Here is a 564,746-nt window from a genome sequence, read left to right as displayed (position 1 = left end):
AACTGATAATAAATATTTATGTATATCCACCAGACTATTTTATCTTTTTCTTTGAAATCATCGCATTGGTTTTTAATGGGGTGAATGCAGTATGAGGCAAATCCTGCCTGTAGCTTTTCACCAGCTTACACACGGGCCAGCTGAGGAATAAGGAAGCATCCATGTGTCTTCCATAAAGCAGGCATCCCAACTGGATGGTATAATAGTGCTAGTGACTGCAAACCAGCAAAGGCTATGCATATGTTGTAAGCTTTCTTTATTCAGGTCAGTCCAGCTCGTGGTTGATGGAACCCTCCTGACTGCAAATAAGTAGTAGAGCACAGTGCTACTGTGTATTCCTGGCTTTGTGTCAGCATGGTGTTGACCCAGAATAGAAATTCGATTGTCTTTGATATTTGTTTTTTAAATTAGACATGAATAATGGCATAGTTTAATTGCATGAGTTGGGGGCAACAGAAGATGTGCACACTAAAGATGTAGCCGTAAAACAGAAATAGCAGGTTAGTGCAAGACTTGAGCAGTGCTCTCCTGTGTTTTGTTTGTCATAGCTGAATTAGTGTCTGCTGCACCAACAAGCCTTTCTACTGTTTCCTGGCTTATGTTTTCCTTCCAGGGAGATCCAAACACTGGCATTAGCCCAGTGACTTCATAAAAGACATCAACTGCCCAAGCTGTTTGGTTTAACTTTATACTTTAATTGCTTATTCCGTTACTCCAACTACATCCATTTTTTAAAAATAAAAACGTAGCTGTACAGAGAGGAAGGCTACCTGCAGTTCTTGTTTGCAGTTAATCCAACGTGGGATTGCAGCAGCAGACTTTGTTATAGGGTGTGGTTTTGGAGGTGTACTGTTGATGCAATTAGAGAGTTCTTCAGTAAATCCTAACTTTACATGAGTATGGAAATTTTTACACTCAAGCAATTCCTCTTTTCTGTGACAAGATAATTGAGAAAGTACTACCATAACACACATTTGATCCTAATTAAATAATACATCAATTTTACTGCTACCAAAATGAGTCTAGTTCAGGCTCTTAGAAGGAATTCAGACTAACAGCCTTGTAAAGAAAACTCTCACAAAGGAAGAGATGCATCTCTTGTGCTGTGGCTTAGTTTGACATACACCAGACACTGCCAGTCTGGATTGGCCAAAACTATCCCTTCACAGCCTTGGGATGTGCAGTCCAGCAGCAAGGAAAGCATTTGCTGGGAAAGTGTCCTGCTTCTGCTGCTTCTGCCTCTCAGAGGGCTTCCCACTAAGACGTGAGCATGCACCAGGCAGAGGCCAGTTAGTTCACAAGGGGCAGGCAGGTCTTTGGTCAGTTGTTTTTTTCACATACTTTCCTATAACTCTTCTGATAAAATTAGTGCTAATACCTCAGGTGACCACTTGAGCAGAAAAACCCCTTTTTTCTACCTAAACAACCCTAACAAAAACAACCTTATAGAATTAGAAATATATTGACTGGCTGGTGACCAATCCACCCATGTTGTCACGTGGCAATGTCAGTTACACCCATACTGTTTGAAAGAACATCTGAGTCACAAACTTGGATTAGCTGTTTTCTCCCTTTTTTTTTCCCCTCTCATGGCTCTTTGCACATGAGTTGTGAGTCTGAGATCTTTGCAGTATCTTTGGCATACTGAATTTAAACTGCCTTAATTTCCTTGTCTTATAAAGAATGTGTTTGCCTAGTTTTAATCTTCTGGGCCTTTTAATCTTTCCTGATTGGCCAGATTTTCTTAAACTAACCTGTATTTTTTGCGTTCCTTCAGATTCCAGCTAGTATTCTTACTGCCTTCCTGCTGAACTCTGAGTTCTTCTCATCTACAGGGTTAAAAGCTGTTTGCTTCACAGTAGGATTTATTCGTTTCTTTGAACTGATCCTGTCTATCTGAAGCCAGCTTTCTCATTTTTAATAAATATCTTTCTTCTTTGTTCTTCCCTTATTCTAACCTGTGGCTGTATTCTGTTAAAATACGTATTTGTATGTCACGGTTTTCTGTCAGGGCTGAAGCAAGACTGAGTGTAATACTTATTATTTTCTGTTAACAACAAACTTCTGCTACCCTTACTTTTCCCTTTATACCTACCATCTCCAACAACTATTCATTTTTAAAACATATTTGCTAGTAAACTGGTCATAGCACACATTTGTCAATTCAAGGTCACTTTTAATTCACATTGCCTTCTGTTGCAATTAAATCTCAGTAGATCAAAATCTAAAATTGTTGCTCTTCACTGCTTTTTAGTCTTGGGAAATGTCATTCCCAAAAAACCCAAATATTTGATGAACTGCTTTCCTAAAAAGTATGTAATTTAAAGATGTATTTAAGTTGCTAGCTCCAAGAAGTTTCTTAGAGGTTATCTTGGAAGAATAACAAACATTAGGATTTTAAAAATAACAGAAGATATAGAAAGATTGTGGGAACTTTTTAAAAGACAGTATTATGTGGTTTGGTTTCTTTTGAATTGTATTTTAGTTATTTGACCTTAGTTATTGACCTGTCCCTATTAAATTGCTTGTCAGAGCATCCTCCCACACCCACCTGTGTGATTATATGATGCCTTAATGACTAATGATTCAGTCACCCACAGGAGATGCAAAAATAGTGGGACAGCAGACTGAAGTTCATAGAATGAGGATTGTAAAGAACGTGCTCTCTTCCTTTTGATACCAAAGGAGAGGGTAAAGGGGTTGAAAACAGGGCAGTAATAAACTGGAAGACAAGACAAGCCGTTTATTTGTGACCATTTATAACAGCACATCTGAAGAAAATTGGTCTGTTAAAAACAAACAAACAAAAACAGTTGAATCTGAAACATCTGCTGACATTTCTTAAAGTCCCTTAAAATTCTTATGTGAGAATCCAAACTTTGTGTTTGGTTGGGGTTTTTAAACATGTCACTATAATGTCCAATAACAAGCTGGAAACAAAGCCCGAAATGAGTGACGCTATTTATCTAGATTTTATTATTTGTAATCAAATTCTTTCCAAGCCAGACACAGAATCTTGTCAAGTTTGGTGTATCCAGTAACTCATCAAGTTAAACTCTTGTGAAAGGAAAAGCTGCCTCAAAAGTAAGGGCCAAACAGGGGTGAGGGTCATTTTTCTAACTGTTGACTAGTTTCTGACTAGTTGAGTTGTATTTTTAAGGTCAGTAAAAAGATTCTGTTTAAAAATTCAACAGCTGGGGCAGAAGTGAAAACTTAAACATAGCATCTGTTGCAATATAGTAGCAAAATATAAACCAGGCTGCTTACTCCTGGGATGGATTTGCTGAGCTTGACACACTACCCCAGAAGATTCCCATCTGACTGCACTCACCAGGACTGCACCATTCCAGAGTGGTTATGCCAGCAGAGAAAACTGAGGAGTAAGAAAACTCTTCATGTGGCTTCTCAGTTTAAGCAGTGACACTTTTCTACCTGGTTACAAATTGGACCTACCAAACTTAAAGCAAGGACTTTTTTCCAAAGCTTTGGGAAAGAGGTAGGTCTAGAACACTGTTGCCCTGATTCTTTAGCCTTCTGATGACTGTTTACATATTTCTAGTGGAGTCTCTCACTAATGTAACATAAACAAGTAGATTGTTTTCATACCAGTCTGTGATGGACTGGTGAACTGACCACTGGGGTCAGAAAGGTGTTCCTCTCATCTACCAATCCTTGATCAAACTCCAAATCCTATTTAAATCCCAAATAACAATAAACTCTCTCTGCTCACCTCTGAACACCTCTGAGTGTGTTCTTTCGTGTCCCTACCAGTGACAGAACACTTCTTCCCTACTTAGAGCATGTTTATGCTTGTTTGGCAAAAGGTAAACGTTACTGGGATAACAACTTGTGCCAGTCTATCTACTGCTTACAACCGAAGTCTTAATGCTTGGCAGAAAGGAAACAACATCCTAAAAAGCCTCACAAACAAATAAGCCCACAAGGCAACTGTTTATGAAAGTCTTCCAAATTTAAACCAAATTCACAATCAGTAAGAGGAGGTTGCTATCCACAGACTGCTATGCTACAAAAGGAGTCTGCAGGATGGCTGCAGGATTTGGGATCTATTCGAGTGTGCTGTAAAATTATCACTGGAAAAGAGCAACTTGCAGGGACTGCTCCCTAGAGTAAGACTGGAGTTCAGAAAAGTTGTTTGTAGGTGCTGTCTGGCACAGCCCCCTTCTGAGCCAGGAGTTCCTATTGTAATTATCTAGTGTTAGAATCTAATAAAAGTGACTAGTGGTCTTAAGTCATTTTTGAATAGTAAAATAAAACAGCCCTTTCTGAAGGGGATTTTTTGTCATATGTTAAAAACCCAAAACCCAGCCCACAAATAAACATTGTATTGGGTGTTCACAAGGGAACTGGAGCAGACACCTGCAGCTGCACCCAGGCTCTGGGCTGTTTCTCACTGCTGTGGAGCCAGAGAACAGGAATCAGCTCAGGTCCACTGCTGAGCCCTGCCTGGGTCCAGGGGTCTGTGTGGCACACAGGTCTGGTGATGGACTCTGCAGCATGGAGGAAGACAGGACAGATGTGCCACTGTCACTGTCTGGTTCTGTCTCAGCCCCAGGATGAAATGACACCTCAGCAGATCCTCTGCAGCCAGCTAAGATCTTACAAAGCAGAGTGGTTCTGCCCTGTGCTTTGCCAAAGAGGCTGTGCTAGACAGAGAGAAGGTGGTGAGTGTGAGTGTTGCTGACTTCTGCCATGGTAAGGAAACATTCTGAGAAATCTGTCTCAGGATACCTTAGATTTTTCTCCTATGGGATTCCAGCCACCACTAAGTTAAACTCAATAGCCAGTGTTAGGCTATTCAAGTGCAGATAAACAAAAAGTAATGTAATTACCCTTCCCAACAAGTACAAATGTGCCTCTTAAAGCAACAGATTGCTTAAAAGTAGTCATAAAGACTTCTCTGTAATGTGTTGTATCCTGACTCATCCATTGTGAGCAGCACCTTCTAGAATTAAACTGAAAATAGTTAATCTGACTTCCCAGAGGCATTTCTAAACTCACATAGCATCTCTGCTTTTATTCAGGCATACTATGAACTCTGTGCATCAGTGTTTCCATGTGGAAAGGATCTGCACTGGTTCTGGCCCTTCCATGTAGCTTGCAATAGATCTCCTAGACCGGACAAAGTCTATTTCAGATTTCTGGAATAAGTAAAGAGAGAATTCTGCTGAACTCCCACCAAAATATGCAGGGAACATTATTCAATATAGCTACTCTGTAAGAGCAGCACAGGAAATCTGTCACTGCACCCACCTTTTTAAAAGACATGGGAAGTAATTGCAATAGCTCTATGCATCAGGGTCACTAATTACAGAATCTAACCGTCAGTGGACCAACTGGGCAAAAAGCATCAGAGAATGAAGCAGGGGGAGGGACAGAGAAGAGGAAGGGTAACGGGAAGGCAGCAAGAAAGGCAATCCAAAGAGCTACTGAAGTAAAGGTAACAACAACAGCAGCAAACAGACATTGCACAAGGTGAATCATAGTGGATGGGGTCTGTGACAGAAGAAGGGCTCTTACTCTTGACTTCAGAGGGATGACATGAGCACTGGTGTCATGCTCCAGCTTTCCCTTCCCTCCAAAGTTAGTTTTACATGGCCCAGTAATTCTCACATCCCAGGAGCTGGCTTTCTCCCAAACCCACAGCTTTGCTGAGCTTTTCCAGCCACACCCACATAAGGTCTTTCCACTCCACACCGCCAGGCTGCTGAGATTAATTTTGGCCTGCCCCCACTCTGTGCTCACCCCTTCCCTTTCCCACACACACCAGCATTCCCGGGTCGCTGGTACTACTGGGGTGCCTGTAATGGTGGCTGAAAGTGAGGAAATGTCCTAGGAACTGAGTGCAGCCTATAGGGAAAGATGGTTTCTCACCTCCCTTTCACCCAGGTAACTTTTGAGATAAACACATACACACACACATATTTGGAGCAGGAAAAAAACCAAGAATAGTAGCCTGCAAATGAGTTTACTGTAATTCCTGCAACTTCCAACCAGCTGGGCCGGCGAGCCCTAGCCTAGCCTACTCACCTATGTGGAAGAACCATTTTTGTTACATGTACCATGACCCATTCCCACGCTAACAGGGATTGCATGAGATCTACAGGCATAGTGAAATCTAAACCACCTGCAACCTGGGGTGGCAATGCATCATTCCAGTCAACCTCAGACTCCCATAATGATTTATTTGTTAATAGTGAATGTGGCATGAGTTAGAAGGACAGGCAATTCTTTCTGTAAAAGCAATACAAAAATCTTGTTTTAGTGAAGCAGAACGGCACACCTAAATAAACAAGTTCAAATTGTCAAAAAACAAACACTGACTAGAAAGCCTGATTATGTTTACTTGCACATACACATAGTCTGTGGATTTGATTGATGCATTAGGAATAATGTACCAAAAAACCAAAATGTTTGTTCAAGTAACTTTGAACCTTGGTGTTCCCTCAGTTCTTCTCTTTTCTGGTCTGTTCCCCTCATTCACACACTGTGCTTTGTCAGCTACCCCTTTACAGCAGAACTGAGAGATAACACCTCGTTCTACAGTCCTCCTTTCCGTGCAAGAAAAACATATGCTATTCACTCTGCCTTCATCATAAATGGGGCTGTGAAATAGCTTGACTCCTTAGCCAGTTTGCTCTATTTTACCGTTTTAGTTTTGCTTTAACCTTCTCTAGCTCAACGCTGGCGGTATAACTGAGGAACTACCTTAACTACTCTGATTTGAGCTAGCTCATATTCCCTGTCTTTTCAAACTATTCAGTCTAAGTTATCTTGCCATAAAGCTGCCAAGAAGCAGCAGAACACCTGAGATTTATTGCCCAATGCCATTTAATCTTTACAAAAAGCAATTGAAAAAAACCCAAGCCCCCAGTCTCACAGGTAAATATGTTTTCTTCCTTTATAGGAATGTGTTATTACACTGCCTATTGCTCCCCTTGCTCTTTGGTCTGAAACCCCTCCTAAATCTGAAAATTAATGGACAGGGCTTTCTAAAGCATGGGGAGGCGTAATACCACAAAGCATCTGTTTATAAAATGAAAAGAAAGAATCCTAACTTCATATTAAAAGCACCACATATGCTGTACTGGAAACAACTCAAATGGAAAAAATGTTGAACATTTGCTCACAGAAGAGTGAATTGGTGCATGCAAGACATTTTGTGTTCCCTTTAGACAGTGACTGAATTACTCTTTTTGCTATGTGGGTTAGTATCTGGCATACAAGCAGTAGTCCATTATCAAAGGCATGAACTAGAAATTCTGTATCTTAAGAAAGATGCAGCAAACAAATCCCAAACCTTAAACCTGAGGAATGTTTCCAATTGAATTTTGATGTACCAACTGGGATTCTGGATTGTATTTCAGATTTTGGAGAAATTAACCTACTCGTTCCAGAGATGTCGGGCTTTTCTCAGTAGTTGTAGGATGATGGTACTGGTTGTGAAGTGGCTGATTTGATTGTATTAAAGAGGTGTTCTCCAAATAGAAAACTATTTAAACCCTTTTTTTTTTTCATTCAAATACTTGAATAAGTCTGAAACTTTTAAATAGACAGGTTGTGCCCAACATTCACTTTTTTCACCAAAAAAAAAAAAATTCCTTAGTTTTACTTTAGCTTTGTGTTTTATATGCAAGAAAAAAACCAGAACTGGAATGTGAGAGAACTTTAAGATCTGAGCCTCCATTGGGTTTATATATACATTTCTGTTAACACAGAACACGTGCTCATCTAATTAACAAAATCCTGTTATGAAATACTACAACTGTAAATAACCAGTACTGGACATAAACTCAGTTAACATGTCCTATTATGTTCAATCAACTCCCACAGAAAATTCATAAAAGATACTCTCCCTTGAACGTCTGATCCCACTGAGAGCAAACTAGAGTTCAATAAGCTTTAAATGAATTAATATTAATTAGTTATGAAGTGAACATGAAAATGCCATTCTCTTTGCCCTCTCTTCCCATCCCCCCCATTTCTAAATGCTTCATTATAGGTCTCATCTACCCTGTGTGCTTCTTTTTTTTTTTTTTTTTCAAGTATAGTCTGTGTTACCCAACAGGACAAAATAACTAAAGATTTTTATTCTAATAGAAGTCTTTAACAAATGAATCATAGTAAGAGGGATCAAAAGTTAACATTTTCTTCAATAAATAGAGCACACCATCAAAATTACCCAGAAACATATGAAGTCTTGCTGTCACTTGCCTGACTGTATTTTGTCCTTGACTTCCCTGATTTTTGTATGATTTGGTTACTCTAAAAATACAAGGGTGGGTCTCATTATTTTAAATTATTTCATTTTCAGGTCCATTGTCTGAATCATAATCAGCTTTCTGTTGTGTTATTGCATTGTCCACTCTTGTATTCATCTGTTTCTCTCTGACTAGTTACATCTAAACAGACAATGAAACTTAGGGGTTCTGAACAACCATGAAAACTCTTTTTTCTTCTTACAGATACCGAGCATCAATAGTTAAATTCTTATGTAAGAATGAAGTTAGGAATCACTTTGTAGCAGGGAGTCCCCCCCAGTAGTCCAGTGTCACACCATCTGTGACAATGATGGCCACTGCGTACTGCTGAAATGCCATAACTGGCATTCTGGGATTGCCTCTTCCTGAAGTTTTCTTCATAGCTGATTCATGGACAAAAGGAAGGTGTTTCTTTTGCCTCATCAAATCCATATCCCTGGATATGGGGTAATCAATAAAATCTGCTTTCACTGTTGATACACAAGAGAGGTGTGCACAATTTTTGATGGTGAGGCATGGCCTCACTGAGGAAAAACTGCCAACATATTTGCTGCAGCTCTTCCTGTGCAGATATTAAGCAGCCCACTTTCAATTCAAATTTTCTACTTTATTAAACATTTCGTTTTTCCAGTCAGGAGTTCCAGAAAATGAGGCAAGGAGCAGTGGAAAACTCTGTGGCTTCCTAGTCCTTTGAACATGAGAAAGGGATACCTACAACTAATCATAAGCAATGTCAGTCTGGAAGAAAAACTAAAAATTTTATCTGGTTGTCTAGTCACTATTACTGCCTAAATAAACGCCATCTGACTAATGCTGCTCTTCTGCACATAGTTTTGGGATGAAGAATGTTAAGCTTTAAAACAGCTGCTGTTACTGAAAATAGTCTCTTAATAAGAAAAGGTTAGTGGCTGTGAATGCAGCCGGTCTGGCCCTCTAGAGAGACCTCGTTCACTTAGCACACACAGAGTTAAAGTATAGGTGGAGGAGGACGCCAGAAATTCCACTGACCTCCCAGCAACACAGTTTGTCATCAGCAGCATTCCCAAAACTTAGCACTCCACCAGAGCATCATTCAGCCACTTCTGGTACACCTTCAGAGCTTGAATTCACAGCCCAGTCTTCTGCCAATCCGGAGCTACAGCCTGCAGCCAGATAGACCCTGACTCCGTCTGAGCCTAAAGCTAGTTTGCTTCCAGTCCAACCACCTTGAGCAGCCAAACCTGCACTATTTATTCACTTGAGAAGGAAGTTTATTCACCCAAGCAAGGAGCTGCAAGATTTCGGCTACTGATATACTTAAAGTCAGGGATATGTTTAGCTCCTGCTGAACCAGAAGCTCAGGTGTGAGCCCACGCACCCACCCTCCCCCTTCCAAACAATTGGTTAAAGAGTAATATGATACAGATTAATTAGCATTAAAAGTTTATTTTTCCTCTTGTAAGGATAACAGACCCCAATGGCAAGAAATAAGGGGAGCTTGTCAGGAAGGGTTATAAACAGGAGCAGAAATTTGAAAATACTATCGCTAGCTGAAGCAAAGAAAATGTCTCTGAATCACTCCTCTTACACTCATGGCAAGGTCAAACGCTCTTTGTCAAAATCTAAACAAAGCACACATTTATCACTCACGTTTCTCATGCTTTTCAGTTATTTTTGAGGAAATGCAGTTGATGTTGGTGAGTGAGTAAGAGTGACCAGTTCAAAATATATTGACTGTCTGTAACAAAATACCAGATGTCTTTTGCACACAAACTTCTTTACTAGGCCAGGAGAAGTGTAACCAAGTAGAATAGAAAGCTCTTCTCTCAATTTCACAGACAGTGTAAGAGGTGACATTAAAACCCCACAGTTACTTTCAGAGCAACATTTTGAGCACTTAATCCTAAAGGTTATAAATGCTTCTCTGTATCAAATTCAGCTGTGAATAGCATTCATTCTAATGTTAAGTAGAAAATGTGGAAACATCATAGAAGTTTTTGCATATTAGTAGCAGTTACTTGTTTTGATTGCCATGTACAGGAAAAAACATGCTGAGATATTTCCCCTATTTCTTCTTTACTTGCTAGTCAAAAGTTTGTCATAAAAGGCAAAACCCAAACTGTTTTCAACGACCTTGTAAGCACACACATTTCCTGAGGAATTTGTGACCACTGAGGCTATGTGCAAGTGGCCAAAAATCCTGAGGAAATGCCGTCATAAGTAAACTTAACCACAGAGCTTCAAAAAGTTACTGGAAAAGTTATTTCAGTAGCATAATATTGGACAAAGAAAAGTATACTATGTTTGCTTCTAAAGTATATCACCAAAGGTTTTTGTGGAGCCCCAGACTGCAAAGTTCACTCAATAGTACATAAAGACAGACAAGTAATACTACAGGGACACCCATCCTCTACCCCAAAGTCTAGGATATGGGGTTCACACAGCTATTCCAGACAGAGCAGACAGCTAAGCCAAATACTCCTTGCTCTATCCAGTTCTTCTAAACTCTGTTTTGCAACATCCCTGTTCTTCTTCAGGAGGTCTTTAGACAAACAACAAAGCCACCTGCTAAGATCAGCATGCAGGATTCTTTTTCAGGGAGGCATTTATCGGGACCCTGGAAACATCCATTACCAGAAGGACCTAGGAGCAGGAGTCATTATAATGCATAGCAATGCTTCCAAGGTAAACAAGGGGCTGAGGAGGAGAAGGGATTGGAAATTCAAAGCAAATGGAGTGCCTTTGAAAAAGACAGAAGTGTTCAGAAATGACACTGAGGTGATTTCTACCACTGAGGTAACAGCTGAATGCTTAAAAATCTGCATAAACACAGTGTGGACATTGTCTTCAACACAATTTATGCCAAAGGTGAGTTAACAGGAACTGAACTTGATTTAGTAGCTGAAGGTTGCGACCACCTACCATGGAGACTGCCCCTAACATACCATTGCTGCAATTTTGTTTGAACTGCATTTCACATAGTTCCACAGTCAGCAAACATCAGACCTTAAGGATCCCCCCCTTCTGATACAGAGAGAGAAGGATCTCCCTGCCCCAATGAAGACAGTAGCTGGAAAAGGAGTTGGAAAGAGAAAAGATAAGCAAAGGGACACTGCTGCAGACAAGAGATATTCCACCCTCCAAAACAGTCCTGCTACTCCACGCATGCAGAATAGGAAAGAGAGCCCACCTACCTGTTGCTTCTCCCAGCTGAAGGCTGCAGGTGCAGCAGCAGATCACCTCCCACTTTTTAGCTGTGGGAACATTCAGAAAGCAATGCAAAGTATCTGCGACCACTCAAAGGTAGAAAGAGTGATAACTAATGATGGGTGAAGACAGGCAAAGAAGCTAAGATGGTGAAATTGACAAGGCAGGAGATTAAAAGGAAGGAAAACTCCACAGAGAAAGGATGAAATGAAAAATTGCTGAGGAGGTAATGAGGGTGTATGGCCTGGGTGGAAACAAGTGCTGTGCACAAGGGAATGGGTTCACCTGAGGGACCCCTCAAATGACTGCAGGGATTAATGCTTCCATGATACTCACATACATGAGGACCTGAGCAAGACAGCTGAACTCCAAATGTCTGCTAAAGATGATCTGTCAATCTCAACACTTTCCCTTAACAATGGACTTCCATGCATTGAAACACAGACTGGTCAGATGAATAAATCTTATCAAAAGAACACTTTTGCACACATCCCAAATCTATCGAGGAAGGTTCCTATATGAGCCCTAAATTTGGATGTCATTCTTTGTGAAGGAGGTTTGTAAAACCAATGGTTTTATTTACCGCTACTCTTCACCATTTTCTGATTGTTGCTTTCTCAGGCTTGTGTTTCTAATGCAAAGCCTAAATAACTGACTTACTGCTTTTTGAGTGGATGTACTGCATGCAACTGGAGCACACTGAAGAGATCTGTTCATAAAATTTATTTGTAACAGGTTAGAACAGACTCAATCAGAGAGCCACCTATGAAGCAGTGCTTTATCATACACACTGCTAAAGGTTTCCAGTTTGCCACCTTCATCTGGGTTCTCCTCTCATATCCTTATCCCCTCATAATAATTTGAGGTGCTAAAAAAACACTATCCCAGGTACACCAATCCTTTCTTCAGTATTTTACCCAACAAATCGGACAGTAAAGTTTTTAATAACGATCCTAAATTGTGTGTTCTTGGAATTTGCAGTGAAAAGAACTAACGAAAAAAATTACTAAGGAGTTAAAACAGGCTATAGAGAGGGACATACTCCTGTCCTCCCAGTGAGAGTTTGCTCTCATGATGGAGTTTAAATGGGACTATGAAGAATTATTCCTCAAAGGCAAAGATATGAACGTGCACACACACACACACCTCCCCCCCCCCCCAAAAAAAAAGTAAAAAAAAAAGTGAATAATTTTTGCTGCTATTTTTAAACACAGAAGTGTATGATCCAGGGCAACTTTTTGAAGTAATGTGATACAATTCTCTTGGGCAGCACTGATCAAGTGATACTTTAAGAATTTCATCTCAAATAAGCACTTTTCTCTAGGGAAAGAGTGAAAGATGTCAAAGACAGAAACCGATTTTTGGCCTGCCATTCACATCAGGTAGCTGTTAGAAAAGCATTTCTTTTCTGTTTAAAATTGAGCATGGTTTATCTATGTTCTCACAACCTCTAAAACTCCCAAACCTTGAGTTATGTGCTGTCTTGCTTTTTTCATCCTGGTCACTTAACTTCTACAGTTTCTGGGTCATTTGTTTAACTTTACACAGTACCTTTAATCTCACCCTACATACTATAACCAAAGTTTAGGATCGGGGGGGAAAAAAAGCCAATCCCAAACACCAATCCCACTTTCCATACCAGATACTTTCAAAATGCTTTTTTAAGGAGGCACCATAAACAAACGTAAAATCAATCTCCTTTTTGAATTACTGCTGGTTATAAAATAAATAAGCCAGATGTGTGGGATAGAAAGACAGTACCTCCTTTTCAGTTTGTTTCCATTATGTTCAAAGCAGGAAGGGACTGTGACATTGCACTTGGTAGCGCAGCGTCATGACTGACGTGCTCAACCTTCATGTGAGACAACAATAACCGATGGTAGTTTGGGCATTTTGAATTTCGCACTTTTCTCTGCATCTTGATTCGTGATGCTAAAAAATTAAATTCTGCTTGGTTTACCCCTGTATGAAGAGGACTACATTTTCTGCTAGAGGTTACAGCGAGTTTTTCTCTCATGCGAACACATTGGCGTACCTGTGCCTACATCCTCAATCCACACCTGCAGGGTGAACTCCGGGGGAAAAAAGCACTCACCCTACACAGACTCACCAGGGAATTGCGATGGGAACCCTGCAGCAGCAGAACACGTGCACTGCGCCTTTCCCTGAAACTCTATCCCGCGGGACAGCGCACAGTCGGAAAGCAGCCCCGAGGGGAGCTCCCTGCCAGCGGGGCGCGGCGCCGGGAGCCCGGGCGGCCGCTCCCGCAGGAAGCGGGAGGGAACGCGGCTTCTCCTCGGGCAGCAGCGGCAGCAGCCACGCCGGCCGAGGAACAACTCCGGCGCCTCAGGGCGCTGCCGGGGCCGCCCGCGCTCCCGGCGGCTCGACGGCGACCTTCGCCACCCGCGGGGGTGGGGAGCGGCACCGCCGGGCCGGGGCAAGCCGAGTCGGGAACGGCCGGGCCGGGAACAGCCCGGCCGGGCCGGGGCCCACAGCGCTGCCGGGTTCGGCGGCACGGCCGCCGCTCCTCCCCTCACCCGCGGGCAGGGCGGGGGCAGCGCCCCGCCGGCGGCTTCTACCTGTCCCGGAGGAGGAGGAGCCGGAGCCTCGGAGCCAGAGGGACAAAGTTGACTCTGGAAAGTTTACCGCGGGTGGGAAGAGAAGGGCGGAGAGCAAAGGGGAAGGTCGCTCCCGCCCCGCCGGCCGCAGCCGGGGCTCCCCGAGGAGGCGGACGCAGCGGCGGGTCCGCCCGCGGGGGACGCTCCGCTTCCTTCGCCCTGCGCTGGGCGCCCCCGCAGCGGAGGCACTCGGAGGCCTGCCGAGGTGACCGGAGAGCGGCAGCGGGGCACGGCCGCCCTCCCGGCCCGCCTCCCTGGGAGAAGCGGCCGGGACCGGGGCCGAGCGCCCTGAGGAGCTCCCGCGGGGTTGCTGGCGGCCCCCGAGCGCCGCGCCGTGCGCCCGACGAGAAGGAAGCTCCTTCGCCTCCACCGAGACCCCTGCGCCCTCCTCCCCGCGGCCGGCGGCTCCCATGGCTCTGAGCAAAGGGCTGCGGCTGCTCTGGAAGCAGGAGCCGGGGCCGAGCGCCCTGCTGGAGGCTCGCAGCCGCCAGGACTGCCTGTTGCTGGAGGCCGGCACCGTGGCGGCGCTCAGTAAGTGCGTGCGGGGGCGGCCGCGGGGCACGGGGGTGTCCGTGGGAGCGCGGAGCCGGCGTGTCCGTGGGTGCGCACCTCTGCTGGGAAGGGACGCTGGGGTGCGACGGCAGCGGGCGATGGCCGGGAGCATTGGGGCACTTTCCTCTGTGGCATGGAGAGAAGAAGGGGAACCCGCAGACCGAAGTCCAGTGGGATGCTGGCTGCGGAGAGCGCCTCGCCTCACTTACACCCCGACCCTCCAGGCTTGGCCACTTGCTGGCGCATTTGGATGACCCCCGGTGTACGTGCCGTACCCGGAGGGTTGGCCAGCATCTCCTCCTGATCCGTGTCCCATCGCTGCTCTGGGTGGCTTTAGGCTCCTCACCAGCAGCCGGGGTAGAAGAAGCAGGAGAGGCCCCCCGGCTGCCTGGTGGCGGTGCGGTCTCGGCACAGGGCGCCTTTAATGTACAAGACTTATCCTCTACAGCCTTGACTGCAGAGGAAGGCCCAGGTAAAGGAATGAGGTCCCCTGCCTCTTGAGGAAGTTTCTACTCAGCTACATCAGGTGCTAATCACCAGTGAAGACAGCCAGCTCACAGCAGAGATGTTTTGGGACGACTGACTTGAGATTTGTCTCCCGTAAAAAAACCCCGGCCTCTTGCTGTGGTGCCCCTGTGGTTTGAAGGGTATTTGGTTACTTGAGTGTCGGGCTCTTACTGGAGGAGTCTCGTAAACGTGCTCAGGGTTGTCTCCCCTTGTGTTTTTGATACTTGTTACACCTGAATTAATGCAAGGCTGATGTTGCTAATGTTGATGCAGACACAGAAAAATGAGGTGACTGAGAATGTGGGGGGCAAAAAGCATAGTAGGGGAACACATGCTTGTGCTGTGTTCTTAAATTGTTCTCTGCGCAATACCTGCGCCTGCAATCATGCTGCTGTTCACAGCGCTGTAGGAGTTCGTGTTCAAGCAGCTCAAACTGTGGTAGTAAGATCTGTGTGTACATTGTGATTTGTACAATGTCAGTCACAATGTCACCTCAGGACCTGGCTCCACCCATCTGAATCTTCCACCATGTACAGTGGCAGGACATGCAGACTAAGATGCTTGATTTTTAGGTGTTGGGGACTTTAGGAATGATGAAAGCTGGAAAGGTCATCAAGGGGCAGCTGATTTTCACAAGAATTGTTCTGATACTGGGAAAATTTTGTCCAGTCATGGAAAAGATGTTATTGCCACACTTGTGGGGATTTTTGTTTGATTTGTTTTATTTTATTTTATTGGAGTTTTATATTGTGCAATATTTTGTGGGTTCTGTTTCTTGCTAAATTCTTTGGTAATAGTGGACATAAATGTGTTACATTTTTCTAGAGGGGGTTTTTGTGTCAGTTTTCAGTGAACTGAAAGCGAAAAGTTAGTACTGAGCAACGCTTTACTCACTTTTCTTGGTTCTAAAACCTGTTGAAATTAAAACTCCATATTGATATCAGTGGGGTTTAGTCTGTATTTTGTTATTCTGATAAAAACCTAAAGCATCTCCACTTCCTAAAGCCAATGTGCATGAATAAAGTGGAGACTCCAGTATTCACCTAGCCAGCCCTGAGGCACCTGTGTGACCAGTGTTTGGAAAGATTTGAAATCTCACTAATAAAAGGAATCATCAACGTAGAGCAGTGTTTTTCTCCCTCAGTGTTGCCATCTTCCATTTATATTGCTGTACCTGAAATGATTTAGTGGCTGGAAAGTTTCCCAGCCAAAGAGGACCTGGTGGTGCTGCTCAGCATCCATCTGAACATGATCCAGCAGGGTGCCCAGGTGAACAAAACTGCCAATGGCATCCTGGTCTATCTCAAAACAGGAGCATGTCTAGAGAAGGACAACAGAGCCAGTGAAGGATCTGGAGCACAGGTCCTATGAGGAGCAGGTAAGGGACCTGGAGTTGTTCAGCCTGGAGAAAAGGAGGTTCAGGTTAAGATAAGGTTCACCTTTATCACTCTCTGCAACTGCCTGAAAGAAGGGTGTAGCCAGGCCTCTTCTCCCAGGTAACTAGAGACAGGGCATGAGGAAATAGCCTCAACTTGCACCAGGGGAGGTTTAGATTGGATATCAGGAGAAATTTCTTCATGGAAAGGATGGTCAGGCATATGGAAACAGGCTGCCCAGGGAAGTGGTGGAACTACTATGCCTGCAAGTGATCCAAAACTGTGTGGCTTTGAAATTTGGGAAACATGGTTTAAATTATGAACACAGTGATACTAGTTTAATGGTTGGGTGCAATGATCTTTGACATCTTTTCTAATCCAAATGATTCTGTGATTTTGTGATTCTATGATTATAGAATTTATACAGTCTCTCTTAAAATGTGTTAGAAGGATTCTGAAGTAGTGATTTGTGTAGGGCAAAAAGTCTGTTTGTCTTGCCCCATGGAAGTCCAGTATCATGTCTTGAGATAACTCTAACCATGTCTGTGTTGGCATTCAGCCCACTCCATGGTAATAACTTTGTCATTTTATTTCATTTGATTCCTTTATTCCGTCCCGGGTTGGTTCCTGTATTGTAGGAAAAGCTAGTTTGTCCAGTGGAGCCTGTTTAGATAACTTCTTCTGTTTATGCAGCAGAGGACCAGTAAAGGAGGGAAAACCAGTAGTAGGTATTGTGCTGGTGAATTTAGAAGAATTGGGAAGAGGAAGCTTCACAGCAGGGTGGTAGCAGAAACAACATTAATTCTGTTTTGTTTGACTTGCCTTTAGGTTGTTACTAACCATAGAACAAAACAGTGGGAGGTTAACATAAATTTTGTGTACGTGTGGTTTCAGACATACTAGTCCTAGGATTGTGTTAGTTTTGGCCTCTCTGTCTAGTTTTCTGTTTCTAAAATAAAGTTCCTTAAAAATTGCGTACCTGTGGTGAGGAGTAGTTATGCAACTGTGCCTTATGCAAACCTCTACACTAAATAAAAGTAGATTGGTAAAGCTGGAGCACTTAAGTTTTACAGCAGTTTATGTAGTTTTGCATTTGCACCCTCATGTAAACAGAACTGTAGAGAGAAATAATCATCGATGGACAGTGAAGGCCTGACAACAAATTTTAGACATTGTTCATTATTTTTTTTCCATAATTACCAAGTATCTCTGCCCTTGAACAGGCATGACATCTGCACTTGTACAAAGTTTAATTGCTTCTATAATAATTTTGTACTAGAAGAAACTTAAATGTTGTATTTAACCTAGTTCAAGTGGCAAAGGGAGTGGGAATTGTCCTAGAAGAAGTGGTGATACAAAAAAAAATCTGAAAAACCACACACTGGTACAGACACAGTGCCAATACAGGCTATAAACCTCTGGCAAACTCCTCATTAAAATAAGCGTTTTCAAATATGTAAGCTAACAATTTGATGCTCTCTTGTGAATTGATGACTTTATACTTTTTCCTCTCTTGATATGTTATAAAGATAATGATGACAATTTTAGTTGCAAATTGATTATGTTTCACAATTTCCTTACTGCATGCAGAGATTTAATACCTGAACAATATTTTCAACCTTGATATCAGTAGTGGAAAAGTGTTGTAAAGATCTCAAATTGCCTGAATGTCAGCAATTTATAAAATGAGAACACTTGTCCTGGAATGGAAATCTAAACAAAAAAACTTTTGGAAAAATCAAAAATCACTGCAGGAAACCTAGTTCTGTACCCCTGAACCCCTTAATCTGTATAGTGATGTGATGCCAATAGAACAGTTTTCTGTTCTACTGTAAGTTAAATAGTATTTTTGAGGATGGGAGTTTGTCTTCCTCCTCTCATGATGTCACTGTAGGGTGGAGGGTAAAAGTCATTGTTTTGAATTGAATGACACATTTTGCTGGAGGCTTTTTTTCCTTTTTTTTTCTTTTTTTGCCACTGGCAATCCTAAAGCTTCAGTCATCTCCACAAGGATGGGTGACAGCCTGAAACAATTCTTCCAGGAATTCTCTGAACTAGAACATCAGTATATTCTGTGGAAGAAACCTAGAGTCATGAAGGATGAAGAAAAATTGTCTTTGATTTAGAAGTTTTTGCTTAATTCAACAGGCAGTATAGATACAGATGCTGTTCCTACTTCAAACACATTACAGTTTCAGTTGTTTGCAGTTGAAGTGAACTGCACAAGGTAGTTCTGGACTGCTGTCAAGGCAGTTGATGAACTAAAGCTACAGTGCTGAAAATATGGTGATTTAACTTTATTACAGCAGGTAGTTTCAGTGAAAAGCTGTCAACAGGAGTGCTCTGCTATTGAATTTCAGCATAATAATATGTTTTCTCAAGGGCAGAGCCAAAGGGTGCAGAGATTTATTTTTTTTACAAGCTCTTTGAATCTGCAGCTGCTTTTATAAAGGATGTTACGTCACCTGTTATGTTAAATCCTAAATGACCATGGTGTCTGGAAAGCACAGAAGTCCAAAGCTGATACAGTGTTTTGGCAAATATGTCTGAGGTTTTTCCTGACTTTTACCCACAGATCTGGGAAGTTAGCCTTTACTAGAGGCAAAAATAGAGTTAAGGTGTATGTACACTCTGCGGAGGAGCTCTGTGCCTCCTCTGCTGCTTCAGTTGCAGGTGTGTGTGTGTGTGGTTCTCTGATGCAGCTGAGTGAAATCAGGGTAGAGTCTTGCAAAAGCGAGAGGTAGCAGTTATTTACCTGTGCATCTTTTTCTCCTTCTGTACAGAAAGCAGTTTCTGTGCTGTAGGTACATGCACTGTTTACAGTTAGCTTTGGTTTTGTATTGATGTGGACAACTATGCTGCTGAGTGGGGCGTGGAAGTCAAACACCAACACTTGTACACAGCACACTGTGAATGTATTTCTGAGCACTGCATTCTATCCAAGACACTGAGCCCTCCACCATGGCTCGTTTCTACTCTTATGCCAGAATATTCATATAGCTAGCACAAGCTTTTATGACGTTTTTCTTTTTATAAAGTTTGGTGGTGTTTGGACTTTTCCATTTGTGGAAGCAGTTTACAGAGCAGAAGTCCTGTCTTCCTTGGTTTTGATGGCAGCGGGCACTTGCAAGCTGTGGTTTCTCAGGCTGAATTTCACTGCTTAAGATTGTAGGGAAAAGTGTGTGTTGCAATTCTTTCACTATTGTCAAAATGCAAAGTGGGCACAGAGAAGAGGGAAGATGTTTTCATGTAAGTGTACAGTGTTGATTACAAGTCTTTTTTTCTATGCTAGGAGACAAGTAGTGGTTGTGAGGGATGAATTCTTTGTAGTGGTCATGTTTGTAGTGACTGCTGCAAGTTTCTATGTAAATATGAGTCATATATGGCAGAAACCACATAAATATAATGGCCAAACTTCAGAGCAATGACTTAGGGGCTTCCCTTCTATTTTCTTGACTGCCTGCAGCAGCATGGAGCTGGCCAGTAGAAACCTGGTAGTTTCTTTAATCCATTATTCTTTGTGAATTAATCTATTCATATATGCACATGCAAGTATGCAAACAATCTCTCACTAGGAGCAGATTGTTCTCAATCTAATACAGAAAACCAGGGAACTGATCTTTCCAAAATGCCCATTTTCTGTTTTGTTTGTTGTGTTTTCAACCAGAAATGTATCTTACTAGAAAATTGGTAAATACATTGCTTAATGTTTTAAATATTTGGATTCTCTTAACTGTAACTGACCTCAGACTTCTTCCCAACTCCGTACTGTTTGGCCCATATGGTGTTTCTGAATACAGCCTGACTTTCATAGTGCCTGTGTAGCTTGGATTGAATGTGAACAGGAATATTTTAGTGGTGAAAGATACTGAAAATACAACAAATACTTGGAATGTGTCTGCAGATGACTGAAGACACAGTTTGGAGGTAATTGTCTAAACTTATGTGATACCAGACATTGGAGTTATTTCTAGGTAGGATGCATATTGTAATGTGTGTGTGGGAGTTTTGGTATGAAATTTCTGTTTGATTATTATTTTCCCCTATTTCTGGGGAAAGTTCACACCTCTTTCCCCCAGATGCTAACTGACACAAATAAAGTCATCCCATGACACCACACCTATGTTTCTTAAAGTACTTAGAAATATGCTTGAGATTGCATTTGTATAGCAGTACCTACAGCCAAGCAGGTGACTATTTCCAAAATACTTCCAAAGGCTGAAAAACCACAAGGGAGAAACAGAATCCACAACCCCATCTCAGACTCTTTTTCTTTCTTCAGAACTTTTCCTTAATTTTTATCTTTAAGTTGAAGGTTTTACTATGTCTGTCCTTAGTGCTGGAGTTAGATTTACAGTTCCTTTCTCTACCCTCTGACTCCAGTGGCTGACCTTTCTGGGGCCATATACTTGACAATTGTGCCGATTCTGGCTGAAGTCTGGGGGTTCAGCCTTAAGGAGGGGTTGAATGAAGGAAACTGCATATGTTTGGCCAGTTCCTGCTAGCTGGTAAATTGAAATTGCAGCTTTTACAAGCAGTAAGTCACACTTGGTTAAGACATATGGTGTAATACAATTGTATGTCTTTTCATGGTGTGGGGTTTTTTGGCTCTGAAATATTTTATGCATGGAAAAGGTCACTTTTAATTGATTTTATTGCAGCTTAGTTTCATTGAATTATTGCATATCTCTTGTTTTGCAAGGGTTAAAGTGTTTCTTAGAAATTTTTCCCTTTAACTCTCTTCATCCAACAAAGTAGCAGGTAAGTTTTGTTCTCTGTGTAGCAACACTCTTTCTGATTCTGACTCATGTGTCCTAGCACTCCTTGAATGCTCTGCGAGATGCTTTAGGGTTTGATGACAGTCATTTGAGATTTCAATAAGGTTTTGAGATTTATAAATACTTCTTTTTAATAACAGGATATGAACCTGGCTCAAGCCCTTTGCAATAATGTCATTTGTGGAACACCAAGGAGTGTAACAGGACAGGAGACTTCAAGTTCCATCGGTGTCTTTAACAAAGAGAATTTACACACACCACATCCCCAGATGTGGTCCACAGGCACTAAAACATTCTGGTCTCTCTGTTTGTATGAGCCATGGACATAGCTGTGTCTGTTTGGCATGTTCCTTTCCTGCTCCTTCCTTCCAGGCAGCTCTGCTGGTGCTGCTGTGCAGGCATAGGTTCTGACAAGTGGCCTGCCCAGAATGGCAGCATTTCTGTACCAAGGCTGACACAGCACAGCTCTTTGGCTGCGTGTCTGGAGAGGTGCTGTGCCAGGAGCCAACGTGTGTGTGATGCCACTGGCTTGACCTGGGGAACTCCAGCAGGTTCCATACATGCCAGTGGCAGGTACTTCTTGCCAGTAGTGGAATGGGCTGTGTGTTGCCTAATTCCACACTGAAATAAATTCCATTCTTTTGGATTGTGCTCTTACCAGACACTTTTAACAGCCAACTTTCCAACTTGTAATTTTATTTTGAAGAGTATCACCATGCTTTTGAAGTGACTTTTGAAATGCTTTCAGGTTGTGCCTGGCCTGCAGCTTTATGAGCTCCTGCATCTGTCTCAGATCTGAATCTCTTGGTGTTTCTCTTGTTTTAGATTTCTTCCTAAAGCTGGAATATTTGAAACAAGAATTTTGGTTTTGGTTTTCCCTTTTTTATTTTAAAGCAGCACAATTGTTTTGAGGTAGACCGCTTTTAAAGGAGGGAACGGATTTAAGAAAAAAATGCCTGTATATTGTTGCTGCTCTTTTCTGCTTGTTAAAGATGCCATGGAAAGTGAAACATCACCTTTTCTAACCTTTTGGGGGGTTTTTTTATTACTTTGGAAAGCCTTGACAGGGAAGGTTTTTTTTCACAGACTGAAACATTGTTATAGTCTATCTAAATTGGCTTTGTGAAACTGGGGGGTTTTTTAAAGTGCCTGAGAACTGAGTTTGCAGACTCTCAGCCCTTAAAATATGCCATTACTGAGTATTTAAATCATTATTGTCCAGAGATTTCTGTTACCCAATAAAAATCACTTCATCCTCTGCTGCTTATGCTTTGCTTCACTGGTACTTGTGTGGTATCAATATTTTGCTGGTTTCTCCTGATTTACTCTGAGTTCTAAGAGAGTATGTAAGTTGTGAAACTATGGTAGTAAAAACAAAATTAAGAAAACATTAAACAAGTCTTCCTTATTTGTCACAAGTGCAAAAATTTAGATGAACATGTTTTAGTTACTCTTGGGGGTTGCCTCTGTTAAGGAATTTTGCAAGAGGAATTGTCCTTCATTTCTCTTCTAAGTGTCAGCAATATATGTGATATTTATTTGTTTTCTGTGCTTCTCACTGAGCTCCTTGACTCTTGAGATTTATAAAGAGAAGTCTCTTTCTTTTCTCTTCCACCATCCATTGCAAGCAGTTTAGTTTGTCCTTTTTATGCCCAGAGGTTTCAGAGTTTTTTTAACTGCCGAAGTTAATTAGGAGCAGAAGATTGCATATTATTAGCAAATTTCTGAAAGTACTATGTTGCTGTTTATCTGTAGTTCAAGAAGTAAAAGGACATTTGAGGGTTACAGTCTGTTTTCCTCATTTGGGAGATTAACCTTGCTCCTCGTTGGGAAATATATACAAAATGAAGACTTACTCATTCAGGAAATATGCTGGTTTTATGTTAAAGTAGCCAGTGACCAGTTTGTTCAGTAGTCTGGCTTAATATCTAAATGTTCAGTATGTGTCCATTGAAGTTACTTGTTGCAGAAATGCACAAATATAACACAAGCATCTGACCCTTTATTTTATTAACTAATTCTTACTTCACTAAAATAAGTTTAATTACTCTTGAAATCAACATCTGGTGTTGTGTCTACATCAAATCATGTTATCCTGCATAAAAAAATTCCAGTTCTGTCTGAAATTAGACTGAGAGTCTGGAAGTATAAACTCTATCTTTTTGTACATGAAGAAAAATTATTTTATTTTAGCTTATGGCAAGACTGATTGTTATTTTTGTTCTTATTTTAGAACAGCGTAAATTTTACATGTGTTTATGTACTTTTTTATTCTGGATCTGATGTGGCATCTGTATCATAAAACAAAATTTTTACTAACAATCAGGTTGATTTGAAAATAAAGTGAGTGCTCTTTTTTCTTCTAGGATGGTGTGTAGAGGTGTGCATTTCTGTCCCATCATGTTTTAATCTCTATGGTCTTACAGCATTTTAACCCTACCTTTGTACTGTAGCCTTGTTGACTGAGAAAAAATCAACCTAGGTAGCATTGGTTCCTATGGAATAGGAAATTTGAAAATTTTATGGGGACTGGATAACTAAGTTTCCTGCCTTTCTCTTTGTTCCTTAGCTCCAGAAGAAAAGGATGCAATTAAAGGACAGTATGAAAAACTCATGGATGCTTATGGCTGCTTAGGAGAGCTTCAGCTTAAATGTGGTAAGTCACCATCTGTATGACTGAGATTATAGAATGCCCAGACAATGCTAAATGACAATAAGTGGCTAAAATTGTCTAATTCCTTAAATTGTGAGAGCTAGTTGCACTTAGTCATATATAGTCTGGAAAAGATCTATTTCTTTTCCTATTTTGGGCCAAAATTGTTATCACTACATGATGGATGGATTTTTTTTCTTAATTTGTTTTGTCTAACATTCTTAGCTCCCTGAAGATAATTGCCATTCCTCTTTCCCTACCACATTTGTCCAAGGCAAGCTATGATTTCCTAATTCTTCTTTTCTTTAAGGATCATGTTTAGACACTGATTATCATGGTCTTCTGAGAGTGCAGTACTACAGATTGCCAGTTCTTACTATAATGCCTAATTGCCTTTAATCATTCATATGGATAAGGATTTGCAGAAGAAGACCTCTGGCTTCAATTGTTATAGTTTGAATGTTTATTGTCATTGATGTAAATTTTTGTACCGTTTGGGAATCCTGATTTAGCAAAGGACTTGTTATTACGCTGCCTGCAGGAATGTTAATGGAAATAACATGTTTTAAGAAGAGCACTGCAGTGATTGATTTGAAGATAATAGGACCTTACACGGTTCTTAAAAATCACAGATTTAGATGCATAAATAAAAAAGCACTGTACACATTGTTCCCAAGCTGTTAAAATGAGCCTTAATTTTCACTTGGAGAAACAATAAGATTTTTTTCCATATAACTTGATGCTGGGTCAAGGAGTCTACCAAAGACAGTGGTGGTGTGATCACTGGTGTATTTAGGCCAGTAAATATAAGTCTGCCTTTTAATACCCTGCTTACCATTTTGCAGCCTGAGAAATATGACTTGAAATTGACCTGAAGAGGCAGCTGCAATCTGTAGGATTTTTGTGTCATAATTTAAAACCATAGGTCCATCTAGTCTTTTTAAATGAATGTGGAATTTTTGTTTGTTTCTTGTGGAGTTAATTAGACATTTCTCTGGAGATTTTTATCAATTTGCTAATGTAATTTAAAACGGAGGACTCGTGATTAGTTTTTCTTGGCACTTGGGTCTGTTTTTCTTCATAGAAGTCTAATGAATCCTGTTGTGGTAAAGGAATGTAGCTATTGAATTCAATCTCTTCAAGCTACAGATAAGAGCAGTTTTTGTATGTGGTGGGAACCAAAAATATCCAATTTTCATCTTCATGTTAAAAGGTGAATGATTTCAAATGGGGTGTGAAATATTCTCAGCCTTCCTTTTTCTCATATCCTTATTTCTTCTTGAAAAACATATGCTTAGCTTCAGTGGTCTGAAAGTGTGAGGTTTTTCCTTTCTGAGCTTTGTCACTGTACCTCTGCCTTGTTCTAGCATTAGATTACAAGTTCTGGTACAGGACTTGCTTTGGAAGGGATTGTTAAAATTCAGTGAAAAGTCAGAGGGTCATGCTGTAATGGTAAGTGAAGGTAAGCAAACATTTTCTGCTTCTGAACATGCTTTAAAAAGCGAAGATGCATGTCTGCTATCTCACTATTCAAGATGTAGCCAAGGTTTTTGTCACAGTCTGGTTTAAACCTTCCATCTTACATGTTGGGCGAGTTCCATCCCTTTAGCTGTTGCTTGGGTAAAAGATTAACACCACAGAGGAATTGTTCTGGGTTTGTGCAGCAAGGTTTTGGTAGCAGGAGGGGCTACATGGCTGCCTTCTCTGAAAAGCTGCTGGAGGCTTCCCCTGTGTCCAATGGAGCCAATGCCAGCTGGCTCCAGGACAGATGTGCTGTTGGTCCAGTCTGAACCCATCAGTGGTAGTGCCTCTGGGATAACAGATTTAAGAAGGGGGAAAAAAACCTGCCCAGCCTGAAGTTGGAGAAGAGCAGAGTTAGAACATGTGAGAGAAAGAGCTCTGCAGACACCAAGGCCAGTGAGGAGGGAGGGGCAGGAGGTGCTCCAGGTGCCTGAGCTCAGATTCCCCCACAGCCCATGGTGCAGACCACAGGGAAGCAGCTGTGCCCCTGCAGCCCATGGAGGCCCATGGTGGGGCAGAGATTCACCTGCAGCCCATGGAGGCCCATGGTGGAGCAGAGATCCATCTGCAGCCCATGGAGAACTCTATGCTAGAGCAGGTGGATGCCTGAAGGTGGCTGTGACCCTTTGGGAGGCACAGAGTGGAGCAGGCTCCTGGCAGGACCTGTGGACCCATGGAGAGAGGAGCCCACACTGGAGCAGGTGTGCTGGCCGGATTTGTGATCCCGTGGGGGACCCACTCTGGAGCAGTTTGTTCCAGAAGGCCTGTGCCCTGTGTAAGGGATCCATGGTGGGGTAGTTCATGAAAAAATGCAGCCTGTGGGAAGGAGACACGCTGGAGAGAAATTCAAGGAGGACTGTCTCCCATGGGAGGGTCTCCATGCTGGAGCAGGGCAAGAGCGTGAGGAGTGCTCTCCATGAGGAGAAAGGAGCAGCAAAGACGTGTGATGAACTGATCACAGCCCCTATTTCCCATCCCCCTGCACCACTGGGAAAGAGAAAATTGGGAGTAAAATTAAGCCTGGGAAAAAGGGAGGGGTGGAGGAAGGTCTTTTGCTCATTGTCCTACTCTGTTTTGATTAGTGATAAATAAAACTAATTTCCCCAAGTTAAGTCTGTTTTGCCCGTAACTGCTAAATGATCTCTCCCTGCCCTTATCTTGACCCATAAGCCTTTCATTTTGTTTTCCTCCCTTGCCCAGCTGAGGAGGGGAGTGATAGAGCAGCTTTGGTGGGCACCTGGCATCCAGCCAGGGGGAGTCAAAAGACCAGAGGAATGCAATGTAACTTTTTCCTTTTTTGTATAATGTACTTTAGCAGCTGCAAACAAAGGCATAATTGGCTGGCTCTTCACTGAGCTTCAGTGGTTGCATAGTCTTTGTTCAGGAGTATCGGCATTTTTTCTTACTATTGGAAACATAAGTATTAAATTAACTGAGAGTATTTGTGAAAATGCTTTCCACTGGGATATCAAGAGTATATTTGTAGAACAGAAGGGGAAATTTTTTGCCAAGACATGAAAGACGTCTCCGAACATTTTAATTAATCTGTAAATATCGCTACTTAGAAATCCAAATAAATCACATTGTGTGCCTGCCAAAGTAGATCGTGCTTTTTACAAGAAAGTAGATGAAATATGTGAAACTGACTCACAAAGTTAATGTTTCCCGCCAGTAATAGCATTCACTTCTGTGTACTTATGTCTGTTAACATGACTCACTAAGTTCTTCTGCTTTCTTTTGTGAGATGGATGGCAGCAGAATGAATTGTACAGTGTCTGTGAGCTGTACCTCAGCCAAGGTTTTTCTGCCAAAGAAGATCTAGCAGTGACAAATACATCTTAAGCAAAGTGTTAGAAGAGCTGGCTTTACAGTGTTTTTTTTCAGATACTGGGATGTTAGGAAGAGATGCATACATAAGGGGATATTTTAAAACCATCACCACATAGGTTGTTTGCTTTAATACAGCTGCTGTATTTGGGGAGGCATTCTGAATTCATTTGATTGTGTATATACTCTCTCACTCTTGTACATACACAGTGTGTAGTTGAAAGGAAAAAATTTCAAAGGCAAAAAGGACAACTAAGTACCTGTCTTCTGTTCTTTTTGCACATTTCCTAAAAATATAATTGTATTTAGAAGAAGGAGAGGGAGGACTATCTTTGAGACTAAAGTGGTAGTTTGGAAAGTCTTGGCTATTTTCATAATTCTGCTGTAGATATCTTCAGGAATTTTCAGCTAGGTGGTTAGAATGAACTGTTCTGCTGTGTTCTGTTGCTAATTTTGGAGACAGATGAGAGGCAAAATTGGTTTTTAGTGGACTATAAAATGGAGTGGAGTATGTGTGAAGTGGAGATGGAAAAGTCTGAGGGAACATAAGGCAATGGCATGACTGTGATGGAATGGAGAAAGCAAAAATTGGAGAAAATCCATTTTGGAAAGAAAAGGCAGTTTTAAGTGAAATAGTTACAGTTAAGGACAAAATGAGAATTGAATATTGACTTGTTTTCACTCTAGCTCAAAATAGGTAACATTGAAATCATACCCTAAGGTGCAGGGGAAACAATTGCCTTGAGTCATGTAGACAGGTTAAATACAGAAACTGCAGCTTATTATTGTGTAGTGTGACATACCAGAATTGCATTTCCTGCTCAACTTGGATAAAGGCAGTTGGTTTCACAAGAGCACTTGAAAAAATGGATGGAAATTATTATTGTCTTGTTTCTGTGCTAAATATTCTTCATCTTCTGCCTCTCTTATGCAACCTAATAAAAGGGCATTCAGCACATATCACTGTGAGCAAAACATTTCTTACATTTCTTCAAAAGTGTTCGTTACAGATTTTTGTAGTGATTGATAGCTGTAATGGGGCAAAATAATGATCTTGCTCACAATGCATGAACATTTGTACCCATTTACCTGAGATCAAAGTTCGGTCCATAAGCTTTGAAATAATTTTTTTTTCTTTAGTACTATATGTGGGTCTTGCTTTTTCAGAGATGTGTTGCTGTAGAAAACATGATCAGTAAGGTACACTTCACTTCTTGCTGTAAAATGATTTCAGAGATTTCTTTAAAACATTCCAAATTGCATCCCAAGGACAGTAAGGACATTTCTACAGTTGTGACCTTCAAGTGCGGTTCTTACATTCCAAAATCACTTTCATCTGTGTGTGCAGTTTAGGAAGGATAATATGAATCAGGATTCTACATTAAACTGCTTGTGTAAGTTAAAGGAAAAAAAAATTATTTTCCAAGGTGGAGTATGGTAAATAGTCTACAGCCGATGTGGTTGTTAGTTGGTACCAAGTGAAATTGACCTAAAGAGGCAACTGCAATCTGAAGGATTTTCAAGTCATAATTTAAAGCTGTAGGCCCATCCAGATGTTGCTGGTAAAGAAGAGAAGACAGGGAAAGCCTTCTCTGTGTGTAGCTGTACAGCTTAGTGGTGAGTAATTTCCTACACCTTAATGTCTAAAAGATGAATAGTGGAGCAGTGTTTGGCAGCATTAATTTTGCTATGTGAGGTTCTAAAAGGGTGAAAGGTTGACAGGAGCATTACCTCTGTTCAGAACCCCATGGCTACATCTGTGCTGTGAATAAAATGGACAGGATACAGGCACAGAGCACTGTCAATAGGATATTGTGATTAGCTTGTTCCCTGTGCCAAGACGGCATGCACATCAGGCAAGTATCTTCCTCCTGCAGACAGGGCAGTGATACCCCAGAGCTCGTTCCCAGGAACACTGTCCAAATACCACCTGGAATGAAAGTGCTGCCAGAGGATGGAGCTTGGGACTTTTTTCCAAGGTACAGGGTCAGAGAGATTGCTGTTAAGCTGGGGCTGTGGTGTTACAGGGTTTCTGCATTGTCTGTTTTGCAGCATATCCTGACTGATTTAAGCAAATAAGAGAGGTTAGAGCTGGTCTGAAGACCACCTCAGCTCACACAGCAACCTGCGAGGACCAAATGGCAAAGCAGGCTAGCTTTGTCCTACTATCCTACACTTACTTCTCCTACTATATCCTACTCTTTTCATCCTTTTTCTCCAGTTTTCTGGGCTCTAAGTGTGAGTTCCTTTGCCAGCCTGTCTCTGTAAAAAGGTATCATGAAAAGTGCATGCTGGCTGCTCTGTAATTTAGAGTACTGATGAGAGACTTTTTCTGTGTATATAGAACTGTAGGATGGCACAAGTCAGAGGGGATCTTTACAGACCATCTACTCCCACTGCCCATCATGAGCAGGGACACCTACGTCTAGACCAGGTTGCTCGAAGCCCCTTCCAACCTGGCCTGGAACACTTCCCAGGGATGAGGCACCCACAAATTCCCTGGAAAACCTGTTCCACTGTTTCACTACTGTCATTGTAAAATATGTCTTCCTTGTATTCAATCTAAACTTGCCCTCTTTCGGTGGAAAACTCTTGCCCCTTGTCCCATCACTACAAGCCCATGTGAAAAGTCTCTCTCCATCTTTAGTTATTGGCCCCCCTTCAAATATTGAAGGACTGTAATAAGGTTTTCCCTGAGCTGCCTTTTCTCCAGGCTGAACAGCCCTGACTCTTTCATGTGGAGTTACTGCCCAGTGGCAGAAAAGTATCACAGCTTTAGAAAACTAATCTCCTTATACTTCAGGGACGATGCAATACCTTCTTAGGTGTGATTACTTTTTTGGAGCTTATTAGATAGTGATTTAAGAGAATAGAGATGCTGGACCTTTGAATGTGTAGATGAGTATCCCATTTGGGGGTGAGTGGTTGAGTGGAGGAGGTAGTAGAAAGAATTTATAGTCTCTGGTAAGCAAGAGCAAGTTTCTAGGTATGGCACATGTTCCTACTCAATGCCTTCTTAAACTAGAGGATTATTCTGTTTAGATCCAGTGATTTTCCACTGGTTACAAGCTCCTCGAGGGACAGAACCACAGGTAACAGGCGCTATGTTATTAAGTTTCTTGTTCTCTTCAGTTGTTTTAATGTTGACTTTCTCATTTGATCTCTTCTGAACCGTCTAGGAAAGCTTAAGGTCACAGAATGCAATGAAAGTGTTTGTACTCTTTGTCTCAGCATTGCATGCAGGCAGCTCTCCAAGTCCTTCACTACTATTTTTTTGTGACTAACAAAGCTGACTGATATTAAAGCATACTAATGGTGTTTCTATATATTGCTTCCAAAGTCTCGTGAGTGAAGTTTACTTTGAGCTGATCAGTTTTGCATGGTTTCAGCTAAATCACAGAAGCTTTTAGCTATTCTGAGAGACAGCTAACTCCTCCTAACCCTTTCTGGAGGCTGCAAGGCAGTATTTGGTCAGTTATGAAGTCTCGTGGTGATAACTGACGTGTCTCCTACTCTTTACTCTTTATAATTGCGCAAAGTCATGTGCAAAGGAGGAATAAACTGTCAGTATTTCTAGCCCTCTGTTGCGATATCACAAGCACAGAAGACACACTTCTTGAAAGCACTCAAGAAGGAGTACATGGCACAGCGTTGTTACAGAAAGAAATGTGATGAACAGAACTTTTTAGTAAATACCACCTACACTGGCCTTTATACAAAACTGGAGTCAGCAGAACAGAATGAATAAGATCTAATCTCCCATCTTGTCCTGCCATTCCAGTCCCATGTGCCTACACAAATATTCTGGCCCTGCTGAAAGCCACCCCTAACTCTAGTTTCTGTAGCCAGCCTGTTATCTGAAAGCAAGGACTCCCCTTCTGGTGTTTCAGAAAAAGAATAGTTGCTGTATGAGAGCTGGTGTGCATTTTCAGACAGTGGGTCACCCTGGAGGGTTGAAAAGTGATCCTAAGAAGTGTTCTCTTTTGCTGTCTGAAGCCATACTGTCCCAGATTGTGACTGTGCCCTTAGCTAATTAACTTGCTCTTGGCAGGTCAGCTGTTGGTTCTGCTGTGCTAAATTAATAAATCTTGGCTCATTTCCACCTTTTCTTAGTGACTGGAGTGACTAGGAATACATTGTCTCCATTACAAGCCAATTTAAGTGAATCAAACAGGTTTTTTTAGCAAAACCAGCATTTCCAGAAAAATTGTTCTACTGTTTCTTAATTATCATTTCAGAGATATGAACAGAGGTTGAAATGGTTCTGTGTATGAGAGATCTGATTACAGTGATGTTCTCAAGCTCCAAATTTATCTTTTAGTTTCGGGGCCCTGAAGTTCAGCTGCTTCATGATTTCACAGCAATGGGCAGCTGTAATTGTTTTAGTGATAACTGAGGTTGTCATCGAATCGTGTACATGCTTTAGTGACATAAAAATCAAAATCTCAAGAGCTGGTAATACTGAAATTTTACAAAGGTCTGAACATGTCCAGCTTCAGCTGAAGCCAGTAGAGAATCTGAATGCAGTATGTTCTCTAGGGTGGTGAAATTGATTTTTTGAGTAGTGTCCCAATAGAATGCACATTGCTCTTCATAAAGTCAGTGGGGAAAACACAGTCCAGTGCAGCAAAGGATGTCGATGGTTAAGTGCTGTGGAATATTGTGCAATTGCAGCCACATATCTGCAGTTAAGAGGAATTCAGAAATGTAAAGAACGTGGCCTGCATGCCTGTTGTTCCTGTTTGTTCTCTTGTGAAGCAAAGACGCTGGCCTCTGCTGGAGGCCTGTTGGCATTGCAAGTGACAAGACTGATGAGAAGCCGTGTCCGCCTGAAAATAACCCTTTTGTAACTCTGTCACTTTCTAGGTAGCACTCGGCTGCACTTTCTGGTCCTGGTGACAGGCTGCACGTCGGTGGGAAAAATCCTGGACGCTGAAGTTTACAAAATTACTGCAACAGATTTCTGTCCTCTCCAGGAAGAAACCAAGGAAGATGAGCGCGTTACTGCCTTGAAGAAAATACTGAACTCTGGGATGTTCTATTTCTCCTGGCCTAATGCAGGCTCAAACTTTGACCTGACTGTGCGGGCTCAGAAGCAGGGTGATAACAACTATGAATCTGGTAACTCGTTCTTCTGGTTAGTACTGCATGTTATAACCGAGTCTTCTGTTGTCCCCACCTGTATCTCATTGGTCAGGCATTCTCAGAGGGAAATGAGCGTGTCCATTTCAAGTACATCTCCTTTCATTTCATTGACATGTCCTTTTACAGGGCAGGTGGCTTTAATGGATTCATGGTAACTTGTGTTTAATTAAAATGCATCTGATAGTGAAGTGCAGTTATAAAATGACATTTTATGCTTCAAAGGGGGGAAATAAAAGACATGTCTTGCTCATACTACAAAAACATGCCTCTATGTCATGAACAGTTTCCCCTGCTGTCCTTTTTAATAGTTTTCTTTAAAGTTATCTAATAGAAACTTGTGCTTGAACTGTTCACAAATCCCATCATTTGCACTAAAGTATCTGTTATTTTTTAAAAGTATGTATTTAAAGTCTGTAGTTTATTGTTTCTGTAATGTGCCCTAGTTTTTATGTTGAAAACATCAATATTAATATGTTTACAGCTCAGTGCAAACATAAGTTGCACAAAAGAAAACTCCCGTGATGCACTGTTCTGTGATTTTTACTTTCTTGTGCTTATAAAGCAAAGAAAAATTATCTTGTATTGTGGTGAGCATTGGTTGAGTGGAAAGGAGAAAACACAATGCTGGGTTGATGTTATTCAGTTTATTTGCTTTGCAAGTTTTGGCATAATGCTTGCATTTCTAACTCCACCCCTTGCTCCCTTCTTTTTAAACAAAAAGATAGTCACACAGCAGGCATAGCTGTTATGGAAATAAATGAGGGTTTGATGTAGGTGGAAAATAACTGGCAGGGTTAAATGTGGATGTGCTGCTAGAATGTGCAGTGAGGCTTGTGGCTCAAAGTAACTGTATATTAAATGAGCAAAAAAGTTCATAATGGGTGATAAATTGACATGAGAGAGCAGTTCAGTTAGGCTAAATAATCTTTCCAGCTATGATGTGATTTTGACTGGTAAGATCTAGTGGTTTGAGTTTAAAACTGAAGAAAGATACATAATAAATATTTGCTTTCAACTGTCCTAATGATGCATCCCTCTCCAAAAGCGTTGTCAAGTCAGACACAGGAAAGAAATGAGCTGTATTCCAATGATGAGACTGCTGAGATGGCAACATCCTATAATAAAGAAACAACATTTAAAGCAACTCTTTTTCCCTCTACTCTATTTTGAAACTTTTCCTCTTGGAAGAAAGGTATATTTGAACCTTTCTTCTTTGCTGCTTCTGGCTAATCTAGAAGTAAGTTCTGAAGAGTTTCCATTCTCCAGTATGTTGTAGAACAGGGAAAAATGGTGACAACATCACATTAAGGGCAAAAATAAGTTCCAAAGAAAATTTATCTTGAGGCAATTAGGTGATATGGGAAATTTCAGACCAAACAATAGATGCTTGAGGAAAGTAAGCAAGGAGAAAAATAGTTTTACAATGAAAAGTGTAAGATGACCTTAGTTACAGGCAACACAAACTGCCTGTTTAATGAACTGCAACAACAACAGAAAAAATCTACTGGAATTTGCCTGAGTGAGGACTTCCTTTGCAAGTAGAACTTGGAGAAAGAGGTGGAACAGATAACAAAAATTAGAGCTGCTTTTTCCATTACATATTTAGATTAAAAATATAATAATGGCTTGCACCTTTTTCAGGTAAATGCTGTATTCTAGAAGAACAGTTCTTCAGGGGTTTCACTCTCTTTTACAGATCCTCTATTGAGCAATGCATGGTCATAAAATTTATTTTCCTGGCCCTCCTATGTGACTAAAGGCACATTTTGAAACATGAAATAAAGAAAACCATCATAAGAGAAGAGACTAGCATCATTGTCAACTAGATATTGCAGGTTTCTTGAGTTTTTGATCTTGAATGTTCGAACAGATGTTCCCCTTCATTTTAGTAGAACTTTTTGCAATAGTAGTACTATTTTGCAATATCTCCAGTGACTTACAGATCCAGTTTCCACTTTTTTCTGAAAATTCTGGTGGATTTTGAACCTGTTCTTCGTCCTGTAGACAATGCTAAGGTCCAGGCAGTAGTTTTACAAAAAAAGTAATTAGCTTGACAACACTGTAACTTATGAAAAAGATTACTGCATATAAATTTCTGGAGCTGAAAGAGGTGACATTTGCATCTGAATTTATAAGACAGGTCCAAGATATAAAGAGAGCACCGTGGAGGTAGCTCTGTGGTTAAAATTTGCCCTGTTCAGTTCACTGTAGTAGTTCACAAGGATTTCTTCCTGATATTTCCTTGGTTTAGGTAGAGATAAGGTACAGCAGAAAAGGAGTCATAAAACATTAATTGATTAAATTAGTGGTTGTTGTCAGGTGGCACCCATGTCAGTCTGTTTGTTTTATTCAGTAATGTGTCTGTATGGTGTTGAACCTTTCAGGAACCAGCTATTGCATGTGCCCTTCAAACACTACCAGGTGAACTGCTCTGATTGGCTGCTTAAAGTGATGTGTGGGGTCGTGGACATTCGCACTGTTTATGCTTCCCACAAGAAGGCAAAAGCCTGCCTCATCTCTCGCATCAGCTGCGAGCGGGCTGGGGTCCGCTTCCACGTCCGAGGGGTCAACGATGATGGACACGTGTCTAACTTTGTTGAGACAGAGCAGGTGAGTGCATGTATCCAATGGCTTTGCATAATTTAGTCCACTCGTGTTTAATTGGGGCAGAATTTTCAACAAGAATTAAAGGAACTCAGCAAGTGGGTTTTTTTTCAAGAATATTTAAAATGTTATTGCATGGCAGATCTGTTCTTGTCTGTTAAGCATTTCTCTGCTCTTTTTCTCTGTTTCTGACTTTTCCATTTGCACGGTTTTCACAAACGCTTTTAATTTTTTTCCTGAGTCACTGTGAAAGTCTGGCCATTTGTTACTGTAGTGAAATGTAGACATGGGGTTTTAAACCATTCACGAAGGTGTCTAGCAAAGGTGCTGGGACCTCATCTTTGACTAGTAAAGTTCCCTGTCAAATCATCTTTCTCTCGTAAAGAAAATGTTGAAAAAAAATAGCATCTTCTCAGAGTCGGGCAAATTCCAGTTCGACTAATTTTGAAGGAGACTGCTTTTATATTCCCCATTGGTTTGTGGGGGATTCTCTCCAATGTGAGGTGGTATGACAGTTTTTATACAAACATGGTAAAAACCTCATTTCCAGCTGATGCCGAGACAAATTATGTGTGTGGCATGCATTCAGCAGGCTCCCTTGATTGGCACAGCCAAACAAAACGACAGAGTCACTTGGTTTTATTTCACATGGTTTAGCTTGCTGCCTTGAAAGTCAGTAAAAACCACTGGACCATGGAGAATCTGGAGTCTTCTGTGCTAGCTGAAGTGAGTGCTTTCTTACTCAAGTACAATCACCTTTTCCTTTTTGAACTGAAGTAGTAATTACTAGCCATCAGAACCATCATACAGAAATGGATCACAGTAGAAACAGAATAGATAAATGCCTGGTAGTTTTCAACAAAGTACAGGGATTTGCTCCTAGAATTGGTTTGCATCTTCTGGGCATACCTACAGAGCTGCCTATGTGGCATAGATTGCATGTGTATGTGTCTGTATATGTAGGCGTATATACAATGAAAGTAGATTGCTTATGTGATGCTCATAAGGGGAGCATGAAACAGTGAGGGCAGCCTAGAGATACTTGAGCTGTGTTGTTGAAAGCCTGTGACTGGTGACTGAGGTAAGCACCCTCTCCCAAAGGAGCCCACGCTTTTGTGGGCTGACACCACTAGTATTTCCTCATGGCAATGTGTGAATGTAGCAGCTCTCACTCAGTGAGCTCCATCCTGTTATCCCACTAGATGAGCCAGGCATGCCTTCAGGCACCTGTTTGTCCAAAATCCAACCATGTTTGGGTGCTTTCCACACTTCCTCTAAGATGTTGTCTTCTTAATACAGCTTTAACCTTTTCACCTTTTCTGCCTAAAGGCCCGTGTAGAGCTACCTTAGATTTGACAGTGCTTTGATCCTCAGGAGGATGCCTGGAAGGATTGCAGACTGGTATTCCCCAGCCTGCTGCTGGTGAGGTATGATTCCCAAGAGGTGCTCAAAGCATGCACAATGTTACACGTGTGACTTTCTGCCCAGTGGTCAGAGTTCTCTCTGGGGATGTGGGTGACTTTCTACTCATGTCCCTCCTTTTCTGGTTTGCCTGTATTTTCAGTTAGGCTGACAGCTTTCCACTTAGTGTTCAGGCTCCCACAAATTCTACTTGTTGAATGTGAAGCTCTTCCCCTGCAGTGCTTGGGTCTCTAATGTCAGCCTCCAAATTCTCTGCTAATAATTCTCTTGTGTGCCGCTGCTCCAAAGCAGTTGCATGTCAAGTCTTGCAACATCTACACCTTTCTAGAAAGTCTGTCAGTGCTTTGGGAGATACAACTATGTCTGCTTACTGAAGAGTGGAATTTTCCCTGGAACCTGGGAACAGAAGAAGGGAGATCTGCCATTTCAAGTGATACCTGGTACATTCTGCTATTTTAGTTGAGTATCTTCTCATGAATATTAGTGCAAAGCAGTAATCCTGTTACTCAGGATTTGAAGAATGTGCCCTTGCTGAAATGCAGGGGAAAGAAAATGTTAGAGTTGTCAGCTTTTTTTCAGCAAGTCTCACATTTGTGGTGCTGCACTTAGCAGCTGACTTATGGGAAATACTTCTGCTATCCTGGTCACTAGGTGGGTCAGAAGTAACTAATTTTATTTTGTTGTATTCCTGGAGTACATCATGTTACAAATGATTAGCATGAAAAATAAGGTGGCCTTTGCATTCCAGCAGAAAACCTGAGGATTGGCTCCTGGTGAGTGGCAAAACAGTACTTGACTGCTAATGCTTCCCTTAGCTGGGTCTGGGTCAGGCTCTTCATGGGAATTGCTGGGCTTTGTTCCCATTCAGCCAGATGCTGAAGTGGGAGGCTTCTGGGTGTTTTTTCAACTGGGTAAGCAAAAGTACAAGAGTGAAATGGTTTTAGGGTGAAAGGCTTGAGTGGGTTCAAAATTATAGCAAGACTTTGCAGTGTAAAAGGGTTGTGTGTTTTTGTTTGGTTTCTAAAGCCAAAGAAAAGAAGGCTAAGAAGGTTGCTGTTACTAATAGTGCTAAACACTAGTTTTACCAAGCTTCATGTCCTAAGAAATCAAAGTTGGGCTAACCACTAGGATGCCTGAGATCCAGTTCAAGCTGGCATCCCCTGCCCATTAGAAAGGAAGAGTCCAAGAATAAACTCTCTCCTACTTTCATAGTAAAAGACTGACTAATCTCCTATGAGGTAATATCTTGGCTGAATAACATTATGTTTCCATTTGCTGCAGCCTGTACAGTATAATGGCATGTTGGCTATGTGCTTTCATGGATAAATAACACTCTAGGATTCTGAAAATCCAGGACTTTCCCCCTCTTTGTAGGAATTGCTTCAAACATTTTTTTCTGTTTTTAGAAGAGGGAGAAACAATTAATCTTATCTCCAGGCAGCTCTTTTATGCATAGATGGTATGCTTTTGTCTCCCACTGAGTTAGCCTTGTGGCATTTCAGCTCTGCAATGAGTCATTTTTTTGTGGGCTCACTTAGCTGTGACTCAGTGTTTGAGAAGGGGGATAAAGTAAAATATCTTCATTTTTTCTTAAAGAAACCCAAAAAAATAACAACTGCTAGTATATCTTTAAGCTTTTTTGATAATTTGACTTGTGTCTTTATGAAGAAAGAAGAAAGAAAATATTATAGGAAACAAAGAAAAACAAAATTAAGGGAAAAGAGGGCAATCCCTTCAATGTGTACTTTCAGATTTGCTGACAAATATTTTGTAATGGCATGGTAGCATTTTCTACTTGCAGTGTTTGAAGTATTGGAGATAATTCTGAAGTAACTTTTAAATCAGTCTCTGTTTCTCAGTTGTAGCTTAAATGTTTCCCTTCACCTTTTCTTCCTCCCCAGTAATCCTTTGAAGTTAAGACTGTGTTGCATTTTTGTAATTCTTTTCTTCTGATAGCTTTGAGGAACTAGAAATGCTTTCTTCATTTAGTTTGTGTGCCTGTTACTGTTTACATTTCAGGTCTTCTCCCAGTTATCCTCGAAAGAGTTATGCTAAAATCTTAGTATGTGGATTACAATTCTAACTAACCAAAGACAAATAAATGGTTTCAGGTTTTTTTCCCCTTCATGGAATTGTTCAGTAAAGAAAATGGAAACCTTGAGAAACCATTAAAAGGAAATGCCACGAATTTGAATTAACCTTCCCTTTCTTCCAATTTCAGAAAAAAATGTCAGGCATGGATTAAGGAAAATTATCCCTATTTCACAATACCTCCTAGACTGTGTTGGATAGCTCTCCAGGAGAGGAATGGATGCAATCATGTGGTTGATTTATTTTCTGGATCAAGTTTTAGTATGACCCCAGGCATGGCAAAAAGGAATATTTTGGCAAATATATCCTTGGGTCTCATGGTCTGAGCTAAAGGGACTCACAGAGAGGTATGTTCAGGCCATCTGCTGTCCATGCTCTTTGTGTGGCAGAGCTGGGGATCCCCAAATAAGCCATCTGAGTATCCATTTCATCAGGGACTGTGTCTCTGTGTACTCCTTAAGTCTGTAATCAATTTTGCTGTTTGAAGTTGTGACTAGATGATTATTTGTTTCTAATGAAACTGAGTGATGGAGATTAGTGAATAAATTATTCCAGGCAACAAATGGACGCAGCATGCTGGGATTAGAACACCAGTGGGTTGACACAGATGTTTGCTTCTTGCCCAGAAGCTTTCTAGCTGTACCTGTGCATGAAGCTTTTTTGCCAGGAAAGATCCTTGCATCACATGGGCAAGGTCTGGCCCTATGTAACAGAAGAGAATGACTGAAAAATGTCCAGTTGAACTGTCAGTACTATCACCCTTGATTCTGAGTTGGAGAAAGAGACCACAAAGAGATTATAAGACCACAGAAACTGAAAGAAAATCATGGCAAATTCTAACACCAGAGGTCAGAGGCCAAGTAATCTATTCTTAAGGCAAATAGGTCTTCCACATGGGTTAACTATCCAGTTGCTGCAGTGCTGTCTGATGGGAGACTGGTCTGAAAGTTCATGCAGCTGACTGGGTTGGATTGTAGTATGGGCCGGAACCCTTGAGATTAATGAAGTAGTCCTCAAGTGTTTTGAGGATTTTATAGGAATGAACATTCTCCCTGGGGTACATAGGCACCAACTTGCTGTCATTTTGGATTTAAGACAAGAGATAAGACTCCACAAAGACAGAGATTTAGCAGTATGTGTGAATCTTAATGCCGAAGTGTTGTCCCAAAAGTAACTGATTGTTGTTGAACTTCTAGAGTAAAACCAGTATGATCTTCTTGCCCATGAGAAAAGAAAAGCAGAGGACAGGAAAATTCTGGACAAAAGGCATTTCACATTTCTTTAAGTTTCTTTTCTTAAAGAACATCTTTTGTTTAGTGTCTTAGAATAAGGGAAATGGCTCTCCCAGAGGACAGGGTAATAAAGTCAAAACTAGAACAACAAAAAGTGGGACAGATATGTGCCTGTAGAAAACATGACATTGTGCACAAAAACTGATCAAGGTTGTGAAGAATATGAGGAAAGAAGCTGCCCTTGTCCATGCATAAGCAACAAAGTTGGAATCTTTTATTTATAAGTGTAATTTCAATCTAAATGTATGATCAGTGCTTATTTAAGATTTTAGCAAATAGTGTGTGTGGCTGCTAAGATTATATCCATTCTTGATCTGGAAAATTGCCTTAAATCTTTAAACCTGCTCATTTAACAAGTCTGCAGGTAGGAAGTCTGTTGCCATTAATATTGTAAGATCAAGAGACATGTACACTAAAAGGCAGTGTAAGGATCAAGGGTCATGTTTCTTGGCGTGGTGAATGAAGAACAGTGGGTATTACTGAAATTCAGGGAAGATTTGCACAGTTACAATGCTTAATGAAATGGTTAGAGTCTGTTTAGGAGGGAATGACTGGCAGAAAAGTCATTTTAATGAGTCTCCCACTCATTAAAAAAGTATTAGATCTTTTTCCAACTCGCTGGCAGCTTGGAAGAAAATAATTTTGGATTCATCTGGGTCATGGGAATGAGGTGAAAAGATTGTGAAAGACCAGAGGATTGCTTCAGAGAACAGAATGATGAGCCCTGTAGGAGAATAGGAAAAAAAAGTGCTTTCTTGCGAATGACTGTGTTGGAGAGGCTGTGCTTCCTGTTCAAAAACTTAATGTAATTTCTAAAAGCTACATGGCAACATACATTAAAAATGTCAGTTTCTTTAAAATGCTCTGCCATCATAGGAGAGTCCTGTATTAGACCTCAGCTTGACAGAGGATGCCCCAGTCCATCACATCAAGGTTTAGGCATCCTGTTTAGGCTACAGGAATGATTGAATAGTTTGAATATTTTGGTTGTTGTTCAGTTCTCCAAATGTACAGCTCAATGGAGCAGAAAACAGGAAAGGTAATGGGTCAAAACTAGTGGAGCAGAAAATATGAGTGATACTGGTGACTAACATCTGTTAACTCACTAAGAAGTGGAAATAGAGCGTCTGTTAATGCAGAAATAAATGTTTGGTCAGCATTTTTCTTCTGTATTTGGCAGGAAGGAAGTAGGTTATATATTCATGGTCTGTAACTGAGGAAATTCTTTCCATTTAAACTGTAACTCAGAAGGATGTTAAACTGCGGATACTATATTATAATTACTGTCTGTTAATCAGTGGGTCTAGAGATTTGCAGGTGAATGTCTAAAAGAGCTGGTCAAATAAACACTTGAGCTGTCAGTTTTCCAATTAGATGTGAAAACACGGACTTCCCAGAATACTGTAAAGAAAATTGATCCTCTGTAGAAATGCGCTTGAGTGGCTACCTTGTACTTCAGGTAAAGCTTTGCCTGTATTTGTCATCATTAGATGTTTCATTTCTACTCATTGATTGCTAAGGTGATGATTGATGTCAAAATTTTAAGCAGGCCAGTCCTGAATCTCTTTTTCGCACAGATTCAAGTCCCAGTCTTCATTTAGTATTAGTCAGGCTAATGCTGGGTCTGTAGTAGTGCTATTAATTTGCTTTAACTTGGAATGAGCTTCTGTGGGTCCATGGTTGTGAGTGAAAAGATGATTCAAGTGTGTAGAGATCTCTGGCTCCTCTTGGCACGACCAGTCTCAGGGAGAATGTGATAAAGAAGAAGGTGGGGCTGCTTATTCCTCTTGTAGTCCAGCTTCAGGAGGAATGAACTCTTCTGAGCACAAATGTACAAAGAAAAGGCACACCAGTGTGTTGCCATGGTAATTACTTCCTTCACTCAGGTGCCAATAATGTTCAGAAAACTTTACTGGGAGAGCATGTTTTAGAGCCACATTACTCAAACGGTGACACAGGCCTTGCCAGAAAGCTTCTCTGCGCAACCCCTCTCTTGCAGGGGGTTTTGCTAGGATGGAATGTAGCAGAGAAAAGGGCTCTTAATGCTTTGGTGACAGGTTAAAATATCAAAACATAGTTTTGCACTATGTCTGGGCTGGCTATCCTTCTAGCACTGACATCGTGTCCATGATGAAGCCACTTAGATCTTTCATCTTAGTGAAATGGAGACAGTTTTAAGTGCCCTGCAAAAATATGGTAAATATTAGATAAATGTTTTTTCACCGTTTTTGTCTAAATACCTCCTCTTTTTTTTCACACTGTACATTGATAATGCTTATGAAGATGAGAGGTCAAGGTCAGACACTTTCCCTGAGCTAGCCATTGGCCACATCTAGTGGCGAATCCAAAAAGACAAAACACCTCTAAAGCTGTAGAGAAATGCATTTTCATGTTCTATTATATTTTCAGAGCTACTAGCCAGCTGGCAGCAGCTGTGCCAAATGATAAGATGTGGTGAGTGCAGCTACCTGGATAACCTGGATACCATTCCTCCCCAGGGCTGCATAACAGTCATTGTCATGCATGAGATAACGGAGATGTGTATCACGTATCCCCTGTGGAGAGCAGCCAGGATTCCACTGCTAAGTATAGGCCAGAGGAGCGAGCCTGGCTTTGCACAGTTGCTCTGTGGTCATGCTGAATCTGAAGATAGTACCTTTTATGCTAAGTTGACATAATGTAACACTTTGATTGGGGACTGTGGATGGGGGAAGGCAAATGGGGAAATCACTCTTTGTACTTCATATAGATTTTACTGAAAATCAGCTTGTTAACAGTGATCGTAAAAACATATAAAGGGAGAGTTTGAGGTCTGGCTGGGAAAGGAAGTGGAGGATTTGGAACCTCTTGCTGTAAGCCCCCTGGGAAAGAAGTAGATCACATTGCTGTTCACTGTATCTCAGGATGGGAGTGGCAAAGCTGCTGGTTTCACAGAGTTTTATTTGGATTCTCTGACAAGGCACAGCACGCAGTGAAATAAGAAATGGTAAATACAGCAGGAGATAAGCTTATCCCCCACCTGACGTTACCCATCATCAGTCACAAGGAGCAATGACATTTTGCACAGTTAAGTTTTGTGAGAGGGACAGCAGGAGAGTATTTGCCTGGTCTTTTCGGGTGTCTCCACCAGTAGATCAAATCCATCTTGATTGTGGGTGAAAGATGTGGTGCTTTAAGTTTTCTCTTGTTTCTGGTGAAAAGTGAATTGAATCTGCTGTGATGACATGAAAGCAAATACCTTTGTGCTTTGTTCCACTGCCTGTGAGAATATGGAAAAGAGGCTGAGTGGTAAGTGGATACAGGGAGATACATGGTTTGCTTTTTTTACCCTTTGAGTTCAGTGTCTTTAACTATCTGCTGATGAAGAGGCCACAGGCTGATAGATCTAACTGCAGAACTCCTTTCCTTTATTTTGTTTTTTCAGACAATTTACTTGGATGATGATGTCTCTTCCTTTGTGCAGCTCAGAGGTTCTGTTCCACTGTTTTGGGAGCAAACGGGGGTTCAGGTAAACAAATAATCAGAAAGCCTACCTTGCTTCTCTCTCTTGCTACTTATAATTTAGAATTAACTTTTTTTTTTAAATGAGTTTCAAAGTTCATCCTGTGAAAGTGCTGAGCTCTTTCATTTTACGTCTATCTTGTAGGAAATTTTGTGTGTTTAGATAAACAGAACTATCAGACAAATGGCTGTGGGTGACTGAAGTTTAACATTTTTGTGTGTTTGAATGCCTCTACAGGGAACTGTTTGTAAGGGACTGTCCCGTAATGTTATAACTGAAGCTTACAGCTACACCTCTATAACATTTACAGTTTTATTTGGAATAATAACCTATTCCTCTGAAATGCCTGGTTGGTTTGATGATATTAACCTCCACAATACAATTGGAATATCTAGAGATACCAATGCTCTATAGGAGCATGCTACCTTGAAACAAAGCAAAATGTCTGGATAACGTGTTTTTGAGATTTCAGTCAAAAGGGTGATAATGATCTAATCTGATCTTTTGTGAGGCAGAGATGTAGGATTTCATAATGAGATTATTGCATCAAATTTAGTGTGTTACATATGGTCTGTGACTTGCAGTTTATGTACAGTTGTAAGCCCAAATAATAATCTTCCTAGCACACTTTGCATTCTCCTAACAGAGGGATAAGCTACTGAAATGAGTATGCACATATATTCATGTGTGTTATTAGAGAAATTACATCACATAACTGTTTTTTAAAGATACTTTAAAGGTTATGTGATACTTTTTTTGATCATTAAACTAGAACCTATATACTATTCAGAGGCACTTGATTTAGCACAAAAGGAAATGACTAAAGGATCTCTGTTGTCTGTTAACACCATCCAGTGCAATACTTCCTTCTTTTAATAAAGCAAGTTTGTCCATATGATTGTGCATGTCCTGCCCATGATGTAGCTGTATCCAGCACTGTTGTTCTGTATGTTACAGAGTCATTAGGCATTCCCTCAAGGGTTTTTGGCTAGTGGGTAATATCTCTAGTTAAACAAAATTTTCCATTTTTTTGTTGGCCTTGTTTTTTTTGGCTAATCTGGTTAGATTATGTACTCTTACTCCTTGGGTATGAATGTACTGGTACTGGTGTTAGAAAGAATTGCAGAAACCAACCTTATGAAAAACAAATAAAGATGATGAAGTACAGGAAACAATGCATGATCCTGTACATATTTAGGACTGTGGGTTTTGGAGAGGAAAGAAGTCCTCTGTAATAATGTGGTAACAGTTGCTACAATTCAAAAGGAACTTGAGGCTACTGTTGACATCCATTTCAAAAGACCTGTTAGTTTGATGGTACAGAATTTCATCCTTCATATTTTTGGATCACTGTTCTGATGCTTTTGAAAGAAGTCAGAATACACAATCCATGGAACTGGCATAAATGCAGCCCTCTCTACCAAGGCAAGGGCAATAAAAAATGCTAGGCTCACAGAATACTCATGTGAGGCAGTGTGCTGTTTGCAAGAGGAAGCTGGCAAAGAGATGTGATTTGTTTGGCCATAAAAAGATGTGTAGGTATCCCTTTGCTTAATGGTAATTGTGTTTTCACTTGTAATTGTAAATGTTGTCTGATAAAAGCTGGGGCTTTTGTGTTAAGGATATTATGTGTGGGGGTGGTTGGAATCTGTTCGAGATGTCTGGTGCTGTTAAAAAAATGTTTTTCTCTGAAGGAAAAAGGGAGACATCTAGTGACTTAGGACTCTAGCAGTTTAAGAAGTTTTTTCTTTTTCGTGGTCTTCTAATATTTTATTTTAGGTTGGTTCCCGCCATTTAAGGCTTAACAGAGGTCTGGAAGCCAATGCACCTGCCTTTGACAGGTAAGTTTCATTCCACTTTGGCATTAATACAGCAGCCTGGCATGGTTCCACAACTTTGTCTTCCTAGAAAATCTCGATATGTGAAACATCTCTCAGATGATGTGGCAAATCCCCCAGGTGTGGCAGATTATTAAATTGGTTTACTTAATTTAGTCACTTCTTTTGGTGCTCTTTTCCTTCTTGTTTTCAGTAGTAATTGAATTAATTTGGTCTTCCAGCTTGTTTCTGTAAAAGTTTAGAAATACTGGGTGATATGCAAAAGAAAGGTTTGTGCAAACCTTTGCCAGCAAACAGATGTGAGTTTACACTTATGGTGCACAGAATATGTGTGCTTTACCACTCTAACAGAAGTAGTTAAAAAGTAAACACTTCTTTCAGTCCACTCTAGATTTGGTCTTCTCTTCACTGTTTCAACTCCTACACAGAAATAGCAGTGCCTTATTCTGTGACCTGTGTTGTATGATGCTATTATGCTGATGTTTTCTATTTCATGCAAAGACTGGCTTGTAAACATTTTTAAACCATTAAGACTCTGGCTGTCAGCTGGAAACTAGAAAAAGACATGCATCAGCTTAATTCCTTTGAATGTCTGACTAGGAAATGCTATCTCTAAGGGTGTTTTTCTATTGATATCCATGGGAACAGTGCCTGAAAAGCACATGAAGAATTTGGTCTGTGGGAAATTTTCATCTTGTAAGTGCTGGCCAAGTGATTAATTTCTGTTTTGGTTTGGTTTTGGCAGATCAGGTTGTATGTTGATTTTGAGTCAGGCCTCTTCATTACTGCAACTGTTAGCACAGGACATTATTGACTGTTAATGGTTTTGCCACACTGGAGACCCCAAACAGGGATTAGAATCTAAAGGGACTACACACCACAACAGTTTCTGCTCCAGAGGTTCTTGGCCTACATTCTCCAAGCTTTTAAGGCTCTTAAATCCTACTGAATTCAAATGCTTTTGAGACATTGGTCTCATGGCCATCTGTTGCTGTGATAACTTGCTCTGCCAGTGTCCCTGAAGCGCCATCCTTAGAGGTTTGCATTCCACAACAGAGGTATTTCATGTAAGAAGAAAACAATAACTTATTCAGCATCTTCTTGTACTGCCCATGAAATTCAGAGTACCTCAGTAAAGAACAACTTGGTAAGACTTTTTAGCCCTGACCCTGATACAACTGGTGAATAGCTTTCTCCTAAGAACAAACTTGCACTATTCCTTCTTTCCCTTGTGCCTGTAAGTTAGGTGAACTTAGGGATCTCTCTGCTTACCGATCTGCAAAAGGCAGTCCTTTGAAAATGGGTAAGGAATAAGTGACTGCTTATATGGAAAAGCACACTGGAATTTAACAACCTGCTACAGCTTTTCCAAGATGTTAATTTCGCCTGTTACATTTAACCGTGTGAGAAATGGATGGTAATCTTGTTAGATATTTTTTCATCCTCTGTCTCTCTCTCTGAGAAATCCACAGGGATCTTTGCTTACAGTATTCAAACAGTTGACTTGAGCTTCAGTAGTTGTAAGGAAGCAAAACTGGCAGAGTGTTGATGCTGGGATCAGAGGGGTGCAACTAAATGGAATGAGTTGACAGGCAAAGAACTGGTTGCAGAATCAAGAATGCACCAGAAAATATATTTAGCTGTGTTTCCTGAAGGCAATGCTGATGACTTTTCTTTTCTCCCCTTCCATGGTTTTCTGTGTAACTTATTTCTAGTTAAAGTATTTAAGGAGTAATACCAGAAGATGTGTGCTTGCTGTTTTTCTCACACTTTGCCATTACACACTACTTTGCAGCATGTAATAACTTCTCATTTTTGTGAGTGTTTATTTTTCTTGTCTATTTGTATCCAGCTTCCTCTTAAGTACTACTACAACATTGTCTGTACATGATGGAAGTCAACTTTTAAGATCTAATTCTTTCTGGATGAGCCAGCACAGCTTCTGCAGACCATGCATGCCAGCTTGAAAAAGATGTATTGAGGGGAAAATGGGTGTTTCGGCATCTGGCTAAAAGCTCTTAACTTGAGAGTCCCTAAATGTCAGGCTTTGAGATTTTCATGACACAGAGAAAAAAATCCAACCCACTTTATATTTGTCCTATTTTATGCTTTTGCTGCGGAATCTGGGCCAGACAGCTTGGCTGAAAGGACCTTTGTTCTGATCCAGTGCAGCAGTTCTTATGATTACTCATCTTCCTGCTTGATTTGAGTTCAGTTCAGAGTGAATGTCTCCATGTTGCTGTATCTCAGAGATATTTGAACCCTGTCACCTGTGATGTGTGTTTGGACCTCTCTGGCCTTGGCACTGGAGTCGTAGGCCCCATTGCTGCTGCTGACACTTAGTAGTCTCAGCCCTGCAAGATGCCTGGCAATTCCTGTTGTAGTATAATACATTTCTTCTCTTCTTGTCTTTCCTGTAGTTCCCAGGCTAACAGCCAAGAGGTAGGCGTGTAAAGGGCAATGTCAAAACTAACAGTGACATAAAAGATTTGGGGCTTATTTCCTAAGATGCTTCTTTCTTTAAGTTCAGTACAGAATACTGTATCTGTCATTTGCATACTTTCACCATTTTTTACTTTAATAATTGATTGCAAGGAAACTGAGAAGGATGTCTGCAGACGGTGTAGCTAAGACTTTCTGCTGGATGAAACAACCAGTGATCTCTACTTTGTGTTTTAAATGTGGCAGTAGGAAACATAACTTAGTTTTGTTTAGTACCTATTATGGTTACTTTTGCTGTAGGCATATGATGCTTCTGAAAGAGCAGTATGGAAAACAAGTGATCGTTAACCTATTGGGAAGCAGAGGAGGTGAGGAGGTGCTCAACAGAGCTTTTAAGGTAAAAGCAATAATTTTCATTTTAACTGCTGCTTTCCCTTGAGCCTCCATGTTCTTCTGTTTTCCTTCTGACCCAGGAAGTGATGAATAATATTTCTAAAGGAATTATGTTAACTCTTTACCACATGTTACATGCTGAGAGTAGTGCTTCTTGGTTTCATGGCTTAGTTTCCAGCACTTCCTTTCTGCTTACTTCTTCATACATTTGCATATATTCTCTTCAAACAAACTTTAAAAGAAATTGCCTGAATACTCCTAAGGATAGTTCACATTTGTAAAAGTGAATCATAGCCAGTTTTGACATTGTATGTAGCCACCTATGCAGTCGGGGGCCCCCTGGGATTACTGGAGCTGCCTGGGGGCCAGGCCCTGAGCCTTGGTCACTGATCATGGTGACTTAGCATCACTAAGCTGTCGTGCTCTGATAGTAATGGGAAATAGCTATCTAGCACTGACTGTGTTGGGAATTGGCTGCCTGAGCTCCAGATGACAGTTTGGTATATGAAGAGAGATTTTTCTGGCCCCTAAGTGTCCCCAGGCGCAACTAATACCTGAAAGCAAGGATGTCAGGCATTGTAGAACTAAAGCTGTGCTGCTTTCTAGTGTGGCATTCTTTTTAAAACTAGTGTGAACTTAATGCCACAGATTAGCACTGAGTGGGATTTGCAGCAGTGCTATAACTGCTTGAATCTGGCTGGAGGTTGATGGAAGTCTGCCTCTTTTGGTGCCTGTTGCTTTAGCAAACTGACATGGATACTTCAAAGATTATGTTCCTAAAACTAATGATAAGATGATTTAAGTACACACCTGTAGTTAGTGCCTGCATATATCATTGGTAAAGAATGATACCAGCACTTCTGAGCTGAAATGTTTACTATGTGAAGCTAAGCAAAATAAAAACTGTGGTTAAATAATAGTGCCTAATTTCTATCCCTCTCTATTGCAACAGTGAACTGTTACAGGGAGTGACAAGTTTTTTGTCAGTTTTTCTGTGTGACCATATCCTCCTTCTTCGAAGGAGCTGGGAAGGACTGTCTACTTCCCCAGCAGAAAATGATGAAGTGAAGGTCTCCCCTTGTACACAGGATGTGGCCAAAGAAAATAATTAACAACTAAAACTTGCAAGGCAGTGAGGAAGGCACAGGAGTGAAGTCTGGTCCTGGTTTCTGTTTTCAGCTTCTGACTGAATTTCTGCATGACACAGCTAAGCCCATGTAAACTTTTGGTTTCCTTCTCTTTAAAATAGTTTTTCTAGTTTGTTTTGTAAACCCCACTGAGATTTGAAGGTAAACGATAACCAGTTCTGAAATGCTGAAATAACTTATGTGGATAAAAATATGACATTTGTTGATAATTTCATATTGGTATTTTCTCAAACTCTCACATTCTTGAAGATCATGTTCTAGCCAATATCATGCAACCAGACAGTAAGTCAGAAACTGGGCAGCTCTAGAATAAAGACCTTGCATTTGTTAATTTATTTAAATAAATTTTATTTTGTTTAAGTGGTTACATTTTTTGTGTATTCTAAAAGTAAATAAACTCTGAAAATACCCTGTGAGCACAGAGAGTTTAGACTGACATCACTGAAAACCAAAGTTTTCTATTCATTCAGAATGACTCCTTGGTCATTTCTTTACCTTTGTGTTTTAAGAGGCAGCTGTTAGGAAAGAATATAGAGTTAATTTTACTTTGATGATTTTAAAGGGCTTGAATTAAAAATAAAGTAATTCATAGGAGTGTGATTAGGGTTGCAAACTTGTCTCTTGTCATTAGTTTCTCCATCTTTTTTTGGCTTTTTATTTCTTTCTTTTCTCTCCATTCTTGCTTCAACCTTAGTAATTCTTATCAGTGTTGGTTCAACTTATTCTTGTAATTACTGCTGCTGGGCTCTCTTAATCAGAATGTCATGGTTACCATTCATTTACCATTCGTTATGCATTACCTGAATCAGACCAGACCAAAAATCAATACTGTTCCTAGGAAATGCTGTTCCTTCCATAAGCATTCCCTATAACAGATGTAATTATGTTTACAGTAAAAGCAGGACAGTAGTGTAGAATTGCAAATACTATGACAATAATTTACACTGTGGCAGTGGGTAAATGTCGTCTTCAAGTGCATTACTAGTGCCAGCATCTGTCAGGGCAGATTGGGGTGTCAACAGTAACAGTCTAATGAAATACATGTTACAGGTCTCTTTTCAAGCACTGCCTTTAAATTTCTTTCTGCAGGAAGGGCTTAATGGCTTACTCAATACAATTATGCTGGTGTAAATGCTACATGCACACTTTTAATGTAATATCAGATTTGTTTTGTCCAGTGTGTGTCACAATGTAAGTGGAGAAAAGCATCTAACTCTTGGGGTGAGAATGTGCAGCAGGGAATAGACAAAGGCTGGCATAGTTTGAGTTAATGTAATAGTTCTCTCTGCCTTTCTTGTGGAGAACAGGATGTATTACTGTTATATCTATTGCAGATACCTTAATGAAATTTGTGGTGATTACGGAAATGTGTGTGAGGTCATTGAAATAGGAGATGAAATAGTGAGGCTATTTGTGCCTCTGCTTTCACTTCTGCAGTTTGCCACAAACACTTTATAGTACATTTCCTGGGATGTAATTGCTTACTTACTTCCTCCCCCTGAGCCTGCCTAGAGCATTGCTAGTGCTGGCCACCCTCATGTACAGAGGTAGCAGCAGCTCATTGCTGCAGGGCTGCCACCAGCCAAGGCACAATTCTGATGTATACTTTGCAGTTACAGTTTGAGTTCCCCTGCAGGAAAATTGGGTTCTAACAGTCAGGTTTACTTCTGTGAAGAAAAACAGGGAACTTCAGTTACTTTTTTCATGTCTGTCCTTTCAAAATTCCCTATGAACTATGTGATTAACAGTCAAGGTTTATTAATGATAAAAGCGTGCTGGTCTCAATCCTTACATGTGGCTTGAGCAGGATTTGTTTTCCTTCATTCTCTTATCCGAACAGAAACTGCTATGGGCCTCTTCCCATGCGGAAGACAGTCCCATGATAAACTTTGACTACCACCAATTTGCAAAAGGTGGGAAAACTGAGAAACTGGAAAATTTGCTGAGGCCTCAGCTGAAGTTGCACTGGGAAGACTTTGGAATCTTCATAAAGCGTGAGCATGTAAGTCCACGGTGAGTGTCTCTGCCCCTCTGTCCCAGTGTAGCTGGGCATTGCTTGTCCTGGCCTTCCCAGGTTTCTTGCTGTGTTTGGACTGTGGCCATAAATTGACTGTCTTGAAGTAAAATTTTGAGAGAAAGTGTAGTCTTGGTGCTAAATCAATGATTTGGCTTAATTGCATCTCCATGGTTTCAAATCTGCAAATGTACTAGTGCATGGATTTGCTAATATAGTGTTGCAGATGTAGTCAAGTAATTAGATGTGTTAATGGAATATATTGTGCACAGTGTGCTTGCACCGTCAAAATGTGGGTGGGTATATTCAGGCTGAACATTTGATGATCTTGTTCAATCAACTCATGATTAGATGTTATTTTAAAATGTACCATTTTCTCCTCCCTCCTCTTGTGTTTGATTACCAAAGTCTGCAGACAGGTACTTTTCGAATGAATTGCTTGGACTGCCTGGATCGTTCTAATAGTGTACAGTCCTTCGTGGCACAGGAGGTGAGTTTGTCACTTCCGTGGCATACCTGTAGTACCTGCGTTGGCTGTTCCATGGGAAAGACAGGAAAGAGGCTGTAAGGCTCAGTTATGGGGGTCTGTCTTGCCAGCTCTATGATCCAGAATGGTGCTGACTGGAATACTGAGGATAAAAAGCAAAAACACATTTTAAAACAATGTTGGTTTCTTTTTTGTGTTTTTTTTTTTCTCCTTCTGCACCTAATCCAGATACTGTTTGCTCAATTAGAGAGCCTTGATTTGAACTCTAAAGCTATAATTGAGCGCTTTGTGGAATCTTACAAGGAGATGTGGACTCTCAATGGTCAAAATCTGAGCAGAGTATTTAGTGGCAATCGTGCCGTTGAGGGGAAGAACAAGGTAAAGAAAAATGGCAAAACTCTTTATTTGCAAGAAAAGAAAAATGTCCTGTTTATGCTTCAGTGTCACTTGCATTCATAATTCCTGTCTGCTGTAGGTTGGGAAGCTCAAGGATGGTGCCCGCTCTGTGTCTCGTACCATCCAGTCAAATTTCTTTGATACAGTAAAGCAGGAAGCCATCGAGTTGCTGCTCATGGGTGACTTCTACCGTGAGGAATATGCAGACAAAGGCAAGATGCTCATGGACCAGACTGCACTGCTGGGTAAAGCCGGTGAAAACTCTTCCCTTTGCTTTTGCATCTGCTTTTAGCTGTCAGAATTGTACCCTTTTGACAAAAAAAATCAATAAATAAGCTGCTTTTGCACAAATCTGTTGTTTAAAGCACCACCTTCAAGTGACCACAGCACAACTCTTGTGCTTATTTCTCACATTTGGTTTTGAACTTTTGACTATGTTTTTCTGTTTTTTGATAGTGATATTGTCTGACAGTTTAGAGTTGGACCAGAGGGAAGGATTTTAGGGCTATATTCCCAGTCTGTCCTATCTGACTTTGTCTTGAGGAAGTCTCTTCAGCTCCGTCTTTTTATCTCCGTAGTCATGTCCTTGCTGTTTGCACATACTTTTAACCATTTTGATCTTTAAAGGCACGTCACTGTTATTTTAGTTCATTTCTTGCTTTATTCCAGGCCCCTAATAGTCCACAGCATAGAGACATATGTTTGCACCCATCTAGAATAAACTCAGCTCTCTCTGAGAAGATATTTACATGCAAAATATCAGATAATTTCACCCACAACAAGTATTGGTGGTCAGTTTACTCCGGAGAACCATTCAGCACCACTTCAGTCTTGGGCTTGTTGCCTGATGTTGACCACAAGGAAAATATAGATTACTTCTCTATGCTTGACTGCCAATGCAAGTCGGGTAGTTAAAGATTAACTATGCTTCATTTGCTTAGACAACAAAAGCACACTGCTTATTTTCTATACTCAGCAAAGTAAGTGAATATAGCAGGCTGTTTTTGAGGAGTTCTTGCCAGGCTAGAGAGCCATGGCAGTGCTAGATTTGTACTGATGTGAGACTCTGCTGCTGTCCATCTTTCCTTCCACATTCTAAACTCCTAAGGGCTTCAGTCCGAGTTGTAACTTCTGTCATGCTTGGTTGCTTGTTCTGGTCCCAGGAATAGAGTTCATTGGCTTCCTAGTGTGTGGTATAATGTTGTGATTTGGATTTAATATGAGACTAATGAATGAGCGAGTGCTTGTGAGTTGTACTTGGTTGCCAGCTGGGTTTAAACCACAGCAGGTTGGTAACACATTGAGGGTTTTAGTTATTGCTATATAGTGTTTGTACTAAGTCAAGGACTTCCCAGCTTCTCATGCTCTCCCATTCTGAAGACTGGAGAGCTACAAGAAGCTGAGAGGGAATGCAGCCAGGACATTTGACTCCAAATGGCAAAAAAAAATATTCCATACTAATGATGCCATGCTTGGTATATAAATTGGAAGGGGGAAAAGCTGACTGAGGGCTGATGCTTTGGAACTGGCTGGGCACTCTGCCACACTTTTATATTCTAGTTCTATTATCGTTTTTTTTTTTTCCTTCTTTTCTGTCCCATGAAATTGTCTTTATCTCAATCCATGAGTTTTCTCACTTTTACTCTTGTGATTCACTCCTGCATTTTGCTGTGGGGGCAGGGAGTGAGTGAGTGGCTGGGATAAGCGCTACTAAGCACTAATTGCCCACTGGGGTTAAACCATGACACTGCTGTAGACTAAACTGAAGTGATTACGGGAGATAAAATAATTTTTTGCTTATTATCTGAAGAAGTACAGAAAAATATAAGTTGAAAGTGAGTGACCAGCCATTTCCAAGCTTCCAAAGGGTCCCTGGTTTCTGGAAGATAAATTGCTGACAACCCCAGTTATCTTGTAGCTATTGCCATTTCCATAGGAGTTATTCCCTGCCCTTTGTATCGTTGCTGCTGGGGTAATGTTATTGTTTCAGAGTGACTGTGCTGCTGCAGTGTGGATGGTTTCTGTCCTTTTACAGCACATTCTTCTCTTACACACCATCTTTCTCTCTCCCCTCTTCTGTCAGTAACTCCTAGTATTTTGAAAGCCATGTCAGAGCGTCAGTTTGAATTCACAAGCTCCAAGCGTGTTCGTATTGCCACGGGGACCTGGAATGTGAATGGGGGAAAGCAGTTTCGAAGCAACATCCTTGGTACCAGTGAGCTGACAGACTGGCTACTGGATTCTCCCAAGCTCTCAGGAGTTTCAGAATTTCAAGGTGAGACTTCACAGTCAAAATGTGTAAGCAGTATTTGTTAGCTTCTCTAGAGACAGTGAGTCAGGACAATGGACTTGACCAGTCTTTCAAAGACAGCACATTTTGGAGGGCATTTTCTGTCAGTTCTTAGGGGTGTGTTCAGCCCCTCCATGCTTTTACTGCTGCCCTGCAGAAATGGAATGGTGTGTGAAGAGCTCCTGAATACATTGAACAGTCCACGTGACTGTTTCAAACCTCCAGTGGGTCGGAATTCCGATCTCCCTCTTATGCCGCCATGGGATGTATCTGCCTATTCTGCACCCTGTATGTAATTTTTTTTCTTCCGTATCTCTGTTCTTTGTTCTTTATCATGAGTAGGAGCTATGTGCTTAGGTGCCATCAGAGCATCTCCTTGGTCTCTCATCTGGAGCTAAACATATCTATACAATCTGGACTACAAGCTTCTCTGGAAATGTTACTATCAAAGCCTTCAGATAAAAATACTTACTTTGTTGAAGGCAATATTTCCTTTCTTTAGCAGTATAGAAAACTCTTATGCTTGTGGCTTGATGAAATTGGCTACTGAATTTCTTATTCATGGACCAAGGTCAGGTATTATAATTGATTTACAGATTTTTTTTTCTTAAGATAAATGAAAAGGGAACATTCTGTCATTTAAAAATTGAGTGGTTGCAAAACTACAGCAAAACCCATGATTTTGTTGTTACAGTGGAACATTTTGTTTCCTGCAGGCATCACAGGCATAGTCCTGTACCTAACCTTGTAGCTCAGGAATATATTCCACAAGTCTTTGGCTCCCTTATACAAGTTGTCTCATTTGAACCCTTAGTTCCTGAGTGGAATGTGGTTAGGTGCAGACCACTGTATTCCAAGCAGCCTAGATAAGTGACTAGTCCAGTCTAGTCTGTTTCAGAAACACTTCAGATGTGTTAGCACATGACTGTGCCCATAATACTAGAATTTGTTGAGAGCCTGTCATGTGTTAGCCTTGCCAGACCATCCCCTGAGAGAACCAGAGGAGCAGGGCTACATGGAACAGGCAGCTGTGACATGGTAGGTCATGGTAGGAAGGGAGCTGAGTTATGTGAGTGGGCAGGGCTAGGGTGTGACCATGCAAATGCCTGTATCCATGTTAATGTCAGTGCGGTGCCTACACAAATGGGCAATTCTTCAAGGACAGATGTCCAAAATTATTAACGGGAAATACATGTGACAGTGCCTGTCTGGTTAAGCCAGTAAAGGAGGCTAGCTGTCATGCTAGTTTCACCCTTGTGTCTGCACAGAGTTGCTGCATATTTTACTTTTTATTTGTGATTTCTGAGTCAGATCTTATTTAGGTTCCTGTGTTTGTCTATATTTAGATCTTCATGTTGAATTAAGCTACTGTCGCTGTGGTCATATGATACTTTAAAAAAAATAAAAACTCTTTAGGTAATGGACAGACCTAATGGGTCAACAGATTTGCTTCACACTATTTTATGAGAGCATCTGATCTTTGGTATTTCCTTAGAGTAATATCCACAGAGCCAGGGAAGGGGGGGTGGAGGTCACTGTGCTCTAGGGTGATCTAACCTTAAATAGAGGTGATCTAAGAAGGACTTGGAAGAAAGAAGGCAAGAAGAAACTTCAAAAGCATCCTTAAACTAGATAAATTTACTAAAGGCATTGGGATGGAGGTGACATTCTGGTGTGTATATGACACATACACAATTAAGGACAATTAAGTTCAGTTACATAGGAATCTGTGTCAGAAAGGAAGAGCATGTTGGGTAAAATGACAAGCAGGAAAGAGATGGCGAGTAGTGAGATGTTGTGGCTTTAGTGATGAGTGGGGTGGGGGAGAGAAATCTTAACACTGCCACAATATAATGTTTTGTTCTGAACTGCTTCCTGCAAGAGAGATGGAGACCAACTGGTGGGAGAAAAGCAGGAAAAAAATTCAGGGGAACTGCAGGGGATGTTTTATGAGATTAGATTAAAGGAGCTATGAATATGTATAGCTTGGCAGGGGACACACAAGATAGAACTACAGGAAGGATCTCTGACAGAAATTAGAATACAAGTCATTAGAAGCAACAACAAAATAGTAATTTTGTTATGACTTTTCCTTCCTGCCAACAGATGATGATAGCTGCCCTCCTGACATATTTGCAGTGGGATTTGAAGAGATGGTTGAGTTAAGTGCAGGGAATATTGTGAATGCCAGGTACGTAAAAAAAAAAACACCAAACAAACAAAACCAACAACAAAACCCCCTAATCAACCAACCTAAAAACCCAACCAACCAAAAAAACCCTGCAACTGTAAACAAACCAAACCAAACAAACAAACAAAACCCCAACACAAAGAACATATCCTCCCCAAAGGAACTGATCATGTTCATTTTTATGGTCACTTGCATTGAATGCTCCCTTATAAATCTGTTGCTTGCAGCCATAGCTGGAAATATGTTTTGTTTCCCATTACCAAATGTAACTAGTAGGTGTTGAAAGTGCTCCTTCTCTGTACAGTAGAATACACCACTTGCTAGTCTTTCAAGTCTTTATGTTGGCAGAGAATAATTCTGATGGTTGAGATTGATTTAACACTTGTCCTTAAAGCCCTGTTTGATGTTGGAAAAATGTGCTCAATGACTACAAACCTAATTGCCATTCATGTGGGAAGTCCAAAATTGTCTAAAAATGTCTCTGTGGCTAATTGTATTTGTTAAAATTAGAGAAGTTAAATGCAAAGCCTGAGGTTGGCATGTCAGCGTGTGCAGTAGGGTGTTGTGTTTACTGGTCCTTGTGAATCTGAATGGAGGTGGAGCCCTGAAGATCATGTTTCCAATGCTGATTCATCAGGCTGGCCAGTTAGTTGTCTGTTTTGGGAATGACAAGTTACAGCAGTGCTTAGTGTGGCTACTGGGCTGGCGGTATATCTGCATGGATACGTTGACTTTGGAGAAAGGAAAAAGTTAGATCCACTGACGTGAAGGTATATGCAGCTGTTCACAAACCTTAGCTAAGAACAGCCAACAGCTGTGAGTAGCCAGTCACCTTCCACACAGAAAATCCTGAGGTCTCTCCACTGTAAGCATAGGAAATCTTACAAGTCATGAGATTGACATGGAAATTTATTTTTATGGTTATGATTGCTGTAATCATCTTCCAGTTATCCCCACTGAATGTGTGTATCCAATGTCATGTGAGTGTGGATGTTTCTAAGTGTAGTAGACAAAATCCCTCACACATCCAGAAGCAGGATAACTGTATTTGTGTGCTGTGACTGGGCTCACTGACCCTGCTGACTCGAGGCTGGCTTACAAGGAGGTATTATTGGTCTCTGCTGTGCATTCTACAGCACTTCAAGTTCTACAGCCTAATGGGATGTCTGTAAACCTAAGGCACAGTTAGTCTGTTCATTTTATTGACTGTATGTGGTTTGGTTTGATTCCATTAAATGATTTTATGTTTGTTCCAGTACAACGAATAGAAAAATGTGGGGAGAGCAGCTTCAAAAAGCTATTTCCAGGACTCATCGCTACATTCAGCTGACATCAGCACAGCTTGTTGGTGTTTGTCTTTTCATCTTTGTGCGACCATATCATGTCCCCTTCATCAGGTAAAAAAAAAAGCCAAACCAACCAAACAAAAAAAAAAACCCCACACAAAAACCCCAGTAAACCAAACAAAAAACAAAAAAACCCCCCATCAAAATAAAACTAATCTAACAACAACAACAAACCCCAAAACAACCAACCAAACAAAAAAAACCCCAAATCCCCGAAACCCAACCTGTGTCTTCAGTAACGTCTGGTGTTAGAGTGTGGCCAGAGAACATGGAGGGGGATTGCTTATCTTGGTGGGAGTCATGCAAACCTGGGTTCTGGTCTCTGCTCAGCATGGAGAAGAAGCGTGCTTCCAGACAGCAGTAGGCTGGAGTCTGTCTCCCTGGGTAGCACAAAGGCCAGGCAGCCTCAGTGCCTTCCTCCAGGGAGCTGAAAAGCCAGGCATGCTCCAGGTGGGCAGGCAGGGTGGAGCACCTTGTTTGGGTACCATCTTTCTGGGAATGACTTGGGCTAGTAAGTCCAAGAGTGTTTGATGCACCAAATAAAGGCAAGTGCCTGGCTCTGCCTGAAGGGCAGGTTTTATTTCTAGCTCCGTCCATGATCTTTCCTTATGGAAACAGGGGTAGTTCTAGACCTGAAAATAATGGGGGAAGGAGACCTAATTTTGGCCCCTGAGATTTTATAGAATTGAGAGGTAAGAGAACCTATGCAGTGTTTGTCTTTCCCAGAAGTCATGAGAACCAGAACTGTGTGCCCAGTCAGGAGGGTGCAGGGCTGTGTATCCTCTGCTTACTAGCTCAGCTGTCCCTGGAGAGTGAACAAACTCCTCCTAGAAGATTGCCAACCCATGGAAATACTTGCATGAAAATGCCTTTGCTGTGGACAAGAATTATGTAGGCTAAGTGTAAAAGAATTATGCAGGCTAAATGTAAATGGTTAGGAAGTGAATAATTAGCCAAAACTTTCTTTGGGCATCTGTCTGACCTTAAAGCCCTGAGATCCAAACGCTCCTCTCTATCCTATATTAGGGCACTGACTGGCCACTGCATTTTGTGATTAAAAATCAAAAGCTGCCTCTGTCTTTCCTGTGATCTCATATCCACTGAAAACCTCAGAAGAGAGCTTGTGCAACATCCGGTGCTGTAGGCCAGACAGAGCAATGCAATCCACCTAACTCTGATGGTCTTGCATTGCTGCTTTCCAGTAATCTTTCTTCAAAATGATTTTAAATAATACTTTTTTTTTTACTGCTATGAAGCAGTCCAAAGGAGAAGTGTTTCTCTCAGTTTTTGACTTTTCACTCGGCTTACAAAATATTTGAGTAATCCAGTAGGAAATTCATGGTTTAAATGGAAATCAGAAGCAGAACAGCACAGTGGTTCTGTTGCAATTGTCAAACTGCCAGAAATTGGATGTAGCCCTTTGAAACTCAAGAGAAAACGGGAAGGGTTTGATTTTAGTGACCAAGTTTCATCATTAAATGCAAATGTGCTGCTATATGAGCATAATCAAACCCAACCTGTATGCTTGCATATTTTTTTCCCATGTCTAGAAAAGGAAAGGAAAAAATCATCAGAAGTGCAAAAAAAAGCTTCTGTGCTCACAGGTACTGAAGAGGTTTAGACTGAAGATAAAGAATAGAGAATAGAGAAATAAGGAGATTTATACATCAGTGAAAGGATTGATGAAATGCAAGCAGTTGAATTTACAGTGGGTTATCTCACATAACTTTTGCCATGAACGAAAATCAGTTGAATACCAGTCAGGAGATGGGTAGGCAGGCAGCAGGAAGGGAGGACTTTAGAGTGAAAACATGTGCTTCTGTAGGAGTGCTGTTTCATAGAAAACTTTGATGTTCCTCCTTTGCCTCCCCGAGGGTGTCTCCTGGTGGTGTGTTGCTGTCTGGAAAAGACAGGAAATTAAAGAGGGAGAAAAAAAAGAGGGAGGTACAAAAGATGGGGGAGGAAGAGAGAAGAAAATTAAGGGGGTGAGGAAAGGAGACCTGTAACATCTTACATCATTTAGATCACGAATTTCTGAGAATAACTCAAATAAGACTTAGCAGTTTTCTGCACATCCCTTCTGAAAATCAGTAATATTCTAGTCAGATCTGCTTGATGTTTTCTGTGGAAAGTAAAATATTCTCACTGGGAAAGACATGTATGGTGCTGGGGTTGGCTACAACAATGATCTCATCATTTACTTATCTGATCAGACAGCCGTGCTTTGTTCTTGGAGTAGCCTGGCTATTTGGGAGAAATTACTCTGAGAGCAGGTGGTCTGCTTTATCAAGTTATCTCTCTGTAGCGAAGTATGTGCTAATCATCACATTGAAATACTAAGTAATTAGCAACATGGTGACCTTAAGCAATTTGTCATCAGTACAGAATTCATTTGAGAAGTTACATATAAATAGTTGTATCAAATAATCTCGGATTTTATCACATCTGATTTAATGAATTATGGGTTATGATCTATTGCTCTTTAATTAAATGAAAAATCCAGCGTGAGCTGTGAAGTTGGGTTTCAACACATATGAACAGTAAATTCATATTTATAAATTGTTAACTGTCTGAAAAGCAGATTCCCATATGTTCAAAAGTAAAAGGAAGCATAATAGTAAATTTAGTTACTGTCACTATTTTAAGGATCATGGTAGAGGTAAACTTGAAAAGTGTATTCTACAGAAATTCCCAGTATTTCAGAAATAAGGTCTTGCTGGTCTGTTTGGAAGGGACAAGAAAAGGAGAAAAATATTTTCAAATAGTTTTATTTTTGCATTATTGTATTATACTTAATTTGAAACATAAGTACATGAACATCAAGAAGCTAAAAGATGAGCCTAAAAGCAGCAAACTTTCTAGAGGGGAGAAGACATGGCATTGTAAACTGGCTTTTCCCTTTATGTTGCAGTTGAAGTTAATTGAATTTTTGTCCCTGAAGCCCTTTACTCTGTTCTCTTTCTATTTTTTTTTCTTTTTAATGCAGGGATGTAGCAATAGACACCGTGAAGACAGGAATGGGAGGAAAAGCTGGGAATAAAGGGGCAGTGAGCATTCGTTTTCAGTTCTATAGTACCAGTTTCTGCTTTATATGCAGTCACTTGACTGCTGGGCAGACTCAGGTGAAAGAGAGGAATGAAGATTATAAAGAAATCACACAGAAACTCAGCTTTCCAATGGTAAGTGTAGATGTATACGTGCTAAAAACATTGGAGATAAAGGTGGTATCTTTCCATCATGAAAGCTGGTCTCAGGCTGCCTTTGATGACGGGTCATCAAAGAAGGAATCTCAATACCATGAAAGAAAACGTTAAAGAAAACCTTAGCAAATAAATAAATAAAAAATAGGGAAGAACACTAGATGCCACCCAGTATAGCACTTGCTTTACAAAAGTACTAATTCTTTCAAAAATAGAGTTGCTCCAGTGCTTGAAAAGTCCTTGGCTTTGTGCAGTTAAGCTCTAGATGCCTGTTGTTAGAACTGGAGGGCATGATACTGATAGCTCTTGCTGGCTCTAGTTAGTGAGAATTCCTGAAAGACCATCCGTGCCATTCAGTACAGCAGTGCTTTGGCTGCTTCTGGTTGGGTGTGATAGATCAGTTCTTGGGCACTGACATGGTACCCTCTGTTCCCTTCGTTTTGTCCTCGGGAATGTGTCACTATCAAGGAACTGCTGGCTTCTCTCAGAGCATGGCAAGTAGGCACCACCAGTCTGCATGAATAACTTTTCCCCTAAATTGTGTCAAATCAATCACCCTGGTGTTTTAATTCCAGCTTGTCTCCTCAGGCCAGTAGACAACCCGTGGGATTTGGTAGCAAGGGCTCCTTTGCTTCCCTTAATGTTGATTGCTTTAATTTACACAATACCTTCTTTCTTGGACCTCTCTGGAAAGGCCCTAAGCCAGGAAAGGATTGGACCAGTTTGTGTGTTCTAGTTAGTCAGCAAAAAATGACATTTAGGTTGCAAAGCATAAAATTTTACCTTCCTTGTTGTTTGTAAGGTTTAGAGTCTTGGCACATGCAGCGTATCAATCAGTTGGTTTATGTGGGAGCTAAGACTGACAGACTGGATGTCCTGCAAAGGAGATCTGTTCCAAATGGCCATAAAGTTGTGCTTATGGTAGTTTTTTCCTTCTAATACCTCGTTAACTATTTGATGTCCTTTACACTTGTAACAGCTGAAGGTACCTTGTGTGTATAATGCATATAAAGAGTGCCCTCTAGCGCTGTGACAGCCACAGTCTGGAACATTTCCCTTGGGAACCTCTGGGATTTAGACGTTTGTAGCTGAACTGGGAAGGAAAAAAAAAAAAAAAAAAAAGAGACTGGTTAGAGGATAGGATGCTAAATTTAGAACTGGAGTGGATTTTCACTGACGTTTGATTTCAATACCTTTACAAAATTGTGACGCGCAGATAAGGTTGAATTTGGAGCTTGTTCATACTCAGGAGCTTGTTGCTAAATTTGCCTTGGTACCAGAAGCACATTTTGTGTTATATTTAGAATATGCAAATATATGCATGTGAAATGTGTTAGGGAAACAAATATATATTTTGAATATTCATGACAGACAAATTGTGAATATAAAGCTAGGTTCCAGCTTAGACATACCTTCAGGAAAGAGGGGTCAGAGTCTGACATTCTTGTTTACAAAATTCTGCACAGTGGGGTGCTGAAGACAGTGAAGGAACCATTCTATTTTAGCACAAAATGAATTTTGATAAATAAATTGTGATGAGCAGGTCCAGTATTGAGTAATTCAGAGAGACTGAGTGCTACATTTCAGTGCATTTTAAAGGTGTTTTCATGGATGTGATTGAACATTAACAGTATTCTGTACCTCAAAACTAGGGGCAGAACATGTTCTCCCATGACTATGTCTTCTGGTGTGGAGATTTTAACTATCGCATTGATCTAACGTATGAAGAAGTCTTTTATTTTCTGAAACGTCAAGACTGGAAGACACTTTTGGAATTTGATCAACTACAGCAGCAAAAATCCAGTGGAAAAGTAAGGCAGTGTGTCTCATTTTCTTGAATAACTGCATGTTGGTGGGGTATTTCTTCTTTCTTGAGAGACTGAAGAAGTTGCATTTTCAGACCCTTGTTTGTAGCACTTGAGTGCAGCAATTGGTTTAAAAATCAGAACATTGTTTGCAAGGAAGTTGCTACGTCACAGTGGCACCTTCCTCATCTATAACTTAAAGAGATGCTCTTTATTTAATTAGATTTTTAAAGACTTCCATGAAGGGACTATTAATTTTGGACCAACATATAAATACGACGTTGGCTCGGAGGCTTATGATACAAGTGATAAGTGCAGAACCCCAGCGTGGACTGACAGAGTGCTTTGGTGGAGAAAAAAACTGCCCTTTGAAAAAACAGGTGCGTAGGATCCTCCCTTATCTGAAAGTTGTTTTAGAATTCATCTAGAACCCACTTAAGGGGATTTAATCTAGTGAATGGTGCTTTGCTCAAGCAGATGTTCTTTCAGCTTCACTGGATTAAGTGTCAGAGATAAAGAAGGCCCTTTCTTCTTGTGTGTGTGAACAAAGGCTTCATGATACAGATCAAAAAGGTGCTGGGAGCTCACTGAGGAACTGGAAACAGCTCAGCTGTAGCAATACAGAATTAATTCTGTCGTTTTTCAACAGAATCATTAGTCCACGTTAAGTTCCTGTGTTATAATGGCTAGGTTGTTAAAACTGCTGTTCTCAGTAAATATAGAAACAGCTTTCTGTAATTTCTTCTGTACTGGTAATTCTTAGGAATATTTCTGCTAGTTTATAGAATCGGGACAGGTTTCATTAATTAGTGCTTATAAAGTACTTTGAATTCATGAGTGGCCAACACAACAGAAAGGCTGTTTTCACTTGTTATTCAAAAGTTACAGTTAAGAAATAAGAAGTATTTATTTTCATATCCAGGGATAGTTTTCATAATCATTCTCTCAGTCTGTAAGAACATCTATCCCCCAGTATTTCTAAAATTTGAATAAATTCATATTAAAAATGTAATTCCTGGAGAAATAATTTGGTCTGTGCCTGCAGATGTGGTTTTTCACATGCCTGAAAATTTCTGCTTGGAATCTAAGTCATACCATGACTATGTTAAGTGTAAAAACTACAAAGCAAAACTAGGGCTATGAGGGAGTACATGCCATCATGATACAGTTACTCACTTATCTAAGGAAAGAAAAACAAAGTAAAATGAGGATCTTAAACCGTTGAGAGATACAGTCCAGGAAAGAAAAGCTGTATGAGACATAATAATGAAATTAAAACAGCCCTCTTGTGCTGACTGTTTTCATTGGGAGAAAGAACACCCTTCAGCATTTCTGATGCATATTCCTTATTTTGCATGGCAGAACTTGCGCCTGGGGATCTTTAGCAGCTGGAGTTCATACAGCACATAGGACCTAACTAGCTTGTCTGCAAGAGTCAAGGCAGGTCCCTATCTCTAGAGTTTGTAGGCCTCCCACAGCTGGGTCACATGAGTCCATAACTGACTGGTATGCTCCCAGCCCTGCAAAGCTTTCTGAGTTTGCTGCCAGAGTTCCTCTCCTTTACTGCTGGTGGCAAGGCACTTCTGCCTCCCAGCTCTTACTGTGTTGCTTCTTATTGCTGTTAAAGGCTAAATTACTCTTTCTTATTGCTATTATAGGCTTTACGAGAAGAAAGTGTAGCCTCAGTGTGAGTGATTAGGAAGAAATGCCATATTCCATATTAACTCATTTTCAACTTCACAGGAAAAAGGGACAGCATTATCCATTTATTCAAACAGTGACCTAAACACTTCCTTGTTACTAACAACAGTAGAGTCTTTCACTCTAGCATAATGTCTGGAGCACTTCCTGTCACCTTAATGAATTGCAATGGAATTATTTGGAGGTTGGATTTACATGGGTTTGGTTTGTCCTATCTCTTGTGTATTATTTCTCCAATCCCTGTCTAATATTCAGGTAGAAGGCAAATTACTAATGTGACTCTATCAACCAATGTTGTACAGATAATTGGGTGACATTCAGGCCAACAATTTTGTAGGTTTCTTACTCTACTGAACAGCTGTCTCAGTTGCACTCCCAGTCCTTTCTCTTTTTTTTCTTTCTAGTCCCTGATTTGTAAATCTTGTAGGATACAAGCTCTTCTTTGAATGATATATATTCAAGAACAAAAACTTCCCACCTCCCACTACTAGGTCTTTATTAGCTTCCTAATAAAATAGTGTTTAACTGTTAGTAAAACTAGATTTGAGTGAGTTTTAAGTCATGTTTTGTGCTGCATAGCTGGAGAGATCAATCTTCTGGACAGTGATCTGAGTGCTGATACTAAAGTCAGGCACACTTGGACCCCTGGAGCCTTGATGTACTATGGAAGAGCAGAGCTGCAAGCATCTGACCACAGGTAACTAACCAATCAGAGAGAGGTTAAAATGTGTCATGCTGAATTACACCCTCAGAGCGAAGGATCAAGTCTGATTAAAACAGGAATTACACCCTTATTCCTTGTTCAGTATCTGCTTGATGGGTTTTTTCCTCTCATGGTGAGTTTCATACCAGAGTGGCAAGTATCTACAGTCATGTATTTATTTTTCCTGCACAGTGGTTGCAGCAGGGGTTAGATAAGTTGCAGCAAGAGGTATAGAAAACAGAGCTTTCTGTTGCTTGGTTTTGGAAAAGCACTGGTAGCTAAGGAAGCTGCTCTGATGGATTTCCACTCAGCTTGCTGAGGGAGGGGAGGAGGTTGGGATTGTGTGGCCTGTCGAGGTGTAAGCCAAGCCACACAGAGACAAGTTTGTCCTGTTCATAGCACTCAAGTGTGGGGCTTCTTTAAAAATGGAAATGGGAGAAGGTAGAGGAATCAAAGGCCAGTGCTTCTGGTTGGTCTGTATCATTAACTTCTCTTTAGGGATATGAATGACTTATCTTTGATAAACTTGTTCTCTGCTTCACTTCTGAGAAACAAATTCTGTAAAAAATATACTTTGAAAGGTCCCTTACATTCAGAATATTTGTCTCATCCCTTGCATGCTTTGTGGAAATGCTACAATATTGCTCCTCCTAGCAGTGCTCAGTGACCCCCAGTAGCTGTCTGTGCTCCTGGCGGTGCTCTTCCATGCCAGGACTGTTCTGTATTCCTCTAGCAATGGAAGAACATGCCTCTTGCAATCAGTTTCTTTGTGTCAAGGCTCTGACATTGCTGTGTTCTGCAAAGCAGAGTGGAGCTGCTACTCTCATTATATAGGACCCTGAGGATGCAATCTGTGAAACATGACTGTTATGCATGGGTTTCTACTTCAGCAAACTTGACTCCGAAAGCTACTTTTTAATTACAGTCAGCAGGTTTGCTTTCCCAAGGTTTGTGCTAGAAAAAGGGCATATAGCTGTATGTTTATGACATATGGAAATGCATTATGATTCACAATGCTTATGGAAATAGTTAATTGCTTCCCATACATTTTTCCCATTTATTATCCCTTTCTAGCCCTGCTGTTGTTGTTTTCAAATGTTCTGATAATGTGTTACCAAGAGCCAGGTCTCTATTGCAAGTAGAAGGCAGCAATTTTGACCCAGTTGTAAGAGCAGCTGTCCCAGTCACTGCTCTGTGCAAATGTGCAGGTGAAAATCTGAGATTGTGGATTGCACCCACTGAGATGAGATGAGTTTTGCTCTTTCAGACAGCTCTCTCAGATCTGACACACAGAGAAGTAATTAGTGAGAAATGACTCAAGAGGCAAGTTTGCAGTGTTGGCTGCTTATAGTGTAATGGATTGGCACATATCTGCTACATGACAACATTACATATTTGAAATACCTTGTCCGTAGTTTTTGGAAGAAGATATGTGGCCTTGTCTAACAGACAATAATATATTTCCATCCAGGTTTATAGATGCTTGGTGCCACAGCTGTTTGATAATGAATGAAGTATCCTGATATTTTTGGTCTGTAGGTTGGCCATAAGTGCTACATATAGTTATTTCAATTCACTTATATTGTGTCTTCACTGATACATTCAGCTAATGCAGGACTGGGAAATATAATTAATAGTGCTCAAGGAATGATGTTGACCACTGCAGAAAAAATGTAGCTTACCTGTCCTCCTTCTTTATATAGATTTTAATTTTATATAAGCACTTCTTTATTTTGAAGTATTTTTCCTTTGTTTTATGTAGGCCAGTGTTAGCTATTGTAGAAGTGGAAGTTCAGGAAGTTAATGAGGCTGCCCGTGACAGTGTTTTCCGAGAAGTGTCATCTTTCCAGGGACCACTGGATGCCACAGTAGTGGTAAATCTGCTATCACCAACAGCTGAAGAGAAAAATGAATTTCCTGAAGACTTGCGTACAGAGCTTATGCAGGTGTTTGAGGATTATGGCACTGTTGTTCTGGTCAGGTGAGTTTGGGATCAGAAATGGCATGGCATCTGTTAAAAACCACAGACTAGAAGATCCCTTTTGTCCTGACAGAGTTAACTTTGTATCGGAAGAAAGTATGTAAAATTCCTTTACTGCACTTTCAGTTCTTCATTAGAAATTGAATGCAAGTGTTTTGAATATCTTATACCTCTCAACAACCTTCTAAAGAAATAATCCAACAGCTCTCTTGTCTAAGTGGAAGAGAATTTTATTCAGTACAACACCATAAAGCAAGAGACTTTGATGTAAATCATCATCTTTAGATTCAGGCCTCACTTCCAAGCATTTGCTGCTTCTGGAGGATCCTCAGGCCCTGCTTCACCTCCTCTGGGCTGAGGTCTGCTCTCTTCCACCACTCTTTTCACACTTGGCAGGATTTCCTGGCTGGCTTCCTTCCTGTTGGGGGTCATTTTGCTTGTTTGTTAACAGTACAGCTTCTCACAGAGCTATCACCCACTGGGTTTGAGAGGGAGAGTGTGATACCTTCTGGCAGAGCAGCTTAATTTCATTCTGATTGATTCTCTACAGGGCTCCAGCACAGCTGTGAGACTTCTCTTTTGAGAAATACAGGCAAAAGACCTAACAGTTGATGTCTGGGAAACACTATCAAAAACTTGTTCATGTTTATTTGATTAATTCATTTGTGGAGAAAGATGATGACCTCTTGTATAGTTTTATGAAGTACCAGTATAAACTGAGGGTTCAAAAGCAGCCGTGCAGGAAGAGTAGCACCACCTTGCTTGTGAAGAAAAGGAGCAAGAAAAGAACATCTTTTGGTGGATAATTCTTGGTTTATTTTGTTTTAAATTGTTTTGGATCTTGGTGGAATACTAATCTTTGGGAAGATCACATGTCCTCTGAGGTGAAGGATATGCATAACCATGGAAGTTAGTCCAGAGGAAGTGTAGATATTGGACTGGGTATCCTGTCCACAGCTACTGAGATGTTGTCCTGCTGTTCCAGGGGTGATCCACAAAAGGGCAGGGCGCTGGAGTCACACAAGGGAGGATTAAAGAGAAGAGGAGCCCAGCTGAGATTCATAGATCTCCTGCTGCTCCTCAAAAAACCAGAATTGTGAAGGAAAATACAACTAAAACCAAATGCATAGCACTGCATATGTATCCTATATGTAGATCTACATGGTAGTTTTCTGTCATGCTAGCCTTCAAAGGGTTTTTATTCAATGGCAAAATAAAATGGTATTTCTCCTCTGCTTTTTTTCACTAGGATCTGTGGAGGTCAAATGCTGGTGACATTTGCTGACAGCAAGTCAGCTCTTCGTGTTATGGATATAGATGGTGCCAAAGTAAGAATTTCTCAAACGTATAATAATAATAATAATTTCATAATAAATTTCTCAAAAGTGGTTGCTTGGAATGAGGTACTTGAGTTTCTACCTAAATCAAGTAGCGTTATTTCAAAGGAAGTTAGTACTCATGAAGTCCTTAACTTTCACATCTGCTGAGCCTATTAACGCAGTATTTTAGTTTCAGGATGGCATGAGGTGACTTTTTGTGTATCCCAGGCAGTGCTTAGGATCTGGCTTCTGACACCACTGCAGAGCAGATGGACTTGTTCATGGTTATGGCTACTTGAAGCAGTTCCCCTGACATTCTGTGTGACTTTATACTGTTGCCAAAGCATCCTCGTGATTGTGGTTTGGAGATTTTTTTGTTTCTCCAGTGTATCAAATAGGCTCCTTCTGCTGAGCTGTTAACAACATGATTCATTGGCTTCCATGGCAAATCCAGCCCTAGCAGTAGGCGTTTACCTTCCCATCCCCTGCTTTCCTTCCCACACACATACTCTACAAATCATCAGCCCTCTGTGGAAAAAAACTGTTTGTGGGGCTGCCCTGTAAACTTAATACTGAAGTAATGGATTTAACTCTCATTCTTTTTTCATATTTGCAGTTTTATCTTCTAATTTTACTCCTGCCATTGATGTAATTTATAGCACAGACTGAAACACAGTTGTATGCACACAATATGTGAAGGTGCTGGGAATCTGAATTGGGAACTTTTCAAAGTGATTTTCCGGTCAAAGCTGCTGGCTTGTCTGCATTTCACCCCAAATGTCATAGAGCAACACACATAAGCAGCTGAAGTCCTAATGTTTTTGAAAATACCCTTTCCATATACATCATATATGAGATTTTCTGGTCAGAGTCTTCTTATAGGTGGCAGCAGGTACAAAACTCTTGTGTGTTTTAAGCTGCTGACTCAAAAATGCCACTCTCCCTTGCCAATATTACTATTCCAGTGTCATTTTGACGGTATTTGATGTTTCACCTATTTCTCCAGTATTTCCCAAATGCAGCAGCAATGCTTTTAAGCTGTGAAGCTCATTTTCTTTCAAGAATATTGTTACAAATCTGAAAACTTGGTTATGGGGGTAGTAAGAGTGTTTCCTTTCCATTTAGCTTCTGAAGTGAAGCTTTTCTTCTGAAGTGAAGCAGTTGTACAGCTTGGTCAGAGCATGGTGCTAATAACATTGGGGTCCTGGGTTCAATGCCTGCATGGGCCATCACCTTAACAGTTGGACTTGATGATCCTTCTGGGTCCCTTCCAACTCAGAATCTGTGATCTGTGTGATTCTGAACAGGCTGGCAGCACTTGCTTATTCTGTTCAAGCATTCTCGTTTTATGAAGGTGCTTTGCAAAGGGAAACAATTCTTTCTGTGCTTAGGTTAGAGGCAGAACAGTGAAGATCCAGCCCAAGACTAAGGACTGGCTAAAGGGCCTCCAGGACGAAATTGCTCGAAAACGAGACAGCGTTGTCCCCATGTCCCCCACGGCAAACTCCCATCTTCTGGAAGAAAATTTTGACTTCTCAAGTTTGGACTATGAGTCTGAAGGTAAGCAATTTGTTTCTAAGCTAAGTAGTGAGAAATTTCTTTGCTGACTTTGGTTGCACAGAGGAGGTACAGCATGAGTGTCAGTGGCACCTTCATTTGTAATGAAGCCACACTTCTTAAAACAACCACTGTAATTAAAGCCGTGACTTGACTCTGTGCCTGGGCATAAAACTGTTACTTAGATCGTCCTGTCAATTTAGTGTTATATGTTAGTCAATGTATGGTACAGCTGTCTGTAGAGACACACTGTAATGAAACACATGGGGTGGTTACACAAGAATCTTACCCAGCCTATATATTAAATTGACTGATAGTGTAGATTAATTAATTGGTAGTGTAGAGAGACAGAGAACGAATTTTCTTATTAATTCTTTGTTATCTAATATTTCAATCCAGGTGATATAGAGGATGAAGACGATTATTTAGAGGATGCTCTGTCTCAACACCTAGTAGCAGACACAGCAGAAGATACGTCAGAGCGCCCTGGACACTGCGCATCCATAGCTGTTTCAAACAAATCTGGACAACCCCCCCGCCTGTATAAAGGTAAAGTATCCACCTTCCTTGAGGTAAGACCTGAAGGATTGTTGTTTGCTCTCCTGTTGTATGTATTTCCCTGCTTGTTTATATTTTCATGTTAGGTTCTCCTGTAGTACCTATTCATGCTCAGCTCCCCTTGAGCTAGTGACTGTTACTGAGGTCCTCAGGCATAACAGCAATACAAATGATGAAACTTAGATTCTCCTTCTCTCTAGGCCAGGGCAAGGCAGGAAGGCTGAAAAATGCTGATTTTCCTTTTCTAGCCAGAGGAAATTAAATCTTTTTATCCATTTGATACTGTTTGGCACCAAAACATAGAACAAAAAAAATTGCATGCTATTTTCTTATTGGTGAGGGCCAAAGTAAAATCAAACCAAAAGAATCCTGTTGATTCTGTGATGGGCTCAACTCTGTCCTTTAAGCGGTAGCAGTGGCAAAGCAGTCAGTTGTAAGCTGGGAGGTTGTTGTGTTCAAATTACTTCAGAGGCCTGAAGTTTCTTCTTTGTTCCCATTTGATTTATTTCTGAAGGAGTCAAGGTTCATAGAATATATATATATATATATATATATATATATATATATATATATATATATATATGTATGTATATATATGTATAAATAAATAAATCATTCTTTAGGTTCTTCATGTTCTTAATGTTACCTTTTTCCTCAGTTGCCTGGCTTTAAATATAAAATCATTTTTAGGTTATTCACGTTCTTCATGTTAACTTTTTTCCTCAGTTACCTGGCTTGTTTGCTTATTATTGCAAAGTGACTTGGTAAAAAGAGGATAAAGCTGTGGAGAGAAAACTGATAAAAACTGCAGCAAGAACTAGCCAAGTCAGCCATGGTCTTACAATGGGATGTGATCAGGATGTGCTTCACTGGCCAAGCGTTGACAGGCTGGGATATGTATTAAACACCTCATTGTGACAGCAAGTGATTCAGTAGCTGTCATTCTGCACTCTCTCAGAAGTGCTTTGTCTTCTGACATAGAAGTGAAAACTCTTAATACCTTCAAGGGTTGAGTCAGAAGTAGAGTTCAAAAGGATTGAATGAAATTCGTACACTTGCACAGACAGATTTTCCAAACAGAGTGATTTATGGCTTTCTTGCCCACCTTGAGTCATAGGCTGGGTTCAGTGTGGCCAGACCCTAAAGCCTATCCCTGAGTCAAGGAGTAATCAGTCATTATTAAATACTGTGAAGTCAATCACTTTGTATTATAGGGTGCCTTGCCCTCCAAGAACCTCTGGCCTACTGTGTGATGATTCATTAAGCCGCAGAGAATTGCAGTGAGTCTTGTCACCCACACTAACTCTACTCCACAAAAAATATCACAAAATAAATATATGATATGGAGTATTATTTGAAGGAGGTCAAGGTAGGGTCATGATCTCACATAACTCAAAATATGATATATTCAATTAATCTTAGTGTCTGCAATTTCAGATTCCTCCATAAGCTTCCAATTCTGCCTGAGTAACTCCTAATTGAAGGTATGATGACTGTGTAGCTGGTGGTAGACACAGATGGAAAACAGTGACAGGCACAATAGTGTGTGTGTTTCTGAGGTCAGAGAAGGGCACAGCTTCACGAAACTGATGTCCCTGCCAGAAGCCTTTCAGGGACGGAATTGAGTGGTAATGGCTGGCTTTTGTTGTGTTCAGTTTTACTGCCAGAACATTAAACCATGCCTCCAGGTGCCTGCATGACTCCTTGGGTCCTACTGATGAGCCCATATCTGCAGCTTAGAAGTCCTGAAAATGCAGAGAGCATGGGGAGGGCGGGCTCGGCAGACCACAGGCTCTGTCTCTCTGGCTGCCATCTGCTGCTGAGTGGGAGCAGGAAACTCGTGAGCACAGCTTTCCGAAAAACAAGAACTTGTTTACAAATGCCTGAAGTACAAGAGACTGCCGCTGGATAATTCCTTCCCCATGTCTCCAAAACACGGGGACAAAACTAAACCCAGTGAATCTTGGAGCTCTAAAGAAGGAGAGCTGCATAGCTGGGCAGCCATGGCAGGGTTGAGAGGACTGAAATGAAAGTCCTTACTATGGCAGATGGGGTAGAGTAAAGCAACCTGTACTTCTCCCCTCTCCAGCTGTCAGAAAGGCTTAGATGGGATGAAAGACTGAGTAATTAGTGATGTAAGGTGCAGCCAAGGTCTAGCCGATTGAGGCAGCTGTACCTGTTAGGAGATGTTGCTGGAAAGCAGAGATTTTTCTCTGGTATAAAGACAGTTCTGCTGTGCAAGAAAAGGTGCCTAATCCTCAAATGGAATTCCTGTGTTTGGGAGGGAAAGCAAGGAAGTCACCATGACTAGCCATGACAGTTTGAATGGGAGCAGGTTGCAACTAAGTCTGGCTGTGAAAATCTCAGGATCTAACAAGGTGCCCAGTAACCCTGGAATCAGATGCAGGCATTGTTTGCGTTGGTGCAAACAGCTAATAAATGGTGGAAAAGGAGAGAGAGAGAGAGAGAGAGGGAAGTATTTGACAAAAGGGTGGATGTTTCCTGCAGTGGGAGCAGGCAGACATTGGGGGAGAGCAAAAATGTGAATGGAGCTGTCATGTTGCTGAGAGACATGGCTGAGTGTTGCCACTCATAGTCACCTCTCTCCTGACCTCTCAGATCTGGTGCACCTCACCCAGTGTGTGTCTAATACAGATACTTTCTAAATTGTCCCAGATGATGCAGACCTGGCCGATTTGAAGCGGGAGCTGGAGGGGAGTGGGGAGTGCAGCCGCCGGATTCCAAGCAGGTCTCTGTCCATTCCTACCAGGCCTCGGCCACTTCACCCACCACAGAGGCCTCCCCCTCCTGGTGAGTTGAACTTTCTTTAATGGGGTGTTGGCCCCAGCTGAACAGTTTTTGCCTGCCATGTCTGGGTGACAAAGAAAGGAATACCTTGTTCTGAAATGTCAGGTTGTCGAGGGACTTGTACTTGCTTCCCAGCCTGTTTCAGCCTGAGTATTACTGCCATTAGTAATGGGAGAAGTTTGTCTTCAGGATGACAGATACGCCACAAAAAAAAGTCCTTAGTAAGGATACAATAGCCCATATGTTTCATACTAGCTCATCACTAAGGTTAGTGAGTTGAGCAGCCACTTTGTGGCAATAAAGGAATTGGTATTTATGCCTGCTGACTTCTGAAGTCACTGAGTGTTTTCTTGCAGTTTTTTGAATTCTGAATTAAGTGTAATCAGAATTTTAAAAACCTTCGACAAAATACTCATTCTGGACAGTTTTTGTCCTTTCCTTCTTCACAAGCAATTCTTGTGTTTATGAAAGAAATGCAAAGTGGATTATGATTTTCAGTGAGGCACAAAGGGAAGTGGTGCTCTTTACCTAAGCTCTGCCCCCCTGAGATGCCATCCAGAGCTGTGCTGCTCCTGTTTTTATGGCTACTTCTGGATGAAAGCTGATTGCCAGATGAGCATTATCATCTTTGCCTCCTGTACAAAAGTCTCTCTTTTGTGTACATTTTCCGGACTTAAATTAGAAGTTCCTTGATGCTCACCTGATAGAAGATGAGTTCTTTAGGATTATTCCCATTCATTTTTGAGTCTGTTACACAGGAGTGTCAACACTGGTATCTGTATTTCTGTGCCTAGAATGCAATGTCAATGCTTAGCTGAGGTTATCTAATTAATTAAATGAAAGAAAGGCTAACTACAAAACTGCTTCCTGAAACAGTTCAAGATTTTGAGGGAGTGATGGTATGCACGTTGGTTTTGCTTCTTTGCTGATAACATTTTGTATGAGCTCTTGCATGTAAAAAGCCATTTTTTAATTCCTCTTCTAGCTGGAACATCAGGCAAAAAGTCCCCCTCAGATGGTTCTCTCTCTCCAGGAAGCCATTCCACCTGCTCCATCCTGGCAACGGCCAAGCTGCTTCCCGGAGCCCCTCAGCAGCCAGTGAGTCCTGCTGCTCAGCATGGCCCCTTGGCATTGTCCTGATCCCTCCCATCCACACTGAGAATCACGGACAGGATGCACCTGTCCTACGTGGAAGGAAGTCCATCACATGTCTGAGCCAAAAATGCCAAGATAACTTCTTGTACTGTAATACTAAACCATAGGTCCTGTTAGGCAGCAGAAAAATGTTAATCAATTAACAGGAGTTAGGAAGACCAAAGAGGCAGAGAGAGAATGAGTGGAGTAAGACCAGGGCACTGTTGCTGCTTTCTGACAGATGCTAACTTGAATTTTTAACACCATCGTCATATGGTTTAATTCTTTTCTCACCTCTGTTTTGGTGGGCCATGCTAATGCCCAGAATGCAGGAAAAGTCTTGACCACTGCCAGCAAGGCTGTTAATCCCCTGAGGAGACCAAGATCAGAATGTGGAAATGCCTCCCCAGTCCTGTCATGCTGGATGAGGACCCTAATGCTTTGAACAAGGGATGGTTAAGGGACTAGCTGTGCCACTCAGGCAGTGGCAGCAAACGTGTAGAATTTGCTAAAAGATTCCCATTTCTTTAGTATTTATAGATCACTGAATGGCCACTTGCAAGAACAGAACTTTACAGGTGTATGAGCTTAGCTGTAAAATTAGAGGTGTACAAGAAAAAAACAGTTCTCTCAAGATGACTCGTTTTCCTATGTGTTTTTAAAGCCCAAAGTCCGGACTGGAATAAGCAAACCTTACAATGTCAAGCAGATCAAAACCACCACAGCTGAGGAAGCAGAAGAAGCTATCAGATGTCTTATGGAAGCCAAAGGAGGTAAGCGCAGCTTTCCAACTGACTTCTAAATATCTTTAAATAAAGAAAACTGTAGGTGTATTCATCTCACCTTAGTCCAGATGCACATATTCCTATTCAGAATTTCATCTGAACACATTCTTGCAAAATTGTATGTGATATTCTCTGTCAGTTCTGATAATATTAACCTTTTTTTTTCAAGATGAATAAAATTTTATATTTTGTTGTAGAACTTGCTACTAGGAGAACCTTGGGTTATTTATGCCCAGATTTGGTCAGAAAAATTAAAATATAAAGATAGGATTTTACTAAACTGATGGTGCCTGTGTTAGCTCAGAGTTGCATAAAGGATATTTGCTGCTCTATTTCCTGAGTGCCCACTATTCCAAGCAGAACTACAGAGCAAATGCAGCTCTAGGAGAAATAACCTGGATTCTGTTCACATTTGGACAGCAAGTATTGCTGTAACCTACATAAAAGCTTGCGCTACTTCAGCCTGAATAGTTAAGCTAAAAGGCTGTGTTTAGGCTCTCTGCGTAGTCCCTGGAGAAGAGAGCTTCTTGCAAGGGCAAGTTAGAGCACAAAACTAGCTTAGGTACTGTGAATGTACCCCCAAGGGTTGCATGCAGTCTTTCTGCTGATGCTGGATGAATGGAAATGGCTACCTGAGTTTGCAAGGCTCTCAGTTTAGGAGAAAACCATCCCTTTTCATTTATACATAGAATAAATGCAGTCTGGAATAATCCCATTTATTTAGAAATATCATAAAGGTGATATCACAAACATCATATATTGCTATTTATTCCTCAGTGCTGTTAATTTCATTGTGAAATCAGATTTACTCTCCATTGATTTGGAATTCACATTCACATTCACTTGGTATGGGTAAGAAAACTAGTCTGGTCAGCATCATTTCCAGTCCCTTGTACTGTACCACCAGTTGGCATTTACAGTTCTTTCCAAAGTACTCTACAAGATGCACTTGGTATCGTTAACTTGGTTTTCCAGATAATGGCAAAGGGATGCTCAGAGCTTGAGCCCAGCCAGTGTTTTCTTCACTTGATGAAATGGTGGCACAGCACTGCTGGTTTGGCATGAAATTATTTCAGGCAGGGAAGTTTTTCCCTAACAGCCTCTTACAGATGTTACAGGATTGCAAAGGTCTGTGCTTAGTTCCAAAACCTACCTTCTTGGCCTGAGTTGGCCCTACGGGCATGAACATTTTGGAAAACATGGTTTTGAAAGAAATTATCTTGAATCTATATTCTGATCAGGCTGAGAGGCCATATTTGGTTTTGCTTTTCAGGAGTACAGGAAGATGCAGTAAAGCCTGTTCCAACCAGAAACCAAACGTCCTCCAAACCTGAGGGTCTTCCGAGCATCACAAAGTCAGCATCAATTCAAGGGTTGCAGGCAGGAGCGGTGCCTGTGCCTCATCGTCCACCTCCCAAAGTTCCAACTCCAAAGAAGCCAGTGCCCCTGCAAAGGACAGGAGTCAAGGTGGAAAATGTAAGAGAGTTGCTGCAAAATACATCCAGCTTCCATTACACAGTGTAAATGGTGGAGGGGTGGGCTGGTTGCTTTTTGCAGGAAGTCCTGTCATGTCAGCAGGTGCTGGAATCATTTTGTGTGTTACAGTCACCAAGGCATAAAAATGCAAGGAAGATTGGAAAGAAAGCCATATTCAGCTTTTCTATTTGCCAGTTCATTCTCTTGTTTTTCTTCTGGTTTGTCTAAACCTTGTCAGGATTTAATTTGTTCTTTATCACAGTCTCTACTTCTGACCATGAGTGCTCTGCTCTGTAAAGATTTGAGGCAGCTTCTTCATCACCTCTGTGTCCTGTGTCCTTTCTTGCTTTTCTTGCACACCTTGTAATGGGATTCAGCCTTTCAGTTTGAATTCTGGAGTCTACTCAAGAGTTCATGTTCTCAAAAATACAAAGCTGTAGGTGTTCAGGCTTTAATATATGTCAGGTCTCTACAATGGAGACAATAGTTCACCTCTAGAGCTGGTAAAATGATTATCTAATTTATAAAGCAATTTGAGTACAAGAGAAAGACAAATAGAACCTTTTATATTCTTCCTTTGACAGAATCTCTGCTAAGGAAGCTCTCTTCTAAATTGTTAGGGCTCCTGCCTTACCTTCCTTTGGTAAAGGCATTCACCCCTTCTCCATAATGGACTTTGTACTATATCTTTACTTAGCAGATTCACGAAAAAAGCCAACCCAGACCGCACAGTCTATGCCAAGGAGTGGTCAGTTTGTTTTGTTTAAGTTGTCTCCATTCCCAGGTCACTCTTGAAAGGTGCTGAGAGGGATTGCTATTTTGGTGTTAGTTATGTGAGAGCTTCTGCAGGAATAGATCTATTTCGGTTTGACTCTGCCCTGGAATTCCACTCCTTCCTCCATCTGAGGGAGGTCAGATGGGAGCTGTGTACTTGAGAACCTCTACCCAATCTCCTGTACCACAGTCAAACACAGGCAAATTAACAGCACATAGGAAGAGGCGGCAAGGGATTTGTCCAGCATGAGATACTGACTAAATATTTTGCCTGCATTAAAAAAACTGTACATTATCTTTTAATACTATGCAAGAGTAATAAAGAATTTAAATGCTTTCATTCAATCACACAGAGTGTGAGAAATCTAAAGCAGTCCTTGCCCTCCTGGACTGAGCTGGGCTTGTTACCTTTTAGTGCTGGATGATTGCTAGACTGGACTTTGAGAGCTTATTTTTATCTTCAGTTGCCAGCATCAGTGAGACAGGACAGAGGCCTTAAGGCATTTACTGGGTTAGCTTAAGCTAATTGTGCTTCAACCTTATCTATCCAAATAAGCTACACTTAAAGAGGCATGGCCCGCCCTATGCAATCTTGCTTAAGTAATATTAGTCAGCAAAGATGTTACAAATAAATAACTCCTCAGAACCGTGTTCATTTGGCCCAGAGCAAAATCTTAACCTGAAAAGGGAGGTGGTCATAGAGAGCTGTGAGTGAACAGGCTGTAGGGTCCTGGTCCTTCATGAGCTCTCTGAAGGTGAGAGAGTGCATGAGCCCAGAGCCCAGAGCCCAGCAGGTACAGTGGAGGACGGTGCTGTCAAGCCTCCTCTTTGTACTGCTTTTGTTTCTTCCAGGACTGTCAGCTTTTCTTAGTAACGCTTTCAATTACACTTGCACCAGCAGTGACCCAGAGTTTAAGGTCCCTTTTTGTTCTCACATTTCTTCTTCCATTTCCTCCTCAGGCAATGGCTCCAGAAGAGCAATTTGACCAACAGACAGCACAGTCTCCTTTTGGCCTGTTAGAGCCCCATCTAGAAGCCGGAGCTATTCTTAGTCCAACCAAGATCACTCCAGTCCCTAAACCCAGAACACAAGCTGGGCAGCCTCAGGAGAGCAGGGGGAGCAGTGAAAGGCAGCCCCTGTCAGCAAGCACAGCTGAGGCCATTGTCCTGCCTCCCCAGAACGCTGCCTTTGCCCCAAAGGTGCCACCACGAAGAAAGAAGTCAGCTCCTGCAGCTTTTCATCTCCAAGTTCTCCAGAGCAGTGACAGCTCCCTTTTCAGTGGGTCACTGTTCAACTCCAACAACAACCCTGGGGCCTGTCCCCAGACTCATGGCCCTGCTCGCTTGGGTCCCACAGCCTCTGCCGGCCCAGAAAACAGCACAGCTCTGCCCTTGGCACCAAGTGCTGCAGAACTGATGGCAAAGCTCCAGGGCCCTCCTGCACCAGCAGGCCAGCATCCACGACTGGATACCAGCTTCCTGCCACAGAACACCAATCTTCTGGACCTGGACATGCATTCTTCCTTCCCTCTTTCCAAACAGGCACCATCAGCTACTTCTCCAGCACACACTTCAGAAAATTTAAATCACCCAAATCTGAAAGATTTCAGTCACTGGGTTACATTTAGTGACGATGAAGACAGCAGTGCAGTGGCAGAAGGGTTCAGCAAACTGCTCGTCTTAGAACAAAACAAAAATACCTTAATGAAAACAAATACTGATTTAGAGTTGTAAATTCTTGCCCCCTTAGTGTTCCAAAAGAAATCATAATTATGATGCAAAATAAAAAATAAATTTTTTATTTAATGAAATAGATCATCAGTCCATGCTACATTTCATTTTCATGTTTAAAGATACGGCCCCTGGAGGGAAGTATATAGAGTACATACAGCCTAACATTACCTACAGTTCATTTGAAAGCTTCCTTATTCTAAGTTATTTCTTTTTATTAATCCATCTTAAGATGTTTTATTTCATTTCAGTTACAAATCATATGTAAAAACATGTAATGATGTATGGAAAAAAAGACATTAAGAAAAACATTTCCTGTGAAATGTATATTTTAATCAATTTCTGTTGTTTGAAATAAAGCATCCTTACTTTGAAGAGTTAGGCTGCCAGTTACTCTGGAATGAACATTCAAAGGGGGAATGTACACCAGTACAACAACAGCAGTAATACTGGTCTTGCTCTGCTGCAAGTTTCCAAAACTCACCCTGGTTTTTGTTCCCAAGGCCATGTCCAACTGCATTCTTTGAAAATGGACTGTAATTTTCCACATGCTGTTTAACTGCAAAGAAATGCTACAGACTGCTTGCGCATTGTCTGTGCAGATCCTGAGGAAATATGGGGAATGGTTGAGACCAGCTGATGCCGCAGGTATTGGCTTAGTCACGTCTTATGCTAAAGGCAGTTCAGTAGTTGTCTCCCTGTTCCCACTCTGTGTCTTCATAAACAAATGCCTTGTCAGTCTTGTGTTTCCACAGTGCAGATGAGGAAGGAGCTGCTCCTTTTTGCCTTACTGTGGGGTAGAACTGCACACGATAGATGCCATTTGCACAGAGCAGGCAGTTAATAACCAGATTGCAACTTGTCATGGTAGCTTGTTAGGAGAAGCAGGTGGAAAAGCTAATTTTCAAAAAAAATTTTAAGAGGTATTTATAAAGTTAAGAAGGTTTTTTTTTTCTAGGAAAAAACCTAGAAATTTTCCTAGCCATACGAAAATTAATTGGCTTGTTCACTAGAACACTAGAAATTCAGCCATTTTCTTCTTCACCATGACTACCTGTTTCTCTGCCACTGCCAAATTTTGAACACAAGAGATCCTATAAGAGAGGATGCTGCCTTTGAGCACCTGCCATCCTCCTCTGCTCTCTCATTTGCCACTTTAAAAAAAATCCCCAGAACCTTCAAAGGCCAAGCCCATAAAGCCCAGTGCTGAGCTTCTCGTGTGTCAATTTAACGTGGTTGCAGGCTGGTGAATAATATAAGATACTCGTTTCCCTACAAGATGACACAAAGCCTTTGCCTCTTAGTCCTCTTCCAAAAAAAAAAAATACAGGGAATATTTATGGGCACATCTCAGTATAAAACATTAGCAGTAAAAAAGAAAGAGTACGGTATATGACCACATCCAACATTTTCTGCAAAGATAATTAACAGCTCTAGGACAGCTAATTTACATGTTAATGAAAGTGTTAGCAGGAAAGCCAATTAAACTGGATTTATACAAGTCAAATAAAATCTGCTTTATTACTCTCCTTGAATAAGAGACGGATGTGGCCTTTAGCATTCTATCTTATGTCTGTGTCTGTGGCAAGCTGCCCACTGAAGGATGAATCCCGGCAGCTCGCTGGTTTATGCTATCAGTGACAGCAGATATTGCTCAGTTGCAGCAAATCAAGGGAAGGGGACAGACAGTCCAGCTGAAAAGGTTACAGCACAGAATGAGGAATCTCCTGTCTCAATAAATTACCTTCCACACCGGTGCCCAACGTCCCAGCCAAGTGCTTTCTCAGAAGCAGGAGCTTGTGACCTGCTTGTGACCTGGTTCTAGTTTCAATGGTCAGAGGAAGCAAAGCAGAGCCAGACTTGCTCCATGTTTGGGAAATCACTATGGAAAACTCAGACTGCAGAAGGCAGTGATTCTTCCCCTTCTCATTTGGGATTAAGCCAGGCCCCACCATGTGAAAAGAGGCCAAGAACCTGAACCCTTATTACCTGATATCCACAACCAGGGAACCCAGAGCACAGCTCTGTTCTCAACTCCGCTTCCCATCCTCATGGGACACAATTGATGTGTCTTGGTTTAGATAGACAGGTATCTGCTAGGGAGGGTTGGAGTCTCCCCTGAAATGTAAGCCCCTCCCCCTTTTTCCAAATTATTGTAAATTTGCAATTAAAAGGCTGTCAGGCAAAGATTTTGGGAATAGGTATAGCAGTTCTTTACTAGGGATATAAAAATACAAATGTTGTAGTACAGAAAAATAAGAAAGCAAACAAGGAAACAAACAAGAAATCCTAGAAAACCCTGACAGAGTCAGAAATACAACCTGACACCCTGTTGGTCAGGGTGTTGGAAGCAGTCCAAAGTAAGCCCTCCTGGAGTGGCAGATGTGGTTCTGTTGGAGTAGAGATGGTCCTGTTGAAGAAAAAAGGGTCCAGTAATGGTGAGATGGGTCTGGTCTTCCTCCAGGGATCCAGTGGAAAACTGGATACCTAGTGGCACTGTGGCTCCTTTTTATCTAGGTTAAGATGGTTTGGCTCCTCCTCCCTGTGTGGAGCATCTTACAAGAGTACAATGTAATGTGTCATGTCATTGATGAGCTCTTAATGGTCCATTAGCAGAAGATATTCCCATGGGAGCAGTGAAACAATGAAGAGAGATAAGTAGCACTCCACCATCTGATCAGGGACACTGACCCATTTGGGCAAAGACAAGCAATTCTGCTTCACCCAGATGGAACAGAATAACATGTTCTTTACAAAACCCACAACATGATGGAAATCAGTGTCCTCAGAGTCAGCTGTCAGTCTTCAGGGACATATAATGGGTTGTAGGGAGTGGTTATCCCATGACATTTTTCCAGTCATGAACCCAGCACTTGGAAAAAATTATTGATAGCAGCTGTGAAGCCAGGTATGAATGATTTACCAGACAAGTCTACAAGTGTCTGCTTCTTTAATGTGAGAGGCTTTGGCAAGACACCATGTGAGCTTGCCCAGTGTTGGAGTGTTGCAGCTCAAGTTGCAGTAGGTACCCTGGTTGCTCTGCTGCGTTCTTGTTTGGGGTGGGTAAGTGGTTCTCCGTGGTAGAGCAACTGCCTGATTTAGCTTTTTTAGGGGGGTTACCACTGAAACAAACAAAAAGAAAGGGAACCAAAACATTGGTTAGAGTTTTCACTCTGAGAAAACAATGTTTTTGCTTTTCCCTTTTCATCCAGAATTACCATTTTCACCAGATGGAAAATTTCTCATTTCCAGGCAACTGCCCTGGCTGGCACCAGGAAGCACAAATCACAGCAAAAGCCAGTTCACAGCACTGTGATCACAGCAATTGAATACTTGGTGGCTGTTCCTGCTAGAAACACAACACAGTTACACCAGACTGCAGGACAACAAGGGCAAGAGGACTGACCAACCCCTTTTAGCCCTCCCTTCCTTTCTCACTATTTTACTCTTGGATGCCACAATGCAGATGAAACATCATCTCCTCAGACAGCTCACACACAACCTGCCTGCCACACCTGCAGCTGAGCCCCTGGATGGGATTATAAGAGGAGTCTGAGGCCTGAAAATTTACAGAAAGACACTACTCTCAATTAATGTGACACCAAGAGGCATAAAAGCCTCCAGTTCCTGATGGGAGGCAGACATGAATGCTGTACCACAGACCTACTGGCCCTCAAACCAATGTCTGTACATGCTGTAGAAGACACTGCTGCAAAATCCAAAAGCACAACTGACAAACTGCTCAGTTTGGCAAAACATGCCTGACCAGCTGCCCCCCAGCACTGTGCCTCTTACCAAGTGAAAGGTAATGTTACAGTCTCCCAGCACAAGACAATCACTAAAAAATAATAATGCAGGTCTTTAACAAAAATAAACATGTCACAGAGTATTCAGCTGGCAGATCATTAACCTTTAATATGCTTTGTGACATATCCAAGACATTTTTAAAATCACATTTTATTACTATATTCCAAAAAAATAAACCCTAAACCCCCAAATCCAACAATCCCAAGACTAAATACTAGTTTTAGAAGTTACACATATATAAATACAGTTACAAAAAGGAGAACATTGCCTTAAGAATTCCAGTTACAAAACATAGATGCATTTACTAAGATTAATGTTTAACGTCACTGATCTGAATCTGTGTAAGCCAAAGGAGTCTATTAAAACCAATAGATTTGTCACATGAAACAGGCATTCAGTTATTAGAAGTCTTGTCTATTCACCATGAATTCCACATAATCTACTCTGTGAATACAAAGTGTACTAATATATTTACACTCTGAAGTCTAAACCACAGTGTAAAAAATATATAAAGCTCTTTAGAAATTAGGACATTTCTATTACATTTTCTGTATAAAATACTGCCATGCAGTGCTCTTACCTACACCTCAGTTAGGGGGTGAAATGCTCTTTCTGCCAGTGTAGCGCTGTACAGCCTCTGTACTTCTCTTGCGAATTTTACTTTGCAACTCCCTCAATGTTCAGAAGCGTATTTTGAGCTGCAGTGTCCTCCTGGGCTGCTCTCAGGACCTGGCAGGACTGCAGTGCCCACAGCACCAAGCCCATGCAGAACTGCAAGGTGCATCCCAGCTCCTTGGCAGCTTTCACAGCCATCATTTGAAGGGCAGTAAGACTGGATCCATCTCACAGGAGACACCTCAAGCCTCCCATCAACACACACCTTATTTAACAAATGGTCAGCAAAGGCAGTACAGCCTTACACAGCCCATGTTTGTTTTCAGAGAGGGATGCAGGTGTAAAGAAAGGAAGTAAAGAGACCATAATAACACGAGGCTGCTTTTAACCACAGTGCAAACTATCTAAGACTTCCAAAAAGTGACTGTGCACTGCCATTTTTTATCTGTCTAAAAATACTGATTTCTCATCAGTACTGTTAGGGTATCCTAAACACAAACATAAACTTAATTGAGACACTGCTGTTTTTCTCTGTATCTACACCAGCAGATAATTTTGGGCCCCAAGAAACCAAAACATTTGTGGTAATTTCCAGTGAGGCCTTACAATCATCTGATTTTTCTCCTGCTTTACTTTTTTCGACCTCAGCTCCAAACTCTAAGCATTAGCTTTCTTGTCAGGGCCTACATTTGTTGTGCTCCACCTGAGCATTTTCAATGATCTTCTTTAAATCAGCTATAGAAAAGTTTCTATATGAGTAACAAGAGCCAGGGATTTGAATGTACCAACTTCTTGGTGTGTCCCAGCAGCAAAGCAGAAGAGCTGAGCCCAGCAAACACATCTTCAATGTAAACAAGCCCAGAACTGCCCTGTCTGACCCGATGCACACTGTTCTAAGGAAAGCAATCACACAAGTTGCTAAGATTAGGAGGGAAACATACAAGACGAATATTTCTTTTCCTTTGTTTTCATTAGTACAAACAGACTAAAACAGCAACAATTTTCTAAGCAAGACAAGGTATCAACCTGACTCTTCTTCATGCAGAAAAACAGATGCTGTGTCTGCTGACTAATCTGGGTGATCTATTAAATGAAAAGACAAATGACCAAACCTCCTAGAATTGGGCCACTAGACCAAAACGCCACCTTCATTCACCTGAATACTATTTTTTCAGGCTCCAGTCAGGCTACCCTAACATGGACAGTAAACCAAAACTCTGCAGAAGCAACATGCTGTTTCTCGCCTTTGACACAACAAATAACCACCTCATTTAATTGTTTCTAATCCTCTCTATAAGATTTTATCCCAGGAGTATATTTAACTGCTTCCAAAGCAAGCTTGGGGTTTTTTTTTGCTAAAAGAAGATACCCTGGGCATGCACTTTCTTTTTGCCAAGTTTGTATTTGTTTTGAATTTACTTTGAGAAATAAACAGGACAGGTGTCTAAAGTTCAAGATGTACAGGAAATTATTCAGCAGCAGATACTATTGACACAGCACCCTTATAATTCTGCAGATCCCCAAATAAATGTTGCAAGTTTCTGTGTTACACCAAACACAGGACACAAGCAGGAAAGGATGGCAAAACCTCAGTCTCACAGTTCCTGGGCTAAAACATCCTGAATGAACTTCAGTGTACGTTGATAGAGGAAAGTATCCTTCTTCTTTGGCTTGCAAATATTTAGATGATTAACATCCACTGGTATAAGGTCTCCAATTCCTATGTCTGGGAAAGGGGGAAAAAAAAAAAAAAAAAAAAAAAGAGAAAAAGGAGAAAACTACCAGAGTTCATAAGATAACCTAGACTGAAAAGAACATCTTGCATTAGCAATTTCTCTCTCAAAAGCAACTTCTCCTATCTTCAGTAAAACTCCTTGTTCATCATTATTTTTTCATGTGCTAAAAGCATCAGTACACACAGTTATGGCCTGACAGAGCTCTTTGCTGCCACAAAACCCACACTGGCATACTACACCATTAGGTCAGAGTTCTACTGTCTTTGTCTGAAGTACACAAATGTACATTTCTCCATACAGACAACTTGGTGGAAACAAAACGTCATTTACTGATAGCACAGTCCGGACTGAGGTTTAAGCATTGATATGATCAGGGATGTAGTTTAATGCACCGCATCTTGAATCCGATCACCACTAATTGCCCATATTCCTTACACTCATACTTTGACATGGACATTAAAATTTGGACTAGAATGAACCTGAAATATGCTGCAAATCACTATGCACATTTCCAGGTAAATGAAGTATTTACATTGCTTAATTGTAGAACACAAATATTCCATTTTCACCTACTGATTTTGGGCACACTACAGCATTTATTCTTTCTTGACAGCGACCATTACTAACTTTCCAGTTAGGATGCTGAGACTGCCACATTCCAGTTTATTGTCTATTTGCTCACCATCTACAGAAATCCTCCATTTTTCTTTGACTTCTGTGTGTTTAACCATGCAAAATTACACTAGAGCAGGATGAAGCTCTGCTTTCATGTGACAAAGCAGACATGCAAGAAACAGAGAGCTTCCTGCTCATCAGCCTGTGTTTTGAACAGAGTGAGAGGCCTGCTACTGAACTGCTATGTGCCCCTCTTTAAGTTTTCAAGAGCACTCATGCTGCACTAGGTGTCATCCCTAGAAGAGGAGAGAAATGCTACAAAATTACAAGTGCACAGTGCTCATTTGGGCTCTGTTATCCAGCCTTCTTTTTAACCTTTTGTTGCTAAATAACAAAAGAAGGATCCAATTTTTCAGTCCTTGCCAATAAAATTGCATCCAGCAGCATTTTTGCAAAACATTGCTGCTCAGAAGGACATACTGTAAAAATACTGCTAAACAGTGACTCAGAAACACAGGGATGTAGAGTCCACCTTCTTCAGCATCTGACCTTGCACTCCAGCTAGTGGATTTAGGTGGTGGAAAGCCTGGTCTAAAACCTAACAAAGACTGAAAACATAAGGCTTCAAACTTGTTTTCTAAGTTGAACAAACACAAAAAAAAGGCAAGGGGGAAAAAAAAGTCTTGTTTCCCCTTCTCCTACAAAAGGCAAAAAGATGGAGGGAAGTCTTCAGGAGGTAAACTCTACTGCTGGAGTTCACGAGACGTGGAAGGTAAAGGATTCTTAACACTGAAAACCAGCTTTGTCACTTTTTCCTTCCATTAGCAGTTTACTAATTTTCTTTCTTAGTTTTTTAAAGGAGAAAATACCTGGAATTTGCAGAAGCATCTGAAACACTATGCAGCCTACCTATGCAAAGATAAACCACAATTCATAAGTCATAATTCCAAAGGAAAGGACTCCAACATTAGACCAGGGTCTACCCTGCTTGTTTTAACAAATATTACTCTCATTTAGAAAAATCAAAACAAACAACTGCTCTTCTGAGACCTAAATGTTCTCAGCAGGGAGGCTCAGTCAAAAGTTTAAACAAAATCCCCCCCCACTGTAATAGACTTCTTTTTCTAATTTTTTTACTGTAATATTTATAACCCTTTCTCATTATTGATGTTTACATCAATATTTACTGAATTAAATCAATTAAATGCCTATTTCTCACCTGCTGACTCCACAGGTACAACATGCAGTTTTAACATGCTGCCTATGTGTGTTGGTAGGGTTTCTGCAAAACTCAGCACCGAAAATTTCTTGTCTTTGGCAAAAGACAAGAAGTCATCATTCAGCTCTTTAAGGGCAGGAGAATCTGGGAAAGAGCAACATAATTTTTGCAGTGTTATAAGATTATGGTATTTTTCTGGCAAGACAACATTGCTAGAGATCTTTTTATTACTTTTTATTACTATGACAGTAAATGGAGTAGCATTTTGTTTGTAATCCCTTTATCCAACTAGCATATGCAAAAATTTGTTCTGACTCCCCCTCTTCCCCTCACCTCTGCAATCAAATGAAACAGCTACTCAGAATTACTTGCAATAATTCAACACACAACCCAAAATGTAAAAAAGTTTGTTGTTGTTACCCAGATTTTTCTGACAGCACAATGAAAAAACCCAAAGCACCAAGAGCAGATCAGCAGAGTTCCTGTTGCTAGATGGTAGCAAAGTGAACGTACCCTTGCTGAGCTCTTTCACCTCCACAGATGGGAAGAGGAGATATCTGGCATTTATAGAGTATTCAGCCAGCTGGGAACCATGGTGAGGGACACTATAAAATATGATTCCTCTGGTGTTGTTTACAATTTTATCCATTTCTGGATTCTTGGAAGCATCCACCAGCATCCTTTTGACTAGAAGTCCTGGCAACAGAAGCTGAATTAATGTAGGGATTTAAAACACTGGGAAATAATGATCATGCTATTTAACCATGAAACAACTAATCATATTCTTGCCTTGGTTGATTAGTCCTTAGATTGTCAAATATGTAAGATTAACTTGAAAAAAACCCAAACCATGCCTGAAGAGGCATCAATATAAAATGTCAATGAATGATGCAAATCCACATTTGATTTGCTTTATGTGTTGCTAATGACATTTACTATATGCCTGATCATGGAGAAAATTTTGCCTCTGGATTTCCATTTACATGAATTTCAACTCATTGAGTTTTTAAATCAACACAGTAAGAACAAACAGCAATAAAAACACTTTCAAAATGCATATGCTATTAAATATAATGCATTAAGAAAGTAGAAATCTGTTTTTCACTTTTAGGTCTTCACCAATTTTTTAAATAAACTATGCTGAATACTTGCATTTCTACCTGAATTTGGTTAATTGGCTTATTCTGAAATCCTTAATGCAAATAAATGCTTTATATCAAACAGGCAACATACTTACCACCCATGCTATGGGATACCCACACCAGAGGTCTATCTCCAATCCCAGCAGCTTTGAGCTTGTCAAGCAGCTCACTGCTCCTGAAAGCAATAGACTTCCTGCAAAGAAGAAAACAAATGCAGGCATAATGGAGCATGACAGGTTAAAAGGCAATGTTAAACACAATGAATTTTAGTGCTGCACATTTATGAAAGTGAATTAGGTAAACAAATACTAATTATTTAATTATTGTTTCTAAATTGAAAAAGGCCAAGAACTTCTGTAAGGATGGCTCACAAGGACAACGGGAATTGAACTAAATTCAGTTTCTCGCTCTTGCTAGAAAGTTTTATTTTAATTTCGCTCAGCAAACATTTCTGTTTTCTTGACAAGTTGTCTTCTGAAGTTTTAAATAGTTTCATTTACACATTGTAGCAAAACAGTTTTTATTCTGTGAAAGCAACAGCAACACATAATGAACTTGACACCCTGCAACATGAACAAATTTCATATACTTTGCTAAGCAAAGCTCAAAATGTGGAGCAATGTACAGAAAATTAAAAACTAAGTGCATAACCAACCAATACATTAAAAAAATCACACCTAATGTCAGTTACACTTGCCAGACAATAATCTCCAAATGCTTTGTACTGGAGTAGTATGAAAGCACAATAATCTCCATTTTATAAATGAGAAGAGTGAGCTCTGGAATGGATAAGCTACACATTAAAGTTTGAAAATGAATCTGTGGTAGAACCAAAACAAAACCAATGCCAATGCCCAATCCAAGCTTGAAAGTGCAACATTTGCACTTCACATTGCTCCTTGCAGTGTAACAAGAATCAAACACAGAAGGCCCTTGGGTAATGAAAACATCAGGATATGGGGGCAAACACTGTGCAAAATAATTCACTTCATCTCTATTGGTCTCAGCATTCTCACTAGAAATTGCTTTATAACACATATGAAAAGAATAATCAAATGTGTCTTCTCAGCTGAACAGTATGCTCCAGGCTAGCAGAGACATAAAAATTCACTTTTGAAACAGTGAATGAGACTGAACATTTAAGAGCAAACCTTAGGTTGTTTTTCTACTGCAACCACATTGTTCCTGCTAGTTAAAAATATCTTCAATATCTTTCATTTATTATTAACCATATAATATTATAAAATTATCAAATATTATGGTTGAGTAACCATAAATAGCAGATGATGTAATTTTCCATTTTGTAATGAAAAAGACATTATCTTAGGAAAAAAAAAAAAGAAATATATGTTTATTTCTTTTAACATCCTTACTCCAGACAGACACAAGAAGAGTTTTCTTAGAATCATAGAATTATTTATGTTAAAAAGACCTGTAAGACCACTGAGTCCAACTGCTAGCCCAAGGGGGACAGCCAAGTCCACCACAAACCCATGTCCCTAAGAGCCTTATCTGCCTGTCTTTATGTTATCTCCAGGGATCCAGACTCAACCACTTCCCTGGGCAACCTCATCCAGGGCTTGACAATGCTTTTAGTGAAGAATTTCTTCCTAGTTCCCAATCTAAACCTCCCCTGGTGTAACTTAAAGCCAATTCCAGTCTTCTTTGGACCTGCACAGGTAACCACCTACATCCTTCTTACTGTCATTTTCCTGGCTAATTTCAAATAGGCACATTAAGAGCCATGTCGTCCTCATTTTCTCCCTGCTTACATGCTTTCTTTAATGCAATGATTGCACTGATCTTTTGTATAGCCCGAGAGAGATGGGATGAACAAGTACCAAGTTCCTGGTCTATTACCCACATGTTGAAGTTTTTTCTTCCCTGCAAAAAAACCATCATTAATTTTCAGACTCAACCTGTAAGCAGCCATGTACATGCCTCTACTGCAGTACACAAGTCGACTTTACAGTACTTGTTACACACTTAAATATCTGCATAAATGTTTAAAGGATTCTGATTTAAAGATCACTGAACTTAATTACCAAATTCTATTCAAGACAAAAAACCCTTACAGGCTCAAAGTGTTTTTATTTTTCAACATGTTTGATGGTAGCATCTTCCTGTGACCTACCCTGTTCAAGGTCAGTGAAACACCATTCCTCTGGCAAGGGCAATTACACTCTGATTGAATCAGATACAGTTACTGTATTTTATCATCAAAGTAAGATTTTTTGAATGGAAGTATGTTTGTATCAGAAACAGTGTGACCAGCAGGACTAGGGAAGGGATTGGTGAGGCAGCACCTGGAGTCCTGTGTTCAGTTTTGGGCCCCTCACTAACACAAAGACATTGAGGCTCTACATCTACATTGGGTCCAGAGAGGGGCAATGGAGCCAGTCAAGGCTCTGGAGCACAAGTCCTATGAGAAGTGGCTGAAGGAGCTGGGACTATTAAGCCTGGAGAAGAGGAGGCCCAGGGAAGACCTCACCACTCCACAGTCACCTGAAAGGAGGGTGTAGCTGGGTGGGGGTTGGCCTCTTCTCCCAGGGAACCAGTGACAGGATGAGAGATAAAGAGTCTTACGTTGTGCCGAGGAAGGTTTAGGTTGGATATTAGGAAAAGTTTCTTCATCAAAAGGGCTGTGAAGCTCTGAAACAGGTTTCCCAGGAAGTGGTTGAGTCCCCATTCCTTGAAGCTTTTAAAAAGCATGTGGATGTGGCACCTAGGAACATCGCTTTGTGGTGGCCTTTGCAGTGCTGGGTTAACGGCTGTACTTGATCCTCTGAAGGGTTTTCCAACTTAAATGATTCTATGAAAATATATGCTTCATTTTATCAGAAGTAGAAAGCCACAGTACAGTGATTTTTTTGCTGTGTTTATGAAGCATTATTGTGTCACTTTAAAAAATACTCCCCTAAAGATACAAAGTTGGTGTTGTATTTTCATTAACTAATAGCATTATTTAGTGTCTCCCTTAACATGAAGCAGAACAGACCATAAGAATTCATGAAGTTGCAACACATAGCTAGCCATGAGGCTAAAAACTTATGCATACCATGACTATACTTAATACTTTTCCTAATTTGATTTTGCAAAGCAACAGGAAAAGTTAAATTGACTCTTTCACACTAGGTGATCCCAAGGATCAGCTTTACAGGTCTATGTCCTGCCCCCGCTTCCAAACTACAGATGCTGCATTTATTACCTGTGAGCTTCAACAGGACATTTTGCTTTCCAGTCACTCAAGTGGGTGTCATACTCCACAGATATGATTCTAAGGGAAGGACAGTCTGAAGCAAGCCATGTCTAAATTAAAGAAAAGCAAAAGCCAAAGGAGGTTATAATTGAGGTACTTAAAACTCTTGAAAGCAATGGAGAAAAGATGTTACTATGGGGACAATATCAAGCAAGACTTTTGGTCTTCAGTTAATCCCCAAATACATTTTACACCTGGATTATCATTCTGTTATTACGTGCTGGTGAACTCTAGATTGTTCCTGAGCCACAAAGCAGGCAAAGAATGAAGATTCATCTCTAACTTGTGCATTCCTGGCTCCCTCTCCTGGGTGAAACAACAGTTACTAAGATTACCAACAGGACTGATCAGTCCAAGCTTCAGAGAGATACTTTAGTGGCTATACTAATGTGAATTTGCTTGGAGCAGTAATTACTTACTCACCAACAATACTTAAATAGCAATCTGCACAAATCAGAGACCTAGGTAAGAAAGGGAACTTAATTTAAAATATTATTCTATAAATCTTCTCCTCAGCAATAACATTCCATTAAAAAAGAGAAAAAAAAGAAGAGAGAGCATAACAAAAGCAGCCATTGCCTCCTCTTTCACTAGCATGTAAATGATGTCGGGAACACAAAACTTATCAGAGATTTTTCCTTGCAAGAACAACAAACAACTCATTAACAAAAAATTATCATCATGAACTTGAAAACTGCCACTTGTATAACAAATCACAAGCAATTCAATTCAATTCAAAAAAGACATCTGCCAGACAGTGTCCTTCTAGATGCCCTGAACAGCTCTCATGAATGAGAAAAGAGCAGCCACATGTGCAAATGTTACTGTCTTTTTACCTTTGGCCAGCACTGACTATAGTCTTCTTCCCTTTCTGAGGCCTTTTTGTCCAAATGCCGATCAATGTCTTGTTGTCGCCAGGTTTTAAATGCTGCTCCCAAAAGACCGTGAACGAAAAGGATGTCTGCCCTGATAGGCTGGCTGATCAACCAAAAGGAAATTTTAAGAGATATGTGGTATATGTTCTTTTAGCAAATTGGAACTTTTAACCTAAGGGATGCCAAAATGCTTTTTTTAACACTACATGTGATTTCTTATGGGCAACATTTCATATTTCAAAGCACACACTTGAATAAAAACAAAAACTAGGGAACCACACAGAAGAAAGATTTAAAACGAGGTATGGAAAGTACCCGCCCGGGCAAATCATAATTTTCTATAACGAAAAACACTTTTCCTGCCAGCTACCGTTCATGCAGCTCCAATGGTAGCTCCAGCTTATCATCACATTAGATCTTCACCATAACTGGAGTAACACCAAAGAGCCAGGGAATAGTCGTTACTCAGTGACACCCACGCTGGAGACTGCTTCAGTCCCAGATACACAATCACTATTGCTTAAGATGAAAATGTACTGCATCTTAGGCCAACTGGTGCAGTTGCCAGTAGAATAATTACAAGGCTCTGTATCCCAAGACAAAGTGCAAAGGTTAAATAGTTGCAACCCACACAAAGCAGTAATTAATTTCATGTTTTCTGTTCAGATTTTCCATGCATTACAGAAACACTCTGTCCACACCTACGGACTCCTCCAACCATTTCTACTCTTCTTCTACTTGAGAATATAAATTCAGTCTTTTCAACCCACCAAAGAACAGGAGGAGCAAAGTAACATCAGTACAGCAGCACTCTGATGTCAACTCTTCCAAAGTTTTGTAACAGAACAGTAGAACAAGTAACTCCAAGTACAGCATGCACAATGACTCCTTCTACTTTACCTGCTACGATATTGTGGATGTAAGACATAAACACCATCTGGGTATTTTTCTTTCACCATGTCCCTGTCTAGATTAGCCAAAGCTCTGGATGCATGAGAAGACTGAATGATGTGTGGGGATTTCATTACTTCAGCAAGTACAGAAACCCAACCTACATTGAGGAAATGAAGTGGCAGGTTAACTAATAGAGACATCATCTGAACAACAGAATTCAGAAACATCAACCATCAAACTATACATCTGAAAATAGATGTTAAAACTTAAGAATGGCAACATCAAAATAAAGTATTTCAATCTACTCTTTACCTCAGGAAAACCAAGGCCAGGCAAGTGGAATCTCCTAAATTCAAAATTTCAGAAGTATTTTACTACTCTTTGGCTTATGACCTGAAGGAGAACTCCTTCTTAGAAGAAAAAGTAAGTGTATCAGCAGGTCAGTACAGCTGTAGCTAGAACAGATCTCAGACCTCTTTGCAGGTGAAATGCCAGACAGATGGAGACAATGAAGCTTAAAGCATAAGAGAGGCATAATAAACAACCTACAGGAGCATTGGCAGGTAAAAAATTTTGATGCTTGCTGTGAAAGTACAATAATTTCCTATTTTAAAATCCAGCATAAGAAAAACTCTTTATGTGATTAAAATATCTTTGTTATTCTAAAATTTGTAAACTATTTATATGCTAGAAACATAAGACAATTAAATTTGATACAATCCTCAACAAAACTTTAAGTCAAAGATACTACAGCTTACAAATGCTTTATGATACCCTACCTAAGGTGTAAAATTTTCTTAAACATGGATGGGAATTGTCATAGACTACTGAGAAACGTAAAGGAATATCTTTTATGTGCATATGCACACATTTCTTTAAAATCCTGATAAATCTTACTGCTGCTAGCAAAAGCAGCCTATAAATCACAGTTACATTACAGTCAAGTACAGAAATAAAACCTGGGAATTTACTTCATGACTGTTGTTTCAAAACAATATACATTATGTGGCTACTAGTATAGTCAGTAAGCTGCTAATTCAAGATCATTTACCGTAGACTGAGGAAAAGGCACTTGAGTTTTGCCTTAGACAAACGAAACTGCAAAGACCTTTGAGGACTGTAATTCTTTCTTAAGAATAATGTATTTAAATTCGTTTCTAAGCAGAATATATGTTGACCACTGTGAAAGTTGTACCTAAGAAGAACACTATCTAAAGTCTCCTTTCAGTTCTCCAAACACAGTGGAAGACTCCAAGACATTCTGACTAAAACTAGCCTGGTCTCTGGTTTTGCATCTCTCTTAAATGAGCCACGATGAAGAGTCAAAAATAACTGTTCAGAATCAAAAATAAGTGTTCTGCTCCCAGATACTCCATGACAGCTACTACAGAGTGCATTACTGTTCTTCTTCCTGTGCCAGCAGTTTTTGCAAGAAAAAGAGCCTCAGATGTTCTTAGAGGTTCTTTCTTCTTACGCATCATCCAGCAATAAAAGAGAAGCTTCATCAACTCTGGACTAGCAGTATCCAACTGCTCATCTCTGGAGTTTGATTCACAATCTAAAATTCCTTTTGTACTGAGAGCTCTGTCCCAGGGAGCTGTTGACTCTCCTGTTTTAACCTCTTCTACATGTATGGTTTCAACAATCATTAGAACTTAAGAAAGGTGCCAGAGCTCAGGACAAAGGCCTTTATAGTACAGCTGCCTTTCTTCAGAAGTGAGCAGTATGGAAGCTGCAGAACAATATAAGAATAGAGCAATAAAAGGAGAATTATACAGTTCTGATTCTAGTCTATACCCTCGGATTTTCTGCAGTCAACTCGGTTTCCATGTGTAGAACTTTACAGATTTTTCTTTTCATGAATTTGTCTCATCACTCTCGGAAGTTTTGTGAGTCTTCAACAGCCATAATGTTTATTGCAAGTTTCATTTTGGTCATGGAGTATATGGAAAATACTATTTATTTGTTCTGACTCTTTATAATTTAATGAACCTTTGGTCTTGCATTGCAACAAACAGCAGAGGACTGTTCCCTCTTTGTCTTCTCTATACCGGTGAAGAGAATTTTATAAATCTCCATCATATTCTCTTCCAGTTGCTTTTCCATGCTAAGTGTCTTAGTCTAGTTATTTGTTCTTCATATCATACCTTTGCAGATTTTTAATCACCCTTACCATCTTTCCCTGTGCCTTTGCTGCTTCTCCTTTGTGTAAAAATGCATGCTGTATTTAACAGGCAGACATCAGCTTGGATTTCCAGAACAGCATATTAATATTTTCTACTTATTTATTTATCTGAAACTTTTGGAGTAGAAATCCACCAGTGAGACAGCTTTCCTTTTACCTGCACGTACTATGGATGAGTGAAGACATTCATCCAAAGCCATATTCCCAATAATGCGGATTATGTTCCTCTGGATCTTTGCTGAATCTTTACGTAGCTGGTATATCCTCTGCAGCAGCTGGAGGCCTCCTTTAGCTTCAATTTTATCACAGTGAGAAGAAATCTGGCATTACACAGGAAATACAGTGACAATAAATAGATGTTCTGCAAAAGGGTTTTTAGCTGCTGTTAATTCATAAATTAGGGAGTTTTAAGAAGCAGGTAATATAGTCCTTGTTGCATAGGAATTATTATTAATCTAGAACTTATTATGCCATCTTTGAAGAGGAAATAGATCTTTCAATGTGCAAAATGCATAATTCCTATGAACCGACAACTTGAAAATCTCTGAGTACCACCTCTCAATCCTTCTTCATGTCTGAGGGAGATGAAATGGTCTCCACTTGGCATGATCAAATTTCAACTCAAGTTCAAGAGTCTGCACAGGTCAACTGTCTGCATTTGCTAAAGCACTATCTCAGCCAGAGCCACTTGTCCATCACACAAAATGCAATTGTTATAATTCCTTCTCTTTGAAATGAAAAAGTTTTCTTGCATTCCAAACAGTGCTGCTATCATTACTGACCCTCAGGGCAACAATTAGTCCAGATAAATACAAGCAGTAGCTTCAGAACTGCTGATATCCTCAAGTCTGTGGTTTTCACCAGGCATTGGGAATGAGTACAGTCACAACTTGCTTAAACTGAAAATCTAGACTATAACTAATTCTAGACTAAGACAGAATTCATATGGATATGGAAGATGTGAAAAGAATACTGGGAAACTGCACTTTATCCATCCCAACTATCAGCAACGATTCGGTGTTCTCAACACTGTTATTCAGTGCTCTAGGCTTCTAAACAATTAAATGTACACAGAAGAATGCAGCAACAGAAAAAAGAAGCATCACTGTTATAAAATGTCTTCCATACTTTTCATCTGTGTCTGCAAAACACAGACTGGTCCCAGGAAGGCCACTGTATTAGCTGCTTGCTAATTCATGCAATATTCTGCCCAAAGAACACCTTTGTGTATGGGCAAGGTTTGCATTCTGTTCTGGTTTCTGATCAGAGTGAATCCATGACACTATTTTGTGAAAACCTGGCATTAGAGCATCACAGCTGCCCTTTTACTTCTTGAAAGAAGGTATAGTACAGGGGAACTTGTAAGGGTGAACTAGAAACAGCAACAAAACTTACACACACTTCCCCATGAGAAAAAAACACCTACTTTGCTACAGGAATGTGCTCATTTCACACCTGTCTTAGCTGTTTAAACATTCTTACAGAAGGAGAAAGTGGTAGGAGACAAGGAGATGGCAACTCCTCCTCAATACATGAGAGTGCATTAGAAAGGAATGTCTAAAAATGTAGCTTTTCAGTTAGTTTAAAAACAAATTACCTTAGAATGCTGTACCAAAGCCTGCAAGCAAAAGAGTTCCACTGTCTCTGAAGGGATTTTACTCAATGTCTCACAATATGGAAGTCCATTTCCTCCAAAACACCATAAGCCTCCCTGAAATGAAAAACCATAAAAATAGTAACATATTTCAAATGGCCACATAAAAAAGGGATTTCTAATCTAGAATGTTAAGTGTGTAATGATCTATAGAAATTGCTTTAAAGAGTGCACAGCATGCATGCACTTTTCAAAATGAACAAATTACACAACAGTGCATCATAAAAGTATTTACTATTTTTAACTGGAAATATTAACTAGATGTTCAGTGTGTAGTCTCCTTAGTCTATTAACTTCAAAACATACAATAAAGGGGAAAAATGTAGTATTTTCATTTTGTTAATGAATGTCATCTTTTAAGATCATTCGCTCAAGCATAAAAAAGCAAGAATCAGAGTAACTCTAGACTTGCAAAACTTAGGAGGAAGAAAGGTCTTCAGTATGTTGTACAGCCTCAGAAGACCAGTCTCTCAATCACGCAGCAGAAAGACCAACATAACCTCAATAAAAATCAAAATACTTCCAAGTGTGGTGTCTTACCAAAGCTCCCTTTGTAGCACGAGCTCTGGCTGTGAAAACAGTAAAGGAGTGATAGTGTAAAAATAGCACACATAACTCTGTCATAGAAAATAAAGAGTTTTTGCACTCTGAAAACTCTAAACGAAGACTGACAAGCATTGTTATTAAAATGACATTCATTTTTGTTATTGCATCTTATAAAAAATAACAATTAAGGAAATCAGAACTTTTAAACAACAAAAAAAAAATTCACAAAAGACAGTGGATGAAAGTGACATCATTGTTATTTTTAAACAATAATGGCACTTTAAATGACATTCCTAAAGCCACTTAGGAAGCTGCTGTACAGACACAGTTGAAGAATTCCTAGATCCAGGTCCAAACAGACCACAGACTACTCCAATTCTGGTTTGGTAACAGGGACCTATTTCAGAGAGACACTGCCATGTGATGTAACAGAGTTTACTGTTTAAGGTGTGCTAACAACCTACAATTTTACTAGAGACTTAAGAGAGGTTTAATAATCTCATCAGTAAAAGAACATTCAAACAACAGTAAGATGAAATGTGAAAAATCATTTTATGAGCACTACAGGGGGAAGGAATGTTTTGGACAAAGTGTTGAAATGTCTGCTTAATGGGAAAGCTTGTAAGATATAATCTTTAACTACACCTTTCAATTAGTACAGCTGTGAAATATAAACAAGCTTTCAAGCACACAGACCATTTACAAGAGATTTTGTTCATGTTCTACAATCACAAATTGTCTGTATCTTTCTTCCTCTTACAATGATCAAAAATATGGAAAAAGATTTGTATCTTTGTGCTCTGCAGGAACAAAGAAACCAAACAGCTCTGTTCTGCAGATGGAAACCCACCCTTTGCGCAGCAAGAGTCTGGCTACTTTCCCGTAATGCAAGAGATGTGAAGTACTGGACACACGGATCGAGACCAGTCTGAGGTAAAGATATCAACAACAAGCGAAGTTCATCTTCTATGGGATAATCCTGTGAGAAGCAAGCACAAACAGTTTTCAGCTGATTTTGTTTAAAGCATGAAACAAAATGCAGAAGAGAGAAATATTTTAAATAATGGAATCACCCATACTAATGGGGCCATAAAATATCAACTGTGGCCTGAAGAGCTCTGCAACTTCAGTTTAATAGTTTTATCTGTAAAGACTTTGGAAACTGATAATTACAAATCCACCACATAAATGATAAAAAGCAAGCTTTACACTCCATATTTTGGTGACCATATTCTAATGGTGTCAAAGAGCAGAAGAAAAACCAGTTCCTCTTGGTAGAGGAAACTTAAACTTTCACTCTTAACTATGTAGAAGTTTCCATAGAATCATAAAATACTTGGAGTTGCAAGTGACCTACAAGGATCATAGAAGTCCAACTCCTGGTCCTGCACAAGACCACCCCACGAATCACACCATGTGCCTGAGAGCATTGTCCAAAAGTTGCTTGAACTCTGTCAGGCTTGGGGCCATGACCACTTCCCTGGAGAGCCTGTTCCTGTGCTCAACCACCCTCTGGGTGAAAAACTTTTCCTGATATCCAACCTAAACCTCCCCTGACAGAGCTTCAGGCCATTCCCTCAGGTCCTGTCACTGGTTGCCAGAGTGAAGAGATCAGTGTCTGCTTCTCAGCTTCCTCTCATGAGGAAGTTGTAACTGCAGTGGCCTCCACCCAGTCTCCTCCAGGCTGAATTGACTCAGTGATCTCAGCCATTCCTCATAAAGCTTCCCCTCAAGGCCCTTCACCATCTTTGCTGCCCTCCTTAAGACACTCTCTAATAGTCCAATGTCTTTTTTATACTGTGGTGCCCAAAACTGCACACAGCTGGTGACGTGACACATCAGACGTTCATATATGTACTATATATATACACACACATTTAAAATGTGTTAATTTTTAACTTAAAAAGAAAACAATGCCAAATTTATCCAATAAGGATTTGCTGACATCCAAAAGCTGGCAGTGAAGAGGTAGGCCTACAACAGAGCACCACAGTACTACTGAGGAAGCAAAGGCCTCCAGGAACACGCTCTGTGTGTAGGATTGTCAGTGTCAACAAGGCAATTCAGGATGATTTCTTCGTATTGCCTACCGGATAGAGACAAGCAGTGTGTCTGTCAGACTGGTAACTGGCTCAGACTTCACTGCTTATAAATATGTCACGTGGATATACAGTCCAAGAATAATAATTGATCAATGCTTCCAACCTTATTTCTTTCCATCATGCCACTCCCTAATGCAGATATACCCCAGGGGTGTATCATACATTACAATTTTGTATTTTGGTATACAGTTAACAATAAAAGCAGTAAAACAGAAGCAAGCAACTAAGAATCATCTAATACCTACTTTTCCTTTACTTACAGTCTTAATTTTTGGCAATGGTGGTGGAGGCAGGAAAAAGCGAAGATCGACATCTTTGGATCGAGCCAAACCTATAGCAGTCCTTTGATCACAGGTTTGAGCAACTGTGCCATACTGATAATCTGTTGAACAAGAATTCCAGTGTTAGGGTTAAAACTAAACTTAAATGCTTAATTTTGTTTTAAACGTAGTTTGTGATCTACTATGTAAATATACTTGAAAAGAAGAACCATCTCTCTGCAGTCTACTAAAAAAAAACCCCTTTGATTTTCTAACCACAAATTCCAAAAACTGCATATGTTAGACCAGCACCACACTGAGCTGAAATACACCTGGGCACTAAATGTTCATTACAGGCCAGTTTGATAATTCAGCGGCAAACTGAAGGAAAAGAAAATATAACCTTGAAGTGGATCAACACTTTTCTGCAAAAATTTGCTTCTATTCCTGTTACTGTTATACACAAAACTGACAAGCCATTTAAAATATACTTTTCACAGTCGCAGATTGGCAATACTTTTCCTTTGATGGAGATAATTTATGCCTGCAAACTGAACTCACTGGAGTTGAACACTTTGGTCCTAGCTGAACACTTTATCCTAGTTGTGAAAAATTAACACATACTTTCAGTCCTAAACTTTCTTTGATTTGGTTTTGAAGTATCAGGTTAAAAAAAAGACTGTTTCCCTCATAAGGCAGTTGGCAAGAATAATTAGTGTTTGTGAAATGTCCAAATACTACAACAATGAGCACTACAGAGAAAGGGAGATAATAAAAGGCAACTCAGTTCCTGATACTGAACATCTTGTGCTCTGAAATCACCTGCTAACAGTATTTGTCTACAAAGGATAAAGCTCAGTTTGGGTGCATCCTAGCTTTCAAACATTTCCAAACACAGTTTGCTGGTGTAAATTCCCTGTGGAAATGATTTAGAATTTCAAAGAGGCAATTTGAAACAATATGAATCCCATGGTGTGGAATTGCACTGGAAAAGTGAAAGATCCTCAACTGACTAAACTACCAAAATGAGAATCCAGACTAGAATGTCACCTAGTTTATGCAGCCTGGTATGATAAAGGAGGAAACACAAATACACATACACACACCTCCCCGTTACTTGGGGTTTCAAGAATATTTGCTGCTAGAACAAGAGGGAGAACTTATTACTATTAAATAAAAATAAATAAAAAATGGCTTACAGATAATGCTTGCACATGCAAGCCCTCTACCTCTGGTTTGTCATTACTACCTATCAGCTCCTAACTAATTTTTATTAACTTAACCATGGCCTTAAACTCACTTCTACAAAGGCTTACTAAAAAAACCAAAAAATCACTGCCAAAACTTGTGCTGCATTAGCAATCCCACCAGAAAACCCAAGGAACTGAAGAGCATGAACTGCTATCCCACACCACAACAATGGTTACAACCCTCTGGTGGGGAAACAGAGAGAGGCCTGCACTGCAGACACTTGCATTGTGTCAGGGCACTAGGAAAGAACAGCTACTTGAAATGTAAATAATTCCCCCACGTTTCAGACCAAGTTTCAGAGCATATTTAGGCTTCTTGCAGCTACTTGCTTTTCTTCATATTGTCAACAGACTTGGAACAGCTAACTGAGACTCTGTGGAATTTCTGGGACAAATTAGGCTACATCAGCATACATTACCATGCCAGTGACTGTTGCTTGCCAGGTCCTGTACAGCCTGCAGTCGGATTGCTTTGTCTTCTGACTGACTTCTCTTTAACAGAAGCCATAAGGCACACTCATGATCTTCTCCATCAAAGGTACTGAATTGTTCTTTGACCAGGAAATAAATGAAATCCAAGTTATTATTAATGAGCATTTTAACCAGCCACATTTATATTTGAGGAGTAAGGAAATACATAGTTTGTTAAATATTTGAATATTACTCGTTCACAGTAATTTAGAGTGCAACATTTTAACCTTAAATTAGTACAATAAACAGAATTACATCAGTAAAACGCTGATCCTAAAATGGTGAGTTTGACTCATTTTAGTGGCAGCAAGTTGTTATTTTGTGTATCTATGTGACACACAAGACCTGGCTGATGCTTGCCAACCAGAATTACCAGCAGGAGCTGCAAACTATTAGCAACTCTTAAGGCTCTGACCTTGAAGAATTAATTTCATGCAATAACAGTGGAGAATAATCATTTAACTGAGAGTCAAATGAGAATAGACAGTATGTCTCAGGAGCACAGTTTCTGACACAAAAGGAAATTCTTGTTTCAAATTACTTGAAAAGCAGCAGCAGTTCCAAAAAACTTTGCTGCTTTCAGTTAATACTGTCAGTTTCGATGAAAGCATACATACTTTTCTAAAATGAGATTTTGAGAGCATTTCATCCCACAAATACCTTTTTCACTCAAAAATGGTATCAAATATTAACTTGGCATCTTAACATTTAAATCTCTTCTGGAACAAGGAAAAAACCAACCCTCAAATCTCCTCTTAACAATCACTTTTATTTACTTTAAGAAAAGAAATTGTCTTGCTACACAAAAAATAGACAACTGACTGGTAATCCAGAAAATATAGAAATTAGAAGCTATACTATCATATATAGCTTCTAATGAACATGCTAACTTTGTAAGAAAAAACATTCTGCCCTACTTGTTACTGTTAAAAAATAATAATCACAGATAAAGCCCTGCTTTCAATACCTACCATCAAAAGGTCTCCGGAAGATTTTAGCTTCTGTTTGTAGAATTTTCCTCACTGCTTTATGGATTTCTTTTCTGGCTTTGTATGTAATCCCTACAAGAGTATTTTTATATTACTGGAAGTCTGACAGACAGTTCCCTCACATCACTGATTGTAAATATATGGAAAAAGAAATACACACACATATACATATAGACATTATATAAAGAGAATTATCTCATATATAGAGAACTACGTATAGAAAGAACTATCTTTAAAAAATCCAGACAGCAGCTTAAAATAAATTAGGTGACATTACTTGGTAACAGACTTCAGGAAATATAACTTTACTTGTTATATAAGGGTGACTTCCAGAAACATTCTATTCTCTTAGAATTCTGTTTTTAGAACTCAAACAATTATGCATCTTACCTTGATATTCACTTGGACTTAGAGAAGCTGCACGTACGTATACATGGGATTTAAGTTTTTCTTGATGCAGAGCTTGAGTATCAATTTGCAGTAACTTATTTAAGGACAGGACTTCATAAGTAATGAATACAAAACCTCTTTAAAGAAAAGAAAAACCGCACATGAATATCAACTAAAATAATATAATGAAAAAAAAATAGCAATCGCATTGGTTATGAATCCAGATTTTACAAAATACATAATAGTATGCTGTTTATTTTGATTTAGCAAAGTAAAGGCTATAAAATACTTGAAATAAGTTATAACTATCAGAAATTGCACTTCAAGACTATATTCTAACATTCCCTAATATTATCACATTTCTTGAAAGATACACATATTAAAATTTTAACTGTATCCGTAAGTTACACATATGCTCATCAGTTACAACTTACCCTAGTATAAGCGATCCAGTTACCTTTGCAATTTTTCCTTGAAAAAATAAAAAACAAATGTCAAAGTCACGTGCATCACCTCAACATGAACAGAGTTACCATTTGATTATCAGCAGTAAGAACACCAACCATTAAGAACAAGTTTTTAAAAAATATGCTATTGCTCTCTAGCTTTCAAGAAATTATTAAACAAAATTTAAAACTGGAGAAAACATTACTTGATTTGGATTTCCCACTCTCCTAAGCAAGATGATATAACATATCCTGCCAGTGCTATTTACTTTGAATATTGCTACCTCTCAACTGCATTCATTACTCAGCTACCAGAATCAACAGTAAACTTTCTCTGCCTGCAACACTAGCAGTGATTTGGAACTCTAAATAATTTTAAGGGGTTAACTTTTTTTTACATGTTGCAGCTATTTCTTCAATGTATATTATTACATACAGAACTTTGTATGTTCTTTGAGAAGTCCTGCAGCATTTCCGTAAGAAAATACATTTAAAAAATAATTCCACTGAATCTAATTTATAAAGCAAACACACAATAATAAATACATGCCACTTGTATCAATTTGCCTTTTAAATCTAATGATTCCTTCCAGATTTCAGCTACTTTGTATCCACAAAGTTGATCTGATTATCTGGATATAAGGATCTCTATACAGAGAAACTCTTATCATTACCAGCAACAGCAAACCCAATGGAATACATCTCACCTATCACGAATAATTTCTTTTCCTCAGCATGAATTGGGAGATTTGCCCCATAACCACTGCTACCAGCTTCCATCTTTGTGAGGCCATAAGAATTTTGCATGCAGACAAGAGGCAGCAGCTACATGTTGAAGAAATAACTGCCAGAGAAGTTTGAAAAAGAAAAAAAATGCAATGCTTCCTGTAGAGCAGAAATTGAAATATCCTATCTTTAATGCTCAGAAATAAATTTCAGAATTGTAGGAATTGTCATCATATGCTGAAGGCACCAAAGAAAACAGAGACTAAGCAGAGCTTAAAGTAAATAAGGAAAAAGAAGTAATTTAAACAAGCTTTATTCACTGTTGATGAATGTAACTATTTAATTGCTCTAGAGATCACAAAAAAAAATCAGACACAAGTGGAATTGAGGATAGTGTAAGGAGATCACATTTGGTTAGGGAAAACCCTCATCTAGTGTTCCTATCTGTTCCCAGATAAGCTGCTGGTGTCATATTACATATCACTGCAAAGCAAGGTCAGAAGCAGAGAGCAGGGACAAAGAGAAGCTTTTAATCACTAAGTATTCAAGGGCTTAAAACTTAAGTATATTTAATTATGCATGGTGTCAGGTCATTCCTTTTTATTAACACTTCAGATCAATAGATAATGAACTGTACTTACTGATGTCATTCCAGGGTAGGTGCTGTTTTGTGGCTGGACCAGAGGTTCCTATTTTTCTGTAGCAAAATACACAGTAAGCAGCCACTGACATTCTGCATATTGAGGGGGGGAAACAAAAAAGTAATGATTGATTTGAGAATTACAGCAGAAATCCCGTAGCATATTTTTCCTGCCTTTTTACAGCTAAGGTCATGATGGCAAAGGCCACAATAAACCATGTTTGTGTCATTTCATTCCATATAAAGCACTCCAATTAAATAACTCTATAAAATTCTCAATTTAATGGGCTGAATTTCAATTATAAGAAAAGTGTAAAGCAGCTTTTTATTAATTAGGTTACTGTTGACTTCAGTGACTAACTAATTCCAATTAACTTCTCTGCTTCTAAGTTTCCTTTCCTACTTCTTAGTCACGCTTCCCTAGATACCAGATATGGTCATATCTCCATCAAGATATTACTCAGTATGACAAGGGCTTTAATACAACTCAGTAACCAGCTGCTTTTAAAAGTTCATAATTTACTGCGCTGGCAAGTAAGTCTTTCATTTTGACTAAAAAGGCTTAACTACTACATATAAACTAACGCTTTTTGCATACACTGTAGAAGTAACATGGAACTTGTATCTTCCAAGTGAAATTTTAGTGTCTGCATTAATACGAACTGAAATATTGAGTTAATGTGTTCAAAGGGATGTAAAAACACACCAGTATCTCTCACATATTAATCAAATCCTCGTCAAGTTAGGGCTCTGTTATCACAATTAACTCAAAACGATAAATTGTCACATGTGTAAACCTGATGTAGAAACATGGAAGCCTGATTTTCTCCTTGAATTTAAGTAATCTCTGCAGACCAACAGAAGTGCTTATATCACTTTTACCATCAGTACCCAGCATCTCTAAACAAGGGGACTCTTTTTGTGTCCTTCTTTTAACATATCTTCTCTCATTTCCCCAGAAATTTTGATTTTTCCCTTCTCTCTTGCTTGTGTTTGGGAGATTTTTGAAAATAATCAGCATTACCCCAGCACTATCACAATCACTACAGACTGCTTTTTGACTTCTGTCATTTCAACACCGTTTATCCATTCATTTCAACAGAGTACACCACACCGTGAAACACTTTTAAGACTGATAATCAGCCCCCTAGAGATACTTCTCCTGCCTCCAAACTGTTTGTCTCATGACAGTTCCTTTACTACCTTTATTCACAGAATCACAGTACTTACATCTACTCTTCCCTCTAACCACAGTCTGAAATAAACCATGTGGTTCAGTGACAGCAGGTGCCACAATTACTAAAATTTAAAACATGCACCTGCGAACACAGGAGGCTGAAGTGAACGCTGCTTCTCTGTTGCCAGGAGTTTCTGTTCAGGTCTGAGGGCAAGCATCAAATCATCAAATGTTAAAGGTCTGGAGTGGACTTTTAAGATCACCTAATCCCACAACCCTGCCATGGGCAGGGGGACCTCCCACCAGACCATGTTGCTCACGGCCTTATCCAGCCTGGCCTTCAAGAATTCTAAGGTTGGGGCATGCACAACTTTCCTGAGAAATCTGTTCCAATGCCTCGCCATCTGCAGAACCAAGAATTTCTTTCAAAATATCTAATCTAAAAGTCTCCCCTTTTCGTTTGCACCCATCGCTCCTTGTCCCATACTACAGCTCCTGATTAAGAGTCCCTCTCTGGCCTCCCTGTAGGACTCTTCAGACACTGGAAGGTTGCCGTGGGTCTCTCTAGGCTGAGCTGCCCCAATTTCCTCAGTTTGTTTTCACAGGGGAAGTGTTCCAGTCCTCGTATCAACTTCGTGGCCCTTCTCTAGACTTGCTCTAGCAGCTCCATGTGCTCCTGATGCTGGGGACCCCAGGGGAGGTCTCACCAGAGCGGAGGAGGGCGGCAGAACCGCCTCCCTGGCCCGGCTGCCCGGGTTCAGCCGCCGCTCTCGGGGCTGCGAGCGCTCGCTGCCGCCTCACGCTGAGCTTTCCGTGCTTAGGGACATACAAACACAATGCAAAAGGACGCTTTTCGCACCCTATTCCACAGCTGCTCCAGGCAGCTCCGAGGCCCCTCCCTACCCGCCTCGCGACTGCGCAGCTGGGGCGTATTAGAAAAAAAACCCCAACAAAACCACCACTGCAAACCCAACTTTAAGCAATGCAACACGTAAACGGGCAAGGAGACAGACGGGGGTGGCTCCGTGCGTCTTTCCAACGGGGAGGAACCAAGCACCCGTTACCCGGAGCCCCGGCCCCCCGCCCTGTGCCGGCCGCCGCCCCCGCGCCCCCCGCCCCGCGCCGGGGCCGCCGCTCCCACCTTCCGCCTGCGCCGCCGCTCCCTGCGGCGGCCCCCGCGCGCCGCGTGACGCCATCGCGCCACCCGCAGCCCCGGCCAATCCGCGGGCGCCGCCGGGCGCCGGCCTGCGCGTGCGCGGGCAGGGCACTTCCGCCGGCCGGGAAGCGGCGGGGAGAGGGACGGGAGTGAGCGAGCGGGAGTGAGGGATCGGATCCCTTGGGAACCCCTCTGACCAAGGCGGAGGTGAGGGGCAGGATGGACCAGCAGCTCTGCTGAGGAGTGGGGTTGTCGTAAGGAGTCTTTGAGCTTAACCGAGACGTTGTTTGTTTGTTTGTTTCTGTCTCTTTGGGGTGTTGTGCTTTCAGATTTCCCGTGGTCGCCAGCGCGATCCGAAGCAGGGCTTGCTGTTGCCGACTCTGCAGAGTTCGTAAGGGAACCGGGAAGATGGTGAATGTCCTGAAAGGTGTTCTGGTTGAGTGGTGAGTAACAGCATTTACTGCCTCTCCTTGGGTCAAAGACTGTGTTTCTTTAGACCTGGAACTAATCTAAGTCACTAAAGAGTCCAGACAAAAGGAATTGTTGTGGGGAAGGGTAGTGCTGAAAAAGCAGGGAAGAGTGCGGCCTTTGGGGGAAGAAAGAGAAGGCAATTGTAGATAATCCTAATTCCAAACTCCCGTTTTTCTTTTCAAGAGACTGTTTTCCACTCATGCCTAACCTCCTCAAAGAAAAGAAAACTGCATATAAATATGGGGTAAAAATGATGGCAAAATGTTAGCAATCACATTAGAAAAATCCAGTTTTTTCAAAATACATAATAGTCTGCAGATTATTTTAATTTTGCAAAGTAGAGAAAAGGATATAAAATACTCAAAATAAGCATTAACTGTGAGAAATTATGCTTCAAAGCTATCTTCTGCCATGTCTGATGCTCCCCTAACACTGTCACATTTTTTGAAAGGTACAAAAAAACTTTAGCTGTACATGTAAGTTATCTATATGCTTGTCAGGTACAACTTACCCTAGTGTAAGAGATCCAGTTACCGTGGCAATTTTTCCTTGAAAACACTAGATGCTCCCTTTTGTTCTTTATATTGCTTGCAAACAGAGTTTCTTACTGTTGTTGTTTGTGAACAAAGTGTTTCTCTGCTGATTCTTGAGGGAGACAAGGTAATCTTTCATTTCTCCTTTCCTGATTGCCTTTTTTTTAATCAGCTCTGGACTGAATTCCATGCAAGTCTAATACGTGGTTCTTATTAACACAATTCTTATATGAGCACTCTTTGTCTGTGCTACACTACTTTGAGTGAGATCTGTGCTCTCCTGTCTTTTGGTCATCCTTGTGCTTTAAGGAAACATATTTTTATGAGGCTGTTGCTGAAATCAGAAATGTAAGTTCAGTCTTGCCTTATTAAGGGTTGGACTTTTTTCAGTTTTGGTTTGGGTTTTCTTTAAGCTGCCTTAGCAGCAGCAAATGGGAACTTCTCTGCTAATCAAGCAGCTAGTTCTACTCATTAGACTTCATTACCAGTTAATTTTTGTCTCTACAGTAACCAAAACTACTTGGAAAAAAGCAACTTTTATAAAGCTTCACAAACTGTGTTTAAGTTGTGAGTGACTCCTGAAATTAATTTTAGTTTTCCTGAAATCTTTGTGAGTGTCTTCAAATGGTGTTTCTTCTGTTTGTAGCTGTGAGATGGGATCTGATGTGTGTTTGTCTCTACAGTGACCCAGCAATGAAACAGTTTCTGCTCTACTTGGATGAATCAAATGCTTTGGGAAAGAAGTTCATCATACAAGACCTGGATGAAACTCATGTCTTTGTATTAGCTGAGTTGGTCAACTTCCTCCAGGAGAGAGTGGGCGAGTTAATGGACCAGAACTCGTTTCCTATTACTCAGAAGTGAGAAAAACCAGAGAAATGAGGTCGCTGCAAGTTCTGGAACAGTGAATTTCAATAGTCTGGGTTGTTACTGTTTTAATAGATAACACTGTGGTATGTAAGTTCTACATAGAAGTGGCTGCTGTAGAAAATGCATCATTTTCATAGGCAAAGTAGTCTGGAATTGGATTTTGTTTCTCATTTTGAAAGTATGTGGTATCTTTATTAAAATACTTAAAATCGTACACTTGAGGAGTTCCCTTGAGAATTTTTGATGCATGCTCTCTGGTTTTCCTTTAGGTTTTTATCTTGCAAGGTGGTATGACCCAAAAAGTAGAGTAGTGTTTCTGTGTTGGAATGCTGTATGAGGCCCTCTGACGTGTTGTGTTTGTGATTGAATGTGATTGTAGTGTGACTGATGTAAAGTAAAGAATGTCTGTTGAAGTATGATCTGTGCTTGATGGAACATCTCTTTAAGTTGGAGGCATGGTCAGATACTACTCTAACTTGATGGGTTTTGCACAGCAGGATGAGAGTTGGTGTGAGTGTTTTGTTGTGTTGTTTGGGGTTGGGAGTGTTGGGTTTTTTTTGTTAAAACATGTTACAAATACCCCATACTACTTGCCTACTTTTACCAAGGCTGTGCTCTCTAAGTTGTTCTGAGATTAGGGAGTGGTGGTGGGAGTTTGGAGGGGAAGGAGGGATATGGGGGCATTGGGACAACAAAATCATCATAAATTAAAGGGGTAACAGAAATGGCAGACCAGTCCTATAGGTATAATTGCTTGTATTTTTTCACTGGAGCTGATAGTCACAATAAGTTACATGATCAGACTCCCATGCTCTACCTAACAAACAAGAAAGCTGAGTTTGGATTTTTGGTTATGGTTTTTTTTTTTTTTTCTTCAGCTTAGTTCTTTCTCCCTTATTGTCTTTTTCTGCAAAGAAAAAAAACTTTGTAGTGTCATGGTTTGGTTGTTTGTGGTTTTTTTACACTCTATTTTTAACTTTAGCTCAGACACTGGCTTGATTTTCAGACTTACTCATGTACATCAGATAGATGCCACCATTTTTGTCTTTGAGAAAAAGAACAAGTGTAAAGAGAAAGACTTTTATAAGGAACAGTTTTCCTTACTGACTCTCCCACTGCTGCTTGCTTCTCTTGTCCAGTAGATATCAGATTAATTGGTGGGTTTGTCCTTGTTCAGTTTGGTTATTTGGTTTGCTTTTTTTTTCCCCTCAGGAATAGGAAATCTTCAGGAGAAAGTTTCACTAAATGTTTTTAATCAAAAAGCTGTCCAAAGAAAGTTTTGTAGAATTGTGTTTATTCAGGCTCATGTGGATGAGCAAATAGCCCTGAAAAATTTAACGTCCTGTCATTTCTGTTACCTTTCCTTTTCTCTGACTGTATAGAACAATGAGTTTTGGTCCAAACTGTTTAATCTCTTTCTTTCACAACTGGGTGCTTCCCTGGTCATGTAGATTAAGAACCAGCTACATGTCTTTACCTGAAGTAAGAAGTTTAAATCTTATTTATAAATTGTTGATGGTTCCTTACCTCTTTCTTGAGATTGGTCTCAGGAGACTGATCAAACATTGACCTCATAACTGTTATTTTGTGGAAGATTATTGGGTGCTTATTTACTGGAGAAATAATCAGTACTTTTAACAGAGCTTAGTACAATTTATTTAGAACTGTCTGTTTCTTTTCTTTGGAATTCTAGTTTATTTTCCATCCAGATTCTACTGAAAGGTAAATCATCCATCACTCTCTTCAAATGACAAGTGTTTGAAAAGTCATGTTTGGAATTCCACATGTTAGGCTTCTCTGTATTTACCTTGTCTAGTGCTCCATTTCTATTGTGATTTTCCTTTTCAGTCTATAATAAACTTCTTGCAGTTCCCGTCTTTTTCTCCTGGTTAATTGTACAGCTTTGCTGCTGCATTCCCTGTATTTTAGCTTATATTTATAACTGATAAATGACTTATGTAATACAGAGGGATAGAAGTTCCAAACTGTATAAACTAAACAGCTAGGCATGCACTCTTGTACTCTCTGCTCTCAGTTTGGGTTTTTTGAGCAAACAAGTTCATGGACTTTTAACTTCTAAACCTTCTAAACTTCAGTCGATTTTGATCCTTCCTGTACCCTAACAAAGTGTAACCAATTCTGTGCTGGAAGAATAAACAAAAGATGTAAAGATATAAGTTGATACCATATGTAGTCTAAGGAGCCAAGTTCACTGTAGTTCCTAGGGAAAGAAAGGATCTTGAATCAGGCAGTATGGTAAAGGAAATCCAAGGAGGAAACTTTCATAACTTGAGTATGTGTATGAATTAAAAAAGTAAACAGACAAAAAACCCAAGCAAGGGTTTCTGGGATTTGAATAAACTTGGCCCTCTGAAAGGTTTTGATAGTTTTTAAATGCATGTAGTCCTAGAACTTACGTGCTTCAAAAACAACAAAAATATTTGCCCAGATGGAAGAAAAGTAGATCCTAATGTTAAAAATATCCATAAATTTTGAGTTACTCAGCATTTACATATAGAGATTTTAAATATTTGTGCTGGTTTTCATTCAGGTGTGAAATACTATTGATGAGTATAGTTTGGAATGAAACACTGTGTTAAAGATACATTTTTTTAAAGGCTGGAAACATTCAAGAATAAAAGCTTTAGGAGATCTGTTTAAATATATTCATGCTTTGACAATAGAGTTGATAGGGTGAGAAAATCAGCTCTCACTGTATTTGGAATATTGTATGTTAATTTAATGTTTATATCCATAACTAATAAGTTCACTTTTTTGCTAGTATCTAGCAAAGAACTATAATGTTCTCAGGTCTTGCTTGAGCAGCAAAAATAGAACTTGAATGACAGACTTGTTGCTGCTTGTAAAAGCACCGAATTTTACCTTGAAGGGCTTTCACTGCTCACTTTTTGCTTTCAGTTTGAGTTAAAAGTATTTTATGTTCCAGAAGAAGAGCATGGTGGTACAATTATGTAAAAGACACTTACTTGAACTTCATTTATTACTTGCTGCTTATTTATACTTAGATCTAAATAAGATTTCAAGTTCACTTGTTAGCATTTTGTGATGTAAACAGTTGCTCTAGTGCAGTCATTGTAACTTGAACATGCCCATAAATTCTCCTTTTGTTAACACGTGCAGAAGCTAAGGAGGTGTATTTGACAGAAAGATGAGACATCTCTAAAGTAAGGTAAGAGAATTTGAATAACTCAAACAAAATGCTATGTGGGAAGAGAGGGACGGAAACTGAAAATGGAGCTTTCTAGTTAAATAAAGCAATAACATCTAATTTTTATTGAAGATTTTACTATTGGGCTTTTTTGGGTTTTTTTCCAAGCCTCAGATTTTTTAAAGAATTGTTTATTAATGGTCTTCAAAGAAGGCTGTGTAGAAACAAGTCACATATTTAGATAGTTTTATAAATTGTGGGATAAATTAATTCTGGAGAGGGGGTTATTTTAGCGTGGGGGTTGGCAGCACAATGAATATGACCCTGGTTGGTCAGTATAGATAGGGGTTGTAATGACTTGGTTTGCTTGTGAACAATGCCGGAGTCCTCTTCCTTCTCTCTGGTACAACAACTAGCCCAGGAAGAATAATTGTCCAGTGCAGTAAATGAGGAAATAACCAATCACGAGAGAGAATGGGTGTGTCCTCAAGAAAGAAAATAGAGATTGCTGTTGAAAGAAAATAGAGAATACTTTGGGAAATTCTACCATTTTACCTGAGAGAACCAGACTGAGTGGATTTGACTCTGTATGTAAACTGCCTGTGTTTCACAAAAGAGTAGGCATCTGAATCCATTTGAATGGTAGTAGTTTTTTATTTGCTCAATGTACTTATAATGGTAGTGGTTTTTTATTTGCTTAATGTACTTAAAATGATAATTGGGAAACTTGGGGGGTTTGTTTTTGTTTTTTGGTTTTTGTGATGTGGTGAGAGCTAGATGGCTGCTGATGCGCTGTACTAAACCTCCTCCACATGCTGTTGTACATTCAGAAATCCTATTTTACAGTCTTTCCAGGTTTGTAGGGTGCATTCAAAAGCATATCCTCTGATTCCCTCTTTTTTTTTTTTTTTTTTTTCCCCCTAATGTGCCATAACAGCAGATTTTACAGTTTTTTCTCTCTCAACTGCAGGGCCACCTCATGTGTGTGAGAACAATCCAGAAAACGTATTTTATGCATTAACAGGATTGTTTACTGTGAGCTGAAGTAAACAAGATTGTTTACTGTGAGTTGAACATAATGGTATTTCATGGCATCATTAAAATTACTTAAATTTAACCTTTCTTAGTTGGCATCTTCACCATAAAAGTTCAGTCAGCCCTTAGGCTGAGCTTACAAAAGTAGGGCACTAAAAATCAAATATAAATGTGTATACATACATATATCTCTCTATATATATCTCAACCACTCTTTAATCATATAAACCAACACAGTTTTGCTCTTAAACACTAGGCCATTGAAGAAAACAGTACATTTTCATCATAATTTCAAATTCCATACAAATTTCCACACTGACTCCTTGCTTACCCCACAAATGATCCCATTGAAGCTGGTGGTGGTTACTGTGAAATGAGTGCATTACTCAGTATGTTAGACCTGGGTGTTTGTTTTGTAATTTAGTCTGTGGCAAGGCCTATATGTGCTATACAAAATCAAGGATTCAAAATAAGTTGAAGTTCACAGTGATGGAAGAACCATTTTTTCCTAAACTAAGTCATTATCTTTGGATTTATGACTTAGCAGCTAATTAGAAATGTAAACAATAGGCTATCTGATATAAATTTTATGTGGAGCTAGGGGTTTTTTTTCCCTAAATGTGGAATAGAAGTAATATTTTACCCATCTTTGTTTCATATAAAAAGATTTTCAGTACTGAAGAGCTGACAATTTGCAGGCAGACCAGTAAGGGGAGCTCTTGCCAATATTTTAAGCTGCTTTGAAAAATATTGTTGCAGCCTGGGCGATGCTGGATCAGAGACTTCCTGTGCTTGGGAACATCAGATAGGCTTTCAGCTAGAGATGAAGATTCATCTTTAAAGAGTCCTTCTAAAAAGATATTCACTGTTGGAGATTTTGGAATATTTTTAGCTCAGAAATTTCTTAGCTGTTTAGGTATCCAGTGTTTTCTCTCTAAGTGTAGGTACACAGCCATGTTGCATTAAAATGATGAGTCTGAAATGTGGTCTTCCCATCAGATGTTACTGCTAGATCTGTGTATCTCCACACTATGAGCCTGTTTTTGAAGTTGCTTCATATGGAGTTACATAATTTTTAGTGAGTGCAAATCAAAAGAAGTCATTGTTGATAAGAAGATTTATGATTTTTTTCTTCTTTATTTCCTCATAATACAAACTGCATGTGATTGTAGGGTACCTGTTCCTCAAACCACATGCATCATACCGTGTGGAAGACCATACAACGTTCAGTTTTACTGTATTTCAGTCTGCACTGGGATTTCTGCATCTTTATCCCTACAATTCTCATAGTGCATGGAAATGAGACATACAGCAAGTTTTTCCCTCATTGGCCCCCAGATGAGTGGCTTTATTGGTTTACACATATGTAAAACTCAGTATGTTCCCTAACCAAACAAAAAACTACAACACCTACCAATTAAGTTTTAGTATGAGAAGCGGACGCCCCTAGGACTTTGAATATTAGAGACTGTATTTTTCATATAGACTGAAAAAGTGATTTTCTCACTTTTGATTGCTTAGCACTAAAAAGATAAAGACTAGAAACAGACTATAGCTGCTGCCTGGTAAAAAAAAATTAAAGTGAAAATTTTAAAGCATTGCTGCTAGCTTTTAGCTTTTTGTGTTTGAGCAATTCTAGGTGTTAGTAACAAGGAGTGTAAGGTTCCTGGAAGAAATCTTGAGATTCATAATACCCATGCAGTTATGTGCTTAAACACACCAAAGAAAACCCATCCAAGACCAAAACTGACAGATAATTGATTAGCCACATAACTAGCCCCTCAGGAAAGAAACAGCGAGCAAAATTTCTGGATGAGTACAGATTGAAGGAGTTGGCTGTCAGAGCTGTACAGCTGTTCATTTTTCCACTACAGAAAAGATGGATCTATTACAGATCCAGCTGTAAATCCCAGGATTTGCAGAGCCATGGGTACCCTTGCAGCTGTGAAGATCTCACTTGCAGATGAGATAGTATTGCATGTTTCTGCAGTGCTGGCATAGCCTCATTCACTGTCAGTAGAGAGAGGTATGCACACCAAGCAAATCATCTCTCACCTTTGCGTGTGTTGTGCTCCTGATATACCAAAGCTAGAGGGGTGAGATGGGAGGGCAAAAGAGAGAAATGTCAGGAAAGAGGGGGAAGAGTATTTGAGGTTTATAACTGTTGTTTCCTGTTAATTCTGAAATTGAACAAGATCAGAAGGAGCATAAGGATCAAAAAATTTACTTGCAATTAACTAGATCTTAATTGGTTTACAAAAGGTTCTGTGTTTATCTAACCAGAGACCAAGCTTTCTTAATATTACACCTACTATTCTACTTTGCTCTGTCCTGAATGGGACCACTTTTCTCTGTGGAATGATAGTGTAGTTTTACTTCCTCTTAATCTCTTCATTCTCCTACACTGGCAACTTTATTGTGTGTAAGACATATTTTGCATGGGTGTCACATGTATATCATTAGATATACAGCTATTCCAGAAGCTAGAGTTTCAGCAGAAGTGAGTAACCCTGGAATAATGATGACCTTCTGTGTCATCAACCAGCTTGAAATTAAAATATGAAAGAAAAAATTCTCTTCAGTTGCAAAATGAAGCATGCTCCCTATATTTGATTTTACTTTTGGTCTAAACAGAGACTAATTTTATCTTTTAATTTTAGGAAAGTTATAAAATCTGTATAAAACTGAAGGAAAAAGAAGCCTAGTTTCTTAATGAATATTTAAAATCAATATTGAGTACAACCACATCTAGGGCAATGTAATAAAAGGACTGTGACAGCTTTTAGTGTTTGTCAGATTGCCTTTTGGGCAGAGGGAGCTGCAAATAGCATTTGAGAGGAGCCCTAGAGGAGGGACGAGGAGTGGGCAAAGCTAAGCATCTGACCAAATCTGTCAGGACTAGGGAACCTGAAGTCTTGGAAATGTTTCCCCTTTTGGCTTTGAATAGGGGTTTTTAAAGCTATTTCTGCCTGTTTAGCCTGCTGTGTGACAGCAGGAGCCAGAAGGAGCTGTAGAGAGTGGGAAGGAACAATTCTGAGGGTGGATGTGTTTCAGAAGGTGGTTCCTAAAGTAGTTTGCTGCAAGTATGAAAAACTAGACCAAATTGAGACTGTTTTTTCAATGTGCATTTATTCTAGCTCATTTTTAACTACAAAACAAAAACAACTGTGAAGGTCCTATAAAAAACTTCCATTGTTTGACTTGATAGCTATGAGAAGCAACCCACTACACCTCTAAATTTGAAAGTGAAGGAAGATTTCATGTAATGCATTTTTTTCACTGTCATCGTAGTTACATGAATATCATAACCAAAGCAAGTCATAAAAACAAATAGAGAAGACTGTGAATATCTGTGAAAGTCCACCTGGACTTTACCTAAAGCCTTTGACACAATTTCCCACTGCATTCTCCTGGAGAAACTGGCTTCCCGTGGTTTGGCCTGGTGCTGTTCACTGGGTTAAGAGCTGGCTGGATGGCAGGGCTCAGAGAGAGGTGGTGAATGGTGTTGCACCCAGCTGGCAACCCGTCACTTGTGGTGTTTCTCTAGGCTGAGGTTTAGGTTGAATATTAGGAAAAATTTCTTCACCAAAAGGTTGGTCAGGCATTGGAACAGATTGCCCAGGAAAGTGGTGGAATTGCCATCCTTGGAAATGTTCAAATGGCACGTGGATGTGGCACGTGGGGATATGGTCCAATGGTTACCATGGCAGTGCTGGGTTAACAGCTGGGCTTGATGATCTTAGAGGTCTTTTCCAACCTTAATGATTCTATGATTCTACAGCACGCTCACTCTGTGGGAGAAAGAGACCTTTCCTTGCCCAATAATAGTTCTTAAAATTTAGGGAGGAAAGGGATTTTGCAGTCCTTACACTGAGTGGCATTACTGTGTGGTGGGAGTCTCAAGGGGGAACAAACACAGAAAATTAGAGTGCTAATAAGGATAACCAGACCGTTCACATCTAGAATTTATTTTTGCATCCTTCCAACACTAGGATTAAAAGGATCAGTGAAATCCCTAATCAGGTATTCATGAAAGTAAGGGGTGTTTCTTAAATCATTTTGTTTGGGCACAGAGCTGCTTTCTATAATTGTATTATACTTTGCTAAAACCATTAAAAATGCAAAAAGTCATCATATTCTTGCAGTGTATTTTTTGACTCTTAAATCTAGGTTGAAATGTGGGTTTTTTCCAGTGGAATAAATGGACTTAAATATTTGGTCGTGTTCCTTTATAGAGCTACCCACAATAATGCAGGCATTATGCTGTAATTATGCTGGGTTTGATTTGGGTTTTTAAAAAAATAATTAATATTTGATTTTGCAACAGTCTCTGTATTTGTTATATCTTCTAAAATGGAAGGTGATAATACAGAGTATACTAATTTGGGACTCTGGTGCTAAGCTGTGCTTAAGACCTTGAATATTTTGGTGGCTTTTCCCTTATTATTTCACATTTTTCAAGAATTCTGTCTTTATTTTTGTATTTGAATATCACCTCCGTTGAATTTTGGGAAGGAAAAATTAAAAAAAAGGATTGCTTAAGCTTTGCTGTGCTGTCCTTTTACTTAAACTGCTCGTGAGACCACACTTGGAAATGAGAGGTATTGAAGAAATTATATATGGCATGGGTCTCTGTAGATTTAAGCTGAAAAAGATAATAAATTTATATCTCAGCCATTAGGGCACTCTTCTGAAAAGCCTAGGGACCTTGGAAATACTTCCACCAGCTGCTATTTGTTTTAATATTCTAATGTGCTCTTTGCTGAGAAAGTCATATTAATTGATTTTTTTATATTGTAGACATATTCAAAGGGCTCACTTTGAACTAGGGTTTCATAATGCTGAACTTCTTGTGAAGTGCATTAAAAGGGAGCCTAACCTGATGCAGTAAGTGAAATAGGCAAAATTATTCTCTTCAATAGAGTAACACACAGATAGTCATGTCTATTTCTCCTGGCCCTCCTTAGTACCCATTTCAAGTTTAATTTACCATTCTTCAATGTAATTTATCACTACTGTATGGACCAGCAAAATATTTTTCATATTCCAGAACCCTCATTGAAATCCTGGGAGTATTAGCTTCTTTCATAATGTCATCAAATACCTTACAAGTATTCATTCTCTTGCTGACTGACAAATGCAGATTTTTCTCCTCCTCTCCTTTCACTTGATGACTTCAGTTTAAAATTTTCAAGTCCTTCAATTCATGACTTTGTACTATCATATTTAATCCTCTCCTTTTTAGTGGTCTGCTTCTGGGGGTCATCCATTATTTTCTGAATGGTATACCAATTTTGAGTCTAGGCTGTATTGTTGATCCTCAAGTTTGTGTGATCAGCAAATTTTATTAGCACACTCATATTTTTGTTCTAAGGTCACCTAACAAAAATATTTAAAATGTCAGTATCATGACTAATTCTTCACGGACTCCATTTATTGTATCTCCTCAGTCTGTTTTCTTTGGAGCACCATCCACTGCCACACTTAACTAGTTCTGATCCCTTGCCATCTGTACTAATCTTCATCTCTTCAGTAATTATCTTATGTGGCATAATTTGGAATGTTATGTAAAGTAAAAAAAAAAAAAAAAAAAAAAAGAAAAAAAAAAAAAAGAAAAAAAACCCCAAACAACCCACACATGAATATATTTCCCTTGTTTAGCACTGTAGTGGTTTTACCCTAGCTGGATGCCAGGCCATTTTATCACACCCCTCCACAACTGGACATGGAAGAGAAAAGAGTTCACAGGCTGAGGTAAGGACAGGGAGAGACCACTCACCAAATACTGTCACGGACAACACAGACTTGAGTTAGAGATATTAATTGAATTTTTTACTAATAAAATCAGAGCAGGATAATGAAAAGTAAAATAAGACCTTAAAAACACCCTCCCTCCTTCCCAGCTCCACCTCCTTCCCCTCAGTTGTGCAGGGAGACAGGGAATGGGGGTTCTGGTCACAATTTTATCACTTTATCACAATATGTTTCTCCCACTGCTCAGGGAGAAGAGTCCTTCCTCTGCTCCAGCGTGGGGTCCCTCCCACAAGAGACAGTTCTCCATGAACTTCTCCAGTGTGAGTCCATCCCATGGGAAAGTCCTCCCCAGATTGCTGCAATGTGGGTCGCTCTTCCATGTGGTGCAGTCCTTCAGGCACAGGCTGCTCCAGCCTAGGCCCCCCACAGGGCTGCAAATCCTACCAGGAATCCTGCTCCAGTGTGGACTTCTTTCTCCAAGGGTCTGCAGATCGTGTTTGCCCTGTTCAGGTCTTGAAGAAGGGGGAAAAAATACATGTGAAAGGTTGGAGCTGCTTCCACAACAAAAATGTAGCAGGAAGAAACTGGCCTGAACAGCCAGGCAACTGGAGGGTTTGGTCAATCCTCATTCAGCCTGGCTATTCCCTCGGCTATGGAGGAAATCCTAGCTCTGTTGGGGAATCTGCCCAGGTAAGCTGACTTGTTTCTCTTACTCTGATGTGTTCCTCTCTGGTGGAGGAAAATTCAAGGTGAGATAGATCAAAAGGAAATGCCTTTTGGAATCAGCTGAGCATATGAAACTAACAAAAATGAGTTAAGTTTACATGTGGAATGAGTGAATAGATTTGCATGTGAAAAAAGGGAGCAAGTTTGCATATGAAACTGTAATGCATTAAAAATGGGACAGTCATTCATGCAGTAAATCCAGAGAGAGGTAAAGGAGGAAAGTACGATAATGGAGGCATCTACAAAGGAGGAAAGCAGAATAATGGAGGCATCTACAAAAGTAGCTTTTGCATTGTAACACAAGACACTTCAGTACCTATTTATGTTCTGTGTGGTAGTGTTCTGCAAGGTGAATTCTATGTGCCTTTTTCTATTTTTTCTTTTTTTACAACCTATAAAGGAAAGTTTTCTGTTTCTTTTAATTTAGGACAAATTACATAGGTAATTTTCTGCTTCCATTTATTTCCAGAAGGACCAAAAAAATGGAGTGAAATAAAGATGTACCTTGATTTTAGTTTTAAGCTTCTTGATTCTATAGCATACATAGTTGAATTGAGTTTGTTGAACTCAAAGGTACTGCTAAAGTTTTTATAACAGTAAGGCTTGTGTGGATTTAATTACATGTCAACACTTTTTTGCTTACTGCTAATGATTACACCTGAAAGATGCAAGCACTTTTTTTGTTGTTGTTTGTGTGTAAGTAGGTAACTGATTTTGTTATTCCACAGTTATCTGGATTTAGTAGATCTGCATCTTAAACAAAACTGTCTTTAGGATGGGATTAGTTATGAAGAGTTGCATCCCAAATGATACCTAATAAAACCTAAGCAAACAAAAAAAATCAAACCCTGAACCAACAAACAAAAAAGCCCCATGTTAAACTAATGGATTTGAGAGGATCTTAACAATAATGGTTACATTTGATTTTTCAGGTGCACTTTCCCTTTCTCATGAATCATGTGAGAAACTTCGAGGAAGTGTTTGTATTATTAAATAACCAACCACCTGTGGCTTTACATTTAATGAGTGTATAGAGAACTATTGACTCACCAGTTCTGGGAACACAATGCCCATGCAAATCACAGTTCTGTTCTTTGCAGTGCTAATGTTGCTTGGATTTGGAAGGCAACCCAAGTCCTGTGTTTTGTTTTCTGTCCCAACTTACCCAAGTTGTATAAGTGAGCATGAACAACATGAACCTTGTGAAAGGTGAAGAAATCATGAAAACTGAAATGAAATAGGAAGAAAGTGTCTACAATAAAAAAAACATTTAAAGTAAGAGAGTACAAATATTTTACCTGACAAGAAAAATATCTGAGATGTGCTATTGGGCAGAATAAGGAAGGTGAGTTGACAATTGTGTTCTCATGTTTTTTGAAATTAAAAACAAAAAGACATTCAAAAAAGTTTGCATAGTTGCTTGTAGACAAAATGGGATTTATCATCTGCCTTTATGAAGGGTCATTACTAGCTTCTTAATGGTGTCTGCCTTTAAAAATAAAGGAGATATTACAAGAAAGTCTTTCTGAAAAAGAGGCCAGCCTCTGGTTCCTTAGAGGGTTGTGAATATGAGATTAATGGATTACAGAAATGGACAGATATTAAAGTAGAAGTGTACTCTCACATCTGGGTAAAAAGGACAAGCATAGGCCTGGTTATGATTGAAACAGAGCTGAGTTGCTTCTGAAAGGACATGTCTATTGCCTTTGACCTTAAATACACAATATTTCAATAACAAAAATTAATTTACAAGCTTTTCTGTACAGTTACTTGACTGATCTTTATTATCCAGTCAAGTTGGCTAAGTAACTAAGCTTTTCTTTAGGTCAGTAATACCAAGAACTGAGCAGAACCAGAGTATTCAAACAACCAACCAACCAAATGAAACAAACAAACAAAAATGGTGGGATTTTTAAGCTTTGTAATAAAATTAACAATGGAGCAGGAGATGATGATTTTAATAACATAATTTTAGGTTAATATTTCTATTAATTCATACCGCTAAAGTTGCATTAAAAGTTGCAGTTGGATTATTGAAATGTTGATACTGATAGCACCATAATCTAATGAACAGGTGCCTTAGGTCAGACTTAGTAGACTGGAGGAGGAAGGGATGAGAGGGCTAGTGAAGGAAAAGGTTATGTGCTTTCTTTGGGTTTTATATGTTTTGTATAAATCTTAAAAAAATTACTGTCAAGTGTGAATTAAATATGCTTTAAAATGCTTCATTATCCTAGAGAAGTACCTTTAGTCACAATACAAAAAAGGTTCAAAAAAGTACAAAGTAGTTTCATAAACCAGATGCAATACAGTAGTGGTATTTTCCCAAGTGTGATCTCCTGTTGCATTTATAGAGCAACAGTGTCCCGTAGGTAAGTCACAAGACCATGTTCTGTTGCTATAAATAGTAGAGATTTTAACTTCTGTTTTCACTTTGGAAGATGAGGCCTTGTCTTATCTGTAAGGATACTCCTGGGTTCCACTCACTCAGATTATGGACTTCATCTGAGATTGCTGTAACTTCCCTTCTGCATGTGGAGGAATGCTGTAGTCCACCCCCAGCATGGCAAAAGGTTTTGTTGATTCACACATGCAGATGAAAAAGATGGGGAATTGTTCCTCTGTTGCAAGGTTTAAATACCTGAAGTATCTGGTTCTAGTTCCTGGGACTCTTGTGCATCTGTGTAAACTCATTTTTGGAAAACAAATGCGTTACGTTGATAGAGTGAGAGGGAGCAATCATTTTCCCATGTATCTTCCTTGACTCCAGCTTCAGAGTGCAGAATGGGTGGGACTCCTGCAAGGTGTCAGTCAGTCATGGTCATAGTGTGTAGGGGCTGCTGAACAACTACCAAACACTTTTCTCTCCAGATTATGACCAGGCACAACTTCTATTGCAGCTCAGAGAAGTGACTCATCGGCAACACTGTTTCACCGTAGTTAATATGCCTGGGGTGAAGAGGACAGGATCATAAAGGCGATTAAAGCTATAGTGGTGTTTTGCAAACCTCTCTCTGATGTTTTTTTGCTTTACTACCTAAATTTAATTCTTATGATGGCCAGTAAACTAGGAATTGAGCTAAGATACAGATAGCTGAAGTCAGACACAAGAATTGAGTGAACAGTGGTTTCAACTATTCTGGCTTCTCAAATTTTTCTACTGAAATATATGAAATATAAGCCTACCAGTGGTGGTGATGGCTGTCTTGTGAAGATATCCAGCAGGGAATTCAGGGAAGAACCCGGTCTTCACACCTTACCAGTTGATAGCAACTCTGTAATGCACCCAGAAATGAAGCCTGACAGCTGTTTATTGCACTTTAGCTACAGGATCTGTTAAGAGGTGTCCCAGGGTTTAGCTGTGTAGTGTAACTGAGAATCTTCAGTAAAAAGCAACGTTTTTTCTAAATGAGAATTTTATTAACAGACAAAATGTATACCCAACTCTAACACATTATCTCAGGCTTCAGTCTTCCAGATTTTTACACACGTAGCTGGGTCTCTGGCACAAAGTTCGGCCCCTTCTTGTTATAGGTTGTAAGATAAAATCCTAATGGAGCTTTGGGAAACGGTGTGAAAAATATTTACTTTCTTAGTTTCTGAAATGGTAAGTTTTGATTATTAAAGCCAGCAGGGGATAGGGCCTTTTCACTTCCTGCTCCCCATCTACTCTTCGTTGGATGGCTTTTCTAGAGCTGATAACTGCAGTTTGTTCGTGGTTTCCTTAAACTACTGAGTGCTTCACACCTTTTATGTTCAGGCATTTTGTTGCTCCTTTCTGAAGAAAGTGAATGTGCACTGAATGTGATACCAGAATACAGCGTTAGAGTTTGCTTTCACTGAGACTCCCCCAGGTCTTGTAGTGTTGTTATCTCTGGATTGTATCCTGAATTTCCAGCTTTGAAGGATAAAGGCATTCTCTCCCACAAGACACCCCCTTTACCCATTACTGTAAGCATTATTTTCTGGGAGCAAAGGTTACACGTAGCATGGAACACGGGTCAGCACAGTTAATTTTCGCTCGCTGTGGCGTTTGGTGTGAGTCAAAACCGCAGGAATACGAAGCTCGTGATTCTTGCAGGGAGGAGTGTGGAGTACACGATGGGGCTCGATGCCCCAGATACTGGCACCAACTTACTTTCCCTCTTTCTCAGCCCTGAAGGCAGGAGGGGTAAGCCCGCTCTCAGTGCTTTGTTTGTCAAATCACGCCCGCTGTTGCGATTTCTGCTCCAGCGGGCGGTCAGGGCGGCGAGGGGCTGGGGCGGCACAGGGACGTGCTGGCGGCTCTTTCCCCCGCCAGACGAGCTGTGCCCACGCCGCGCTGCGGTGCGTCCCCACGGTGGCCGTGTCCCGGCCGGGTCCCTCGGGCCGGGTTTGCGGGTCAGTCCCGCACCCGGCGGGGCCCATCTCCGGCTATCCCGGCCCATCCCGGCGCGGCCGGGCGGGCGGCGGGGGCGGAGCCGGGCCGGGGCAGGGCGGCGGTCACGTGGCGGGGTCACGTGGCGGGGGAGCCGGGCCCAGCCGCCGCCGCCGCCGCTCCGAGTGCGGTGAGAGACAGAGACGGAGCCGGGAGGGCGGGCAGGGAAAGAGGGAGGGAAGCAGGGAGCGGGAGGGAGGGAGCCCGCGGGCGCGAGTGGCCGCCGCCCGCTCCGCCGCCGCTGCCGCGCCGAGGTGAGTGCGGGAGGTGGGGCGGGATGGGCCGGGCGCTGTGCGGGGCCGCGGGCGGCTCCGGTGCTGTTTTCCTTTTGTTCCGGTGGGCGCCGGCCGCCGGCAGGGCGGTCCCGCTTCCTGGGGCTGGGGGGTCCCGGTGCGCCGCCGGGACGTGCGCGCCCGCCCTGTGCCGCCAGCCGCGTCCTTCCCGCGGCGGTTCCCCCGCTCCCGGTGGGCACCGGCCGGGATGAGCCTCGGGAACGCGGGCGGGAGGCTGCCCGGAGACCCCGTCCTACCCTTACACCTGCGGCTTCGGGCCGCGGGGCAGGGTGGTGCCCGCCGTCCCCCGGAGGTCCGGGGGGTCCGGGAGCCCCGGGCGGCGGCGGGGAGGGAAGCGCTGGCTCCGGCATCACCTGTGACTCTCCGTGCACCGCCCGTAGCGCTGCCATTTGTAAACATTTTTGTCTTTTTCTTCTGCTTTTTTTCCCCTCCCGCTGCTTCCCCCCCGTGCCCCCGCCTCGGCGGGGTGGGGGGCGGCGGGGGGCGCACGGCTCGGAGCGTGCCCCGCGATGTGCCGAGATCCGCCTCGGGAGCGCAACTCCTTCGCATTCTTTGTGTTGTGTCTTCTCGCCGTGCCTTTCAGTAAGCGTCTGTGTGCGAACGTGTTCGAGCACCTCGGCTTCCGAAGGGTTTCCGAAAAGGTGCAGGAATCGTTTACCAGTTCAGTGCTTAAATTTGACGGAGACGTTAGAGCAGACAATTAGAACCAGCTGCATGGGGTGAGATCAAAGGTCTGTCTTGTTTGGATTGCCGTTTCTGCAAGTGGCACATAGCAGATGCTTAGGAAACACCATAACAACAGGGTGAGCATGCTGTGATTCTTTGGGAAACCCGCCAGGCCTCCAGCAATTTGAGGTTAAGAGATTGCCTGAGTCAAATTTGATGTTTTTGTATTTAAGAGTCCTTTTTCACCCGTGGCTTAGATATACGTGTTTTTCAAACGAGAACAAAACAAAGGCCTCCTAATAGAAAATGTTTATCTTAAAAAAAACCCAAAGTATTTTATATTACACATATATATAACATATTGCACTCATATTATTATCATAGGTAGTTTCATTTTGCCAGGATTAAATTTGCTTTTCCAAGGGTTACTGATTCATGAGCACCATCCTGTGTTTTGAGTAGGTAAGGGGTATCTGCAATGGATGTTTTCTATACCTATGAAAACTGTAAATTAAAAGTTTCTTATTTTTTTTTTACAAATAATTTGCAAATTATAAGTCTTAAAGTAACTGTTTAATAAAATGACATTTAGTAAGAGCTGTGTCAATATAGCAAGTGTTTTACCATAATACGATATTGACAGCTTTGGAGATGGCCATATGAACCACTAACATTAAACTGTTTTTACTTAAGCTTAAAGACTTAAATTGTTGTCTCATTGCATCGAGATTTCTGTTAAAATCATTTTGAGGATACCATCACCGATTTTACCACAACAGCAAAATCACAGTGATCCCTAGGGATGCTAGCTATCAACTTGATCCTGTAATCCTAATTCAAGAAATAGCTTCATGCCAGTAGTTCCTAACCTGATTGCTCTTATAAGGAACATTTGCACGAGTGGGCCTCATTTTTCACAGGCAGTGTGAATGTCAGGCAAAGTAGAGCTATTTCAAAAAACTGCATATTCCCCCACGCCCCCAATGGAATTTTGTAAGAAGGTCATTAGCAGTTTCTTGGGGGCTGAAGGGAGGTAGTGGGTTGATAGTATATATAGATAGCTATTTATAAGATTAAAAATAGCTTAGAAAACTGACAACTATAACTGTTATGAATGATTTTCATAGAAAGATAATTTTTTTTTTGTACATTGCATCACTGTTTCTGACAACAGACTGGATTTCTCACCTAGTCGACAGATGTTTAGTGTAAAACCCTTAACACATTTCATTATTCTATGAAAACCCTACTCATGTTGAACTATACTGAGCCTGTGATGGACAGTTTAAAATATTCAGTATTTTTCCTTCAGGTAGGCAATGAATAGATTTAAATGGTTCTGTTGTGAACTTGCACCAAGAAAGCTATTCTAGTGCAGGTGATTCATTTTTATCACAAAAAATTAATTGATTCAGCTGAACTTTGAAATAAAATCACTTTTGTTTATAGCTGGCCTTTAGAAAAAAAGTTGTACTTGTTTTATGTAATTATTAAGCACACGTAAAATATACAGCTTTTAGCATTGCTTTTCATTAGTAGGTCTCAAAGCTCCTTGCAAAAGAATTCAGTGTAATTATTCTCTTCTTATCTTAGGGTAATTATTATCATGTTATCTAGTGCTCATAAAGAGATCATTGTCTGCCTGTGATCACTATAAGAAGGTCTAATAATAAAATCAGACTTTTTGATTTAATTCTCTTTTTACAATAAAACCCCAACAAACTCACCTTTCTGTTGTAGCATTTTTATTTCATTTAATGATGGCTGAGGTAATTTCATACCATACCTTCCATGCCAGTGTTGGAAGTAAAGCCGGTGCTTTTGGATTACAGACTTCTCTTCCTAGTGTCAGAAGAAACCTTGCTGAAGGCTTAACTAAATTCATTGTTGAGTTAGAAAATGCTTCAGGACAGTTCCTGTTAAGGCGATCCAGGTACTAATGGTGCACGTCTCTGGTTCAGTTACCAGGGAGCTTGGCTGCTCAGAGGGTTTGTCCATATGTCTGTCTCTTGATATCCATCAGGATGAAAAAAAAGTGTGTGTGAATGAGCCAGTTACCTGGCCAGGATCCTCCTATCTTACGTGTTTTGCTTCATCTCTGTTATGGTAGAGCTGTAAAAATGGTACAGAATCTTTCAGTTTTTTGAGTCGCCATCGATGTCTCATTTTTGTAATGCATCTGGTAGCACAACAACCTCTGATGCTAGGGATGTGAAGTACACGTCTTTAAGTTGTTTTCTAACTATCTCTATCAGTTGGGATGTGCAGTTGATTATTACTAATTACATTATTAGTGCATTTTCATAGTTACTTAGGACTTGAGGTCTTATGCTGGATTGATAGCTGGCAAAATAGAATATAAAGCTGGTGGGTTTTTTTAAATTCAAGATAATATATTAAGTCATCATTTAGGGATTAAATACAAGTTAGGAAATGTATGGTAGATTTCATAATGGAGAGATTGTAATTTGAAGACTGTATATTATACTGTATGCTAAATAATATGGGAACTGTATTCCTAGACAGTGTAATGCCATCAGGAAATATAAGCTTGTATTACCAACTTAGATCTAAGTTATAAACCTTTTATTAAAGAGAATGAAGGCTTAGCTAGTGCAATGAAATGTTTGTCAGAATTCAGGCAGGTGTAGTCAGTGATTTCAGCTGGCTCTCTGTAGAAACAATGCCTTCTTGTTGGCAGACTTGCATCTAGATTTGACTTAGATTTGTGTGGTTTCAGATTGTTTGGAAAAAGGTCCAAGAGGAAATGTTTTGAAAAGTCCAGTTTCAAGAAACTGCCTGTTGCTGTGCTTATTGTTTTTGTGTGACTTTTGTTTTGATCCATGCTTTTATTATTTGATCCTTTTTTCCTCTGTTGTATAGTTTCTAACTAATGCCTTTGTTTATATAATTTTACAGTATTTAAAACTTTAATATCTTTTAAATGGTTCACAATGTTGGTTTTCACTTTGTGCCCACACCCATGAAAGGCCTCAGTATTACTCTGCTGCGTGCCATATCCTTGATAGCTATAGTATATCAAATCTGGTCTGGAGAACCTCGCACTAGAAAGCTGGGCTGTGTATTGTGGAGGTCCTTCGCTGCCTTCTCCATAGTTTGAGAGCTAACAGACCCAGCTGGCAGTCATACACTTTCCTGGTGCTCTGGTTTGAATTGTCTCCAACATCCTTGTCTAGTGCAAAATACTCTTTGCAAGACATTCACTTGAAGACTGACTCTCCCGTTAGAATAGAAAGATCTTGCATTTCTCAATACTCACGTCAATCCATCCTATCAGTTCCTTCTCTGCTTTGTATGTGCCATGGAATAGATTCTTCTCCTTTGAAGACACCCTTTTCATGAAATATTTGTTGAGGCAAGTGTCTTCCAGCTGAACTGTTTTCTGTATAAAATCCTCCTATAACTCTCCTTTCACTGGTTTGAACAGTGAATTTCAAAGGCGGCCAAATCCATGCATATAGCAATTTAAAGAGAATTGGTGCAAATACTTTACCAGTAGTCTCTGGCACCACTTAAGCAAACAAAAGACATGAAAAAGAGCCATAAATGTCGGACACGATATGCAAAAAAAGAATCTGCACGTATAACAAGAATATGATAGAAGAACAGTGTTTTTGAAGATAAGTAGCAAATAAAGTTACTGGGAAAAGCAAAGGTTGACTGCCTGCTGTGATTGTGATGGATCACAGTCCACAGGAGACTCTTTAGTTGGAGAAAGACCATAACTAACAAAATTCTTAAATGAGGGAGAAAGCACTCTCACTTTTATTCTCTTTTGGATGCAGTATCTAGTGCAATGGGAACCTTGATCTTTTGAGCATCCAGGCATTAGTAGCAATGTTATTGCTGTCTCTATTCTTATGGAGTGGTGTGGTGACTTTTATGAAATCCTTTTGGTTGTAAATAACTAAAAAATGAATCCCAACCCTAGAGATCTACCTACCTAAAATTTGATTAAAATACACAGAAAGTAAAATACACAAATCCTGTCTTGCAGATCATAGAGGGTATGGATAACAGTTACTGTTGTCTAAAAATAGAAAAAATGTTACTCATAAAGCTATTTTAAGTGTTAAGCAAAACTTTTAAGGGGGAGTGAATTCAGCTAAGGGAGAAGGAGAGAGAGTTATATGCTTGTGGTGTCTTCCCCAGCTCTCACGAGTCATGTAAGTATATTAAGAACTGTTACTATATAAATATCTTGGCTGCCACACAAGTGCCCTACATAGTGTTTGGAAATGAGGGACTTGAACAGTGTAGGTGTTGAACCAGCTTTAGATATTGTACCTTCTTTCTACCCAGGCACAAAAATATGGACCTATGAATGGCATATCAGCTCAGACCAGAGGTGTTTTTACATCAGTATCTTGTTTTTGGCAGTGAATGATAGCAGATGCCCAGGGCAGAGTATGATAGGGTGTACAAATAGCTGAGTGTCTGAAGGGAAATGTCACTGGGTTCTGGCGGGGTGCTGTTTAGGGGTCTGTGGCAGATGGTATTTAATCATTTGGGTTTTAATAGTGTGGTGAATTTATGCCATCTTTTTTTTTTTGAACCCTTGATAGCTTTGGCATCTGCAGCATCCTGTGACACAAGAATGACAAAAGTTTAACGTGTCCATTTTTAGTTCATCTGTTGCAAGCTTAAGAGTTCCAATCCTCCACTCCTTTAATTTGCTTGATGTAAAACCCTGTTATTTTGAATTTGTAAAATTTGATTAAAAACTTCTATGGATAAAGCTGAGTGCATGATGTGGAACACATGTGGAATGTCAGGCCTTGTATGCAAACTCCTGTTTATTGTGAAGTATAAAGAAAGGACTCTTCATAAAAGTTCTTTTCACTTTGAGTAAAGTCCAGTTTATTTATGGTTTGCATTCATCTTAACATGGATCCTGAGAATTGCTTATAGCAAGTTTTGCTCTTAGCAATGTATCTTTTTGTAAAGACTATGGGATTCATATCTACTGTAAATGAATTCTGTCTGTAGAAACATTGTGAGCATAAAAAGCTGGCCTGTGGAAAGTAATTGCCAAGTTCATAAGATTGAAGAAAGTTTTGATTGAGATTGTAGTAGAATTTTCTGGAGTTACATAGTAGAAGACCGGTATTATATCCATATTTGTCCCATTAGTCATGAGAAAAAAAAAAAGACATTCCTGAATAGTTTGGAAACAGAACAATATGTAAATGAAATGGCTCTTTCCTATGGTCAGTACAGGAACTTTCACCTAATCTGTAAAGAAATAATAAAATAAATCAAATGGGTTTGATTTGCATTTCCAGACTTGGATTGGGCTGGATGGAGTCTGTTGAGGACTTTTCTGGTCTGATGTGAACTTATCCCTGGTTTGGATTTCTGCTTCCTTCTCTTATCTGGTAGGGTTTGTTAGAAGATATTAAATGTTTGATGCTTAAGGCCAAGGATCCTTTATGGTACATATACGTGTACGTATACGTATACGTATACATATATGCACACACATATATATACACATATACATACATATGCATACGTATATATATATATACACGTGTATACCTATATGTATATGTACATATATATATATACACTTATGGTTTTTGTCATCAGAAAATGGGGCTAAAATGGGGAAAACAGCTTCCATTGTCCACTAAGTGTTTATGAATTCAATTGGCTAAAACAATTTAAGTGTTTGAATTCTAGTAGAGATTTTAATAAATGCATTTTTATATTGACCTGGGAAGCTATGCAGTGAAAATCTGCTAACTTGCGTGAATGATCAAGGGATAAAATTAAACCAGCTCATGTTACAGGTATGCCGTTTGGAACCATTTGCTGTTTTTCCAAAGTGGAAGTGAAGATATAAAATAGATTTTAAAAAGATTAGAGCAGTGGGGGAAGGGAGATGGTTCTTCTAAAGATACCTGTATAAAGTCTTACTGTGAATTGTAACAGAGCACTGTGAGCAAGAATTAATCTCTTTCTCTCGACAGCCAAAGCTTTGATGCAGCAATAGGGTTCCATTAAAAGCAAATACGAATCATAGGATTAAGTCCTCTTTCTCTGAGTTACAGACCTTTTAGGGGTGGATTCCGTCCAGATTTGCCAGCCCACTGAGGAGACATTCTGTCTTCTTTATACCAGTAGAATAACATTGTGGAACATGTATTAAATCCAATATAAGTTATTTCCTGGTGTTGCAAAGAGAATTTTTGAATTTGAAAATCTGTTCACTGGACCTGTAATAAGATTGAGGAAAGTATACTATATAGGAAAAGTATAATTTGAGCTCAGTACTTTTGCTAGGGATATGCCTGTATAGTATTAGTCCCTCCTCTCAGAGGCCTCAGGGGCTCTTGCTGGGTAAATGCAGTGGCAGCATCTCCTGAAAAACACCTCAGCCTACATGCTGCAAGTCTGGTTAGAAAGGTGCTGGTAAAACAGCAAAGATGAGGTGTACGGTCACATTTCTTCCACATATTATCACAGGAACTGTGTATTGTATACTTTGCAGTGGCAAATTGCTGACTGTGACTTTTAGGGAAAACATATTCTGTCAAAAAAATACCCGTATCTGATGGATAAATAACTAATACCAGCATGACAGGGATGATGAAGGTGCAGGAACAGGGATGAGGTGAAGCAGTATGAGAATTTAATAACCGTATTGACTCTTACAGGTAGGATTCACAATGACTTTTTAAAGAAAGGATTTTAGAGCCTGGATGCTGTGGCTTTTGCATGGTATCTTTAAAATCTTATTAAGGAGTTATAGAGGAGTTGTTTGTTTGTTTAGTCATGATGAATTAGAGGTCAATAACAGACCCCCCCCCCCCCCCCAAACTAGTACTTACTTTTATTAATAAAGGAATTGGAAATTACTCTTTCTTCCAAGGATTTAAATGAGAGACCACTGAAGAGTGCGTGATGTTGTAGCTTGGTAGCTGAAGGAGTATAGAAAATTCGTACAGTACAGTTTAATTTTCAGTACTGTATTGGTCGGTTGTGCAGTTATTAATGCAGAAAGCAGATGACCTGAATGGTGGTTGTTCTGGGCTAAAAGTGACCATTAATGCTGCAAGATCTTATAAAAGATAGTCTCGTATTTCCATGAGATGCAACAGTAAAGTCTTTTGTCTCTGTCATAGGAAGTTTATGTTCCAAAGGTTGGATAGTTGTCTTCCCCTTCTCCCTTTGGAGTTTGCTTTAAATATTTCTGGTGGCTTGGAGAGAAAATATTTATGATTTGATTGTCTGGTGCTGGGGTGCCAGAACAAGCTCTTGCAGTTTTAAAATAGTATTGCTTATTAAAGCTCCAGAAATGCAAGGAAAACTTCGTTCCCTGCTTTGGATTTGAACTTGCGTCCATCCTTATCATCAAAGGATGCACAGGGAAACCAAGAAATAGCCAGCATTTGTTTAACGAAAATTCTCCTAAAACAATCAAATGACCTCTGCACGGGAAAGGATAATAAAATTTTTATAGTGCCTTCAGGAAGAGATTTGTTGCTAGCTGTCCATTTTTTGCTAAGAAAGATACAATGGAACTGATACGTTGTGAGGATTTGGATCATACTGATTTGCCTCCAGCAGCGTTGTCACGGCTTTGACAAATATCACGCCTGATGACCGAGTGTCCACAGTGATGTGCAGCTGTCAGTTTTCACTTACGTTTACTTCTGCTTTATTTTGTTGGTGTGGAGACTTAAGATCTCATAGCTTTCTGAGCCTAACACTTGCTCAAGCTGTGGAAAAACTTTTCTGCCTCGGAGTGTCCTAAGATGTTTGGATTGTTGCCTTCTTCACTGGCAGGACTAGCATGGAAGGACTGAATGGAAAATCCTTAAGTGCTGGCATTGCTCAGTTTTGTTTCTGTTTTGATTGTTCCTAATGACATCTTTAAGTGCACCCATCCATGTCTGGCGTGATAACGCTTGATAAGAATAGGCTTGAGGTGATGCAGGTTTAATGAAGAAAACCTTGGAGAGCCTGCTAAGGAGTACATGAGTTCTTTCGGTTTGTGCTCTTGATTAGGCTGTGGGCTTGGGGCATGTATGGTGCATTGTTTGTGTGTGTTTTCGATTGTTTGCTTGTTATGTTTTTGATTTAAAATTATTTTTCAGTGTTTAGGACAGTTTCTTCCAGTCTTTCTGGTTAAGAGTTAGGACCGTATTCGGTATTTCGTGGGTGTTGGTATTGTTACTGTCTTTGCCTTCATTGAAATTTACAATTTTGTGATTTTGTGCAATGCCAGGCAAGAGACTGCATTTTGTTACTGCTTCCTGATTTCCTCTACATCTTTATAGCAAATGTGATCGTGAGAGAGATCTTGGGGGTTTCTTTTGTTTAGTTTTAAAGCACCTCATTCTGTTAACTGATGTAATAACCTACCTGGAAAATTACTCTGATTTAAAAATAAATAACAATTGCATGCAGGCATACTTGGCTGCACAGCAAGATCTATTTTTAGAGAAGGTTTCTGCCCTGTTTCTACTTCATTTTAGATTCAGAGTTTTACCTTCATTTGAGACATCTTAAGGAATTTCGGTTTCATTTCCATTCCTTCATAATAATAAGTGCATGCATCCTCTGGATCAGATTTCAGAATTGTTTTTATAAGGGAAGCCATGCTTATCTTCAGATGACCTCAGGTATTCCAGTAATTTCTAGTGTGTTTGAGGTTCTGCCTCAGCTTGTTTGGTGTTTACTAGTGGGTCTTGTGGTTGAAAAGGTGAAGTAGGTTGTAGGAGGCTGCTGCCATGTGAGTGCAACAACTTAAAAAACAATTGCAACCTCATGCAAATGAGTGTTCTGATGAAATGATGATTTAAAAAAAAACAGAGCCAACCTATGCCAGTCTAAAGTAACATCTAAATGTTGATTTTTTTTGCACTGGTTGATGATTACAGCATGGGACAGGAGAAACTATATATGCTGTTATGCAACTCTTTATTTCCTGGTGTTCTTGTTAATTCTTGAGACTGTGAACTCTTAGCTTATCACTCAATGTCTTTAAACCATCAGAACAACACTGCTAAAGTTACAATACTTAAAAATATTATTAATGAGGGCAAAAGTGCGTGGCTGGATGAGGTACCTACATGGGGCATGTACTTGAACATATCCACTGAAGTGCACTTCTATTGAAAAATTCCTCCACATGTTTGTAGCAGGTAGTGAATCACAGAAAGGGTCCACAGCATTCCTTAGAGTACTGTGTGTTGGGAATTTTGGGAGTTAGCAATGACAAGTCTTTATCACTCATTCATTGGAAAGAGTGTATTTGTGAAAAAAGGTTAGTGCATTTTATTCTCCCCTGTGTAATAGAAAATATATCTGTAGAGTATTCAGCTTTATTCACAGAGATGCTTTTTGGCTGCAGATATTTATATAAGGTTGTGGGAGTTTTCATTTTCACAGTCCTTTAGCAATGTTTGTATTTACTCAAGCAGTACAAATAAAGCAGGGATGCTCTTTTGTTGGAAAGTCTTAGCCTACCTGTTTGGGATTGTTTCTGGAGAACGGACTGGTAATTCCTGTTACAATTTTCTTTAATACTTAACTCAGCTATTATGCCCCAGATTTATTTTTGGACAGTGTGGTATACAATATGCAAAAGAAAATTTTCCGATGTCAGTGTTAAGATGAAAGTGAAATATTAGGGTTGTGTAGTCTGAAGTTCCACACAGCACTGTCTTTGGATTATATGTGAAGGTGAGTGCTTACATTAAACTAGTGTTCTTTTCAGAGGAAGTAAGATGTAAATTCTTGATACAGATATGAGGCTTGCTCTCACCCACAGTCCACTGTTAATAGGCCTGGTGTTTTCTTGTATCTGGATACCAGACATACAAGAGACCTTGTGAAGAAGAGAATTGTACTCCAGGCAAAGAGGCAAATATGAAATTCCTTGGATCACAGAGAGGAGTAAGAAAAGTCAAGAAGGTTCCTTTCTTGTGGCTTATGGGTGTTTTATGTTTATTCAGAAATTCACCTGAACAGATGAAACATGCCATGAAAAATGCAATGAACAAAATCACATTTTTTTGCGATAATTTTCTTCTTTTTCTGTGTTTCTCAAGTTCTGGTGCGAAGCTTACTGTGTGTCTCACCCTGAGCTACTTGTCACCTCTCTCTGTTCACATGTCTTGTTCACCTATCCTTTTTTCTTCCTGTTTTTTGAGGGGCTTATTCTTTGTCTTTACAGATTTACTTTTCTTCTTTGAGTAGCTGAGTAAATTCAGGGATCTCTCAGGGATTTAAATTCATCAAAAGATGATAGCACTGTCATTTTTCTTCCTTTTTCCCTTTGCATTTTTGAGTTTTTCTTTCAGGACAGGCTCCTGTGGCTCTATGGATGATAGTGTGCACAGATCCTCATAGTGAGACTGTTAAGGTTTTTGCTCTCTAGACTGTGATATTTGTTAGGTGGCCTGTACCATAGTACTCAGGTCTTCTCTTTCAAGCTTTTCTTGCAGGATATTTCAAAGCTGTCTGTTTTAAAGTAGAATAAGTGATAACAGGGAGAGAGAAGTTGAGGGAGACGCTGGATACCATACCAAATAAAACTCAAAGAAGTGCACAGCTTGTTTGGCAGCATTAGGTTCTCTTGTGCACTTTGCAGCGCACTTGCTGTGAACTGAGAGCCAGAGACCTTTTGTTCACTCTCTTAGAAAATTTCAGGCCCAGAACTCTGGCCAAATCAGTATTTTGACAAAAAATGGTGTGAAGGCACTGCTCTGGAAGCCGTCGTCTCCCTTCTAATGTTGAGGTTTTCAGACTCAGCATAGAGATATTCCATACTCTCTACTATTCGAAGGATCAAAGGCTTAATAAATGTGATACTTCAGATTGTGAATTATTTGCTCTAGCACTCATTTACATGAAGTATCTTCTGCAAAATTTTTCTGGTATTTAGTTACAAAGTGGACAGATTTTTCTCAAGTAAACAAGTATGTGTTTAATTATTTTGGTTGTTTGGTTTTGTTTTTTTTTTTCTGTCCCCCTCTAGATTCAAAATCTTTACTGATTATAAACAAGACATTCTCTCATGCTGGTGGTAAGTCTAAATCTGCCTTGGGACAATTGCCTCTTTCTTAGAATGATGTCACTGGAAAGCCTGAAAATACTGCCACACAGCAGTTTGCTTTCTCAGCTAGAAGAGCATTGTTGATTGTCAGTGCTTGTTAGATCCTTTGTATCACAGAAATTGGTCATCTATAAGCATAGTTGAGACATCCTTTGGTCAAATGCCCTGACTGGTGATACCCACAGTCAGCAGGGTATTGTAGTGTGTTCATAGCTTGAGAATATAGAGGTGTATTTTGCTGAACCTAAGCCTTGATCAACTGAAAGGATTTCTTCTTGCTTTCTACTGCTGGTGTTTGGTTTTTTTTTGTTTTGTTTTGGGTTTTTTTTTTTGTTTTTTTTTTTTTCTTGTTTGTGTCACACAGAAGTGAAAATGAAACAAAGGTAAACAGGTTTTAGGTTGAGACAGATGTATTGGTTGTCAGAGAGGTATGTTTGCGTGTCCTATCCTGTTCTCCCAGCCGTGTTTTGTGGTTACAGTAGTAGCCAAAAATATGTCTGGAAAGAATCCAGCATGAGGATAACACTCCTCTCTCAGGAGGATGCAATCTGTATAATTTTTTTAAGGCAAACACCTATTACATATTTTTATCAGTTCAGTCTTTAGGAGAATAATATGAAGGGAATCACTGCCCTCCTGAATTTTTCTTTAGTATTTTCCTCTCTTTTGCTTAATCAGTGATTGTACATTGTTTTTTAAATAAGAGTCCTGTCTCCCTATGTGGACTTAGTGCCTGATTTACGGAGACAGGATTGTCTTGCATAGTGGATTTTATGAACATGTAATTTCTCATGTCAAACAATGTAGCATTTCATTAGCATGCTGATGAAAAATTGCATCAGTAACTTTGGATTTGTATAGTTTGTTTGTTTGGGGGTTTTGTTTGTTTGTTTTTTAAATTTTCTTTTTTCGGAGTGTAGAAGTGTCTTACAAACATTATTACTCATCTGAAGGACACAGATTGTCCCACTTTCTTTCTTCTGAAACCCTGTATCCCTACTTAGCTAATTAAACATCCCTTGTACCTGATGGCTGATGATGCTCTAATATGTGTATACATCGTCTTGGCCTGTTTACTCTGTTCAGGTAATTGATAACATGCCTGAAGTCTGATTTCAACCTTTTGGCCAAGAACTTTAGCATTGTGGCTTCAAAATAAAACTGCGTGACTTCCACATGTTAATCTAGTGCTCTTTTTGCCTTATGAACCACCTGCCTCTTTTCAGTAGGACCTTAATTCAATCCATTTTCCCAGAGGGAAGCTTGCTCCTTTAGTCTTTGCTTTCCTCTTGGAGGGATTCCCTCCAGCTCTGCCGTTAGCTGCGTGACAGGGACAATGCTTGTCGTGACCTGATGTCACAGCTGGAGGGGCGCAGATCAGGCACTGCTCTGGTTGGAGCCAGCTTCTAAAGGTTGACTCACTGCTGCCATATGACACTGCACGGTCTGGGAAATAACCATTGCAAGTTTTCTTGTCGTGTGCACATGTAGGTGGCCTTGAATGAGGGGAAGTAGAAATACAAGTTTCTGCATAGTACCTCTGTTATGGACTGGATGTATGCATTGTTCATGCCATATTCATCCGTCTGAAATCTTGTGGATGTTGAGATTGGAATTATGAAGACTCTATTTTTTCCTGAAGCTTTAAGCGATTAAAACTAATACATCCAAAGGGATTCTGGTTTTGTCTGTGTAGCAGACAAAATGTGTTGAAGTCTGGCTTTGTCCTTTTAATGTCTTCTCCTGTGGTTCCTGGTAGAGACTATCACAGGCCTACTGCTGTATGGTTAGAAGAGGATGTGTGCCTGTACCTCATGCAATTCACTCTAGAATTTGGCGTTTTAGCTTGGTTTATCTTCATTATTAGCTTTTCAACTGAGGTTTGGGACCTTTTTGTGTTGTGATGGAAGTGCAGACGTGGGTCTGTAATGGAAGAGAAGCCTATGGCAGTAGCATTGCCAAATATTTTTTTTTACTATGCTGTATTAGAGAATATTTACAGGGTAGCTGAAAATGGATATAAAAAGATACTATTTTTAAGTAGGACTTTTGTCTTAGTCTATTGTAGTAAATTTAGCCTTTTATAAAAGTTGTCAAATTGAAATAAAAATAGCTTTAATAATAAATAATGTTACTATGTATTGCTTAAATGTTTTTGCTGAGGTTTTAAAAGTGCCACAGATCACTAAAATGAGGGAAATTGCTGGGTAAATAACTGGTTTCAGTTTGCTGAAGGGACAGATCAGCTTGCAACAGATTTTCTTCAGGCATAGAGGAAAAATTGTGTTTATTTCAGTATAGTTTATGTCAGGTTTTTTTCAAGGATAAATTGAAAAGGATTGGTTTTTTTCTTGGGAAATGTAAAAAAAAAAGAAATTTGATGTTGAGATCAGCTGTTTCTACTGACAAAGTGATTCAGCATCTAGAAAGTCACCTCAGGTCAGAAGCTAAAGGTAATTCTTCCTTTTGTATAAAATTAATTTTCAATGAAAAAGATGATTAATATGAATCCAAAACATCTAGTGTATAGTTTTGTTAGTAAGATTCTCTAAATCTTGTGAACCTTGGATTTCTATAAATGGAATTCTAGTTTCTTTGAGAGTAATTCAATACCATTGTGAGTCTGGAAGATAATCCTAAAATGCAATCCTTTAAAATATTGCCTTGGTTTTGGTTTTGGGTTTGGGTTTTTTGTTTGTTTTTTTTTTGTTTGTTTGTGTGGTTGTTGTTGTTGTTGTTATCCCCAGCAGTGTTGGAGATTTGACAGACATTAGATTTTGGACTGTTGTCAGCCTCATTCTAGGCTGAGTCTTACATTCTAGGCTGGGTCTTTTAACACTTCAGAGTACCTTGTGTACTTGCAGTTTTCTGTATGCAAATATTGTATGTCAGTGGGGCATATACGGCAGTTTGGAGAACATTGTTCCAGAAGGAAGGACCATAGGACCATTTAACCATTCTTTTTTTGAATGCAGACTAGAAATGGACAGAAATGTTTTGAAGCAAGATAGAAATAGACTGGAAAACATCCGATGAGCTACACTCAGGGGAGATGGGATGGTACCACAGACTGGAAGCCAGTAATGTTAAATTCTGCCTTCTTACTTATGAATGCTATTTTTCCCTTCAGTTGTTAAGAAGGTTGCTCCAGCTCTGTCCCGTGGGGGAAGTCCCATGGTGCAGCTGAACTGAGCTAACATCTTCCTGTTTCTGAAAGGTCTTCATGCCCCTCAGCCTTGTGCCTGCCCCATAGCTGCAGTTCCAACACTGACCTGACCCATCAGTGATTTAATCCAAATCCCTAAAGCCACAGAATATTTTTCACCTTCTTTTTTTTTTTTTTTTTTTTTTTTTTTTTTTTTGTGCTGCATTAAGAAACTTGAGTCCACCCAAGGAGATGTCAGACAGGCACCTGGCAGTGAGAACAGGGATGAGGGCCAAGTGGATCTAGGAAGGGAAATTGGAGTGGGTCACTGCGGTGGCAGAGATTAAGGAGTCTTTCTACGGCATAGGCTTCTTTGAACAGCTTGCTGTCTTGCAGGCCTTTGGAAAGGAATTGCATTTATCTATCTGACAGAGTTGCTAAAAAGACTCTGTGGTGTGTGCATTCAAGGCATCATAGGGTGTGAGAGATTTTATAGAAGCAATCCTGCCTTACTGTATACGGTATGTACTACTACTTTGGCCATAAAACTTCATTTCTCAAGAGACAAGATGTCATAAAGCTGTTGGATTGCAGTGGTAGTGGTGGCTCTGCCAGTCACGTACCGGCTCTTCTGTTGAAGACGGATGAAGCTCTCTTAGTAATTTTGTGGTGAGAGCAGGGCTCTATGAGTCATTGAAGGTTGCTATGAGAAACCCAGTAGTGTTTCCATAGGGCACAGCAATGTAATTATAGAAGCTTCATTTGAAAATTGGTGAGGTGTCAGTTATTTGTAGCTCCACTTCAGAGCAAGAGAAACCATAAATGTTGGACAGAGCAGACAGATGACCTGTGTGTATCCCGATTTCCTCTGCGTCTGCACGTGGCTTTCCAGGAGATAGGCTTGGGTTTGCTTTTAGTCTGCTGGAACTCTTGCCGATCTGGGTAATGTTCTGAGAAACAGCAATAAAGGACATTCCCTATCAACCCAGAGCAGTTCCTTTGTAGTTTGGCTTTTGGCTCTTGCAAAGAAAGCAACAGATCCAAGAATCACAGAGCACATTGCATGAGGTAATGTTATTAAACAGTAAATGCCTTGCTATGCTCTGCTTAAAAATTTTGATAAAATGTTGAAGCATTGAGAGAGAATAATCCTGCAACATCTGTGAGGCTCTACATAAGAAACACTGTTTTATTGTAGAACATCCCAGCATATGTGCTCCCCATCCCAGTGGGAGACTGACTGCCTGGCAGAAGATAGTCTGTAATCAGATCCCTGCAGCTCTTCATTGCTCTAGTGTGTCTGTTTAGAGTCTAGCAGTGTCTTGCTTCATTTTATGGTTCATATTGCTTTCTGTGAGATGAATTTCTTCATCTGAAATGAAAATTGGTAAACATGCAAGTGCAAAATAAAGCTTGTGAGTTAGATTTATAAAAACCTATGTTACTGGTTTCAGTCAACTGAAAAATCAGTTTAAATGGTTTTTTGGATGTGAGCTCTAGCTTCTCAAGCTTTAATCAACATAACATAACTTTCCAGCCATTTTGCTGTCATTAGTTACAAGATTTCAGAAAGTATTTATCTACAATTAGCATCTGGAGCAAAATCGTAGGGATTGGAAATGGTACTATTTTATTGACATTTTGCTCTTAAAAGGCAGGGGGAAACATCCATGAAACTTGTTCATGCAGCCTCCTACCTACATATCCAATAGAAATAAAAAATTATATGCAAGATAATTAAACAGACCAGATAGGCTTTACAGATAGTTTGTAGCTGTTTTAGAATACAGAGGGTAGAATATCTCAGTCTACGTGGATGGGAACAAGAAAGAAGTGTTAGAGATTTCTTAAATCTAGTGCTATGCTTTCATCATTCCTGAGAACAGAGGGAAGAAATTTTGGGTTTGTTTGCAGGCCCCTTAAATGTCACATTTGTGTGGGATTTGTTATTATTGGATAATAATAAGCTAAGTTGCTTAAGGAGTTTGTGTACAGTAGGGATATGACAGGAAAGAATGGAATATTTGTTTTATGGGTTAGCCATCAGTAAAATGTTGTTTATTACAATTCTTAGTGATAGATTCTGGTAGGATTACTATGGTATCGACACTGTGGGGAATAAAAATGAAATGGACAATATTACATATCTCTCAGGTGCATTAATTTGTAAAATTATTTGTTCCTACATGATAATTGCCTTTAGGGGTTTGCTTTTTACAAGCTTACTGTGGAACATTTGTCCACTCACTTCTATGTTAGGGTTATTTAACTTTCTTGGAATGGTGTATGCCTTCTCGTTGCACTGTCTTATGGCTTTGTGGTTTTATTAATACACTGAATTCCTCATCCTACGAATGTAATGAGTGGGTTATTATTTTTTTTTCCCTCATAGATAATCCTAGCAACCTTTCCACATTCTGTTTTGACCAGTGGCACAAGCATTGCACAGCCCCTTTTGGGAGAGAAATACATTACAATGTAGACGTAAGGAGAAATAGCAGCAGCAGTAAAACAGCTCTGCTGTGACGGTGTACAGGTACAAACAAGGCAGTATATTTACATGTAAAGTAAATCTTGTTTTATGTCTTTTTAGAAAAGAAATGGACTGATTTTGGGCAAACATGTAATCTCTGGATTGTATATTGAGTATAACAGATTTTTTTTTTCATATCTTGCACCATTTCAATCTACAAAGCATGAGATTTGCAGCCAAGTAGTGAGTTGTTAGGTTGACAATCCAATGAAATCAGCATCTGTCAGGTATTATTTGAGATTTTGAAGTCACTGAGTAACCAGATTTTCCCATTTTTAATTTAGGTATTTAATTCTTTTAAGAGCTAGAAAAATAATTTTTGTATTCTGATATTTTAATTTCTGTTTGTTCATCGTCTTTGTTTCATGCTGTCATTCAGTAGAAGAGTAAGTGAAAAGTAATATATAATTTTAGTTAGTTGGGATAGAATTTTCTTAAAATATCATTAGGTTATCTAATTTCAGAAGCATTGTATGAAAATACTTTATGAAATACTGTATTTTAACCTTTTTCTCTAATGTTTGTCATGTGCATCCATCTGCTACCGATTGAATGTAATGTCAGTTTCAAGCAGATGCTGAACTGTTGGATTCATTGTAATCTAGCTAATAGAGATAACAACAAAGCATATAGTTTCCTCATAGTAACTTGTTATTATGTGGTCTGTGAATAATACACAGTTAATGGAGAATGCATTAAGGTGTCAGTGCAGCATTAGACACTAAACTACTATACTGTCTTACATTCCTTGATTCTAAGAAGGAACTGGAATATTCTGATCCTCTTAAGGTACTGAATTGAAATCCTGAAAAAGATGTTTTCATGTAATTTGTTTTAATAGACTTTGTAAGCTCAAGGGGATGACTGACACCACAAGATTATTATGTTACCTTGCCAAGCTGCTTACCAGAAAAAGCAGCAGAATTTTCCTTACACAATTTGCAGGCAGGCTTTTTTTAATACAGATGTTGAACCTTCAGTACAGATGTTGAGTTTTACAGAGGGAATGATCAGAGTGGATTGTATGCTGTTTCTTTTCTCTGATTGTTCTGTTTTTTCACCTCTTCACAAAACTCTTAACATAGTAAATATTGCGTTTTCATACAGCTCTGGAGGTACTTTTTGAAGTACTTATTTAACTAAAAAAATTGTACTGAAGTAGGCTTTTCTAACTATATAGTAGGCTTAGGCATAGAAGGAAAAAATAACTATGTAAGATGGCTATAAAATTTTATATCAAAATTATCTTATGAAATGACCTCAGATTGCTTTTGTCTTGTTATTACTTTTGTCTAGGAAAGGCAAAGTGTGCTTGAGCAAAGTGTGATTGTAGGACTGACCTATATTTGTCAGATTTAGCAGAAGGTGTCTGCTAAGTAGCACATCATCTACTAAATGCAATCGTATTACTTTCCCAAATCCAAGTTTCCAAAATGAAGTACAAAATGTATGAAGCTGATATTCTTCAACCAAATCAATCTTCCCTCTGTCTATTTTGAGAAGGTAAGTGTCTTCCACTGAAGATCCTTGTGTTCCTTGGGAAAGGCAGTAAGGTGAAACTTCGCAGTGGGAAAGAAGAAAATCCAAAGGGGAAAAAACTGCCACACCAGTATTCGTTCTCTTGTTTAGTCATGCATAACTTCAGCTTTAATCATATGCGAATGTATTAGCTCTGTGTGAGTGTTTATCTAAGAGATACAGATTTAACTGTGATGATGAATCTTCCCTTTTGAGTCTCATGCTTTGTAGATCCTGAATCTAAGCTTTACCAAAAAAAAAAAAAAAAAAAAACCGACAAAAAACAAAAACCCTTTTGGGTATAGCTTAGGTAAAGGTGCATTTAAAGAGGCATTGAGAGTTTTCTGTTGAGGAAGAGAAATAATTGGGTCCAAGTAGTTTGACAGTTACTTCATTTATATAACTTCCTGGGGATAAAAACAACAGAATAAAATTAATTAGGGCAGTAGCTACCAAGTAATGAGAATATTACTTTTCCCCAAAAAAGCCACACTGATTTACTACAATTCTTGACTTTCTTGATGAAATGTGAATCTTGTTCAATGGAAGAGCATTTTCATAATTTTGTAGAGATTGGAGTTAGAAGCAACCACTATCTGGTAGTTTTACAGAGGGCATTGAATGAAATGTTCAGAATTCCTACTTAAAATAACTCATGTTGCTCCTTGAATATACTTTCCTAGAGTTTTTTTTCAACCCTTTTTCTGTTCATTCATTTTCATCTGTGATCATTTTAACACATTTATTTTTCATGTGTAAGAAAATAGAAGACATCCTCCCACTGAATACCTCTGTAACTGGCAATTTTTAACTATTATGGACTTCTTAATAGAAAGGTTGCAGTGTCCCAGTCATGCATGAGGAATAGCATACTGCTATTTCTTATCCCCACTTCGAAGTTCTGTATTTTAATATATCTACCTAGGTATTTCATATGTCTAGCAGGAACTAGGCCAGTATGAAGACAGAATTGTGAAGCCATGTATAAAGTAAAACTACTTGGACACGAGACTGCTCTGTGAGTTTTCCTAGGTGCAGATCTGCCTTCCTGCCTTCAGCTCAGCCACCAGAACATGTCTGTGCCTGGCGGACACCTGTGTCTTGCTGACCTCCTTGCTCCTGTCTGGGCAGGTGAGCAGTCAACACTTGGCTTATTAATACAGAGCAGATCAAAAATATCATTCACCTAACAGGGCACATGTGTATGCAGCTGATCTCGTGCCCTCCAAGTCTTGCTAGTGAAACAACAACTTACAGAAGTCTTTGCTTTGCTCCAAGCATTTATTTGAAGCTCCTGACTTTTACAAAGGCTTCTTCAGTGATTCTTGATTATCAAGGTTGCCTCTAGAGCAAACACTCCTTGAGTTAGTCTGTTTCCATTATATTATATGCCTCCTTTAACCCAGAGATCTTGACATGACCTTCCAGAATTGTGAGGAAAAAGCATGGAGCAAAAGAGGACGGGCAGAGGGAGGAGATGAGGCTGTTCTTAAGCTTTGCATCTCTTTGTTGCAAGGGCAAAGTATCTCAGCTCTGCATCTGGACCTTTAAGCAGGAGTTGTGAGGTGAGTGCAGGTCCTGAAACACAGACTAAAATCTTGAGTTACAGCACATTTGTGGGACAGCCAGGACTGGAGTTAAGTTCTTCACCCGAAAGCCAAAAACTGAGAAACCCAAGTTGTTTGAAAAAATGCAACTCCTGTCTTTTTTGTATTTATGAATATATACACACACACACACGTATCTCACAATCCGTCTCACACCTGTGGTGCGGCTTGTGCATCACCAGGAGCTCCCTCTCTGCTGCAACACACTACACTTGCACCGCTTCTCAGCAATTATCAGGTTTCTGACTTAAATATGTCTTGCTGTCCAAAAGAAATAATTCTTATTTATAAGGCTCTTCTGAATTGTAAAAGCTTATGACATCTGATGTTCTCTCCCTTCATCTCCCCTTCCTTTTTTTTTTTTTTTTTTAATGTTATTGGTTGTTTCCAGTGTGGTAGTGCATCTGTCACGTACAAAGGTGTATTGGGATTTTTGAGGAGAATATCGAAAGTTCAGTGTATGTTCATAAGAAAGTATTAAAGAGCCTGTGGGCAGATATTGGAGATAATTAGGAGCTAGCTGGAACTGCTGCAGACTCGAGGGATGTTTGCAGGCTGCAGAATGTTCCTACGGGAAAGAAATTGCTCTGTAATTACAGGCAAGGTCAGCGCATTCAGTTCAATGGAAAAGAGATGGTGAGAGCTGAGGCTCCCTCCCATGAAGGTCTTTGAATGTTATTAGACACAGCTGTTGCCACTTTTTGAGGAAGTACCTGGTGAAGTATACATTGTCTAAGGGTTCTCTGGGCTGTGAGGATTGCAGCCTTTTCTTGAGAAAGAGAAAGAAAGAAGATTGACACTTTTAAGTATAAGGAATTTCTTGGTCACACTTCACATTTCTTTGAATCTCTGTAGCATTTGGATGTGTTTTTCAGTGGTGTGACTCTCCCAACTCTTTAAAGGGCTAGTATGTGTTATTTGTGTGTTTTTATTTTCTGAGACTGGTTTTTCAGTACCTATCTGGAGTATTTCAGCTCACTTCTGTTTGTTTGAAAATGAGGCATATTTTCATGGCTGATGGGTTGCTTTGACTCCAGGACATACAAGCCATCTTAAATACATCCTCAAGAGGAAAAACTTTGCTTCCCTTTCTTCTTAAGGACAAACCCCTGAGTTAGACAAACCTAAACTTCGTTATCAATACCCTTCAGGTGGCAATACTAGTTGCAGGTACTCCTCCCTTCTGTTTCTTACTTGTTTTGTACCTTTTCCAGTTTGCCAGTGCAGCTGAATGTGGGACAGCACTGGGCCTGTGTCAGGGACTGATTCTTCTTAAAAGAGCAAAGAACTCATGGGCACAGCTCAAACTGATTGAAATTTATTGCCACAATTTCCAACTCCTTTATGCCTGGTGAGTTCAGGATGGGAAGCTCTCTTAAAATCAGTTGCTTTACTTAGAGAGTAAGTTTTCAGCACGATCAGCGTCTTGAACTGCACGATTGAAAGAGGGCTGGTGCTTTGTGTTAGGAGAGGCTGGAGGGATATGGTTTGTCACAGGGGAAGTTGAGAGTGTGCCTGAATCTAGTAAACCAGATATATATTGTTCAAGTTATGGGTCTTAAGTTCTAAAATCTTTTATTGGATCTTCTCTCGGATATCCAGACTGCAGCACCTTGAATGGTCGTTCTGGCTTGAGTGAGTGGCATAGTGTGTCATGCTGGGAGTTGAGAAAGAAGTAATTAGAGTGGTGGGAGCAGTGACTTACAGCTGAATGCTCTGTGTTTTGAAGTCTAACCTTCAATTATTTTTCTGGTTTGCTTCCCTACCATAATTTCCCAAGAGCGTGTTTGACCAGTAACTGATTAAAGGGACTTGCATTGATTCTTTCACAAAGGGATATATTATTTGTCGAACAAAAGTATGTAGTTGTTAAAGAAAATGTTTAAAAGCCAAACAAGAAAATGTGGATATTCTCTCTTGCATGTTTTGTTAGTTTCAGATATCTCAAATACTCTTAGATTTGAGACTGAGTTGGTTCTGCAGTACTTTTATCTTTTCTCAGTTCTTTTCCCTGTGAACAGCATGACCATGTACTTCACTTCCTGCACACACAGGATTTTTAGCAACCTGCTATATTTCATGTCTGCAGGCCTCCACCTTTTGGAGAGCATGTATGAATTTGGCGACTCACAAGTAGTATCTTCTAACAGTTTGCTTAAAAACCCTAGGTGTTTTTCTTGAAAAATATTTTCCTGAAGACACTTCAAAATCTGTTCCTTGAGTATTGTTTCTAACTATTTTTAAATTTAGCTCCTGTTTAATCTGTTGGTGTGGCATCAAGAATTGAAAGTGCAATACTTATAATAGTTCTAAAAATAATACAGATATTTCTCTTATTTTTTGTGTAAGAGCTATAATGAAAAAGATCTTGCATTTTTAAAAAATGTATGCAACATAGATATATTGCCTTCTCTACTATTATAGGAACCCAGGAAACTCATTCAGTTGCTTCTATTTTTTATTTTCACTTCTCTGAGAGTATAATTTGGGGAGGAGATGGTAGTAAGTTTGTCAGAGTATTGCATTGAAATAAATTTAGTCAGTATTTACAATAAATGTCTGCTGAACAGCCTCTAATACAAGTTTCACTTCCCTCAATATGCCAAGAAATAAATTTTCAGTCATAAATTTTCAGCAATTTTATCTGCTTAATGATACATGGGTAGATATCACTAACACTGCAGTGGCTGTATTAATGGGCTGGCAGTTGTCAGTGTCACATTACAGTGCCTGGCATTACACCTTTGCTGCAGGTCTGCTTTGGGGCAGCTATGCTGGAGCTCCAGAACTTTCTGCATCTCTGATGAATGTGACTGACTGTCTTGCCCAGGATGTCTTCAAGGAGGGGAAGAGCTTCTAGACTTACACAAGGACAAATACTGTGAAAAGAAAGCCATTTAAGAACAACTTCAACAAAAACCAACCATTTTCTAACTTCATTTTCATCTCTACTCTTCCTTCGTCTTTCTTGGGGTAGAAAGCATTTTTATAACCACTAGTTAGCTTATTGGTATTTATTTAGAATCACATCCTCCAAATTAATTTTGTATTGCTCTGTAATATGCAAGGAAGGTGTTAACCTGAGTAACTTATGCCACAATGGGAGGTGAATAAAGTAAAGATAGATAGAAGATATGAGTGAAAGCAGAGGAAAACCAGTACCTATTCAGGTCAAAATATTTTTTTCCCTGTGGAATTGGCCCATTTTAAATGGAAAAAAGTCTTCTATCTCCAAGCCAGTTAATTTTTTCTTCAGGCTTTTTCAGAATATAGTTAGTTTTGTTAAATAATTTTCTTTTCCTTTTTTGATAGGATTGTTTAATAATTTTTGTTAATTTATAGGTTGGACTAAATAAACAACAGATTGAACCATCTTACCAGCTTCTATCTCTATAGTGTTTAGCCTGTAATACAGTAACTCTGTTACAGGATGTGCCAGTTTTATACTGTAGTGTTCAGCAGTAACCTTGGGGGTTGCTCCCACAGTCCCCATTTGATTGCTGGTGGGATCATCTGCTATCAGCTTGTGCCAAACCAGTTGTGGCTGGCACTTTTAAAATACCTTGCTGTCCTTGTGGACACTGGTGTACATTTTTTCCTTCTTAGACTGTAAAGGGAGGGAAAAGTACAGTTTCCTTTGACCTTATGCAGGTTTGGCAGGTAAGAAATCTGGTTAGGCTGAAAAATCCTGAAATATTTTCAAAGACTCTTTATCTTCTGTTTCTTTCCTTAAGATGTTTGGGCAGTCAGAATCTTCTAAAAGCAGGCTGTGAGTCCTTATTTTTTTGGTTTCTTGGAGTTAATAATTCAGAAATAGTGTGTACTCACTTCAGTTTTCCTTCTTTGTTTCCCTTCCCTTCCTTTCCCAGTCCCTTTTTATCCTCACCTTCAGATTTTCTGCTCTGAAGCCTTGAAGAGTAGGGGTTTGAATAAACATGAAATACTGAAGAGCTTGCTGCAGTATCGGTACATTTGGCTGTGCATGGCTTCTTTCTGTCAACAAAAGAGACACTTCAATGAAAGATGCATGAGAACAAACAAATATTTTTCTGGTTGTCCAGCTGTGGCTTAACACACTTTATGTAAGTTAATGGAAACAGTTAGAAGATAAAAAGGATGAGTTAAATATTGACACTACAATAGGAGAGCTACTGTTCGTAAGCTCATTTTTTAAAATTAGTATCTAAATTTTCTGTCTTGCAGAAACATAGCTTGCTGCTGGGTTTTGCATTTGAGAAGAGCTATGCTTTCAAAACAAAATGAAATAAAATAGTCATGGATCCTGCTTTCCTGTGTCACAGGTCTAATATGTTTTTGTCTCATTAGGTGACTGTACTTAAAATGTTTTACATCACTGGGCTTAGACTCAACAGTAGTAGAGTTCGAGTAGCATCTTCTTTTGTTAAAGGTAAAATCCAGAGACATCGTATTTTCAACTACCTTTTGAGTGAGAGTGAAAGTAGGCAATTTGTTGATATTTATTGTCCTAGTAGCGTTAGAAATAATTTACCAGCAAAATCAGATTGTGGTGTACTTTCGTGATTAGTCCTTGCATTGCTGTGGAAGGTAAGGTGCTTAAAGTTTGATTAATAAAAATCTTCAGTTAAAAATGTAGTTTTATGAGTTCCATCTGGAAGGCCAAGTTCTCTTTATGTGGTGAGCCCAAAGTGACTTTGGACTAGTGGTAGGATTGTGCAGGTAACACCCAGCTAGATAGACTTATCATGCTTTTTATCCTCTGCTATTACACACTTCACAACAGAGGTGGAAGCCATTACCCTGGTGTTCTGTGGTGGGGAAAAACAGGACAAAAAGCTTGGTTTTAATATATGAAAATGAGCAGAACTGTGAGACTGCTGTAATGGTGGCAGAAGGGGAGTGTCTAAATTACTGATCTGCTAGAGGGAAGAGTAATGCTTGTGTCTTTTAGTTAGGTTATTTCCTGGGAAATACAGAGTGGATGGAAATGAAGAAGAAGGGAATGGAAGGAGTTAATATATAATATTTGTAATCTTAATATAGCCTGTAATTTGAGTGCTTTATACTACAGTTTTAAAAGTCTTTTTTTTTTCTTGTCTCTGAAGATCCTTAGTGATTTAAAGATAAAATATTCTCACAGGTTGTATTAAGTATTTGAATAATGCATTTGAATAATGGCTGATTTTATTACTTTTGTAGTTATTTTAGATTTTCATCTCTCTCTATCCAGCATTTGTAATGCAGTTAGGGTTTTTTTAAGAGGGGAAGCCTTTGGTCTGTCTAATCTTGAACGTGATGGTAGACGGGACGAGGGTGAGAGAAGGTTATTGACCAAGATGCAGACGAATTCTTTCTCAAACTTGTTAATCTTATGTGCAGTGAATAAGGACAGAAATTGCATACAGATTTTATGCAAAGCCACTGTATCTATAGTTACCTGTATTTTAAAATCCACTTGTAAACTCATGATTCTTGTACAGTACAAACAGTTCTGTTTAGTGCTTACCTCACTCTGCTCTAAGTGATATTTCATGGACTTTGTTTTCTCAGTAAACATTTTTTTTATTTCTCTGTCGAATTAGTAAAGGTTTGCATCATAAGACTCATGCTGCTAATGTAAAGTGTCACCTCTTGAATGCAGATGTCTGTTAGGAAGATTCCAGTGGGTATGAAAACAATGGCACTGATCCTTCAGAGGATCAAGTTTGCTGATGGGATAAACGCAGAAGTTTGTCTACACACCATTGTACTCTGAAAGTTTTTTTGTGTTTTCCTGTGTATGAACTTTCTTTGCACTGTAATTGATAAGCATCAGAAATTTGGAAAGGTGACATTTCTCATATCATCATCTTGCCATGATGAAAAAGAAATTAATAGCAGTCATTATTTTTAAAACTTCAGTGAGTTGTAGTGCTGAAGAGGTCTGGCAGTGACTCACCAAATCTCACAGTGTTTCTGATAAGTCAGCCAACTGTAGTGTTGTAAACTGCTTTACAACTTTGCCTTTGTGTCTATAAATTTTTTTTCTTATCTATTCTCTTTTTTTAAAAACAAAATTAATTAATGCATCGATGCTAGAATGAAATAAGTAGTTAATTGCAGGAAACATGAGGTTAGTATAGTGCTTTATGTAATGAAGACAAGACCATTTTTACAGCTCTGCTGACTGATGAATGCAGCTCTGAATTTAAATGAGCTCTCTTTAGCAGTAACTGTGTAGATGCAATAACTGTGCATGTGTGTGCACTTCGGATACAACTTCTGGAATATCCTGGATGGCCTTTTGCCTGGTCTCTTGTGCTTTATTTACACTCTTCTGTATAAAATTGACTTTGGGGAATTTTTCTCCCCTTTTTCAAATGGAGATTTAAGCAGGATTTGAATAGTTTTTAAATTCATCTGTGTTGATTCAGACTTTTAAGCTTTAATTTTGAAGTACCTTAGATCTCTTTAAGGCAGTAGTTTAAGCCCTGGAGGAATCTTCCCAGTCTCTTTGAGACTGATAAGTTCAGTGCTGTATTTTCGTGGTTTGGAGCATCTTTTCTATGAGGAAAGTCTGAGAGCTGAGACTTCAGCCTAGAGAAGAAAAAGCTTAAGGAGATATTTTTGTTGTGTACTGTTGATGGGAAGGAATTAATTGAGAGAGACAGGCTCTTAATGGTGGTATCCAGTGACAGAACCAGAGGCAATGAGCACAAACTGAGACACAGATGGTTCCCTCTAAACATCAGGAAACACTTTACTGTGAGGATGACTGAGCACTGGCACAGGTTGCCCAGAGAGTTCATAGGTTTTTCAGGGTTTTCATTCTTTGAGATATTCAGAAACTGCCTGGATACAGTCCTGGGCACCTGACTCCAGGTGACCCTGCTTGGACAAGATGATGTCCAGAGGTCCCTTCCAGGTTAGCCATTGTGTGATTCTGTTTGTGTGCCTCAGGGTCTAACCCTGTGCCTGCTCGGTCACTAACATCTCCCTTCCTCATCTTCGCTTCAAAGTTCTGAAATAAACAGTAAGACTTTGTCCCAGACACTGTGACCAGGACAAAGCTCTTCCCCCTTCTTTCCCCCATCAAAGTATCCTTCCCAGATACATTTCATTAGCTGTACATGTCCGTTGTGAAAAGTTTTGGAAATTTTGGAAGTGAAAAAAAAATAATTATGGTTTGTCTTTGTATGTATATCAAATACAAATATATCAAATGTGTATGTCTGAATGTTTTTATCTATATATAATATACTTTATAGGAGTCTGATATGAAATCTGTAATCATAATACTTTGATTACTGTAACAGTAGTACCAGTATCTTTAACTTGTTTTGTGACTTATTTTGTTCACTTTTTTCTTTTTATGTGTGTGTGTGCTTTGCCTTGCAGAGTTGGAAGAATCCCGGGATTTCAAGTTTTGAGTAGCAGGCGTCTTGCAAGATTACCACACCTAAACTGAAAAGGCAAATGCAGCTCTGAGTACCAGATTGATGTGTGCACTGCGTGTACATGAAAACGCACATGGTTTTGTCATCACGTAGACTTGCTCTGGCACATTCCTGCGAGCTTTGCAATTGATGAAAATTAATTTGAGAACCAGATGGAGCACCTTCGCAGCACAGGAATCAGTAATCCATGGAGAGGCACCTGCCAGTAATGTTCAGCTTTCCACAAGGTCTTCACGGGTGAAAAAAGTTTGCAAGAAGAGAAAGAAAAAACACTCTGCGCAGAAAAAGCCTAACGAATACCTCCACAATCTGAATCAATAGCTGTGAGGGAAACAAAAAAATCAAGAGGGCAGAGGAAACTGGTTTAGTTCTAGCAGAGGAATAATGTATGGTCTTCAGCATGTTTTGCTTTGGGCTCAATAGATTGTGAATGGACGAATAAATTGTGACCTTCTGCTGAGTAATGATGACTGGAAGTAAATAAATTGAGGAACTATGGGACAAGTCTGGGCATTGAACTGAGCAAGCCTCGCCGTCCTTCTTGAGTTAACCAGGTCATCAAACTTGCATATTCTTTCTCCCTCTCCTTTTTCCTCTTTTCACTTAGTGTGGTATAAATACTAGCTAATTGAGCTCATAAATGTTACTCAAATAAAACGATTGGAATACTTCATATGTTTCCTTCTTGTACAGCTGCAAATGTTGTTTCTGGAACTATGAATCTGTGCTGTAGACAAGCATCAAGAAGGAAAGATGCGATCAAACAAGCAAGGAAAATACCTAGAGGAATAGTGAACCCAGGAAGTCAGACTTTTAATGCTGCTTCTCTTTCTTTTTTAGATGATTATCTTTCTTCCTTCCTTGAATTTTAGAAGATTTTGAAAGAGTGCTTACTTGATGTGCTTTAATTCTGGCATTTGTTTTTTATGGTAGAATGAAAAGTCTGTGATTCCTTGTAGCAGAAAAAAAAAGGGAAAAGTAAAGGAAAAACAGCTTGACATTTTAGCCTGTTTCACAGGAGAGAGAACTTCATGGTTCACCTGAGGCAAACTTATCCACTTTGAAAGCTAAAAGCTTTAGAGCATTTTTGATTCTGCTATAAATGAAGAGGGGGTTCTTTTTCATTCGTGTGTGGCAGCAAAAAGTGGGAAAGCAGGCAAGATAGCGTGATAAACAGTTCAGGCTGTGTTGGGTCTCTGGTGGAAAAAAAAAGTGCTGCGATGAAAATTGGATTGGCTTTGGATTGCAAAAACTTTTGAGTCCAACGAGTGGTTCAGTACCAAGAGGGATTTCCCAACTGGCCTGGCACACCAGTGCCTGCACAAGTTCGGGTCTGTTGTTTCACACGGTTTGTGTGCCTTTTTTCCCTTTATGCAATCTCTTTCAGCTTTAGCAGCAGAAATACATCAGATGGAAAAGACATGCCAGAGGGCAGCTTGGAATGGAGGAATGTCATATATATACATATATATGTATGTGCGTGTGTTTAAATTTCTGCAACTGAACTTTTGAAGAAAATCTGACTGGAGGAAGTTTTAAAAGCCTTAAGTTACTTGAAACCTACACATTTGCAACTCTTTGTCTCTGGAATTGCATTACGCTAAACTGGAATCTCAGGCTGTATAAAGATTATATCAAGTTGAGCAAAAAGATGACTTAACCATTTCTTGAGCGCCTCTTATGAAGTAGCTGTTTCTCCAAAGGATAAGTGCACCCCACTCTACAGACTCAGAACAAAAATGAACCCGAATTTTTTTTTTAAGTGTTACTTTTTCTTAGCCAACTGCCATCATCTTTTATAGAGGAATTTTTCACTATGCATTTGGTGGATATTTATAAACACTGACCCCATCCTCCTCCCTTTCAATGATCTATCCCAGGTCAGTCTTACCAATAAAAAAAAAAAAATTGATTTAAATTTTGTGCACTAGACATATTACTTTCTTATGTCAAAAAATAAAATATTTAAAAAGCATGTTTGCAGCAGTGGAACATGGGCCTGTTCTTTGCAGCGATTCCAACATCCTCTGCCTCTCCTGGAAAGGCAGGGTCCCCAAAAGTGAGAAGGAGAAACCGGTGTGCCGGAGGCGGTACTATGAGGAAGGCTGGTTGGCTACAGGCAATGGCAGAGGAGTTGTAGGCGTCACTTTTACTTCCAGCCATTGCAGGAGGGACCGGAACACCCCTCAGAGAATCAACTTCAATTTGAGGGGCCACAACAGTGAGGTAAGCAAAACATGTGTTAGACTCTAAAGAAAATGATAGCTATCTTTTTTTCAGTATTTCTGCTTGAAATTTGACAGAGTGGTATGTAGGAGGCTCAAGATTAATCCAACTCTGATTTGGGTCAGTTGGAATTTTTCTTGTAAATTCAAACATATAAGACTGATGGTGGGAGGTTCTCTGGAAATGTGTCTGGTTTTGGTTTGGCCTACTTTCTCCTTCGTTCCCCAGCACCTGCCAGTTTCCAGGCAAATGCAGTAAGTGCATGTTAATGGAAGTTTAAAGTTGTGATAGTCGACTGCTTTCACACAGTAGTGAAGTCTGGCCTAGAAGACAAATGGAAAAGCAGGGGAATGGGAGAAAAGCTTGGTTGAAGTCTGCTAGATTTTCAGAAGCTGTGGACTGGAAGGATCTGTGACAGGAGATAGCTGTTGTGTCTGGAAAAACTCCTCATTTTGTTAGAAAAAAGGCCAAGTGTGACTTCTCAGAGAAATGCTGAGGTGCCTAGCAGTAAAGTGCTGTAACTTCAGTGTGCAAGGCGTTGTCCTGAGTACAATGATGCAAAAAATTTTCCGTTTGTGTTTTCCGAAAGGCATAAATCCATTGGTATAAACTGATATTTCAGCTGTGCTTTGTCATCTTCTGGCACCCATGTCTTTCTCTGTGAAAGTGCAGGTGATGCCCTGTGGCACATCAAGTGTCTTAGACAACAGGGTGGGCCTGGTTTGTTTCTCCTTTTTAGTTAGGATGTGGTTGGATGTGCTCTTTGAGAAGAATCTGTCCAAATCAAAGATTTGCTGTTAGGTTGGTGGGTGGAATGACATTTTAAGTACTGAAATGAAAACCAAAGATACAATGTGGTTTTTCTTACCTCTTCCACTATTTATTGGGTGGACTCTGGGAATATACGTTGCCCTTTCAACACAAGCTGCACCAAAGTTTCAGAAGGGGGTAGTTTTAGTTCTTGTGTAACATTAATGACAATCCTCTTTTAAGGAAAGAAGGGAGCAGCCAATAGTCTGAAATAATTGCTTCCACATGCTTTGTGTATATGGAGGTGTGTGGGTGTATGGTAAATCATACAGACTACATCTATATGTATAGATGAAAGACAGATTCATGTGTATATTTGTATCAGGTTCATTCAAGAAAAATTACAGCCACGTTTTCCCAAAGGGAAGAGTGATGTTTGAATCCAGCATTTTGGTTTGAATGATATCTAGTTGTCGGTTTAATTTTCAATTACAAATTGCATTTTATTTTTTAAGTGTGTGACACAATAATCACTTTTCATTTCTCCATATTTTGTTATCTGACTTTTCTGTGAACCTGGGCACTTGTTTTTCTTCTTTTGTGTAATGCATGTTTTGGGAACAATATAGGAAGTGCTGTTTACAGGAATGTGAAGTCTTATTGCAGAACCTGGAAATACAAGACTAGGTTTCAGTATGTGCCCATTTAGGTGGAGAAGATGCTCATGTGCATGCTGCCCTTTGGGTTTGGCTAGTTTTGCTTTATTTACTCAGTTGGCCATTGTAGTCTCTTTCTGGTTCACTGCGTCATTGCTGTGTGGATTTAGCTGTGCTGTTTGCACATCCTTTCAGCTAACAGGGATTGGCATGAGAGAGAGACTCAGAATGAAATTTTTCCGTTTAAATATTTTTTTTGTTGTTGTTGTTTGGGTCAAGCTTGTCATTAACAAAGGGTTGTGTTCCTGTAAGTAATCCTCTTGATAGCAGGAATTGTGTCAGTGACCAGAGTAGAGACTGCCAATTTATGTCTCCGTAAAACAAAACTGACATGGTGAGATACAGCTGAAGGAGAGAAGTGGCTTTAGTGGAACTAGCTTTCTGTGATCAGTCTGTGGCTGCTAAAAGATTTTTCCTACTTTTTTTGACCATCACTGTAAGTAAGGGTTCCTTCTTATGAGATGATGTGTTACACAGCACTCTTCACCAAGCTTACTGAATTTAATCCTTTTATAGGAGAATCCCACTGATTCGGATAGGAATGTTGAAAATATCAAGTTGAATGGCCAGTGAGATTTTTTTCATTAGAAAACGCTTTTTTCTCCTGAATCTGTCTGCTGAAAGATTCTTGAAAGAAAATACTGAACAGCAGTGTTTACTGCTAATATTTGCATAAGAAGAAGAAAATGTTTTGTTCTCCTATTTTCCTGATAAAAAGCAAGCCAACAACAATGTTGTCTCTGCTGTGTACCTCCATTCATAATAGAAAATGCTGATTTTGCAAGCACATCCTGGTATGCGTGTCTGGTTAAAGCCACGTTTGTTGCACAGAGTGGGCCCTGAGTTTGGGATTGGCTTAAAACTCATAAGAGTCTCTTTGATTCTCTGACCAGTTCTAGAAGTGTATTGTGTTGTCTTGTTCCCAGAAATGGTGATTTATACCTATTTAATAGTTGATTTATAAATGGTGATTTATACTTACATTTTTCTCTGGGATAAACCTAGGGTGCCAAGTGAAGTTTATTGCTTTTCAGTCATACAATGCTACTTCAACATTAGTATGCATTCAGTTATCAAGTATAAAATGCTGAAATGAACAGAATGGAAGAGTGACAATATAGAAGCTAAATGCTTTCCATTTGGGCTGTAATTAACAATATGCTGTGGGCAGAGCACTACATTGTATTTCAGTTTTAAAGTGAAAATCTAAAAGAAGAGATAATGTGGCAGCGCTGTGCTTCTGGCAAGAATGTGAGACTATTTTTAAGTGAGTCAGGAAAGTGAATGCTTGTGATGTATTTTTGCAATCTTTTTATGACTGCTGAAGAGATTCACTGAAATCTTTTTGGTGTATTTTCGTGACTCTAATAACATGCCTGTAGCCTATCAGAACAAACAAGAATGAGGAATCCCCAGGACTGAATTACTGACATGCATATTACAGTGCTGGATTTGAATGACTCATCGTGTTGAACAATAATTTAGAATTAAAAGTGTTGTAGTGTGAGCCACACTTGTGTTTCTCCAATTGCTTTGTAGAGTTTGCAACAACCTCTTTTTTTTCTTTTTTTTGGTAGCTATAAGGAGAATCACAATTAAAATAAGCATATTCCCATTTATTCTGTGGCAAGGGCTGAAAATACTGCATTTTGTGATGCAAAATGTGTGACCAGTAGGCTCTGAAGCATGCCAGGCTGAGTATTTTTTTATAGTGCCACAGAGCTAGCAGCTTTCAGCATCTGATCCATCTTGAGTTTTTGGGGGAGAGATTTGCAGAGGGCTCTGTGAGAGGTCATTGGAAAAAAGCCCAAACTTAATTTACGAAGCTTCAATTAGCCTTATAGGGATTTTCCTTCCAGTGAAATATTTGTAAGGTGTCTGCAAAACTAATTGGTTGGATGGTACCATTGTAAGTGTTTCTTCTAACGGTTTCTGTTGTGTCTAGTATATTAAGATGGTACCAATTTTTATGGCACTTAATGTTTCTTAAATTACTAGTGCTTAAAAAATGCTTTGCAGGTGTATGTTTGCTTTTGACTTGTGCTAACTAAAAAGACATCTTTGATATATTTAATGAGATTCAGTATGCTAAATGCTAGACTGAAGCATAAAGTATTACAAGTATATGCAAATTAGATGCAGTGAATTAAGTAACAAGCTGAATACATTATTGAGCATATATAACTTTTTTTGCTGTAAAGATAAAGGAAATTATTTATTTACATTTGTTATTTGAGTGTTCCAATTACTTGTCTTCAGCTGCAAAAAACCCACCCTGTTTCATTTAGCACACGTTTTAGTAGATAGGGATGTAAATGTATCTCAGCTGGACTGTCAAATGAATTAGTTACAGCTTTTCAAAGGAGCACTGTCCTTTTAAAAATATTCAATCCATGTTGGTTTTTATACTACATTAATTATGGAAGTCTGTGCAGATCTTGGTTTTGTTTTGATTTAGAGTAGAAGGAGCTTAAAAATGTTTTTTCCCCTTTTAAAAAGAAAGAAAGCTTTTCTTTATCCTGTCCCATTTTTTGAGGTTGTATGTGTCTTGCAGAGCAGATTTTTTTCCAGAAGTCTATTGCTTGTTTAGGAAATAAATTTTAAAAACCGAAACAAAAAAGCCTTTTCAGTAGTGTTTCTTGGTTTATAGTGTCATTGGTGAGAATGTAGAAAAACAGTACAGGAAAATGTTTGTTTGTTTGTTTGTTTAAACTTTGTTTTAATGTAACTGGCATTGGAATGTTAAATGTGATTTTTATTCTGATTCTTGGACAGAAAAATTGAATCAGCACGTGACTCTTTACAGTATGGATCCCTTGTATCAAATGTTGCCTTCAGACACAGCTGGAACAGTTGTTACTGGTGAATAATTTAAAAATCCTGAGGTAGAACTATGCCATGATGATACCTTTTGGCTTTAGAAGCCTCAGAGGTACAAGATATACACTGTTGTGAACTGCAGTGGTACTGCAGATCTCTTTTCTGTTTTTCTGTCGCTGCACAGAGAAGACAGGACATCTGTTGGCAGAAATGCTATCTCTTTGTTACAGCAAGTTAGTGTAATTGGAAAAGACCGACAAGCTTTTAGGTATACAAGGTTCTGAAGAAGGACTTGTGTTTCTGAAAGCTTGCGTAGTTTTTACATCCCTCCTACCTGATACAATGCTAAATCTGTCTACAAACCATGCCCTTCCTCTGTCCTTAAACTATTATGACTACAGAAAAATACTGCTGCAGAGAGAGACAGAACTAGCGGGAAGTGACTTGCAGGACGATAGGTCCTGTCCCTGGCTGTGCTGGCTCCTTTGCATTGGTGCTGTGACTGGTGTTGCCGGGCTGTTCTGGCTGCCTGTTTTCAGAAAGGACAGACACGTTGGGCTTTCATGTAGGCTCCTTATTGCACCTTCTTGAGCTGTCTGCTCTGCAGTTAGTCTGGCTGCTTGAGTGCTTTTATTTCTTAAAGCAAATATTAAAAGAGCCAAAATAAATTTTAAATCTTTTTGATAGTCTTTCACCAAGCTTTTCAACCTTTGCTGAAGTTTAAACATGCTCCAGGGCATGCAGAGGTGTCTTTCGTAGCCTTCTCTTAGGTGAATTGATAAAGAAAATAAATGGAGCGATAAATTGGAAATGATTCATCCTTTTCCCTTAAATGACAAATATTAGTCTCGCTGTTTCCTATTTCTATGCCCTTGATCAATTTGCAAATGCCCAGGTGTGGCCTAAACTTGTGTCCCAGCACACCTTCTGTGTATAGAGTTTGTTCACTCGAAGAACTGTGACCACTTTCAGTGAGTCTTTTCCTTTTTCTTTGTGGTGCTGTTTTTTTCCAGCCACAGCCAGCTCCTACTTTCACAAATATTTTTGTGCAAGGCCTTTTCTGTCTGTCCATTTTTCTCAATTGCCTCAGAAGCCCAGCCTCTCTGTTCAATGATTATTCTTATGCAGTTGTGGCTTTGAAGCAAACCATCCAATGTTGCCACAATTGTTGCTGAGTAATGAGAGTTGGTAATGCTGCATTGATCTGCTACTTGGAAATTGCTCTTGTAGGTCATGCAGCAGTTTGTTTCCTGCAAAGGTTAGGTCATCAGCTTTGGAAAATTTTAAATTACAGTTTTTCTGGATTGTAGTAATAAGTGTCTAGATAATTACCCCAAAAGCTGGCCAAAAAAAAAAGGAATATATGACTTGAAAACAATACTGTTAGCTTTTAAACAAAACTCATTTTATTTGTAAGTGGGTCATCCATACAGTTTCAAGTTTTATCATACCATAACATGTAGCTAAAGTTTTGTTGTTAGATAATTCTACTCAAAAAAAATCTGAGGTGGAATCAAGCTCACCTATATCAGAAATTACCCCAAGCTTTTATTCAGAATATTGCTGAAAGATAGCAACATGAATATTTTAAGATAATGATACGCCTGGGGGAGATTTCTTGCTTTTTGAATTAGGGTGAAGATACTTTGTTTTCCTGTATAGAAGCAGTTGTTCCACATGATAATTTACGTGTTCAAGGAAAATAAACGCATTTTCTTTAACAAAAGCCTAATGATGAGGACCTATTGATGTACTGAATAGATGATATTACTCACCTATTAGAGAGTGGATACCTAAGCTTTGAAAATGAGCACTTTCTGCTCATGAGTAAAGTGTTCAATAAAGAATTTAATATGAAATTCTGAAGGCCTTGTATGGCATACATGTATACTGAGCCTCTGAATAGTGGAGAAATTAGGTTTTATGATAGCATTTCTGAGCCATAATAATCATTAAGGACACTGCCTTGGTTTAAACGGTTCCCAGAGGAATTAATCAAATTAAAGATAGTCAGAACAGATAAGATACCCATTACAAACTATAAACATTTCACAATATAATTGAATGGAGAGTACCAAGTAACTGCTTGTCAAGTGTAGCTAGAACGTAGTGGATAGACAAAAGATTTTTTTACAGGCACTTATCCTTGGGCAACCAGCATTTCTGCATTAATAGCAGTCCTTTGTGAACATGCATGAACTTCTGAGGGAGTTCTCAGTATCCTCTTTGCATTAGGAACTTCTTTAAAGAAGTTAATCCATCTGTATAATACAACCATTATGGGAAGTAGTGAAAATGAAGTTGAATTGGGGAAATTCTTGTGCATTTTCAAAAAGAAATGCTGGTTTATGGTTTTCATCAGAATTGTGATATTCCAGTTCTAGAATAACGTGACAAATTTGTATACTGGAAAATAGTATCCCTATGCATTGATTTTTTTCCTTCATTTAAAGGGAAAGAGAAATGTGTATAGATGACTTTACTAATGAAGAAAACACAGCTTTGTTTACCCTAACCAGAATGTTGAGCATGAGCAAGCAGTGTAACCCTTACTGCAAAGAGGGCAAATGGTGTCTTTGGTGGCATCAGAAGTATTGCCAGCTATTTAAGGGAGGTGGTCCTGACCCTCTGCACAGCACTGGTGAGGCCACACCTGGAGAATCATGTTCTGGGATGGGGGTTCCCCAGTAAGTGTGGTCGGTGAAGGGCCACAAAGATTATTGAGGGACTGGAGCACCTCACCTGTGAGGAAAGACAGAGAGCTGTGACTATTCAGCCTAAAGAGAAGCTTCAGAAGAATCTTACGAATGTATGTAAATACCTGCAGGGAGGGTACATAGAGGATGGAGCCAGGCTCTTTTTGATGGTTCCTAGTGGCAGAAGTTAAGGGCACATACTAAACTGCAGGAGGTTCCCCATGAACATCAGAAAATGTTTTTTTTACTGTGAGGGCAGGTGGCTTAGATAGCCCAGAGAGGTTTTGGAGTCTTCATCCTTGGGAAAATCAAAAGAGCCCTCTGAGCACAGTCCTGGGCAAGCAAATCCATGTCTTGAGCAGAGAGCTGAGAACTTCCAGAGGTTCCACTTCAGTCACTCTGTGAAATCTATTTGTAAATCTGAGCGAAATCTTTTGCACAAAAATTGGTGAAGCAGCATCAAAAAAACAGCTCTTGAAGGCAGGCAGGAAGTGCTAAGTATACAAAAGTGTGGAGAGAATCCATTCAAATTTGACTAAAACGAGAACAAACTGATGTGCTAGAAAGAGGAGGATTTTTTTTTTTTCCTGAGGAGGAATCCAGATGGTTTTCCAAGTAGTCAAAGAGTTGGAGAGCATAGCCAAAATCCTCATGCAGAGTTACAGGCAGAGGTTATTAAAATGCAGAAGAAAGTCAGGCTGCTGGATGTGAGAGTGACTTCATAAGAGAAAGGGAATTTGAAAAGGAAAATTGTCATTGAGCTGAAGAGAAGGAACTGTTTAGATGCACAAATCATGGTGTTTGAAAAGTTTTAGAAGCAGCTATGGAATGTGAGTCTGTTGTAAGCTGTAGAAACCTACAGCCCTGCTTCTAACAAAGTGATAAAAAATGCTAAATGTAGACACTGAAAGATCAGACTTCTGGAGGAAATTGTATCACAAGGTAGCAGTGCCCCAGTTACTGAGTTGGCTCATTTGCTTGAAAATGGCAAGTAATTGTTTCATCAGGGAAAGACAAGGCAGAACTGTGAAGAAACCTGCAACAGCAGCTGCACACTACCTGGGTGAGGTGTGTACATGCACCTGCCCATGTGCAGGAGTGACAGGTGCAGCTGGAGTGCAGCCAGCCTCAGAATGTTGGCTGGATGGAGAATGGCACTGGCTTTTGTGAAGCTGAGCAAACATGTGGGGGATCTGGCATGCACTGACAGTCAGCAGAAGGCAGCAGTCAGTTCCACAGATGTACCTTCCAGAGGATAATGGCCAACAGCAGAAGGCTGATCATCAGCAGTATGGTGATGTCCTGTTAATGTCTTGGGTGGTGTCCTGGAGAGGGGGCCAAATATAAGCACCTGCAAGGGATATTGGAGAAGATGGGAAAGAGTGAATATTTCAGTTTATTAAAGAAGAAATCCAGTCTTCTGAGTAAAGTGACAAAAAGAGAGTTCTTCCACCTAGGGCAGAGACGGCTCTAAAGCCTCGAGCCTGAAAGAGCTAGAGGGGCTTGAGTTTCACAGGAAAACAAATTCCACCTAAAGGAATATCAAGGCCATTGTTCAGGTAGAGACACTACAGAGAATTATGTCGGTGGAAAAAAAGCTAGAAAGGAGACTCAAAAATCTTGATTATTTGATTACAAAGTACTAAAAATGGGAATATTTAACATTAAGCTGCACCAGGGGAAGTTTAAGTTAAACAACAGTAAAAAATTCTTCACTGAAAGAGTGATTGGGCACTAGAATCATCTGCCCAGGGAGGTGGTAGAGTCACTGTCACTGCATATGTTTAAAGAAAGACTAGACGTGGTACTCAGTGCCATGGTTTAGTTGATAAGGAGGTTTTAGGTTATAGGTTGGACGTGATGATCTCAAAGGTCTTTTCCGGTCTAGTTAATTCTGTGATTCTGTGTGATTTGTAGCTTCCCTAATGAGGACCTTTCTTGAGGAATTACCTTATCTGTCAAGGGTGCACATGTGACGATATCCCAGAAGGCTGTTTTGAGGATACAGTGGGACTGCTTTCTGATGCTCTGCTTTGGGTAAGGGGAGTGTTGATTGCATGCTAGAGAGCTTAGTTTGTAAGGGATACAACAGGGCATTTATATTAGCGCTATGGTAAAGAAAAAGAGCCTGTTTCTTCTTTCCCTTCCCCCAATTTTCATTTGGTCCTGTGCAATATTTTTTTAGCCTGATAATATACAGATATCCTGCTCTTCAGTTGAGCAGTTTCCTATGAGCATACGATGGAACTGTGGTTCCAGCTGCTGCACAGAAGTGAGAATGTCAAATGCCTCATTAATTAATAAAGGGTGTTGCTGTGGAGGGAGTTGTGTTTATTCGAAGGAATAGATGCTCAGAATGTTTAGTTCCTTGAAACAAGGTGTCCTGAAAGTATGCAGAGGATGAAGTGGCTAAGAAAGTCTGCAGTTTGATGGTAGCTGTCACTTCTTGTTCTGGTAATATCTTGAGCTAGGCATATGCTTGATAACCTAAATGGGACCAGTACTGAATAAAATGTATGAAATGGAAGGACATTTGATGTTCTTCCATCCGGGCTCAGATTGCTTTACTGTATAAAATGAGGCCTTAGAATAAGTTATGTTTATTGGTATCTAAGATAAATGTTTTCTCATGTACATTATCTTAGCAATTCTACTTTTGCCCAGAAGATACCCCATTGATCACAGATGTTAAAGCAGGAATTACTGTTTTCCTGTGAAAAATCATCATCTACGTGTTTCATTTACATTTCACTGCATTTCCAGCATTCTTACTGTTTCCAGAATAATACTCTCAGTGGTTTCTTCAGATTTAGTAGTCCTCCTACTAACTAGAGATTCCAGACTCTGCATTTCACTTGTGAGAGAAGTCTGGTGTTGTTAGGTTTCTTGAATATTAGCAATAATTATGCAAGTTATAAAAATGTAAACCAAGGCTTGTTTGTTGAGAAGTACCTGTTGGCATATACACAGATGTTGTTCTTGTTTGAGGGAAATCAAAAATCTTTGGAAGCAGTGCTTCAAATTAAGAGTTGTTCATAATGATAGAATTTGTCCTGCCCTAAGTTCTTTCTCCAGAAGAAGCAAATACAGCAGGGAGGTTAACAAATTAGATTTTGATATTGTCATTTTCATACATACTACTAATGAAACCAGTTATACCTTGTTATTATGCCCTATGGCTGCCATAAAGTTTTTCTGTTGAATAAACAGATTCAAATTAGATTTTGACACAGTGTTGTTATGTATTATTAAAGGGCCTGTCTGAAGCTGCTGTTTCTTTGGGTTGGTTAATTGTGGTAAGGGTTCTAGTCCCTGCGATTACTTCGTAGGTGTTAAAACTGTCCTCCCTCAGCCAGCTTCCTCCTCAGTTTCTTCGGAGTGGAGAAGTGAGATGTAGTTGTGATTACACTGGTCAGGGAGATGACTGTGTTTACTGCAAGGCAGTGGGTGTCAGTAATGACAGGTGTAGGTAATTTTTCTGTCCTGAAGGTCATGCTGCTGACAACTAAGATGAGCCATTTAAAGCATGAAATGGGAGAGATGCTTCTCTAAAGCCACGTGATCCTACACTACCTTTCGAAGCAAATATGTGTAATTTTGTTTCCAAACATACAGAATATTTTCATAATACCTTGTTCACATTTTAATTGCTCTTTCTGCAGCTTTGATGCATAATTGTGACAATAATCAGAAAAGGTTTGCCAGACTTGAAAAACTTCCGTCTTGTCCATAAGACTGGAAAGCGCAGTACAAAGAACTTGTATGATATACACTAGGCATTTTATCACTTCATTTGAGATTTTTTCAATGTAATTTCGGAGCATGAGACTTCTATACTTAGATGCACTGAGGTTTAATAGCATGTGTATCTCCTGTTTGAAAAGAAAAAGACAGACTTAAAAGATTTTAAACTTGATGAGTTTGAGCAGCTGGTTTTTAAATTTCTTGCGGCCTTTATATTTGTGATCTTAAGGACAGAAATTTGAAAGCTGTTTGGTAGTGAAGGCACTCTATAGTCTCCTAGGTTGTTTTTTCTAAAACTACTAGTAGTGTCAGAAATGCCTTGTTATTAAAATTGCATTTTTAAACTATTGGTGCAAATACTGGTAGCAACTGAACTGCTAGTTTTACTTTTACTCACTTTATAGAAATTGTAAGCTTTCCAGTATTATTATTGTGCCATTGAAAAATAGATAGTATTACCTGGTGGACATCCATGAGTACTTTTACTAGCATTTGTTCAAGCAGAGGTTTTTACTTACTTGATGTAGGCACTACTATGAAATTATTTTCACATTAAGTGATAGCAGCTTTTGTGAGAGTAGGGAAAGAGCTAAGAATTTAGGAAGAAGTGGGAATGAGCCTGAAGTGTAGATAGGATGGGGGTTTTTGGGACTGTTTGGATTCAAGATGCAGGAATACCTGGAGGGAATAGGTGGCAGAGAAGAGGGCAAGCCTGCCTGCTGCTTTTCTGATGTGGCTTTCTGCCAGGCCTTGGGGTTGGACTTACGGTTGTGATGTCCTGAATTTGTAAGCAGCCATCAGATGTGGTCACAAATCTTCATCCTCTGCAGTGAGTGATCCAAACCAGAGATGACAACTTTAATAGCTGTTAGTCAAACGTAGATAGTAGATATCAGTCCTGCTCATTGCTTTGTGGGTTGATGGTGGATGTCAGGAGCAACATGTAGGTTTATCCTACTTCTTTTGTAAAACTTGAGCAATTTGTCAGACAGCCATTGTGTATCAGAGAGAAAGATTGAGCTATCAGAAGTTATGTAATGTCAGCATTAGCTGCAGTTGATTTACTGTGTCAGTTCATTTCTTTGAATGTGTTGGTGCACACGCATTGTGATTCAGTTTTCAATTACCTGAACACATACTCTTTTTTTTTTTTTTAACTCCTTGTCATTCTCTTCCATTCAGTGCCTGTGTAGTGCCTGCAGATGAGGGAAAGTTGCCCAAACAAGTTCCATATTACTTGTTTTGGAAAGCAAGTAAGTATGCAGTAAAGGGCATGAAGAAGAACAAAGTCTTGATGGTTCAGCAGCTCAGTGTTGCTGTGAAGGACTTTTTTTTTTTTCCACATAGCTTTTCATCATAACCTGGATGTATCTCTCATTTTCTGAAAAATGGTAGTTCAGATTTTTCTATCTTTGGTACTGTGAAGATGGATCAAGTAATTTTCATTAAATGATCTGGTACTATAATTCTATGCAGGTAGCCACCATTTCTTGGCATTTGTCTTTGTCAGTTTAATCTTGATATTCTTCTGAGTATCTGATTTCACAAGCCAATTTAAAAATAAATTTTCATGACTCATCTTCAGAGTTTGATCATGAGTAATATTTGACCCCCACTGAATGTGGGCACCAGTACAGTGAGGTTTTTTGCTATATATCTAGCTAATCTTGAGGAATTCCTCAATGGACAGCCTTCAAAGCTCAAAACCTAGGTGTACAGCAGTCAGACTAAGGGGATGTTTAGCTTACATCCAGCTCACTGTGATTCAGTCAGTTTGTCAGCTTAAAAGTCACCTGTTCTGAGCTTTAGAACAGTTGTAATGATGTGGATTGTGCCCAGAGGATGGATAACATGATTCGTGTCCATCAGAGGTTTTAATAATTGAGTTCACTGTTGTTGATGATAACATTAGTGGTGTGAGATCTAACGTGTGCTTGTTAAGCTTGACTTTTAAAAGTATGCTAAAAAAGAAGATAATCTGTGGTGTACTTATATGCTGCAGTGATTATTAAGACTGAGAACCACAGGTATTTGAGTCTGAAGCATGGTATGTGACTCCCTTGGGTAGGCATGAAAGCTAGAAGAAAGGCAGATAGTAAATGAACTTTCTTATTGCCAATTAACTCCAGAATCACTTGAGAAATGATGAGAAATGATGGGAATGATGAGAAATGATAAGAAACTTGGCAGTTTATCAGCCAACTTACTGTAGCCTCACCGCTACAGCCAATACCTCAGTGGTTCAAAAAACCAAGTTGAGCTTTTAATCCTCATCGGTAATCGAGGTTTTGTAGGTTAATGTAGGTTTGCTCTCCTAGATTATCTGTTAAACATGGTATTTCAAACAGGTCTAAGTGTGTTTAATGGAACATACTGTTCATTTATGAATAAACTTATTCTTTTTGTTGTGAAAGAATCAAAATGTTACCTTTCTCTTTCCTGTGATAACTTCAAGGTGGCAACTTTTTATCTTGAATGTCAGTGGAGGTGAGTTTTGAATACACACAGGAGCAAATTCACTGAGTAAACAGTTGCTACTGTTAAATGAATCAAACTTAAGGCTGCATTTTCTAGTCCTTACATTGCCAAAATGAGGCAGAGGCCCATAAAATAACCTGCAGAGGGTGCCTGAATTGTACTGGAGGCTTTAAAAAGAGGGTAAAATGTCTTAAAATTATTTTTATGCTTCCAGGCTGTGGCACAGAATGCTTTTTCAGGTTCACTGTCCAATGTGATGATGGCTGATTTTCCAAAAAATTTTTGCAAGTGTTCTTTAGCAATGACAGTTCCATCATACTGTGCTGTAGCACTCATGGGTAATTTCTGTCAGTGTAGATTTAGCTACCATTCTTGTGAAATGGAAATTTTCCCTAATTGAGAAAGATGGGTTATTATTTTTTAAATATTCGTGAGGATGGCACAGCTTTTAGTGGAACATATTAGATTCTGTAAAATTTTAGTCTAATCTGTTTATAGTGACAACTTTGTTTGGGGTTTTTTAGAAATTGAAAGCATTTGAACTTTTCACTTAAAATACAAAATAACTTTTGAAAGCCATTTACTTGCTCCTCTTCATCTTTGTATTTCTGCTTAAAAAAATACTCTGCTGCTTTCTTCATTCACTGTTTGGGATGAGTAAGGAAGGGAAGCCTTGGAAACACTTCATATGAAATTGAAGACACAGATTTTTATTTCTGTGAGCCAATAATAGTTGAAGATAAGAGGCTTGTTTTGAGGATTTTTAATCAGCTGAAAAATTTTGGAGCAACTCTAGTCACGACAGTCGCAGAATTGTTTGATGGAAGACTGCTCACCAATTTGTATTCATTTTTGGGTGGTTATTAGCAAGCTAATAACTCTGGCTGCTCTTTTGAAATTTCCTGTCACTTTGTCATTGTTCTGGAAGCAGATGAACAAATGTCTTATTCAGGCGTTAAGAGAAAATTGGGTGCTTTGGCTTCTCCTCGGCCACGTGACTGGACTTTTGTGTGGGGCACTACTGTGATGTCCTTCCCAGGACCAATAAAAGTTCACAGGTACCTTGCACCAGTGGGTTGTGTTTGTCCCTGTGGTGGAAGTTACCTGAGCAGGAGCTGGAGAATGGGCTCATGACAGTGCTTTTCTGGTGCTCCATATGTGGAGCCCAGGTGCTTTGTCACAGCCCTGCTAAGGAATGAGGTCTGGCTGCCTTCTCCTTTGGGTTATACCACCAGTGATGATAAATTGGTGTGCCTTACACAGCTGCAGGAGCCACTGCACATCTACAATGTTGTAGGTAGCTGGAGCTGATCTGTCCCTGGAGCCAGGCTATCCCTGAAGCTGGAGCGGAAGCTCTTTGTTTGCTTCTCCTCTTCTGCAGGGCTTTTTTTCAGTGAAAGATCCCAGCAGTAAGCAGCCAAATCAAGCTACAGAGCAGAAAAGATGGAGACAGGATCTCTCAGTCACAAGGATGTCAAACCAGGTGACATCAAAAAGCTGTTAAAGCTTACTAGTATATAACAAACTCTAGTAGAAATAGAATGCTGGATCTTTTAGAATATTCATATATTTTATGATTTCCCTTTTATAAACAAAGCTGTATAACAAAGTGCTCCTGGGTCCTTTCAGATGAAAGGCAGTAGATAATGGTGTCTTTAGATTTTACCTCTTGTCTGGGCCTGTGAATTCATTTATCAGTGAAATGTTTTATTGAAACAAGTCTGTTCTTGCCTTTGTATGGTATGAAACCATTTGAATGTCATAGTTATTTATTTCAGATCATTTATTAAGTTTCCTGTTGAGGCCTCTATGGCCTGAATTAAAACACTAAAATGAAATCTCTACATAAAGCTGCCAAATAAAATACATAGCCAGGCAAGATTAAAAATAAATAAATAAATATATAAAAATCAGGCAAGAGGTCTGTCAGGCTTGTCCTTGTGCAAACCACCCAGAAAGGGATTAGTTCCCAGTTACTGAAAGGAATGAAAAAACATGGGTAGCAGATAAAAGCATAGGGAGGGGATGCAAAATAGGCAAAAATAGCTCAGTTGAAATAAACAAGAATTGCAGAAAAGGACAAGAGAAGTGCACTCTGAAAAGTAACACAAAAATGTGAGTTGCTACACAGGAGTGGAACTCATGGTGCAGTGGGGCATCCTGGGCCTGGGTCTGTTCCAGAGCAGGCAGGGTACCTTGCTGACATGCAGACTGCAGTTTGGTTTTGCCTGGCCCTTTCAACCTGCCCATGGGTGATCAGCTGCAAGAAAGGAGATGGCAGTGCTCATAGAAGTAAGAAAGCTGCTTTTCCGAAATGTGAGTTTGCTTACTTTGCTTGGAATTGGTGTATTAGGACCCTTATCCACCCATTAAACGCAGAATACTCAAGTAGTTCAGTATTTTGTAGAATGAAGCCCAGAAGTGTAAAAAGATGCATCCTTTTGAGGTTTTGGATGTTACTGGCCTGGGTGATACCTTCTTGCTGTCTTTCCCAAGGAAAGCCTTTTGGAGCCATCAGAATGTTATAGGCAAGTGAAGATCAACCACAAGGGCTTATTTAAAACATCCTGGTTTTTACAGATTTCTCCATAAATGGCTCTTCCTTATTATAAGATAATTTAAGCAAAATCTGTGTTGCTGCCATGTTTATTAGCTGAACTGTAATCCTTTACGTGTGCCAAATTATTGTCTGCAAACAGCTTAAACTATTGAGGGCAGAAGAAAAGTCTATAACATGACTTAGTATTTTGGAAGGGTCCACCCATGCTCTCAGCTCTAATTTTCAAAACAAATACACCCTGAACATCATGCTGTGCTTTTATTATACCTTCTGGCAACCTGTGATTGGTTTCTGCTTTGCGTGGCTGCCACTTAATGGTATTATTGATGGGGTTTTTTTTCCACGTGGCCCTTTTAGATTTTTTTTTTAAATGGTACACATGAACAAATGATGATGATGATGATAGCAGCAATAATAATAACAATAACAACAATCATTGTCATCATCTTTAATTTCACTGCTGCTTTTTCTCAGGTAACATTTCTGTGATTTTTCTCTTCCTGGCCCCATAAAGTTTCACCCTTTTTCTTTCAAAGTATTTTAATAATTAAGTTACCATCTTTTGCCTTTTCTTCTTTTATTCCTTTTGAATCTCTTTATGTGAAATCAATGTTTGTGAAAAGCTAGAAATGCGACTATTCTGAAGAATAATCAGAGAGATAGATACCAGTTAGAGTGGATATGCAAAAATATGACAGGTGCAAGAATTTTCTCAGCCTTTAGGGTTTATACTCACCTGTTGCCAGCGGTCCTGGTGCAACCCCTAGTGCCAGGGTGGCTTCTGTGTGGCATTCCCTATACATCAGGATCAGGAGCACTTGTATATTGACTTCTAAGTGAAAGATTTCAGTCATTACTGTGCTCTAAGAGCAGAACTGAAGGCAGTCTGCAGGTGACTAGAAAGATGCCATGAATTCTTACCTACAGAGTCGTGTATAAATTGGAGAAATGTAAACCTTCTGCTTGTTGACCAATATCCAAGAGTTGTTATATACAGTGTGGCTGAAGGTTTATCAAGTAGGGAGACATTGCAGATTTCTGTTTGTCCTTACTAATGTGTGATTGTAAGTTAAAAATAGAATGGCTGTTTTAATTTGAAACGTACATTAATTGAAATACTTAAAAAACAGAGTAATAATTTGTGTTGTATGAAGCAGAGCTCTGACTCTGTTGAAGCTTTCTTGGACACTGTAGTTGTCTTTGTCAGTCCAAACTTGTCATGCCCTCTTCATTGCAGCTTTAAATGGATCCACAGATGGATACTATGCCCAGATATTCAGGGGTGCAGGTAAAAGGAGTGTGATCAAAGGAGTCTGCTTTACACCCTTGTACGTAATCTGCTGTTTAACACTTCTCAATTCTTGTTCTTCACTGCTTTACTGTCAGACTTTTGACGGAAGTAATACCAGTCTACTGTAGTACTGGTTTTACGGTTGAAACAATCTTCTGAACTTTCTGAGAAGATGCTGTTTGAAAAATGGAATAATTCTTTCTTTCTTTTTTAAATCTGTCATTAACCACTCTTGAATTTTGCTTTTCTGTTTTCCTAGTATTTTTCATTTTGAAACTAAACTCTTCAGCTTAACCTCATTCTTAGTGCTACTTTGTCTGGCTCATCTGACTCCTTGTCTTAATTACATCAGCTCCAGACCCCATCCGTATTTCTGAAATGGCTCAGTCCTACTTTCTGTTGTGCTATTTAGGTACCCTCTGCTTAATTGTTTGGGCCTGAGGTTTCTGCCTGAACTTCATGGTGTTGAGATAATTTAGCGAGTTCCACAAGGTCTTCAAGTGTTCATTGTGATTGAGATTTGAGCATTTGGTCTGGTGAGGCTCTATGCTGACCTGTTATAGAAACAGAAGTATGTTAAGCTGCCTGTGTTGTTACACTAGCTTGCTTATAGATATACTGCTCAGTGTTCTTAAAATGTCCCTCGGCAGAATTTTAACTTTATTATACAGTTGAACTTTTGATGTGATGAGAAAATTAAAGATATTTAAAACTTCAGATATTGACCTTTTGAAAACAGGAGTGAAAAAGAAATACAGAGCAGATTTTGCCAGAGGCAGAGAGAGAGAGAGAGAGAAAAAAAAAGGTTAATGTTGGCTCTGGCAATTTTTAGAATTAATCCGAAAATAGCATTAATAATATAATTAATTGTCACTCATTTGAGACAGGACAGTATGAAGTTTTACATGTTAAAAGCTTTGTCCACAGTGGTTGATAGCATCCATAGAGTTTTAGATCAAACATCCAGATGGCACAGTGTCCTGTCTGGTAGTCAACACACGGGAAAGAGTTTAAGCACCAGTAAGCTCATAATTATGCTTTTCTGAAACAGATCCAGGAGTCTGCAGCTCAGGAGCTCTCTGGGCCAGGTACACAGGCTTTGTTCTTATGACTGCTGTGAATTTATGTCCTTATGACTTTCTTTTGTGAATTTGCCTTACTGCTGTTTGCATCAAGTGTAAAAATTTGACCCATCCTGTATAGTGAATTGTAGAATTTACCTATGGGTTGTGTGCAAAAAGTATTTATTTTGTTTGAATATCCGTACTTCAGTTTTTGTTCAGTGATCTTTTTTTCTTCTGCAGTGGAAAAGGTCGTAACAGTTGTTAATTATTTATTCCATGCCACTCCGGTAACTTGTTTTCCTGATTTGAATTATGCTAGTCTATTGCTCATACAGAATCTAATGTACTCCTACATCTGAATCATGTGGTTTTTCCCTGTTCTGAGTGTTTTGAAGTTGATTTATATGCGTTTTGAGACTAGAGAAACAACAGCTACGCATAGCAGTAACGAAAACCCGTACCGTGGCATAATGCTGCTCTCTGTTTTCACTTTCTCCTCCACCTCCTTGCAGTTGCTAATGAAGGCCAATGTAGTAATGACAATTGCCACTTGTTATAGTTAGGGCTGATGTGTTTCTTTGAAAGAAAGCCTAGTGGGGAACATTTTAACTGGTGACAGATAGAGGACCTGACATGGGCTCCCAGTACAATTCTTGCTTCTTTGTTCCATGTAATATTTGTCAAAACAGTGACAATGAATGATGATATGTATTTATTTTATTTTCACCGTGAAGGATGGCTGCATTCAGCATGCACGCAGGCAGATAAAAGAAGCTGAACAGCTTCAAAAGCTTTGTCAGTCAGACTGTCAAAATCACATTGGCAGACCTGGAGTCCTGTACGTACAGATGGGACCTGAAAGAGAGATCTGTTTGCTCATGGGGGTAAAGGGAGCTTGGTTTGACGAGACTGCTGCAGAGAACAGCTGGCTTGCTTGGCTGTGACCGCATCTTCACATGTCTCATAAGAGGCTTGCACTTAACTTGTATTTTTTCTTTTTTCTTCCCACAAGCCTTGTTTCTCTCTTGGAGATGTGCAGCATTTGTGCATCGTGGCCTCTCTGTCTGCCTTTGCTGCCCTGTCCCTCTGGTCCTCCTGAGCTGCTCCCTGCATGGGGGCTTCACATGAGGGGTGAGCAGGCAGGAAAGCTGAGGTCACAGTTTACCTTTCTTCCTGCTCTGGAGGGCCTGCAGGGGAGCCAACAGAGGAAGAGAGGCCACTTTTCCATGTAGTGGAGTTATGGTAGGAGAGCACAAAGCAAGCAGGTCGCGGGCTGTGGGCCCTCATTCCTGAGCCTTGCCAGGGACCTGAATTCTTACTGAGTTTTGTGTTGAGGAGATGTGTGTCTGTGCTTAGGAAATCCGTCCTACATCCCCTGGAGAAATCTTATTAAGTGCCATCAAGCCTTGAAGCTAAAGCAAAGTCACTTACATGTTGGCTGGAAGATCAGGACTTTTTTGTTACACAGTTGTCAGTTCAGAGCAGGTCTTCACCTACCAAGTTAATGGAAATACATGTATTTGAAGTGTTGGGAGATTCTTCTTTCTGGCATCTGGAGCCTTTATGTATTTAATGTTATATAATCAGTTATCTGTATCTTTTACTTTTGTCATAAGAAATAAGATCATCTTTCTTTGTTTTAAAATGTGAGATCTAAAAAATTTGTGCATGTAGGCAGTACATTTGATTTATCTCTCTTGATTGGATAATAGGTATGAATTACGTAACTGGGCTTGGTCCGTGGTAAAACTGATGTACCTAAGTATTGATCTGTTTTCTGGTGACTGGTTTTTTTTGATTGCCTTTCTCAGAGAGATTTCATGAACTGAGGGAAAGACTTGTGGATTTTACTAGAGGTGTCCTCTTTCCTGGTATCGATCATGCTGTGTACAGTGCATACTCTGATCTCAGCTAGCAGATCACTTAATTCAGTAACATTTGTCCTCCTGGAAAACAGTGAGCATTTTTTAAAATTCTGGCGAGGAAGACATTAAATGTGGAATACCTGTGTTGTTGAATGTAGTAAATATGTGGAAATGATGCAACTTAGTGAGCATGTTTCCTGAAGAAAACATTAAAATGCAAAGAGTAGGTGAAGGACACAGGCACCTACAAACTACAGCAAATGCACAAAGAAAGAAAATTGCCATAAGATAAAGATTTGGAAAGAACAGAAAAACCTAGGGCATAGTAGTAGTTAAAGGGCTAAAGTAAAGAGTCATTGTATTGGGAAATGAAAAAAGAGCAATTTTGCAAGGGAATACAAACATTAACATAAATGAAGTTCTCACAGTGTAATTACTACCTAAAATGTTCTTTAAAATGTCAGAGGCACTTATTGTCTCCTAAGTCCTTGTAAATTCTGATGTTTAAATTTTTTTGGTTTTGTCTGAGTAGAGGGTTGAGTTGTGCCCAGTGACAAGGCTAGAGGTGATGGGCACAAACTGAAAGACAGAAAGTTCCCTCTAAACATCAGGAAATGCTGTTTTACTGGGAGGGTGACTGAGCTTTGGGACAAGCTCCCCAGAGAGATTGTTAACTTGGAAATACTTGAAAGCCTCCTGGACATGATTGTGGGCAACCAAGTCTAGGTGTGACCCCTCTTGAGTTTGGGCCAAATGACCTCCAGAGGTCCCTTCCAACCTCAGCTGTGCTGTGATTCTGCCAAAAAAGTCCTTTAATTTTAAAAAGGAATGTTTTATTGCTGTTTGCATATAAAATACTCAGCCAACATAGTGGATACTTGTAAAAAGAGACATTCACCTGTAGATACTAAAATGAGCTTTCCAACCAAATAAATGTTTCAAACTGTTTATTTCAGTGATAAATGAGGGCAAAAGGGAAGCTTCAGACCAGTGTGAATTTGGAGTTTTATGTTCTCTAGCTGCAGAATAGAGGTTTTACCTAGCACTGTTGATTAAACATCTTATTATGGAGGATGATATTCAGAAACAACCTTGCTGGGGCCATGTTAGCAGCACTGAGTATTCAGTGTTTATGACTCACTGGGATGCCTACTAATGTATTCTTGGGTGAGATCTAAAGCCTTTTGTTTGAGATTTTTTTTTTTTTAAGTAGAAATGCAAAGTTAATGGAGAGATTCATTGCCAACCAAATCTGATTATTTGGCAGGGCTTCATGTGTAAATCCATTGGCATCAGTGCTTGGTCTAAAATTATTATGACATTGACACTAAAATATGAAGCACTGGCATTTTAATATGACTCACTTTAGGAAGAAATACTCTTTTAAAATCAATCCTTCAGTCTGAGCTGCTGGCTGGGAGAATGTTATTTGCTTTTGATAAGGGATATGAAAAAATAATGATTGAAGGTTTACTGCGGGACAGAAATGTTGCAGGCATGCAAAGTTAGACAAGGTAAAGCCCTTTGGAGAGGGCTGTAGGGGAAAAGCCTTCTTTCAAAGACACAGAATACTATGTGTGATCCAGGACAGATACAAGCTAATTGGCTGACCTTAGTGCATTTTCTATGATGTTTGGCTTGAAAAGCAGAGAAATAACTTCCAGTCGAAGGAAATTTTGTATCTGCTTCTTCAAACTTCATTCTGTGACTTGCATTAGTAATTGCCAATGTAGCTTGAGCTGGAGTCCAATTTTTTAAAGTGGTGCAGTATTTTTTTATTCTAGTTACTTCACATTTTCATTGCTTTGAATGTAAAAGAAGCTGTGGAAGTATAAAGTGTTGTTGTATCTTTGGACCACTAGGCCTAATTTATTTACTTGCATTAATTTGTGCTCCAGTTCCACTCTCCCTGTGATTTCCCTTTATCTTCATATCTTATGTTACTTGGGATAGATGGCCTAGCTGGGAATAAAGCTCAATATTTCATAATATTTCTCAGAATCACTTAATGGCTATTTGTGATGCTAGTTTCCATAGGGGATGCATTCATGTTTTTCGTAGTTTTTTTCCTTTTTTTGAGAGTATTCAAAGTTTCACATTGTTTCCCTGTGTCTAAATCTAAATTTTAGTATTTATTTACTTATTTTTTCTGAATGGCAAAAGTATCTTTTTATTACTTAAAAAAAAAAGCATACCTGATATGAAATGCTATCTTAGTTCCTTGATATGTGACACAGCAGTAATCAAATATATTGTGTTTCATTCTCCATATCAGAGATTTACATAACACTTGAGTCTTCCGTGACTGTGGAGTTTAATAAAATTTAGATTGCATCTTTGCTTTGATATAGAAGTTATTGTTTTTCAAGATACTGGATTTTGCTTATATTTCCTCTCCACATAACTGTAACTGATGGATGCAAATCCATCTGCAGTTCAGCTCACTCTCTTGCTGCCTGCTGCAAGGTAAATTTGATTTTTATGGAGCAGCTTGAAATAATACTTTAATAAGAAAGAATGGTTAAGTTTATGAAAAGAATATTGCTTTTTACTGTGTGAGAAACCAGACTTTGCCTTTGTAGATCTCTTTGAAAGAAAGAAAATGCCATGGAAACAGAAGGTCATGTTAATATTGAGGAGAAAAAAAGGAACATTGGGTTAAGCAACATCTTGGTTCCTTTTTAGTTGGCCTATTTGGATTTTAGCATTTGTGGGAAAAGGTGCTATCTACAGTTTTTTAAAGTTAAACCATCCAATTACAGATTCTGTACTGGTTCATAAATGGAAAAGATTCAAGAAGTTAATTGCAAGTAAAACCAGTCAGATGGGATTAAATTGCTTCAGTCAGTAGAAAAAAAAAAGTTTCTGGGGAGTCTGACATATGTTTGCTCAGAAAAAAAAATTGTGATAATAATAATGTCCATTTAGCAGAAGCTATTCACAGCAGGAACTTCACTTTAGAAGTCTGGTAGCAAGCACCATGTAGTTAAATGGTTTGCCTTGCTGAGGGAGCATATAGGATGCTGTCTCTGGCTGCTGTGCAATGGCAGCAGTATTTTGAGTGTGGTGAAAGAAATGAGATGGGAGAACACAGCAGAGGAAGAAAGGAGATTGAAGTAGAAGTGCTCACTCCAATAACAATGAAAAAGAAAATCTCCTGCAAGACCCCTGTTCTTTGTCTCTCCTCCTATTTGATGGTATTGAGTAGTGTTTGAACTAGAGCAGGAAACAGCCTTTCTTTTCAGCAGATGTCTTCCAGGAATTTCCAGTAGTGAGTAAATAGATGTGTTCCAAACTGGGACTCCATGTTTCTTTTTATAGGCAGATACTATTTTTGTTATGATCTATTTATAATGCTTTACTTTTTTAGTTCACTGGAGAAAAGCTTGTTTTTCATATGAGCATCTTTTGGTCCTCACATTTTCCATGCCTTGGGTAGCTTCTGATGAGTTGTTTCAAAAGTTGGGTGGGGGTTTTTTTAGTACATTTTTTTAATTGGTTGGTGACCTGAAGCTGCAGTGACTTCTAGTTAGGCAATCAACTGTTTGGTTGTTAATAGGCTTAATTTTAGGTGATTTTAATTTTCTTGAAATATCTGTGATGGCCAACACTGTTCAATTCTCTCATTATTTATGGAACTCTGCTTTTGAATGTTCTTTCTAGGACTCCAGTAGGAAAAGAAAGAAAAGCAACTCTGTTTTTTGCAATTGTTAGAAAAATTGTTGAAAAAAAGAAAAGATATTGAAAGCTGCAAAAGTCATTAAGCTTATGTGATCTCCTGAAGAATGAATGTAGATATACTCTGCAGGTTGTAATTTACATTTAAAAATTAATTTGGTACTAATACTATTAGTATGTCAGTGCAGGCTATGATGATGAGTTCTTTTAATCATCATGTCAGTGTTTTACATCATGAGTTGCAGGAATTAAAGCTGTAGGAACCCAAAGAAACAGGACAGTGCAGCATCAAATTTGGCCACCAGTAGGTCACAAAATGTAATACCAAGTTCACTGCAGAATTCAATAACTTGAAAATTGATCACACAAGTTGTATCAGATAAAAATCCTCTCTTGCAGTTAAAAAATGTCCACTGCTTTTGTCTCAGCTGTTGCAAGTTTCTGTTTCATTGAGGAAATAAAAATTGCAAGTCCTTGCGATTTCTTTTTCTTACCTCTAAGTAAATATCTCGTGGCAACGTCATCGATAATCTGTAATTGCTTCCACGTACTGCTGAAATACTAACCCTCTCACATGTAGCTGTCAAGAGAAGTGCAGAGGGCTACTTGATGCAGATTAATTGGTAGGAGTTAATGGGACCCAAAGGCGGTCTGCTTGTAACTGTGCACAGAGATAACCAGATGCTCCACTCCCAGTATTGTCTTCCTTGTACTGTCAGAAGTCTTTTTAAGTGTCTGTTATTGTTCTAACCAAGGACTGCAGATATTTCACAAAATCAATTATTTCAGTCGTTTCCTCTGGGCAAAGGGAAATTGAAGTAGTGTTTCACGTGATTGCTGAATTGCTGCCAAAAGTGCCCCAAAATCAATCCTTTGTGTGAGAAGAGGTCTCAACACATGCTGCCTTTTTTGACTTGTATATGGAATGTGGAGAGATCAAAATATGAGTGCAATGCAGCTGAGTTACACCTTTTAAACACAGTGGGGAAATCACCTGAATTATCTGAAGTTTGTAGAAAGTTAATGCATTCAGGTTGGGTTATGAGAAAGAAAAACCCTGTCTGCATAATAGCTGTTCTTAGAAGTATATGTTTATGTGAATCTGTTGGTTTGTTTTATATGTTGCCTCTTTTTTAGCTTAGAACAGGTGCAGGGATTATCACCTACAATATTTTTAGGCTTTGGGGCACTTTTTAAAGGAAGAAAGTAAATTATTAAATCTAAGCATAGAACTCATTTGTGAGGAGCTTGGTGAAAATGTATTTAGTTTTGGTCATCCTCCTTAAACTTGATTTCTCTTCTGCCTTTAGGGGAACAGTACTGCCATGCATTTTAATAGAGTAAAGTAAGTTACTAATTCTGATGTGTTAACTTGATAGTATTTCTATGCATTTCTATTGCTACCTCTTCTGAATTGGTTGTAGTTCTTTTTTCTTTCTCAGTCTAGCAATAGGCTGGGGATTACTCCAGAGCCTGTCGCCACTGGTTCATATTCAAGCAGAAGAATGACACAGCCAACCTGAATGCTGGGCTGAGAGTGCAGCTCTGTAGCAGTTCCAGCTCCTGCAGTCCTGGGCAGGCAGACTGAGAAAAAGAGCCAAATTTTCCTCTCAGGAAAACTGCAGCCACATCAGTGAGGCCACTTGGATTGAAGGCTGCTTGATAGTTCTGTAAATCAGGTTAACTGTCTATGGCTCCTCTTGGGCTATGCTGAACTGGCCACTTCTGCACAGTCTGTACAGTGACAGTTGCCATGGATGAAAGAATTACATCTTTTTTTCTACTTTTCTTGACATGCAGTGCCCAGCAAGACACAAAAATTGGCTTCAGAGCCACAGGAAGTATGTCAGCCCTCCAGATGCTCAGTGAAAACAATTAAAATTCTCTTCTGATTGCAATAGACTCAGTCATAGGTCTAGCTTCACAATTAATAAAGTATTTGTGAAAAGACGCATAGCCTTAAAAATATTTGTGTAATAATTACTGTATATTAGGATTTTTCTTCAGGAGGATGAATTAGTAATAGAAGAAACACTGCTATATTTTTATGTAATGTTTTATTGCTTACAACATATTAATGACAGATGGCAGCTGTCACTAATTATATTACTACAGAGGAAGCAGTCTAGAATGAGCTGGTTTTCCTTGTGTCTTGGTTATCTTTTATTCTGAGAGGCAAGTCCGATGCCCAAATGGTTTGGTGTATTGAAGTTTAAAGCATCTGTGCTGGTAAGCCACCTTCTCACTCATTAAATGCTTTCATTTTACCTAAAATAGGATTGTACTAGGCTGTTGCTTGGCATGTTGCACCTGTTCTAGTGTTGAAATGAGTGGGTACAATGTATTTTAAAAAGTGTGAAAGAACACTATGGCAGATGAAGCACTGAGTGCCCAAATGCCACAAAATTCCTGAATTAAATTTGTCTGTGGCACAAGTTTCTACTTTATGCACAGGCTTCATGAACAAGTCTTTAACTACACAACCAGATAGTGGGATTTCCTCTTTTACCTATAGCAGGATACCTAGCCTGCTTGCATTTACTGTGGAAGCCTCCAAGACCAGCTTGGCATCATCACTTGTTATAATAGCTGGTGCTTAAAAGTAAAAAGACTTCAAAAAGCCTGTGGAGGAGAAGTACCAACCTGTTAAATGTTTGTCACTGCCAGTTGTCTGTGATAGTACAGGATCCCTGGAAAATTGTTTAAAAATTAGTGTTTAAATCCTTGACCGGCATGCAGTAAGGGGTTTGTTAACAAGGTTTAAAAGTCAGGAGAGTTGTAGCACATGGCCACAGAAATTTATGTCAGGAGTTTTGCGGCTGTGAAGAACAATGCCCATTTCACATATCAAACTGAAAGGTGCTAAAAAATACAAACCCAGTTGTGTTTCTACTCTGTATTATACTTAAAGAAGCATAAATTCAAAAAGTGTAAGTACAGGCTAATGATGAAGGATCAACCTGAGTAGGTGTTGAAGGATTTGAATTGCATTGTTCGTGATCGACAATAAAAATAATATCATTATGATAATAAAAATATGACAATATATAATTATATTGTAAGATATTACATATGCATCTATAATATGTAAGAATGGAATAATATACTATATGCACTATACAATATATAATATATTATGTAATTATAATAATGATTATAATAATAATATAGGACAAGAACAGGCTTTGATCTCATAGTTGACCTTGCTTTGAAGATGTTTGCAGTGATCTCTTCTGGAGTCAGTTCCTGGGCTGGGGCTGTATTCCCCAAATGCCGCAGTGGAATGAGTGTTTGTACTGGCTTCGACACGAGAGCAGAGATGATCTTAAGGAGCAAGAAGATGCTCACCAGTTTTTCTGCACCAGACCTAGTGCTTGTTAGCTCTGGGGAGGGTCAGATGAGCTGCCTGAGCGCCTACAAAATTCATTTTGTAGAGGAATTAGTGGCATTTCTTCTTTTTCGGAAGTTGCTGTCCATTTTACTTATTCGGATTATTGTGTGTATGAGCAGTTCACTGATTCTCTCTTTGGGTTGTGCTTAGGAGTTTGTGGGCTCTTCAGTCTTGTACACTGCAAAGATTAACCTGTAAAGCTCATCATGTGAATTTTATGTGGCAGTGATTGGGTTTTGATGTGGCCTTATGTTTAGTTCTGAATGCCATTTGAGGAGAAAAGAGAAACACAAAGCCATCATGTATTTTAGAGGGAAGTAAGAAAGGAACTGAAGGAAGGCTGTGCATGGAAAACAGTTTTGTGGGAGTTGGTATTTTGGTTGCTCTGGCTATTCAGGGTTAAATAAATAATGAACCTATGTTGCTGCAGCCTAGAAAGTTAAGGGTGCATGGATTAAAAATGCAAGAGCAGTTATCCAGAAAACTAAAGTGCCAAGGGAGATAGTAGAATTGTTAATTTAAGCCCATGTAATCATAGGACAGATGAGGCTCCTGTCCATTAGAGTTGTCTTAGGACCAGTGTCATTGTTTCTGAGATGTGACAGCAAAACAACTGGCTAAGAAGCTCTCCTGAAGTTGAACTAAGAAACACATTAGGTCTCAGTTATTTGGTGGCTGTGGTAAACATTAAGTTCAGAATAAGCTTCTCTTTATTTAGGTGCTCTCATCTGAGCTGCATCTTTAGTGTCAGCTCAACCAAGCAGGTCTGGCTTATATAGGGAATGGAAAGCCTTTGCTTTTTCCAATTTCAATCTTAATGTTTTTGGCGTTAAAGGAGACATTGTCTCAGTCATTTCCTTGCAGTGAATTGTTTCTGCTCTTTTCATTCACTGCTAGGTTTGTGTGTACACAAAAGGTTTGGGTTCATTTAGGTACCTTGAAGGGTTGCTCCTTTATGGCCAAGAAATAGTAGTGAGTACTGTTACAAGTAATGTAGTGAGTGACCACGAGTTCTCAGCATTATGTATAAAAGCTTGCCAAGGAGGATGGCAGTCTTTCAGTAAGCAATAGCTCCAACTGCACAGACAGTCTTTGGTAAGTGACCATTTTAGTCAGTCACTTCATCTTTTGCTGGTTTGCTTTTCCCTTTATAAAGCATGAGTAATATTAATTCCCTTGTTGTACCCCTTTGTTCATATATAGATTTTAAACTTTTGGGATGCTTTATTGTAGAGTATTTACACAAAATCTGGCACTGTGGGATTCTTGTCTTAGTTGAAGCCTTAGAGCACTATCATAAGTAGTGGCAGAAATAATAAGCTCCATTTCCTATTCATAAACCTCACAATAAGTAAGAGAGCTCTTTAGGTTGGTACTTAGTGTAAGTCCCCACAGACTGCTGAAGGCTTTAATCAGGAAATTGTTATCATATGAACTCAACAGAACAAAAGTTGCATTTATTAGAGAGTTAATTTTTCAACCATATATTCCCAGTGCAAGCCCTCATTAAGATGAAAGTCATGTTTAGAATGTGCACAATTAATTTAGGAGAATCTACAAAAATGTTTTAAATGCTGGGAGTCGTACAGCCTGACATTAAGGAGAGAGTTCCCCAAACATGAAAAGTCCTGGAGTTAATGTTAAATTCCATGTATTTGGCTTTCTTCTAAGCTCAGAAATTTAAAATGGATGAACTACTGGTCTTCTGTGATGTGCTTTGGTGATCAGAAAGCTCTGTCTTTGAATGATAGTGTTGTATTCCAGTTCAGATCAGGCTAACTAGTTAAAACATGTAGAAATCTGTATTTTCTGTCAGTTTTTTCCCCCAAGTTTATAGGCAGAGAAAAAAAGGAAGCCTTACATGTTGATTAGCAAAGCCTTTCCATTTTTTTCCCCTGCAGAAGAATGGTGTTTGTTTCGAAAGAAAGGGACTGTCATCTTTCCTAAAGCTATATTGCATCACTGTTCCTTCAGGTGCACTGGGTTGTGGCCATCCCTTTGCATTGGGATTCTTAAGGGAATTTTCTGCTACAGAGCAAAAGTCATCAGTCCCTGTTAATTTAGAAAGAGTGGGGGAAGATGACATAGCCATTAATCCTTAAACAGATAAATAGGCAGAATTTTTGAATGATGCATGAGATTTCAGGAAGCTTTTAGAGTATGAGAGATTCTTCCGGTGAGATCCCTGGGGACACAGGAATGATTTAAAGCAAGATTTTCAGCATTTTAGTAACCTGTTCTTAATATGATTTATATCTAGGCTTACCTCCGAGTTCTGCATTTTGTGCAAGCGTTGCACTTGCAGATGTTGATATATATGGTATTATTCATATGTAACTGTGATTGGATTTTTTGTTTACTTGGAAAGCCTTACGATGTATAAAAATGGTATTTGGTATTTCTGCAGTATCAGAAAGATCAAAACTAGAAATTTGGTTTTTAAGATAGATATAAATGCTCTCTCCCCCTCCGTAACTGTGTTTTTATAGACAAAATTTGAAGTACTATTTTTAGTGCCTGCTAAGACAAAACATGTTAGTAAATATTTAATTTTCTGATTATTAGCCCATTTTATAATCTCAGTTCATAAATATGCATTTCAGATTTTGTCTCACTTCATTGCTAGCCTGATTTCTTATTTTTAAAGACACAATCTCCTGCTGAGCTAAAATATAAGTTATCTGGTGGATAAAATCTGTTAGGGAAGCACCTGCGCAGAACTTCAGTTTATCTACTTATTTGAAAGACGGAGATAATCTGCTGCAGAAATAAAAATAGCATCTGAATTGCCCAGACGAGTCAGAGAATGAAGCTACTGGATTAGAATACTGCTCATTTGTATGTAAATGTACTGTCTTTGTTCCTGAATTTGATCCTTAAGATCTGTTAATATGGAAGAGTAAGGGATGAAAACCATTCTTGAAATCGATCCAGACATATGCACACTGGTTAGTGCTGTGTGGCTAAATCATGATGTACATGGTGGGGATTATCTGAAAAAAAAAAATTCTATACTTGAGAAAGCCAAGCTGAATGCCTTGGGAGAGCAACGCACTGCATCCACGGTTGCTGAGGCTAGTGATCCTCCATGACTTCAATCATGTAAAGATTTATATTTGTTAGAAGGTTTCAGTGCCTAGAAAATCAAGTGGTAAATGCATGCATTTTAACAACTATACATTACAGTTTACCTCTGAATAAACATTACCCGAATGGAAATACTTTGTGGAAGGGGTTTGTTTTTTTTTTTTCTAACTTGTGTACAGGTGGTTTTTTTTGCTGCAGAAAATTGAGAGAAGGAAAGGAAGGGGAAAAAAAGAAAGGAAAAGAGACCCTCTTAGAGACCAAGATTTCAGCCAAACTTGCAAATAGCTATTTGCATATTTGAATCTTGTGGTGGCTCTATGGCTGAGTTCAGTTACCTGCAGCTTAGGCTCTCTCAACTCAGTCCCGATGCCATGCACTTCCACGCCACACTGAAATTGTCATTTAGAAACCCGGTGCCAAGGAAATGTACCTAAGTAAGTTTGCACACCTGGCTTGTGGGCTTTACATGACATTCTGTCCATACCTAAAATTGTATAGATTCAGGTCTGCTGTCACAGTTGCTCATTGTGTCATGAAAAAACAGTCCTGAATCTTTCTGTAGCAGGAAAAAATCAGGAAACAAAAATGAAGAAAACCAGAAATGTTTATTTGGAAAAAAAAGCATGGACATGAAATCAAGAAATTGAGAAGTAATGTTAGAATTAAGGCTGTTAGTCTTCCTTGGATCATCTTCTTCATATGTGTTATGGCTGTCTACTTGCAGAGATAGTATATTTCATAGGTTTGTTCTTTGGGACCTTTGCACTCAACAGGACATATTTTGAGTGATACAGCCAAAGAGAGAAAAGCAGATAGATCTGGGCTCCAGGCTGACTCTGATGGGTGCAGTGGTGTGCCTCTGGACCCTTTCTGCCCTGTTGGACAGGAGCTCTCTGGTGCCTGTGGGCAGAGCAGCCAGGAGCAGGTGTCCATGCCCGCAGTCCTGCTGCTCCAAGGCAGATTTTTCCACAGCCAGGGAATGTTGCATTCTTTCAGTTTAGCATTTTTTTCCCCCTGGAATTATGTAACTTTTATAAGTTGAATCTAATGTTCTTAAGTGAGATGTAGAGAGAGAGATTATTTGCAGTGAGTTTTGGATGCATTGGACAATTTTGTGTTACAACACAATATTAAAAATATATAATTAGGCAAATGACAAGAACTTTTAAAGAGCTGGCATTTTCTAATATTTGCATTATTATGTGTTGTCTTAAGCTTGCAGTCAACCTTCTTTTTGCTTAACCACACCTAATCTGTCTAATTAACAGATTTTTTTTTCATATCTTCCCATGCAGTACTTGCAGTAGTCAGTCTCTGGACATGCTTTTTTGCATAGAACTTCCATTTTGCTGATCTCTGTAATTTACATGGTTATTGGTCTGTAGCACTTGGTATAAAATTGAGAAAGGTCATCTGAAAATAATTGTCTTGAAGGAAGAAAGCATGCTATGTTTGTTTTATTTTTGGCTGGTGCACTTCATAGTCCGTTATCTCCTCCATTTGCGTGACTTGTTTCCCACTTAATTTCATCTTTTACCTCCTGGCAAACAGCAATATGCCTCAGCATAATGATGAGCAGCAGCAAAGGTAAAAACAAATATATTTATATTCTTCCCTGCCTTCCAAATTTAGAACTGAAAATAGAAACTAGTTAATGACTACTGTTCAGAAGAGTAACAAATAAACATGGTTTGGGGAAAAGACTGGATATACTTCAACACTTTTCTATATTATGCTTTTCTGTAGTATGGAAAGATTTTTGTGAAATAATTTAGGATTTCAAATAATAATGATGCTGACAATAAAAAGCAAGAGGATAATTAGCTGCTGAAAACAATGTGTAGCTTTCATTACACTGAAACTTCAGAGGCTCAACACTGAAATACGCTGAACTGTTTGCAGGATGAAATGTGTGACACAGAAAAGCAGCATAGTGCGTGCAGAGTATTTGGAGTCCATCATGGCTTGGAATAACATCTTTAAGGCACATATCCACCCACTGCTGTTTAATAATTCTGCCATCATTCTGCCTACTGTTCCTCCTCACTATTAAGTTAGCCCTCTAAATACTGCAGCACAATCCTGTGTTTCCATTGTCACTTGGGTGGTCAGATGCTAGAGGATGTTGCCCACAGAGGCAGCAGAGTGTCTATTCTTGAGCTACTCAAAACCTGACTGGACAGAGCCCTGAGCTGGAGCAGGGGCTTCAGCTGACCTTGCTCTGACCAGAAACAAGGTGATCTCCAGAGACCGCTTCCCACCTAAATTCTTTGATGGGGTAGCAAAGAGGGATAGCTTTTAGTAAGGAGTGCTGAAAGTGTTGGGTCATACGCAGGCTCTGACCTCAAGGGGAGCTGGGGTTATGTAAGGGCAGCTTAGAAAATGTTGGCAGATCATGGACATAGATTTTTTTTTAAAAAAATGTCTCCAGAACATCTGTAGAACTAGTAATGCTAGTAAGTAATCAAAGGCAGGATGGGTGTGACAAAGAATGTTATCAATAATAATGATCAGCTTACGTACAAACCTGATGTAATAAAGGGATTGATCAGATAAGTTAGCAAGTGCTTAAAGGTTTTGAAATTAAAGAATTGGTGCCAGGTTGTCCATGGCTGGAATTTTTCACATACCAGTCAGTGGTTTCATTCAAGTGAAAGGTGATCAAAGTGGTTGTTTTAGCATTGCCTTAACGATCTAACGTTGGGGTTGTTTCTTAGTTCTTTTTCTTTCCATTTCCCTTCTGGGAAGCCTGAGAGGCAGGATGGCAGCAGAGGCAAGCGGGACCTTTTGGCTGGTACCTTATGTTCCCCTGGCAGCCACATTCGGGCAACAGAGTGACGGTGGCAGCCGTCTCTGCAGGGCCACTGAGGGTCGAGGCCTGCCGGTCACAAAGGTGGCTGGGGGCACGAGCTGTGCCAGGGCTGCTGTCAGCACTTCTCCCCTCCCTCTGGAGGGCCATGAAGTCATGGGGCAGGAACTCTGAAGTTGGATTTTCTTCCAGGTTATTTCTTGACCAAGGGTGCACAGGCCTTTGAGTTTAGAACTGACCGTTGTAAGCATTCAGTCGTATCTTCTATACGCTAGGCCTTGGGGCATCTTTCAATTATTGTATTAATGAGCTTAGACATGGATTATCTGTTTTTAGGACCTTGATAGATTGGCTGTGGTTTAGCCTGGTAATTATCATTACTGTTACGCATCTCCTCCTAATTATTTTCTTGCCAGAATTTAACTTGTGATGGATCTTCGGGAGTGTATGTGGATGTTGAAACAAAATATTGAGGACAAACTATGGCAAAATACACATTTATGATTAAGTAATGGGTTAGAAAATGTTTTCAGGAAAATTAGGCCTCAGAGGTAGGTACATATTTCTGTAAGCCTTTAGTGTTTTTATCCTTGGTGATATAATTCCAAGGCCTGATCTTGAGTCGAGAGTGATGATGACAATCGTGACTGTGAGACAGGATGCAGTCTCCTGTACAGCAGTGCCAATTTAGTGGCTGGTTCCTGGCAAAAAGCAGGCTCCTCTCCCGCCTCCAATTATTTTCTCATTTTTTAAAAAATTGCTTCATTTATTTTTCATTTTTCTCCCATCTTAGCCCCTGGGGTTATGTGAGTGCTGGGAGAAAAGGCAGGACAGGAACACTTCCTTTCTGGAGCAGCCTTAAGTTAGATTGGCTCAGCAGTGTCATTCAGGTCTGTGGGACCGTAACGAACCCTCGGAACTAAGGATCTGACTAGGAACAATATAGTTTCATCTTGTAGCAAAGGTTTGAAAAATCTGTATTTTCTAAAATTTCCATTCAGATTAAGATGCTTCAGCTTTAAAATATTAATTTGACAATGCGGAATATTAGTGTTTTAGGGCATTGCTGTGGGAATACATTGTTAGTGTGGAACATGCAGAAACACCGAAGTCACAGGATTGACATTGGCATGTCCACGATTTGATAACACCTCCTGAATAATACATGTGATGGGTACAGGGCACTCACTCTTGTTGTGTGACTGACGGGGACATGAGGAGAGGAAAAAAGGTTAGGGCAGCACAACACCAGAAATGTGCTTCTGCCTCTTTGGCTTCCTGATCTTACACAGCAGGAATTGGAAGAAAAAGGAGGAAAAGTGGATGGTGCATTGTCATCTTTGTCTTACAAAGCGGTTAAAATTACAGTATGCTTCTACAGACACATGTACATTAGGGAATTTAGTAGCACCATCATGTTAAAGGCTGCTCTGTTACTAGGCTTTTTTCTGAGGAAGCTCTTGACCTGAGTTGGACCTTACTTTTGAAGATAATGTAGGAGAGAAGAAAGCAGTTTATTGCTTTTTTTTGTGTGTATATCCTGAAGTATTCCATATTTAAGAAAACTCTTAGAGATACTTAATCCTGTTTGTCCTTACTTTACTTATGGATTGTGCTGGAGAGTCAGGTAATTTGTGCTCTCTCAAACTTTCCTGAAAAGCAGAAATTGCATGAAACATTTAACGAAATAGCCTTTTTTTTTTTTTTTTTTGGAATATTGTCCAGCCTGTATTTGACTGTAGCCTATCAGAAACAAATAATGAAGAATGTTATACACTGAAGGAAAAAATACCTCCCCTTTTCACATCTTTAAAGTGTATGATGTTCATATATGGGTATATCTTTTATAGCGGCATAGAAGCCTTGGCAGTTCTGATATTAAAATCCATGGGATATTTTAACAATGGACACCACCACTCCGGCCCCCAGGAAAAGCCAAAATCAAACCCCGTGGTATTTGTGTGCATGAACATCAAACATGTGCTTATGTCTATGCTTATAATGGCACAGAGTGGCCATAGTGGTTTCCTTTGTGGTTGATTATATTTCTGAAAAAAGCCCTTCCACTCCAACACCAATATTTGAACGGGATAAAGCCTCATTCTCCTGAGTTTACTCAAGTCTGTAACTATGCGGAATCACAGAATAATCGAGTTTCAAGGGACCTCTGGAGATTGTCCAGTCCAACCCCTGTGCTCAAAGCAGTGTCAGCTGGGGCAGACCAGCACTGTGTCCAGTTGGATTTTGAGCATCTCCCAAGAATTGTGACTCCGCAACTTCCCTGAGTCCAGGTAGCACAGTGGGTGGTACAAAACATTGAATATGGGACTGGAAGCGAGATGAAGAGCCAAGTTTTATGATCCACGCTCCATGGAAGCATTTGAGCATATACTTCAGCCTTACTACAGTAAACACAGTTAGTGTTTGGGTTTAACTGCAGTACTGAGCTAGAGTCGTTAGTAATGTTTATTTACATTTAATGGTGCTTTTGTGATTCAGTTCAGTCACAGACATCAGATGGACAGTTGCCAGTTCTGCTGGCTTTTGTCAAGCCCTTTTATTTTCCTGCTGTCAGACAGGGCTGCAGTTGGCACCCAGGTACAACCAAGAAACTCTGTGGGCTTTGGTCAGTTTCATTACTCGTGACTAGGAATATGTTTTCATTTTTATTACTGTAATGCTACATAGAACTGTAGGATTTATGCTGTTTGCATATGTACAGGTATCATTTATTTAAAATGTGTACAGTAATTTTTTTTTTTTTATGTCATAAACCCTTTACATAAAGCCTTTGAAAAAGTAATAAGGCTGCAGCAGGCCTGTGCAATAATCTTGTCATCCTTAAATTATTTTTCTGAAGCACTGCCTCTCAAGCTGTCATGTGGGATACTTTAATCTCTTTTGCTGATGGCATTCACTGTGTCCGCTTCCAGGGCAGCCACAGGCAGACCTCTTTAGAAAAACAGATGAAGCAGTTTATATATAGCATTCCATTTATTCCTAATGAAATCAAATGGCCTTGTGGCCAGGACTTGGGTTAAAAAGAGCAGTTTATTGAGAACCTCTAAATAGGATAAAAAGAGTAACAAATGGTGCTGTATTCCCTGGCTAGTTGCCTTTTCAATATTACGTGGAAAATTTCCCTCTGAAATGGAAAGAACTCGCCACACCCTGTTTATGTAGAGGTGATTGAGTACTTCCTTGAAGATTTTATGAATAGTAAAAAAAAAAAGAAAGAAAGAAAGAAAGATATACCCCCTGTGGCATCGGATGTCAGAACTGGGACACCAGAGTAACTGTCATGTAATATTTATCAGGTTTCACAGTGTCCCTTCCTAAGCAGATATGTCTGACTAAATGTTATTTTTAATTGAGATGAAAGGACAATTAAAAAAAAATATTGCAATTCCATTGCAATTATGAATTTGGAGGGTAAACCTGAGACTTACTTGTGTAACTGCAGGGCCATGATTGATTCCCCATGGGCAGAGCTCTAAGTAGAAAGCATGCTTCATCTGTCAGTGCCTGCACAGTGCCCAGGTGTGTAAGATTAGACACATTTACACAAATACTGGTGTTGGAATGCTGCACTTACCAACTATAAACAGTGCTTTTCTGTGGAAAGACATTTAGGGTTAGGATTGCCCCTAGGTCATTAGCTGGAAGAGATGCTGAAGGTACATCAGTGTTTTTTGGTAGAATGATGCATGAAAATCAAACCTATGAAGTCCTCATCTATTCACCTCATTGAGTGTACTTTTATCTTGATAATGCAGCGTCAAAGTTTGTTTCTTGTAACTGTAATATTGGCACTCCCACAGAATTGTGTGCTGAAAAGGTTTCTTCTTCTGACAAGCTTCTATTATGATACAATTCTTAGAGTTCCCTTAGTTCTGTAATATGGCTTAATGGATAAAAATGGTAAAAAACCCTCTGAAACACAGTAATTTTACATCTCTGTAAATGTTTGTGCTGTTTTCAGCTGGGGTAGAGTTAATGTTGCTTCACAGAACTTGGTATGGGGCTGTGTTTTGGATTTGTGTTGAACAGAGGTGATAATATAGAGATACTTCTGTTGTTACAGAATAGGACTTACACAGAGCCAAAGCCTTTTCTGCTTTTCATGCTGCCACGCTGGCAAGGTTGGGGATAAATGGCAGTTTGGGAGGAGACACAACTGGAACATGTGCCCCAGACTGACCGAAGTGATGTTCCAGACCGTATGACATCGTGCTCAGTGTATAGAGTGGGGCGAAGAAGAAGGAAAGAGGGGATTTTGAAATGATGACGTTTGTCTTCCCAAGTCACAGTTATGTGTGATGTTGCCCTGCTCTGCTGGAGGCAGGTGAATCCCTCTGCCTGCCCATGGGAAGCAGTGAATCCTTGGTTTGCTTTACTTGTGTGCGTAGTTTTTGCTTTCCCTATTAAATTATCTTTACCTTCACCCACATGTTTTCTGCCTTTTACCCTTCCGGTTCTCCCCCTCTGCTGGCGGGGGAGTGTGTAGGCGGCTGCCTGGGCCTTGGTGGCTGGCTGGGGTTAAACCATGATGATGTTATATTCCATCTAATGTGTTTGTTGTCTGTCAGTCTTCCACTTTGCACCTGCCTCTATGCCTTTAAGCTAATTTCCTGGATAGGAATGCCTTTTCCCTGGATGCATTTCTTCATACATTTTTTCCAGGTCACCACTGATTTTCTACCTCTTCTTTCACTCTTTTCATCTCTTTCGATTTTTAGTACTTGGACCCTTAGATAATGTTAATCTTCAAGGGCCAGTTGATTGAGACTGTTGACTCAGATTTCAATCAGGCTTGAGAGAGCACTCTCTATGAATGTGTGCCTAACTGTAATAAGCATGTAAAAGAAAATTATATGAACTTCAGCATCTTTACAGTTGAAGTGGTGGTTGATATTTGAAAGCCACATTTTTAAAATGCTAAGAAAAATATGCATTCTTTAAAGTACTTGAATTTTCAGATTCTGGATGCTGAAGGAAACTTTTCATTGACCTAGCTGGGTGTTTTGGCAGTTATTGAAAGAAAGGAGTGTGTAGCAAACTGGTTTTTATTAGCTACCATGGGCAATCCACTTTTTAAAATGTTGTAATATCAGAATTTAGTGAAAAAAATTAGATGCAGAGATTTTATTTGATTTCAATAAGGTTTATCTTTTAAATTTGATGCAGTTTTGTGCTAACTTAGGTTTGGACACAAGCTTCCTAGCCTTTAACAGCCAAGGGCAGAAGTGGCCTTGGTTTCAAGAAGGAAACAAAAGTACGGAGAATAATAGAGCTCTTCTTTCAGCTGCTAGACACTGCTCTTCCACTTGTCCTCAGCTCTCCAGCCTCACTTTTCCAATGGTATTGCAAGTAGTATTTCTGAGATTTCATGTTCAGGATTACTTCTAAAAACTGAAGGAGACCAACTGCAGAGAGCAAAGCCTGCCCATATGTAAGCTCAGATTGTTCATCCCTTTCCTAGTCTATAAAGCTTTAGTTCTCTCATACATTGTTCTTCTTTGCTTGCCAACCAAGGAAGCCAGATACCAGTATGTACACTCTGTCATGTAGAAGATACAGGTAAATACACCCACCAACCTGTAGAGATGGGGCTGGAGCCTAAGGATGATTACTTCAGAATAATTGAATAAGATATTTTAGTGAAAACAAAAGGACTGCAGTTTCTATTTGTCCTTACTTTTCTTCCTAAACTTCCTAGAAGTGTGTTTGTAGGCAGCTGGTTCCAGGGAGTTTTATGACTCTCAGACTGTGCTCCTGGGCTGTGCTCAGCAGAGACCTCCATGTCCACATCCCACCATGTGGTTCATGCCCCATCGGTCACTTGGCCAGAGCCTGGCAGAGGCACTGCCATCCATCTGGGCCATTTATCAGCTTTGGCTGCAGTTGCTATTTTGGAGCTTTCAAACAGGCACAGATAACAAAAAGAAATTCTTTTGTAGTTAATCATATGGTGCTGAAAAGCAAGCAAACCACTGAAATCATTGCAAGAATCAAAATGTAGAGAAAGGAGAGGCGGGAGTACAGAAGTGGGAGAGACATACACCGATGAAAGAGATGAAGTGTCACAGATGTTAAATGGATGAATAAAGGTGAGGAAAACACACATGCTGTAGGAACTTGAATTTTAAATTAAAATCAGTTTATATTGTAATGTCAGGGTTATACTTTATAGCTGGAACAAGAACTCTGTCGTAAATCCAGATTAATGTGTTTGGCCTTGAAGAGATGGACTGAGGAATGACTCACTCTTCCTCAGAATTTATGTACTGTTATTGTTAATATAAGGACGCGTTGCCTGTTACACTCTTTGGAAATGAAGGTATTTTCCCAAGTATTTTGAATGCTGTATTTACATCCCTAACCATGTTTTCCAGGGTGGAGGTTTACACTGGCCCATGCTTTGAGCCACCTTCCTGGAATACCCTGGGAAATGTGTTGAAATATTGGTCGGCTAACTCCCTTCCCAGGCGTTCCTTTAACTTGCCTTATAGTTCACATTAAGTCAGGTTAAAGTAAAAACAAATGTGATTTTATTTATGAAGTTTCTTTGTACAGTACATAATATACCCCATAGACACACACACACAAAAAAAAAAAAAAACAAACAAAAAAAAAACCCAAACAATTGTCTGCCTGTTAGGTTGAATCAGGGTATTTATTCCTTCTAGCCTTTATGGAGTAGCTCACAGCTTGCTAGAAATTGATGTCCCCATGGCTGAGATGTTTTACAGGGAAATCTCTGGCCTTAGATGTAGATAGAGGTGGAGGAGAGTTAAGGTCAAATATAAACTGCTAGACTCCAACCATTTTTTGCTGTTTACTGGGGTTTCGTTTGTAGTTAAATCTTCTTTTCCTTCTCTCTCATTCTTACAGTTGTCTAGGGATTACTGATCCATAGTTTATTCAGTTATAGATGCCATCTGATCTGTTAAATAGGGTCACTTCTTTGAAATAGAAAGATCTCTTTGGCTAGATTTCCTGTAAGGCAGTAGGCTGCCTTTTTGGTCGATGATTTCATCTACTTGATTAAACTGTTACTAAAATTTTAATTTTGTTAATTAATGAAGAGAAAAACCATGGTTCTCATCTGCTAAGGAAACAGAAGAATCTCTGTACAGTGCCTTTTCATGCTCTGGACCTCATGAGCATTCAGTTCAGCACCTTCATACAGTTACATAAACCAAGACTGAAGTAGGTATTGCTGACTCTTGAATTAGTCTACATGTGACTCTCTACAGACCACTTAGGGGTAAAAAAGGGCTTGAGATAGCTGTCTTTTTTTTTTTTTTTTTTTCTTTTTCCCTCCTTAAAACTGTTTCTTTCTTTTTCCCTTGCTTCTTTTCCTGGAAGTCATTGATCTGAGTCTTTTGCTTCTCATGCGATGAAAAGTCGCTGTCCCATTGTAGGCAAAGTTTCTCAGTCTGATGTTGGACATTTTCTGATATATTGATGAGTAATTTCTGACTGTATTAACATATGGCCAGAGCAGTGAGTCATGCCCTTTCCTATAGTAAGCTTTGGTAATTAAGGGTGCCAGGTTTAATTTTATGGACTGAAAACTATTAGAACACCACAGTTGGTTTCCAGGGGCCTTGTAGGAGACATTGCATGAAAAATCTGGTGTCTTTGCACAGCTGCATGATTGATTTCAGTAGGTTTGCCCTTTGCACTTTGAAGGGAGTAATTCTCATGTTACTATTTTTAATCCTGTACAAATCTTTTGATTTGCTGTTGCCTTAACTTTTGTAGAGCTAATTAAGATTCCTTCTTTCAAGAAATCATAATAATAATTGGGGGAAAAAAAAGGCCTGAAAAATGTATTGCCATCCTGAGCGATAAATGCACTATGGAAATGTGAAGTGTCATGCATAGATCTGTAATCCTTCCGGGACAGCATTAGTCTTTGATGGGATCATTCAGTGGAACTGCAGTGTGAACAGCTCTTATAAATTTAAGATGGTGAGATTTTAAAATAGATTTTAAAACGGAATAGAGTTTGTTGTAACTGTTCTGACTGAAATGCTAAATTCTTATTACCAGGTTTGTTTTTACATCTATTGTCTTTCTTTAGCAAGCTTTAGAGAAGTCCCATCTCCTGATGTTTCTTAGGTGTTTGGACGACTGCATTATGTGTTTATGTGTTGATATGCTCCCTGTATTTGTCTTGTCATTTGGTGCTAGCTTGAAGGAAAACAGGAGCATGCATGAACCTTTGCTGAATGTGTCTTTGCTCTTCTGCTCAAAATCGGTGTGGAGAGAGTGGGTGTTGATGAGGGAAAGCAGCTGCTGCTCTTGCTGTTCCCTTAGGAGGTATTCTGTGTTCCTTACAGTGATGCTGAAGTCAGGCAGGACTTCCACAGGTCAGCAAGGTTTCTCCTCTTTGAACTTGATTGTAGCCTGTCCTATAATAACCCCAGTGCACTGTCTTGTTAGTCATGGCAGCTTTGCTGAGGGTATTTTTGGTACCTGAAAAAAACAACTCCAAACTTGAATGATTGCTGGATTTTTTTTAGGCATACTGTTGGATGACCTCTAATGGCTCAGGCGAGAAAACACCGATATGTTTATTTGCTTAATTTTGGAAAAGAATCCAGCATTGTTTTAATTTCCATTGTGTCAATCCCAGGCCCCTCTACTGACTTCATCCATGTATTGGGGTTTTCTGTACGTAACTTTTTTTCCCGGGAGTTTCTGAGAGCAAAATGCAGCCTCTAATTTAACACCAGAAAGATGCTTCTGAAGTATTGTCATTAAAAGTAATTCACTTGCACTGGACTGTTAAATTGAGACCTCTATTTGGCATAGCTTTAGTTTTTGATCTACAACCAGCAAATGCTGGGAGTTACTTAATAGTTACGCAAAAAGCAAAGAATAAATCAACAGCTGAATAATGTCCTCCTTTAATTACTTTTTGCTCTCATTTTATATTTAATTTTACATCAAATGAAGTGTTCCTTAGAGTAAATCAGATGTTGATTAGTTGAATGGATTATTCGTGGTGGAAAAAAGTTTAATTGAAACGAAATCTAACATCTTTGCACATATGTGAACAAATCTAAGCAATATTTTTTTCCATCTAATTTGCTTTTTGTTGACTTACAGCAGGAATATCACAGTTCACAGGGTAGTTTTCGTCACGTATGTTGTTACTAACTTCTCACCTGAGAATAAAATTTTCTTATTTTGGTATACAGTGTTTTTACATTGGCTGCTTACTAGAGAGGAGCTGCTGGGGAAGAATGTGAGCAGGATTCAAAGCATCTGATTTCTTGGTGCTTGGCAGGAAGAGAGCCTAGAAAAGAGTAGAGTAGGTAATGTAACTGCATAGGATACTTAACCTGCATTGGGAGCATTATACTGATTTTTTTCAAAAGTGTTTCTTTCTCTCCAGCAAATTTTTGCCAGAAAATGAGGGTCCTTGCCTCTTCTTCTCAAGTTGTAGCTGTTAAGCTGTCAGGAAAGCAAAGCAAAGTAATTTTAATTTCAGAAGATTTTATTGTTAGGTGGTTTTAAAATTACTCTGTCTAAAGATGAATAGTTGTACAGTTACAGTGAATAAACCAGATACTGCCATGGAAACTTTACTGGATATAATATAGAAAGATCTGCTTTGGTAGGGTTGCATTTAGCTTGGAAAATCCATATTGTGAGTTTTCTGTGCAGAGGATGTATTTCAGGATCAAAGCAGACATGCGGTTGTTAGGTATAGTGTGTGAATCACAGAGAGGAGTGGGTGCAGCAGACATGTCCTCTGCTGCTCCTCAAAGTACAGGTTGAGTTAACAACATAGATTTTGCTTGGAGGGGATTTTTATCTTCATGTCCTGAGTGAACCAGCAAAGTACTCTCATAGTTCAAAGGCTTGCGTGTTACAGAGGTGGTCTGACACCTCTTGTTAGACACTGTGTTTTACAGTGCCTACAGGTTTGTCAGCTGGGACTTCTTGGGCTGAAATTTTTATTACTTGTTTGTCTGGTTTCGAGATGATACTCTCTTTTTCTTTGAATTCGTCTGTTATCTCTGTATCAAGGAGTAGGGATTTCTGTCTCCATGTTCCCCAGATCTGCTTTTAGATCAATTTGTATAACTCCTTGAAATCTGAGGGAAGAAATTTAAATTTTAGCAGCTAAATATTTTCCTGTGCTGGTCAAACTGTACATGCATTCATCCCACAAAGTGACTCAGTGCCGTGGTATCTGATGCTCCAGGGATGGGGTTGGACTTTTTCTGCATCAGCTGCTTCTGCATTGAAACAACCAAGTTGAGGGTGAATGTAGGGAAAACAGAGAGCAGGTGAAATGAAAGTGATGTGTACAATTTGAAGGCAGGAATGGTTGGGAGGGGGACAGCAGAGTTCATGAGGAAGGGCTGTGGTTGGAGAAGACAAGTGTATCTGCCTGGGAAAGGAGACTGGAAGGTGAGGAAAGGCATTGCTGAAGTGGGAAGTGGAAAGCCCATCAAGGAGACTGGGAGTGGGAACTGTCAAGGGGGAAAGAGAGGAAATGGTTGAGGAATGGTGCTTCACAAGGAGATGAGGAAGGAGAGGAGGGGAGACTAGAATGAGGTTATACAAAGATTTGGTGGTGGGGAAGAGATAGGATGAGTTTGGATTGACAGGGCCTAAGGAGATTTAAGCACGCTATGAAAAGGAAAACAGTGTTAATCACCATGGCCTGCCATTGCCATGATAAGCCCTGCATTCATGAGTCTCTTGTCAGTAAATATCTGTGAAGGCTGCCAGTAAAATCTCCCAGTGCTGTGCCAAGGTGGGGATCTGGGATGCAGCAGGCCAGTAACATGCGGTGTTAAAAAATGGAAGAATTTAGGTAGTTCTTCTGACTCAGTGCAACACAGAAGAACCTGAAAATACCAGCAGAATTGTGACCACTTTATCCACTTGATCCACTTGGTGCTATTTGAAGGCCAGCATTTGACCTCAGCTGTGTCAGATCCTCCTTATTCTCACTGTATAGTTAATGTAGGAACCTGCCCCCCTCTTGGAGACGCTAGTGGTTTGGGACTCCAGATACACAGGTTTAATCCCAAACTGGCCACTCACAGGCTGTGCGATCTTGGACTAGCTAATTCACCAGAATGTGCTTTATTTTCCCCATCAATAATTTGGGGGTAATAATTTCTAACCAGCCTCTGTAGAGGCCATTGAGCTCCACGAATGCCACAGTTCACGGAAGAGCTGAGAAGTGCTGGTTGTGCTATTAATGACAGTTTCTTTCTGTCTGACTGGTGACTGTTTCCTTTTCTCTTTGGACCATTGTGTGACTGTATTAGGACAGAAATTGAGAAGAAAGAAAGGAACTGCTGGGGATAATAGGTATGGTGTAACAGGGACAGCTTTCTGTCTTATTATCCAGACTCACTGCTCAGCCAAAACTGGATGCATTTGTGTCTGCAGGCTGGACTGACTCAGACTTCGTAGGGAGTCATTTCAAAGACATACAGACCTCCCTAATGACACTTAGTTTATATAAAATCATTCTAAAGAATCTGGGTTTATTAAGTAATTGTGAGCAAGTTGGACCCTGGCACCGAGTACTCGTTTTGTAGCTGTTGGGATAGTGCTGCCTGTGCTGTGATCTTTGGGCTGCGGGATCAGGCAGCACCACAGGAACATGGAAGGGTGAGAGACAGGACTAGGAAGGGGGAAACTGTAGAACAGCACATTTATTGTCGTACATTGTTATATGAATGTTTTAAGAGCTCTATGCAGCTGCCAATCTTTGAACAAGAGAGCTTTTTTGTTTCCTGTTTATTCTTGCTCTTCTTACTACTTGCAGCCCTCTTCGAGCAGAGAAAGCACCTTATTGCTGTACTGTAAAGGACTCAGATGCTGATTTATGGTGTATATCTGTATGTATGAATTTGGATTTGAATTCAAATGAGAATCTGTGTCACTGTCATAGGTATCTAGCATTGAGAAGCAATTGCCTTTCAGTGGTTATGTGCTATATTTAGTACAATTCTTATGAATATTTTCAACCCTTGTCATTCTGTCAGAGTTGTCATTGAGGAACATGCTCAGGTCAGAAAGCTTTTGGTATGTCTTACTGTTGGAGGAGAAGATGAGACCGTATGTGGCATAGAGATCAAGAAAATGTCTCATTTGCTACCAGTTTTTGAAGTAGCAATCAGCGCATTGCTGCATTCACAGGAATCTGTGAAGATTGTCAGGCTCAAAAGGTAGTTGGCTGAGAAAGTGCAGACTTAATTCTATTAAGGTCTTGCAGTAACACCACTTCTTCTGTTTGATTAGCATCTTTTCCCTCTTTCCTGTTCGATTAGCATCTTTTCCCTCTTTCCTGTTCTTTTTGATTGTTGTTTTTGTTCATGAAGTTTAGTGGCTTTCTACAAGAGCATGTAGTGATAGGACAAGGGGGAACGGCTTTAAACTGAAAGAGGGTAGTTTAGATTAGATAGTAGGAAGAAATTCTTTACTGTGAGGGTGGTGAGGCACTGGAACAGGTCGCCCAGGAGAGCTGTGGATACCCCATCTCTGGAAGTGTTCAAGGCCAGTGTTAAGGATGCTGCTCTGTGACCTGGTCTAGTGCAAGGTGTCCCTGGCCATGGCAGGGGGTTGGAACTAGGTGGTCTTCAAGTTTTCTTCCAATCTCCAACCACTCTATAATTCTATGATTTTCTGTTCATGAGAGTGAGCCCTGCAGGAAGCCAGCAGATGGTAGACTGGCTCTACAGCCCAGTATCTGTGCTGCTGCTGCTTTGCTCCCAGAAGTTTCTGCAACTTTGGTCCTCAAACAAGCCTCCAAACCCTTCTGGGAAGTTGGTACAAGAGCAGATTAAAGTGCTTAGATGTTCTTTTTGGGAACAAGCCCAATTCAGCTGGTTTTGAAGATCCAGATGCTTGTGAACTTTAGAGGCTGATATCTTTCTCAACGGCAGTATTTCTTTTAACCTCTTTCTTTAGTTGTTTCTGTCCTAGCTCTTCCTCTGTCCCCATTAGGTAACAGAAGCCAAAACTTGGATAAAAGTATTTTGACATTCTTTTGCCTCAAATCTGTGTGAAAAGGTACAGATGCTTTTTTTTTTTCAGGGAAACTTTCAAAAACATTATATTGGAAATACATTAAGTGAATATATATTTTATGTTGCATTTCCATGTAGTGTAGCATTACCTTGAGAGAGCTCTTGTCTTTGTGCCATATGACCCAGGTTCTTCCTTACAAGCCTGGATCTGGGGCTGAACCCCGTTCTTACAGTGTGCCTGTGGTTATGCTTAGGAGTCTTAAAATCCTCCTTGGTCCCTGGCAAGTTGATGTCCTTGATTTTATCATATTTACTTTTTGTCGTAATGTTTGCCTTTATGCACTGCAGGTTGAAAAAAGTCCCTTAAACTACTCCAGATTGTTCAGTCCAGTACTGTAGAGAGGTCTTCCTTCTACACTGACCTTTCATTAGAAAAACTTTTTTTTTAATCACCTCCTGTCATCTGTTTTCAGAAGAGTGTAGCTGTAATTTCTCAATGCTCTTCGTTCATCTCGTTGAGAATTTCTGTCCTAGAATAAGTACCTCCAATGTCTGCCATTATCAGTCATGAAATAGTTGACTCATTGACAAAATACAGTACTGTAATTTGTGGTTAATATCATGCAGTGGTGATACAAAGTGGACACCAAAAAGTAGTTAGTGTATGATTCAGGAATAGAGAGTGTAATTAGAAAAGATGATTTAGCTGCACTGGATATTTTTTTTTTTTTTTTAGCAAGAGAATTAAAAAAAATCAAGAAGGTTAATGACGTAATCTTAGTCCGTGGTCCATGGGAGCCTTTTCATCTTTCTTTCTGTTGTTAAGAGTAGCATTGCTGTGTCTTTAGTGTAGTGACTGTAGATTTAAATTTTAAAAAGCGAGGTTTGTCAGTTTTACCCTTATTTCTGGAGCTTTGTTCTCATTTTGCTGGATTGTGATAAAAATGAGAATTACTTAAATCCTACATCCAGAGAGTCAGGCTTTGGACTCAGAGACCAGAAATGGCTTAAAAGTATTATGGAGACTTCAAACGCTTGGGCTGTATGAGCAGGGATGAGTCTCAAATGAGAGCTTTGTTAAATAGTAAGAGTATGCACAGCTTGAGTCTCAGAGCAGTGTGGATTTATCTCACAAAAAAAACCAAAAAAAACCAAAAAAAACAACACCACCAATTGGGAAGAAAATCTCTTTACTGTGGATGAATTATCATATCCTCTAGATTTTGGCTACCTGCTGAGAGGGTAAGTTAGCCTGGATCACATAGCTGCCCAAAAAGAACAGGGTTTAGGATCTGTTTGTGGAGTATATATATTTCTGGCCTTCAATCTTTTTTAATTCACTTCACATTAGAGTTGTGCATTATTTATAGTGAGTGTGGGAGATGGAAAGAGTACTGTGGTAGAAAGAAAAATAAACCTTTCAATCATGAATTCTGTTTTTGGCTGTGATGCCAGTTTGGGGCAAGATGCCAATAATTTTGCACCCAAAATAGAAGTGCTAAAATCCCCCAAAATTCACCAGTCTCACTCATGATCTGAATATTTTCTCAGATTATAGTTAAGAAGCAAAGCACAGTCTTGAGGCATGCATCAACCTCATGATGAGAAGAGCAGGTCATCCTCTTTTAACTCGTGTCCTCCTGCTGCCTTTAATGGCCAGAGAGGACCTCTGTGTTCAGGGGTAGTAAAAAAACCCCTCAGCTTCTCATGTTTTGTTCTCCAGTGCTTGGTGCTCCAGCCTGGGCCATACATCATCACAGGCTTCCTCTTGGCTTGGGCCAGGTGTGCCAAGAGCTCCCTCAGAAGCCACCCAGGTTTTGGAGCTCTGTAGGACGGTAGCCTGCCTTTGGCTCTGGGGTTTAACAACACAGGTGAAACTCAGTGTAGAAGTTGAGCAGTGTTGGGCACAAGAGGCCACAGCCATCAGATGAACATGCTCTACTGCACAGCCAGGCTGCCTCTGTCCCTGCTGTGCTGTCAAAGGGGCATGGATACACTTCCATGGACAGCCTTGTGGTATCACAGCTTATTCAAGAAGCTTATTTTCCTACACCTTTATACTTGTGAGGCGTTCTTCCTGCAGTCTGATATGTGGTGTGGCCACTCACACAACTGCAGTGGCACAACTGAAGGGACAGTAAGATGGGAACCAGCTGTGGGAACAAGCAGCTAAAATGAGAATTTTGCTCACTGAAGAAAATTTATACAGCAGCTCCCCCTGAGTCTCCCACAAAGAGTAATGCTTAGAAGAGTTCTCTCAACCAACCTGAGAGGGTTTGTATAGCCCTAAGCGCTGCATTAGCACTGTTGAACAGTGCCAACTTTTTGTTCAAAGTAAGCATCAAGTCATGCCATTTCTTGTATTTCTTGTTTCAGTTACAGCTGAACTGTTCATTCTGTTTAGTCCTACGGTAAGAATTACTTGAAGAGTTGTTTAGAAAACAGGAGGATTGCATACTGCGACTGTCAACTCAGGTTACTTGTAAGGGAAGGCAATGCTCTGTGTTGTTAAAGCCAGTCAAATGTTATTTATTTTGGGCCTCAATACAGAATAGCGCAATAAACCCCTGTTCAGCCTAGGTAACAGAGAACATGAAGGCATGCTTGAGAAGAACAAAAGGATCAAACAACATGGGCAGGTTTTTGGTTTGTTGTTTGGTTTTTTGGAGGTTTGTTTTGGTTTTTGAGTTGTTTTTTTTTGTATATGTTGTACTTTTAACATACTTTACTTGTTCTTCTGTGGCTTCTTCAGACACTGCAAGGGGGCACTTTCCATGTTTGAAGTATCATACCTTTAGACATTATATAGCTGTGATGAGTAGTGCAAAGAGTAAGACACAGTGATTCAGCCTGAATCTCTTGTAGAGCTATTATCTCTCCTTATCTCATAAGAAAAGTTGAGACTGGGTCTATAGGATAAGGGAGATAAGGTCTATGGGAGACAGACCTCCTCAATAATCTCATTATTTTCTTAGTTTTCTTAGTTAATGTCTATAGTGTTCATTTACACAAGCATTCAAAAGTCATCTCAGACCCAAAATTTTCAAATTTAAACTTAAAAATATTAAACTTTTCCAGCTTCTTTTCTGTTAAACTGTTATTATTTGTTATTCTACTCTTGAATTAAAATACTTAGCATTAAAATATTTGAATTTTTTTGTGTGTTAAACTATAAATGAGATTACTTTGTAACCTTCTGGTGTGTGTTGAAATCTAACAAACAGGGAGAAAGTTACAGTAAAAGTGTTCCCTTACCCAGGTTTTAACTCCAGGAGCATTTTTCCCTGTAGTCCTTCAAGTGAGAGAAGCAGGAAAGGGAGAATCTATTCTTCCATCCAGAGTAGATCTTGGGCAGTTCCTCTGCCCTGAAGTCCTGCAGCTGGGATCCAGTAACTTGATGGTTTTTTGTGTGCACCTTGCCTGGAGAGAAGAAAAACACTGTCTTCAGAAATTGCTTAGCTCTGGGACTCTCAAAGGGAAGTAAGCCCATAAGGTATTCCTACTGCACATAAAAATGAACCCCAGAAAGCCAAAATGCTGGCAGTGGAGCACACAGCTGAAGGAAAAAAAGAGGAATAAATAGCAGAATGTGCTTTAAATGAAAAAGAAGCTGGAAGTTGGTGAGAAAACTGATGGGCCTGCTGGGTGGATTGCTGTGCACAGGGGGAGCAGTTCAAGAAAGCAGAATATTGCAGAAATGTTAAATTATTTATTAGCACAAATCGTCACCGTAGATTTGTGTCCACATTTATTGAGAGCTTAAGTATGAGGTGGCTGAGGTATTGGACGAAATATATACAGTCTTATTAGAAATAGCATAGTAAGAATGTGGAACTATAAATGTGTTAGAAGTCTCTAGGAAGCATCTAGAGAATTACATCCCAGTAAGCTTATACTGGTAGTTGGCAAATTAGCTGAAATAATAATTACTGACAGGTCATAATTCATAGCTTGCAGCTGTTGAGATTGCACAGAAGGAAATGTTGCCAGACTGACAGGGAGAAAGGTGTTTTGGAATATGGAAAATCGTTTGATTCAAATCATGAAAGCTTTTAGAAAGTTTTGTTGTCCTTCGCAGGTGGTTATTCAGAAACATGGTATGACTAAGATGGCTCCAAACCTGTATTGAACATAGAAGCAAAAGGTGCATTACCCACTTAGATCTGTTAACAGTGGTATGTTGATAGATCCCCACTTTAAACATGTTCTCAGAAGCATGAAACAGCACTGTTGTACCATTTTGTCTGCCCCATTAGCCCTGCTGAAAGGCAGAATTGGGAATTACTTAAATGGTGTCTGATCCCTGAGCATGGAGAGCTGTGAGGCTGCCAGTCCTACACCCTCCTTGGAGAGCTCCACTTAGGAAGGAGCTGGACCTGAGAATAGCAAGCCCTTTTTCGGTATGTGGATGACTTGAAAAATAATAGTAATAGAAAAAATCCAAGTAATTTTGAAAACATGTCGTTAAGAATGGCCATTAAGAATAGGAAAAGTAATAAAGAACAGCATGGAGAATGTTACCAGAAGTAAAAGCCAATATATCAAGAACGCCCTTGTCTCACCTCAAAATAGCATTCAGGAGTTAGTGGGAGTTCTGGGAACACAAGATGAAGCTGAAAAAGAATTGGGGAAGTCTCAGTCGTGGAGTGTAACTGAAGAAAATTGTGACTGTTTACCTTAGAAAGCAGATGAGTCAGAGAAGAGGCGAGCTAAAACTGTATAAACCAGCAAATGGTAATGAGAAGGTAGATTGGGGTAAGTTTCTGTTTGATTGTCTTAGAGCACTAAAGTGAGTGACTATTTAAATAAAATCAGAAGGTTGCAAATTCCAAAACTGATAAAAGGAAATTTTTGTTCAGATCGGTGATTAACATGTGAAAGTCACTACAGCAGTAAGCTGTTGGGCTGAAGAATTCAACAAGGTTTTTAAAAGGTTATTTTAATGGATATCAGAAATCTTTACAGCTGCTACAATCCATGTTGGCCAGTTTTGGAGGGAATATTAGACTTAAGTTTTTAAGACTAGCTACCAGGGATATCTTCATATTCTGTTGCTGGTTGTTCCTTCTTAACATAAAGTGTTAGGTTAGTGATATCATTCATTAATAATTGTATGCAAGGTGTGAAATTACTTCTGATTCTCAGTAACAAGCTAGAGAGAACCCCTGTGTGGGTGGTGCCTGAATTCAGAGGGGCTTGGTCTCTTTACAGGCATTGAAACAGAGTAACCCAGGTAAGGGTTTTTCCCAGCATCTCTTGAAGCAAGCAAGATCTATGGCTAAACAGATGCATTCAGGGATGGGATTCCATAAATGTGATGAGGTCAGGAACTGATGTGATTTTAAATTTGGGTAGAAGGTGTTGAGTTGCCTTTTTTTTTTTTTTTTGGTCGTATGTGCATTACACGTGTGAGTAAAATATCTTTGTCTCTTAAAAAGGCCCTAAAGCAAGAGAGCTTTCTGCATTTGTGTTCTGGGGTTCGTTTCACTTACAGTGACTGGAAGGCATGATGTAAGGAGCTGTTGTCTTCGCCTGAAGCCTTCCGTTAAACTGTTAAAAGAAATAATCAAACCTAAGCTAAGAAAATTATTGGTTTTGTTTGCCTCCAGAAGTGCATCTCGTTAGGGCAGTTCTAGTGCTCATGGTTTTCATGGATATGCATGTGAGTATGTGATACGTATGTGAGTACATAGTGATGAACAGCTCATTTTTGTCCTTCTTTATTTCTGTCAAGATTTTGGTTGGATTAAATTCTATTTGTCTATATATGAATTTGACACTTGCAAGACATCAGCAGTCAGTTCATGTTGTCCTGCCATTTTACCTGACAGTAACCTCCCCAGGCACAGTACCTGCAGTCTTACATTCACCTCAGGGGTGGTGTAATTATTCTCTTGAGTTGTGCTTCTTTATAGGTGACGTGATATTTTAGGATAATTCAAAATATTCTGAAAAATAATTAATGATGTTGTATATAGATTTCAAAGGTATGAGTTAGATATTTGAAAATACCTTGGAAATCAAATCCTCCTGCGAAGGGAAAGCTATATATGCAAAAAAGGAAACTAATTTCTGCTTAATTACCAGAAGATAAGGTAGTTCCAAAATGTTAATGGAAAATGCTGATATTTGGCCTTCAAATGGCAAGCATAATGCAAATCTGCTGGTTGGAATCAGTGAAATGGTATGGAAAAAACCCTCCCTACTTGAGAGTTTGGGGAAATCAATGCCTAATAAATTGTGCATATGCCTATGCAGTAATAACAACAGAATTTTAGAAACATTAAGAAGGCTGGCATGATTTCTGTTAAAACAGCATTAACTAACTGTGGGTCATAAATGCAAATAAGATTATTAACTCTAGATGACTTGCTTATGGTTACAGTATCTCAGATATTGGGTTTTCACGGTATTAACAACAGACTCTCCAGTGCAGGAGTCCACATCACATGGTTTTATTTTTAGTACTGATAAATCTAATATTTCAAGATCACACGAAGCTGGCCACTGAAGGTTTCTCAGTGGCTGCCTCTCCTGCACTCCCTCACTCTGCAGGGAGACACTGCCCAGGGCTCCCTGAATCGTACTCGATCCCACTTAACAGAGGTGTCACCTTTGGCAAATAGCACGTTAGGAGCAAAATCATTCTTCTGACACTGAGTTTGGGATCTGGTGATTCATGCAGTGTCAGGATGGTTGGGAACATGGCTGAAGGCCAGGTAGGATGCCCTGCCATGGCTCGTACCAAGCAGCGGTCAGGTGTGAGCTCCATGAATACTTGGGCACAACATTTCTGTTGGTATTTTCTACAGGAATGTGGAAACTTTGAAAGAATTACTTTGTAGAAATGATGGCAAAGTGGGATGTAACTGCAAGGATGTGGTTGGTGTTGACATGGAGGTTTGCTGAAAGACTTCTGGCTGGTGGGCTGGGATGGTGGGCAAAGCAGGAGGCAATGGTTGCCATGAGCTGCATATCCAGATACCAGCTGAAGCTCTGGGATGGTGGATGATGGAGGAAGCTAGTAGGTGAGAGCTGTGGCCATGGGATCTCTGTGCTCCACTATTTAGGGATGCTTAGCTGGAGCCTTCTCAGCTCAGCTTCATCTCCTGCCCTGTGCTAGCTGAACTTGCTCATGAGTCAGCTTTCTGGGGCTCCTTCACTCCTGCACCTAGACTTTGAGGTACTTGATGGTCCCTGTAGTATCCTTGTGTCCAGCACAGAGTACCCTTCGGTACTGCATAAAGAACTTGGTGAAAATCACTCTCTGTTGGATCTAGGGTCCCAGTGTTTATTCCGTGCTTTTGATCTGTGGCCCTGGCACTTCATCTCCCTGAATTTGGAGAGAGGAAGACTGCCTGATTTCTCTGTTATGATGTGATGCACTCAGAACCACCCATACAATTAATCTTCCTCCCAAGACCACTAGCTGTTTGATATGGGCAAACAATTTCCAAGTAGAGTTGTTTGATCATCGTGCTAGTGTTGTCACTGCTCTAACTATTAAAGGTTTCTGAGAAAGTTGATGTTTCCTGGGCTGTTTCACTCTTTGCTTTGTAGGAAATGTTGTGCTCTGGAAATGTAAGCAGACTAACTGTTCAAAGTGTAACAAGAGCACACACAGAGCAAAACTTACTGGAATGACTGATTGCTTGCAGACATGACAATAGCTGGCAGACAATCTAGGCAGCCATCCCCGATACTGCCAGACTACAGACAGGCACAAAAATGTGATTTAATCATAGTTACGGAAAGGCACAGATCATTCCTCTTTACCCTCCTGCATAGAATAGGAATGTTCTATATGCTCTATAGAATAGGACCTTATCACATACTTACCCTGAAGTGATAGGTCTTTAGTCCATATATGTGCAACACTTCAGCACTGAAATGAGCATTAAAGTGATACCATTCTGTAAAAACATTAGAAAATTAAAGTAATTTATGTTCATTAATAAACCAGTTATTTTTCTTAACTCTCAGTTAATGAATAAGAAAACAATGTCTTAATAACAGAACCACTGAACTGCAATAGCCATGTCAGTTAAAAAAATTCCCTGCTATATACCTTTTCACAATATGTGAAAATTTGTATGAAGTGTTTCCAAAGATTGGCTTCATTCCACCTTTTCTTTTAGAAGACTGTTCAACTATTCCTTTCATTGCTGAAAGCTTTACTTGATATTTAACCTAAAATACAGTTTCCTGAATATCATCCTATTTCTTACAGTAACATGTAATAATATTGTGCCTTCCTTGTTTTTCATGTCATTCCAATACTTGCTGACCCTTAGTATGACTACTTTGCCAGTATGCATTCTTTTATTTTATTATTTGCCTCTAATATAATATCTCAAAACTTGGATTGCTTTCCATGTAAAAATCTTTTAAGATGGATAAAACTTACTTTAAAATCTGTAAATCATAAAGAAATGAAAATCATGCATAGAATGAAGGCAAATATTTTCTCCAGCCCTGTCTGAAGTAATGCTGTGGATGCCTGATAAGGGGTCAGTATTTTCTGCTTTTGAGTTTGAATTCATTGGACTGTGACAGTCAGAGACCTGCTGGCAGTGCTCTCCCTAAAGGACCCCGGGATTCCTTTGGCCTTCTTGGCCACCAGGACCCACTGCTGGCTCATGGACATCTTCTTGTCCACGAAGACACCCAGGTCCTTCTCTGCAGAGCTGCTTCCCAGCAGGTCAGCCTCTAGCCTGTCCCGGTGCCTGGAGTTATTCTTCCTCAGGGGCAGGACCTTGCATTTGCCTTTGCTGAACTTCAGACAGTTCCTCTCTGCCCCTTTCCAGCCCACAAAGGCCCTTCTGAAGAGCTGCACAGACCTCTGGGGTATCAACCACTTCTCCCAGCTTTGTGTCATCAGCAGACTCTCCAAGGAGGCATCTGTCCCTTTGACCAAGTCACTGATGAACAAGTTAAACAACATTGGTCCCAGTATTGAACCTTGGGGGATACCACTAGCAACAAGCCTCCAACTAGTCCCTCTGCCACTAATTATGACCCTAACAATGTATTTTAAACATTGAATATTCCATATGCCCATTAACATGCAAGTGACTTGAGATAGAAAACATCTGCCCATTTTGCCTGGTGAAATTTTCTTGAGGATTTTACTGAGAGATAAAAAAAGAACAGAAATGTTTGTACTTACTGATTTTCCTCTCTCTTTTTTGGGGGTGAAGCAAAGGATAAACTAGACTATAAAAATTACAGTGATGCAGTGCGTATAAACTAGCTGGCTCATGCTCTTGGATACAGATCCGACAACTTCCATCTCTGGTCTGTAGTTCATATACTGGTTGGGTTGGCTATGGTTGAATATTGTTGCTCGTTGGTCTCTGCAGGTCAGTTTTACCTCAGTTCCTTGAAAACTGCTTTCTGAACCACTGGTAATCAGTACATTTTTTAATATTTGCATTAGATAAGGTGTAATATTGTCCTTAGCTAGATGTGTGTCACTTATCACCCTTACTGCCAGCAATCTGATAGTTCCATGGTGACCTTTATATCCCATTGGAGTGCCCAGGGATTACGTTCCCCTTTTCAGGCTCATGCAGTCATTTTACAGTTCTGTAGAGCAAACCTTCCCTGAAGAGCTTTCCTAGCCTGGTTTTTGCTTTGTCTTCAAGCCTAAAAACTCCAAAGGCTGTACTTGATCATAAGATGTGCAGTTCCAGCAACATGGGGGTCAATTTTAGTTGAGACTTCTGTGTGCCACAGTGGTAAAAAACAATAGCAGTGATTTGTGCTTTTTTGCCTGTTACTATCCTTCTGTCCGAGTAACTAATTCAACCCTGTATTTATAGCTCCCTTGAGTTCTCTGAAAAGTCAGGCAAGTGAAATTATTGGTCACTTGGCCCACTGCATCATGATACGCTTTTATTTCATGGAGAAATAGCAAATGTAAATAAAACTTCTTAAGAGAGGTTTGCTCTGCAAACAGTCTGTGCAGAATTGCAGGCCAGCCAAAGCAAGGATAGCATTTTCAAAATCTGCTGTTTGGCATTTCCTAGAGTATGGCATTTCTTTATCTGGTGTTCTCATTGTCAGAAGTTTGTATCATACTATTGCAAATTAAGTGGGCCAGTGTGTCTCAGGCCTGAATCAGAACCTCCATGGGGGTAATATATGTGTGTATATATTAACAAAATAATTCTTGGTAGGGATCTGTTGTCTTATTTATTCTGATATGCTAAGCTAAATGTCTTATATGTAAACATTGAGATTTTTAGTTATTGTGTTGTTAACTTAGTTCTCCTCTTAATATCTTTCTCTTTATACCTTTCTGTCCTGAGAGGTGCAGGTGCTGACGGCTGTTCTGTCCTTTCCACATTCCCTGCCTTACTGACTGGTCACTCCCTTACATTGTCCTTCTTGGAAGTAGACACTGTTTCATTTTCCACTTTGTTTTCTGTGTCCATCTCAGCAATTATACAACAGCTGTCCTAAATGCCACTGGCTGAGCGTATTGTGAGTGACTCCACTGGGGCAGCCAGCCGATGGAGTTCAGGTGATGGCCTTGTCCTGGAAGATAAAGCAGGTGTCCTACCTTTGCAAAATAGTATGGTGGAATTTCCTCAATCCCACAAAAGGATTAGGGATGTGCAGTCTACATGAGTCACACGAAGACAGTCCAGGCAGCCCAATAAAAATTATATAAATGCTTTCTTTTCTCAGTATCTGTGACTAATTGAAGGTCACCAGTATTCCACAGGTGGACAGAAATGTTCTGTATGGTGTGTAACTCGCACAGAGGCCATATGGGTGGACTTGATGATTGGGATAACAATAGCTGAGTATTTCAGGTAGCAAAATAGTCCCACTTCAGCAGTGAAGTGCCCAGCTGTACCATCTGTCTCAAATCCACCTTATAACTCAACGTAATTAAATTAGTGCACAGCTATTATCACCTGGGAGATCATAATATATTTGAAGAGCTGATCCGAGCTTCTTCTGAAGTTTGGATTATTTTTAGTTCCTTGTGTTTGAAAAAAAATAATTAGGGTTGAAGTATTGTAGCTCTTGGAGAAATAATCGTGCTTGGACAACACTCTCTGACACTCCTTGAGAATTTTAAGGTCTTTTCTGTTTACATTGCTGACAAAAATCAAGTTTTTACTGGATCTCTTAAAGAGTGAAGTTCATCTCCTTAGGGAGGGGTTGCAGAAATTTTGTGCTGCAGTCAGGTTCTATCTAAGACTTATTTGGTGGACCTTTACAGTGATTTCGGCTAAGCAGCTTCAAGCTAAATTATAGTCTAACCTGTAAAATCATGAAGAGAGTTACTGATCAGCTTCTGATTATAAAATGTCCACCACAAATGCTAATGATGATGCTCAGAAACCTGGAATAATGTAACTTAATTGTTGTACTGTATGAGTTTGAATATCTGACAAGCAAAAAATTATCTGTCACCTTGGTATATTTGAGATAGACAGACTTAGTATATTTGATATGGGCAGATCCTCTGTGTGTGGTTGTGAGACACCATTATTTTTCTGGCACTTCTCAGAATAGATTCCAGAAAGTGAAGAACTTGTGTTCCCTCTTTCCTCTTGTTAACTAGCACAGTTTTATATAACAGAAGTTACATTGCATTTTTAAGGGTTTTCTTTTAGAATTTCCTAGTAGAGTTTTTTTTTCTTTCTTGAATAATTTTTTGTGATTAATATATGCATGTGAAGTTATGAAATTATATTTCACTATTATATGAACACTTGATCCGGAATTTTTAGTCACCGAATTGGGAAGATTGAGTAAAGGGAGAGTGTCTGTCTGTCATAGTCACTTCACTGGCTTTTTCCAGCAATACATTGCCCTGGGGGTATTCAAGATACCATTTACAAGGTGGGAAGATAGTACAGGAATTCCTAAGCAGCTGCAGTTAGAAAGTAGAGTTGTGCTAGTTGATTCTAAGTTGGAATGGTTTTCAATAGTGTTTATTGTTAACCTGTCTCCTCTGTTTTGTTTTATTTGGGTTTTTTTTTGTTGTTGGGATTTTTTTCTTTAATTTTGTTGGGGTTTTTTTTAGGGGGTGGTGTTGGGTTGGTTTTTTTTATGTAATCACTTGGTCCTCCTTTATTTTGGATATTTTTAAAAGGAAGAGCCACAGAGAAAGGCAAGACCCATAGATTCTCTTACAAGGTTTCTATATCTCTGCAAGCAATATTTTTCTCTATTTTTAGCCAGGTAAAAAAAGGATAGTATTTTAAATCTGCTTTATGCTTGGGGTGTTTTGATTGGATTTTTTCTTCCCTCAAAACTTCTAACAAAGATGTGCATGGACTCTGAATTCCTTTAGCACTGATGAGGCATTGGTGGGTATCAGTGAGTGTTATTTTTGTTCTTGAAGCATGAGGTTCATTTACAATGAGCTTCTCATACTCAGTCCAAAAGTGAATGTAAATGTGGAGTTTTATGAAATGGTCCTGATTTATACCATCTGTAATGTAATTTTGTCAGATGTTAGTTAAATGAGCATTAGGCTCATGTACTTTTAATTTAATGTAGACTAAATACCAGAGATTTTAAATCTGCTGCTTTTTTTTTTTGTCTTGTGGGAAAATATTCCACCATAGATGCTCCAGCCCAAGGAACTTCCAGCCCAGCACAGTTACTGCATGTGTCTTATTTTGACAGGAATGTACCTTTCCTAATGGTGTTCATCAGTGATTTGCTAGAAAGAGGAGGGAACTATATTATTCTTGGTATTTTGTTATTATTGCAAAATGCTTGTTCATCTTTAGCTAGAATAGTTGTCTCTGCTTTCTTTTTTACAGTGCTTTATCTGTATGAAAACTACAACAAAGTGAAATATTTTCCTTACAAAGGAAGTGATGAAAGTACTATTTTATCCTTTGCTCATCCTTACCAATATTCAGTTTTGATTTGTTTTTATTTAACTTGAACTTGCCCTTGTGTTTATAGGGAGTGTGTATGGGCAATTAAACAGACGTATCTTACAGCCTAAGTACAGGATGAGCATTGACAAGAGACAGGGGTAGTAATGTGTATGCTATAAAGAAATTTGCCTCAATGGAACTGAGTGTGGCATAATTTTAAAACGCTTCTTCTGTGGAAACAGCTCTCTTATGTGGAAGAGCTTTTGGGCCTTGAGAATCCTTGTGAATGGAAGAGTGTCAGAAGCACATCATAGACCTTCTCGCTGTCACAGTGTTGTCTGCAAGATTGGAGAAGAGCAGACCTCCACCAATTTCCCTTCCAAGAGCGTAATAGTGCACAGCTGTCTTGTGCATATGGGTGGTTATGTCTTAATTTTTCATGCCTTAATTATTTTCCTTCAGATCATAACCAACTATTTCCTTAACAGCCCTTGAAGCAGTATGTAAGTAAGCATACTTAACTGAGAACCAATAGCTAGATACCAACATCTTCTCATCCATGTTAGATTCATATCACCTGTTAATCTTCTCACATGCAACATTCTGTTCTGACCTGTCAAATCTTCTGCTCCCCAAATATATGTGTGGGATATACTTGGGCTGCAGCTAATTTCTGTTGGTGTGGGGTTTTTTTAATGTCCCCCGTAATTGTGGTTGTCTGAAGTCACAATTAAATGTGGTGAGTCCAAAGTGAAAAGAACAATTCCTTTAGAACTGTGAGCCACTTCATTCATAGGAACATTATACTTCTTGTTTGGTACCTGTGAGGAGTCTTGGGCATGTTTTTCTCTAAAGTAGGCGATAACGTAACACATTTTGTGTTCTGTGAACTAATAAAATGGTTATGTGGCAAATCCTTGGGACTAATAGACATTGAGGAGGGTGTATTTCTTAAAATGAAGTGTATCACTTAAGGAGACTTGTAAAGCTTTAAAGCCTTTTTGAGTCCTCATCTTGGCAGTTTACTATCCAGGCCCCTAAATGTATTCAGTGAGATGTTGACAGTCTAGGTATTTTTAAGACAACATCTTACAGTAAAGGCATTCCTTCCTCAAAGCAGCTCTCAGAAGATTTTTTTTGGCCATTGTCTATTCGCCAAAATCATTTCCTCAAGCTTTCAGAGATCAGACTGGCATCCATTGGGAATTGGATGCCAACCAAATGATACCTGTCAAAAATAGGTATATGTGGTGGGTTGGATGCCAGCCTCAAGATACATTTTAAAAATAGGCATGATTGTCATTCATCTGCAAAGCAAATAAACAAAACTTGCTGGGGAGCATCAACATTCTTCCCAGTGGGTGAGCAACCACACTGTTACTTGCAGGGGTTACCAGCCACTCACACACAGAGTGAGTGAGCACTGGGGGAATGGATTCCTCCCCTGCATGTATTCAGAGGGTTGTTGCTGGTGAGCTGCACTGCTCCTACCTGGCCATTCCTCTTCCTGCAGCTGCACAGGTGAGCCGAGTCTTTGTCAGCCTGGTGTGTGCCCTGGGCATTATGAAAACAAACAGCAAGGAGAAAAAGGGAAAGAATTAGAGGAAGTACATCTAACAAAATGGCACAGAGCTTCTAATGTATCCCTACATTGTACTTCAGAGCTTTATCTGAGATGTTTGAGTTAGGGATTTGGAGTAGGGTTTCACATGAAAGCCACAGAGAAGTCTGTGGTCAGAAGAAGGCACAGGGTTGGACCTGGACCTTTCATCTCCATTAAGGTCAGCACTTTCTTGCTGGTCCAGCCCTACCTCTGATTTCATTTAGCACAAGGCTAAGTTCCCAGGTGACTTGCTTAGCTTATTGACAGTGTTATACCATGAAATCAAATTGTAAGCTTTAAAAAAAGAAAGATATTGAAACTCCTTTTTAAAGAGCAGAACAAGCGAGATGACAGCAGCTGCAGAATAATACACTTCTTTCAATAAAATGTAGGATCCTGGGATGAAGGATGTACGAGTGGCAGTGGAAAGCTGTGCCGGTGGCAGCAGCCGAACCCTCGGGGGCTGTGAGCTGCTGCCGTGCCCTCGGCCCAGGGCACCGCTGACCAAAGCTTATCCCGAGGCGGGGATAGGGATATTACATGACATCTGTCCCTCAGGTATCTGGAGGCTGGCTGCTCCAGCTCTTCTAGGAGGAGAGCTCACTGTTATTGTTTAGACTAGAGAAACATGTAGAATTTGGATTGTGTTTTCTGTCTCCCAGAACTCATTTGTCATTCTTTTACCCCCTCGGGAACCTGCAGCCCCTATTGTGAGTTGGCAGTTTTTCTCAAGAAATGTAAATGCCATTATAGATTTGCTATTCTTTAGCTGCAGCACGATATTTGTTATTATATAGTAGTAGTTTCTTCTTAGTAATAATAATTCCTTGATGGATATTGTACCTAGGAAGGTGACAGCTCTGTATGCAAATGAGGCACTTCCATCCAGTTGTAATGTCACTGGAAACAAAAAGTCAGAGCTCTGCAGGTATGGGAGAGATAGGGAGAATATCATTTGAGAATGCAATAGAGGACAAGGATGATAGGAAAGATGGGTGATGCCAACTTGCTGTCTACCACATCTGCTGCTTTTTTGTCTGGTATTAGTAGGAGAGAGACTTGCTTGATGCTCTTTGTGTGATTGAATTAGTTTGAGTGGAGAGAATTATCCTGACTTAATAGTAATTGTGCAAAATAAAGGTAATAAGGGAAGGTGAAAGTAAGAACAGTTCCAAGCAATCTGCAGTGTGAGAAATTAGGAGTGAGAGAACTTAGATGATAACCTTTAATTTAAAAAATACTAATATTTAAAAGACAATTAAATGTTTAATTGAACTGAACATATGCAGAGTATTTAGAACTAAATATTGGTTATAGGTATCGCGAGAAGAAATACCTCGTTAACTACAACTCTGCTGCTTATTCTGGGTGCCTGTTCCAACTTTCTAATTGTATTTTAGTTACAAAAATCCCCTTCAGTTAACTAGCTGAAGTTAGTTAACTAGCCATTGTGCAAAGCTGGCACAGGTTCCTCAAGAATTGATAGGGATGTGTATTCATGCACATACCCATGTTATATGTATGCAATGCATATACACATATGTGCATATATGTATTGCTGTATCTCTGTACAGTGGAGGGAGAGGCACTGAAGTACAGTAGCATGTAAAGGTGGTCATTGTTTTCTCTGGTTCTTGTACTTCAGTCCTCCATTTCTGTTCCCCACTGCACCCCTCTCCTTTTTCTTTAATAGATATACTTAGAGATCTTTTTCACCTCTGTGGCCATTAATAAACTGCAGTGCGTGCCAGTGTGTTGCACCTACTGTATGCACAATTTGTCCATACTTGTAACCATGAGAAAAGATCAAAGTATTTATTAGGGAGTTGCATAACAGGACTACTTCATAAAGCATATAGGTGATGCTCAGTGATTCCAGGTAGATTGACCAGTCCCTTTTGTCAGTGCTTTCTTTCAACTTCTATATGTTCCTATAAAAAGTTGAGTACTTTCCTAAAAGCATAGAATTGAAAGAAACCTTTGGATAGACTGAGTCCTGTACTCTGCTACTGTAAGCAATAGCCTAATCTCCTTTGTTATTCTGTCCTGGGATTAGTTAGATCTTGTGCTGTCTGCTTGGAAGGTGGAACTATTTCAATAACTTTCAGTAGCATTAGAAATATTGTATGATTTATCTGGAGAGGGAAAGAAAGGCCAGCTATTCCATATGCTCAGTGGAGTTACAATGTGTCACATCCTGTGCACCCTGCAAAGATGTCAGCTTCACATGCAATTGCAGAAATGCTCATGCTGGATACAGGAACGTGGCTCTTCAGGTGTAGCAAATTGTGCTGTAATCAAACATTGGCAGGAGTATTCTCTGTTCTCTATTGCTGTGGCAATCCATCTGCAAGCATATCTCCATAGCATATATGAAAATGAATGCTGGAGAAGACCTCTATCTTTAGATCATATGCCTCTCCCCAGTAAAATGGATGGAGGATCAGAGATTTTAAAAAATGAGTCACTGTGACTCACTACAGTATATCCATAATAAAATCTATCTAAATTTAGTAAGGAACTCTAGGAACTAATTGCCCTAGTTACTTACCCCTTTCATTTTTTTGTAGATGTTTGTCCCTTGCTTCTCTAGCAATTATGAACTGCATGTACAGAAATAAGATTTCAGTAATGACTGTTGTGTGCTATCCTAGATTAAGGACTTCTGCTCTTGCAAAACTGATTTGCATCGTATTTTCAATTCTCTCCTTCAAAAATCGTAATGAAATTAGGAATAACAAAAGCTCTCTGAGTGCTTTGGATTTTAGTGGTCTTGTATTGTGTTAGAAAATGTGAAAAAAAAAATTATTAAAAGTGTCAATAGCATGTAATAAATTTAGATTCCCAAACCTGGCTTCTGTTGGGAAGAGATCACATTAAATAAATCACACATTTGCTACTCCAAAATTGCAGTTACTCAAAACTTCTTGTCTAAAATCTTAAATAGATAATAACATTGTTAGCAGGATTAAAATACGCAATCAGTTCTTGGGTAGAGTTTCTAGCACATTTAGGATTAATTAAATTTAATTCCTAAACATCAAGTTGTCAGTTAGACCAGAGATGTTGAATGTCCTGAATGCTGAACTTTTGAAACAATTTTTTTACCGCTATTCCTTGTATAAAAAAGAACTCAAAGCAAACGTAAGACTTACTCAAAAGCTCACAGCTTTGTGGAAAGCATCCTTTTTAGGGGCAAATCATATCCTGTGTGAGACAGTGGTTTAGAAGCTGATTAATACCTGCGATACTTTTTTTTCAAGAGTAGAATGACCACAGTTTGTACTTTTTATAGAACTAAAAAATCCCACAACCAACCAACAAACAAACAAAAATAATTGGACAATACACAAAGGCTGTATGAACCACAAATGGTCGGCAGACAACTTACTTTTGTGTACCAGCATTCTTGCTCTTTTGAGTACGAGATGAAACAGTTCAGACCTTCAGTACCTGTGTGAAGATGCTAAGTGGAAAGCAGAGGACCATAAAGGCAGAAGTAAAAATGGGTCCTCTGTGAGTTGAAGCTGTTAGTGAAAGTAATGATATCTTTGCATTTATGGGTTAGCAGTAAAATTCCTCTTTGTAGAGGGGTAATTCAAGCTCATGTGTTATTTAAGTGTGCAATCAATGGGACATGTTTTCATATGCTTTACGTTTGAACCAGCATAAAAGCCAAAAGTCTTCTTAATACTTAGGGCAATCTTTCCTTTTTTTGTCTCTTCTTCAGAATGTTAAGTGTCTAAAATGAAATTGGAAATATTTAAAGCAGTTGTGGACTCAGCATCTGTACTCAGATGTTAAATGTAAATTACAGCATCATCTCTAAAATGACCTCGTAAAATAACATTTGCTCTGGGTTTAAATGAGTTGAATTTGCAAATTACAAATTTGCTTCCTTATGAGGCTGTTATCAGAAGACATAGAAGAATCATTGTCTCGCTTTCATGTCTGATTATAAAGAAATACATTTCTTTTGGAAGTTACTAATTTGTATCTAATTGGGATGGATGGAGGCTCTAGTTAATCATGTTTACATTCAAATGTACTCTCGGATCAAATCTAAACAAAAGACAGGTTGCACAGAATCTGGATTAAAATACTCTCAAGTTTCAACAAGATTCCTATTTAAAATAGAAAAGAAACAAAACAACAAAGTAACTGTTGTCACTTTGCCCATAATTCCTATTACAAAGTCAACTTGTGTGTCTAATCTATAAAATTGCACGTTTATCTCAAATCTTTGCCAGAATAAACAAGGCAATTTTAAGGCAGGTAGTACCATTTTTAATGGTCTTAGCTGAAGCATTCATGTTACTTGAACAACTAGTTCTCTTTTTTCTCCTAAATTTTGTCTAGCGATTCATTCTGGTACGGTGCAGAATTCATTTGGTATGAGCAGTGTTAAGTGTTTAAAGATCAGTGTTTTAGTGCTGATAAGTACCTTCCACTCATTAACGGTCATCATTAGCCTTAGTAGCTCCCAGCTTTTAAAGATGAAGATTTTTTTCAATGTTATCCTTGAGTTTTTCTTCACTTCTTTCATAATACTGTTAGGCATTGCTGGCAAGTACACTTATATCATTGCTGCATTTTGCCTCAGGGTGAATGAAATTATGACTCTGTACATTGGATTTATACCAAAACGAAAACAAAATTTTGAGAAATCTGTGCTATTCTTGTTTAGGTGAAAGGGACAGAGTGAAACCTCCAACAAAATACATCTGCTTGCATTGCTATAATGGAATATTTTATTTGCTGCTCTTCCAACATAAGAATTTTTTTAAAAAGCTGAATGTGTTGTAATCCATCTAGGGGCATGGTATGATTTGCCCACCTGGAAACAGGACTGATGACTTAAGAGTGCAGCTGCAAGGTTATATTAAGTAGAAGAGTTTTTCTGCAAAATATCAAATGGGATTCTTCTAAGCTGTGTCACAGCAGAGAGGTGATTTGTCTTACTCGCTTCTCCCCATAATCTTTACATATGAACAAAGAAATGGTTTTGCTGTGGTTGTTTAACGGTTCAAGGGTTGATGCTTCGGGCTGGTGAGCTCCACTGATAGACACATTCTTAAGTTGTGACCTTGACGCTGTGAATAGGTGTAGCACTCACTAAATAAGTGTAAGATCATCCCTCAGCTGTCAAGTTTAGGTTTTAGGTATGCATATTTATATCCTAGTTCTGAAAACGACTGCTGATTTCCTTGTGAAGTGGGAAGGGTCTGTCCACTTAGAGCTCATCTTGGAACTGGAATCTTTAGGAGGATCAGTCCATCTCCGTAAACAGCAAAATATATTTCAGGAAAGTTTTGCCTGTTGATTAATTACCCATTTAGTTTTTTGAAAAAGTGTCATTACAGCTGGATGTTTGTTAAGTAGTTGAAATAACACTCTACTAATTGAGTATTTAATATATGTTTACTTTGTTTGCATACTCTCTGTCTCACTAAAATAGCTGAGGGAAGGAATTTACTTGTGTGTGAATGTAAGTGTCCCATATATATCTGCATGGTTTTGAAATAAAACTAATTTTGAAAAAAAGTTTTTTAAGAAAAAGTCACCAACAGAAGGTAAATTGTTTTACTGCTAATTTTTGCTTCAGGCACTAGTATGACATGCTTTTTTCAATTTTATACTGAGGTCTCAAGAGATACTGTATTTGTTAAATTGTTATTAATTAAAAATGAGAGACCAATTTGGTAGGCTTAGATTTGATTAGATTCTCCAGAAAAGCTCAGATAGCTCTAATGTGGAGAGAAGAATCTAAAGCAGCTTTGTATTCCTTCTGCACTCAGTAGCATAGCAACTTTCCTATGAAATTTCTATTTTTTTAATATTTTGAGACTCTCAGGGGTTGTTTTGAATATGAGTATTCAATCTGAGTATTTAAATTGTGTGCAGAGCATGCCACTTTATTTGAAGTCAGCAAGAGGTGATGATTTGATAAAGAGTCTCACAGTCTCTGAGATTACAGTGGGGGAATCATTTGAGGGAGTGTTGGATAATCTGTGCAGGGCTTCCTGTTTGCAGCTTCTGTAATGGAGTCCTGTGTTCCAGTGCTCCCTGTGATTTTATTGAAAGTGTGCAGTGCCTTCCAAAAAGGCCTGACGGTGAGAGATTGTGCATTTCCTGACAACCGTGACAAAACAATTCCAGCTGTTCTTGAGAGGCACCGAGTGCTGGGCCGAAAATTGCTATTTTGTGCATCTTGAGGGTTTAAATGTGATGGTATTTATTTGGCAGTGTTGTTTAACTGGTTCTTGTTAAATAGCTGCTAACACAACATGCAGTTTCGGTAATGCTGTTTTTGTTTGTAATCTTCTAAGGTTGTGCTGGTGAGATGGAATGAACCATTCCAGAAATTAGCAACCTGTGATGCAGATGGAGGAATATTTGTTTGGATACAATACGAAGGCAGATGGTCTGTGGAGCTTGTCAACGATCGTGGGGCACAGGTTCGTATGCATGTTTTTTCTGCAGTCAAGAGTGATCAGGTCCTGAGAGGCCATATGAAGAGGACAAGGAATGATACTTTATACCTTTCTAAAAGCACAGAAGAAAATGAAACCCTTCTTTATTGAAAGGAATGTGCAAGAGTTGTCACAAAGGCACTTGGCAAGCACAGTGCTTTCTCCAGTAGGCATGACATCAGAGCTTCAGCCGGGCTAATAGTTGGCCTGTCTCAATCTATGCACTGCTGCCTTTTATTAAAACAGGAAAAAAATCCTACTTGGCCCATATATCTATTTTCTTGTCTTTGATATGTTAAGGTGAGCGACTTTACATGGAGCCATGATGGGACTCAGGCACTTATCTCCTATAGAGATGGATTTGTGCTGGTCGGTTCAGTCAGCGGACAAAGACACTGGTCTTCTGAAATAAACTTGGAGAGTCAGATCACCTGTGGCATATGGACTCCAGATGACCAACAGGTAATGAAAAAGGGGCATTTAGGGGTGTCAGTTGGGTAGCATTGATATGCTATAGAATACACCTCTTAAAAAGCTGCCAAGTAAAAAGGTCTGTTGGTAAGATCAGTTTTCATCAAAACTGCTGCTCCCACTGATAATGAAAATTTAATTAATCCTGTTGTTCTTATTGGGCGAGTATGATAGTGTATCGAGTTCCCTGTCATCACTTTTCACCCTGATTCACACACAGTCTTATTCAAAGGTAGTTGTTTGAGACAGGAATCTGTTAATTGTACCCTTAATTTGTTACAGCTATCTTATAAATGCATTTGAGCAGAGATACAGCCTGGACTATTAAACATCTGACTGGTCATTTCTGATTAGATTTGTCCAGTCTGCACTTGCAGCAAGAGCAGTTCCAGCAGCAGATACGGTTATGTCTTGCATTGACATAAGCAAATGTATGTAACTGAGTGTTGAAGAGATGTCTCAACCTTATGCAAATAAAATTTAAAAGAATAATTTTTGCTGAGCTTTGAAAAAGCCAGTTAAATTTTTTCTTTTCCATTTTTCTAAAGGATTCTATGATGGTGGACACAGCACCATTTACAGCATGGCTGGAGCTGGGGCACTGGTTTCATTTGCAGGATTTACACTGGTCCCTTGCCTTTCACTGCTGAGCTGACTGGATTGGTCTTTCCTTCCACATGTTTACTGTCACTGTGGTTGTGTATGTGTGTATAATTCAGTGCTGAAGGAAATGATGAGTGTAGAACAGTGCAAAGAGGAACCCTGTTAGGATCACAGCTGGATTGTTTTCCTTCCTTCATTTTATACCGCCATGGGAAGATGCTGGTTGAAGACTCAAGGTACCACTGAATTTAGAATACTGTAAATTCATCCAAGGTAGAGTTATTTTAGGAATTGCTAGTGAAATATAATAGCACTAATAATATACATTTCTGCAGCAGTATCTAATAATTTTAGAGTACTCTGCAAAGAATAATGAATTAATTATTGCAACACTGCTTTTTAAAGCCAGGGAGTCTGCCTGCCTCTTTTTGAATCTAGGGAAGTGTAAATCTTGACAATAAATAATTTACTTGAGATCAAGAGGAAGAGACAAGCAACAGAAGTAGGAGGGGAAGGTAAGATCTAATAGCTCTCAGTCCTATCTTTTAAACATGAGGCTACCCCACTTGCGTGATGCTCAGTTGTTGCTACTGTATTTGGAAATATCTTCACTTGAGTGTTTAATTTGGAGTGGCTGACTGCCTTTAATTCAGTTTAGCCAATATGTTTGTACTCTAATCTGGATGCTCCATAAGTGGTTATTCCAGGAAACAAACACTCGTTCAGTGTTCAGATAAATGCTTTCTAACATAATGGCCAATTCCAGCTATGTGAAAATGACTTGTTTGACTTACAGACTCTGCTGCTGACAAACTCACTGAAATAGAGACCCAAACCAGCCATGAGCTTGACGTTGCTCTGCACAGTTCTCCCTGACTATGTGGTTTGCAGGGGTTTGCATGTTAAGTGATGATGGATCTTTGTACTGTTCTCCAGAGCTGGTGGAAAGAAGTGATCTTCTAAAATATATTTAGATGTACTTGCCTCTGGAGGCACGAGGAAACATGAATCACAGAGGTGCTGGGTGAGAGACTATGCTCAGTTCAAACTAAAAATAGCAAATGGGGAGGAAGGACGTTGCATACATTACACATAAATAAGTGTTTATGGAAATGGATACCCTTACTAGCTTATTGCCTTACCTCAGTCTTCCCCTGATTGGTATGTGTGCATATGAGAACAGAATACTGTTCTAGTCTAGAGTAGCTTTAGCATCTTCCCTATTGCTTAATGTACTCTGCTTGTCAGTACAGTGACTGAAAGATAAATGTTGACATTTAAATTTGGATTTTTCTACTGTTCTTTTTGTTACCCCTCTGGCACCATGAAGGTTGCTATTGAAAGTATTCCTGGAAAGTATTACATTCCACGATTCCATGACCTTTAGCACAATTATCTTTAAAATTTACATTTCCAGAGGGATTGTATTGTTCAGTATCAATTTTCTATTGTCCTGATAGAAATTTGCTCGGACGTCTGTTTGCCTCACTCTTCAGTTCTCTCAGCTTTCTCCTTCATTCCCTTCTGCATGCATCCTGCTGGTTTCTCCTGTCTCCCCCATCTTTTCTCCTGTATATTCAGCACCAGTAGGCTGTCACCTCTGTCACTCCTTGCTATGCTTAGCTCTGTGGCAGCTCTGCAAAAGGGGGGTAATTTCCTACCACCACCTTTCTGCTGTAGACAAGGAAAGGTTCGAGCTGCAATATTGTCACCATCATCTTGTTTGACAATGTGCGTGGCCTCTGGGTTTGTGTCCTTACTGTGATTGAAGTAAAGCACCTTTGAGGTAGTGGCTAATATGTAGAGATGGGATGAGAGCTACAGAGGTGGCCAGAGTGGACTACGGTCAGCTGAAATTGAGCATGTAATTGAATCTTTTAACTGATTCAGTAGATACTCTGCCCTGATTAAGTTATCAGCTGGTTTTATTAATACTGGCCAAAATTGTTCTGCATTTTCTTTTAGGAAGAGAATGTTATCATTCTTCTTGTGGCTCAGTTGTTTTTCAGGTTTTTTGAGCTCTCCTTGTTTGTTGGGGACAAATGTATTTTGAGTCACGTGGTTGACTGCAGTGCTTTTTCTCAGCATCATCTCTCTCAGATGAACTTCTCATGAAGGTCATTGGCAGAATTCTGCTGTAGTTCACACCCAGATCTTGAGTATGGACTTTGAGCTGTGGGCTTCTTCAGCTAATTCAATACATGGGCCTTTTGAATGTTATTCTGTGTAGTGGTTTGAAAGCAAAACAAATGAGAGGCTCCAAGTCAGAGATACAATTTAATAGAAAAAAAGGAAAGAAAGTAAAATAAAATAGATGCAATAATACAAAAGACCACTGACAGAGTCAGAATACAACCTGAGCGGAGTGATGGAAGCAGTCCAAATGAGGTGGTCTTCCTGAAGCAGTGATCCTGTAGAAAGGTCTGGTAGCTCGGGTCCTCTGGGAATCCAGTGGGTAAGCCCCCACTCTGGTGTTCAGAGTCTCAGCTTATATCCAGGCTGGAATGCTTGGTTCCTCCCTCTGGGCAGAGCATCTCACAATGGGATGGTGAGTCATGTGATAAGGCCTGATGGGCCCATTAACAGGAGATAGTCCAGGAGGGAGTTATCTGTGAGCTGTGTAGCAAAGGTGCTGATGGGCCCATTAACAGAAGATAAGCCAGAGTGGAGGAGGCAGGGAGCACTGCCTCGCCTGGTTTCAACAGTTCATGAAGATGGTGATAGAATATACTTCAACCCAGGACATTCTGCATGTTTATTTTAGAGGACTAGAAGTCAGTTTTCTCACTTCATTGTGTGTCTGTAGTCCTGCTCATTCAGGCATTTCCTCCTCTTGTACCCTAAAACCAGAGCGCACGTCTGACCAAGACAGAGCCCCATTGGGCTCCTGGGGATATACAAATGGAAGATTTTATAAGACTTGGCTGGCTGTCTCTCAGGCAGAGTGCCATAGTGCCATGCTTGTGTTAGGCTTGGATGGATGGGATTACTTAGGAGCGGGGCTTTCCTTGCAGTTTTTAAATGGTTTTTTTTTAAGGGCTACAAGAGGTTGTAGGAGTCATGTGGAGTATTTTTCTGGTGAGCAGGCTCACCTATGATCATGTGGGGATGAAAAGTATATTTGAGATGAAAACTATATTTGAAATGAAAAATAAATTTGAAATATCAGAGAATGCTGTATCCTGTCTTGAGACAGTTCTGCAGCATTGTCCTATGCTTGTTTTCAAAGAGGGAGTAGATTGAGGATACCATAATACCAAGCAGATTGAGGATTTCAAAAGTGAGAAAGGCTTGACTTTTGTCTAACCAAAGGGTTTATTTATAATTACAGAAGCAATGTCAATAAGTAATTGAGGATTTTTCCTAAACCCACAGATCATACAAAACATCTTTCCAGTGCTTTGTCTCCCTTCCTGTGTGTTTGCTGAGCTTGCAGTGACATTTTTCTATCGACTTCCGCTGCCCTCAGGCCACCCTTTCCCTCTCCTTCTCCCTATATTTTACCCATGAAAGAGATTCTCTCTCTTTATGATGGAGAAAGATATGGACAGAGAACTGGTTGACAACTGTAGAGGGTCTGATTATCCCTTCGTTTATAGCAAAATAGTGTAACTCTTTGAACTTCCCTGGGGTTGTTTCTGTTGCTGTTTCTGTTTGTGAAAAGGGAATTTCCTCTCCAATAGAGGAAACCCTCAATGAAAATGAATTAATATATTTTAATTCCTGGATATCCCAGGAGGTGCTAGTAACCCATATTTGTTCCCTGCATCTCTGCTAGTACAAATTATTAGACTTTCCTGACAGCTGTCAGTGCCCATTTCTGATTTCCCCCCCTCCTCTTTTCCTGTTGTAAGCTTTTATTTGTGGAAATTCAGGGACTGGACAGGATTCTGTTTCCCTAGGACATGACAGATATAAGTATACATATAGGTATATGTGAACTTCGCCAGCATGCTTCCTTCTGTTTGCTTTGAAAACAAGTATATAACCAGATAGGCTAATTTGGTTTGTGTCCTGCAAACAACATTGCCTGTTGTATGTGGTCCCATTGCAATGCAATATGCCTGAGTACTAAAAATGTGTAAATACAGGCCCCGAGGTTCAGCCTCATCTGTGCCTAATCAGACAAAATTATGTTTTTGGTGAAACAGAAAAGCGGCACGGTGTTAAGAACAGATACCCTGTGCCCTGAAGGGTCTGATAATGCACTGGAAGAAAACAGTGAGAGCAGCAGCAGATAATTTGCATTGTATCAAACACAATGCAGGAGCTCTGTATGTTGTTTTTTTAGAAGTCTCTTGAAGCTTGCAGTAGCTGTGCAGGGAGGCAGTTTCTAAGCTGTTACTCACTCCTGTTCCCAGCACTTGCCATCCTATTCCCATGGCAACCACAGAGACGCTTCAGCATCTTTTTTCCGTGACAAGCTGGAGGCAGGGGCGGGTTTCAGCTCCTTCCCCTGCCTGCAGTGCATCAGGGTGGAGCCCAGGGCCCAGAGCAGAGCTCCACGTGAAGAAGGGGATGCGTGTTGTTCCAGGGCCCAGCAGTGGATCTGGGGGGGATCCCTGTGCTAGCACAGCACGTGTGCCATACATGTCCCTGAATAGGATCAGCACCGTGCTGTGCCCAGCAGCTGCCGTGTGGTAGCCACAGCTCTCATGGGAGGGAGGAGTCGATTAACAGGAAGTGTTGTCAAATGGTTACCAGTGTGTCTTGGTTTGGGAAGACAGGTATCTGCCAGGGAAAGCTGGAGTTTCCCTTGGAATGGAGAATGTAAACCACCCGCCCCTTTCCGAATTATTATAAATTTGCAATTAGAGGCTTTCAGGCAAAGATTTGGGAATAGGAATAACAATTCTTTGCTAGGAATATTAAGAATACAAATGTAGTAGTACAAAAAAAAATAAGCAAAACAAACAACAACCCTAGAAACCTTGATAGACTCTGAAATACAACCTGACAGCCTGTTGGTCAGGGTGCTGGAAGCAGTCCATAGTAAGCCCTCCTGGAGTGGCTTTTGGAGTAGAGATGGTCCTGTAGAAAGGGTCCAGTAATGGCGAGATGGGTCCAGTCTTTCTCTGGGAATCCAGTGGAAACACTGGATGCCTGGTGTTCCTATGTCTCAGTTTTTATCTAAGCAAGAATGGTTTGGCTCTCCCCACTGGGTGGAGCATCTCACAATGGGTTGATGTAATGTGTCATGTCATTGGTGAGCCTTAATGGCCCATCAACAGAAGATATCCGCCAGAGGGTGGAAGGGTCATGGAGGAGAGATAAGGAACAATGCCCCACCTGGTTTTAACAGCTGGCCCATTATCAGAAGGCCCCCGCCCCCTCCCTGCTGGAGTAACAAGAGATTAGGAAAAACATGTCTGTAACAGTGTGTCTTTTTTGGAGTGCAGCTACAGCCCTACCCAATCCCAGTCAGCCTCTCCAGTAGGGGAAACTGCTTGAGAAGAATTCAGGCAGCAATCAAGCTCACACATCTACACACGTTACAGGCTAGGTCAGGAGAGAGGCAGAAGGCTCCCAGCACCAGATTAATTCCAACAGGCGTTTATTCCATGTGCTGAAGGTGAAATCCGGAGGCCAAAATAGAGAGATCACGTGGATTTTCTCAGTTTTATAGTGTCTCAGGTTCGTGGGTGGTGCAGGGGGGCAGGGGGCAAGTGAATGTAGGGAAGACAGGAATTGGACACCAGGCCCCATAGCCAACGGGGAAGCAGGGAAAGGGGGTACCATGGGGAAGTGATGGACTTGCAGAACCCAGGGAAGAAATTGCACAATGTTTGCAAGGAACCATGGGGGAGAGGCCTTTGTTACTCCTGAGAAAGGTATATATCTTCTCTTTTCCAGGGCAAGCCAGTTGGAAATTCCCTTAAGGGCACGAGGGACTCCACACACGTCCCTAACTGCTTTCAACAGATGAAATGAAATACACTTTTTTTTTTTGTTACATAACCCAAGGCACGGTGGCATCAGGTGTTTCATGAGCTTCCCTCTCAGAGTTCTTTGGTTTGGTATGGCTTTAGTCCTTGACGGGAATTTGACCTAATAAATCCTCTATAGTACAGTCTCCTTTTGGATCCCCTATTTTCATCTGTGAGCTATGATTTGCAGTTGCCACTGCCTTTCCAAGGAAATGGTTCTGAACAGCTCCTAAGCTGAAAGTAAGGACAGTAGCCTTACCTCGCTTCCAGAACATAGCCTAAAACCATAGAATTTATAAGTGTTTGGAAATGTTGCATCTGTTTGGGCCCTCACCTACATCTGCATTTGCCTGTGGCTCTGAAATGAGATGTTTGTGTTCCCACTCATCCTCCTGTTTTGGTTTTATTCATATACTGTAGCACACGTTTAATTTGGGCAGTCCTTGCTGTTATTGTTGTCACACTGGTCAAGTTTAATTATTCTCAGACATCTGGATGTGTTGGAAAAAAATCTTGAAGATGGCCTTCTAATGAGTTGACAGAATGATGAAAGGGAGCTACAAAGGGGCAACTGGGGCAGTATGGGGAAGGTAGCTATTTACCGTAATTATTATGAATGAAGAGAAGGTAGGACAAAATGAAAAAGGTTACAGCCTGTAAAATTTGAAAATGTAAGCAATTATTTTGGTCTTTATTAGAATAATTCTTGTTCCTATTAAGGATTTACAGGTTCACATAAAGGAGCCTTAAAGATGCCAGGGAATAATTATATTTTTGTGTCTTAACATACACAAATGCATTATTTTCTCCCAGGAATTCTGGATGTAGAGACTACCAAATAATGGTTACAATGACCAAGGCCACTCAAAATTGCACTGTAAGATACAGTTGTTGAGGAAGATCTGAAAGCCTTACTTTCATTGATGGATGAATTACTCAGATTACTGGGAAGAATGGCTGGAGGCTTTTTATAGCATTGAAGACGTGTCATTAATTAACTAGGCCATTTATTCAAGTCACAAGGACTGCAGACAATGGTTAAATTGCATATAAGCATTTTAACATTGCATGCTGCATAATTGAGCAGCAGCATTAAAATGCAGAAAGAGGACAGGGGAAGGAGACTTCAGTTGTCTTTCAAGATAAATCCATTTGTTATATAAAACAAACAGATAAAACCCATCACAGCTTAACTGTCTAATATTTTGGGCTGTTTTTAGAAGCATTTCAAACCTTTGTGGCAAACTTGCTATTAAAATTAATGATTTCTGCTTATTTGTGTTAAGGAGTCTGTAAATATTTACTAAGCTACTTCAGCCTTTTGTAAACAAAATATGTGGGAGGGGTTATGTAAACTTAAAATGTTTAAATATTTTTGCAGAGACTTTGTATTCTTGTTTTATATGTTTATACATGCTGCAAGTCAGTAACACTTTGTTTTTGCTCTTTGCTTGGGGAACTTGATTTTTATGATGGTACATAATAGTGACAGATTTTGTGGGAAAAGTAATGTGAATTTAAGTGCTGTTTTGCCTTTCTTTCTCCCATCTCCTTTTGTTACCTTGTTTTCAAGCTGTATTGTGCTGCTATTTCCTAAATAATAGGTATTTCTTTTTTTTCCTCCCCTCTTTTTCTGATATCAGTGTATAGCTGTATTAGCATTGTTTTTCCTCTGCCTTTTTGTCTCAAGTAGGTTTTTATGCATCATTCTGCTGAGAATACAGCTTCCAAAAAGAAGGAAGGAGAAAACTTAGCTTGGTGCACTGTGTCATTTCTTGGTTGCGCTTTTCTTTTTTTCACTAGCAGTGCGCAGCTACACTGCAGATTTTTGTGCTCAGATGAGGACTTCTTAGGCTTTGCCTTGAGTTTTGGGGAGGGTAGGCAACAAGGACATTCTCCTTGGAGCCTCCAAGGCTCATCCACGGATTCAGGAGCTATGGCATCTATCTGTGGGTTTATTCCAGACAATTTTTCCCTGCCAGAAAGCCTAGTCTGTTCTGCACAGTTACTGAGCGGGTAATTGGAGGAACAGAGCAATAAGGTGATACTTCAATGTGCTTTCTTCTTCCCACTCGCTTCATCTGTGCCTTGCCTAATCTTTCCCTGGATGCTCTTCATCCAGCCTGCAGAGGCAAGGCACTGAGAGAGCTAACGAGATGGTGCCATTTGTTCTAGTCATGAGAGCTGTAACATGGGGGTTGTTTACGGGCTGACAGCATCATGGCTCGTTTTCTCAGTAGCTCCTGCAGTGCTTCTTGTCCAGGCTGTTTCAGATCAGTCTTGCACAGAAATTTTTCTCTTAATGACTCTGTCTGAAAGGAGTAATACAACTGTTTTAATGTTTTGCCTGTCCTTGTAGACAGGGTATTTGATGTTTGTTAGTGCAAAAAGCAAATGCCTGAATGGATTTCTACATCCCTTTGGAAGCACAGTGTTCTAGGATGTACAGATCAGCCTCAACAGTGTACCTTGTAGCTCTTTCCCTATGACTCTCAGGTCGCAATATTGCTATTTTAGTTGACTGGAATCTGAAGTTTAAATGCTGCACATTCCACCACGTCTTCGCCTCCAAGAAGGATGTTGATGGCAGTGACAGGCCAGAGATGGAGGGAGAGGTGAAAACTTGTGCTATTCAGTCAATGTGTCCACTTAGCATTTTTATACCCGGTGCTGTTTTACATTTTTGAAGCATCAATGTTTGAGTCAGCAAAGTAAAGATGAATGCAAATAGAAACAAGACCAGTCTCTGTGTGGGAGGTGTCAGGAAGAAAGAAGTCGTTTGCCTCTCCTCTCACCTTGCTGGCACTTGTACAGACAGATTTTGCTTATATAGCCTGAAGTCTTCAGTTCTCTGAGACAGGGAATGTTTACTTGAACTTGTGGTTTTGAAAAGCTCTGTGCTATGCTTCAGCCCTGGGGCAAATAGTCAGAATAAGGTTTTGCAGTGCACCTCTGCAAGGGAGCACCATGCACTTATGCTGTGTTTTAGGCAGTCTAGGGAAAAAATTGAACCTTCTGCAGGAAGGTGCTCTCTAAGAAGAAGTCATTTGTAGGGTAGAAAAATTGCTTTGTTTGTTCAGATTTTGAACTGGTCAGGAGAGGGCACGTGAGTGGAAGTGTAATTCTTACTGAGGGAAAACTCTACAAACTGTGAAGGTTTTCAGCATTTTTCAGGAAGAGTCCATTATTCCACTGCCAAAACCACTTGGCTGAGAATGCTTTGGCCTCAGGATCCCTTTGGTTCATCTAGAGCTTTGTGGTCTTTTCATTTCAAAAGAAATGTAGCTGCCAGTGTGATTGATTTGAACTTTATCATCACTGGTACCTAATCTATCAATTTTTTGGAAGTTTAGTAAGAAGACTAGGAGCCTAATGGGGTCTTGAACTTGGGTCAGATGTCTTCAAGCCTGCAAATAGTGTGAGATCTTGGTGCAGAAAACAGGGATTAGAGTGACTGAATCTCGAAAAGGATATTTGTGGATTTCTGCACTAGTTTTTGTCTGGGAAAGTATGGCCAAGTTTCATAGTAAATGGCAGAGGAAAGGTGATATTTTTGGAAAGTGATATCACGTAGTCTTTCCATTGATTTGACAAAAAAGAGGTAGTATACCAAAGGAAAGTGGGAACAATATCTCTTTATTCTCCAAAACCTTTCCCATCAATGTTTCATCCTGCATGGGTTCAACTTGAGCTCTCTGTTCTTTGTCCAGGAGCCAGTTTCTTGTCAGTGTTCAGATGTTGAGGGATAGTTGGCAAACTGAAAAGGAATTAATCCTTCCTTGCTTTCCTTGCTTTTTAAGAGAATAGTCATTCTTCTTCAGTGCCTCATTCAGTAACAGTTTATTACTCAGCCTGACTCCATGTTGACTCAGTTACACTTAGCCTCACCCATTCCACGTATTTCCTGACCACACTGAGTTGCTGCTCTCTGCCAGCACCCAAGACCTAGAAGGAGAGGGCAGAAGTTGAGGGATTAACTTCCATTAGTGTATAGCTTAACCCAGGAGCTTCTTGATTCTATGTTATGAAAATCAGAACAGCAAGGACATTGCTTCTAAACTGCTTTGCATTGCATTTTCACTGGTTGAGAGTGCTGTCCTTGTTTCGAAGTAATACTATTTTCAGTTAGGAAGAAAAACAAACCACAAAACTCCAGCAGAAACTCTCAGACTTCTAAAGTTCTGAATAAGATTTTAGCTTCAGCAGTCAACATATCTTTCAGGAAATAACTAAAACCTGATTTGGGAATAATGCAGGAGACTGCCAAGCGTATCAGTTGACTTCTTCTCCTGATTGAGTGGTTGTTGGTAAAACTAATTGCATTTTCCCACCAGATGTTGTTTTAGTTGCTGTGTATAATTGCATATTTGTGAAGAATGTGTGTTTTCAGAGACAGGCTTTCCTGGCAGTTTTGTGGGGAATCAGAAAACAACACCGCTCGAAGAATATTCCAGAGTACTTCTACTGTGGGAGTTCAGTGGTTCAGGCTTGGAGTCCTGTCCAAGTTAATTGCCACAGACGATGTTCTGTAGAAGGTGTTCAGCTGTTGGCCTTTTATTCATTTTTCATGCTGCTTCAAATGTGATTTTTTCACATTTGAAGTAAACTAGGCATATCATACAGTGAACACTATATAGGAGTGCAACTCTTCACTTAAAATCTAATTGCTATAGGATGCTTTCTTGAAAAATGTTTTGAGAGTCAAGAAGGAATATAGGAAATAGAAACGTGTGTGCCTGGAATACACAAGTCAGAATTAGTCCATGTGTAATTACAAGAATGTATAATAATCAGTCTTTCTGTAATTTGCCAGAATGCTTTCATACAACATTTAATACAACATCTTTGCCTGGACAATTGCTTCTATCCTGACATGTCCAGAGTAGTTAATACCTTGAGATCCTGGTTTTAAGACTACTTGTATTTTTGACTCCTGAAGTGGCATGCAAGACTGTATCTCATTTACAGTCATTCAGCTACATTATATTATTTTAGAGAGAAATACAGTCAGTGCAGTTTGAATCCCTAGTTTCTAGTATTTCAGTATTTATTAAATGGATTTGTCACCAAGATCTCTGATGGATTTACTTTGTCTTCTCATTTGATGGCTTTGTAGTAGTTATCTAGATCCTATGGACTTTGTAAAAGAGAGAATGAACAAGTCCGAAAGTAGGTAACAAAGCCAGTGCTACTTTTGAAAACATCAATGGCCTCGAATGAGAATTTCACTGCTATATGTATGTTTATATATGCAGTTAGCGGAACAATCCTGGGCTGTACCAGACATGTGTGGGGCTAGTAACTCCTCACGTTCGAAGGAAACAGAGTCTTCTAAGATTTTTGGACATAAAGACAGTCAAGAAAAAAATCTAGTGTTTTCCCCCTGAGCTTGTATGTGATTTTTAGTGATGTCTCTTTTTGTGTCGGTTCAAGAAATCGTTTTACAGTGGCTGAATTTTTAATGGAAATAAAAAGTACTCAGCAGGAGATTAGCTGTCTCCTTCACTCTGCTTTTCTTTATTTCTCTCCGTATTTTGAGGTAAAAAAAAGGAAAGCCAGAAATATGACACTGAGAAAAAAACAAACTTTCACTTTCTGATGTATCCTAAGAGGAGTTTGCTGCACTGTCTCCTGCTTTATGATGGAGAAACAGTAAAGAATAAAAGCCCAAGAAATGCAAAATGCTAATACTACGTCAAAATGGACTGCAGAATTCTGTAGTTAAGCCTTGGTAAGACTGACATTCTTTTGTTAGGCTAATGAATGAAAATAATTAAAGGCAGTAATTTTCCCTGTACTTCCTCTGTTACTAAGCCTACCTGCATAAATAGAAGGTTGATCCATCATTCTGTATATTTATCACTTTATAGTTCAGTTAATTTTGAATCTGCAAAATAGATTTGTCTCTATTAGTATGATGGCAGTATTGTGACAGCTGTGAAGGCTGTTGCTATCATAAATACTAACGTTTGTCCAGGTGGCTAAATCAGAGCAAATAGAACTAACTCAGCTTCCTTGAACTGCTCAGCACCTTCTGACAGTGCAAACAGTTGACCTTACTATTGTTTTTGCAAAGTGTAGTTTCTGAGGTGCCTTAGTTCTTCCCGTGAGGGAAGATGGGGGAGGAGACTGAAGAAGAAAGCATAAAGACAGGTCTAAATTTTGAGAAAGTGAAGGTCACTGAAGCAAAACATAGAACGAGGCAGCTGTGAATGCAGAGCTGTGCAGGGCAAATTGCTAAGTGGCAGCATTGATACAGCCTGGTGTGATGGCACCAAGGTTTCAGCAGGAGTGTGTGCCACACACACACACGAAGGCAGAGAGTAAAACAAAATACTGAAAGGGCAAGGTTTGCCAAATGGGTGGGAAGAGGAATCCTTCAAACTTTGGAAGTACAACCCTGGAGAGTGTTAAAAACCAAAAGCTGCTACCTGTCCTGTGGGAGAACGAAGATCTGTAACTTGAGAAATTGCTCAGTGGAGTTACTGACAGCTTAGCCACATCTTAGGGAAGATTAGAGCACTTAAGATTTCATGACAGGTTACATTAATTTTCAGACTGTTTCAGTGTGTCCAGGAATTTAGATGCAATCTGTTCATGCATCTTGCATAGTCTTACAAGGTGAGTTCTGTCTGTATGTGAAAATTCGAGGTTGTAAGAATCAGATTGTACTAGGATGGAGTTTGCTAGATTCGTTTTCAATGCTGTTTTAATTAATGGAGTCTATGAGTTGTTTTGCATTTGTGAGTTATCAGATGCATGTTCTTTGTAAAAAGTCAGAGGGAATCTGTTAAAAATCTTGAGCCAGCAGGACTAAAACAGACACATACTCCCTTTTTAGCGTTCCAGTACCACAAAACTGGAATATCTCACTTTAAAAATGCTACCCTAAAGTAGCCTCCAATGGCTTTATATTTCTTCCACCAGCTATAGCAAATCCAGCTTCTAATGCTTCAACTTCAGCTTCAGTCAAAGGTTCAGTTGTTTCCCTGACACAGAATGACAGCCCCTGTTCTGAGAATGTATTGATTAGATTTCCTGGGAGTTTTGTTTAACCAGCAACATTAGAAACCTTCAGTGTTAGTACTAAATGTCATGAAGAGAGGCATCTTGTTTTATCGATATCTTTCTTTAACAGTATTGACTGTTCAGTTTGTATAACCAAAACCTGGGATTGGAAATAAGTCTGTCTTCTATTCCTCATATGTATTCCAATTATCATAAAGCTTGAGCATTCTTACTATTGATGAGTTCACTTTACTTACATTAAACCAAATTAAAGAGCAACAAAATGTGTTATGTGCAAAAAAAGCACCGCTGTTAGAAAATACAAAATACAAAATAGTGGGCTTCCTGAGCTGGACCTTCAATGTACCAGGTCTTTGGTCACTCCATTGTAGCTTTATGGATCTCTGTGCTGCCGAACCACTTTCTACTGGTCCTCTGTCTGGTCCAGAGCATTGCAGCATCACAACAGATCTTACAGGAACTGTGGAGTTCAGCACAATGCATCTGTATGTAGCAAAGCCACCCAACTCATCCAAGCTGTTCCTCTTGAGCTGAATTTTTAGCTTCTTGGCTGTTGTAATATTCATCTCTTCATAAGAGGAATACTTCAGAGCAAAATACCCCATCTTCTGCTTACCATATGTCTTTCACAAATTGGTGCATTTCAGACTGTTAGTTGAAGTGTCTCTGATATCTTGGGCATTTAAGGGGGTTACAGTCTTGAATGCTAAGTTTCATGGATGATAGTTCAAAAATCTTTAGTTGAAAAACTTACTCATTTACCAAAACTAGGTTGTGAAGCTCATCTCAAGTTAGCACATAGACTAAAGAGGTCAGCACATTCAAGAGAAGGGCATTTTTCAGGTATTCATATTTGTTATAGCAGATAGGAATCACCGCAAGCTTGGGTTTCATGGAAAACTAAGATGCTTGTGTTTCAGAACTGAACCCACCTTTCAGCTCTTGGTACCCTTGGAAAACTGTGTGTGCTATCCCAATGCTGTTGATCACAGTTTCCCCTTCAAAGCACATGTCTGGGCACTGCAGGAACGCTGCATTTGGGTGACTTTTAATCAGCTACAGCTTCACTGTAGTGTAGGCATTGTCATGTTTGATATTTTGTAAAGACATACTGTATTTATATTGTGGTACTGACTCACACTCAGAATGTATGGGGTGATTTCAGGTATTTGGTTATCAGATTTTCCATATTCTGCAAATGCAATTCTGCCAGTGGTAATACATGTAAGATCAGTTGTAGTAATAAGCAGTATAAAAGGAGAGGAGATGGATGAGTCAAGAGAAGAACAGAACAAGGGGCCAAAGAACCACTTCAAAATAAGTACTTGGGGTTTTTTTAATTACTCTTATTATCACTTAGCTTTTGTGTTCAAGGGTTAACAAACCACTATAACTTGTTCCCTTTCCCCAGCATTCTGTCTGACCTCCTAGATCTGCAAGCACACACAAAAAAAGGTATCTAAAATGTAACTTCTTAATTTCTCTGTTAGATCCTTTAGGGATATCCTGTGGCTCAACCTTTTGTCTGAAGGTCAAGAGAGTTTTATTCATCTGACATAAGTAGCTTGAGTGTGGCATTTATAACCTGAGTAATGTTATGGATGATAACACCATTAGACATTTTTACAGCTTCAGCAGGAGTTCAGCCAGCAGGACTATCAGGCTGATAAATGCTTTCATCTTAAAGGTTGTATTGCTACAATAACCCTGAAACTTAAAGGTGCTCCTTGAAACCTACAGCCTGGCTGAAGAGATGAAGTGTGCCCTCTGATATTTCTAGGTTGCTAAAGAGCTCTCCCAAGTTCCAGTGCAGGAATTAAGATGCTGGCATGCAGCTGTTGTGAATTGGAAATTACTGAGTACTTCATAATTTTCAATTATTTGGGGGCAGTGCTACTCAAAAGAATTAGCTTTAGATTGAGATGAGACTCAACTGTTGAGTGATAAGTCCAAAGATTTTATTCCTACCCAATTTTAAAATGTTTCTGCAGGGTTTTAGGAGGCAGACTCTTGTACTGCTATTTTCAGAAATTAGAGAGGTTCACTTCATCTGTCAGTAGTTATAGAACTTTTAGGAGACTAGTTCAAAACTAATTTATAGTAGACTATAGAGAGTGGTGTGATAAGCTAGCAATGACAACTGGTAGGATTTTGCCTTTGTAAAAGTTTGTTTTGTTGAGATCAGAAAGAGAGTGGCTGTGTTTTGAAAGTGAATAGTGAAGGTGGCTGTGCACTGATTATGCATGTGAAAACAGTGGAAATAACGAACAGTGTGAAAGGAGACATGATGGTCCAAGTGGAAGATGAATATCATAAGGGATCAAAGGGAGGATAGTGTGATGAACAAAGGCTGAGTTCTTGCTTTACATCCAGGAGTAGTATTCTGAGGCTTGTAGCAAACTTCAGCTGCTGATTTAACCCAGCAACTATTTAGCACAAAAATATTTGTAACATGTAATGATTACAGTTAAGGCAGCCAGATACTGGGGGTTTTTTTTCAGTATTTTCCATAATGGTAAACAGCTCCATTGTTTTTCCTAAGATTTTAATGACTTTATGGGAGTTCTGTTAAATTGCCATTCTAGTTTACAACCTTCATTATGTTGATCATAAAGCAATTCTAGTTTGGTGGGGTTTTTTTTACGAAGACTTAAGCCACACTTCCTTTCTGAAACATTCAAAACTGCAATAATGACAATTGCTTCCTGGGAGACTAGTATTGTATAAGTCTGATACAATATACACATTGAATGCTGACACAGCCTCTTAGTGGGAAGATAGGAAAGAAGACCTCTGACAGCAGAGGTCACTGAGGGTGATTGCAGGCTTTGGACAACAACTGTACATGAAGATCCTAAGTAGGCTATGATTCTTCAGCTTGGGAAAGAGATGCCTCGGCAATTAGATAATAGAGGTCTGTAAAATTGTGACTAATGTTGAGAATGTAAGTCGGGAACAATTATTTGTGTTTCTTTCAGTGTAAAGAGCTAAAGGTTGCCAAATGAAATTATCAATTTTCAGAGAAGAGGGATTGGGGTTTTTTTGTTGAAAGCTGCAGGAGTGTACAGGGGAGATGCCTGCTCAGTGCATCCTGTTCTTTTACTCTTCTCCAAACACTTGATCACTCTTAAAGATAAGATACAAGGCTAGGTGAATTTCTGATCTGGGCATATAATTGTTAGAACCTTAAATTTACAAGTACTGGAAATACATGGTAGACAGAAGAGCAAGTGTAAGATTTGACCTTCCTTTTAGCTTCATTTTTAATGTTGGCTAGTTTTCAAGTTGATGGGTGCTTTTAAAAGTGCTTTAAAGTGTATTTGCCTCATACAGAATTATGTGATAGCAGCAACAGCCTTGGCTAATGCATTTATTGCTTTAGAATTTATTAGTCTTTATTTCCTGAATTTTTCCCTAAAATTCATCAAATATACAGGATCTTAACTTTCTTAAATCCTCAAGAGGAATTTATTAAAAAAGAAATCACAGGTTCCAGTCAGTTTGACTTCGGTCTGTGTGATTGCCTGTGGAGTTGTTAAAGGGCAAGAAAAAACTTGGATTATCCATTTTGTGTTTGAAATGATGGGTGGTCTTCTCATCTCTTCCTGGATGTGCAGCACATTGCCTTCCCCTTGGCCTATGATAATCTACTTCCAGCTGACTGATCATACTGCTTTTGACTCTTTTGGTTTTTTTGGAGGCATTCTCCCACCTTCTCTAGCTCATCAAAGGAATAACCTGTCCTTCTCTCTTCAGCTTTCTATTTCTCATAAGCCATTTGAAATCTCTGCTAGGACCTCACTTTTGTCAGCTGTGTCTTTTGATATTGTTATGACTGATGCACACCTTGGTTTCTGCCCCCAGATTTAGGAATTTTTGAATTATCTAAGAATACTAAAAAAATCTTTGGTAGCCTTTCTGTCAGCTCACTTTAATTGCAGTAATGATCAAGTTCAAATAAAGTGTAATGTCTCATATTAAAGTGAATGAAATGCATTCACTATGAAACATTACTTGCTCACAGATTTTACAAACTTTCCTGCAGACTCTGCTGCTTTAGCTTCATTCTTTATGTTCATCTTTAATTGCAGTGACCTATTCTGGCACCTTTTCACACCCATGACTGCTTTGCTGTCCATTAATTTCCAGTGTAGCTAGTTAATTGCAAGATGCATTTGAAGGAGGACCCCATGGCTGACATTTGGTGGAGCTGAGGGCTGTTGTGTTACTTTCAGGTACTGTTTGGCACTGCTGATGGGCAGGTTATCGTCATGGACTGCCACGGCCGAATGCTGGCCCACGTGCTCCTGCACGAGTCAGATGGCATCCTCAACATGTCCTGGAACTACCCCAGCTTCCTGGTGGAAGACAGCAGCGAGAGTGACACGGACTCTGATGACTATTCCCCACCACAAGGTAGGGTTATGTGCACATCATTCTGTCTCAGCTTTGCACGTGCTCATGAAGACATCCCAAGGGCCAGGGCATTGTCACGCCCTACAAAACCAGCAGGGTGGCCACAGTTTTAAGCTCTGCTGGAGCAGAGAGCTGATATGGGAGGGTGGGCTTGTTCCCAGCTCTGCCACCAGCCTTGCTGCAGCTCATACCTCATCTGTGTTGCTCTGCCTCCTTTTGCCCAAATGGGAGAACCGCACAAAGCTCTGTAAGTTTTCAGTGAGGGTGAGTGAAAAACAGTGGACAGGGACAGGTCAGATTTTGCTGATAAGCAGATATGCGGTATTGCAGTGGTTTGTGTGTATGGAGGTAGTCAGAGTTCAGCCACAGAAATTAGTGCATCTAGTGCAAATAGTGCACTATATCTATTATATAGATTAATCTGAAAAAACAGCAGTACTAGACGTGGTGTAAAGTACTGTATATTTAGTTTTATCTCTGTTTGATAGGATTTCTGTAATGCTCATCGTTACAGTCCCATCCTTCATAGTCCCGACATAAAGAGTTCCATAAATACTGCAGAAGGCTCAGAAATGAAGATATTTCCTCCAATTACATGGGGTGGAAGCAGGGTGGCTGGAGCTGGCTGGAGTTATTAATTGACATGCTTCAGAGCACATTGCCAGTTTTGAGAGTCAGGAACGTATCCTTCCCTCTCCTTAACTCTCAATACAACTTGTTTGGTGAAATATTTTGGTTTTAAAGTCTTTGGTAATCATCAGTAGTGAAGACTGATGAGGCCTACGTGTCCATACACAGTCAGTCCCACCCTTCTCATTCAAGTAATGATAATACTTCCTGTTGGTGTGATTGATCTGTTTATAAGCTCTAGGTAAGCTGTTCCTGTGTTCCAGTGTATAAAGCCTGAACTAAATTAAGAACTAAGTTTATATAACAGTGATTTTACAGTGAAAATTTTAAATACATAGCAATTATTCAAAAATAATTCTGAATTTGCATCTTGGATCTGAACCTCTGAATTGAGGACTTTCGCAGTTTTAACTAATTTGGATTCAGACAAAAAAATCTACCTTTTGCAGTATATGTGTCTATATAATAAGCTTATTTATTTAACAAATACTGAAGAATGTAATCTGATCACCTGCTAAAATGTTAGCATATTTGAAAACTGAATTTTGTTTTGGCTTTCATGCCTCACTTCTGGTACTGGGTAATATTTCTTACCTTAGAAGGAATGAAACAAGCTTCAACCTAGCAAGCTCCTAAAGCAAGGCAGACAACAACAACAAATTGGATTTTTCCTGGGTTTTTGTTGTGTTTTTTGAAAAATACTGAGGTTCCATTTGGAGGGTGGTGAAATTGCAGAGTACACAGAGGAGAACTTAAATGATCCAAATGTGTTAGCTTTTTCTGAGTCAGTCAGGAGGTGGGTGGACTCGTTACAAGCCTACAAGCCTATTTTAATGATTACCCAAACATGATGTGTTTGCTTTAGAGCAGATGCAGCATAAACCTCTCAAAGGTGACAAGTCTTTGACTCAGACAGATGTGTAGGAAGGACTAGAAGTTTGTTGGGATTTTCTTATTAAATTATATACACACGGAGGTGCTAGTTACTAGACATCCTTCTCCAAAATGCTTTCTCATCAGCTTTTTTACAAATTCAGGAAGCAGTACGACTCTTAACTGGTTCTGCCATTTTTGTTGACTGGAAAGATGTTGTCTGGGCCTTGAGAGGCACTTGATCAGGGACCAGTGGCATCTCCTCTCAGAAACTGTAAACAGAAGGAGTTAAACAGCAAAAGCTACAGATGGCAAAATTGGTCATGAAGTATTTGAACAAAGGAATTTTAGTGAATCGCTGAAAAACAAGCTCAGAGGACCAGAGACTTTGCAGAAATGGTTTTTAGACCCAAGTGTTGCATTTGGGCTCACGTCTACTTTTGGGTGCATTGTATCTGCATATTGTATTATGCAGAATGGCAGGTACCTTTCATGCTGCTGGCTAGACATTTAGAATGCAGTAATTTGTGAAAGGTCAGTATGTTCTCTTAAAAGTTCTTAAAATGTCTCTGTGTGACTTCAGGAGGAGTCCCCAGGACCTGCCCAAGAAAAAAATGTATAGAACAAATCACCTTTTTTTAAATGTCATTGTATTGTTCATCATGCTGGTTTTCAACCAGGATTCTGAGAAAGCCTTCTAAGGCACTGGCTTTCAATCTTTTTGTCACTTTGGGGAGTTGAGGATGGAGAAGGACTGAAAAACACTGCTATGTAACATAATAGTATATGCATAAATCACTGTGGATATGCTGCAGTAAAAATTGACAAAGTAAAAGCACTGAGGTTTCACAGAAACAGAGAAGCTTAACTAGCTAAACCTGCTTTGCTTGTGTCCACAAGTGTTGCAGAAATAAACAGGTAGAGAGGCTTGAAACAACTCCTGATGCTGGTAGGCTGAAGTACAGTGTGCTTGACCTGGACGTGATTATTTTTGGTTGTTTACCTTTTTCTCACTCAGAGCCTTGTTTTGCAGATGGACCAGCTGCATATCCAGTCCCAGTGCAGAACACCAAGCCACTACTTACTGTCAGCTTCACGTCAGGAGACATCAGTTTAATGAACAATTATGATGACTTGTCTCCTACTATCATCCGCTCAGGGTTGAAAGGTACAAAAAAGAAGCCATTTCTGCCTCTCCCATACCCTGTTTTTCTTGTATTTTGATGATGTGTGCACAAGTTATGTTTTTGTGGCTCTTGTTCCTTAACCCAGGAGCCCTTGTTGCTGTTATTGCCATTTCCAGCAGTGACACCTGCTGGAGAAAGAGCAGCTCTTGGCTGATGGGAGTTTTTGTGTTTGTCAAAATGTCTCACAATATTTTTGAGATCATGTTTTTGTGGCAGTTTTGTAGGGCAATTGATCTGTTTTCCAGTTTTCCAGCAGAATGCATTAATATGATTATGGTTCTTTGTGTGAATGTCTCTCTGCTACATAAGACTTTCTTTGCATGTCTAATTCACAAGGTCTCCCATGCTTTTGGTAACCTGGTATAAATTGCAGTGCTGCTTTGATTCTTACAATTATTGAAAACTTGCTAGAATTATTAATTGTCAAGAGGCAAGTTATTCTGAGAGAGGAAAAATTCCAGTGATTAATTACTATACATTTTGCTAAGTGATGTGCATGAATGTTTGTACAGTCAGTATTCCATGTAAAATCTTTACCTCACATTGAAGTTTTTACTGTTCTTACCTATTAAAAGTGTCCTTTACTTTGCCAGCACTCTCAGTGCAATTTACTTTGCTTTGCCTGCAGAGACATTTTAATTCAATACAGCAGATAGGCACATACTTAAATATAGGTTCCACCGAAGATTTTTCATCTCCACAGGTAAATTAGTTTTAAATTAGATGAAAAGAGAACTAGGCTGTTGCAGCAAACTCTTCGCTGTTCTGAAATAGTGGGATGCTTTTGGGGAAAATTGCCCTAACACCAGCCCCACAGACTCTGGGTGATCTGCTATGTCTTAGGAAGTAAAAACATCACCTTTGAGGTTTCTTTTCCATTCCTTTCTCCATCTGTGCCAACACAAGAAATGTGCGAGTGGCAAAACGCAGCATTGTGAGACAACCCTACAATCCAGAAAACATCAGCTGAAAAGGTACCAAAAGTGTGGGAAACTGGAGCCAGCCTAAAGAAGCTCTTGTGAAAGTGACCAGTGGGTCTGCTCAGCATTTCTACAATATTAGAGTAATTAGGGTCCTGAGCAGTCTTGAGTTGTCATCTAGTCTAGCTTTCAACTGGGAACAGTAGGAGAAACAAACCCCATCTTATTCTCTGTTTAGAGTTGCAGGGCTCTATCTTGCTGAGGATGTCTGTCCTGTTTCTCTTTCCCCACTGACTTCACTAGTGCAAAAAAGATCCCTTAAGTATGTCACCCTCCTGTAGCAAAATATCAATGTGCTAGATAGGGTAGGAATATTTTTATTAGTTATAAACTGGACTACATTTTTTTCATCAGTAGACAAAAAACATGCAGCATCTTCCTGGATTGGGAATGTGTGTGAGACGGAGAAAGGTGATTGGGATATCACTGTCTGCTTTTTTAAGCACTGTACAGTAGAAAGTATTTTATGTCTGATTTTATATAGTTGTTCACACTTCCTGTGTCTTCATTATTTTTTTCAAGTGACTCTCAATTTTACTGGATTTTATCACGGGCAAGGATGTGGAAAACCACCAAGTATGGTCTTCAGTATTGTCTACAAGTCCTTGTTCTTGTGTTTGTGTTTAAAATCTCTAAGTATTGCTCTGTGGTCTCTGCAGCAGATATCCTTGCCTTTATAGGCTGCTATAGGCTACTCAATGTATTTTTAAAGTAGGCAACTATGAAATTATTTCAAGCAGTAACAATATATTTTAATATATATAGAATATATATATTCTCTTCTGGTTTTGCAGAGCCGTCATTTTACTGGGAATATTTCTGTGAAACTGACAGAGGAAATTGACAGACCTTGATAATTTGATTACCCAAATAAAAGTTCTTCTCATGCAGCTTGAACAGTCCTGGTAGTTTTGTCAGTCCTAGTCAGACCTAGGAGGTCCTGAATTTGTGCTTTTTAACTCTGTGATTTTCGGTGCACTGCTACCTGCAGAACTGCTGAGCTACATCTACTGACTGTACTAGTTAGCCACAACTACTGCTTGCAGAGCTGTTGCACATTTACATGCTCTGTATTCAAGGTTTGCTGATATACATATCTGTGGTGGCTGGAAAGTAGTTTTGAGGGCAGACTGATCCACTGATTCACTTGTAGACCATTACCCTAGATGAAAACCCCATTTGATTTTGAATTTCTGTGCTGGTGCTGTGAACCTGTATATCAGTTATTCTGTGTAAAGGTCCAATAGTCATTGAAGGTCCTGTTGGCAGGGCAAGTGTATCAGTAGAGCCACACTGTCCTGGGGGGATGCTGCAGCCCACATCCCCCCCTTTACTGCCTTTGCAGCCATCTAATTCTAGAACTTTGAGAGAGAGAGAGAGAGACAGAAAACTGCTGGACAAAGTAATCAATCCTCTTTCTCTTGTCATGGGGATCAACTGAAAGTTTTATCTGAAGATGTGTATCCAAGAGAGACAGTTGTTTCATTATGGTAGTTCTATAGTTATCCAGTTAGCAAAAGTGGAGCTGATCAGCTTGCCTTGTTTATTTCCAACCTGCCTATCTTTTTCCTCTCTGAGAAACATGAATTAAATCCCATTGTAGGTTACTCAGAGGGCTGAAAACTAAGAGAAAACAAGAGGCATACAATGCCTAGCTGTAGAAGAATTACCTTGAAGAACATGCGGCTTCTCTCTGATATGTACAGAAGCATAATTCCCATGAGAAATATCAGAAAGTTGAAATAATACAAAACCATTTTAAATTGCACATAAAAGTCCCTGAAAATGACAAGTTGACAACTTGAAACAATTTTGAGATCCTTCCTGCCAACTCTCATTTCTCTCCTGCTTCTTCATTTGAAGACAGCTTCTCGCCCACAAGTGTCTTCAAAAGGTTCTTGGCAGATTGAGCATCCCAGAGCACAAAAGTTTTGTCTTTACCTTCACTTTGTCTCAGCACAAAATAGCTGCCTTTCACCTCCGGTTTAAGAGTAAAAAGATTTAAAGAGTAGCTCGGTATTCCTTGAACATGCAAATCTGCCTTTGAAACACAAGCAGAAATGCAAAATACTGTTTTAGAGTTACTCTTCAAGTGTGACAAAGAACTAGAGGATATAAGGGTTTGAGATAAGCATCCCCAAATTAAGCTGTGGGCGTCCCTCATCATGAGGTGCCTGTAAGAGAAGTAGCTGATCTGTATATTCATATCTGTGTATATGAGAGTCTGAGTGGTCCCTGTGGGATTCCAGCAAAGCCCTGCTAAGCAGCTGAGTAGATTTTCACAAGTCAGAATCATTAGGGTTGGAAGGGACCTCTGGGCATCAGCCAGTCCAACCCCCCCACTAAGGCAGGGTCCTCTAGAACAGGTTACACAGGGACTTGTCTTGGTGGGTTTTGAATGTCTCCAGAGAGGGAGACTTCTCAACTTCCCTGGGCAGCCTCTTCCAGCGCTCTGCTGCCCTCAGCGTAAAGAAATTCTTCCTCATGTTGAGATGGAACTTCCTGTGCTTTAGTTAATGACCACTGCTCCTCGTCCTGTCACTGGGCAGTACTGAAAAGAGTCTGGCACCACCTTCTTGGCACAAACCTTTGAGATAACAATAAGATCCACTCTCAGGCTGCTCTAGACCAAACAAGCCCAGCTCTCTCAGTCTCTCCTCATAAGAGAGATTCTCCAGAGCCCTCATCATCTTTGTGTGATGGTGGCAAAAGAAAACATATGATATGGAAGCCATATGTATTTATGGACAAAAGCCCAAGTACTTCTAGTTTCATGTTATACTGTTGTAACTCTAGTTTGCATTATGCTAAAAGTTATATTGACAGCCAGTGAGAGCACGAGGCATCGACAGATATTCTGCTTTTTTGCACTAAAGGCTTTTACAGATAAACACTCTTTGCTGCTCTCTTGGTAAGATTATTTATCTGTATATTAACTTGATTCCACTTACTCCGAAAGCTGTATGTAGGATCTTCCATATCAGTTTCAACATCTCTGGTAAATTCTTTTCTTAGGTGTTTAGGAGCAATGACTGATTACATTCTAGACTCACCACAGAGAGAAAATAATGTTTAACACATGTTTTTCAATTTACAAAATAAAGAGTGATTCTCAGAAGTGTACCTGTGACATATTTCCTACTATTTCAATGAAAGGATATAGGTTTCTAAGTACTTAAGTAACTTTTGAGAGCATGTTTTATCTGTTCAAGTCACTTTGCAGCATGTGGAAATGCTGAACCTGTTGTTTCTAGTCAGTGGTAATTGCAAACCATCTTTGTGATTTCAGATGTGGTGGTGCAGTGGTGCACACAAGGAGACCTGCTTGCAGTAGCAGGCATGGAGAAGCAGAACCAGCTGGTTGACCTCAGCAATGGTTCCCTGCTGAAAAGCGCACTTGTCAAGTTCTACAACGTGCGTGGGGAACATATCTACACTCTGGAGACACCTGTGCAGGTAGGAGGCATTTTAAAGTCTGTTCTCCATGCTTTGCTGACATGTTTTTCCCACATTAGCTCATTGCTGTAGACCTGCAATGTGGGAAAGGTTGCGGAATGCCCCAAATCCATCTTAAAACACAATGTAGATAAAAATGTGCTATGAACAATGGTTGTTTGCATTAAGGTAGCCATGCAAGCCTGCACCTGATTCTAAGGTCCTCTGTGCTAGGTATTGTGGAAATTCGAAAGGAGAAAGTCTGTTTCCCAAACTCACTGGGCCATGAACAGACAGATAGAAAATTCCATTGTTTTATCCATAAGTGACTAAAGAGGAAAAAAAAAAACTTGCTTAATGTTGTAGCAGAGCCAAGAGCTGAACAAAAATAATCTAAGTTCAGGATCACAATTACAAGATTATTCCGTCTTTGTTATTGTAACTTTCTAATGTACAATCATTTGGTGTGGTGCAGTTACCTCAGTCATGTAACTTGCCAAGTAAATGCCAGCACATGGTCTGTGAGCTGCTGAGGAGTCCAACATGCTTCATAGGTCTTTGCTGGTACTTCAGAGCCCAGCTGAATGTAATTCTGTGTAGTTTTCTGCAGAATAGGGATGACTCCATTCTGATTTCTGCTGCTAGTAATGAAACTTTATAATAGCTTTGAAATATGAAAGTGAAGGAAAATGCTGTAGATATATTAATTATATTTAATGATGATCGATGTATTATCACTTTTTTTTCCAGTACCCTGATCTGGAATGGATGCAAAAGGGTGACATAGTAAACCATCTGCTAAGCCTTTGTGTTTGCATATATTTAGCATTAACCTGTGCTTATTAACCTTAGCACTCTAATTTAGATAGAATTCTTTAGATGTGTAAAGTGTAAAATAATGGTCTCTAAAGCCAACCTAAATATGTACAGTGATATCTAATGCTAATTTAGGTACCTAAAGGACTTACCCATAAACACAGCTTTATTTTCTGAAGCGTAGCCTTTGCAGCAAAGTAGCACAGCCCTTTCCTCTCTGGATCAGTTCTGAAAAAGACATATTTATATCAGTGTTGCTTTTTTCCCAGCCCAGGTGAAAAGCAAACATTGTTCTGTTACTTCAGTACCAGAACTCAGTATGTGCCCAATACCTTTTGAATCCTTTGGTGCCAGGCTGTGAAATCACTCTGTGGTTTGAGCATCAGAACCATCAGGTCAGGTTGCCCCAAGGTATGCCTGTGTGAGGGCTTTTCCATCACTGCTTTGTTCCTGCTGATCTCAAATTCCCCTTCATTTAAATACTTTCATCTCCTCTAGTTCTCCATGTATAGCTTCATCTTCTTTTAGTATTTTCAGCTCTTCTCCTTTCTTCCCAGCCAGCTGGGAGAAAGCACATACTGTGGCTGATGTGGGGGCTAATTATTCTGCCATTACGTGAGTGCGTGCAGGGCACCTGAGAGGTCAGACAGAACAGGTGAATGCCAAGTTTGTACTGCAGTATTTCTAATAGTGGAAATAGTAACATAAGCCTTTCTGCTCTTTCCAGCTGCTGTTTTTGTTAGGAATAGAAATATTTTAATGTAATGGAGTTTTCTTCCCCCTTTGTCAATAACAGACTAAAAGCCAGCAACTTCAGAAGTTGTAAGCCAGGTTGCAAGTGAAAGATTAGGACAGTCAGGGAGAGGCAACCACCATTTAATAACAGGATCAAGGAGTCTCATTTCCTTTGGAAATCAGGATAAAAATAACATTCAAACTGATATATTTATGTTTATTTAAAAACTGCACATAAACCTACCTAAAATTAGAGCCACCCCTCTTCTCTTATTAGTCAGTGTTTAGTCTCTTTATTTGGTGCATTTAAATTCTTATTTACTCAGCTGCAGGAGGAAGTGAGGGGTCTTTCAGAACACCTGTATCTGCTCATGTGGACTTTATTCTCCTATGTATTTGAATGCTGGTCTAGCAGTATTACCTGCTAAATGACAGGTATACTAGAACATTGTTAAGTATTTAGTTTACTGACAAAACCAGATAAAAATCACTGTTGCAAAAAAAAATTGCTGGTAACTTCGTTATGCTGTGCCTCTGCTCCAAAGATGTCTGTGCAAAGATGAGAGTGAGTCAGTGGTCCTAGTAATTTGTCTCATGACAAATTCATCAGAGTAAATTAATTCGTTTTCTGTACCAGCAGCCAGCCTTAAAATGAGATTTTATAAGATTCATCACTGGTTACTGAATTAAAAAACAATTTAAGAAAATAGAAGAATTTCCTCATCTTGAACTCTTCTGCCACGACTTTCTTATGAAGAAGCAAATATGTGACTGGTAAAGCACATTGATTATAAATGCATGTTGTTCTGAATACAAAAGCCAGAAAAAATAAAACAACCATGAACATAAAAAATAATGGATTACAAGTACAAAAGTTTCTGTTTTTTTGTATGGTCCTCTGTCCCAATTCTTTAACACAACAGATGTCTGAAAATTTTGTCAGTAAAATACACTGAACTGGTTTTGTTTCTGCTGTTTGTCTGTCCTGTCTTTGGTAGGATATTCAGCAAACGGATTTTATTGTTTATAACAAAACTCAGTGTAAGACTGACAGGATTTATATGCAACTTGGCTGGAATGTTACTGAACATGAAGTCACCGCAAACCCCAGTAGTAGAATAGGTTTGGGAACTGCAGGTAACTCATCTCAATGATGACTGTTGTCATGGATCCCTTCAAGATGTTTTATATGCTGCCTTCTCCTCCAGCTTTAGTGCAGTTTTGGCATCCTCTGTCCTGTTGGACTAACTCTCTTAAGCTTTTACCTTCAGTGTAGGAATTTATAGTTCATAAACCTAGTTTGCTGACCATAAAACTCTAGATAGGGAAATCCCACTTGTTTAGAAGTATTGAAATAAAAGCAATGGCTTTGCTTGAAAAACAACATTCATAAACAGAGTGGTAGAGTTGGCATAAGTGCAGCAGTCGCTCCTGTTCCTGGCTCTGGGGCTTCAGCCTGGCATCCTGCAAGGATGTGTTTGCAGAATAGAGTGGAAAGAGCTGAAAAAGCATCAGTAAGGGCTGGTCAAATATTGAACTGAATTCTATGCAGAGAGCATATCTTAAGGGCTGGTGATCAGCAGATGACTATTCAAAAACATACTATCAATTTCTGTGAAATTTACCTCTTACTACGCCTCTCCGTGTATACACCACGAACACCAATCTGAGGTACCAAAAATACACCCAGTTTTTTTATGGTCCTGCTTTTTCAACATCTAAAAATGAGATTGCAACAGCAGGCTGCCCTGCTGGTCATAATGTTTTTATTGGAAGAATATTAATTTCTTACATTGTTTGGAAGTCCTCACCACTTTTCCTTTGCATCAACCAGGGTTGAGAATAATCAACTCCATCAAGACTATTTTATAGTCCTGCTAAAATTGTTTACCAAATGCTGCAACCCAGTTCTGTCACTTTAGAAGTTCTCATCTAATGTGCAGACAGGTCTTTATTAAATTAACTAACTGCACCTTCTTCTGATTGGAAACAGATGCTTCATATCTTCCTATGTCCTGAACTTTAAACAGGAGTCTCCTACAGGATCTTTTCAACATTACCTAACTGCCAACTTTAACAAACTTGTGAATTTTTTCTTTCTAATGGTTCAGTCTTGTGGCATATATTTGGCGCCTTCTTCAAATTTTATGATTTTTTAAATACGTCCCAGAGAGAACCAGGAGAACAAGAGCAAAGATTTAGAAGCTATAATGCAGATCTCCTCCATACACCTTTAATTCTACCATAAATTTACATTACTTTAAGGTTTTATATCACTGTGTAGCTGGTGTGAGTACAGATTACATCTTGAGTGCAGTGAAGTAGGATGAGAGTGAACTAAGCTTTACATGTTGTAGACAACAAGATTAAATGTAATCTAAAACCCCATGTTTATCAGTGTAATATTTGAAAACCTAATTCAAAGTGGTGTACCAAAGACTAAATCTTTATGGAAGAAGTTTCCAGAAGTCTTCGAGAAGACAACCAACTTGCTATAGACCTGCTGCTGTCAGCATGTCACAGACTGCTTCTCTGCTGGAAATATCCCAGCATCTAAATGAATAGATTTAAGATTATATGATCTTGCAGAAACCTGGTAGTTCTGCAAAGGCTCAAGAAGGAAGGTGCAATTTTAGGTTTAATTCAGATCAAACAGTTCTAAAAGAAGAGGCTTTTTATGTTATCCAGCTGAGCAGACCCTGCTTACTTTTCCTCATTTATTTCACACAGTGTTCAGGTTTGTTGCATCTGAATTAATGTTGCCTTTCATTTATATTGCCTGAAATTAATTTTATTTAGTTGTTATGGGATGACAACAAAGCTTCAAGAAAAGTTTATTATCTTACAGGAAAAAAAGCAACAGTTTAGAACTAACTGGTGAAAGAATAAAACCAGTTAGAATAAAACATATTCTATGCTTTAGAATATCAGTAAAGACCTTGGTGTTCTTTCTGTAGGCCATAGGTTCATCTCTGCTGCAAAAATGGGTTTTGATCAGCACTGGAAATTGAAGACACTTTTCTAAGCAACTCTTTCTGTTAAAATGGGATCTTGTTGTATTGACTTCCTAAAAGAATACTGTAGAAATAGAGAGGATGTAAGAAACAGCTCCAAATGAAATAAGAGTTCATTACATCAAAAATCACATCAGGCCACAGCAGTAGCAGATTTCTCATCATTAGTCACCATCAGTTTTTAGCAGTTAATATTTTTCCCACTGTTACTGAGGAGCAGAAGAATGAAGGAGTATTAGGTTGGTTTCCCACAGCCATCCATGAAGGCTGTGGCAGTACAGAGGTGAGCATACACAACTCACAAGAGGCAGGTGGGCACTGCAGCCATTGCACCTTTCAGCTTGTCTCTGAGAGGGAAGACTGTGCATCTCCACATCAGCAGTCTGCAATGAGAGCAAGCAAGCAATGTACTTACATATGCCATTCACTGGATACTATTTTGCTGTTATGTTCTTCCTCCCGAGAAAAGTCCTGCTAGTTCCTGGGCTTTCTGCCCTAGAATACTATTTTTATTTCATTACCAGCGGGAGTCCCAGTGCCAACAAACAGGGGATTAGTTCAAGCAGCAGGCAGACCCCTGGATGGCTCAGGACTTCTAAGCTCAAGGTAGGCAGCAAGAATCAGCTAGAACAGTGTTTTCATTGACTGAACTGCATACAAATGATGGAATGTATATAAATTATGTTCTGTCCTGTAAGTCAGGCAGTAGAGTGACTTATAAGGAGCAACCACAGAGCTTTGAGTTGGAATATCCATTCCTGCATGCTTTTTTAAGGAGAATTGACATCCCAGCTGGGGGTACAGATTTGAGTAGCTGTAGCTCACTTTGAAGCCCACTTGGAAAGAAATGGCAAAAGAGCTCCTTGTTGGTTTCTCATTGAGATGTGTTTTCAGTCGGTATTGCTCCTGATAAAGCATTTTCTTCTGGTGTTATAGCCAATGGTTTCTAATATATAATTGTCATAGAGATACATGTTGGTAATTAAACCCTGGAATTCATTCAGGTATTTACAGTTTATGCTGATACTTTTCAAAACCTAATGCTATTTTTATATGCAGAGTGAGATTAGAAATTCTCATGTTATATTTGTAGCTGCGTTTCTTTGTTCCTAGCAGAAAAAAAAACCCAACTGTGGAAACATGGAAAATAAAATTCTTCTGTCCTAGAGTCTGCTTGTTAATTTGTAACAGGTGGATACAACTTTTGGACACAACAACAATTTGGATGCAACAACTTTAGTCCTTCCTTATTTTGCTGAAACAGTTCAAATAAGTGGATGTTTTATGAGGAGCAATGCTGTTGTGTTGGATGTTGGAGGTCAGTTGTTTTTTCTCAGTAAAGTTTGAAAAGAAAGCTGTGGCCAGCTCATAACTAACTTGCTGCAGTAATTGATTCATATCCCTTGTCCAGCAAGGGAAAGACTAGGAAGCATAGTTATTGAAAAATATTATTGGAGTAGTACTTTAAAGGTCAGGTCAGATCTGGCATTTGGGTGATCTTTTATTTCTCCAAGCCTGTAATGACAGGCTAATTTTCCCTGAAGCTCATCTGAAGTCTTAGCCCTTCACTGTAAATTAAAATGTTGCTGAATACTGGGCTGAAGGAGCACCAAGGGTCTGACCATTTCAGAGAAAGGAGGGCAAGGTGTGTCTGGTGATGTGGTGCGAGTGCTCTTGTAGAGGTTGAAAATATTAAAGCATAATGAGGTGTATGGGGAGACTAATTGCAAAAATGGAAGAGTTAAAGTGTCATGATTTACAAACTGTGCAGCACTTGCAAATATTGTGTGTTTGTTTAAACATGCACCCACTCATATATTGTTTGCATATACATTCATAAACAGAATATAAGAGCATCATACATTGAGCAGTTTAGAAGGTGACTGAATAATTGTTGTCTGTTGGAAAACAGTGATGAAGTTTTCAACTTCTGACTTTCTACTCTTCAGAGCTCCACAGTGCTGTGTTGCCAGAGGTCCCACCCCATGCTTCAAAGTTTCTGAAAGGCCTTTTCCTTGAGACCTTGTTTTAGATTGCAAAGGTTCTTGAACTGCTTCTGTCTGCAACTCTGATGTTCTCTTCATGCAGCAGTAACCTGAGGAAAGAGGTGGTTTTATGTGACTCTATTTGGATGAAGAATGTCCTACCTGGGTGTGATACACTGGGTTATAATAGCTGCAGTGAGACATGAGGTCTGGATGTGCTGTATTGGATTATGATAGCTGGGATATTAGACTTCTCTTCTGATGTTAAAGTCTATCCAATAAATAAACATTTGTGTGCCAAGTCACATACTTGTTTGTTTCCTCACTGTGTTTATAGGTAAGCTGATGCAAAGTGAACAGCAGGATGCACCTTGGATCCCACAGTAATGATCAGGTGGATAGTGCTGCCCATGCTGGGATTCAGCCCTTGGGGAAAATCAGGGCCACTTCTGTGCTGGTCTGAAGCTGACATATAGTAGATGTGGCAGGTACCTACCTTGTGCCAGTGCCTTTTCAATGGCATTTATTTGGTAAGGAGCTTGAACTGTCTCATTGCTGCCAGACAGTGGGAGGGCCGAGCCACACACAGATGATGAAAATACCCAGTCAGTGGGGGATACTTCCTCAAATGTAAGGCTGTATCCCATAGAATATGGTTATGACAAGCCATGAAGAATTACTGATGGTACACAAAGGATTTCTCAATTCTTTTGAAGTTCTGCACTACAAAATGCATTTAGCAATTACTGTGAAAATCACAAGGTTCACATATTGCTGCTTTCTATTTGCGTATCAGTCAGCCTGAAGATTTGTGCCTTCCTGGAGGTGTGTGTGTGGTATTGCCTAGATGTATTTAAAATGAAGTTCCTTCATTTCTCCTACTTTAAAACCAGTATTTTCCTTGAAATTTAAGTCTAGGATAAGGTAACATAGTAGGGAAGATCTCTTCTGTGTAAAGGTTTTTCATCCAATGCTTTATCTTGATGATAAACATTAATATAATGCTGTGCCAGCTGCATTTTGCTTCATATCAGTCACATAAAAACATCTTTTCCCAGTTACTCACCTTTAAGCATCTTGAATTTGTAAATGGAAGGGAGGCTTTTTCCCCAGACCAGATGAGTAACCTCTGGGCTGATCTAACCCTGCTATCTTGGTACCATACTGCTAGAGGAGTCTTGACCCTGTCTTCTTGTTTGATGCATTTTGTGAAAAGATATTCCAAAGATGCGCTGACCTTTCAATAAATAATTTAGATGAAAAACATGTTTGCTTAAACTTCTCAGTGTCACAGATGGTAAAAACAAGGAAGACCTTCACAGAAAGGAGTAAATCTTTTGTAGTTCACTGATGACAGCCTGCTGTATAGTATTCTTCATGGACTTAAGAGTTTCATCTTTACTCCGTATTGTTTATTTGCACAGAGATAGCAGATGGGATTGAAATACCACAGGGTGTGTGTATATAAGCAAATACAGGTGCTTTGTAGCACAGAAAGCAAGAGATGACAGGTGGATGCAAGTAACACTTAAGGGCAAAAGTAATGATGGTAGGGCTAGAGGGGGTCACAACAGACTGGTCCAAGAAAAGATAGGATTTAGAAGGAAACTTTAGGGAGCTCCTTGCAAGCAGAAAATAAATGTCCTAAGCAGCAGTGTTTGTTTATCATTATTCTGTTCCACGTTGTGACATTTAGTACCAGTTGGCCCTCACTCTTTCCGTTTTTTTCTGCCATGATTTGGACATTTCTGAGCGTAGACAAGTAGAAGACAAAAGGCCATTCTCTGTTGCCTTCCTGCTGCTCTTTCACAGTTCAGTTCATCTGGGGGTAGTTCAAAAGAGACACTGCAGCGGAAGACCTGGTGCAAGACAAGAAAGCTGATTGGGTTTTCTCCACTTGTTTTTTAAGTGTCTCTGGGCATATAATTTAACTTTTCAGTTGTAAAATATGAGCTGTTACCAGTGGATGAGGACTGATTAGATGACTGAATAAATCATTTGGATAGGGCATCAAAAGACCCTCCTTCTCAACACCCTGTGTCTTTAAAGTCACTTATCCTATCTAGGTACTGAATTTGGTAGCTGATTCCTTGTGTGAAGAGCTTTGAGCCTCCTGAGTAAAAAGCACTGAATAAACATCAACTGCTGATTTTGATGATTTGAAATGTTCACATTCTTCTTCTGTGGGCAGTGGTAGGCACTTTTAAGTTTCTGGAAGCCTTAGGGTAATGTGATTGGTGCTGAATTCATGTGATCACTTGTTGCACAGCCATCCTGGAAAAAGATACTTTGCACAAAATCTTTTGAAGTTGTATCCTTTTGCTCTTCGTGCAGCGTCCCATCATCTCGATCTGTTGGGGTCACAGGGATTCGCGGCTGCTGATGGCGTCCGGGCCGGCGCTGTACGTTGTCCGGGTGGAGCACAGGGTCTCCAGCCTGCAGCTGCTGTGCCAGCAGAGCATCGCCAGCTGCCTGCGGGACGACAAGGACATCAGCAAGCTGACCCTGCCCCCTCGGCTCTGCTCGTACCTCACCACTGCCTTCATACCAACTATCAAGGTAAAAAGAAAAAGAGGAAAGTGTTACTAGATCTCCCCCCTCCATGGTGCTCCTAAGTGGCAATGGCTGAATTATAAGATTTTATCATTTTAAAAGCTTTTGTATCCTCTTCAAGACCCCACTGATGCATTTGGTGCCTATTAAAAATCTGAAAAGAAAGCTCACACATGCTGATCTGCATTATTCCATGGAGATGGCCTTTCCAAGTACATTACAAGTGGTGACTCACAAAGACTTCTGAAGAAGCTCATGCTGGTGATAAATACCCTGTCACGGTTACAGGGGGATTCACAGGAGTAAAACTGTTGCCTCTGTACATGTCACATGAGTGTTTATATTGCCAGGAAGGTTAGGCTTAAGACCTGGGGCTGCCCAAACATTTCTACTAACAGTGAGTTCTGCTAATCCTACTGCTCCAACAGTGCTATGGAATAATGAACCAGATATCACACCTCTTCCTGTACCACAAGCAGAATCATCTGCACAACCTGTTTGTTTCATGGTTTTGCCCTCAGTAGATCTTGGGATTTCCAAGCTGTTTATCACAGCCTATAGACCAGAGCATTAGCTGGTAAATGCTTGACATTCAGACATAGATTTTTGTGACTTTTTGTGTACGTGTTACAGCAGTTTCGTGAGCCAGAGGTCCTTGTTAAAACAATGCAGAGCTAGAACTAATTTGTAATCAGTGGGACTGGCCCAGCTTAAATGAGAACAGATTATGCCTATGAAATAATAATTCAGCATGGTTCCATTTGCGTGCTGCTAATCAGAGCAGTTTGTGCAACTGTAAATCATTTCATTTGTCAAAGAACAATAAATGCCTTGCTGTTACCATAACTCCTGGATCTCCAAAGATGCAGAGCGTTTATCAGACTGGAAGTCTCCAGTTCTTTCTAGTTCTTTCCATCCTTCTCCCCAGGATGCTTTCTGTGTTGTTCCAGAGCCACCCCTCTCGAGAGCATCAGTGACAATTTCCTGGCTGTCAGGGAAGGCAGGGGAGGGGACTGGATGGGCTGAATGAAGGCAGCAGTTGGCTGGGAGCCCTGGTGGGGATCAGAGGGCAGTACAGGGTCACATCGGTGCCAACAGCCCTTGTGTCATATCCTAGAGGAGATGCCAGGATGCAGAGCAGTTGTGGCGCTGCGTAGCTGAGAGGTGGAAGCGGGGTTTCCAAAACCCACATGCCTGTCCTGTTCCACGGGGGGGAAAAACCATTTCCCAGAGGATCACAACAATGGGTGTTTCTGGAGCCTTGTCAGCACTTACACTTTACCCTGGCTCATCCCCAGTCACCCACTCAGCCTATATTGTCAGCCATGCCTTCAGTGCTAGGCAAGGCACCCTCTTCCCTGTGTACATTCCTCTTCCCACTCCAGCTTGCAGACCACATTATAGGTCACTCCTCAGCCTACACCCACTTGCCAGGTTAAAGAAACCTATTTTTTCCCTACCTTTTTTTTTCCTTATACTTTCATTTTGAAAGAAACTCTGTTGACTTATACACATGAATAGTATTTGTATCGTACAGGCCATATTGTCCTAGACAAAAAGAGTTCTATTGCTTTAGGCCTGAGTTTTTCATGGATTAATGCACTGTGCTGACAAGCAGGGCAAAGAAACCCAAGCTTTGTGCTTATATTCCTCTACATGGCACACAAATAGGCCCTTAGCTGGGATGGGATATGTGCTTGGAAGTAATATAAAAAGTACAAGCTTCTTTCAGAGTTGACAGCATTGTAGCATAGTGGCATAGCATGTACCGATACTAACCAGGAATGGGATCTGAGTGTCCAGGTTCACTTGGAGGGCCTGCAGGAGACAAGATACTCTGATACTTGACTTGACCACACTACTCAAGTCCAAAAAGAAGTTTCTGGTAAGAGCTGGAACTTGAAGGCAGGTTTGTTGTCTCATTCAGTGCTCTGACCACAAGGTTCAACCTTCCTTTTTGATGTAACTAGTCTTAGTTTTCATTTTCTCTGTGCAACTAACTAAATAACACACAGCCACTCTGTCTTGTATGTGTGTCCTGCATAACTCTTGGACTAACCTATACTAATCTTCACCTGCCAAATTAGAGTTGGATTCAAGTTCAGTTAGTTGTGTTGGGATTAAGTCACCACAGAAAAAAAAACAACAAAAACCAACCAATATTAGAAAACTTTCTCTTTCCTTCCTCTGTTTAATTAAGCCTCCCATCCCAGACCCAAACAATATGAGAGATTTTGTCAGCTACCCAACAGCTGGTAATGAACGGCTCCACTGCACCATGAAGCGGACAGAGGATGACCCAGAGGTCGGTGGTCCATGTTACACTCTGTACTTGGAATACCTCGGGGGACTGGTGCCCATCCTGAAAGGACGTCGTATCAGCAAGTTGCGGCCAGAGTTTGTCATCATGGATCCTAAAACAGACGGAAAAGCAGGTAGAATTCAGTTGTTGCTCTGTATAAAAATGATTTCCCAATACTTTGGACATTAAATCCTCAAGAGTTTTAAAAAATACATATATGCAACTTGGATGGTGGCATCTGATATTTTTTCTGAAGTGAAAAAAATCTTTAGCGTGACCTAGAAGCTTCTGAAATTACACCCTGCTGCCTTCTGTTTTACAGAAGAGAACTTCTTATATTCTGAGTAATGGAAAATAGATTGCTAATTAGCAGAAAATATTCTTTAGTCTCAGTTTTGAAGTCAGTTGAATGGTGTTCATCCCTCTGAATCAAGTTCACTTAAGTTCAAACCATAGGAAATTTGGAGTTTGAAGGCAGAGTGGAGAACATTTAATTTTCCTCTGCAAAGTTTTATTCCAACTGCTGCCTGTGGATCAGGTTTATGCTTCTGATGACTGAGAATTATAATTTATACCAGTTTTCTGAAGCATCACTTAAATTTTCTGGGGCCTGTCTTGATAGATGAAATCTATGGAAACAGCTTGATTTCCACTGTGATTGACAGCTGCAACTGCTCTGACTCCAGCGATATTGAACTCAGTGATGACTGGGCAGCAAAGAAATCTCCAAAAATCAGTCGAGCTAGCAAATCACCTAAACTCCCCAGGTAATAATGTCTTGGATATTTATTCTTTTTCCCCCAAGTGGCCTCTCTTCCACCCTTCTTCCCCTGCCTCTCCTTCCCTCTCTTGACACCTTGTAAAATGAAAAGTAAACTCTTTTGGGCACATAGGAATTCTCTGTAAGATTTGGGTCCTCTACAGGGTGAAGTTCTGGGGCGATCTCAGAGATTGGCATAGAGTTGGATTTTGGGGAAGATTTCTGGGACAAAATGTAATGTGAAACAAAAGAGCACAACTTCTCCCCAGGCAGTCTCAAAGAAAGATTTTATAAACTCTCCCACCATTTTTTTTTCTTTTTTCCCTCTCTTGCCACCATGGAATATATTTTGTCCTTCAAACAGACTGGTTTATTTTTGTTTGTTACATTTCTGCCAGTGAGCTCTTTAGGTGCTTGAGCTGCTGATCTTGACCTTCCTCCTTCCCCCCCCCCTCCCCCCCCCCCGCCCTGCCTTGTATAGTAGGAGGTAGAAATAACTTTTGGCTTAGGGTAAGAACACTGACAACATTTGTGGAGCCTTGGGTTTCTTTATACTAATGTGAAAATCTGTCAGCTGAGGTGTCATGTTCTCATTTCTTGCGACTTTGCTCAAAGTCTGCATAGCTGAGATCATTCATATCTACGCCTTTTAGGAATTAGTGGAAGATACATTGTATCTGACAGAACTGCTATAAGCTTTGTTGGATTAATTAGAAAGTATCCAGCATGATTTACTGCAAGTGTGTCAGGTCTTCTGTGTCTTCAAATTTGACCCATAATTCTCCATCCTGTAGGCTCTACAGTCTTTGTTAGCCACTTTGAGGACATCCTACCAGTTGTCTTCTTCTTACATCTTTCCATTCAAAGACTTGAGTTCTGTGCATTTTAGCTTGCCCGTTGTTGTTTCTAAGTATTGCTTTACCTGCAGGATCAATATAGAAGCTCGCAAATCTCCAAAGATGTCACGAGCTGCACAGGAGATCTCAAGATCACCAAGGTTACCAATAAGGAAACCCTCTATTGGTTCACCAAGCCTGACACGAAGAGAGTTTCCTTTAGAAGATATTACTCAGGTATTGTGCACATTGTTACTTTACCTGATTCAAATGCATTTCTTTCACAAGGCAGCATGTTGTGATAGAGATCCAATGATCAGCAGTAAAAGTTTTCATTAAATCACAATAAGGAGACAGAGTGAGAGAATTGCATCTTCCAGTTCACTACTAATGTTTGAAAGTGCCAATGGAGTCAGGTGTTGTTTGGTAAATGCCAGGACCACTTACTTTTGTCAGTGTGAATCCATGTGAGAGGTTTTATTCTAGGTGATGTTGGTGGCTTTTTGAGAGTGTATGTGAAAACACTTCATCAGTTTCTCAGACTCACCTTCATGCCACCATAATTCCCTGCTTTGCTGGGGGATTGCAGAGATAAGGAAGTATTTGCTTCAGAGGACTGCATGATCTGTTTCATAATTAACATGAAACAGTCTTAATTGGAAGGAAGAAAAGGAATTACCACTTTGTGCTTTTTGTGGTGTTCATGTCCTCTGGGTAAATGAAACTTAGCAGGCTGTAAAACTGTCTGGGTTGTATATTTCATTAATAACAGCCTGTGTTATTTTAATTTTCTTTTGTCTGGTTTGGTTTTTTCTGCTCTTGTTTTGCTTTTTTCTTTTTATGAAAAATTCCAGAGCAGTTACACAGGGATAGGACCAAAAGCCCTTTGAATAGAGCTGAAGACCTGAGGCTTAGATCCTGCTCCTGATACTGGCAGCATAACTCCTGGCCTTTCAGAAAAACCTATTGGTGTTTCAGACCCATAATATTTGTACCATGGCAACAGTGGTCTGGGAAGTTGCTTTAGGAGCTCCAGGGGAATATATGTTTGTTGTTACGGGTAATTAATTTCTGTCTTGTTTATTGTTCTATAAAGTGATTCATGAGCGTAGAACCAACAGGCAGGGTGTATCGCTCTCTGAAATACAGAACAGCCATGGTCCTGCTGGGCAGGAGCAGCAAGTGCCAGAAAACAGACCTGTTCTCACTAAGCAGGCATTCTCCACTAAGTGTTGTTCAGATCTTCAATAGCTTTTATCACCCTGTGGCTGTTGCATACATCATTTCTGGTGGTGTTAAGATATCAGAATGAATCTTCTTAATGACTGGGTAAAACTGTTGCTACATGTGCACTTTAGGCTATTTCAATACAATAAAAACAACAGAAACTGAAATTGCATTATCACTTGCAATAGCTTGATTGCTCTGCAGTTTTTATTAGAGCTTGATACAGATTTTATCAGGTAAAAATGATCTTGTTTTTGTTTTGCAGCACAACTACCTTGCTCAGGTCACATCTAATATCTGGGGAACCAAATTTAAAATTGTGGGTTTGGCTGCTTTCCTACCAACTAACCTTGGTGCAGGTAAAAGTAAACTGTTGATTTTTTTGTGTGTCAAATTCTTTCTAACAAACGAGAAACTTATGCCATGAGATTTTTTGTAAGTGACCCAAAGGTTTCTTTAACAAAGCATGTATTTTCTGTGAACAGTGGGAATTGAATTTTATTAAATTCACTGTAACTAAAGGAGATTAAAATCCATAAATACAATTATGAGATGCTCAATAAAATGCTAAAAGTCTCACTTGTAATAAAACAGTAAATTAGCATCTGAGCCCAGACTTCTATTTTGACAGTTTATTTGAACAAAACGCACACAAATAAAAAAAGTGCTTTGCAAGAAGACTATAGAAATAATAGGTGTTAAGTTACTGCAATAGAAGTATTTTTAAAAGACAGATTTTTATAGTTATTTAGCTACAAATTATACAAAAAAGCTATTGCAGTCTCACATTCAAGATTCTTCTAGCCAGTGCAGAGCCTCATCGCATGGTTCTCCTGCTGGAGCATTAGTAATCTGGTAGCCATCATTAAAAGCAGCATCAACCTTTTTCTGGGTAGGCCAGTTCTACCCAATAGTCCCTGTTGGAAGGAAGAAAGCTGGATGAAAAACAGGATACTGGCTCACAGAACTGAGCTCTGAAGTATTAACACAAGTCTAGCAGTTTAATGAGCTCTTTAGAAAACATATTTTGTCCCATGTTGCATTATATATTTGGGCCAGGAGTACATAAAGGTGCCCTGGATGCAGAATTAGATGGATAGCTTTTGTGGCTATATGGACTGCTGTCAGCAGTTGAATGACCACAGGTCATTCTAATTCTCCCACTGCCGGTAGCAGATAGGGAAAGATATAAGTGTAGAGTAAATGTATTGAGATACTTCTTTCAAATGTTCTCCCAGTCTCCAATGGTTTGGGTCCCAGGGACTTCCTGAGCCCAGTGGGATTTCTTTGTATGTAGTAGCCGTCAGCAGATTTCCTTCCTGAGAGCTTTCCAGTTTTCCCCTAAAAGTTGGTAGCATCCTGTGGTGAAAAATTTCAAAAGTAGAATGGAAAGAAGTATTTTCCTTCCATAAAAATAGATGTGAATACAAGATGAAGTAATTAATTTTTTAATTACAAGAGATGCTGCTTTCATTTAAAGAGAAATAACTGAAAGCAGCAATCTCTTTTATCCCATTTATGCAAAGTGTTACATAGTGATTTGACAAATAATGTCTTGCCCATGCACATGTATACAGTAAATAACAATATTCATAGGCCTTCTGTCTGCTTTGAATTGCTTCTTCCTTAGCTTTGCATGCTATTTGTATAACAGACTTTCTTGTTTCTTGTTATATTCTTTTCTAGTAATATATAAAACCAGTTTGCTGCATCTGCAGCCCAGGCAGATGACGATATATCTCCCAGAAGTGCGGAAGATTTCAATGGACTACATTAACATGCCTGTCTTTAATCCAAATGTTTTCAGCGAAGACGAAGATGATTTACCAGGTAAGGAGGAGCTGGAGGGCTGCCATATTGGGGGTTAAGCTAGATGGAGGTCAGGTTGGTTGTGTCATGGTCCCCTTTGGTAAACACACAAAGCAAAATATTGTAGTCTGATGGGGTCCTGTAGAACGGAGTTAAAATAAGACTAATTTGGATTATGGGCATTGTTTTCTATAATGTGTGGAAAATATAGTCCATAAAGAGCTCCTTAGTTTCAAATTCATTGGGAAATTAGTCCTCTGCTTGTTCATCTTAGTTTGCTAGGAATTCTCCGCAGACAGAAGCCTTGCATTCTGCATCTTGATACGACAGAATTGTAATGTGTTGGAAACCCAAACAGGTTGTTCTTGAGACCTGATGGCATCAAAGCACAGATAGAAGCTTGGGTTGGAGGGCACATTCCCATAAAACTCAGCCACCCTTTGAGGAGAGATAAATGCTCATTTGGATTTTTATCACTACTAAGAGGCTAAAGTAGCAAAGTGGTTGATAAACAAAGCAGGATCAGTAAGATTTTTTTCACTTCACTGAGATGTAAGGTAGCAGAAGATTTAAGCAGTGCGGGGAAGGTTTGGGTGCAGGTGCTGTGATGTGGGAGGTTAAAGGACTGGAAATACTCAACACCTCCTCCAATCAAAACAAAATCATCATGCCAATAAAGATAACAATAGAAAATAAGATAAATTAATACATTTTCAGAATTTTCATATCACTGAGGGATTCCTGTTGCCAGGTCACAGGTTTTTGGAACTGTGAAAGTGGCTGTCATGCCAGTACCCTTTAAAGAGGAAGGGGTGTGAGCACTGCAAAGCAATTAAAGACTTGTGCTAAAGTCTACTGAAACAAATGGAAATGTTCTCCGTATTTCAGACCAGGGTTTCAACTGCTGACAGCAGCAAAGCTTTTGTCTGACCCAAGGATCAAAATAGTCCTCTGGACATCTAAAGAAATACTTGTATGTTTCAAATTAAGCCCATTTTTTTCACAATCTGGGGGCCTTGGCTTGCTTTATTTCTGTCTATGTGATACTCACCTGTAGGATCTGAAGAAAGTAATAGAGACATTGGTGACCGTATATATATTATTAATAGGAAGCACTCAACATTTCCTATTGTGAAACACGGTCCAAGCTGTCAGAAAGCAATATAAAAACTACATAGAAAATAAGAAAGTTAATACAAAATTTTCACATCTCTTCCTGAAAATTGGGTTGAATCTGCACTAAGAGATGAAATGGTGCTCATAATTGCAGGTACACCACATAAACAGAGAGAAAATTATTAGAGACTCTTGTAACAGCTCTTTGAAAGGGCTAGTAAAAGAATCATACTACCCTGTCCTCCGTAATAGCCTTCCTCTTATCCACTTTTTCCTTTCTAGTTTCTTCTGGAAATTTATTTCTGACTTAGTAAACAGTGTCTACTTAAATCTTCAAAAATGTTTTTGGGGATATCCTTTCTAAAACCTGAATATAAAGGAAGAAAGTACCATATACTAAAGGAAAAAGTATTGCAGGATAAATAATGATTATAGGATAGATTAAAAAAAACATAGTAGAAGGCTGCTCTTGGGCAGTGCAGTGTTCATAGTGAGGTACACTTGGGACAGGTGTTTTTTAATGTAGTCAGTAAAGATTTGGCAAGACAAATCCACAGTGAATTGATTTAACTTACAAAGTATGCAAACTAATCAATTTAAAACCATTGGAGAAATGAAGAAAACATTGAATTTAAACACTCAGGAGTATTAAGCAACACCACAACAAATGATATTTTGTTGGATAAGGCAAAATGACAGCAACATTTGGGGTTGCTCAAGCCAAGCTAACAATTAAACCTCAGGCTCTGGCAGCTAAATTGCCAAGCCTGCAGGCATCAGGGTGAAAGCATGGCCTGCCAGCCAAGCACAGAACCACAGAACTGCTTTAGGGTCAGTTAAGTTTGGCTGTTGGTCTTCCTCTGAAGGAATGAACTGAACTACCCATAAGTATTTGCCAGTGTAGCCACAGTGCTATCTGTACACCTCCCACATTCGGGACTGATGCTGATAAAAAAGCCTGATGTTACTGAAAATGTAACTGTAGGGCATAGGTAGATGATTAGAATTTTAATTAGCCACTGGGCATTTAATTAGGAACTGGTCAGCATTTGCAGGAGTCCTGACTAATGGATCTCTTACATGATCTGGTCTTGCAAATCAGAGGTCTCCATAGATTTTTGCACGCATAAATATGGATATAAAACTCGATAAACACTGGATATGACACTAGATCCTTGCTTTCTTTTCCTTCCACAATCCCACTGATACAACTCAGTTATCAGTTTCCGTGGGTTTTTTTACAGAAAGTTTAATAAAAAATAACTTGCAATATGCTTGGAAGTTCTAATATAGTATTTACTGTTTGCCCTCTTTATTCTGTTTTGTTCCTTCTTGACTTCTGCGCCTCTACTTTGATCCAGTGTCCTCATTTTCCTGCTCCAGCTTTTCAGTGGTAGTTCCTATTGGAGTCAACTACTTTTTGAAAAAGGAACTGCAAACAATTGAGCACCCTTCATGCACCTGCTCAAAATTATGAGAATTGCTTCTTGCCACATTTTCCCTTTTTCTGTGCCACCACATGTGGGAAATTTTTCCTAATAAACATATGCTTCTTTATACATTTCTGATTGCAACCTGTCCAAACATGAATGCTGCAGTCACCCTGACTACAGTACCCACTTCTTAAATCTTTTTTGCTTACCATCTATTTCCTCACATTTTCTCCTTACAAATCTTCTGAGAACTTTTATAAGTTTTGTCTGCATTTCATTCCATCATATTCCTCTGTTTCAGCTTCCTTCCTTTTGCATGGCTGGTGGTTTGTCACCCACTATACTCAGCTTTTCCCAAGTATTGTCTATGTTCTCCAGCTCTCCCAAGCTCATTGAGTCTAGGAACCTTATACGAGATATTATACATTGTCTTTAGTGCAGGTCTTCAACTTTCTTAGCCTCCACTTCTTTTATTTGTTTTGTTCAATTGTTTGTTGATGTATTTACTATCAAAAGTCCCTCCCTGAAAAGCAGTGAGTCCTGATTTAGCATAACACTGATTTGAGCAGAAGCAGTTAAAACCTGATGATGAGTGAATGCCAGCTGATATCGTGACAGTCCATGGGGATCGTACTGTAGGCTGAAAGCGCGCTCAGAACTTGACCTGTGAAGCGTCACTCCCAGGAAGGGGCTTTAAAGTTGACCACAGCTGTTCCAAGTAGCCCTTGTGCGATAGGAGTCACGGGAGACGGGCTGGTTTACGTGTTCCCCCTGAGGTCTGATCCGCCGCTTTTGGGAACAGGTAGCAGCCCCTCCGGGCGCAGCAGAGTCCGTACAGGTAGCAGATAGTTCGAAAGGCCTCTCCGTGACTGGGGCAGCCCCCGGGCCAGGCCCGGCCGTGGCAGGGGAGGGGTGCTGGGGCGGGGAGCGGCGGTGACGCTCTGTGTTGTCCCTTGCAGTGCCCGGCGCCCCCGGCGCGCCCGCCAGCAGCCCGCCCTGCACCGTCAACATCCCCATCGCGCCCATCCACAGCTCGGCGCAGGCCATGTCGCCCACGCAGAGCATCGGCCTGGTCCAGTCGCTGCTCGCCAACCAGAACGTGCAGCTGGACGTGCTGGCGAACCCGCCGGCCGAGGCGGGGGGCGAGGGGCCGGGGCCCTTCCCGGGGGCTCCGGGCCGCTTTCCCGGCCCCGGGGCGGCGGCGCTGGCCGTGGGGGAGCTGGGCCGCCCCGCCCCGCCGCCGCTCGCCCCGCCGCCCCCCGCGCCCCCCGCCATCGCCCTGGCCGACCTGCGGGACCACGGCGACCGCGAGCATGAGCCCCCGCCCAAGGCCAAGGCCCCGCGGCCGGGGCCACCGCTAGTAGAAGGGGACGCCGTCATCTTCGGGGCCGCTCAGGAGCTGCAGCTGAACAAGATGAACCCGCCGCCTCCCTACCCCGGCACCATCCCCGCCGTGCCCGCCCCTGCCCTGCCGCCCCCGCCCGGCCCCCCGCAGCCGCCCCTCGATCTCTGCCTCAAGAAGGGGGAGTTCTCCCTCTACCCGGCGGGGCACTACCAGACGCCCCTGGGGTACGAGCGGATAACGACGTTCGACAGCAGCGGGAATGTGGAGGAGGTGTGCCGTCCTCGCACCAGGATGCTCTGTGCGCAGAGCACCTACACCCTGCCGGGCCCCGGCAGCTCCGCCACCTTGCGCATCACAGCTGCCGAGAAGAAGATGCAGCAGCCCTGTGCCAGCGCCACCTTGAACCGGCTCACGGTCCCCCGTTACTCCATCCCAACCGGAGACCCGCCGCCCTACCCTGACATTGCCGGCCAGCTGTCCCAGGGCAGAAGCATGGCGCAGAGGCTGGACAGCAGTATCATTCATGCTACTCTGCGGAGGAACAGCAGAGAGGCAGCCCTGAAAATGGCTCAGCTGATGGATGGTCAGAGAGCCACCTTGCAGCTTCCCCCTAAGGCCAAGAGCAACATTGTGTCAGCACAGTACCAGCAGAGAGTGCCCACAGCCTTGTACACCTGCAGCCAGTGCAGCAGTGGCGGCGCCGGCAGCAGCAGCAGCAGTGCGAGTGCTGGTGTCGCGGGCAGCATCGCTAGTGCCAATGCTGGTAGCAGCACTTCCAGTATTGGTGGCATGAGACCAGATCTGAGCACAGGGAGTGGCTCCCAACACAGCTCTGTCATTGCTCACTCTGTCAGTACTTCGCCTCTGGCCTCCCAGTCCTCCTACAGCTTGCTGAGCCCACCTGACAACTCCCGTGACCGAGCGGATTATATCAACTCCGCTTTCACGGAGGATGAGGCCCTTTCTCAGCACTGCCCCGTGGAGAAACCAGTACGGCACGTACCTGTGTCCTTGACAGAGGCTACCCTTAGTGTAAAACGGCCACCACCGTACCAGTGGGACCCTATGGTGAGCGAAGAGATATGGGTTCCTCAGGAAAGGACACCTCAGAGCTCAGTGCCCAACCCTCTAAAACCTCCTCCACTCATCATTGGTCAAACTCAACATCTGGATATGTCTCGAGTGCCATTTGTTTCCCCCAAGTCTCCAACCAGTCCCACTGCCACTTTTCAGACAAGTTATGGGGTTGGAGTACCTTACCCAGGAAGCTACAGTGCCCCACCCCTTCAGGGAATGCAGGCCCCCTGCTCCCCCAAAGAAGCTCTGGCCCCAACACAGTTTGCACAGCAGGAGCCCACAGTTGTGCTTCAGCCAGGTTATCCATCCAACCTCCCCTATTGCCCTTTGCCACCCATGTACCCGGGAAGTAGCACTTGCTCTAGTTTACAACTGCCACCGATCGCCTTGCACCCGTGGAGCTCCTACAGCGCCTGCCCACCCGTGCAGAACCCCCAGGGCACCTTGCCCCCTAAGCCGCTCCTCGTGGTGGAGAAGCCGGTGATGTCTCCCCCGCCTGCAGAGCTGCAGGGCCACGTGGGCACAGAGGTAATGGTGGAGACAGCAGACACTTTCCAGGAGGTGCTCTCCTTGACAGAAAGCCCTGTTCCTCAAAGGACAGACAAATTTGGCAAGAAGAGCCGCAAACGCCTGGACAGTCGAGCCGAGGAAGGAAATGTGCAGGCTATCACTGAGGGCAAGGTCAAAAAGGAGGCAAGGACACTGACTGACTTCAATTCACTGATAGCCAGCCCTCGGCTGGGGAGGGAGAAGAAGAAGGTCAAGAGCCAAAAAGATCAGCTGAAGTCCAAGAAACTAAACAAGACAAATGAGTTTCAGGACAGTTCAGAGAGTGAGCCGGAGCTTTTTATCAGCGGAGATGAACTGATGAACCAGAGCCAGGGCAGTAAAAAGGGTTGGAAAACTAAAAGGAGTTTGAGGACAGCCAGTGAGCTGGATGAATTCAAATGCCGGAAGGCCAGTGAGAAGGAGGATGGGCGACTGGGAAGCCAAGGCTTTGTGTATGTGATGGCCAACAAGCAACCACTATGGAACGAGGCAACGCAAGTCTACCAGCTGGACTTTGGAGGGCGAGTGACCCAGGAGTCGGCAAAAAACTTCCAGATTGAGCTGGAAGGGCGACAGGTAGGAAGGAGTGGCACACTCTTGGTGGAATGGGGGCCAGGATGTGGGAAAGCTATGCCAGGAATAAGCTGTCTCTCATGCTGCAGGGTGCCTCCTGCTTGTGTCAGCTGTTCCCATGAAAAAAAGCTTTGCCGTGTGGTTGATAAAAAACAGCTGTCGAAGGTCTGAGTTCAGCATGTAGGGTGAAGTTCAGCTGTAAAGTAAATATACAAAATATGTTCGGTCTTACTGCAGTCAGGCATGAGAACAAGGGCCTCCTTTAGTCTGGCTGGCTCTCACTGCTGAAGGTTTTGTAATAAACACAATAGCTCTCCGCAGTGATAGCTGCACTTGCCATCAGTGATGGTTGTGGATGGCAGCTAATTGAGTGAACGCTGCTCCCTTCTTGCCCTGCTCACAAAGGTTAGCCAGGGAGCAGGTAGCTAAGGCAGTTAGCTTCCCTTCATGCCAAAATTTCCATTTGTGAGCAGCCACCAGGCCCCTGGGGCTGGCTCTCAAATGCTAGAGGAGGGAGACACGGACCCACCCCAGAACAAAGTGCTCCTGGGCCACTTCTGAACCGCCCATGGGTAGAAGGGGCAATGGCTCGTTGAAAAAATCAAAACTTTTCATTTTGGCCAGAGTGGTTGTTGCTACTACTGCACCAAACCCAGGCTTGTAAGTGGTGCCAATTAGCAGGATGCTGGACTGAGACTTAGGAGATTCGTATTTATTTCCTTGTCCAGCTGTAAGTCTCTTTTGGTTTACTAAAGATATCAAGGCTCGCAACTTCCTCTGATTTGAGTTGGGAGTTAGATGTCTTAAGTATCCAACATGCATGGCCAGTGGTAGTCTTTTGGTTTTGCTTGTATGAAACAACAGCTCAAAGGCAGCAATCAGAGCCATTTGTATCCCTTTCTTCTTCAGTTAAATGGCTGTGTGTATGTCCCCGTGGGCAGCTGTGCAAAACCACCCAGCCAAGGGATTTTTCTTGCTGGGGGTGATAAAGCCTGCCTTGACTTGCAGTCAGTACCCATTCTAGCTCAAGGATCTTTGCTGTGGAGCAAATAAAATCTGGATTTCTAATGAAGTGAATGAGAAAACAGTAATAATAGGCCAAACTTCAGATATTCCCTGTGGAAGAGGAATGAACAACCTGACTAGTTTTACTTTGTTTGCATTTCAAACAGCTCTCACTGCCCCTTTGCTAATTCATTCTTGATGTAATTATGTGCTAGTGAAGATATTTATGCAGAGGGAAACAGAACTGCAAAGAATGAACACCTTATCAGCTATGAAGTGCTAGAATGAGGGATTGGTTATTCCCCTTCCCTGCAAGCTCCTTTCTTTGAAAACAAAATCTGTTTCCCTGATGGGTTGATGGTAGTGTATTTCCAAGGGAGAGACTGATATTTTCCTGGAGGAAGCATGATGCTGATGTACCCCCATCTGCTGAAGTAATTGGTGGCAAGCTACTTAAACCAGTGCTGTGTGCAGTCTAGCATGTTTTATCAGTTTTCTCTATGGAGTCAAATATTGCTGTCAAGTACTCCATGCAGATGAAAAGTACAGTGCTCTCACTATCCTTTGGCATCATACCCCATTCTGTCTGTCGCTCCAATCATATTAACTGAGAAGGGGAGGTGTTCATACAAAGGAGCAGAAGAATTTCGCTCTTATTCTCTTCTCTGTTTTCTTTTCTCTGATTCAGTTTTTTTTTACCTTGTTCTCTTTTCCCTTCTTTTTCCTCTTCCCCTGCTTCCCAGGTGATGCAGTTTGGAAGAATTGATGGCAATGCTTACATTTTGGACTTTCAGTATCCATTTTCTGCAGTGCAAGCCTTTGCTGTTGCTCTGGCTAATGTGACTCAACGCCTCAAATGAAAAAGCAGAGACTGGAGAGAGGAAAATGTAAACCTTCTCATAAAGTCCAAACGGGAAAATGTCAGGGCAGCCTGCTTTAGGTGTGCAGAGATGCCTGGGAGTTAAGAAGGCAGTAAAACTGGAAAAGTCTCTTGGTGCCCACCAGAAGGGCATTAACTCTAATCAGTCACGGGGTGGAGGGTGGGGGGCTGTTTCCTGTTTGTTTGTTTGTTTGTTAGCTTGTTTGTTTTCCGGTTTCTTTTTCTTTTCAAGCGTTGTGCTGGGTCTCAGAAAGAGCAAAGGGTTGAGAACCATTCAGTGTTACGTGGAGAAGTGTGGCTTTTGGCTTGTTGTGGTGGTTCTGCTGTGTGTGCTACAGTAGCTGATGTAAGCTCATGGGGGGATTAAAACAGACTGCTCTTTTTGATGGACTGCCTTATCTCATGCTATTCTTTTTAAAACAGGGAACATTACTTTTTTCTCATCCAGTGTGTACTTCTACTACTAAAACATCAGTGATATCAGCAAAAAAGTAAAGAAAAGAAGCTATAATACTTGAAGATGTGTTTCTTCTCTGATATCTGCTAATAACTGAGCACCACAAGTTCCAAGGAGGTCTATGTAGGTAAACTAATTTCTAAACAGTGACATATTACTCAGAAGAGAAAAAATCGTTGCCAGTGGGTGTTTGTCATGGTTTAGGAATGGTATTCTCCAATTTAGTGTTTCCACCAAAACACTCCAAACCATGCACCACTCGCTCACTGTCTCCTCCCCTTTTCCCTTCCCTGTGGTGGGATGGAGAGGAGAATTGGAGACACAAAAGGTAGAGATCACAGGTAGAAAGACGAACAATTTACTGCAAACAGCACTGAAATAATAAAACAAACAGTAACAGCAGCAATGTTAATAACAGAGTGCACGAGAGGAGAGAGATTCACACGCATGTGCTCACCACAGGGGCGCTTCTGCCAACACCTGACCGTGCTGCCACATTGTGTGACCTGCATGGAATCCCTTTCCATGGCCCCAGAAAATGATGGGAGGTGGTATAGGGTAACCTCTGGGTTCTAGCCATGCGCTCTCGTGGCTACTGCAAAAGTTAACTCTGTCCTGGCTAGAACCAGGGTTTGAAAACCCACTGTATCAAGGAAGTTGATGTCTGCTTGTTTCATATGCTGTTAAGGGGGATAAACATCTTTCAGTAGGTTACAGAAGACAGAGGAGTAAATAGTTACAAGCATTGCTTCTTTTGTTGCTGGCATAAACATCTTTCAGTAGGTGACAGGAAACTGGAGAGGAAATAATCATGAGTGTTGCTTTTTTGTTCACTATTTTCAGCAGTATTCTGTCAGTTGGCCTGTAGCTGGGAAAGGTACAGTGTGATCAGGTGTACCTGTGAGGCCGTGCCTGTGCTTGCTCCTCATTTCAGTGTGTTTACACCATGTAAACAAAGCTTTTCCAGCAAATGAGAAAACACAGTGTATTCAGTCCTCTTAGCAATCAGTATCAATCAAGTTCAACAACAGAGCTTGAATTAGGAAGGAGACAGAAGTGTAGCAAGTCATTACAAGAAGAAATTTCATCAGAGAAGCAAATTCATTTCAGGAAACAACATTATGGCCGGCTGGAGAACAAATGGGTTGAAAGAGAAAGGAAAAATTGAACAGAATCAAATCTTTTGTCACCTACCTTGCTACTTGCTCCAGCTAAGAGCAGGAAGCCAGTGTCTACATGCAGTGTGGCAGAGGAAAGCTTAATAACAGTGCAGTTCTCTCTGGTGCACATGCAGACCTGTTGAGCATTTCAGAAGGTTGCTTGCACAGAAGAGTTTCTTTGTTGTCCATGTGGCATGTACATGTTTATTTGCTTTTTCTCTTTCCTCCTTGTCAGCATTTTGCTACAGAATATGTTTTGATATGGAAGTAGTTTGACCAGTAATACAAAAAAACCCCAAACTATTCATATAATTATTTGGACATTACATAAGAAGACATCACAGCAGGTTTTTTTTTAAAAATTGATCTTTAGAAGTTAAAGGCCCACTGGGGAAGATTTGCTGTTTGAGATGTCAACAGCTGCTTTGTCTTTCGTCCATGGTTTAGCTTCTTTACTTGAAAAATTCAGTATAAGTTAAAATAAATATGTGATTTTCTCTCTTTGTTTTTCTTGAGTCCAAGTAGTAGGGCAGATGCATGTTGCATTTGATTTATTCTAGAGGAACATTTCACATAAGACCCTTCTGTACTAGAAATTACCAGTGTGCAGTGAGCTTCTAACTTGTGCTCTGCTGAGACTTCCAGAGCTGTACAGCACAGAGGAGCAATGCCAGTAGAGGAGTTTGAGAGTTGCCAAGGGAGGTGATGAGTTAGATCAGATAATGCCCCACAGGGTAGGTCCAGGAAAAACCACCTGTGAGATGTGATGTCATTGGAGGGAGGAAGGAGAAGTAGGAAGGAAGGAGCGGGGCAGTAGATGGTACCATGCCTGTATTATCCCAAAGCTTAGCTGCTTCTGCTTGTGTGTGGGAATGGTCACCCTTGGCATCTATCAGATTGTTGTTTTCTTTAATTAATTAGTTTTGTTTCCATTAATTGTCTGGGCCCATTTGTGTTCTTTTTCACGTGCTTGATTTGTTCAACAGTTTGAGTGCCCATGCATACAATGTGTGTGGAGCAGAGGAACTGAAATAGATTAGGTTCTGGTCCCTTGAAAATCAATGGAAATGTTTCACTTGTTGGTTTTTATTGAGGAAACACTATTAAGCCCTTAGTCTATATTGAGCTATATACTATAAAAACAGTAGGTGGAATTCTTAGTCCACCAATTCCAGTATACAAGGAGGGAAGTTGGCTGATGAGAGGCCTCATCTGCCCTAAGCTATGTGCTAACCAGCTGTACCCTAATTAGTGTTTGACAGGCACACAGTGAACACTGTAAGACAAGAAACATACTAAGGCTGGCTTGTTTGCTTGCTGAGGGAAGGGCCACTTAGTCATGTGTCAGAATTACTCAGCTGGAGGAACATAACCAGCTGAAATTATTAGGATGTGGAAACAATGTGAAAGTTCTTTTCTGAAGAAAGTCTAATCTAAATAAGGACTTCTGCTTGCAGTTTCTTTAACCTTCTGGAGAACAGTATTCCTCTTCACTTTGTTCATTGCCAAATTTTTCCAGTTATTAGTAGTTTTATTCTAATGGAGAACCAAGAATTTAAACCAATAAAACAAGTAACAGAATTATTAATTTGGTTTCATTGGTCCAGGTCATGATTGCATCCTTATGGTGGCACTCGCAAAGAGCCCTGGCATAGAAAGAGCTCTGGTTCCTGCCCCAGCAAAGGACAAGGAATAATTACCAAAAAATCGGGAAAATAATGCTATTCCCAACATCCTTTCCATTTACTTGTTAGAAAATTCTATAAGATAAGATAGTATTTTTTCTTTTTGAAAATAATTTAGCTGAGTCTCTTTAATTAATTATTTTAATATATAGAGAATCCCCAATATTAGAGAGAGAAAATACTCTCAAATATATGGAATTTTAATGAAAGGAATGGTAAATACATAGAAATCTGAGTGTGCAACTGGATCCTAAATTATAAAAAGAACAAGTGAAAGTCATTTTATTTTCAATTGAGATACAACATAGGAAACAAATTTAAGAGTGTCCCCAATTAATCACTTAAATCCTGAAGACTGCTATTGCATTCAGCCAAAAGATAGATGTTACATTTTCTATTTTGTTAGTAAAACCCAGTTTTTCTGTAGGTAGCTTAAGTTATTCTAGGAAGAATGTAGCAAAGTGTTCAGAAATATCTATTTCTTTTATACATGCAGTAATTTCCACTAGTAAAGGATGTTTTTTCCAAAGCTTATTTTTTCAGTTGTGCAATAATTTTAACAGTCTAGGGAGTTTGTTTTGTTTCTGTTGTGTTGGTTATTCATTTGGTTTTAGCTTGGGTTTGATTTTTCTTTAGGGAGTTTTGGGTGGTTTTTTAAAGATAATTTAATGCAGATTTCCTGTTAATGTTCAAAAAAACCAAATTACTTTTCTTGCATAATGTAATGAGTGATTTAGGGATTATTTTATTACTATGTATCAGTGAGTTATACACACTTATTTATATTTTAAGAGCATCTTTGTAAACAATTGTCTGATAGCAGGTGTATTTTGCTGCAAGAAATTAAAAATGTGTATAGGAAGACCTGGTTTTGCTGGATAATATGAACAAACTTCATAATGCAGGCAAAAAAAATTTTTGGCAGCTAAAGGCAATGAGTTTGTTGTGGAGAACTGTGCAGACTACAAAGAGTCTCAGTGAGTTCTTTGAGACCTGCAGAAATCTGTCCTCTGTTTTCCTTCTTTATTTGTAACTATACTTTGGTTGGGAGTGGCTTAAAAAACAGAAGGCATGGTTTGCTTTCTCTTGAGGTCCAAAACAAGCTGGGCTACGTGATGAGAGAGGGTATGACGACACGGGCTGTTTGTAAGGAGGTCGCTGTAGTTTTGTAGGGTTTGGTGACGGCATAGTTCAGTGCCAGGTGGAGGTACAGGCAAACTAGCTTGGAATGAGCTGAGGCACAAGGAATCGTGTAGCAGTAGAAGCATTTTCCTCTGCTCAGCCTAGCAATGCTCCTTCTTCAGCTGGGCTCAGCTGGTTCCAGCACCGCCACAGTGCTTCTGGCAAGTGCTGCACGGAGCTTATGGAGCTGTGCCCTGATGTTGCCTGCAGCAGCTTTGCCTCTTCAGGATGCTCCATAGGAGACCTTTGGAGCAGGTGTTCCTCCACTCATCCTTCCAGGTGTGCTCCAAGAGCAGCATGAAGCTACCATGGAGTTTGGCTGCAGCAGCTTTGGACAGAGAGAGCCCCAATGCCATCCAGCAGCCATAGTGTCCATCTGAAGTCAGAATCTGCTCTGCTGGAGTTGCAAAGGGATGAAACCAAAAACCTGATAATTTTGAAAAAATAATGATGATATCCTCAAAATAGATCTCAAACAGAATCTAAAAATTGATACTTAAAGTCTGGTGTAAATGGAGTGGCAAATTTAAGCTTTAAACAGTAAGAAAACATGTTTCTGCAACATTCTAAGAAACTATGAGAAGGTGGGGGGTGACCGAGGAAAAAAAAGGAATTATCACATTAGCAATTTTGCACTCAGTTCCAGAGACTGCAGTAACATGTGCCATGGGCTGCCTGAATACCAGTAAATCTGCACACAGGTTCATCTCAGTTACAAAAGTTCCTGTGATGCAGCCACAAGTAAAACAGTGTTTTTATGAAGATGCATGAAGGTCTGCAGGTGTCAGACAAGGATATCTAACTTTGCTGAAGCCTTCAGCCTCCATAGATCCAGGCTTTCCTTGATGTGTCTTTTTAATGTCCTTTCAGAAATTACAAAGTTTTTGGAGCTTGCCTGATTGTTGCCTCAGACAATTTCTGTGCATTTGCTTTTGCAGCCTGATGTGTGTGATCCTGTTACCTTGGTGCCCTCTTACCTCTCAGAAACACTTTACATCCTCATATAAAAAGAGCAGCAAGTGCAAAAACTGATAATGAAAGGGGAGAGAAGACATAATAAATTTTCATTAACTTCTAAGAATGTGTTTCCCAGAGCAACAATTTAGAAATTGCATGTCTGCAGGGCCAAAATTACTCCAGACCAGTAAATCAGACTTAGAGATTGGTAAGAGATGAGACCCTTGTGTGGCATGCTGACAGAGGGCCAACTTCCAGCCTCACTACATGGTTACACCAAGATACATAAGAGACCAGAATCCAGCCCAAAATGTACTTCCCCATTACTATGTGATTATAAGGGAAAGATGACTTGTATGACTCATACCTCCACTCAAGGAAATTATAGAGCATTAGCCAACAGCTGTGTTGACAGCTTAGTAAAACCAGCCCTGAAGAATGCTAGAAGTAAAACCATGGCCATCCTATTCCCATTTCTAGGATTCCATCACAGGACAGGAGGGCAAACTGTTTTTGTTATTTAGAGATTGGCATAATAGTTTTCCCAGTGTAGGAGAGCAAGTCAGCTATACTGCTTAAAAAAATGGGAAAATCCTTTTTTGTGTTCATGTCTCTTCCCCTTCAAGGCACAAAGCTTCATTAGCAAATACCAATTTAGAGTCTTGCTGCCCTCAGGAGTAGTCTGCAGGGAGGCACCACAGGTCCTCTTTACAGGATTGGAATTTATGTGCACCATTCTCAAAGGAATAAAATTAATTACTAGTTGTGAACACTGGTCTATGTGAATTATTTTGTCTTTGTATTTGTTAAATTTTCTTCTTAAAAAGTCCCACGGAGATGTTTTAAGGTGAAAAGACTGCTTTCCCTGTTGCCTGATATCACTTAAGATGTATCAGGAATTACTTTGGGCAGTTTGATTGTTGCTGCATCTAGAAAATTGTTAAGGCAAAAGCAATTAATGAAACAAAAGAATGAAATAAGATTCAGTGAAGCAATTCTTGCTAAGAAAACTAAAGGCTTCACCCTTTAACTTTTGATTTTGCAAATGAATCGGTAGCAAGAAATTAGTGTTTCAAGGCAAATTGATTGATTGTTTGGGAGCACTATGCAAGTGCACTGATTTGCTGACACAGCTGACTGCAGGGTCAAGAAAACATGAGTTTGTAGGACAAAATTAAATAAACGAAAACACCAAATACCTATCCAGAGTGTTCAATGAAAAAATTAGATGGTGTGATGTCAAAGCCTGCCAGTCTGTTCTTAATCCTCTGGTTTACAATTTTAAAATATGGACTGATTCAGCAATTCTAAATCCTGACAAAGGTTGTCTATTTTTGGAATTTTCTCTGACTGGCCAAGTGGATGGCTTAAGATACAGATAAAGATCAAAGTAATAATAAAAGAGAAACCTTTTGGAACAGTATGTAGATACCCGAGTTTCAAGTATTTCACAGAAATAATGCTCGGCCAGTAATTTTGACCTATGTTGTTTGAAGCTATTTGTTCCGAACTTTTCTAACTTTCCCTTTGTTTCTTTAGTTTGCTTGATACTTGTTTTGCCTTTGGTTGCTTTTCACTTCTGTTTCACTGTTTCAGCATTTACTGCTTCTTTTTCTGTTTGTGTGTTGTGTGTTTGGGGAAGGGTATGTCTGTTCAAGATCTCGTTGTTTATTGTAGATAAAATATATGGTGTTGTGGAATAGCATGGGGATGCATTTGGTTGAAAAGGCACTGTAGTGTTTCCTGAAAAAGAAGGGGAGTTGCATTTGTTTATCAATGCATTATTTTGGTACTATAACTTTGAAAGTGATTTGGGATTTTTTTTCCTTCTTTTTTTTTTTTTTTTAATTTTTCTTTTAAATTTAATAAGCATAGAGTCATGCAGGTGCATGCATTCTTAAGTGAGCAAGCCCAGCATGTTTTTCTTAAAGCTTTTGAAAATTTGGTACACCATTAGTGAACTTTACTTACCTAGACTAATTTTTAATTATATTTTTTTGAATCTCCTTTTTTTTTTTCTTCCTGAATATACTGTGGTATACTTGGTTTCCATTGTACTTTAAAACTACTCTGATCTGCCTCTCCTTTTATGTATCTTGTGTAATAGATTTCGCAGGAGGTGCCTAGAAAGTATTGTTGGATTCCCTATAAAAGTGTGGTTTGTCCAGATTCTTTACTGTCTACATGACTGAGAGATGGACTGATTGCCCTATTTTTCCTTGATGATTTGGAGTTGTAAGAGTTGTCCAGCTGTTGCTTAATAAAATTTTGCAGACTAGAAAGTTGCTGATTTGTTTCTGTTGCATTCTGCATCTTGTCAAGCACCTTAAATACTTTTAAAGCAGATGACAAATCTGTGCTGGAACAACCTGAACAATAACCAGCCAGATGCTGTTATGCTTTCTCTTTTCAGGAACCGTACCCACAAGTTCCACTGAACGTGGCATGTGTACCAGCCCCATCATATGTTGTGTCAGTCACATGGGAGGATGGATGGCAAAGATTTTGTGGTGGTAGTGTTCCTATCTGCCTGGATATCAGCTGGTTCTTGTGATATTTTTACCCTGCTTGCTTCCTTTTAAGAGGAAATTATGTTTGGGTTTGTGGTACTTCTCATTTTGTCACTGATGAATGAAAAACCTTAACGTCACCACGAGGGATTTCCTCTGTCCTGTCATCTTTAACAGCAAATGCTATGATGCCCAGTGTTTATTCTCTGGTTTCTTGGGAAAAAAAAAAAAGGCATTTTGGGAACAAAGGAAGCAAAAACAAAAAAAGGTGGTAAAGTAGCTTACCTTGCCTGATAAGCATCCCGGCTATAGCACAAATGAGAAAATCCTGACATGGATCCTCATAATGGACCCAGGTTACCACTGGAGTTTTGCAGGGGTCTTTGCTGGATCCTCGCCTTACACCATATTCATGGGTGGCCTGGAAAAAGTTTGAACATTGAGCTACGAAGTTTATTGATGATGTGAATTATTCAAAATATTAAAGGCAATGGCCAATTGTCAAGAATCTCAGAAAGTCTTCATGAAACTTGACAATGAAATGTCAGGTGAATCACAGCGTAGGTAAATGTGAAGTGATACATGGGAAAAAAACTTACTAACTTCACATTTGCAATAGTGATCTCTGCAGTGATCTGTTACTCAGGGGAGACCTTTTGATAGAACAATAGATTGTGCTCTGAAAACATCAGGTTGGTGCTCAGCAGCAGTCAAAAGAGAAAACTAAAATATTGGTAATGATTGGGAATAGAGCTGAAAGCAAAGCAAAAGATACAGGATGACTGTATAAAATTGCAGTTCATTGCACTTCACATACTGTGTGTGCAGTGCTGATCCCCTTGTCACAGGAAAGGGAGAGATCTAGAGAAGTTTCACAGAAATGCAGTAGAAGGCACAAATCAGCATCTACATGAGGAATGAGTGCGAAGTCTCAAACCCTTCACCCTGGAAAAGAAACAAAGGAATTGCTAGAGCGCCACCAGAACAGGAGTAGTGTTGAAAGCTGGATAGGGATTACCTGTTGTCTCTTCCTGCAGAAAAAACTAGGAACTATAAAATGAAAATGAAGTTAAATACTAGAGGGGCAGAAAAACAAAAGGAGGAGGTTCTTCAAGGAGGTGACTAGCCAAAGCCACTTTGCCAAAGGATGCTCTGATACAAGGAGTTCACAGGAATTCAAAGACTGGGAAAGTATATGAATGAGAGATTCACTGGGACATGAAGCAAACTACCAAATTTCCTGAGCTAAAAATAGTCAGATGCTGAGAGATTATTAGGGGAGATACCATATGAATTTTCTCTGTTGTCATTCTTCCCAAGGAAACTGCAAATGGCAATTGTAGGAGACAAAACACTGGGCTTTTCTGGAATTTCATTGTGAACGGTTGTCACTGTACATCAGCCTTCCTAAACCTGGAGTGTCAGGCTCTGGGAAGAGGAGAAAGGGAAGACTCCCAACCTCATGTCTGAATGCTTTGTGCTGCAGCTGTGAAATATCCTCTTCCAGCTCAGGGAAGGAGTGCTGGGGCTCTGCCAGTGTTCATTAAATCTCCCTTAGCTCAGCTAAGGGATATACCAGGGTTATCTGGTGAGTTTTCAGATCAAAATGAACTTCTACTAAAATGCAGAAATTATGAAATTAATTGTTGAGGTTGGAGACAGAGAAATGGAACAGCAATATAGCTTCTGGTCATGGCACTCTGCCTTGGCCTTTTGCTTTTTTGCTTTGGCTGTAGTGTCAATGTTTACCTGAATTAGTATCTGGCCAGGTGAGCTCTGCTGATTACCAGTTTCCTTTTAGATCACGGTTCCAGATGTTTTCAGGTTTTTCCTTCTTTGTGGAGGATATTGACTTAAAATATAGTCATCTTCTGCTTCCCTGCCCCTTTTTGTGTTAATTTGGGGGTGTTCTGGCAGCTACAGCACTGGTAATTGATTCAGTCACGGTAACAATCTGAATCTGCTTTGCTCAAGGGAACTGAGCAAGTGCAGTTTGGTTTGTTGTTCCAGCAGGTTAGTTTTGGAATGCCTCTTTCTGCTGTGTGCAACCAGCTAAATTAACACACGCTGCCACTTGCATTTGTAAATAAATGTCAAGCTTGTTGCATCACCTTCTCCACATGTTGGGACAGAAATGTGAATAAAAGAACGCTGGAGCTGTAACTGGCTCTGGAGAGAGAGGAGGCATGAAAGGAAGCAAACACATCTGGGGAGGTGGTTTGTTGTGGGGAGATAGCTACCGAAACATGCCTGCCTGGAAGTAGCAGGTGCTGCAAATGCAAAATTTATCAGTAACAGGGGCTGCAGCAAACAAATAAAAATGTGCACCTTTAGGAGAATACCCTAGGAAGGTTCCTGTGATTGTTTTCTTGCCTGGTAGAGGGACTAATAACATTTGCTTATTTGTATATGGTTGTGGTTGTTGTTGATAATAGTAAAATCTTGTTTTTATGATTTGAGGGAACACAAGGGCAATTTATGCTTACTGCTGCCTGTTGTAGAGGTCAGGATGTGCAGGCACTGATGGAACAATATTTAATTTTAAAATTAAAAGACAAGGCTTTTAAAAGACAAGCTGGTAATACAGCAACTATATATATAATTAAGTTTGTATATACCATTTAATAACTACTGGCTAGATCATGAACTTTTTCACCAGGACAGGTTATTGCTGTTGATGATCTCTCTCAGCAATGATGTGTTCCATCTTATATTGGCATTCCTACCAAAATAACTATTGATAATAAGATGGCAGTCTTTACTTACTGCTAATTTTTTCAAAAGCAGCCCAGGTTTCATTTTGCTATTTTAATGCGTTAGGAAGCTAAGTAATTACCTAGTTATGAGAGAGTTGTACAAGATCAGAAAAAAGAACCCCACAACCTGGAGCACTTCATACCAATCACAATCATCTCAGACCTTTCATCTTGCTCCTATCCATTATAGATGTCTATTGCATATCCTCATTTTCTGTTCTGTTTAAAACTGACAGATTTCAAATCTTTGTTAGATCAAAGGGAAATCTATTCATCTGGGGGAATGTTTTGCTTTGTTGCATCTCCTGATACTTTTATCCTTTCCAGCTGTTCCACATTTTCTGCCATGTATCACTTCCCCATGGACAATGTGGAAAGTTATATTTGAACTCCAGGAAGTAACATTTCTTTGTTCTCCATTCTCATTGCTCTCTGTGGTGATAGTCCTCTCTCTTAGAACAAGAGCTTAGTTGTTCCCTTTGTTGCACAGTTTTTGTGAGATTAATTTCTTCCTTTTTCTTTCAAAGCCATTTAGCTATTTTTAACATTTTTTGTAATCTGAAAGAATGTTTATTTTAGAGAAGAGTCTGTATAAGGCAGTTATAGACAAAGGAAGATGCTAAAGATGATTTTAAACATCATGGAGTTTTCTAATCGGCTCATGGAGGGGCAGCCAAATGCAGTCTCATCTGCAGAAGTCATGTAACTGTGACTTGACTTTTAAGTGACTTCTCTGTCTCATTTAGGATTTTTCTAATGAGGGAAGCATCCTTGTTTTCATCAGATCTATGAACATACCTTAGGCTTTTTGTCCTTGGGCCGATGTGGCAGCTAGTATCATCTGAGGTGGCAAACAGCACATATTGTCACTTGTAGTTTGTAAACAAACTTCAAACTTGTTGCATCATTTTAACAACTTTTATTTGTGTGGCTTAGAGAGTCTCTAAAGCCAAGATTCTAGTTTTGTTCATAAACCTTCTGCTAGTATTGCTATTTATATGATATTAATAATTTTATCCAAAGTTTAAACGATACACAATTTTTAGTAGATTTGTGTCTAAAGAACACAAGTGTGAAAAGAGAGAAGACACCTTTCTAAAACCCACAGCACATACATGATTCACAGTGAAAGTTCTGCTATAAACTTCAGAAGTTCTCGATGCTAATAGTGTCCCCTCAGGCCATAAATAGAGAGAGCATCATCTGGAGAACTGCCAGAATCCACAATTAGATTCCACTTTTGGAGATTATGGAAAACTCAAGCAAGAGTAAAATGACACAGACTGAGACACTTGCATCAGAAGCACTGCAGTTTGTTCTCCGAAGAGCAAGAAATGAGAGGTTTCTGGGAAGTCAGGGGAGATGTCGTGGGATGGGGGACCAGTAGCATATGAGGCAGAATGTCAAGTAAGGATAAAAAAAGCCTCCTGAGTGGAGGCATGAGCATAAATCACTTGTATTCAGATATATCAATGCAAAATCCACAATGATGGTCATCCATGACATCATCACTAGAAAGATAGTGGCCATCCAAGCTTTTGTTTTGCGGAAATTAAAATGTGTGAATATGAAATGTGAAAAGAATCGAAATACAGTGGTAGATGGTGAGAATGATGGCCTCACATCTAAATATTCTGAAAGAGAAAATGTTACATACTAAGAGCAATTCCCATCCCATAAGAAAATACCTTTTTTTATTCAAAGAAAATAAAAATTAACAACCTCAGAGAAAGATTCCTGGCATCTCTGAAGTTATAAGCAAGCCAATGAAGAAAAGATCCTAGATGTGCATCTGCATAGGTCTGAAAGATTGAAACATGAAATTCATGAAGATAAATCAATTATTATGATGTGCCAAAAGCTGTTGCAATAATCTACTATGTGTGGATTCCTGAGTGCAAGACACAGAGATGAAAATAATTTCATCAAAAGAATAGATGATTAAAATTATATTGACAACTGATGATGTCAAGTCATCAGTCTTTAAATTGGATCTCTATGTTCTTTTGGAAGAATCTTAGTGTGGCATGCAACTGAGAAGTAATCAGCTGAAGAAATTCAAAGAGCAAGATGTACAATGAAATTTGCTCTCAAGATTTTTAAGTTAGGCGATAATTATATGACTGAGTTAGTAATCATACAATGCAACTGACAGCCATGATTTAACTGATGAAATTAACTCATGAAGAGTTGGTAAATATGACTTCAAAATATCGGGGGGTGTTAAAACTTTGCTAGAAAAGTTTGAGGGCGCAGTGGTGCGAATGAGGCAGATGCTGTTAATCCATTTACTGCTCAGCCAATTTCCTATCTGATGTTGTTGATAAAATATTTAAATCTTACTGAAGTTAGGGAAGAAAAATGTAATGATACCAGGAGAAATTGTTTTAGACATGATTCAGCTGCATAGAAACATCATAACTAGGAATCCAAGTAGAAAAATGAGATGTTTTCAAGGATCAACAGAAAGAATGGAGTGGAAAGTACTTGGGAAAGGACATGGGAGGAATTTCCTAGGAAAAATACAAATTGTTGTACAACAAAGGGAGATTAAGGATTCCCTGTGTACTCTGTAGGCACTGGCAGCACTGGATTGTTACAAGTGTGATTCCTGCTGATGTCATTGTCTCTGTAACTACAGAATGAATTTAATCCAAAGAATGAAGTGATAGCTAAGTGTTGGCATCATCAGGCCATTAGTACTGACCAAATAAAGCTGCTAAATTCATGGAATGTTTGATACTTCCAATAGATGGCAGACGAAGGAGAAAGGCTCAGATTGGTGAAACAGAGGGTGAAAAGCATGTGTTCATTTCAAGAACAGAACTGTGTAGCAATGGAAAAAGGTTTTTAATCCCATCAGCAGCCTAATCCTCATCGAATTTGTAGCAAAACAACCACAATTACCACTGAGGACATATTTGTGCTTGAACTTAGCCTGGGATGCAGCGATTTTATATCTTAGCCAGAACACCTGATGATTAAAGCACAAACCTGGACAGGATTCACAGGCATCTGTGAAGTCAAATGCTCCCCTGAGGCTGATGTTTGTGGATCTGAAACAAGCTTATGTGTCTTGTTTGGGATGTTAACATTGCTGGGAGTGAGGAAAAGTTGGGAGGTGGAAAACTCATGCAGGTGTAGTACCAAGAACTGGAGAGTTCATCAGATGTCTTTGAAACATACATGACGTGAAATCCTGTGGTGTCGCTTGGTTTCTCGTGCTAACCTTTCTTCCAGAAGGGGTGAAGTAGGTCCCGGCTGTCTGTGGGCATGCGCTGTGTACAGTTACACTGGAATTTGGAGGCAGTTCCCACCGTGCAAACCTCTCACTCAATCCTGTAAGGTGTGGCAAAGCAACTGGCACCCAGTAGGATGTGGACAGGAAGTGGATGTTTGGATCCTCCCCACCATGGCTGCCCATCACATTTATTGTCAGGTGTGTAGTCTGTGCTCATTGTACATGTCAAAATTGGTAATGCCGCTGCTTGAACAAAGAGCTATAAACTGCAGTCCTCTGCAGGTGCAAGCTGCAACTCTTTGCCTAACAGAAGATAAAAATAAATATTGAATAACATAGTTTCATTGAGATTTGTAAAAAATACAGGTGAATTATTTTGTTTGAAATAGAAACTTACAAGGGTTTTATAGTTTATAAATATGTTAAGGTAAAACATTGTGTTGTCTGTTTAGGATGCTTTTAAACAGTAAATGTATATAGTTTTTATTTTATAAATTATCAAATTTTTACTGATAAATATATGAAGCTTAAATGTCACAGTGCAAAAAATATGTTGCCCACAGACAGGGCACCATTTTTAAAAGCTTAATCGTTACTTTGAAGCTCCCAAACGTTGTAGGGCCTGAAATAAAAGATCTGGCAACACAGATGTCTTCAAAAGCATTATTAAAGTTAGCTTCTTCAAATGACACCAGCATCCGAATTTTCTGACCTTGATTCATTGACTCTGTGAGCTGAGTGCTACTCCCAGGAGCTTTACACGCAGCAAGCTCACCAAGTTAGCTGGATATTCCCCCCAGGTGCTTCCTTGCAATGACTTTTCTAATGCAGTGACACAGAGAAGCCCTGTAACTACAGTTATCTCTGCTTGACTCAGAGTGATTGAATGAGCCAGCTTTTCAGCATTCTAATAGCTTCCCTTTTATTGCCTTGTTCTTTATTTCCCCGGATGTATTCATCGAGCCAATTGAAAAGGAAAAAAAATCAAAACCAACTTCAACACAATGTTTTGGCTTTCCAGCTCTGTTACACAGAGCATACCAGAGAGTCTCAAAAGAATTTGATCTATTGGTGATGGTAAGGCTGGAGGGGGTGGCAAGCGTGGGCAAGAGCTTTTTGTGACATCACAAGAATGAAGAGAAAACATCCACAAAACAAACAGCAGTTCCTGAGGTGCAGCTGTGGTAGAAATAGGAGGGCAGGACAGTTCACCCTAATTCATTGGGCCTGCATGAATTCACTGAGAGGGGGACTTTCCTGTGGAGCAGGTGATGAACAAAGATACAGACTGCAGCAGTAGAGACTGAACATAACCTTTGGAAAGCCAGAGATCAGAGAACTGCAGGCTGCAGCAGTGTCATACAGTATGTCACAAAAATAAAGTGACACAGATCCTTGCTGCAACAGAAGTCACATGGGACTGCAAAGCAGTGGGTTTCAGCAAACTAGCGGGAGGAATACTCATTGTAATTCCCTGAGGGACCAGACAGTACACCCACAGGCAGCCGGAAGAGACAGCTTGAATCATCAGAGAATTTGGAGTCTTGAGAGCAGTGCTGAGATGTGAGAAAGCAAACTGTTGTGCTGGATTGCTCATGGTACAGATGCAACGAGGAGTACCCAGAACATGGATTTGGTGTAAACTGGGATCCAAAGAACTGTAATTTTAATACTTCACAGCTCTCTCTTGTGGACAGCAGTAACTGTATGGAATCCTACTATAGCTTGACACATACTGTACAGCCCCCTAATTAAATGCTTCTAAAATTCCTTTCTCACATAAGAAAAGTACTGTGGCATTAGGCAGTGTATCAAGAGATTCAAAGTTCTGGAGCCAATTCAGCAGTTTTAGCTCTAAAGAAAACCATCTCTCTCCAAAGTACATGAGGTACAAAGTACATGAGCTAACTTTGAGAAAAAATGTGGGAGTCTACTAGCTCTACTTTGTCACCCTGAGCAATGCAAGATGGTATCACGTACTACTTACTGTGGGAGAACATATTGCTAGACTTGAGCACAGTTAACACCTTCCTTCCTCTTATGCTCAAATACATGGGTAAATCAAGCACAAAATTAAGTCTCCTGCCAAACTCATTCCTCAGTATAGTTAATGACTTGCAGTAGTAACCAGAACTGATCCAGTTCTAGCATCCAGTTCTAGAACAGTTCATCCTGTTTCAATCTTTTTTGAAGAGTTGAGACTGGACTAGTTTGCCATTAAGAGTGGCACAGTGCAGGCTGAAGAGAATTCCAGCCAACTGGTGGGCAGTTCTAATGTATTTTATACAGCCTGATATATTCTAGGAGCCTGACAAAATGCTTAGCTAACAATAAAGAAAACAGGCAGCGGGAAGTAGACGAGCTATGCAGGCAAGGTAATAAAAATGATTATACTGGAGTCAGTTGAAAAGTGAAACATAAGGATGTAAACTGTGAGAAAGTAGTTTAAAGTTATATGTTATTCTGGAGGAAAAAGAGTTCTTATTCCACTATGTCCTTTGACACTATTATTTGAGGTTATTACCTCAATTTTTAGGTAAAATTTCATTCACAAGGCATTTGATAAAATAGTGCCTGGAATTTCAGTAAAGAAATTGGCAATATCTCATGTGAATGAGGTGGGCTTTAAATGGATTGAAATGAAACCAGACATCTTACAAAGCAGCCTGCGATGTGGAATCCTTGCTGAGTGGAGTGTTTCTGGTGGGATTTTGCAGAGACAAGTACTAGATCTGACAGTAAAGAGGGCTCAGAAGCAGATACAGCACTGTGGTTGATCAAATCTGTATGTGGCATAAAACTGCCAGAAAGGTGACTAGCACTAAGGACAAAGCAGTGAAACATTACTGACAAAATGCATTTTCAATGCAGGCAAATGCAAAGCTATGCATTTAGGGGCAAGAAATGTGGCCATGTCTTCAAAATCAATAATTTAGCTTCAAGAGCTGCAGAACTGATTTGGAGGCACAGGTTAAAGCAGGCATCTCAGTAAGGGATGTAAGCAATCCTGAGATCCTCCTGCAAAAAGAGCTAGTACAATCCTCAGATCGGTAAGTAGGGCAGTGGGAGGAGGGAGTTGATTTCACCTGATAAAATACTGGGTCTGCTACTGCTGGCCAGGCTTCCAAGCTGTCTTACAAGAAGGGAGTGTCAAAAAACTATAAAGTTCGAAAACTGAAGAAAATGCCTCGCAGCAAGAGATTTGTCGGCTTAGCTTATTTCAGAGAAAAGCGTAATTAAATAATTCTCACCATCTTAAAAAACTTAACTGAAATAAAATACTGGTATCAAAAGGCACTTCAATTTAGCAAGAAAAGGCACAACAAGCAGTAATGTCTGGGGGCTGGAGCCAAGTACAAAAAGAAGCAAGACACACTTAATGATGAAAATTATTAACATTGGAACAAGCTTAAAGAAGTTGTGGATTCTGCATTCTGTGAAGTGTTCCAAACAAGGCTGCTTCAATTAGATGAATTTGGATAGGTACAGAGATAAATGTGTGAAACCTAAAAGGCAAATTGTCTCCAGAGGAATAGGCAAGGTCTTGGTTCTCCCATCAGCCAGATGATGACCTTTCTGGAAGACACTCCTGCTCTTTCACTGTCTGCATGCCCAGTTTTCTTTCTTTCCTACAAGGGGAGAAGTGAGGGTCTGAGGATGAGGAGTCCCTGTCTCTTGTGGGCTCTTTAGCCACAGGTACCGAGGCCTGGGACCTTAGAAATATGCCCAAGTCCTGCAAATTAGCTGTAGTCCTAAATGGCTGAATAGGAGACCCATTTGTTGGTTTGCACAAGAAAAAACGAATTCATTCCAGTGGGCTGCAAGCACATGCTGAAAACCCTGTATATTTAAAGTTTTGCTCTTACTTTGTAAAACAAACAAAAAAAAAAAGGTCCTATGCTATTTATAACTGAGTATTCATCTTTGTAGTTCAGAAATGACTGACTGGAGAAGGGAGACTCCCAAGCACAGAATGAGGCCCTCCCCTGGTGATGCTGCATGTTTCTAGTTACATCTAGCAGTACCTAGAGGGTCTCACCATTCATTAATGTGTGACTGCATATGTAGACAATAATCAGCTTCTAAAAGGAGAGAAGTTTTCCAAAGTATCTGTCACTTTTCGCTGTTTTCACGTTAGTTTTAATTGCTTCCCTTGAGATTTACAGACAACAGTTCAGAAACGGAAGAATGATAAACAATTGGAAAGTATCGTGCAGCCTCCTATGTGAATAGTGACCTACTGTGTGTGGAGCAGGTACCCGGGTGCTGGCAGGGGGAGCTGCAGGGCTGGGTTCTGTGGGAAGGGGCCAGCGCTGCCCTGGAGGGTGGTTTCACACACCTTCAGATTGGACCCAGCACAGGACACAGCTGAGCACAGCACGGGAAGAGCTGGTGGCACCTCTGTGGAAATATATTTAAGATAGGGCACAGGCAGGAGGAGGGGACAAAAAGTGAGAAACAGCAGAGGAATACCAAGGTTGGAGGAGGAGGAGGAGGTGCTCCAATGTGGGGCAGGCCCCTCCTCAAAGTCTGTTTGTTGTTATCCAAATCAGTGCCCAAACGTTTATCTCAATTGACAATAAATTAAGCTAATTTCCCTGAGTAAAGTCTAGTTTTCTCCCAACAGTAATTGGGAATTGATCTCCCTGTCTTTATCTCTACTTGTGAGCTTGTTTGCTCTGGTCCATTTTATTTTCTCCCCTATCCAGCTGGTTTCAGGGAAGGGAGTAGGAGTAAGCAGGCAATTGGGTGGGAGTTTTACTGCTCATCCAGGGTCAACCCACCACACATTTTTAGTCTGAGATTATAAAATTTGCATGATTATTAGTCGATCCTAATTATTCTTGAGAGATAAGACTTTATCTCACAAGAGACATGAATTTCAAAGGAAGAGTAATAGGCATCTCAAAATCAAAACAAAGGTTTTCTGCCTAAAATAGGCATAGTAAAATTACACTATATGTCATTACATGTATTTTCTCAAATACTGTGAAACTTTTTAGAAAAATACATCTATGTAGTTTGAATATTGTGTTTAAAATTTTCTCTGAAATAGGCCTGCAGCAATATGCCCTGTTAAAACTGAAATTAAGCATGGTGATCTATTTCATGGACCAAGGTAACTAAAATACAGTTGCAGTTACAGCTGCAGTTAAAAATATGCAGTTGGTCTAAAGTCTTCACTAGTTGTGATCTAGATATCACAAGTTGTTTTTATTTCCCTTAGTAGTATTCCTTTTAATACCAGTGGAATATTTAAGTTAATAAATGCCACTGGTAATTATTATTTCAAGTGTAGTTGACATTTTAAAGCAAATAATCGCAGTGAAACACTATATAAAATGGTAATTTATCTATGGGACAGGCAATCTAGTTATGCTCCCATTTCAATCTTTCCATTGGTCTCAACATGACAGTCGAGAGAAAAGCAACCCAGCCATACTAAGAGAGAGACAGAGCATGAACAGGTGTGATCAGTGTTCCTCTTTGTCTTCCTTGAAATCACCTCACAAGAGATTCTTCTTCAATTTTGATCAAAAGAGATTTAAAATCTTATTTTATTTTCTTGTCCTCACATCTTCAAAGCAGGATAGACACAGGGAAGATTCATCTCCAAAGATGCAGGGAGAGAGCGATGAGGCTTTCTTGCTGCTGCTGTGAGGGTCAGGACTGCCAGCTGCAGCCGACTGTGTGGAGCTTTATTCCTCCCAGCGATGGCAAGAGCAGCTGTGGCTCCAAAGCTGCTGTCAGCTCAGAGATTATTTGTTATGGGTGATCTGTCACGGGCTGTCCCAGCTGTGCTTCTGTGCCACCTCTTCAAATAAGTGAGAAGCTTTGCATCGCAGTCAACACCGCCCTCCTGCCGAGCACCTTTCTGTCCCAGCAGCTGCTGCGATCCTCTACGTGCACAGCAGGGGCTACGTGACAACAGCTGAGTCACATCCTCGTCACATCGCTAGTTAGCTGTGACAAAGCAGTTTTCTGGCAGGAAAAGGCAGTCAACCCTTGCTTTGCTCCAGGCCATCATGGCTTATTCTCTTCCAGCCTTAAGGCAGCAGTGACCAAAAGGTCACTGTTAAGGCAGCAGCAGGTGGACCAAATTCACAAGGCTTCTGTGGGGCTTAGCACGGTTTCTACTCTGCAGTTTGGGGATACTCAGTGACAACTCCCGTATGTGGTGAGACTCAGGGGCATAAATGTACCTCTGTAACAGCAGCACAGGTCCTCTTATCTTGGCAGTCAGTGCCGACATGTGCTTGTTTCTGTGCCATCGGATGTACCCATCCTTAATTCCACTTGGAAGGAAAAAGGCAGTTGCTCCTTTCAGCCAGCAGCTGCCACTACTGCCTTTCTCTGTCTCAAAACAGTTTTGAGAGAGAAAGTGTTTGTTGAGCAGGTGGACTTCTGATTGTTTGAGGGGTTTGTTCCTTCACTGGAATTAAAAAAAAAAAAGGGGGGGGGGGGGGGGAAAGGGGACTTGAGTTGGCAGCATTTATTCCCTTAACTTCTCAGCACCAGATGCAATTGCTTCTGAAGGAGTCCAGAGTAATAACCCTGGTGCTTTGACACGGATTACTAAGCTTTGTATTTAACCACTACCACAATATAATACATGTGGCTGATGCTGCAAAAAGCTCACTATACACAGGGGGAGAACCAGGAAGAAAAATGAGAAGGGATGTCGCTCCAACTCTGCCTGCTTTTCAGTTTGCATTTTGTTCTCACGCAGCTTCAAGAAAACAATGTATATTTTTAAAATTTATCTTTTTGTTTACATATTTCTCCTCTGAGAGGAGAAAAGTGACTGATAGTGGTCTTCACCAACAAGGTCAAAGAGGTGGCAACCTATGTAGCCCATCTTGTGCCTTCTAAAAGAATTGTATATATGATGGGGTCAGAAAATTAAATATAGAACTTTCCTACTGACCTTCTTGCTGCCTGCCTCATTCTTTCGTGTCCCAAAGTGTGACAAAGGGGGACTTCTGATAAGCTTCACCCTCAAAAATAAACTCTTTCTAGGTTATGTGATAAGATGCAGTGCAGATGTTGAGTTTGATCACATTTTAGTCTTAGACTCCTGGGGCTTTTCTCGCCTCATGTTGTCTGGAAGCACTCAGGGGATGAATTGAGTTCCAGATGCTTAAATTCTAACTGAGACTTTTAAGATTCTCAGTAGTACTTTAGATTGGTTTGTTCTTAGATGTGATTTGATGCTGCCTCTCTTTTATCATGTGCTGTGAAAATCATCAAAATCAGGCTGACACACAAGGTGCTGTGTTTGCATAGATGAGCTGGGGTACCCTGAAGTGAGCAAGGTAAGTCATGCCCCAGTGCAGGTTATCTGCTGGTTACTCTTGCACCTTATTTGCAAAGCTGTCTATGAAACCTTGGCCTCCCTTTGCTTTCACTTAAACTGTGCTTCCTGCAGAACCAAACACATTTCTGTGCCAGCCCACTCTGTGCTGTGACTGCACCGGACAGGAAAGACAGACACCCAGTAACGGGAGAACCATGATCTGTTAGGTCTGCAGGGCTGGTGTAAGTGAGCAGCAAGCTGAAATGTTCCATTCATCAGATATCAGATCTTCACAAAAGAAAACAGGTTGGCAGTTTGAATAAAGTGTCTGTTCAATATTAAAAATATGTTTTAATGCTTTTCTCATTTACTAAAATAAGGAAACCTGAAATTTCTTTGACAAAAAGGTTTGAATGCAAGCTAAGTTTTGTTTTGTTTTGGGTTTTTGGGGGTTTTTTTGGTTTGGTTTTTTTTTTTTTTTTAAACCTTAAAAATGTTACCTAAGAATTGCATGCAACCCTGAGTACTGCTTGTTTTGTCAATATGTTGAAGTGTTTTGGAGACTCAAAATGGATTCTTGACCTCCTTAGAGTCTTTTGAGTGTTTAATGTGAACCACAATGGGAATTTACAGTTGTTTGTGTCTTCCCACAAGCTTTTCTATTCACAAGCCTAATTTTAATCCTGTAATATCTGGTATTTTTTGGTTGAAACACTACCTAGTGTTTTTAATAGCAGAACTTGGTGGGTTAATATGTGGTCAATGCCAACACCTTCTATGTGAGTAACCTGCTAGCCTTCCATAGAAGGTGTGGAACCTTCCCATGGCATTTGAGGTGTAGGGAGACAAACAGCACTGGGAGCCAGCCTGGATAATGTTCAGCATGACAAAGAACCTTGCATCTCTGGAATGGTGCTGCTCTGGGCCCTCAAAAAACGAACAAACCAACCAGCAAACCAGCAAAAAACCCCTTTGACACTAGCTTAAATGTGCACGTGGCTTTTATCCTGCTTCTCTGTCTTCTCAAGCTTAGGAATATGCATAGGTAGGAAGAACCTACCTCTCCCTTTCTCCACCACCTGCTGGGGAAGACGAATTGTCTGTCCATCTCCCACTGCACCACCAGGGGTAACCTCTTGCCAGCATATATTTGTGAGAGATCAATTTAAGTAAAATGCGTGTTCCAGTCTTAGTATGTGATAAAATACAGTCTAAGGGCAAGGCTGGGAAATAACCCAGCCCAGCTTCCTGAACATCAGTAGGGATGATATTTACAGGAGCAGTACAGAAGACTTCTCTATTTATGCCTTCTAGACACAATGATTGGATATCAAGAGTAATGGGTTTTTTCTTTTAATATGCATATCATCACTGCCATTAGTGGAAATTAAGGCTTCAATTGTCTGAATAATTTAAAAGAGTTTAAATGTGAATTTGTTTATGAAGGAAAGTTTAATATGAATGAAGCTAACATAGCACTCTGTAAACTGACTAGAGTTCAGTTCAGAGTTTCTAGATTTAGACAATATAAACAGTATCATTCTTAGTTTTGGATCATTTACAGTGTCATGACCATGAAAAGTGGGTTTAGTATAGGGGTTTCTTCTACATACCTGCTACGTTGGGGAAAAGAAACAATAAAAACCAGAGCATTTATTTTACATAGAGATGGTATGCTTTTGAGAACAAAACAGTTTTATTAATAATAAAACAAAAAATAAAAGATGTTTTTAGCAGAGGTAATGCGAGCTCGTTGCTTACTTCCCGGCCCCGGCCGCCCCTCTCCGTGGTGCTGAAGCGTCTCCCGCCGCCCTTGCGGGCGTGGGCCGTGCGCGGAGGGCCCGCCCTGCATCCTCTGCCACTGCATCCCCCGCTGCTGCATACCCCGTTCCTGCATCCTTCGTCCCTGCATCTCCCGCCCCTGCATCCGTGGCCCCTGCATTCGGCCCCGTTCATCCCCCTTCGCTGCATCCCTCTTCCCTGCATCCCCCGCTCCCGCATCCGCTCCCCCCCGCACCCGCCGCTGCGGCTCCTGCGCTGCCCCCGCCCCGCGGCCGCGCAGCGCCGGGCGGGCTCCGGCGGGGCTCCATGGCGGAGCGCGGGGCCTGAGGCGGCGGCGCGGGCGGCATGGAGGCGGATTTCGCCGCCTTCGGGAGCCCGCTGTGCGGCGAGGTCAAGCGCTTCTGCCGGCGGGTGCGGGAGACGTACCGGGAGATCCAGGAGGACCTGACGCCCTACAAGGATGATCGCTACTACCGGTACTGCCGGCGCGGTCTCGGGGGGCGAGCGGGGGGCAGGGAGCCGGGCATCACACGGGGAGACCCCGGCCAAGAGCCCGGGAGCGGCCGCTTGGCCCCGGGGCTGCTCCAGGCAAGCGCCCGGGTCCCGCAGCCCGGCGACGGAGGGGCCGCCGCTCCGCCCTGGGGATGTGCTCTGGCAGCGCCTCCCGGTCAGACAGCCCCACGCCTTTCTTCCTGCCCGCACCTGTTAGCACCTTTCCACAGGCAATTTCCATCTGTGTCCCTCTCTCGTACGAGTTTTTCACTGTCATAGCAAGCGAGGGGGATATGTTCTAGGGGCAGCCGCAAAACAATTCTGGAATAGGATAAGAACAGATTAGGAAAATGAGAGTGGTTGGCAAAGGTTGAGGTCAGAAGGGACAGATACACTGCGTGGGCTACACCCACATTTCTTCTGAGCCTTGCCCTGTCTGCTGTTTCTGTGACTGACCAGTGATGCCTGAAGAGCATGGATGGTTTGAGATTACACAAGGCTAGGAAGGGCTCCAAGGGTGCTGGACATCTGAGTTATAAATGAAAAGAATTTTTGAATTGTAGGAAGGTTCTGAAAAAGTATAATGAACATCGGGAGAATCAGGTGCCAGGAACTATGCAGAGAATGGATGCTGTTACAACCACATAAATACAAGTTGGAGAACAAACAGTTATATGATATTTTTGTCTAAAAAGGGTATAGAAATTGTAATATTTTATAAAATAACCTCTTTCAACAATTACATTGTCTTATACACATGAAGAAGGTAAATGTACAGCAGAAGCACAAGATGTAAGAGTTACACCACCTACTTTCGTAAACACTCCAGAGCTTAGTGCAAATTATGTCCAATTCTGAGCACCACACTTCAAGGGCCTGCCAGTGGAAGAGAGGATAAGACAGGGATCTGGATAATCAAAAGTCTTGAAAACGTAGCTTTGAGGAAAATTTGAGATTGCTCCCCCAAAAGAAAAAACACTGAAGTTGAAGGAATAGGAATTTCTGTAAAGAGAAACTTCATGTTCATCTTGGACAAAACATTACGGAGTAAAATTAATTGAAGCAATAAAAGTTAGACATCAAGAAAAAAATCTGAATGGGAAGGATGGTGAAACACTACAAGAAAGGATCACCCAGAGAGACTCTAGCATCTCCATTATTGGCGGTTTTAAAAAACTTTTGACAAACGCATGCAAAGAAAGATGCTGTCCTAAGACAGAAGGAAAGATGAGGTACCCAGTAAGGTCTCTTCCAGCTCTATTTTACTGTGCATCTGGGCAGTCTCCTTCTGCACAGTACCACAGCTGTTCTCTTAAGTCATTTGACTTCAGTGTGTGGCTTTTCACAGTGAAGGGACAGGTGGTCCATTAGATTGAATTTGTCTCGTTATTCACAACATCAAACAAAGACTACAGAGTCACAGAGCTTGGAAACACCACCTGACAGCTTGGCAGAGTCTAATAAAACCGTGGTCTCTCCTGGCAAAACAGTGGCTCCTTGTACTTGAGCGTAGTGTGAGAAGCCATGGGAGGTGACAAGGAGTGATGGAAATGTACCTGTGTGCATCTGGCAGCACAATGAGGAATGTTGGCACTAGAATGGAGAAAGAGGGGAGACATTACCTGTTGAATTAACAAATAAGAAGTCCCGGGAGAGGCATTTGTTCAGCTTTACTTCTAGAAGAATCTTGAGCTGTCCAAGATAAACTGTTATTAATTCATTTTAATGACCTTAAGAGTGTATGCATTTCTGCATTGAAAAGTAAAGATGCTACCTCAGTGAACCAAATGAGCTTGTAGAGGTAGTGCTAGACTGCCCTTTCTTCAGTGACAATACCCCCAAGAGATATCAGCTGCTGGTCATCTAGAATGAAATGGAGCAATACTGAACTCTTAGCATGGAAATAATATTTCCTGACTTACAAGTCATGCTAGTACTTCTCTGCATTCCCAAGATCTTAACCTAAGTGACCTGGTGTCTGTTACTGCCACTGCATACCTGCTGTTCTGGTGAGTGTTTCCCTTCAGCACTGTGGATGGATGTAGCAATAGCACCCTGCTTTTTGGATTCCTGGTGTGGAGGAGGGTTTCTTGATGCTACCATGCATTCTTCTTACAGGCAACTCTCACTTATGGGAAGGAGAATTAGATTCTTGATCCTCTTGTCCCTCTTTGTTTTACTCAGGACATTTGGTCAGGTTATAAATGAGCACACTCTGGGATGTAATGTAGAGACTTACTGCTCTGACAGCAGAAATAATCTGGGAAATTTGGCCAAGGAAATGCTGTGTGGCTTGTCTTTACTTCAAACCAAGAAGTTTCTCTACAATAATCAGGTTACTAAAAGCAAATGACATCTTATATTAGACCAAAAAAAGAAATTTAAAAAAGATGGAAGAACCATATAAAAGCATGTGTTTTCCCTTTCACCCTTCCCTGAGTGCCAACCAGAAAACACAAAACTGGAAAGCTTTGGAGCAGAGCTGATACAGAAATGGAAAAACACCAAGCAGTTAGTCTCCTTTGTGACCCTTGACTCAGGAGCGCTTGCTGTAAGCTGTGCTGTATGTGCTTATTTTTAGTGGCAGGAGACTCAATACAAGGGGATGACCTAGCTCAGAGATGGCTGACAGAGCTGTTATCCCAATTAACTGCCCTCTTGTGTCATGGATGGCTGAGTAATTTCTGATTCAGCTGCGAGGCCATCCCAGTTTATTGACAGTTTTTGGTGATGTTTTCCTTTAATGCACAATGATCTTGAACATATGGTCCAGCAGCTTTCTGTGAGCAGCCCATTCTCTGGACAAGGGGCACAACTAAGGCTGGCAGACTCCTTGGCCATCCCAGCTTATGTCATCCTTACTCTGCAGAGTCCCAGAGCATTCATTCACACCATAGAGATGGAGAGGTGTCCACATTTGTGAGTTTGCTGTTCCCAATAGCCCAGAACAGTCTGTACCTTGTGCCTCCTGGTGTATTTTCCCATGAGCAAGAGTTTCATCACTCAGTCACCTGGGACAGACAGAGAGATCAGGGCTAGCCGTGGCTCAGCACACTGATGAACCCCATCTGTCTAGGTTAGGGGTTCCCTTAGGCACACGTGGCCCTGCATGGTGTGCCTGCCAAAGAGACTGTGTATGTACAGACTAGTAGGTGTGATATTCAATAATCTCACTGGTAACCCAAACACAATGTCAGGCTGGACTCAGTGCACTGAAGATTAGTCTGTGGTACACCATGCTGTGCTTGGTGCAGTAGACAAGCTCAGATAAGGCAGAGGAGAAAAGGTGTTACCCTCCCCCATGGGTCGTGTGGACTGCCATAAAGCACATCAGATTTATTGCATCAACTTCTGGACTGCACTAATTTGTTCCTCTGAAAAATTGCTCCAAACAAACCCCTTCAATGAACAGTTTGTTCATTTGTCTGGTGTCTCCCCCTCCCACTCCAATATGTTCCTTCCTCCTTCAGCATGCCTGCTGGCCAGGATGGCAGGGCAGGGAGATCTGGTGGAGAGCTGGCAGGTGACAACTCCCCTGCTCCTCCAAGCCATTTTGAGTAGACTATTGGTAAAAAAGAGCTTAGTACCAATGATACTAAAACACATTTTTATCTCTTTGACATGCTAGCTGTGAGATACCAAAGCTCACCAGAAGACACCAGGCTTCCCAACCAGCTGACAGATACTTTTTAGTGAGAATTTCATAACTCTATCACCTAGCTAATGCTGAAGAGTTCAGCTTGCTGGAAACATTTTGATAGGAATTGAAGTGCCTATCTGATAGACAGGAGAGAGCAGAAGGATGGTCAAATTGTGGTCTGACAATCAGAGTTGCATAACTGCAACATGGCATTCGTGAAAAATCAATTTCTAGGTTAATGAACACATCCCACTGGCCAATCGGCTTATACAGGGAAGCACAGTGTTGATGCTGAATTTAGTAATAATACCCAGAGACTGAGATAATTGACCTACAATCTGCCCTGCTTTAAACAAGGGATAAATTTTAAACTTCTATCATGTAATAATATGGCATTCTGTATATCAAAAAGAAAAGACTATATATAGGACATCAGGAAAAGTATTTTTTAACTTGCAGCTTTAATTAATGCTTGATGATAAATAGACAATCTTCAAACCATGTGGGAAAATTTCATTGACTGTGGTTCTGCTCCTTTGGCAAAAAGATCAGAGAACACCACATCATTGACTCACCAATAAAGAGAAGCTGTTCATTTTTCCTTAGCGAACCAGTACCTGTGTGCTTCAGAGAAGAAACTTGAAGTTGCCAGAGAAGGCTGTTGTGATAAAATATACCCTGAAAATCTACTAGGGCTCAATCTACAAGTTTGTGAGAAGCTGTGGGGTCAACAAGACTTTGTTAGACATCTGCAAGTCAAATTCCTGGAAGGTTCATGCTGCCTTCAGCCTTTACCCAGGCAGAATCTTCAGTGGCTGCTTTGAGCCACAGCTGGTACTCTTCTCTTGTTCTTTCAGGGTCCTGGCAATCGGAAGAACCTGACGTATACAGCTAGAGCCACAAGGCTTGAAACAGAGAGAGAAGGATGAGACTAACACTGTAGCCTCAGGATTGCTTTAAGCTGCCATAAGCTGGCTCTGTGGCTGGAAGAAGCCATCCGAGCTCTTATTTCCCTGGTCATACATTTCTGCTTTCTTCCTTATCTGCCCACAATTAATCCTTTATCTGCACAGTGACTGAGGAACTGATTCCAAAGTGACCTTTAACTCAGATGATTTCCATTATTTGATTCACCACTCTACTGCACTGAGCAAAATTCAAAGAGCTCCAGCTAGAGAAAGGCTGGATTTCACCTGTTGTCACTGAAGCCGTAGGTGTGAGCCATGAAAGTGTAAACTGGCCATGAAAGTACAGCTTTGGTGCTAAGGTGGTCAGTATATGTAGAATCCCAGCTGAGTGAGCATTCAGCTTCTTATTCATAGCTTAGTCTGCCTCTCTTGCAAGCCTCATTCAGCACACACTGTCCAGCTCCTACAACAGATGAGGCAGACAGCAGCTTCTCGCACTATTGCATCCCAGAGCAGGTTAGACAAGGCACTGAGTGGCAACTTCTTGGAAGAAGCAGAGTGAGACTGACTGACTCTGTGGAGAGAGAGGAGTTTCAGTGTCTTCCCTCCAAGTGTTTAGTTTGTCAACTCCGTGCCAAAATTTTCACAAAAAATAGCATGCAACGTACATGTTTACAGTGTATTCACAACCCTTTGAAAGTTGGTAGATGGCAAAGACAAATGTGGTCCCATGGCTAACTGAAGTGAGCTGGATTTCAAGCTCTGCCACCCACACTGTTCTCAAAGGGACTTTTGGCAAGGCTCAGTCTCTCTGTGCTTCAAGTTTCCTACCAACCCAATGAGAAGAACATATTTTTGGTTTGAGGATAATAAATTCATGTTAGTGAGACACCTGAGTGCCAGAGGGATTGGAGCAGTCCTTGGAACAGCTCAGTTGTGTGCACATAAATAGAAGTGTAACTGCAGAGAGTCATAACTCTACAACTGCACTTCCCAGAACACTGGGAATGGTCACAGATGCTGTAAGCACAATTTCATCATTTTCTTGCCAGGAAGAACTTGTTGGAGAAGCCTTAAGTCTGCTGAAAGCAACACAACGCATGTCATAGTCATCCATGACCTAATGACCAACTGTGGCTTGGCAGTGATAACTTGTTCTGAGCAGATACACTTTGTTAAGATGTCCTGATTACTCAAAGTTTTATTTTCTTCCCCCCAGTTAATTCTTGTCTACAGTTTAAACTCTTGTTGATTTAAAATGCGTGGACACCTTTTCTTCATCAGTTGGTACTATGTATTTCTCAAGGCAGCTATTTTTACGAGATTACTAAGTGATCATCAGTGCTGTAAATCACAGATGGGATAAATACCAGTATCAATGACTAAATTAATTCCCAGCATGTTTTTAGGTTCAGTGGTGTTACACAAGAGCCATACTGGGTCCCACAGGTGACAAGCAATGACATAACTGCCCCCAGGGTAATGGAATAAAATGAATAATATTATTAATCCTAAGTACTTTTTAAAAGGAAATGCAATAAGACTATTGTATCATCTAAGTAAGTTTTTACTGAAAGTATTTAACTGTTGAAGAGATAATTTTTAAATTATTTGTTGACTGATCTATCTAAACATTTTTGGGGTCGTCCCAAAGTGGCTCTGCCTTATGTATATGACATTACTCTGTATTTCATTCAAGACTATACATCAGGTATTCCCACATGTTTTAGTAACTGCAGTGCTGACTTTCTATGAGCAGATGTTAGAGCTATCAAAAATGAGCACAAAACATAGTTTGGCTAACCCCCATACCTTCCTACTCTTTACCATCACTACCCAGGTTGACAATCTTTGTTGCCGAGTCTTAGGACATTTAACAGAAATTCAGAACAGAAATCCAGCTTTATCTTAACATTGTGCAAAAACAAAACACTGATAAGTACGAACTAGAGATTTTTATTACGTAGTGTGTTTAAAGTAGTCACTTACTCCTAGGATTTAATTTCTGTTGCTCATGAGCTGACTGAATTCTGTGCAAACATGATACATCACATCCCTTGAATACCACAAAGCTTCGTGCAGGTAACTTTAGTAACAACATTTTAATTCCACTGAAAGCTGGTAAACAGAATCATTTACAACCCAGGTGGCAGTAAACACGTGTGTGTTCAGCATGGATACGTCACATTGGGCCTACTGCCTAAAATGGGCAAGTTTACACTGGATTCAGAACCACTTCTCTGTCCTAAGTATTTTCTGTTTATACAGTTAAATTTCCTTCTGCTACCTGTGGTTGCTACTACTACAGCACAAGCTGATAAAGCACACTGAAAATGTGGAAAATACTGCTGTTATCCCAAGACAACGACACATTTGCCCTCATAACCAACACTATGAGGTGCAACTAGACCAAGCACTGAGTCTGGTCCTACACTTTAGTCACAACTCCATGCAGTGCCACAGGCTGGGAGTAGCTGGGAAGTGGCCTGGCAGAAAAGCACCTGGGGGTGCTGGTCAGCAGTAGCTGAAAATGAGCCAGCTGTGCCCAGGTGGCCAAGAAGGCCAATGGAATCCTGGCCTCAATCAGCAATGGTGTGGCCAGCAGGAGCAGGGCAGGGATTGTCCCCCTGTACTCAGCACTGGTGAGGCTCGAGTGCTGTGATCAGTTCTGGCCCCCTCACTACAGGAAGGACATTGAGGGGCTGAAGTGTGTCTAGGAAAGGGCAGCAGACCTGGTGAAGGGTCTGGAGCACAAGTCCTATGAGGAGCAGCTGAGGGAACTGGGGATGTTTGGCCTGGAGAGGCCCAGGGGAGACCTCATTGCTCTCTACAACCACCAGAAAGGAGGCTGTAGTCTCCTCTCTCTCTCCCAGGGAACCACTGACAGGACAAGAGGAAATGGCTTCAAGCTGCACCAGAGGAGGTTCAGGTTGGACATCAGGAGGAATTTCTTCACAGAAAGGGTCATTAGACATTGGAACGGGCAGTCCAGGGAGGTGGTGAAGTCACCACATTTAAAGGTGTTTAAGGGAAGACTGACGTGGCACTCCGTGCAATGGTGCAACCGACACGGTGGTGTTAGGTCGTCCGTTGGACTCGATGATCTTGGGGGTCTTTTCCAACCTAACTGGTTCCCTGATTCTGTTACTGTGATTTTGAACCCGCAGCACCCGGCAGGCCAGCACCAGCCGTGTGCTGGCGGTGCAAGCCGGCTCATCAAGGATAAGCTGGAGCCGTATCGCACTCCCTCCCGAAGACCCCGTCCCACCCTCCCTCCCGCCGCCCCGGCGGAGCGCGGGCCCGTGTCCCCTCGGGCTCGCCGTAGGTCCCCCGCCCCGCCCCCTCAGCTGCCCCGCGGCGGGGGTGCGGCCGGGCCCTGACGTAGTGGGGCCGCGTGGCGGCCGCGCGGTGACGCACGCGGAAGGCGTCGCGCGGCGCCGGCTGTGCCACGGCGGCGGCGGCGCGCGGAGGAGGTGGCGGCAGGGCGCGCGCGGCGCCGCCATGGAGCCGTGAGTGGGGGCGGGGGGCGCGCGAGCCTGAGGGGCGCCGGGTCGGTCGGGTCCGGGTCCGGGAGAACGAACTCCGTTCTCTGAGGGAGGAGCTGAGTGTTGTCATTCACAGAGTCACAGAGCGGGAACGCTTGGAAGGGACCACAGCCATTGGCCATCTGGTCCAGCCCGCCTGCTCAGGCACGGCCAGTCCTGGAGCCCGTGGCACGGGATTGTGTCCGGACGGGTCTTGAGTATCTCCAGGGAGGGAGACTCCTCCATCTCTTTGAGTAATCTGAATCTAGTTCAGTTTATACACGTTATCCTCGGTAAGGAAATCAGCTCGCCGAGGGTTCAGTGGATGTTTCTGAGGTTGTGGTTCGCCGCTCAGAACCCCGAGGGTGACTGCCCTTTTCTCTAGAGGAACGCTGTGAGTTTGCCTTTTATATGGCGAATAAAACCTCCCCCCCACGGGCGGTATCTCCACTCTCAGATTGTGTGTTAAAGGAAAAAGAAAAACTTGCTTTCCCAGATATTTCTTGGCATGGACGGAGCCATAGCCGTGATTAATTATTCAGACTTAAATAAATACAACAAACAACAACTAAAAAACCAAAAAAGCCAAACCCACCCTGTGCACACATGCAAAGGTAAAGCACAGCCGTGTTTATCTGTCAGTTGTCATGTAGCAGTTCTGTATAGTACTGACTGTTAATTTTATGCCTCTTTTTATGTAGTCATGTGCTGCCTCATTAGCTATTAACCCTTGTGAAATACATGTGCAAGAAGAAATTCAAGGTCTTCTGAGGAACAAGCAAGCAATGTCTTTAAAGCCTGAGCAAGTGCAGGGTGTATGGATAGTACTGTGAACGTAGGTAGCATATATAATTATTCAGATCAAAGTGGGTTTGATGGTTCTATTTGGGAGTGAGCCTAAAATAGAGAAGAGCAGTTGGAGGCAGAGATGTTGAGGCTAGGATTTCAGAAAAGCTGCTGTACATAAAAGCAAGTTATTTCTGATTTTGATATCAACTCTCTGCCTGCCTACTGCTTAATCTCAGTTTTGCCACAGTTTCCCTTCCTTTAAGTCAGCCTTAAGTGAAAACTATTATATAACAGGCTCTGTTTTTCATGATGGTCTTCATTAAAGATTTTGTTGTGCAGTCATGAGAAGTGGCTTGAAGATGAGGGATATCTTGAAAAACATTTTCCTGAACCTTTTGAGACAAAACTTTACTTCAAAAGCAGGATGTAACCCACCTTTACATCTCATGTATGAATGGCTGCTGAGAGATTGCAGTTGTTACGGGTGTGTGTTCCAAAGTTAACTCTGTCACAGGCTGCACTAGAGCAGTTTGGTTTTACTGACTGCTGTTTGAGATGTCTTAAGTATAATATTTCTCTGTTTGTATCTCAGTGCTTTCTCTTCCTTTGCAGTCAGTTTCAGACATAAGTTAATTATAAACCACTCTGAGTTAGGATAAAGCTGAGTGTAGGTGGTAAAAGCTGCCTGAAAGACCTGCAGACAGTTGGATGGCTGGTCCTGAGCTTTCAGCTGCTGTGGGCTGATTAAAGCATCTTCCACTTTGCTTGCTAAAGCAAAGCAACAGTTCTTTACTTGTTTGAACAGGTGCATGCGGAGTGAGGAATCTTTTTTGATTTTCCCATAAATATGTTCCCAACATTTCCTTCCTTATTGGGCCTTTCAAATGTAAGGTAGGGGCTGTCAATGGGGCATCACCAACTTGCACTTACATATATTCGTAAACTTAATATAATCTCTTTCCAAAAGGCAGGTGTTGAACTTAGGGAAGGTGATTTTACCTGCTTTGTATGGCAGCTGGTGATAGGTGCAACGAGACACTTAAATCGACACAAGGAAGTTCTGGGACTGTGGTGAGGGGCAGTGAAGCATGCATCACCTGACAGGAATGCTGCAAATGGTTGTTTGCCCTCACGAGAAATGCGTTAAGGTTTGGTTGAGTCCTTACATTTGCTGTTAATTAAAGTGTCCACGTTGCTTTACTGACCTCTAAAGCAGCACATTCAGTCGGTGACTTTAGTGAGAGCTGAGGAGCACAGGTGTGAATGGAAGGGAAACACAGGAGGGGCGTGTCCCTCCTGTCTGTGTCTCCACTCTTGGCTGACTACAGCATCCCTATTGGTAGGAAGGTGTACACATACCCATTCTGACAGCTTGGTGTTGCACCAGCTGGAGAGCAGTTGGAATAAATAATGAGCCAATGTCTGGAACGTGTTTCTTCAAAAGCTCACAGGTATAGCCAGGTGCTAATTGCCAATGGTTGTAACACTCTTGGCTGGGTGAAGAGCTGGTGACTTTCCTGTAAGGAGCGTGGAGAGGGAGCTGCTTTTCATGTTCACATCGTGCATTTTAAAATGTCTGCAAAAACTTTGAAGTTAGCAAACTTACCAGAAGAACCAAGAACATGCACAGCACGTCAGGAGTGTCCTGCATCAGCCTGTAGGTGTTAAGTGGATGCCCAGATGTGAGCTGTTCAGAACAGCACAAGTACGTTATACTTTACTGCAAACGTGATACTTTTCCAGCTGTCAGCCGTGCTCAACCCATGGACTTTCCTGTGCTGAGAGATCCTCAGTATGTGCTCTGCCATGAAGCATTTGGTACTCACTTAAACTCTTAGGGCAAATTTAGGCATGTCCACATTTTGTGTACTGTTTTTATATGTATCTGAAGATAATATCCCATACTTGGTGTACTTTGGTAGACAGGGAATACCAGGTCATCTGTGGAACTCAAGGAGCCCCTGCAGCTGATGGAAAAATGCACCTTAGTTAGTTGTTTTAGTACTAGTACAGATTTAATAGCTTTAACATGGTTTAAATGCATGAAGGCTGAGGTTTTAAGACATTGATATAAGAAAATTACTGCAGTTACATCCCTGAAAAAGTTGTGCAGACAAGTTCTGGTTTGAAATGCCTCTATTAATTGGTGTTTTTAAAAGTCAGCTTAAAATCCTGTTTGTTTGTGAGGCTTCTGTGTGATAATCCATTACTGCTTATATGGTAATTGCTTGGTCATTTCATGTATGGTTTGCCTTTTCTGGCTGTACAGTCAGCTCTTCTGACCTCTAGGCTGATGCAGAGTTTCTGCTGTGTGTAAAGGTGTGTGGCTAATATTTTGCAGGTGCTGTGCCTGCAGTTCTGCACAGCCAGTTTGTGCAGACTTGTAACATTTGAAGCTCTTTGCTTGCAGTTCTCATTATTTCTGTGGGGTTTTCCTCCCTTCCCCACCTCCTTTGTGTGTTAATAAATTAAGATTTAGATCTCTCAAACTTTACAGTAAAGAAATAATGCAAATTGGTTTTGGTAGTGCTTCATTTGGAGGAAATGCAGTGATTCTCAAAGAAAATAGAGGGTGTTATTATTAAATCCTTGTACTGGTTTGAAGTGAATTGTCTACCTTGCTTTTAAGGGCTGCCGTGCATGCAGCACATGGTACCTGATCCCAGAGTTCAGGCTGGGCTAATAAGAAGGATTTCATCACCTTTTCTGCAATTCTTTGTTAATGTGGTGGACCAGTAAGAGCACCATTCAGCTAGGGAAAAGAAGAAAGAAGTTTTATTCCAAGCTGAAAGGAAGCTCTGTCATTAAAGTCTTACAGTTTCATTTCTTTCCATGATGATGGTGCTCATACAAATTTATTGAAGAACACCACCACCCCATCAGCCCCCCCGTCCTACAGCTTTCCCATATAAACTCATCCCTCCTGATCATAGCAGCAGGAAGTCAGGTGTGTGGGGGCTCAGTTCTGGCCTAACTCAAGAGGAAATGTTGGCTGTATTTTGAAACATGGTGGATTTGTCCACCTTATGTAGGTTTAGTTATTTGATCATATTTCCCTTAGCCTAACAGAACTGGAAGTTACCTGTTTTCCAGGGAATGCAATTGGTGTTTTCAGTGCACACCCACAGCCCTGCCCTCCCCGTTTTGTCTTTAACCTAATGATAACCACCAGTGCATCATGCAGGAGATGTCATTACTTGTATTTGTATTTAGGTGTCCAATAGGAAACTTGAGGTCAGGCTTTTATTTCCCAAGCTTTGGTGGAGCTCAGACAAGAATTCAAAGCCTGAGCATGCACGTCTAGCAGATCTGGAGTTCTGCACTACTCCTTGTTAGGGATGATCCTGCAGGGTTGAAGTATATTTATAGGGTATAAACAGCTCATCAAGATCCTGTGCAGGTAACTGAGTTGTTAGTGATTAAACTTTAGATTAAGCTGTTATTGCAGGAGACATAGGGTCTTGGATGTTTAAATTATTAATATATGAAATAACAAAAGCAACCTTTTCTCCCTTTAAGAAATGTTTTCTATTGTTCAGGTTGCAGTACAATAGAAAACCCTAGCATAAAAAAAATGGGCAAAATTCACACATTTTGGAGCACAGATGTGTGTGTACATTCATGTATTTAATAATTCCCGTTGTCTTTGCTCTATGAAACAGCATCAATATCTTTTTTTCTTAGTTTTACATGTTACCTCAGAGTTTAATTTTCTTTGTTGAAGAATGAATGGGGTTTGTTTACTGCCCCTTTAGAACACTAATGATGTGGTTTCTTTTGCTTCCTGCAGGCTGGCCCCGATGCGATTGTATACACTGTCCAAAAGGCATTTTGTTCTGGTCTTTGTAGTATTCTTTATTTGTTTTGGTCTGACAGTCTTCATAGGAATAGCAGGTAAGGATGTTTACAGTTCTCATATTCTTTGTCTAAACCTGTTGGCATTTACAGATGTATTTAAATGCTGATGAGCTTACTGCTCCTGAGTTGTGTGAGGAAGCATTAGTCTTGAGACAGACAGGGAAGTGTTTCCTCCATCCCACTTTTTCATAGGAGTACTACCTGCAAACACTTGGTATTTCCAACTGCTTTGCAGGGGAGTGTCGATAAAATGAAACAAAAGCAGCTTCATTGCAACATAATTTTTCAGCAGACTGCTACGTTTTCTTTGTATTTCTGTCTGTAAAATGGTAGTGCTAATACTTGATTTCCTGTGAGGAAACTGATAACTGTTTGTAAAGCCTTCTAAATGTTTGGGTGGTAAATGCCACATAAATACAGAATCTTTTAGTGTAAAAATATGAACTTCACTTGTCAAACATATATGAGCTTAGGTCTCTGGTTTTGGAGATCTTTGTGAGAGTCCTGACATGACCTGGGAGGTTAAGCACTGAGTGCCTGGGTCTCATCCTGGACATTAGAGGGAGTTGTGGTAGTCTGGTCAACAAAAATGCAGTGTCACTAGGGAGTTGAAAAGCATGGGACCCTTCTTTATTTCATGCCAGAGAGTTTTCCCAGGGCTAAAACATACTTGAAAAATAAGTCAGTATATTCTCCTAGCAGTCTTAAATATACTCTGCTGTCAGGACAGCTTTTTTGATGCAGAAGTGAAATGGCAGGCAGAAGGGGAAGGAGGGACTGGTACCCATTAAGCAACCCACCCCCTATATAAGAATTACTTCGGGTTGTTAGCATCTTACTCTTCTTGACTGCTGACTTCCACATCACTCAGCATGTCCAGTGTGTTCTGTGCCCCTCTCTGACACTTTCTGACCTGTCTCTTGGGTTGTCTCTACCTCTGCCCTGTCCTTCACTTCCTTTAGAGTGAGAAGGGCTGCCCAGGCCTGGGAGCCATCCAATCCTGCCTGCCTTGGAAAGAAGGGTGGGTTAATTGGAGGCAGCTGTTTGGGCTTTTTATGCCCATCTGTGCCTTCTAGGCAATACATTATTCATATTAGCCTTCAATAATAAAATTTGTCTGTGAAATAAAACCTTCTTTCCTGCTGTTTGATTTATTATGGCAGCAAAAGGTCTAAACAGCCTTTCAGTTCATAAAGGTTAACCGCTGATATTCCTGTGACTTGCTGAAGGATGCTGAAGGGCATTATTTGGCCACTAAAATACTGCATAAACACATTTGCAGAAGTGCATTTTATGACAAAGGAAAAAAATGGAACAGTTTGTAGTAAAAGTAAATTTAAAAGTTTAATTTCTTTTTTCTTTCCTTTTTTAGTGTGTGTTAATAAATCTATTTACTTTAAGTTGAACCTGTTTTGCCTTTTTCTCCCAAATCCTATCTCCCCCGCCCCAAAAAATTAAGACTCAAACCACTACACTAAATTAGGCAAAACAGAATTGGGCAAACGTAAAACCACTACAAAGAGAAAACTGAGTGTTTTGTTCTTAATCAGTAGCAGAAGCTGGTTGGGAGCTATGCTGGTGTGTTGTGTCTGCATGCAGAGTAACCTGGTGATGTGGTTACCTTGGCCCAGGGGACTTGGCTGCTGTCCACAGCACTTGGTATCTGCACCATGCTGTGGTCCCAGGCCTTGCCTGTGATCCCCCTCAGGAACTGGCATGCCTGTGGGATTCTTGGCCTTGTAAGGTTGGTTTGCTGGATAGTTTGGCTGACACTGTTCATTATTATAACATAAGTATTTTTAAAAGGATGCTGTTTACCTTGGGAGGAGACCCACTGAACAATTACTGTGATATTCCTCACAGCTTTTGTTGACAGCTGCTTGCTTCCTGTGAATAGAAGGAGGGGCCCTAACAACAGAAAGCTCCCTCATTAAAGGGTACAGTCTGAGGAAAGCTCACCAAACCCACTAAGTAAATAAAAGTGTGGGAGATACATCCAGATTTTCTGTGCTACTTAAATATGCCATTACCCACACTCAACATCTATACCTGCAGTTTGGGAAGCCTGGCAGAACTCTTGATTTTCATCTGAGAAATCAAGACAGTTTGATCAGAGATGGATGCTGCTCCTACAGTTCCTGTAACTCTAAACAGATATAGACTTCTTTGGTCTTTTTTCCAAGTTGCACTCACTCTTTCTCTTTTCACAATGGGTCTGTGTTATCTTTGGGGTGCAGAACTCATTTTCTGTAGCTGTGCAGTTCGTCACCTCAGGGTGGTTCTTTGCCTTCATCTGTTATTGTGTTAAGTGAGCAAGACTAAAATAAATAATAACTATTTAAATTAGTCTCAGTTTGTTAGTAATGCAGCCACAGCATAATTTTGTTTCAGAAGTTTTTATATATCGCTAGAGAAGAAGCAGTTGTAGCAGTAGAACTTCATTATTTGATGTGATTGCTGTTTTTAAAAACTTTGGCTGTGATTTCTCTATCCCAATATTGGTTCATATCTTCCGATTAAAAAAATAAAAACCCTTAAAAAAGGCTAATTCTGTTTGTTTCATCAAGACTTAATGTCGCCAGACGGACATGAAAAACTACACTTACACCGTCCAGTTGTGAGAACGTGAAAGAAGGAAGTTTATTTTGGGATCAGGGTTTAAGTAGCTTTTGGGGGTTGATCAGGGACTGGAGGATGAGGTTGACACCTCTCTGACCCCACTGGTCAATCCAGAAGTCCATCAATTTGTCCTTCCCCCCAGGAAGGAATGCATAATTTACAAAACATCACTCTTTTTTTATGTTACATTGCCCAGGAAAACTCCAGTACAAAATGTAAACATCAGAAGGCTGAAAAATCAGGGCGACAACTTAATTACTGATATGTGATGGCTTACCAACTGTGAACACCTGCTGAAACTCAATTTTGCTTTTTAAAACAAAAAACGCCTTTCAAAAATCTGGTTTATATGTACTTGAAAACTGAAAAGTCCAGTGATGCAGAACTGATTTTGTAGGGGGTGCCTGTTAATGATGTTGCACTGCAATTCTAATATGAAACTCTGGCTGTGATGGCTGAAATTCCTAATTTTTCCTTTAAGTCTGTAAGATGGTTAATGTTGTTCTCAGAGTGGTTGTAGGAGCCCGAGCAGTGCTGCATGTTTAGAGCTGTCATGACAGGTAACCTGTCTTGGACAGAGTGATCCCAGGTGGCTCATTTATAAACATCCTTCTTTTACATTGTTTCTCTGTAGTAACTTTGAAGTGTTTGGTCTTTGTGACAAACTGCTTTTCTTGCATAATTTTATAATGCTGAGTTTGTGATTGAAGGAGCATATTTTGAGGGTTAAAAAGTTTCATTAAATTGCCAGATCAAATATATACAGGGAGAGACCATTTGGACAGAGAGATCTTCCTGGCCCAAATACAGGAGTCTGTGTCTTGCCTGCTATACATCTTCTCTGTGTGTGTTCACAACCTGCTGTATAGGCACAGATCTTTTCCTACTCTTCCCTGTCACTTTCCTGGTTTAGTCCTTTTGTGTTTTGTGTACGTAAAAACGTGTCCATTCCTCTTGTCCTCAGTACCTGGTGCTCTTGCATGGCTAAAGGGAAATTGTACCTCTGTCTGGAACCACCTTATCGGGGGTTATGCAGAAGATGGGGCTTTTCTCAGAGGTGCAGCACAAGCTGGAACACAAGAAATTCCAGTTACATATTAGGAAATTTTTCTTACTGTATTGGTGGTTAAATACTGGAACAGGTTTCCCAGACAGGTTGTGGGAGTCTCTGTCCTTAAAGATGTTATAAGACTTAATTGGACATGGCCCTCAGCAACCTGATCTGATTGAACAAGGGGGTTCTGTAGCTGAGTGCTTTCATGACTGCATTCCCATAAAAACTTGGGAGATATATATACATAGATAGATTGATATAGATGTATATGAATTTAAAAGCTACTACTAAAATTGTAGTAGGTTAGACTACACATCCAAGGCTTTTGACATGGAGTTCTTGATTTATAATTTACTTAATTTAATAATACGTAGAAATACCATGGCAGAGATGCTTAAAGGAACATGCAGGACAAATTTATAAATTATATGGAAATATCCAAGTGCTTTGCCTTTTATCTGAAACATCTGAAAAGTGAAATGCTATTTACCTGCTTTGCAGGGGGCATTTTGTACAGTCTTTTGAAAACCTACATTTACATCATCACTTATATGTATACTTCAATATTATTTTCTTTCTTCCTTCTTATAAATTGTGTAGGTCCTAATGTAATCGAAACTTCTGTAGCAAGAACTGACTTAAATAACAGCCTAAAGGTAAGAGTTAATCAATATTGTTGAATTATATAAATGGTGTTATTTGATGTTAGCAATATTAAACATTTCCCTCCTTACCCCCAGTTATTTTAAATATTTAAACTTTTACTGCAGAATGTCTTAGTGGTGCTTTCCAGTTTGAAGCTGAACGTGCAATGTTGTACTACCACTGTGTTACTTCATGAATAGCCTGGCAGCAATTTCTGGTCTCTTCCTGTTGTGAGAAGGTCAGGTAGAGATTTTCAAGATATTTCTGCGCAGCAGTTTCTGATAAAGAAACACCTGAGTTTTTCTCTGGTGAATTAATGTTGGAGATTATTGTAGGAGGTTCAGAAATAGAAATTGAGAAGATGCATTGAAAAACAATGCGCTCAGTGGCAACTAATGCTATCCCTCTTGTGATTTCCCTTGTGATCATCTGTAAAGAAATATTTCTTGTTAAATGTTCACTGTCATGTAACCAAGACATGGGATCTGGCTTCCTAAGAGGGACATTTACATGTTCTCAAATGCTTCCGTATTTTGGTTCTTGGTTCTTGCATTTTTGTTTGTCTAGCCTGATATCTGTCAACCTAATATCTAAAGTATTTTTCGTGAAAGTGCAAAAAAGGTTTTGTTGGGTTTTTTTTCTTTGGGTTTTTTATAATTATAGTTTCACAAGTTAAAAACTGTGTAGCAGATAAAAGCCCACAAATCTGACTTTTGGCATAAAATGCTAAAAATGATTTCTTATATTCAGACAAGGCCTCAGAATTTTGTTTTTCATATCTGAACTTTTCTGTTTTATTGCTGCTGCTTTTATGAGTTTAGGTAGTTGTGCCTTTCCTTAGTTCAATGCTTTTCAAAATACATGTGCTGTTTAAGCTACTTCTCTGGAAGACTTCTATATGAGCTGCTTATCATGCTATCCACAGGGTAGCACGTAGAAATCTCGTCTCAAAAACATTGTCACAAACATAATTAAAGGCCTTCCATCGTTGTAACTGTAGATATGTCATATAACAGTGGTTGCTGACCTTGTGGGTTTTTTACAGCTGAAGCCATTTAATTTAAGTTCGCCACCACTGTCAACTTACAACCAGCAGCTGTGGCTGACCTGTGTGGTTGAGTTGGATCAGCATGATGGTGAGAATCTGACCTAATTCTCGGGAAACTGCTATGGCAACCTATCTATTGTGTCTTTAATTCCATCTGTCACACACATGATCCTGTTGCTTTCTGGCTGTGGTTAGTGGGTTTTTCCTCTGATATGTTTTTTTTTTCCACTTCACCCCTCTCCCTTGGTAAAGACATGGACAGCACTGATTGAATTGTAAGCAAGGAGGAGTAGGGAAAAAGTTGTTTGTTATTTTTGTGAAAACAGTAGTATCTAGATAATCTGTGTATTTCCTTTTTCATTTTGGGAGAAATTAGATGTGTAGATTGTAATGATACTGATTTTTCAATCCAGCGTCCCTGTATATATGTGAGAAATACTGTATTAGTAATTGTTAATCTGTCAAGATTAAGTACAGGGCTTGTGACTTACTGCCTGTGTATAAAAATACTGTACCCCCTACTGCTGTAATGTATAACTGGGTAAGTCTGAGTAGTATTTGGATAGCATATGTGTTTTAAAGGATTTTGGAACTCTATTTGAGATTTAATTTCTTCATGTAGCAATATATGCATGTTTTCTGTCTTCATTGCAGTATCCCTGAAGAAGAATGTGACAATGACAGTCAGAGTCCTGGGAGTGGTGAAGGACGGGAGCACACCATACGTTAACAATCAAGTTCACAATCGGACCAGATTACTCAGTTGTGCACAGGTATGCACTTGCTTAAACAAAACTCTGATGTAGTGCATTTCCTTTAAATCTGTGTGCGTGCTGCTTTACATTGCAGATAAGAATGTACCAGTTAAACACATCTCAGGAAGTACTCTACAGGACAGTTTTATTTATAATAGCAATGTAGGCAGTAATGCTGACAAGACACCTACCTGTCCATCGTTTTTCTGTTTACTTCTGTGACTTGTGTCTATGGCCCATTAAAGACCCGACCCCTCTTTCTTGTTAGAGTTCCTCTTTGTCAGTAAAGCAGTGGGTGGGTCCTGTTCAGTCACCTAAACATCTTTAGCAGTACTGAAGAAAGGGATATTGTAGCAGAAGATGGGGTATGGAATTCCAGTGGAGAGAAGAGTTCTTCTCTAACACCTTGGAAAATCTGCTTGAAACCAGCTGGCATCTGTGTTCTGAAAAAGCCAAATTTTTTGCCACTGTGAAGAAACATTTGGAGATTCTATTGTAATTTTCACTGAAATTTTTAAGCTTAAATTGGAAACAGCTTCTCCAATGCAAATCCTTTAGGAAGGACATAGCTGAAGTTTTTTTACGATAAGCATTATAGTAAATTAAGTGGGGTTTTTTTAATATAGATATATGCATATATCTATGAAATTTGCAGAAATTAATTAATAGTGCTCCATTACATTTAATTACACAGCCAAGAGAGCAACATACTTGACTTTTCTCTTTCCTCCTGTTAACTTTTAAAAATGAGTTCATACAAGGTAGCCCCATCTCACCAGCTTGAGTCAGTGACAGAGTTATTTGGTTCCATCCTGGTGCTGCAAGCAGTTGCTGTCAGCAGCTCAAGGGAAAAGCTGGAACTGTTTCTTGTTTGGCCACTGATCCACCTGACTGACTTTATCAGTTTCTTCTGCTCTCTCTGGTATCTTTCAAGAAAGTCTGGATCAGACTGATTGAGATTGGTCAGATATATAATAAATAGCATCAGTATTTTGGACCATTTAGGAACAAATTCTCCAACCTATACTAACAGTGCATATTCTGGAATAATTTGAAGACTTCTATGTACTGTTCTCTGTGTGTGTTCACAGAAATGCAGTGAAATCATTGTGGCTCACCTGGGCTACCTGAACTACACTCAGTACAACATATTTGTTAGCTTTGAAGATCTCAACAAGTTAACATATACCATCCAGAACATTACTTTTACAGTAAGTATAAAGGTTTATACTAGTAAAAGAAATCTCTTTAATGTTGTATTAGTGTTTTAACTGTAACAAAAAAGTGACAGATTTTTGAAGATAAATAAAGAAATGCATCATAATTATATTTTCTGTAACTACTTATGTCAGAGCTATCATAGCATTTACTGTTGATAAGGGTCTACACCAATTTTTTAATTCTATAAGGGAAAAAAAATTCTCTCAGAACTACTGCTGCTGCTGTATTCTGTAATAGATAAATTTAGTCTGAATTCTGGGAGATATTTTTTACAACAGGCAAGCTAGATTAGAATATCCAATTTTCTGTATTTGGTTGCCTCTCTGCAGGATAGTATTTTTTTCAGCCTCTCCAAGAGGTGTATCTGAATTAGCAAAATTTTCCAGACTTCATAAAAGTGTGGGCTGGAAAGGTTTAACTAACTCAAAGAAAAATGAAGTGTTTTTTGGGGGGCATTGTGCTTATGAGGAAAAGATTTTTTTTTTTTTTTTTTTTCCAGCTAACACAAGCAGGTTGCTAAAATAATTCACTCAAATGATCTCCAGTGGAATAACTGTCTCAGTTAATATTGTTAAATATTGCTTATAAAGCACTTATGTCATGTGTATTGGTTGACTCCAGAAAGAAATTTAGAAACAGTTGCATTGGGAGAAAAGGGAACTAAACCAAGTTTATAATACCGCTTACTCTGATATATTTACCTGTATGTAGTGTTCAGTGTGTCAGAGCAGGTAGCAACCAAAAATCTTACTGTAAAGGAAAAATATTTTTAATATACTAAGTTTACTTTCTAAATGTTAATATTTTTAATACTCTAGTGAATAAAGCATATAATTAAAAACAAGCTCTTAGGGGGAAAAAACCCTAGGCTCACAAACCCTTTATTTAGTTCCAGATTTCAAACAGAACAAAGTATTGGGGCATTTGTAGTTGTACAGTTTTTTATCTTGCTTTGCAGGCTGCCTTTATGGCAGACCTGTATGCAATCTCAAAAAAAACCTCCAACCCAAACTTTCCTGCAGCAACTAAAATTGTAGCATTTATTTCATTATTACATTTGTTTATGGTGATCTCAGTTGAAATCAATGGATAGCCTTTTGTATAATAGGTTTCTCTGCATATAATTTTTGTTCTACATTTACAGTTTAAAAAGACAAGACAGAGGTTGAGAGATTTAATACATTGAAAGGTAAAGCTTCTTGTTCAGATGAGCAGAGCATATGTTATGCCAGGGAGCTTACATTTCAAAAATGGCTTCAGAAGCATGCCAGGTATGAGATAAATTGTCAACAGAGCAGAGTTTATGCAAACTGACATGTTACAATTAATATTTATGCTCTTCTAATAATTAGAGTAGAAGAAGGAGGCTTTCCCCCTTAACCTATATAAAGATTTCTGTGTTTCTAGTAAGCTACGTAGCCTTCCTTTACATGATTTTCTCGTTTTTAACTTCTGAGACACATGAGTAAGCTTTAAGAAAATAAACTCCATACAGGAAGTACCTCTGTACCTTTTTGACTTCTTCATAATCAATTTATGCGTCTGACTTTGGTAGTACAGAAGAACACACTGGATTTACTCATTTATTGGCATTCAAACTTGGATTGAAAGTACAGTTCAGATCAATGAAGAATGTCCTGTTTGACCTGAGAGTGCTTTAACATATGACCACACTGAGTATGTTATGAAGTGGCAGGATAAGGGAGAAGCAAGGCTGTCAGGCTGCTTTGCTTATCTTTTCATCAGATAGTCCTGCGAGTACAAATTTATCTTTATTTTTCCATGATGACATAGTGGAATTTGGTTATACCTTTAAATTTTGAAAAGCCACAGAACTTTTCAGCATCTGCAATAAAGTGCTAATCATGGATGTCATATGTTGTCTGTCAAAATACTGCTCACTGGGCTCTTTTGGTTTCTTGTAGTGGAAGACCTACAATCCAACCTTTTCACAAGTGGAAATATGGTTCCGATTTGTCTTTGTAGTTCTTACTTTCATGGTCACGGTAAGATGTTTTTTCAGCTTTTCTGGAGTTTATTATGTAGGCAGTTGATAACAATGCTCTGTAATGCTGTGTTTAGGAATTTAACCCTGGCAGCAATGTTGACATGTCACTGAATGGGTGTAAAAACGTTTCTGAAATACTTACGTAGTTGCTGCTTTTATGTTTTTACAAGTGGTGTTGAAGGGACATTAAGAAAATAGGATAAACGGGAAGACTTGTTTTTCTAAACTCTGGATTTGGATTAAGCAGAAAAAAAATTTACTTAGACAAAGGAAATTATGATGAGATGCTAAAGAAAAGTATTTTTTTGCAGTGTAGGTAGGCTCAGGAATAGGATGGCCAGAGTGTGGCCTGTTTGACCTTGCTCTAACATTAAAGTTTTTTCTGCCTTACATATGAGGATGGGCCAGATGACCTCCAGAGGTCCCTTACAACCTAAATTATGCTATGATTTAGATGATGTCTCTTCTCTAACCTGTCTTGGTTCCTGGAAAATAAGTGTTTGGAAAAAAACCAACATAAAATCTAAAATCCTGAATTTTCAGAGTAGAGACACCAAAGTACTGCACTCTTCCATAGCATTTTTCTCACAGATGATGTTGCTCAGGTAATTGTGAATATAAAATGCAATCTGCTTTTTTAAAAAGTGTGTTCAAGTGGAAGTAGTTGATAGTGTGTGACCAGTAACAAGGCAACATCATTTTTTTCACACTCTGTTGATTTTCATGTACTGGCTGGTTTACTTCTCAGTTTGCTTGAGAAATTAAGTAATTTGCATTGGGGTCGGCAAGCAAACCTGAAATAGAAACTAGGAGACCTGGCTCCCGCTTTACAGTATTCTCAGTGGCAAAGGCCTCATGAAGTAGTCTTTGCAGTGTGCTGTGCTCTGTCTTAGCTCTGGTTAAACCATTGAAGGCTGTATTCCTTCCTTACAAATTGTTGTGGTTGTTTTTTATAGTGTCTGTTTGCACATTCCCTGCGGAAATTCTCCATGAGAGACTGGGGCATTGAACAGAAATGGATGTCCATCCTACTTCCTCTCTTGCTACTTTACAATGGTACTTGCATCCTTTAATTTTTAGAAAGGCACCTTTCTAAAAAAGAAGCAGGAAAAAAACAAGACAGAAAGAGAAGGCAGAATGGAATTTCTCCTTGAACTTATAAGTATTTTTTTTAAAGCTTCAGAAAACTAAATTTAAAAAAAACCAACCCTTTCCAAGTGTAGCAAATTCAAGGGCATAACGAGTGGGTGGATTCTGTTCTTCTCAGTCACATGGATGTCAACTATTTGTTTAAGGCTCTGATTGGAATAGGTGCCTGCCATACTTAACCTTCAATTTCTGTTTGTCTGCTCTCTTCTTCATTTTTCAGATATTCACAGTTTAATTAAAAATGGAGGCTACTTCTAGTCCAGTAAATCACAGCAAATTCTAGCACTTCCTAGCAGTGCCAAAAGAATATTTGCATCTTAGTCATTAGATGATAATTTTTTAAGTTGTCACCATTAACAGTGGTTCAGTAGAAAGTCTAATAAAACTTGAAATCTTCTAGAAATCTTGGCAACCATTTGAGATTATTTCTACAGCAGAGTGGATTGCTGCTGGAGGCACCATTTTCTTTGTTAATTTCTTTCAAATAAAGCAAGCTTCAGTTTCATTTACTGGGGTAATTTGAAAAAATGTAGGAGTTTTTGTTCTGATGAAGATAGATGCTGTTTTACTTTTCATACTGAAAGGTTTTTTTTTCTCTCTGTTTAACTTTTTTCTTATTTTGTTACAGATCCATTTTTCCCTCTTTCTTTTCTGGTGAACAGCTGGTTTCCTGGAATGCTGGATGATCTGTTCCAGTCCCTTTTTCTGTGTGCACTGTTGTTGTTCTGGCTTTGTGTCTACCATGGTATAAGAGTACAGGTAAGAGATGCAACAGTATTTTCTGCCTACTGAGGAGACAGGACTTGTTTTGTTCAGTTCTCTCAAAAGGGGACAAAAATTAAATTCTTACAAAACAGACATTTATTTTATTCATAAAGCACAATGTGACATATGAAGCTTTGGAGTTAGAATGATTTATGGTGAAGTAGATTATTTTGAGTCAACCAAGCCTAAATGAAATAGATGGAACTGTCATCAGAATTATGATGCCATTGTGCTTCATTCTTGCGTGAAGGGTTTTGATGTTGTATGTGGTAGTTGATTGGTTTTTTAAACTACTTTAAAATACTGCATAAGAGAAATAGGAATTCTGGGGCCTATTCCTGTATTTGCATTATCACTGAAATATGTGGGACCTTAGAAATAGGATGCTGCAATTCAACTTCATCTTATTAACACAATTATAAATGATGATAGAATATAATGTCTTCTCTAGTCACTTGTGGAGGATAAAAATACAGAAAATTAGTCTCACGTTGAGTGAAACAAAGATGATAGTTATTTTATTCTGTCAAGAATGTATGAAATCTCAAGTGTGCGTTCACACTTTCACCACACTATTGTTTTCTTAACAGGGGGAAAGGAAGTGCTTAACTTTCTATCTGCCCAAATTCTTTATTGTTGGACTATTGTGGCTGGCCTCTGTTACACTGGGGATATGGCAAACGTAAGTAATTTAAAATGTATTGCCCAAGTGTGAGCTGAGAGTGTTCAGGAGTGAGAAGATTGTGTGTACCCAGTGGTATCTTATTTCTTAATGCTTGGATTTTGATACAGGAATGGAGTTCAAATTCTTACATCTTTCTGTTCTGCAAATTGTGACTGATTTGAAAACAGTTCTCCATGGACAACCTAGTAGAAAACAATCTCATAAATCTGAGCATGATCTAGAAATCACTTCTTTGTCAGTATGTTATGGCTCTCTACAAGAAGCACTCAAGTGCTATGGCTCAATTAGCTTTTAGTAGCTGAAGCAACAGCTTTTAGTAGCTGAAGCAACAGTTTCTCTGTAGCTAATTATGACATAGTTTGACCAGACTTTCTTTAAACCTGCACAACTGGTACAGACGTGGCTTAGTCAAGCTATGCTGTCTTTGCTCAGAGCTCTGTTCTTTTGCTTGGTTTAGTGGTTCTCCCTTTTTTCCAATTTGTTGTGTTAACATCAAGGTGTCACTCTTCCCTACCCAAAAAATGTCATCTATATTTTAGAACATTTGTAGTTTCTTTACTGTTTTAGTCTCAGGTGTTTGCCTCTTATTCCATCTCTCAGAAGGAAGATCCCTTCTAACCTTCTCCTTGCCGTTGTACATTATTGAAAGCAGTGCAGTTGCAGGAAATGCTAATGCTATTAATAAAATTGCTATGAGGGAAGGCCTCATGCCAGAGTTTTCTAAGGATAAAATGTAGACACTGAGTCCTGAAGACTTACTTGTAGGAATCCTGAAGGCTTGTAGGAATTTACAAGATATACATTTTCTACAAAACAAGTGGGATTAGACATGATCCCAATTAAATCCTCCATATTTCTTCAAATTTAGTTTGCTATTTATGGTAAATTGTCATGACCTCTTTGGAATAATGGCATTGCACCAACTTACACAGCCAGACCCTTTTGTTATGAACTTCGTATAGTAACCTTAAACCTTTTCTTTGTGAGTGGGTTTCTTGGTCAGCATGTCTTTTTAACCTTGTCTGGAATTGTGCACATACCACTTTTTAATTTTGAATCTTTTCTAGTGTGAATGAAGTACATGACCCTACATATCAATACAGGGTTGACACAGGTAATTTCCAGGTAAGTCAAAAACTACTTCTTGCTGTTAGGTACAGTTAGGCAGGTACAGTTAGCCAGTATAAGGAGATACAGGGCTTGTTCTTCTATAAAAATGTATAACACAGTTTAGAAAACAGAAAATACTGGTCAGACAGTCTTATTCTGACTAGAGTGCTTTTGTTTTTGCTTTAGATCATGCGTAGACCATGTTGAGATCTGTCCCATTGAGAAAAGTAACTTGTCTTGCAAATCTGGAGACTAAACACCACAAGTTTGTTGGGATTGAAAGAAAAAAAATTGTCTGTTACTCAGTTTTGTACATCTTAACTTCCACCAAGATCCCTTACCCTAGTAAATTTCAGACTTTCTTGTTCTAAAGGAAGATTTGATGTACATGGGTCCTTGTATTGTTCTTGAGAACCGTGTTTTTAGAAAATTATTGAGATTCAGCCAACGCTGAACTCAGTTAACAAAATCCTGGCTTCTATTAAGCATCCTTTCTTTATGTTCTCCAAGAATGTCCCTGAATGTATCACTGCCCTTGTCTCATGAGGTACTTTCCCTGCACAAATGGACCATTCTATGTTGTGCTTTTGGGAACTAATTATTTCTATTGACAGAAGAAAGACTAGATGAAATCTTATTAAATAATAAAACCTAACACTTCCCTTATAGGGAATGAAAATCTTCTTCCTTGTGGTGGCAACCACATACATTCTCTACCTGTTGTTCCTGATAGTGAGGGCATGCTCAGAACTTCGAAACATGCCTTATGTTGGTAAGGAATACTTCTTTTGATTCTTCCCAAATGGCCTTGCTTCTCCTAGATGTAGGTGCAAATTCACTGGTAACAACTTTTCTCAATCTTTTTCAGATCTCAGGTTAAAATTCTTGACTGCATTAACCTTTGTAGTGCTTGTCATTAGGTAAGGCTTTTCAAAGTACTTTTGTCAGTACTCTGACTTTTCTAACCTTTTTTTCAGGGCTTTGAATACATTTTGTTGCTAATAAATTAGTCAATGAAACTGAAGAATGCCTGTTAATATTATTGTAATGACAACCATTTCTTCATTTTTTAACCCTTCTTGAGGCTTTTGAGCTAACTTTACATTTCGATTACCATGGCACTGCTCAAGATTTAGAAGTTCACTTGGCAGAGCTCTTCTGGAGCTTAGTAGGCTTCACTTAGTCAAAGCAGAAGTCTGCAGTTAGTTTCTTACATTACTGTTAATATCTTTTCCCTGCACCAAGCTGTTATTTCAAATAGCTGTTGACTCTTGGATTGTCTGTAGTGGATGAAATCTGAGAATTTCTGCTTTTCTCAGCTGAATGCTAACTTTTAATCACAAAAGAATAATTTTTAATTTAGAACTAGCAAAGGAAATGTATCTTAAAATAAATGGTTAGCATGATAACATAATTATTCTCTCATATACTCTTCTGTCAACCTTCTGTTTCAATTCTGCAGCCTAAGGACACAGTACACCCAAATGCTTTATTTTTTTTCCCCACAGCATTGTTATACTCTACCTACGCTTTGGAGCACAAGTTCTACAGGACAACTTTGTTGCTGAGCTGTCAACTCATTATCAGAACTATATCCTTGTGTTGTGATACTGCCCAAGTAGGAATGTTAATCTGTTTTCATGCTGGAGGTGCTTTAAAATGATGTACTTAAGACTGAGACCTTTGACTTCTAGGTGGCCTCATGAAGTTGAGTCTGTTTTGTTTGAGGTTTCCTGTCAGCATTTTGTAATGACTCTTTGTAAAGGTCACGACCTAGACAGTCTCAGTCTAGTGTGTCCACATCACATGCATCACAACTGCCTGTGATACTCTCCAAGAGGAATGAAGTCTTAGATAAGCATGCCTGATGCATATCTAACTCATTTTAATGAGATACTATGGCAAATTTGGCAGTATTTGCTGCCTCAGTTGTTTCCTCTATGCTTTACCAGTTATCATGGGGCATACTAAAATATGAGAAATTAATAGTTTTGATGTCATTTAAAATGCATTGGTCCAAGTCTATGTGTGATACAGGTCACAACAGAGAGTTTAAGTGGCTTGGGAGAGACTGTTTCTAATGTGTGTTGTCAGCAGGGTTGTGGTCTATATTCCTGGCCCTGAACCATGAGATCCTAACACATTCTACTTTCTGAGACTGCCTGTGTGATTGCAGCTGCTCTGGTTGCTGATTAGCTTAGGTATGAGTTGGGAGGTAGGAGTAAACAATATGTAAAAACTTTAGTATTCACCTGAAACAATGGTAAGAAACCATCTTCAGAGTTTTATCCACATGTAGTCCTTTCTCCTTCCTTCTTCATCACTGTGCCAAGGAAGAACTTTTTAAAAAATCAACCAAACCAAACCCACCTGAACACCCAACTAACTCTGCTTTCTTTCAGCATTCAAGACAGAACTATTTGATTGACCATGCACTCCACTGCTCAAGAGCAGACTGTACCACGGCAAATGTTACTTGTGTTAAAGCTTTGTTTTCAGTGGGAGCTTTGCCTTGAAATAGCCTGAATTAGTTGTCATTGAATTTAAAACATTCAGTTTTGTTTAGCCATTCATTCTCGCAAATTCAGTAAGGTAAACATTCTTTCCATTGAAACAGCCTATGTATGGGTTGGGTCTTGTTCCCAAAGTTAATGTGTATGGAGCTATATTGAGCAATATCCTTGACACTTACTACCAGCAGAATTCTTATCATTTTATGGGTTGTTGAACTTTTATCTCTACACGTTGGCCTTCGTGTATTCCCCCTCGAAGAACGCGCTGTATGGTGAGTGCGAGCCATTGTCTGGCAAACGGGGATGACAACAGCTGCCAGATTAGCAGATGCTGTGCAATGTCTCGGTGTTCTGGTTGTCTCCTTACTGTTCTGGTTGGCTTTGAGTTAACATAAGCAGAGGCTGCACTCACTGCTCCTGAGCAAATTAGCATTGGAAATATGAAGGAACACATAAAATGTAATCAACTGATTAGCTGGGCTTGAATTCTTGCTCACTTAGAACAAGTTTACAGTCAGTGTGATGTTTGCATGTAATGCACCAACCTTTGAAGTGACTCAGACAGCCCTTAAGGAACAGCATCACTTCATTTGTACTTTGTTCTAATGAGTTAATACACTGGCATGCTGGCAAACGGGACTCTGAAATCCAAATGCTGTTGGAAAAGTAGAAGTGAAACTGATCTCTAATATGGGAGGAATTTTGGAGAACTTGCTATGAGGAGGGCTGCACAGGGCCCATGTAAAAGGAGATAAAGGATTGAGTCAGTGGCAATTCTGGTTTTGCATTCTGATGTGAAAGATACAGTCTGACTTACATGATGATTATAAAGCATTTCCCTCACTAACAGATAAAGATCATTAAAATAAATATTTTTACTGAGTGCATTCTCTGCTTTAAGCATTCTGTTCAAGGTACAGAACCATAGAAGAGACCTGGAAAAATGATGTGGCCCAACCTTTCATGGGAAAGGAGGCAAAGATTAGATTATCTAGCAGCCTGTCCAATTATATGTTGTATACTGAGGTCATGCAGAGGGAAGGCACTAAATATTGGAGCTCATCCTTTCTCTAATTTAGAGTTGAGATGGATAGAACTGTTTCAGAAAAATGGGGTTTTTTGATCCAGAATGGAAAAAGAAATGGCTGGATGTAGATAAAGTTGAAAGCTTTCTGCTGGGTTGCAGAAATCTTTGTTTGTAGACAACAGAAGGTAAAATGCTGCCAGGAAAAAGATGCTATGGCAAATTGCTAGATTGAATTTTATTTGCATATAACTCTGAACTGCAGCTAAGCAGCAGAGATTATGCAAGAAATGAAGGCCTTAAAACAAGCTAGAGGGAATTGGATAAATAGCAGTTGGAAAATACGTGTTTCTTTTCATCTCACCATAAAGGTACAAGTCCTTCCTTTATGTCTTTCAAGGATAGAAAATAACTGGATAATCACTGACCTTCAGTCAAGGGATTCCAACTTTGAACTACTATATTTTTAGCTTAGAAATAACCAAGAGGTCTGTGCTTTTTAAATACATATGAAATTTTGATTAAAAATAATCAGTTTATGATTGTGCAGGTTGAAATACAACACAGGAAATTACACAGGGGAGGAAATGAACTTAGACAACATGGAGAATTTCTGTCTAAAAATGAGATAATTATGTTGTCTCCCTAACTCTTAAGAACACTATAATTATGTGGCAGAAGGGCAGTGAATTTAAAGGAGAGAGAATTCCTTTTTAGATATAGTTTTGTTGAACTGTGGTTGTGACTGCCTTGGAAGTTGTTGTGTCTGTTGCTACAGTGTTGAGTTAGCACTACAGTCACATTTCTATATTTAACACACTAAATTTACCCTTATTTGTGTTTTTCAGAATCACAGTTGAAAGACAATCCTGCTTTTTCTATGCTGAATGATTCAGATGATGATGTGATTTATGGGTAAGATTACAAAATACTTATGGAGAGTTACTTCTGGTGTGTTATTTTTGTAATATTCTTTTAATATTAATTAAGTGAAGGGTTTGTTAGTGAAAGTTTTCTGCCTGAAGAATAGAAAAGTAGCCTTTTCTGAAACAGAAATACAATGAGAATGCTTTTTTTTTCCTTTTTTTTTGGTTTCTAAATGGGATTTTCATGGCACTGATACAGGTAAGAAAGTATGATGCTGGTAGCTCATGGAGCCAAGGCAGTAAGAGCTATGAAAGGAAAGGGCTTCTTTTTTACACTGGGAAGGACAGCAGGAGTCAGATGGAATTAGCAAAGAGTCAGCTCACATGTAAATGCTTCAGGGAAGGAGGGTGGTGCTTCTTAAGTCTCCAGCACTTACTGAATGAGGAATAATCAAATCTAGCAAAACTTCCTTGACTTGCATGATTATATGTAATACGAGAATTATAGCAGCACCTGAAACCCACCCCAGTCAGGTGTCTCTGTGTTGGACACTGAAATACACCCATGGTGTTTTCACCTCTTACCAAAGACACTGAAGTGGCTGGAACAGTGAAGATGGGACCAACACTGCACTAACCTGAACAAGTTCATGCTGGGATAGCTTGCCTTTGGTTAGTTAGATGAATAGTGGTAGTGCCAGCTTTCTTCATGCAAATCTGCGTGAAAAATGGCTTTCACTGGAATAACTTTTATTATGCATCATCCTCTGGAGAAAAATCAGGAGTTGTTCATAGCTCCCACAAGGAGGAAAAACAGATACCAGCTTCTTACCCAAGTAATCATTTGATGCCTCAATGTAGTTTAGAACTTCCCTCTTTATTCTCAACTTCCTATCTGAACACGGTGTTCAGAAGTTCCAACATGTGTCTGTTTCACAGGAGTGACTATGAAGAGATGCCCCTGCAGAACGGCCAGGCTATTAGAGCCAAGTATAAAGAAGAGTCAGACAGTGATTGATTGACTGGTTTCAATGCAGACAGACTTGTTAATCTGGAGTTCAGCCAGTTCTGAAGTTTTCCTAGGTGGACAGCTTCTTTGGCTTCCTACAGTCTGCTGTCATCTGAACACCAACTCCCAGGAAGGACATCCTGCTTCTGTTTCTGTTTACAAGGATAAAACTGAGAAAACAAATGTTGGAACTAGTTGTGGTGAAAACTGAAGAAACCAAAATTTTTACATGTCTTATAAAATGCCTGATAGCAGGATGGCTGTGGACTAAAATCTTTGTCTATTTCAGTTTAAAAGTCTCACAGATTATATACTGAGTTTCAAATTGCTTCCTTGCTGCTCGGTTTTGATTGGTTTCTTGGTTTTGTTTTTTCTGTTTAGGATGGTGTACAGCATACTGCCATTCATCTGTTGCATTTTGCATTAGCTGTTTTGTATACTGTCCACCACGGTATGAAGTGCCTCATTTCCCTTTCAGTTTTCTACCCTAGCCTTTTGAATTGGAGGCAGGGAATGAAGTGGGTTTTTTTGGTGTTGTTTTGTTTTGTTTTTTAATCAGTGCAAGAAGACACAAGCTTTCTATTCTTCCTTCAAATAAGTGATACAGACTTAAGGCCATTTTTAAAATACATTTCAGTTAAGTTTACCAGATTTTTAAGTGCAAGATACGGGCAAATAGGCAATTTGTAGTGAGCCAAAATAGTCTCAGTAGTGCAAAATTATTTGTATAATATATGTTTCATTACATACTTTACTGCCACAGTAGAAGTGTCTGTGTTGGTTTTTTTCTAAACAGCCCTTTCAAATGGAAATATTTCAACAACAACAAATCTCACAAGGAAGCCAGTACTGACTTCTTGCTGGTTTTGTATGTTGGAGGAGATTGTTACTTGCAGAGAATGGAGTATGAAAGTTTTCTAAGGAATTACAGTTTCAAATTTCCAAACGTTTCATTTTTAGAGGTTTTTTTCCCTACATCAGTTTTTCCTTTAGTTGTATTAATAGTTACTCTACATGCTAGGAACGGTTGTGCTTGCACATTTTGCACGTATTGAACGTGCCTGAGTCAGCTTGTGAGCACGTTCTGTGCAGAGTTCAGCTTCTCTGTCATACCAGTCACCACCTGTATGATGGGAACTTTTACCAGCACATTTGGTGATTATCTGTATTCCAGTCTGTGCTGGAACAAAGGTATACAGGAATTAAGTATTCCTTGTACAATGCTGCTGCTTCTCTATGTAGAAGTTGGTTTTCTCCTCCACCATTGTTCGGTTCTTTATTTAAGATGTTTGTTTGTAACTACTTTTGGTTTCAGATACTTGACCTTTCTAAAAGTATCTCCTTTTTTCATGTACTTGAAACAGAGATTTACTCTTGTAAAATTTTTCTGCCCTGCTGCTTTAGAAGACTCTCAAAAGCACTGTTAATCTACTATGATATGGTGCTGGGTTGCACTAGGGAATTGTGCTCATCATTTAAACAGAATAGTGCAATGAAGTCCTGCTAGACTTGCTGAATCATGTTAGGGAAAAAGGAGATTTGTTGTGCTTCAATGCAACAACTGCTCTAGACCCTGCCCATTGCAGTAACCTCCTGGTGGCTGTTCAAGATCATGGAGGAGAGGCTGCACAAGGCAGCAACTCATTTTGAGAGGACCAAAGGAACTACTTTGTGTGGTTGTGCCCTTGCTGGCGTAGAATAGTTCAGATTAAATCAGTGCTCTGCTAAAGATGTGTTGTGAGACATTGTGTGTGTGTGAGGGAGAGAGGAAAAACCTTTTAAAATTATGTAGAGCTGTGAAATTTTTGGAGAATATCTGAAGTGAAAACCTTTTTGTGCCAGGGATCATTTCTTTGTTAGAAGCCAAAGCACTGATGGATGGCTAAAGCAAGGAAAGTGCTGGGGAGGAAGAGTAGGTTTTTCCCATTAACTTCTTAATTGGTATTACTTTAGAAGAACATACAGGAAAACACTAAAGCAGTAATTCAAATTAGTGGTGGTTTTCTTTCCAGTAAACTGTAGTAAAATGTACCTTCAGCACTTCTTTTTAGACTATTTTGAAAGGGTACGGAAGATGCTCTGTATCCTCAAATTGTAGAGTCCATTCTCATTTTTACTATTCCTGAGATAACTCTCCCAATTTGAATATGCAGAATCAGATTTGGCAACCAATTTGGCATTGTTTACATAAGCCAAATCCTTTCAAGTTCCATTAGAGTAACAGTGGATACATGAAGTAGTTTGTCAAAAACTGGTATTTACGTGATTCTTACATACTTGGATATTTTTCCTCTGATATTGTTTAATTCTCTCCTAAATTGTTATGAAGAGATAAAATTTGATCAATGTGCAAAGTACACTAATATTCCTTATCATAGTCTGAACTGGTCGTTACAGTTAACTCTCAAATAGTGTCATCGTGCCTTGGGATTTCATTAACTAAAAAACGTTAGGTTAAACGTAAAAAACGTTAGGTTAAATTATTTTTAACCTAATTTGGAGATTTTTTTCTACGTTGTTTTCAACCCATTTCTCTTGCTGTTTAGTTTGAATAAACTTCACTACATTCAAAGTGGAAATAGAAAAGCTAAGAATGGGAAATGTGTACTTAAAGTATCTCACTATGAAAATAGTGAGAAAATAATTTCTTTGGTCATTTTCTGAGATCATATTTAAGCAATGTTTGCCATGCAAAACAGCTTTCTATTTTGGAAGTGCTGCAGTGTTATGGTAGCTTGGTTGAATCACTGTTGCATCAAATTCAATATACAGTAAGATGGCAAAAGCAATGAAGCAGATGAGGAACTAGTTTTGCTAGCAAGACTCCTCTGATTTCCATGACTGAAGAGCAGAGACAGTATTTGAAGAATACTCCAATATGGATTGTAAACAGCTTGGGAGTAAGGTGGCATAAATTCACCTCTGAGTATAGAATTGAAATCTAAGGGTCAAACAGAAGAAGTCTGTTTAAGAAGCTAGCCTGGCTTTTATTACTGCTGAAGCAGTTATTTCTGTCACTACTGCAACTGTAGAAAAAAAAAGTACACAAGAAGCCCCCACAGCACACAGTGAGCCTGGCTTCCTAAAAGAGATGTCATCCATTAATAACTGCAAGACTTCCATGTACACAGTGATTACAAGGGACTTCTAGGAAATCAATAATTGAGTGCAAGCCAGTCATAGCAACTACTCTGTAGTATTTGCTTTACAAATACAGTTGGTGTTGAAATTGGTGGAAAACTTTCCTAGAACTGGCAAAGAGGAAGCCTAAGGCTTAACACCAGTGAGAAGCAGCTTGTGCATTGGATCTGTGGTACCAATACTGGAGAGAACAGTTCCAGCTAGGAAAGACTTCGATCTGTTGTCTTTCTCTGAGCCAAACGACAACATTTGATCCATAGTCACCTAATTTCCCCACCCATTTCCTTTTGCTTATGCCAGTAATAACTTTTGCATTACTGTAAAACTTTTTTTAGGAGTTTGTAAATATGTAAAATGAAAATACGGAAAAATTGTGTACCAAAATGGTATAAAAATGTGTAAGATAAATGCTCTGTTTAATGAGAAGCTGTAATTAAATGCTGCTTTGAGATTGTGTGCATGAGGACATGTTAAATATTCTGTGTATCTGTAAGTTGTGCTAATAAAGGAAATTATCCATTTATGTGGTAAAATTTCATGCTAATGTGGAATATGAAGGAAAACTGAATATTTTACTTCAAGGAAGTTTCTTGGAAGACTTTATGTGCATAATCGTTGTTAAATATGTTCATAATAAAGTTTTATATCTTTATATTGTATCCTGGGTTTATTTTCCTTCTACTGAATTTTAGTTTCCTTCTCATAAACTGTTTTCATGACTTACACATATTTTCAGTTTATATGCATTTTCTTATGCATATTTAAACTTGGTTAATTGCACAAGGATGGGATCCAAGAGGCTGTGTCATTACAGATGTTTTGTATTGTTTATTGGGTGTTTCTTTATTATCTTGCCCAGACTTGAAGGTGGAAGGACAGATTGCTAAATTCTTTAAATACACCAGCCAGGTTACATAAGGGACCTGGCATTTTCAAATGGCTTCACAGTGGCTTTGCAAAGCTTGCTGTGGCCATGCTGGCAGTGAGAATTCTCCTGGTGGATGTTGATAGCAGTAATAAAAAACAGGTTTAAAGATGGTTGAAGACGCTGATGTCATTCATCAACTTCATACAACTCTTGTCTTCCAAAAATCTGCTCATAGCTGGTAGACTGTGAAAGCAATCAGCACATTACTTGATGTTTGGGGTGATGCCACTTCTTAGATAAACTCGAGGGGAGATGGAAATCTCTCTGTGCTGAATAAAATGGCCACAACCTTCTCCACACAAACGGACATGCAGCTCACTCCTGCTGTAGTATTAGATAGGGTGGTGCTCGTTTAGCAGGAGCAGCTAATCCTGGAGCCATTTCCTTAGCTTTTAGTTAACACAGGTCAGACTCCTCTGTGGCAGCAACAGTAAATGGCTTCCCCCTTCCTCCTCCTCCCCTGCAGACTGGGGCTCCCATGCCCCATTTCTGTAGCTGTAATCATATGAAGAGCCAAGGCAATAAGTAAGAGACAGCAGAGACTGACTGTAATTACCTTGAATGCTTCATCCACAGTTTGGGTTTATTTTTTTTTAAGGCAAATTAATTACCTGGACTCTGCCAGCTCATCACTCAAATGCTTTACTTTGGCACTGTGATGAGCTGGCCATCAGCCTCTGGAAAAAGTGCTTAAAACTGAAGTGTTTGAAGGTAAGGAAAATTTAAAAATCCATTACTGTAGAAAACCAAAACAGTAATTGCCGTGCAATTTTAAAGAAAAGCACTATTTTAATCATGGGAGTGAGAAACCAACATCCAAAAATCCACAACCTCTAAACCCCTTTCTGTAGCCCTAAAACATACCTTGGAAGTACTGGTTATTGCTCACATGTAAAACCATCTATAGAACTGTATCTACCTTTCTGTAGTGCAGTTCCTGTTTTAGTGCAACAGGGGTTTCTCCTCCCATGCTTGCCAGCCTTTACACTGACAAGCATCTCAAACATTTGTTTGGTTGTTTTTTTGGTTTGGTGGTTGGTTTTTTTTTTTGCAGTTCAGAATATGCATGAACAAAAAAACAGCAAAAAATCAAGGGATTTGCTATTATTAACATGAAAAAAGGACAAGGAATATCTGAATGGCTTAACCAAGAAGCAAATATTGACTCAAAGTGCATAAAACTGTTCCTTTAAGTGGAAATAAATAGTTCAGTAGGTACTACACTGCCAGCATCATTCTGGCATGATGAAAAGAAGAAGCATCTAAGCATCCAGATGAAAAATTTCCTTTGCAACTCAGGAGCAAAGATTTATTCTTTTCATAACAAGTTTCTCTCTGACCCTGATGACTGTTTTAGGCATGCTATTCAATCTCATTTTAATATTTTCTTTTTACAGGTGTTGTATCATTTCTGACTGAAGACTGAACCCATACTAAAGCTCTCTTACAGCAATGTAAGGGATGTGCTTCTCAGGCTAAGGTATATACACACTCTGTATAGCCGGTAGCACTCACTAGGATATGTGAGAAGACTGAAGCAGCTTGTCATGAAGGAAATGTTTACAGAGCTGTTTTGAAACTGGAATGTCAGCACAAATACAGAAGCCTTACAGCTCTATTAGAAGTCTCAAACGTGCCAAGCCCAAAGCTGCTGATACATACACCTGTTTTACTCCTCTGACAGCAGATATGGATAGGGGGGAAGAGGGTCAAAGCCTTGCCTAGCATAGGGCTTTCCACAGTCTGACTGCACTGAGCACAGTTAGCACAGAGCAGGTAACACTGTGGCAAACAAATGCTCTGGCATTTGCACCTGCAGTCTCTCCAGATCGTGGGTTCATACTGCTGTAGTAGGAATCATCTCTCTCTTGAACAGCTCTAGCTAAGAGCCAGATTCTGAACACATTAGACAGGGCTTTTAATAAATACCTACTTTATTTCTTTAACTCTGCCTAGCCTCTGTTCCAGGTCAGCCTCTCTAGGTATCACTAAAAAGCAGCAAACCACAGGTTGCTCTCCCACATGCGTTTGTAACTCTTGTAGCTTCATCAAGAGTGAGCTACTGCTTGCAGAACCAGCAGAGCTGTTGGCAGAGGTTTTCTGAAATTCATAGTATGCTCCCATTTCTTTAGTTAGCTGAAAAAACACTACCAAAGCCTATGCTGGAAACTTGTTTTACTTGTTATGCTTCTTCAACTTTAGAAGGCAGGAGACTTACTCACATGTTGTTTAGTCATATTGCCTCAAGGCAGTTTTTTTCCCTTTCAGAAAGGATCATGTGTCATGAGCTACCAGAACTCATCACTCTCACTACCAGCAAAATTAATATGGACTGAAGCTATGTTTGAGACCTGCTTAATACATTCAAATGACTGCAGAAGTGAATGATTACCCAGGTACAGCTTGCTGAGCACTTCCAGAATGTGAAAAATTCCTTATATTTGTTCAATGAAGGCAGTTATCATTCCACGCTCTAAATACCATACAAAAAAAAATTAAACAGGTCCCAAAAATGCAGCCAAGTTACTTTTTCATAAACATCGTAATTTTCTTGCACCTTTGTAGTGAGTTTGGCAGAATTATGCAAGTGCTTTGCATTGTACTATGTACCTCAACTATCTTGAGGAGAACTGAAAAAACTTTTTCCCTCAATAACAAAAATTTTAAGTTTAAATGAATCACACCAATAGTTATGAATTTCAATAATTTAATGCTAACCAAAAGTACAAAGTGTGAAAGTCAGTGTCTCATTTATATTGGTCTAAGAAAAGAAATCTAGAGAAAGTGTTTAAACTGCAGCAGATTTCAGTATTAGCACCTTGAAGAGAAGTTTTGAAGTGATAAAAAAGTATAGAAAACACTGGTATGGTACTAAGTACAAACATAAAACAGGTAACAGCATGTTTTCAAATTTCTACCTTTAGAAGAAAAGTTACTAAAAAATGCATTAAAAACAAGTTGCTCAGGTATTCACAGTTTGAGTGGAGATGGAATCAAGTGCTGGAATAGAAAAGAGAAGGATGAACAATTTCAAGGCAATTATAGTGCGAGTCCAAAGGCACTGACAATACAGTACATGGTCTTATTCTCCCATCTCACAGTGCAGGTTCCTGCAAATACAGAAACAGGGTTTCAGAAAGAGAAGGAAGTTAAAGTGATTACATGCATTTTTGTACTTGTTTCCTTTAAGAATCTTAAGAAGGAAACTTTCACAACAGCCAAACATTTCATTAACAGCCCAGTTATTGTCACAGCCAGATGGAAAAAATACCAAACACTATGCCATTACTCCAAAACTACAGACTTGTGGGGGGAGGTATGCTGCCTAGTCTTAAAGAGACTGGCATTGAGCTGCTAGTTGAAAAATCCAAGAGTTGTTTTCCTTACCATCACTGGAGTTGTCCCAGAAGCAAGAACTTGCTGTATGTAGCCCAGCACCATTCTTTTGCATAATCACACAGGTCACTGTTAGTCAGGAGAGAAGCTTTGATTAATTTCTCACTAGCATTAATTAACATTTAGCTCCACTTTTCCTCAGCTTAGCACACACATAAGCAAACATGCATGCTTGTGGGCAGTTTACAGACAAGGCTCTCCCTAAAATCTTCCCCCAGCCCCTGCCTACTGGTGCATTTGACTGTCCCAGCTTTCAGAGAAAAGGGGAAGCTGAACTCACCGATGTACTTGAAGGGCTTCCCCAGCTTTGTGAGCTGGCTCAGGGTTTGTTCCACCACGCTTGTTGTCCACTGGTTCACTTTGCTGTGCTGGTAGGCATTGCCACCGATAGCACCCTCGATGGCCTGGGGGGACAAACAGGTGAAGGAGCTGCACTGCTGCCAGCTGCAAGGCACCCATTAACCCTTTCCCATACCCACAGGGAATTCCTAAATACTGCTGGTCCACACTGGCTGTTGGAAGTGTTTGCAGTTATTAAAAACAGGCAGGTCAGAGTCTGACCCAGACTCATCATAGATCCTAACAGATCCCACCCTCTGTTGTGATATTTAGATTATTTGTAATGTCCTACAGCCATAGTTATGAAAAGGGTCCTGCATTTAAACAGTCCTGAAGAGAACTGAAAAAGGCATAGTAGTACAACAGCTCATTCACACACATTCTTCTACGGAAATGAAATTCCGATTTTTGAGCAGAATAATTTCTGGGAAACAAACGCCCACAGTAAAACAGAAGACCCATGTTGCTACTGGCTACTAACAGAGCAGAAGCCCCCAGCCAAATAAGCCATTTTACTTATGAGGATAGTTTCCCCTTTAACATATAAATAAAAGTATATTAAACCTACATGTTTTTCATTGGCACATTTTTTCATCACATAAATTATTTTTAAAATAACTACAAAATTGAATTTAGAAGAGACAGGAGCATGTATTAAAGCATGTGTATTCAATTTACAGAGTTTGACCAGAACAGTTATTTTGCAACAACAAAAAGACTGCACACAAAAGGAATTCCAAATCCTGCTAGAAATTTTCTAGACAGAAAATTCATGTTTCTTAGCAACAAGAATAGTTCGATCATTCCAAACAAACAAGAACTCACTTTGGAGAAAGGCATCTTGAAAGAACACAGTAACACGCATATGCAGACAGTCTACAAAAACTCCTGTATTTTACTAAAACATAAAATCTATTTCTACAGTGTTTAACATAAAACATCCCCCAAGAAATTCTAACAGGGATGCACTGCAACCAGAGAGGAGTGTATGAAATTACTTTAAATATCTCTTAGATTTGCAATATATATCACAGCTAAAGCTTGGTATCATTTCTGCTGAAGTCCATACGCTGGTTAAATCAAGTTACCTGTACTTTGACAGCAACCTATCTAGAAACCTATGACATATCAGTTATCACATTTTACTGAACACCTTTTGGTACACAGCATACAACATTCGAAATTTCACACCAACAAAGTGAAAATGTTTAAATTACCTCTTTAATGATGCTGCTGACTTCATCAACCAGAAAGGAAGCCTACAAAAGAAAAAGAAGAATTTTAAATGAGCAGGCACATTCTTCTGTTTATGATGTTTGAGCTCTGTTAAGAACATGCACTAGAAATTTAATTTATCCTTTTCAGATTTCTGGCAAGTCAGAAGCTACCAAGTCTGCCTTTATTTGCATATATATGTACTCTAGCTCCTTCAGCCCAGTCAAGTTAACCTTCTTAGAAAAGTAATGAAAAGTAAGAAATGAATTAATATTGACTGGCCTTTTGAGTCAAGAAAGCTTTCAAATTTAGACTTGGAAGCATTTTAAAATAACACATATGGCACTTGTGTACACATATATTCCCCATTCAAAGTAACGTCTGCACATCCCAGTGGGCTCACGGAGATACCCTCAGTTAAATGGAGCTGACGTCTCCAGGGCACTGATGTGGACAAAATATCAGCTCAGAGCCGAAGGATAAACTGTCTTGACAATCTCAGGCAGGGGTAAGAACAAAGCTGCTCCTTGGAAACCAAAGGGGAAATGAAGCTCACAGGACCTTCAGCCTTCAGGGAACAGAGATTAAGCACGTGGAATAAAAACAGTGAAGGCCCCAACATTTTACTGATCTTAAAACTACCACCCATTTACTGGTATGGTTAGTAGTTAATGTTTTCCAGTCTTATTCCCTCTGCTCCTGCTGCCTCCCATGTCAGGGGGTTAGAACTGCTGGGGCAGCCAGGGCGAGGGAGCAGTGACAGGGGGACCCCACGCTGCAGCAGCGACTCACACCCCACCCTGTCACTGCTGGTGTCTCACAGCCTCACCTCACAAACCAGGACAAAAGAAGGGCACATAAAGGCAAACTGTTAATTTCAAAAGACCGAGTAAAATGTAAAAACGAACCTAACCAGGTGAATGTTGACTGAGTTTTCACTGGGACAGAAATGAACAAGTGGGTAATTCACGTGTGCAGGCAAGATGCAGTTACACCTGCTCAGGAGAATCTCAACATCACATTCATAAACCTTTGGTCAGGAGGTGAACAGTCTAGCCAGCTTCAATGACATCTGACATTCAGAAAGATGAGAGAAGTTGATCATTCTCCATGACAGAAGAAACAGCACATCCTGGGAGACAAGCTGGGCAGTTCCTTTTCTATGCCTATCTAGAGGCACCAACTTGCTGGCACAATTCAACATTTTTAAAAGCTTTTATGTGCTGTGGCAAATTGCTCTTTATTTTCAGCTTCTTGACTTGGATTTAACACGCCTCGCTTATTTTCATGGTACTTGGTATTTTACAGGTGCTTACATTTAAGGTGCACCAGTGTATATAACTGTCACCCCCAACAATAACCAAGCAAGGGCTACAATTATCAAAAAACACTCTCTCCCACAGAGCTTAAGAGTACGCATGGTAGACGTGCTATGCTGGCAGACATGAAGACTGCTGTCAATCAAGATGATAAACCACATACAGTTTTCTTCTTCACAAAATCTGCTCAGAAATGCCTTTGAGTGAGTACAAACATGGTTCACACCAAGGTGAAATGATTTAAATTCAACCCAAGTTCTCAAGGGTATTTCGATATCTAAGTTGTACTGAAACAACAGAGAGATTTGAGAATTCCTTTCTAGGTCTGATGTTACTTTTCAATCTTCTTCCTTCCTTGGAATGACAAAAATGAACATAAGTGTCTGATATCCAGATTTAGGATATATGTGCTATAACTGAACTATGAAATAACACAACACTACCCGTTTTACTATTGTCATCTTTTAATATGACATAAAAACTTTTCTGTATTACTAACAAAGGGGGGGAAATCGGTTACTTTAAAGTTTCCCTGCAGTACCTCTGGCACAAAGCAAGCAGACAATGTTTCCAACACCTCGTTTAAATAGGGTGGGGTGCTCCAAGGCAACACATGCGAACTGCAGAGCAGCACTATTGCCTTTAATAATTCTGAACGCGTTTTTGAAACCAGCAGTAAGAATGATATTCCAGTATGTTAATTATATATTTTAAAAAACCCCAAACAGTCTGTGACTGTAACAGAGGCCAGACCCTGACATGAGGACGAGGCTTTTACAACAGGACAAGCCTGACACACCTTGGCCCCTCTGGCTGCTTCGCTATTGTGTCACCCAGTCACAACGCGGCTGTTTAACAGTGTCACAGCTCAAGTGACACTGTCCCTCTGCAAAAGCAGCACTGGCTGCTTCCTCCTCCTTAGCGAGGGGACATCAGGCGATCATTTGGCACGATAACAGATTGCCACCCTTGGTTTACCCCACTCCGTATCTTGGGAATGGGGTGTGACGGCCCATCAGGGCGCCTGTAACACGCGGACCAGAGGCTGGGACTCCTCTTTCCGCACACAAAAAGCTTCCTCGGGTTTTGCCCAGCCCAAACAGCACCGGCCGCCCTCCCACACGGCACCGGGCTTCTCCGGCGGGGGCAGCCCGAGGCCACGGCACCCCTCACGCCTTTTCCCCGAGGGACCCGCAGCGGCAGGGGGAGAGCCCAGAGCCGAGGAGCCCAGTGAACCCCGCACAAGGGGCCGGCAGAACAAAGGCTGGGCCCGCCTGCCGCCGGTGCCGGGACACACGGCTCCACCCTGGGGGAGGGCGACAGGGATGGCGGCGGGGGACGCCGAGGGGTGGGAGCCGAGACGGACGGGCACCGTCTGAGACCCTCCGCTGGCCCTGAAAGGAGAGGCCAGGCAGAAAGCCGTGCTCCCCCTATCCCCCGTCTCGTTACCTCTTCTCCCGTCTGGAACTCGTCCATCTTCCCGGCCGAGCCGCTCGCGCCGCTACCGACCCCCGACACCGCCCCCGCGCCGGCCGCCGCCCGCACTGCGCCTGCGCGCCGCCGCCCGCCGCGGCTGGGCTCGGCTCGGCGCCCTCCAAGATGGCGCGGTTGCCATAGTGACAGCGGCCGGGAGGCAGGCGGGAGATGGCGCTGGGCGGGGCGGCTGCGCTGCTGTCAAACGTCCCAAGGGCTGTGGCTGAGAGAGGCGTGGGGGCCGCTCGTCACGGCTGTGCTTTTCGTCCCGATAGGTTGGAGTTCGCGTTCAGCCGTCCAAGACGTCCTTCCCTGGGAGGTCCTCCCCTGGGAGATCGTCTTGAGCTCCGCAAGGAGCGAAGGAGGATCTGCTTCTTGTTTCTGGAAACAGCTTAAAAAGACGGCCTGTGTGACAAACTGAAAAAAACAAAACCAAAAACAACAACAACAACAAACCATAGAAAAACTCTTCCTGTCTTTTCATTATATTTTGCCCCTGCCCAGCTGGTGGCTCTAGTGGGCATCTGACATCTAGACCGGGTCAACCCACCACAGAAGAATATCTGAATTCTTACAGTTCCAAGCAGATCACGTGGTTTTTAGCAGACATAGTAAGAACCAGGAGAATGTAATTAAAGGGCACACTTGTCACAGTTCCTGGATGTTGTGTGTTTAGTGTTTACAGGTTGTCCAAACCACTGATGCTACCAGCCCCTGAGAGCTGCTTTGGGCAGTGGAAGATGCTGTTCAGGCTCAGAGGGGCCTGGATGAGCCGCAGAAAGAGTCTGGATGGATGAAGAAAAAACTTGCTGGGGACAAGTGCGAAGGGCTGTATGGAGGCAGGAATAACCAGCTCTACAAGTGCAGGACCAGCTCACTGGGTAGCTGTTCCATAGACACATGGACTAGGGAGGTGTTTATGTACAATTTATCTCAATTTCTTGTATGGTGCTGTTTTTGTTAAAAAAAGGAAAATAATAATAATAATAATAATAATAATAATAATAATAATAATAATAATAATAATACATGTAGCCTGGAAGCAGTATGCCTACGGCCCTCTCTGCAGTAAGGCTGCACAAGGAATGCTGTGCCCAGTTTTGGGCATTGTATTTCAAGAGGGTTGAGGGAGTTACAGCTGCGGGGCCTGAGTGTGCTGACTGAGCAGTTTTGATCCTGTCTCCAGTCCTTGTGTCTGGCTGTGCCTCCTGTTTCTCCTGAAAAAGGAGACCTTGACCAGCCACCTCCCTTCGGGGCTCTGTGGGTACCCTGTGGGTAGCACTAGCTCCACTCACTCCAGAAGGATACGGTGGGACTGTGGCTGGATGCTGAGCACATCCACAGCCCCATTCCAAGTCTTGAGCTTACTGCTTCCAAAAAACAGAGACAAAAAGTTGAGGTCTATGGGAAGGCTGGGCAAATGGTGCTTGCTTGAACAAAAGCATAAAAGGCTTTATATTTGGTTATATTCTTGGCATGTGTAAAATACTGCAGCAGTTTTCCACATCCAGGGATGTGAAGAAAAACTACAACGAGTTAAATGTGCAGCAATTAAGGCTTTGATTAAATATTAGGGGGAAGCTGGTAATAGGGCTAATGTTCTGCAGCCTGGATTTGGAATGCAAGTAATCTGTCACTGTGAGTAGTTAGAATCCTCAGGTTACTTTTGGCATTTCATTCAGTTAAAGTTTTGCCTGAAATGAAGGCCCAAATTATCCAAATATGGTGCATTCATGCATAGCTCTATGTCCCACTAACAGTTGTTTTCTCTTCCATGATGCAGTTAAAGAAAGTGATTAAACTTGACATACACAGGTGGAAATGTTGAAACCTATTTACCTTGATGAGGTTATAAAAATGCAGGCTCTTAAACTTTGCCATGTGAGTAGAATTGCTGCTCTTTGTTTCATTTTAACTAGAAATCATGTATCTTAAAACACCTGAAACAGTTAAGAGGGGTTTCTGTGTTGTATGCACAGTTTGGTAGCGCTGGGAACAAGAAAGGAGATTGAGTGGTAAGAATTGCCTCTTATTTTTCTCCAGACTTAGAAATAATTGGGATGTAATTTTGAACTTTGTTACCCACACTTAGTTCTATGATAGGCTTGACTTAAGATGTCCAATCTGAATGTTTTAACTTTCAATTGTTACCTGAGATCAAATTTTCAGTTGTGAGGTAAAATAACTTCCTTCTTCTTGCAGATGCATAAATTATCTTGATTTTTTTTTTTATCTATACTAATTGCTTTATTTTATAGTCCTAGGAAGAAAACTCTTTTGTTTCCAGGAAAGAGCTGTTTATAACACAAACCAAGCTTTCTGTGCAAGTCCTGGAGACATTGAGGTTAGAAGCATTTTCACGTTTATGGTGTTAGAAAAAGAAATATGTATAACTCAAAGCCACTTCTCTTCCTGTGTGTGGCTTGCACACTGAGCATATTTTGGTATATCAGTTAGCTCTTGTAGTCTCTTGTGCTGACTCTCCTTTTAACGTTAGAAAAGCCAATATCTTTGCTTGTTGCTGGTAACAGAAGCAGAGACCTGGTAAAAGCTGTTGTTACACTGGAGCTCTTTCTTGAGTGCATTTGCTTTCAGCGGTTTTGGGGTGCTCCTCTGAACATATGTCAGTGATGTCACCCAAAGGAAGGAAAGGGGGTGGAGAACAGCCCCCAGTTTTCTTTAAGGAGAGATAATTAAATAATAAGACTGCTTCTCATCTCTTATAAGCAGTTTACTTCCTGGTGTTTCTATTTGATGGCTGCTGAAGAGGTAAGGACATAATTTTACTCTATTCTGTATGATGTAGCACAGGGGAATGCATTTTTATTTACTGGCATGATTTTTTTCCAAACTGGAAAAGATTTAATGGAAAAACCACGCCTGCAGTTTAATTGTTTTTGTTGGGTTTAGTTATTTGGTTTTATTTTCACTCTGAATTCGGAGGTGGGATGTTATTGATATCACAGACTTAATTTTGGTGAAGTATTATCAAAAAACTTAAGTAATTTCCACATGCGTGTGCAGGGTTTTGAAAGCTAAACTGTTGCTGCCAGGTAGTACAAGATAACGCTTGTAATTTTCTTAACTAAGAATGAATTTATGTGATTGGTCTCAACAGAATAGAAAATAGCCACTAACTGCAGTAGCTTTTGAGACTGGTTTTATTCTGAACCTTCTTAATCTATTCCTCGCTACTGATGTATTACAGCCATCTTCTGGGTTAATGGATAAAGTAATCCAATTATCTCAAGTTAATGAAGACTGTGACTTTAGAAGATCTGTTAATTTATAATTATTTAATTATCATTATTTTGCTGAAGCTTAAGGATCTGAAAGGAGATCAATAATACATTACATTTAAAATTGCTTGGAGAAAAAGCTTGCTAAGCTAGCCATTTTTAAGTTTAAGAACCTAGAAAAGAAGCTTTTTGCAAACCTAATCTCGTGCAAGGTAGGCTTTTTGCTTGATCTTCAGTAACATAACTACATACTATTTTATCCTGATAGGAAAAAAAAAAGGTTTTTTGAGGTTGTACTCTGTGCGTGTATGAATCTCTCTTCTAGAGGTATAGCCACATTTGTTATCCCTTTTCCCTTACAATGGCTTTGGGATTTCTTATGGTATTTTCAAGAAGTTACTGATTCATCTGCAAGGTGCCTGACTGTGTATTAGTTTAAATACAAAATGTAATAATAAATAATAATAAGTATATGGTTTTATGAAATGATTCAACAAAATATTTTTGTGAATTTGTGCTGAAAAGGAAGAAGTGTTGTATTTACTAAAGAGGTTGCTGTTACTTTTAGTTTTATGTAGAAGATGCTCATCTTTGAGGTTAGCTGACTGTGTAAAACAGCTAGCTAGCTGGATTCAATGGGTGAACATGAAAGGAGGACATCTCTGAAGGTTTATGGAGTTTTTTTCTGTCAAAGAGGTCATTACTGAAAGCACTTCTTTATTACTGCCAAAAAACTACTCTAGTGCAGACAGCTTTGGTGTAAGAGAAAAATTCTTATTTCACAGTGGTAGAGAGCTTTTCAGTCCAATTTGAACACTTCTGTGAAATAATTACAAGTTCAAGTTTGCTGTGGGGCAAAGGATTATCTCCCATTTTGGGGGTTGTAATACTTTTATGATACTTTATTTATTCTTAAAGCTACATCATCATTCAGCTAGATTTTTTAAAAGAATTTGAAGGAGACATCGGATAGCAACTCTTTCTGTGCTTGCTGAAGTGCAGGTGTTGCTCTTCGTAACTATTTTACTATGTCATGTTCTTAATAGCTCTGTAAGGCATTCATGTATTTTCTGTAATATCACCAGAGCAGAGTTTTATTGGATCCACTTAGTATTGACTGTCATGCACTTGCTAGCTTTTACTGATGTTTTAGTGGGATGGTGTTCTAGATATGCCTGAAATCTTAGGAGTTTATGGCAAACGTAGCTTGCCTTGTAATGGATGTTCTTGTATCCTGTGTAGGGCAGAGACACCAGAATTTGTACTGACTCCTCTTTAGGTTGTGTTGATTTAAATGGAGTTGATGGTTTTAAACATGCTCATCAATCGCAGTTGGTATTTGTAAGGTAAAAGATGAAAGCAGGCAAAGTATGTAGGGGCCTTTGAAAATGACATATAGTGCGTTAAAAAAATTGCTCAGGCTTTTTATGTTTCAAATGAGTAATTTCCTGTGAAATTGCAGTTGGTAAGGAAATAAATCGTGATTGTGCCTATCTATGTCTCTTTTGTTTCCACAGGAAACCAATTTTTTTTTCTTGAACAGAAACTTCTGTGAAATGCTTTGTCTTTTTGGTGTCTGTTGAAGGGTTTCACAAAAAAAAAACCCATACATGAATGGAATGCAACCTGTTTATGTATACATATTCTCATCCTCTGCTTTTTCTGGTGGAAAAATAAGTAACTTGGGGCAAGCTGCATGTAAAGTAACTCCCTGCACTGACAAAAATGCATTGTCACTGTATATCTGAAGTTTTAGTGTGTTCTTTTGGTGGTTTAGGTTTGTATTTGTTTGTTTTAAATTAAAAACTTAGTATTTGAATATAACGATCCAGAAATGCAGATGGTTGGTCAGATTCTCAGCTGAGGTCTATCAGTGAAGCATCAGTAACTGCTTTGGGAAAGCTTTACCCTTCAGTTTTAGTGTCTACACCTGCCTAGAGCCTGACTCTGTGTATCTACTTCAGATTAAGTTTGAAACACTTAATCAGTTTTTGTATACACACCTTTAATGTACCATAAGTGGAATTGTCTTACATTTCTAGTAAAATGCACTAAACGTTAGACAGTAATATTATTATATTAATAATATTAAATAATAAATTAAGTAATATAATAGTAATAATATTATTTGAAAATAATGTGGCATGTAAGCTGGTTTAGAGTGAATAATCATCTTCTTTCTCAACTTTGCTGCAAAATATATTAAAATTATTTTATATTTTAGTGGCATTTTGCAAAAGTGAAGGTCACAGAATATATCCAAACTACAGTTGTGATTCTGTTTCAGTTTTATACGTGCATATATTTGTACATTAACTTTATCAATTTGGGACCAAAATCATTAGTGCATTGAGCTGGAAATAGTATATATCTTAATTTTTTAGTGCCTCTGTGTATTAGCAAAGATAATAGCATTGTTTGATATCAAACTAGCAGACACAGGTAATTGTCTGGAAGTGATGGAAGTGACTTAGAGGTCTTGTTTTTTTCCTCTTTGTCTTGTGATGTCTTTTTGATAAAATGAGATTATAAAGGGACTTTTTTTTCTCAAAAATTTTGTCTCAAGCAGTATGACAGTCATGGGACCTGTAGGCCTGTATTCAAAACTAACTTAAGGTTTTTTTATTGGTTGTTTTATGTTGACTGTACAAAAATTGTCAAGGTATGTGCCTGAGTGCTAATGGGCAATATGGTGAGCCTCTCGGAAGAACAGGACTGTCTTAAAACCTCTCCTGTGTCTGAATTACTGAATGAAAGGTTTGAATATAACAAAATGTGTCCTTCACATTATTTGAAGTGTCTTGAAGAGGTAATGTTTGGTTGTTTTTTTTTTTTCCTTAGGCCCAGAACCCCCAAATCTACAAGACCAAATGAAGAAACCCAAACTATTTCTGCCATTCCTTTACACCATCTCTTGACAAATTGTCCCTCCATCTGGTACCAGTTCAAGCCCTATCTGGGACATTGCTGCAAGCTCTCATCTCTTTTGGAACCACTTTCAGTGGAGAAAAGAAAAGGAAGTTAAAGGACATGTGAAAAAGTCCAGACTGCTGTGACCTTGACTGATAACTGTTCATGTTTCCTTCGTAGCAGAGACAAGTGATCATCTGTGTGAAGACAGACAAAGTTATTTTTCTTTTCAAGGGTAGAACACAGTAAAACACATCAACAATCAAGTAAGAGCACAGGCTTTTAGGAAACACCCAGACTAGCATTCTGGATGTAGTGGAACCCCTAAGACAGGAGTCTACGAAACAAGTGAAATAGTGCAATTTGGCAAAAATGGCCTGTGAATTTAATCTGAACTTCCTTAAGGAATTAGAACGAGAGGCTGTTCTGGAAGTCCTGTACCGTGACCAGATGGTGAGAAAAACAGAGGAGGAAAGAATAAGGTATCTGCTGATCCTCTATTCCTGTTTTCTGGGTTTTTTTTTATTGTTTTGTTTTGTTTTTTCCTTCTGAATTATTCTTCTTCCACTTTGTTGTGCTCCTAATGTACTCCTCTTTTACCTTTTTGTTAGCTAATGCCTTTGTATTCTCTGGGAAACCTAAGTTTGTCCACAGCCTCTTGTTTTTGCCATTCTATTGACTCTACATTAAAGGTCAGCAAATACAATTCACTGAATAATATCCTTGGTGAATTTTACTTCCAGCCTTCATAGATAGTTCAGTTGCTGACTGTATTTTTTCCTATGAAGGCTTTATGGCATTCTCATAATGTTCCTATGTATGCATATATATAATCTTGGTACCATGGAGCATGTTCAGATCTTTGGCTGGCTTGTCTAGTTTACATTGTGCCAAGACTGGAGTTAAGAATTATTGGATACCTGCTCATTGTGCTAAATCCATCACTGTAACTTCTCTCACACAACAGGTAGCAAGTACACCACTCTGCCTTGAAGGTTGTTACTGGTGTCAGTAGGTGTCATTGGTTAGGAAAGGATTTTATTTACTAATTTCACACTATGCCAGTATCTCTGCTGGCAAGGATAAAGGATAATTGTCCCGCACCTTACTTGCTTTGTCTTGGCTAGGACAAGGATTTCCCAATACCTTGTATCCTGCTTGTGATACTGCATTCCCCCTGTAAAACTAGGCATTGGTGTGGGTAAGATATAAATTTTTAGTCCCTTTAATGTGGAAACTTAAACTTTGTTTACATCAAACATTGAGTAAGTATTATGGGACATATTAAACATAAAACAGCTTTAAAGCAATAATAATTATGTGAAGGGCTATATAGAAAGTCTGAATTGGTTAGAAAATACCTTTCAACTGCTGATGATGTTACTATCAATTAAAAACATAGATGTTGATTGTTGGTACATGCAATGGAAGCAAAGTTAATGACAAGGAGAGGTTTTGATATTTTGGGCTGTGTGCTGTTTTGGTTTGATTTTTTAGCTTTCAGAGGATGCATTTGTTATGATTTTTTTTTACTTGGTAGAATATTTAATTCTTGGATAAATATGATTTAAAAAAATCAAATGGAAGGGAGCACCATTTAGTCACAGTTTTTGTAGGTGAATGCATAATCACTTGCATACAATGATTTCAGTGCTGAAAGTGGGCTTGAAATGAACAAAACCCCATTTATACTAAACTGTTTCTCTGTTAGTATGCACAGTTCTGGTCACATACACACAGTCACGCTGCAGAAATGCTGTGTGTGCATGTTTTCAAACAGTGCTCAACAGAGGTCACACTTGAGGGCGTATCTCCCACTAGAAATGGTATCGCACAACCAGGGTATTATTAACTTGTGCTTTACATGAGGATTTTGTCCTCTGTAATTTTTTTCTTTTTTTTCCTTTTTACCTGTGAAATTAGGAAAATGAAACTGCAGCTGCAGCAACTTCGGTGGAAGGGGGCAAAAACTGCAAGGCATGAGTACCAGGAGAGATCTTGTGCCCGCTGTCAGAGGTCACTGGGGCTGCTGGTGAACAGAGGCGCTGTGTGCAATGGGTGCAGTCACCGTGTGTGCTCCGAGTGCCGTGTCTGCCTGAACCCCTGCCTCTGGAAATGCACCATTTGTTATGCTCATGGGTAAGGAATTTTGCTGGTTTGCACCAGTCATCCGATGGATGCCCACTGGTTTTGTGGATCTGTTGCTTGAGCAGTTGATGAAACAAAGCCACTGGTGTAATGAAAATGTTGGCTGAAGTCCTGGTAGTGATGACATGGATGGCAGCTTCGTGTTATTCTTCACGTAGCTGATACTTCCCTTCCTGTGTTTAGCAAAATGGATCCTCAGGGTAGGCCAGAGGTATTGGGAGTGTGACAAAGATGATGATAGCAAAGCATAGAAACAGTTGTGAGTTTCTGAGACCCAGAGGGAGCTCCTTCCCCTACTTGATATTTAACCAGGGCATGCTCATGACGTGCTGAAGGCACTGCGCTTTGATGTAGTATAACCAATTTCTTGGCAATTTCCTAGTCATTGTTTTCTGCCTCTTACCAGTGGAGTGAGAAACCTGATTGATGAATAATTTGAAGTCATGCTTTATAAGATTTTTAAAGAGCAAAACCAATTAATAACATTACTAGGATTTGTTCAAGTATTGTCAGAAATACAAATTTGTTTACTTTGAATTAGTTGATTTTTTTTTCTTTTACTACATCACATTTTTGTATTTCAGGATTCAGGGAACAGTCTTTCTTTTACGGTATTGGTACATTTTTAAATATCAAAATATTCCTTCATAGTCCATTCTATTCATTGCAGTCTTTCTAAGCCAAATGGTTTAGATATATCTCCACATTTGATGAAAAATAATATGTAGGTGAAGAATGATAGTTTGGGGAATTATTCAAAAGCTCTGCTGGATGATAAATATCCCAGTAGAAAAGGTGGGGATTTGGATTTAAAAAATTTACTTTACTTTATGCCAACACAAGATGAATCCACCACTCCACTCCCTCTGCAGGTGCCAAAATGAGATTAAAATAGCGGGAAATGCAAGGCGAAGTATTGGTCTCAAGTTAAACAAATTTGTACTAGTTTAAAGTAATATTTTATCGTTTGGAAGAGAGCTGTAAACTAACACCAAGAAGATAGAATCTTCAGCTTATTTAGCAACTAATATGCAAAATAGTTAGTTCAGCTCTGTTTATACTTCGTACAAAATAGTTACTAGACTTTGTGTGTGTTTTGCTGTGCTTCAAACTATATGCACTACACTGAAAATTCAAAAGCTACTTTTCAGTATCCTTGTCTGGATAACCCTCTCCACTTCCTCTTGTTTTAAATTAGTTTCCAGTTATTTGGTGGCCACAGTGGAAATCCCCTATAGAGAGTAGTTGGTTGTTAAGCTGCTTTGTGTAGTGCTGCACACCCTTAATTATTTAATAAGCTTGTCCAGATATTTAATGATAAAACCAAGAAAACATTATTTAGATTAATTAAAAGACCTTTTTACTTTTCCTTCAAGAAATTACCTTTTTTTTAATCTTGCTAATACAGATGGATATGCCTGCTGTCATTGAATTTCTCTTTATATTGAAGAGAGTGTACATTCGATCTTTAGTCATGATGTAAAATAGATTAAATTCAGTCAGACTTCTTCCATTGCTTTCAGTGAGCTTTACATCAAAGCTGCAAATCTCAAGAAGGGTAGGGAGTGCAGCAATGTGGTAAATGGTACTCAGCACCTTTTGTGTATCCTGCTGAGGGGAAAATAGGATGGCTAAGAAAGGTAAGAGCTGATTTCCAAGTCCCAAGTAACTGTAATTTTGGGCCTTGTTTATCACTAGAGTAATTTTTGATTGTTTTCCAGAGATGTGAAAGTGAAGGCTGGTGAATGGTTCTTTGAAGAACGAGCAAAGAAATATCCAGGTGAAGGTAATCACTGGAACAGATCATAAACTGCTATGTAATGTGTAGTTGTCATCTAAGTGGAACACAGAGTGTAGTCTGACATTGTATCCAGTGTTTCTTCCATTTTACCATGCAGTCTATCTGTCAGTGCAGTAAATAAAACATGAACACAAATTAGAAGAATGCATTTAAAAGTATAACTTATTTTGTCTGAGTGAGAAAAGTAAGAAAATTTCTGGCCATGTAAATTTGAATTAATGAATGTATAAGACTTCTAAGAAATACAATGATGTGAAATTAATATAGAAATATTTACAGAAAGAAAATAATCTTGCATTCATCATTTGTCAAAGCTTAAACTTTAGTTGTTTTCACGGAGGAAGTTCTATAGTTTAAAGAAATGATGGAATGGAACAAAAACTCTCCATGTATAGCTGTGAATCAGCAGAGAGCTAAACACTGTTTTGTTACCTTCAGCCAGCTGGCTGTGCCGTTGTCTTGTGCTAGTGCTGTTAAAGTACTAAGCTCTAAAAGAAATTATAGAGGATGTGGATGGATTGCTTTATGGGGAATGTGTTTTGCCAGCAAAGGAGCTGTTAGTGTTTGTTTTCACTTACAATAACTAGCAAGGTGGAGAAGATTTATTTCCTCTTTCCCTTGAAGTGCCACTTCAGATAGGCATCTACTTAGTTTTGTGCCTGACTGTAGTTAAATGATACAGTTTCACATCCAGTATCTGCATCTATGTTTAAGAGTTGGTAAAAAGGAAAGAACTGGGCCTTAAATCTCTTGGGAAACTTGAATAGGAAGAATTTTATGAATGAAAGAGCATAATCAAGCTAATTTTGGGTAGTAGGGGTTTGTGAAAGGCAGCATATTAAGAAACGAAACTAAAGTTCCTGTTAAAACAATTCATTTAAAATTTGATAGATTTTACTGAAGTCCATAATAGCTAACACAATTTCTGATTTTAAAATGTTAGTTGACTGATTTTTTTAAAAGCACAGTTTCATCCAGTAACCATTGATAATAATTTCCCCTCATTCTTTTTAACGAGTATAAAGCTGGTAGTTTTATCACTCTCTATTATTGGAAAATGTTCTCAGATATTGAATCTGATAATGCAAGTTACTGAGTGTCCCTTTTTCCAGCAAAATAAATCAGTTCTCACTTTGAATTATCAAGGCATTGTGGGTTCTTGAAGCATTTTGCTTAGTTAGTCTAATGGTAATACTGTTGAAGTCAGTAGATCTAAGGATATACAGAAGATAAACCTGCAGGGAGAAATATGTTTTGTTTACTTCCTTTGATTAGACCAACTGATATATTTAAAGAATTTTAGAAAGGGACAATTTTTGGAGCACAGCAGCCTATATGCATCCTTCAATCCTGGAGGGATAGTGCCCTCTTTTGGTTTGAAAGTATAACATAACTGAAGTAATCACTAGAAAGTAAGTTTAACTGGAAAAAGAAAATTACAGTAAAGTTTTCTCATGTTGTGTAGTAAAAAAAATTTACATTATTATGCTTTTTATTAATTTTTTTGTCTCTTCTACCTAAAGATTGAGATTAATATTTTCATAGAAGTGATAGATTACTTTTAGTGACCAATCAATTTAAAATCTAAGATAGCAAATGTTATTTATCAATCAGAGAGAATGCTGCAGTTCTGATTGAAAATTCTAACATCTGTGATCGGATTGTTTCTACCACTGCTAAGGTGTATTACTTTTATATAAGTAATGTTATAATTAATGGCATCTTCAGCAAAACATGGATCACATGCTGCTCACTGCATCAGGAATTACTAGTGATTAAAGTCACTCCAGATAATTTCAGTTCACCTTTGTTATATTTGTGATCCCCCAGGAGCAAAGAACAGTTTTATGAGTCTTCGTTGTTCGTGCCTGATGGAACTCTTGCTGCTTGGTGTCTTCACATCATGTGGCTGCTCACCTGAGGAATGTGCCAGGGTTGCCATTTTTCTGCAGGGATGCTCTTAGCAAAGTGTCTTGCTCATGTCTGTGAGCTAGTCAAGCATTTTCATCATTGCTCACATCTCTAGCAGGAAAAGTGGAAAAAAAAAATTCATGAGGTGCAAGAGCTGACCATGTGCCTGCTCTTGTACACATTTTCAAGCTTCTCTTAGTGTTTGAGTTTTGTGGCTGAAGTGCACTTTAGTGCAGTGGGCCATGCCCCTCCTGCCTGCTGGGCCCTGAGAGGCTGAGAGCACATAGCAACCTGTAGGAACCTGTATGTAGCCTGTGTGGGGGTGGGCATCTCTGTGTGATTGTCCTTGGCATCTGTGAAGAGTTTATCTGAATGTGTCACCTGCAACAGGGGAGGGTGGAATCATGGTATGGTTTGAGATGCAGGAGAAACTTGTGTACTGCTTGGCTTGTCTGCTGATGCATTAGCTGGGAATTGACTTCATTCCTGAGTTGCATGTGAATGAGCTTCAGTAGACACAGGCCAGTTGCTGAAAGGCAGTGATTTCAAATAGTGTTATACAGGCATAAGTAACTGATGTTGCTGCTAAACGATCTCTTGTTTTTCTTTTTTTCCTTCCTCTGTCATAGGCAGGCATGAAACAGTTGGTGCAAAGCTCTTGGAGTCTTACCAGAATCTGAGGTAAGACTCATAAAAGGACAAACAGTCCCAGGACACTGTGAATTTGTATGGGTGATATACTTTTTGTTATAAAGCAACCAGTAGTTGATATTCCTTTATTATGAAAAAAAAAAATTCAATGCTTTTGTAGTTCTAATGATAAAAACATAGAAAAATTTTCACTTTTAGCTGTCAGCAATCCACAGATTCTCACATACAACAGTAAGTACCATGTTTGGAGTAATAGTATCTTACTTGAAATGAAGGGCCATGCATTATCTTTGTCTTATTTGCTTATATTTTTTGTGTAACTATTTATACAATTATCTGTTAAATTTGCAAAATGCTTTAAAATGATTGTAAATAGAAGTTGTTTACTAGGTGTCATAACAGCATAATTATTTGTTTAATGGGAGATGTTGTTGATATGATAGCTTTACAATAAACAGTAGACAAGAAGTTAGTTAGTTTTACTTACCAAACTTAAAAAAAAAAATCTAGTTTACAGTCAATAAATACTTTTTGACTAGAGACCAAAGCATGACCATACTTAAGTTATTACCAGTGATATATAATGAAGTAACAGTCTGCTTGTTATGTTATTAAGGGAACTCTCTGCCTTAAAATAAAACGAAAAAACACAACACCAAACAGCAGCAGCAGCAACAACTACCAAAACACAAACCAACCAAAAAAACCCCCAAAAGCCCCATGTAAGATAAGATACGAAGAGATGGTCTCAATTTAATTTAATTGTCTGGCAAGGCACAGCTGCATAAGAAAGAAACATATTCAGCTGGATAAGATCCTAACCAGGACTCACTTTTGCCTGGACGTGGTAAAAACTAAAAAAAGAATCAAGAAGGATTTCTTGGTTTTTGATTTCACCAGCTAACTTAGGATCTATGACTGTACTGTGATATCAGTCAGGTTGGGTTTTTTTGGGGGGGTTTGTTTGTTTGTTTGTTTTTTTCCACAGACCAGGACTATTTACCACAGATGGAATGGTAGGAATGTTTAAAGGGTCTTTAACAGCTCTGAACCCAGGCAAGGAAGGATCCTTTTAGTATTGTAAATAAAGATGGCTGTTTTCTGAAAACATCTGAGCAAGACATGGGGTGCATTTTACAGGAACTGTGTTTTAGAACTCAGGACACAGTCTGTAATACTGCCAGCCATATAGAAATCTAGGGATCCTATCCTAAATTAGGTCTTTCTGATAGTTCTAATTTAATAATTTTACCTGGAGCATCCCAAGATTGAGAAAAGAAAAAGGTAGTCCTAATTCCTAAGAACAGGCAATAAACCTGTGCTGCAACTCTTTCAGACACAGGATGTCAACCCAGACCTTTATAGAGTACAGGAAACACGAATAATGAAGATACTGTGCATGGATGTGGTTTATTTATTCCTCTGTTGGCATAATATATTAATTGTTCCACTGTTTGTCTCTTAAATTTCTAGTAAAATTTCTGTCGTACCTCCAACTCCACCTCCTTTCACAGACTCAGCAGGAGGAACCAATGTGATGGGAAATGTATGTATCTGCAAAACATACATAGAAGTGCACCACTTAGGGTGTCATTCATGTGAAAAGGTCAGCCACAGTATGTGCTAAATAACTGCTGTAACATCGCTCTGCAATATAAATGCAGCCTTTTGGTACTTTGTCATTATTTTTATGCTTCATGGGTACTGGGAGGGAAATTTTAGAGGCTATGAGGGCTGTTTTCAATTAGTTTTCAGTTTTTGAGGGAAGTGGTTAACCACTCTACTTGACATTAAAGTGTTGCATCTGGTTTTTGGTGCCTCATCACAGGGAGACTGGGCTGAGATCTGAGCTCCACTCAAACCTGAAGGATCCCATGTTCCTATGACATTCAGTAGTCACATGTCACTTTCATTATTGAATGACAGTGAATTTGGTGGCTGCCTTTGCACAGCGGTGTCAAATGGACAGACTAGCAGAACATGGCTTGAAACTCACAGAAATTGCATGAAATTACTGTTTCATTTGATTTTGGACTGGATCCTCAGGCCCTGGTTTTGAAGCCCATTGCATTTCTGTAAACATTCTTATGTACTTACCTGGAGTTTGATGAAAACTAGATAGATAGTAAAATAGATAAAATTAATACCAATTAAATTTTAAATAATAAATAAATATTAATTTATAAAAGTATTAAATGCCTTACAGAAATCAGTGATGTAATTAGCTGTATTTATGAACTTACTATGTGATCTTTGTGAGGAGTGCCACTTGCATGTGAAAGACCATGGAACTGGAAAGATTACTTTCCGTCTTTGTCCATTGGTGTGATAGTTTCCAACTATGTCAGTGTATGTCCTCAGATGTATTTGTCTACAGAATAGAGCAAAGGGCTGCAGCCATACTGTCTGATTGTTACATGGTTTGTAGACATGTTGTCATGGAAACTTTAAAATTATAAATATTTAGTGTTTTCTTACTCTTTGCGTCTCCCATTTGCAGGAACTTGGAGAGTCTAAAAGGTTTAATAAATCTGTGGAAAATCTGTTTTTGTCTCTCACAACACATATAAAAAGTAAGTAGCTTTCACTGTCTTGTCATTCCAGAATAACATAGTCAAATGTTTCAATTTTTGGGCCACAGGGTTGGCCAAGAAGCTGTTATAAAAAAGGCTATCAAGTAGTGGCTGAAACAATTAACGCCAAGGCTGTGCCAACCTGAAAAATAATACAGGAGATCTAATTCTCCTTCAGTGTTCTGCTACTTGTGAAATGAGCTGGTTATATCAAACCAGAACACCTTTCTTGCAAAGATGTAAAACACTGTATAATTTTTCTTTTCATTTACCAGGTGTTCAGATGCAGTATATTTAATTCATATTAGAGTAATAACCAATTTCTGATCTTCATGTTTTCTGTCTGAAGCCCAACTGACCCAGTCAAAGAGTCTATCATTTAACAGGAGTTTAATATTTTCATTCACTGGCAGTACTCATGAGGACTTCTTTCCTCTTTCTCAGTCTAGTTGTGAGGAATTTTTCAGTGCACGTTTCTAAGTGCTCTCCAGTCCTAACAACTCTTGATCCATTCTGATGCTTTTGGTTCCTTCCATTCTCTTACACTGCCTACTGTTCCTAGGGATGCAGACTGTGTGCACCTCTAAGGCTAACTACACTGAGGACAGTCAGCATTTGTGAAAAACAAATTAAAGACATCAGTGACCAGAGGAAAACAACTTCTGAGCCTTAAGAAGATTACAGGGGCTTGCAAATTTGCATGGATTGGAACAAACTGTAGTATTTTCTTACTAGCTTCAACTTACACAACCTCACATGTGAGATTAGACCTGAACAAATCTGGCTTCAGTGCCTCTCTGCCTTTCCCCCTAACTCTTGTTTTAGCTCTTGTTCGGTCTTTCCTTTAGCTTCTTCCACCCATCTTAAAGACCTGTTCTCCTTAAACTATGGAAATTTAATGTTGTGTCTGTGAGAACACATATTCAAGCTATGCAGAGATGTGGAGCCTTGCTCCTAAACAGGAGCATACAGTGGTGTAAGACACTGGAAACAGTAATAGTGGCAGCACAAGAACTGGATGCAAAATAAATTATTCAGCTTTTTTGTTGGTTTGAAGCCTGGCCATATCCCAGAGTTACTGGTAAAGACTGTCAGTACTGCAGCAAACTAATTTATTAATTCCCTGCTACCAAAAGGAAGGTCCTACTCTGCTCACGTCTTTCTTTTCTCTCTGCTTTGAGCCTTATGCTGCTACAATTAGCATCTGGAACCCTCTGGAAACTGGTTTAGCTAATTTAAAGGGCAGAACATTAACCTAGACAAAACACACAGGTACTTTTCTGCTGTTTCAGTGGGTTAAATGGGCCCAAGGTAAGATATATGTTGGAACATGTACAACAGAGTGCACTGGTCCATGTGATCAGGAGCCATACTGGGGATGGAGAAGAGCAGAGCAGGGGCTGCAGAGGGAGATGGAAACAAGTTGTCAGTTCAGTTCTCCAGAAACACCAGATGCTCTCATCCTCAGTTACTGTGGAGCAGTTTAATTTGGGAGAAAATAACAGGCTGTTGTAATCATTGAAGTCAGTAATTAAAAAGTATAGGAAGTCTTACAGAGAGAAAGAATTGAGTTTCTTGACCTAGGAAAGCAGCTTTTTCAGGCAGTATAGCCTCTCAATGAGACCTAGTACTGTGCTGATAAACATTTTTGATCATGAGTGTCTAAAGTTAGTACTCTCTGTCTTACCTAGGTAAAAGTGTCCTGGTTTGCAGAGGTATTTACTGTACCCAGCTCTTGTGTGGTGCAGTAAATAAACCTGGAGAACCTTGTTCTGCCTCTGACTCTCTCACTGGAGCCAGTGTGTGTGCGCGTGTCTGAGAGCAGCGGGAGCGAGGGATCAGCATGTGCAGCACAAAGTTGCCATTGTACAGTCTGCTCCTTCATGCTGTTACCTCCTGTTCCACTGTGGCTTGGCAGCAACAGGAGATTATAATCCAATGTGGCCATTTGGTGAATGTAGAATCAATTACTGGTTGTAGTTTTATTTGCAGTGAAAAATTGCCCTTGGCACTAGAGAGAGTGTCAGCCTTACTGATAATTGGGTAGAGAAGCCAAAAGAGCAATAGATATGAAAACGGAACGTTTGTGTTTTCTCACACAATAACCTGTTCCTTGTAAGAGAACGTGAGGCAAGGCTGGTGTTTCTGCCTCTACTGCTGGTCAAGCTACTCAGATTGTATCTATTCCATTAGAACTCTCAATTTCAGTCTCTTTTATGATCTCTGATTTCACTGTGTATGTTAAAAACCTGGTTTCATTTACAGAGATGGTTTAATTGAGCCTGCCTTTGAATAGGTCACATGGTGCCTTAATGGTGTACACAGAGTACTGTAAACATCTGAGGACTGATTGCTGCTAAGAACAAAACTAGCCCAGAGTGTCTTTAAAAATCACACTTGAGTGCCATTGTTTTTGAATATCATAATGTTGTATTGTCTGCTCTCTGAGGTTCCTCCACAGAGGTTTATGTTGTGAGAGCAGTGTTTATTTCTTCTGTATGAATTAAACATATGATAGCTATTTCATGTACTAATTATAAATTTTTAATTCTTCATGAGAGTCTATCTGGAATTGACAACAAAGTATCTGCAGTTAAGCCTGTTCATATTCAACTACAGAAATCAAGGATGAGTGCTGCCCTTCCCTTTAAGTGAAATTCTGAGTGTACGCTGAGGAATAAGAAGTGAAAAGTGGGGCATTAAATGTCCAATTGTCCTGTAGATTTATTTGCCAATAAAGTGCATGTTACTGAAATGCTAATTTAACAAGGTGCTTAAGTATGGACATAAGCTTATCCATATGAGTAATGTTATTGAAGTCAATGAGGGCTATTCAGGTTCTTAAAATTATGTGTTTGGGGCCAGAGTATGTAGTATCCCTCCTTGCATCCATATTTTGGATACACTTCTAAATATTTTCCAGTATGATCTTCTTTCTACTTTTCATTGTCATGTTGCTTTATATTGTTATAATTTTGCTTGTATCCTGAACCAAACTGAACTGCTTTACAAATCAAACTATACATAGGGACTGTAGCAGCTGCTTCTGAGAGAAAACTGTATTTGATGGCTTACAATTCCTTGCAGCAGCTATAATGATAGGCAGCAAGGAGTATAATTTCCAGTTGAAAGAGCATGAAAGATTTAGGCAGGCAAAATATAATTATATACAATATGACAGCCACTTGTCTTCCTATCTGTTTCTTACTCTTAGGAGATCAATGCTAAAGGTGCAGGAGGACAATTTGAAAGCTACAGAATTAGCGTATAAATTTATAGGATTGCTTGCAAAGTTTGTCATAGTGAGTGACTTTTCTCTTTATTTTCACTTCAGAAATATCAAAGTCCCAGAATGATATGGCTGACAGATGTGTCCTAACCACAGACTGTGGGAAGAATGTGGAAAGAAGAAAGCAAAGAAGGAGCCAGTCTGACACTGCAATCAACATTACAAGCAGGGTATCCATATTATTATACCCAGTCTCTAACTGTAAGAGCTGTTTCAGAGTGAAATATATTTGTGAGAGCAGTCATGTGCGTGGTGGAATTTTGCTTTTGTTTTATGAACAGGACATAGCTGATGTTCTCTGACAGTGGTCAGAACTCTGATTCTTCATAAGGTTTTTGACAGATTTTGCACAATTGATGTCAGCCCAGAGCTGAAATGTTAGACTGAGATATTTACAAAGCGAGGGAAGGATGGCAAGGATGGGACATCTTGCTCTCAGGGGCTTACAGATTCTCTTGAGGTTGAATTGATACCTGCTGTATGTGATTGTTGGGCTGCAGGGAGGTGCTCTGTCTTGTCTTCTTCCTGCCCCTTTTGCTGCTGAACAGGGCAAGCTATGACTGTCCCAAATCCATCCTGACGTTTTCTGAGCATTTTTTAACTTGGCAGGGAGAAAACATTGCTGTTAGTTGCTATGCAACTTCCCTTTTCCTTTTGCTTTGGTTACAGTCTCTAGCTTTCAGTGTTTTCTTGAGAAGTTTGAGAAAAATCCAGTCATCTGTTTTCCTACTAATTGTGTGGAGCTGAAGATGACCTCACATTTCTGCTTTAGAGTGACACTGAAGATTTTGTTTTGTACACTTTCAGCTCTCAAGTGACTGAACTTTGTCCTTACTCAGTTTTCCACATTGTGGGTACTTACTGAATTGCCTTGTTCATCTGAATGAGGTCAGTGTGGTTTGCTAAGTGCCTGGATTAGATGCTGAGAAAAGCCCTTGCTTTGGGCCAGACCTTGTGGCACACATTGCTCACAGCTCCCTTGTGCACTTTTTTGCTTTCCTCAGAAGTGTTAGGTGCTGATAAATGGAAGAGACAGGATGTCAAATTGCATGGACTGGGCAGTTTGAATTGGCCCAGCAAGGTCTGAGGACTCCGTGAAGTTGGTTCTGGTATTTTTGTGTGCAATTATTCTATTATCAATAGAATTGCCAACAGTTTTTGGTTGCTAATTGTACCTGAGTACAATTAGCACCTGAGTTCTGCTTTCATTGTGGCAAGCCACACGTTGGTGTTAACTTTTTTCCACAGACAGAGCACAGCTCTTCTAATGCATTGAAAAACATCACAGCTGGACACAGTGTGAATTCAGACTATGCTTCATTTCATGCTGATCACAATCAATCTGCCACGTTTAAAAGATGGATATGGATTCTTTGGCTTCAGAAATGAATTAGTATTAGAATCCAAATTATTTGTGTGGGGTTTTAATTGCCTATTTAAAGATTTAGGAGTTATGTCCACATTTTGCATTTCAGGTTTAGAAAAACAGATTTCAATGTTTGTGTGCCAGAGCACTATTTCTCTGAGTCATGTGAACCAGTTGGACTATATTTAAGCTAGGATTTTAGTTTTGCTAGAATTACTGTTGATTTTTTTCTTGCAAATGTCCTTCAACTTTGTTTTCCTTTAGGAAGGGTAGCTGTTTACATCCTTACTAGAACTATGCCTTAAATTATAGGACAGAACCTGTTTTAAATTACACTTGCAAAACAACTAATTATAAGAAAGTATCATGTTGAAATCTTACTTGCTATGATTTCCACCTCAGAAAGAACTTTTGCTTTCAGAGCATGAATCAGAACAGTGGCTTTTACCCCTAGAAATGATAATTTTCTCTAAGGAATGACTCTGAAGTAGCAACTGCAAACACAAGTTTGAAAATGCAGTGTTTAAGACTGAGGCACTACTTACGCCTCAAGAGCAATATCTGTTCCTTAAGTTTTCTAAATTTGTGATGTTGTGCAGAGGTTGATTCCTTCAGATTAAAGTTGAAAGAGATTATATTTTACCTCAGTATTAGTGAATAAAACCAAATCAAATGGCAAGAAGTACCTGCCAGAGTAAAATCTGGATTTTGAGGGCCTCTTCTCGTCGGAATCCCTAAGGTTATGAAGGGAAGTGCAGTTCTCCCTGCCTCACTGGGGGAACACTCAGGCATGTGCCACGTCTGGGAGCTGTTTGTGCTGCATTGGTAGCTGTGGGTTACCTCTCCTGTGGCAACAGGAGCAGACATTGGAGCTGGGCTTGGCTTGTGTAACCTGTTGCTGAGTTTAGCACTGGTAGCTGTGTTGCCTTGAGAGTTTCTTACTTTCCATCAGTCTTTCTGATCCATGTAAAAGCTAAAATTCAGTGTGTGGTAGCTTGTTTTGGTTAGCAAGTGAAATTGGTTGTGTTTCAGGTTTACAAAGCAGAATACAGTTTCTCTGCTTGGAAATTCTGGTTTGGGTTTGCTTGGGTTTTGGTGGGGTTTTTTTTTTTTTGTTTTGTTTTGGTTTTTTTGAGACTGTATTCTGAATGCATTTTCTGTTTCCTTCTCACGAGGTAACTTAATAGGCAGGGCACTTGATAGACATCACAATCTCTGTGTGTTTTAATAACAGCAGTCTGGTTAGAATTTTGCACATCCTGTTTTTTTCAGAAGTAATCTCACTGTATTATCTCTTGTCCTCATTCTCTAGTGCTTTCTGCTGACTGTGCAGGAGGGATTCTCTCACATTTCCTGTTTCCTTTCTGCAAATAAATTCTAATCCTTTTTATTGATTCAGTCACACTAGATTCTCCTTAGTCTTTCAGGTAATCTGTTAGACAACTTTTAAAGAGACTATTTTCTTGGATCCTAACCACGTAAAATTTCTTACCTTGCTTTTTTCCTACCCACTGAGGGGTCAACATACTTTTCATAGATTGTATTATCCCCAGGAAGTCGTGTGCCAGAAACGCCAATACTTTGAGTGTATTTCCAGCCCTATGCGTTTGTATTTTGGCACTTCATTCTATTAGCTGTAGTTCTTGGTAACAGAGGTGGCTGAAGATAAATCTCAAGGAGTTTTGATTGATATAGGTAACTCTCTCAGAAATTCAGGGTTCTCATGGGAAAATTGGCAAGGTGAATGGACTTAGTTAAAGCAAAGTCAAGAACACCTTGAAAATTTAAACCTTTCCTCGATAAAAAAAAAGTTCAATAGGAACTTGTCAGTCTGTTTCTATTTTCAGGTCTCTTTCAACTCACATTCATTCTTGCATAGGTAAATGTGGGCATGTGTCATGCATATTGCAAAATACAGTTTTTAATTTCCTGGAGGCAAGATTATATTTTCTTCCAAAATTACTGTTTTGTTAAGGCCTAATGGAGACTTTCATTAGTGCATTGCTACTTTTGGTGTGTTATTAGTAGACTGCTCTTAGTAATTGCTGTGGTTGTGACCCCTGGATTAGCTGGTGGTATGCTGATTTAAAAAAAAATATTAATGTAATGAGTGTACCACTAACTGGATTGAGAGAATTAGAAATCAACATAATTTAAATGAAGTTACTACGTTATCTTTGAAGGTGTGCCACCTGCATGACCTTAATCAGAGTCAGTTGTAGATATTTACTGAATTTTCTTCTGATAGCATTCTTGAATCAGGACATTTTTCTTAAATTTAAAAAAAAAATTACTCTCTGAATTTCTTACAGATTAAAAGTACACCCAGTTTGCAACAGCTCGTCACTGGGGCCCAAAATGACAGTGAAACGCAGAGCAAAAGTAGTTGGAAGGAGGAAGAAGACATAACAACCAGTCCCACAAGTGATGCAGTTTTCTGTGATGGCAGAAAACATGTAAGTTAAAGGTGAAACACAACAGAAGAAGTGCTTAAAGGGAACAGATATAAAAGCTTGTGCAGAATATTGGTGTATTTTGGATTATATTACAAAATGAAAGAAGAATTGCACTTGAGTTTGTATCTGATAAAAGACTGATGCCTTTGGCACAGTCCTCACAGTAACACTGTGAACTTTTTGAAACATAAGGCAAATTAATAATGGATAAATGATGGATATATCATCCACTGATAATGAATAATTGATAGAGAAGCTTCTTCTGAATTTTGCAAATGCAGCTAACATTCTTCCCATTTGATTATTAGGATTGGGATTAGGAATGTGGTACTTTCTCACCTAGTACCTGGCTTTTTCTCTTCAAGCTTCATTTACCAGAAGGATTTTGTCAGTTCTGCATGAACTGTGGTATTGGAAATGTCAGTGGAAATTCAAATGTCAGAATGTCAGTGAATGAAGAGGAAACTGACAGTGATGGAAGCCGGGGAGCAGCTCATAGGCTTAGAGGATGACCTTGAATCATCCTCTGTTGGATGGCATTTTGAATACTGCAAATGAGAGAGAAGGAAGCTGGTTATAAATGAATTCAGCACATGCTTTAAAGCCTCTATGATTAACTGTGGAAGCTAATTTCTATCTGTTAGTGATGAGGTTAAGCAAGGTGAAGCATCCAAAGAATTCATGACTGATCTTGTAAAGAAGGGAACTAAAATGACTTAGGGAATCAAAGTTAAACCAGGCTGCTCACTTGACAGAGAAGCAGAAACACACACAGGGACCTTGGTGCTCTCTCACAGTTCATTGCACTGTGGAGTTTGAGGTGTTAAGCTGACAAATGGAAAACAGTTTTGTATTACATTTGTGATTCCAATGGGAACCATTTGAGCTGGGCTATAGAAAGCTCAGGCTTAAAACTGAAATATTTTCTACTGTCTTATAAAGGTGGAGGTCAAATTCCATTAAACTTCTCTTTATGGATATTTGTTGGATGTTAAAGGCCATTCCGTAAAAAATGTATCTTCCAGAACTTCAGGTGGCATTGCTTGCAGTCATGCCAGCAGAAGTACAGGATGTTAAGTCATTGCCAAATCCTTGCTCACTGAACCTAAAGTGGTGACTTCCACATAGAATATATGGCATGCCCAATCAGGTGGGAGACATATGTTGTGATATTCAGTCCAAACATCATTAATCATAATACCCATCCAGCCTTCCTAAATAAATAGAGTGTTCTGTAGAATAAATGTGAGGAACTTTCACAGAACTTTGTTTTCGGACATATGAGCTTAGGACAAAACTCACTTTGCATTCCATTGCCATAAAGGATTTTGGTGGAAAACAAGCATTTTCTTTCTGGTCTGGTGAATAAAAATATGTTAGTGAATGAAAGTGCAGAGGTGAACAAAACTGCAAGTTAGATTGATTACCCAGATACACTTCTTGTGGAGGGAATAAGATTATTTGCAACAAGCATCAGGTCAAAACAGTCCTTACACTTCTTTTGACTTCCTCAGTAAGCACTCCAACTCTTCTTTTGACACGTGTCTGATGCCTAGAGCTTAAAAGAGAGAGTAGACAGGTCTTTAATTTAAGAAATCCATTGGTGTGAATTGAATATTTGGCATGCTATAAAAGGAAGAAAAGCATCTCCACAGAAGAGAGAGATGATCTTGCAAACACTGCTTTGCACTCGTAGATGCTGGGTTGTGCAATGCAGAACTCCTTGGTCAACCAGTCCTGTGTGGGTTGGTGTTTATTTTCAGGGGGAGGAGTGATCCAACACAGGTATCTTAGCAATCTAGGGTAGTGTTGCTGTGAGACTGAGCACAACAGTGGTGCCTTCATGACAAATGCTGCGTAAAAAGTTTCTAGGGCTCACGTTAAAGAATATCATTATAAATGAATGGAGATCAAACTGTTCTGAGTTGATCATTTGTTACAGTGAAGGCAAGATAGCACCTTAGAGTTGTGTCTGGGCTGTGCCACACAAAGGATTGGTCTCTTCCTTCTTTGCAGTGTCCTGCCTTCTGTAAATGCTGGACACAAGTGCATTTTATATTGTGGACTGACCATTTATAAAGCATCCAAACCTTTGCCCCATAGGTGGAAGTAAACGAAAGGAGAACAAAGTGGCTGAGATGAACTAGGGAACTTTATGCACCCACATACAACAGCTGCAAGTATTCACGTTTTAGTCTCTCCTGAATGGTCTGCAATATAGAGTACAAAATTTTTGTGTAGAATTGGGATATCTTGTAAAATATTTACTGGATATGCAGGCCACTTTGGTATTTCCTCTAATACATGGTAGAACCAAATGTCTTGGTAGTGTAGCCTACTATGAGCTGTGTATTAAAAGCAGTCTAATTAAATGTGTTTTTTTAATGTTTTTAGATTTCAGAGGTTTTTTTCACTCCCTTTTAAACACTGAGCCCATTTTTCTTGTGGGAAGCAGCATAGCAGTTTTATATGAAAACTGTTTCTAGATCCAGAAGTTACTTAAAGCTTTTTCTGAGCCTAGAAAGTTTACTGAAGAGAAGAGGGCAAAGCAGTAGAATTGCAATTACAGTCATAATTTTCAGGTATGTTATGGAAGCAGTGGAATGTTTTATGCAAATAGCCCTAAACTTCATGATTTGCAGTAGCTTTACAGTGATGTCTGTAAAGATACTGACTATTGAGGGAAATAAATGTTTTTTCCTGTTTGATCTGAATCTGCTTTTACCAGACATTTGTCTTTTCTTAGGGGAGTTTGTATAGTCTTAGCAGCACTTGCACTGAGTCTGGCAATTTTGGCAAGGCTAACATCACGGGAGAAATAAAGTTTACCTTAAAGTACAACTTTAGAGCTTGTGTCTTGGAAGTTTGCATCAAGGGATGCAAGAACCTGGCTTATGGAGAAGAGAAGAAGAAAAAGTGTAACCCGTAAGTATTCCTGTAGAGAAAAAGAAACATAAGGAAAATATTCTGGTTTTTATAATACTTATACATATTCTGAGTGAAATGGATTGATACATGATGGTATGCCATACTGTCACCTTCAGAACATCCAACATACACACCAACCCTTTGCACATATACACACTGCAAGACAAATAGGTTTCGTACCAGTTCTTATTCCATTATGACCATTTTCTGCTAGGAATTCTCTTTCCCTGTCTGTGAGCAGGCGGTTGGGTATGTGGTGCTGGTGAGCACCTTTGGGCCTCAGGAATAGCTGTTCAGTTTTTAGCTCTTAAGTTGTGGCTGAAACATGAAGTGTCCTGTTTCTAGTTCATCTGCTGTGACCCACTGTGGGTCACTGGCTGGTTGCTGTACTACTTGGGTGCTTCCATCTGCTGTGATAAAAGTAAAAATTTCAGCTGCTACAACATATTTTAAAATCTAAAGCTGTTTAATAATGTACTGTTGTAAGAGGAAAAAGTAGATATTTCTGTGCATAAAATATACCATAGAAAATTTTGGTTGGATAATTAAGCCTTAGTGATGTCTCTGTTTATCACTAAATTGTCCTCTCTGGCCGTGCAGTAACCACTGATAGAAAATCACCAGGTAGGATCCCTAACTACCTGGTCTTGCCCCTGCTGTCTCACTGTGTTGGAGCATTGGAGTGCCCACACTGGAATCCTGGACTTGCAGTCACCTTCACATAAGATGGACAATGGATTTTGTGCAGATCTTGCAGAGAATATTTATAAAGACAGGCTTGGTGATGAGCAGTGCCTTACTGGAAGAGCAGCCCATGGAGAAGTGCTGTTTGGGAGCACTTCACAAGTGGGTCAAGGTTCTTTAAGTCCCCTGGTAATTAAGCCAGGCAAACAGTTGCAGGAAGCCTGAAAGGCAGTGTGGGAACTGCCATGTATTAAACATTATGTTCTCTATGGGTATATATTTATATATTTCTGTTGGTTTCCAAGCCAACTGAAAAAGTACAGCACACTTATTTGACATACTTGCTGAAAAGCAGGCTTTTAACTGATGTTTAAAACCTGATTAATTATTTAGCTTATTTGCTGGTTTGAAGTCTGGCTGGCTGTGTTTTAATTAAAATTATCTGGGCTCATAGAACAAGAAGCTGTGCCTTCTAGTACATGTGTATTTTAAAATGAGTAGCTTTACCTATGGATCAGTTTAGAATAAATAGGGAATATGTCTATGTTCTGCACTGATGATATGAGATACAGCTGATTTTATTTACCCAATAAGTTAATCAAGAGGCTGTTTTAAAATTCATTTAAATCATAATATCTGAAATATGTATAAGCATGGTTTAAAAATGCTTTGTATTATGTATACAGCCACTCCTTTCCCTGACAAGCTGGAAGCACTCTCTATTGCTGAAATTCTTTAGTTTTGAAGCCATAACACAAGTACAGCCCACTGAACTGATACTAAGGGAAGTATTTAGTATTAGTGTTCACTTGACCTACACTTGAGAAACTTTGGGTATGAATCATCGGTGCTTGATATTGGTCCAACTCAGCTTCCAGAATTTTTTTTTGGCTGGTTTTTCTTGAATCAATGCTAGAGCAAATTTGAGCCCTTTAGACCATCTCCCATTTTAATTCTAGTGGCTGTTAGAATAATTAGCATTGGTAAGACCTATGAGTTATTCTGTATTTACCTGATGTTGTGAAGATGAGATTTTCTTCATGAATGTTGGGGGACAAGTAGCGCTGATTCTAAAGTTGGTTGAGTTTATATTTTTTTTTCTTTGAGCACATAATATGCTGGTTTTTTTCATCATAAAGCTGTCACTACAACTGACAAGGTGACTTCTTTAGGGGGGCTGTTTTATCAGAGGCCAAGTGTATGACAATAGGATTCCTATTCAGATCCTAATCCCTTTCCAGGTCCAATGGAATTGAAACACGTTAACTGAATGGTCCACAAGGATCCCTATAGTCTATCTGCTTTTATTGAGAAAAAATATAAATCATATTTTGCCATTTTATTGCTTGGGAACATAAAAAGTCAAGAAAGTTGTTTAAGAATTAAGAAAAATCTTTCCTCATCTAATTGGTTTTTTTTTTTAAATTTGATCCTCCCTGCTCCTTCTGATCACTTTCCATGTATCTTTATCTTCAAGGTATGTGAAGGTTTATTTACTTCCTGGTAAATCTCCTTGGAGTAAGAGGAAGACAGCTGTCAAAAAGAGCACAGTGAATCCAGAGTTTGATGAGACTTTGAAGGTATGGTTTGCAATTCCATGCTGCTAAGTGTGCTTTTCCATGGTACAATCCTGCAAGTTCTGAACTGACCTGATGGGGCAAATTTTGGAGTCACTGAAAACAATACTTTTTAAAATTATGGTTTTTTCAGTCTAAATAAGAGAGAGTTCTTGTACATTCAGAAACTGGGTGTATTGCAGAAGAGTTGGAATTTTACACAAATATCCCTTTCGAGTGATACCCCTTTGGTCAGTGCCACTGGAAGTGTTTCTCTACAGTTAACTGTGTGCCAACTGGAATCCACCATCTCTTGAACGTTGTCTGCTTCCTTTTCTCTCTGCAACTGATGCTTGGCTGTTTCTTTGCACAGCCTAATTTCAAACATTATTAATCCCAGCAGAGAAGAGTAGTTATGATTTCAACTCCTTAATGCCTTTCAGTATTGCTTCTTGCATCCTTGTTAGAATTGTGTATAGGAAACAGGAGTCATTATCCTTACTTCACAGACACTTTATTAAATATGAAGCTCAGTACTGTCAGCCAGGAGAGCCTGCATTAGTTTGGTCTCAGCTTTCCCAGCTCCACTTCTGTACTCAGATACTGCAAACCATTTTTTTTTGTGTGTGTGTGCTTTGGCAGGCTGCAGTAGGACATAAGATGAGTTCTTCAGTAATACATTGTCTTGGAAGAGATATGACACAATGTTAATGAAGAGGCAAACTTGTATTGTTTCTTCAACAACACAAAAGTTTGTTACCCCCAACTCTTGGTGTGTATGAACATCAAGAATCACTAGTGAGTGAAACAAGCAAAATGCTTGTAAAGACCATAGTTAAAGTTTGATAATAACATAAAAAGATTTTTGTAATGTATGTGATTCTTATACAGCCCAAAGCCTGTCTATAGGGTTTAAGCTGGCAGAAAAAAATAGCCAGAAGTTGAAATCACTGCTCCTAATTTTATAGTCCTTTTTCAGTGCCACTCATGCAGAAGTGATTAAAGGAGAGTGAGAGGCATGCCTGAGCTTCCTGTAAACTCTAAGGGTGTTTACTTAAAAATATTTTAAAATAGTTTAATTACTAGTTTATCCAGAGTAGCAAAAATGGTCAGAAGTGCATAGCACTACTGCAGGTGAAACTCCATCTAGCCACTGAGATCCAGCTAGGTGGGATTCAGCTGCAGGTTAAGGTGCCTGCATTTGGAGGGAGCTGCATGTGTGAGAGCTGTGAGTGCTCTAGGGAGTCACTGGAGCCCAGGGTGACTCAGGGTGGTGAGCCACAGAGCCCACACCCAGCTTGTGATTCAGCAGCTTAAATATGGGTACTGATTTCCTTGCCTGTGCCATTGCCTCCAGCTTTCCATGCAGGTCACCTGTGGGCTGGGTTTGCCAGTCTCAGGGGTGTATTAGATACCCAGCAATGCCTCAGAGGGCTCTATGTTTGGAGAGTGGATCAAGGCTTTGATTAGTCATCAGCTGAATTACTTCCTTGGCCCTGCTGACTGCATTAAGTAGATGTCCACTGACCAGAATGGGAATTTAAGAACTATCATTAGGTGTCTTCTTCTTGAACTGGCTTCCAAAGCAGCCACTTTCTGCTGGGAGTGTAAACAGATACATATATAAATATAAATGTATATAAACAAAACACAAGAAAAAAAAAAAAAAAACACAAAAAAGCAAACCAACGACCAGAAAAACCCCAAAAAACCCACAAAGACACACACAACCCCCCCCCAAAAAAACCCTCCCACCACAACCCCCAACCCTCCCCCCCAAATTAAAAAAAATACCCAACAGACCCCAAAAGCCCAGCAAAAATGGTCAAGATTTATTTGAAGTTCTAAATTTATAATCAAAAACTTTAGCGAGGCAGGTCAAGGTATTTCTGGAATGTTGTTTCCTATTTGAATGGGCATTATTCAGCATGTATAATATGTAAGTAGTTGGGGTTTCTTTCAGATTGCAGAGCACACTCAGACAGCATGGTTCTGTCTGCATGCAGAGGCCCTTGGTCATGCTGTGGCTGGGCTTCCTGGGAGCAGGTTGTGAGCGTGGGCCTGCACTCATCCTGTGCATTGCTCTGTAAATGCTGTTTGTCTTTTTAGTACAAGATTGAACCCTCCCAGCTGAGCAGTCGGCAACTTCAGATCTCTGTGTGGCATGCAGGAGCTCTCAAACACAGGGTGTTTTTGGGGGAAGTGGTGATTTCCCTGGCAGCATGGAATTTTGAAGAGGACTCGATGCAGTTTGACTGGTACCCGCTCAAACCCAAGGTGACTCCAAGTTTGTGCTTAATTGTACCTTAAGAGCAGGATGTAGTGAAAGCCGTGAGAAAGATCACCCCTGTGAGATCATTGAGGGGAAAATGCTGTCAATCCAGCCCATTAGCAAGATGTGTTGGAAACACAAATAAGCTGTGAGAAGGATGTGAGAATAAGCTGTGAGAATGATTGCAGTAATGCAGACTTCTGTATGTCCCTTTCTTCAGCTTGAGAAGCATGAAGATGGTCTTATCCAGTACAGTGGTGAACTCCTTGTGTCTGCAAGGCTGTCGGTACCAGCCCAGTATCAAAGCTTCCAGTTTGAAGGTATAAAATGTTTTGGCATACATGAGTGCTTAACAGTTGTTCTCAATGATCTTAGAGGTCTTTTCCACCTTAAATGATTCTATGATTCTGTGAATTCCTTGGGTAGAAAAGAACTGAGATCAATGAAGGACTGGCAAAGTGTCTGTGTAATATTTCTATATGGGTTTTTTAGCAGCTACAGCAAATGGTGCTTTGTGGTGTTTTACATCTTAGATTATTTAAAACCAAAATATTTTCAAGCTTTGTATATTTGTTCTTTTTAATGCCAACAAAAGTTGAACATTATAATGGCAGCAGTACAATGCATCCAGCTGTTTTCTAAACTTGTGCCTGTCATGATGTTACCAGTAGAGGTTATTCTGGAGGTGAAACAGTACTTCTGCTGTTCCAAGGCAGAGACTGCCAGTTTGGGGAAAATTTGGAAGGAAAGTATCTGCCAGGATACCAGACCAGCACCCTTGGCTTCCTCCAGTGGTCTCATCTTAGGGAGATTGTTTCACTTGAAAGTTGTTATGTTCAAAATGTACGGTCAGGATTCAGTTTCTAGTAATGAAAGTGTGTAACGTACACTAAGTATTGCTGTAGTATGTCAGAGCCAAGCACCTGCTGGTGGAGTGAAATAAACATGTTGGGAGGGAGGGATAGGAACCTCCTTTTCCTTACCTCCCCAGACCTTAGTGAGGTGTACAGACATTTGGAGCTCTAGTAGTGCTCTGTGTGAGGACCACAGCAGCAGGTAGAGACCAATGGGAAGCTCTAATTAACTGTTTTGTTATTTTTGTTCCCTTTTCTTTTCCAAATAACCCCAAAGTCACCAACTCTGTATCTTCTGTTTTTCCTCTCTGTGCACACCTGTGTTTTGGGTCTCGGCTCTGTGCCTTGAGCTGTGAGCAGAGCAGTATCACACAATGGGTTTTGCTCTCTCCTCTGCTTCTGACTGTTTCAGAGAACTGCTTCTGTGTGTACTGCCCTGTGTTTGCTTTTCACAAACACAACAGAAAGCTTTGTCTTTGGAACAGGGATCACAAAGCAGCCTGCTACTCACTGCTTGGTTTGCTTTGTGTGTGAATCATTCACTGTACAAACATTCAAATCTTTGAAATGTTCCTAGTCCAGCCTTATGACTCCTTATCTCAGTAGTGCCACTTAGGCATTCCCCTACTTACTTTTAGCAGCATCTTGAGTTGTGAGCTGAACTAACTGGGCATTTTGTATGATAAGTGCTCCTTTTTCAGGAAACAAAGACCAAGGAGTTCTCAACTGCCAGCTTCAGGTTATGATATCTGGGGCCAAGAACCTGCCCATGCTGAGATCTGCTGGAATGCTGAACTCCTTTGTTAAAGGGTATGTCTGAGACCTAATGCTTCAGATACAGACTGTCACATGTGCTCCATGCAAATGTACATATTAACATGTTTTCAGCAGGAGACTGGCATGGGTAAGTGGCACTGCCCACACTCTTAATCAGACATCCTAGCAATGGTGACACTTGGGTTTCTGCAGAACAGCAGCAGTTTGCAAGGTAGTGATGGGTCCCAGCTGCCCTATTGGTCCTGAATTTTAGATTTTAATTAATTACATCAGTAGATGTAAAGTTCACTAGTTTAAGTATGTGCTCTTAGGGGGGGGAGAAAAAAGGTGCAAATAAAGAGGGTGTTGTCACAGTTTCAGCTGTGCCTTTGCAGAATTAAGTATAGCTCTGGATACACTGAAAACTTTCATCCTCTTCATTCTCAACATTTTGAAAGAGAAGGAACTGAATCTTTCTTCAGTGTGCTGAATAGCTTGTATGTAGGATTGTTTCACTTCCTTGCTGTCAGGCATCAGATGCCACTGGAATGATGATACTGGGATAAACTTCCATCTCATAAAGCCATTTCACTTGTTGTGGCACCCACCTTTGGTGCAATGGGTGAGCATTTCATTCCCTGAAAGGCAGCTTTCAGGCACTGTTGGGTAGCCGCACATTGAGCAGACTCCTTCAGCAGTCAGTGACAGCAAAGGCAAAGCAGACTACAAGAGCCTATTTGCATTTGCACTAAAGGCTGGCAGGAAAAGGTGCAGATCCCAAAATAAACACAAGACCACCGTGTTCTACCTTGCACTAAGTCTGAACTTTTTTGCTTTTTCAGGCAAAGCAAAGGGCTCTAGTTAGTTATTGAAACTGTTCTGTTTTCTGGTTGAGAAATCAGTAACCTTGCTGAACTCTTTTTATGGGGGGGGAAGTTGTCTTATCCTTCCAGACCAAGCAGAGGTAAAGCAAAAGTCTCCTGTCCTGAAGAAAGAAGCCTGTCCACAGTGGAAACACTTGTTTGTCTTTGATGGTGTGACCCCAGCTCAGCTACAGCAATCATGTCTACACCTGACAGTCTGGCACAAGTCAACTTTCAGCTCAACTGATCAATTCCTAGGAGGAGCCAAGCTTGGTGCAAGTAAGTTCTTTATCACTGGAAGGTGAAGGTAATTTGGGAAAAAGTGAATTTAATTTACATCCCAAGCAATAATAATTACACAGTGTTATTTATTACCTGCTATCATGTGCCCACACATGCAGTCCCAGCCTCTGTCCTAAGCAACTTGCAGTCTTGGGCTCTGATCATGCAAGAACTGATACAGGTGCAGAAGATCAAGGTTGTCAGTGGAAATTTTCAGGAAAGCCATTTGTTAGCGTGGTGATTTTTATGGGTCAGAGCCATGCTAAGGCAAGTACAAAAATGGTGTGGCTCTAACTCACACAGAGCTCTACATATTTTCAAAGACTTATTACTTTAATTGTTTTCTATGAATTGACTTATTTAAAATAACTTCTTATCAAAAAGGAAGCAGGAGCACTAATCATCTCATAGACTCCAACCTTGCTTATATGGGTGCTTATTATTTTACATCTGCAAGTCAATCCAATCAATGAAATACAGGAGGTGAAACTTGCTCCAAAGGGGCTGTTGGAAGTTTGAAGTTTTGGGCTCTGCTCTAACAGAATGAGCTTTCTTTCTTGTTTTTGTTCTCCGAGTGAGTTAAGTGCCATGGATTTCAGTATTTGAGAGGAAAACGTCAAATGTTGTTTTGGTATCAGCATTCAGTTTACAGGGGTATTATCACTAGTGGTAACTCAATGTCGTGCAGGCTTCCTCATGAACTTTTTTGCTTATCCTAGCCAGCATTTGCCTTTCTGCTAGAGCAGGGACTCTATCTGCTTGGAAGTGATCCAAGTCCTAAGCCTTGAATAAACTGAAGCAGGAGGCTTAGTGCCATTCTGCTATTATGAGCATACACACTTGCTCTTCTGATTTTAGTCATACAGCCAAAAACTTTTTCTTTGTTGCAGGTTGCACTCTTCAGAGAGTGATCCCAGTTTAACAGGATGTAATAGTTGAAAAGTATAATTTCTTGCAATTAGTGCCTTAGGAGCTACAGAACAGCTGAAATTACTGTAGAAGCGGGTGAAAGGGTTGGCCAGAAGTTGAGTAAGGCCAAATGAAAAGCCACTCTGATCTTTCTTTTTGCTTTCTTGCAGAGGAATTCTTTGGCTCTATGGACCTTGCTTCTCAAGGAATGCTCCAGTGGCAGGAAGTGCTCTGCAACACAAACACGTGGATGGACTTCACACTTGTACTGCATTCAAATAAGGAAAACTTTAAATCATGAGAGATTATCACACACCAACTTTTCCTTTCCTATGTGTGATTTTAACTGAAGTGGTACCTACACTTCAGGTCTGGGAAAGGTACACTGTAACAGCACCTATTCCATTTTTTTGGGCAATAGAATTATGTATTTGAATGTGTGTGACCTTCTGAATGTTTTATTTCTTCAAAAGTTAAGGCTTTAGCCTGTGTCTCTAGCTGGAGTGTAAGGATAATATTGTTTCTTCAGGAATGAGAGTCTCTGTTGGAGAAGCATTATGCTGACAAAGAAACAGGAGCCAAGACAATGTGCAGCTTTCAATTTCCAGGCCTCGCAGAACTGTTATGATTTAATTTAAATCAGAACTAGGACTAAATCAGAGAAAATAACTGTTACATCAAGAAAGTTAAATTATTTCACTCTTAGGTTGATGTTTAGCCCTACCATTCAAAAGCGGCTTATCTTTGCTTGCTGCAAATGCGTGATGCTAATGGCTCTGTGCTTCAGCATTATCGACACTGCCACTTCATTTCACGTGACCCCAAAACACTTTGGCCTGTGGCCATGTCTCTCAAATGTGTGCTATAGCATGGTGCTTAGGAAGTTAAATGTATAAATCCCCTGGCAGTAGGAGGGTGGGACTACAGCCAATGGAATAAGGGTGGGTGTAACAAGTTCCTTCTTATTAGCTGCTACTCTAAGACAGAGTTAACAACTCTGATCTGTAGGGTGTACAGCACATGACAAAAGTTTAGCTGAGTTTATAATTTCTTCATGTGGACCAGCTTAGGGCCAAACTCCTGTGTCAGTTTGCCTTGCCTTGGATGTAGCTTTACAGTCAGCAGAAACTTCTTGTGTACAACTGTAACTAGTGCTGCTGTGTCATACTTTTAGTCCTTACTGCAACTATTCCCCCGTCTTCCTTTCTAGGTCAGTGTGGCTTTTAAGGATTTGAGATTTAAAGACACAGGGACTCGTAAGTTAAGTTCAGGAACTAAAAGAGCAGTAGCACAACTTCTTCAAAATACACCCCACAGAAGAAACACTTCACTCTATCGCCTTTGTTACTTTGCAGATCTTTTATTTAGATGATTGCTGCTGCAAATAAAAAAAAAAACCCACACAAGATTCAACTCAAGTATAACGCAGCATAGATATTGTAAATGGAAGAGGTGGCAACATACTGTATCTCACTTTCTAACAGATTTTCAGGGAAAAAAGGCAGGGATAGTGGGGGAAAGATGGTCACAGAAATGCTCTCTACTAGAGAGAATACAACTGTGATATAAACAAGCAGTCCCTTCATCTTTGGAGTCTGAAACTTTAAATCAAACATTTAAAAAAATTAGAAAATTTGTTAGAAAAATAGGTGCAGTAAAATTGTATATATTGGATTGTGTGTACATATAACAGTTTTCATTAAGTAAAAAAATGATCTTTACACAAATAATGCTTTATATAGTAAATAATCAGCTGCACTCTATCAGACTACAGTCTTGTTTAGGCATTTTTACAGATGCAAGTCTTATTAAATCTGAAAAGTAACAAAATATACAGAGCAAAACTATTTCCCTTTAACTAGTACTGCAATTCACATATTGCATACTTTATATATATATATAAATACTACACTATAACTGATCAATAATGAAGCTGGAATGCAAACACAGTGGTGTCTTAGATTCCAGAAGTATTTGCTACTTGTTACATGAAGAGGGTATCAGTGTCCCTATGCCACTTCTGAGCCATCACTGCACCATTTCTCCAGTTGAGAACAGCAACTAGAAAATATCTAATTTCTACACAAAGAAGTTCTGAGGTGTTGTCAGTTCTTTTTTTTGGGGGGGAGGGGGTAGGCAGGGGAGGGGGAACATGGGCCAAGGAAAAACCAGGATCTACAAGCATGTGTGTGTGGATGTACACCACACATTGCAGGTGCTTGCAAATCCTGAGTTCCACAACCTGTCTTCTCAGGTGCTACACTTTACACTGTCACTAATAATACAAAGAAATATGGCACAAAATTCACCCACAGATGCTTATCTTTTACACCAGGCTGAATCCAGCACCTGCACAGGACACATATCTTTAAATAGACGCATGGCCTGTTAAAATTTGTTTTGCTTAAAGAGAGATGTGACATAAGGCCTTTTGGCACTAAGCAAAGGCATGAACAAGTTACCAGGATCTGTGGTACAATAACTTTTAAACTATACCAAATTTCACAGAAGGTTCAGAATAAAAGGGAGATTCAAACACCTCTGGGTTTAGAGAATGTTGGTTAAGTGTCATACAGTGACCCCTCCTCAGGGAAAATATAAACAAACCAAAAAAACAATACAACAAAAACCCCAAAACAAGAACACAGCATTAAGATCTGCCTTTCCCACAGTCCTGTATTTTTCTTACAAGCATCTTTACATTGCCTCAAACTCATCGATTCTCTGCTTGGTGTTGCCTTGCCGGATCTGCCGCAGCGTCTTGTACTTGTCCCGTCCCTGGCGCATGTTCTCCGAGTGGATGATGTCGTTTTGGGTCCTCTTGTTCTCAACTAGAGCCTGGGCCAGGTCATCTGTCAGCGCCTGCAATACAAAGAACAATAAATACAGGTTATATGTGAGAAGCTCTCAGCTCCTGTCAGTTGTGTTCTTTGGGGAGAGCTGACAGTCGTTAATGCCTGGACAGAGCCGTGACATGGATACAACCCAGGCTTTCCAAAACCATTATGGATGATTTAAGCAATCTCAAAGCTTGAGCAATAAGCATAATCTTTATATACCTTGCCTTTATTTCAAACTTTCTATATGAACTGTAAACAAAGAGAAACTGTGGTGCTTTGTGTGTCTAACCAAGTGGTTATAGGACCTGTTGTCAAGAGTGATTGTTTCCTCTGCCTCCTCCCAGCAGTGCCTTACCCTCAGCTGGCTCTGCACTCGTGCGTTCTTCTCGGCCTCAGTAATGCGCTTCTCCTCGTTGCGGTCGTTCTTGATGCCCTCGCTGGAGAACTCAGCGCTGTAGGCAGAGTACTCGGAGCCCTCATCTTGCAAGGTGTCGTGGACGTGGTAGTTCACTGGCTCATAGACGGGGGGTGGGGGTGGAGGTGGAGCGGTCATTACCAGGTGTAACTCCTCCTTGGTCTTTACCAGATCCTCCTGTGCTTCCCTGGCCTTTGGGAAAAGAGTGAAAAATATTTTAAATGCATTTCTTGCTTTATCAGCTTAATGAACTCTTAAATGCTTCCCAGTTTTTTTTCAATCTACTATGGAAAGCAAGAGAGAATTAAATGGCTGCAGCTGATGATGCTCTATTTTTAGAGAACTTTTTTTTTGCTAGGGATGTTATCATCATCAGGCACTGTGTAATGTGCAGGGGGTCTGAACAAAGAATATTCTTCCAATAAGAAGGAAAAAGTTCTATGGCAAGCTACAGTTATCATTATTCTGTTCTCCATTTGAAGAGCTGCGGGCTGAAGACACACAGGTTCCAAAGAATAAGAATTTGGGAATCTAATTTACACACGAGGCAGTCACCTTCCCTGCTGCTGCAGTGGTTCTGCCCTCCCACATGTCTCACAGTGTGCTGGGAGCACCAGCACCCTGAGCCTTGTGTGGTTTGTCTTTGGTTTTAGTGCAGCAGTTTATTAAACTCTCCTGATCCAGGTAGCAGGAAGCCACCAACAACAGCACATGCTCCTCAAAACAGACACCTGCAGTGTGGCTGCATGTGCAGCATCTTCTGTTGACTGATGTAATGTTTTCAGACATTATATCATGGAGTACATGCATCATGTTTTCATGTGCACCTTCCTCTTCAAGGCTCCAAGACAATGATCACATTTTTAGGTTTAATACAGGCTTTCATTCTGACTTTTGACTGAAGGGTTGTTGGAAGAAAGGTGTTTTAGCAGATGTATTGCACATTCATCTCAGATTTGGTCTTCTTAACTGCTGTGCAGATGTTTGCCTCCACCTGTCTGAGAAGTCACACCAAGCTAAGCACCACACTATGCTCTGCTTAAGCAGAGAACTTTGGAGCAACTTGTAAAGCAGATACTCACTCTGATTTGCCACTCTTCAACCTCACTCTCTTTACGCTTCCTTGCCTCTTCAAGAAGTGCTATCTTGGCTGTATACTCTGCAAGCTCTGTAGCCTGTTGAATGATAAAACCAAATAATGCAGCACATTAAAAAGAACTGTTAACTCTAACAGAGACTGAAATTAAGAACTAAAAACTAGATTGCTTATGATAGAAACCAGTCCAGAATGATGGTCCAGTACTTCACTGCACTGTGTTTTTCCCTGGACATGATGGCTTTGCCTTACTCAAGGGCACAGTAACATGCCTGTGTATCTTGTTCTTAAAATAACTGGGTCTTACCAGCTGTTCCTGGCTCTTCATCTGGTCCATAGTTTGTCTCTCCAGCTCTTCCTTGGCCTGCAGAGCTGCCAAACGGTCAGCTTCCAGGCGTTCTGCCTCCTCCTGGGCCCGCTTCCTCTCCTCCTCCAGCTGAATGGCTCTTTGGATCTGATCTGACAGCTCTGCAAAGAGACAGATCAATGTGATTAGTCCACAAGTCTGGTCAAAGTTAAGGAACTTCAGTCTCTTAAGTAACTGCAGAAGTCATGACAGAACTTTACTCCAGCTTGCAATACTCCCTTCACCATGCTCCTCAATGTAATTATTTGCATAATACACCAAGCAACTGGATTCAGAAGTAGTCAGATGTACACTGTAATTAAATATTCAGCAAGGTGTTTGCACTGAAGTCTGTAACATTGACATGACTCTGCAGCCCTTAATTGACAGTTTGCTGCAGGACCAGATGTTGCTGCCTCCAGTGTGTTCTTCTGTGCACTGAAACAGAAGCTTCCCTTTCACTGGAAAGATTTGTTCCCAAAGTACTTTTTCTGTTAGGAGTTACTAAAAAGTACTTGAAGGCTGAACTCCTGCTCACTGCTGGAGGAAGCTATGCTACTTAAATCCTCCCGGCAACAGGGAAAAACAGAGTTCCCACCCTTTGGTTCCCAAATAAAATCTGCAGGTTTTATGCTACTTTCATACTTTGGATGCACATTTGTACATTTAGCTGTATAGGCAGACATTAGTAAGTCTTGCCAAACAATCCCAGTGTCACCAGATTTAGGTAAGGCATACAACTCATATGGCAGCAACCCATACAATCCCTCTATGGAGCACAATACATGGTCTGGTCAGCCAAGTACTTTACCTTTCTCTGCTTTCTGAGTCTTCACTTCATACTCCTGTAGCCTCACCAGCAGCTCCTCCTTCTCCCTCAGCATTTGCTCCTTCTCCCTCTCAATTGTCTCTCTTCTCCTCTTTTCATCTTCTAGTTGTTTCCTGTTAGAAACATATTTCATGCTGGAAGCTCATTTTCAGACCCAAGCTACTGCCAGACAAGAAAGCTGGCTGGGAATCTCTCCAGGCAGCTCAATGGGAAAGTGGCTGCCACGAAACAGGAGCCAAAAGACGGAAATAGGCCATTCCTTCATCTCTTCAGAATTTTTGCTCAGTTTTACATACCCCATTTCATAAAAGCATTTGTATTTTTGTTGGTTGCCACAGAAATTCAGAATACCAAATAGCTGCTAGACACTGCTAGAGAGGAAAAACAGTACTTGTACTGCAAGGCAGAGGAGGTGTAACTCTGTTACTTCTGCCATATGGAAAGTCAAGGAGGTGTGAAAACAACAGCACTGAGGGAATGGAGACAAACAATCCACAAGTCCAGGAGAAAAGCAGCATGATTTCTTGAATCATAAGCAACCTGCAGCCAGTGGTAGAATTGCTACTCCTTTTTCTTGCCTGTAAGAGATCTCTCAGTTCCTTCTGTCTCTCCAGTGTACACATATGTGCTCCCTGTGAAGGCTTCCCCTTATTCCGAACCATCCCATGGCCAGGCACGTGAATCAGGTACTCAAGAGTCAAGAAAACCCTTCTCTAGGTGCACACCACATCAGAGCCTGCTGTGCCTTTACTTGCACATTTCCTTGCAGCTCTGGAGGCTGCAGCCAGGACAGCTGACTTTGTGGGCACCCGGGCCAAGCAGGAAGAGTAACTCAGTCCCACTGCAGGACACCCCAAGCCACTGCCCATTTTCCAGAGGTCCAGGGCCACACGTGCTCCTCCTGAGCCGGGGATGGCTCAGAGCCTCGCCCACATTACTGGCCCCCACCCAGCTGCTTGCTGAGCCCTGGCACTTTGGTGTCATTGATTTCTGCCATGCCACACCAGCTGCCTGTATCCAAGCCCACCTTTCCAGTTGTTTCTGGTGCTTCTCCTCCCGGGCCTGGGCTTTCATCTGCTGCACCTCAATGGTGTCGGGCTTCCTGCGCCGCATGTACAGCTCATGGTTGCCCATGCAGAGCTGCAGGATCCTCTTGTTAATTCTCAGCCGAGGGGCATAAAACACAAAGTCCTAAGAGAGACACACCACAGTCAGTTTTTTTCCACAGACTCTTTCTCTTCTCCCAGCTAACTGCAGACAGAACATCTTGCCACTAATTTCATTCTAATCCAGACATACATGCAAGGCCATTTAAACACAGCAGCAAGGACTGCAAATACCATCTGAAGCCAAAACTATTGTGATTTATATTCTCCATTTAAAGTCTACACATAATTGACAAGTTACTCTTCTAGAAAAAGCATCTTTTGGAGAAAATCCCAGATTCATGAAATCTCATTTAAAAGGGGATTGTTAGATGTTGCAGAAGGTTCTGGGTTGACAGGTAAACATCTGAGCAACACGCAGACCTCTAGTATTCAGTAGTTGATCAGTTTGCAGTTTTGTGACTGAAAGACAAAGCACAAACTACAAATGTAACTTTGTAGAATTTTTTGATCTATCTGAATCAACATTCAAGGCCCCCTTTGTTTTTTCAGAGAAAAATGCCTTTCAATAGAATTCTTTTCCGTTCCAAGGTATTTTCTATTTAAGTTGACATAGGCTGTTACAAGAGTGTCAAATGAAAACCATTTTTTTAACAACCAACCACACTGGTTATTGGAAATAACAGGTTGCAGGCAGTAACAAAACACAAGATATTCTAAAACTTCTGGTTCAGTAAGAAGGACATTCCCAAATTAATTATTATCTGTCTTATAATCAGACTTTTACAGAAACTATAAACCAGACTGGCTCGAGAAGAAAACCAGCTAAGGAAGGGATATGGAGCACCCAAGTTCATTACCTCCCTGATGATTTTTCTCAGTCCACAACCACACACATTTACAACACAGTCTAAACTGTCTGAACTTCCACAGTGATAAACATCCTTGTGCTTTTTCTGTGTACTGCATGGATAGTGGGCAAGCTGCCACATTACCACCATAAACCAGAGCCCATTCCTTGGAATTACTCTCCTATGGATTGCCTCACTGTTAGCAAAAGATGGAACCAGGAATGGAAGCAGTGATCATGTTTTTAATTGCCTGAGCTCAGAAGCACAACTGTGGCTATCTCTGGGAAGACGAGAAGTCACACTAAGCTATTAAAAGCTCCCTAAGTGGTATTAAGATGAATATTCTGACAAAGACTGATTTTCTCCAATGCATTTCCCTAATGCACACACTGGCCGCAGAAGAGGCAGTCAGGGCAGTGTGTTGTGCTCTCCCACTAAATCCTGCCAGAGCCATTCCAAGGTGCACAGGTCTGATCCTGATAATTGTGACTGTAAGCTGCTCATCCAGCCTCCTATTTCTGACAAGTTTGTGCACATTGTGATGAACAGGTCCTGTGCTGGGACAAAGCTCACTTACATGGAAGTAAATCCTGAGGGTATGGACAGTGCTTGTGTTTGTCATTTAAGGCCATAATCAAGGGATACAACACTCAAGTACAAATATAAAGGAATCCCTTTCTTTCCTCATCCCCACCCTACCCCAGATCTCACACAATGGAGAGAATTGCACCTCGATATTTGAAAGATAATGTGCTGAAGGTCTTGGAGTATACGGGCAGACAAAGCTGAAAAATTAAAACACTTATCCTGGGCAAGGTGTCACAGAGCTCTACCCTTTACATTACTGTCAATTTAAACAAAGGCATGTGAATCCTCTAAATTAAAAGAGAGCTTCCAATCCACAACTTGGGTGGACTGAGTATTTTGCTGTAGTTATAATGCCTGCCTTTTAAAAAGGAGATACAAGCATACAAAAAGACCCAGACAACTTCCTGAATACTCAAAATTAGTGCCCAGGTAAATTCTTCTCTTAGGCACAGCTTTAAACATACCACCAGCCAGAGGGAAAATAACAACTGACAGAGAAGGAGGAAACACAACTGAGGTTTTCAATGCTAACACCTTTCTGTACCAGCCTTTTGCAAGCCTTCCATTTCAAACTCAGATTTACTCTTTGGAGAGTGGGTGGCAAACTGTGATCTGAGTTTTGTAATTATGCACAACATATGCAAGAGGCTCTTCTACTGAGAAAAGCATGCCTGACAGACCAGCTTTCTGTCTCTGGGCAGTTTTGCTGGTTTTCACTAACAGCATCACAGAAAACAGTTCCTCTCCCCCAGGTTCTTATCTGGGGGAAGGAAGAAATCCCTGCAGCACACAGTGCATTAGTATCCTTTAAATTACTTGGAGGATCTTTTTCTGTTAGAGATATTTATAAGCCATCATCCTTTGCCAAAGCCAGGCTGCTTATTATTCCTCTGGGCTGTACTTACCCACCAAGGCCAAGTACTGGGGTGGGGGAAGAGCAGAGGTCTTTCTCAACTCCTCCAGTAATTTCACAAGATTGACAGCATGACATCCACCTATACCAGTTATTCCACCTTATGTTCTCAACAGGTCAAAGTAAGTTTCTAATTCCTCACTAAAATAACTCTGAAAATATACTTTTAAGTATTGAAAAGTAACATTCACAGGCAGCTACATTTCAGTTCTCCACTGAAGTCATATCCCTGAGATTTACCTAGGTGTTCAAGAAAGTCAATGAACACCACATCTTACTCTGTCAGTAGTGTGGAAGTGAGCAGTGATGGATGGGAAGCCATATGTATCCATGTGGTTTTGCAGCAGCATTTGAACTACTTCTGTAATTTTTTTAATGAACATTTTTTAATGTTTGAGGTTTTTTAAATGAAAAAAAAAACAAAAACAAAAATAAAATTTACCTATCAGCTTCCATGCACTGAAAGATATGCAGAGGAGACTCACAGAATTAGCAAAGAATCTCAAATTTGAGCATGAAGTTACCTAGTTTGCTACAAAAAAAAAGGACTCTGCAGTGGTAAAATCCTTTTTCCACATTAGCCATCACTATCAGCCCTTCATTAATGCTGCACAGAAAAAACAGCAGCTCTAAATACACTCTAAATACAAATGCTCATTTTGCATCTAAAATATCTGTGGCTTTCTCCCCCCCCCAAGATGACTCTGAGATGAAACAGTATCAGTTATTCATCTGCAGTATCCAGGAGTCCCTTCTAGATATACTTACTGGTGCCTTCTTGTCAATAGGCTTTATAACAAACTTCTTGTCATTGAAAGAGATGTTTCTGATTTCGCTCCAGGGGAACCCTATCTTCGGGGTTAGCCTGGAAAGAAGAAAAACTTGTTTTAAGAGATGATGCAATAAGCATTTTTCCCCCATAGTGCTTCCAACACACAAACTTGGTGAAATGCAATGCTTCACAATGTTTTCCCAACAGAGAGAAGACAGTAATTAAATCAGATTACCACAGGGAATAGGAAAAGAAGCCCAATAACCTATCTTACTGAGTCTCTGCTCATTTTCATCAGCCTTTGGCTGACCTTTGGCTATGTAAAAGGGATGGCCTCTACTGAAGCCACACATTCAGCTGCTTTTAAGCTTGTTTCTTTTAATTCTGGGCCCAAAATCCACAGCAAGCAGACTTTATGTGCAGTGCTACCCTGCACAGGCCTCTCACACATCATGGGAGGCATAAGCCAAAGAGACTGAGCTGCTCCCCACACCTTACAGCACCCACAGGCAAACCTACTCTGCTGTGCTACAGCTAGCCCAGTCACCTCCATGCTGCCTTCACTGTGAAGTGCTGTACAGGCACCATTCGTAGGAGAAAATTTATTTCTTTTGTTTCACAGAATGGGTCAGGTTGGAAGGGACCACAGTGGTCATGTGGTCCAAACTCCCTGCTCAAGCAGGGTCACCCCAGAGCACATGGCACAGGATTGCATCCTGAATAGCTCCAGTCAGGGAGCCTCCACAGCCTCTCTGGGCAATCTGTTCCAGTGCATGGTCACCTGCACAGAAAAGTTCTTCCTCACATTCAGGTGGAACTTCCTGTGCAACAGTGTCTTCTCCTTGCCCCTTGTCCCACTGCTCAGAACCACTGAGAGGAGCCTGGCTCCATCCTCTTGACACCCTCCCTCCAGACATCTCCTCCCCTAGATTACAGGCAAGGTTAGTAACAAAGGGCCCTGTTCTTTCCTTCCATACAAACTGTTCTTTCAGCCCACCCCATGAGTCACCAAGCAGAACTTTACTCGCTGGTCATGCCATGAGCTCTGCCACGTGGCTCCCCGCTATTGAAAAGCTCCCCTATGAAGCAAGGGGCAAAATTCAGACTCCCAGCTCCTCCTCACTGATGCAGAGACCGGGTCTGTTGATTTGCTTGAAATTTTTCTCTATGACTCACTAAATATTTGAGATTTTCTTGTGCCTTAATTTCTCCAGACTCTTGCATATAAAAAGCATCCAGTTTGTCATGAGATCAAATGTTTCTGAGCCATTCCAATACTTCACCTTCACACACCTGATCAGCTCTGTAGCAAGTTCTAACATTGCAAGGACTTGTGCATTTGACTATAGTAAGGTCCTTTAATTACCCCAACCAAATATTTTATTTTTATATTTAATATCACATTATTATGCCTTTATTCTTCTCTTACCAAGGGAGGGTATATTCTCTAGAGATAGTTGTTAATGATTAAGAATTGTGTCTTATATAAAAAATAATACCAACAAGCAATCTTCTTGTTATTTTCTAACCCCTCCAATGTTTGTGTCTCTGTCACAATTATTCTCGCAAACGATTTGAAGGCACCAGTTTTTAATGTTTAGCACTTACAGAAAAGTCTACCATCACAGTGGGCCACTCAAATTCTGTAAGAATTCTATGGAGCACATTGATTAAAGAAAAAAAGAGCAATTTTGGGAGGAATTTCACTCATTGTCAAAGAGATGGAAAGCTACTACATCAAAAGATTTTGCTGGTCCGAGCACAAAAACCCCCCTTGCTTCACTTAAATTCAGACATCAAGAACAAAATTCACCCTCTTCAGAACTTTCCACTCCCTAACCTCTAACTCAACTGCAAGATTATGCAACAGTGTGTGTGTAACATTAAGAACTGTAAAGAAAATTATTTGATTAGACTAAGATTAACTAATTACTCCAGCCTCCATCACATTAGTACAAGTGCTTAAATCCTAGATAATACAGTATGACAGACAACTAAAATAATTCACTCATTAGTAAGTTCTACTGCAGATTCTTCCCTTTAATGAAGGAAAATAAAAAGCTTGAATAGACCGAGAAACAGGACATTGACATGCACTGCAGTATAGAGGCTCACACACCTACAGCACAGCTTCATTTTCCTCATGTTAAACCTCAACAATGAAATCTCTGCTTCTTCACCTTTGCCCTCAGTCCCCAAACTTTGCACCTACAAACCAAAGGTGCTATACACATTACCATTTTTCTAGTCCCCATATCTACTGGAAAGACTTAATTATATAGTGGCAAGAGTTACAGCAGAAATAAGCAGTTTATTCCAGCACTGTATTTGTTTTGCAAATGCTCTCGATAGGTCTTTACAGTCAATGGCTACACTCTGCTTCTGCAGCTCGAAAAACCTGTTTGTGTGACCATGGTTACATGGCAAGACCAGTCATTCAAGAAGTATTACATGAGCGAAACTACTTTTCTTTCAAGTGACACTCCTTGTTTTCTGGGTGACAGCACATATTAGCATTGCAGAAAAGACTGCCTTTCTCTTTGCCTTATCAACAGAAGATCCAGAGAGTTCCAATTAATATTTGGGTTGCATTCAAAGCTTTTTGGAGGCAAAGACGTAGAACAGGTGAAATCCCTTCGGTATTTCAGTGATAGTCTGTTAGAGATTAGTGACATGAAACAAAGATTTGAAACATCAGGGAGAGGAAAAGAAAGCAGTCTAGACAGCAATGTTCCATCTAAAAAAATATCTATTTTAACCCCCTTCAATCCTTCAGTTGCAGAGTATTAGAAGAGACTAGCAGGCTTAGACACAGCTGTTCTCACCTTCTTATTATGTTTATTTATAGATGTAGTCTATCATTTCCCACCTACTATCCAATTAATAATGGCTCTGCTTTTACCAGAAGGGCTGATTAAAACTGTGTGTACCTCAGCAAGCCCTCATTTCATTCCTCGTTCACAGTAACTATATAGGTTAGCCTCTCCCTGGGCTCTGGGTGTCACCCAGCTTTGCTTTTGTGTCCACCCCATAATCTGCCTTTTTCAGAACTGGGCAGCTGCACACACATCCATCATTAACTTCAGGATAGGAGTGTCCTTAACACTGCAGATACCTTAGCATAGCCAGGTTCTCATGTGGTGGCCACTGATGGCAAACCTGGCGACCTGACTCAAGGAAAAGCCTGGTAAACTCCTCAGTTCAGGATTCAGCTCCAGCACTGTGCATGATTATGAAGATGGCACTGTACAATTGACGATGTACGCTCTTTATACAGCAGGTAGCGTTAGGTCAGGAAAGATATGAAAGCACAAGTGATGTGAAAGCCCATTTCCTAGCTTCACCTACTGATCCAAAATTGGAACACAAGCATTCCTGTAAACGAGAAATGTCCCATACCAGCCCTTTTTGGAAGACCAGAGGTAAAAACCAAAGCCTTACTTATCATCCTTTTCATAGATGTTGAGCCCCAAGGCATCAACCCCCAACCACAGGTCAGTTCCTTTCTTGTTCTTGATTTCAAAGTAGTTGATTCCATACATCTCCAGGTCTTGGGCAATCTTCAGGTATTCCAGCATGGCATTCTCTCTGATTGAGACAAGAAAAAGTCAGATAAATGAGGAAACAACATCAACTCTATCTCATAAAGCACAAACACCTCAGAAGAAAATAATAATTTTTCATATACCTCACCTCAAACACAGAAGTTAAAACTGAACATTCACCATTTAGGATTTACTTTAGAAGTTATCATATCACATCTACGAGCACACACAGAGAATATTCCCATCTACTAACCCCTAGTACTTCCAGACAGAAAATCAGCAACATTCACTTTCTCAGCATTCATCCTTGTGTCAGGGTACAGTGAGTAGGAAAGGTATAGGATCTGAGCTTTCCCCATCTGTCAATGCAAATGCTTCAATGACTGTACAGGTCATTGAAAAGGTTTGATGTACACCTTTACTCTTTTTCCCACTCAAGGCATTACTAATACAACATGCACAGGTCCAAGATCTTCACAAAGCCACATTGTTCTCAGCACCAGTACAAACTATACTTCTGTACTTTACCATGTGATTCAATACTGAACTAAAGAATACGCACCAGGAGTAGACTCACACAGGCAACTCAAGAGTCTAAACCACAGACTAACAAAACCATGCTGTAGAAATACAAACTTAAGGTAATCAAAAAAGCAGCAGGGTGACCAGCCCAAGGACCAACACAAAACACTCACTTGAGCATTCCACTGTGCTCAGCATGCCACACCTGGATCCGTTCTTCCCATTGCTCTCTGGAGAGTTTATGCTGGTCCATCACCCTACACCAGGAAACAGATATCAAGATTAGGTGCTCTGCAGTATCCACTGATTGGTGATCTTTGCTTTAGTCTTCCTCTCACCCTGGTGGAAGCCTTACTGTAGCCAAAAGGAAAACCCTACTCAGCCCAAAGATGTTGTCTGTGAAGCAGAGCAATTCAGAATGAGCAATAACCCACTCCAAAGCCTTTCTGGTCACTGACCAGACACATGAGAGGTATAAGCAAAACACTGCAAACAAATCACACACATACTGTAGACACCAGAGGATTAAGCAAAGCAAAAATTGGTGCAATCCCTGGAATCAGATATTTCTGCAGTGTCATCAGGAGGGGTAAACAGAAGCCATTGGTCTGATAACATCCACTAATCCTGTGTGGGGATGGACTGTGTAGCCACAAGACCTGCTTTCCACATACAAGTTTTTTAGGACTGTACATTAGATTAAGGACACACAATCCAACCTTCTTCAAGAATGACAAGTTCTTGACTTAATGCTGCTCTTTTCTTCTTAAAGAGGAGACATTCATACTGCCACAGTTACCAGCATGGCAGCAGTGTTTAAGAAATAAAAGCTGAATACAAAACTATACTTCCTCTCTAACCAACCCAAGGAGAAGCAAAAACATACTCAAACACGACAGGTAGAAATAAAATAAGGGAAAAACCCAATTATATACAATTCAATTTAAAAAACCCAAATGTGCTTTCAAATGAAACTCTTTGCATTTAACTAGGATTCAAATTAAAAAATAAAAAAAGAGAGACTGTGTCAGTCAATTCCTTCACCTTTGGGGGATCAGACGCTCTGAATTGAGGTATCCAGGCTTGTGCACCTCTTTGTTGTAATCTCCAAATTTGGCCTGCACAGCATAGGAGCCAAGAAGTACTGCTGTTTCAGGAGGACAGTAGATCTCATCACTGAGGATCCCTTCCTTCACCTGCAGGAAGAACAGCTTCTGCGTGATGTCCTGAATCAGCTCCTCAGACACATCCTCAGGGAAGAACTTGGCACGGAATCTGAACTGGAGGGGATTCTCCTTTCTGATTTCTTGAGCAGAAACCTGAGGACAGAGGTGACACCACAACTGAGCAGGTGGGTTTTTTGCAAACAGTAGAATATATTGCTTTTACACAGAAAAAAGAATTTGGGGCATTTGTCTTAAGAGGTGAGTGACTGGCAACTCCTTAGCGAAATCCCTTAATTCTGGCTGCTCACTGGTAGGAGAGAACATGGGGGAGATGCATGATGTTTTCTGACTAAGCCACTTAAATCCTGTCTGTGCAGTAAACACTGGTCACTGGAGAATGATTTGCTGTGCTGTATCAGACTGCAACCCCCCCCAGTACCGTGTGTTTGACAGAGAACAGCCCCCTGACATTAAACAGGTGTGCCACTGACTGCCCCATCAAGAAAAGCAGTTCATGCCCTCATAAGAGCTGGGAATACACAAACAGGAGCACATCAGAGGTGTCAGCACTTGACTGCCCTGCCTGAAAATGTCTCTTTTCCAATTAGCACACAACTAATCCTGCACAGGCAGGGCCTAAACCTATCGTCAGCTAAGGTGCTCCTCCAGCCACAGAAAGCACAGCTTCTTCCCGCACAACAAAGTACAGCATCAAGGTGCTGCTGCACATCTGGCAAATGCTTCCTGCAACTCAGAGTGTGAAAGGGCAGACTTCTGCCATCCTCACCCATGGAGACCACAGTGTTATCTCTAAAACAATCCTGGAATTATGAAAATTAGGGCACAACGAACAGCAGGCACAGGTGCATAAATTTGCAGCCAACAACACCTCAGGAATCATACAATTTAACCTTTGGCCAGCAATTACCCCAAAGTCTGTTACCTTTTTATCAAGCTTCAGCCAAGTCTGGAATCCTTTGTTGTCCACGTACTGAAGACCAAAGTACCACACTTCTCGCAAACCTATGGTTTTAACCACCTGCAACAAAAAGGTAAAAAAGAAAAAACTGTTGCAGGTAAAACTTCATATGAGGTCCACGTATCCTTTCAAGTTCCGTATCACCTGTGATGGGTGCAGGCAACAGCCTAAACCTACTCATTTGGCATCTCTTAATTTCACCTTGTTGACAAAGATACACAGCTGCCATTGTAGATGACTATGACAGCACAGGTTAAGATACTCGTCCCACCCAGTTTCTAGAAGATGATGATCTTGGGGAAAGCAGGTGAGACAAACAGCAAGTGACAGGCCACCAACTGCTAGACTGATACACTGGCAGCAGGTGGGGCTTCTGCTTGCTTTTATCTACTGACCCATCTTAAAAGTGTACTTAGTGAAGCAGACAAATTATGTCACAAAGTTTTTGGTGGGATGGTCTCTAATGGTGTTAGTACTAATTACAACTAGTTAGCAATACTAATGGCCCAAGTGACCTTGTCTGCCAGCCACCAGAGACTACTCCTAGAGGAAGCAATTGAGAGGTGCTTCATACGCTGCTGTGAGGCTCTGAGAATTACAACCGAGTGCAAGTATTCTCAGTCAAGGTTATTTTTTTAAACTCCCCAAAAGGCTGAGTTTATGAAGGACAAAAATACATCAATGCCACCACATTAGGACAAGTTTCATTTCATATATTGTAAATACTAAGCAGCTGAAAGACACAGGAACACCATCCATTGGCTGGATGGCACACTTACTAGTAAAGCAGTCCTGTTTGAACATGTTACTTTTCCTTAGTGGAGGACAGAGCGAACAAGCCCCTGACCTTCACCTACTCTTGACAGCTTGTTCTTATAGCCAAGTGCTTGGCTGCCAGCTCATCTTCCTGTAAAACTGTGCTCTCAACACAGCCAAAATCTGCAAAGACCTACTATGTATATAGCTGGACCACTTCCATGATGTTATTTGCAGAGTAGCCCCTCAAAAAGTGACGTAGGCATTGCTACAGGGAGCCCAACTAAGTGGAAGGCAAGAAGTTTTTGAAACCACATTGCGAGTTAGATCCTCAGTTGAGGACTTAGACTTGCTGAAGCACATGTAACTACACATTCTCAAGTCTGTCACACTCGCCCTGTCTCACCTCCACATTTATGGTATTGCTGGAGACACTCTGGCTGGAGAGCAGACTTGAGAGAAACAATGTCATGCCAATTAAATCTAACTAGAGTTTATCAAAAAGACAATAAAACCCACCAAAATGATCAAACAAAAAACCCCAAACCTCATGTCCTTTAAAAGAAGAGCTGGGGTCTGAAAATAATGCAGCTTTTACTTCACTAAATTCCTTTTTCCTCCTCCCTCAAAGTGGCTTGTTTCATCATGGAAGAGACAAGTTTTCTGCCAGTATTTTTGACAAGTTTTCTAGATGCATTTTTATGAAGTCTGTCAGAAAACCAGGGGTATGTTGAGCTTGGTACTTCCGGTTGCACAAAGGAGTGTTGCAATTTTGTTAAAATAAGAAGTTGCATAAATCATGCAGTTTTCAATCTCTGAATGTCTCTTACAAGAGAAAAAGTACACTTCCTATGAATAGAGTTAGAAAGCTTGCAGAAATAATGCCCCTCAAGTTCTTCCCAATAACTAAAAGCAAGGAAGGAGAAAGTATTAACCTAAACTTCATAATTTGACTGTTTGAGTTTCAATACAAAGAACGTTTTATCCTGTACTGGGAAATGCTCTGTAAACTTCCTCCATGGTAAAACAAGGAAGAAATAAGAAACAAGGCATTATATACAAGATGAGAGACACCTCCTCTGCTTCCTCAAATGCATGAAGCAGCAAATCTTGAGTCTGCCCATTCCATCTAGTTATGCATTCACTTCCAGAAAATGGCAGTTGCACTCTCCTTCATTTGAATTTCTTTTACTCATGGTCAGGAGGGCATATGACTACCTGGGAGATTCTCCAGCCAGCTGCAGAGCACACTGCATTGATTCTTGGGACACCTCAGACCTCACTGCAGCATAAACTCGGCACAGGACTGGCTTGAGTGGAGCAGAACTTAATATTCGCAAGTTTCCACTATTTTCCCTCTCCTGTAAAAGGAGCTGTAATACACCTTACATGCAGGGCACAGTCATGCTAGCAAAGCCTAAAATATAAGGGCCTTGCCAGAGTAGCTCTGCTAGCTGACAACCAGGCCAAGAAATCACCTTGTAGTTTTTAAAAATAGCTTGCTTCTTCAAAACCCCCACAATGGTTCTGCAGTTCCAGTTGGGCCACTCCCTATACCTGTGAAAACCTGTTGCCTCCACAGGCTTTATCTGAATGTAAACTCCACCCGAGATAAGGGCCTAGTGAAAGGCTTGCTCAACAGAACTGAAGAGAGAATGTATGGTCTTCACCTTTTCTGGTTTTGTGCTGCACAATTCTACCTCAGCCTTCCCTTGATATGCAGAAGCACACCCCAAGAAGGTATGAAATATGGATAAGGATCTCCAAACACAGGTTTTAAACCCATGCCACTGGATATAAGGAGCACATCTCTGTAGGAGTAGGTCTATCCCAGTTGTGCACTAAGCGCTGCAATAAGCATTCTTCAGAAATCCCAAAGTACCAAGATAGCAAGCTAAAATAGAAATATCTTGAATCTGAAACATTCTGCCTTTTCCATGTTCTCAGGATTTTGAACTCCTCAGCTGAAAGCAAAGTAGCTTCTCTTCTGCCAGAGAGATGACCCTGATTCTGAACAGATGTAAACATCACTTAATATATATGGAGAAGGGAAGTACTTGTTGAATGCTTGTCATAAGGACATACTTACAGTCTAATCTAAAGCACTGCTTTTAAAAACCTGGCTTTTAGTAATTTGGATTTTTGTACTGTCAGAGATAAAATCCAATTTCTCTGTTTTGGATTAAAATGAAAGGGCTGGGGGAAGAAGTTACTCTGATGCCATGGTGATCAGCATGAATAGAATCATAGAATGGCCTGGGTTGGAAGGGACCTTAAAGATCATCTAGTTTCACCCCCCTGACATGCACAGGGTCACCTTCCACTAGACCAGATTGCTCAGAGTTCCATTCAAGCAGGCCTTGAACACTCCCAAGGATGGGGCATTCACAGCTTCTCTGGGCAACCTGTTCCAGTGCCTCACCAACATCACAGTAAAGAATTTCTTCCTTATATCTAATCTAAACCTGCTTCTTTCAGTTTGAATCTATTCCCCCTTGCCCTGTCACTACATGCCCTTGTAAAAAGTCTCTTTCCAACTATTTGAGGGTTCCTTTCAGCTACTGGAAGGCTGCAGTTAGGTCGCCCCAAAGCCTTCACTTCTCCAGGCTGAATAATCCCAGTTCTCAACCTTTCCTCATAAGAGAGGTGATCCATCTCCCTAATCAACTTGGTGACTCTCCTCTGGAAGATCAAACAGCAGGTACTGGTTCCATAAAAATGCAGGGATTTTTTTTGTTTGTTTGTTGTTTGTTTTTGGGTTTTTTTGAGTTCCATGGCAGTAAGAAATTTTTTCTGCTAAAATCTAGGCCTTGCTTCAGTTTTATAACAGCAAGCTACTTAAGTCAATAATAACGAAGTTTCACAAATAGCACACAGTTTGTTTTAGTTGTCTTTATCTGACCTTTGCAGGTCCATCTTCAAACAGACCTGTATATTGTTAAAGCAGTAACAGGAAGGATAACAATAAGGGAGAAAAGTCTTGGCCACTCAAGACCTCCACTTCCCTGGGAATCCCTGAAGGCAGGCTGCACTAATCTCTGCTCTGTCCTGCCGCACAGGGGCTTCTCACAAGGCATGTTGCCTGTAAATGCTGCACAGAGATCACAGACTTGTCTGGTTTTCCAGTATTTTGACAAACTCAAACACCTGTGGCAAGTGCTTCCTTGAATCCAGCATTTGAATGAATGCTGCCCTGCCAACGCCCTCATCAGCCACCTGAAGACTTGATTCTGGAGAGTTTTATGCACAAGAGCAACATTTCAACCTTAGAAGTTAATAACTATATAAGAGCTAAGTAGTATTTCAAAGCAAGAGGTACATTTCTACATGCTACCTATGCTGTCTAAATATTTTAGATCCCTTGTGACAGTTCATTGTCCAACATGCTAGGAAGACAGGCTTCACTGGAACATACCATACCTGCAAGGGTTTTTGCTTTTTTCTTTTACTGTGATGGAATTTAGAGATCTTAGTTCAGACTGGAGCCGTTTGATTAGGAGGTAGAGAGAAGAAAGATAGGTTTGGAATCCAGTCTTAAGAAAACACTATAGTCCAAAACATACTCCAAAATTAAACAAGAGCCCACACCAATCCTTTACTGACCTGGTCAAACAGCTGTTTGCCTGTAGTGTTCGGCTGGATGGCAAACTCCAGCTCTGCATCCATAGTAACAACTCGAACATTGATCTAAGGGAAAAAAAAAACCAAAAAGCATTGTTTAAGATGTATTGAAAGTTATTTCTAGGTGTTAACACAGTACTTAGTGTGCAAAAGTCTCCACGCTTTGATGCACTCCCGTAACCTCTATAATAAACACACTTAAGCCTCAATTAGAATCATGTTATCACACCAGCAAACTTAATTGGGGCACTCATTCTGCTGTTTTAACCAAATTGCTACACAGGTTTTCCTACTCAACACAGGACTGGACAGATCTTCTGGTTCAACAGGAGGGTATTTTAGACCTGACCCTTTCCAGGCCTAAACCCTCTTGGACTAAGAGCTACTGTGAGAGCACAGTATAGCTGCCTGCAGGCCATCCCTTGGATTACGGAAGGCCCTAATGACTAAATTAAATTTAAGACTTATAATTTAACTTCCATTTATATTAGAGCTAGAATTAATCTGAGGTTTTAAAGGCAAAAGGCTGCAGATTATTCTTATAAAGCAATCAGCATTAAGCTGATAAACATTCATTCTTTGCCTCATAACAACCTACTCAGCACATAAAAACAGCAGTAACAGGTACTGAATGATACTACAGGGCAGGAGTTCAATAAGCTCTTGATGTCAGTGAAGAAACAACACAACTAGATTTACTGCAATGGCACTAGACTCTCGCAAGAGAGAAGTTACTTCTGAATGCAGAAGGCAAGAGTGTTTAATGACTAGAAAAAGTCTATTAGCAGTTAATCAGGATGCAAAAGCATCCCTAATCTTGCAGGGAATGGCATAAGGACTGGTAAAACGGCAAACTGGGAAAGGATTATCTCCAACTGTTCTTATACAGCTTGCATTATACTACTTCTCAAAAAACCAAACAATCCCAGAACAAATCTAAAATACCCAAACATGTATCACTGTGTAGTATGGTTACGCTAACAACTAGCTTTTTAGCTCTGTATTTTAAAGAAAATGAACAAAAAAGCAGACATGTAAACACAAGGCCAGACAACATGTAAGGAGGAGGCAGATGAGATTTCGTGACAATTTCCCAACAATTTGTAAATGCCACATTACAGAAAGCCAAGGCTAAGAGACCAGGAGAACCTGGCACACATCCGAAAAAGTGAGAAGTAAAAGAGGCAGGAGGGGAATAGAATCACTCACTACAAAGCTTTGGCCTTTAGCAGTTCCCAGCAACTTAATTATGTATGTTCAAACTCTAGAATAAATGTCAGGTGTAACAATACTACAATTAACACAGACTTGTGAAAAAACCAAGTTGCTTCAGCTAGTTTTAGTATATTACGAAGCTTTGCACTCCTTTTTCAGTGAGACACTGAACGTTTAACCAACCTTCTTCAGTTCAGTAGTGGATCTGGCAATGCTAGGTTAATGGCTGTACTTGATCTTACAGATATTTTCCAAACAAAATTATTCCGTGAAGACATCAAGTATTTTTATAGAGTTGTTTCTTTTCTTCTGTTCCCACATGACAGAGGACCCTCCCAAAGAAAGATCACTGAAGGCAGTTTACAAGGACTCCAGAACTGACTCAGAGAAGATGACTTAGTGATGCCACTTTCAAGCTGTGTTTTTAAAGCACTGTCCTTTAAATTAGGACTATCAAAAAAAAAAAAATCTCTAAATACAAGATGGAAGAACAAGCAAGAAGGTAAAAAGGAGTTCTTGCAAAACCTAACTGTAGCCTTTGGGATCATAACAGAGCACAGAATTATGCTTAAGGTTTTCCTCCCGTGCCTTAAGAACCAAAGGTTCCCCAAGAAATATTTCCAGTGTAGGAAGGGAGGGGAAGTTCAGATATCAAATTCTCTGAAACAGCAAGTCTGCAATTCAAAGATGTGACCTTAAAAAACACCTGTTGCTTAATCCCTCTCAACAATAAATCCCTAATCATATTCTAATCCCTCTCTACCCACTTCAAGAAAACATATGCTCATCATCTTCAGGTTTGTGCTGTGGAAGTTATTTGCACTTCTGGCTGAAACACCACAGAAGTGTAAAATAATTATCACTTTACAAGCTAAAGAACTTAAAAGGAGCTGCTTCTTACTCCTAGTCCTGTTTTACTATAACCATCAACGACTGTAGGATCAGCCACATAAGTAAGCTATTTAGTGCTAAAGCCATTTAGCTGCTACATATTTTAAGCATTATTTTAGCATTAAGACCAAAAATTGTAGTAATCTGCTTTTCCACTTCAATCATTTAAAGCCAGAAGCATGCAGGACTACTTGGTTATCCAAAAAGCTTTCAAGGACACTTGGAGCCTGCAGTAAAGGTTAATTTCTGTGTTCTTTAAGGGCTGCAAAACCATCAGGACAAAGAGAAATTACCCTGATGTGCCCAGACAAACTGCCAGCCACATGACTGGCAGAGCAAGAAGAGACAGGGACTTCTGTCCCTTCAATGAGTTGATGACTGCTTGGGAATATCCTTTGAGTCTCCTTCCTGCCCTATTAAGCCCTCCTGCTTCTCATCACCAAACCCTAGTCTTGACTTCAAGAACATAGTGGTTTTAACAGTGTTTCTAAATGGATGTCCTACAACCACTCCATACAAGCTTTTAGCCACAAAAAAACTCGTAGTAAAGCATCAAACAGAGCATAATCCACATGAAACCCTGGTTTAGACAGCCTGAAGAAACCTTGATGCCTGTCCCACTGAGAGTCGATCAGTTTGGCACTCAGCTCAGAGCAGGTGGAACTCCCCATGGCGCCAAGATGATTAAATCAACACCCAAGGTGCTAACCGATTCAAGTATTGTTGGGGAGGAAAACAGCAAACAACTCAAACTAATTTCCATGAGCAACAAAAAGAGGAAGGCACAGTTAGGACAGCTTTCACAAGTGAAGTCCTGCACACCCTGTCTAGGCAAGGTATGTCCTTTGTAAAATCCTACCAAAACCTGGCAGAAATCCAGGACAACGTTGAAGGCATAACCAAAAGGAAAACAGCTTTTCATTTTTAAGAGCACAAGGGTGTGGAGGGAAGAGAACCGCACATGGCTGTTATACATGAAACAAGGGTTACATTAAAAAAATGTGCATTTGTGCATAAAGCATGCTAAAAATCCTGGACAGTAAGATGTGACTTTTTTCTTGATCAGCCAATGTCATAACACTTTATTATTCTGGGGGTTGAAAATAGATTTTATTTAAGGTTCCTTCCAACCTTAAATATTCAATAATTCTACTTTTATGTCTGAGGCTAACATACTTAAAATGACAAATAGGGCCTTTAAGATTTGCTTGTGCATACAAAAACATTACAGAACACAAGTTTTTCCTCTTCCCCTATCTTAGGATGGATAAAATTGCCAATAAATTTGATCCAGAAGGGAAAAAGCAATGCCATTTACATTAAAAGGAAAAACTCTCCATTAAGCTGAAGAACTTAGTACACTGAAAGACTGAACACCAGTTCCATGACTTTCATACTAGGCTGTAACATGTTAGCTACCTTACCAACTTGAACAAGAGAATAGAAGATGAAGGCCAGAGCTAGAGAGAACTTCAGAGTTTAAAAGGTTGTAACACTATAGAAAGCAATGGTAGTTAGAATGGAATCTTCTGTGCTTTAGCAATGCCCTTAAGTCATGCATTTATTCTTTTGTTGCAGCTGAAACAGCATCTTTTCTAATGCTAAGTCAGTAGATCAATCTGTGGGGCAGGTGCAGCCTTTCGAAGTCCATGCACATCAGTAGAGTAAATTGAAGTGCCATTTGAAAAACATTCAGAAAACACTCTCTAAAGGACGCAACACAGTGCCAACCAGCTGAGTGGCACATCTCTGTGGAAGAGTCAAGACCTAGATAGGAACCCAAGCAGACATCGCCTCTTCCACCCCATCCTCTCACAAACACCCAGTTTTCAGGTGTGTTGGACACTACGAATGCACAGCTGTAGTTTTTTCTAACATCGGATTCTTGAGCGCCTTGGTGCAGAACCAGTCTCTGTTTGCAGGCAACACGGTATCCTTGAAGTTAACCATCCCTCTGCTGATACTGCAGCTCCACTGAAAAACATCCCACACTAAAGGGAAAAGGGCAGGGAGAACAGGGAAAAAACAAACCCACAGCTCTCAGACACACTATGCTATTGTGAATGTTTTGCACCCTAATGCATGTAATCTAATAGTTCACTTGCATAATAAAATAGTTCAGTGAAACCATGAAGTTGTGCAAGTCATTTAAATAAGACCATACAATTTATTTTCAGTGAATACATAAGATAAAGGGCACTAAATACCAACTTTTACCCATTAACACAGGACAAACCGGTACTTAACTGTATCACTTATCATTATCATTAGGCAGGTCTAAATGCCTTAGACAATGCTCAGGAATGTTTTCTTCCTCTTTCCAAGGAAGAAGAAAGACCAGAGTCTCCTAAACAGCAGGTTTCCAGGCGCGGTATCTTTCCAAGTGGTGACAATTGGCAGTGCAGAACAGATAGACATGGCTTGTTTCTTCAGTCTCTGGGTGTCTGGAAATCCCAGGAGTCACTGGTACATTTAAGCAAATCAGCCACATTTTGAAGTGCTGTACTGCACAGCACATTCTATGAAAAACAGTGTGCAGAGCTGTTAAGCCTTCTTGCACACACACAGACTCTATGGATATGCACTTACTTGTGCTGAAGGAATACAGAATTCTTAACAGGGAGGAAACAGTGGTATTAATAATAGTATTAAGAAAGTAGTAGCATTAATCCTCACTTCTGCAGGTCTACTCTTTCACCAAGCGAGCAGCAACTACTAATGGAATAAATAATGGGCAAGCTTCTTGGCCTGGGCTGTAATGCATCTGGCAAGGACAAAGTAATCTCATTTTGACCTTAGCAACCAGAGCTGTTCAGAGACGCATGTAGTGATTAAGTATCTGGCAATAGGAAAAACAACTTCATGTAGTAGCATCAGAAAGGCACTAAAACTGCCCTCTATTCTTCCACATTCCACTCAGTAGTGTTCACTGGTTTCAGGTCCAACAACAACAGGAGTAACTGTTGTCCCAGCTCCTGGAAACTGTTATAGGAAAATTTTCAACTTCCACAAGGGGAAAAAATCCTAGCTGTTTCAGAGCTAATCTGCTAACACTTCAGCATCTGCTTTCCTCTGTCCTCCACAAGTTACTTAAGTCAACAGGTAATGGTTCAGAGACTGTGCAGAGAAGACAACTCTGAGAAGGTAAGTAAACAAAAAACACAGAAGCAACTGCAGAAATATTAGTTCAATTTATGATATACTTCTTAAGAATTTATGAACACCAGCATATCAAGAACACAACATCTGGAGAGAATTCTCTTTCTTCTCTGACAGAACAACCTGTGTGATGGATCAAATCAGGTCAAATAACATATCTGATGTGGTGCCATACAATATGGACTAGGCATACAACAAATCTGGGCCATGTGAAATTACAACCAAATGACAAGTTGTGTACCTATATTCTCCATAGCTTCATTCAGAGCAGGAGACAAATGTTATGAATATCAAGCAAATGATCAATTCCATTCATTGCTGCAGGATTACCAAAACACAGCTTCCCTCCCAGCTGGGCTCAGCACCTTCATCTTGCTGCAACTACTGCAGGGACACATATTCTGACCTTCTCCTGTCAAGCCAAGGTCTTGAAAAGGGGATGCGAGTGTGGTAGGATTGAGGGAATAAGAAAACAAAGTTTTCTCAAAATCCCTGGAAGATGGAGTGCACTTGCAAGATCATGAACAACACCTAGTCAAGAAGAAGTAAGTCTTTTGGGAGGACAGGGCTGGAATTCAAAGATGTTGGCAGGTCTGAAAAATAGCTACAAGTGTTACACTTGGAGAGGTGAGAACAGACAAGAGGCAGAGATGAACAAATTACAGGGTTGCAAACAATGGGCTAGAGCAGGACTGTAGACAAGGATGTGGTTTATTATAATCCCCAGAAAAACACCACATTTCCTGGTGTGATGCTATTACATAGAAGGGAAAATTACATTCTTGAGTGTATTTCTCACCGGAAGCATTACAGAAGGTGACTATTCTGTTCTGCCTGTCTGACGACCTGCTAGATAGAATGCTGTCACCCAAATTTGAATGCTTCTTTTGGAAGGGGGCAAGTTAATCAAGGAAAGTCTACACTGATCTACAGGTCAAGTGTTTCCTGGGTTGGTTGCCTAACAGTTGCCAGTTGGGTTTTTTTGGGTTTTGTGTTTGTTTTTTTTTAATCTGTGTGTGTTTGGGCCTATTTATTTGTTTGTGGGGTTTTTCTGTTCGTTTCAAACTAGATTTTATTTTTAAATATGTCACTGATCCCATTCAAAATGGGAGTTGTCTGAAACATGACACATTTTATATAGAATTCTATATAAACTTCTAAACCCACATGGAGAAAACCAGCAAAAAGCCCTCTTATTGCAGGCTGGGTAACATGACAAAAAACAATAATTGCTGGAGTGGTAAGATATTATGATGTTACATAGCCACTTCCATGCAGCCTTCAGAAAACACAGGTTCAAATTTTCCCCAGTGCCACATTTTTATGATTTAAAGGATGACCAAGAACCTGAAATGAGAAGGCAAATGACAGACCCACCATTTCTCTTCTGGGGAAGGAAAATCTGATTCCTACGAGAATTGGAAAGAACTGCAGAGCCCAGCAATGAAGAAAGCCTTTCCCACGCTCCTCCCCTGCTCCCATGGCTGAACCTCTCCTATACTGTCTGCCCAACACGGAACATTTCAGAGAGGGCAGTGGCAGCACAGCAGCCATGAGCCTTCCCCTGCACACTGGGGAGCAGTTTGCTGACAAGGAAGAAAAGAGCAGCTCACAAAATGTGAACAGAGGATGGCTTCACTGGCATCCCCTTGGATGACAAGGCAAGCTGGTTGCACCCATTTGACCGACCCAGTTTCTCAGCATGCCATGCTAAATCAAAATACCCGTCTGTGAACTGAAGGACGTGTTCCATTTCAGATCTCATTGTGTTAAACATTGCTTCCTCATTGCAAATAAATGGGAACATAAGTCACGTTCCAATGGAATTCCTCAGAGTCTGTGAAGCAGTTAGGTATTGCTGCATTTGCAACAGGTAAAATTAGAGCTGAGTAGGCTGGTCTTTGTTCCTTAAAACCATGCTAACCTTCTCAGGAGAGGGAGAAATACCACTGAGGTTAAATTGAGTTGGATATAATAATCTATAATCTAGTAGTTACTTTAAAATTGTCCAGTACGATTGTTAGCCTAAACTACCAGTCAGCTTTAATGCAACAGCTTGCAGAACCGTATTTTTTGGGGTACCAGTCCGGAGTATTTAAGGAGCAATAGCTATATCAGTTATATTTAACTGAAATTTCTTAAGTTCAGTCAAGGCAATAGGAGCCCAGGTATTTGCTGCTCTCATGGATGGTGAAAAACACTTCTTTTCTGGCAGTTTTTTGGAAGAGAAATAAAATACTTTGAGGGGAAGCCAAGAAAAATTTTGGAGGTAAATCTGAAAGTTAGACTTCTGGATAAAGTGGAGGGAGGGGAGGGGGGTTCATGTGAGCAGGAAAACCTGAGATACCCAGATGTGGGGAGTCATCCAGAAATTCCAGTTTTAACAAAGCAGGTGGAATTTTCAGAATGAACTTCCCCCTCCCTGCCTACACACACAAACAGGTCACAAGAAAGCAAATCCATTGAGTTCGGAATTGCAGCCATGTCACTTAACTGTTCTTTGTAATATAGCATGAAACCGTCCTTATAATTAAACATGAACATAATCCTAGAATGCAAATTCAACCTTTTTTATGTTTAGATGTGCAGAAGATGCCAAACTAAATTATATGCCTATCTCGGTTCCCTTAATGAAGGCCTTCTATCTCTTCTGTCAGCATGTAATAACTGCATAGTAGGCATCTGCGTGAAGAATCAAGCAGCAGCCATGGATGCAATTCAGTTCTTTATCTTAGGTCAAGCAATAACACTTTGCAAGCCAAAAGATCACGAAGATTTCATGCAGGTGTGGCAAGCGCAAGTGACAGTACATCTCTGATTGCCTTGGCTCCCAAATGCCTAGGCCCCAGACAGACTTCAAGCATTCTCCACCTCTGGTCAGCTCTGAACAGTTAACAATAACTGCTCAGGGAAATGGCAAAACCAAACAAGCACTCCTCCCAGAAAAAAAAAAAAAAAAAAAAAGAAAAAAAAATTAAAAGTATTTCTCCAGTTACTGAAGATTCCTCCCAACCCTTTCCTAAAAAGCAAACAGCATAATTCTGTCTCGAGCTAGGAACAAGTTGAAAAACTGAGAGACAGAGGCCTACCTAAAACTTTAAAATTCAATTCTTTTAAAAGTAAAATTACCTAGGCACAGCTCTGTGCTCTGGCAGGACATAAAGCAATGCAGAGTAAGTCTGAAAGGCCCCAGGATACCGCCCTTGAACAAAGCCCTGCACACCTAGAGAGCCTAGGTGTTTTTCATGCAAAACACTTGCCTTCACTCTATGTGAGGGATGTAAGAATGATTCACTTTGAACATGATATTACGAAGAAGCGGGAGGGTTTATGGTGTTTCATACATTAATGTTCACTTCAGAGACTCTCTGATGCTGTATAATACTCCATTTGCATTTCAGAATATCTGTGTACAAGCAGCAATCTGTTCTTTAAAGGAGGAACACACAGCCAGCGACAACAGGCTCAACATAGCACCACTGCCTGGATGTGTCACTTGCCCTCAATGGATGCTAGGATGGATTTAGGAACACAGAGTGCAGCAACAATAGCTCCTTTGTACATAGAGAATAAATACAGCGGAAAGCTAGAGGCCACTGGATCAAACTCCTACATACACAGACTGTTTTATCATGACAGCTGTTGCATCTAATTAAACATAATGAAGTTGCAAGACTAAGGCTTTACACATGAAGTTTACAGCAAGACCCACAAACAATCCTCAAGTAAGATTTATCTCAAGAAGTTGCTCAGAATCCAGAATGGATCAGATCTTCTGCTGTTGTCCATCAGAAACATAAGCATGGGGCCAAGTGCAGATAATACAGAGGTTTGAGATCTCAAGTTTTGTCGGTTTCAGAGTCTTCTAAACAATTTAACATCTCCAATATTCACACTACATGAAGCAATATCATCCTTTTGCAATCCCCTTGAGGGAAAAGAAAAAAATAAATTAGTATCTCATAGTCTTGATCTGGAACACAAACACCATTTTATGCCTCTGCTTGGCTTTTTCACTTGGGAAGCAACAAACACACAACAACTTCTGCAAAAGGTGAACTCCACAGTACCAAATCACAAAAACCAGGGCAGGATCTGAAGGTGTGAATAATCTAATAAAAGCTACAATAGTCTCAGAGCTTCTCCTGAATCCAAGCACCACCAGTGGTGCCTTTTATTCCAATGCTTATGCAGAGATCTATGTTCTAGAGGGCAATGTGCATGGAAAACCCAGAGCCAGAAGTCTGACAGCAGCAACACAGCCTGACATCACACAGCTCTCAACATGCTCAATAGACCCTGTGGTGGTTGTTCTTCTGGGGTGGAAGAGCAGTACATTACAACAGAACAGGGTGGGCTGAGTGAACACAAGGATTATCTGTGACTTACTCTCTCACAGGACTATGACCCGGGAGTTTAAGGCATCCAAGGAACAACTACTGGAGAAATATTCTCAGTAACTGTATTCCTCCCAGATGGAGATGTTACAGGATGCAAAGCAGTATTTTCGTCAGATGTGAACTGGAAGAATGTCAAGGATGTTCAAATAATTATCATGCAAGGATCAACTAAGCTAACAAGGACATCTTAGTTTGGAAGAAAATTAACTGAGGCTAGGACATAAGAGCATATAAACTCCTGAGTTGCCTGAACAGACTAGACAAGGAACGTGTGTTCATGGCTCTACCAACAAAATAAGTACAGGGCATCAACAGTGAATAAGGAAAAAAAAATACCATGTAGCACTACAGCAAGGAGGTTTTTAGATACCTTTCCAAACAGTGTGAAGGTTATCTCGGACAGCCTTTGTTAAAGTATACTGTGGATGCTGAAGTTCACGGGGTTTCAAAGCACGACCGGACAAGTTCACAGAAATCCATTTAGTAACTCATTATATAGGACCTTTCAACTTCCAATACCTCAGAGGAAAGCAATGGTGCGTATCTTTGAAATACTCTTCCTCAGGCATCAGCTTTTGGCCAACATCTGAGGCGTACAATTAGGCTACAAGGGCTTCTGCCTGACCTACAAGGCCAGCCATGTTCATAAAGACATCGAAGTGCAGAAGGAAAATGAACTCTCCTGAAGGAGAAATAGCAGTGCAACAAGTCACACAAGGCCCAGTAATGATGTTTGTTCATTCTGCATTCTAGTTACAAATCCTTTCGTCAGAGAGATTTTTGTTTGATATTCCACCCTTCTGTTTTACCTGTTCCATATCAGCCTCTTTCATTTTACTCACGGACTTCAGTGGAACACACTTCATGGCATTTGTGAAATTTCTTAGTGGGGTTATGTGATGTGATCACCTCTAACAGCTTGATAATCTGATCTATGTGCATTACACTACAACGCTTCCACTTCTCAAGCAGGTACTTCAAACAGCATGCAACAGGTACTATTTGCTCTCAGATAAAAGTAGGTCATGGCAAGTCCTGGAATGTCACCTAGGCACAAAGATACTGCTCTTGAGCAGTTACAGATCATAAAGGAAAAGCGATTGCAAGGATTGGCAAAGTACCCCTTTGTAATTCCTAGAACAACTTAAGGGCTTCTGAGATGAAACTCTTCCCGCTCCCCTCACTATAGATGTGTGATGGCAAACCAATATGCTCCAGTGGTTCCCAAAGTGCACCCTGAGCACAGTGAGGGCTGAAAAAGCACCTTTCAAGAGTTTATCTGCACAGCTGTGACAGTTGTTATGGAGGAAAAACTATTCGCCCCCACACTGAGAACACCGAGTATCAATTATGCAAATCACCCCACCACACACCACTGTTTGTGCAGCAGGAACTCTGTACACTTATCTCTACAGAGACAAAAAGTTAAGCCAGCTAAGTGTATTCAGCAAGGTGTTGGAGAACAACTTTAGCTCCCACAAGTAACTCTGAAGCCCAGAACTTAAGGTACAGGCTTGAAGTCATCTACTCTGCTGCACAGGCTAAATTGATGTGCCTGGGTTCAAAGGTGAGTTTTTTTAGTCTCTGCTCCTTCAGGTAGCAGACAGCTCACAGACCTGCTCTCTGCATCTACACAGCAGTGGTCTCTTGGCAAAACTGAGCCACTCCAGAGTCATTTTGTAAGCCTGCTCAAGATTCAGCAACAGGACAACTGTCCACTCATCCCCAGAGGACTCTCTCTCGCACTCATTTCACACTGAGTTTAGAACAACTACAGCAAGCGTGGACTTCTTCATGCAAAAACAAGAGGAAGAGACGGTGATAGTGACACCTCAGAGTTTTACACAATAGCTACAGCACTTGTTCATGAAAATGAGAGGGAGAAATAAATGCACACAAACCAAACAGGGCAATCACACACTCCCCTCTCTAAGGAAATAAAAGGCTACAGGCCTTGTGTAGGGGAGTCAGTATCTCTTCCACTGAGCCTACACAGTAGGTAGCCAAATACAAGTCCAAGGTCATCACCAACAGTTTCTCTTACTCCATTAGAAGGCAGAGTCCTGCATTTTTCTTTAATGGACGGCTGTTACTATGAGCCTCAGCTGAGCACATGGCTGCTACTCATGCCCTCCCAAAGATGAGAGCAGATGCAGAGAAGGCAAGTAAATTTCCCCACAACGAAGTAGGAACTAGAAAGAGAAACAAAATCTGGATCTGAACAGAGGAGCAATGTGGAGGCAGTTGTTATACTGAGCTATGCTCTATTTCCAGCCTCGTATATCGAGAATTTCCCCCTCTCCTAGGTGCATATGCTGCTGCTCTTCGTACTTAGCTCACAAGGTAAATGTTATCTGTTGCAGAAACCAGGCTTCAAAGCAGGCACACAACACAGCTAAAGTACATTACTTAACAGTGGGCAGCGTGGTTCAGTGATCTTGGGCAGCACTGCTTTCCATCAAGGTCAATCGAGTGATTATGGGATTTACAGTGCATGTAAAGCTCTTTGGGCACAGTGTGCCAAACAAGAACAACACTGATGTGGGAATCTTCAGCGGTCATCAAGAAGTCTTATTCTCAAAAAGTCCTGACATATCACAGCTTTTTTTCATGGACAAAGGAAGATGTTCATGTGGGTGGAGGAAGAGAACAGAACAGGAAGGCTTATCTCCCTCCTTTTGACCTTTAAGACGGCTAAGAAATTCTTTAATTAGTGACTAACATAACAGTTAACACCCTTGGTTTCTCTGTAGCAGCTAACATCCCACAACAAACTGCCCTCGGAAATGCATACTCAGCTCATGCAGTAAATAAATGTTTCGGCAAAACCGTGAACTCATTCTCTTATAACTTTATTTCCTTATATTTACTACTCAAAGAATCCTCCACCTTTCTTTTGCAGCAGTGAGTGACACATTTGGCAAATGTAAGGGAGTTCTTACATCTGGCAAATGGAAGCTTCCTTGGGTTTCCATTTTGCCCCAGAGTGAGTATACATCTCCTGGTATCAAATACACCATACACTGTATCACCTGATGGACTGCAACTGGTGCTTACAAGGGTAATATTTGATTCTTGACTAAATCTATAGCCATCCATAAGCTAAGAGTATTTTAATTGATTGTGAACACATAAAGGTATGAAAAAGTATTTTTATTTCAGTTCAATTACAGGAATATGCTGTAAAGAGCTCTGAGATAAAACTACTACGTGTAGTTAGAAGACATATAGTCAAGAATAAATTGAGAAGATCCTGGAACAATTATTAATATCAATTGTTTATATTTAGAAATAAATTTCTGTCACTACACTTGCATATGTTTTTGGCTGGCTTATCAAAACCTTGTTAAATTTTAATGTCATAGTCTGTTCACAGACAGATAAAGGTTTGGCAGAAGACCTGTACTCTGAAAAAACAACTTGAAGACAGCATGCATGTATATTCAACATCAAACAGGTACAGAGGACTTGTCTAACCACTTCATGCCTAGCACACACCAGCCCATTATTAACAGCACAGGGCTGGAAAAACCCTTTTGAGACACCAGTTCCAGTTCCCCACTCCTACAGACAGCAGCATTAAATTCTGTATTGTCAAATTTTATCTTAAGGATGTTAGGTCTTGGAATAGTCTTCTAATAAGATCAGCAAGGAAGGGAAAAAAAAAACCAAAAACCTACTCACTCACAATCCCCTCCCTCTCCCCCCCGCCCCAATACGTGGTTAACTGATCTAAAACTTTAAAGGCCCCTAAACTACAAATTCTGCTTAAAACAATTCTTTCTCCTCTTTGGCATTTAAATTCCTTACATTTTAAACAGGTGAAGGAAGAGAGAACTCCTCAAATTCTACCAGGCTGAAATAGCTAAGCACCCTCTTATCTTAAGGTGGAATTTTGTCTCTGGTTATCCCAAACCCACTCTCTAGGTTTTGCTTTGAATTGTCTGTCCTAGGCACAGGTAAGTACCTACATTAAAGGAAAGCTCTCACTAGAACCTTCTATTAATGCGTTCTGTTAGAGAAGCCCTGCATGTTGCAGATGACATGCACAACAGGACAGCTGTACTAGCATTGATTAATCCATCTCCTTTTAGCCTATTTAGTTAGGGACCTTCTTTCCCCACCCCTCCAAGTTTAACGATATGCAAAGGGAGCTTATTATCCCCAGTTCTTCAATCCTCTTTATATGCTGGCCCTCTGCATCAATAATACTTCCCCCTCAACAGCATGACATGAACAGATTTCATTACTATGCTCAGCTTTCTGACCACAGGCCATTAATAAAAGCATTAAAAAAGGTGCCTCTGGATATTATTCACTTGTATTTTCTCTTTTGGACCAAAAGCTGCTAGACTGCATTTAGTGCTGTCCTCTCTTTACACAGATTTATACACATTCATACAATTTTTGAAGTTCTTGTGTGACACTACATCAATCAAATGCTACGCTGCAAAGCTGACTTAATTTCTTGTAAAGCTTCACATTTTGTCTTTTCACCCCAAGAGGAAACACAAGAAAACCCAACCCAAACCAACCAAACAAAAAAAAATCCACCATCAACAAAGTAACCAAGAATGCTGGTAGATCAGATCAAATTAACAGCTCTATAGACCCGAGATCACATTTCCTTCTCCTTCGGTAAGCACTGTTCATTAGCCCGCAGCCATGCTGTTCTAGCCACAATTTATTAGATTGGTTTGTTTTGCAAGAGGATATAATCCACCTGAAACACCCACAGAAATAAACTAGTACCATGAATCTAGGAAAAATATAGAGAGCACACAGACACTCCAGTAATGAAACAAAGAAAGGCTGAGCAAGTACGTTTATTTAGCATTTCACTCCTTTCCAGATAACATAGCAAGATTTGGACAAGATGACACCTTTTGCATCTCCTTACAAAATAATTCACTACCTGTAAAGCCTAATGAATCTCTGTACAGACCAGACAGAAATCATGCCTCTGAACTGTTGATGAACTCCCAGCCATAAACCCTCATGAACTGGGTATAGGTTATATATTTATAGCTTACCTCAAAGAGATCTCGTTACTTTGTAACTGTTACACATGGCAGAATGGCTGTGTTAAAGTATATATTAAAACGTGTCTATATTAACAAACACACTTATTTCAGTATTATTTTCTACTACAATTTATTTTGAGCATGGTAAGCATGCATCAGATACAACTGTGACCAAATGTTACCACAGAATCAGGAAGCTGGTTTTCTCGCACTTCACTTTGGTACTCAATTAAAATACAAAATCACTAATGTCTTACTGTTAATGGATTTGCTAGTTATTTACTGTGAAATAATAAACTACAAATATGACCCATAAGCTTTGTGCGTGCATTTATAATTTCTGTTAAAACAACAGTTTCATATAAAGGTTTAGCTTATTGGGTTGTGGGTGGAGGGCCCAGAGGGGAAGGTGTTGCCAAAGTTTTGGCTTTTTGTCACCGTAACCTTTACTTGTAAATAACTGATGGCCAGTCTGTGAGACTTCACACACAGCAGCATGAAGTCTGCCAAGCAACATGGTATTTACTTATGCCATGTAGACAAGACACATGCAAACAAGCACAGGTAATAAATATTTAGCATCCATGCCAAATACCCAGCAGAAACACACTGCTTCCCTGTGCATCCCAAGAGGTCGCGCTATCGCTCCTCACACATGCCAAAGGCTGTTGTCACATTTGTCCTGAGCGCAGTTCTGCCTCTGGAGTGACAGCTTTACATCCTCTCTCCATGCAAACTGACACGAATCCTATTTAGCTGTATTAAGATTAAATGAGCTGAGTTGGGAAGGATCCAAATCCAGTCTCAGTCTAAAGCAGACAGACTGAACAGTGTGTTTTACTAAAATAGCCTCTGCAAAATTTCTCTTTTCCATTTATAATAAGGTGGCAGTTAGCCCCACTGAACAGCAGATTCAATAAGAAAAAGGCTTATATTTACAAAGTACTGCCACAGAGTCTTGTCCATAAATCCCAGCCAGTAGGTCACATCTCAGAAGTCTTTACAGTACTACTGTCCTTCCCCAGTGGATGGTGGTTTACACCGTCCACCTTTGTTATTCACTGGCTAGTCAGCTAAGAAACAAAAATTCAGCATCTCTGAGGGAATACAAATAAAGCCCTGCCAAGTGAAAGGATAAACACAGCTGTATTTTTTTAAGAGATTAAAGAGTTTTTGTACACCTATCCACGGCTTCCAGTGTGACTTAGTCCTAAACCAGGATTTCAGATTATTCTAACCAGGATATTTCAAGAAAGCACTCTGTAATTAGCAAACAGCTAACAAGGCAGAAAGAGATTATTCACACACAACCTTTTATATCCACACTTTATAAATTATATATTTGCTTCCTCAGTTACAGAAAGGCCCTCTCAGTTAGACATGACTATATGCAGCAATATATCACCTCCTACTGATGAAATACAGCCAGGGAGACTGAAGATTTATCAGTTCTTAGGACTGAGCACAGTTTGGTTTTGGCATGTTTTTGTCTTTTGTTAGGCTTTTTTGTTGTTTAGTTTTGGTTTCTTTTTCTGTAAGTTTACAGAAACTGCAATGTACGTTAACCTAAATACTAAAAAAACCCCTTCAACTAACTTTAATGTTATGGTGGTAAAACATCAATTACTTATTACCACAAAGATAAGCTTGTTTGCTCTTCTTTCACATTTCATTTAAGTGAGCTAATACTCACATAAGTCCTTCATTGCACTGCATTTTAAGAAACATTGCCTCTATTGAAAATAGATAGTAACAACAATCTGTTCTGATTATGCTCTTCAAAGTTCAAAAGTGCGTCTGCTCCAACGACTGCTCAAAGCTCCGCATTAGGCGGTTGGCTCCCCAAGGGAATTACCGTCTCTAACCGGCACAGTAGCAGCAGACTTTGAAATAAAACAAACAAAAAACCCCACTAGAAGGTCGGAGGGGGAGGCGCTGAAAACTTGCTGGTGGTGTCAAGAGAAAGAAGGAGGGATGAAAAAGACCGTTCCATTGAAAAAAAAAAAAAAATCCAACCAAAAAAGGAAACAGGTCTTCGATAATGACTGGTGAAGACCAGTGTGGAGAACTTTATTAAGAGTCCCTAGCGTTTAGTTTTTAGATCGCAAAATAAGGCGGGAACAATGTTTTTCCTATGTTTACAGATACATACATGGTTCCTGTAGATAAATGCACAGGCCACAAGCATACTAAATGGCAGCCGGCGCAGTTGTATTATCATTTCTCGTTAAGCGGGAGCGTGATGAAAGCTCTTGTTTCGAGAGTTACTCGGGAGCTCTGTGCATGTCTAGCGCGGAAACGCTACACAAGACGGAGCAATCCACCGACTGATCTCTGGAGCAGAGATCCGGGGCTCCGTGCTCCCTTTCCCGGCAGCCGGAGAGAGAGCAGATCCTCCAGCCCCCCCGAGGCGCCTCCGTCCTGCCCGCGGCCCTGCGCCCGCAGGCAGCCGCCCCAGCGATCCCTCCCGCTCCGAGCAGCCGCTGATGTGGCTCCCGAGCGGGGTGCCCGCGGCTCACTCCCGCCGCCGCGCACAACTTCCCAGAGCGCCCGAGTCGAAACGCCCCGTCCCATCCCGGAGAGCAGGGACCGGGACTCAGCCCTTCCAGCCCGGCAAAAGCCCGCGCCGCGACACCCGGAGGTGACCGCCCCGCCGGGCGCCCGGGCTCGGGCAGCCCCCAACACCCAGCGCCGGCCGGGCGGGCGGGCGGGCCCCGGTGCGACCCCGCGGAGCGCCTCCCTCCCACCGCGCCCCACTCACCGGTTTCGGCATTTTGAGGGCTGCTAGTGCTTCTGCTACTCCTGACAAAAACGTTCATGCAGCGCCTGCTTCGCCTCTGCCGAGCGCCCCGTGCGGAGGAGGTGGAGGAGGAGGAAGGAGCCGCTCCCGGCCACGGCGGCAGCGCAGCCCGCGAGTGCGGCGCCGGCCGCCCGGCGGCGGGTTAAGTACGGCAGGTGGGGCCCGGCGGTGACTCACCGCCGCCGGCCATTGCCCGCCGCTCCCCCCAAGCGCGGCAGCGGCCTCGCCCAACCGCCAGGCAGTCCCGCCGGCTTCACCTCGACGTCCCCGGGGCGCGGGGGGCACCGCGGCCCGGAGCCTCCGGCAGCCCCCGAGCCCCTCGCGGTGAGGGACAACAGGGCGGGCAACAGGTGCGGGGGCGGCGCCGCCCCGGCCCCCGGGCACGGCCGGGCGGTGTGGGACCTCCTGCGGCCCCCGCCCCGCACGGCCCCGACCCCGCGGGAGACCCTGCCCGGCCCTGCCCGGCCCTGCCCGCCGCACCACGCCCGCACCTGCCGGGGCCGCGCCGGGGTCGGCGCTTCCCAAGCCGGTGGATGGCACAGGGACAGCGTCCGGCACAGGGGTGATGCCTTACGGGTGGCCTGTAATAATTGCTGTGTTTCTTGAAATGCGAGGTCGGAAAATATGACTGCTTAACAAAACACAGGCTTACTTTGTGAAGCAAAGCATATTTTCAGCGATGTCAGCAAAAGAGAAAACTTTGAAAATCCATCTAAGCTCAGAAACTGTAGACTATACTTCAGTTGGTTCTGACTTTTCATAAAGCCCAAAAAAGTTCATGCAAGTAGCGTAGCAATTGATAAGTGTACACAGATAACAAAGTTTATGTCTCTGCCCCTCGTTCCTTCTCCCTCCTCACCCACGAATGTTATGCACTTCTGTGGATAGTGTCTCCCAGGAGCTGCTGGCCTCCCACTGCATCTCCTTGCTTGGCTGGTCACAAGAGCACGTTGATTTACATAGTCATGGGCAACGGCCGGTAGGACACAGCTCTTCCACCGTGCCAGCAATGGCATGTAGTTGAGCTGTGAGACTGAGGAAATTGTGCAGCCTGTACCCAAGCCACTGACTGCAACATCCCACTTCAACCACTGTATGTCTGTTTGACACAGGACAGGAACAGGGAGGCACAGAACCAGGAGAGTAACAACCCACTGCATGGAAAATATATAGGGCAGGAGAGGGCCTGGGAAATATCAAGGGATGGTGACAAAAAGGACAGCCCAAACAATACAGGTCGTGCTTTGGCAGAGATCCAAATGGTGTCTTCCCCCACAGAGTCCACCAAGCTGCACTTGGTTGTGCCACATTAGAATAAAAGAATCATTACTGTGTCAGGTCTGTGAAAGAAAGGGGAGGGGAGCTGAGCTGGAGACTGAGAGAATTCATGGTAATATTCCTTTCCTGTTGCATGATCCTCAGAGATTAGAGGCGGCTTTACCATCAAAACAGAGACATGGGGGTGGCAGCTTGCAACAGCAGGTGAGAAGAAACGTCTAAGCTGAACGGCTTCCAAGAAAAGGGCCATGGGATCAAACACCCTTGGGAAACAGATACGACCTCTCAGTTGAAACAATCCCACTGAGATTTACTTGGGTCAGGTTAATTTAACAAAATATGCTGACACTCAGTTGGATTGGGTGAATTTAACAAAAATATGATTCATGAGGACACTTGCTATGCTCTTCTGTTAAGCAATAAGTTTATGGTGGGATTCATGCTTTATTCAGTAGGATGACACTGGAAATGAACCAGACCAAATTATCACAGTGTTTTGGGTAGGCTGCCAAGCACAAGGAATAGCTGTTCCAAGAAGTGCTGTAAGAACCCAGCTTCTGCAGCTCTCCCAGTCTTAGATTTTTTTTGTGGGGGGATGGAAAAGGATAGAGATGAGATATTTTCAAGCCATAGTCTTAAAATCCAGATTTTGGCCGTGACTGAAAAAAGAAAAGTCAAAACAAGCGTGAGTGTCTGTGTCCCCTTGAAACAAAGCATTGTATGGATCTAATGGGAAGCCCATTGCCATTCTGGGAGATTTTCATTCCCAAAATCCTTTCCTGTCCATAGCTCAACATAGGCTCAGAGACCATCATCCTGGGGCTTCATGTTGAAGCAACTCCACGTCAGAGAGGTGTCTCATTTAATACATCATATTTAGTCGGGGAAGTATTTGTTTCCATATGCAAGTCACATATCCAAGCTTAAACCCCTGTTTTTGTTGGGTTTTTGTTGTGTTTTTTTTCTAATGCTTACCATTGCTTCCTAACCACACAAACCTAGGGGCAAAAGGAATTTAGGTGACTTAATAATTAAGTGTGGCAACATACAATCTCTAGGTTCCTGTTTGCCACAGCACATAACCTTGTGCCATTCTCCCACAGTCACCTGCAATACATGGGGAAAGGTAGATACCTCAGTGGCATCCATAACTACCAGCTTGCCCAATACCACTCCACCCAAAACCAGCCCCTGTGAACATACTGAGTTTACACAGGAAGAATTGTCTTCAGTGGAAGGAACCAGAACCATTGCCAGCATGGAGTATGTGTTAGACACGCTTTGCCTCCTTCCTGGGCTTTTGCCTCCTGCTAGGTGTGTTTTCAAACCCTCTTGCCTGCAGAGTTCTGTACCTTATTAAATATTTGGCTAGGTAGGTGTCTTTTGTGACAGTACAAAACTCTCTTCTACTGCTGGGTCACTCAGCTCCTTCCTTTTTATTTCCCTCCCCATCTACCCCCTAGAAGGATGGGAAGGTATATAACGCAAGCCCTTTCTTCCCTTCTATACAGAAGCTTTCTCATCCTTTTCCAACACAAACCAGTTCCTCTCTGCTCCAGACTGGGGGTAAAAGCCCTCAGTTCTCTGGATTTCCTGAGAGTGCCCTGAAAACCAGTATATTGAATTTTGAGAGTATGGACATTGTGTATAATATCAATAAGAATTGTTTAAAAATGCTTAGAGACTGAATCCCCTTTGGAGTATGCGTGTGAGGAAATATTGGAGAAGGCATGAAATGGGCACAAAACAATCAACCCATGTCAAGACATCCTGGGGCAGAAGTACAAATATAGAAAAAACAGATACAAATATACAATCTGGGGAAAACACCACATGAAAATTCTATGGAACTTGGTTACCTCTAGATTTAGGCATTAGCCAAGCAAGAGAGAGCCTTTATGGCCATCCTAACCACATCATCTTCAGTACGACCTCACAATTAAGCATAAGACCCAAATCAAAATGAAGCCTTTAAGTCACAGGATTAAGATCTGCTCTGATCCAGCACTTACTCTTAACCTGCTTTATTAAGAGGATAGCATTACCAACCATTTACAGGAATTAATAAGGCAGAGGAGGTGATGAAAGAACACCAATTGCTCAGCAGGTCAGTAGCAGAACCCAGTTTCTGTCTTCTTCCCTGTAACAGTTCCTGTGACTTACTGACCCCTAACCAAACTGTGTCATCCTCATCAAGCCTGCCCTTCCCTGTTTTAGAGAGAAGACCCATTTGATTTTCATGTTACTTAAGCTGTAATAACATTTAAACTTGATGTGGATCATTTATGAATTCCAAGTACTTGCCTATATTTGCTCAACCAAGTCCTATCACTATAAAGTGGCTTTTGCTGAACAGGCTTCGTGTCAGGCAATTTTTAGTCAACATAGAACTTCATAGGACAGATCATCCTGAAACTGGAAAACATGGAATCTTGTGCCCTACATCCATCATTTTTGGTTGCTCATGCAGAATCAATAGTCTCAAGAACAGACAGATCTAAACTCCGTTTCTCTGAATAGAAAGCTTCATCCAGGTTAGGCAAGGCATAGCTGGAAGAGTTTTGCAGCATCTCTGCTGGTCTGTTTGCAAATTTTTTACTAACACAAACCTATGGTGGCTAACTCTGTCCTCTTGACAAGTCATAGACTAGGCATTTAGTATAGCAGCTAAAAGAAAGGACATTCATTAGAGTAGTTAATGGAAAGGATGCCATGTTCTGAGATATATTGTGTAGATTTAAGAAGATTTGCTGTCATGTAGGACAGTCAAGAGTCTTTGATTATCTTTATCAACTGGAAGAGCTGTAAAAGGAAAAAGAACCATATGGTATTATTGACAATAGTTTCTTTTTCATTGTGCATAACTGAATAAGCAGCTTATTACCCATTGCACATTCTGAAATTTTGGCATTTTAATTCCTGAAATGTCAGGCTTCAGGAAGAGTGACCAAGGACCCAGTGAGTTGTAGTTCTGTCTGCACAGAGAGCTTCTTCCCCACAACCCACACTGAGCTTACTGAAAACCTGACAGATTGAGGTCACAGTGGACCATTGGCAAAGCCTCTTGAGACATTCTCTGGGTTTCTTATAAGGGGATAAATGGTGTAAAAGAGTGCAAGGCTTGTGCCTCGTTTTTGCTTGTTCCTACTAGAAGCTGCTGCCAAGTTCAGTTGTTTGTTGTTCCTACATGAAAAGCTGCTGTTGCCAGGTTCAGTTTGTTGTTTTGTTTTTTGACTTCTTTTTTTTCAGTAAGCATAGGTTGGGGGTTTTTTTCCTGCACCAACAAGGCACATTCAGGCCCGGAAATAAACCTCATTCAATGATCCAATGGTTACATGCTGGGAGATCTTTATCTTTGCCATCATTTTGTCTTCCAGCAGCACTCCCAAGTAGTTCTTGGGATTATTTGACTCTGACTGGCCATCATGGAGCCCTATGAGGACATGACAGATTATGAAGGAATATTTTAAAATGTTGTGAGAAAGAAAAATAATCAGACAAGACTTCAGGCTTTTATCTGGTTTATTCTTACCCATAATAAAAGGAGAGAAAAGCTTGAAGGAAGATTATATTTCTTCTCAATAAGTTTTGAGAAGTCCCAAACACAGTTTGCTTTCAGTTCCCATGAGCTCTGTCTTAGTAACCTCTCTAGTAACACATTCTTCTTCCACAGGAAACTTTCACAGGGAGCGATGCAAAGTGTGCAATAAAATCTTCTTTTCAACTGAAACAAAACATAATTTGGCATTTATATTTTGTGTACACTGAGACTGAGAAATTATTTACAATGGATGGGGAAGGCAAGACGTAGTGGTAGGTAAAATACAGATAAAATATTACTCAAAGTAAAGGCAGGTTTAAACATGAATGTGACCAGGGAAGGAAAGTCTATGGTAATCATCATTGTAACTGAAATCCACAATGAATTACTGATTTACCAACAAATAAACAAATAGAATGAGAACAATCATGTCACAAACCATTGTTTAAAAATGTGTGAAATGACGAATGAAGTTCATGACATACCGAATTTGTAGAGATTATACCACGTGTGTAAATCCAGCCATGTTTGTCCAAGGCTCAAAGCAAATGGAAACTAGGGCCAACGCACCTTTTACGTCTTAAAATGAAATTATGATCTTAATGCTTATGATAAGAAAGGAAAGAGGAAGGGAGTTCCCCTGGTTAAGTAATCTCTATTTCACCTTGATATCTTCCTTTGTGCTTTCTATTTGAAATCTGATTAAAAGCAGAGCTGAATGCCATATATTGCAAATAACCCCTGCACATCTGAGCACTTTCTGTGGAAACAGTTCTTTTAGTGGCTTGGTTTTTTCTTTTTTTGCAGGTGTTGGTTTTGGTTTTTTTTTGTTTTGTTTTGTTTTTTTTAATTTGGTTGCTTTTGCTTTTTAACATCAAAGTAGACATGTATTAAGACAGTGCTGACAAAAACTGCATGTCAAATAACATTAACTAACTTAGTTCATGTGCTTCATAGATAGAGCACAGATCTGTGTTTAGAGTAGGTGAGAGTGGAAAGGAAGGAGGAGGCAAAACAAATGCCCACGGGTTGATAGAGGGAAAATAGTTCATACTCAATGTACAGTTGTTTCTTTTACTCCAAGTTGTTTTATAATTACATATATTGCTGACACTTGTATTGCTCTGACTGTGGGAGCGAGGCTGTAAGAGTTCAAAACCACGAGTAATAAGCTATTTCAATTTAACGAAGGGTGCCCAAACTCAGAATTTCAGGGCTAAGAGTGCAAAGTTCAATGTACAATTAATAGACGGTATCTTTTCTTTTCCTGCGATATGATACTGACTCACACCTTTTAGGATCAGTTTTAAGGTCACAGTGTTTGACTTTCAGCATAAACTAAGCTCTTGAGTTTCACCTGGTGATTCTCAAATGCAGCGTGTAACATTAGAAAGGCCTTAAACCCCATTCTCAAGACTGAATGGCAGTGATTTTACCTCCTGATCAGTTCTCTCCAGAGCCAACTGCTCTTTCAGTGTAAGCTTTGAAAGTTGTTTGCATTGACTAGCACTTGTATTTCTCATTCCATTTCAGAAGCTGCATTATGTATAAGGCAAGTCACTGTTAAATATTCAGCCAAAATAAAAGATCTAGCATGGCTCTTGCCTTGGCTAAGTCAGTAATATAAGCTGGGCATTACTGTGCAGTTTGGTGCCAGACGATTTTCTCATATTTTTCTCTAATGGAAACAGAAAAAATTCCTTGATGCAGAGGTTACTAGGTAAGGTTCAGAAGTCCCAAATATCACTCTAGCCTATTTTGCCACTCAGGACTAGCTCTTTCAGATATCTTCTCATATTTTGCCTAGCCCGATTTAAGTGCTCTTTGCAACAAGGCTCTCCCCCTTTGAACATCAGAGATCAGGTTTATTTTGTAGTGCAAGACTGGTTAACCTTAAAGACTGCATCTAATAGTGAGTGCAACAGAAAATATGTAATATTGGGGATGCAGTTTATTACTGGTCCATACATTATCTCTCCTACTCTGCATCACTTGCATCTGCTGCAGACATGAACATTTCCAAGTGCCATTAGGAGATGAAGTTGTTTTTTCTCCCCTCAGACCGCAGCTTCCCAACAGCAGTGCAGGCTGTATAGGGAGCTCTCAGTGCTGAATAAGGAGAGAATATACTAATGGAGATTCATCACACAGATAAAGGAGAGTAGTTTTGACCTTAGTGTATCATGAGTAAGACACCGAGCTGGAGTCTGAAGTACAAGTATCCAGCTGTCTCTTGGGAAATCCTCTGTTTGCTCTGTGATAACCATAATGCTGAAAACAGGCAGGCACTGATGAAGACGTAAGACCAAGTACAAGGGAGGTACAAGCAGGGTGATATTTCTAAACAAAGTAGAAAACTGCCTACTTTCACCAGACCTGAATTTTAACTCTGAGAGTTCGCAAGGGCTTACCTGGAACTGTACCTCAATTAAATATTCATTCATGAGAAAAAAAAATTGTGTTTCATAGCAAACAGCTCATATACAGTTTACAAACTGCTACATATATCCTTAATTGGTTTTCAACCACCCTGCTAAACACTGAGGGCAAACTAAATCCATTTTATGTCAAGGCTGCAGATACACGGTCACCTTATCTAATCAGCCCCAGCTGCCTTAAAGGCAGTAACTCAGAAACAAAGAGGCTACCAAACCAAATAACTTCTGTGAGGCCTTGCTGGAGGAGAAGGGGATCAGGTTGATTACTGTTCACCTGCCACACTGAGGCATGCAGGTAACCTGAAACAAAGGGAGTTTTCAGTGCTTCCCAATGACACACCTACCCTGTGAAGTAATTACCTCTGACGCATGACATAAAAGATAAACAACAAGTCCTGTAGCATGTTGGCTAGCAACTCACCAAAACACTTTGGAAAATATCAGTACGCCTCCTTTAAAATACTGGGTGAATTGCACCTGTTCTCAGCAGGTAACTCAGAACCTGGGTATTAACTGAGTAGCACTTGAGCCTTCGAAGTAAAGTTGATGTGCTGCCTCGGATGTAACCAGGATTTCACACAGACTTGATTTGCTCCTAGGAAGAACAGCTCAGCAGTTCATTTATTTAAAATGAATAAACTGAGTATCTTTTACAGGTGGCACGATGAATTCTTTGTCATATGTAACCTTATGAACCCCTTCTGTGCTATAGTTTCCTTTGTGTGATGTCTCAGCATTTGCCAGAAACACCTTTGGAGCCAGATTCATTGGTCCACTGCTCTGTTTTCACCTTCAAGCACTTCCAGTGTGGGAGGAGAAGGGTGAGATGTTGCTGGACCCCAGAGGTAGGGCGTTGTGTCCCTTCATCTGGTATCAGTTGAGCGTGAGGATTGGGTGACTCCAGAGCTGGTGCTTCATAAGCTAATTGTTCAGTATGTTTAATTATCTTGGAATGGTAAAAACATTGTTGTTGCAGCAATCAGAAATGAAGTAGAGTTTCTGTATCCAAGAAGTTTGTCTGGTTTTCCTACCCATGCCATTTGGCCTTACAGAGCTTGCTTTTGGCCTCATGGACTTTGCTTTGGATAATTTAGTACAAACATATAACCAGTAGAAATCTTCATAGTCATACCTTGGATCATCTCCAAAGCCAGGCCCAGTTTGTTCCTAAGGGAGACCAGGAGCACAGGAGCTGGGAACACCTTGTAGTCCTGGGTGAACCATATTGTCCCTAAGGCATGCTATGCTGTTATGTGCAGCATTTTCCTGTGAGAAAGTGGGTTGCCCTTTGTTGCTCGCCCTGGCTGTGTTCTGCCTGCCGAGGCAGATGTAGAGGGAGGGGGAAGTACAGCATCAAGCTATGGCCTTCTTTTGCAGAGTTCTGATGCAGGGCCACTGCTGTGAGCAGTGGGGCTGCTGTCACAGCAGGGGCCATGCCTACTGTGTATCACAGCCTGTTTCTGACCCAGTGTGCTGAAGTGCCCAGGACAGGCTCCCTTCAGAGTGTCCGAGTGCTCTGGATCTAGGGATGCAAGTGGCTTCTTGCCTGCCACCCATAGGGAATGGGGTGTTTGAGCCCTGTTTGCGAAAGCCTGCAAGAAGGGCTCAGCTGTCTCCATGTCTACACGGCAGCTCTGACCTGCAGGGTGGTTTCCCTGCCCAGCCCTGCATGGCTGCTCTGCCAGGCAGGACAGCAGCACAGAATGTGAAAACTGAGAATACTGGCCACTGGCCTGGTTTCCCTTTACCTGACTGACATGGTGAGGCAGGGAAACACCAAAAGGGCCTTAGAGATGACAGCAAAACAGGGTGTGCATGTACAGCTGATTCACAGGGTGGAGTAACAGCTGGACGCACTGGCAAAGCAAGACACTGGTCTCACAGGCAGGGACTCGCCGTAGAGAAGATGTGCCTGGGAGGGTTCAGGGACCTCCTGAACAGCTGCACCTAAGGTGCTCCCAGAAAGTCACGTGGACAGGACCAACAAAAGCACTTCACACACTTTATTTCTCTCCCAGTGCAATCATCTCTAACAACACACCATTTTTTCCATTTGTGTTCAAAGTTATGGGAGCTTTCCTGATCCCACAAGCAAGCAATCTAACAGCAAGGAGTAATTTTCTAATGTATTATCTTTCCAGATATCTAAATGTACTCCTTCCCTGCATTCCTCCCAATGCCCTCCACCCCTGTCGCCTGAAATAACTGCTCACTCATCACTGAAGTTTAGCCATGCTGTGCTGTACAAATCCAGAGAGATAAGAAACAATATTCTTTAGATAACAGCACAGAGTATTGCACAATGTTCTTTCTTGTCTCAGAGTTCAGTCTGCACCCTTAGTTAAAAATAAAAAAAAGGAATGTTAAAGCAAAAAACCCAACCCCCGTTTACAGAAATTGCCTAAAATGCAGCGTGCAATATAGTTAATGCAGCGCTAGGGACATTCGAAATAGGGGTGTTGTTTCAAGTAGCATTGTAGCCACCATTTCCCCCATGGTTTCCAATGTGCAGTATTTTAAATGATCTCTTTTTCTGTGCTTCAAGTAGCAATTAAGTATTGTGTTTCAAATACCACCACACATCAATGGTGAGTAAATAATGGCTTAAATAGGAACTAAAAAAAGGTTTGTTTGCTTTTGCAGGTGTTAAATTTCAGCAGGACAATCTAACTCAAACAAAGTCCTAAACAAAAGTTACTGGAATTCCTGACTGACAACCTGAGTTTCATGTTAGACAAGGCAGATAATCAAAATAATCTCTGCTGGCTCTAAAATCTCTAACCACTCATTCTTACTCTGGCTGTAAATTTCTGAGATTGAGTTTTTTAATTTTAGTCAAAACAATTTTGTTTGAATTGCTATTGCATGGGAAAATGATTGCAGAAACTACATGGGCTTAAAAGATTTGTTTTGTAATGACTATCCTTAAAAAAATCCAAGCAGTAAAACTCACACTGAGAAGTACATTGCAAGATTTAAATGCGGATTCAAGTTATTTTTTTTGTTGTTCTGGTAACTCACTTATTTCTCCCTTGAGAAGAAATGCAATGTATCCAATACCCTGATGGATTCAAACTTACATCCTGTAAGCTGTCTCAGGATATCAGGAAAAATATTAGGAAAAAGATAATCAAATAATTTTAGATACGGTAATTAATTCTGCATAACCCTTTTATGGCGAACTCAGCTGCAGTGAAACCCTGCTTGCAGAGAAGAGAATGAAAGCTGGAGGTTGTTTCAATGCAAGCTCGTGATGCTTGTAAATGAGCCCCTTCCCACAGGACTCAAGCTTGCAATCCTGTCAGAGCCCTTCAGAATCAAGACAGTGGGACCAGGCCTGTAACCGAGGTTTAGGGGAGAAAATTCCGTGACTTCACTATGACAGGCTTCCATGGTCCTTCTTAATTGGTTACTTTAGATTAGCTTCTCAGCCAACCCTTGTTAATGTGAAATGATAACCTTGAACTGTGTTCATGGTTTAAGTATAATCCAAAGACCTGCATGAAGCGCACAGGGACAAAGTCAGAAATTATTTTGCACTTGTGTAAGGTCAGAATCAGGCTGATTCTGTCAACCCAATCACATGATCACAGCATGGATAGCTGTTTATAGGCTTTATCAAACACCAGATTAAGACCCCATGTGTGTGCCAGGCATCTGGAAATAAATCTTAACCAGCCTGATTCTGCTACTTTTAGCCATGCTGCTATTACTTGATTTCTTGTGCAATCTTACTTCAACACGAGCAGAGGTGGAAGAGGTGAGTTCTGTGTTTCTTAGAAAACTTGAGATGACGTGAATGGAACAAAATAGTTGTTCAGCAATTATAAAAACCTGGGGTAATCAGGGAAAATTGAAATGGTCCTGGTCAGTATAGTTGTTTGTTTTCAACTCAAACTAAATGCCTATGCCTGTTGTTTGTCCCAGACAGAGAAGAGAAATTCTTTAAAAAAACAAATTTCTTTTAATCTGATATGTAATGTAAAGATTCTCAGGCTGGCTCTGGGTTTTTCTGGACTAGTAACAGACTGCTGTGGGTTCTGCCAGGGCCTTCACTGGAGCATGTGTACAGGGAAGTACATGCGGGATGCAAAGGGCCTGCTCCAGCAGTCAGTAAACTTCATGTTATCCTAAAAGTATAACAAGTTGGTTTAACTATTCATATCTTTTTTTTTTCCATTAATCATTAATATTCAGTTAATATAGGAGTGAGCAGAATGTACCCACAGATCTGTCCATAAAGGAAGTAATTTACTGCTCACTTTACAACAGTGTTTTGTAAACACTTGAGTTGCATTAAGTACTGCATTTCTGTGGGAGTAGTGGCACATTCGGGTGAGCAAACACAACACTTAAAAGAAAACCAAGCACTTTCGGTCGAGCCCCAAACTACCCAGTACCCAGCCTGCAACAGTGTAAAAATAAATCAATGTTACTAATAAAAAAGACTGAGGAAGTGAAAATTACCCCAGCTCTTTAAAATTCAATGTCTGTGTTAGTTGCACAGCACTTCTGCTCCATGCAGCTTGAATATTGCATTAGAAAGAGCCTGCTCTTACCCCAAACACTCATGGATTTCATTCATTTAGGATCAGGCCCAGGATCACTACTTATACTGAGACAGTGAGAAAGGAAGCCCAAGGGACAATCATTACTTCCCAGCATCAGGGTGGTTTCTTATAAATGCCTTAAAATTATTTATTTGTTAATACTTCTAACTCTTCAAAGTTAGAAGTATTAAGAAATAAATAATTCTACAACCCCTGTATTGTCCTGTTGAAATTACCTCTGTATGAGAAGCAGATCTGGATTCCTCTATTCTTCATCCCTCAAATCACAATTCAGGTTTCAAATGTCATTATTCAATTGTTCCTTTTTTGACAGATGTAACACTGTTTCTCACAGTGCAGCTTCACTGCTGAAGAGCAAATGGAAGTGACCCACACAGAGACTGGGATCTGAAAGATCCTCCTGGGATTTGCGGTGTTCCCGTGCCTCAATGTGCATATCTAAACTGTCTCTGGGACCCAGTGGCAAGACGCGTTGTACCTCATGGTGAGGCCACTGACTTCAGCCTTGCTGGCATTCTCTAGGATTCAGGGAAATTACAAGACTTGTTTAACTCTGTGCAGGTCTTTAAAAGTCTTGCTGAACTGGAGCCTGAGTAAAGCCTGGGCCCAGCAGGCATTCCTGTACATGCACAAGGATAATAGTTGGCTAATGAGTTCAGGGAGAGCTGATGGACAACTTACAGTGACTGTGATCTTCACTACAGCTAATTTACATCCTTAACATTTTTAGAATTTCAGTATGGTGTCTGTACATCAGAAGTCACCGTGGCATACATACTGCCTGTTTTCTTGCAGACACAGGAGCTTCGAATTCTTACTCTCAACCCTCCTACATTCCAATGCAATTCCTTTCCTTAATGAGCATGCACCCAAAATGACCTCGTGTTCCATCCTGCAAAATGGTGCACTGTCTCCCTGAATGCTGGAGCTCATGTTTTCATGACAAAAGTTGCAATTATTTTTCTGTGCAGCAAGATTTGCAACAAGACTGGCTTTGCAAACATATTTTTGGCCTCTCACTAGGCTGACAAGAATTCGGTCAGCCTGGTAAGAAATCTTTTGCATATGACAAATTAATTTTCTTTAAGCACCCTTTTACATTAGTCTTTTAAAAGAGCCTTCTGAATGCAAAGGCACACACTACTCCTCAGTCTGCCCTTCCTTGTGCATTACAAATTGTTTATTAATGAGGCAAGTAGAATCTGACTTCATGCAGTTGATCACAACATTGTGTTAACAACTGTAATATAAAATTAGCTCCTTTCATGACTCTAACATCATTTCCAAATTTCCTTCCATCACATGCTGTTCCTTATTGGTTACAGTTCATTCTTTGTGATTCTGGAGTCTTAGAAAACTCAGTGCTTGCACTACACTGCTGACCAAGGCACTGGCAAGGCAGAAACTGGATCTATCTAATCATTAAGCACTACTCAGCCTTTTTCCCCCACAGTAGATGAGATTCAGTGAGCACAAAACCTCATTGACATTACCTGATGATGCCTTTGATTTGTGGTGGTGGCAAAACTGCTTGTCCCAGTAACCTACAATTACTACGTTTAAGTGGTAAAACCCAAACAAATCAACATCTCCACTAACAATGCAGTTTCACTATTTTAACGTTGCAGAACTACTTGCATTTTCCTTTTGGCACAGGTTCTGATTTAATTTCCAGTTAAGTCAATGGGAGCTTAGAGAATCCTTCCTGTTGCTTCAGTGACAGGGGATAAGCCCAGCAGTCAAGATTTATTCTCCAAATATTAGCAGAAATGCTCCACTTATCAGGCAGTTGATACTGCTAGCTCAAAGGCAATAAAATCTTTGCCTCCAAACACAAGCTTTTGTTAGATCTTAGTTGACAGATGGACTTAAAAGTTGATAATACAGTCTTGAATTTCTTCTTAAACTTTGTAAATTGAAGCATTTGGGAAGTGTGGATCTTTCCAAAACAGTTCCTTGAGGAACAATACTGAAATTGTGATGCCAGTGAACCTTGACTTTCCAATCCTTGTAAAGTGTCTTTAAAAGACTAACATAAAACTGGAATCTAGTTTTATTTTTGTTTGGATAAAACAACTGAAGACACATGGACCAGGCCAGAGCTAACCAGATACGAGGTAGATCTATACTAAACCTGCAAACATAACTTTCTGCTCCCTTCTAAACTTTTCCTCCAGTAAAGACAACTTAGCAGTGGGCTCTATAAAAAATTCCATGAACTTTTATGCACTGAGGGCATGTCCTCAAGCCCACTGAAATCCCTGAAAAGACTCTCATAGGCTACAACAGACTTGTAATCAAGCTCTGAATGTGAGCATCAAGAAATCCCCCAATTTAATTTTCTAAATATGATCAACAGTGGTGGAAGTGCCCAGCTTTGTGAAATGTGTACAATTTTGTAGTACGCTGTTGCATATGGCTCAACAGTGGTCCCGACGTGGCAGCTTGGGAACACTTATAGAACAGTACTTGTTAATTCCTGAGTGAACAGCTTTTTGGAAGTAGATTTTCTTTTGATGAATTAATGAGCCACAATTGTTGGGAGGAATGCATTTCTCTTTCTTTCAATAGTGCTTAACTTGTGCCTGTACAAGAATGATAGGCTTCTAAATATATGGACAAAAATCATAGCCAGGATTGTTCTTTAGACATTACAAAGCACTGCCAGGCAAACAGTAGCATAATCTTTAGTTTAAACAATTCAGGACTCCTGGAAAAAACTTTTAATCCATAACATAAATGGGTTCTGAAACCCTACAACAGGACATGGACAAACAGAAACAGCTTCTGCAAAGTTTACGTATTGCACTCTACTTGCCAAAAATGTAGTCTAAGTCAGGAAAAGGTGTGAACTAAATTGTTCAAAGTGCAACTAATTTATTATTTACTATAGCTACTAGCAGACAAGAAATGTAAAATGTCCTTCCCTGTCTGTGTGCTTAGCATGTGATAGACCTATGACCTGGCAGAAACTGTCCAGGAGTCTTTTGGCTCAGGCTCCAGATTAACACAGATCTTGCCTGCAGAGACAAAATCCTGTGGGAGATGAAGGGCTTACACAAATGACTATTTTAGGGCTATGCCAATATGCCGTTGCTTTTCCAACCTGTATTGCTCTCGGAAGATGCTGGGAGCATCTTTTTCTACTGGCTGTGGAAAACTGGGGATTTTGGACACCTGGCTCCATGTGGCTTGATTTCTACATTCTCCTGGGAGTTACATCCAAGAACTTCAGGGATGATGACTACTGTAAGACTTAAGGAAGGCAATTTGCACAGTTTGCCAAGCCAGTAATTGCACCTTTCTTGAAGCGCTGTCTTAGCTGAACAGTTTGGTGGACTGGAGAAACTTCCACACTCATGCAACAGTACTGGGCGATTGGATCTTGACACTACTTACTCTGGAGCTCTTCGACCACATGAAATGGCAGTCTGCTCTTTCACCTTTTTTGATGGGGTTCTCTGACCCTCCTCTCACATGTGCACTGATGTATCCACCAGGCCTACTGGAGACTTGAGGGACTGAAGCTGCCAAAAAACGTATATTCCACCCATCATCACACACTGTCTCTATAAATGGAGTGGGAGAGTCACACATGGCTATTATGGGCAAGGTGTTCTGGAAGCTACTTTTGAATTGGCACTGAATCCTGGTAACATTTAGCCTATTTGTTAAATGTTTACAAAGCTATTTATTAAAAAAAAAAATAATCGGCAGTGCCATCAGACTCTGTGCCATCCTGTCATTGAAGACTGGGGATGTGAGGTTGCTCCTATCTGGAGCCCCAAATGAGCAAAGCTGAATTAAGGTATTTTAAGGTCCAGAAAAGGGCAACAAAGCTGGTGAGGGATCTCCAACACAAGTGCTAGGAGAAATAGCTGAGGGAGCTGTGGTTGTTTAGCCTGGAGAAGATGAGGCTCTGGGGAGGCCTTATCACTCTCCATGATTCCCTGAAAGGAGGTTGTAGCCAGGTGAGGGTTGGTCTCTTCTCCCAGATCCTAGTGACAGGACAGGAGGACATAGTCTTAAACTGTGCCAGAGGAGGTTTATGATAGACATTAGGAGGAATTTGTTAACAGAAGGGGTGATTAGACGTTGGAATGGGCTGCCCGGGGAGATGGTGGAGTCACCACCCCTGGAAGCGTTTAAGGAAATCCTGGATGTGGCACTTAGTGCCGTGGTCTAGTTGACAAGGTGGTGTTCAGTCACAGGCAGTGCTCAATGATCTCCGAGGTCTTTTCCAACTTAGTTCTGTGAAGGTAGCTGCTACACCTACAGATGGACACAACCTGGCCTCTCCGTGCACGTCCCTTTGGCTGGCCTCAGGGGTAGGAAGGTGCCATGGCACTTACACAGTTAGACCCACGCCTAAGGCAGCTGTGCCTGGTGTCACTGCTCCTCGCACCCACCTCCCAGCAGGTTCATACCTGAGCTCAGCTGCCCCCGCCAACCTTTTAATCCCTGCGCTGCCCCAGGGACAAGGACAAGTGACTGCCGATGTTCTCCTGCTCTGCAGGTCTGGCTAAGAAGGAATGGCCAATCCCCCCCTGGGGCGCTTCTCCCCGCCCCAGCAGCACCGGCGGCAGCTCCCGCAGCCGCGCCATGCTGAGGCGGCACAGGGGCTCGGGCAGGGACACCCGCTCCAGAGGGCAGGAAGGAGACCGCAGGGACGCCTCGGGGCGGTTCGGAGCAGCCCCCGGCCCCGCGCCGCTGCCCGGGCATGCGCACCGGGCCCGCGGGCGCCGCCCGAGCCCCCCCGGCGGCGGGAGCGGCGGGACTTTGCCCCGGGCGCGGCGGTGCCGTCACGCGGCGGCGCCCAATGGCCCCGCGCGCCCGAAATAGCGCGCTATAAATGGCGCCGCCCGCCCGCCCGGCCGCCCGGTCCAGGTGTGGCGGTGGCGGAGCGCGGGGGCCGCCGCCCGGGCCCCGCCGCCACCGCCCGCCCCGCCCCTCCGCTCAGCGCCGCTCACCCGCGCCCCGAGCGGCCGGCTGGGCGCGGTCCCGGGCCGCGGGAGAAGCCCTGGGGCCGGGTGTGGCACCTTCGGGGCCCTTGGTGCCTGGCTTTGTCCTCCCTCAAGGACTCGCTGGCTCTTCCTGCAGGGCTTCGTTCATTCCTCCCTTCAAAGCGTGCTCTTCCCTTCTCTCTGCAGTCACCGAGAGGAGCCGGTGCCGCGACGTCGTGAAAAACGCAAACCTGTCCTGGCGGCCGTGTCATGTGTGCGCTTTTAAAACAGCATCTGTTTGAGACCTGAGACTGCCTGTTCCAATGAAGGAAGCGGGCTGATAAAGCTTATCGCCTTGGCCCGAGCTCTTCCATCTCTACTGCATTAGTCTGAGCCGTGGTGCCACGGGAGAAGGCTGCAGAGATAGCACAGGGCCAGGCCCTTTCTGGCTGAGATGCTGCTGGGGGCTCACAGCTCGGGATTGCCCACCCTATGCAGACACACACGATGAATGCATAAACCCAAACCCACCCGTGGAGAAACCTAAGGTGGGATTTTCTTTTTATCCCCTTTCCAGCTGGGAAAGATGGGGATGCATCACCAGGAGGTAAAGAGAGCACAACTGTGGAAATAGATATGACTCAGAATGAAAGTAAATAGTCTCCTATTTAAAGATGTGTGCCTTTAAAAAAACCACATGATAAGGAAAATGTTAAAAATATACCAAGTTCCTGACTATACTCAAGACTGCAAGGGCTGTAAGTGCAGTGGACCCCTTCAAATATCTGTTCCTACTTGCTTGAGATGTGCTGTTTTTGTGGACACGTTCCCAACATGTGTTCTCCGTCTGCACTGTGCAATTGCACCTGTGCTCACCCTACTACTTGCACATTGTCCTTTGTTACTCTCAGATAAGGTATATGCTGTAGGATCACTGGGTTTGGACTTGGGGTTGTTTTTTTTGTTGTCTGTTTTGGTGGGTTTTTTTTTATTTTTGTTTGGGGGGTTTTTTTTGGTGTCTTTTGCGTTTTTTTTTGGTGAGACCTCAGTAAGATAATAAAGAATATGCATTTTCTGTTGGGGAAGATATCTTTCAGAGTATCTTGTATCATTCTTATATGTGTGTATGATTTCATACAGCTGAATTCTCTAAATAGGAAGTTTATTCTTTTTTTAGTTGCCACTGTATTCAAGGAGAGATATTTACTGAAGTGCTTAGCATAACAGCTGGGGGAGAAGAGTGATCGTCAAATGAAATTATGAGGTGGCAGGTTCAGAAAAAGGTACCTCTTCACACAAAACAAATCTTGGGAGTTACTGCTGCAGGATGTCAGGAAGCAGTTCAAAAAGCAATTAAGCGTGATCACGGAAGAAAAATCTGCGCAGGGATGTTAAGCGCAAACACCTCTGGTTCAGGAAGTCTTTGAGGTGCAAATCCGCATCCTGCGGAAGCATTTTGGGGAGCAGCCTCCCCAGTGCTCATGCTGTCATGAGGCAATTGCTGTTGGCTGCTCTGGAGATAGTCCTGGACTGGACTTGAAATGCTGCTGTTCTGACCCAGCACAGCCATCCCTACATTTAACTGTCATTTCATTCAGCATGGGGTTTTTTTCACAATCTTTAACAAGACAATCTTTTCACAATCTTTAATCATAGACAACTATTCTTGCAATATATCTTTGTGACACAGAAATGCTCTTTCTTTATGCTCTGTACCTCTCTTGTTCTTTCCTGCCTGTTACTTTGATTGAGGGATGGAAGGTTGCTTTGCTGTGTGTTTGTATAATACCACATTATCAAGCTGAGCACTGGTCCGTGCCTGTATTTCCTAGTTAATTATTTGATATAAATAAATATTAAGAATCTGTATTTCTAAAGGTGGCCACAAGCCAGAAGGTTTGCTGCTTGTTTAAACACTCCAAGTAAGAAGCGGTGGAGCTCCAGTCCTCATGTGCTGGCAGAATGAGACAGATGGGCCATTTGAGAAAGTGATTAAAATACCAGCAATACCTGCTTAAACAGTTACAAATTCCACACTCCACATCTGCAAGGGCTTGTATTTATTACCTAGGGCATGGGACCAGACCTTGTGAACCTGGTGACACTGAAGGGTGAGAGCAAGGATGAGGTGCCAGTGTAGCAGAACCTGGGGGGGGCGGGGGGGGGGCTGAGTGGTGCCAGCCCCCCCACCTCTGCCTCTGCCCTCTGACTGAGGGACCACAGGGAGCTCCTGTCCTCTGGCTCCATCGCTCCATCCCCTCCAGCCTTACTGCTGGAAGGAGATGGATTGCCACCTACACTTCTGTTGAAAAGTCAGTTTGGGTGTATAAGTGTTTACAGGGTTTCTTTTTTTTTCCAAAAACAAGACAAATTTTAGTGCTCAGGAGAGGAAGTGCCCTGAGATCATGTGGAGAAAAGGAGCATGATCATCCCATGATATTGAACAATATTCAGGCACATCAGGTCATCTGAAAAAGATTCCTTTCCTGTCAAGGCTGGAGAACCTCTATAGACTCTCATGTGCTTTTTAAAACATAGTGGAAACCCAGAGTATCAGTCATAGGGTGGGGGGGAGTAACCTGAGGGAAGGCCGTTTCCCTAAGAAGTGAAAGGAGTTCGGTTCCTAGTGAGCAGTCTCCCTGCCATATGGATTGCATTTTATAGCAGTGTACGGCTCTTGGGTTGGAGGCACAACTTCCCACGTGTACAAGATTCCAGCTCAGGATGGATGTGGGCAAAAGCCAAATGGTAGAGCTGTAGTTCTTCCTGTTTGTCTCACCTGTGTTCCCATTGCTCTGCTGCCTCGTGGGGGGTCAGCAAGAGGCTGTATATGGAATGGGAGACAGCAGCTGCTTACAGAGATTGTCCATGCAAGCCCATCCTGCTGAGAAGTCATGTTTCTTCTACGTGACTGCCATCTCTGTTGCTGATAACCATGCAGATTGTGGCTTTAGCAGCCCTTCAGGGACAGCTGTTTCATGGGGATGAGTAATTCTTCAAAAGCCACTTAAACATGAAACTACCTTTGGCTTGGATGCTTTGTATAGTGCTTTTCCCCAGAAGAGAGTTAGGATATACTGTAAATAAAGACAATAAAACTGAATTTATTCTTTAGTTGGAGGACACAAGCCTGGAAGGGATGGAATAGGGAGCTCAGTCCCATAGAACCAGCAACAGGGATTGGGCTTCAGCCCGAAAAAAGGGCTGCAGAACAAATATTCCACCTGCCCCACACTCAACATACGTTTATACCACATTATCTGCACCTCCATAGCCACCTTCTGTACTTCCCAGTAACTTTTTAATGGACCTCAGACACCTGCTGATCTTTTGGACACCTTCTAGTAGGTGTCCAAAAGTCCCGAGTCTGAAGTCACAGGGGAAGAATGGAGAGGTCAGGGGCACTGGCACTGCATCCCTGGGGTTGATGGGTTTTCCAGTCTCAAGTCCCACGCTGCTGTGGCACCTATTAAGCTCATGCAAAGTTCTCAGAGTACTAAGGAAGAGCTCTCCTGACTCCTGTGAGTTCCAGCTCCTGTAAAACACCTGACTTAGATTCCCTTTTAGTTTTTCTTCAGTTCATCCAGTCCATTCCCACGACACTGCTACAGCCCTGTAATGTCTGCAAGGCTGGGCAGCTCCTGCGGCCCAGGCACGGGGTGTAGGTGTGTTCCCATGGAGCAGTTTATCAGCACTTTTGTAGGAACTGCAAGTCATCCATGACTGGGATGGCAGCAGATTTTGTGTCTCAATAGCATTTGGAGGGCAGCAATGTTTTCTTGGAGTGGGGCAGTAGCTGAGACTCTTTCAAAGAGGAAATCTGTGATAAATGGTCTAAAAGTACAGAGGTGGTGCCACACAGGCATAAGGAAAGAAAAAAAAATTATAATTATTTTTTTAATTTTCCAGGAGAAAGATTTATCTTTATTCACTGGTATGTCTTCAGACAGTGCTGATTTACAGGCACATATATAACATTTTCATTCAGTCTGTGTTTTTCACTAATCAGAACTAGACAGTGCCTATCATTTGTGCAGTTATACACATGAGAATACATTAATTTGGATTTGTAATTTTTCATTTTAGTGAATGATATTTTTGCTCTTCATTTGGTGTGTCAAATCTCCCAGGGGACCTCAGGCACAAGCACTGTGCTGTAAGAAGAAGAATGTTGGCAGAGGTGGCTCCCCAGCCCCATGGAGAGTATGGGCCTGTGGGGATCAGGTAAACCCATTCTGGAGCTTTCTCTTCTTCCTTAACCTTTGGCCATATGAGGGTTTTGGCAGGCAGCTTGCAAGGTTGGTCACCCTGGAGTAACCTCACTTCTCCAGCCTCAGGACATTCACTTGCCTCTGCGACCCAGCAGAGACCCCAGGGCCAGCTGTCACCTGTCAGGCACAACTCTTGTACCCTTGAACACCCCCCAGCTCCCTGCCCATCTGTCAGCTTGTCCCTGCTGCACGTTTCTAACGCTGCTTTGTGCAAACATTTTGGGGCAAGTGGGAGGAAATGCAGCAGAACCTGCCCAACCACTGATCTGTCTGCTAACAAGATGCCCTCTCTGGGTCAGTGCAGTGCAATTTTACTGGCACAGGAGCCTGTCTGGCTCCTAAGTAAATTCTGTTGCTACTGCTATCTTTAAGTTAGAGCAAACTGAAATAATTCCCACTCAGCTGAAGGAATGTGACTGCCAGGCTGACTGCAGAGCACAGTCGTGTCCTTTCACCAAGAGTCACTTGCAAAAGGTGTCTTGGGAATGGCCATTGTAATACTTTTCTTTTAAACTTGGGTACAGCTTATCCATGTGAAGAAATATTTTTCATCAAATAAGCATTCCTGGTGCTCATGCTGCTGTTATCATTAAACAAATATTTCATTTGGGGGATATGGAAACAGATTTATGAGGTTTTTTATCAAACACAACCATAAGCTGTTGACAAAAGAACACAGATTGCACCGTATTTTAGGGTTAAGAAAATTGGCTCTCCTATTCTAACATATTCTGCAAATTTATTGCAAGGTAATTTTCACAGTGTACTAATATTTTCATGCCACTTTTTTTTTTTTTCTTATGTGCAGATTTTGAAATGTCGGTATTATTTACAGGCTTGGATATATTTGTAAATTCTAGTGAGGTAAAAATGGCACTCTCATATGAATGATGCTACAGGAAAAAATATCTACATGTAAGTTTTCACATAACTTTCTACAAGTGCCCTCCACCCAAACTACAGCAGTTGTGGGGTGAAATCCCAAACAACATTAGCTAAAACACCTTAGGCTGACCTTGTAGTCTCTTGACAATTTCCACAACCTAAAAATCCGAACAAACTCTTCACATTCTACTTAAAAAAAAAAAAGAAAAAAAAAGTGATATGAAGCCAGGAGCCTGTCTTTCTAGATATAATTGAATGTGTTTTCTTTTCTCTACTTGTTGAGTTGTTCGCATCACTTCAGGTAGGTGACTACAGGGACTTACTGAAAAATACTTTTAATGTTATGTGAAGATTAGCAGTGATGTACAAACTTAGGAATTTCTCTTCAGAGTGTTCTTGACCTTTCATAAACCAATATTACTAAATTATTGCAACGGGTATAATTAATTAATTTTTCTTAGAACAATTTAAGAATAAAAATAACATCATGGAGAATTTAAATACAACAGCTTAACACCCTCTAACTAAATTTTCCAGCCAATAAAACACAAGGCAGAAATGAAAATCTTCCAGTTGACCACTTACCCCTTGGACAATTTCTAAAACAGATACTAAATTCAGCATTCAATGGCTTGAATCTTTTTGCAAATAGCCACAGGAATCCTCCTAGTGATGCTAAGTCTCTTGTAAAGATACAAGAGGACATCCAGTAGTGAGTAATTCCTAAAACTGACATTTAATATTCCACTAAAGAAGCTAAAATATTTACAGTTCTCACATGCCACACCTTAATGTCCTTTTTATTTATTTTAAACCAGATAAAATAAGCCATAATAAGACTGATTTATATGAAGTCATGATAAGAGTCTCCACTCTCATGAAAACAAAACTGTTGTAAAGTCCCGGTCCCATCGACTTCAAGACCTAAACCAAACTTTTACTGCCTGCCTTTGCCTCCTGTCTTGTGTATCACCAAAAGAAACTGAACAATTGATCTCAAATACTAACAAGCAGATGGGGTGAGCATGGAAAATTCAGAGAGATTACATCTATTAGGATACTTTTAGGAATTAATGATAAATGAAAAATATAGCACAGTATGTTGAATTACTGTGGTGTAAGTTCCAGAGTTTACAGAGGAACCTTTCATCTTTAAAAATGTGTCTATGCTGTGCTAGTCTAATTTTGACCTCAAACCATCTGACTATATATACTATATATATACTATATATTCAGTTTAACAAATTCAAACCTGTTGATCCTCAAACCACTGAGTGGATTTGTTGGTGGTTACATCTCATTAATTCTGACTTTTAGCCACCCACAGAGAGGTTGACACCTTCCAAGGGAGCTTTTCCATCTAAGCAAGAGCTTCCCTGATTATCACTGAATAGTTCTAGCCCAGGATGGGTAGAAGGCAGGACCTGCCTTTGAGGTCACGTATCTAAGTGGTCCAGTGAGGTCCAGTGGACCCTTTTGAGGGTGTGGGGTGTGGATCAGGTCCTTGAATGATGTCATTCCTGATATTCCACTCTCAGACTGGGATCTACCCTTAGGTCAGCACATATGGCAGATAACATTCTGAAGACCTTTAGGAACAGTAGCCTTTGCTCCATTGCCTGCTGAGGTGTCTTTGTGAGACTCTGTCAGGGCTGAAGAGGCAGATGTGATTATAGCTTTCCGGCCAGTCATTTCTCAGCTCCCTGTCAGTCATTTCTCAGGTCCCTGTCAGCCTCCAGGCCCATCCTAGCTGGGTCTGTCTGCTCCTTCTGCCCTGGGCAAGGGGGAGAGTGTGGCTGCTGGCTGCCCCTCCATAGCAGCCAGATCAATCTCCATGATTGTCTCTCTGAAGATTATCCTAATCCTCTGTTGCCCATTAGAACCATTTTGGTACAAGCCCAAACATAGAATTTTATTACCATTTCAGTTTTCAGGGTTTTGATTTTTACCTTAAACTATGAAAAACATGTGTTTTGGTACCTTGCCAGGTTGCATCTGTAAGCCTGACACTGGTCTCCTGGTCAGTCCCACAGCTGTACATTCAGGGGGAAGTCCAGTCCCTAAGCCTATGTCTATCCAATCTGGAGAGATCCTGGAGAAAAATATTGCACAACCCAAAATGTGTGATAAGCAGGAGTGATGCCAGGAAGGGCTTTACACTGAATAACGTCTGCATGACAAATGCTAAAGTAATGTCTGCAATGTCAACCACCCGTGGCTATGGTGCTGACTGTGGGCAATAAATATGTGGGTGTGCAGGCCTGCCTTTGAGGGAAGGCTTTAGTCACAGGTAAAGGTGCTTTGCCTAGTGTTATCAGTGACATCTGGTGGTAACAGACAGTAAAGTAATTTCAAATCTATTGGTTGTGTAGGAGTTTAAATGGCTCATCCCAAATGAAGTGTTTTTGTCAAGGATGTATTTCCCAAGGTATATTTCTTTCTGACAAAACCACATGATGATCGTGCTCCATGCTAGGAGCAAACACTAAGCAGGTTCATATATATATATAGCATGGAATTTTTTGGTGGTGGAAAACATTGGAATTAAGGAAGCCACCAAAATATTTAGTGTGCCTGAAAAGCAGTTGATATACACCTGTTCTTTATTACTGTTAGCTTCATATAGCCTTGTAAGTGTTCCGGATCTCACAGCCCTTCCAGATCAATGAACATGGCAGCAATTCAGTACGTGTGTGTGTGGGGGGGTGGGGGAAGACCAGTGTCAACTAAGGCAGAGAGAATCATGAGTGCTACTGGGGACTAAGTGGTGAGTGGGCTGGAGTGAGACACCACATGCCCTCCCACAGCCCCTGTGGGGCCTGACAGGGAGAAACCAAGCACTTATCTGGACCCTATTTCTGTGTTCCCAGCCCCTTCTTGGTCTGGACACCTTTTACAAGGAACAGCATTTATCAGCATTGTAGCTCTTAGCTGAAAGCAGCAGAACCAGTGCACATGGAGACACATCTTCCTTAATTTGCACTTGACATCATGGTGTAAATTGAAGACTTTTTTGTTTCAACACTGCCTGTGAGGAGAAGTTCCTCTCTGATTTTGCCCTAGTTTTGCATCAGAAGCTTTGTTCATATGGGAGACTTGTTTTGACAGTGGCTGGGAAACTGCATCTTTCCTTTTCCTATTTGCATGGCCACATACACTCCTTTTTCTTCTTGGTTCAAAAATGGAGAGGCTTATCTCTCCAGAAAAGCACCTTCTCACTCCCTGTGTGCACCTCACTTGCTGCTCTTCTGAATTCAGCTCTAGAAAGCAAAACTGCAGGACTTTGCTGTAATTTTTAAACCTGACAATTCAGTAATTATTTATTATCCAATAAATGAACAGTAAAATGAAACAAAACCCAAAACTGAAAACCCACTAAAAACACACGAGGCATCTCTGCACGTTGTAGTGTCACAGTCTCTGTAATGTATTCTGCTCTTCTGAAAATGGTTCTTGAGAGGACATTTCACACCACAGATTTCTGAAGCCAGCATCGAAACTTTCAAGTTTCATCTCACCTTGAAGAACAAACAGTTCTTGAAGCAGTTAACTTTGATAAGGCAAGTGCAAAAAAGGACACAGATAGGATATCAGCTATACTGAAAATGTGTCCTTCTTTTCATAGCCTATTCCTCCTGAGAAGCAGTGACAAAATAAAGACCTCTGGATCTGTTAGATTGGGAGAATGATTCTCTCTTTCAAGTCTTTCAGAAAGATCCTTCAAGTCTCAGCACATCCGTAACAAAATGTGCTTGAATCAGATGTTTTATATTGGGATTTAACTCTGGTTTTTGAGTGTTGTCATTTTGAACTTCTGGAAGGAATTCCTGTAGAAAAAAGCACTCCCAGTGAGCCTCCACACCTACTGTTCCTAAAGAGCAAAACACGGTGGTGGTGTCCATGTCCCCAACTTCACCCCCAGCATACGTGAAGGCTCCGTGTCAGTGCCTGTCCCACAGCACCGTGACCATGTTAGCTGAGGCACTGCAGCCTCTGCCTTGTGTACGTCCTCTACCCTGTTCCTATGTCCTCTACCCTGTTCCTATGCTGTTCATTTTGTAGGGCAGCCACCAGCAGGGTCTGCCCTGGACAAAATGGAGTGACTGGCAAGGATATTTTCCCATCCTCACCAGTCAGAGGCTCCTTGAGAGTGTTACAAAGTACTCAGAGACACACAGATAAAGCAGAACACTGTGAGACAGAGATGCATGAACCCAGGGGGACGGGAACATGGAGAGGGATTGGGAGATCCTCTTCAGAAAGCCTATGGGCTGCCACCACTAAGTCTGAAATCAAAAAGTCATTCAAACCCTCAAGATGCTTTAGGAAAAGAGACTGTGATTATGTGATCCATCACCCCAGAGCTGAGGAGACACAGAAATGAAGGTAGGTGGTTGGATGTAGGTCTTGGCTTCCAGAGGGGCTACTGCTCCCCAGCACATAGGGTCTGGCGCACAGCCGCTGCCTGCACATGGGGCTGTGCAGCCAGGCACGGGTGCTACAGGGTGCCTGGCTGCTGCAGAAGTTGTCAGCTGCAGGTTTTCTTGAGCATTGAGGAACATTGCAGTCCTGGGTGTGTCAGCTGGAAGGAAACAGTTTGGACTTTGTGTTTGATTAGAAGTCAGCCACCTCTGTGGATTTGATGAGAAGCCTTTCACTTTCCCACAGGGCTTCTCCTCCAGTTTGGCTCTGCACTCATCATCGCACAGGGGAGGCCACGGGGGTTTCCAGTTCCTGTTCCCTACTCAGAGCCACAGCGTCATCCATTGAGCGAGTGAGCGTGTAACATGGGGGAGCGGAGAGGGAGCTGCAGGCACTAGAGGGCAGGACAGCCCACGGCAATCGGGCTGGAGAAACGCGGGGAAGGACACTGCTGGTGTCACCTATTGCACATTGCACACCCTGCACTAATGACGCCCGTCTGAACTTCCCTCCTCTGCTGAACCCCAGTGGTGTCGACCCTTTGGAAAATCTGGTCATACTTCTAACGTGAGGAGCCAAAACTCAGGGTCGCCCTGCACAGTGCACAGCACGAGCACAGACTCAGAATGGTTTGGATTGGAAGGAACCTTTAAAGATCATCTAGTCCAATGCCCCTGACAAGTCCACATGTCCTCTACTCAGTCCACACCACAATCATGGGATTCAGGTTTTTAACTGCAGCTGCTCAATTTTTCCACACCACACCTCAGCTTTCAAAAAGTTCAGCAGAGCTGTTTTAGTCTGTCCTTTGAGTGAGATGGGAGGAAAAAATACATTATCCTGCCTATATTCAAGCGTCTTTTTGGATGTTCCAGCAAGTAGCCCTTGTCACCTTCTTGCCAGAATTTGGTGTTTTAGCTTTCTGCCACCATTATGAGGTGACTCAGCTGAAGGTGGGAGAAACTGTGCTCCACAGCTGCAGCACACTTTGTGAGAGTGAAGCAGAGGTTTTAGCACACAGATTGGCAGGGTACTGAATTTCTGGTTATTTGTTTGTGGTTGTCACAGAAAATCTTCCTGCAATATTCCTGAAGAAAAAGGATGTGGAAAAATTAAACCACTGAAAACCAGAAGTTGTTCTCTGAAGCAAATCTTTCAGAAACTTTGTATCCCACATGGGCTGCAAAAAAAGCCTGGGGAAAATTTCAGAAGAGCTCAAGCTCCTGGGTGCTTTGAAAATATGTCCAGGAACATTGTCCATGAGGAAATCTAGTCCCACAGCTTAGTGGAGATGACAGGACACCCCCTTCTTTTTACTGCTTAACTTCTGAAATCAAATACACAGACTCAAACCCCAATTACATGTAGAGCATGCTGGATAAAACCAAATAAAACACTCAACAGCCACCTGAAAAATGCATGATGTACCTCAAAAAGCACAGATTATTGTGGGCTCATTACCAATACCTGGGCAGGGAGCAGCCTTGTTCTGTTTGCACACTGCATTAAACTCATTTATTCTGCAGTCCCAGAGCTGCCACTGGTGATTCATTTCCTCCAGCATCTCTGGCTGCTTTCCCAAGAGCAGAGCTCCCGGCACAGTCCCTTGACACTGCTCCTACCCCAGTCCCCAGCTAAGTAGCTGCCTGCATGAAACACTAATATTCTCCCCTCATGGAGACCTGGAGGGAGAGCTCAGCAAGCAATGTGCAATGTACTTGTAGCAGTGTTTCCAGAAGGAATGTGCTCCTGCTGTCTCACTGCTCAGGATCCACCAGTGACCTTTCTGGTGCTCTTTGGCCTCAAGGGACAAATTCTGCCTCATCCCATGCTGCCTTGATGCCAGTTTTCCTTCAGACCATGGGGCATGGCACAGGCTGCTTTTGCAAGCAGCTCTTGCCAGTCAGGGTTGGAAATAGGAAAATGATGCAGATGCGCCTCTTTTCCAGTGTACAAACCCTTCAAGATACAGTTCCTGATCAGTGTTGTGGTACATCCTGGCACATGCAGATCCAAATCATTTGCATTTGCCTGATGTATGTGCAGCAGTCCTGGGTATGACCCATGACACACCTCCACCTTGTTAGCTGACCTGAATAGAAGAGTCCATCTGAGGGTGACATGAGCTCTGGACTTGGAAATAATCAGCAGAAGAGTCTCTCAAGAAAAATGGACAGCTTAGCAAACCAACCTAGGCACAGGTTGCCTCACCCACACTGCAAGGTGCTCATTTCCTCAGGTGTAAAATGTTCATGTGGCCCAATGCAAGGGTCAGGTGCTCTCTGTTGCTGAATCTCCTACCAGCAGAGATCTGGGCTGCAGAGGCACATGCCTGCCCCCAGCACACACTTGAAGTAAGACACTCCTACACTGTATGGTCCCTGCTAAAGGCTCAGCAGATCACACTTCCCAGCCCTCTGATCCAACCCACAGAGCAAACTGCACACAGAGACACAGCACATCTCTTTTAACAGAGGCTCAGGGAAAGAAGGATTATGGTGTTTGTCTTGCCAAGCCACTGTTGCACGTGCTGAGGCTCTCCTTCCCAGGGAGTAGTTGGACAGTAGTTGGCCTGTTGATGGGAAGCAGGGAATGAAGTCCTCTTTTTGCTTTGGTCGCACACACAGCTTTTGCTTTTTTTATTAAACTGTCTTTGACCCTTGAGGTGGTTTTAGATCTTATTTTCTCTCCCTGTCTAATTGGGGGGGGAGTGGGGGGATGGTTTGAGAAAGCATCCAGGTAGATGTCTGGGAGCCAGCCAAGATCAACCCATGAGTCCTTTTTCTTGGGCACGAGATAAAGCCAGTTTTGATCTGGGGATACTATAGCTGCAGTAGCTGATAATTGGCAGGCTTCTGTGTGCTCATAGGGCTTACTTGATTTACAGTGTAACAGAGCCTCGGGCTCTGCAGTGGCTGCTTTTGGCTCCTGTCTTTGCTGCAGAGCTTATCTCTGTGTTTCACTGTGCCTAGAAGCATTCTGATAAAAGCAGCAGCCCTGCACTTGGCCCTGGCACAGGCACTGCTCCTGTGCCAGGAGGGCTGTCCTGTGGAGAGCCGAGGGGTCACACCTCTCTCTTCCCCTCTGGGACTGATGTGTCTGCCTTCCTCTCCAGAGGTCTTCACCACATCCTTATCTAAGCTGCTTGACCAATGTCATCTTTTTGTCATTTGCATAGGGACTAGTTTTGGTCTGGTGTTATGAGTAACCAGTTTGCCAGTGAGGTAACAAGGAAGTGTGCCTTTAGGCAACTGATCCCTGGGTGCCTCCATGGTGTGTGGGAGGACTTGGGTGGGTGCCTGGCATGGTTATCACCTCCTACAGCCTGTGATCTTGCACCTCTTCAGGTGTGTAATGTCCTTGAACTGGCACTTGATGGAAGGGTGCCTTGCCTGCTCCAGTGAAACTCATCAGCTCCTGACACTACACTGGGGCTTTCCTTGTGCTTCTTGAGCCTCCCTTCTGCACCATAATGGGAACATGGTTGAGACAGGGATCCAAACCCCATCTGACAACACCGTGGATAAGAAAGGGACTCAAGCCCCAACTACAGCAATTGCCTAAGCAGTCAAAAAGAATCACTGGATGCAGAGATCGATGGGTCCATACCAGCAATTAGTACAGGAGCAGGAGGAGGAAGGATCTGATCAGGCAGCTGGTCCTTCAGCAAGGAAGCAAGAGGAGGAAGTGAGAGAAACAACTGGTCCTGAAACTTGGGCAGACTTCAAAATATGCTGAAACAGTACAGCCACCAGCCAGGCAAGCAGATTGCTGCCACTACCACTGAAGAGGGCATCCAATATGTGAGACTACGAGGACTACTGGAAAGTTTTCTACAGAGTGACTTGGATGACAACCATGTCTCCAAAGATTCTGATAGCCGCTGTACATGAGCACGCGCAGAAGGGTTGTCCGAAATTCACCAGCATTGTATTCCATCTGCCTGGAGACGATGGACTGACCAGGCTTGTATATATCAGCTGTGGAGAGAGCATCCCACTGACTCTGACTTTTGCAGAAAACCTGTCTCTCTCCCTGTCCCCACAGGTCAGGGCCTTGGCCATCAGGGGCACCCAGAAACACGCTGTGTGCTGCTCTCTGGTTCCTTGTGAGTGACCTCACGAGGAAGTGGGATGGTGACCCTCCTCTGAGGCAGGAGCCCATGTACACAAATTGACCAGGAAGAGAGGTGATAAGGAGAGCCATCCACTACTGCTGTCTCTTCTGCTGCTGTTAAAATGGTGGGAGGCAACCAGCAGCCTCCCTAGTATAGAAGAGGATTAAGAGTGCCTCTCTTGATTTTGGTGGAGGGACTTTTGGTCTGACACTGCAAGGGTCTCCAGCCTAGAACAGAGGATCACTGCCTTTGATCAGGAGGAAGAAACGGGTGACCGGCTTTACTGGGCTGTGTGGATTTGATGGCTTGGCACACTGGATCCACGGAAGTCTAAAGCATTGCCAGACACTGGTGCACAGAGTACCCTAATGCCATTATGGCATGTCAGAGAGGAACCCATCTGGATTTCTGGATTGACAGGGAGATCCCAAAAGCTGTCTATACTGGGGGCTGAGATGAGCTTAACACAAGACAAATGGCAAAAGTACCCTGTTGTGACCAGCTCAGAGGCCCCATGTATCCTTGGCATAGACTGTCTCAGGAGAGAGTACTTCAAGGACCCAAAAAAAGGCAATGATGGGCTTTTGACGCACTTGCCATCGATCTGGAGAAGTTGAAACATCTGCCTGCTTGCCCAGCCTCCTGGAGGCTCCCTGTGTGATGGGATTGCTGCATGTCAAAGAACAGCAGGTGGCCATGGCTGCCACGATGACTAAATTGGCAATACACATCACCCAAGGCTCCCTGGTTCCCATCCACGAGTCACCAGCTCAAAATCCAAGGAGTGATCAGGAAGACTCACAAGATTTTCTTTTAAATCTGCTTTTGTCCCCCTGTCCTGCTCAGGAGGGAAAATGAGAAAGCATCTGGGTGGGCATCTGGCAGCCAGCAAAGTTTAACGCACCACACTCGTGTGCACATACAAACTCAAAGGCTGGTACATATGCTCATATACCTGAACATACATATGTTCTCCTCTGAGCTGATTTGCTTCGTAACAGCAGGCAGACTGAGTCAGCTTCAAATGGTGCAAATAAATGTGAAAGAAACTTCAAGTGGAGGATTGACATCAATTCTTTGAACCAACTATTGTTGTTATGATTATTGTTCTTGTGATTATTGTTAATAATAACAAAAACAACAATAATAATATTGCTGCTGTATTGCATAAAGCTTCCAGGACGGAGATAAAGCAGCGTTGTGTGAATGTCAGTGAAATGCCATCCCAGTCCCAAGGAGAACCCGGGTGCTGGCACGGGTCCTGCACTGTTCAGGTGGTCTGAGAAGTGCTGTTGGGGACACCGGAGGGGAACTGTCAGCACAAGTGATGGGAGCAGAGCCTGGGTCTCCGTACGTACAAGACGTGGCAGATGGAGTGCAAAAGCACACGGGCTGGTGAGCAGCCGGCACTTTGGTAATGAAGCATCACAGGAGCTCGCAGGCTCCTCTCTGATTTTACTGGGCTGTGTTCCAGAGTACATCTTCACCTTTTTTTTTTTTTTTTTTTTTTTTTGTCTTCCCTTAAGTATCTGCAAATGAAAACCTGCTAAGCTCTTCGATAAGTGTCTCCTTAACTTTACGGTCTCTTTTGAATTTCAAATAGCAATTTTTTATTATCTTAATTGGTGACTGCCTGTTTTAATTAGGCATCCCAGTTAATCTTACTCTGCTAAAACATATGAGGCTTTATGCAGATCAAAACAGTTTCTTTTTTTTAGCGTAAGCATCAAAAGAAATACAAATTGTAAGAAATAAGATGACTATGTTTGCAATTCTGATTTCTTTCACTGTAGTCTGCAGTTGTTGCCTTTAAATTAGCCAGTATTTTACATGCTGAAAGGCCCTGGCCAAGATGTTGTGTGAGCTTAGAAAAACTTTCTTCTCTTTGCAGCAATACAGAAAACATTTCTGATCTAAACAGTAGTGCAATGGTCTTTCTCACTTCTCTGGAGGGCTCTTATCTGTCCAATTTGAGCTAATGTAAAATAATAAACACACTTGTAAATGTAGAAATCAATCACTGCTGATCATGCTGTCCAGGAACATATTGCAACTTCCTGAAAATCTGGCCTGCATTCATGTCCTGGAGGGCTTAACTGAGCCTTCACAATAGTTGCAGTGATGATGCCAAATTTCATGTAACTTCCCTGTTGATTTTTTGCAGGCTGCCAGAGGATGTCACAGAGCGGACCCAGCAGCTTGGAATGAAGTTTTGTTAATATTTGATACAAGTGATGTTCTCAGTAATAAAGCTGAAAAAATACAAGAAGAAAAAACCCAAACAAACTAAAAATCCCTCCAGAAATCCCTGGATCACACAGAGCCAGGAAAGGGATGAAAATGGTGGCAGAACTAGGTGACTGATTGGCAGCAGCTGGCTGTCCACAAGCAGAGGCAGAGCTGTTGTCATTTGAAGCAACTTAATGCTGGGATCTGTATCTACCTGTCCTTTCAAGGGGTCTGAGTGGTTTTGAAAGGTGCTGTATTTTGCTGTTTTGTTTGGGTTTTTCTTCCTAAGAAGTGCCTTGTGGGCAGCCAGGGACATGTTAATTCATTCCTCCTCCTTCTCAAGGACAGACTGGAGCTCTTATTAACCAGCACATATTTGACAGGACATTTGTCCTTCTCATGGGAAAGGGCAGTTCCTAAGCTTTTTTTTTTTTTCCTAGGGAAAATACCATAATCCAGACTGCAAGAGCAAGTGTCCCATCTGGAGACAATTCATCATTACTTGAAAAAAAAATCCTGCAACTTTAGCTGCCAAGCAGCACAACTAAGTGAAAGCAGGTCACTTGTAAAATAGGATGGTTGAGTACAGGCAAGTCTGTAGAAGAAATAATCTTCTTTGAAGTGATAAAGCTTCCCAGCACTTGGGTCACTTAGATTTCAATAAGAAGATGGAGAACGTTGGGTAGCAGAAAATCAATCCCAGTTTCCTCAGAGCTCTGTGCCATTCTTACCAGAATTAAAAGGCTGATTCCCCAAACCTGTGCTCAGGACAATGAGAATGTGCTTTCCAGACCCAAGTGGACACTTGTATGGATGGTGAGGGCATTACAGAGTCTTTACATCCAGGCCAGTGGCGACAGACCCCTATCCCTTTTGTCGCTTGGTCCCATCCCTCATTCCTTCATGCCTGATGGATGCAAATTTGGACTGCAAGTTGCCCAGCGCTGGTGCTCGTTATGTCTGACACCCTGCCGTGTTACATTCATACCTGCAACGCTGCCTCGGTTATAATACTGGCGGGGAGGGCTTGGCTGTGAAGAACCCGTGCAAGGTTTTCTCTTTGTAAGTCACATTTCACTTCATTTCTCCCTGCGCCTATTAATTTTTTGCCTCCCCTTTTCTGGCAAGCCCTGCCCGCGGCCCGCTCGGCATCCCGGCGGACCCCCGGGGTTTGCTGCGGGAGCGAGCGGCTCCTCCCTCGGCGGGGAGGGCCGGGGGCGGCCGGCGCCGGGGTCTCCGCTCACTCGCTCCGGCTCTGCGCCCGAGGCGGACGCGGACCCGGACCCGGACCCGGAGCTGCTCCGGCCGCCTCCCGGCGCGATGCCGGGGCCTCGGGCAGGCGGCGGCAGCGGAGTCCCCGCGGCCGAGGCGGTGAGTGCGGGGCGCGCTGAGTGCGGGGCGCGGAGCGGGGCAGGGCCGGGCGGCGGCGCGGGGCAGCCCCGCTCCTTCCCGGGTGTGTGAGAGGGGATGCGGCTGCTGCCGCCGCGGGTGGCTTGGGCATAGAGATAGTTGAGGATCTGCCGGGGATCTGAGCCCGGTCCTGAATCTGCTGACAAGCAAACCCCAAGACTTCCCGCGCACTGGAGATGCGCTCCCAGGGCACCGGGCCGGTCCCGGACTGCTGCGCTCCGCGCGTCTGTGGTCCCTGCCCCGCACCGCAGAGCTCTCCTCACCCCGAGAAAGGGGCCACGGGACCCGGGTGGAGTCAGGGTCAGATGAGCAGGGCCAGGTCTACGTTCAGTTCCTCCCTTCTTGCCAGAAATGGAATTTAAAGAGACTGCTTGAGATATCACTGCACCGTCAAACTGCTCTGGCACCGTGTTAGGGCAGCAGAGTCTTGAAAAACGGAACAAACAAAATAAAGCCTTCAGCCACGAGTAGATGGACGTTGGTTAAAATAAAACTGTCGGGTTTCTTGGCTATATCTATGTGAGGGGAAGAGTTTAAGATTTTGTTGTAGTTGTTGTTGTTGTTGTTCTGGAGAGGTTGAACATCGTTGTAAGAAACATGTTTCAGCTTAGTGCCTGCTGTGAACAGTGTCCCATAGCACCTGACAGTGTGGTGTGAGCCCGGGACCAAAGCCTGGTCCCCGGGGGAGGTCTCAGCTGCAGCGAACGCTCCTGTCAGCAGGGACAGAGGCCCCGGCCACCAGCGCATCGATTGCGAGGCCAAAAGGGAGCGTTACATCATTTAGTCTGACCTCAGACAGGAGCGAGGTGCTGGCTGGGAAACAAAAAGAATATTGCCGAGGACTGAATCTCTGCACTGAAAAGTGACATTTCTTCATGACATTGTCAGCTCGGACAAATAGACTTTTCTGCAAAAAATGAGGGTCTCTCTGCATGGTTCCCTTGCATAGAAATGTGAGGATCATAAGTGGTAGTTTCAGTGCTTCCAAATATGAAAGTTTGTCATTTTACATGACAACTGATCTGTTTTTCCATTGTTCTTCCTGCACTTCAGAATGAGGGCTGCTAGCACAAATGGACTTTTTTTTTTTTTACAATAAGAAAGATTTTACAAGCAAACCAAACCAAAACAAAAATGAGTTAAGAAGAAAAAAGAGAAACAAATAGTAGTTGCATTTTCTTCAAAGTTGTCTGTAGAAACATTGTAAAAAAAACCCCAAAACCAAAAAAACAAAACAAAACAAAACAAAACAAAAAAAAAACAAAAAAAAAACACCAAAACAAAACAAAAAAAAGAACAACAAGGAAAATTTCAGATATGCATATTTTCCTCTCTCTTGTTCCCGTTTCTTTCTTTTTAATCACTCTTTCTGTTTCTGGTGAGAAAGTAGACAATAAATGAAAAGAGCAGGTGATTGTTTAGCAGAGAATGTTGGGATGCTGGTGGCCCCAAGATCAATTTTTACTTAGCCTTATTAAAAAGTAACCTTTCAATATATATTGAAAAAAAATTGCTATTTTATTTCGACATAACACAGCCCCAGTACTTGCACCCATAGCATGGGGATAGATCCATTTTGCTGCACTTTGACACTTCACTTTGAGTTTTGTGGATCTATTTTGCTTAAGCCTGATGCTTTTTCAGGATAACAGTGGCCTCTGAAAATGGAATAAGACAGTACCAAAAAAGGCTCTTCACCTTACCTCCCACTTTTTTCCGTATTAACAACATGCACAAATCCCTTGCAATGGCACAGGAATGGAGCATCACAAGGAGGGCCAGGCTGTTCTGGGACATGATCCCAAGAGGCAAGGAGGGTGACTAGTTTCTCCAGCCCTGCGCATCCATCAGCCCAGGGCACCATCTGCCACGGACCTGTGTGTCCCCCTGGGAGCTTGAGAAATGCGGATCTGCTGCCCATAGTCATGGATGTCTGGCTTGCATGGTGTGGCAGGAAAAGGGACGGCAGTGTTTGCGGTTAATGAGGTCCAGTGCAAAGCTGCTTCCCGCCGTAATTTATTACCTTGGAAGGCAGGGGTGTGATGCCAGACAAATAACTGGCCCCGTGGGAGGTCAGGACACCAGGAAGGCGGGATCAGGAGGGTGGGAAGATGAGGGGAAAGAGCAAGGTCCCAGAACCACAGCCGCTGTCTCCAGCAGCAGTGCCCAGCAGAACTTGTGGGGGGGACTTGTCACAGCTGGGTCCTGGAGAGCCTTCAGCAAGGCCCCTGTGGAGACACTAAATCACACTGATTGCACAGTCAATAAAGGGAATCTCATCAGTCCCCATAACCAGGCTGTCAGCTTTTAAAGCTATTTAGACAAAAATCTGTTTATTGCTGTGTTAGAAGTCCAGAGTAACTGTACTGACTCGAGTGATGATAGTGGCACAAAGTAGCTTTGGAAAAGAGTTTTACTGTAGACCAGATAAAGGCAAATTCCAGTCTGGTTTATTCTATGTAAGCTGGACCCACACCTTGGGATGGCTAGTTTAAATTGAGTGCTGCTGCTTATTTCAGAGGCACCACTCTGCCCACACTGATACAACAAAGACCAGAAATCCTCCTCTTGCACTTATCTGTAAATTCCTTCCCAGCCTGCTTAAGTGAGCCAAACAAATTCCTAAGGGACCATCTGCAGGGCAGCTCCCATGGGTACTGCTGTGGGCAGTGAGGCAGCAGAGCACCCAGCAGATCCCAGGGGTGTACAGAGGTGCCCTGATCAATGAAGGACAAAGAAGCCAGACAATGCCACCCATCTGTGTGGCACTGGGAAATACTCACAGAGGACTGCTCACCTGAAATGTCAGCTAGTGGGACTGGGTGCAGAAACGGCCAGGGCATGCACCATTCAGGGTTTATCTGCATTAATGGATTAAGAAGCACTCAAGAGTGCTCCCTCACACTGCAACATAATTATCTAAAATCAGTATAAATAATATTATCCACATAAACTGTTAAAGCCAGATGTGAACCCTCTTTTGGCCCATGCCAAGTAGCACTGCCATGCTCAATCCCTGCACTCTTCAAGGCAGCAGTGTCTGGGCATGTGCCCAGTGGGAGCAGAGCCTTGCCTCAGGATGAGCAGCACTGGCTCACACAAGCACATCCTGAGCCATGAAACCAGGAGCATCTGCAGGTGGTTTGATTTGGCAGTGCAGCAAAACCAATGCCTTGAAAAGTGTTTGGATGGCATCCCCACACCTCTTGTCACCTCCTTGCTAGCGACCTCAGGTGAGAGACAAAATTGGGAAGAGATCCAGGGAAAAGCTCATATAAAGTACTGATTCCCCTCAGGAGCCAGTTTTCTCCCCTTTTTGGCAGCCTGATGTGCTGGGGTGGTCACAACTGCCCCTGCCCCAGCCTCCTCTTCATGTCCATGTGCGTGTGTACATGCATGTACATGACCTGTCTGGGGAAAGTCCCTGGGAATTTCATTGTGTTCCCTGGGAAAACCTGGTCAAGGAAAAGGCAGGTTTACCTGCCACCACACTTCCTGGAAATCTGCTGGGCTCTCCTCTCTTCTTCTGCTTTTGGTGTCTTGTGGGCTTTAGTTTAAGTGATCAGTTAAGGTGAACTGATGTTCATGTTCAGTGTTCCTGCCATTGATGGATTCTTTTAGGAGAAGAAGGACATGAGTTTGCTGTTTTTACAAGGACTCTCACCTAGTGTGGTAGAAGGGAGTAAAGAGCCTTTTTGTTTTTCCTTAAGGATTGTAGAAATATATTAGTAGACGTGGGGGCATTTCTGAAAATCATGAAGAAACAGAAGTCCAAGGTTTTAGAAATGGCATTGGTTTTCAGCTAGTGCTGGTTGTTACTTGCTGAAGAATCTTGTGTACCCAAAAATCTCTTCAGATGGCAAAATGATGTCCCTGTATACACACTTTGAAAGGCTTTCTGAATGAGTGAAGACAAGCAATGCATTTGCACCTATGAACCAGCAGGACGTGGTTAGCTCTTGTGAGGAAGGATGACTGAACTCTGGATTCTCAGGGTTTTTGGTGGAGTGCTTTGAGATAATAAAGGAAATTCGATTTTTGTGTCAGTTTCAAAAAGGAAATAATTTGCTGCAAGGGCTGTTCAGCACCCTCGGTAATCTACATCCCACCACACCATGCTGCGCACTGGGATACTTTGTAAACTTTCCTGCTGTTTTCTGGTTATGGTGGAGTCTTCAGGCAGATCTCCTTGTGGGTGCCTGGTGTGAAGCCCTTTCCTGGGGTGAAGCCCTTGTGTGGTGAATATAGGTGATTTCCTGGAGCAAATGGCTCCCAGTGAGCACTCCTGAAATTCTGCTGTCTGCATATGCCATCCTTGCATTATTTGCTGTGTGCCTCAGAATGAGAACAGGTCACAGGCAGGAGTAAGAAGGTCTGGAGCTAAACTTGTGGCAGAAACTGTGATATCCTCGGTTAAGCTAAAGCATATTTCTGTTAAGTGGAGGAAAACCCCTGAAGAGAGAAAGTATGATGTAATTGATAATGAATACTGACATAACTATGTTCAAATTCTCCCAGGTCTTGGAATACAGGGCAAAGTTAATTTGTCCTCTCTGCACCTGCTGCAGTGTTGAGTAAAAATCACATGTAGGTTTTCCCACCAAAGTATCAGCAACACTGGGGAATAAAGCTTTTCTTCATGACATAACATTATCTTGTTCAATAAATCAAATAATAAGTCTCTTGTGTTTGGAGTGAGAGGAGGAATATCGGGTCCTATATTTTCACTTGTGTCAAATTGTGCATGTGTATACATACATCACTTGAAATATACAGCTTATTTAATCTTGTCCATATGCATTTGGTAGATGAAATTGTGGCAACTCTAGACTAGAGTTAATATAAGAATAGTAGTGACAGAAATCATTTGCTTTGCATTGAGCTGGGGAAAGGAACAAAACCGTTCCTCCCCACAGTGCAGCGCTCTTTCCTTGCTGTCCTGTGACATATCAATCCAGGCTCCCTGAGCATCCTGCTGCCACCAGCTGTAACCCCCATGCCCACTCTGGGTGGATGCCAGGAGGGTTGCATTTCCCTGAGCATTCCCTGTCTGCTCTGCACAGAGAGTGCCTTTTGGCTGGTTCTAGGTGGGTTCAGAAAAGAGTCCTGTTTGATCTCTTGGATGTTGCACCAGATTAAGAAACTGGTGTCTGCCCTCCCAAGGGCATCTTGTTTGGGAGCCTGCACTGAGCAGTCCTTGTGGGTTTAAATGGAGGCAGGATGACAGACAGCACTGACAGTGTTAGAAGCTGGTGTAGTCAGAGCTCAGGATAAAAGGGAGTAAGCTGGGAAGAAAATGGGCCTCTGCTAGGGTCAGGATTCATCCACACTTCTCCTGGGAGGTGCAGCTATTCCCATTGCTTTATCACTAGGCTGTTGTTTTATCCTGACACTGCAAAACCGATGATGAATAGACCATGCCTTCCATGCATATGGCATTTTAACTGGAGCTAGAGAACTTCCCCCAGTCCCAGCAGGCTCAAGCATGAAGACAACACCCTAGAACATGTTAGGATGATCTTAGAAGGATAACCTTTCCCCAAAACACATTTAACTCCATGAGCTCAGCAGTGACTGCTGTGAGAGCAACATAGACCTTGTCATGTACTGACCTTTTGTTGAACAGCAGACTACAGAAGAACTCCTGGTAATAATGAGTCAATGCTTAAAAAAGAAAAGACTTGCTGCTCTGATAACAGACATATGTACATAATTAGTGATTTCAATGTTCATTTCTTTGACTTCACATTGCATATATTTAGGTATTTGTGAAAGGTAGGCAGAAAAAAGGGCCATGATAGTACAGGCATGGGAACAAGCATTGCCTTCAGAAACCAGCTCCTCTGCATGTATGAAGCAGTGTCACCTACTCCTGTCACACAAAGTCCCACCTACAGAGATGCCACTGGGGTAAATATACAAGTGTTAAAAGTGGTGTAAACCAGGAGTAAATGTACAAATCTCTCCTGTCTTTCGCTGTTCCTAGGAGGAAGTGGTTTTCTAGTATCCCAGTGCAGTGCTGCTGCAGCTTCATGGCCATGTGTGCCAGCACTTTTCCCTGCAGCCAGAGCAAGGTGACTTCTGCTGCTGCTTTACTTTCTTCTGCTGATAATAACGGGGAGCATCACTAATCTCCTCTGGGAAACTGCATTTGCTTGGCTTACATGGGCCATGGCACTGTGGGGTGGCCTCAGCTAGCTGGGCTCCCCATCACCCTTCTCAGGGTCTCAGACACCTTCAGGGAGCACACCATGCCTCCAGGTCTGCTCCACGTGGTGTAGGTGCCTAAGGGCTGGTTTGCACTTACTCGGTGAGGTTGTGGTAGAGAAGATTTGCAGACACCACCAGCAGGGCTTGTTTGCCATTTGTATACTGCATGGGGTGGTATACTGCTAACATACTTTCAGGAGTAAAAATCAAGAGTTAGAGGTTAAAACTGATGAAATTCTGATGAATTTGAAACAAAGTTCAAGAAAAAGCAGATGGTGTTTTTAATAATTCTTTTTCCACTCAGTTAATGAGGCCAAATGTTCAGAAAGTTCTCTGTAAATATATCACCCTGCTTTTCATGTATCTCAAAAAAATACCATAACTACAGCTTTAATAAGACAGGCATCCTCCCAAAAGGGCAGTAACCTGCCCTTTATTGGCCTCATGTCAACACTTGGCAGCAAGGAGCCATTTCTTGCCTCTGATGCTCCTCTGTTGTGTCACTTGTTCCTAAAATAGCCTCATTCCTTAGCACTCATACTTGTGTTCAGATGGCGGGCAGCCACACAGAACCTGCTGTCCCAAAGCATAGATTGCAGGGATTTTAGATTTTCAAGAGGCAGGGAGCTTCCCTGTGGATTTGGAGGAGGCAGCTTACCCACCTCTAATCGAAACCAGTTTGGTTGCCTCTGCCTGCTGGGCTCACCGAGAGCAGCCTCCTCTCACCCTGCGTTACAGAGCATGGAGGTCTGTGTCCAACCCTGTTGGTCCAAGGGCCTTTTACAGTCAGGACAGAGAAGTGGGAACTTCTGGGAAAGGACATGGCTCCTGTTCTCCCAAGCCTGCTGCAGAGGTGGGGAGGGAAAAATGGTGCCCTGTAAGTGTCCATGTCTCCTCACTGCCCGTAAAAGGAGTTTGGGTTGAGCAGCCCCTGTGCAGATGCTGGTGCTGAGGTTTCCCCAAGTTGGGCAAACACCTGCTGGGGTGCTTTGGCTGGTGGCCCCAGGACTTTGCCCACAGTGCTGTGGCTGTGCACCAGCCTTGGCTAGTGCCCCTGAGCTGAGCTGGCCCTGTGTGACAGCAGCTGTTGTGCTGACCACTGTGGGGCTTGTAGCTTTCATACTCAAGGGGAAATTCAGCAACACCCAGGAGTTAAGAGCACAAACACATATTCTCCTCCCATACACACTTTGACTCCTATAAATGCTCAAACCCCTCACCTTTGTGGGAGCTTTGCTGTAGGATGGGAACTGATAACAAACTTATTCTTGCTTTCAGCCCCTCAAGACTGTTCCTTCCCGCCGGTGTTCAGCACCGTCGCTCTTATTCATCAAAGGTTTGAGCAAGCCGTGGCTACCTTCAGCCAGGTACGTACATTGAATGCCTGCACAGGTGTTTGATACCCAGGAGCAAGGAGTACACCTTGGCTTGCCCATGAGTGTGTCATGTGGCTCTTCTGTGAGTGTCCTGCACTAGAGGACCCCAGCAGGCATGGGAGTGTACCTGTGGTGGCTGGGGTGGCTGAGCTGGCAGAGTCGTGGCTGCAGTTGGAGCTGCTGGTGTAGATGCGATGGAGGGAGAGGTGGTGGGAACTACACCTCCTGGCATTGCACCCAGCTGCTCTTCTCACCCTCCCACCAGGCCTGTGCAAGCCCAGCAGGAGATAAGCCTCTTCCCTCCATCTCTCCCACCCCATGCCAAGGGCTGCCAGTGCTGGCTCCTTGTTCATATTAGTTTCTTCTAGTGCTGTCGAGGAGACCCCATTGGCAGTTTCTCATGGGTGCATTCTGATTCTTTGTTTTCCTTCTGGTTTTCTTTCTTTTGGATAGCAAAGCCTTCAAAACAGGCAGAAGAGTTGGTTGTGATAGCATTTACTGCCTTATTTTACTACAGGTCATGACTTACCTACACAAACCAATGAAAAATACCTGCTGTTGTTAGTGACAGTGCCTCCTTCCTTGGTTAAACTATTTCCAATAAGCAGAACACTGTTATTTGAACTGGAGCTATTTCACCTCAATGTCCTGATTTCTCCTCGAATAAACCCAGTGCAGTCAGTCAAACAGCACTGCTAACTGGGCGTGGTGGTGTTGCAAGTGGGCTCCTTATGTGTTACAACAAAGTCTTCCAGGGGAAAGGCAGAAAGGGCACCAGTATCTTGGGTCTTCATCTTTCAAAAATCCAAGGCCTTGAGAACTCCTTGCATGGGGAAGGGGGCAAGTTGTGCTGTGTGAGCACTTACTCATTAATTATTTGGCAGTTATGTCTCTCTTCAGAGAGAGCACATTTTTTTGCATTCATTTCTTGACATGAACATCAGGAGCTGTCAGACTGTGAGAATGGCTGAGTTTCACACATTTTACTTTTGCTGGAAACATTCCTGATTGAAGTCTGTGAAGGGGCTCTGTGTGACACCTCCTGGCTTGCCATACGGCTCCATCTCAGAGCCCAGAATCATCCTACAGCCCAGAGGACACGAGGAACTCAAATACTGAACGAGTGCCTAGGACTCACTGCTCTGTTTTCGTTGATGGCATAATTTGGTAGGTGTTGTGAGTGAAAAATATGATCACACACCCCATCCTACCCTCCTCCCCACAATAGCTACAAACTCCAGACACCTGCAGGAAAAACTGTTAATGTCACTATAGGAAGGAGACAGCAGCATCCCTGTGTTAGCTGGTGAGGTGGGATCAGCTGGAGGGGCAGTTGTGCCACTTGTCCAGCCTTGAGTTCCTCCATCCTTCAGCCTCTGGTTTTGGTTTTTGGACATCTGTCTATGCGGACAGAGTGTGCTGGGCAGGAAAGTTGTCCCAGGGCCTCATCCCCACCTCATGCGTAGTATGGGCCCTCCCTCTCATTTCTGCAGGAGGCAGCATTTACCAAGAACTCCTGCAGAGCATTCTCAGTGGTCTAATTCACATTGTTGCTGGTGCCATCAGCTAATCTGCAGCTTGAGCCAGCTCCTAATTTTGCTCCTCCAAGCAGCGGTGGAGCAGTAGCTGCCACCTCCCTTTGCCCTGAGCCTTGCCTCCACATCGCTCTCCAGGCAATGTGGGCAGGAGAGCTGTGATGGTTTTCACACTTTTTGCTCCGGTGGGTGGCTGCCCACTTAGCCTGTCTCTTGAGCTGTGCTAATCCCAGCAGCCTGGACAGAGCCCCAGCTTATTCATCAGCACCTACCTCACAGCACTAATGGCCATCAAGGCTTGAATCAGTTCATCTTACTAAACCAAGTACCATTTCTACTGAATACATTGGAGTCAATGAATACACAAGACCTCTGAGATGCAGAAGTGAGTTGTGGAAGTCAGGTCAGACCCAGCTTCCATTGTGCTGCACACACAGTTCCTGCCCGAGACCTCAGAGTCTTGTGATCAAGCCACTGGTGGCTTCACTGTGATATGAAGCAGTGGAGAAAGCCCACAAAGCCCTGTGGAAAGTGATTTTTGAGTGTCTGTGATCAGCACAATCTAATCAGCCTTAAAATGAAAAATGTAATTTGTGTCTCAAAAAAGGCTGCCATCTTAGGCAACACTCCAGACTTGCTGTCTGCAGACATGGTCTAAAGGCCCTGCACCTACAGAAGCATAAAAAGAAAAGCCTCTATTACACTTCAAGCAGGAAGGAAGAATTGTTACAAGTAACCCACCTTCATTAAGCTTTCAGGACGGAGAGCAGTCACAGATGAAATATTCTCTGGTTTTTTGTCTGTGCAGGCAGTAAGCTATGCATATATCGTGGCACCTACTGGAACACTATCCTGCATAGCCACTATACAGTGAGGATGAATTTCACATGGCAGCAATAGCCTTTGTGAGTTGGTTGCCAAACTGTGAACCATCCAGTCCTGACTGTTCTCAGTCTAGATGTGATTTTTTTCTTTCCCCTTCATAACTTTACAAACAACTAGACTGGGCTAATGCAGCTGATGGTTGGGACTGTTTCGTAAGTAATTTCCAGAAAATGAATGAATTTATTCATCCTGCAGGGTCAGTGGTTTAGGAACTGATATCATCCAGCCCTCAAACCAATTCCTTTTTGCAATAGCATACAGATTATATTCTAATCAACTAGTGCAGATCCAGGCATTGCATGAAGAGTTGGCTCGTGAGATAAAAGTCACTGAACCATCTGGTTTCTGAACCTATTGAGAAATTATCAGTAGCATTAGGAAAAGGTAACATAAGCATAATCCTCTGCTTACTTTCTGGTTATTAACCAACAGGCCAATCAGAAATCCTTTGGATCTATGTTGGAAAACTACCAATGACAAACTTCAGGACATAAGTAAGGCAAACCTTTTGCTTTAAAGTAAGGCAAACCTTTTGCTTTAAAGGAAACAGCCTCCATAACAAACTAAGACCCTAAAGAAACTTATTTCTTGGGGTTTCTAGAGGATATTTTCTGAGAGTTGATGTTTAATTTGTGCCAGACATCTTGTGTACCTCTGAGGCTGAATTTGCATATTGCTCATTCAGTACTAACTTCATTGCCCACTCCTGACAGGGAAGACATTAATTAACGTGCATCTTCTTCAAATATTCATGGGGACAGGGTTCCTACCCCATAGGTTTTTCACTGAGTTTTCCACTGATGTCATGTTGGAGGTGTCGGTGGACCCAGACCAACCCTTGCCATGACTGCAGATGCAATTGCAGGAGCAGAGAGGAGCAGTGTACTGAAAACACTCAGTTGGCTTCCAGGAGAGTGAAGCAAGCCTTATCTGCAGCCCTTAGTGTGACATTTGTGAAAGTAATTTAATTAATGACTCTCTTGATTTCCAACCTGATAATGAAGCTAGCACTGCATTTCCTTGTGGAGGGAAGCATAATTTGGGGGGTTCTTCACAGAAGAACAAGCAGTGGGGGAGCTTGGGCTCTGTGTGGTCTTTTCTGTGTTACCCTGGCTCCTTTTTCTGCCCAGGCAGCCAGGTCTAAGCAGGGAGGCACAGCATGTGCTGAACTCTCCTACAGAGATTCTGGATCCCATCCCAAAACTGAAGATCTGACTCCTGTCATCATGCAACCCCATTTATTTGCCTTTTTATTCTTGCCATGGCAAGCTGAGAAAGCTCAGGCAAGTGTCTGCAGAGATGCAGAGGGGGTGAGTCATGCAGAGCCTGGGGGGGACAGCAGAGACCCTTGCGTGGGGTTAGGGGAGGTAGGAAGGTTTCTGGCTGGCCACAGAACCGAAGTGGGCAGGTGTCAATGAGTAAAGTGAAGGTTACTGCAAAACACAATCTCTGAACATGAAATCAGTGAGGTTGCTGGTAACACCACAGAGTTTTATGGGTCAGCTTGACGCTACAATTTCCTTTCCATATCCTCCCACTCCTTGACAGCCATACTGCTCCTGCCCTTCACTTTTTATCTTCATTCACTTTTACTAGCTAAACTAACTAATTTTTCACCCTTTGTGCACTTATACTAGCTAAATGTTTTAGCTCCCTTTTGTAACCAGCTGATAACAGTACTGTGAGGTTTCTTTCATAGACTGACTGATGGGAAATTAATGACCAAAAATATAATACTGTCACAGGACTAGCTGAATGGAAGCATAGGAGGCAGGGTGCTGCGTTTTAGGAGAAGAGTGGGCATCCACCCCCTTCTCTGATTCAGACAACCTTGAGCATGACATTTCACCTCTGTACCACAAGTCCCCCTCTGCAACACAGGGTTAATAATGCTGCCTTTCCTCATAAGGATAAGGATATGGTGAGAAAAGAAGAACTCAACAGAGTGATGGGGCTGATTAATTTGGAGGTAGGTATAAGACCGTCAGGGACTGCAGAGACCTGGAGTAAACCCAAAAGATGAGTTTTTTTCAGGGTAAGATTTGTCTCTTTATTAACTCTTAGCATAACAGGACTCTGATCCATTCAGGATCCCTCTCTTTTTATAATACAAGTAATAAGTGGAAGTACTTCACATTAAGAGCAATTTCCTTGAGAAGGAGTTTTGTGAGAACAGACCTATTTATAAACACAGAATAATGTATCCAGCTTCTCATGTGGGTTGGTTCAAAACAATTCATAGAAATTGTACTGCTGAGAAACTCAGAGGCTGGCTGACATTATTATAGAATGTGTCTGCTTTCTTTGGAAAAGTTACATTTGTGTTGAAGAAAAGTAACACTAAAACGTCACCCAAACTAAAAAGCTTCTCAATGGGAAAAATATGTCGTTGTTGCTGGTAGAGACCTTAAAACTTTTATTTTTACCTATGATCTAACTTAAATGTGAGCTTTAGAAACTTGGCCTGTGTGATTCCTCATTGTGGTTTTGATAAATTACAATTTCATGAAAGCTGCAACCCAAAAACATGGGAAGTAAATATGTTTCGGAACAATATTGCCCTGAGACTGGCTGATGCTGCCACAAACATATCTCTGACTCCATGACCAGTCCCAGTGGGCTCTGATCAGATTAATTCAATGGGGTGAATTGGGAGCATGTCCCACCCAGGGATCAGCCTGCAGCAGGATGGCCTGCAGAGTCCATGCAGCTGTGTGACCAGAGGTGTCCACATTGCAGTGGACTATAAAGTCATCCACGCAGCTTTAAAAAGACTGGAGGGTCTTCAGGTGTTACTGCCCTGTTCCCACTTAACACCATACCCTGTCTGGAAGTGATAAGCAGCAGCAAAGGCTGGTGGGTGCTCTGGCACCAGTTCTGCTATTTCTGTATTACAATGCTGTGTGATGGGGCTTGAAATAAGCTGGAGACTTCCCACTGGAGATAAACTTGGGAGCACTCGCCCTCTTTCACCTGCAGGCTGGTGGGAGCAGAGTACCCATGAGGTGGCCAGTGACAAGCCACACCAGCTGTTGGGCAGGAGCTGCTGCCCTCACAGATGCTGACCTGAACAGCTGTTCCACACAGGGCAGAATCTATACTTCCACCAACACATCTTATTTAAAACAGTAAAACTTTTATTATGTGTTCAAGATTATCTCTAAACAGCTAATAATTTCGTTTTACTTCTAAATGAAACTCTGAGGTGAGTCAGAAAAGGTTTTCATGACGTTTCTGCACACACACAGCTATTCCTATCTATGTGCAACAAGGAACGTGCAGCAGCATGTGCAATGTTGCCTAGGACTTAGCTGAGTCCATCAGCACTGCAGATCTCTGGACAAACTCCATAAATGGCCAGTGGTGCTCACGGGATGCTTGTAGAATACAGGATTCTTCATTAAAATAAAAAAAAAAGTTGCACCCAGAGAAGACCTCAGGGGGATGGGGGCTTCAGTGCTGTGACCCTGTTAAAAACTGGGTCTGAGAAGAGAGAGCCTCAGACTGAAAGATGCACTGATGGAAATCAGGAGCATGGCGTTGTGGGCTGATTAACACCCATGACAGCTAACATCCTGTCTGCTACTGGAAAGGAAACATGCTGTGGGTGTCCCCAGGCTGACACTCATGTCTGCCATCTCCCCCGTGCTGCTGCTGCAGGGTGGGTAGCACAGCTGGCACTGTGCCAGACATGCAGACCACTGGCACTATGGGCACTGCAGAGCCTCCATCCAGGACCCTCCCATCCTCTGCAGCGTGAGGCAGCCCCAGAGGTCTCCTGGGGCTCATCAGGTCACCTGCTCTGCTAGCAAACATGTTTCTGTTCAAGGACTTTTCCCCCATCACTCAAACAGGATTGTCATTCTCAGAAATTGCTCAGGTGTTCCCAGCACAGCAGAGCTCTGCCCAGGCCAGGCAGCCCTTGCCAGCAGCATCTTGATGCCATCTGGAAACTGGCACAAACTGGACATCCCCAGGAGGCAGCTGGGATAAGGTCTCCTTTGCTTGGCACGGTGATAGTCTTGGACAGCAAAAATTTTGACTGCCCCATGCCAGGCCACCACGAAACCAGGCTTGTGCCAGTATTGCCATGGTCAGTGTTTAGCATCTCCCCAGTCATCAGGAGAGGACACTGTGAAGAACCACCCTCTGCTGTGAGCACAGGGGCAGTGCAGCCCTGGTCTCTTTAGCTCCCTTTTCCACTTCCAGCCATGAAAGGACATTGCTAATCTGCACAGACCCACTCCAGTGCCCCGAGCTGACCTAGGTGGGACTCCAAGCTAAAGCCAGAGCAAAGCCAGACTAAATGATTCAGGCTTAGGAATGTCTGATGTTTTCCTTTTCCACATTACTTCCAGTCCCACATGATTTCCTGCATGCTCAGAGAAAATTCACTCTGTTGTCTTCCTCAGCATCCTCCCAGGGAGGAATACTGAGATTTATGGGTGAATGAAAAGCAGGTGAGAGCTGAGTCCTGTTGTTACCCCAATGCAAAGGCACTTGGCATGTCCTTGTGCAGTCCACTTGTGACAGGGGCAGTGGGCACCTTTGATATCAGGAAAGACATTGGGCTGCAGGGCTATCTCAATGTTATGAGAAGCCCCAGGGCTGAGATGAGCCACCTAGCACTCAACTTTCCCTTGCTCAGGTGTGCCTGAAGCAGTGCCCGTTCCCTGACAGGGAGTATTTGGTGTTTGTTGATGCTAGGAGAGCCAGGAAAGTCTCATTTCATTAGGGTGAGGCATCTCCAGGTTGGTTTGGAGATCAGCTTCAAATTGTGCCATGATGTCAGTCTGCATGGACTATTTTGCCACCAGCAAGAGTGGAACCAGAGGGTTTCATCCCACTCTCCCCATGGTCTCACATTTGGCAGGGTTTTTAAGTTCAATCACACAGTTATGCAGTGCCTCTAATGGCAGGCAAGCCCCTGCTAACCGGGCCCAGGAATACTTAGCTCCCAGGTTTAGCCAAGCACGGATGTCTGTAGCCACACATGGCTGTGAGGGACACAGAAGGGCTCTATCCTTAAGACAGCCAAGGCGAAAATCTGTAAACATGCTCAGACAGCTCTTACTGCGTGACATGTGCTACTCCCACTCTTTCTCCTTTCCACACATCACCTCCCACAAACAGCACCTTTCCCTTCAGTCTCCACACAACTGGTTAACAGTTAAATGTCAACCAAAGCAGCAAAACCTTTACAGTTCTCGGCAGTCCTGAGCTCCCTGCTAGCACTCAGTTGGCACAGCAAGCCAAGGCAGGGGAGGAAGCAATGTGTTTATGGGTTGCTCTTGTTGCACGAGAGAAGGGCATTACTGGAGCATCACCCATGCTTTTCATTCCACATGTCACCCTGTCACCTGCCCTGCAGAGGAAGAGTGAGCTAGGCAGGCAACAAGCAGATGAAGATGCAGCTGGCTGATGAAGGAGAACCTCCTTATGCCTTGGAGGTGTGCTTCACACTGTGTGCTCACTCTGACTCTGCTCTCTTTGAGGTCCTTGAAGATTTGAGTGTTACCTGGTATGGGAACCAGGTGTCAATGAGATAGAAAATACGTCTGCACTTCTTAACCCTGCATGAGGAAAGGCAGACTGGAAGGCACAAGGTCCTGTGTTGGTCTCAGTCCAGTTCACTTGAAGATCTTCAGCCATGGAGGGACCCACAGCTTGCAGAGGTGAATGTCCTTTCTTCTATTCAGGGCAAGTGCAGGTGTCTGTAGGCCACCCAAGCCAATGGAAGGCCCTGGTGTACTGCAGACAGGACCATATGTTTGATTTTTTTTCTGTGTCCACACAGACCTGTTACACTCTCAAACACCATCCTCTTCTCCTCCCAGGTAGCGGTCACTTCCTATTGTCCCCTACTGGAAAACTAAGTGGCAGGCCCCCAGTCGACAATTCGATCTTTTAGAACCCAGGCACTGAAGGAACCAGGGCTGGGGTGCTGTCACAGTAGTTCACTGCTCCACATATAGTGGTGGATTAATAAGAAGAGACACAGGCATGGAAATCAATTAATCCCATAAAGGTGTAGCCTGAGGAAATGCTGCTGGTTTTGGCACATGAAAGAAATAGCAGTTGCTTAGATTTCAAGCATCCAGTGAAAAGCAAGGGACTTGAGAAGCTCCCAGGGGAGGATAAAGTATGTCTTGGTGCTTCCTATGCAACACTCATACATCAGTGAATGGACTATTTAATTTTAAATCAGTTACAGACATAAAAGCAAAATTCCACATACTTTAATGTCAAAGTGGAGTCTCACTGAATTGCCTACCTCTGGATAGGAGGATGGATTTTAGCTAAACTCATTGCATCTCTTTCCTAGTAAACAATATAATGCAGAAAAAAATATATATAGTTGACTATTGTATTTCTAAGCCTCTTGTACTATCTGACCCCAAAAAACTCATCCAGGATGCCTTAATCCTGTCCTCACTGTGCACCCACTGTGTGCAAGCCCTTAAAACTGCTCTTGGTCAAAAAGGCTTGTCTACTCTGTGAGTCAATCTCTACACCCTTTCTGTATACAGGAGTTTTATCAACATTATTCTGCTATTATTTCCTATTTTTCATGGGAAAGCTGTCCCCAGCTCTCCTGCAGCCAAAGGTCCACAGCATCTCCGGATAGACTCGTTCACATGTCTACATGGCCAATGGCACCTGGCCTCAGCTTTCCTAAGGAGTAGCATAGCTCTTTTATCCTCTGTGTGTCCATGGTCCGTATCTTGCTTTAATTAAGGTGGATGATGGAAACTGGAAGAGGTAACTTATTTTAAAGCATTTTTCAGGTGTTTATTGCCCAGACAACCACTTGTATGGAAGCTTTTATATACTGAAAACTTGATGTGACCTTTGGATATATATAAAGCAATTAGCAGAAGTAAGGAGATTAATTTGAAGCTAGAAAAGTGTTTGAAACAGTGGTACTGAAGGATGTCTGACACACTGGTGTATTTTTTAAAGGATTTGAAAACTTGATGAAACTGCAGAAAGATCCCTTAAAAACTGTGGAAGGGTTTGAGAAAGCCCTGCAGAATGAATCTGAAGGATATTAGCCCGGGTAACATAGTAAAAGGAAGATCAGAAGATGACTTGGGTTATATGTGGGTATATTCATGTAGGGGAAACAACTGCCAGATGGGGCTCTTGGAAGTAGGTGAAATTGGTGTTAGGAGAAGAGGTAGCTGTGCAAACTGGGAAAAATAAAATGTGAAAATAACCATGCTGTTAATAAGCCATTGTGAAAGTTTTAATCACAGTGAACCACACATTGTTGGCTGGGTTCGCTCCTAAACTAACCAGATGAAATTCCAGTGTGGATATGCAGCCAGACTAGATGATTTCATGGACTATTTCCTGGCCTTGTGGATGAACCTATGTGTTCATACTATCTGCTTCCTAAGGAAAAAAGAAAAATGTGTTTCTTCTGATTGACATTTCCTCATCTTGCAGTCCTCACCAAAGCACAGTTTCCACCAACCTCTTCAAAGTGTTGTTCACACAGCTCTGTAAGGCCCAGGCCAGATCTCACACTTGGCCCTTCTTCCAGCTCAGAACATGACTCTGATGTATCACTTCCAGAGCTTTGTTGCAAAAATTAAGGCCCAGTTGCAGGATGACAAAGGAGAAAGAATCTACAGGGACAAAACACATCCAGATGTATCTAGAGAAACAATCCTCACTTTCTTGGGCAAGCAGGAATATTTAACTGCAGCCAGCCACACAGTTAGAAGGTTTTCCACAGTTGTAAGTTTTGACCCATAGTGACCTTGGATCACAGCTTGCTAGAAACCCAGCAGTGAGAAACAATCTCACTTTTGCTAACAGCAGTAACCCTACTGATTATGTCTCACAAATATCAAGTAAAATGGATTTTCTTGTCTCTTATATTTATTTTTTTCATATATCTAAAAATAATCCCTGAAACCCCCCATCTTAAGTGTTTCTTGATAAATAACAAAAAAACCCAAGTAACGTTGTAGTCAGTTATAAACAGACAATGGGAAAATCCTACACTTGACTAATTGTAGTACTGTGGCCGGGCTTTGTGTTTGGGGATTTCTCAAAGTTTAACTTCTGCCTGAGTGAGCTCAGAGCCAAACTGAAAGTGAAAGTCAGTCTCTGCTTGGAGCCATGCTGAGCCAACCACAGATGAGCTGGGTAAATCTGCAACTCTGCTTCTGACCCACACCAAACCAATCAAACAGGTATTTTTGGAGCTGGCTTGAAGAAGAAACTTGAAGGGAGCTTGATTTCTTAAGAGCACCTGCTCAAAATCTTATTTTTGGCAGGCTGCTGGGAACTTTGGTCCTGAAATTGGAAGAAGTGTAAAAAGTTGTCTCACATTTTCAATAGCTGATGATCAGCTGAAGAAATGCTATTTTTTTCAGTGAAAGACTTTTATGTTCAGTTAAACTTTTCATGATGCAGAAGTAATCTTTCAAACAGTTTCAGTCTTCCCTTCATTTTGGGAAGAGACAAACTTCATCCATTTTTCCTAAGCAAATTTACCACTTTGGCCCTGCTGGAGGCTCACATATAGATGGGTGGCTGGGGGTATCACCACAGTCACGCGGCCACAGCTTTGTCCTCAGCACCTGCCTCATCAGCCTGGACCTGCTAATGGGCTTGTCACTGCCCTCAGGGAATCTGCCCACATCCTAACTTCAGAGAGCCTGCTTAGGCTATAACCTGCTGAGGTTATAAAAACATTGCCCAGGAAACCGGTAGCAGGTTCTTCATTTGAAAAGCTGTTAACCTTCTCCTTGCACAGACCTCAGGTCCCTGCTGTGTCAGGCAGAAACCTCGTCCCTGTGACACCTGCAGTGCTCTGGTTTGGCTGAGCCCCAGGGCCTGAGCTGTAATGAGCAAGGTCAATAATATTCATGTTGATAGTGAGAACACCACCAGAAGAGTCAATCAAGTGTGTCCACCCTCGGACCATAAACTCAGCCTTTCTATACATACATAACATACTGACACAGTAACTCTTCCTTATCAAAACAGTCAATTGACTCTTTGTAGAACCAAAGAACCATTGAGGTTGGAAAATACCTCTAAGATCATTGAGTCCAACCCTTAACCTGATACACCACAAAACTATGTCCCCGAGTGCCTCATCTACACATCTTTTAAATACCTCCATGGATGGGGACTCCTCCACTTCCCTGGACAGCCTATTCCAGTGCTTGAAAACTTTTCAGTGGATCTAGCACTTAAGCATTCATCAGTGAGTTTCAAATCAGCCATCTGATATTTCTTGATATACATGAAGGGCACAAGCTTTCACTTCAGGAGAGCAACTTGCATAAAATCTGTGCTCACCATGAGGAAATCAATGATATCCACTGCTCTTCCCACTGGTGTTCAGTCATGGGCAGCTTTTCTCCTCCTCCAGCTCTACTTTTCTGATTGGATTTCTCCACTTAAACCCTGGCAATACAGTCTCTGGTTCAGATGCTCTCTGATGAGCAGATCCTTTGAAACAAATGGAAATGAGAGAGCCAGAATCTCTCTTTATTTTGAAGAAACTTTGAAATATAATCATTCAGAAGGATACTAAAGCCAGAAAGGGAATTTCCCTATACATTCTTATACTGACTGTCCCTATACAGACTGCTAGGATAACTCCAGGGAAGTCCACAGCACAAAAAAAGATTAAGTTCAGCATTTAAATGCATTTAACCTGCTTCACATATCATAAATGTTTCTCTAGCCCATTTGCTGGGTAAAATGCTTATTTTGGGGTCCCAATTCTTGTTTTTTGTAAGCTTCACAGGCAAGAGGAAAGTGGAGGAGACCAGGCACCCTGAGGGGAACAATGGTTTTAAAGTTCTTTATCCTCACAAGAAAAAAAAATGCATCAGGAATCTAGGACACTGCAGACCATTATTCAGAAAATACTGCCAGTGTAAACAGGTGCCAGCTGGATGTGTTGCAATCTAGTGTGTAAATCAATCTGACTAGTGACTCTTAGCAAAGTTTTGCCCAGTGGGCCAGGACAGCTTGTGTGTAGCAACAGAAGGAAAGGTTTTCTGTACCCTAACAGGCCCAGAATGGGTTATGAAGTATGATATTCCTGGCACCTGCTGTTTGTTTTTCGGTTGGGTTTTGGGGTTGTTTCTTCCTCTAACTGTTCTGCATGCATGCATCTAAACTCTGTGTAGCTCATACATGCAGTAGAAATGATGGCATCCTCCTGTATCCTGCCTGGGTAATTGTGCTGCATATTTAGGAAAGCACCACAAATCAGACTAATCTTCCTTTTTCTGTCAGCATTGGGGAAAGGGACTTTGATCATTATCCAGGGCCCAAAAAATTTGGTTTGGTTCATAGAAAGACCCTTTCCTTGGCTATAATTATCAGCCTAAGCTCTAAATTTTTGGGGAAGAAAATATCTGAAAAGTCTTTTCTGAAAGACTTTCTGCTACAGTCTTAAACTGTGAAGACCCCTGAACACCCTTTCTCTTCCTACAGGCAAAACATCCAGCCTTTGCACAGGTCAGTCAGGCCACTGCACTTCACTGACTTTTTTTTCCTCCTAAATTGAAACAAATTGGTACTTCTTTGTAAACCCCACACTTCTTAAATTAGTCAGGGGATGAATTAATTTATCAGTCTGAAGGTGTGGGAAATAACAAAGGCTGCACCTACTGATTCAGCCTCAATTGCGGTATTGTCTTACTAATGGACAAAGAGCATCTTCTGCTTCCCATCAATGCTACTCGTGTCTGCTGAGAAGTGGCTTATCAGAGAGAGATGACTGAAAAAGGACAGAAAGACATAAATGTACTCCTATTAATTTCTTCTTAAAGCCAGTTCAGATGTAGTTTTTCATTTCCATTGTTTAGAGTAATTTAAAAACTTTCAGTTATTGTTCAGTTATTGTATTGCTGTATTATATGCACTTCCCATGAGAAATTTCCCTAGAAGGCACCCAAAATCAGAATTCCTAAAATCAGTTTGCAATGCCGCTTTTGTGATACCATGGTATAGGTCTGTGTTTTGGTTTGTTTATTTATTTATTTTCTGCTGGAAAGCACAAGAAAGAGCAGCAATCTTTCCTAGTTCTTTGGAGTTTGTTTGGTGGTGGGGTTTTTTTCCCATTTATTTTTTTTCTGAAAGGGCTCCTGGAAATTGGAAATCTTGTCTTTATTTTTCTTGTCTGCTTCTTGGGTGGTAGAGGAAAGTGCCACTAGCTGGGCAACCCAGCTGACACTCGAAGAAAGGCTGTGCCTTTAATGGAAATGTTTTCATCTATCTTCTTTAGTAGACAGCACAAAAAAGTATCATTTAAAGGTGCCTTTGAGGGAGAAATAGAGTAATTAAACACAGAATTTTGAGTGTAAGCTCATTCAAGCATTTTTCCTCTTGCTTATGTTGCAAGAAAATATTAATGCAATGAAAGAATGCATTAATTCACTTAGTGAATGTCCCCATTCTTTAACATGACTGTATGCTGTTTTACAGACAACAACCAAGGTAAGGATCTTTCTGTATATGGCTGAGAGAACCGAGTGATGTGAAAAGCAGAGGCTCTGGCACAAAAAGGTTCTTCTCCCTTCAAGGGCAGCATGCTCACAATCCCACTCCCAAGAACTAATGCAAAAGGGCAGCATATGTGTGATGGCTTGCATGGATTAGACAAAAGTTTGTTAACTGATTCTACTCTTCAGGGAGGGTGGAAGAATGCTCTGACTCACTACCAGCAATCTTTCTGTTGAATCTCTCTGCTCTTCTGCTCATAGGGACAGAAGCTGATGTACTAGTTGTAGTGATTTTGGATTTGTTACCAGTGTACTATAATTCCAACTTTTTCTAGAAAAATAATCTTTAATTAAATAAGAAACTAAATAAGCTTACTCCTCTATGCTTTTCTCAAGAGTAAATAAAATTATTAAACTAGAGACTTGGAAGAAAAACCTTCCTATAAAGGCATGAGATCTGCAACTATTTCTGAAAAAAGGAGCATAATTTGAAATTTGAGATAGAAACACGGATTAGGTGGTTCAGGAGAACGATCCAGCCTGCTAATTTCCTACATTCCAATTTTTTATGTCCACTAGTTTTCTCCAACAAACTGGCCCAAGCTGAAAACTCAAATGTGTTCAAGGCTTTGATGAGCTGCTGAGTATTTGGGCATGGAGGTTTGCTGTGGTCATCAGTAGGGGCTTACCACCACCACACATCTTCACAGATCTTAGTTTCAATCACAACTACAAGCAGAAGTTCCAAAATAACCCAAGAAAGGAAGTTCCCCAAGTTGTTTTTAAAATCAGGAAGTAGAAGGATACTACTAAAGCCTCCAGAGCTAATACAAATGCTAGTCTCATTCACAGTGTATGCCATTCTTTCTGAACGCTTCTGTAACTCAGACATTCTGGGCTTCCCCATCTATGAGTATATTTTAAAGATAATGTAAGTAGACTGTGTTTGGCTGCTCAGAAAACCAGAGCCCCTGAGGATCAGACTGTAATGAAGAAGCCTTCAGATCAGGCATTGCCTGGGGATTTGTTCTGTAGACACCTCAACACAGTCAACACAGAGAAAGGGCAGGGTAGTCCCCTTAAATGAACTCTGTATGGCTCAGAATTATTATTGATGTAAATTATAAATGTAGCCTGCAAATCTGCCTGGAATATCTCTATTTTTTCCCCAAGTAAAAATTACAGAATTGTGTAAGCAAACAAACACTGCCTACCTCTGTATATGGATGTCTGCATTTTTTTGGATTGATCCTGTTAGTTTTTTTTCCTTACACAGTGCACTTTTTTCAGGAAACAAAGGTATTAATACTCAGAGAGACTCTGGCCAGCTTCCTCAAAATACAGATTTTCTTGTTCAGTTTGGGATAAATATACAGAATACCATCAGTTCAGAGCAGTGACCAGGAGGTTGTCTGTCACAGTGGCTGTGCATCCAGTGCTGTCTGATAGCCATGGAAGATCTTCCTAAGGCTGGGAGCACTGTCTGCACTTCCCTGCGCAGAGTACACAGCCCGATGGCAGCTGCTGTCTTGAGAACCAGGTGGAGCTCCCTGACCTTCCTTCTTACCCTGGGGGTTTGGGGGTCTGGCTTCAACATCTTCCAGGTTAGAAAACATTTGCAAAAGGTTAAGTTTCCTACTCTGAAAAGAAGATTTGTTTGTTTGATTGCTTTTGCTCTGCCTCTGATGATGCCTCATACTGCAAAGAAAAGAAGCAGCGTGGAGATGCCTGTGAGCTGGCTGGCAGTGGTCCTGGGGACCAGCCAGGATTTGGGGAGATCTGGAGAATAATGAAGCTACCTTGGGTTGTGTCTTTCTCACCTCGCCTTGCAAAACCCATACTCTCCATCTATCTTTTGTCCTGGAAGTGGGGAGGATGGCAGAGGTGCTGATGTTCTAACGTTGCAATCAAATGAGGCTCTCATCTGACAGGACACTGGACCACCTCAGGAACATGGCCAAACACAGAATGAGCCCCAGTGACTTGGACTGATAAATGATGTTCAGCATATTTAAAGTGCAACCTAGATGATTGTCAGCTTTATGTCATAGAAGAGTTATTCGTACTTGGGCTGATGGATACAGGTGTTAGTGTGTGTGTGTGTGTGTGTTTTCTAGTTGCTGAAGGTCTCCAAAGCATTGAAATAATCTGTGAAATGTTTAAAAAAAAAAAAAAGCAAGCTTGAAGTCACCCACAGGTGGTATTGACAAATAACTGTTTCCCTGGGGTCTAAGAGAATTTTCACCTTGTTTTGGGCCGACTGAATTCTAGTGAGGCATGAATGTGACAACCACTCTTCTCTGTGCTACCAAATAATCTGAAACCTTTCTCTGACTTTTTCAAGTATATTGTGGTTTGCAATCACTAAGTCAGTCAGCTGCTATGAGAATGATAGAAATGATGGTCATCTCAGCACTGGGGGGAAGACCCAGTGGGGCAATGATGGCCAGCATGTCCCAGAAAACAGAGAATTCTGGTCATGGGAATGATCAATTCAGCAAATTTCTCAAACAACAAAATGCACACAGTTGCTTTCAAAAGAAAAACACAAGTCAAGCTATATCACTTGACTGGCAACAAAGTCAAGAGCTCATATAAAAGAAGTCAAGTGTATCTGAGTTGTAGAAAACTTTAATGCTTGCACAACAAGCCTCTAGGCATTGAGGGAAGAGTCCGACCAGCTGCCATGGATCTTATGATGCTGTCAGTCATGTGAACCAGGTTTGCAGAGAAAATCTCTCTCATGTGCCTTTTAGACAGTTACTCAGCAGATTAGTTGCAATGGCCTTGGTGGAAAGCTTTCTATGCCCCCCACTTTGTATCATTCTGTATGTTTAAACCTTTTCTCTCAAGAGTCCCTAGCAGCCTTAATGAGAGAAATGGGCAAAAGCCCCCAGTCTCAGCAAGGTGAACCTGGGAAAACTCTCACCTTTCTGTATTCTCCTGTAGGTTGTTGCAAGTCTAAAAGTTATTATAACTGGTCAGGATAAAGGGACTGTTTTGTCCCTGCTTCCTAACTAGCTCATTGCATGGAAGCAGACCCCACTTCTTGTTTTATCAGCCTCCCACACACAAACCCCTCAGAACCTGCCAGTTCCTCTCTGAGGAGGAGGGTGGTGTGAAGAAATGTCACTAGTGATTACTTTATGAGTGTACAGTGGGCAGGAACATCCTCTCACTGGCACCTGCTATTATGTAGCCTTCGCAGGAGGCCCTTGTTGACATGTGCAATTCCATCTGCTCATCTGCCTTTGCTCTCATGCCTTTTTTGTCTGCTTTCTGCTTGGTCTGGAGGCATAAACCCAACTGCTGTCCTTGGAGTGTTTTGCACCTTGTGCTCTAGGCACAGCTGGGGATGACCCAGCTTAGGGCATCTCCAGTGGCATGGCAGGCTAAAGCAGCTATTAAAAAACCATCAGGAGAAATGAGGCATGGGAATCCCAGTCTTCTTTTGTCATAAGGGAGGCATGAGAGTGTATGGTCTCATGTTGCTGAAAGGAACATAGGCAGGTAAATGAGATGCACCAAAGAGGAGAGTGAGAACTTCTGCTGGGAAGAACAGTTTAAAAGAAAGGTACTACTGTTGAATACTGTGAGCAGTATGGGTGGAAGGAAAATGGTGGCGTTATTTCCTAATTGTCTTGGACAACGTTTGGTACTTTCTGCCTCTCCAAAAGTTTAGTGGGCTTGAAGAAAATAATACAAGGGTACTTGTATTATTCTACAGTGAGCTACAGTCAGCAGGTACATCAAAGATTTGTAACTAGCTGCCCTTCAATTGAAGGGTATCCATTCCTGGAGGTGTTGAGAGAAGTGTGAGCATACATGGACTCTCCCATAGGACAGCTGGTTAGTAGGAATCAAGTTAGCCAGCATTAATGGGGTGAGGCCCAGTGACAATGGGGGAGTCTGTAATACATGACATGTGCAAGTGCCACTATCCAGAATCAGATGATACAACAGGATGGCTTCTTGGTTTTCTCTATGCTTTGTTATTGTTGCATATTATATGGGAAGATCCCAACGCCTCCTGAATTTCTGCAAGACCTAATGGGATTTGTATTTTACACTTTGCATTTTACCACTGTTCATGAAAGAAAACGATACCTTCCTCATTTTCCTGTGGTCATGTGCATCCCTTTTTATTGCAACTGGTTTGTGGAGAAGGAATGGTTCCTGCCTGTGCACAGGATTATTAGCATGCCAAGGTCCTGTTAAAGGCTTATGCACATGGTACCATGGTGAGGGTGTGCCAAAGGATATCAGTGATCCAGTGCCCACTTACAGTAAAGGATATTGCACTAAAGGAACATCTCACTGTGCCCCCATAAGTTAGTCCAAGGCAGACTTCATTCAGAAGAGAGTTCCTCTAGGGACAGAGTGAAATTTCTTCATTCATAAGATTTTGGCTGGAACTAGATCTTTGAATCACGGTTGTTCGTTTTAGAGACAAGTCATTGACTGAAACTTGATTCAAGCACTATTTAGAGCAATTCATCTCTGAATCCCAGATATGCAATGTAATTGTGCCAAATTTCTGTGGCAACTCAAATCAAAACCTAGATGCTGAGCCACATCCCTTTTCTATCTGTGTCCCTGGACCTAGAATTCCAAGCAAGCACCCTGATATTACATACATCCTGTGTATTATCAGGTGCAGTCTAGGTCATGGTTTTATGTTTTTACCATCCATTTTCTATAGAGGGGGACTGCATCAGGTAGAGTCCCTGTACCTCCTTTCACTGGTACTGAAAATAAAAGAGATCAAATGGAAAGCACTGCCTAAGTGCAGGTTAGTTTTATCTCAGCCATGCTTAGTGCACAGTGGAAGAGCAAATGAAGAGCAAATTGAAGGAGTTATCCTTCATGCTGCTGGAGCCTGCCTGACCTCTCCCTGACACTAACCTCATCCAAAATTTGCCAAGGCAGTTACATTCTCAGTTGCCATTTTAATTCAGGGTGAGTGGGTGATTAGAAAGGCAATATGTCCCTAAGTATCTTTGAGGATCTGGTCCTTGGCTCCACTTCCTCACTGGAGCTCTCAATGGTAACTCTCTGTGAGCACAAGGATGCTCACAGCTGCCAAGGCCAGCTCCAGCCTGCTCCTGCTGAGATGGTGCAGAAGCTGTGGGAAAGGAGATAAAATCCCACCAGTGTGCATATGCTGTTTCCATATCCTCTTCTCTTCCAAGGAACAGGGACTAGGATGATACCCATACCACACAAAGCAGAGCCCTCACACATGCGTATCATTGTGAAACCCCTATTCTGTGGTTTCTAATGGAAATTCCCCATTTTGAGGACAGAAATTTTTACTAAAAGTGATAGACTATTTCATGACAGCAGGCTTTTGTAAGTGCTCCCTCATAAAGCCACAATCGAAAAACAGAGGCCTGGGATTTTTTCCCCCATTTTCTGTGGAAACTTATCCCTGTTTAATTTTGAACACCACCTAAACAGAGTGGTGATATTTTACACCTGGGATGCCTGGACAGCCAGGCTGTAGGAATGGGGCCCTATTTGGTTATACCTACATGGGTACAGAAACAGTCACACAAACCACTGTGAGAGAAGGCAGTTTTGGCGGGAAAATTAATTCTGCAGGACTGGCGGCAACTTGCACATTGAGAAAAAGAGAACGAACAAAAACTGAATTTTGAGGAACTAGAACTTGGATCTGCTAAGCAATTGTAAAGAATAAAAAAGAGAAGGAAGGGAGGAGAACAACCACTGTCTGACTGTAATTTCCTTTTAATGAATTACCTCTGTAAAAGAAATTAAGCAACTACTTTCAAGTTGATGAAACTTTATGATTTTTTTTTTCAATAAGTACAACATCATCCAGCATTTAGAAACTAAACTGGAAAATACAGGCATGCGGTTTTTTTTCTTATTTTCATTAAAATCAACTTATTTACACAGAACAGTGGCCAAACGACAGCCAAAATTCTCTAAGGTAAGCTAAGAAAAAAAACACTGGTTGACCAAAGAGAGGATATTGTTCCCATTTGTTATTGGATTCTTCCCCTACTCTTAAAAATAAGTGATCTATGGGGAATAAAATGGGCCTTTGTCTCTCAACCAGGTACTCCAGTGCACTGAAAATGAAAGAGCAGAATTTCAAGCTCTGAAGTGATACATAAACACAAATGCAATGATTTTCATTGGCTTGTGATGAGAGTAAAGGGACAACCCTACTAATTACAAGGAGAAAGCAGAGATTTCTGCCTTGATACCAAAAGTATTTAGTTCATCCTCCAGCCCAGCATGTTCAGCTAAGCACTTGTCTGTGCACTTTTCAGCAAAGTGATGAACTGAATCAAATACTTTGGCATACTGAACATCTCAACATTCACACAGATGGTGTCACAGTGGTGGAAAGGAGTGTTCTCTGGCTTGTCACTGGGATATAGAGCAAGTAGTCAATCTTCATACATATATCCTTCCAGTCACCATTCCAGTGATTTTTTTAAGATTAAATATGAAGTTTGTGAAATTGGCAGCTACCTCTTACTTTCGGGACTTCTTCTATGTTGAATACACAAGGCAAGGACCTTCTTAGGAGCTTGAAGATACAGAGTAGTTGCAATAACTTCAGTGCCATGCAGCTCTTCCCAAGCCCACACTGAAGGAAGCAACTCCTCATGGAGCATGTAGACATCAGGTGACACCATTTTCCACCATCAGCCTGATGATTAAAGCATAGCCTCTGCTGTGACCATGTGGGAGTCCCTGTGTCAGATCCCTTGGCAGAGGCCAGGCAAAGGGAGGGGAGTTCATCCTCAGAAATGTTTTTAATAACACAATCTAGATAAAATGGGTGGTTCAGTCACGATATTGATGTTTATTTCATTGTCACATGATCACATATTGTCACATTTTCATATATTATCCTGACAATAAGCTGCATGCTTAAAATTAATATGTATGTGACATGGCCAGAAGGTGACTGCTGCGTTCTGATGTGGCAAGTAGAACTGCGAAGACCTTGGAGGAACACAAATGCTCAGAAAGAGAATGTATTTTTCTCATGGGTGATGCACTTCAAAACATGGTTTCATTTGTAAAAGGTTTGCCAGGAGGGCTACAATTAATGTCTTTTCTTTGCTGTGAAGCACATAGGAGGCAGGAGAGGCAACAGTTGCCAAACTCTTTATGGTGTTCTCTTGTAGGTACCAGCTTTCACTGAAAGATATCAAATCACCTTATGCAGGGCAGTCACCTTTTATTTTCAGCATGGTATTAATAAGAAACTGAGGCAGAAAGAAGGCAGGCTACCTTTCAGATGTTGCATGGAAAATCAAAGGGCAAACTGAAGCATCTCCCAGAGTTCCCCCACAAAATCCCAAAACAAAGACACAATTACAGTCTTTGGTTAGTCTGAAAATTCCCTAATAGGGGGATTACTGTGTTGTAGTTTGTTTACATTTATGGGTTGATTACTGAGTGCTGAGTAAGCGTGTTCAATTGTTAAAGTAATGTCTTTTTCCATGCTTGTGATGTTTATAAGGACCGTTCCTTTAAGGCCAGAATAAAAGTATTATCTGCATTGTTTATTCATGTCAGTCTCACAGTTATGACAGGTTTACATTGCAGCATACGCTCATCCAAAGAGTGGGAATATTTGGTCCTGGAAGCAGATGGAAATCTTACAGGGAGGAGCAACAACCGCTGGGACATAAAAAAGGCCTCTCTAACTCCTCTTCTAGCAATCCAGCTCTCCTAAAACAGCCCAGACAGGTGTCAATTACTATGATATGTTGTATCTTTAAATATTGTTTTGTTGAGAATAGCATTGGAGGTGATTAACTTAGAGCGGTAATAATTCCAGGAGGTTAAATGTGAAAGATAAACTCTGGAGATTTTTGTATAATGCAATAATAACCACTTTGCCCTGTTACATACAAAATGGAAGAAGGACCCCCTGACACATGTACCATCATCCTCGGTTTGGCATTACTTACAGGATAATGAGTGTTCATGTTTATTCTTTGAATACTCAGTTCAATTAAGTTACATAAGGAAAAGATTGGTTCACAGTGTTGCACAAGCAGAACTAAGACTCTGTAGCAAATATGGTCTTTGGTTTACACAAAAGTTACAGCAGTTGCTGAACTGTACATCTTCTGGTTTTGCATTTTAGATCTTATACCGCCTAAAAGAAAGAGGATTCCATCTCTCTTTGAAAAGACCCTTCTCTTGAGGTACTTCTGGGGTATCCAATTTAATCTTATCTTAACAAGTGACTGTACAACTGATCAATGGATCTAGTAAAATTCAGAGCATTTCTTCTCAACTTGTCTTGAGAGTGAAGACAGACATTTCTTTTCAGACCTGAGGATGGGTTTTGTACCTGTATCAGTTGGCCTGGTTAAAGATATATCCTCCCCTCACAAACTTTCATGCTATTTCTGAATACAGCAGTTTGAGACTGTAAGAACACACAGAGATGCTGTTTTCAGAGAAAAAAAAATCCCAAAGAAACATAAGTGAGAGAAAAGGTAAAGCTCTAACAAAGCTTGAACAAAGCACAAACAAATCTGAACAAGGAAGTGGAAATGGAGAACAAATTCTTCTTTTCAAGCTTCCACCATCATTGAACAGGGAAATGGATATTGTGGCATGCGGGGTACCTTCTCTACATTCTCCTTTAGTGTCATCTCTCTGCAGGGACTGTAGGACTGAAAGCAAATGCAGGGTGGAGAGCAGGCACACACAGGCGGAATAGGTAAAGGCACCATAACAGCACCTGGTCATAACATGTCAGCAGCATAAATTAATGGCCAACTTTGCAGGAATGCAGGCCTGAAGGGAGCAGCCTGACCTTCAAGCTGAGCCCTCTCCAGCAATGGATCAAACAGCTGAACTCAAAAGCATTTTTTCTTCTTCTGACTCCACTCTTACAGGGGGCAGATGGCAGCTCCTGCTTGCCCTACAGGATGGGAATTTCTCCCTTTTTCCTGGCCTGGAAGTATCACCGTGCTTTTGCAAATGTGAAGGTGAGGACCTGGCTGCCCTGGCTCTGGGTGTGGCAGCCCTCAGTGCCCTCCTGTTGTGTTGGTCAGAGCTGGTGCCCGAGGCCATCCTGGCTGCCCTCTGGGCACCTCCACTCTCTGCATGTCCCTTCCTCCCAGAGACCTCGTGATGCCCTGCAGCAGGAGGCAGAGCCCGTGCCATGAGAAGCATTTGCTTTCAGAAATCCTCATAAGGTAGTCATGCTTTAAAATGGGAGAGAAGAAGTGTAGTGTTTATATAAAACACTAACAGGGCAGCTGTTGCTAGTAGCAACAATATGGCAATCACCAGCTAATATGGCTATGTTTGTTTCGAATTTATCATCTTGATTTTGATGGGTGGCCAAAACTTCACAGAACATTTTATTTTTCAGTGTGTGGATATGCATGCACAAGGACGGCACAACAACAAATAACCCTCTTGAAGCATGAGGTCAAATGTGCTCAGGAGTTCAGCTGTGGTTAGCAGAGTTGTCCCTGGAAAGCCTTGCTTTGCCTGCCACTGCTTTTGTGGCAGATCTGCTTCTAGATGTGTGGTCATAAAAACTCCTATTCTTGGTTAATTTAGTGGTGTTGAGGACTTGGTTACTGGCAGTTGTACTTAGGAAGCAGGTACAGCACTGGAATGACAAACTCACAAGGGCAAAACAATGATTAAGAGTTTGGGGATGTTCCCATCAAACCCCTGGGGCTTGAAGGAAGCCAGCTGGAGAGAAGTGATGGGCAAAATTCAACTACTTCTGGTTGTTTCTCCCGGGCACCTATGGTAACAGCTGTGTTCATGGCACTTGCAATAACTGGAGCAGCTCCCATGCTACCAGGGCATGCTCTCCACAACTGAAAAAGCATCCACTGGACCCAGTTACCTGAGGATAAATAAAAATCTTTAGAGCTGCCAACTTAGTCTGGGGGAAGCACCCATGAAAGAATAAACAAACCATACTGCAAAGCAAATGCAACCGAAATGGTGTCACGGGAAGGGCATAGAATGCACCATGTGCTGTATTTATAGGGTTATTTTTGATTTGTGATTTTTTCCTGTGCAATAGTAGCAGTGTGTAGAAGGGTGGTGCAACCTAACCCACACTGCAATCTAACCTTGATATCTAATTCATGATAGAAATCCGCTGAACAGAGCTGGGAAAAACTGACAGTGTGTTTCACTTTCCAAAGGCAGGTTTAGCATGAGCCCATACTCTACCTGACTAAACCGGAGTTCAGCACCAGCTGGGTTGACAGTTCTTGTTCTGAATTGTTACAGGTAGAAAGTAGGGACTAGTCTGATCAAAAGTCTGTCTGGCCTCTTTTCTGTGATCAAACTCTGAACCATGCCTATGCATCCCACAACACACTCTGGAGAGTGGTAGGAAATCAGAGCTCCCTTCAGAAGGCATCTATAAATGTGGCATGTTTCCAGGTACCCACTTGCCACCTTGTTCTTTGAGTCCGCGAACAGATTGTACAGAGCCTTCCCTTCCAAAAAACAACCAACCCAACAGCTTTCTGAGTTTGGCACAACTGCTTTCCTTATTTTGGTAAAGGCTCCTATTGTTCCCTGGGGAGACTGCAGCTGTGGCAATGAAGACAAAACTGGAATCCAATCCCTTTTCCACATGGAAAGGCAGTGATGAAGGCTCTTTCTGCTCTATATGGGCTGGAAAGGATCCCTGCTCCAGGCACATTCTGCCATTCCTTCTCACGGCTATGCTCCTGCTGCCTCTTTGCTGGGATGATAACAGGGGAAAGGAGAGTTTCAGGATTCATTCACACATTCCTTCCTTCCTAAAAGCCATGGTGTCAAACATTTACAAAAGTAATAGAAATAAACAAAATGAGCTGTGGCTGGGGTTTTCCCATTTGTGGTTTGATAAGGAGAGAAGGAAACAGACACTCTCCAGTCACAGCAGATTTATTCTTTTGTTCTTTTTTTTCACTGTCAACTCCTGACTTCTTTTTCAGGCCAACTGATGTTGCTCTTTCATTGCTATGGTCTAGAGTCCTTCACAGAGCGACAGTGTAAGAGAATAAAGGAGGAGAAAATGCTTAGATTGACTGGAGCTCACACAAAGGGGAAAATCACCATTTGGTCCATATTTGCAGCAAGTGCTATGTAAGCCCATTCTCCAAACACTGGTTGGGCAGAGGGCTTGGGAGTGGATCACAAAAGCAGCCATGGTCTGGGAGGGGAAAGGGGCTGGCTGGGACCAGGGGAAGCTAAGGCATCAAACTGATGTCCTGGCTTCTATAAGGAAAATGCTTCACATCTCGACGGCTTAAGAGGGCTGGATCCACCCAGGCTTTGCTGCTCTGCAGGACCTCCCTGCTCCTGCTTTCTTTCCAGTGAATGTAAAACACTTCAGCAGAACTAAGGGAAGCAGCCTAGCATACAGCAGGGGAAGAACTCCTACAAAGGCTTATCTTATAAACCCCTCGTAAATCCACTGCCTCTCCTAAGCCCTGATCTTTGTGTAACATCCAATGCCTTTGAAGGACTGTGCATTCACTTAGTCAGGGATGGATTGGGAGAAACATATCAACTGCAAACAGTTCCAGGTGCACCCAAGCCGCCTGCCATCTGTTCTCCTTGCCCAAGGCAGTGGCTGTGGTACAACAAACACATTGCTCTGATGCATCGTGGTGTAAGATCTGTACCAAACTGAGGGAGGAGCAGAGCATAGCAAAGGTTTCAAGTCTGCCAAGCAGAACTGGGAGGTAGAGATGGGATCAGCCTCCTCAGGGAGACAAGTTGTTCATACAGCGGAACTTAACTTGTAAACATCTCGTACAACAGGCCTCTTCTGTTAATATTCAGGGTGGAGACTTGCTTTGGGCACTTCATCTCTGTTACCTTTTCCATGCCGATGGGGAGGCTGTAAAGCTGCTCTGGCTGGTAGGTGTGAGAGCAGCTCTTCTGACCCTAGAAGCCTGCACACAGCTCTGCGGTGTTTGGCAGGAATCGGCATGTGCTTGCTTACTGTTTTTCACAAAAAAAGCCAAGATTCCCTCTGTGTTGCCAAACAATTACTCTGCCAAACCATAGCATTTTAGGATGCCTGCTTATTTCCAGTAAAATAGGCTGCTTTAAAGTAATTTTGGCATGATTAAGTGTTTGTGATACACACCATAAAAGAGCTATTAAATAAAGAATGTTATCAGGAGGGTAAAAAAGTCAAATGGTTTTTCCTGGGGGCAGGCAGGCCTATACACACACCTTCCACATACAACAGCCATTATATCCCCACAACTGTTAATGGATGAGAACCAATTGGATAGAGATACAACAGTGTGTGCCAGTGGACACACTGGTGATGTGCTATCAATACACCACCCATTACACCACTGTATCTTCTCCTGGGAAACTCAAAGCACAGTCCCCTGTATACAGCTGGTGCCAGAACTATAATCTAAGCTTCTGGCCTGGCTAATCACCATCCATTAAACTCACATTTTCTTCACAAGTCACACATTTTCCAGATCAAACCCTGTGTCTCAATCATGAAACAGACTGAGCTCAGAAATACATCTGTGCAGAGTGCTGGAAGTGAGGGCAAGGCAGAATTGAACTGCATAGGTCCCGTCTGAGCTACTTAACAGACAGGTATGTTTGGATATACATTTAAGAGATGTAATGAAAAACAGATGCTTCTTGTTGAGGAATCCTACTGAAATTATCAGCAGTGGAGCTTCAGCTGCCAAGGAGCCTCAAAAGAAATTCTCAGGAGAAAGTGATGTAGGATGACAATATTTCTTCAAGCATGTGCAGAAGCCCATGGAATTTAGTTGGGAAATTACAAATATCATGGGACTGATAATTAACAAAAAATCAGAGCAGTGAATCGATCAGTGGTAAATGCACAGAATTACTGACTAATTGTTCGAGATTGCTGTAAGTTTAAGCCCTAAACAAGTCACCAGACCAGTGCCACTACAGGAGCATGGAAATATGAGCCTCAAGAGGACTTAAAAGGTGACCTACAGCAACTCCTTCCACAAAAGCAGAGCATGTTTCCATTTGCTCTTCTGGACACATCTCTATTGAACCAAAAGTGAATTTTGCACTTTGGATTTCTGCCAGAGTCAAACAGAGATCACCTTTCTGTTCCGCATGAAACAGGGTCAGTACTACACAGGGTGGGTCTGATGTGGTTACACAAAGAATGGCTTTGAGGGTGAATTCAGCAGCGGATGTAGCCATTACGTGCATCTGCAAAGTGCTGTGCTAAGACAGCTCCATCCTCTGCCCATGTGAAATGGAGCATCCAGGAGGGAAGCAGCAGAAAGGCCACAGTTTCACAAGTGTGCTTTCCACTTAAATCCACTACTGAAGAATTCCCAACCCTTACTCTCAGCCTTAACTCCTCCTTTTCACAAAACCAGTAGACTGGCAACCAGAACAAGGTTGTAATTTGCCTCAGTTAATAAATCAATAGAAATAATATCATGTATTTAACATCAAACCTTTATGAATTTTCATAATGGCCTGGTAGAGTGAGTGCTGTATTCCTCATATGCCCAAGCTGGGGGGCAGTCAGCCACAGAATGATACAGGTCAAGCAGAGGTAGATTTTTTCCTAGACTTTTTTATCTCTTCAGTTGAATCAAATTTTAATATATCCACACAAATATAACTCATTAAGATTTATTTTAAGCAAGACTTTTAAATTTCATATTATCATACATTTCTAAATTACTGCGTAACACCACTATAAATGTCCAGTACCTAGATTCTCAAAAACTACTTAGTACTGACAAAATGTGTGTCTACATCTGCTTGTAGACAGTAAACTGTTGCAATTATCTTTTAAAAAATTATAAAGAAACATTTCTCTGAATCTTGTCTATTCCACCTCCCCGTTGTTTTCACTGTTCTTAGTGCAACTTGATCTGGCAGTGCGTCTTTAAACTGCCAAATCTAATGTCTCTGAGCAGTCAAAGGACAGACTGTACCCACTGCCCTTTAATGGTAAAGAGAAGCTGCCCACACTGCAGCCCCCTCTGCACAGCTCAACTCATGCTGGTGATGATAGCTGGAACCTTTACCTGGCAAGTGTCTCATCTTTTCCATCCATAACAGCTACCAGAGCTTCTTTGTTTTCTTTGAGGGGGGGAAAACCCAAAAAAAGTAGCTCCTCTAAAAGGAAAGAGGAAGCCAGAAATTTGGTAGGGTCTGGGTCCTGCCCCATGATGCTTCTTCCTGCCTGTGAATTTCCACCTGCCCCTTCTGCATATATATAAGGCAGCACACGTGGTACACACTGTTTAGTCGCCTGCCTCTGTCCAAAGGATTAGTAGCAGTGGGGAGTGATGCTGTTTCTCCTTTCCTCTGCAGTTCACGGGAGGTGAAGGAGCTCTGGCTGGACTCACTTCTTGGGTAAGTACCACCTTTGTAAAAATCTGTGGCATCCTGGTTGAAATCAGTGGAGAGCTTCAGATGCAGCTGCACAGAGACGTACAAAAATATACATGGGGGAGAGGTGCACCCACTGTTAAGCATAGCTCATGGGCAGAGCTGACTGAGTTGCTCAGCCTCGGGTGTGCAGATTAATGACCATATGTAGCTGTCACCACTTGCTCACTTTTTGCATGAATTAAAAAATGGCAAGCTGCTTTTATTTTGTTTTAATCAGGAGGCAGATAGGGCAGCAGGGCTGAATGCCCTTCCAGAGAAGGGCTTTATGGTTTACTTGTGTGGGAGATCTTGCTGGTTCAGGATCATACACGGTAGATTGACTTGCAGATGAGAAAGCCAAGAAGGGTGCAGTTTTACAAGACTCTTTGTCCATTCCCTGTTCAACAAACAGGCAAACAAAAGGACTGAAGGAAACCAGAGTGTCCAGAGTTCCTCCGATCAAACTCCTAATGAAAGTGTTAAGCAGCTGTAATACTGTGAGTATCTTAATTATTCCGCCTCTGTCAACAGAGAGACTTTGAAAAGCTCTGATTTCTAAACCATGGTATTCAGTTACTAACACAGTGTCTTTGTTTTCTTGCCTAGTCAAAGACACTAAATGCTGGGAATATGGAGAGTCTGATTGAGTGCCAGACAGAGGTAAGCAGCCCTTACATTTTCCTGGATCCTTCTTGGGTACTGGTGTGAGATAACTTAGCAAAGTAGGGGTGGCTCCTCCAGTAGCTGCCGGCTGCCTACCCTCACCCAGGAGTGGGCAGAGATCTTCAAAAGCAGCGCTGTGCTGCGCTGAGCAGAGGGAACAGGGCATTACTGTGGGCAGTCTGTGCATTCCCCTGGCTCTTGAGGAGCTTTGCTCAGGGATCCTGCAGGCTTCAAAGCCATCAAGGCTCCCCAGAGGAGTTTGGGAGGAAATTTCCAGCGCCAGGGGAGGACACACAGGAGGCTGTGTCCGGCTATGGCTTCTCTGGATCAAAAGTGCAGCTTGAGCGAGCACAGGGCTGTGACCTGCCGGGCACGCCTGAGGTGTCTGGCTGCAGAGTTAACCACAGACCCCTCTACTGGGCAGCAAGGCAGTGTCAGCCCTGGGCCGAGGCACCTGTTTAGCAGGTGCTGGGCTTGTCTGGTTATTCCCCAGAGCCTCCCCAGATTTCTGAGGAGCTGCAGCAACTTGCTGGTGGCTCTCACTACTGTGGCAGGTCTGTAACCATAACATGCTTTTTGCAGGCTGATGCCAAGAAATATCCCCTGTCAGTCCCAGCAGATACTGAAGACGGACTTTGCCTCTCAAATGGTGAGTTTCAAAAACAAACTGAGGAACTGCCTTCTTATATAATGCTTGCAAGCTGGCACTTGTGCAAAACCACCCGAAGCTGCCTGCTCCCCCTCCTGGAGAGCAAGCCACAGTCTTCATCCAGGACAGGGCTTAAGCCCTGGAGTGCCACTCATTGCAAATTTCTTCTTTTCTATATGCTCAGTGGCAGAGGTGACAGTGCTGAGTGCCAGAGGTCTTGGATTCCCGTTCCCTGGTCCTCAGAGCCGTGTTTCATTGTGTTCCCTGATAGCAATGGGAAGCAAATGTGTTTCTTTTTCACTCAAGCATCACCTTTGAGGTGTGGCACTGCAAGTGAGTACTGAGTACTGTAGCAGTTGTTGAAAACCAGAGCAAATAAACCCTCTTGGCAGCAGCACCAGCACTTGTTTTTTCTCACCATGCAAAACCTCAGCACGGGTAAACAACCCAGAGCAGACCATTAACAGGGCAGGGTCAGATTTGGATCATCATGTCAGACCAGTTTTCAGGAGTATCAGAAGCTAATATTTTATATTGCATTATAATGTTAAGTGACTTTCTCAAATTTTTTTGAGAAAAGTCTACCTACCTACCAAGAGCTTATGCTAAGTCACAAAGAGAGGTTCTGAGAATTTCTTATGTGGGTAAGACAACTTCATTTTGGAGTAGAAGGCATGACATTTATTTGAATTTGCAGAAGGCAAATCCTTCAGAAAGTTTTCTTGCAAAAGGTTTCTTCTCTCTGTGAAAAGGAAAAAAAAAAGGCACACCCCACTCCAATACAACTACAACTATAATTTTCTAATTCCTGACCCTCCTCTTTGTGAAGCAGATAAAAACCCATGCTAAGAGATTTCTAACCCTGAAACCAGTGAGCACCTACTCTGATGCTCCTCTGGAGCAAGTATCACATTCCACTGGCTGGGGGGCAAGCACTAACTCTAGGAGCATTGTCATTAGGGCTGGCTCCAGTGCTGGCAGAGCTGAAGCCATATGTTTTCACTTCAGGCTGTGAAAGAGGTAAAAAAGTAGGAGCCCCTACTTCTACTCTTGCCTAAGGCTGGGGCACAATCAGACCATGTAGTGAAAATTGTTGTTATTGCCAGCTGCCCAAGTGGTATATTTGCCTCAGAATTATCAGAAAAATGACTGCAATATCAAAAATCTCTATAAATGTTATTTTTGTGCCTTGTACGTTCCCACTCTCTAAGAAGAAACAGTGACTAGAATGTAAGAAACACCCAATGCAAAACAGGAAAGGTGGTGGCCTTAGGGGGATGGCCACAGTTTCATGATTTAGGCAGTTGTTTCCCTAGTAACCACTTAGTTTTCTCTCAGTTTGTCCCAGTTTGGTTTGAATTGTTTCAACATACATCTCTGCACTGCACACAGATGAAAGACCACATAGTACTCTGTTTGGTTTTTTAAAATATTTAAATCGATCTTTTGTTTTACTTGCAGCAGATGGAACAAAGAAAAGAAAGAAGGTGATATCGCAGTCATTTACTCTGAGACGAAGCCTTACCAAAAGAAATTCCTCAGGACAGATAGACTTGGGTGCCAAAATCCCTCTGTTTGGCCATCCTCTGGCACTTGTCTGTGGGGAAGATGACACACTGCCCCAGCCAATCCAGGTAAGAGGGTACTGTTATAGTGGAACTGTTAACAAAGGCCTGGAGTGTCAGGACAAGGAGGAAATGGCTTCAAACTGACAGAGAGAAGGGTTAGATTGGACATTGGGAAGAAGTTCTTGGCTGTGAGGGCAATGAGGTCACCCAGAGAAGCTGTGGCTGCCCCATTCCTAGAAGTATTCCAGGTCAGGTTGGATGGGACTTGGGGCAAGTGGGTCTAGTGGAAGGTGCCCCTGCCCATGACAGGAGGTTGGAACAAGATTATTTTTGAGGTCCCTTTCAGCCCAAATCATTCTATGATTCTGTGATACCTCTGACTTCAGTGTGAGGCAGGATATCCAGTACTTCTGCTGCATCACCCAGGAGATGATTTTGGTGTTTCCACTACACACATGCTACTGATAAACTCAGGGCTCATCCCAGATGTAGAAAGAGTAAGGTCTGAGGGTTTTGTCCAGCTCACCCAACTTTCACTGGAAGTAACTTGGAGTGTAGAGAACCCAGGTCCAGAAATGGAAGATCTGCTTTTTCATATAAACATCACTGATTTTAAAGAAGTAATTTAAATAAATCTTTCAGCAGCATAAACTTCCAAGGATTTCTGTATTTCCATGAAAAGCAAGTGGCAGCTATTAGCTGCCACAAAAAATACCTAAACAATAACTTCTGGATAAAAATGGTCTTCTAACAGTTTTTCCACTGAATTGGCTTTCCCAATAGACACACATTTGTCTCTACTAAGTAGTATTTGCCTGGCTTGTGAGAGGGGGGATGTGAACTAAGATTTAAGCCACCCCTTGCTTCCCTCTGGAAGTAAGCAAGGATGACTCCACTGAAGTTCATGGAATTCGTAAGTTCAAAACGAAGGTGGATTAGGTGAAAATAAAGACTACTTCCCATGTAATGTACTTGGAGCAAGAACTAGATACTGAACTGATCAGAGTACAGTGTACCTCCAGATAATTTTTCTTCTATTTCTAAAGAAATGCTCCTGCTAACTTCCTTCATCCAAGTAACCATTCTTCCATTCCTGTCTGATTATTTTCCCTGCAGGATCTCCTAACCATATTGTATATGAAAGGACCTTCTACTGAAGGGATATTCAGAAAAGCTGCCAATGAGAAAGCACGAAAGGAGTTGAAGGAGGACCTAAACAAAGGCGGGAGTGTTGATCTGAAAAGCAAATCTGTGCACCTGCTGGCAGTGGTTTTAAAGGTGAGTAATTCTGAGCTACACTGGTGAGAGGACATTGCTAATATGCACAGCCCCAATCCAGTGCTCTAAGCTGACCTAGGTGGGACTCTTGGCTAAAGATAGAACAAAGCCAGATTGAATTCTTCAAGCTTAGGAAAGTTTGGCCTTTTCCACCTGATTGTCAGTCCTACTTGTTGGGCTGCTGATTTCCTGAGGAAACTCACTTTGTCCTCTTGCTCAGCATGCTCCCAGAGAACAATAGTGAGATTTCTTAGTGAAGGAAATGCAACTGAAAGCTGGATCGTATTACTACACAAGTGCAAGTGCACTTGTGCATTGCACTGCTCTGTCAGTGCTGACGGTCAGGTAGCTCAAGTCAACCTGCCTCCTAGAGACCTCAGGTGACAATAATACTCTCTCTGTGCTCAGGGGTAGTGTCAAAGCTTCATCTAAATCTCTTGGCCTTGCAGGACTTTCTCCGAAATATTCCCTCCAAACTCCTTTCAGATGACCTCTATGAGAAATGGATGCAAGCTCTAGAGAAGCCAAGCAAGCAAGAAAAAATTGAAGAATTGAAAGAGTAAGCTTTTCAACCAGGAAATTTTGCAACCAATGCCAATGTAATGGAGTGGCTGGCAAAGCCAACGTCTTCCAAAATCAAGAGTCTCATTTAAAAGCTTGTCATTTATATCAGCTTGCTACTGCTCCGTGGGGGTTGGTCTAGAGGGCTCCAGCAGCAGCATTTCCTGAAGTCACTTCAGATTGCTTTATGAAACCACCAGTGCAGGAAGAGGGCAGAGGCTGCAGTGCCTCAGCTAACATGGTCACGGTGCTGTGGGATAGGCACTGACACAGAGCCTTCACGTCTGCTGGGGGTGAAGTTGGGGACATGAACACCACCACTGTGTTTTGCTCTTTAGGAACAGTGGCTGTGGGGGCTGACTGGGAGTGCTTTGAAAGCCCCACAGCACAACCACAGGCACTGGGAAGCCTCCAGTGACATGTCCTGATGTAATCCCATCTATTCCGGGGCATGGGCTTCTGCAATGCTGCCTTTCAGTCAAGACCTTGTAATTCAAGGTCTCATAATTAACCACACACTCAGCTGCAGATGAGGATTTCTGATACAGAGAGCACACACATGCCCCTTTCTGGAGGAAGTGGTGTCACTCTAAGTTCAATTAAGACTTGCTCAAATCAAGAAGCAGAGGCCACTGCACCATCGAATAATGTCACATTTTGTTTGTGTTCACGCAGGGTGGCTGACAAGCTGCCAAGACCAAACCTGGTCTTGCTCAAGCTCTTGCTCTCTCTGCTGCACCACATCAGCCAAAATGCCGAGACCAACAAGATGGACTCCAGCAACCTGGCCATCTGCATTGGCCCAAATATGCTGAGCCCAGGGACGGACAGCGCAGTCCCGCTGGAAGTGCAGAAGGAGATGAATGACAAGGTGCCTTCAACTCACCAAGCAGCTGCTCCCTCTGGGGCAATGTAGAGCCATTCATAGGGATCCCACTGCCATTGCAGCAGCTGAACAGATCAGCACCCCTGGACATTGGGGGCACCCCTCAGCTCAGGTGTCCCTCAGTCTGTGACGGGATGGGCCAGGGTCCCCCTCATCTCGCCTCCTCTGAGCAAAAACAGCAGCTGCCCTGCAGCCCCCTATGTCACAGCTCCTGCAGACTTTGCATGTGGAGGGCAAGGAGCACCTGTGGCCATTGTCACCCCTGGGCCCTCAGGCAGTGAGGCCAAAGCTGTGGCTGATGGTGTTTTGTCTGTATTGGGGCAGATCCATTTGTCTGCAGCATAAGGCCTTATCCCCCATGGTGGACTCACCCTTGGACTTTAAGGCAGGATTTTGGCAGAAGCCACCCTGCTCTGTGCTATCCTTCCTACAAAGATAGCAGGCAGGGTCAGGAAAGAATCTTCAATATGTCTTGACTGAAATGGGCTGTTTTCTGTATGCAGGTGACAGTGTTGGTGGAGTTCCTCATAAACAACTGCTTGGAAATATTTGAGGAAGCCATTGCCTTCCCTGCCTGTGCCTTGGCTGAGGAGTCACCAGAGCACACAGACAGCTCCACAGGTATGAGAACGGACTGGGGATGTCACCAACGGAGGCTGCTGGGCCAAAATATTGAATTTGATATGTGAATAGATCTGTGGAAACACAGAGGGTTCAAGATTTTTGAAGCCCTCTTCTGAACTCTCTCTTTGTAGTGTTTTTTCATCCTCAGCTGATCAGTGAAAACTAATGTCTGCTTTCTCCCCACAGAACAACTCTGTACAGCTCAACAGAATGACTCTGCCTATGACAGCCCAGATCCTGAAGTGGAGGGCAGCCCCTGTACCTATGAGATGGAGCAGACCAAAGGGAGGAGTGCTACTGTGAGCAGAAAATGTCCAACAAATATCTCTGCCCCTTCACTGACTTATTTTGGAAAGGACATCAGCACAAGGGACAGGAGGTACTCAGAGCCAGACCTGTCCTTCCAGAACTGCCTTGATGAAACAATAAGGAAACAAAGGCTAAACAAAAGTGAGGACAATTTTCCAGTTGAGCAGAAACAGCTATGGATGGAGGCACTGGAGGAACGTCTTGCAGGATTACCTTCACAATTATCAACTGACTCTCTACCAAAAACATCCTCCAGTTGCTCCCTGGAGAGCTCTGATGGCTCAGTTTTCACCAGCTCCCCAGCAGTTTCACCCTTGAGTCCCAAAAAAACCTTTTTAAATAGGCCTCAGTCCTTTTCTACCAAGGCCACCGAAGACTGCAGTACACCTCGAAGAGAGATCAAAAAACATTCCATGTCATTCTCTTTTGCAAACCGCAGGAAAACACTAATAAAAACCCAGAGCTGGGGGCCTGGAAAACCCATGTTTTTTCAGAGGGACAGTTTCACAAAGAAAGAAGATCAATTCTCCTGCAGAGTTGTCCAGGAGGACAGCCGTAATGATGACAAATTATTGCCTGTGGAGCATCAGCAAAGGCCCCGTCTCAGGTCAGTTGATGAAGTGTTTAGAGAGGTAGACCAGAGAAACCCTGGAAGACCACCCTCTTATGAAGAGGCTGTTAAAAACTGCCTGCCCACTAAAGTTCCCTCCCAAAATCTCATGGTTCAAACTCTGAGATCAGTGGTGTCAAACCAGGATGTTTTGCTGCCTCATCCACGCAGCCACAGTGCACAGGACACAGCATATATGGATCTGAGGGATCTACGCAGTGCCAGACTTTCTGCAACAAAGGATTCTGACATGGAAACTGAAACCTTCAGCATCACTGTAGGAGTAAACTCCCGTGTGAATTTACCTGTGACCCCAGGAGTCTACCGGATGAGAGCCATGTCTGAGTCCTGTCAAAAGAATAAACTCGAGTATGTGGCTCAGAGGTGCAGCCAGCCAGTTTTTGAGGTTGAGCAGATCCAGTATGCTAAGGAGTCCTACGTTTAAAAAGCCTGTCCTTCCTCTTTGCACTGTACAAAGTAAATAGTGTAAAATTAGACATCTTGCTGATCATTTGTAGGATTTTACTTTCAAGAGACAAAGAATAAGCTAGCTCTGCATGAACTCTTTTTTTCTGAAGTGTCAGTCAGCTTGACGTGTCACAAGAAAACACAAGAGTTGTTGCCGGTGAAGACCTGTGTATCATTATGTAAAAATCTAAGTTAGTATGCTGTACATAATCTGTTGCGTGGGAAGAGTAGTTAGCAGATGATAAAGTGTTGCATTTGTTTTCCTGAAATGATAATTAAAAGGTTGGCAGGTCCAAAACCTGTCTCACCTTCTTTTTGTTTTCTGTATGGTCACAAATCGTGTACCATTTTTCATGTGTGTACGTATGCCAGGCTGATGCAGTGCTTTGCTGATCTTCTGCATTAAATGTGGACTGGAAATTACCCTAATGGGGGAAGAGCTATTCTGTCATCTAGGCCACTTCAGCACTCTTCCATAAACCCCTGTACCTGCTGCCGTTTCATCTTTCTGCTTGCTGGTGATAAGAATGATCTGACCACTAAGCAGCATTAGTGTTGCACACTGAGCCTGGGGTTAGAGCCCTATGAGGTCATTATGGGAAGGTATGAAGTAACCCTCATGTGTCCTGAGGTGATTTTAGACTAAATAAACTGGACAGTTGAAGAAAGGAAAAGCAAGAAAGGAAAAGCATCCAAGAGAGCAAGAAAACAAGAAAGCAAGCAAGCAAGAAAAAAAAAATAAACAAAAAACCAAGAAAAACTCCTACAAGGAAATACTCTGGATTCCAGCATTAAATAGTTAAAGCTCATTGAAAAAAAAAAGACAAAAAATAAAATACTAGGTGGTATCCTTGTAAACTAGTAAAAATTACTGGAAGTGCAATGCGCTTTTGTGGCTCAGCATAGCCTTAAACCAGGAGCAGAAAGATGTTTTTCTCTATTTTAACTTCACTACAATAAAACGTTTTTCTGCATGAATGCTTAAGTGTCCATTGTCTGATTTTAAAACATCCAGGCCCTACATGTACTGTACCTACTTTTATACTATTCTACAGGTACTGCAGGTCTGCTTGAATGACGTAGCATAGGTGAGTAGCAGGAAGCAAAGTAAATGCAGTATCACTGCTATTGTAAGAGGCTTCAGGCTGCAAATCCCTTCAGCCTTTTGGTTAGAACTAGATTTCTAATTTCTTGTAAGACTAAAGCCAAAACTTATACTACCACGTAACAGCTTTCCTAACAGATAAGCTGCAAAGAGGTGATGCTGCTCCAAAAGTGAAACACATTAAAAATGGCACACCATCTTCTCAGGAATTATGTTTTCCAGGTGTAGGTGTGTCTTGGTTTAGGAAGACAGGTATCTGCTAGGTAAAATTACAATCAGAGGCTCTTTGGCAAAGATTTGGGAAATAGGAATAGCAGTTCTTTACTAGTATGTAATACAAAGCAAACAAACACAAAAAAAAAAAACCTCCCCCCCCCCACCAAACAACTACAGCATTAATGACAAACGACAACAGTACCAAGAACCTTGAGGGTTTTGTTTCACAAAACCCAGGGCAGTTTGGTTTCGGTGTCCCTGCAGGATCCTCAGAGCACCAAGCTGGAACAGTGGAAAAGTCCCGGGCTGGTAGCTGGGATGGCAGGGTGTCCCGGCAGGCAGGGGCAGGATGTCCCGGCAGCGCAGGGGGTGCAGGGTCACGCTGCAGCAAGAGGAGCAGCGCCGAAGGAGCCGAAGGCGAGGCAGAAAGCGGCCCAGCTTCTGCGAGTGGCAGAGAAAAACTCAGGATTCAGGTCGAACCGGTGATAGTAGATTTCCCAGGACTGGATCCCTTTGGCCACAGTGAAACTCCTCCAGCCAGCAACAGCCGTTCTCCGCTCGGCGTGCTTTGCGGCGGCTGAGCTCCTCGAGGAGCGGCAGACACGCGTCTCCCCGAACGCCGGAAGGAAGCAGAAAAGCACGCAGCTGCCTCAAGCTTTGTCTTTTACCTGCGTTATCTCCCCCTTCCACCTTTTGTCCACCTCTTTGTTTCAGTTAAGTACTCTCAAGTATCCAACACTTGGTCTCCTTGGTAACTTGTGGGGAAAAAATTCTTTAGAGAAAGAAGGAACAAACCTAACCCCCAACAAGGTGTTTCCAGGACACAGAGAAAAGGGAAGATGGTTGTCTGACCTGACAGAAGAAATTATGAGAAGCACCATATTGGTAGGCTGCAACCAGAGAAAACCACTTCTCTCAGCCACCAGAACAGTGGTACTCTGCTTCCAAGCAAGCTGAATGAGAGGGCTCTGATGTAAAAGGTGTTTACCTTTTTCTAGAATCTGCATCTCCTGGGTCACAGAACCAGTGAGGTTTGAGATCCTCCTGTCCAACCTCACTGCCCAAGCAGAGTCAGATAAAACAGGTTGCCCAGGATTGTGTCCAGACAGTTTTTGAATATTTCCACAGATGGTGGCTCTGTAACATCTCTGGGCAATCAATTCAGAAGCCACAAAACACAAAACCTTGAAATGTAATCAAAAACCAATACATATCCTTCTTTGTTAAGTGACTCATTCCTTTTTGACAGTAAGAAGACTAAGTCTCCCAAGAAGATTCCTGCTCTGTGACCACACCAGAAAACCCAGGGTGAATAAGCACGGTCACTTCACCAGAGATGAGGAAAGTCTCTCTTTAGGTCTAAGGTGTCCTAAGGCTTATATGACAGTCCCACTCAGATAGGTTACCTGGGCTTAAATATTCAGTATAGATGAGTCTAAATCTTCCAGCTCCTGGATAAGAAAGACCATTTGGAAAAGACCACTTTCAGTTGGTGGCAGAAAAGGAAGAGAAGCTCTACAAATTGTTAACAAAAAAGGGCTAAGGTGAAGGAGTTGTATAGAAGAGGGGCCTAGTCCCCTTCATCCTGCCCTTGCATTTCTTCAGGTCCAGGGAACACCATGATTAAAGAAAATCTGAATGCAAACAGACCCCAAAAGATTTTTACCTCCTCATTGAGAGATAGCTTTTGACTTCCTTCATCCCTTCAGAGCTGACTGCTTAGTTAGCATTATTTTCAAGTCACATCTCTCCACAAAAGTGATTTTTCTTCTACACAGGCAGATAAGAGACCTCAAAAGCCTAGAATGACACAGGAAGTAGAGAACTTTGCTTTAGCACTTACTTATCTTCTTTTGGTTCAGAAAGCCATTTCATCATGCTACCAGTCCACCCCACTGCATTCTAGGATCCAGACCAACTATCCTGGACTCCAAGAGTAAGGCCCTTTAACTCCTATATCCAACAAGTGGATTATCTATTTTACAAGTGCTGTGCCAAAGCTGCCTTTGACTCCTCACCCAGAAAGATCTCCCATTTATAACTGGAGGTGGATTTTGATGGAAAAGTTGAATGATGACAGTCAGCCTCCCACTCTCCTCTGTTATCAGTATTGTACCACTTGCTTCATACACAGAATTTTCTAATTAAATTTCATGAAGACACTCCAAACATGAGTTTGGAGGTAGGACTGGAAGAGGGGAAATCGCAGTATTAAAGCAGAAATTCAAGCCATTGCCTTGTAAGGCAATGCTGGAGTTAAGGCTGCTGATGCACATTGAATTCAATTCCTTATGTTTGCATCCTGCTGTTGTCCTCGAACACATGGTGCACTCTGTTCTTCCCCACAGGATGCAGCTGCACTGGTAAGGAAAAGAGGTTGTGCAGCAAAAGAGAAAATTTTAATTCTGGCATTCCCCAGTACAGTTTGCCTAGCAGGCATCCAGGTTTTGGACATACAGCTACATCTCATTTCCTAGGATTTGAAAGAACAAACAGAAGAACAAAGGAGTTCCTCATGGAGTACCTCTTTCCTTAACCATGTAGTGCAGCAGCAAGTTGCAGACTTGTTCCCTACCACTTGAATTAGGATGGCAATTTACAGAAAAGGGATGGTAGTATCAACTCTATGTCCAAACATTAGTGAAGATTGAGAGAAACATCATGCCTGCAGGTTTCACAAACATTCAGACTGCAGGCATTCAAACACTCAGGTGCAGACTGCAGATGTAGACACATTTATTTATTTTTCTGTATGCAAGGCTTATATTTATGTAAGCTTGTGCCTCATCTTCTGCACAGTCTGCAGAAAATGAGGCATAAGCTCTCTGTGTCTCATTTCTCTGGACTCCTGGGACTGAACTGAGTGCAGGTAGAACACAGCTGTCTGAAAAAACATGTTCCTTCAAGTCACTTGGATATCTTAGGACCATAGGAATTTCCTGAGGCATCAAAAGTGGATACAATTCCAGATACTTAGACTGTAAAATCCTTTCCCAAAGTTTTCTCTGACTGTGATGTAAGCTTAGACTCCCACCTTACACATACATGATACATTTCAAGGTATCTACCATGAATGTAGGTCTCTGTAATCTAGGGCTGACATTTTTACTGCCACCAGAGGAACAGTAACACTTGGGATTTTAGGCACTACTTAAGCCTTCAAAAGAAGCCTTCTTGAGCACGTATAGGCTCTTATGCTTGCCCCCCTCTAGAGCTTGGTGCTTTCTGCTCCATCCCATCATAGAAAACACTGACTCAGACCTTTATCTTCTCCATCCCTAACCCCTTATCTCTGCCTCATTTTCATTCCCTCTCCATTCCCAGCCTCCATTCCTGACCTCGTTTAGCTATTTCTCTTTTAACTGAACAAGCCCCAACCTTTGACTTGGCCTCAAAGTCCCAATTTAATTTCCTCTCCATCCCTCGACCCACTTCCCTCAGTCAGCCAGTTTCAATTTTCTCCTTCCAATTCTTCCACAATTTCCCACCTTATCTGCACTGGTTGTTATTGCAATAAACCCCATTAAAACTTGTCTAGTCTCAGTCCCACCCACATGCCCCACCTTATTTTAGTCTCTGTAAATACCTCAATTCACATCTGTAGCCATGGAAAGCCTCAAGATGAACCTTCCATGGACAGAGGTCCTTGAATTTTTGGGATTTCAGCAAGCGGCCTGCACGTCTCTTGTTCTGTGGAAATACGGGCTGTCAGCTATGATGGAAGGACATTTGGAGCTAGGTTAAGGTGAAATGAGTCCAAATAAGCCATTGCCCCTGTGCCTCATGAAAGCAATACACAAACTATGATGTAAGGGATATTTGCAGTAATTTGCTCATGTTCTCTGAGAACAAGCAGTGTCAGTAAATTTTTTTCTGCCTCTGCAAGCAAGGTCTTGGAGGAGAAGCCTTCTCACCTGTCTGACTTCTTCTCAAAGCCATTATCCGAAGGGCACTTATTTCTGGGAACTGTGAAAACTAAAGAGATAATGAATTCATACCTGAGGAAGAACAATTTCTAGCCACTTAGCAATGATGCACAAGAGAATTGTTACTGATATGGTCACTTTCTGTGATAGCTGCCTCAACAAAACCCAAGAAAGCCCTTCACTGAACACAGTCACAGAATAGAACCACTGCTCTAAGATCTTGCTTCTGTATTTTCCTCCCATGATTGCTACCTGTGTACCCCAGGAACAAGATGCAACACTGATAAAAAGTTTGCTGGTACAAACATATCTTTGCCATGGATGGCAAAAATATTAGTGGATGGAATTACACCAACCTTGCTGCCCACAATTCGTATTTCATATTTACCTCTTTACAACATGGACAGCTGGTTTTTCCTTTTGTGTGTGCATTTGGTTCTTCAGAGTTCCTTATAATATATATAACTCTTCTAATATATGAGTTCCTTATCCTGTATAAAGTTTGATGAAATAGGATTTTGTAATCTTCTTCTTTGGACATCTGTGTAACTGGATGACAAGATTTCATACCCTGCATTGACAGGTAGTATTAGGGAAGGTAGAGCATCCTGTTGTCACCCAGAACTCTGTTGCTTTTGAGACTGAATAACTCTGTGGGATGTGACTGTGGTCCACAATTCTGACACTTATAATAAAAACAAGAACTTTGGAGCTGTTTGTTTGTTTGTTTGTTTGGGGTTTTTGTTTTTTGTAACAGGATTGTATTTCTTCAGCCTTTTCCTTAGAACTAGATTTCTAATTTCTTGTAACACTAAAGCCAAAACAGATAGTTTGGGGATTCTGCTTGGGTTACATATACCTCAATGTTAAAAAGCTAATACTGATGTTAAAAGCTAATAGTAGAATTACTGCTTCATAGCTCAGTTCCATATTGTAGGGAGTTCCACACAGACGGTTTATACATAATGGTTCCTCTTGTAATATTGCTATCAAATGTCTCCAATTACAGTATGAAAAAGTATCACAGCTGATAAAAACCCCATCTGTGTTGTTTTTTGTCTAGGAATAGGAGTTCTTATTTCTGTACTGACTGTTCTGGTTTTGGTGCTGATACATCACAGGAGACAAGGCAGTTTGCTGCAGCACTACACCAGGTTATTCCCAGGTTGACTCATTCCTTGTTCATAAACTGCAAGTGACAATTTCAGCTTCCCATTGTAGCCAGGCAGGTCTCTTAACCTGAGAAGAGAATATTACTTTTTACTACAGTGAGGCCACTTGGCTATCACAGGGGTGAACTCTGAACAAATAAGAACATGATGCTACTCTGGTAACACGAGTCAGACCACAGTTAGTGTGGCTATCATGTTTCCAGGAGGACAATTTCTGACTAAAGGAAAAGGAAACCCACCTTGGGTAGGCGTTCTGGTTACATTTTTCTCTGAATTTTGTTAGCAGTCAGTCCTTATCACATGTGTCATCAGAACAGAGTGAAAATTTCAGAGGACCTCCTGAAAGCTAAAAATACAGAAGAGGGAGCAATTTTTAAATAAAACGTCTGACAATGATGGAGAGAAAGATCCACGGGAAAAGGGCAATCACTGTTGGAGAAGTGATATAATCCTCATATGGACAGCTGACTATTATATACGTAGCTGTCTGCAAGTCTCTGTGGATGCTAGGTAAAAAATTGGTTTTTCTGCCTCTCTTTCATTCAGAAATGCTAATTATCAAATAATAATTTTTTCTATAAATACATCACTTTTATTGTTTTAATCAGTCTATACCTTTCACTCTGATAAATATATCAATTTAAATCTTACTTGAGTGAAACCCATTCCAAGTTCTACCTGTTCTTCTACAAAGGGAGAAGAAAATACATATTATTTTCTGTTTATAACCTGAGGTGTCAGCACGTAAGTCTGAACAAACTGTTCACAAATTCTAAACACAGCTGACTCTATTGAGTTCTGCTTCCCCTGCTAGGTAATAATATGAAAAAGTTTCTGTGAAGGGTTTCACACTTTCTAAACAAAACATGCTCTTCAGCCAACCAGTCTATTTGCAGAACTGATCCAACGGCTGCTCAAAACTCTTCCTTCCTACAACCCACAAACCTCCCACCGACTTCCTCGACAAATGCAACAGTTCATATTCAAACACCGCACCGTCAGTATCCCACATGTTATGCTGGAAATTGTAAAACTGTATTTAAAAAAAAAAAAAATTAAAGCCAAATCCAAGCAGTTTCCAAGTCAGGTGATCAGCGAAGATGCTCTTACAACACAGATTAGGGATTCTTCTGTTCTTCCACATGTTTGCTGCACAGTCTTGGGCCATGCAATTCTCTCTCCATCATAAAGATTTAGCAAGTGCACCTGTGCAGCTGTGCCTGTGATTCACCTACCAGATTCCTTCAGCACAGCTGGTGACCAGGTGAGAAAGCAACCACAGTATCATTCAACAACTTTGCAGACGTGTACTCCGAGGAGTACACAATGTTACACAACACAATACAGAGATACACACCCATCTTGTGAGCTACAGAAACCATAAGACATGGCATTTGAGAAGTCCCTGGGTGTGAGAAAGAGCAGTGCAACCACTAGTTCTTCACAGGTCATCAGGGAGGATGATCTTGAGATAAAGAGATTTGAAGTCAGGGTGTCCAACATTGGGTCTTCTTTTTCCAAAAGGCAGTTTTTGGACTGTGCAGTTTACCTCAAATTAAGCACGGGTGATACTGAACTGCCTCCCAGAGATGTGACAAAGGGCAATTTATTTCAAGATGGACAAACACCAAGACTAGAGTCAAGGAGCAACAGAAGCAGATCTGTCTTTTTTCTTACTCTGCAAGTTTAGTGCAGTTGAATAACTGCCCTCAATACAGGGAGATGCAAAATAAGGCAGAACTTCCTGGGGCAAAAAGATGCAGTGGGAGAGCCCTGTTCAAGGCAGGGAGAGGTAAGAAGGGGCTGGAGCACGAGAGCAGCACAGCCTCTTTGAGCTTAAATAGGAAGGTCACCAACAATTGATTTTCCATTTGGCAGTGTAATGAATGATAGCTTAAAATTCAGTGTGCTCCACTCTTTAAGGTGCTTTATCACCCCTTCATAACTTTTTCTAGTCACTCTGTCTGAAAGCACATGGTGGCAAAAGGCAAGAATGCAGCCCCAGGAGCAGGCTTCTATCACTGAAAAAAAAAGCTTGTGCGGAATATGGAGGAAAGGCAACCTAGAGAAAATGGTGCTGAGAGTCAGAGGTGAAGTGATAGGGGGAAACAGCATTGTAAATTTTGCTGGAAACCATGATTAATAAATTCTGTTTTTTCACTAGTGTTGGAGAAATTAAGGTCTTGAGAACTGAAAGTTACTAGTCGTACCCAAACCCACAAACTCAGAACTGGAGTCAAGCGGAAACTGTGCTGCTACACAGAAAAGGAAGTTTAATAATTTGGGTTGAAGATATGAGTGATAGGATCTCCGTTTTTTTTCTATTAATGTTTATATATAATTATTAATAACCCCTATTAAAAAAATATTGATGTCACCAGCCAACTCAAGTTTAGGTCTGGTATTTATTTTTCCTTCTATGTCTCTCATTTGTCAAAACTCCTAGATTGGCACATTATATTTTTTTAAAGCTGTGTATCTCCCTGTTAGGACCAGGCCTGTTTATCTCTGATGCACTGAGCCCAGCACCCACTAACAGCAGCAAAGACAACATCTGCAGGCTGGCAGTGATACAATACTGACACAGTACTTGTTAATTCTCTCTGATCACGTCACTGCAGCAAGTTGAAAAATGTTTTAGGGCACTTCTATTAATTGTTCTCTCACAGCATCAGGACAAATAGTACATCTACACCTCGCTTGGGCTCTGTGATTTTTTAATCTTTGCAGTCACACCAATGGCTCTCCATGTCTGTGCTTTTTGTATTTCCATCAGATATCTCAGGGCATGGATTAGCAGTGGCATGATGATTTCTGGGATTCTCAAGGCTATTTCAAGCATCTCCATCCGTGGAGATTTTCAAAAGCTGGCAGGAGAAGGCCCTGATCAATCTGATCTATCTTTGAATTTGTCCTGGCTTAGGCAAGAAGGTCACACTAGAGACCTCCTGAGTAATTTTTAGTCTAGATTGCTCTGTGATTCTTTGATGTCTACTTGAGGCATTTTGGCCTCAAATAGAGTTACTTTCAAGACTGGGAGCTCCACACCTTTGACTGCAGGCTCAAAGGGGTAAGAATCATAGATTACAACTCCATCTCAGGACCGTGGAGAACCAAATATAACCCAAATTTCATATAATTACACAGTTTTACACCAGAGAAGCATTCCTGTGACTTTATAAGCAGCCACAGTCCTCCTCCAGACTGAAGACAACGCTCTAGCAACGCACTATGCCCCTCCCTGTCCTTTTTGACATTTAAGCATTGCCTAGACCCATGAACCTCTTTCCTTTCTTAATTATGAAAGGCTGCAGAAAGTTAAGATGATAGAAACTGGACTCAGCTAGCCTGCTCAGCACTGTATTGTGTAATGCCCTGTGGCACAAGGTCTCCCAGTCTAGCAACATCCAAGCTAGGCCCAAGCTAGGGCCCCAGGAAGACCCGGGCTCAGCACTGTAGATCCCTTATATTGTATTTCAAGGTGTCATTCACTGGTTACAGAAGCATTCCAAGTGCTGCAGGAAATAGTGGGTGTACATCTTCTGTTACTACACACTGACACCTTCACATTTGCTTTGCTGTGAATAAACTTGTTCCACATCCAAGAAAAGAAAGCCAATGGCATGCCATAAGGCATGGTACAATGCCAGGAAATTCTCATGAAAACAAACAAAAAACCAAGTATGTTCAAGGCCTTTTAACAGACCCACAGCAAACCTGGAAGGAGAAAAAGCCCTCATTCTGCAGCTTTAAAGTCAGCTGAAGGCACTTCAAAAGACCTTTCTTAGCTGCCATTGTGCAGGTCCAAGAAAATCCTCCAAAGAATATGTGAAAAAGCCATTGCTGCTGTAAGATCTAGAAAGCAACTAATGGCAGAAATCTGATTACAATCAATGTGGTTTTGGATCCTGCTCCACTCAGTCTTCTGATGACACAAAGTGTTCTAGAACTCACCAGGGTTTTTTTAGCAAAAAACCCAACAAACAAACCCACAAACTCCCATCCCTCCCCAAACCCCCCAAACCCCAAAACCAACTAACCAACCCCCACACAAACACCAACAAAAACAAACAAAAAACAAACCCAAAACCCAAAATAAAATGAAACAAAACAGCATAAAAGGGTGCAAGGGAGAAAAGCTGCCTTTTTTTTTTCTGGGCATGACTTTGTCACTTATAAACCTGCAGAGACTTTTGCACTGAACTGGTAACTTAGAAGGTAGCAGTGTTTCACAGAGATAAAGAGGAGAGTTGCTGCCATTCAACCAGTGAACATATCAGGTGAATGAGAAATTCTCCCAAAAAGTGAGACATCAGCTGGGACCACCTTAACAAAATGAATTTATGATGCAAGACCACCTTCTTCACAAGATTTGTGGTCAATAGGGAACAGATATCTCCTCAAGAATCCTGGCTCCAGTGGTTACAGGCTGAAAATTTTAAGGCTATGCTGCAGCTGTTTTTCACATGAAGAGAAACTCCAGATCCATAAAAATCCTGGATAGGTCTACCCAGATTTCAAGTCTGCAGTCTAAAAGCAGTATAGCCAACTATATAGCCAAACTCAGATTTTCAGAAAATATGTGTCAGATCTCCAAAATCAAAGGATTGTATTGGTTCTGATCAAATTTAAGGACCATAATGCTCTGGCTTGACTGGATTGAGAATCCATTCATTTACTTTGCTTGCCCAGACAAAAGTAAATATTGAAGGACCGCTCTCCCCTTCTACCCCAGTGACACTTGCACTGCACTTCTGCAGGCCCATGTCCACCTGTCCCACCACCCAGCTACCAACAGCGTAGTCAACACTATTCCTATTCCTCTATTGACCCTGCAAGCTTCATAATAATGAATTACAAAAAAATTATTCTTTTCCCCTTGCCTCCCACACTTGGCTTTTTGGTAGTTTTTGTTTGTTTGTTTGTTTTGTTTGTGGTGGGTTTTGTTTATTTGTTTGTTTTTTTTTTTTTTTTTTAGTTTGGGGTGGGTTCCTAAAACTTGTTTTTCAAATAGTTTCTCCTGCTCCACAGCTTTCCCCATGCTTTTGAGGCTTCCTGGGAAGTACTTGGGGCTGCAGTGGAACACAGATGCCTGCAGCAGTAATGTAACTGAGCTGAAATAAATAAAATTTAACACAACAATTACATTTAAACCAAAGGTTTCAGAAACAAAGGCCATGGGCTATTTTATATGCTAAGTCTTGCTAAAAGAATTAAGGCATATCTCTACCCACATAGGTTAAAAAAAAAAAAAAAAAGAAAAAATAAGAAAAAAAAAGGTTATCATGGTATCAGTAACCCTTCAATGCTTTTATGTTTCTCCTAATGGAATTTTTTCCACAGAAGCTGAAAACACGTGCTCATGATTTGCCCTGGCAGGGAGTGCAGCTCACCACGGGTAGGACAGCATACTGAGGACTCACCTCATCTTCTCTCTGTCATCATAGGACACCTTTACAGTAGCCAAATCTCCAGCTTGTGTGGAAAACACAAATTTGGGGTGCAGCTGTTCGAGTCGGTACTTCCAGGACCCCGATACTTCGGCCACCACCACGCCATCCATCAGGGTTTTCCCGACCCCCCGCCAACCTTTGCTCGCCAGTGCCAGTGCAGATCGAGTTAAGCCACCTTGCGTTTCCTTGGAAAGCTGCGAGTCCCTGGGGAGTGATTCCGGAGGCGGCGGGAGGACGGTGACACCTCGCGGTCCGATGCTCTCATTGCCTCGGCCGGGGCGGGCCCCGCAGCGCTGCCGAGCACGAACCGCTGTGGGACACGGCGATGCTTTCCCAGCGCCCGGCCTGGGCTCGGGCTCCGTTCCGGCAGGAGCAGCTCCCTGAGAGCCCACAGCAAAGGCCAGGCTCCGGGGTGACTTGACAGCGGCATTCCAGTACCGGAGAGCCGACAAGAGAGCTGGAGAAGGGGTTATTACAAGGGCATTTAGGGACAGGACAAGGGGGAACGCATTCAGACTGGAAGAGGGTAGATTTGGATTAGATATTAGGAGGACATTGTTTGCTGGGAGGGTGGTGAGGCACTGTAGCAGGTTGCCCAGAGAGGCTGTGAATTCCCCACCCTGAAAGTGTTCGAGGTCGGGCTGGACGGGGCTTTGAGCACCCTGGTCTAGTGGGAGGTATCCCTTCCCATGGATGATCCTTAAGGAGTCTCCGAGCCCGAGCCTTTCCGTGAACGCCGCCCCACCCGCGGCTGCCGGCCCGCGCATGCGCCGCGCGTTGCCCGGGAGACGGACGCCGTTACCGCGCCCGCCCCGCCGGGAGCCGGAGCCGCCGTACGGAGCCCACCATGGTGCCCGTCCGGGCGCCCGAGCTGGCCATGCCCGCCAACGTGCCCTACAGCTTCTCCAGCCAGCCCCGCATCCTGCCCCCCCGCCCCAAGTACCGACAGCAGGCCAATGCCGCCCCGAGGTGAGTGCCGGTGTCCCGGGCCGCTGCCCCGCTGCCGTCCGCGCCTTTCCCCTGGGCCCAGCTCCCTTCCCGAGGGAGGAAGCCGCAATGGGCGCTGTGTGTGCTGTGCCGCAGGGAGAAGAGCCCGGTGCACCACTGCAACATCATGATCGACCCGAGGGTGGTGCGCGGAAACGTTCTGTCCGTCCCCCCGCCACCACCGCAGGTATGGGGGTTCTCTAGAGTGCATCGTGCTACAGTTTTGTTGGAAAGTCATAGGTAGGACAGCAAAGCTGTTCCTCATCTATAATTTTAACTACCGAAGCTGTAATTTTACCTTCAATGTTTCACGTAGTCACAGGCTCTCCAGTTAAACCAGCCTGTGACTGTTTCCAGCTCTTCTTTAAAGCACTTAGTTTCATATGAGCTTCTGCAGTTCTGATTTTTTACCCCCCATCAAGTACTGGATGCCTTCATTTTCCTTCTCCGTTTCCTTAGAGTAATGGTCCTGAGCAGAAGTCATTACTCGATAACCTGTTATCATACGCAAGGTGTCATCGGGGAGAATTGCAGCTCTTGGGAAATTGAGTCGAGGGGTAGACTTTGGTTTATCCTACCGCAGAAGCAGAGCTAAATGGTCCAGCTGTATGCAAAAGCTGCTTGTGAGGATGCCAAATTTTGTTTGTATTACTGCTATATCCTGACATAATAGTAAATCATTAGAGTGGTTTGGATTGCAAGAGGCCCTAAAGATCATATAGTTCCAAACCCCTGCCATAGGGAGGGACATCTTCCACTGGTCCAGGTGGTTCGGAGTCCCACCCAAAAGTAATATATTCTTTTCAGATAATATTTCTACATGGATAATTTGATCATATACGAATTTAAAGCAATCTGTATTTTTAAAAGCTACTGTTTGAAAATATCTTTGGGTTGTTCGGTAGCCATTTCTTAGAGTGAATTTTATGTAAGTTTTGTTTAAGTAGTTCAAAGCTGATGTTTATCTCAATCCACAAGTAAAATACTGCATTTAAACATTATTATGAGTTTCTTTTGTTCCATCAGCAATAATTGGTCCTATAATTTTTATTTAGCAAACAATTCTGTTCATGATATGATAACTGGACGTAAGTCCATTTGACCTCTCAAAATATGAAAACATACCATTTTAATATACTTTATCTAACCAAGTTCTGTATACAATATTCACTTTCAAATAAGAAATTAATTAATTATTACTCTTAGTATGAGATGTCATTATTATGTGCCTGTAGGCAACTAGCATAACTTACTCATTTCATGCCATACAGTCTTTAAGCCAACTGAAAATTTAGGGCCATGACCCAGGAAAGTAAATCCAAAATACTGGATAACTAGCATTAAAAATGAAGAGCAACTTTCATTCTTCTGTAGAGGCAATTGAGTATCATTTTCAAGAACAAAGTGTATTCTGTTTTGTGGGGTTTTTTCTTCTTCGCCCCTGCTCAGATTACCCAGGCCAGTACCCTTGGGGTTAAAAGGCAGAGGAGAGCACAGAAACTGGCCAAAAGGCTTACACAAGAGCAAATTCGACCAGGAACGCCAGAGCCTGTGAAGGGCAGAGAACATGTTTATGTGCAGACAGGTAAAAGGCTGCGTTTTTTAAATATATGTCTGAAAACAAAAGCTTGCTGATCTATATTCACTTGCTAAATTGGTGATGAAGTTGGTAGAATCACACCGTTTAAAATCATTGAATGCTGAAATCAGAGGTTCTAAACTTGTCTAACTAATGACATTTTCCCAGAAGGTCTATTTTTCAGTATGCATTCTTGAATACTAGTCAAGACTGCTTCATTTATTCTTTCCATTTTCAGTATAGTTAGAGAAATTTCATATATGCCTAAAATTGAAGGTTTTAAAACTTTTGCTTAAGGTAAACTATAATTTTGTAATCACTTCCATGAAGTGCATCTGACAATACAGAGAGCACAGCATCAGATAGCCTTTGTAGTAAACTGACCTATGTTGTGAGAGGCCTTTTTTCTAACTTTATAGAAAGCATGTTATTTCACTCTTTGGATGTAATTCAGAACCTAGAGTCATCAAAAACAGTTGAAAGCTAAAATAAAAAGAATCCCACTTTGAGTATTCATTGTGCTTTTGTTTCTAGAACTGTATTTGGAAGAGATTAGTGATCGGATAATAGAGATTGATGGAGAGTGTCAAACAGATGAATTTTTGGACAGACCACCCACTCCACTCTTCATACCAGCCAAAACAGGAAAAGATGTGGCCACACAAATAGAAGAAGGAGAGGTATGAAGTCAGGTCCACAAGTGCTGTCAAAATATGTCTCCCATACAAAACACATTTCTGATGCAAAATTGAAGTAGAAACAGAAAGGAACTAATCCTCACAGAACATGCAAAAAAACCCCAAACCCAACTCACCAGTGTCTGCTTTGAGGTTAAGTGCAAAATTAAGGAAGATATGTCTCCATGTGCACTGGCTCTGCTGCTTTCAGCTAAGTGATACAGCATTGAGAAATGCTCTCTTCTGTAAAACATGTCCAGCCCAAGAAGGGGCTGGGAACACAGAAACAGGGTCCAGGCGAGTGCTCAGCCTCTCCCTGGCAGTCCCCAGAGGGGCTGTGGGAGGGTGTGTAGTGTCTCAGTCCAGCCCACTCACCACTTAGCCCTGAGCAGCTCTCATGATTCTCTCTGCCTTAGCTGGCACTGGTCCCCCACCTGCACTTCTCCAGCCTGACTTTGGTACAAGGGCTTTGTTCATCCTCCTTTTCTCCTTGCCAATCCTTGTTAAGAGTAATTGTGATCAAGGGACATTTGTCTCTGTTTCTCTGACTCCCATCCTCAGTTGTTTGACTTTGACATTGAAGTTAAGCCGATCCTGGAAGTGTTGGTTGGGAAGACAGTTGAGCAGGCTTTGCTGGAAGTCATGGAGGAAGAAGAGCTGGCCCAGTTGTTGTCACATCAACGAGCCTTCGCAGAGCTGCGTAATGCAGAGTTTGCTGAATTGCAGCGCTTGGAAGAGCAGGACAGACGAATCAGGGAGGAGAAGGTAGGACTTCCTAAGGGCAAAGCCTGTCTGACTGCTGTCAGAAGGGAGAAAAACATTTCCAGTACTGAATGACAGGCTGTGATATAAACTGGGTATGCCCAAAAGGGTACTGTCAGCTTTGATATACCTTAAAGCATTTTGATGACATACAGCTGCACTCTGCCACAGTTGCTCTCATACAACAGTACCACACTGTTGTGTTTATTTGGAGCAATCATGCTTGAGTGATTTGGTGTAGTTGGACATCTGGTCAAAAAGCCAAAATCAACAGCATTTTCTTCCGTACCTGGTGCACCTGTTTCTTAAGCCTTTTTGTTATGGTAAGTGCTAAACAAATAGTCAGAGTGCTTGGAAGTAAGAGAGACACCTCTGCTTCCCTTCCTCTGCTCTGTGTGCACACCTACATCTCAAGATTGCAAAGTGTTATGCTATATTAATAACGTTAAGTAAATAGGAATAAACAGAAAAGTCTTAATCGCTTACTATTCATCAGCCTTGTATAATTGTGTTTTCTAATGTTTTTCTGAACCAATTTGAGTTTTAATCTTTTTGTACATGCAATAGGGTATAATATTGGAAGATAAAAATTTGGGAAATACGTATCCAACTTCATCGCATTCCAAGGCAAATAACCTGCTTGGTCTGCAATAATAAAGCAAAAAACAATGAGATTAATGTATACTGAGGCATCAGAGAAGGGTTTCATTTGGCCAGCGGCGATGCCCTTATTTTACAGATTTGCCAAAATCAGAAAAGGAATACAACAGAACTGTGCTTCCCTGTAATTTGGGGTATTTTAATACTCCATAGATTAAGTACAAACTTGCTTTCAAGCACTCTTTCATGTGAGGAATTTCAGTGGAAGTTAGAGGCTGCAAATGCCAGGTACAGATCATAATTATCTATGCTTTTTACTATCTTTGCTATTTATGGGACACACACTGTGATAATTCTTCAAAGTCTAGATCAAAGGAGTCGTAGCTAAAGGCCTCTAAATTTGACATGCACAACTGCCTTGACAGGAACGTCGCAGACTGGAGCACCTGGAAAAGCTGCGGAAACAGAAAGAGACTGCAGAGAAAATTGCAGCTCGGGCATTCGCTCAGCGTTACCTGGCTGATCTCATTCCCTCAGTCTTCAACAATCTTCATGACAGTGGATTTTTTTATGACCCTGTAGAAAGAGGTTTGGTTTGTTTGTTCTTTTTAAATATGTGAGCAAAGTAATATAAAGCTCAAAACAACCATGAAATATAGCATTTTATCCTATTATTTAGAATAATGTCATAAGACTTTATTCATTTACATTTGTGGCTGAACACAAAAAACATTATTTGTCATCTGGACAAACAGTGAAGAATAAGCAAGAGGTGACAGTGTGACAATGAGAAGCGCTACTTTGGAACTGGAGAGAAATAAATGGGTGGTTAGGATTGGGAAAGAGAGCTCCAAATTGAAGTACATGTATTTTTATAGAACATTCAAAGAAATCAGTATGTCATTCTGAATATTTTTAATTATTATCAGAGCAAGGGACAAATTAGTCAATTAGAATTAGGCCCTAAAAATAATTTTGAAATTGTATATCAGTGACTTTCAAGCTCTTAGAATCAGCAGCATTTCTTATGAGCTACCTTGCTGCACCCCTCTCTTCAACAGTCTCCACACGGGCACTGACCACAGCTTGGGAATGGTTACACTCTCTCCAGGGTAAAATCATGGGGTCAATGCAGAAACTGAATGTGTTTTGCAACCAGGGCAGGCTTTGGGATCAGAGCGTACAAAAAGTATCATTTAAGAAATACAGAGGTAAGCAAGAGCTCCTTAGTCAGAACAAATGCTTTCAGCAGACCAGAAGCCAAATGCCTTTGGAAAGCAAGGCAGGAAATGTTATTCTCCTGACTTGTTCAGGATAGTTATTTGGATCTCGCTAGAACATGACTGTGTATCTCATCTGTGCTAAGCCCTTCAAGAGTGCCAGACCTCTCTGAAAATAACTGCAGTTGAGAGGACTCTGCTCTGAATCTATGATCATGAACCTCAGTAAGAGAGGTTGGCGATAAGAAACGAAACATCTGAGGGATTTAATCTGACTCTTACAGAGCAAGCACCTTTTGGCTGGGGAGGGGTTCATCCCTTAATTGTTGTAGCAAAGAAAACCAGCCACCAAGTCCTGTTGGTCATACTTTATAAAGTGACATTTTCCCTTTGTTTCTTCCTGCTAAATTCTTACAGATATTGAGACAGTATTCCTTCCATGGCTGATGTCAGAAGTGGAAGAAACACTACAGAAGAAGATTCTGGGAAGGACGATGCTTGACTGTAAGTTACCAAATCCTGAAATGTAATCTGTTTTTTTTGCTGGTCAGAACAAATGTCATGTTTATGCAGTCAATGTGGGTTAAGGTAGGACATATTATTTTAGGAAAAACTCCAAGTACCCATGTTTTTTGTGTCGGGGGTTTTATTTGTTTGTATTTGTTTGTTGGTTTGGGGTTTTTTACTATATTAATATGTTTTAATGTCGGAAAACTGTGACAACAAACAACTAGGTAACTGATTTTCAGCTGAAGCAATAGAAATGTCAGTCATGCTGCACTGTCTACTCTCTTCTGACTTTATATTGTTTGAGGTTTGTTAATGCTGGGAGATACAACACATACGTCAGGAAAAGAATGGTTAAAGAACACAGTTCTTTTTTTTCTGCTGTAAAGCTTCTACTTTCTCTGTATTACACAGCCACTACTGCTGTAGGGTTCTCTGTAGTGCACTTGATTGTGCCAGTGGGAACAGAAAAGCCCATCTTGTGTACTGCCACATGTATGCCATGAAAGTGTCTTAATTTGCTTGTGTAAGCTCTCAGAGGTATGGATTATTCTGCTGCATGAGAGGAGGATGATGGCAGGCCATGGTTGACTGAGAAGTGAGGTGACCAGTATTTTTCATCAAAACAAGGGCTTACCTCTGTATCAGTCAATAATCATGTCCTTACTTTTGAAATAGATTGAAATATCAGTCTTCTTTGGGCTAGTTCAAGCTAAATATTTGGGCTCTTTTATTAGTTCAGAGGCTGAAACACCTGAAAAACCTGGATTCGTCTTGTGTAGAAACAGAAAAGTGTGGTGTACGTATGCCCAGCACTGTGTTCCTGGATCAAACCACTTTTTACCCTTGGATTACATCTTCATTCGTATAGCTTTCCTCTTGCTGAGATTTTGGGTTTGCATTACAATTGTGTTTGCTTCCTTTGGTTTATTTTTAGTTTAATCAGGATCCTGAATTTTATTTATTAAGGGACAATATGATTTGGACAATTAGAGCTGGTGTGTTAGGTATTTTATGCTGATACATGTTACCAGTATGTACACTCAAGGATCACTTCTTCATGTAGCCCTTCAGAAGGAAGGGAAATTTCTCTTCTTTTAAGAAAAAAATACTGTATGTATGTTTATTGAATAAGCATCCTAGGGAGAATGGTGCTGGAGGATACAATATTGATGAGAATATCTATCATATTCTTGTTAAATCTGTTTCAGTTTTTAACTAGATACCATTGTCTTGCTCCAGTCCTTAGGTGTATCTTCATTTTTACAGTTATTTCAGGATTCTTTCTCTATTTAAGGATTTATAGGTCAGTAATATATACAAAAGAATTCTCAAATTATAGGGGTTTTCCTCCATGGTTGTAAATGGTGGCTATCTCTGTTTCAGCCTTGATTCGTGTGGTGGTTGAAAAACGCTTAGATGAATTTAGGCATTCACCTCCATCTGATCAGAAAGAGGCACCTGCTGAAGAGCCCAGGGCAACAGATGCAGCTCCTGAGGTGTCTGGTGCAGATGCAGCACCTGAGGAAGATGCTGCTGACCAACCAGTTGCAGAGGAAGAAGAGACTGACCAACCTGTTGCTGAGGAACAGCCTACAGATTCCACCACTTCCCACTTAGAAGAACAAGGTCAAGAAGGAACAACGGATTTGGAAACTGAGTAACAAACAGGCAAGTCATCAAGTAAATGGAGAGCACTGGCTTAGAAACAAGGAATTAATTCCTATCTGTTTACAGGTATTGTCCCCTAGCCATGCTGAAGGATGAACCTAAGCAATGGTAGAGCATTAAAACATGTTTTCCGTATGCTGGAATTGCTGATTTCAGGCTGCTACAATCAAGAGAGAAGTTACAAGTGCAATGAATGGCATGGAAATTCTGGCCCCTTTTACACAATCCAATCCATCAAAACCTGGAAGGTTTATGGTTGAAAAGTAATGCTGTCCCACACCCTGTGATGGAAGGTCATGAGAAGAATGTTGAGAGCATCATAATAACCTTTGAAAGTGCTTTGATAATGTTCTTGGAACAATATTTCATCTCTTTCCTTATTTTGAAAAGTAGTTACTACAGTAATTAAATAAATTGCTTTTGATTCATGTTAGTCTTTCCTCACAAGCTTGAATGGACATCTCAGCAGGTAATAGAGCCTAAGTAGATATTCCTCAGGCTTGTCAGGTTCAAAGAGTTGCCTGCCCCTGAGAATTTCTGCCTGTGCAAAATCCTGTTCAGCATCCTCTCTTGGAGCCCCTCCTGGAGGTGAGGGCCTTGAGCTGCATGCCAAGTCCAGCCTCGGTTTTCCTTGTAATCGTCCTTTCTTGTGGGTTCACTGGAAACAGTACCAGACATGACTTCACTGCCATGTGTAGTTAATTGTCCGCTCAGGGGCCAGTTCCTCCGGTGGGGCAGTCACCCTCACAGAAGTACATCTGGTGCTACATGGCAAACAACTACACCGAGTCGTTGGTGGTCAGTGTTCCTAGCAGCAGCTGGCCCCGGCAGGCAGGTGGGGCCGCAGGGTGGACAGCTCTGCCGTCACAGGGGCACGGGAGGGCTCGGGGCTCTGCAGCTCCTGGGTGTGTGCGTGCAGCGGGGAGCGGAGAGAGGCCAGAGGGAGCTGCAGGCACTAGAGGGCAGGACAGCCCACGGCAATCGGGCTGGAGAAACGCGGGGAAGGACACTGCTGGTGTCACCTATTGCACATTGCACACCCTGCACTAGTGACGCCCGTCTGAACTTCCCTCCTCTGCTGAACCCCAATAGTGTCGAACTTCGGCAAAATTTACTCATTTATAGCATGACGAGCCAACACGTGAATCACCCAGTGCAGTCCACACTGGCTCATAGAATGACGGAGTAGTTTGAGTTGGAAGGGGCCTCATAGATCATGTAGTCGAATCCCATGCCTGCCATGAGCCGGGACACCTTTCACTAGGTCAGGTTGCTCCAAGTCCCATCCAGCTTGGTGGTAACAGAAAAGGTGGAATCATCTCTTCAGGGCTGACCCGTGACAGTACAAGAAACAGCCACTGGTCACTTCAGGGGATGTGCACACACTGCCTTCCCCTTCGGCCTGCTGGGGTGCGAATCTGCAACTGAACCCCAAGTAAAGGAAGCAAAACCGGGACGTGTGTGCAGGACATTCTAAATGCTGTGAGGTGCCTTCCTGTGAATTTGTTAGTGACCAGCAGTGCAGGTCAGGACGTTCTGTGGATCCTCACAGGCACTGACAACTCCGCGGCCACGGCAGAGACAGTACCGGCGGCCGGACAGCCGCGGGACCCGCGCTCCCCCGAGAACAAGTTTCCCGGTAGCGCCGCCGCAGAGCGAGCGCTCAGGCTCCGGCGGAGCTGCACGCCCGGGCCGCCTCCGCGCCGTCCGCAGGGGCGGAGCGGGGAGGGGACGCGGCGCGGCCGCCCCTCGTCCCGGCCCTCCCCCGGCCCGCCCGCCGCCGCCCCGCCGCCTGGCGTCTCCCCGGGGCCGGGCACCGCCGCGGGGACGGGAGGAGTCGTCGCTGCCGCCACTGCCGCCGCTGCGCTCCCTGGCCCGGTGCTGGGGGAGCGGGCGGCGCCCGCGGAGCTGGGCCATGAGGTGAGCGGGGCCGGCGTGCGGGGCCGGGCCGGGGGCGCTCCGCCGTCCCGCAGCGGTGCCGGGGTGCTCGGGAGAGCGGGGGGCCCGCTCCGGGCGGGGCGCTGGGGGTCGGGCGCCGAGCACCGGGGCTGTCGGACCGGGCCCGCTGCCGCAGGAAAACTGTGCCACAGTGTGTTCGCCTTCAGGAGGAGAGTTTCGTCTTCACTTGTTTATTTTCCGCTTCTCCCCCTCGACTTCCCCACGCCCCCCGGCCGCCGTGCAGGCTCTCCCGCTTGTCCGCCCGCAGCGCCGCGCACCGGAGCCCCGGGATGGGCGCCCGCCCCGGCCCCTCTTCCCTCTGGGCACAAAAAGGCCGCAGGACCGCGAATTTGGGGGAGGAGGGGACGTCTCCTCTCTCTTTCACGCCTCTCTCCAGCCCCACGGCCCTCACGGGGCTTTCAGGGCAGAGCGTGAGGCAGCGAGCGGTGCAGTGACCCGGGTCCGGCGGTGGCACCCCCGTGACGAGAGACGCGGGTCGTGGTCCGCGAGTTTTGTTCCCGCGTGGAGAAACTTCTGCGGCTCCAAAGGTGCGCCCGCCGCTCGCACACGGGTCTCGACGCTTGCATCAAAACCCCCGCCGACAGAAGCCGCCGCAGCACGGTTCGCATGGTTTTCCATCTCTCTTCAGGAGGCTGACAACTTGCCCGGGTCAAACCTTGAGCTGTCATTGACTCCTACGGGACACACAACTTTTCTGTTTTTTTTTTTTCAAGAGGGATTTACTACATTATAGGATTTGTTTTTTTCTTAAAGTACTTAACTTGGTTAAAATTTAACTTTCAGTTGTTTTTAATTTCTGTGTTAGAAGTTTCTGTCCCTTAGTCAAATGACAGTTCGTTTTTTAGAAAAGTGAATATTGGGCAGCCAGACTTTTCTCTGAGGGCTGTTGCTTCCCCTGTCTAACTTTAACACAAGTATTCACCTTGCAATGCATGGCCAGTAAGGCAAACTGCTTTTGTAGAAGATATTTAAAGTAGTTGATGAAGAGCTAAAGTACTAGCTGCCTTTAAAATTTAAGTTTAAACACAATCTTCCCACCTCAGCTGATATTTTTAATTTACAAAGGACTATATAGGGCAGAATCCAAGCCATGTTTTTGGATGCATGATATATCTATATGTGTGTTTGTCTGTGGCCACTTTGTCTAATGTAAAGAGGATCTTCATGAATAAATATAAATGACACATGCATTCTTTTTCCAGGAATCAGTAGCAGAGGATGTGCCTGGCATTATTGCCAGGAGATTAGCAAATCCGGCTCTGACAGAATGGGAAAGAGGTTCCCATTCTGAACACTCGGATTGCATTGCAGTTGTAAAATTAACATCAGCAGGTATGACCTGATTCTTGATTGCCCCAAAGCTTAGCAGAAAATCTGGCTGTTTAAATCTGAGATACCTAATTATATGCAGCAGCACAAGGTGTCAAGCAGTCCTGGCCCTTCTTGGCACCTTGCAAGAGTGTTCCTTTTTTGTTGTGAGGTCTTCAGTATGCCAGTGACCCTGCAACATCTCTGCTGTGCTCTGACCTTTCATTGGGAAGGAATAAAGATGCTGTCGCTGGGAATCTTCCTTCATTGGTCCTTTCTGTCCCTGTTGTTGGTTTGGAGAAGCAGTGCAAGGAGCATGGTTTCCACCACTGTGCATGGGGAGTGGTCACACTGCGCAACACAAAATGGTGCTGTGTGTGGCAGGTGGCTCTGAGTGGAACACAAGGAGTTGAGCTAAACAGAAGTACAGGTACAGTTATAGGATCAGTGACAAACTGTGTTTTTATTCCTCGATATTGTGTGTGTTTGCTGCTCTGGTGCCACTGTATGTGCAGTATATTTTCCACCATTAGTGTGTAACTTGCCCTGAATTGTAAGTTGAAGCAGTCAAAATCTTATTTGCAAACCTAATGGGAGCTGGTACAGATCCTGGAGTACTATAACTGTAATGGGCTGTCTGCTACCGTTTTTTGAATTGTTCAGTGTAAATAGGACCTGGTTGTTCTGATCATGCAGATGCTGAAAATTGATACAAGGATTTTCTGCGTAAGAAGCAGAAGATGGGATGAGCGGGCATGAAAGAGAGAAATAAGGTTAGAAGGACTGTACCAGTTCCTCTGGACCTGTCTATCAGAGTGAGAACAGTAGTGGGAGGTTTGGAGATTTTGGTACAAAAAAATCACATAAATACAAGAAAATAAATAATTATTTCCTAAAGGAAACCATTAAATAATGCAGTTTATTCGCTAAGTTTAACCAGGGCAGGTCACAAATTCATGCTGTCTAGCCAAAGGCAATACCTTCTATTTCTTCTAATTTGTATAATTTTCTCTGCATCAAGAACCTCCTTGCTGTGAAGTTCTGTGAGCACTTGCAAGTCTTCTCTCAGTGCCTGCCCTTCTGCCAGGACTCATTGGAAAGGAAGCATCATAAGATAACTCCTCTCCCCTTGACTGTTGAGACATTTAATCTACAGTGTGTTGCCAGGGCTGGGACCTGATCTGCTCTCTCTCCCTCAAATTCTTTATTTCTTGACTGATGATTAAACCCCAAAAACCATCGACCCCCACCCTGCCCATAAGTGAATACACACACTATACTTAAGGCAGTCAGTGCTGGTGTTGTAAGTTTGATGCGTTTGAGCACCTGACCTGACACCTAACTTCACAAATCTAAATCATCCTCTTCGGTAAGTGCAACCTGGCTCACAGGACGTTTTCAAAACTAGAGTATTGCCAGCTAGTTCCCTACTGGCCCCTCTGAGCTTTTATTTTAAGATGTTCCTGCTTTCAAAGATAAGCATGAGGCAAACAAGACTGCTCCAAACACCAAGGGAACAGCAGTCACACACTTCTACTTTAGCCTGTGCCACCGTGCAGGCAGCTGCATCATTTAATTGTCACTAAACCCAGAATAATCTGTTTGTTCTTTTCTTGTGTGTGTGGAAAGAAGTAGGAAATCTCTTTGAATGATGCCAAGGATACTGCTATTTTGTGATAACTAGCAGGAAATAACAAGAGTTAGGACAGAAAGAAGGTCAGTTGACTTGAATTTTGTATGGGAAAATCCTGAAAGTTGATCGTAAAATTTAATTGCACACATATCCTGGGGATAATCAAATAAATATTTTGCTTCTAATGCATTCTTCTGTATATGGGCTATTTGCAGTTTGCTGTGAAAGAGTGTTTTGGATTCCAGATGTCTCTGACATGACACTCCAGAAGCAAGTTATTTCCAAAGGAGTTTACTGTCTCTATATTTCTCATATTTCCTCTTCTTTCTTGCTTTTTCTGTTTGTACTGATCTTTTGTAAAATGGCATGAGTTGCAGTGATAAATAAGGATCAAGGATGCCTTTGTAAAGGCAGAAACTAGTTCTGTCTTGGAGGACAGAATAGATCTGCTTTTACCTTTTCTGTGTCTTGCACCTAGAGCACTGTTTTAGGAGAAGCTGTTTCACTAACAGCTTGGGATAGAAAAGTGTAAGCTTAGGAAAGCACTTAGGAAAATACTAGTGCAGCAGTATCTAACCTGTGCTAATATGCACAGCACCAAGCAAATGTAGTGCATTGAGCAATATTAAACTTTGCTCTTCCGCTCACTCTCTTGTTTCCAGATTCTTATTGCTATTAATGGTGTTGAGGGAATCTTGAGAAGCAAGGATGTCTTCTGCAAGAGTGACACGTGTCTTTCGGAGAGAATCACAACAGCAAGAGTCCCATGTGATTTTTTTGGTGGCAAACTGTCACTGCAATTTTGTTGCTGTACTTTGGCAAGAATGTTATTTCAATCACTGCAGCTATAAAATGTGATGGACAGCTTTGGTTTGTGCTGTCCTGCAGAAATAAGATTAACTTTAGATTCAGTATGGCTTTTTTGAAGATTACAAGAGAAGCACTGTAAAACTGAGCAACAAACAAGTTATTTATATGGCATTAGAATTCTATTGTGCCAGTGCCTTGACAGGTTGATGCCCAAGGAGGACACCAAGTGTCTAATCATTATATTGTCCTGCGGTGGAAGGACCAGTGTAGCACATATTTAAGACGTAACTAAAGAAGTTCAATGCTTATTTTGTCCCCAGAGAGGTAGATAATACTTCTTTTCCGAGTGGATTCACTCTAGAGTCATCGTCACAGATCTGGCATGCAGAGAACCAAGAGGAGTTTGAAAGGAAGGGAAGTAGAGATGCTGAACAAAGACCTGGGAAGAGGGAGTAAGCAGAAGGCAGAGGGAAGGTAGTAAAATGCTGGAAAGTATTAGCTAAGAGAAAGAAGTTAGTAAAAACACATGGGGTTTGATTGGCATAACAAAAGAGAAGCTCATAGATAGGAGTACAAAACCCCGAGAGATTTGTTTTGTAATCATAAGTTCTATTTTAATTCAATTTTTATTGAGCCTTAGCAACCAGCTTAACTTTCTGTGCAGAGAGGCAACCTTTTTAATGCTCCAGAAAGGTTCCATACATGTTCTAGGATGTTTCTGGCTTCTGTTTTTTTCTTTATGTGCTGGGAGTCATGGCTCACCTGCATCACTGAGTAAGGAAAAGACATTAAACTCTTTTAAAGTGATTAAGACAAACCGAGAAGGTGTAACATAATCTTTTTCTGTTTCAACTGCACTTAGGTATCTCAGCAATCACCCATATTAATTAGGCAAGTGACTTAATATCTCTCACAGTGAGAAAGAGCAGCAAGTGATTTGCCTGCTGAAACACTATGTTTTTATATTCTGAGGGCTTATCCAAGAAAAGACCAGAGCTGCTGGTTGGAATGAGTCTAAATGCATTATGACAAAACAGCTCCTCCCTCTTTCAGTGGAAGAGAAGTTTGAAAAGTAGCACATGAGATATCCTGAGTAGGTGCATCATTTGCTTCTTGTAAACCTGGCGCCAGAGAGCCCTTCCTCATCCCAGTGGTGCCAGGCACAGGAAAGAGATCACTCACTGTTGGTCCTCAGTGGTGGGTGCCAATGAAAGTAAGAAAAAATGTGTCAGGTGAGGATTTCCTCAGTTGAGCTGTTAGACCCCAAATGAAGGCAAATTAAACTTCTCTGGTCCAGAGAAGGGCAACAAAGCTGGTGAGGGGTCTGGAGCACAAATGAGGAGCAACTGAGAGAGCTGGGCTTGTTTAGACTGGAGAAAAGGAGGCTAAAGGCAGACCTGACTCTCTACAGCTGCCAGAAAGGAGGTTGTAGCCCGATGGAGGTTGGTCTCTTCTCCCAGGCAACCAGCAACAGGACAAGAGGACATTGTCTCAAGCTGGCCCGTGGGAGTTATAGGTTGGACATTTGGAAGAAATTCTTCACAGAAAAGGTGATTAGACATTGGCGTGGACTGCCAAGGGAGGTGGTAGAGTCACTGTGCCTGGAGGTGTTTAGTGAAAGGCTAGATGTGGTACTTAGTGCCATGGTCTAGTGGACATGGTGGTGATTGGTCATGTTGCACTTAATGATCAGAGGTCTTTTTTCGCCTAGTTGATCCTGTGATTCTGTAACTAACAATTTCAGCAAAATGTAGCACAGCCTGGAGCACCGATTCATCACAAGCCAGTGAAACTGATACGAGTCTGCAAAATGTTTTGGTTTCAGTTAACTCGGGGTATTCAGGCAAAAAGAAGTTTACTGGAAATATTTTGACTTGTTCATGACTCACTTGTTTTTAAAAACCTAACACTCCTTTCCTCACAAAGCAAGTCAATTTGCAGGCAAAGCAAACACATTTACTATAAAATCTGGGATACCAAAATTCTGTTGTTCTGAAAGGTATTCTCAGCTTGCCCTTATTTGAAACCATTTGAGGGGGTCAGGGAGGTGTTCATGTGATGACATTGACTATGTCCTGGCTTGGAAACATGTTGCTTTGGATTTCTAGTTTTGCTTAGAACAAAAGATTGGCGAAGCGTTTTGAGTCTCTTGGGGGTTGCAGATGGATCATAATGATATTCTTGTCACTAGTTGTGCCCGGCAAGGCTTCTGGACCTAATTACTTCTCACATAGCAGCTGCCAGGGACAAGAATAATTTTCACACTTGGAAATCATCTTTACTTGACTTGTGCACATTTACATGCTGTTCTTCTCTCTAAAATACTCTTAGTGTAAGTGCTAGAAGGAATTGTCTCCCTTTTTAATCATTGCATTTGCTATACAGATTTTTCACTGAGTGTGTGGAGGGTTTTGGCTAAAAAAAAATCATCCCAATTTTTAAGCATTTGTTGAATGAAAAGAAGAAAGGCTGCCCTGGCCAAAACAGAAAGATTGACAAGATAGAAAACAAAACAAGGATAAATGGGAGATTTCCACCCTTTGTCTTACTCTAATAGAAAAGATAAGGCTTGAAATGATTTTTTTTTTTCTAAAGTTGTTCTTATTGTTTCAGCGATTTGTCAGTGTTGATGCCTGAATCTCAGAACATTTCAAATCTTTGCAGGCTTCAGGACCTATACCGCCAAATATTTACATAGTTTTAGACCTCTAGCAAAGATGAAATACTGAGTTACAGAGTGTGTATTACCATGTTAGAGGTCATCAAAGTGACCTGATTGAGAGGAGGTTGTGGTCTCAGTCCTTTCAAAAATAAAACTAACAGATTTTTGCTAAGTTTTTCATACCACTTTTATCAACATCAAAAATATCAGCATTATAAAATAATTTTAAAATAAGACATTACAAAAATGAGTATGGACTTCTTAAACTAATAGGAAACAGAGAATATGAATAAGATTGTTTTAAATATTTTTTACCTAAATCAAAACAGCAGTTCATGAAATAGTTGAAGACAATGTAGGATGAATGTCTTTTTTTGATCTGTAAAAATTTCAGCAGGATATATTACTTTGAAAAATTTTACTTGTCAAATTTAGTAAGTTTTTAGATTGTGTAAGTCTCTGAATTATCTTGTGGTCAGAGTGATAATTTTATAAATTTATTAAATAATATCTAATTTAGAAAGACCCATAGTTGGGTTGTAACTTTTAATATTAAATTCCAGCCTGGTAGCAAAAATTGTCTCACATCTTCTTAGGTTTTATGGTTTCTATCATACTTTTAATAATATATTTGGGCCCCACAATCTGAAATTGCAGTAAATTTTAATATCATGTGTTTTGACAAGAATATTCTTCCAAAGTTGAATCCACAAAGTTTACCGAACAACTTAAGACAGCGCAATTGTGGAGAGTGTGACCTGTGCCTTCAGTTTGTCCCAGCACAGCACTGACTCTTGAATCATATGGATTCTCCCAATGTGAATATGGTTAGCAAGTCATTAGCCACCATTTATTAGAAATGTTAGTTTGTTATTAAGATTTTAATAGATATTGGAGATTAGAAGGTCATAGTGCAACAAGTAAAATACGCTTTGGTCGCTGTTGACAGAAAACATCCAAGTATTTGATAACGGGCACTTTTAGATAACCCCAAGTTCTTCCACTTGCAGTCCTCACATGCTGTATAAGTATCTGACAGAATATGTTCATGTAGGTTTTTATAAATTACTAAACCAGCCTCCTGGTAACTTGGGGTGCAAATGCCAAACATCTGAGTTGTTTCAGGTTATTTTTCATCAACTCACAGAACCATACTAAATGGATGTTTCAAAAGTCAGAGTTGAAGAGGTCATGCAACTGAGTGAAGAAATGAAGACAAGTGACCTCTCGGTGAATTTTAATAAAAGATTAGAGATCACTTAGCTTGTTTTTTTCTACATTATTGTAACTTTTCTATGTCAGGATCACTTTTAAATGAAGAAATGGTGTTCTTTGCCTCTGTTGCTAGAGCACGTGGAGAAGTTAATCAGGTTCCATGGCTGTCTCTGAAAAATTGGCATACAGACAAGTAACTGCAATAAAAATGCCAAACTGCTGAAATACAAGGTGTATTTTATATCAGCCTGCACTTGGCATTCATTAATCTATGGTGCACCATATTCCAAGCTCTTTATTTTGTATTGGCAGGGGAATTAATGGTGACTTGTTTAAGGTTTTTTTTGTCATTCTGTGGAGGTAGTGGCTCTTCCTTTACCAGGCTCCACATCATTGACCTTGTTACCCTGTTTTCATAATTCCTTTTGCATTCTCTTTTACTGAAAAAAAAAGACCCTTGTGTAGAGAAGAGACAGTCTCCTTTAATTTATGCAAGTTTCAGTTTTGCTGGACAAAACAGTAGAACAACATTGCCCTGCAGGATGAAATTTTAAACAAGCATGAATACTGTGCATGTAATGCCACATTTTTTTGGCTTCTTGTTTGAGTAATGTGCAGGAAGTGGCACAGAATCCCAAACAGATTTGTATACCATGCAAATCCAGTCCAGACCTTGGAAAGGCAGGAGTCCAGTTATAAATCTGTGTTACCGGTTGTCAGTATGGGAGAACAAGAGGTTCAGTTAATCTTTAGTTGACAGTGGGGAGCAACATTTTCTCTCTTTTTTATCTGAGAAAGAGGTTACTGGGCTGAATATGAATAGTCTGCATCTATATCTGCTTTTATTCAACAATAATCTGTGAGCCACAATTTGCAGATTTTTGGAGTCATGAAATGGCTTGATAACCAAAGGAAAAATTAAGGGAACAGCCAAGTAATATTTAGGAACATGTGTAGCTTTCATTATTAAAGCATATATGCACCATTTGGAGGATTTGGATATTATTAGAGTTGTGCATCATAGGCATTCTAGGCACTACTACGAAAACATAATCCCTAAAACAAGCACACCTTTTAAGAAAAGGCAATAAGAAATCACTCCTTAGTTACCGTTTAGTTCCCATAGGATCAGTCCCTGACAATGTGATGGCTAATTTCAGTAAATTAGTTCTAATAATTATCCTTTGCCTCTGTACCGTATGAAGTGGTAGCTTGCATTTTCCATGCCGTATCCCACTCCAGCCAGTCCACGTGTGTGAGCAGGAGGGAAAGGATGTGGGTGGTATTGCTGCCAAGTTTGCCATTGACAGGTCCAGCTGCTGTCCCAAGGAAATCTGAGCTTGCAGGTTGAGGCAAACAAATGGAGTGATGTAACAGGCAGCTGTTACCCAGTATAAGTCTTTAGCGTTGATTAAAAGAAAGCAGCTCCTGCTGTTTCTCTGCCTTGAGTATTAATTTCTCAGTGAAAACTTTGCTTATGCTTCAGAGTTATAAGACGTATTCTTGTTATCATTGCCTACTTCAGGCAGCTCAAGCAAATCTCTGAAGGATGAGGCCTTTGGGAGTGGAGAGGAAAACATTTCTACTAGCCAAGAAGCTGTTAACAAACAGCGAGGCATATTGTGGAGGAACGTTAATTACACTTTGCTACATAATTTATGTATAGAGACATCCGGCTTTTATGAAGAAACTAAAGAGACTAAGCTGCTAAACCACTTGGAATCACTGTGAAGATCACTTTGCATCTAAAGTAACTAAAAAATACCAACATTCTTGACCCAAAATCCTTTCTCAGGTAAAACTTCCTCACTTTTACAAGTTTCCGAATGAAGTAGTCATTTCACAGCATTGAAATTTAAAACTGCTAAAAAGTGTATGAGAGTGAGCAAAACTGAGAAGTTGAATTTGACCAAATAATTTGAATATAAGTGTTTCTGTAATATAGCAGGAACATTACACACTGCATCACCTTATTGCAACAGTGCTTAGGTTGCATATGTTGTTGATAATGTGCAAGTTTGTGAGCATTTTGAGGGTGGGAGGTTTTAGATTACCATAATCTAAGCAAGATGTGTGAGGTAAGGTGTTGGCTTCTAGATGACAAATCTGTTTTTATGATTTCCTGAAATTTACTGACATTGCCAAAGTACGGACTAAATTTGTAACCCCCTCTCTGGTCATGGGAGTGACTGTTGCGCTGTGTGGGAACTTGTCTGTTTGTCTGTCTCTGCTGTGGGTTTTTCTCACCACATCTGGAAAGTTTTTTAGCTGCTAGTGTGTGTTATTTGTATCAAACTTATGAAAGAAGTGAGTGTTAAAAGCCAGGTTTTTGTCAAACCTTTTTTGAAGCCACGGATGTGTTGACTCTTTGGGGACAGCTGCTTCAGGATGATGCAGGAAAGGGACAGGAAATCTCCCTGCTGACCAGTCTGTCCAGCAGAGGAGTGGCAGTGTCCTTCTTGAAATAAGTGTCGGGATGCAGGCTTGAAGTGATGAAAAAGAGTTTAGCCAAGGTATTGAGAGAGAACAGGAAAAAGTGCTTTTTCACGTGACCTTGTACAAGTGGTTTTGGTGTTTATTTTATGCTGGGGTTCAGTCCTAAGTTTCAGCCAGTAGACCAGAGTCCTCTCCAAAGGGCTCATTGAAATGGAAATGGTTTTGCCCTGCTGCTGTGGAATGCAAATTATTTTAGGAATGTTCCTGGGTCTTGAGGCTTTCTAAAGCTCACACTTACAAGATTTATTTTTTTTTTAGCTCTTTTTATCCAATTCTCATAAGAAAATAAGGATCCAGAAAGATGATTGGTGCCTTGATCTGACCCAGCAAAATATGAAGTGTAGGTTTGTCTTCATGTGTACAAATAGTTCCCTGCAAGTCAGTGGTGGGAAAACATGGGAAATGCAGAATTGCTTTGCTGGATCACAGTCAAAATTCTGAGTGCTTTGCAGAGCCAAACAACAAGAGCAGCCCTCAGTAAGGCAGGCTGGCATGAGATGCTGTTTGGTATCTTTCCCTCAGAGTTTGTCTCCCTTTCATTACTGTCTCTTTTTAAAGATTCTATATAATAGCTTTTCTTGTTGTCAGGGCACTGGAGATGGGCAAAGACTTGTGTTTGATGCCTTGTCTGCCACAGGTTTTTTGCTGACCAAAATAGACCAGTGTCAAGTGATCCAGGCTGGGAAAGTGTGGTGAGAGACAGTGCCATATTTCAGAACAGGAAGAATTGGCTTTGAAACATGGAGTGGGATTTGTTGGTCTTTGTGTTTCCGGTATCAGGGCACAGGAGATGAGATGTATTTACTACTTCTAATGAAAATTGGGGTTTTTTTTTGTTTTAAACTGAAAACAGACTTGGATAGATTAGGTGCTTGTGTGTGGACCATATTTGCTGATGCTACATATCAAGGTGATCATAACCACGTTAGAATATTGATGGGTTGGTGGAGGGAATGGTAAAGCAGGATTTTTTTAATGTATCCAAATTAAATGCTCAGTATAACTTTGCTGAAATATTAGCCAAGGGATCCAAAATTTTTCAATAGGATGACTCTTGAAGTCACTGGGAACTGACAAGGCTCTTGGCTGCTTGCATACTACAGCATTTAATCTGTGGAGATGTGTATGTAAAGTTTCCTTCAGCAGCAGGACCAGTTCATGTATTTGTAAAGTGTCTGTGTATCTGTAAACACAATTTAAAACTTTACCATGAAAGTAATCTAAATATCATTTGTAAATACATTAGAGAAAACATCCTTGAAAACATGGCTTTTGTCCACTCATAGTCTACTTTATGATTTTGTAGAGTTCTTTTACCTCTGCATAGTCCTTTGTAAAAGAGAAAGACATTACATTTACAGTTTTGGTTTCCTTATTTTTTACATTTACAAATACGACTTACTTAGGGAACTTCTGCAATATTAGTGACCCAAATTTCTGGCTTGTGGACACAAACTGTCATGTGTTGTACTGCACGTTCACTTTTTTGCTTAATCAAGGGAAAGTTGTGGAATCTTGTACATAAAGAAAAAGAGGATGGCAAACCAGTTTTTCTCTTTTGTAATTATAAAATAATACCATGACTGAAAAAAACCCCAAATAATTATAAAAGTACAAATTATACTATTTTATATTATAAATAAAGTGATTTATAAAATTTCATCTATTTTGCCAGTGAGGGACTCTACATGTGGTAGATTAAAAATGCACAGAATATCACTGTTGATCAGTGACATCAAACAAATCATATGTTTGATGAGTTGTACTTAGCATGCACTAAATCCTGATGTGGAGGTACACGTGGGATTAACACAAATTTCAGAAAATCTGCATAGGTTTCTTTAGATGAAGATTTTGGCCATGCATATTAATTTTTTCTGTTAGTACACTGTTAATCTTAAGTAATTTTTACATCATTATTATTTTCTTTCCTATTCATGAGTTTGGGAGAAGAGAAACTATGTCAGCAGTTAGCCCAGCACAAGCACTAGCAGTAGCCAAAAGAACACAAGTCGGGACACTAGTGGAATGCTAACGCCGTGTGATAGATACTTTGTCTCCTGAATGTGTTTTCTTTTGAGGGATTGCAATCTGAGTCATCAGGTGTGCTGAAAGTTAAACCCCAGCAACTGATTTCTGTGGTGGTGGAGAGTCCTTCCTGACTTAATCTCAGTGTAAGTAGATTAAGTGTGGTTTTCCTGTCACATCTTTGCTTGTGTATTTTGGACATCTGCAACTCTATTACTTACCATAGACATCTTGAAAAAGTACATTTGCTTGTGTTTTACCCTTTACTTAGTTAAAATATGATAAAAGGTACTTAGATAACAATGTCACTTACATGAGGCTGTTGTGAATCTATAAATGAGTTGTGCTGGGCATTCTTCTGAGTATCCAAGGAATAGCAGTGTCCCTATTCAGCTGCATGAGTAAGGTGGACAGATGACTTCACATCGTGAGATCAGTCTTTTGATGACTGGTTAATACATGTGCCTCTTTGGTGGGCAGCATGAAACTGAGGTGCATTTGGGGGCTGTATAACATCAGAGCACTATGAAGAGGTTGCCTGTTCATTGCCTGTCATTGTTTTTGGACATTGTTTTTATGTGGAAAGCAATGTAAGGAATTCCGTAATAACCACTTGGTGGTGGGCAGAAGCTGACTGGTTCAGAACAGCCGTGTTTTAACTCACAGCGGGTTCATAATTCAGATGCTCTGATCCAGGTCTTTGTCTCTGCATGGCATAGATCTCTTTTGCAGGCAGCGTGTTCTCTTGTTATCTACAGATGGCATCGTGTTGCAAGCACAAGGGTATCACGCACAGTGTGAATGCTTTTCCTGTTGCTGCCACTTATGTCTTTTCCCACATCTGGGCCTGCTTTTCCCTTGGCTTTCTGTGGCATGATGCCAGGGAAGATAGATGTACATCTTCTGACAGAGAGGTCAGTGGAAGAGCTCTGTCACATGAACCCACATGAGAATCCTTGAGTGTTACATGCAGGACAGCTGTCTTGAACAACAGATTGTAGTCTAATGTTGCAGACATTGCAAAGGTCCATCACACAGCAGTTTCCTGGCTTCCTTTGCCATGGTGTCTGTTGTCTCTGGTAAAGGTGAGATTCAAAGCCAGGAAAACAAGTGCTTTGTGGTAAAACCTTGTTGTCCTCCTAGAACTCTGCAGTGACCTGCAGCAGCCGTAGAAGGTGGAGTCTAGCTGCCCTTCTTGCTGCCTCCCAGTGTGAACCGCTGGTAAGCAAGAAGTTATCAAGGCCTTTGCTGGCAGCCTTCATGGATGTCTTGTGCATCATGAACAGCCCCACAGGTCCTGTGCAGGCTGGTTTTCCTTGCTCTGTGTTTCCTTATGGAAGTCACCTTTCCTCTGATGTAGCAGTGACCTTGATCCTCATTGTAGGTCCTCCTCATGAACCGTACCTGGAAACCTCTGCCTGTTTTCAGTACTTCCATGTCTTCCACACCAGAACAGAGCAGGTAACAGGCATTGCCTTTCCCACTGTGGACTCTGAACATCTCAGGGCAGCCCCACCACCATCGTATGTATCTATTCTGAGTCATACATGCCCCTGGTGTGCCTACTACAATCACTTATGAAACATAAAATGCATAGTCAGTGAATTTTTGGCAATAATGGAGCAACTGAAAATAACCCAAACCCTAAAATCTTGGCTCTTACACCAAATACACTGTGACATGTCCTTCTAGGCAGTGTAGAACCCATCCCCACTTCCTTTAATGGGTGCAAACCACTTTCCATCACCACAAAACATTGAACTTTTCAGCATTCAAAGTGCCTGTAATCACTGCTTTGCTATCTCTTGACTGTTAACCATCTATTATACTTAACCCATCAAGTCTTCCTCAACCTAAATGAATAAGCTATATTTGTGATACCTGAAAGCTTGTAAAAACCTATTTAGGCTTTGCCTCACATTTTCAAGGCTGCAATTTTCATGTATGGGAAACATCCCCTACTCAGCTTCTCTTCCTCTTCTGCCTTTTCACTCATGAGAAAGGAGGACACTTAAAAGCAACTGCAGACAACTTCTTTTGACTGTGTGGGCAGCACAGCGAGTTCGGCCAATATACCTACAACACTGGCTAAAGGTCAGTGTGGTATGTGGCCAGCCACCTGAGTTTCGATGGACAAGTGACTCATGTGGCCAGAAACCGCCAGGCACTGTGACTGCTTGGCACAGTATATGTGGCTGCCATAGCTCTTGGTCAGGGGGCAATACACTGCACAAGGGGTGCCCTCGTACCCTTGAAGAAGGAGAGAGATTTATGGTATGGTTTTGTGCAGCTAGGATGACAGGCAGTTCTGGGTCCATTTTGAGAATAACTGCAGGTAAGAGCTGGCATGGCTTATGAAGGAGCTTGTAGTTCTACTTAAACTCCCCTGGCCCTGCAAATACATTGCTGCGCTTATCCTCCCCTTGTCAGAGATAATGTCTGAACCACCTGTTGGAAGAGCAGCGGTTCCTTGTGGTGGTGCACCTGCTCTTCTGGTGTGCAAGTGGGTTGTGTTGCAGCGACTGGGATGCCCTCACAGAGGTGCTCCCCCTTGGTCTGTAGTTTCTGTGCCCTTCCCAAGGGCTGGAGTTGAGCACTTGGGGTTGCTGTTGCTAACACTGTCTCATCATAGAATTGTATGGGGGGGAAAATTTCTCAGGTGTCAGTAGCCTGTGGAGAAAAACACTTTGGTGATTTACCTCCAAAATGACATCATAGAACAACTCAACCAAACCTTAATTGGGGTGTTCATGGACCACAGTGTCACTGTAACAAGGCTGGATGGAGGATGTGTGGGGTCCAGGGAGGGCATGGATTGAGGCTGGACTTTCTCATGACAGGAGAGTGCTGCGGACCAGATGTGTCTTAATGAAGGTATACTAATGACTCAAACCACATGGGAGGGAAGAGCTTTCGTTGTCGTGGTTTACCAGGTAATTGCCCTGCAGATTGAATGCCAGCACAATTAAATCATTTTATCACGAATCTAGTTATTCACTGGGGGAGATGAAATCTCTATTAGTTGATGGCACTGCTTTGACAGTGATAACATGCAGCCTGCTGTTTCTGGGTATGACAAAGGCTGGTGCGTGTACAGTCACATATGGATGCCATTAAAGCCCACTGTTCCTTCTGCAAGGGCTATATTTTTAGAAATTAACACCACAGACAAGAGTCTTGCTCTCAGCCAGAATGGCGTCAAACTGCAGAGTAGATTTTTTTTCAGAAATCAAGTGTTCTGGATGATAGAAATCAGATTGGGACACCTGCTGCTTAGGAAGCCTGCTGTCAGCATGCCTGTTTTTATCTGTAAAGAGGACTCACGGATGTCCCTGTAGCATGTGGGCCCCTTCATTGCTGCTTTCTCACAGCACAACTCAGTTCTTGCAACCAGCTCCAATTTGGAAGTATTTTACTAACTATGATTGTATTTTTAAAAATGAAGATTTTTTTTTTTTCCTTGACCTATTTCAGTCAGCAGCAAAATACCGTTGTCTTCCTCAGAGTCAAGTTTTCATAGAATCATAGAATATTTTAGGTTAGAAAAGACCCTTCAGATCATCGGTCCAGCCATTAACCCAGCACTGCTGTGTCTCTAAACACCATATCTACATGTTTTTAAAATATCCACAGGAATGGGGACACTTCCCATTGCAGTCTGTTCCAGTACCTGACAACTCTTGATGAAGACTTTTTTCCTAATATCCAGCCTAAATCTCTCCTAGCACAACTTGAGGCTATTTTCTCTTGTCCTGTCCCTTGTTACTTGGGAGAACGGACTCATCCCACCTGGCTACAACCTCCTTTCAGGTTGTTGTAGAGTCATAAGGTCCCCCCTGAGCTTCCTTTTCTCCAGGCTAAACAAAGCCAGTTCCCTCAGCCACTCTTCATAAGCCTTGTGCTCCAGACCGTTCCTGAGCTCTGTTGCCCTGAACTCACTCCTGCCCCTCAATTTCTTTATTGTAGTGAGGGGCCCAGAACTGGACACAGCCCTCGAGGTGCAGCCTCACCAGTGCTGAGTACAGGGGGACAATCCCTGCCCTGCTTCTGCTGGCCACACCATTGCTGATCCAGGCCAGGATGCCATCGGCCTTGTTGGCCACCTGGGCACAGCTGGCTCGTGTTCTGCTGCGGTTGACCAGCACCCCCAGGTCCTTTTCTGCCTGGGCACTTTCCAACTACTCTTCCCCAAGCCTGTGGCACTGCCTGGGGTTGTTGTTACCCAAGGGCAGGACCCAGCACTTGGCCTTATTGAATGTCTTTGATTCACCCTAATTCATACACGCACACCCCTTTAAACACTGCCTTAAACACTACCTGATTTATGCAGGGAATAAAATGGCATGCACTGAAGTGATCTGTTATTTGTGTGTCCCCTTACTAATACACGCATTATTATTTCTGTGGCTCCAAGTAGCCTTATTCAGTCATTGGGATACTTGTGTGTTGGGGATTGCTCAGACAGCTACAGAAAAATCAGACTCTACTCCTATGTGCTTATAGTAAAATTTCAGTCAAAAACCAGCAGATGAATGGGAAGGGAACAAGGTGAATGGGTTCAGCAGAAAACCAAAAGTCTCCGGAAGTCCTTCCAGAGAGCAAATAAAATGTCTTGCCCTATATTTAGTTAATCTTTTTGACTCAGCAAGGGTCAGGACTGTTAGAAATATCAGGCTTAAACACAGTAGCATGCAATGGGGTAAAATACACAATGCTTGAAAAGTCTGTTTTAATTGATGCCTGGAAAATACATAATAATAAAAGTTAATAAAGGTGTGGAATATAGTGAACTGCTCTTAATTAAAATGCATTACATTAATGTTGTCAGTTTACATTGTCTGTGAAATGAAGTGGAATCAGTTTTTCTTTTTCTCTACAAACCAAAGTTCTCCTTTTTAGATTTCTGTAGATATTTTCTTATTTCCTAAAGAACGAAAAGACTATGCATATGATTATTAGCATGAGATATAAACATTAATAGTCCTATATTCAACTGATAATTCTTTTTTCATTTATTTTGTGTAGGTTTCCTTTGCCTGATCTGTAAACATGTCCACAGACCTGCTCTGTAAGTACATTTCCATCATCCCACAGTGATTTTTTTTGTACCATATGGTTTTATCGGGTTCCCAGATGTACTCTTGATTGATGTCTTTTATCTGAAGTATAAAGTCTGCTTTTACATTTGTGTTTCTTCTGAGACATCTGTGGAACAATATTACCATTATAATCAACAGGATTATTCTTGGAGTAAAGCATGACTTAATGTGAGTAAAATTGTAAAAATCTGGCCAAAGTATAAGAACAGACTGGTTCATTGAGATTTAAAATTGCAATTCTGTCTAAAATGTTTTATCTATCTTTGGCACAAATACCATCCCAGATTACTACGGAGTGATGTGATCAGGGTTTTTTAATCATTCTGTGAATTTAACTCCTGTGCTTCCGTCATTATTCCAGTCACATCCAAATCTCCTGCCTTTTCACTATTATTTGTCCTTTTTCTTAACAGACAAGTGGTATATCCTTGTTCTTTGCTGTCATAAGTACCACGGAAGGTTGCTGCTCATGTTTCCCTGATACTTGCATTCTCTCACTCCAGCTTAAGTTTTCTGAAGCATTAAGCACGTTTTTTCTGCTTATTGATCTGATCTGCATGCTTTCTTTTGGAAAGCACACTGTGCAGTATGAGAGAGGGAAATTTCAGACACACACTTTATCATTCTTCAGTACTTCCTTAGAGGAACAAGGAAAAGCAGGATTGGGGTTTTTTCATTAATAACTGCAATCAGTTAATAAATATAAAACCATCAGTGCCTTAATGGAAGATAGCAATTATATGTGGAGATCAAGTTATTTGTTAAAATGCTTATTTATTTTTTTTTCTGCAAAACGGCAATTTTGGGGCATGCTTTAATAGCATTTAGATACAGAAAGAGCTCTAAGGAATGTAATATGCCTGACTGTATTGTGTACAACAGGCAAAACTGTTATCAGGAGTGAAATATTACAGAAAGCTGAGAGCAGGGTGACTGCACAGGGATCGTGGTCAAGACTTCCTCAACTGTACTCAGGTGTTTGTCTGTTTTATCAAGTTTATACCCTGGCGGTTTCATTTTTCTTTTTTTTCAGCTCAGCAACAGTGCCTTTCTCATGTTCCCCCTAATGATCAGGGTGTTAGAGTAGTTGTCACCTGAGTAGAGGCTGAAGGAGCTGCGTGTTTCCTGCTCGAAGAAGAGAAGGCTCAATGGGATCTAGTCATGGCCTTGCAGTACAAAAATAGTGGTTATGGAAAATGAATTGCAAGCAGCGTTTCCCTAGGCATGCACCATGACAGGACATGAGGCAATGGCCACAAATTGCTTCAGGGGAGATGCTTGTTGTATGCAAGGGGCATTTTCATTGGGGGCTTGATCAAACATTGGATTAGGCTGCCCAGGGAAGTGGTGGAGTTGCCCTCACTGGAAGCATTCAAGATGCAGCTTGACAAGGCCCTGGGTAATGCTATCAAAGAGCCTGCATTCAGAAAGAGTCTGGGCTAGTCGATCATTACTGGTCTCCTGCAGCTTCATTAATTCTGCAGTTCTGTGTTGCCTTGTGTTCTCAGCTGTCTTCTGCGCAGTGAGCAGTCATCCCTACCACCTGTCCCTGGTCTTCTCAGTATTGTACTGCTTGTCCTGTGCCAGGCCCTGTGATCCTTGCTCATGTTAGTGGGATAGACATTTGTCTTCTCACTTGGAGATGTTCCAGTAGCCTGGAGGCAGTAACTGTGCTGAGGGAACCTTCCAGGTTCCAGCTGGTGGGTGTTTGTGACAGCCAGGTAGTGCCTTGGTAAAATGTCAGGAGAATGCTAAAGAATGACATGGCAAATTTGTACAGGTGTGAATTGACTTCAGATCTTTATGTCTGTATGTATATAAGTAAATATTTCAGGGCCAGCCTGTGAGCTCAGTACTGGCATATACTAACAAGCAACAAACACTAGGGTGTGTGTGAGGGATAACATCTGCTGGACTGTGCTCCAGGTAAGGAATTTGGATATAACCAAACTGTTTGTGGGGGAAAAGAGAAGGAGATGAGGAGCATTTAGACACGTGGAGCTGGTGCCAAGGTGGTCTCAGCACCAGGTCTCTGGCTCATACTGTTTAGCAGTAGATGCATAGCCTAACCACCAGTCTTTAAGCTTGACCATGACATTGCCTTTTGCTAATGCTTGGTTCAATACAAGGTCAAATTTTAGCATTAAAAGTCTTGTTCCAAGTTACAGTAATGAAGACAAGATGTATAATTAAAAAAAAATAAAAATTCTAACCAAACTGGAACAAACCCCCTTAAATTTCTTAGGAAAAAAACCCACTGCAGTCCAGGGCAAATTGCACAAAAAAATTATCATGGTTGTACAATACAAGGGCTGCTGCAGCTAGACCTGAGACTCCAGCAGCTAAGTCTTCAAGCTTGTGGAAATAAATCAGAAAAGCCAACATTCCAGAGAAGTTTCAGCACAATGAATTTGAGGTAGCAAGCGTTTCTCTGATTTACGTGGAGAAACTAAGGAAAAAGAAAAGATGTTTATGAAAAGTCTGTCAGCTACTGAGGCTCGCCGGTTGGGGAAGCAGCAGACTTCCCCTGGAGCTTGTTTTTCTTTTTATCCTTGGATGAACTAGTGTGCAGTATATTATGCTGCCTGAATGTAGGGGTTTGTCACGGTTAGCTCTGGGGGCTGTCCCGGGAGTGTAGGAAGGCGATGGGCGTGAATGGAGTGTGCAGTGGTCAGTGGGGATAGAGCCCGCTCTTCAGGAAACCTGTTGCTGCTCCTCTCAGCCCAGCCGGCCAAAGCCAGGCAGGAAAGGAGGTGGGTCTTTGATCTCTTTGTTGTAGCTGCTCCCTGGGAATTTGCTGAAATCAATGCCCTGTTTTCCTGAAGAAATGAATGGCTATGCCTAACTAGCTTTGTGAAGCACTGGGGAATTCACTGCTTCTGTTTATTGACAGCTGAAAAGGAGCACATGGTCCTGAATGGGTCCTCCTGGGGAAACAAAACAGAGCGGAGTTAGACTTAGTTGAATACAGGGGCATTTGGAAAAGTCTGCCGAAGGAGGATAGCGTGGTTCCTCACGCCCTGTACTAGCATAGCCTGACTTTTTATTAAAAGTGCCATTTTGAATAAGGTAAGGTTTGTTTTGATTTCACATATGTAGTGTGATTATGAAATATTTGCAGTTCTGTTCTTGAGTGTAAAACCAATGTTTGAGTTGTCTTCTGCCATGGGAAACACCTAAGTAACTCTTGTGCTGTTTCTAGCCTGTGTGTGAGTTCATTTATTCTTTATCTAATGGTGATTAATAAATATGAAAAATAACAGAAAATCAGTATTTGGGTCTTCCAGTCAGGTTCTGAACATCAGTTATTTATGTAAACTATGATATGCAATTTTTTTATACCTTTGAAAATCAGCTGAGTTGCATCAGGTGATTTCTTAACTGCTACAGACTGCTGTGTCAATACTTAAACACAAGGCAGTGACTAACAAGAGGGCCTGTCTGGCAGAAAATCTGGGAATCTTAAAAATCCTTTGAAATGTGAGGAGATATTTCCAAACCCATTTCCATGCCTACACTCAAGGCAAGAGGTAGACTCACCACTACTCTTGCTGTTGGCTTTAGGTGTACATGGTTTTTTTTTGAAAAGACAGAAAAGAATAGCAAGAGGAAGATGATAATGAAGGAGCAGTATTTTCATCATGCAAGTCCAGAACAGTTTATTAGACCAAGGGAATTTGGTGTGCAATTCATATGTAAATTTTCTACTGAAAACAGGAGAACAAATTGCCAGAGTTTCTGTATTAGTTTCTGTGGTGACTGAAGGAAAAGATTTTCTGGGCTCATGCAGCTACAACTTCCAGGTGTGGCCCACTTACGGTAGCAGGAAAAAAAGTTAAGTAATGTAATTTCTTCCTTTGTTATTTTAAGTGTAAGGGCAAGCTCAGAGCAGAGTAATTGCCACCATGCAGCCTTGTTCTTACATGGCAGTAGGAATTGCTGGTTTTGTTGCAAACGCGATTGAAGTGCATGGATGCAGCAGTTTGAAAACTCTCAAGCAGTCCCCTCATTTTGAGAGAAGTGCTTCGAAAGTTTCATGTTTTGTTGGAATAGTTTGTGTTCTTCAGTCTGGCATTTTTTCTTCGAGTGATTTTGAGCTAGTAATCTTACTAGTTTTGTCTCATTTTGTGCTTTCCCCAGCGGATAACTTATCTGTTTTTCTTGGAAGAATTTGAGCTCCATATGCAAACATGCTTTCTTTAGATTTCTTTGTGATCTGTAAAATAAAAATACATTGCTTAACTGTAGAGCATCGACATGTTTGCTTGTGGCTCCTGCTGTTAAGTTTCCAAGATTTTCAGAGAGAAAAAGCAAAAAAAGCAAATGCATCTATAATTTTGACTAAGATGTGAAAACACTGAACTGAAGCAGGCAGATATCAAAGTCTGTGGCCTCTGTTGTCATTATTGTTATGCAAACATGTCAAGACTGTTTTTTGACCTCACTTAAGTGTATTTATGCATGATAGGCATTGGAAGCCATTAAAATGTAAAGCTAAAGCTAATAGAAAGTTAACATTTAAGTTGGACGGGCGATACATTTGTAGGTCCTTTTAGTGCTGTAATCTAGATGTGTTATGAAAATGTTTACCAGTGAGGGTTCCTGGGTACTTGTAATGGTGCAAATAGAAAAGAATCACAGTCGTGGAAGGCTCAGTTGATCAGGGCTTTTTTAGTTGGTGTAATGGGGAAGAAAGTGGGTGATTCATGTGTGACACGGAAGGTGGCACTTGTTCCCTGTTCCTCGGGTGATAAGACAAGGCAGAGTGGTTATGTTTAACTTACTGGACTGGAAGGTGCTTAGGCAGATGTGAGTGGGGAGGCGCGTAGGGATGTTCTGGCAGGACAATTGTCACTTTGCCTCTTCTCACATCTTTATAAAATACGAAATTGTTTTGACCTGTTGGCAACATTGAAATGGGAGAAGTATAAAATATTTGATTTCTAACTAACAGAGTAAAATATACCAAATACAAGGTGAGATATGTAATCATGCACAGCTTTAAGTAAATATGTATGTTAAATAACCAGAGTTATATAAATATGTATCTGAGGAATGGTGCATTTCCCCCGAGGTGGTGCTTTACCATCTGTTGATCTTGTTCTTCAAGCTAGGAAAGTATGAAAATAGGAACAAATTCTTTGCAAATTTGCATTGCAAGATTGCTTCTTAGATTCATCTAACAGTGGTTACTGGATTATTTGTGTGTGTATGTGGCTTTCGCAAATAATTAAAAGAAACTACAGATTAATCAGAAATCTATAAAAAGTACTTGAATTTTATTTGATCTCGAACCGAGATGACTGTCAGCAGAATAAATAGAGTTGCATGGAGATACTTTATAATATGACAGCTTAATCTATAGAAAAAAAATTTGCATTTTTTAAACCCACAAATTTTTGCAAGTCTCATGCAATTCTCTTATAATAATCTATAATCATGTACTTTGTATTTCTGTGTTTTACAGGGCTGTCCTTATGCCTCAGGAGGATAGTTATTGTGAGGAAAATGTGCTGTACTGCTGTCTAATTTGTTCCTGCCAATCTTATTAGCCTTTTTTAATTGGTCTGTTAAAGCAGTGCAGGTAGACATAATTTCTTTATTGCAGTGTCAGTCAAGACATTAGCTAATTATCAGATGGTTCCCCATAAAAATATTTTTGTGGGAAAAAAGAAATAAATGTTGGATTTTAGGAAAAATAAAATTAATGAATGGAAACACAGATACAATCCTTGCACATGTGAGTATTTTTTTCACAGAAATAAATCTTTGTGTCTGTTCAGCAGCAGAGCTTCCCAATGCCTATGTGGTTTTTTTAAAAAAAATCACTTCATGCCTTAAAAGAGGGGAATAATTTAACAGGGTCATAAAGGCTAAGGATGAGATCCTACCCATTTTGTTCCCAGAGAGGCTGGGAATCAAGCATGCTTTTCCTGTTGGAAATGAAGCAAGGAATAACAGAAGTTGTCTGTTACGAAGTGGATGCATAGTAAGGACTAAAGCCGTTTTGCTAAGCTGTTCATGACCCTTCATTTAAAAAAGCCAATGCTTTTGAAAGACGACTCTGTCGTTTCTGTATTTTAGATATATACTTTAGGGTTCATTGATCAAAAAAAAAATTAACTTTTTTTTTTTTTTCCTCTTGGGTGAGTAGGAATATCAGTAAGAAGTTTGGATGGCTCACTGGGGAAATTAACTCATTTTCCAGTTTTATTAATAGCTTCCACTGAGTGTAATATGGACTGGAGTGTTCTTTCAGGACTCCCAAGGTCTCAGGCCTGACCAGTCTTAATTGTCCATGTATTCACTTCTCTCCATGGACTTCTTTCTTTCATAATGTGGCTACTTGCACGTCAGTGGAGCCATATGCACAGATTAATACCTGCAGAAGTGGGTCCTGGGGTGCAAATACGGCACTTTGATTCCCAGTAGCTGTCCTTGCTTCGTGTTGTTACATGTGCCTCTAAAGACATCAGGTTCTGCAGCCACAGGATGAGTGTGGTATCTCCTCACTCTGCATGCCATGCTTCCTCTGTGCATTCTACCCTAAACTCATATTACCTTCTCCAAAGTGTGTCTTCCTGCCTGGTTCTTTATTCCAGTAAGCAGCTGGAAATATATCCCAGGTGCTAGTGTCTTTGCTGGTAAAGTTCCCACAAGTCCATGTTGCCAGTCACCAGTGGAAAATGAAGGATTGATTTGGGATGGTTTCCTTAGGAGAGGTAGCTTTTGTCACCAAGTTTTCCACCAGTCTCCTCCATACAACATCTGGACTTGGTGGCCAGTAACAACCAAGTTCAGTGAAGGAGCGAGAGACCCAATTTAAGGTTCCCTTTTAAGGGAATGTTGCAAGGCTTGGAAATATTTCAACTAATCAATACTAAGCTTTAGTCATTATAATTGCTGCACTTCCTTTATCAGGATTGAGACCATGGTGTTGACTTGCCATCAGTAAAACTGCTGATGGTATTATGCACTTAATGTGGTGTGTGTGTGGGGCTGCATGCATGTGTATTTATACATATGTGCATTTAGGAAGATGTATTATATGGGGGGTTTTTTCTGCTATTACAAGGATGGAAGATTCTGTGTCTATGTTGAACTGCCACAGTAGCATTCACATTTTCCACTAAAATGTATGACAAAAATAAATCAATCATCCTGCCAAAAATCTCTCCAAAAGAAAAGTGCTTGAGCTATAAAAAATACTTCTGCAGTGGTAGGTAAAATCTGTGGTGTGGGAGATGCAGATTAGGGGGTCCAACATGTGGCCCAGGAGCCACAGGTGATTATGAGCAGTTTGACTGTGACTTTCTTGGTGGCTGTCTGTGTTTCTGTGACAGGGGGATTTTAGTCTTGTTGTCTGCAGTATAGAAGCAGTACAGTTTGGACAGTGCTAGTGAAGACCTAAAGCAAGCAGAGGGTGCCACAGCCAAGGAGCCACAGCCTTGCACCAGGTCGGACTGCTGCTGGCTGCTGGGGAAGATGGGCAGAGTACAACAGGAAGGCTTCTCTCTCAGAGAGCTTTTTGCTGGGCATTTCATAGGACCATGCTATGCTGACTTGGGTTCTTTCTCATAAAAAGTAGTAGTTGTTTCTGTGAATTTGCTGTTAACCTCCTTCCCTGTTTCTGGATCTAATTTTGTATGACTTCATGCCAAAACAGTGGAGAAAGAGGGAGAGAAGGAAAAAAGACCCTGGAAAATCCAGCTACATTTTTCAGTATGATTATTTGAAATGTGTTCAGCTTTCAGCAGAGAGAGAAGTCTCTTTGCACTGATTAGAAGCTATTAAATGTAAACTATGGGAGGTGACTTCACTTGAACTGTGCTCATTTATGTATATGGATTCAGATAACAACCAAACCCCATGTGGTGTACTGGAAATGTGACACGTGAGTTTTATCCGAAGAATAACCAGAAAATTATTATTTTTAAAATTAACTTTCAATCAATCAATTAATTTTTTGACCTCAGGTCTTTTTTAGATGAATGAACATACCAAGAATTTGATAAACTAGTTGATCAGACTGCAGTGAAGTTTGCACCTAGATACTTTCCCTCCTGTTTGGTTTGTTGGGGCTTTTCTCTCCTTTAGTTTTGCAGGAAAGATGTGTAAGTTACTGCCTCTTCGGGTGTTCAAACAGTGAAGGTAAATTTTTCTCTGTGGAGTTTGTAAGATACAGCAGAGCACAGGTAGGCTTTTGCTGCCCAGCCTTCATGGGAACATGCTGAAACTGCTGAATTCCATGGCCCAGCTGTGCTCCTTGAGGTCTCTCAGATTTGCTGGATAGAACGAGCACTAGCACGGTAAAAAGCCTCACTGGGATTAGTGTGAGACTGACTTTTAACTAAAACTGCTTAAATTCCTTTGGGCTATGCCTGTTTTAGTATTCATGGCCACCAGGTGAAAGACTGTACCCTGATGAGCTTGATTATCATCATGATGACTCCCTATAAGGAAGTAGTAATGAATCATAGTGTTTGTTATCTTGTATGTGTTTGTATAACAAATAGTTTTGCAGTTTGGTAGAATTTACACGCTGGAACTTGTGCCTGCCAGAAAAATGCACACATGCTTTGTGTTAGATTTCTTTACAGTCAGATAAATGCTGAGCCACCCTTCTAAAAGCATTTTTCCATAAGAACAGCTGGTCAGGATCATACTACTGTGAGGAAGGAGCAGGTGCCTTGACAGATGATTCCCCACTGCTGAAAACCGAAGGTTATACTCTCCTTCCAAATCGTTGCTCTTCTTGGGAGCAAAGACAAGCACAGGGAGGATGGAGGTGAGGTGAGGGAAGGTGTCACAGCAAATCAGTAGCTGGTTCAGGGTGCTTGGGGGCCAGGTTCACCTGCAGTGCTGGGTGTTGGGGAATCAGCTTGACCTGTTGTCTGAATGTATGGGGTGGGGTGGCATAAGGCATGTTTGCTGTTCTCTTTCTCTGTTTCTGTCTCCAAATATAGTAACTCATTTTTAAAGTTTTACATTTTAGTAGAGTGAGGTCATGTTCCCATGAATATGTTTAATGTTCAGAATATTTTCTGGGATGTTTGCAAACCATCTACCATTCTCCTTCCCAGGGAGGGGCCCCCAAGAACAGTAGGCATTTATGTGCAGGGTGCCACTAATACCTGAGCAGGACCAGGACTTCTCCTTACCCCTCACCTGTGTCTCAGGAGCTCCTGTCCTCTCACCAGAAGGCCTGGCATGGCAGCACAAGGCCTTGGTAAAGGGCCAATACTGCCCCAGCAGCACGTCCACAGTTTCCGTGCTGGTGCCACCAGGTAGAGACTGCAAGGCGTCAGGGTTTCCATGTGTCAAAGACATGGGAACTCTTTACTTGAAATCTAAAGTTTCCCTCTCAAGCACACAGGAGTAAATCTGCCTCCTTCCTTCCTTCCTTCCTTCCTTCCTTCCTTCCTTCCTTCCTTCCTTCCTTCCTTCCTTCCTTCCTTCCTTCCTTCCTTCCTTCCTTCCTTCCTTCCTTCCTTCCTTCCTTCCTTCCTTCCTTCCTTCCTTCCTTCCTTCCTTCCTTCCTTCCTTCCTTCCTTCCTTCCTTCCTTCCTTCCTTCCTTCCTTCCTTCCTTCCTTCCTTCCTTCCTTCCTTCCCCCCCTTCCTTCCCCCCCTTCCTTCCCCCCCTTCCTTCCCCCCCTTCCTTCCCCCCCTTCCTTCCCCCCCTTCCTTCCCCCCCTTCCTTCCCCCCCTTCCTTCCCCCCCTTCCTTGTGAGGGTGGTGTTATTTTGGGTGCAGGGTTATGGAAAACACTGCACCTTCTTCCCAAGTAAGACAGTGTCATGCACAGAAGTGCAAGTTTTCAGTCTTTATCCAGGTGAGTGATTATGATTGCAAAGTCAGCCTGTAGTCGGGTTTCTTGATTTATTTATTTTTTTCTTTTTTTTCCCGTGCAGAGCTGAGCAGTTGTACATCTCTGCTAATACAAGGTTTTGGTGTATGACATAGAAAAGGCATGAAGAGGAGACATTGAGGAAATGTTCACCTGTTTTTATGCTGGAGTAGGGATCAGTTTTTACAGTTAAAAAATAAAGATCAATCTATAGATAATTTAGCATAACAAAATATCAGAAGTTAATGGGATTTGAATAAAATCATTCTCAATTCTGGTAATTATGACAAGTTCTATTTTACTCAATATAAATACAATCCATTATTAATCAGTGAAAAGCTTCATTTTGCATGTCAAACTTAGGATATAGAGCTTCTTTCATAAATGTTTTTTACAGGGAAAATGTGTGTCAGTGGCCCACAATAATGGGAAAATAATTTGTGATTAACTGTTTGCTAATTGAGTACTTTGAATTTTTTGCCAAATAAATTGTAGAACAAGGATTTCAAGCTTTTCTAGTACAGGGTGCTGTAGAACAAATCTCAGGCTGGAAAACCTTGTGCACCTTTGGCTAAGAGAACCAAGACTGGCATGTGCAATGTACCTCAAACAGAAAATATCCAGAAGGTGTTTTTGCAGCGTTCCTCTCTGTGAAAGCTGAACAAGGCTAACGAAGCACTACAGTTTTACTTTGGAATAAATTACTGTTGTTTGCTATGCAAATCTTATGATTGTAATTAGGCTAGGATTTGGACTGCTGTGTACACTGATCTTTGTTCCCTCTGCGCATGGGAGCTAATTCTAAAGCTGCAAAACAGCACAGCAAATGCCAGGGTCTGCTCAGTCTCTGATCATTTCTCACAGGATGCATTTGCTCCAAGTGGACAATTGGAAAGGAATGATTTACCTCTGCCTTCACAGGGGATGTAATTGCACTGCAGGCATCTTGTGGGCCACTGAAATGTTCAGGTACTGTAAAGTCTTGCTTGAAAGCAGGGGTTGGAGCAAACACAGGGAGGAGGTCCTGATAGGCATCTAGTTTTTAGCAAACTGGTTTTAAAAAGTGATGTTCTGCTGCTGATTGGTTAAGGATCTGGTGGCATGTGTGAGCTATCACGGCAGTGATTGCAGTACCTAGCATGGCTATGTATAGCTCCCGTTATCTGTGCAGCAGGGCTCTGTATAACCGCAGCCCGTGGCTCCTTGCCCACACTAATGAGCTCTACCCGAGGCCGGGCTTGTGCCCGTGGGGGTGGCACAGTGCTCCAGCCGTGCTGCTGTTTTGGAAACCAGTTTGTTGACTGTGCTCAAGTCCAGCTTGCCCAAGCTGCCATGCCAGCTTGGCTACCTTTGGCTGCGGGAGCTTGTCCCAGTGCAGCATAGCTGGCCCCAGAGCTGTCTGGAGGACGAGGCAGGCTGGCAGCTGAGGCTGCCAGGCTGTATAGGCTTCAGCAAAGGAGAACTGTCACCTAGACCTGCACTGGGGTGAAGCACCAGCATGGTGAGGACAGTACAGGTGAGCCACACTCACAGCTCATTCTCCTCCCTGGGAACTCAGCTACCAGTTGTCCAGTCAGCTCATATGGTGGGAGTGCATCCTTGCGGGCAGCGGGTCTCAGTTTTGTGATGACCCAAAGAGCAGGGCAAAGCCAGGGGTTGGCTGCTGCCAGCCATGCCTCCCAACATGTGGGAGAAGTGGGAGCAGAGGCATTCAGGTGTAGGGGTACCAGCTGGGGGTGTTGGGGAGACGTCCCCTTCTCTTAGCCCCTCCAGTGGTGGTTGGCAGGGGTGAGCAGCTCGTCCTTGTGATTGAGGTGGTGGCTGCACACCCACAGCCTGGTCTGAGCCTGCACTTGCACCATGGCTGAGCTCTTCTGTATGCTTGCCTCCCCACTGCTGCAGGGAGGTGCAGCAAAATAAAAATCTTAACAGCTACAAGATCTATTAAATTGTGCAGTTTTATCTACAGATGGATAAAAAGGCATTATTTGGATTTTTTTCAGAATCATTGGGAGGACAGAGAAAGAATGAAGAAGTACCCTCTAGGGGACAAGATAGTATTGTTTTTCTAAGGATATAGTATATGACACAATCTGGTTTTTAACAGCTTGTAACTCCTGTAAATCTCGTTTATTTCTTTTTGTTGCCTACTCATCTAAATCACAACAAAACAGAGGAATGGTGGCAGTTTTACTTTTTCTTGCATGCTTGCACATGACCTCGAATCCATTAATTTTGTTTGTGTAAATACAATTTAAGGGAGCAAGGAAACTGAAAAAGTGTTGAGCTACTAAGGTGCCTAGCAAAAAGCAGAAGACATTTTCTTTGCAGAAGGTGATTTTTCTGACCAAGTGTTTTTCATTTCTAGTGCTAATACGACAAAGTGTGTGTTGTTCCCAGAGCCGGATGCACCCTAATTCAGAACAGGTTAGAGTGGGTTCTGAAGCTGTTGTTGAAAATATATGTTTTACTTAATTAGCCAGGTTAAAAAGGGGGCATAAAATCTGTGTGAGTTTTACAAACTCTGTGCTGCAGCTCTATGTACGTTCCTTTGCCAATGACATCTGTAATTTAGCATTGAAACACAAAAGATTGTGACTTTGCCTGTAATTATCTCTGAGGAGGAATGTGAATTTGATAATTTTGCACTGTCAGTTTTGGGGAGAAAAATCACAAAGATCTCAGTTTCATTCAGTAGCCCCTAAAGTTATTCTGTTTACAGTGCTCCAATCCTGTTTTTCTGGTACACCTGGCAATTTTTAGAATGCAGTAGATTTGCAGTCAGGGTACTAACATGTTGGTGTTGGGTCAGAAATACTGTGTAGTGAATGTAATTCCAATACGCCCGTTACTAAATAACTTAAGTCATTCTAGTTATCTTCATGACCCATATAATGAAACACAGAAAACCTTAGAACAAGCGTTGGACAGCTCTGGATATTTCACAGAATTGCCGAATATTCTGAGTTGGAAGGGACCAGAAGTGTGATCAAGTCAAACTCTTAAGCGTACATGGACTGAACTCACAACCTTGGTGTTGTTAGCACCATGCTCTAACCAACTGAGCTAATCTCATATTTCAAGGTGCTGGGCAGCTATGCCAGGTCCGAATCCCAGGCTATGCTAGCAAGGTGCTTAATAGCGCTTCCAGCTCTCCAGGTAACTTTGTTCAGGGCTGGCTGATGTCTTTATGCTGATGCTGAGGTGTGCTGCCTGGGCAGTTTTCTGTGTGGCTGCTCAGCTTTGAGGCCCTTGTTCAGCACCTAGTTGGATGCAAAGCAGTTCCTGATTTTAGAGGAAAGCCTCTCTACTACCCATGTGTGAATCATTTCAAACCTTCTGTGCTGAATCTGGAGGACCAAGGAGGTTTAGCTAATGGAGCACTACTGCAGAATTTGAAGGCTGATTCAAGGGATACCCTTTTATCCCTGCTTTCCCTTTCCAGCCTTCCTGTGAGCTGCCCACCCTGGAGCCTTGAAGGTGGGCACTGCCCTGGGGCAGCTGGAAGGTTTGCTCAGGAGCTTGCTAGTGATGAATCACAGAGGTATGGCATGGATTGATAAGGTCGTGTACTTTATGATTAGACACATCCTTCCTCTAACAGCGGTTCTTTGTCTCCATTTTGCTTTTGGTAATGTGTTTCAGCCGTTTGCATACAATGACTCTCTAAGCAGGAGCTGTTTGACTTGAGACAAAGTCACTATTATTCCAAACCAGCTCAGGAAGCCCTCATAATTCTGTTGCCCTCAGAAGGGTGAATTTTTTTAAAAGCCAATTAACTTAAATCACCTAGGAAATATTTTTTATTTTCTTACAGCCTAGCTGTAAAGGAATTTTTGTTACATAAACAAGTGTATTACAAGAAAAATCTGCCCGGCAGCTATATTGTTGGAGATTTGTGCATTTTGAGTGATGGTTGTAGAGAGGCATATTTTTTGTCTGTAGTGCTAGCAAAAATAAGTCATGTTTTTCAGCTGTTCACAGTGCAGGTGTGCAGCCTGGGAGCCATGGCAAAAGAAAACCTCCATGGTCCACAAATTATTGAAAAATATTGACTATTGTAGTGCCTGCAGCCTGACCAACATGCAAGTCTGTCTCCTCAGCTGGAGTTGATGGAGAGCCCAAAGAACTGGGTAGGAATACCTTAGGCTTATCTGGGGAGATTTTACACTAGGCTCTCAAGGTGCATGATTTAGTCAAGTGCCTTCTTGGGTTTACAAACAGAAACCTTTTTGAGGTACCCTGAAAATGACATTTATGGTGCCACTGTCCTTTTTCAAAACTATCTTTGATGTCTCCCCAGGCAGTGTTTCCTGAGCCCTTTATGCTCCTTGGTTATGAGCCCCTGTCTTTGATGAAGCCTCACCTCTCCTGCCCCAGTCTCTGCTACAGTGCTCCCTTGGGCTCTCTTGGCTGTTCTGGCTCCCCTCCTCTGCTCTGTATTGTCACTTACTGAATAGACTTGCTCAGTAGAGTTTTCAGAAGGAAAACAAAAAGAGGTAGTCATGGATGACCAATATCAGCTTTTCTTTTTAACTCAGTTGTAAAGCATTGTTGGCTCACTGTTTCGGTTTCTGCTGTCTATAAAAAGGTTTTGTGCAAGAAGTCCCCTTTTTCCCATTGCCCTGTGTGACACCAGTGCTGAGATGACCTTCTGCTGGAAAGTCTCATTGCTCAGTTTTGTCACTGCTCTGTAGGAGTTTCCCTGGCAACCAGTTTGAGCTGCACTGAACCAAAAATATCTCACTATGCTGGGGGAAAGTCAGTTTGCAGACATGCATCTCTTTTTAATGAGTTCTCTCTTAATGAGTCTGTGTGTCCAGTCTGCAGATGTCATTATTGGGAGCCAACAGCTGGGACATGTGCTCTGCCCCTTTTCCTTGCTTCCACAGGCAGAGCAGCCCATGAGGAGGCTGCCCCTGCATGATTGTCAACTGAGCTGTGGCTGTAGGACCCATCCTACTCATTTCTGATAGTACCCTGAGGGTCTCATCTTCTACTGAGAATGGTCTGTGCAGCAGACACAAAGTCTTTCTTGTATTCCTTGGATCTCTGCAAATTTCAGAATTTCATAATCACAGAATGGGTAAGGTTGGAACGGACCAACCTTACCTAGGTTACGGATAACAACTTTGTTCGCATTTCTGTGTAAATATATGCATCTTACTTTGTAGCTGGACATGCGGTGAACTCCAGTTTTCCTCCCATCCTAGTCTTTAAAGGCACAGTTTGTGACACCTCCAAATGAGCATATGTATAAATCTTTGGAGGTCAAGACCCACCAATTTGCTCAGGAGAGAATGTACAAACTGGAGGTGTTATTTCAAATCTTCCTCGTTTAGTTTTGACTTGCAGATAATCTTTTCACTACCTAATGTAGAACGCTGATGTGAAGAAAAGCATTCGTAATTCCAGATATGTTCTCAAGATGACAAAATTAGAAGAGACTGAATTGGAAAGCAGTATGTCATTTTTAGTAACAGGTTCCCTTTTCTGGATTTGCAGGGTGTGAGGATTGTGGTAAAAGCCTTATAGGAGAATGCAAACTCCACGGACCACTCATCAGGGCTAAAGATAGGGTTATTCCCAGCCGAGCCCGTCTCACCCTACCTCACTACCTCACTTTGCGAGTGTTGGAGCTGAGAGCTGGAAACCAGCAGAGTAAGTATTTTAGCTCTTTTTCCCACATTTGAGAAAGAGGACACAAAAACACTGGCCTGTTTTCATGAGTAACTCAAGGCATAATCGTTGGGCATTAGCATTATGAAGAGAGTTTTCAGCTGAGCACCGCTAAAGCTCACAGTCAGCTACTGTTTTTTATGACTGATTTCTGGTAACAGACGCATAAACTGATGGCAGGACATTAGCCAGAGCTGGTGTGACATTTAGCTGTGAGCAACCAGTTAGATCTGTTCAGTCAATCCAAGTTTAATGAATGTTGAATTTGTATCTAATAGTAACAGCCATGCAGTACTATTTTTTTCTCTTTTCCCCAAGCGTGCAAAACAGGAAAAAGTATTCAATGAAAGGTCAGAAACAAAATGGTAAATGACATCCCTTATCCACCCCCTGCACACTCAAGAGATCACAGTGGGGTAATTTACCTTTTGTAGTATTTTCAGTTCATCTTATGGAAAGGCTGTTGTTTCCTTCTGAAAGTGAAGCAATTTGAATATCCATACATGAACAAAGGAATTATGTTCTTAGTGTGCAAGTTTTCCACAGCTACCTGAGTAAAATTAGTCCTGCCTAGATTGCTTTTCAGAAAGAGAATGACAGGATGCCTACACTCTCATTCCATTGATCTAGCAGTGGAATAACTGGAATGATTAAGAAGACTAATACTGTGTTTTTATAGATTCTCTCCACTCACACTGGGAGAGAACAACCTCCCAAATTGTGCTGAAAAGCAGAGGAATATGATAACATCAGTTTGTAGATTGAGGAGTATTGACACATTTGTCTTGCATACTCAGTTTAACATCCTGTCATGGATTTTTGGTACTTTTTTATTCCATGTAGTTCCCATTAAAAAAATCAATACTTATTTACATCCTTTTTTGGTTTCCTCACCTTGGAATTATTTACTGGGCTTATTTGTCTAGAAAAAGAATTAATGTGATCTGCACTATTTTGTTTATCTCCATTTTCACAACTGTAAGCATACAAGAAATAGTTTGTGATGTCTGTACTAATATTAGACTGCTTTTTGTTTTGTTCACAGTCCTTGGTGTATTTGCAAAGAAAGTAATACAGAAGAGAACACAATTTGGCCCATATGTTGGTCAACTGTCTACAAAACTGACCTGCTATGATGAGAGCAGGCTAGTCCTGCAGGTAAAAACCCACTGCGTTTCTATGAAGTGCATATGTCTTTAGCAGCTCATACTTATTTAGGTGTTTTAATCAGTCAATTTGCCATCTGATCTAGTTCATTAATTGTACTTTTGATGTGTAAGTATGAGTGTAAATCACATTATTAAGCAGTACAGCATAACCTGAAGTACCCAAATATTCCTGTATACTGTGTTTTCTAGAAATTTGCTTTCCTGCTTTCTAGTTTTACCATTTATAGGGTGTTAGGCCTATCAGTCTAACAGCTCTTGATAAGCTTTTCAGAGAGCATGGCTAATGAACTTTCTTCCCAGATAACACAAAAGGATTTGTGCTTTACACCATACCACTCAGAGGTTTGAGTTTGTGCTCTGAGTTAGCAAGAGTGACAGGAATAGGCGCTAAGGCACTGGCTTAGTATGGAGAAACAGTGCAGGGATAGGGAAACACTTTTTAATTAATTTTAAATGTTATTGTTACTAATTAATAATAATTGTTAATTTGTATATAGACTTGGACACACAGTGCACTATCTCAGTTTATTTAATCAGATTGTTATTTAGGGCTGATACCTTCTGTTGCTGCACACATAGGTACTGACTGTTTCACCTGGACCATGACACTATTATTTGGATTTTATCCAGCAAAAATTGTGGCCTCTCAGGACTAGCCCAGCTTAGACAAATCTACATGGACATCCTTTCCCACAGGAATTCCTCGGGAGTGAAAGTTGATTGCAATCCTCTGGGCCCCTGTCTTTGCATTTTGCTGTCAGGGTCGTGGCTGAGCCCAGCTCTGTGTCTGAGTCCATGGTCAAGCCACAGCCTCTGTCAGGGCTTCCCAACAGGTCATGGTTCTTCCAGAGTTTGCATTTCGTATCAGGCCCTCTCACCCCCGAACAGAGAGACACCAGCAGCAGCTGTCCTGTGACACACTCTGTGTCTTCGTTTGAGCTTTCTCCAGAGCCTGGGACTGGAAGACACTGTGCTGTGAGGAAATACTTTAGGAAATAAACTGAACTTTAGTTTGAGTGCTTCAAAGCAGTAATAGCTTCAGTAGTTGCTGTAAACTTGATTTGCACATGGAAATCATGGGAATCATCTGCCAGGAAAATTACACTGTCCATCTATGGGATTTTCATAGCATGTGGACACCAGAAAAGATTTGTTCTTCTTTATAACTAAATATCTTCAGTCTTTTGATTAGACACTATTAAAAATGCAGAAAATGTACTTCTCTAACAATGGATGGATGAGCTAAGCACCCAGTTCCTTCCTTTTCACCAAGCCATTGCAAACCACACCCTATCCTCTATCAGTCAGCACCATTTGCTTAAAAGTATACAGTGATAAGCACAGCTCTGGCTGATGAATGGACTGTTTCTTCAGAAGAGGAGATTAGAGTCCCAGATTTCCTACATGACAGCAGTAGCTGCCTTGACTTCTCCCTAGCATGAGTATGTGACCAAACTTGTCCAACAGGCAGGTGCTTTCATCGGAAACGTGATGAAGTTAGATAAAATAGTTCCCAGAAGCAATGAAAATGCAACTTTTTTTTGCAGTTACTTGCTCAGTTACGTGTTTAGTAGAACAAATACAAGCTGTGCTGACATCAGTTGTGCAGCTTTGTCTGTCCGTGTTCGAGACACCGTTGCATAAAAGCAACTGTCTTGTTGGAGGTTGGTAGTTTTTGCCTCATAGGAGCATGCTCTTGGAGGGGAATCTAGGAAGAATGAAGTAAAGGAAAAAGAAAAAGATCTTTCTGGCACAACTGTTCATTTGTATTTACTTTTGCATTGTTAAGGGGAAAAAGAGCAGACTATTAAAATGCCATTATGTCGTGTGTTACTTCTCTGGACTTATTAACACAAGCTATACAATTGTTCCATGCAAAATGTAGTAACACTGAAGCTTGAGATTACAAGTGCTCAGGAAGTAGATTAAGGTATAAACCTTATCTTTCTACCTGCCTGCACTTAGTTCTTGTAATATTATCTTTATATAACATAGAAATGATGAACTATAAATGGGAAATACATACAAAGGCCTACAGTTATTTTAGTAGTGGGGTGCTCAGCAGGTATTCGTTCTTCACTTTCTTTTGCACTCAGTGTTCATTAAGAGTGATCTATTTCAAGGGACATATGACCAAGACAAGGTAGATAACTGTCAACTGATAGCTGTGATTGCAAATTAAAGAAAACTAATGTGCCTCTATACAGGACTTGGTTTTATCATTTTCATCCTCCTGGTCTCCCTCTTTGTTTCAGGTGTTGAAAGATGGGGGGAAGTACTTTCTGGACACTCCCAATGAGGACTGTGGAAACTGGATGATGTTTGTACGGCTAGCCCGGAACCAAGAAGAACAGACCCTTGTGGCTTATCAGCACTGTGGAGAAGTCTATTTCACAACAGTTAAGGTAGCTAAACCTATTTTGCGTCACCTGTCATCTGTTAGGAAATTTAGAGGCAAAGGTTCTGAAAGACGAACTCTTTTACAATGAAACATTGATTATATTCTGCCAACCAGATCATGACATACATACCACCTTTAATGTCATTTAATCTGTAGTAAAGCAAGTAGTGTATGGGGTTTGTCAGGAAAAGGTGTAGCGTGCTTGCTGTTGTGGGTAGTGGGTAGAAACTGAGCCCAGGAAACATAAAAATCATTCACGATGATAGTGTTTAAACTGAACACTCTTTAATCCCAGGTAGGTAAATGGTGAGATTAGTTGGCATTATTACATTCAATGGTACTTTATTCTGGAAATAACAAGCAAATTCCTTCCTTTTATTACATTTCTGAACACGTGTTATTTTCTTAGCACGTTACCCTTTGCTCAGGAACAGGGTGTTAAGTGAATCTTTATGTACAATTTTCCATGCTCATTAAACCTGAAGACTTAACTGCAAAACTTAGAATACTGCAATGTTACCATGAAATGATCAGCTTATGTTAGAGTTTCTGGACTGCATCTTTGTCTGAAGAGAGAGAACAAGGTTCTCTATGTTTTTAAATGAAGCTAGAACATCAGCCTTGGTTTTTATTGTTTTAGCCATTTTCTTAGGCAGAGTTGGTTTTAATCAGAAATAACTCTTTTGCACACTTGGGAAATGGAGATCTATCTGTTGAACATAATGCTTATCATTGTGAGCAACATCAAAAATAATGAAAAAAAGAATACTAGTGAAAAGTACTTACTATGAATTAAAATCCAGCATTTCAGTTTCATATCGAATATTGGCACAAACTTCTGTGGCAGAGTAGTATCTACAGTTTTTCCTCTTTTTTTTTTTTTTTTCTCCACCTGCACAGTCAGAAAAATATTTTCTGTATAGTGGTGATAATAGTTTAACATTTCATACCCTTCAAATCTTTTATAGCAGTATGGAGTATAGTTGATTTTGGGATTAATATCAACGCAATTATTAAGAAAAAAAAGAAAAATGTGACGTGGTATATGCTACTCTGAGACATATTTAGGCTGTGTTTGAGATTCTCATGCAGTCCATATCATTTGAAATTTCAACTTAGTTTGAAGTGCATGATATACTTGTAAAATTGACAAGACTAGTAAGACTACGTTTGGGAAACATAAACTTTTCCAAGAAGTACTTGTTATAAACTGGTAACTTAAGATTTCCAGTATAATTTAAATTCTATTGAACCAGCTCTCTACTGACTTCAGCAGAACTATGCACATTGGCATTAATGGAGACTTGCATCCTGTACACTGACACAAAGAGTGTCCTAGGACGAGGAATGTGTCTTGGCAACTTTGCTGTGCTGTGTGTCATAGGGCATTACTTGGGTTTTATTTCTCTGAAGTCCTAGTATCATTCAGGGTGCTGTGGCATCCTGCGGATTTTGTCCTGGTCAATGAATGTGATGGCCTTGTGCTACACTTAGGCACACCCTGCTGGTCATGCTGGGAGGCTGGCTTAGGGCTGATTCTGAAGATGCTTTCTCCAGACGTTTTTAGTAAAGTGTATTAAGGTGGGAGTAGGATAGGCTCCTTTCCCCGCTATTTTTACGAAGAAATGGGATTTCAGTGACATGAAATTATAGCTACTACAGAAGACGTGTAAGTGGCATCCTGACACCACCATTAGCTTATTTTCTTACCTAATGGCTGCAATCCATAGAAATAAGTGCTTTAAAAGATATAGAATTGTGAGGAAATAAAAGTGATCCATGGCTGCTGTTGGTTTGATCCCAGGAGAGTTTCATGTGAGCACTGCAGTTCTCTTATTGTCACTGGTCGCACAGAGTAAAAGACAACTTGTAGTGGATTTGGATGCTGATATTTAATGTCAGTTTTACTGAGATTAGAGCTTACTTGACTGTTTCACACACAGATGCACTTGCTCTCCCCCCAAAGTCGCATTGACCAGGTCTTGGCTTCCCATAAAGGGAGGCTACTGGTCTAGGAATGCTGGGCAGAGAGTCATGACAGTGTCACGCTGTGCAGTTTTATGTGGGCACCAGTGTCAGGTGTCACAGGCCAAGGTCCCAAGACATCCTTAAACATCTGTCTCACAATGCATGATGAGCCTCCTAGTTAATAACTCTGTCTGATGTCCTTAATTGAGTGGAGAATTCAGGACAGATCATTTCTGTTTAGGCCAGGTGTTATCAAAATGTATACCCAACACATACGGGTTGTAGTTAGCAGGCAGGCTTGTGCTTGGGAGTTCAAAATTCAGTTTTCAGCATTAAACCCACAATTAACCTGTCTGCATTCACAATCTACGTTGTCTTTTCCCTGCCATGCTTAACCCACACTGATACTACAAAATAGGTGGATTTTATGATGTCACATTTTCTAGAATAAGACTCAGCTGCTCTCTTTCTGGGCTAGTTTGTTGGGGTTTTTTTTTGGTTGTGGTTTTTTTTTTTTTTTTTGGTGGCACGAGTTTATCTTAGTTAAAATAAAACTACAAGTGCAGTTTAGCTCTACCCCTGTTGCAACAATGTTGGTTTTTATTATAGATGAAGAAAATTGTTTACAGGGTCAGGGAATCATATAAATCATGACCCCAAAGTTTAGTTTTCTTTTTTGCCAGATCTTTAGCCACTGAGTGTAATCACGCCTCTCTTTTTCTATTTGCTATATTATTGACTGAAAGTATTTGTCAGAAGAGGTCATAGTCCAGTCCAGGGAGAGATTTGGGCAAGCATGACTGGATGGGAGACTGCAGATTATGGGCTCCCTTAATCCTGTGGGGGAAGGCTTCAGTGGAAGGAGGGCAGAGTTACAATAATGCGCACTGATAGCAAGCCTGACACATCAGAGCCGGTGCATGGAAAGGTGCTAATTTGCCTTGCAGTCCACATATTGATCAGCTTTGCACCCATGCTCAGTGTGACATGCCCAGGAGGCATCCAAGATCTTGTGCATTCACGATGCATTTTTCCTTTGCCTGTACCCTATAGTTAACTGTTGTGTCCAGTGGACTTCAGACATCAAGGAATGGGCATGGGATATTGCTTGGAAAGACTGCTGGATGTCTGAACATCACAGACAAATATATCTCACTGAGCAAAGATTGTGGGGATTGAGGCATGCCTCCTGCTACTGCCCCCTGCCCCAAATCTATGTGCGTACACAATTCCACTTTTAGGAACAGAAAGTGTCAAGCCCTACTGGGCAGTAATGCTCAAAAAGTGCTTGAATCTTGAAACTAAGTTACCAATAATTCAGACAGAGTCAAAAAATGCAGTTTGGGTAGGGACAAAACACTGCACACCCCTCCCCTGCCCCTCCTATCTTTCATATTGTTTGGTTTAGGAAAATTGACACAAGCAAACATGTGCTGTTTTTTTCCATTCACAGCCAATTGAACCCCACACAGAATTGAAAGTATGGTATGCTGCCGATTATGCCAAATTTATGGAAGCTTCTGCAGTCTTCATTAAAGAAGAATCAGATGTCTCCCCTTTGCCTCCAGTAGCAGTAAGTGCCCCTACTCTGCATTGAAGCCATCATTAGGCACAGTAAATTAAAGTTTACTTACATATTTTCTCTAATTCTATAACTCTAGTAATTCAAATGTAGACTGTAGAGTACTTTTAGAAATTTTAGCCAAGCAGCTACTCAGAGAAAGGTCGTTCTTCCTGTCCTGTGTTTGGAATCCAATGGAGCCATCAGATATAGTCAGATGTAAGTGGCACCACTTGATGTATTGGGAAGACTTAAGATGGGCACTAATTTGTGGATAACCAAGCTGTCCAGCCTCAGACTTTTTTCACCATTTCCCCTTCTTTTGCTCTGACTGATTGGCCAGAGTACTCACTAATTATTTCAGTCTTTCCTGTTCAGTAACCCTTCTCTACTAATTCAAATACCTTCCCCTCTGTATCATAGCAGAAATCCTTAAACTGATAGGAAAAGTTTAAGTGTTGAAAACATGGCTGTGAAAATCAATACTTAATCAAGAAAGAATGTGAAACAGGGAATACAAATGAACCAGGAATTCGTGTTCCAGGAAGGCTTGTGAGGCCTTCAGAATATTCCCCAGAAGGAAGGTGTGGGAGAGCCACAGCATCAGACACAAGTCTTAGCACAGAGAAGGGGCCAGTCTGGAAATAAAGATGGAGTAGATACAGCCTCACCATGCTCTCCAGGGCAAGCTAGCCTAAGAGCAAGGGAAAAGAAGGATGGTTTGTGAGAAGCTTACATAAGAAGTAGATGAACTTGAGGAGGTATATGGTCATGCAATAATTAGAAGTATATTTCATCAATGATTGGAGATTTTTGGTAATTGTTTTTCATCAGATTTTTAATAATATTAGTATTTAAAGTGAATTCAACTGAATCCAGGAGAACTCTTATTTCCACAGAAGTAATACTTCCAAATAATACACTGTTAGCAAAAAAAAAACCCCAAAAAACCAAAAAAAAACCAAAACCAAAAATCACAACAAAAAAACCCCTTTAAGTCAGGATAGGCTTGAGATCCCTAAACCTAAGGTGTTTCTTATCCAGTTAATGGAAGTCCAATGCCAAATGTCAGGCTTAGTGAGGAAGTCTCTCCTGGAGCCATTGCCCATTGCTGTGTGGTAAAGCATGGGGCTGGCCCGAGACACAAGGAAATCTGTATGGCTTAATGTATGTACATTTTTGTACAGAAACCCATCCCATTTTTGTGTGGCTGGAATAGCAGATAAACTATGTCAGTCCAAGGATAAAGTACAATTTACAGATGCTTTTATGAGTAATTTCATAAATGCAACAAATGTAGAGACTTTGAAATTCAGTAAGCACAGATAAACAAAGGTGAAAGACTCAGGACTGTCACAGTAAATGCTAAACAAAAACATGTAAATCAGTATTTAGCCAACCTTACTTTTCCTTTGAGTTTTTATTCCTAGAAAGAATCTCTTGCCAGTTGAACAACTAGGTGGTAGCACATGGAAGTAAATATCATCAAAGACAACAATGAGTCTTAAAAAAGCACAGGAGAAGATGAGTGAGAAGAATATGACCTTTCCTTAGAAGGGTTAGTAAGAAAGACCTGTCTCTGTTCTCATTGCAGAAAGAGCCCGTAGACCCTTGGATATGCTCCAGCTGTGGAAGCACTTTTGCAACTTTTGCTCTGCTGGAGTCTCACCAGTGCATCCATAAAGACCGAGTCCTTCCTACGAGGTTCAGACCACCAAATAAATTGGGACCTGTAAAAGCAAAAAGCAAACTCAAAGGGAAACTGAGAGGAGTGTCATTAGGCAAAAGCATTACTCAATGCTTTGGGACCATTTCCTGTTCCTCTGCTGCAAAGTTCAGCTGTGCCAGCTCAGGAAGCACTTGTGGTGCTCTCGTAAGGTTTATACCTAAATGGAGAAATGGTCGGTCTTCACTGCTGAAGGGAAAAGAAGTGAAGCAGCCAGATAGTTATCCCTGCCGACTCTGTGGGAAGATATTTGATTCCATTGACAAGCTCACAGTCCACACTTATGCGCACAAAGGGGAGCGTCCCTACAAGTGTTCACAGCACGGATGCACAAAAGCCTTCATTTCCAAATATAAACTGCTCAGGTACAGCTCTGAAGGCATTCCTTTTCTGCTGGGTGTGTGTGGGGCAAAAAAAGACATCTTTTTCCTTTGGGGTGTTCTAGTGATAGTTAATCTCTGAGGTCCGGTTTTTATTATTACTGGTTTTGATAGAATTGGAGAAAACTAGTCTCTCTTAATTATGGTGGCTACTCAAAAAGATGATGTTGAGCAGTTTTCATCTACTCTATGGTTTATGATTACAACCTTCCTCCCACCCCCCCTGCAAAATTTAGGCTTTTACTAATAACCTGAGAGGTTGTGGGTGCCTTCCTTTGAGAATTCCAGTGTTTTCAAGTTTTGAAGCTACAAGAGTAAATGTACTAGAATAAATGTGAACACAAGTAACTTTCTTGTATGTGTGTTTTGGTTTGTTTTTCTCTTAGGCACTCAGCCACTCATTCTCCACAGAAATCTCACCAGTGTGGCTACTGTGAAAAGACCTTTCACAGGAAAGACCATCTAAAGAATCACCTTCAGACTCATGACCCCAACAAGATGGCCTTCAAGTGTGAAGAGTGTGGCAAGAAGTACAACACCAAGCTAGGCTATAAGAGACACTTGGCTCTTCATGCTGCCACCAGCGGGGACCTCACGTGTAGGGTGTGTGCCCAAGAGTTTGGTGGTACTGAGGTTCTGTTGGAGCACCTCAAAAGTCATGCAGGGAAACCAACTGGCAACATGAAGGAAAAGAAACACAAGTGTGACCACTGTGAGCGTCACTTCTACACCCGTAAAGATGTGCGGCGTCACATGGTAGTTCACACAGGCTGCAAAGACTTCCTGTGCCAGTTCTGTGCCCAAAGGTTTGGGCGGAAGGACCACTTGACACGCCATACTAGGAAGACTCATCCGCAAGAACTGCTGAAGAGCAGGTTGCAGAATGGTGACTCAGTGGGTGTCCTTGACCAGCTCTTTTCATACAGACTGAAGGAAGATGCCAGCATGCTGTCCCCTCTTCCTGAAAGGGTCCCTGTGCCGAATGGGGTTGTGAATGGTTCAGAAACAGAGGAATACAACTGCTCCCATCTTCATTCCCAGCCAAACTTAGAAACTGCTCTTCCTCTAGAGTCTTCTCCTCACTTGCAAAGGATGGGCTGTGCAGATAGCCTCCCGGCTGTCCCTCCCACACCATGTTCAGCAGCTGTCCCTATCAACCTGAACCTTCATCAGCCTAACAAATACGACCTTAGTTCTACCTCATTTGCTGCAGGATCCCTCAAGAATCTACCGATAAAAGTGGATGTTAAAGGTTACAACGTGCATCTTCTAGAGGACCTGCCATTACCAGAATCTCAGTCTCTTCACAAAATCAGTATGGAAGAAGCTTCCTCAGGGCCTGTAGGGGATACTAATAAGTACCCAGTGCACAAAGAGGCAGAGGCAGCAGCTGAAACTGCAAGCCTGCCTTTCATGGATCTCACTCATGTGATGGGTTTCTGGCAGCTCCCACCAGGTGACAACCAGAACACTATTGGGGACATCACAATGGCATTTGGCTCAGAGGAACCATCACACAGGCTGAATGGCCTCGGCCAACAGCAAGGTCTTCAGCTAGCAACTGGGGGAATGGCCATAAACCAGCTGCATCATCTTCCTCGCTCCTTTCCATCCACTACAAATTCTGTAACACTGCCTCACTTTCACCATGCCTTCAAGTAACTATTACCCTGTGTGGGTTTTTTCCCTTTTTTTTTTTAAAGACTGTGCTTCTTACTTAAATCTGGTAGGACCGGGGTGGTTTTGTTTTTGTTTTATTTTGCAGAAAAACCACCCCAGATGTTTTCAAAGCACGTTATGAACGTGGTAGTTAAATTCAGGATGTTAATAAACAAGAAGCTCTATTTTTCATACTATTAGTTTTTTAGTGTATGACAACAGTAGAACTAACATATTTCCCTCAGCTCCCTCTATATTTTTGTTTCTTTTCATGCAAACAACTGAATAACTATCTTCAATGACAGCAAAGTATTGTAACAGGCACAATAAAACTGGCTGCTGCAATAGGAGAAATATGGTTAGGGTGAATGGGAAGAGGGGGGGAAAATCACAAAGAAATCAATTTAATGAGCCATAAATTACAGCAAATTTGTACACATGGCAAATGTAACAAAGGATTTATCAATATCAGGTTTCTGTTAAGCACTTAATTAATGAACTTTAATAATGCTTAATTTAAATCAGAATCATTCCAAGAGTAAATTTTGAATCCTTCTTCCACTTGCTTCGATGAAGATCATCACTGTTATGATTATGTTAAACTAGATTTTGTTTTCTTCTGGGCAGTTCAGTTGTGTGCCTCTGCTGCCTTTTTCCTAGGGCTGGAAATAACTACCACTTCTGAACGACTGTGTAAGAACTGCTGTCTTGGATACATGCAGTTCTCAGAATGGGAAGTGAATTGTTTCAAATTAGAGCAAAATATAATTTTCATTTAGAGCTGGATCTGTCAAGACATCAGACACTTCTCTCTTCCTCTCTCTAGTAAAGCACTTGAGCATTTGCTTAAATTTAAGCTTATGGTATCCTGGGGTCAACAGCTTGATTAATTTAACACTTAATAAAAAATAATGCATCTTACCTAAGGGGCCTTTATTCATCTTTTGTTGATAAAAATGGCCACTGTTTAGTCTGGGAAATGATTAATAATTGTAACTATCAGAAAATACGGGCTTCCACAGAAATCCAACCCTGGCCCAGGGGAGCCTGTGCCCAGGGGGCCCCCTGTGGAGCCAGGGACAGGTCCATGGCCAGAGGGGCTGTGGTGGTGACCTGACACTGGGCTGTGTTCAAAACCAGGTTCTGAACCTGCCTTACAAGTGTCAGCTGAAATTAGCAGGTGTGATAATGGTTGAGGCTGTTTTACTCACAGAGTTCTGCTCAGAAACACTGGGACTGCTGCAGTTGGACTCCAGCCTTTGTTTCTTGCAGACTAGAACCATGGGGACTTCTGTTTGTTTCCTGGGGTAAATTGTCCATGAACAGTTTCTGTGGATAATGTGTTGGTGTGACAGTCCTATCATCTGATGAATGAACAAGCAGAAATTGTAAAAATCACATTTTCCAGATGACACTATTAAACAAAGAAACAAATTCTTTACAATTTAATGTTTGCCTAACCCCTAGTTACAAAAAAATAATCATGGTTTCAGTAGATGGCACAGTTACTAATGGATTCTGTTTTATTTAAAACAGACGTAGAATTTCTGAATCTGAGTAAATTCTCAAGCACCAGGAACTACTCTTCCATTAAATCCAAAGAGAGTCCATAGTACCCAATGGTCTTTATTAATATAACATGGAGCAAGCATATTCTCTTCTCTCTTGTTAATCACAGGACTATTTCTGGAGAGCTTCAAATAAAAAATAATTTTTAAATGATTGCTGTTTTGCTGTTACTGAGCTATGGATCATTGTAGTTGTACAATGTCATTGAATATTCTCACAAGTTGATTGGTACTTGGATTAAGGATTGTCTTATTGCAGTTCATGAGAGACTGTGTTCTGCAGATGCAGTGCTGAGAGGTATTTTTTGTTAGGAAAATTTTTGGTGTAAGACAAACCAAAAGGAATTTTAAGGTCATTCCTGTAATGACAACAGCAGGAGGGGAACAGGTACTGCACCGTCATGTCCAGTGAGTAGTTATTTAAATTACAAGTTCCAGAATAGGGAAAAGGTTGCAAATAGTGTTATATGCACATTCTACAGCTAGACTTTTATTTTCATCTGGACTTGGTAAGGTGTGTGTGTGTATATCCATTTAACTGTATTTTTTTCCTTATTAGCACAAATTGTATTCACTTGGCTTCAAGCAAGCTTATGTACTTGTTAAAAAAACCCAAAAAAACTAAACTACAAAAAATTCTTTGCTACAAAAAAAAAATTTGTATGCCTAATTATACGCATTTTGTCATTTTGGTTTGTGCTTTTGTAAGAGGTGTCAGTAATTACTGAAATACTTGTCCTTGAATTTAAATGTGATGTTAAGAAGCAAACATCATGCAGACACTGAGCACATTCTTTCAGCTGCTCTTTCAGCCCCTGGAGCAGGGTACCTGAGCAGAGGTGCCGCTGCCTGATCTCAGCCTCTTCCAAAATACGGAAAAATGATAAGCATTTCTCACCAATGCATATGTAACTACAGGTTAAAGACCGTCTCATTCAAATAAAAAAAAAAATAACTACTTTTGATGCATTTTAAAATACTTTAAAAGTGCACAGCGATGATGTCTGCAAGTAAAGCACAGAAGCAAACCTTAAATGTGCAATGCTGCTTAAACCTATCAGCCCATTCAATTTTCTTTTTCCAGATTCTTGACAACATCAATGTAGCAAAAGCTGATGATGTCCTATGACAAAGGCAAGGTATTTCAAAAAGTTATGCTGTCAAAAAAAATGGTTTTGTTTTAAAATTTTTGCAGCTGAAGAGACATGAGAGTCATCTCGAGTCATCTAATACTATGAGTGGGACTGGACTTTGTGAACGTGTTTTTTAGGGAGACCTCTGTGAGCATTTCTCAGAGGCCATCAGTAGCTGAGGCTCAAGCTCCAGGACATCTCTCTGGTGGCACTGCCTTTGGCTCATGTTGGAACTTTCCATTTTCTTAGTCAATGGGTTGCTGTTAGTTTCAGAGAGTTTTTCATAGCCAGTCCGAACTGGGATGGTACATTGGTACATTCCATGTATTAATGATTGGTTCATTTCTAGTGGAATGTTTAAAATGCTTTTTCTCAATACACCATTCTTGCCCCCTTTTTTTTTTTTTTTTTTTTTTTGGTAAGATATTGGAAACTCAGCTGTGATATCCTACACTTCTATACACAGACAGAAAATAATGACACACACAACAACAAATACAGTAAAACTTACTCAAAATTTGAGGATTCATTTATTTGGTTGTTAAAGGAGGCAACTGTGCTAACATCATACAGTATAGTTGGAATGGGTTAGGGGCTTTTCCCCTCTTCCTGGACTGAAAGAAAGGCTAAGCACCACTGCTTTAGTATATTGGGGCTAGTGTCGTGGTTGCTTTTTCTAGCTCTAGGAGTTACAATTGCCTCACTCTCATCCTTTCTGTATCCATCTAATCACTATTAGCTAGAGTCTAAGTAGTTTAATTAAACTCTTTAAAATATGGTGTTTATTACTGCTGTGTCCAACTACTTTTCATCTTCATTTACTTAATGAGCATTTAATCGGTAAGAAAATTCCTCGTGGATTTTATTTGAAAGCCTTAAGGAAAATTATTGGGCTAAAAAGCCCCTACTTGTTGCATCACTGAAAGTTTATGCAAGGTGATCCAAGGCTGACAGAGGATCAAGTGACCAAAAAAATAAGGTATATACCTCCACAATATTTCTGTCTTGATCAAATTTTAAAAGCAATTAAGTTTTAAGTTTTAGTCTGAACTCAAAGTGCTTTGAAGAGATGCACAGCATACGTGGCTATTTATCATGTATCAATCACTATCATTTATTGTTTACTGGAAGATTCTATTAAATATTCACATGAAGTTCCACGATGTTCAATTGTCTTGTTCAATATATCAAAGCATTAGGGGAAAGAAAAAGAAAATCACATGGTACTGTATCTTCCTACATTTTGTTAAAACTGCTGAATGAACCACTGGTAACGTCCACCCCTCTAGGCAATCATTTAATTAAATCTTGGCAGTGGATACAAATAATCCCACAACTTAAAAAAGGATAGCATAACAAGATTTGTAGCCTAGAGAGAAAAATCCCCAATCAAACCTGAGCCAATGAATTGGAGTTTGCTAATTCTATTGGTAGCTGTAGCATTTCAGGGGGAAGTGATGCTGAAAAATTGTGTTGCTTAAGATCTTTCATAATGTGTCAGAAGAAAGCCTTAACACATCCTTGCCGACCAGTCACTCTTATCTTCTCTTGTCTGTTTGTGGTCTAAAAGCAGCAACAAGCCATATACCTGCTATTTCTTGTTATAGAAAGAGCTTTTATATTTTGCTCTATTTTCTCTAAGAAGATTACACCTGTATTTGTGGGAAGGTGATGGAGCAGCTCATCCTGGAAACCAATTCCAGGCACATTAAGGATGAGACCATTTATTTGCACCACTCAAAGCCAGTTTCTCACATCTGCTTTCTCAGCTAAAAAATGCTCTTGGGTAGCACTGAAACTGATTTCTCACCTGACCGAAGTGCTCCGTAAATCACCTGTCAAAGCTCAAGTTTTACAGAAAATGCAGCTGCAGTTGTCAACCCCCAGCACCTGCAAGCTCACCTAGACCAGTCTTTTTCACAGTTCCACTCTCCTCTATTTTAGATGCGTGTGGATGTCTGTCCCAGGGACCCACTGGGGGCAATGGCTATCCCAAGCCTCTGCAAACTGACTGCAACTGCAACCCCAGTGATACCTGGACTTGCCAGTATCCCTAGGGAAAGGAGGTGTCAAGCCTGACAAGCCCCGGGTTTCGGAATTCAGTGGCTAAACCTTGAGAATGGTGATGGTATCAATAAATCCCTGATGGTGGTCTGGAAGGCCCTGTGTGATAACCACAGGAGTTATTATGCTGTTATCATAGCCCCAGGTAATACAGATGACACCTCTGGGTACTGTCAGCAGTTTTCCTGTGGCTGGGAAAGTCAAGGGGGTGGGCTGATAATGAGAGAGCTGATAATGGCACTGTGAACTGGTAACTGCCCATTGCAGTCTTCCCCACAGCTGAAGGATCCAGCCACTGACCAGCAGCAACTAAGGACCGTAAAACTGCACACAGAAGAACCCTGCAACAACTTTGACTGTGAGTCTGTGCAACTGACTGTTTTGTGCACGTTCCTTTTCTTCCTATGCCAAGAACCCTCACAAGCTTCTCTCCCAGGCTCAAAATAGCTTGCCATCATCCTTGGCCACATTTCCTGCTAAGAACTCATGTTGTGCAGTTGTATACATTTCAGAAAGGTGCAAGATGCTGAGCATCTGAGCCATCCTCTTGAGCAACAGCACCACAACCACCTTTAACAGGGGCTGGAAGGGTTACTTGCTGCTCTGACATGGCTTGGCATGTCCAGAGATGGGGACCCCACTGTCTGCCTGGTCTGGGGAGCAGGAGGACCAAACATCATGGTCTGGGAAACAAAACGTTGAGGAGAAGGAAGAACCTTCACACTGTCATCCTGACATATTTGGTACTGAAATGAATGATGGCATCTTCCACACTTGGACAATGGAAGCACGTTGTAAGTGAACAAGATCTGCTGGAGAGGGTTGCACTGTGTAGCAAATCCTCTTGAGATGTCTGTTACAGCAGAGCACAGTCACTGCCTACTTGGGATGGGGCTGTTCCAAATCAAAGAACATTCAACACCAAAATTAGTATTCTCAGCAGCCTATACTGGGCCCTGAGGATCTCTGAAACAGGTTTCAGTGAAACTAATTGCTTCAATTAATACAAAGGAGCTCATACTGCAAACACTGAAACAGGATATTCTATACCACAAAAGCAAACAAGTTCTTTTTACATTTGTTCTTTTTACATATTGAAATAATAATAATTTCTTACCCAGACTTTCCTGAAGAATTTTTTGCAGCAGATAGACCCATAGATTTTCCTGTTTTCTTCAGTGTTTCTGAAGAGGTCTCTGCAGATCATTATTTTTGAAATTTAGTTGCCATAAAACATGATAATCTACATAAATTCCCAAACCCCAGAAATGTAGGGACCAAGGATACTGATACAAGGAGTGGTATGTATTATCATTCAGAGGTTATACTATGAATAACCTTTAAAATAACTTTATAAAAATCTTCTAAATATACACTGATACAGGTCATGATTACGAGTAGCAATGGGTCCTGGAAAACATATTATGTGGCATCCTGCTTATCCCTGTTTTAGGGAAGTGGTGATGTTAATTTTAAGGCTGAATCAACAAGGGCATTTGGAACAAACAACACAAATCTTCGTACCTCATCTAAAAGGACTTAAGGTAAAAAGGATGGGATAAATCTCAAAATTGAAGATTAAAGGTTATGGAATTCTTTACAGGCAAAAAGAACCTCAAAGCCAGACTGTATATTTTAGGTCTATATAGATACTTCCGTTTGAGGACCTCTAACTGAAAATGCATTTGGATCCCTCCTGAAATGAAAACCTCTGTGCATACTGTGCACAAAATGGATCAAGACAATGACGAGGAAAGCCATTCACTATCAACAACATCCACTTGGATATTTTTGTCCTTTCTCATTTATAGCAAGTGTTGTGTGGAAATGAGTTTAGGTTTTCACATCAGGACTTGCAAAAAAAGGCCAGCAAAAAAGGTCAAACTTTACAATTCTACATTATTCTATCAGAAAACTGGATTCCAAAGGCTAGGATCTGCTTTAAAAGTGCCTCCCCCTCCTCAAATACCTCAGGGTTTGTTATAAGAAAAACATAATTATGACTAAATTAACTCTTTGCCTGGGTTATGTTTTTCTTTTTGTACTCTCTCCAGAAGTGATAACACAGCAGGTGTTAATGTTGGAGTTTTTCTCTCAGTCAATGGTTGCTTGTCCTAGTAAAAAAAGATGCACAGTCTTCACTCAACTCTAGCAAGGAGCTTATAGACCCTAGTGAAAACTCTCCAAATTGCTGTTGAAGTGGTGCTAGGAAGGAACAGGCCATAGGTCCACCCTCTCACATTTGCAAGCCATTTTCCCTGCTCCAAATAGGTGAAAGAATAGTTAGATTTTTCAGCATCTTAACAAAAAAGACAAAAAAATCCCTCCAAACCAGCAGTACTCTCCTAAAGGGACTGTTTATATTATTCTCTTTTCTGTAACAAAACAGGATCCCACTTCAAGACACTGATGATTTGCTCTACTTTTCTGATTCCCCACGGGACTTTGGCCTTGTGTCTAGTGACCAGGGAATAGCAAACCTTCCAACAGCAGGGAGCCCTAAAGGACAGGAAGACTTTTCTCAATGCATTGCAAAAGTTGCCAGGTTTCTGATTCTCTACAGAGAATATTCCTATATTTCAGCTGTTACTCTGGAATATAACTGTAGAAGAGTCTGAAGAAGTTGTTATCCCAAGTTTTTTGCACTGTGGTATTCTGTCACTTCTTTAATCAGAAAAAGGGCTCCAGTTATGGGCAACTCCCAGCTGATATTCAGCATGTCTCTTGTTATAACAGTTTATCAACTTCCCTGGAATTTCAAGTCTTGTATTAGTATAGTGTCATGAGTTCTTCACCTTATTAAGCCATAAAATAAACTGGATGACAGTCACAGTAGCTTTAGTTATGGGGCCCATATTTAGATAAGGGCTTGCAAATGGCAGAAATACAGCCACAACCACGTGCCACCCAAACCAGGGAAAACTGGACCACGTGGTGCTGTCCAACAAGGCTTCTATACACAAGAACTTAGGTCACCAAAGAACTGCTATTCCTCTTTCCTCTCAATGCCCTCTTGCCCAACGTTGGGTGCCAAAAATCTGTCTTGGTTTAGATAGACAGGTATCTGCCAGGGAGGGTTGGACTCTCCCTTAAAATGTAAGCCCTTCCCTCCCTTTTCTAAATTATCATAAATTTGCAATTAAAAGGCTGTCAGGCAAAGATTTTGGGAATAGGTATAGCAGTTCTTTACTAGGGATATAAAAATACAGATGTTGTAGTACAGAAGAATAAGCAGACAAATAAACAAACAAGAAATCCTAGAAAACCCTGACAGAGTCAGAAATACAACCTGACACCCTGTTGGTCAGGGTGTTGGAAGCAGTCCAAAGTAAGCCCTCCTGAAGTGGCAGGTGTGGTTCTGTTGTAGTAGAGATGGTCCCGTTGAAGAAAAAAGGGTCCAGTAATGGTGAGATGGGTCCGGTCTTCTTCCAGGGATCCGGTGGAAAAACTGGATACTTAGTGGGACTGTGGGTCCTTTTTATCTTGGTTAAGATGGTTTGGCTCCTCCTCCCTGTGTGGAGCAGCTTACAATAGTGCAGTGTAATGTGTAATGTCATTGATGAGCTCTTAATGGTCCATTAGCAGAAGACATTCCCATGGAAGTAGTGAAACAATGAAGAGAGGTAAGTAGCATTCCACTATCTGATAACTGGCACTGACCCATTTGGGCAAAGATAAGCAATTCTGCTCCACCCAGATGGAATAGAATAATATGCTCTTTACAAAATCCATGACATATAGGCCTTTACTGACCACGAACTCCAGTTTAGCAAATCTGCTTCCAGGACAAGACAAGTGTGACTGTGTTTGCTTACCAAAGCCTGTCTCATGGAGTTTGCAGCACAGCAGACAGCTTTTTCTTCACAAAACTCCATGTCCCTCTGTTGTGGAGCCTCAGTGAACCCTTGAGAGCAGCACGGATGTTGAATATAGTCTGACAGTAAGAAAGGAACAGCTTGTGTCACAGTTTATACACTACAGGAGAAGAATTCCCTTGCTTTACTGGAGCACTCAAGATGCCTGGCCAACACCTGGTTCAACACCTGGCCCCACCAGCTGGTGTCCATGATGAATTTCCATCAGCTTCCATAGTACAAACTTAGCAGAACTACAAAATCTTCCTCTAGAAAAACACTTGGGACACTAAAATGCATGCCTATGGTATTAACCCAGCAAACAGCAATTGCTTTCAGGAATAAATCCTGAGGATTAAGAAAAGCAGATTTTCTTATCTCTGTCCTAGTCCTACCCATTCCCAACCTCACAATTAACTAGTCTGAGCAGAGCTCCTTGAGAAGCACGTGAAAATCCAGGCCTCTGGCTGCAGGGAGTGTCTGAGCCTGGTGTTAAGTGCTGGAGGATAGTGGGAAAGACACCTGCATGCACTGTGAACAGCTGGATGATCTGCTCAGCCTGGTGGCATAGCTTCAAGAGGAGGTGGGGAGGCTGAGAAGTATCATAGAGTGCAAAAGAGAAGTAGACTTGTAGAATCGCACCCTTTTATCCCTGAGAGAAATGCAGCAAATGGAAGATCAGCAAGAGTCTGAGGAGCTCCGGCTCTCTTGCCATCAAGCTGAAGAAGGAGACTTAAAATCAGGGAAATGGAAACAGGTCCCTGCTCAGGGAGGCAGAAGAATCCCCTGCTGGCTTCCCTTGCCTTCCCAGGGACCCTTAAAGAATAGGTGTGAAGCCTTGGATCTTGAGGGTCAGGCAGATAACAGTGGAGAAGTTCTGTCTGGGAAGTGTCCCAGGTCAGTGTAGTCAACCTCTGCTTGACTACCTCTACAGCTACAGGTAACAAAAGAAGGGTGTTTGTTGTGGGTGCCTTGCTTTTGAGGGGAACTGAGTGTCCTATATGTCAGCCAGACTCACACCAAGGGGAAGTCTGCTCCTTGCTGGAGCCTGGGTAAGGGGTGTTACCAGGAGACTCCCTGGCCTAATTCAGCACACTGATTATTATACACTAGTGATCTTCCAGGTGGGCAGTGACGAGGACATTTGGTCATAGGTTGGAATCAATGAACTCAGAGATTTTTTCCAATGTAATTGATTCTGTGATTTAGCAAAACACTGCTGAAGCAGTTGTGCCCTGTCGGCTGAGGCATGTCCAAGAGCCAGGCTTCTGGGTGTGAAGCAGCATTGTGGAGAATATGCAGTGGTGCTTACTAAAATCTTTTTTGACAGTATTACTATCCAGATTTTGCTAAAAGCTCTTCAGCAACCGTTATGGCAGGTACAGTCCAACTCATTGCAATGAAACATCTGTGTTCAGGGTCAACGCAGTCACATTCAGCCATCACACTGCCCTTGATGTTCCCAGACCGTTCCTCCGTGTCCAGTGCCTTTTACAAATACAGCCCAAGTGCCTTTATCTCAATACTAAAGATCCAGCATGTTTACAAATTATTTCTCTCAGTGCCAGTACAGAAAAGATGGCCCAAGCAGCCACCAAATGCCTGCTCCAGACCAGTAGCATGGGCAAAATGGTTCTGAGCACAGGGAAGGGAGGATGAGACAGGGCAGATACCTGGCTTCAGGGGTGCAGCAGGGACACCTGGAACTTCAGGGGGGAAAGGGGAGTTTTGGGCTCTGTTTGGAGGAGGATGAGACAAAAACGCAATCTTTCTCTCCTTCCCACAATCCATGTACTTTCTCACCAGTCCTGTAGTACAGGATATACAGTTCTGCAGTATACAACATACATTCTCACTAGGGCACTCAGGAATTCATCCTTCCTAAAAAGCAATTCTTCAATTCCTTTCTCCACAACTACCACTGCTCTTGCACAACATGGTTTCCTCCAAGAGGGAGAAAGAAAGGGAGGGTCTGCTCTTAGAGTTGGTAAAGTAAGACCAGAAATAACACAGTCATTAAAGAACTCAGCAGTGGAAATTCAGAGAGGAGCTTGACCCCAGTCAAGGAAGGAAGATGTGTCCTGCTGCTTATATTGCATTGCTGTCATCTAGGAGAGGAGAGAGGCAGCTGCTCTTGCTATCAGTCATGAACCCCAGCTCTGGAAGCAAGCCCAAAGAGTCCCCCTTCTCCCTTCTGCTCCCTGCCTTCCTAATGCAGGCAGGACTCCACTGAGACCCTTGTCAAGACTGCTCCCACATTTTATAAATCACTATCATGAGATATTGTCTGTGTGTGTGTCTTTTTGGATCTTTAACTTTTAAGACAGGGAGCTCTGTGCAGAGGCTGAACAGAGTATTAAGTAGTAAACCAGACCTGTCCTTTTCTAAATGCCTTTCCCTGTCTGCAAAGCTGGGTGGAGAAGGGGACAGTGGAAAAGCCAGCAGGGGGGAAGCCTGTGTACACTACTTGTTTTGAGGGGAGAGAGGATGTATTTCCCTCTGTTATAGGATAGTACAGCTATCCTGACTCTCCTCCTGAAGGGTTAATATCAGACCCCAGACTTGCTGCCTTTAAGTTTAAAATGTATGGTCAGTTTTGTCTTCCTCCCCACCGCCTCTGCCTTGCATTCCTACTCAATTCAAGCCAAAAAACAGAGCTGAAAATTAAAATCTATGGAGGGAATTAATGTTCACATTCTGTTGTGCCAGGGGTGCAAAACTGAATCCCATCTGTGGTTAATAAGATGTCACTGTGTTATTAAGGACCAGTACAAGAACTGCAATGAGAAAGTGGACAACAAATCTGGATTGGTGCTTGGTGGGGGAGAAGGTGGAAGAGAATGGCCCTCCTTCACAGCTTTTGTGACCTGCTTGGCTGATTGAATAGTATTAAGAAAATACTCATAATGCTGCTACCAGTTAGATTTCTTCCCTGGCTGCTTCTGTAATGGAAATAAGAGAAGACACAAACTGCACTCCCCTCTCACAAGAGACAGAAATATCTTAGAGCAAGGGTTTTCTTTTTTTTTCCTTTTTTTTTTTTTCCTTTTTTTTGGGGGGGGAAAGAAAAAACATTACAAACAAAAGAAATTTGCTTTTTTTGAAAGGCACAAGAAAGCTGATTCAGCCCTTCACTGTCTATTGACAGCACCAGAAGAAGGATAAAATACCAATGGATTCCAACAAAATGCCATGGTCATTGAAGAGCTAAGAGCACTTAGGAAGAATTAGAAAAGACACCTTCCCTTCCCCACTTGTCACATTCTTTTAACTTTAAACCTTTGTGCACTTCTGTTTCTTTCCACAACTGACTTTAAAGGACATTCTACAACAGCAGTCGACCAAATCAGTAGTGAATTGGCATCTCTTGATAAAATAATATCCATGCACATCCATGTGTACTCACCTCTTCCCCAGCAAAATAACTTGTTCCAGTAAGAGCTTAAGCATTGTTTCCTCCACCTGTAAATAAGTTCAGCTCAAATACATTTTAAAACCCTGCAGTACAATGGCAGTGAATCTTTGCAATTTCATCTGTGAAAGGCCAGCTCTGAGGTTCAACCTTGAGCATTCATGCACCAACTATCTTGACTCATGCTCTCTGTCAGATTTAGGTGAAGAGAAATCTATTAGAGATTCACATTGTCTTTAAAACATATATTTGAACATTTACTCGAAGAGCAGAGACACTTATGTGCCCAGGGGAGGC

At 41.1% G+C, this 564,746-nt stretch overlaps 11 protein-coding genes across 27 annotated transcripts; 8 read left to right on the top strand and 3 right to left on the bottom strand.

The window, feature by feature from the left end:
- The first annotated feature begins 14,064 nt into the window (after window positions 1-14,064).
- On the top strand, window positions 14,065-80,923 carry SYNJ2 (synaptojanin 2). 2 transcript variants are annotated; one of them, XM_066179025.1, is made up of 27 exons: window positions 14,065-14,614; window positions 23,866-23,952; window positions 32,164-32,434; window positions 34,827-35,052; window positions 43,276-43,359; window positions 45,133-45,194; window positions 47,934-48,030; window positions 51,015-51,187; window positions 51,597-51,678; window positions 51,904-52,053; window positions 52,151-52,316; window positions 54,155-54,346; window positions 56,468-56,552; window positions 57,809-57,949; window positions 60,885-61,077; window positions 62,751-62,909; window positions 63,127-63,283; window positions 65,184-65,301; window positions 67,070-67,288; window positions 68,538-68,616; window positions 69,999-70,167; window positions 70,564-70,713; window positions 73,399-73,533; window positions 74,516-74,628; window positions 75,329-75,437; window positions 76,723-76,925; window positions 78,660-80,923. In XM_066179025.1, exons 1-27 carry the CDS (start codon window positions 14,494-14,496, stop codon window positions 79,431-79,433), a joined length of 4,515 nt encoding a protein of 1,504 aa, XP_066035122.1. In that variant the 5' UTR covers window positions 14,065-14,493; the 3' UTR covers window positions 79,434-80,923. The 2 variants fall into 2 exon arrangements, with proteins under 2 accessions (XP_066035122.1, XP_066035123.1); XM_066179026.1 differs by lacking the exons at window positions 14,065-14,614; window positions 23,866-23,952; window positions 32,164-32,434; window positions 34,827-35,052 and adding an exon at window positions 42,934-43,139.
- A 631-nt stretch (window positions 80,924-81,554) lies between these two features.
- SERAC1 (serine active site containing 1) lies at window positions 81,555-107,622 on the bottom strand. Of its 5 annotated transcripts, none has more exons than XM_066179028.1 (17): window positions 107,570-107,622; window positions 105,253-105,344; window positions 103,874-103,910; window positions 103,440-103,576; window positions 103,032-103,121; window positions 102,009-102,140; window positions 100,340-100,461; window positions 98,828-98,956; window positions 97,375-97,488; window positions 95,935-96,097; window positions 93,599-93,749; window positions 92,660-92,801; window positions 91,773-91,873; window positions 88,660-88,757; window positions 87,936-88,118; window positions 87,423-87,566; window positions 81,555-82,552 (listed from the first exon to the last, which is right to left on the bottom strand). In XM_066179028.1, exons 2-17 carry the CDS (start codon window positions 105,341-105,343, stop codon window positions 82,350-82,352), a joined length of 2,037 nt encoding a protein of 678 aa, XP_066035125.1. In that variant the 5' UTR covers window position 105,344; window positions 107,570-107,622; the 3' UTR covers window positions 81,555-82,349. The 5 variants fall into 5 exon arrangements, with proteins under 5 accessions (XP_066035125.1, XP_066035126.1, XP_066035124.1 ...); XM_066179029.1 differs by lacking the exon at window positions 107,570-107,622 and adding an exon at window positions 106,571-106,619; XM_066179027.1 differs by lacking the exon at window positions 107,570-107,622 and adding an exon at window positions 104,593-104,729 and having other exon boundaries at window positions 105,253-105,324.
- A 58-nt stretch (window positions 107,623-107,680) lies between these two features.
- Window positions 107,681-109,672, top strand: GTF2H5 (general transcription factor IIH subunit 5). The gene is made up of 3 exons (XM_066179032.1): window positions 107,681-107,791; window positions 107,914-108,027; window positions 109,272-109,672. The coding sequence occupies exons 2-3, from the start codon at window positions 107,993-107,995 to the stop codon at window positions 109,450-109,452; spliced, it is 216 nt and encodes a 71-aa protein (XP_066035129.1). The 5' UTR covers window positions 107,681-107,791; window positions 107,914-107,992; the 3' UTR covers window positions 109,453-109,672.
- Window positions 109,673-120,045: 10,373 nt separating this feature from the next.
- On the top strand, window positions 120,046-279,247 carry TULP4 (TUB like protein 4). Of its 7 annotated transcripts, XM_066179019.1 has the most exons (17): window positions 124,667-124,689; window positions 149,283-149,495; window positions 149,740-149,821; window positions 152,770-155,054; window positions 221,815-221,943; window positions 222,259-222,420; window positions 240,224-240,404; window positions 242,941-243,075; window positions 247,364-247,530; window positions 256,394-256,618; window positions 258,813-259,047; window positions 259,537-259,681; window positions 260,603-260,747; window positions 262,003-262,096; window positions 263,424-263,567; window positions 267,055-269,642; window positions 271,388-279,247. In XM_066179019.1, the coding sequence occupies exons 4-17, from the start codon at window positions 154,803-154,805 to the stop codon at window positions 271,502-271,504; spliced, it is 4,719 nt and encodes a 1,572-aa protein (XP_066035116.1). In that variant the 5' UTR covers window positions 124,667-124,689; window positions 149,283-149,495; window positions 149,740-149,821; window positions 152,770-154,802; the 3' UTR covers window positions 271,505-279,247. The 7 variants fall into 7 exon arrangements, with proteins under 7 accessions (XP_066035120.1, XP_066035114.1, XP_066035116.1 ...); XM_066179020.1 differs by lacking the exon at window positions 149,740-149,821 and having other exon boundaries at window positions 124,668-124,689; XM_066179023.1 differs by lacking the exons at window positions 124,667-124,689; window positions 149,283-149,495; window positions 149,740-149,821 and adding an exon at window positions 120,046-120,106.
- Window positions 279,248-303,036: 23,789 nt separating this feature from the next.
- On the top strand, window positions 303,037-330,026 carry TMEM181 (transmembrane protein 181). Its single transcript, XM_066179016.1, has 17 exons — window positions 303,037-303,100; window positions 307,695-307,798; window positions 312,036-312,091; window positions 313,126-313,216; window positions 313,783-313,901; window positions 314,975-315,094; window positions 317,030-317,110; window positions 318,069-318,168; window positions 318,890-319,020; window positions 319,617-319,708; window positions 320,779-320,836; window positions 321,491-321,593; window positions 321,690-321,741; window positions 322,330-322,412; window positions 323,517-323,606; window positions 325,207-325,273; window positions 326,164-330,026. Exons 1-17 carry the CDS (start codon window positions 303,093-303,095, stop codon window positions 326,240-326,242), a joined length of 1,434 nt encoding a protein of 477 aa, XP_066035113.1. The 5' UTR covers window positions 303,037-303,092; the 3' UTR covers window positions 326,243-330,026.
- A 2,966-nt stretch (window positions 330,027-332,992) lies between these two features.
- DYNLT1 (dynein light chain Tctex-type 1) lies at window positions 332,993-338,126 on the bottom strand. Its single transcript, XM_066180465.1, has 5 exons — window positions 338,021-338,126; window positions 335,255-335,296; window positions 333,979-334,102; window positions 333,690-333,767; window positions 332,993-333,412 (listed from the first exon to the last, which is right to left on the bottom strand). The coding sequence occupies exons 1-5, from the start codon at window positions 338,045-338,047 to the stop codon at window positions 333,342-333,344; spliced, it is 342 nt and encodes a 113-aa protein (XP_066036562.1). The 5' UTR covers window positions 338,048-338,126; the 3' UTR covers window positions 332,993-333,341.
- A 1,813-nt stretch (window positions 338,127-339,939) lies between these two features.
- SYTL3 (synaptotagmin like 3) lies at window positions 339,940-372,191 on the top strand. 5 transcript variants are annotated; one of them, XM_066179010.1, is made up of 19 exons: window positions 339,940-340,059; window positions 340,303-340,388; window positions 340,775-340,813; window positions 344,125-344,675; window positions 346,117-346,332; window positions 348,063-348,127; window positions 350,683-350,734; window positions 350,903-350,935; window positions 352,178-352,250; window positions 353,205-353,277; window positions 356,612-356,736; window positions 360,245-360,388; window positions 363,135-363,313; window positions 365,478-365,580; window positions 367,666-367,833; window positions 368,049-368,148; window positions 369,384-369,492; window positions 370,375-370,580; window positions 371,663-372,191. In XM_066179010.1, the coding sequence occupies exons 4-19, from the start codon at window positions 344,566-344,568 to the stop codon at window positions 371,791-371,793; spliced, it is 1,887 nt and encodes a 628-aa protein (XP_066035107.1). In that variant the 5' UTR covers window positions 339,940-340,059; window positions 340,303-340,388; window positions 340,775-340,813; window positions 344,125-344,565; the 3' UTR covers window positions 371,794-372,191. The 5 variants fall into 5 exon arrangements, with proteins under 5 accessions (XP_066035107.1, XP_066035106.1, XP_066035109.1 ...); XM_066179009.1 differs by having other exon boundaries at window positions 339,940-340,220; XM_066179012.1 differs by lacking the exon at window positions 340,775-340,813 and having other exon boundaries at window positions 339,940-340,220.
- A 641-nt stretch (window positions 372,192-372,832) lies between these two features.
- Window positions 372,833-409,433, bottom strand: EZR (ezrin). The gene is made up of 13 exons (XM_066179014.1): window positions 409,288-409,433; window positions 391,820-391,903; window positions 387,425-387,520; window positions 386,360-386,634; window positions 385,489-385,572; window positions 384,690-384,836; window positions 381,245-381,341; window positions 378,046-378,209; window positions 377,001-377,131; window positions 376,151-376,311; window positions 375,830-375,922; window positions 374,688-374,939; window positions 372,833-374,354 (listed from the first exon to the last, which is right to left on the bottom strand). Exons 1-13 carry the CDS (start codon window positions 409,297-409,299, stop codon window positions 374,190-374,192), a joined length of 1,761 nt encoding a protein of 586 aa, XP_066035111.1. The 5' UTR covers window positions 409,300-409,433; the 3' UTR covers window positions 372,833-374,189.
- A 69,767-nt stretch (window positions 409,434-479,200) lies between these two features.
- Window positions 479,201-487,953, top strand: TAGAP (T cell activation RhoGTPase activating protein). Its single transcript, XM_066179008.1, has 10 exons — window positions 479,201-479,308; window positions 479,739-479,823; window positions 479,933-479,986; window positions 480,572-480,638; window positions 482,100-482,272; window positions 483,323-483,484; window positions 483,934-484,043; window positions 484,721-484,916; window positions 485,435-485,552; window positions 485,742-487,953. Exons 2-10 carry the CDS (start codon window positions 479,797-479,799, stop codon window positions 486,917-486,919), a joined length of 2,085 nt encoding a protein of 694 aa, XP_066035105.1. The 5' UTR covers window positions 479,201-479,308; window positions 479,739-479,796; the 3' UTR covers window positions 486,920-487,953.
- An 11,693-nt stretch (window positions 487,954-499,646) lies between these two features.
- Window positions 499,647-507,157, top strand: RSPH3 (radial spoke head 3). Its single transcript, XM_066180464.1, has 8 exons — window positions 499,647-499,783; window positions 499,898-499,988; window positions 501,251-501,386; window positions 501,915-502,060; window positions 502,619-502,822; window positions 503,845-504,007; window positions 505,057-505,143; window positions 506,533-507,157. The coding sequence occupies exons 1-8, from the start codon at window positions 499,662-499,664 to the stop codon at window positions 506,808-506,810; spliced, it is 1,227 nt and encodes a 408-aa protein (XP_066036561.1). The 5' UTR covers window positions 499,647-499,661; the 3' UTR covers window positions 506,811-507,157.
- A 1,496-nt stretch (window positions 507,158-508,653) lies between these two features.
- PLAGL1 (PLAG1 like zinc finger 1) lies at window positions 508,654-556,267 on the top strand. 2 transcript variants are annotated; one of them, XM_066179006.1, is made up of 8 exons: window positions 508,654-508,737; window positions 525,954-525,996; window positions 541,381-541,536; window positions 542,600-542,712; window positions 544,979-545,128; window positions 548,546-548,665; window positions 550,248-550,744; window positions 551,146-556,267. In XM_066179006.1, the coding sequence occupies exons 2-8, from the start codon at window positions 525,978-525,980 to the stop codon at window positions 552,419-552,421; spliced, it is 2,331 nt and encodes a 776-aa protein (XP_066035103.1). In that variant the 5' UTR covers window positions 508,654-508,737; window positions 525,954-525,977; the 3' UTR covers window positions 552,422-556,267. The 2 variants fall into 2 exon arrangements, with proteins under 2 accessions (XP_066035103.1, XP_066035104.1); XM_066179007.1 differs by lacking the exon at window positions 508,654-508,737 and adding an exon at window positions 508,876-510,108.
- Window positions 556,268-564,746: the final 8,479 nt, after the last annotated feature.

Source organism: Chamaea fasciata, unplaced genomic scaffold, assembly GCF_029207755.1.
Source record: "Chamaea fasciata isolate MVZ Bird 193981 ecotype frontalis unplaced genomic scaffold, bChaFas1.0.hap1 SCAF_3, whole genome shotgun sequence".
NCBI classification, from domain to species: domain Eukaryota; kingdom Metazoa; phylum Chordata; class Aves; order Passeriformes; family Sylviidae; genus Chamaea; species Chamaea fasciata.
The sequence above is the reverse complement of the archived record's forward strand: the minus strand, read 5'-3'. Positions and strand labels throughout refer to the sequence as shown.

Coding starts and splice junctions, on each gene's coding strand:
- DYNLT1 (XM_066180465.1), bottom strand. CDS start 338,047: ATGGACGAGTTCCAGACGGGAGAAGAG. Junction 333,768..333,978: donor GAAGCCCTTCAAGTACATCG/GTGAGTTCAGCT, acceptor CCTGACTAACAG/TGACCTGTGTGATTATGCAA. Junction 333,413..333,689: donor CTGGGACAACTCCAGTGATG/GTAAGGAAAACA, acceptor CTGTATTTGCAG/GAACCTGCACTGTGAGATGG.
- PLAGL1 (XM_066179006.1), top strand. Junction 541,537..542,599: donor GAGAGCTGGAAACCAGCAGA/GTAAGTATTTTA, acceptor TTTTGTTCACAG/TCCTTGGTGTATTTGCAAAG. Junction 550,745..551,145: donor TCCAAATATAAACTGCTCAG/GTACAGCTCTGA, acceptor TTTTTCTCTTAG/GCACTCAGCCACTCATTCTC.
- SYNJ2 (XM_066179025.1), top strand. CDS start 14,494: ATGGCTCTGAGCAAAGGGCTGCGGCTGCTCTGGAAGCAGGAGCCGGGG. Junction 48,031..51,014: donor TGCTCAACAGAGCTTTTAAG/GTAAAAGCAATA, acceptor TTATCCGAACAG/AAACTGCTATGGGCCTCTTC. Junction 54,347..56,467: donor AGGAGTTTCAGAATTTCAAG/GTGAGACTTCAC, acceptor TCCTGCCAACAG/ATGATGATAGCTGCCCTCCT.
- SYTL3 (XM_066179011.1), top strand. CDS start 344,566: ATGGCCTGTGAATTTAATCTGAACTTCCTTAAGGAATTAGAACGAGAG. Junction 350,735..350,902: donor GAGTCTTACCAGAATCTGAG/GTAAGACTCATA, acceptor TTTCACTTTTAG/CTGTCAGCAATCCACAGATT. Junction 369,493..370,374: donor CTGAACTCCTTTGTTAAAGG/GTATGTCTGAGA, acceptor TGGGGGGGGAAG/TTGTCTTATCCTTCCAGACC.
- TAGAP (XM_066179008.1), top strand. CDS start 479,797: ATGAAAGTGTTAAGCAGCTGTAATACT. Junction 479,987..480,571: donor TGATTGAGTGCCAGACAGAG/GTAAGCAGCCCT, acceptor TGCTTTTTGCAG/GCTGATGCCAAGAAATATCC. Junction 485,553..485,741: donor GCACACAGACAGCTCCACAG/GTATGAGAACGG, acceptor TTCTCCCCACAG/AACAACTCTGTACAGCTCAA.
- RSPH3 (XM_066180464.1), top strand. CDS start 499,662: ATGGTGCCCGTCCGGGCGCCCGAGCTGGCCATGCCCGCCAACGTGCCC. Junction 501,387..501,914: donor ACATGTTTATGTGCAGACAG/GTAAAAGGCTGC, acceptor TTTTGTTTCTAG/AACTGTATTTGGAAGAGATT. Junction 502,061..502,618: donor CACAAATAGAAGAAGGAGAG/GTATGAAGTCAG, acceptor TCCCATCCTCAG/TTGTTTGACTTTGACATTGA.
- EZR (XM_066179014.1), bottom strand. Junction 385,573..386,359: donor GAGCGTCTGATCCCCCAAAG/GTGAAGGAATTG, acceptor TTCCTGGTGTAG/GGTGATGGACCAGCATAAAC. Junction 374,940..375,829: donor TTGAAGAGTGGCAAATCAGA/GTGAGTATCTGC, acceptor CTTTTCCCAAAG/GCCAGGGAAGCACAGGAGGA.
- TULP4 (XM_066179023.1), top strand. CDS start 154,803: ATGTTTGCAGCAGTGGAACATGGGCCTGTTCTTTGCAGCGATTCCAAC. Junction 259,048..259,536: donor TAAAACAGACGGAAAAGCAG/GTAGAATTCAGT, acceptor CTGTCTTGATAG/ATGAAATCTATGGAAACAGC. Junction 262,097..263,423: donor ACCAACTAACCTTGGTGCAG/GTAAAAGTAAAC, acceptor ATTCTTTTCTAG/TAATATATAAAACCAGTTTG.
- SERAC1 (XM_066179027.1), bottom strand. CDS start 104,692: ATGCAAAATTCTTATGGCCTCACAAAGATGGAAGCTGGTAGCAGTGGT. Junction 98,957..100,339: donor CATTGCCAAAAATTAAGACT/GTAAGTAAAGGA, acceptor TGCTTCTCACAG/GATTATCCCATAGAAGATGA. Junction 96,098..97,374: donor CTTTGGTACAGCATTCTAAG/GTAATTTGTTTT, acceptor GTGTAATGCCAG/ATTTCTTCTCACTGTGATAA.
- GTF2H5 (XM_066179032.1), top strand. CDS start 107,993: ATGGTGAATGTCCTGAAAGGTGTTCTGGTTGAGTG. Junction 108,028..109,271: donor AAAGGTGTTCTGGTTGAGTG/GTGAGTAACAGC, acceptor TTGTCTCTACAG/TGACCCAGCAATGAAACAGT.
- TMEM181 (XM_066179016.1), top strand. Junction 319,709..320,778: donor ACACTGGGGATATGGCAAAC/GTAAGTAATTTA, acceptor AATCTTTTCTAG/TGTGAATGAAGTACATGACC. Junction 321,742..322,329: donor TTTGTAGTGCTTGTCATTAG/GTAAGGCTTTTC, acceptor TTTTCCCCACAG/CATTGTTATACTCTACCTAC.